The 576,716-nt window shown below is 37.2% G+C and overlaps 6 protein-coding genes, 2 long non-coding RNA genes and 2 pseudogenes across 44 annotated transcripts; 5 read left to right on the forward strand and 5 right to left on the reverse strand.

Annotated features, from left to right (window-relative positions):
* Nucleotides 1-36,751: 36,751 nt before the first annotated feature.
* On the forward strand, nucleotides 36,752-252,115 carry UNC80 (unc-80 homolog, NALCN channel complex subunit). 14 transcript variants are annotated; one of them, XM_038585614.1, is made up of 65 exons: nucleotides 36,752-36,979; nucleotides 37,977-38,025; nucleotides 40,846-41,002; nucleotides 41,853-42,154; nucleotides 51,301-51,424; nucleotides 54,388-54,461; nucleotides 58,082-58,221; nucleotides 79,096-79,357; nucleotides 81,326-81,460; nucleotides 83,589-83,805; nucleotides 84,458-84,634; nucleotides 86,061-86,329; nucleotides 87,659-88,027; nucleotides 93,200-93,346; nucleotides 97,345-97,492; nucleotides 98,477-98,625; nucleotides 100,807-100,973; nucleotides 101,722-101,820; nucleotides 105,268-105,482; nucleotides 106,651-106,757; nucleotides 108,529-108,625; nucleotides 115,014-115,186; nucleotides 132,753-132,965; nucleotides 136,206-136,377; nucleotides 139,010-139,143; nucleotides 144,992-145,157; nucleotides 150,435-150,638; nucleotides 152,573-152,673; nucleotides 157,928-158,125; nucleotides 165,465-165,572; nucleotides 167,364-167,502; nucleotides 177,469-177,650; nucleotides 178,154-178,285; nucleotides 180,361-180,547; nucleotides 181,164-181,295; nucleotides 183,035-183,178; nucleotides 186,573-186,673; nucleotides 187,668-187,754; nucleotides 191,928-192,111; nucleotides 193,702-193,796; nucleotides 195,212-195,301; nucleotides 196,018-196,119; nucleotides 198,318-198,498; nucleotides 199,770-200,038; nucleotides 201,858-201,992; nucleotides 203,498-203,636; nucleotides 204,679-204,775; nucleotides 209,758-209,928; nucleotides 212,925-213,017; nucleotides 214,409-214,444; nucleotides 214,757-214,975; nucleotides 219,823-220,023; nucleotides 222,159-222,282; nucleotides 223,238-223,363; nucleotides 224,596-224,719; nucleotides 225,441-225,647; nucleotides 228,603-228,787; nucleotides 229,428-229,593; nucleotides 230,975-231,154; nucleotides 235,291-235,429; nucleotides 237,854-237,910; nucleotides 245,079-245,160; nucleotides 246,492-246,603; nucleotides 247,214-247,410; nucleotides 248,199-252,115. In XM_038585614.1, the coding sequence occupies exons 1-65, from the start codon at nucleotides 36,888-36,890 to the stop codon at nucleotides 248,463-248,465; spliced, it is 10,047 nt and encodes a 3,348-aa protein (XP_038441542.1). In that variant the 5' UTR covers nucleotides 36,752-36,887; the 3' UTR covers nucleotides 248,466-252,115. The 14 variants fall into 14 exon arrangements, with proteins under 14 accessions (XP_038441542.1, XP_038441551.1, XP_038441540.1 ...); XM_038585612.1 differs by having other exon boundaries at nucleotides 36,753-36,979; nucleotides 247,211-247,410; XM_038585613.1 differs by having other exon boundaries at nucleotides 36,753-36,979; nucleotides 181,167-181,295; nucleotides 247,211-247,410.
* On the reverse strand, nucleotides 79,419-80,727 carry LOC102153366 (putative protein PTGES3L). Its single transcript, XM_038585895.1, has 4 exons — nucleotides 80,707-80,727; nucleotides 79,843-80,087; nucleotides 79,516-79,753; nucleotides 79,419-79,445 (listed from the first exon to the last, which is right to left on the reverse strand). The coding sequence occupies exons 1-4, from the start codon at nucleotides 80,725-80,727 to the stop codon at nucleotides 79,419-79,421; spliced, it is 531 nt and encodes a 176-aa protein (XP_038441823.1).
* LOC111094332 lies at nucleotides 119,097-130,529 on the reverse strand. The gene is made up of 2 exons (XR_005385320.1): nucleotides 130,460-130,529; nucleotides 119,097-119,285 (listed from the first exon to the last, which is right to left on the reverse strand). It is a non-coding gene; the product is annotated as an uncharacterized LOC111094332 (long non-coding RNA).
* A 1,703-nt stretch (nucleotides 252,116-253,818) lies between the features above and the next one.
* Nucleotides 253,819-273,028, forward strand: RPE (ribulose-5-phosphate-3-epimerase). Of its 2 annotated transcripts, none has more exons than XM_038585638.1 (6): nucleotides 253,819-254,063; nucleotides 260,885-260,964; nucleotides 266,039-266,178; nucleotides 266,547-266,681; nucleotides 267,234-267,320; nucleotides 268,158-269,371. In XM_038585638.1, the coding sequence occupies exons 1-6, from the start codon at nucleotides 254,017-254,019 to the stop codon at nucleotides 268,275-268,277; spliced, it is 609 nt and encodes a 202-aa protein (XP_038441566.1). In that variant the 5' UTR covers nucleotides 253,819-254,016; the 3' UTR covers nucleotides 268,278-269,371. The 2 variants fall into 2 exon arrangements, with proteins under 2 accessions (XP_038441566.1, XP_038441565.1); XM_038585637.1 differs by lacking the exon at nucleotides 268,158-269,371 and adding an exon at nucleotides 269,380-273,028 and having other exon boundaries at nucleotides 253,942-254,063.
* On the reverse strand, nucleotides 271,182-402,022 carry KANSL1L (KAT8 regulatory NSL complex subunit 1 like). Of its 11 annotated transcripts, XM_038585630.1 has the most exons (16): nucleotides 401,264-401,407; nucleotides 400,143-400,228; nucleotides 382,501-383,617; nucleotides 360,598-360,739; nucleotides 351,907-352,104; nucleotides 347,794-347,915; nucleotides 329,773-329,977; nucleotides 293,631-293,796; nucleotides 290,632-290,739; nucleotides 281,618-281,746; nucleotides 279,167-279,285; nucleotides 278,269-278,393; nucleotides 276,776-276,830; nucleotides 275,487-275,599; nucleotides 273,795-273,963; nucleotides 271,182-272,898 (listed from the first exon to the last, which is right to left on the reverse strand). In XM_038585630.1, exons 3-16 carry the CDS (start codon nucleotides 383,586-383,588, stop codon nucleotides 272,668-272,670), a joined length of 2,970 nt encoding a protein of 989 aa, XP_038441558.1. In that variant the 5' UTR covers nucleotides 383,589-383,617; nucleotides 400,143-400,228; nucleotides 401,264-401,407; the 3' UTR covers nucleotides 271,182-272,667. The 11 variants fall into 11 exon arrangements, 10 of the variants coding, with proteins under 10 accessions (XP_038441558.1, XP_038441563.1, XP_038441562.1 ...); XM_038585635.1 differs by lacking the exons at nucleotides 400,143-400,228; nucleotides 401,264-401,407 and adding an exon at nucleotides 401,870-402,022 and having other exon boundaries at nucleotides 329,773-329,938; XM_038585634.1 differs by lacking the exons at nucleotides 400,143-400,228; nucleotides 401,264-401,407 and adding an exon at nucleotides 401,870-402,022 and having other exon boundaries at nucleotides 329,773-329,941.
* On the forward strand, nucleotides 284,635-371,564 carry LOC102152600. Of its 8 annotated transcripts, XR_005385324.1 has the most exons (8): nucleotides 284,635-286,346; nucleotides 293,790-293,902; nucleotides 302,882-302,977; nucleotides 318,583-318,747; nucleotides 331,620-331,712; nucleotides 332,100-332,194; nucleotides 368,637-368,725; nucleotides 370,571-371,562. It is a non-coding gene; the product is annotated as an uncharacterized LOC102152600 (long non-coding RNA). The 8 variants fall into 8 exon arrangements; XR_005385323.1 differs by lacking the exon at nucleotides 293,790-293,902 and having other exon boundaries at nucleotides 332,100-332,486; nucleotides 370,571-371,564; XR_005385322.1 differs by lacking the exon at nucleotides 293,790-293,902 and having other exon boundaries at nucleotides 370,571-371,559.
* On the forward strand, nucleotides 363,011-363,634 carry LOC100684577 (annotated as a pseudogene).
* LOC100684649 lies at nucleotides 385,486-387,023 on the forward strand (annotated as a pseudogene).
* Nucleotides 402,023-413,910: 11,888 nt separating the features above from the next.
* On the reverse strand, nucleotides 413,911-461,158 carry ACADL (acyl-CoA dehydrogenase long chain). Its single transcript, XM_038585904.1, has 11 exons — nucleotides 461,061-461,158; nucleotides 454,880-455,035; nucleotides 452,081-452,218; nucleotides 450,641-450,805; nucleotides 442,583-442,649; nucleotides 440,149-440,313; nucleotides 438,974-439,075; nucleotides 437,875-437,988; nucleotides 427,499-427,626; nucleotides 425,290-425,376; nucleotides 413,911-419,779 (listed from the first exon to the last, which is right to left on the reverse strand). Exons 1-11 carry the CDS (start codon nucleotides 461,156-461,158, stop codon nucleotides 419,686-419,688), a joined length of 1,314 nt encoding a protein of 437 aa, XP_038441832.1. The 3' UTR covers nucleotides 413,911-419,685.
* A 70,100-nt stretch (nucleotides 461,159-531,258) lies between these two features.
* Nucleotides 531,259-555,832, reverse strand: MYL1 (myosin light chain 1). Of its 6 annotated transcripts, none has more exons than XM_038585641.1 (8): nucleotides 543,098-543,249; nucleotides 542,303-542,327; nucleotides 542,020-542,047; nucleotides 537,911-538,054; nucleotides 535,163-535,336; nucleotides 534,615-534,692; nucleotides 532,159-532,201; nucleotides 531,259-531,579 (listed from the first exon to the last, which is right to left on the reverse strand). In XM_038585641.1, exons 1-7 carry the CDS (start codon nucleotides 543,232-543,234, stop codon nucleotides 532,173-532,175), a joined length of 615 nt encoding a protein of 204 aa, XP_038441569.1. In that variant the 5' UTR covers nucleotides 543,235-543,249; the 3' UTR covers nucleotides 531,259-531,579; nucleotides 532,159-532,172. The 6 variants fall into 6 exon arrangements, with proteins under 6 accessions (XP_038441569.1, XP_038441570.1, XP_038441572.1 ...); XM_038585642.1 differs by having other exon boundaries at nucleotides 531,259-531,591; XM_038585644.1 differs by lacking the exons at nucleotides 542,303-542,327; nucleotides 543,098-543,249 and adding an exon at nucleotides 555,556-555,832 and having other exon boundaries at nucleotides 531,259-531,591.
* Between the last annotated feature and the right edge of the window lie 20,884 nt (nucleotides 555,833-576,716).

The following is a 576,716-nucleotide window of genomic DNA, read 5'->3' on the forward strand; positions in this document are numbered from 1 at the left end:
CTAATTGTGAAGAGGAAGTGTTCCCTTCTAAGTAAGGTCAGGCTTTAGGAATTGTTCTATGCAGGTCATAATGCAGACATCCTGTAGGTCCACGTGCCCTATTTTCTATATTTATTCAGTCCTTTAGCTCCTTGCTACTCAAATTGTGCTCAGGCTTTACCTGGGACCTTGTAATACATGCAAATTCACAAAGCTCCACGCCAGGTCAACTTCCAGCATTCCCCTAGGTGAATCATCTATCTGCTCATGAAAGTCCGAGAAGCATTCAGCTCATCTAGTCCAAGGAGAAAGAGCTCCTCAGCAGCCCACTAACAGGTAAGAATTATTTCTAAGACTGTAAGAAGTCATGTCACCAAGTCTGATGTCACGGAGTCTAGTTACCAAGTGGCAGAAGCTTATGACTGGTGGAAGAAATGCCTTTGTGTTGGGAGGTTTACCAGAGCTGGCATTCCAACTTGGCTGAAACCTACTTCTACCAATGGAGGGATCACCTTGTCTTCAGTTTTCCTTTGCTAATAATGCAGGTTTGGTACAATATAGCCAACATCATGAGGCTTTAATAAGTTGGCTTTTTAAATTAGTTTCCATGTTATACTTCAAGAAAGTCTTGATTTAGACATATATTTGTCTGGTAGTACAAATCACAAAAAAGTCCTGATTTTCTTTTTTATTAATTAACAAGACAAAGAATATTTTACTTGCCTTGAGACCAGTAACTCAGATATAATGTAGGATTGCAAAATAACCCTCTATGTAGCTTATGTATAGAAAAAAATTCTTCTTTTACAATATGGTACTTGTAGAACTTTGACCTACATAATTCAGAGATAGAATGTTGTCCCTGTCAAAAGTACACAGTCTAGCAACCCAAAATTGTTTCAAAACACTGTCCTTTACTAGGTTTCCTTGAATCTGTGGAAGAAGCATCACACACTCCAGAAAGACCTGATTTTTTTTTCTCTTGTGCCTTTTATCACAAATATACCACAGCTGTTCCCATTTCTAATCCTTCAAATTCCATTAAAATCTCCTGCCCGGGGCCTGGTTGAGGTAATAGACCTGTGGCCTCCAGATGTGCTTTGTTTGGCCTGCACAATGTTTTCAAACTCAAGAAAGTTCACACACACACGCTCAAGCTTGGATCATTCAAAAGTTCAAAAGTTTGGCAATACTGGGCCAACATTCATGGCATCAATTGGCTGGAACTGGTCTGTGAATGCTGAGATGGGTTTGTTCCCTGAACTTGGCCACAATGGCCACCCAAGCCAGTTATTACTCTCAGACCACTTACTTGTCACTCATTACTCTAGGTACTAGAGATTTAGTTTGTAACCAAAGGTGTAGATCCACTCATTTTTCCCTCCCAAATTTTTCCTCATTCTGTGAAACAAAAACCCAAAAGAATAAACCCCTAATCCTAAAGCAGGAGAGGGAAGGGTCTGGTTGGATAGGTCAGATCAGAATCCTCTGGGAGCCCGGGGAAGCAATGTTTAATGGACTTCTGCTCTATCTCAAGGAAGAAAAAAAGAAACCTTTAACTAATATATTTATTTGACAGTAACAACCGGTAATTTTCCTGTCCATGATAAACACACTTAAGATTCTTTTCCCACCTATATTTTTCATTAAAGCAAAGGAAAAAGAAAACTATAGCAGAGTTTGCTTGTTTCCCCACTCTATGATTTTAAAAAATCTCATTGAGAAATGACTAAGGCTATCTTAGTAGAACTGCACTTATGAGGTACTTGCCTATAACTTTTGGAAGTAGAAAAAAGACCTAGTTGAAAGATGTTCCAACCCAGTCAAGCAAGTGATGTGGTCTTAAGCCCAGGGCTGATCTTCAGCCAAAACACCCCTTATTCAGTTGAATAAGTTATTAGAATATTGAAAGACTTGCTGCCCAAGTCTTCCCCTTACCAGTGCCCATCTTTGGCCTCCATAGACCTCGCCCAGTTCAAAGTCCTGTAAGGCCAATGCTTTATACAGCAGAGAGCCTCCAAAATCTGTCCCAGTCCCCCCAAAGTCCTGCCTTTTAGGGTATCACCAGTGGCTATGATCCCCTCAGGGGTTCAAGAGGACTGGCCTGTGCATTACCAGCTGTTCTAGGAAGTCCAGTGGTCTATGCTGGCATCTAGCAGTCTGTCAGCCAGCCACAGCTGTCCCTTGCCTACCCCTGTCCCTGCACTGCCTTTCTCCTCCAAGTCTGAAGACGGGAAGCCCACAGAGGAGGCGGTGTCTTTTCTGGCATACTGGTAGGCGAACAGCTGGTGCTCAGTGGCCATACCTTGGCTTCATTCCACCCAGAACTCCCTGGTTCTGGGTAGAACCAGGGTTGCTTATGGGAACTGCAGTAACCATAGGACTTTAACTCTTAAAATCTGTATACTCAAAAGGCACTGAGGAGGTAATGGGGTTCCTGACGACACCAATAGAATAGTATCAATGGACAGGCCCCATGGGGGCAACGTGCCTTTAACGATGCCTAAGGGAAAGCCTTTTTTGTGATCTTTACTGAAATCTGCCTCCACCTAAAACCCACCAGAAGCCCAAATGAAGTGGGCATAAACATTAATTTTATAATTAGTGATTGTCTCTTCCAAGCATCCTTACAAACATACATTAACTCTATGACTACTGTTAATTATCAGCATCCCCATTTTACAGATGAGAAAACTGAGCATGGAAAGGTTGTTTAAAACTTAATGGGCAGAGGAGGGTTGCTCAGGGGCCAATAAACTGCCTTGACTCTTCCCCACCTCTCCCCAAAAATTTAATGGGCAGAGCCTGATTTCGAGCAGGCAGTCCAAGATGTACCATCTGGTCTGATAGATTAGGTTTGATCTCATTAAATATTCCAATAAGCAATTTTCCTGACAGTCAATAATGAAGATAACAAATATATATTATATACAAATTTGAGCACTAAATGGACTAGAAGAATGTTCGTGTATTTGCCATTAATTCAGCAAATCAAAAAAATAAAATAAAATAATTAAAAATTTAAAAAATTCAGCAAATCATGAAAGAGGATTATGTCTCATAGACAATATCATTTATGGAAAGAGCAATCCTCTAAAAACTGAAATACAGTTGGTGTACAATGTTACATTAGTCGAGGTGTATAACATGATTCGACAATTCTATGCGTTGTGCTCTACTCACCACAAGTATAGCTACCGTTTGTCACCATACAACACCACTATACTACCATTGATTATATTCTCTACGCTGCACCTTTCATCCTCATGACCTGTTCCATAACTGGAAGCCTGTGTCTCACTCCCTTTCACCCATTTTGCCCATCCCCCCACACTTTTGGCACATCTTTTCTCTGCACTTGTGGGTCTATTTCTACTTTTTGTTTATTCACTTCTTTTGTTTTATAGATTCCAGATATAAGTGAAATTATATGGGATCTGTCTTTATCTGACTTCTTTCATATGCCATCTAGGTCCATCCATGTTGCTGCAAATGAAAAATCTCATATTTTTTATGGCTGAGTAATATTCCGTGTGTGTGTGTGTGTGTGTGTGTGTGTGTGTGTGTGTGTGTGTATGACATTTTCCTTATCCATTCATCTATCAATGGACACTTGGGTTGCTTCCATATCTTAGCTAGTATAAATAATGCTGCAATAAGCATAGGGGTGCATGTATCTTTTTGAATTACTATTTTTGGGAATGGGGGTAAATACCCAGTAATGGAATTACTGGGTCATATGGTATTTCTATTTTTAATAGAAATATTAAAATCTCCATACTGTTTTTCACAGTGGCTGCACCAAATTACATTCCCACCAACAGTGCTTGTGGGTTCCTTTCTCTCAACATCCTCACCAACACTTGTTAATTCTTGTCTTTTTGATTCTAGTGATTCTTACAGGTAGAAAGCAATATCTCATTGTGGTAATTTTTAAAGATTTTATCTATCTACCTATCTAAGAGAGTGCATGAAAGAAAGAGTGCAAGTGAGCTCAAGCATGAACAGGGGGAGGGAGAGGGAGTAGACTCCCTGCTGAGCAGGAAGCCTGACAAGGGGCACCATTCCAGGACCCTGGGATCATGACCTGACCTAAAGGCAGACACGTAACTGACTGAGCCACCCAGGTGCCCCTCATTGTGCTTTTGATTTGCATTTCCCTGATGATGAGTGGTGAGCATCTTTTCAAGTGTCTGTAGGCCATCTGGAGGTCTTCTTTGGAAAAATGTATATTCAGGTCCTCTGCCCATTTTTAACCAGATTATTTGTTTTTTGACATTGACTTGTATTAGTTCTTTATATATTTTGGATATTAATCCTTTATTGGATATATCATTTGTAAATATCTTCTTCCATTCAGTAGGTTGCCTTTTTGTTTTGTTGATGGTTTCCTTCTCTGTGCAAATGCCTTTTATTTTGGGTGTCACAGTAGGTTACATTTGCTTTTGTTTCCCTTGCCTTAGGAGACATCCAGAAAAATGTTGGGGTGGCCCATGTCAAAGAAATTACTGCCTGTGTTTTGTCCTAGGAATTTTATGATTCATGTCTCACATATAGGTTCTTAATCCATTTTCAGTTTATTTTTGTGTCAGTGTGAGAAAGTGGTTCAGTTTCATTCTTTCGCATGTAGCTGTCCAGTTTTCCCAACACTGTTTGTTAAAGAAACTGTATTTTCCCCATTGTATATTTTTGCCTCTTTGGTCATAGATGGAACATGGAAGCATAGGTTTATTTTTGAGCTCTTTATTCTGTTCCATTGATCTATGTCTCTACTTTTGTACCAGTACCATACTGTTTTGATTACTACAATTCTATGTATATCTTGAAATTTTGGATTGTGATACCTCCAGCTTTTATCTTTTTTCTCAAGATTGCTTTAGCTAGGGGTGACTGGGTGACTCAGCTAGGCATCCAACTCTTGATTTTTGTCTCAGGTCATGATCAAGGGATCATGGTTGTAGGATTGAACCTGCATTGGGCTCTATGCTCAATGTGGAATTTGCTTGAGATTCTCTCTCTCCCTCTCCTCTGCCCCTCCCTGACTCATTAATACTTCTTCAGGTGCATTCTCTCTCAAATAAATGAATAAAATCTTTAAGAAAAAAGATTGCTTTGGTTATTTAGGGTCTTTTGTGATTCCATACTAATTTTAGGATTATTCTAGTTCTGCGAAAAATGTTATTTTATTTTAATAGAAATTGCTTTGAGTCTGTGGATTGCTTCAGATAGTATAGGCATTTTAACAATATTAATTCTTCCTATCCATGAGCCTGGAATATCTTTCCATTTGTTTGTGTCATCTTCAATTTCTTTCATCAGTGTTTTATAGTTTTCAGAGGATAGGTCTTTCACCTTCTTGATTAGGATATTCATAGGTGTTTTATTCTTTCTGGCACAATTATAAATGGAGTTGTTGATTTCTCTTTCTGCTACTTTATTATTGTATAGAAATGCAACTGATTACTGTTTATCAATTTTGCATCCTCCAACTTTACTGAATTTACTTATCGCTCTAATAGCTTTTTAATGGAGTGTTTAAGATTTTCTATGTCTTCAGCAAATAGCCAGAGTTTACCTTCTTTCTTACCAATTTAGATGCCTTCTCTGTCTTCTGAGGTTAGGATTTTCAGTACTAGGTTGAATAAAAGTGGTGAAAGTGAACATCCTTATCTTCTTCCTGACCTTAGAGGGAAAGCTCTGTTTTTCACCATGGAGTATGTTAGCTCTGAGGTCTTTGTATATGGCTTTTATGATTTGAAGCTATAGCTATCTATATTCCCTCTAAAACCACTTTCATGGGAGTTTTTATCTAAAATAGATTTTGAATATTGTTAAATGCTCTTTCTGCATCTATTGAGATGATCATATGATTTTTATTCATTTTGTTGATATGGTGTATCACATTGATTGATTTGCAAATATTGAACCATCCTTGTATCCCTGGAATAAACTCCACTTGATTATGGTGAATGATCCTTTCAGTGTATTGTTGAATGCAGTTTGCTAATATTTTGTAAAGGATTCTTGTATCTATATTTATCAGGGATGTTTGCCTATAGTATTCCTTTTTTGTAGTGTCTTTTGTCTGGTTTTGGTATCAAGGTAATGCTGGCCTCATAGGATTTATTCGAAAGCTTTCATTCCTCTTCTATTTTTGGAATAGTTTGCAGAAAAGGTATTAACTTTTTAAAATTTTGGTAGAATTCCTTTGGTCCTGAATTTTTTTGTTTGCTGGGAGGTTTTGGTTACCAATTCAATTTTGTTACTATTGATTGCTCTGTTCAGATTTTCTATTTCTTCTTGGTTCATTTTTGGAAGATTATGTTTCTAATGTATCCATTTCTTCTAGGATGTCTAATTTGCTGGCATTTTTTTGTGGTGTTCTGTTATAGTCTTTTGTATTTCTGTAGTGTCACTTGTCCCTTTTCCTCTTTCCAATTTTGTCTTTTTTTTTTTTTCTTGATGAGTCTTGCTAAAGGGTTTTCAATTTTAGCTTTTCAAAGAATCCACTTTGAACTTTTCTATTTCTATTCTAAATATCAAATATCTATTTGATATTTCCTTCCTTCTGCTAACTTTGGACTTTGTTCTTGTTCTAGTTTCTTTAGGTACATTGTTAGATTGTTTGAGATTTTTCTTATTTCTTCAGATAAGCTTGTATTGCTATAAATTTCATCTTAGAACTGCTTTTACTGTATCTCAAAACTTTTAGATCCTTATGTTTTCATCTTAATTTGTTTCCATGTATTTATTTCCTCTTTGAATTCTTCATTGACCCACGAGAGTTTGTGTTTTCTCTAGTTTTTGTGATTGATTTCTAATTTCATACAATTGTGGTTGGAACAGATGCATGATATCATTTGCCTTCTTAACTGTATTGAGACTTATTTTGTGGCCTAACATGATCCACTCTGGAGGATGTTCCATGTGCACATAAAAAGAATTTGTAGGGGTAGCCCCGATGGCGCAGCGGTTTGGCGCTGCCTGCAGCCCAGGGTGTGATCCTGGAGACCCTGGATCGAGTCCCAAGTCCGGCTCTCTGCATGGAGCCTGCTTCTCCCTCTGCCTGTGTCTCTGTCTCTCTCTCTCTGTCTCTATGAGTAAATAAATAAAATCTTAAAAAGAAAGAAAAGGAATTTCCTAAAAAAAAAAAATGTATTTTGTTGTTTTTGGATAGAATGTTTCATATACGTGTTAAGTACATCCTGTGTAATGTGTCATTCAAAGAGTTTCCTTATTAATTTCTTACCTGGATGATCTATCCACTGATGTAAGTGGGGTATCAAAGTTCCGTACTATTTTTGTATTATTATAAATTCCTCACTTTCTGTTAATATCTCCATTAAAGTCTTCCAATTTGGGTGCATAGATATTTACAACTGTTACATTCTCTTTTTGAATTGATCCGTAATCATTATGTAATGCCCTTTTTGTCTCTCATTATAGACTTTGTATGTCATATTGCCACCCTGGCCTTTTTCTTTTTCTTTTCCTTTTCTTTTCTTTTCTGTTTTTCTTCCTTTTTTTTTTTGCTTCTATTTGCCTGGTGTATCTTTTTCCATCCTTACGCTTTCAGTCTATATGTGTCTTTAGGTCTAAAGTTAGTCTACTGTAGGCAGCAGAGAGATGGGTCTTGCTTTAATCCATTCTACCACCTTATGTCTTTTGTTTGGAGCATTTAGAACATTTAATTTAAAGTAGTTATTGATAGGTATGTACTTATTGCCATTCTGTTCTTTGTTTTCTGGTTTTTATAGTTCTTCTGTATTCTTTTCTCCTTGTCTTGCTCTCTTTTCCTATTTTGTTTTTTATAAATACAAGTTATCCAATGACAATCAACTAAATGGGAAATCATCAGAATAGTTTCATGTCCTTCTCTATGTCAAGTCATAGCTCCTACAAAGGCATCATTTAGCAAGTGACATCTACATCAAGCAAAGGCCAAACAAGTTTCTAAAAACCAGTAATGTGTTTGGAAATTATTAAGTAAATTGGATGAACTCTTTGTACTACAACACACACCACTTGACAAACCATTTTGTAGTTTATATTTTTAAGAGAATAAAAGCAGTTTTTCTAACATATGTATTAACATTTACCTGATAGTATTTTAACATCACCTTGCTTTCAGCACTGTGCAGCTTTCTTAAAAGCTGTTTTTCTTTCTCTATTATGACACAATTAAGTTCCTTGCTTTTATTACAAGAGTGGCATGTTACTTAAATTTTCCTTATGAAATAAAGATCTAAAATTCATAGCATAAACTATGAGAAATCTGACCAAGTTCTAGAAATACAATGCACACTTCAGATAGTCTTACTTGATTTTCAGTATTAGTAAACAAAAACCTGATGCTTTCCATTAGCATCAGAAAAGTAAGACCCAAATATATACCAAGAGGACTTCTCAGCCATTTTTCTTTTTCAACTGTAGAAAAATCAGAAAGCACTCATTATATGGGCACCAAAGTACCAATATTTTGTCTTTTCCTGTATAACCATTGTGTTGAACAAGCATGACTCATATGAATTGTGATCAAAACATGAATTTATTTTTGTCTCTCACAGTTTCTTTGAACATTATGCAGTGGAAGAAATCTTTCTTGCCTCAAGCTGAAGACTTGGGCAGACTCGTGACTTGTTAGTTACTTGCAGATAATAAACTTCTTCTGGCTATAAATAGAATTTCAATGATAAAAAAGAGTCTCAATTCAGAAATTAAAATGTCCAGCTCATAGAATAGTCAAAACTCTAAAGTTGATGGTATAAGATCTATACTCTTTCCCAGTAAGGATTTACCTCAGGCTACAAGCCTGCATTGAGAGTAGGGCATAGCACTTCTACACAGATGCTGTTTCTTCTCCTTCTTGATATAAAACAGAGTAGGACAAGAAAGAGAAGGTGGTTTAAGCAGTTCTTCTGTCTTTCAGTGGGGACCCTGTGGTAAACTTCCAACTTCTTTCTGCTGAGGTTGGTCTCCCATACAGGCAACCTTAAGATGATTTTTTTCCAGCTTCCTCCCTTTCATGGCCCTCATCTAGCCCTTCTATATACATCCTTTGCTGACTCTGGAAGTAGAGGCAGTTTCCAATTTATCAGCCCTGCTTGGGCCACACAACCAAAGCCATCAGCTCTCCTCTAGCCACTGGATTTCTCCTGCCTATAGAAATCTAGTGTCTCCCAAAATCAGAGAACAAACTTGAATCTCTCCAAGTATTTGAACACTCTTTTTATTAAAGCCTCAGTTTAGAAGACCTCACCTCCCCATAGCTCCCCCAGAAGGAAAGTGTGGCTCACAGACAGCATGGCATCTCTATCCAAAGATATGCCCTCATCAATCTTCTCTCACCAAATCCCTCCCTGTGTCTCCCTTTTGTGTTCTTAATCTGACAGGAGCAGAATACTAGAGATAATTTCCTTTATAAATCTATGCATGGAAAGGGGAAATTTTTCATTCACTTTTGAATCCTGATGTCAATCAGGCTACCCCTTCAGTAGATTCTCAGCCCAAAAGAATCTAGCTTGAATATTCCTTTTTTTTCTTTCCTATACTCTTTCTGAGTAATCTCATAATGTCTGTACATTTAAAATAGAAAATAAGTGGCACAATTACTTAGTGTGAATCCTCATTTGGTCCAGTGCCCTTGAGATATCAGTCAAGTGAGGGGGACAGATCACAAACAATAAACCACAGCCCAGGATAAACAGTGATAAGTGGTGGAAACTCGGGTTCTCACAAAATATATGGGGGTAAAGAGTCCAGGAAGGAAGAGAATGGAAGTAGATTTCTAAAGCATACATATGAGGGCATGAATGAAGGATACATTCTGAGACTATGAAATTACTTGGTATATCTGGAGCATAGGTGGGTCAGAGGTAAAAAAAAATAGAAATATATTTGGAATCTTCTATTCAGAAGTTTGGATTATATTGCATAAGTGAAAGAAATATTACAGACTTTGAAAATAATGAGAAGTGAAATGTTCAGATCTGAACTTCAGAAGAGTAATTTTGATGCCAATGTGGAGATTGGACTGGAGAGAAGAGACTAGAGGTGGGGAAACCAGAGGGAAGTATCAGAGTTTGAGCCAGTAGAGTGGTAATGAAGATCTGGAGGAGGAAGATGCTTAAGGCACTTTTGAAAATAAAAGGCACAGCAGGGAGTCCATGATAGTGGAGGAACAGGAGACCTTCGTGTTCTCTGGTCCCAGCAATTCAGCTAGATGGCTATCAAATCATTCTGGACACCTGTGAACTCAACTGGAGATCTAAGAAAAGAATGGCTGAAATTCTACAAACAGAAAAGTGACCACTTTCTGCAAGAACGACAAGGTGGAAAACTCAAAAAAGAACAAGAGGCAGTACTGACTGCCAAGAACCTACCAGTAGAGATATACATAAGATGTTGGAATTTGAGTTCAGAATAATGATTTAAAGATACTAGCTGGACTTGAAAAAAGCATAGAAGACATTAGAGAATCCCTTTCTGGAGAAATAAAAGAACTAAAATCTAATCAGGTTGAATTAAAAAGGCTATAAATGAGATGTAATAAAAAATGGAGGCTTTAACTCCTAGGACAAATGAGGTAGAAGAGAGAATTAGTGATATAGAAGACAAAATGATGGAGAATAAGAAAAAATGAAATAAACAACTACTGGATCACCAAGGGAGAATTTGAGAGAGAAGTGATACCACAGAGCAAAACAATATTAGAATGATTGGGATCCCAGAAGAGGAATCAGAGAGAGCAGTGGAAGGTATATTGGGGCAAATCATAGCTGACAACTTCCCTAATCTGGGGAAGGAAACAGGCATTCAAGTTTAGGAGACACAGAGAACCCCCTCAAAAATCAATAAACATAGGTCAACACCTCGACATATAATAGTGAAGTTTGTAAATCTCAAAGACAAAGAGATTTACCTGAAAATTCTGAAAGCAGGAGGTCCGCAACCTACAAGGGTAGAAACATTAGACTGGCAGCAGACCTGTCTATGACGACCTGATGGGTTAGCATGGTATATTAAGGTTGATAAGTGAGAAAAATATGCAGCCAAAAATACTTTATCCAACAAGGCTGTCATTCATAATAGGAGAGAGAAAATCTTCCAGGACAAACAGAAACTAAAAGAATTGGTGATCACTAAACCAGCCCTGTAAGAAACATTAAAGAGAATCCTTTAAGTGAAGAGAGATCCCAAAAGTAACATAGACCAAAAAGGAACAGAGACAATATACAGAAACAGTGGCACTACAGGTAATACAATGGCACTAAATTCATATTTTTCAATAGTTACTGTTAATGTAAATTGGCTAAATGACCCAATCATAAGAGATGGGGTATCAGATTGGATTAAAAAAAAAAAAAAAAAAAAGCAAGACTCATCGAAATGCTTTCTGCTAGAGACTCATTGTAGACCCAAAGACACCTCCCGATTGAAAGTGAGGGGGTGGAAAACCATTTATCATGCTAATGAACATCAAAAGAAAGATAGGGTGGCAATCCTTATATCAGATAAATTAGAGTTTAAACTAAAGACGGTAGTAGGAAATGAAGAAGGACACTATATGATAATTAAAGGGTCTATCCAACAAGAGCTAACAATTGTAAATATTTATGACCCTAACATAGGAGCAATTATATAAACCAACTGATAACAAAATTGAAGAAACACATTGATAATAATACAATAATAGTAGGAGACATTAACACCCCACTCACTGCAATGGACAGATCATCTAAGCAGAAGATCACCAAGGAAATAAAGGCTTTGAATGGCACACTGGACCAGATGGACTTTACAGATATATTCAGAACATTCCATTCTAAAGGAATAAAATACAGTCTTCTCAAGTGCACATGGAACGTTCTCCACAAGAGACCACATACTGGGTCTCAAATCTGGTCTCAACCAGCACCAAAAGATTGGGATCATTCACTGCATATCTGCAGACCACAATACTTTGAAACTGGAACTCAATCACAAGAGATTTGTAAAGAACTCAAATACATGGAGGCTAAAGAGCATCCTACTAAAGAATGGATGGGTCAACCAGAAAATTAAAGAAGACTTTTAAATTCATGGAAACAAATGAAAATGAAAACCCAATTGTTCAAAACCTTTGAGATAGAGCAAAGGTGGTCCTAAGAGGGAAGTATATAGCAATACAGGCCTTTCTCAAGAAATGAGACCTAACTGTACACCTAAAGGAGCTGGAGAAATAACAGCACATAAAGCCTACCCCCAGAAGGAGAAGAGAATTAATAAAGATTAGGGCAGAAATCAATGAAATAGAAACCAAAAGAACAGTAAAACAGATCAACCAAACTAGGAGCTGGTTCTTTGAAAGAAGTAATATGATTGATAAATTCCTGGCCAGTCTTACAAAAAAGAAAATAGAAAGGATCCAAGTAAATAAAATCGTGAATGAAAGAGGAGAGATCACAACCAACACTGAAGAAATACAAAAATTAGAACATATTATGAGTAACTATATGCCAACAAATTAGGCAATATGCACAAAATGGATGCATTCCTGGAGATGTATAAACTACCAAAACTGAAATAGGAAGAAATAGAAAACCTGAACAGACCCATAGCCAGCAAGGAAATTGAAGCTAGTCATCAAAAATCTCCCAATAAACAAGAGTCCAGGGTCAAAAAATCTTCCCAGGGAAATTCTACCAAACGTTTAAGGAAGTATATCTATTCTTCTGAAGCTGTTTCAGAGAATAGAAATGGAAGGAAAACTTCCAAACCTCTTCTATGAGGCCAGCATTACCTTGATCCCATAACCAAAGACCCCATTAAAAAAGGAGAATTATAGATCAATATCCCTGATGAACATGGATACAAAAATTCTCACCAAATACTCACCAATAGGATCCAACCATACGTTAAAAGGATGATTCATTGTGACTGAGTGTGATTTACTCCTAAGCTGATGGTTCAACATCTGCAGATCAACTAATGTGCTTTTACACTGCATTCATAAAAGAAAGAAGGAAATTAATAAAAGAACCATATTATTTTCTCAGTAGATGCAGAAAAAGCATTTGACAAAGTACAGCATCCTTTCTTGATTAAAACTCTTCACAGTGTAGGGATAGAGGGAACATATCTCAATATCATAAAAGCCATATATAAAAAGCCCATGGCAAATATCATTGTTAATGGGTGAAAACTTAGGGCTTTCCCCCAAGGTCAGGAATATGATAAGGATGTCCACTATCACCACTGTTGTTCAACATAGCACTAGAAGTCTTAGCCTCAGCAATCAGACAACAAAAATAAATAAAAGGTATTTGAATAGCAGAGAAGATGTCAAACTCTCACTCTTCACAGATGACATGATACTCTGTGGAAAACCCAAAAGACTCAACCTCAAAATGGCTAGAACTCATACAGGGATTCAGCAAAGTGGCAGGATATAAAAATCAATGCACGGAAAATAGTTGCATTTCTATACACTAACAATGAAACAGAAGAAAGAGAAATTAAGTAGTTGATTCCATTTACAATTGCACCAAAAATCATAAGATACCTAGGAATAAACCTAACCAAAGAGGTAAAGAATCTGTACTCAGAAAACTATAGAACACCCATTTAAAAATTGAAGAAAGCACAAAGAAATGGAAAAAATGTTCAATGCTCATGGATTGAAAGAACAAATACTGTTAAAATGTCTGTGCTACCTAGAGCAATCTACACATTCAATGAAAACCATATCAATATACCATCAACTTATTTCACAGAGTAGGAACAAATAATCTAAAATTTGTGCGGAATCAGAAAAGACTCCAAATAGCCAAAAGGACATGGTCAAAACTAAAGCTGGTGGCATCACAATCCCAGATGTCAATCTCCATTACAAAATTGTGATCATCAAGACAATATGGCACGGGCACAAAAACAGACACACAGATCAATGTAACAGAATTGAGAACCCAGAAATGGACCCTCAGCTGTATAATCAACTAATCATTGGCAAAACAGGAAAGAATACCCAATGGGGAAAAAAAAATCTCTTCAACAAATGGTGTTGGGAAAACTGGACAGCCACATCCGGAAGAATGAACTGGGTCATACATCACACACAAAAATAGATGCAAAATGGATAAAAGACCTAAATGTGAGACAGGAATCCATCAAAATCTTAGAGAAAAACACAGGCAGCAACCTCTGTGACCTCAGCCACAGTGACGACTTCTAAACACATATCCAAAGGCAAGGAAAATAAAGGCAAAAAGAAACTATTGGGATCTCTCTCTGTGTCTCTCATAAATAAATAAATAAATAATTTTTAAAAAATCAGAGAAACAATTATGTGACCTCATTCACATGTGGAATTTAAGAAACAAAACAGAAGATCATAGAGGAAGGGAGGGGAAAAATAAAACAAGATGAAATCAAAGAGTGAGACAAATCATAAAAGGCTCTTAATCATAGGAAACAACCTGAGGGTCGCTGGAGAGGGAGGGCTGGGCAATGGGGTAACTGAATGATGGGAATTGAGGAAGGCACATAATGTAATGAGCACTGGGTCTTATATAAGACTGATGCATCACTGACCTCTGACCTCTAGCTCTGAAACTAATAATACACTATATGTTAATTCATTGAATTTAAATTAAAGAGAGAGGCAAGACTCTTAACTGTAGAGAACAAAGAAATGGTTATGGGAGGGGGAGGGAGAGTGAGAGTGGGTGACATAGGTTATGGACCCCCAGGTATTGCATGGAAGTGCTGAATCACTCTATTGTACACTTGAAACAAATATTACATGGCACATTAACTAGCTGGAATTTAAATAAAAACTTTTTTTAAAGGGCACATAATTTGGAGAGCATGGGATATGAGTTAGTTAGCAGAGATAGCGAAGTACATTTGAGGTATATAACTTAGGTAACCGAGTAGATGATAATGCCATTAAAGAAGTGAAGTATGGGGGATCCCTGGGTGGCGCAGCGGTTTAGCGCCTGCCTTTGGCCCAGGGCGCGATCCTGGAGACCCGGGATCGAATCCCACATCGGTTCCCGGTGCATGGAGCCTGCTTCTCCCTCTGCCTGTGTGTCTGCCTCTCTCTCTCTCTATGTGACTATCATAAATAAATTAATTAATTAAAAAAAAGTGAAGTATACAGGAGAAGAAAATATCAGTGGACTGTCCACCAGGCAAGCTCAGAAAGTCGTTAATTCACATCTGGATCTACTTAGAATCATGACCAAAGATGAATATGGGAATCACCTCATACTCTAGATGATCATAGGCCTGGGAGGGCAGCAGGGGGGTAAATAAGAAGAGGAGTGGCTTGCCCCAATCATTTCTAACCCAACCATATAAATCAGTAATGAACAGTGCTCTTTTTTTTTTTTATCATTGTTTTTTTTTTTAATTTATTTTTTATTGGTGTTCAATTTACTAACATACAGAATAACACCCAGTGCCCGTCACCCATTCACTCCCACCCCCCGCCCTCCTCCCCTTCTACCACCCCTAGTTCGTTTGTGAAAGGGAATATAAGGGAGGGGAGAAGAAATGTGTGGGAAATATCAGAAAGGGAGACAGAACGTAAAGACTGCTAACTCTGGGAAACGAATGAACAGTGCTCTTGCTATTCATCCCAGAGCATGGGGCTCTCTGATTTCAGGCATTGCCCCTTAGAGTTGATCTAGTCAGTGATGCATGTCGTGTTAGTGACCATCCCAGGCCCATACTTGCCTATTCCAGATCTCTGCAGATGTTGGGTGTTTTAGGGAAAGTTAGAAGAGCTAAGTGTCAAAACTTCATCTGAGTCTATAGAATGCAGGCCATGGCAGCTATCTTATAATCTACCCTTCCTATCAGTGCTGATTCTTAAATGATTTATTACCCCTATGACTGTTTCATCTTAAGTCAAGAAAGGGTCCTTTTTTCCCCTAATTTTTATGTTTTTGATGTTACCCATTAGACATCTTGGCTTCATTTATTTTGTTTAGAGATAAAACATCAAGTCGTCTAGGAATAACATTTTTTAAAACTTTATTTACTTACTTGACAGATAGGAAGAGGACAAGCAGGGGGAGCTGCAGGCAGAGGCAGAGGGAGAAGCAGGCTACCCACTGAGCAGGTGGCCAAGTGGGGCTCAATCCCAGGACCCCAAGATCATGACCTGAGCTGAAGGCAGACACCTAATTGAGCCACCCAGGCATCCCTAGAATAACATTCTTAAAATCAAGCCGGCAAGGGCGAGGACAATGTTATTAATTTTGCCATGTTATAATAATAATAGACTTATTTTTCCTCTTTTCCTCATTTGCCAAAGTGCATGATCTGAAATACAGCTTTGAAAAATTCCTAACGTGCAGATGAAGACATTAGTCCTAGAGAATGGATGAGCCCACCCAGACTGGGCTCACAAAAGGGAGAAGAGTTTCAAAAGTCCAAAATTACACTTGTGTAATTCCTATATTTCAGGGGCAAGCAGAGAAAACAAGTGATCCCAAAAACTGCAGATGAGCCATTTGAGGGATGGTAGGTACTGAGACAAAATGTCACAGAAGCCACAGGAGTGGATGTTGCACAGTGTTAAAATTTGCAGAATCTGCCAAGTGTGAGAAATGAGAAGCCGTTGAATTTTAAAATAGATTGTTCGGTGACTTTGCAGAACAATGGTGGATGCTGGAGCTAGAACATACTTCTTAGGCTGTACTTCATTTCACTTCTATATGACCTGGGACAAATTACATAATGGAGCCATTGGCAAAAAAACAAAACAAAACAAAAAGAACAAACAAAAAAGCAAAACAAACCCACCAAAAAACAAAAACAAAAAAACAAAACCTTCTCAAGCTCCAAAAGGGCAACCTGAAATGGATTCCCCCACTCAGAGCTTGCAGAATTTCAAATATAAATGTTTTCCTCTTGAAATGCCTTTCATCCAGGGCATTCAGAGTTTGTCAACATTGTCAGTGGTGAAACGGCATTGCTCTTGCGCTGAATCGATGACTGTGTTTGAAAGCCACTTTCTATTTCCATTATTTCACAAGCACCTGCATTTGCTATTTTGCTGGCACATTAGCTGCTAGATCTGACACTGTCTTCTAACTGAATAGAGGTAGATTTATTTGTAGAATAAAAAGCATGAATTTTTCAAGAGTAAGCAGGCTTTGGTTAAGTGTATGAAGCAACTCAAAGAGTACCAAGGGTTAAAAGAATGATTAATATCTGTTTCCTTCCTGATTCATTTGTTGGTCTTTGCTAAATCTTTTAACCAACCCTTCTAGCCATGAGACTGAAGATAATAGTTGTTAACTGATGTCCTTGTGTTTTAGCCAATTAGATTTGCAGAGTAATTTGTGATTCTTGGATGAAAATTACCGAGTCTTCTCATTTACACATCATGAGAGTAGTGGATGATGACTGATGAGTCTAAAACCCTCTGCCTTCAGGGCCAGTCTGGAAAACCACAGTAGATTTTTTCTGGTTCCCTAATTCATTGTGATTTCTTCCCTAGATAGACCTGAATGCATTATACAGTCATGCAATCACTCGTACATAGTTTGCCTTTGAATTCTATTTTGGTCTGATTCCAGTTTTTATGCACACATGCATGTGAGCACACTTAATATTCTACATTTTATGATGTGCCTCTTCTAAAATTAAGTTAGTTTTCAGTTTTCAATTTCTTGGTAATTGGGAAGTGTTTCTGACGACTCCAGAATGAAAGGGGAACTAAGTTTGCAGGCTAACTTTGGCAGTAGGCTTGTAGTTCTCCCCAGCTCAATTGTCTGCGAGTTCATTCCTGATGCCAGAGGAACAATGGTGCTTGATTAGAGAAGCATATTCGCAGCAACACAACTCATTGCAAAGCAAGAAAAATCCCCATGAGGAAATGGGGGCATTTACCTATGCTTTTTACAAAATCATTTTTTCACCAATAAAAAAAAATGAAATCATGTTAAATATTAAAGCGTAAGTAGATGACTTCATGGCTCCTTTTTAGAACATGTATTAAATATAGGAGGACCAGTAGAATACTTCTTTCTGAACCTCAAATCTGCATCTAATGTCATTCCCTTTATAGAGCAAAATTTCTCACCAATCTTCTCTAAAGACATTAACGTTTCATAGAATCAATTTCATACATTTGAGAGAACGATCTTAGCTGTGATATCCGTGAAAAATATAAACACTGGAAGAAGTCCGTTAGGCTTGTTTCAGGGGAAGAAAACAACAACAACATAGAAAAATGGAGATTAAAATTAGCAAGTGTGGCACAGCACAACTCATGGAAGAAGATGAAATACCTTTGTTGTCTCTAAAGTGTTTCAATCTGTGCAAGACACTTGACCATGTCTGTTTTCTTGCACTTGAACCAATGGCTGGCTCAGCTATTTCTGGTACCCCAGGCATGACACTTACAAGAGGAACCCATAGCAACCAGTCCTCTATTGGTGGATTTTTTTTTTAACTTGCTAGGCTGAAAAAAAAAAAAAAAAAAAAAAAAAAAAAAAAAAAAAAAAAAAAAACTTGCTAGGCTGTAGTGCTAACACTATGGGAGAGGAAATTTCCCGCATCATTCTTTTTTGAAGGATTGAATCTTCTTCTTGCTAACTAACATATGTGCTTCAGACAAATATCATTAGGCAGGCTGGGTCATACCTCCAGATATGAAGGGTGCTTGTTTGTAAATGGAGGGACCATATACATTTTAGAGCAAGGGCTCAGAGCACGGTTGCTATGTGTGTGAGAAGTCCGCCTTTTTCTTTAGGGGTGTTTCCTTGCAAAAGACCAACTAGTGATTCTCTATAAAGAATCAGTAGTTACCAGCTGTTGACAACCAGTCTTAAGAAGCAGAACTAAATTACATAGTCCTTGCTTAGTATTTTCAGCCATCCATAGGCAGAACCACTTCTGGTTCTCATTTCTTATTATGTATTTAAGAAAATCAAAGTTGATTGCTTTTCCAGTATGTCTCATGTGCTTTGATACATTGCTTCTTTTAATCTTCATAATAACTCTTAGATAAATATCATTATGTCTATTTTAAGGAAAATAGAGACTCACGGGGCTAAATAACTTGTCTCACACGGTCAGTAAATGATTGAGCAGTGGAGTACATGGATCTCTCTGATTGGAAAACCTAGAGTTTTCCCACTAAACTATGCTGCATCCCAGGATGGGCATCAGTTGTTTGTATTAAAAGAACATACTAAAGCTTACAGTTGGCTTTTTATTAAAATAAAGCCTTCAGCCCAAAGCTGAAAGGAAATTGTGTCATAGAATATAAAAAGCACGGGCTTTCTAATCCGGGCCTTTGTGCTTCCTGGGTATGTAACTTTGGGCACTTAATTTTTCTGTGCTTCAGTTTCCATACTTGTAAAAATAGAGATATTTGTGGGTACATTAAAAAAATATATGATTGAATTAAAAAATCGTGAATAGCTCTACGGTTGTTGGGGAAGTGTAGGGGGAAGCAGGCTCCGAAAGAGAGAGAGAGAGAGAGAGAGAGAGAGCACACAAGCTGGAGGAGTAGTAGAAGGGGAAGCAGGCTCCCTGCTTGATCCCGGGACCCCAAGATTATGACCCAAGCTGAAGGCAGATGCCCAACTGACTGAGACACCCAGGTGCCCCAAGTTGTTGGTAATTTTAAATGAAATAATGTGTAGGGTTGTCTGGTAGAGTACTTGATATGCCATAAATGCTGAATTTTTTGCTCCATTTTTCTTATCTTTAAAATTTATGTTTAATGAACTATCACAGCATAATTTTACCAAAAGAACATACTGTACATGTTTTTGTATGCCGTGCTATTCTCCCTATGTATTATGAATATCTTTCCATTCAATAAATATATGTACACATTACTTTTTTAAAAGATTTTATTCACTTATTTATGAAAGATACAGAAGCATAGAGAGAGGCAGAGACAGGAGAAGCAGACTCCATGCAGGGAGCCCAATATGGGACTCGTTCCGAGGACCCCAGGGCCACACTCTGAGTGGGGACAGACACTCAACCACTGAGCCACCCAGGCATCTCTGTGTACCTTATTTTTTTAAATGACTTATTGCATTCCATTTGGAGGATGTACTATACCTTACTAAAGTAACTGGACACTTGGTCTATTTGCAGATTCTTACTATTATGTATGTTTCTGCATGTGCACATCTTTACACAGATTTCTAATGATTTTCTTCACAAAATTTCTATCAGTGGAATTGAGTCAAAGGGTGTATCTAGCTTCATAGGGGCTTTTTACACATGTAGTCACACTGTCTCCAGAAACTCTGTGCTACTTTTTATTTCCACGGCAGAGGAATATTTTACCACTTCAGTTTTTATTTAATCTTTTCCCAGGAGTTATACATACATTTAGTTTTCAAATTTAAATTCTTTGATAATAAGAAAATAGTATTTGATCAATTAATTTCAAGAAAACACATTAAAAGAAATCAATTTAGATTGGGGGTTTGTAAACTTGTTCCCTAACAATTTCAGATTTAGTGCAACTATTTTAGGTTTCACAAACCATACCTTCCCTGTCTACTGGACTCCACTTAGAATGTGAAAGCAACTCCCAACAAGAAGTAAACAAATGAGTGTGGCTACGTTCCAATAAAACTTTATTTGTGGACACTGAAATTTGAATCTCATATAATTTTCATGTCTCCTTTTTAATTTTTTTTTTACCTTAAAATATAAAAAATATTATTAGCCTACACAAAGTAGCCAGTTTGGCTACTAGGCTGTGGTTTGCCCATCCCAGTTTGGATAGCTATAATGTGTTTTTATGCAGTTCATGCTTCCTAATTTTCACCTCACAAAGGCACGAGAGTCTGAAGTAAAGAGTTGTATCCTTTTCACAATACAAGATGACTTCAAATCCTGCTCTAGAATTTACTACTGATGTGGACTTAACCAATTTATCCTCCCTGAACCTCCACTTTTCCTTACTTATTATAAAGTTGGAATCATCCAGATGATGCCCTTCCTTCATCTGAAAGCAGTTAAGTATTGACCCATACTCTTCAGTTGTTTTGGAAAATTCTCACATGAGATGTCGTGTTAATATATTGGAGATATGAGTTAATGGACAGCCAAGCTAATATTTATTTATAAGCAGTCACCTTGCATTGCCTCCATACAATAACTAACCTGACATTCCAGTTCACTGAAATAAACATTCCTTTGCATTTGGCTGGTGTGTTTAGATTCACTGAGTATTTTCAACCTCTTATTTAATCCTTAAAATAATCCTATGGGGGTATACATCCTTGCTACCTTTTATAGGGAGAAAACTGATATGAAGTGAGTTTCCAATATTATACAGAATACAGCACGTTAATGAAAGAGTTAGAAGTTGAACAGAGGCAAGGCTTCTAACTGCAAGGCCAGGCTTTCCTCCCACCCCCCCTCCTCAACCCCCCCAGATGGATCCTCTTTTATTTGAAAAGACTAGACAAGCTGCCTTTTCCCTTATCCTGGGGCTGTTACTCACTGCCTCACTCTCAGATTCAAAGTGAGTCTGTGCCCCCCCGCCCCCCCCAGGGCAGAGTCCCTGCTGTCATAGTCGTGGTTAGAACATGTCTTTCCTCCTCCTGACTCTTAACTGTTCACTGAACCACTGAGAACACTATGACTCAAAGGCAGCTAAACCCTAAGCCAAGTGATGGAGAGGAATAGACCCACGGAGCGTAGCAGAGACACTAACTCAGGAGCTCTCGCCTGATCGCTGTGGATCTTCTTCACACCCTTGCCCACCCTACTTCCATATCAGTGAGACTTAAACACAACTTGTGTGTCTGTGAGATCTCCTTTTTTCTAATACCCTCTCTTGTTTAAGAATAGGCCTATTTCTTCCAACCAAATAAGCCCAAAATAAGGCATACTGATCCATGCAGCATTTTTTTAAAGATTTATTTATTTATGTATTCATGAGAGACACACAGAGAGAGAGACAGAGACACAGGCAGAGGAAGAAGTAGGCTCCATGCAGGGAGCCTGAGGTGGGACTTGATCCTGGGTCTCCAGGATCAGGCCCTGGGCTGAAGGTGGTGCTAAACTGCTGAGGCACCCAGGCTGCCCCCCTGTATATTTTATTTCTTTCCTATAGTATGTAAAGACCTATGTAGATCTATGGGTTTGGGGGGAGAAATATAAGAAATATCATACACATGATTGTGAAAATAATGAGAACATTAGAAGCTACACATTGATGTAATATTGAGCATATTTTCAAACTATAATTAAAGTAGGCAAACTGTTTTGAATTATTTCTCATGAGAGGTAAAGAGTATTAATTACTACTAACCATGAAATTTATTTTGGATGAGGACTACTCCATGATCAAATGTTGGTCAAAGGCTTGAAGATTGAAAGTAGGAGATTGTATTTCCTTTTATGGCATTTGTTTCTGCTTTTCCTGGCAATAAAAGTGATTAATCCTATTTATATGACAGTTGGAGTTGTTTACTTCTGTTTTTCAATCTTTTGTGAAGTCGTCTTTTCTATACTCTAATAACAAAAGCTAGATTGTTGTCATCTTGAGCCTTTAATGTATTCAACTGTCCCCACTGGACTGAGCTACTTACCTGCTTTTTCGAGTGTACACCTATTTTTACTTTAGTTGAATTAGAGCATGAGAGTACTTAATCTAGTTTATGCACTAGAGTCATCTCCAAAGTTTCACAAAATATTCAGAATCTTTCCCAAAGATTCTGATTTAATTGATCAGAGATGGAAGCTAGATCTTAGTGTTTATTTTTGTTTGTTTGTTTGTTGTTTTGTTTTTTAGGTTTCTCAGGTAAGATTCTAATCAGCAGGATTGAGAACTATCAGTTTCAGGAAACCTATTAACCTCTTCTAGGATCTAGTTAGCACTAAGGTTGATGAATGTGTGATTTATTTATCAGATAAAGGGATATTGAGCCCAGTGCACTACACTCTGGATCAGGAAACAGGAGAAGAGATGATTCTTGATATGTCTTGAAGAATAGAGTAAATGAACTTGGGAAGCCTTGCATGAGTTGGTTCCATTGATAGGAACCTATCCATTGATAGGAAGACTATTCCATCAATCAGTAGTGCTTGCCTTTTAAAAAGAGAAAACTGTGAGCTGTCAGAATTTTCTGTGTGTTTTTTTTTTTTTTTTAAGTTTGCCAGTATTTTAAATCAAGTTGCAAATGTTTCTGTAGATCAAAACCTCCCTGGGCTGGAGAGGAAGTGCAGCCCAAAGTCACACCATTGGGTTCTCTGGAAGCAGACTCGCAGATGCAGTTTGGAGTGCAAGGAATAATTGTTATATTCACTATGGAACAGAGGAAGCTCTGTCTGCTGCAGGCAGGTCAGGGCCTGGGGTTTGTGTTGCTGCCACATGACTAAGTCACACACACAGACGGAACCTGCCACTCTGGGAGAGGGCACACGCACACGCACACACACACATGAAGGAAAGAGGAGTGAGGGGTAAGAGCAGCATAGTAGCAGGGATGAGTGCTGCAGCCAGACTATTTCTCCCCGGCTGTCTCCTAAGGAGCCTGGAGCCCGGCAAGGCAAGCCGTGTCTCTTCTCACACCAGTGCTCATTGCTACCTACTGCAAGGCACGCTAATTAAGGTATTTCTGAAATTTCAGCCAGGTACACACAAACAAACCTTCCATTAGCAAGAAAATGTCAACAGAACACTTAAGTACAGATACTGCATTTCCACGTTTTAAAAAGATATGCTTTCTAAAATAAATTTATTTTTTACAATGCAGCCCCTGTGCAGAAATGGTTTAAACGAATCTCCTCATTCCTTTAGCAGGTGATAACAGTATAAAAGAAGATTTTAAAAAATATATAGATTTTTTTTTTACACATCAGGGAGAAAATGAAATTGCAGGATAGTTTTCTAAGGGGGCTGTTCAGCATTTCCACCTTAATAAAATAAAACTTCCTTCATTATAGCCTAATACAAAGTGGAAATTTACACATCATCATCATCATGACTGTGCATAATAATCAAGTCTGAGAATTAAAACTATTTCAAGTCGTACCAATGTAAAATGAAAATGCATACTCAGTGACTCAGCAAGCATGGCCTCCAGCACCGTGGAGCTTTCATACTCTTTAAACAGAAAACACGATTGTTTATAAAACTGGACACAAACAAAAATAGGCTTTAAGATATTGACATCTACCAGACGATGATGTGCATCTTCTTTTCGTCTTAAATCCGTAGCAGAAAAAGGGTTTTGTACTCCGGAAACATTGCTATCAGACGCTTGACAGGAATGAGAGGGCTGGGCTGGCCTGAAATCCTTTGGTGAAGCCACCGATCCCAAAGCTAAAACAGCGATGTGACCTATTTAGGGAGCGACCCTTCATGCCTTAGGTTTTAAAATAAGTGAACCCTAAAGTGACGTCCAGAGCTAAGGCCCACCCCCCTTGTCCACAGGCAACTGTGGACCACTCCCTGTCACTCTACCCTGTGTTTCAGGGATGTGTTGACAAACAAGCCCTAACAAGATGCCACATGGGAAAGAAAAATGTAAATGCTACAGCCATCCTCTCCACGGAACTGCAAGGTTTATAGAACGTCACCTGAGGATTACCAGGCCTGTTCATCCATCTTTCTCAGTGTTACTCCGTGGAGGTCACCATGGGTTTGCCCCAACAAGACAAGAGGAAAAAGAAGACAAAGCCACACAAGAGTTTGTTTGAAAGGCTGAGAGGCTCTGTTGTCATGGCAAAGGAATAAGACTTGTGGTAGAGTAGAATAGGACTGTGCCAAGAACTTTACCCCTTGTGTGGTTGTCCTAAAATATTTCCACAGGTTCTTTGACACTCCTCCCATTAAGAGTGGGATCTATGTCCCTTCCTTTCAGTGCTCAAGGAAACCGTGTGACTTAAATCAGTGAACCACAGTAGAAGTGTTGCTGCATGAGCCTAGATCAGAAAAGGCTGGGCAGCCTCTACCTGGTCCTGTTGGGATGTTCCCTCTGGGTGCAGGGAGCTGTAGAGTCCAGCTACCCTGGGACCATCACTCTGAGGTCCAGTCATTAGCCTGAGCTGTGCAACCAGATGTCAACCAGGGGAGCGAGTCCTCTTGGGCACACCGACCACTCACATCTCCATGGAACTACGGCCCCAACCCCACAACTAACTCCAGCTGCATGAAAGACTCTAAGTGATAACTGCCCTGCTGAGACCTCCCACGAGCCTGACTCACAAATCGTGCACATGATAAATGGCTATTTGTGCACTAAGATTCGGACTAATCATTTGTTATGTAACCGTTGTAACCAGAAACTCTATTGACTCCTTTAATCTGCACAACCACCTTGCAAAATATCTCCTCTTATTGCTCTCTTTTTTTTTTTTTTCAAATGAAGATACTCTCAGAGATGTGAAGTGGTATTTTCTTTCTTTTTTTAAAAAACGATTTACTTATTTATTTATTAGAATGGTGGGGGGCTGAGGGAGAAGGAGAATCGAAGGCCGACTCCCCACTGAGCATAGAGCCTGAGTTGGGGTCTCCATCTGACGACCCTGAGATCATGACCTGAACCACAATCAAGAGTCTGAGGCTTATTTTTATTTTTTAAGATTTATTTATTTATTTATGAGAGAGAGAATGAGAGAGGCAGGCTTCATGCTGGGAGCCCGATGTGGGACTCGATCCTGGGACTCCAGGATCATGCCCTGGGTCAAAGGCAGGCGCTAAACCACTGAGCCACCCAGGGATCCCCGAGTCTGAGGCTTAACTGACTGAACTACCCAGGCGCCCCTAAGATGTTAAGTGGCATTTTCAATGTTACATGGCTTGTGAGCAGCAATGCTGGTTTTTGAACCCAGGTAGTCGGGTTCCAGAGTCCTTGCTCTTAAGGGTCTTGAAATGGAGGTGTTAGCAGATCTGAACTTCTCATATGACATTTCAAATCCTCTTAGCCTCAGCTGTTTCTGGAACCAGAGGCCACTTGCTCCAGCATCAGTCACTTCTGCAGAGAGACCAGTACAGTGTGGCCTCTTGTCGAGTTCACCTTGCCCAACACTCCTGCTGCACGTGCTACCAGTGTCTCAGGAATCCCTGTTGGTCCTGAGGCACAAGATGCTGTAGGATCCTCTCTGAGCCCATTCATGTATGCCCAGGAAGCATAGCGGGACTAACACTCCACAGAGCAAACCCAACCTCCAGACTAACTCTTCTCCCTCCCTTCTGTAGACACATTTCTGAGAAGCACTTAATTCTGAGAAGCAGGTTCTCAGAGGCCCACTTGCAGATCAAGCAATCTATAGCACTTGATACAAAATAGTAGTCAGCTTGGTAATATTCCATCCTATTAGCTTTGTTTTCTCCACCTTTGCTGTTTTTAGTTCACTTCTTCTACCTCCTTAAGAAGAAGAAATACACAAGCCATGGTTTCAAGCCTTGCTTCCTGGGGAGCTTAGGTCAAGATAATAGCTGAAAATATTTTCACTAAATGATTATGCGTGTGTATGCATAAAATATATAGCACTGTTTTGCATATTTTAAGCTTTTAAAATGTATCATATCATGAGATCATTCTGCAAGTTATTTTGTTCACTCAACACTACATTTTGGAAAATTTCCCATGCTGATACATGAAGCTATAAATCATATATATTAAATGCTATATATTATTTCATTGTATGACTGTGTCTTAGATCATTTATCCATTCTCCTATATATGGACATGCATAAGATGCTTAGAATTCACTACTAAAATGTTAGCGTGATGAGTAATGTTTTTATCTTAGGCACATATGTGATAAATCCTCCAGGGTCTACTTAGGGAATTGTTGGACTGAAGTGTGCACATATTTCAATTTTACTAACTATTGCCAAAGTTATCTTCAAAATCATGGAAGTCCTACATATTCTTGAAAACACGACATTATCAGACTTTTTTTAAACACTATTTTTTTAGAACAATTTTAGGTTTACAGCAATGTTGAGAAGGTATAGAGATTTCTCCTATATCTCCTGCCTCCACACGCGTCCTCACATGCCCCATGATTAACATCTCCATCAGAGTGCTACCTTTGTTACAATTGATAACCCTACATTGACCTATCATAATCTCCTAAAATCTACGGTTTACCTATGGTCCTCTCTTGGTGTTGTACATTCTATAATTTGGACAAATGTATAATAACATACATTCATCATTTATAGTATAATATGGACTATCTTCACTGCCCTCAAAACCCTGTTCTCCCATATTTATCTGTCGCACCCCTCCTCAGTACCAAGCACCCACTGATCTTTTTACTATCTCCATAGTTTTGCTTTTTCCAGAACGTCAATTAGCTGGAATCATACAGTACACAGTCTTTCCAGACTGGCTTCTTTCATTCTGTAATATGCACGTAAGTTTCCTCCATGTCTTCATGGCTTGATAGCTTGTTTCTTTTTAGTACTGAATAATATCCCTTTGGATATAGCACAGCTTAATTATCCATTCAGTTACTGAAAAAGTGTTTTGGTTGCTTCCAGGCTTAGGAAATTATGAGCAAAGCTGCTATTAATATGCACATGCAGACTTTTGTGTGGACATCAATTTGAAAATTTGGGGATTTGTTCATTTGGATATATGTCAAAGTATACAATTCCTGAATCATATACTAAAAGTATGTTAGTTTTGTAAGAAACTGCCAAATTATCTTCCAAAGTAGTTGTACCGGGGGATGCCTGGGTGGCTCAGCAGTTGAGCATCTGCCTTCAGCTCAGGTCATGATCCCAGGTCAGGGGATCGAGTCCCACATCGGGCTCCCTGTGAGGAGCCTGCTTCTCTTTCTATGTCTCTGCCTCTCTCTCTGTCTCTCATGAATGAATGAATGAATGAATGAATGAATGAATGAATATTTAAAACAAACAAACAAAAACAAAGTAGTTGTACCATTTTACCTTCCCACCATCAAAGAATGAGAGTTCTTCTAGCTCCACTCCCTCATCAGCATTTCGTGTTGGCAACGTTTCCAATTTTGACCATTCTAATAGGTGTGTAGCAATATTTCACTATTGTTTCAATTTGCATTTCCATGATGATGTATAAAGTAGAAATCTTAAGTTTTTAAATTTGAATTCCAATATAGTTAACATACATTGTTATATTACTTTCAAATATACAATGTAGTCATCCAGCAATTCTATATATTACTCAGTGCTCATTGTGTTAAGTGTACTCTTTAATCCCCATCACTTTTTTCACCCATCCTCCCTCCCCTGCTCACTTTCCCTCTGGTAGCCATCAGTTCTCTATAGTTAAGAGTCTGTTTCTTGCCCCCCCCCCTTTTCTATTCATTTGTTTTGTTTCTTAAATTCTACAAATGAGTAAAATCATATTGTATATGATAATTGTCTTACTGACTTATTTTCCTGGCATTATACTGTCTAGCTCCATCTACATTTTGGCAAATAGCAAGATTTCATTTTTTTCCTCTGGCTGAGTATATTCCTTTGTATGTATATACACCACATCTTCTTTATCTCTTCATCTATTGATGGACTCTTGGACTGCTTCCATAATTTGGCTGTTGTAAATAATGCTGCAATAAACATAGGGGGGCATGTATACCTTTGAATTAGTATTTTTTTTTATTTGGGGGGTAAATACCTAGTAATGTACTTACTGGATCATAGGATAGTTCTATTTTTAGCTGTTTGAGGAAACTCCGTATTATTTTTAAAGTGGATCATCTTTTAATGTGCTTATTTGCCACCTGCATATCTTCTTTGGTGAGGTGCCCGTCAAGGTCCTTGGTCCATTTTTTTATTAATTGGGTTGTTTGTTTTCTTATTTTTGAGTTTCGAGAGTTCTTTGTATGTTTTGGATAGTCCTCTATCAGATATGTCTTTTGTAAATATATTTTGTGGCTCATCTTCTCATTTTCCTGATACTGTCATTCACAAAGTAGTTTTTAATTTTAATGAGGCCCATCTTATCCATCTTATCCAAAGGATAAGGTGTTGTATCTAAAAAGTTATCACCATACCCAAGGTCATTGAGGTTTTTCCTATTTTCTTCTAGAAGTTTCACACTTTTGCATTTTACATTCAGGTCTATGATCCACTTTGAGTTAATTTTTGTGACAGGTTACTGTCTAGATTTTTTTTGTTGTTGCATGAGCATGTCTAGTTACCCTTGCACCATTTGCTGAAAAGACTATCTTTGCTCCATTTTATTGCCTTTGCTCTTTTGTCAAAGATCAGTGATTGTATTTATGTGGGTCTATTTCTAGGCTCTCTATTCTTTTCCACTAAACTATTTGTCTATTTTTTCACCAATACCACATTGTCCTGGTTACTATAATTTTACAGTAACAGAACTTTATTCTTCTTCAATATTGTATTGGCTATTCTGGGACTTTTGCCTCTCTGTATAAATTTTAGAATCAGTTTGGTAATATCCATAAGATAACTTGCTGAGATTTTGATTGGGATGGCATTGACTCCATAGGTCAAGTTGGGAAGAACAATCGTCTTGATAATATAGAATCTTACTATTCATGAACATGTAGTATCTCCCTACTTATGTAGTTCTTTGATTTAATCCATCAGAGGTCTATAGTTTTCTTCATACAGATGTTGTACATATGTGTTTTTAGATTCATACCTAAATACTTCATTTTAGGGGGCGCTAATATAATTTATGTTGTGTTTTTGATTTCTAGTTCCACTTGTTGATTGCTGGTATATAGGAAAGCAATCGACTTTTGTACATTAACCTTGCATCCTGAAACTTGCTATAATCACTTATCAGGTTCAGGAAGACTTTTTGTTAGTGCTTTTGGATTTCTCCATAGATGATCATGTCATCTGTGAGCCAAGCTTTATTTCTTCTCAATCTGTATGCTTTTTAGTTTCTTTTATTGTCTTATTGCATTAGGCTAAATTTATCAGAATTTAAAGCTTTTTTTAACTTTATGAATTTGGAGAGGAATTAAATTTTTTATTTGCATTTCCCCAGATTATTGGTGAAATTGAGCATATTGATTATTGTGATTATTGATGAGATTTAAGCATATTCTCATTTTTCAAATTTTTGTCTTATTGATTTTTTTTAGTAAACTTAATATATTCTGAATTCTAATCTTTTGTTTATTGAATGCATTGCAAGTATGTTTTCCCATTCTAGGATTTATATTTTCATTTTTATGAGTTTCACTGACTGAAAATATTTAATATAGGGATGCCTGGATGGCTCAGTGGTTTAGCGCCTGCCTTCAGCCCAGGGCATGATCCTGGAGTCCCAGGATCAAGTTCCACGTCAGGATCCCTGCATTGGGCCTGCTTCTCCCTCTGCCTGTGTCTCTGCCTCGATCTCTCTCTCTCTCTCATAAATAAAAAAATCTTTTTTAAAAAATTAAAAAAAATATTTAATATATTTGGATAATCTGTGTATCCTTATATGTCTTTAACGTTCTTTTTTTTGTCTCTAACTTTTTGAATCTTTCTCAAACAAGACTCAAAATGTTTATAAAAAACCAGGAGATCAGAGCTATGTTTCTAAAAAATTTTTAAATTTGGTTTTTACATTTAGGTCTTTAGCTCATCTTGAATAATTTATTTTTTGGTAGGGTTCAGGTAAGAATCTCAGTATACTTTTTTCTGTATAGAAACAACACATTATACTGTATCACATATGATTTCTTTATATTTCATCTTTTGAACTTTTTATTCTATTTTACTTGTTAATTTTTCTATCCCCATGTTGTTATCAACCACATTGTCTTAATTAATATATAATCTTATAATTCCTCTACCATTTCCTTCTTTTTCGAACTCTCTTGGCTATTCTTCATTTTTTTAAAGGATTTAATTTATTTATGAGAGACACAGAGAGACAGAGACATAGGCAGAGGGACAAGCAGGCTCCCTGCAGGGAGCCCGATGTAGGACTCGATCCCAGGATCACTACCTGAGCCAAAGGCAGATGCTCAAACACTGAGCCACCCAGGTGCCCCTGTCTTGCCTATTCTTGACTCGTTGTCCTTCTATATGAATTTTAGGAACAACTCTTTTTAAGATTTTATGAAAAGTCCTGAAAAAAACATTGTATTTTAAAAATAACAATATACCTTTATGAAAATGCATCTTCCTACCTAGGAACATGGTATTTTTGTAAGTCTTTATGCCTTTAAACAATTTATTGTACTTTTCCACAAAAGTATTAAATATTTTTGTTAGATTTATCTCTGGATACCTGACAGATTCTTTTGCTATTCTCTAGGCTGAGCAGACAAACCTTAAAATAAGTAAATATGACACTCAGAAAATGATGGGTTTTATGAAGTCAAAAACAAAGGATTATAGGTAGAACATTTCTGAAACAGTATAGAGAGGATCATTTTGGGCAGGTTAATAAACAGTCTTATAAGAGGAGGTTATATTTGAGCTGAGGCCTGAATAGTGAAAGGTGCCAGCCTTGTACAGGTATGAAAGAAAACCAAAAATTCAAGGTCTTGAAGGGCCAGTGCATCTAGAGCCAAGTGAAGCAGGAAGAACTGTATGAAATGCAGTCAGATGATGAAGACCCTTGCAAACCAGAGTAAGGAACTTAAATGAGCATGGACAGTGGAGCTTTGTTTTACCCACTGAGAGCCTTAGAGAGATCAACTATTTGGGCTAAGGAAGCCCAAGACACACTGGACGTATCCATTCTTGCATGACAGGAGTGGCCTTAAAGTAAATGTGGCCTTTCTTCTAAAACTCCAAAACTACAGTGTCAATGTATCCGTCATACAATTCTTACTGACAGACATAAGATAACAGCAATCATGATTCACATTTAAATTCTAATGGGTTGCCATAGATTAATGGTAGGCTCTTGTCAAAAACTGTTTTTATTACTTACTATGAGTGTTTTTATTAGTACTAGCTCTCATGTTACTTGCATGAGAGCATTCTGGATTCTGCTTACTGAAGCAATCTTTTTTCCAAGACCCAGTCAGAGTTCTCTGTTCATCCTATCTGCCAAGAATGTTTATATATTCATCTGGCAACTCAACATCTGGCCACTATCAAAATTCACTCTTCCATTGAAAAGAGGATAACCTTCAAAGCTGACATATATTTAGCTGCATCTGTCTGGATCTTTTTGCAATTTCCTTTCCCATGCTTTCTAAACCCCAGCAGCCACTTTCTCTCCTGCTCACGGCCACTCCATCACTAGGCACCTTCTTTGGGAAAGCTCCACATCCAATCCAGTCCTGCTCAGTGAGATAATAGCATGCAGTGATTACAACAGAGCTGGTTTATTAACTATGATTGCGTCATTGATCAGCTTAACCCAGTTCTTAGCTTTCCTGCACAGTATTTATCTGAATTGAAAAAGAAATGCATGGCATAAGGCAGTATAGATGAAAGCATTTAAGGAGGGCAGGTTTTTTTCCCCCCAAAGCCAAAACAAATATTTGGAAGCTTTCAAGTGGGTATATGAAAAGTAAAGCATCCTAGTAATCTTGATTCTCCACTAATGTGTGATTCTGAATGCTGATCTTGGCAGTACTTATTACAGATTTCTTCCATCCCTAGATAACTCAATGCCTTAAGGGCATTTGGAATTGGAAAGGACTATTAGCTCTTCTTCATCTTCTATCATCAACAGGGTAATTCTCTCGTGTGTCCTTGAGCGGTTCTCACTTACATGACCCATAGCACCTTTTCCAAACCCTTACAACTACATAACATTCAGTATTATACTAAAAACTTGGGGCAGCACTTTGAAGCTGACTTCATCATTTCCTTCATTACTTACTATGTAACTGCAGGCAAGTTATATAACCTTCATGTGTCTCAGTTTTCTCTTCTTAAAGTGTTGATGGTAGAGGTTTTGGATCAATTGATTGATTTAAAACAGAACTTGACATATAACAAGTATTCAATATGTCATATGCTATTAATATTTTTTTTTGTCAAATGCTCCATTCCTCCCCAAACACTGCTTTTAAAAAATGACCATACTAATTACTTCACAGTTGACATAGGTCATCATGCTGAACCCTCTCATATGCTTATCCTTCGCTTTCTGCTAATTTAGCCTCTAGCCATTCTTCCTTTTTGTCTCCCATCTTAGGAACTATTCTTCTACCCAAAAATGATTAATGCTTCTGTGTGCCAGACATAGTATCCTCCAGAACCTTGTTAATTTATTATCCCCCTCTCTCAAATATCCTCAACATTTTCTTCTTCCATGACTAATTCTGGCCCATAAATATGTTCAAGTCTCTTAATTTAAAAAAATTCTGTAGCACAACAGATAGTTGGAAGATAGTTCGGTAGTTCCTACAAAGCATTAAAATACAATCTAGCAATTGTACCCCTAGGTATTTAACCAAATGAGTTCAAAACTTACATATATACCAAAACCTACACGTGAAATGTTGGTAGCATCTTTATTCACAATTATGAAAAACTGAAAACAACTGACATGTCCTTCATAGATGAATGGATAAACAAACTATGGTACATCTATACATTGAAATATTGATCAGCAATAAAAAGAAATGAGCTATCAAGCCACAGAAAGACACAGGGAAAACTTAAATACATATTACTAAGTGAACAAAGCCAATCTGGAAAGGCTATATACTAGATGATTTCAACTATATGACATTCTGGAAAAGCTAAACTGTAGAGACAGTTAAAAAAATCAGTATTTGCCAGGGATCAGGGAGGGAGAAATAAGTAGAATATGGAGGGCTTTGAGGGCATGAAACCATTCTATATGATGGATAATGATGGATGCATGACATTATTTGGCAAAATCTGTACAACCACAATAGATACAGTGAACTTTAAACTATGGATTTAGTTAATAATAACATATGAATATTGGCTCATCAATAATAACTAATGTACTGCACAAATGCAAGTTGTTAATAATAGAAAACACCAGGGATGCCTGGGCAGCTCAGTTGGTTAAACGTCTAACTCTTGATTTTGGCTCAGGTCACGATCTCAGGGTTGTGGGATCGAGCCCTGCATTGGGCTCCCACTCAGCAGGGAATCTCCTTGAGATTCTCTCTTTCCCTCATAGGCCCCTCCTACCTCTCTTAAATAAATAAATAAATAAATCTTTTTAAAAATAATAATAGAAAAAACTGGACTAGAAGAATATATGAGAACTATCTGTATTTTGGGTTTAATTTTTCTGTAAACCTAAAAGAAATAAATGTTAATTTTTAAAACCTTAAGCTTTAAATATATCCTTTCACAGTAGCATCTAGATTAGTATTTAACTGCTAGAAGGCATACACACACACACACACACACACACACACACCAGGGGGTAGGAATCTTGGAGGCCCACTTAGAACTCTGCCTATCTTACTATTCTATCCTACGCTGTCAACTCCCAACAACATCCTTCGTGGTAATAGACTAAAGTTGATGTCCCCTAGACTTGTAAATTGGGCTCTTCTTCTTTTTTCCCCCTTTCCATATATTTACCTGGATTACTTTAACTACTTCCATGGTTTCAACTACTTTTTACACAGTGTTAACTATAAAAATTGATCTGTCCTACCTAGTCGAATCTTCTGAACCCCCATACCCATATTTCTAGCTGCCTCTTCATGATATCCATTGGAATATCCAGTAGAGACTTAGGGAAAACTCATTAATGCTCCTATGGACCGCACGTAAAATAAGAACATAATTCTCCCTGTCAACTTCTGTTTTCGAATGAGATCATCATTTACTCGGTAGCTCAAAACAGAAAACTTGGGGCTTTGCTTGATATTTATTAAAGGCTTAGTTTAGATTAGGGACTCTCTTAAATTCTTTATAAGTATTAACATTTAATCCTCACATGACATCTCTGTGGGAAAGGTACTATTATTGGAAACCTTGGCCAAGAACCTTTCCCGGGGTATTATATCTAGGACAAGGTAGTACTGGAGACAAAACTGTCTGGCTCAAGATCGAAGCTCTTAACCACTGTGCTATCTATTTTTTCTTTCCCCATACCCACTTGGTTATCGAATCTTACTAATTATATCTCTGCAATATCATCCAAACTTATCTCCTTATTTCTAACTCTGCTGTCATGGCCTTGGTTCAGCATCTCATGAAATATTTCTCTAATCTCCAGACTGGGGTTCCCATCTACAACTCTTGTTTATTTAAAATAACCTCTACATCCCACTCATACCAATTGCACTTAAACGGAATCAAAAGTTTTTACTGCCCTACTTAAAGTCTTATCCAAACTTTGTAGCTTGCCACACAAAACCTTTCTCCATCCAATTCCTGCCCATATTTTCTGCCTTGTCCCTTTGTTTGTAAGTGAATCTGTGTCATGCCTCCCATGGTACCCTTTTTCTGTCCATGTCTATATTCCTTTCAATGCTGTCGAGTTCCCTAAGAATAGGAATCTATATAGCGTAGTACTTGGCGTATAAAAAGGACTCAATAAATATGCATTGAATAAACTGTAATTAGACTCTATCGTTCGTTGTTTCAAAATTCCCATTAAAAGATTACTTCAAGAAATTAAATGGAGAATTTAATTTTGTGACTGAAAATGCCGACATATACCATATAATTCTCTCTATACAGAGTAGATGCACAGTAGTTAATTATACAGGAAATATTTCTATCTATCGAGATCAGGCCCTGGGGTCTCATTCTCTATTTCATGTGTTACATCAATATCTTTGTTCAAGCAGGTGTGTGACTGTATTTGTTTGCAGGTTGTTGGTTTTCTACTCCACAGCAATGGTTTTCTACTCTGGTTATTTCATTTTATCCCCCCCCCCCATTTATTTTGCTGCTAGATAAGAGACCTAACACTAATCCATCTCTAAACTACGTAGAGCCATTTGACTATGACAACTGAAGGGAAATGGCAGATATCATTGGGATGAACCGGGTCACCCAAGTACATTCATGGACTATAATAAACAACATTTCCTCTTTTAAAAATTTTTATTTATTCATTCATGAGAGACGGAGGCAGAGAGAGAAGCAGGCTCCATGCAGGGAGCCCGACGTGGGACTCCATCCCAGGTCTCCAGGATCCCACCCTGGGCCAAAGGCAAGCGCTAAACCACTGAGCCACCCAGGCTGCCCTAAACAACATTTCCTAAAAGCCTGATTGGAACGTTATTTCTCAAGTTATAATTAAGTGATCCCCACCACTGGTTTCTGCTTTAGCAGAATCTGGTTAGTTACCTGTGGTCACCATTTTAAAATAAACTCTCACATTAGCAAACTTTCAAGGCAAGCTTGCTCCCTTCCTTGCTTGTTTACGCTTCTGATCATTTTCATGTGCTCCTTCTGCTAAAACCCAAGGGTGGACTCCTGACCTCCTTGCTAGAGGTGCGAATGAGGCCAGGGTTAGTGACTGCTCTGCGGATTCCCGGAGCTCCTCCTCCCCCAGCCCGTGACAGGTCTTTGGATGCTGAGGTCGGGGAGCAGGACGGGGGACGCTCCCGGGGCGCAGCTCGAAGGCAAGGCCGCCGAATCCCCGCGGGTCGGCGGGCGGACGAGGCGCCAGGGGCTCCGCGTGCAATGCGGGGCGAGGACCCCCCGGGCCAGCCCGCCGCTGCCGGCCGCGCCCCCAGCGCCCCCAGCGCCCCCAGCGCCGCGCTCCCGCGGGCCGGGCCGGCGCGGGCCGCTGTCCACGGTGGGAGGTGCTGAAAGCAGGGCGCGGGCGCGGGCGCGGGGGCGAGGCGGGCTGCTCGAGCGAGCGCCCCCCTCCCCGCTCCGCCCCGCCGGCCCCCCCCTGCTCCCGCAGCCGTGTTCCGCGCGCCGGGAGGGGCGGGGGAGGGGGCGAGGGACGGGGGATCGGGGCGGAGAGAGCCGGCTCTGCCTCGGGGAAGGAGGGGATGAGAGTTGGGCAGAGCGGCGGGAGGCGGCGGCCGGCGAGGAGCCAGCGCTGGGTCCTGCAGGAGGACTCCCGGGAGCCACCATCATGGTGAAGAGGAAGAGCTCCGAGGGCCAGGAGCAGGACGGCGGCCGCGGCATCCCGCTGCCCATCCAGACCTTCCTGTGGCGGCAGACCAGGTGAGGGGCGCGCGGGGCCGGCGGCCGCCTGGGGCTGGGGGCGCTCCCGGGGCCGCCCGGGTCCCCGCCGCTGCCGCCGCCGCCGCCGCCGCCGCCGCCGAGGCCGCGCCACAGCCCGCAGCTCCCTCTCTGGGGCTGGAGAGCGAGCCCTCTGCACCTGCTTAGAAAACGCGCATTTAAAAAATATTTCCGTGAAGTTTGGCCACACGCAGATTGGCAGTCGAATAAATATATACATTATTTAGGGGGTGGGAGGGCAGAAAGCCTAAGAAGAGGGGGCGGGGAACTAGGAAAGATAATTATGACTGGTTGTGCTCTTGCGTCCAATTCCCCCTCCATCTCCTGCTGTAATTCCAGGCCGGTGACCTGTTGTTTTTCCAGCTCCTGTTTGGCGAATATCTGCTATGCCCACTTGTTAACCATTTTTGCTCGGATTTAGCCAGTGTGGTCTTCCTGGTTCAAGACCCCGAGGAGGATGATTTTTGATAAGCATTTGTTTTTTTTTTTGTTGTTGTTGTTTTTCCTGGAAAGACCTGAAACCTATTCCAATTACCAGGAAACAAGGTTTTCATCATCATCATCATCATCATCATCATCATCAATCATCATTATTATTATTATTGAAATTTATCAGATAAAAAATTAGGTCCTGGAAATCACAACCCACAAACTGTGTTCATTTTTAGTTTTTGATATAATTATACACGCGAGCAATACACCACTCCTGACCATTGACAATTTGGAATCTAATTAGGAAAAAAAAGTCGTTGGAATAAAAGTGGATACAGGAAATGTGGAGATCCACATCTCTTTCATATATGTAATTACACATGTGAAAGCAAATGTCGTCAGCTGTTCAACACCTGCTCATTAACAAGCTATAGGGAGGCATGAAATTTGAGTTTTAGAGCACTATGTCTTGTCCGTTGAAAAAATGTCATAAAGATGCTGATAATTTTACTTATATTTATAACAACTATCTCTATTAATTTTTCAGTGCATTTTTGAGGCCTAAACTGGGGAAGCAATATGAAGCCTCGTGTGTGGTATGTGATATTCACCATTTAATGATTATTTCCATATTTGGTGTGGTAATTTCAACCCAAAGAAAGGCATTAAACTGTACTGACTGTATAGATTAATTTACTCAGCAAATATTATTGAGCACTTACTATGTGCTAGGCACAGTTCCAAATGATGGGATAGAGCAATAATCAAAATACAGTTTGCATTCTAGTAGCAGGAAGTCAAGCCTCTCCAAATAAGTAAAATACATAGTAAGCCAGATAGTGATAAGCACTATGGAGAAAAATGGATCAAGAAAAGAGACTGGGGGCACTGGTGGCTGGGGGCAGGGGTGGAGTGGATTCCTTGTTAAGAGCATTGGATAGGTAAGGTGCACTGCTAATGTGACTGGTAGACAAAACTGTGAAAGGGGGCTGGGGGGATAGGTAAGGGAAGAGCAAAGGGGAGGAGAAAGTCTAAAAGAACTTAGCCCAGAGTAGATAGGGGTAGAGGAGTAGAAGAAATAGTAGAGAGATAAGAAGTGCAATCTTTTTTTTTAAAGTTTTTTCTATTATTATTCGTCTGACAGAGCGTGAGAGAGAGCACACAAGTAGGGGGAGTGGAAGGCAGAGGGAGAGGGAAAAGCAGGCTCCTCTCTGAGCAGGGAGCTGATGTGTAGGTGAATCCTAGGGCCCTGGGATCATGACCTGAGCAGAAGGCAGATGTTTAACTGACTGAGCCACCCAGGTGCCCCAAGAAGTCCAATCTTTAATCAACAGTATCACGACTGTTATGGTGGAAGTTAATGAGATGAGTGCCCGTGAACTTCTCAAAGTCATAGCAGTTCTAAACTTCTGTGTCTTGCATGGTTTGTGCAAGCCTGAAAATAAATGATATAAAATAATTATGGAAATAATGCTACTAGTATTTATACTCTATAGAGTGCACTTGTCCTGAGAGGCAAAGGGAATCCCATGTCCCTAAAAATGTCCAAATCACGAATTGAAAACAAAAGACATGAAATCATAAAGCAAAAATGAAATGAACTCTTCTTAGATTTCATTAAAATTTTGAACTCCAATAAAGGTCTTCACATTTCATATATTATAACCTAAAAGTGGAAACCTCCCCATTTGGGCCTTGCCATGAAAATTTGCAAATGATCACATAGATGACCTTCTGGGAAGGAGTTCTGAAATGTGTTAGGGTCATTAAAAATGATGAAAGCCAACTATAGAGTTTTAAACACACAGGGACACACACTCAACTAGGGCTTTGTTTTATTCTAACTCCTGCTCTTCAAAGTTGCTACGGAGATATTTTTAAAATATAATCTTTTGGTAAGGACCTTTTAATGGAATTTGTTGTACTTACTTCAAGTAAGAGTAATTTGACACTTAAAAAAATCACTGAGGCTTCCATAAATCATGCTTGCAATTATACTATCTTAATATCCTGACTTTTCCCTGTTCTTGGCAAAGATCTGGCATTTTTAATGTAGTCATACAATATTAAATAACTAAGTCACATAGATAGAGAAATAAAAATGTAGAAAGCAATTTTCAGGGTTTAAAAATAATGAGTTATATTAGTGATATTTAGGAAGAAAATGATATTAAGTACCCAGAGTGCCCTGATATTATAAAATAATGCAACTCATCTTCTAAACTGTATTCAGCAAGACTGTATAAATTCTTTATAATCCTTTAATGCCCAACATACTCACCCTTTACTTAATGAATCCTTAGATACCTGAGGGCTGAAGAATTTAAAAGCTTTTGGATCTGTCTTTATTTAGTTTAAAAACCAAAACAAAACCTCATCTCTGTTTACACTCCTTACCGAAACCTTAGCATGCCTTTCATTATGAAGGTGAATTTCTTATTTTCCTGTTTTGAACCAAAAGGTAATTAGTTTTCTTTGGAATCTCTGAATGAAGCCATGTCTTTTTCTCTGATATCCTTAATAATACTACAGCTTGAATACTTGGAGTCTGTATTATGATCACCCTAGGGCACACTTCCATGGTTTTCCTGATCACACGGGGCATAAAAGAGAAATCAGGCTCAGTTCACACAAGCCAAATATTTACCAGATTTATTTCAATATTTGGTAGCTATGCTTTATAGCACTTTAGAGTGCTATCCTCCTCCTCATTCAAATAACAACAACTGCCTAGGTCACATTCGTTCTGGGATGCTCCACTCTCTGAAAGTATCCCTGGCCAAGATAGATGATTTAATAAACCAGCAAAGCTTATGACTTATTTCCCTCCAGTCTTCTCTCCCTCCCTTTCATTTTTATTCAACAGATATATTAAGTATTTCTATGATTACAGGCATTAGGTGAGGAATGTCCTGTGCCAGGTTATTGACAAGGACATGAAATAATTCAGCGACCCTCAAATCAGATTTCTTGAAAGAGTTGTATCTTATTTAACATTTGTTGAACATTGACATCCACACTGTCCTCAAGACATTTTCCCAAAAGACATTTCACTTTGTTCCGCAGTTGCGACAGCCCCTTTGGATGCCTTAGCAGCATTTTATAAACTGTTACAGAATTGCCTGAATTAAATGTGGTGCTGTGTTCTTTTTTTAGAGGAAGCTCATTTGGGTGAAAATAAAACTCACTTAATAACTCAAGTCCCGCATTTTAAATCAAAAACCTAAAAATGATTAAAATGATTGAAAAGAAATTATCACGGACCCATGATAACATGAAATGCAATGTGAGTGTCTAAAAAATTTGATCCAGGGATTTGTGTCTTTGTAGTACCTCGATCCCTAGTTTCTTGATAGTCATGATCTTCAATTCCTTATTTTACATGATTTTTTTTTCTTCTTTTTGGGTATCTGCAGTCCTTTGAACGAGTGTTGGTAGAAAACAAGCTGCACGGCCTCTCCCCAGCCCTCTCTGAAGCCATCCAGAGCATTTCCAGATGGGAGCTGGTGCAAGCTGCTTTGCCTCACGTCCTCCACTGCACGGCAACCCTGCTTTCCAACAGAAACAAGTTAGGTTGGTCCCTCCGCATTGCTTCTTCGCGGCACATGGTCGTCAGCACTCGTGGTAACAGCATCTATCAAGTGCTTATGCTTTTCGCAAGCACTGAATGCACATTATCTCATTTAATTCTCATAAAAGCCCCCTCACGTTGCTACCACAATGATATCCATTTTCCCAGTGAAGGCCCCGGCTCTCCCATTTTTAAATTTTGAATTTTATAACTTATATGCGAATATATTTTCCTTTTTAACATTAAAACATTACAGGGGAGTTAAAGACTATCCCCCATCCAAGATGAGTTCCAATCAGATTTCCCTTCTGCTCTCTCAACTCCCAAAGGGGGACCCCTTGTGCCTGGTAGTACTGTGTGTATGTGTATACGTGTGCATAAAGACTCTTCTTTTTTGGATTATCTTGCGGATTCCTCGTTCGCATATGTGCTCTTTTCCATCCAGTTCTTTCCCCTTATTTGAGTCTCTGCTCAAATGTTCCCTTTATAGAGGGGGTTTCTTGGTCACACTGTCTAAAGTAGAGTCGTTGCTATCTTCAGAGCCTGTGCTCTTAACCACCTTGCTGCCTATTTGGAGATATATGTGGGTATCCGACTGAGGAGGTATGACGCATGCCGTTTCTCCTCCTCTGACAGTACATTATGCTGCAGAGATTGTAGCCAGTTAGAAAGCCCCAAAACAAGAATGAGCCCTTCCAGCAGTGGTTGAAAGAAGTGTAGAGAAATGCTAGTGTCTCCCAGGAAATCAAATGCAGAGCAAAACAAAGATGTTCTTCCCATACCCAGGGTGGCTATCCATTGTTCTGGTAGCAGAGTTTGTCTTAATTTGACTCTGTGACTATCCCCATGCAGGCCACCAGGATAAACTGGGTGTTGCTGAGACAAAGCTCCTTCACACCCTGCACTGGATGCTCCTAGAAGCTCCCCAGGACTGCAATAGTGAGCGATTTGGGGGCACAGACCGTGGCTCCAGCTGGGGTGGCAGCAGCAGTGCGTTCATCCACCAAGTAGAAAACCAAGGTTCCCCAGGGCAGCCTTGCCACAGCAGCTCCAATGATGAAGAAGAGAACAACCGCAGGAAGATCTTCCAGAACTCCATGGCCACTGTGGAGCTCTTTGTGTTTCTGTTCGCTCCTCTGGTACACAGGATCAAGGTAAGGAGAGGACTAGTATTACGCTGATGGGGGGATAGAGGTGAGGTGGGCCTCAGATGGTGTTTTCATATTTCCATATTTGGTTGTCCTTGTCTGTATATGATCTCGTAGCAAGCCAAGACATGGACGGCTTCCTTTCTATATCAAACCACTGGACATTATTTCAAAAACACAGTTCGCAGCATGTCATTTACCTACTGAAAATCTTCAATGATTCTCCTTCTGCCCCAAGATAATGTCCAACATATTAAATATAAGGTATAAGGTCAAGGATGACCTTCTTCTTTTAATTTGTCATTTGCCAGTCCCTACTGGCATCTTCATGATCCAGCTCTGGGAGCCATTCCTTGAATATGTCCTTGCTGTTTGCTCTGCCCTCTTTCTTCTGTTCCCCTAATGATTTTCAAGCCTCAACCTCAATGTCATCATTTCCACAGATCTGTTCCTCTGAAACTCTCCAGGTAAACAGAATTGTATCTTTTTTGTATTTGTACAGCACCTTGTAAGCTATCTCTTTTATAATGTGGGTCTAGAGCAGAAATTTTAAACGGCTTATACATACTGTGGACTTTTCGACAGTGTTGTAGAATTGAGAATTGCTTTTCAAAATATTAAAGTGTAAAATACAAAAAGTAGGATTACATGGAGACCAATTGTATTAAAATGTAATTATATACAAGTATCCCTTGGGTCTGAAAGAGATAATATCATTTGAAGTTACTGTGCCACCACTCTCTAGCTGTGTGATCTTGGTGATATTACTTAATCTCTTGGATCTTCCATTAGATACACTTGTGGGTACCACTAACACAAGGTGAATATATGTAAAGAAAGCATAGTCCCAACACATGGAGAGAAATCAAGATCTATTTGTTATTTCTGTGAATGAATAAATTATAGTGTTCCATCTGAGTGCTAAATTAAGGGATAAGAAGAAATTGATATACTCAAGTGTTCCTCAATAGAATATTTGAATCCTAATGTATGGATGGTTCAAGTTATATTTTTGTGTGTGCGTAAGTGTCCGTGTGTACATACATATAGATAGGTGGTTGTGACCATTAATAGTTACTATATGGAGAATAAACTAGTAAGTCTTTTCATTCATTTTAGTTTTATTTAAAATTCACTTTCACTTGGGGCACCTGTGTGGCTCAGTCAGTTGAACGTCTGCCTTCAGCTCAGGTCATGGTCCCATGGTCCTGGGATCCAGCCCTGTGTCGGACTCCCTGCTCAGTGGGGAGTCTGCTTCTCCCTCTCCCTCTGTCCTTCCTGCTGCTCGTGCTTGCTCACTCTCTCAAATAAATAAAATCTTTTAAAAAATTGTTTTAATTCACTGTCGTTTGACACTGTCCCATTGCTGCTAGGAATAGAATTCCTAAAAGTGCTTTGTAAATTCCGAAAGTGCTTTGCATGCACTGGCCACGTTGTCCATGAAACATACTATATGTTGGCAAATTGAATTCAAATAAAATTTCAAAAGTAAAAATCTTAAAAAAATAATTAAAGAAACATACTAAAAATTTTAAATGTCATGAAATCAAATTAAATGGCTACTTTAAAATCTTTGACTTTCCTTTTTTTTTTTTTAATCTTTGACTTTCCATTTTAAAAAGTCTTTTATGATGCTTAGACTTACTAAAAAGCATTGTTCTAATAGAGGCCATTCCCTGGCTTAGGGGGCCAGCAGGTCCAGGCTCCTGCTCACTTTCTCAGCCCCATCTCCCTCCATGTAGATAGTCAATAGGCTTTCTCTCCCTCACTAGCCTCCAAGCTCTGAGGCTCGCCGTCACACTCACTCTTGCTTTCAAGTCCTGTGCTGGTTTTTCCTTCTGTATGAAACATCACCATCTCAGGAAGAATTTTCCTGGCTACTTTAGTGTCACTAGCACATGACCACACATTTTTTTCCCTCTTTGCACTTATCAGTACCCGAAATTATTTTCTGCGGTTGTTTGCATGTTCGTGGCATCACCCCCACTAGAACAGAATTCTTGAGCAAAAGGACATTGCCTATTCGGGTCACACTGTATTGCAATGTCTAGAATACTGTCTGGCCAAAATGAAGTACTCAATAACTATTTAATAAGTGAGTAAAACCAAATTATTATCAGAGGCTGATCCAGGTGCTAAGAGTAGTGATGATATGTAGATATAGTCCTTAAAATAGAGAGGACGGGAAAGAAGGCTTCTTTAAATAGTGAGAGCCCATAGAGATGTCTGTCTGTGGAGAAATATCCTCTGAATTAAAAAAATGTGAAAATACAGTACTGATGGGAATGGCTGTAATTTCATTTGAAGACATGGCTGAGCATCCAAGTCTTGGAAACAGGCCTGCATTTGATCCTACGGTTGCTGTTCCCTACTATGGGACATAGAGCAAGCCTCAGTTTTCCTCAAGTATAAGTTGGACGTGAGAATAGTTTTGTGGGGCACTGTGATGAAACATATGATAGTGCTCAACATTACACGTGAAAGGGTATTAAACGTTAGTTGCTTTTAGCGTTGGCATTTTATCGCTCTTCGTATTTTGCATTATTAGTAGAAGGGGAGCCAGATCCTCTCTTAGGGGAGAGAGTACACAGATAGTTTCTGGCTCAAGACCCTCAAGTGTTACTTATGTCCTGGAGCATTTATAAGGGAGTATTGGAGCATTTTTAAGGGAATAAGACAATGCATATAAAACATGGTACCATGACTAAATCATAATAAACAAAGATTATTAGCTGTTATTACTAACATATTATTATTTCATCATTTTATTATGACTATGAAGGGAATCTTGTTCCAGATGCTATAGGGAATAAAAAATATTAATGAGTCAATAAGTTTCTCCACAAGGCTTTCTTTTTTTTTTTTAATCTTTTTTTTTTTTTTTTTTCTCCACAAGGCTTTCTCCTTCACCTCACCTGTGTGAGCTGTTTGCTTTTTTACATGTAGTCAGGGAATGTATAGTCCTTAGGTCAGGGTTTCTCTGCTTTGGCACTGTTGTCATTTGGGGCCAAATAATTCTTCCTTGTGGGACATTGTCCTGTGCTGTGTAGGCTACCAGACACATTCCTGGCCCCTAGTCACCAGATACTAGTATCACCTCCTCCTTTTGAGTTGTGACAGCCACAAATGACCTCAGACACTGCCAAATGTCCCCCCAAGTGGGTGAGCAGGGGGTGAGAATTGCCCCTGATTGACAATCACTGCCTTAGGTTTCCACCCTCCTGTCCCTACTATACCTGTGTGGACTGCTCCTCACCAGCATCATTTGATGTCCTTTATCTCCCTCTCCTTCCTTTACATTGTCCGTCAATATTCCAACCCCAGGTAATGACCCAATTCCACTTCTACCCCTACCCCCAGATACTTGCACATTCCTGGGGGCAAATCACACAACCATCCAGACTGGTGTTTCTACAGAGTGGTGGTGTGGAAACTCTGTGGTGTCCAAACTCTGTGATGCCCACCTTGTCATTCTTTTTCTTGACTTTACTCCTTCCCATTGCCAAGCAGCACTTCCACAGACAGTGCTGTGTGTTGGGGCTCTTCTATGACATGGTGCTGCAGGAGGTGTGGGAGGCTGAAATCCTGTTGAAACCACTTTCTAACTGGATTCACAGTCTCCTGAATTGTCTCATCAAATTTCAACACTAAATTGAATCAACACTAAAGTGATCTATGTAGATCTGACTGTATCACCAACATGCTTAAAGTAATTTGTTGATTTCTCATCATAACAGCAAGTGAAACTCCAGATCTTTATTCTAGTAACTGGGCCCTCTTCTAACTAATCCTCCTGCCTGCGAGTTCCTTGGAGTCTCCCCAGGAACATAACATGCTTTCTACCAGGCCTATTCTCATGCTAGTCCTAGAATGCTTTCCTGCCCTGCCCTTCTGCCTAGAAAACTCTTCTCCATCCTTCACAACTACATTTAAGATCCATTCCTCTCTTCCTCTAGCTTTATGATAACCCATCTTCCCTCTGGTAGTCATCAGTTCTCTATAGTTAAGAATCTGTTTCTTGGTTTGTCTCTCCTCTCTTTTTTTCTTTGATCATTTGTTTTGTTTATTAAATTCCACAAATGAAAGAGGAATTGGTGGGGGGATAGGGTAACTGGGTGATGGGCACTAAGGAGGGCACATGATGTGTTGAGCACTGGGTGTTATGCTGTATGTTGGCAAATTGAATTTAAATTTTAAAATTCCACACATGAGTGAAATCATATGGGATTTTTCTTTCTCTTATTTATTTCACTTAGTATTATATTCTCTCTCCATCCCTGTCATTATAAATGACAAGATTTCACTCTTTTTCATGGCTGGATAATACTCCATTGTGAATCTATATATCACATCTTCTTTATCCCTTCTTCTATTGATGGACGACACTTCGCCTGCTTCCATAATCTGGATATTATAAATAATACTGTAAAAAGTTAGGGGCACCTGTATCCCTTGGAATTGGTTTTTTAAAACTTATTTATTGGGTAAATACCCAGTAGTGTGATTACTGGATCATAGGGTGGTTCTAGTTTTAACATTTTGAAGAACCTCCATAGTGCTTTCCATAGTGGTTGCACAAATTTGCACTCCCACCAGCAGTGTGAGAGGGTTTTTTTTTTCCTCCACATCCTTACCAATACTTGTTTCTTGTGTTTTTGATTTTAGCCATTCTGACAGGTGTGGGGTGATATCTCATTGTGGTTTTGAATTTGCATTTCCCTGGTGGTGTGTGAGATTGAGCATCTTTTCATGTATTTGTAGGCCATCTGTATGTCTTCTTTGGAGAGATGTCTGTTTGTGTCTTCTGCCCATTTTTTAATTGGATTACTTATTTTGGGGTGTTGAGTTTTAGAAGTTCTTTATATGTTTTAGATACTTGTCTTTTATCAGATATGTCATTTGCAAATATCTTCTCCCATTCGGTAGGTTGCCTTTTAGTTTTGTTGACTTTTTCCTTCACTATACAAAAGCTTTTTATTTTGATAGAGTTTATTTTTGCTTTTATTTTCCCTTGCCTCAGGTGATATATCTAGAAAAATGTTGCTGTGGCTATGCCAGAGACATTACTGCCTGTGTTTTCTTCTAGGATTTTTATGGTTTCAGGTCTTTAATCCATTTTGGTCCTTAACCCATTTTGAGTTTATTTTTATGTATGATGTAATAAAGAGGTCCAGTTTCATTCTTTTGCATGTGGCTGTTCAGTTTTCCCAACACCATTTGTGGAAGAAACTTTTTTCCCACTGCATGTTCTTTCCTCCTTTGTTGAAGATTAATTGACCATATAATTGTAGGTTTAATTCTGGGTTTTCTGTATTGTTCCATTGATCTATGTGTTTATTTTCGTGCTAGTACTGTTTTGATTACTGTAGCTTTGCAATATAACTTGAAATCTGGGAGTGTGATACTTCCAATTTTGTTTTTCTTCTTCACGACTGCTTTGACTCTTTGGGGTCTTCTGTGGTCCATACAAATTTTCGGATTGTTTGTTCCAGTTCTGTGAATAATGCTATTGGTATTTTGATAAGGATTGCATTAAGCTTGTGGATTGCTTTGGATAGTATAGACATTTTGACAACATTTGTTCTTCCAATCCATGAGCAGGGACTGTCTTTCCATTTCTTTGTGTCATCTTCAACTTCTTTCATCAGTGTTTTATAGTTTACAGAGCACTGATTTTTTTCCATACTCTTTGGTTAAGCTTATTCCTAGGTACTTTATTATTTGGGATGCAATTATAAATGGGATTGTTTTCTTAATTTCTCTTTCTGCTGCTTCATTATCTGTGTATAGAAATGCAACCAGAGTTCTGAACATCACTTCTGTGATTTTAATTTATAACTGCCTCAAATATGTCACATGAAGTCAGTCTAAAAATATGTCAAATTCTAAATTTAATTTAGTGAAAAATGATGAGTATTTATTATAACTAAGGAATTTAAGTGTGATATCATTTGATCATATTCACTTATTCTTTCAATAAATATTTATTGAGCGCCTCGTCTATGATAGGCACTACTCAGAGTACTAGAGAAATAGCAAGGAATAAAAATCCAAGTCCTCAAGGAGGTTTTCACAAAATCCAGATGTGTGACATAAACAATTTTAAAATGAAACTGAAAATAATAATAATTTATAAATTCGATTTCTCTAAACTACTAGTAAACATGTTTAGAATTGTTTCATTCTGTAATGGAAACAGCTTTCAGTGAAAGCAAGAAATGCATCTGAAATGTGGAGATACTGATTCTACTGTGTCTGTGTCTTCTGATTTTTCTAAGGACCTTACTAGACCACCCACCCCATAGGTGTTTGAATGATACTGTCTTTTCCAGCTATCAACTTTCTGGCCATATGTGCATACGTAGCATTAGATGACCCACTGGGGGGGATTCCGGAAGAGGAATTAAGGTCCCAGAGTCTATACATTCAGCCAACTTGAAAGGACTTACAAAAGAACATAGCAACATAAGAGGAGGCCACACATGCTGCAGGTGTTCAAGTCTAAAGAATGATTTGATTTAGCCCCATGTAAATGTAATGTAAATGCGAAATGTAACTATGCTCAACTAATCAACAAGTCTGTGTGATGCTCAAAAAGAAATGCATGAAGGAGATCTCAATTTGTCTCCAAAAAATATACAATCCAGTTGGAAATATATCAAATACAATAAAATAAAAACTGTCAGTGAGGGCTAACATCAATAGAACCAATGTTAAAGGCCAGGGTTTCTGTATAAGAGCACCTACCTTCTGATGCAGCATCCACTAGGATTTTATTTGTGCTGAGATTACTTATGAGGAACATGGAAAAGGACTTAGCTCAGAAGCTATGAAATCATCAAAACCAGGTCAACTGAGATTTGGCTTTCTACATTTCTGGAGACAAATCTGATAAAGTTTGCTTGCTTTAATCATCTGCTTGCTGGATCTAACACCACATGTAATGAATGCTATGTTCCTTTAACTTTAGTTCTGCCTGTCAGGCTGTTTACTCTGTATCTCTAGTTGAACATCCAACAGGCATCTCAAACTTAACACGTGTGTGACTAGGCTCCTGATATCCCCATACCTGCCCCTCCTTCATCTTGCCTATCTTTATCAAAGCCTAAAATCTTTGACGCCTCTATAGACTGTTTTCAAAATATATCCACAATCTACCACTTCTCATTCTGCCCTCTAAAAACACCCTCCTGTAATCATCCTCCACCTAGATGATAATAATAACTTCCTAAATGGTCTATCTTTCTACTCTTGCCCTTTCTTGAACTATTCTTAATAGCCTCAGTAATCCTATCAGACATACATCCAGTAATGTCACGCCACTACTCAGAACCCTCTGGTGGCTCCCCGTCTTACTCAGTAATTGCTGAAGCCCTTACAATGACCTATCAGGTCCTACATTTTTGGAACTCAATAACTTCTCTGACCTTATTTTTTTTTTTTCATCTACTCTTCTACCATTTACTTGGCTCCAGGCACATAGTCTCCTGGCTGTTTCTTTATAAACCAGGCATATTTAGGACCTTTGCACTTGCTGATCCCTTCTCATGGAATGCTTTTTCTGAAATATCTACATGGCAGCTCCTTCATTTCATTCAGATCTTTTTACTCAAAAGCTGCTTTCACAACAAGGGCTTCCCTGACCATTCTGTCTAAAAATGTCAACACCTTGCAGACATCCCTTCGCCTGCTTTACTTCTCTTTTGCACTAGAAGAGCAAGGATTTTTGTATGATTTGTTCACTATTCTAGCCCAGAACCTAAAAGAGTACCAGGTATACAGTAGGTGGTCTATACATATTTGAATGTTGACCGAATTTGGTCAAGTGCTTTATGTACTTTCCTAACCCCTCCACAGGGGATCCTAGATACTTTCCCATCATAGGCACTTCTAGAGCACCAGGATCCCAGTCTCTTAGCTTATAAAGAGGCCCCTCTGTATCAATGTGTGGATTTACCAGCCTTTCCAACTGAGATTTCTTTGATGCTGAGCCACAATGATTCACCCTTTGCAGGATCACTTTTCTTTTATTCCAATTTCTTTCTACTTCTTATTCTTCAAGAACATTGGTTTTTAACCATGACTACAGATGAAAGTCAGCAGAGAACTTCAGAGCCATTCTAATTTGATCGGTCTGGGCAGGGGAAGAAGTGAGACCTGGACCTCCTAGATTGTAAAAGCTCCCTAGGTGATTATAATATGCAAGTTAGTGTTGGAAATCACTGCCCTAACTGAATTCCTGGATCTCAGTTGTGTTCATTAATCTGTGATCATGTTGTCTGCTTCCATCTCTGTTTTTTGAGAGGCTGAGTTGTTTCTTTTCTTTTTTTGTGGCTGAGTTGTTCAAAATGTAATTTCAGAATGTCATATATTTATACAATATACTTATACAATATGACATTGCATTTAAACATCTTAGCCTCTCAAAATGATGTAATGATGAAGTGGAGAATGTGCTCCCTGGAAGAGACTTTAAATTATAGATAAACTGAGTGAGTATGGGTTGTAGGGTCAGTGCAATTCAGCAAGTACTTATTGAGCTCCTATTGTGCACCCAATTTCTAATGCTGTGTTGAATATTGTGATGATGCCAGGTGCTTTGGAAGGAGGAGAATGCCTGATAGACCTTCAAGGAATTAGAGATTGCTGAGAAGGCAACATTACTGACAATAAATTAGAATTGTCTAAATATATGTTCCTGATTCCACGAAGGGCAAAAACAAGAGACGGCCTGAAGAATGGAAAGTCAAAATAGCCACTATCTGAGGATATTGATTTAAGAGGGGAAAAAGAAGGACAAATAAGTAAGAGGAATAATAATGATAACCACAAGAGATCTGCCAAGACTCTTGAAAAAAACAGGCCTTGATCACTGCTAACACAAAACAATAACTTGTGTTTCATGCTTTGTCCAAAGCTGCATTTTAATGATTAGTTTTGCCAAAAGCAGACCACCGTGGTTTCTATAGTCATTGTGGTAATAACTTAGGGATACTGGTTTACCTAGGAACATTCATCTGTGTGATGAAAGAAGGTCTAGAAGATCAGCCTACTTTGACAATAACCTTGTGAATGATATTAATCATTGCAATGACTGGATCCCTCCATCAGTTACAAGCCAGTTATTGGACATAGATCTTCTCTTCCTCCAGGAATCTGACCTTACGTTCCGACTGGCCAGTGGGCTTGTTATATGGCAGCCCATGTGGGAGCACAGACAGCCTGAAGTCTCTGGCTTCACAGCCCTGGTAAAGCCTATCAGGAACATCATTACAGGTTTGTAACTTGGACGCCCAGTGCGACAGTCTTAGCAGACTCTCTCATATGCAGAAGTAAAGGAGATGGAATGATTTGCCCTTAAGGAACCAAGAGGTTGAAAATTTCTCCAGGGAGCCTTTTTAGTACCCCAGGCTCAGGGCTCAGTCATGTGATGAGAAACTAAACCAGGGGCACATGCTGTTGAGTCATGTGGCTTTGAATAGGTCATTTCAATCCTGTGCCTCAGTTTCCTCCTAAGTAAAACAGGAGTTAAAATATAATATTGCTAGTAATTATGAGTTGTTAGGAAGAATAAATGAATTAATTACATGTAAAATTACTTAGAAGAATTCCAGGCACATAGTGAATAAGCTGTTATTATAATTATATCATCATAATTATCATCATAGTAGACAATCTTATAGGTCCTTACTAATCTTGTGTTCGTGTTTATTTGCTATCAAACTGTTTCACTATAGGAATTGTCTAATGAAGTAATCTTATTGGTGAATTGTAGAGAGACCAACACTACCTGAAAGGCTCATGCTTCACTCCAGATCTCTTACTACAGATGCACCTAATCTGAGTGTTCTTATTTCTTTAAAAGGGAGAAAATAATACCACCTTATATGGCCTCTTAGTGTGGAGTCAATTAGAATCCACATAAAGTGCCCATTTTATAGCTTAAATAAATTCCATCCTTCTATGCCCAACCAAACTTTTAGCATTGATAATGTTTAGAAAGAGATAAATTATATGGTACATCTATAGATGTATGATATATTTATATTTATATATACATATGTATGTATATATAATTAGCTTCATAAGATTTTTCTGCAGACAGTGGAAGATTATGCATGTAAAAGAGCTTCATAAGGGGAAGGAAACCACAAAGAAGTTCCTATGTATTTTCCCTCATAACATAACTTTGCAAGGTACATAATGTGTTAAAGGATTTTCTAAATAAAAGAGTGCCATATTATTCATGTAAATGATAAGATACTTATCATGACAAATCATGCTTACTATCATAAAAGATGAAATTTTTCATATAGTAAAAGCAGACTAATTCCAGGATTAATGTGTATAATACATTAACCAGTGAAATAAGTTATAAATTCAAGAATAACATTCTGTCATAAGGTTCAAATAGCAAGGAGCTAAATAAGTAACGATGTCATAGCCAGAAGTGATCTATTTCAGATTCCATGGATGGAATGAGGTTAATTTCATTGAATTAAACAATCTGAGCGTGAAGACAGATGTACAAGGTTAAAAAACTCAAAAACAATAGAAATCGGACAGAAGAAAATAAAACGTGCTACAGTAAAACAAAACTATTACTGAAAAAGACATATCTTTATGTTGATTAAGGAATCTTTTTCATGTTTTTAAGTCATCACTTTCCTTTTAAATAAAGAGGTCATTTTACATTTAGGTCTCTCTCTCTTTCTCATTACTATATAAACTATTATTTAACAGATGTATTAAAACTATTAAATCATATCCCTCATGAATCACTGGGGCTGTTCACATCACCATCCTTTTGCTGCTGAGATGATATTCACAGTGAGTTCTTTTCCTCTCTACCTGATGCCTGTGTCGTGAAATGGTACCCAGCATCTGAAGTGAAATTAAACTCAGCTCAGATACATGACCAGAAGAAAAAGCATGGCATGGGCGTAACACCCCTAGATCTCTTGTTTTGTGACCTTGGTAAATCCCTTTCTCAACATCTGTTTACTCAGAATTCTGATATGGCATGGTCATCTTCACTTCCCACTGTTCCCAGTCCTCAGGAAAAGATGTAACTGACTTGAATCTTTCCATAGGGGAAGCTTCATGTGGTCATAAAAGCACAGCCAGAAAGCCTGGGCGTGAACCTTCACGTAAGGGTCAGATGATCTTGGGCAAGTTAAACTTTCTGTGCCTTAGTATCTTTATCTGTAAAATGGGTCTAATAATATACTATATGTCTGATAGGGTTATTGTAAGGGTTAAATGAGTTGAGACAATAGTTCCCCCTGCCCTTATCTGTAGTTTCACTTTCTGCAGTTTCAATTCCCTGTGGTCCAAAAGAAGATTATTTAATCCTCTTCTGACACATTGTCAGAAGGTCAGTAGGAACCTAACACCATGTTGAAATGCCTATATCCTTCCCCTCACTTCATCTCTTCACGTAGGCATTTTATCATCTCACATCATCACAAGAAGAAGGGTGAATACAGTACAATAAAGTATTTTGAAAGAGAAAGAGACCGCATTCACATAACTTCAGTTACTGGATATTGCTATGATCGTTCAATTTTATTATTAGTGATTGTTGTTAATCTTTTACTGTGTATAATTTATAAATTAGACTTTATCATAGGTATGTTATATGTAGGAAAAAACATAGTATATATAGTATCTACAGTTTGAGGCACCCACTTGGAGGAGATCCCCCACAGACAAGAGAGGAATACTGTGTACATAAAAAGCTTTAAAAAGGATATAGCAGAGGGATCCCTGGATGGCTCAGTGGTTTAGTGCCTGTCTTCAGCCCAGGTCATGGTCCTGGAGTCCCAGGATTGAGTCCCACATCAGGCTCCCTGCACGGAGCCTGCCTCTCTCTCTGCCTATGTCTCTGCCTCTCTCCCTCTGTGTCTCTCATGCACAAATAAATAAAATCTTTAAAATATATATATAGCAGATATTCGGTACTACATAGATGTTAACTACTATTATTTTTAGTATTGCCAGATTTTTAGCACCCTCGCCTATTGAGTCAGACTGAAAAGACGAAGAAATCTACATTGTTATGATAACCTAGAAATGTGAAGGCTTTTAAATTGGTTATTTGATTTCTGTTACAACATATGCTATTAAATGACTTCTTTCAAGTGATAATGATATGTTAAATTTTTTAAAGATGTGAGCTGATGAATAAAATGAGCTTATCATAATCTTATAAAATTTGTGATGGCATTTCTTGGCAGCTAAGAGAAGCTCTCCCATCAACAGTCAAAGTCAAACCTGTGAATCACCAAATCAAGACACAAGACATCGAGAGGTGAGTTTATTGTGTTCGTGGGAAGAAAGGAGGTGGTCATTTCCTGGATGTGTGCAGTGAAGTGTGAAGGATAAGACATGAGTTCTAGAATGATACTACTTGGTTTCAAAGCAAGTTTCTACTGCTGAATATAAAACTTTAAGCAGTCTCAGGTTTTCTGTCTGTCAAGTATGGAAAGTAATTTTATGCACTTTGCCAGTGTGGGAGTGCTGAAGTAAGACCATGTATAACTGGTGCTTTATCTTTGTGGCAAGTATAATCAGTAGTGCTTTATCTCCATAGCAAGTGAGTAATCAATAGTGCTTTATCTCAGTGACTAGTGTGTAATCAGTAGTGCACTATCTTGATGGTTAGTGTGTAATAAGAAGTGCTTTATCTCAATGGCTAGTGTGTAACCTTCAATAAGTGTTAGTTATCACTATTTATACCACATTAATTAAGGTGTCATCTTGTTCTCAATTATCAAATCTCCTAATATTCTTTAGGCACGCCTAATAGAGCTAAGATAATGCTGCAGCAGTGGGGAGGAGGGAGTAGAAAGGAGGCATAAGGTATAGCCCTATCCCTCAAGAAATCTAAAGGTTAAGGAAACATCAAGACTAATCCCCATAAGAGAAAATGAGTGGGAAATATCAAGAGAAAATGAGTGGGAGATATCAGAGAGGGAGACAAACCATGAGAGACTACTAACTTTGCGAAATGAACAAGAGGTAGTAGAAGGGGAGGTGGGGGGGGGGTGACTGGGTGATGGGCACTGAGGGGGGCACTTGATGGGATGAGCACTGGGTGAGATGCTATATGTTGGCAAATCGAACTCCAATAAAAAATATAAAAAAAGACTAATCCCTATAAAACAGAATATGCATGATAAAAAGAATATAATTCAGTGAGAATTTTTCATGCAACTCCTTGATTTGGAAAAGAAAATGAAGGCCAGGGTAGTTCAAAGCCACATAACTATGTATACCACCATTAACTTAGTAATGCACTTCCAATTCAACATGTGCAAAATATAGTTTGCTGCTTTCCATCGACACTGGATCCTCTTTCTAACTGATGCATTACTGTCAGCAGTGCCATCATGCTTTTTACCCTTAAAACCACAAGTTTTGGAGTCCTATTATATCTACTATTTACTGAACATTTGCGAAGTACAGACACTGTGATTTATATGCTATATTTTGTCTATTCTGATTGTTTTTCACTTTTCACATATTTGAAATCTGGTGTTTAATGATCTTTGGCCTCTTAAAACCTCCCTGCCTGGTAGCAGTATTGATAAGGTTGTCATTTTCATATGGTTGTGCGGCATTAATTTGTCATTTCCAGCCTCTAAATTTGCAGAATCTGGATCAGTGGCTTAGAAGAATATGTCAGAGGGAATAGTGGAGCTCTCTTTTAAGGAATAACACTCTTAAGAAATAACATTTTTGACACAGAGGAAGTTACTCTACAGAAAAACATAAACACTCCGATTTAAAATTTAGAAATTTCAACCATACCTCTTCCAATTTATTTCACTTACATCTTTTTTTTCCATATACACAGGATGAATATATAATCAAAGGCTATGCCTATATAAATCTAAGATAGTGCTTTTAATAAGTATATTAGAAAAAAGTCCTCACTGGTAAGTGTCCTAGTTGAATTAACAGAGTTTTTTTTTCTTAATTGAACATAAAATAATGGTGTGTCTTCTAACTGATGACATGTTAGATACAACAAAATAGGTCTATTTCATTCTCCTTCCTCCTCTTGTTTGATTTCTTGCTGAGTCATCTTGTTTGATCTTGTTCCGGTGCTCAGACTTGCTCTCTATTCTCCACGCCCACTGCTACCCTCTAAATCCCGGCCCTCATAACTAGATTGCAGCTGGAACCACCTAATTGGATTTTTCTACCTCTAGCTTTTCCTGCTTCACATAAATACCACTTAATAATGCCTGACTAATCTTCCTAATGCATCATTTATTTATTAACTCATCATCCCACAGAGGCTTATTATATGCAAGGGTGCCGTTCTTTCTCTATATCCCTTGCTCCCCGGGAATCTGTAGTGGATTTATTTTGCCATCACCTCCGGACCAAACTCCTCTCTCTGCTTCTCCATGACTCTACTACCTGGAATCATTTTTCTTCAGTGACCTTGTTTACCCTTCACTAGTTAAGCCTGCTTCTAATATACAGAGCATGCTGCTTTAGCCTCTGGGTCTTTGCTCAGACTGTTACCTTTGAGTGGAATGCTACCTTTCCTCCTCCTTGCCTCCTTGTCTAAATTTTATCCTTCTTTTAAGGATCAATTAAGATCTCAATGCCCCCACAAACTCCTGTCTAATTACTCTAAATCTACACTGCCTAATATGGTAGCCGCTAGGGCCATGTGGCTGCTGAACACTTGAAATAAGGCTAGTTTGAATTAGGATGAATAAGTATTTGAATTTGAATACATTTGAATAAGTATCAAATGTACACCAAATTTTGACAACTTAGTATGAAAAAAAAAGAATTTTTATATTGATTATAGGTTGAAATGATATTTGGGGTTAAACAATATAACATTGAAATTAATGTCACCAATTTCTTTTTTACTATTTTTAAAATTAGTTATGTGCTTCATGTTTGTGGCTTGTATTATATTTCTGTTGGGCATGCTACTCTAACCCATATTCATTTGTGATAAAATGTAAGTTCTTGACTTCAAGGTTCAAATTCATCGAATACTTTTTATCCCCTGAAATTACCCAGCATGAGGCTGACAAAGCATGCTCATGCTAAGGGATTCTCTGATCTAGTTCAGAGGACTAAGTTTATTAAATTTCTAGCTGTATTTGTTTCTCTATGCATCACGGTTGGACAATGCACTCTTATTTTACATACAGAAATGGAAATTATGAGGACTAAAATACTGTGATAAATTTTTGAGGGTCCTTATACAAAAGTGAAGAACTTCATCTGTAGTACCTATGGAAAGACAATATCCTGACAATTGAAATGAAAGACAAATTACCTGAGGAGTGTTATATTTATCAGCTAAATGTCATTAAAACAAGCTACTCTGTAAGAGAATGCTGCATTTGTGCTTAACAAATCAGAATAAAAGTCATTGTATCCAATTGGAAAGATGGATCATATCCTTTTTAAACGAGTGACAGAAAAACCTGAACCTTATGCTTTGATTCTCCTGTTCTGGCTTCAGTTTGATCAGCTTTTACTAACCTGGAGCTTGTGTCCAGCCTAGGCCTTGCTCAGCTCACCTCAGTATTGGCATCTCTTTGACGAACTGGTGATATATAACTCTTGTCCTATAGATCCTGATTACGTAGAGGTTAAAAGAAAAAAATCAAGGGCAAAATAAAATAAAATTTATGAAAGAACTTAGCTGAATGTTTCAAATGACATACATTGGTCTCTAGAAGTATGTTTCCATTCCCTTAGATGAAACCAAAACCCTTTGTTCTATGACATTGTTGTTGGCTATGCTACAAAGAAAAATTATCAATTTTATAAAACAGTGTTTGTAATATGATAGCTAATTCTAGAGGATATGATATACCTGAAGAAAAAAAAAAGGAGAAACAAAGAAAAAAAGAAAAACTAATCTGTTATCTCTGCCTCCAAAAGGGACTCCAGGTGGTCTGCGAAACTTTCCCGTCAGATCCCATGTCACCCAAGGCCACCATTTCAGGCTGCCACCGAGGAAATTCCTTTGATGGAAGTCTGTCCTCCCAAACTTCCCAGGAAAGAGGCCCATCACATTCCAGGTACGTGATTGCAGTGTTAGGGACAAAAGTGTTTTTCCCTGATCACCAAAAGTTAAAGATGCATTTTTAGCTACTTGTATAGACTCTGTTCCTTAGAATGTGTCAGTGCATGATATGTGTATATACATATCCTTGGTTGTGGTATAATTAGGTTAATAATTCCAGAAATGTACTATGAGTGGCTCTCATTTAAACAAACTTGGGTGGAAGTGAGAAGACCTGATGATGAGATGTCTGAATTAGATGATATTTTAAATATTTAAATACAGAACTTAAAATTATGCTATTGAATATCATGCTGCAGGGATATGAAAAGATCCATTAATTTATTATAGAAGAATACTTTATGCCAGCAGATCCTTGTTTAAAATGCGTGCTTTTAAAATACCCACCGAGAATCGAAAAGGCTGTTCTTTGTAAACATTACAGCATTGCCCTTGTTAGCTTGTGTACCTGGTAAATTTGCTCACAAATGCCTTTCCTTGGGACAGACATCATTCCACTTTTTCCTGGTCCCCACTGAAGTGATGAAAGCCTGAATTCATGAGGTTTGCTTTTTGAACCCAATTAGAAACTCCACTTAGGGGGCAGAAGTCCTTGAGACCACTTGGGTATCCCTGCTTTCAAATGAGGTTACTATCTAGTGGATAGTATTTTAAAATGAGGCATTTCTTAAAAACAGTTTTATTGAGGTATTATTGACATACCATAAAATTCACCTATTTAAAGTGGACAACTTAATGGTTTTTAGCAAATCTATAGAATCATGGAACTATCACCAGTCTGATTTCAGAACATTTCTGTCATGCAAAAATATCCCTTGTGCCCACTTTCAATCTCTCCCATTCCCACACCCTGGTCCAGAAGATCACTTAATATATTTTCTGTCTATATAGTTGAATTTATAGAATTTTCAAATAAATAGATGCATACCCTATATGGTCTTTTATATCTGGCCTCTCTCACTTAATGCTGTAGAGTTCTGCCCACATTAGAGCATGTGCAAGTAGTTCCTTCCTTTTTATTGCTAAAGAGTGTTCTGTTGTATATCACATTTGAGGTATCCATTTGTCAGTAGATGAATATTTGAGTTGTTTTGACTTTTTGTCTATTATGAATAATGCTGCTGTGAACATTCATGTACAGGTTTTTGGGCAGGCATTTGCTTTCAGTTCTTGTATTCTAAGTAGATATGTAAGAGTAAAATTGCTGGGTTGTATGGTAAATTTATGTTTAATTTTTTTAAGAAACTGCCAAACTATTTTCCAAAATGGCTGGACCATTTTACATTCCCATCAGAAATGCACTAAGGCTCATTGTCTCTATCTCCTTGGCAGCAACTCTTCCTGTCTTTTTTACTAGAGCTATCCTCATGGGTATGAAGTGAGATCTGATTGTGGTTTTAGTTCATATTTTCCCTAATGACTAATGATACTAAGTACACATTTTCAGATGCTTATTAGCTATTTGAATATCTTCTGTGGTGAAATGTCTATTCAAACCTTCTGCTCTAGTGTTAACTGGGTTGTTTGTCTCCTTATGACTGAGTTGTAGAATTTTGTTTTTGTTTTTTTTTATTCTGGATACAAGTCATCTACAGATATTTTTTTCTCAGTATTATCTTGCCTTTTCATTTGGTAATTTTTAAATGATATACCTTCTTCTGGCACCAGAACCAGGCTACGTGGTTATAGCATTTTTTTTTAAAGATTTCTTTGAATTGTTGAAAGCATGAAGTTATATGAATATAATTGCTTTTTAAGCCAAATACTACTATGTTGTTCTTTGAAAAAATAATATGCAAAGAGTTTATCTTTGTGTCTTTATTTTGAACTTTAAAAGTAAGTGGCCCAGTTAAATGATCTTTGGCTGATTGAGACTATGAATGCTGATAGCAATGTTAGTTGTATACGCAGAGATTGTTCATATTTATCCATAGGGCTTACTGTTCTAGGTCATTGGTGATAATGAATACTTAAAATCATGTCATTTTTAATGTGGAGGGAGCCCCTTGAAGATCACCAACTCAATCCGATGCACTACAACATTTTCAACACTTAAACCCTTTCAACAATGAGGAATTTAGTATTCTTGGATGAAATTCATTTCATCTTTAGACAGCTTTATTTAGTGTCATGTCCTTCTTATATTTGACCAAATTTAGCTTTTCTGAATTTTCTGTGATTCTTATATTAGTTTTCTACTGCTATATAACAAATTACAACAATTTACTGACATTTATTATCTCACTTTTTCTATATGTCAAAATTATAAGCACAATTTAGCTGGGTTTTCTGCTTTAGAGTCTGACCAGACTAGATCCAGATGTCAGGATGGGCTGCAATCTCATCATGGGCTTGCCTGGGGAAAGCTCCACATATAAGCACCCTCAAGTTGTTGGCAGAAGACTGAGATTCATGTTTTCCTCTTGACTATTGTCTAGGGGCTGCTCGAAATTTCTAGATCCTTCCCAAAATTCACTGCCACATGGCCCTCTCCATAGTAACCTTACAACAGGGTGGAGAAATTCTAATTCCAGCCTACTACTACAGAGACTTTATAATATAACATGATTGCAAGAGACATAGAATCATCTTTATATTTATTGGTTATAAGAAAGGCACAGGTCCTACCTACACTCAGGAGAAGAGGATTATAGGGGATTTAACTACCATCAGTTGGGAACCAGGAGTGGCTCCTCTGTTTACCATCCTTTTGAAGATGTGCAGGCTTTTCCCATATTAACTTGCCACTTAATCAAAAGTAGCTGTTATGAAGGACGCCCTACCCCCTACATACCAAGGCTTCCATTTTATTGGATGACAACTGTAACTCTTTAACAAAGTTATCAAGGGCATAATTAAATCAGATTTGGGGAAAAAGTAATTACTTTAGATACAGACTAAATGGTAGGAACTACCTTTCATTGAATATCTTTTATAAGCTGAAAACAAAACTAATGTCCTTATATTTATTATGTTATCTAAATATTTATGCATTTATTTTTGTCTTTAAATTTTTTTATTGAAGTATAATCAACATAGTGTTGTATTAGTTTTAGATGTAAGATGATTCAAGAATTCTGTACATTTCTCAGTGCTCAAAATAGATGTATTCTTCTTTTTTTTTTCTAAGATAGATGTACTCTTAATCTCCTTCACCTATTTCATCCATCCCTTCCACCTACCTTCCTTTCCTCTGGCAACTACCACTTATCTCTGTTTAAGAGTCTGTTTTTTTGTCTTTTTGTCTTTGTTCATTTGTTTTTTTTTTTTTTTTTAATTCCAAATATGAGTGGAATCCTATATAGTATTTGTCTTTCTCTGACTGACTTATTTCACCTAGCATTATACCCTCTGGGTCCACACCTGTTGTTGCAAATGGCAAGATTTCATTATTATTTATGGCTAAGTAATATTCTATTATATATAAATACCACATATTCTTTATCCATTTATCCTTCTATGGATGGATGCTTGGGTCACTTTCATGCCTTGGCTATTGCAAATAATGCTGCAATAAACATAGGGGTGCATATATCTTTTTGAATTAGTATTTTAATTTTCTTTGGGTGAATACCCAATATGGAACTACTAGATCGTGGTAATTATATTTTTATTTTTTTAAGATTTTATTTATTCATAAGAGACACAGAGAGGCAGAGACATAGAGGGAGAAACAGGCTTTTTTCAGGGAGCCTGATGTGGGACTTGAACCCTGCACCTGGGATCACACCCTGTGCCGAAGACAGATGCTCAACTGCTGAGCCACCCAGGTATCCCCTATTTTTAGTTTTTGAGGAGCCTTCTTACTGTCTTCCACCATGGTGTACCAGTCAGCATTCCCACCAGCATTCCCAGGTTCTTTTCTCCCCCACATCCTTGCCAACACTTGTTATTTCTTATCTTTTTTTATTTTAGCCATTCAGACAACTATAAAGTAATATCTCATTATCTCATTATGGTTTTAATTTGCATTTCCCTGATGGTGAGTGATATTGAATATCTTTTCAAGTGTTTGTTAGCCATCTGTATGTCCAAATTTTCTATATAGATCCTTCACTCATTTTTAGTTGGATTAGGGCTTCTTTGGTCTTGAGTGCTATAAGTTCTTTATATGTTTTAGATGTTGACCCCTTATTGAATATAACATTTGCAAACACCTTCTCCCATTCAGTAGGTTGGCTTTTTGTTGTTGATGGTTTTCTCTGTACAAAAGCCTTTTATTTTGGCACAGTCCTATTTTGCTTTTGTTTTTCTTGCCTTGGGAGACATATCCAGAAAAGTGTTGCCAATGTCAAAGAAATTACTGCCTGTGTTTTATTCTAGGAATTTTATGGTTTCAAGTCTCACATTTAGGTTCTTAAGCTATTTTGAGGTTATTTTTGTGTATGGCATAAGAAAGTGGTCCAGTTTCATTCTTTTGCATGTAGCTGGCCAGTTTTCCCAGCACTGTTTGTTAAAGAGACTGTCTTTTTTCCATTGTATATTTTTGCCTCTTTTATCATAGTCTAACTGACCATGTAAGCATAGGTTTATTTCTGAGCTATTTTGTTCCATTGATCTGTCTATTTTTGTGCAAGTACCATACTGTTTTGCTTACCGTAGCTTTGAAAAATATCTTGAAATCTGGGAATTGTGATACCTCCAGGTTTGTTCTTTTTCATGATTGCTTTGGCTATTTAGGGTCTTTTGTGATTCCATACAAATTTTAGGACTATTTGTTTGAGTTCTGTGAAAAATGGTGGCTTTATTTGGATAGAGACTGCATTAAATTTGTAAATTGGTTTGGGTAGTATGGATATTTTAATAATATTGGTTCTTCTGATCCATATTTTTAAGTGTATGTTGGGTTATAGCCTAAGTGTATGTTAGGGTTGTAGCCATGTCAGTTTTTGTCCTTAAAGAGCTCATTTTCTAAATAGTCAGATAAGAGAGTGATTAAGTAAAATTATTTGTAGACTATTTAAAACTATGAAACAAAAGCAAAGTTAAAGGATGGGAGGGAGTTCTTTCTCCTTGCTACGTGAATGGTAAGAAGGAGACAGCTTTGGAAGATCTGGGAAGAACCATGTGGGCAGAGGGAGCAAGTCTAAAGGCTCTGAAATGGGAATAAACCCAGCATGTTGGAGGAACAGCAAGAAGGTCAGTGTGACCAGGGAGTGGTGCTCGGCAAGGGTTTGTGATATTGGGAAACAGGTCAGAGAGGTTGTGAGGGGTCTAATCACACAGGAGCCAGAAGAACATGTTAAGAAGTTTGGATTCTCTTCAGGTGTGATGAAAAACAACTGGAGTTGTTGGAACAATGGAGTGACATTAACCAAATTGCACGTTTTAAAGGTCATTCAAGGTGGTTTATGGAAAATAGACTTGGAGGCAAAAGTAGACAGAGACTAGTTAGGAGACTGTTGCAATGGCCCAGGTGAGAGAGCATATGGCTTGGTCAGAGTGGTGGTAGTACAGGTAGAAAGGCTAAAATGAGGCTGGGATTGAGATTCATTTATAGAATAGAACTGACATGACCGGATTTGCAGAGTGAGAAAAAGAAAGGAATCAAGTATAACGCTGAGATTTTTGGCTTGAGCAACTGCATGAATGGTGATTAAATTTATAAGATAAGGAAGGCTGAGAAAAAGCATATATAAAAATACTCGACTCTACTTACGTCCATGTATCCTTTTGCCATCATTCAAGCCACTCTTCTTCCTGTGCTTGGAATACTGCAATAGCCTATTAATCTCGTCTCATTCAATCTTGCCACCATCCAACACGGAATATACAGAGTAAAAATAAAGGACAAATCACAACACTCTTGCTCTTGAACTCTTTTAATGCTATCCAATGCTATCAAGATAAAATTCAAAATCCTTAATGTACCCCTCAAGGCTCCACATCATTTGGCTGCTGTCCAGTTCTCTAGTCTAACATTATACTGCTACCCACACCTCGGTGACTAAACTTCAACCCTTTTTTAGACTTTCAAACTTCCCCTTAGTTCTGAGATTTGGAGTATGCTATTCCATCTGTCTGCATCGTTCTTCTATCTATCTTCATTTAACCAATTCCTGTTCCTTATGACTCAACGTAAGTATCATTTCTTTACTCCCTGGAGAGGCTCTGGCAGATGTTTAACACTTCCACAGATCTCCACGTTTTCTCTTATAGCATGAGTAGCAAACATGATATAAATAGTGTGTGACTGTTTGTCTAATAGTTATATCCTCCACTAGACTGTAAAATCCACACACGAGAGAAGAGACCAAGTTTCTACTATTCCCTGCTCTCTCTAGTGCGTGGCCCATGACCTTCACTGAAGGGTACTGAATAAATGAATGAGTTTAATTTTTATAACAGCCATGCAAAGACCTTATTCCTCTTTTAAGGATGAGGAACTGAAGCAAATGGAGATTAAATTGTTCCCCCAGGGACACATACGGGAAGTGGAAGAGCTAGATTTGAGCCCTGTCTAGGTGACCACATGGTCCACAGTCTTTTCTACTCCCTTAGGAAGAGGTCAGTCTAAACCTTTCCTGATGTTTCCTTTGGCTTCCCCTCCCTGGCCCTCCTCTGATTTGTTTTTGTCCTTAAAGAGCTCGTTTTCTAAATAGATAAGAGAGTAATTAAGTAAAATTATTTGTAGACTATTTAAATCTATGAAACAAAAGCAAAGTTAAAGGATGGGAGGAAGTTCTTTCTCTTTTTTCTACTAAGTGAGGAATTTTTCAATATAAGATCAGAGATGTGATTTTTTTTTCAGAGATGTGATTTTTATATGCTTATGCATCTTTAATAGACTTACCAAGAAATCAAGTTGGAGTCATACTGGTGTATCAGTTATCCATTGCTGTGTAACAAATTACTCTGAAATTGAGTGACTGAATACAACAAATCTGTTATCTCAGAGTTTCTGAGGGTTATATATCCAGAACCAGCTCAATTGCAGTCTTTCTTGGCTTAGGGTCTCTTATGAGGTTATAGTTAAGATGTTGGCTGGGACTACAGTCATCAGAAGGCATGACTAAACTGGAGGATCTTCTTCCAAGATTACTTGTGCAGCTTGTGACTAGATGCCTCAGATTCTGAGGCCTCTCTATAGGGCTACTCACTATATAGCAGATGACTTGACACAAAATAAATGGTGTGTGTGTGTGTGTGTGTGAGAGAGAGAGACAGAGACAGAGAGGGGTCTTTTATAATAATTTCAGATGTAACATACCACTATTTCTGCCATATTCTAGAATACGTTTTAGAAAGAAACTATACAAAGACATGAGTACAACAAGGTGAGGATCATTGGAGAGATCTTAGAATCTGGCTACAATTGTTTGCCCACTGACTCCCAATGATTCCCATTTCTTTCACATGCAAAATACACTTACCCTCACCAAGGTTGCCCAGAATCTCATCCAATTACAGGATCAAATCAAAGTCCAGATCTCATCATCAAAGTCAGATTTAGGTACAAATGAGGTACCTCATGTGTGCAATTTAAGTACAATTCCATAATTATAGTTCCTCTCAATCTGTGCCCCTGTGAACTAAAGAGAACAGTTATCTGCACCCAAAGCACCCACATACAATGGTGAGATAGGCACACAATAACTGTTGTGGGCATGCCTATTCAAAGGGAGAACATAGGAGGCACTGGTCCATAGCAGTTTAGAAATCAAGCTGAACAAAGGTTAGAAGCTTCCTGATTAGGTCTCAGTCCTATTTCTGCTTATGGCTCTTAATTCCACCCTCTAGGCTATTGATCCTATGCTCTAAATCAACTTTCCTTTTTTTAAGAAAGGTAGATGTGTTTGTACCTGAATAGTTTTCTTAGCTTGCTTATTACCAGTAAAATTTGAAAAGTATGACAGCCTCTTTTAATTTTATACTGCTTTGGCAGTATTTTTGTTACATTTCTTTTAAAACTTTGGGAGTTTACTGTGAATCTTATTGGGGTCCACTAGAAGAGACAAGTCTCTTTGAGATAATCCTTTCTGCAACTTATAGAAAGATTGAAGAACAACACCCTTAAGTTTCTTAAAAGTCTCCACCTGCCCCCTTTTCTATGTGAATCACACTTTCAAAACTTTTAGAGGGCCTTTTTGTCTGGTGGAATAATATTCTAAGGCAAGACCTTAGATCTTCTGACATTCTAAAAAGATTTTATAGTTTCACCCTTGACTTTATCTTTAGACCATGTTTTTCCAGAAATACCCTAGATTGATGTTTGCTCAGGAAGCCATTTCTTAATTTTAACATTATTTTCTATCTGGAGAGGCGGATAGTTTTTAAAATCATCAAGTTGCAGCTCATTAGCCTTTAGCAGTTCTTCAATTAGGTTATATATCTTACCTTTCAATCTCTTGTAAGCACCAGGAAGATAACAGAAGATACGTTCAACACTTACCAGTAGCCTCCTTAAAGTTTAGGATTTCTATTCGTAATTTGTGCAAGGGCACAGAGTCTGTTGTGGGGCTTGATCTCAGAACCCTGAGATCATGACCTGAGCTGAAACCAAGAGTTGGACACTTTACTGGCTACACTACCCAGGCGCCCCTATGCTTTCATTTTTTAGCACACTCTTCAAAGTCTTTACAGCCTCTACCTACTACCTGATTCCAAAACCATTCTCCAAATTTAGGACGTTATCTTGGTGTGAAAATCTGTATTAGGTATCAATTGCTATAAAACAAGTTACCCAAATTTCTTAACAGCTTAAAACAGAAGACATTTATTATCTGACATAGTTTCTGCAGTTCATGAATCCAGAAACAGCTCACCTAAGTGGTTGTGCCTCAGGGTTTGTCAAGATGTTGGCCAGGGCTGCAGTCATCCGGAGATTTGACTGGGTGTGAGACTCTGCTTTCAAGATCACTCAGGTGACTGTTGACTAGAAGCTTCAGTTCTTCACCACCTGAGTCTCTCCATAGGGCTGCTCATGACCTGACAGCTGGCTTCCCCAAAGGAAAGTATCCCATAAAGAGAGGGGGCACCCAAGGTCAATGCTTCGGTGTCTTTAAATCTATCTCTAAAGTTGACAAGCCATCACTTCTGCTATATGCTATGGGTCATACTAATGCTGGTATAGAAAGGGACCACATGAGGGTGTGCATACCAAGAAACAGGGATAATTGGAGCCTATTTTTGAGGCTGGCCACAACAAACAGTAATGATGATGCTGTCACCATCATTTGGTATATAATTATTATGACTATATCTGTACATTTTTCTTCAATCAATTATTAAATATTCTCGTATTCCTCCTTAACTAATTCTGTTCTACACTAAATCCAAAAAGTTTAAGTGTAGTAAATTCTACCTCAACTACTATATTTTGGCCTGACTTTGAGTTATTAAAAACAATATCAGGGTGAAATCTTGAGGTCATAAAATATCCTGAAGCTTATATTTCTTACATAATTTTTCTTAGAGTATGCACTGGAAATTTGCAAATATAAATGGCATGTAATATTTCTTTGACAAACTGCAAGGTTCAGGGTTTCTTGTTTGTGGATGGATATTGTTTTTTCCATTCTCTTGAGATTACCACACTCAAACATCTATATACATATGCATTTCTTGACACATACATACACACAGTCACCCACGGCACACCCACATATGTGAATTAGACATGAATCAGTGGCACTTTAGAAGAATGAATTAGATCTTCTCTCTGCCTAGCTGCAGTGGCTGGTTACCATGGGAATGATGCACAAGGTAGACCTTTCGGAAAATGCTAATGTTAATGTGTCTTTGTTGGAAGAGTTCATGTATTAATCAGAAATGAAGAGAACTTTAATAACAAAGCTATGCAGATATCTTAGAAACAAAAGCTGTCTGCTGATATCAAACAAATACAATTTATCATCTCTTTTGCCCTGACCTTGACTGAACAGAACATCTCTGTTCCCTGAACTCTGCAATCAGTGAGCAGGTAGCTAGGTTTTAAAATTAATGTGAGATTTCATCTTCAATTACCATATGCACAGACTTAATTTCTGCTTTGTTAAATACTGTGTAGGGTCAAAACTGATTTCCACAGTTCTCTTCCTCCACAGATTATTATTTCCAGAGTGTTTTTCTGCCTTGGATGCTCTCTACCAGCATCCCCCAACCCTAATTAATAATAATTTGGTTTCCTGAAGCCATAGCTGGATGGAAAATATATATATTAAAGAAATTCTTAGCTTTTTTGACAGTCAAAAAATTTGTCGTAATGCATTATTTATTTTATGCATATAAAATAAGTATATGCTAATTATAGAAAAATGTTAAAGGTATAAAATATTTTTTAAAGTAAAAATAAAAAAAATAATAAAAAAATAAAGTAAAAATCATCAATTAGCTCATCAGGAAGATTAAACATCATTAATTTTTTGTATGTATACTTCTTTTAATTTTTTTACATATGTCATTTAGAATATGAGTTGTATTCATACTTTCATAAAATTTTCATTTTTTCTACAAAATGACTTACAGAGTAGTAGAATATTAGTTAATAAGAGCATTTCTATCACATCACACAAAAGTAACCCCCACACCATCTTTTTCCAGTTATGTAAATTTTTCTCCCACATGTTAATTAGATTGTTAATTAAAATGACTTTTACTGGTTTAGTGACAAGTTGATTCTCTGATAATGCTGTCCTAAATGAAATTAAACATTTATTGATGATTTTTATTGACTACTCACTCCAGGATAGCTCACACTTTAAGAAAAATAAACTCATCCTTGAATAACACCTAAAATGAAGGTAATTTGGGTTATAAATATTTGCTACAGAGTGCTCCTCAACTTGTTGTTGTTTCAAATGGAGTCTCTTTCAATAGCAAGCACTTTAAATGTGAATTTACTTAACACATTTTTATTAACTTCAAAACTCATTTTTAGTCTCTGATCAGAGCCTTAAGTTGGTGGAGTCTTGCTTTGTGCAGTCCATTTTTGGAGTAGAGAGTAGTCAGAGAGTAGTTAATGACCAGGGGACACAACTGTGCAGTTAGTAATTACTTCCATCAAACACATTTTGTATGTAGAGAATGACATAAATTTAGTCCTTTGATAGCCTTAGGGACAAAACCATCAATATATCCTTCAGTTAGTGTTTCCGTATAGGAATTGTTTTGGATGTTGGCCTAAAAGTACAAAAGTCATGCATTACATGTTTCTCTAGGGCAATTGCCTTCCAATCTTATTAAGAGTGTTTAAGAATTACCTGGAGATACTGTCTAAGATAAAGATTCCTGGGCTCTATCCCCAGCAATTCTGGTTTAGTGAATCTGGTGTAGGACCTGGGGATGTGCATTTTTAACAAACTCTTTTCTCCCTCTCCACTTGGGATTCTCAAAGAAGTTGTCTACTGGCATCTCATTATGTGGAACGCTGCTCTCGGGACTTGAAATAATTTATGGAACTCCCTAATCTAATTTACAAACTGGAAACATCTGGGGACACTGAGGTATGGGGCAGGAAGTAAAGGGTAAAGATAGCTAGTCCAATGGGAGAAAAATAATTCTGTTGAACTACTAATAACTCCCTTAATCACAGTAGCCCAGCCAAGAAAACAATAGTTTTCACAGGCTCTTATAGTAAGTCCAAGGATTGTCACAAATACTTGGAGGACCTAAAATTACCCAGCTGGTTGCCAGCCAACCTCATACTTTGTCCTTGTTTTTTTTTTTTTTTTTTTTTTTAATAAATCCAAGACTATAGCATTAGGGAGAAGATCCTGTTATTCTAGGTATAACAACAGGCTGAAAGAAGTGGGTTAGCCCATGCTTTTTTAAGAAAGAGAAATGGAGGTGAGAGGGGGCAGGAAGAGTAGTGAAAGCCTCTTCAGAAAATGGTAGAAATGAGAATCAAGATTATTTCTTTCCCTCAAACTGAGCTTAAGGATGTACTCAGACAATTTCCTCCTGTCATCTCAGGAAGAGACAACTGGCACACTGGTCAATCTGAGACGGGATGAAAACAGTAGTTATTAGCAAAGGTTTGGGCAGGGTATAGGGAAGCCTTAAGTCAGTGTCGGTACCCCAGTGGCTCTACTCCAGGATGAGGACCAGCTCTGGGCCCGGAAGGGGCAACGGGAGGGAGCAGTTGTGGAGGAGTCTATGGAGCAAGTAACTAACAAGACCTGTGACCACTGATGGCCTAGGTCAGCGTAAGGTCACAGTGCCAGCCCTAGGCAACCTCTGGAAGGAAGGAGTCTAGGGGAAGAAGACACAGTATCCTGCCACCAGACTCCTGGGAGAGCTTCTGTTTGCCACATTCAGTCAGGGACCAGAGGCAGGGGAGCTGTTGGTAGAGTCTCTGCAGATCAAACTTCCAGGGCAGGGAGGTAAATAAGGATAGAGGGGTTATGGGTCTGGAAGTGGGGGCTGAAGCCAAATGAGAGTAAAAGATTTCCTGCCTGGGATGGGCACTGAATCTTCAATCTAGCCCATATGCTTCTTGTGAAAACTTGGCAACTAATAAAATTCTTGAGACTCAGCCTTTTTATTAAAATGATTACATAATGAAAGTTCGACAATAGAATACTTTGAAAAGACCAGCAGAGCACATCATCTTGGGGGTAATGAGACTAATTTGTGCAAAAAACGTAGATATCTAATCATACATATATACATATTTAACATATAAGTATTACAATTATACATCATATATTTATGTCATATATAAATGTATGATGTTATATACATGTATATATGATATATAATATAGAATGTTATATATAGTTCATATAGAGATGTACTTTATATAGATCTATTTTATGTATATATGAATAGAAGATTTTTAGTCCATACTGATAAAACCCAAGATCTTAGCTAATGACCTCTACAGAAATACAGAAAAGTATACAACACCTAAGTGTTCAGTTTTATGTCTTTTCACAAGTGAGTACAATAATCATGCTGATAACATAGAACACAATAAGCACCCTAGCCTGTTGCATCATATAACACATAAGTAATATTTCCCAATTACATGCCAACATTTATTTATTTGCTCCTTCTCCTTTCACCTTTTTTTTTTTAATTTTTATTTGTTTATGATAGTCACAGAGAGAGAGAGAGAGAGGCAGAGACACAGGCAGAGGGAGAAGCAGGCTCCATGCACCGGGAGCCCGACGTGGGATTCGATCCCGGGACTCCAAGATCGCGCCCTGGGCCAAAGGCAGGCGCCAAACCGCTGCGCCACCCAGGGATCCCTCCTTTCACCTTTTTTTTTTAAAGGATTTTATTTATTTATTCATGAGAGACACACACATAGAGAAAGAGAGGCAGAAACACAGGCAGAGGGAGAAGCAGGCTCCATGCAGGGAGCCGGACGTGGGACTCGATCCCGGGTCTCCAGGATCAGGCCTTGGGCTGAAGTCAGCGCTAAACTGCTGAGCCACCTGGGTTGCCCCTGACTGACTTTTTAATAAAAAATTGTTTTCTAGTTTTTTTATTAAAACAAAATTGATGCTATAAACACCCTTGTAAACGTCCCCTTGTGTACATGGGCAAGAGTTTCTCTAAGATAGAGTTTCCCTCAGGAATGGAATTTCTGGATCATAAGATAAGGACAATTTAAAGTCTACTAGATAACACCTACTTGTACTCTGTGTTTACGAGCAGTGATGAGTATTCCTGGGTAGTCACACCCTCAGCAATATTTCCCATCTTTAGGCTTCTATATTCTCACAAATCTGATGGATTGTGATTGTGGCTTAAGTCCACATTTCCCTGACAATTAATGGAGTGGAGTACCTCTCTCTTTCGTCTGTCTTTAGGTTTTCCTTAGGTGAAATTTCCTTCCATACCTTAATACATTTGAGCTGTTTGTTTTTTCCTTCCTGATTTATCAGCATTCTTTATTAGCGAGAATAGTAATTCTTGGTAGGCTAAATACATAGCAGTTATCTTTTATACTTTGTAAATTTTCACTTTATTTTTTAAAAGATTTTATTTATTCTTTTGAGAAAGAAAGAGAACACAGCAGGAGGAGGGGAGGGAGAAGCAGACTCCTCACTGAGCAGGGAGCTGGATGCGGATACTGATGTAGGGCTCCTTCCCAGGACCCTGGGGTCATGATCTGAGCTGAAGGCAGATGCTCAGCTGAGTGAGTCAGGCAGGTGCCCCTCACTTCATTTTTTAATAGAAATTTTAAATGTGAATAGAGTCAAATTTACCAATACTTATTGAAAGTAGTTTGGATTATTATCTTCTTTAGAAATCCTTTTGTACCCTAGGTCATAAATATTTTTTTTGTTTCTTCTGTTTTGCTTTCCAGTGTCTTCTGTCAATCTCAGGTGGGCTTTTTAAAAATATGACAGTATGAAATAGAAGTGTTTTTTTCCCACATAAATCACTAATTTTTCCCTCACCATTTCTTAAATATTTATTTTCCTGCAGATTTGTAACTTAATTTCTATTGACTGTCAGATTTGCACGTATGTGAGGGTTTATTTTGGGCTCTTCAGTGGCACATCACTCTGCCTGATTCTGTACCAAAATCTTATTATTACAGCTCTTTTTTTTAGCACTTTTCTAATTTTTATTACTGACTTTAATAAACTAATGATAAATTTTATAAAAGACATCTATTAAGAAAATCATGTGGGTATGTTCTCTTATAATCTTTTTAGGTCGTGAATTACTATACTAGATTTTCTAATAATAAATCATGCTTAAATTCCTAGGAAAAAGCTCAATTTGTACATTGCTGAATATAGTTTAATATTTTATATATTTTTTACATCAATATTCATAAATGAGAATAGCTTTTGATTTTCCTTTCCTCTGCTGTACTTGTCTTGTTTCAGTAGTGGAGTTATCCTGGCCTCATGAAAAGAATGTTTTCTTCTTTTTTCTGTCTTTGGAAAAATTTGTATGAAACTGGAGATCCCAGTTTCCCTGATGATTAATGGAATTTGGCTGTAAACCTTCTGGGCTTGATGAATTTTTTAAATTTTATTTCCCACAATTCAGTTTTGAAAGATTGTGGGTCTAAAGTTTGGTTGGAGAAATGTGTTTATCTAGGTATTTACATTTTTGATCACAATGTTCATAATGTCTCCCCTTTTTCTAAATTCATCACTGTATCTGGACATGTCTGCATTCTCAGTGATAGTATTGTGATCCCACCTTTACTGTATTTCTTGATGAATTTTTATTAGTTTTATTAAAGAAACAACATTTGGTTTTGTTAATCCTGTCTACCTTTGTTTTATATTTTGCCGAACATGCTCCTATCTTATATTCCTTTTTTTTTCTGCTATTCATGGTTTTACTTACTCTTTTTAACCTGTTTAAACTTTTTCTCAACTTTTTTTAATGTAGATGCTTCTCTCATTATTTTTATGTCCTTTATCTCGTTAGAAGCATTTTTTTAAGCTAATTAAAATTCCAGATGAGCTAATTCCAGATGAGCTGTATCTCACAAGTTTTTATATATGGGATCATTATCATCCTGTGTAATATATTAAAAATTCTCATTATAATTTTTTATTAAATCATGAGTTATGAAGTATGTTTCTAAATTACTAACCCATTAGAGTTTCCTTCCTTCCTCCCTCCTCTCTTCCCTCCTCTCTTCCCTCCCTTTCCTTTCCTTTCCTTTCCTTTCCTTTCCTTTCCTTTCCTTTCTTTCTTTCTTTCTTTCTTTCTTTCTTTCTTTCTTTCTTTCTTTCTTTCTTTCTTTCTCCTTTTCTTTTCTTTTCTTTTCTTTTTCCTTCCTTCCTTCCTTATCTTTCTTTCTTTCTTTCTTTTCTTTCTTTCTTTCTTTCTTTTTCTCTTTTGCTATTGATTTCTATTGGGATTCCACTGTGGTTAGAGGATGAGGCTTACATGAAATGTCGAATCTTCAGTTTCTTTTGAAACTTGACTTGGTTCCAAGTGCAGGAAAAAATATTAAATGTATATTCAAATGTCTTATATTCTTACTAATCGTAATATGCTTGATCTATTATTTGTTGGAAAATGTGTGTTAAAAATAACAAATACTGTTATTATTTGTCTGTTTTCCCCTTACAAGTCTCTTGAAGCATTTGGAAATTTTGTTATCAGGTATATACTTGTTAAGTTAGCACAGCTTCCTGGCTAATTTTTTTTTTTTACTTAACTTTGTAGTGACCATCTTTATATCTAATAATATTTTAACATCAAAGTCTACTTTCATCATTGCTGCACCAACTTTGTTTTAGTTAGATCTGCATTCTGTACCATTCTCTCCCTTCCCAATTTTATCATTTTCTTTTGTAATTAACATGTGGCTAAGCTTTGTTTTTTAAATCTAATGTCACAATTTTTGTCTTTTATTTGTGAGCATATTCAATATTTATTTTGATAACTGCTATTTTGGGTTTGTATTATCCATCTTATTTTGTGCTTTTTATTTACTTTGCTCTTTATGTGTTTCTTTTCTCTCTTATTCATTGAGTTTTCTCTAAATCCCATTTTCCTTCTCTTGGAAGGATATGGTTATCATTGAAAGTTTAACACAGATATTTGATTAATGAAAGTCATAATTCAATAAGCTCTCAACCGTCCTTTTGAACAGCACAAGAACTTTTGACTGCAACTCTTTTATTAGATATTGTTATCCCAACAATGGGTGATGAACATATCCACTACCCTGTAGAAGTTTTCTTGTGATGCCTGAGGATGGACGAAGAATGGGATGAGGAGGCGAAAAATTACTAAGGATTACAATAATATTTGGCCAAGTAGTGCTGATCTGCTTTCTGTCACTAGAGATGGTTTGCAATCTAGAATTTCATATGAATGAAAATGGTCTTTTTTTATCTGACTTCTTTTATTCTGCATAATTACTGAGTGTACCAATAGCTCTGACCTTGGTCCATTACATGCACATACACAGTTTATTTATACATTTACCTGTTGGTGGAATGGGCATTTGTGTTATTTTAAATTTGGGTCTATTACATTCTTACTAAGTTCTTCTCTACTCCATGATTATAAAAAAATAGCCAAAATATTTTCCTAGTACTCATGTTTTTATATTTTTACATTTAAATCATAATCTGTCTTGATTTTTTAAAAAATGCCAATTTAAGATAGGCTAAATTATGTTTTTCTGAATAAGTCCATTATGACAATATTATTTATTTGTTTATCCTTTGCATTAATTTAATGCAAGACCTTTTTGACATATTGGATTCTTATAAATATTTGAATCTTTTGTAGCTCCATGTTGTATACCACTGAACTCTTATCTATTCCTAAATTAACACTACTTGGCCAAATATTGTTGTAAAACACACGTTAGTATCTGACAACTTACATTCTTTATACTTCCTTTTAAATATTTCCTGATTACACTCAAAGTTTTATTCTTTCATCCAGTTAAACTTCAGAATAGTCTCATTGATTTATAAAAGATAAATCCATTTGGAATTTTGTTCAGAATTTGTGACGCTATGATTTATAATAAGAAATATATGCTTGGCTTTAGTCCCTGTTTCTGTCACTGAGCTCCTAAAACCCTTAGAATTTCCTGAATGATGAAAGCAACAAAGGTGTCTTTTGTTGTTATTGAGGTGACATTTGGACTACACTTATGACTAGGGGAAGGCTGCTAGGAGAACCAACCATGTGATTGAAACTTTTAGTCAGGCCCCCTGATCTCCAGGAAGGGCTGGAATTTGAATCAATTGCCAGTGGCTAATGATTTAGTCAAATATGTCTGTGTAATGAAGCTTCCAAAAAATGCCAAAGAGGGCGGGGTTCAGAGAGCTTCTGGGCTGGTGAACATGAGGAGGTGCTAGGAGAGTAGTGCCCCCAGAGAAGGCATGGAAGTCCATGCCCCTTCCCCATACCTTGCCCTAAGTGTCTCCTCTGCCTGGCTGTTCCTGAGTTGTATTTTTTTTTTTATAATACATCAGTAATCTAGTGAGTAAACCGGTTTGCTGAGTTCTGTGAGCCACTCTAGAAAATTAATTGAATCCAAGGAGGGGATCATGGGAACTTCTGACTTAAAACCTGACAGTAAGAAGTACAGGTAACAACCTGGACTTGCAATTGGAATCTGAATTTCAGGGGTAGGGGGAAGGGTAGGTCATGGGAATCTCCATCTGTGGCCAGTTGATTGGAAGCATAGGTGAGAACCTGGGCTTATGACTGGTGTCTGAAGTAGGAGAGAGAGCAGGCTTGCAGGACTGAACCCTTAACCTGTGGAATCTGATGCTGTCTCTGGGTAGACAGGTGTCAGAATTTAGTTGACAGAATGGACCCAGTTGGTATCCAGAAAATTGGTTGTGGTGTGGAACACCCCTCCCCCGCCAACAAATATACATGTTGACATTGGGTTCAGAACACAAAAGAAAATTACATTAAGCTTATAGATTACTGAGGGAAGGATGAAAATCTTTAAAATATTGAGAATGTATCCTAATAACAGTTTGGGGCACCTAGGTGGCTCAGTCGGTTACACATCCAACTCCTGATTTTGGCTCAGATAATGATGTCAGGGTTGTGAGATCAAGCCCAGTGCAGAACCTCCTTAAGATTCTCTCCTGTGGGGCAACTGGGTGGCTCAGCTGTTTGACTGCACCTCAGGTCATGATCTCAGGGTCCTGGGATCAACCCTGGGATCTAAGCAGAGAAGTCTGCTTCTCCCACTCCCTCTACCTATCGCCACCCAACTCTATCCTCTCCTAAATAAATAAATAAATAAATAAATAAATAAATAAATAAAGGTTGTTTATTAAGATTTTCTTAAAAAGTGTTTTACCATATTGTTTGTGGTGGTCCCCAAGTACCCCCAACTTCCTGTATTATTCTGTTTTAGTAGGAGGGTGATGTTTAAGGCTAACCTGTTTAGTGCCTATACAGTCTTTCCTAGTTTACCCTGATAGTAGTCATTTTTTAAAGTCATATAGAACAATGGTCAAATCTACATTGAAAGTTAGATATTTCCTACATATTGCTGATACCAGTTGTGTTAAATTAACATTTCTTTCCCCTACATTTTGGAATAGATGTTTATCTTCAGCTTATTGGGCCAAATGTTATTTACATTTGAACATAGTAAGTTGTCAATTTTGTTCCTCATCATCTTGCCATGAACCCATGGCATTTACCTATTGTTACTTCTATTGAGCTCTTTTTTTCTTCTGTTGTCAAAATGAACATATTGCTTATATGTAAAAAAAAAAAGCCTTTGATTTCTCCATTTTTGTCTTGAGTTCTGAAATTTATTAATTCATTCAAATAAATGAAGATAGGCACTAATCAAGTAAACAGTATAATAAGTTATGCTACATGCTATGAAGAAAATTGGAACAGGGTGAAGAGATGGGGGTAGTGGCAGACAGAGGCCACTCTACACAGTGGTTGAGGAAGATCTCTCTTGAGGGGATGACATTGGAACAGAGCCTAGATAAAACCAAGGCATCCAGGGTAGAAATTTCCATGTAGAAGAAGAGCTCTGAAGCCAGCGTAAGTTTGATGTAATCAAGAGTAGTAAGAAAGCCAATGTGGCTGAAACACAGCTTCTAGATGTATCAGGATTGGTTCAATCAGGAGAGAGAAACTAAACAGTACTTGAACAGGGAAAGTTTAATATAGAGAATTATTAAGTATGACAGGACTAGAGTATTAGAGTAGAGAGGGAGTGGCTCATAAGAAGTTAAGAGAATTCTAAAGGATATAGGAATCGCAAATATAATGGAGCAATCACCAACTTTCAGAGTCATACGAAACACCCAGGAGAGATCCCGTTCTTCCCAGGATTGAGATTATGACCCTGTTGGAGAGGGCAAAGTTAGGACTCTATGGAGATTGCAGAGAAGTCACTGTGGTGCTGCACAGGGGAACCTCCTGGGAATTTCCTCCTGGAAATCTACTCTTTGGAACTTGTCAGAAATCCAACCCTCTAGGTTGTTAGAGAATGCTATTCATGGGGAGATGTCTTAGTAGGGGTGCTCTGCTAAAAAGCCTCCAAAAGAAAGTGCCAGGGAAACTGCTGGCCGCTGGGTGCTGCTGGCTACTGGACATTATGGAAGCTGAGCAGAGAAAGCTGTGTGTGGTGCTAGAAAAAAATATCCATGCTGCAGAAGTTAAGCTTATGTATCTTCACATCCCCTGGGACATCTACAATTATGTATTATACTGTGTAATTGTATAAACTTATTTTGTAGTGAAATTAAGTTGAACACCAAATGACTGTTACCATGTATTTAAATTGAATAATAGAATTTCAGAACCTTGAGATTTTTTAAATTAGCTTTGCTATTTTATATGAATATACAGCTATAGAATTTTCAAAATGATTTCAAAATTTTGAAAATTTTCTTCATAACCTTTACTCATTTAGTACTTTGCAATTTCCCTTGATTCTTTTACATACTATTATCACCAATAATAGATTAAAATAGCCAATAAAGTACACAAATACTTCCATTTCTATCAAGGTAAAAAAAAAAGCCTGATTATATAAAAGGAACATCGTAATCTGAACCTCATCTATTTCCCTAGACACTCCTCATCATTCCCACCCAAGTTACTCACCAACTAATACCAACTAATTGCTTACTCTCCCCCACCTACCCAAAACTCATGATTTTTTACTCCACTTTAGTGTAGGCATGGTTTCTCTTCTGACTGAAATGCTGATGTATCCTCCTGCCCCATCCTCAGCTTTGCCTAGCTAATTCCTACCTATCCTTCAAAATTCTTTTTAACCTTTCTGCTTCCAGGAAGCATCTAGCAAAAGTGAAATGAGTGAGACCAGTTGGGAGGGTAGAAGAGTAAACTAGACAAAAAATAAGTGGAGGAATAAGTAAACAAATGAGAAAAGCAGAGCTATAAGCCATGTTATGTCACCCCTTGGAATGTTTGATTGCCAATATAATCATCTTCTTTCTGTCATTGGAAACAGAGCCTCTCTTGTGATACCTCCATGCCAAAGGTCCCGCTATGCCACCTACTTTGATGTTGCTGTTCTTCGCTGCCTACTGCAGCCCCATTGGTCTGAGGAAGGCACTCAGTGGTCTCTGATGTACTATCTGCAAAGACTGCGGCACATGTTGGAAGAGAAGCCTGAAAAGCCCCCAGAGCCAGATATTCCTCTCCTGCCCAGACCCAGGAGCAGCTCAATGGTGGCAGCAGCTCCCTCACTAGTGAACACCCACAAAACCCAAGTAAGAGAAACTCCGTCCATTGTCTTTTTTTTTTTAATAGTTCCTACAGATTTATTATAATCTATCTGCTGCATCTTTGGCTTTTGCTCTACCACATATATACACACAGCTCGAACACTCAAGAGAGCCCTGATGAGTGGCCCAAACTCAAAGATTACAGCCAATCGGTAGAAAGTCAGGAGCCCCACCAGTCTGCTCCTCTCCTGTTCTGCTGTCTGATGCAGCCATACCCACGTGTCAGAATCATCATCTAGGTCCTCCATGCCAGGGGGAGGTCTCTTGGTGTTGACCTTCCTCAGAAGCTCTGCGTAACATTCCACCTGAGCCAGCTCCACCTCATCCTCCTCTTCCCAGTCCCTCCAGTTATCGAAGTCCATAGACAACCACACTGGCTTGATATCCTCTTTGGTGAGTCCACCTTCTCCTTTCAGTTCCTCACAAAGCAAGTAGTGGAGTAACAAGAGTGCTTATCCTGGGAGTCCTTGGAGTTCACCTTAGCATAGAATTCAGTCTCATTGTACAACTCCACTCCACTGGCATTCTTGCAGCTGAATACAATATGGAGGTCTTTGATGAGCAGGTGTACCTCGGTGCTGTCCTCAACACAAAACTCCATGAACACATACTTGGGCCTGTTGTACCACAACATCCAGGCATGCTGCCTTGCCGTGGTGGCTCCCGCTACCCAGTGGTGTTTGGAGGCCAAGGCAAGGACTGCTATCTTTAGATCCTGGGGACACCCACAGAAGCTGCCTCATGGCCCTACAGCCAAGGAATCTGTACTCTGGAGAAAGTCGAATGACTTGTCCCAAGCTTTGTTCATCTCTTTCTCCAATGCTTAGTGCATTCAGTGTCTGATTCACAATAGGCACTCTAGTCCATCGTCTTTTGAATCCACAACTTTGGCCATAGAAGGTTCTCTTGTTCTCCTATGCATCCATTTCTTTATTCCAGTGCTATTTTGTTGGTGGTTTACTCTGATGCTATTATCCTTTCCCTTCTTTCTTATATTGCTAGACCCTTTTGCTTCTTTTTAACATCTAATTTGCCATTTAAAGAAGGGTATCGAAATGCCTCTTGCTCACACTAGAGTTAAGACCTGTTGATCCAGAATAATGGAGAATTGGTCCTTCCAGCTAACTGAAGTACTAGTTAATAGAGAGCTCTCACATACAACTGTTAATTACTGACATCATGAAATGTGTGACATTAGCATTTTACTGAACATGGTTTAACATCTTTTGCTTGACTCAAAATTTTTTAGCACCTCAATATCATAATTAGAGATATGTCTTGCTATTGCTAATAGTCTTGCTATTTATTATAGATGTTTGGAAAAATAAACTGACTGTATGCTGATTTGATGACATCCCCCTGAAAACCACTTGTTAATACAGATGTGCTAATATCAGCTTGGACCCTTTCTCTTTCCCTCTTTCTCATCAATACTATGTGTTGGATATGTAGAGAAAAAGTGTGATTTGCAATGTATTCCAGTTGTTTGGTTTACTTAAGCATGAATTGGCTATGTCTGAAAAAGTCTACATATTCTGAAAATAAACATGAGCAATATTAGAGTGAAAGGGAGAGAGACTTTCTTTTAATAGTAGATGATTCTGCCCAAAGTAAAAATCTCCTTGGGTGAATCATTAAACAGAAAAAAAAAATTTTTTAGTGAAGAGAGAAAATGAGATACCTGCCTCCTCCCTATTTTCTTAGCTTTACCAAATATGGAGCTTTAAGTTCCCACTGTTGGAAACTCCAAATGGGAGTTACACTTGATATATAATGTATCTCTTCAGTAGCAGAATATGGATTCTAAGAGTCTGGACACACAGGTGAAATACTTCATAAATATCAAAACAGTAGGCACATCCCTATTAAAAATATGACATCTCAATAAGAAAAGTCTTTGGATATAAAGCCCTAAGTCCTTGATTGTAAAGTCTACCTTTATTGTCTATTAAGGATCTCACCATGAAGTGTAATGAGGAGGAAAAATCTCTTAGCCCTGAGGCCTTTTCCAAGGTTTCGTTGACCAATTTGCGTAGGTCTGCAGTCCCAGATCTTTCTTCAGACCTTGGCATGAACATCTTTAAGAAGGTTAGTAGAACCACTTATGCTCTTTGATACTTTGGTAATCAGTAGGACATGAGGTAATGCTGCAGAATGGGACGGTTTGGGAAAGGAAACTTGAGGAGAGAAGTCAGCCCCCAGTTCTGACACTGGCTTGCAGCATGACCTTATGCAAATCCCTCTATGTGCATGACTGTTTCCCATTCTCAGTGTTGCCAAGCTCAATCCTGATGATGTGTATAGGGTACTTTCAGTCGTGTGATGGTGGAAGTAGTTGTGGTGGACTTGATGGCTACCTATATTTGTATGGTTCATCTTATTTTATCAAGCATTTTAGATAAATGCTTCTCACTTAACCCAATGAGATCCTAATTTTCCATATTTTGTACCTAAGAAACTGAGTCTTACCGAAGTTCTCAGAGTGATGGGATCATCATGGAACATTTATTCTGCAAGTCATCTCCAGCTTAAAGACAACAAAATAAACCAAAAAAATATATAAAGTAGAAAATCCTTACAGCAGATCACTAGATTTCCTACCCACACAACTTGTTATATGTCAAAGCATAGGTTTCCATTCAATAAACATTAATTAAGCATTCATTAAAGCTCTAAAGAAATTAAAGATGGAGTTGAGTGTACACTTGGGAATCACCTAATCAGGGTTCAAATTCTTGCTCTGCCACTTTTCAACCTTTCATGATCCTGGCCAAATGATTCTTTTATTTGTAAGTTTGGTACATTATACAGTTACCTCAAAAGGTTATGAGGTAGTAGTGAGATAATGAATGTAAAATCCTTATTTTGCCTGGCACTTAGTAAGTACTCAATAAATGTTAATTATTATCAAAAAAGAAAGGAGCTGAGCCTTAGAAATTTTGGTAGTTTGTGAAAGGTTGAATCCAAACTCAAAACCAGGGTCTTCAAGCTAAATAGTTCATGCTCTTATGAACCCACCATTCCACCTCTTTTTCTAAGTATGTGAAGCTAATTAACTAGGAAATGTATGTGTAGTAGCTTCATTTCCTATTTTTTTTTAAATAATTAGTCAAGTGTGTTCATGAAGGACATAGAACATATTATTAACTTACCTATGAGCTTAGTGTTGCTAAGCAAGCAGTCATATCTACCTTCATTGACAGTGCAATGATAGGCAATAGCTGTAGTTTTTCTAAAAATGTTGCTCATCATGGGGGAATAAGTTTTCAGTACTGAAGGCACATGAGGATCTCTGGGGAGCCATAAAATTTCACGTGCCCAGTCCCGAACCCAGACCAATTAGGTCAGAATTAATACAAGGCCAGACATTGGTATATTTTAAAAGCTTCCCAAGAAATTCTGAACTCTTATTTATACTGGATTTTGAACTTGTTTGGTAGGAGTAATAGGAGTAATGAGTTTGTACCAATTCATGCCTGTGTCTTTTTTGACTCTCCTTATGGACACTGGCAAACACTTGAAGTTGTCCAACTGGAAAAATTGATCTCAATCCTGGAAAAATGGAACAGAAAATACTGGCTGGTCCAAGTGGTGACTCAGGGATCCTATACTCTAATCCAGTGGTTCTTAAATTGTAGCGTGTATTGGAATCACCTACCGGGCTTATTAAAATATACCTTGCTAGGCCTTACCTTCTGTGATTCTGATCTAGTATGTGTGGGGTTGAACCTGTGAATTTGTACTTCTAATAGTTTCCCAGTTGATACTGGTGCCACTGGTCCAGGGACAACCTAGCCCAGCAGAGAGACCCAGGGAATAGGTTACCTTTTGCTTTGTTTCTTTCAGTTTTTAAACACATTATGGAAATTTCACCCACCTTTATTGGATGATACTCTGTGACTTTCAGGGTTTCTTCTTCCTGGAACATTCCTGTATTATTTTTTAAAGATTTTGTTTGTTTATTCATGAGAGACACACAGAGAGAGGCAGAGATATTGGCAGAGACAGAAGCAGGCTCCTCACAGGGAGCCTGATGCAGGAATCGATCCAAGGACCCAGGGTCATGCCCTGAGCCGAAGGCAGATGCTCAACCACTGAGCCACCCAGGCATCCCAGAACATTCCTGTATTTTGTTGCAAATTACAGAGCCCTTTGGGAGGCAAGATGCCACTTCTTCTTTGCCCTGTGCCTAATCCTTTACCTCTCATCCTCACAGTTCAAGAGCCGCAAAGAAGACCGAGAGAGGAAAGGCTCCATCCCATTCCATCACACAGGGAAGAGGAGACCTCGAAGAATGGGAGTGCCATTCTTGCTTCACGAGGACCATCTGGATGTGTCCCCCACGCGAAGCACATTCTCCTTCGGAAGTTTCTCTGGGCTTGGAGAAGACAGACGAGGCATTGAGAAAGGAGGCTGGCAAACCACCATTTTAGGTGACCACAAGGACTTTTCAAAGTAGGGCAGAGCTTGAGTGACCTGTTTAGAAATCTGGATCTAGGGCTCCAGGGCAAATCTGCATCTTTCTTGAACAGTGTAGTCAAGAAATGTGGGCCCAGATGCTACATCTAGTACCAAAGGAATGCAGATAATTTAATTAAATACAGAAGAACCCTGTATAATTAGACAGGTTAATGGCCCTATTTCTTTGGTACTCTAGATGTGGAAATATGGCCTGGAAGAGTCCTATGCATTAGCTTTCGTTGTGAATCCAAAGGCAGACTTTTACTTTGGATATTGGAAAAGGAAGATGTAAAAAAAAAAAAGAAAAAGAGGCTTTTTTTTTTTTTTTCTTTCTTTCTGGATGGCATCTTAAGAAAGCCAGCTTAAAGCCAGAAACTGACAGCTAGCTGGGACTCTACTTCTGGTTTCTGGCATTTGGCTTAGATTGGGGCCGCTCTTATGGCAGGCAGCTTCCTCAGTCGTCTTGACCTTGACCATTCCCAGAACCAGCCCAATTGCTGCTGCTTGGCTGTGTCTCATGCACCTAATGTCCCTTTACTCCACCTGCTGTCCTTTGGAAAGACGAACTCTCAGGGGAGAATCTTTCGTGTTCAGACCCTCTTGTGGTGTTCTTGTCCATCTCAGGGAAATTCACCCGGCGGGGCAGCTCGGATGCAGCCACGGAGATGGAGAGCCTGAGTGCCAGGCACTCCCACTCCCATCACACGCTGGTGAGCGACCTCCCAGATCATTCCAACAGCCACGGAGAAAACACTGTCAAGGAAGGTGGGTCGGAGGCAGCACCTGCCGGCGGGAGTTCAGGTGCCTTTTCCTCTTTCCTGTTTTTACTCCATGTCTCATTTTCATTGTCAGCTGGCTCCTTGTACGTTTTGAAAGCTTGCATTTCATGTATTATATCGCTTGGTAAATTCACTTGTGAGCCATTCTTAGGATTTCTTTAGGAGCAGAAGCTATTTGATTGCATGCTGCAACCACCAGACCTCTCAGAGGCAAGGCAAGCCACTCATACTTGTTTTCCAAAGGTCATAGACCCACAGGGCTAGAAGAGGCTTGGAAGACAGCTATAGTCAGTACTTTGGTCCCCAGAAGGATGTCCCTCTAAAGGGCCTGCCCACCTTCAGTGGGAGGAAAGTTACTGCCTTCCAAGCCTACCCCTTCTTTTCTCAGCTGCTATTTCAAAGAGGTGCCTTCCATGCTTTATGTGGAGAAAACTGTGTATCTGAGTAGAATCCCGAATTGGTTCTTATTCTGTACTTTTTACCAATGAGTGGAAATGTAACTCCTCTTCTCCCCAGAGTGTGTTTCAAGTATTTGATGATATCTTTTTTTTTTTAAGATTTTATTTATTTGTTCATGAGAGACACAGAGAGGAGAGAGAGAGAGAGAGAGAGAGAGAGAGAGAGAGAGAGAGAGAGAGAAAGAGACAGAGGGAGAAGCAGGCTCCATGCTCCATGCAGGGAGCCTGACGTGGGACTCGATCTCGGGTCTCCAAGATCATGCCCTGGGCTGAAGGCAGTGCTAAACTGCTGAGCCACCCAGCCTGCCCCAACCACCACAAATTTATGTTCCATTACTCTTGAACAAAGGAGAAAAAAAATCCTCATTTGCTGTTGCTTAAATACCCTAGATAAAACCAAATATTTTACTCCGCCACAAACTTGTGGGGGAAATACTTCAACTAAACTAGATGCTAAAAACATTAGCAAATCCTGAACATGCATGGATCCTACCGGATAGTATGATCCGCCACTTAACACTGGGTAAAATCCACCTGTTAAACAAGAGTTACAAACTAGCCTGGGTCTTAAGGAAACCAGTTGGAATCCACATTTTCTATAACCTTCATTATTTTTTTTAAAGATTTATTTATTTATGATGGACACAGAGAGAGAGAGAGGCAGAGACACAGGCAGAGGGAGAAGCAGGCTCCATGCCGGGAGCCCGATGCAGGACTTGATCCTGGGGCTCCAGGATCACGCCCTGGGCCAAAGGCAGGTGCCAGACCACTGAGCCACCCAGGGATCCCCTATAACCTTCATTATTTACCAGATATTACATGGCTTTTGACACTCTGAGGCAATTCCATGGAAATTGAGAATAGCTTTGAGACTACAAGTCAAACATCTATGACGCTTCAGCTGTGATTGTGCTCATGAGAGTGTAACTGTCTGGCACGATGTTGCAAGCTGACATGGGGAGAACTAATACATGGCTTTCTTTTTATTAGTGAGATCTCAGATCTCCACTATCACAGTGGCAACCTTCAACACCACCTTGGCATCGTTCAATGTAGGCTACGCAGACTTTTTCAGTGAGCATATGAGGAAGCTCTGCAACCAGGTGCCTATCCCGGAGATGACACATGAACCCCTGGCTTGTGCAAACCTGCCCCGAAGCCTCACAGACTCCTGCATAAACTACAGCTACTTAGAGGACACAGAACATATCGATGGGACCAATAACTTTGTCCACAAGAATGGCATGCTTGATCTTTCGGTAAGAAGCTTATCAAAGCTCGGAAGATACAGACTCTTTGATCTAGTTTTTAGGATGTTGGGAAAAACAGGCATATAGGTTCTTAGCAATGTTGAACCTCAAAATTAAAGGGCTACCTGTATAAAAAATTCCGTGGATGTGTCAACCATTACAGAGGCACCTTTCCCTTTTTTTCCCCAAGCATTATACTACATGACATGTGATCTCAGAATATGTTTATAATCCAAAAACATTATCAAATCCTGAATATGCATATATAAAATGTACATAAATGTGTGTGTACTAAGTCCCCTTTTTTGTAAAATAAGAGAAAAAGTTCTCAGTTTATTTTCTTTCATTATATAAGCAACATGACTCCAAACCTCCCGTGTAGAAAGGGAAAATGAATAGAAGCCCATTAAAAGATTTAAACTTGCATTCTCAAGAATGCCTGTCTTGATTATAGTTATTAGCAAATGAAAGGGTTGTTATAATTTACAATTATATTTCACAAAATTTTTTATTTCACATCAGAGAACTGGCTCAGTAAATAATGTAAAATATTAAAATCAATGAAAGGACATAATTTAAACATGCAAATATTTTGCATTTAAAATTGAAGTGTAAATAATGATACAATTGTGAACGCCTCAATGTTCCTCTATCTTGAAGATATGGAAATCATTGTTTATCCATTATTGACAGAAAGTGCAAAGCAGAGGATTAAAGCACTCTGATTTAAAAAAATCAGCTGACTATGAGAATATAAGAAATAGTGAAAGGGACCATAAGGGAAGGGGGGCAACTGAGTGGGGAAAAATTAGAGAGGAAGATCATGAGAGACTCCTAACTCTGGGAAACAAACAAAGGGTTGCAGAAGGGGATGTGGGTAGGGGGATGGAGTGACTGGGTGACGTGCATTAAGGAGGGCACTTGATGGGATGAGCACTGGGTGTTATACTATATCCTGGCTAATTGAATTTAAATTAAAATCAGTTGAACAGGTTTCCATTTGGACAAAAAATTACTGTCCCATTAATTCACTGTTCTTCAGGATCCCTATTAATTGTCTCTATTATGGCAATTTTGGGATACTTAAGTGAGATGATACATAGAATCATCTTTTTAACACATACATTTTAATTCTTTGGGTGACTTATACTCTATAGTAAGCATATACACAAGGTTCCAGTGCAGTTTAGATAGGAACATCTAAAGATTACCTGAATTATTCTGAAATGCAAAAAAACAGCCCAAAGAAAATGGACTAAACAGAATAACCAAATCTTTGTAGGAAGAGGTAGTTCAGGCAAATTAATCAGCTTCTGTTTATCTTTGTCTTCTCCTCAGGTGGTTCTGAAGGCTGTTTATCTTGTCCTTAATCATGACATCAGTTCTCGTATCTGTGATGTGGCGCTGAACATTGTTGAATGCTTGCTTCAACTTGGTGTGGTGCCTTGTGTAGAAAAGAACAGAAAGAAGAGTGAAAATAAGGAAAATGAGACTATGGAGAAAAGAGCAAGTGAGGGAACCTTCCAGTTCAAAGGAGTATCTGGAAGTTCACCCTGTGGATTTGGGGGCCCTTCAGTTAGTGGAGCTGGAGATGGTGGAGGAGAAGAAGGAGGAGGTGGAGACGGAGGAGGTGGAGGAGGTGATGGAGGAGGAGGTGGAGGAGGTGGTGGTGGACCTTATGAGAAGAATGATAAGAACCAAGAGAAGGTATGACTGAACCACCTTCTGTGTTCTCGTGAAATGTTGCCCCTAATTTCTTTCCAGTGCCTGCTTGCCAGCAGTTGGTAGACTCAGAATCACAGCTAGTAACTAAAGCAAGGAGATGGTGAGCCTAGAAATCTCTTTACCGGATTCTCACCAGGCATTAGCAGAAGTGGTTAGATGAAACTGTATCTCAATTCAGAAACCACTGCTGTTCAAGCAGTGTTAGAGCTAATTTCCTGGTCACGTATGTCTTCAGGGTTGTTATCTCAGTTACACTATATTACCATAATTCTCCATCTGCCAAGAATAGCCTCTTTCTCAAGATTTTCAGGCTCTGACCAAATTGAGCAGTGTTTTCTTCTCAGATTGCCATAACAAAATGCCATAGATTGGGTGGGTTAAACAACAGAAATTTATTTCTGACACTTCTGGAGGCTGGAAAGTCCAAGGTGAAGGTTCCACAAGGCTTCTTAAGCTTCTTATGGGTTGTAGGTGACTGCCATCTGACTCTGTGCTCACCTGGCCTCTTTTTCTGTATACACACACATACACACACACACACACACACACACACACACACACACACAGTTCTCTGGTGTCTTTTCCTTTTTTTTTTTTTTTTAAGGATTTATTTATTTATTCATGAGAGACACAGCCAGAGAGAGGCAGAGACACAGGCTGAGGGAGAAGCAGGTTCCCTGCAAGAAGCCTGATATGGGACTCGATCCTGGATCCTGGGATCACTCCCTGGGCCAAAGGCAGACACTCAACCGCTGAGCCGCCCAGGCGTCCCTCTCTGGTGTCTTTATAAAGGTACTGATCTTATCAGACCAGGACCATTCTCATGACCTTACCTAATCCTAATTACCTCCCAAAGGCCACATCTTCAAACACCATCATATTGGAGCATAGGGCTTCAACATATTATGAATTTGAGGGGAACACATTCCTACCATAACAAGCAGTATAATTTTTCCTCAAAATAATGTTTTTTTCTCTTGATCTAAGGGACACATTTTTGGGCAGCCAATTTCAATCACTATGGAGAAAAGGGAAGAATTTTATTCAGCTAATTGATTGGTTTATTGGTGTTGGTTTGAAAGACTAGCCTTGGCACTCTCATGTCTCAGTGTTTCACATCTCATGATTTTAGCTTTCTTATTATTGGTTTTTCCTAAATTTAATTCCCTTTGCCTTGGTACCACCTTGTTTATGATCTCTGAACTTAATGCCAAAAATTAATCTTCTCCTTTAATTTGGGTTTTAGATAAGAATTATCATAGCTTGGGACTCTTGGATGGCTCAGTAGGTTAAGCGTTGGACTCTTGATATCATCAGGTCTTGATCTCAGGGTTGTGAGTTCAAGTCCCTGCATTGGGCTCCACGCTGGGTTTGGGGTCTGCTTAGAAAAAAAAAAAAGAATTACCATAACTTAAATTCACATAACATACACTGATTTCAGTTCAGAGCTTTTGTTGGAAAATGTTCAAATGCTAACAAGTTGAAATTAACAAAATATTTGAATCTCTAACATGTTATGATGTGTACACATCAGGTCAGGTGTTTACACATGTAATATGACACTGTGCAGAGTTGTACCATCTACATATTTAAACTATGAATTGGCCATCATTTCTTATAGGCTGTCAGGTTTTTATATCTGTAAAAGTGTGCAGTGTTCCTTCCTCTTTTGTAATTTCTTCTCCATCTCTTTCTAGTCCCAATTGAATTGACCTATTTTTAAGGTGCATTTATCATCTCTGTTTCTTCATCTTATTATCTACTCCTATCTTCCTAATATTCTGAGTCTCTGATCCAAATATCCTTTCCCCATATTCTTGGGTTTACAGAATCTTTCCTTTAGGATTTTCTTCCTCTGCCTTCACCAGAAATGTGTATTTTCTAATTCTATCATTCAGTACTCCATGTTCCTATCTTTGTACCAATTCGTATGTCACTGAGGACAATCCCCAAATCCTCAGATCTCACTCTTAACTAAATTTCCATGTTGTACCGATTCATCTAAGCCGGCTACTCAAAGAGCTAATAGATGGTATTGTATCCATTATAATATTCAACAGAAAATAGAAAGAAAAAATAGAGCTGTGAAATTTTAATAGGCTTTTAAAAAATATATTATTTACCTATTTGAGAGAGAGAGAGCATAAGCAGGTGGAGGAGCAGAGAGAGGGAGGGAGAAGCACAATCCCCACTGAGCAGGGAGCCTGATATGGGACTTGATCCCAGGACCCTGAGATCATGACCTGAGCAGAAGGCAGACCCTTAACCGACTGAGCCACCCAGGTGCCCCTTGATAGGCTTTTATTAGTAAAGCTTAGATATTCCAACTAATTAAAGAGGGCTTTGTTATGTATCCTAAGAATGTCTGAGGTCCATTGTTAGTATTATATTTTTCTTTAATGTTCTGAAATGTTATCCAATTGGTATCTGCATCTGATTTCTTATTGTAGACCTGCAAGTCTCTTGCCTATTTATAATCTAGTTATTATACTAAGTACTAGATAATATAAACATCATTTTAACTGAAGTTATCACTCTTGATTAGATGGGATTTTTTGATATCAGATTATAAGACAGCTACCAAGATACCAGTGTTTTGTAGTTAGTTCTGGAAAATACTATTCTTTGTAAAACAAAGAATCTATAAAATAAAACCTAACCATAGATCAAGTCATGTTTTGTGATTCTCACGGTTCTGTTCTGCCCTAAATCCCTGTTACCTTCAGTGAAATCAGAGAGTTTATCTAATTTTGCAACCTAGTAATACCAGAAGCATGGGGAATTTATTAATTCAGAAAGGAAGATCTAATTTCTATTTCTATATTTGCTACTGACTAACACTGAGAGCTTGAAATGTTATTTAGTATCTGTCCTGATTTCTGGCTGTAGCTTGGTACATCTTTCTGATTGTCTCCTCTAAGTGGAACCTAAATCCTAAGGACATCTGAAGGTGTAAAGAAAAATCTAAATCTGAATAGATACTTACAAAGAGCTTTTGGAGCTAGAGATTTTTTTAAAGGAACATATAGTAATCTAAAAATGAACATAAACCAACCTTCCAAATCAGGCTCTAGGTGAACTTTTCCGAGACACTGCTTACTGCCTGTGGCTGTGCAGCTTGTGCACTACACAAGGCCTCGTGGCTAATGGGGCAAGGAGGAACTGAAATCCAGTCCATGCTCTGCTCACTGAGATATTCATCCCAGGAATAGCTGCATCTATAGCCCTAGCACCCCAGGGCTGCATCTACCTACAAGGGCTCAGCTTTTTCTGACTCATCCGCCCACAGGAATGCCTTTTCTAATTTGCACGAAGTTGCCTCAAAGGAGAGCAGTGTCCCATACCTGGAAGTAATAATTAACATTTGTTTTGCTATTATTATGTGTCTTACATGTTAGCCTCATGGCTGTATGACATAGGTATTATTACGATTCCCATAATCATAGGGTGGTTAAGTGGCTGGCCTAAGGTTACAGAGCTAGTATTTGAATCCAAACTAAAACACTACTGAATTGGTGTATATATAATAAATAAATAAATGTTTATTGATAAGTCTGAGTCTTCCATTTGCAACCATCTGATCTATAGAGTTCCCAGGAAACAGACTCAGATGTGCAGATGTGTGCAGGAAGTTTCCTGGAGTGTCCTCTCAGGAGCAACATCTATGAGGTATAAAAGAAGCAGGCTGGGGGAGAGGGTGAAGTTGCACTTCAATATAGTTGTAAGAGAGCTCAGCCCATCACACAAGGAGCTCTAAAGCAAGGATGACTCTTGAAAGTGATCTCCAAGTGGGGGAAGGGAGCCCCCTTTTAGAGCCCCCACCCTCATTCTGCCTTTGACCAGCCATTGGGGGCAGACACCAGAAGAGTATAACCTTAGATGAGGCGAGTCTCCTTTATTTTTTTTTTAAGATTTTATTTATTTATTCATGAGAAACACACAGAGAGAGACAGAGAGAAAGGCAGAGGGAGAAGCAGGCTCCATGCAGGGAGCCTGATATGGGACTCAATCCCGGGTCTCCAGAAATCAGGCCCTGAGCTGAAGGCGGCGCTAAACCACCGAGCCACCCGGGGTGGCCTGAAGCAGGTCTCCTTTAGCTAAGAGCAGTGGCTAGTTAGGATCCCAGTAGAGAGCTGTCAGCCAGCAAAACTAACAGGCTCAGAGAATGGCCAGTTCTGCAGGGGACATCTCAGCACTACATCCACTACATGAGCCTGTAGACTAGAAAAGGAGGACCAACTGTATATAACTTTAATCCAAATTATGGATTATGTCTAGATAACTCCGTCTCTTTCATTTCCTACCCACATTCAAGTACTTTCTATGTGTGACTTCATTGTTTCCATAGCCCTCTGATCCACAGGACAATGGAAAAGCCCTTTATCATTTACAGAACAATGCTTATCCATTATTTTCTTTGTTCTGCACAGTATGCCAACATAGGGAAATTGTTAGGATCCTTCTGCCTCTTTGGAAATAATTCACAGAAGTTCATTTTTCTAGAAGCTGTGTCCTCCACTACTAACAAGGATTAAATGGAGCAAAAGAGAAGATGAAAACCGTTTTCATTATTCATCTCAGGAGGGCTTCCTATTTACCCTCAAAGGAAGAAGCAAGCTGAACATTGACAAATCTCTCACTTTGCTGGTGCATATTACAACACAGTGAAAATACAGAATTAGAAAATCCCTTAAAAATGTAAGAAGTTGCCATGTGATTTCAAAGTTCCAGACTGTGATCACTTCCAGAAATTTAGCAATGATCCTTGCCTTGTGACCCTATGAGAAACCTGATGGATGACGGTAGCTTCTGGAAAAATCTATTTGCCTTCATCACTGATGGTGCCCCTTGTCTCTCTAGGTGGTTCTCATAGTCTGCCAAGGATACAGAAAGCATGTTTTCTAATCAAGAGGTCTACATTCATATCTTTTAGCACTAGAGGGTGATCAAAATGCACATTTTTCTTTCTTTTAAATCACATACTGGATTTTAGAAAGGTTAACTTGCTTGTTGAGCCCTTGACAATTCTGTTTTTGAAGTTGCACGTGCTCACCGTAAACATATAAAACTTGGTTTAATCACAAAATGGAATCTCAGCACCAAAAGGGTTTTGTGACTAAGTTGAACAGACCTCTTTCTTGTTCATGGCACTAGGATGAAAGTACACCTGTAAGCAACCATAGGCTTGCTCTCACCATGCTCATCAAAATAGTGAAGTCCTTGGGATGTGCCTATGGTTGCGGAGAAGGACACCGAGGGCTCTCTGGAGATCGTCTGAGACACCAGGTATTCCGAGAGAATGTAAGAGAATTAAAGTAGATTCCATTTCCTCTCCCTCTTCCCTGTCTCCAATTTGGGAATGAGTCCTTTGACAATGAGGGTCAGTGTTCCCTGAAAAATACTGTATTTCATTAGGGATGATTAATGCTGATTCGGAGTGGGAGGATTCCCACAACATATCTCAAGACCTCTAAAACCCAGGCTTAGGAAAGTTTAATTGGGAAAACACTTCTGCCTTGTGCCTAGGGGCAGACCAACTCCCAGTTGGTGAAAGGGTATATAATTGGAATGTGGAAATTAAGAGTTTGAAAGACCTTTGCAAAAATGAATACATTTAACAAGCCTCTGATGGTCTGTGACAAATGACTTTTTAATCATATGCCTGGGTACTATAGAAACATACTTTATAGTAAAGAAAGGGGTCAAAGTTTAGGACTATTTGTCATTCTTATGTGGATATGGAAAATGGCCCTTATTGGGACAAAACAGGACTGGAAAAGTAGCCAGTCATGTTCTGGCTGCTTTGTTTGAGAATGAACCTTGAACTCCTCCGTGTTGGAGATCATGTCCCCCTGAACTGTGTGAAACTTGGAACTCTGCGCTTGGGTTTGCAAAGCATAATTCTGTCATGGAACATGGTCATATTCCAGCTCCTTTTCATTTGCCTCCACCGATTGCTACTTTTCTTTTCACTCTTGAGCAACAACTCACCTCCATAGCAAGTCCCCACTGGGACGGTTGCCTCATGCATACATTTGAACTGAAATCATAAGAAAATATCCTCCTGAAAATAAGGGTTTTAGGCAAAATTGTGTCCAGGAAACCCTTTGACATAAGATGGCAGAGTTTTAGGATCATGTCAAAATCTGATGCCAGCTCATTTTTTTCTTGGTATTAGTTTTTGTCATGAAATGTTCACACAGTCCTAGCATGCTCAGTTTCTTTCTGTCATCTACCCATCTACCCATCTATCCATCTATCCATTTATCCATCCTTGTCTCTTTCTTTTATATTCTTTATGTTGAGTTATATTAGTTTGTTGCTTGTATATGGGGGGTTATATTCACAGTAATTAACTTCTAAATTCTGAAGCATGACAACTTTGACCAAGATCTAGATTTTGAGGCTCCAAATTTAAAAATCGAAATAACAATAAGGCAATAGAGACTTGACGTTGCCCCCATTTGGGGGCATGTGTATGTGATTTTTAATGTGTGATTTTTAATTCTATCACAGTATGAATAAATGTCTTCAAGGCTAAGACATTACCACTCCTCATACAGAAGACCAATTTCCTGAAATGAAACACTAAAATATAATAAGTGTCCTACTTTAGTTTGCAGTATACACTGGTTATGACACCAAAACTTGTCTTTCTAGACTTGGAGAAAGTAAGACTAGTTGTGTCACAAGCCATTGGAGAGACCATTTAATGCTTAGGAGTCCACCATGCTTTCCTCACTGAGACTACTGAACATTTCCTATCAGTATGTCCAGACAGTTTTTGTTTTGTTTTTTTTTTTTGTTTTTTGTTTTTTTTTCCCAGTTTTTGACCTGCCTTCTCAGCTTTCCTGACTCACATCGTGACTCTTCTATTACCTTGTAGCCCAGTTTAATTTAATACTCATTATAGGGATTTTATTGGTCTATCCTTGTTCAGCAAATACATCATCCAAGAGATACAAATTCGAGAAATTATCTCTGGGAAAGTCTAATTCAAGAAGCTGGGTATTTGCAAATTTCTAAAACATTGAATTTTCAGAAGTTACTTAAGATGTTAAGAATATTTCTTACTTCTACTGGATCAGAGCCTTTATATTTAAAAAAAAAAAAGGAAGAAAGAGAGAAAGAGATTACTTTAATGATATTCATCAAAATGCCTGATAATTCCAGCATGTGTTTTTTAGGTTAATCATTTGCTGGTAGTCCCAAACTATCGAAAGGGAATTCACTCTGACAGTTTTATATCTCTTGGAGAAGTTTAGAACATTCATTCAGAATCAGAATACTTAAGGTTCAATATTCTGATTCTTGCTTATTAAACTTCCCATGGAACTCATTCAGATGTGCTAATAGCCTCCAAAGAGTAGATTTGAAACGATGCTGTCTTTGGTGTGTTTTGTAGAGAAGATAGGACAATTTGTGCTTCAGGGCATTCCAACCCAGAATTTTAAAGTGCTTCGTAAGTATAGCAATGAAGATCTTCGCAAATTCTTTATGGGATAATAATTAAATACTTCTTCATGTAGGAAATATGTAAATGCCTTGAAAACATAATTTTGTAGCAAACAGCATTTATTTTGTAAGGAAAAAAAATGAGCTTGCCTGAGATCTAGCAACCAATAACCTCTCTGAAATAAAAACACCTAATTTCACAATATTCTAGGACCTAGTAAAGGGAGAATGAAAACAATTATCAGTTCACCTGACTTTGTGGTATAGATGGAGAGATTACAGCAAGGTCATACCAAGAAGTTTATTGCTAATTCCAAGACTGAACCTTTGAAAATCTTTCCTTTTTCCTCTCAAATTTTCCCAGAATCCTTCCCTGGGCCTTGATTTGTCAAAGTAGTGATGTAACTTAAGTTTTCTTCTGGGAAACCATTAAGGGCCTACCTTGTAAGTTTGAATTCTTTGGGATTGCTGCCTCCATTCTTTCTTCCATGATTATGCCTGGTGGCCCAAGGTTCTCTATCCTCAATTAAGGTGGTCCTCACCCAGCCACCTCTCTTTCCTTGATCCTTAGCCTTTTCCCTCAACCTAGAGTCTTCTCCTGTTATTTCCCCCATTTCATTCCTTTGTCATGGACTTCCTTATATCTCTTACACAGAATGTGTCTTCAAGATATCAACTAATCTCTATTAATCCATCATGGTCAGTTCTTTTTGAAAGTGGGTGGTATCTGAATATGTTTTCCCCAGTCATTATCTGGATCCTTCATAGGACCTCTAGGATTAATATTAAAGAGAAATAACCACAATAAAGGGCAAGACTCTGACTCCTAATTTTGGTTCTGCTGTGAACCATGTCAACTTGGACAAAGTCCTTGACTTCCGTGACCTTCAGCTTTCTCCACTGCAGTATGGGGATACTCATCAAATCACAGAGGTATGAAAGTCAAGTGTTGTTATGCACTTACAAGCAAGAAACACATTTTAAACAGCAAAGCACTACATAAATGTGATTTTTCTCTTCATTGTAGGACAGGGCTGGGAAGCTTCTAATGACACCAGATAATATCTATACATTCTGTCTGTGGCCTTCTGTAGCCAGTGACTGTTACTTTATTTGTTCTGGTGGTGAGATAATTCCCTTTCCCTTTGCCAGACGGCAGAAATATTTGCTAGATCGTATAAAATATAATTGTGAATGGCAGGGTCTAGCCAATTAATGGGCACTTGATTTTTATATCTATAAGGCCAATTTTTGTTTAAATATCAAACTTTCACATTCAAATGCAGACACATAAATAAGCCAACTAGACTTGCTTTTATCTTATGCCTCCTTCATGCTTCAAGGATCTTCCTCTCGTGGCCAGATAAGAGGACACTGGATACCCACTTCCTATATCCCTCTCGCCTCCTCCATTAAATCTACCTAAGTTCAAAGTAGCTGAAAATGGGAGTGGTACACCTCTTCCCATTGCACAACGTCTTTGAGCTAAACCTGGATTACCAATTCTATAACCTGCCTAATTTTTTTTTTAACACTTTGGGCTTTTTTCACTGAGATCCTAAAATCTAGATCTTGGTGAAAAGATTGAATTCCCCTGGCCCCAGCATTAGACATTAGCCTTGGGTTTTACTTGGAGCAACCCTTCTCAAAGTAAAGTCTCTCCTACTACTCAGCTTGTCTCTGCCTTTTTCTTGCTCAGACAAGAGGGACTAGCAGGAGTGGCCAGCACCTGCCAGAAGGGAGGGATGGAAGCCTTTGCCTTTTGCAGGCTTCTATCTCAGACTAATGGATCCCTATCTTAAGCTGGTACCTGTGACTTTTTCACTTTTCTTCCTTCATTGCAGGCCCAGAACTGCCTCACTAAGCTATACAAGCTAGATAAGATGCAATTCCGACAAACCATGAGGGACTATGTGAACAAGGACTCTCTCAATAATGTAGTGGACTTCTTGCATGCTTTGCTAGGATTTTGTATGGAGCCAGTCACTGACAGTAAGTAAAGCTGTGCCAAGTTCCAGGAGAGATCACTATAAGGTGAAGCAGGTAGAGTTTCAGAGGTACCCTGAATATGTGGAGATAGAATTTAGAGGACAGTGTGTGTGTGTGTGTGTGTGTGTGTGTGTGTGTGTGTGTTTGTAATAGGGTCTAAATAAAAGCTTGAGCATCATCTATGATGACACATTTTGGTGGCTTTCTGATGACAACTTAACCTTAGCAAAGGGGATTTGGTAAAGCTGTGGCATCCTCACTGTTGTTAGCCCCTCAGTCCACTTACCATCACTCATGGCACTCCTCTCTGTTTCATACAACTTTCTGTTGTATGACAACACAGAAATCAAGGAACAAGGGAGAAGAAAAAAAAAAAAAGGAACAAGGGAGTATATTCATGAGTTCAACAAATATGAAATGAGTACCTATTGTGTGCCAGGCTCAGTGCATGGAGATTTTTTTCACAAAACAGGAAAGAAAAGATATATATATATATATATATATATATATACACACACACACACACACACACACACACACACACACACACACACTAGTAGTAATGCAATTTTGATATATATACACACACACCATATGTATATATACTGAATTTTTTAAAAACAGGCAAATGGAAATATAGGTAGCCCATCAACCATTTCATAGCTTCATTGCTTTATGAAAACCCCATCATAGAGACCTGTGGTGTGGGTGGAGGCGGTGAACACTAAATTCATGATAAATCAAACACCGTCAATACCACTCAAATGCAATACAGTAATGAAATGAAAATGATGTATGAACCCTGAGTTGAGTAACATACACATTTTAATTAGAACCCAAGAAGAAATAACTTAATATAGCCTTTTATGGTTTATATGACACATGTATGATAGTTGACTAACTTTTAATGAAGATCTATTTGATTACTTCTTTAACTTGTGTAGCTTAATGGAAACATTGTCTTGAATTGGTGCCTTTGCATTCCAGACAAGGCTGGGTTTGGAAATAACTTCACCACGGTGGACAACAAATCCACAGCCCAAAATGTGGAAGGCATCGTTGTCAGCGCCATGTTTAAATCCCTTATCACACGCTGCGCTTCAACCACGCATGAATTGCACAGCCCTGAGAATCTGGTGAGAAGTTCATCTCTTCTTCCCACAGGAGTTCTTGGTCTCTGTTCTAGGAAAAGTTCTCAGTCGTGGCCTTGAGAAATACCAGTTTGGAGTCTAAAAGTGTGCACTTTAAACTCTATTTTCCCAAAGTTAACAGTAGCTCATGGTAGAGCGTCATAATGCATTTCTCCTCGTTACTCATTAAACTACTTCAGAATTGACTTATCTTCCTCTCCCACCTCATAGAGTCTGTGGTGGTTGCTGAGATACTTACAAAGTACTTTGAGGCCTTGAAAAGAAAGAGGTGCTAGAGCACAGACCATTAGCTCATGAAATATTAAAGAATATTATACCAAGCATTTTTGAAACCACGTTTACTTTAAAAATTAATGTAACTATCCTGCTGAAATTAGTTTTGTTTTCTTTTATCGAACACCACAATTTTTTAGCTGCTCCTCATAAATGACTCTGTTAATTAAACCATTAAAGCCACCAGTGTGCGGGAGAAGAACCATGCCTCTAACAAGTTAGTGCTTAATAGCTGCCAAGGAAATTGTGGTTTGGGATACAAAAAGTAGATTAAGGCTGATGAATCTACATGAACAGATGAATTCAGTTCTCTCTGGGGAGTAAAGAAATGTTTCACTATTTTACCAATTTGTTACATATTGTGACTTCTATGTAGAAATCAGCCTACTTATACATATTGACACTATCCGCTAATCTACCTAAATCCAGGAAATCATTTTAAGCTATTCTAAACCATTGAAACTATTCTCATAACTTGAGGTAAACTAAAACTCTAAACCAAATGGAATTTAATTTTGCTGACTGTCAAAGCCACCTCAGCAAAGTTCTTGGAGCTTGAGAAAAGCATGGGCATCATCCATGCATTTAATTTGGTCATGGCAAGAAGTACTTTGACAGGTTAATTATAATACGTGTGAGCACTTTTTATCCATTTTAGAATGCAAAATTAGGTATAGAAGAAATAACTATTTCTTCATTTTCTTTAAATCATCTTAGTTTTTGACTTGGAACCCCCATCCCACCAGAATGGCTGAAAGTTGTACCCCAACATTCTTGGGTTTCTCTACTTCATGCAGAGATCTCAAGTCTTTGGTAGGACTTAGGACCTGAGAAGCTCCATGGGTCTCAGTCATCCGTACAATACTTATTATTTCACATACTACTTTCTGCTGTGTGCATGGGGCTGGGCGCTCTGGTGAATTTGGAACCCTCATTTTTTGGGGTCTTGTCCCTTCTGCCGGGCAAGCTGCTAAAGAGTACAATGAGGGCACGAGATTTTTCTGCCCAGAGGACCGAAAAACACTTTCTGTGTTTTCCTCTGTTACTGTTCCTTCTGATTTTTTTAAGGGTCATGGACATGATTGTCCCAGTGATCTTAGATTTTGAAAATCAAAGCTATCAAGGTAAGTGTTTCTGAGGCTTCTGTCTCTTGCTTTGCCATGAACCTTCCCTAAGGCAAAAAATACAGTAACTACCGGCTTGAAGAGAGAGGGGGAATGCTGAATGAAAAGGTTAATATCTCAAAAAAAAAAAAAAAAGGTTAATACCTCAAGAAAAAAGGTCATATATATTTTTAAATGTGGATTCATCGATAGATTGGTTTTCATAACCCTGCATCATCTTTAGTTCATAGTCAAGTTCATGTTCAGATGGCCTTCAACATACACATTTGTTAAATATGTCCAACAAAATGCACTGTCCTTGAATATTATGCTCTGCTAGAAGTGTCTAGAGGTCTGAGCATATTTGACCATAGTGATACAGAGAATTTGGAGAAGCTGAAGAGGAACTGAAATTTCTAGTCCAAACAAATTTCTGATCACCATTTTTTTTGCAGGCATCTCTTCAGAAGTCGTAATTAAGAGAGAAAATTAAAGCTTGGGAGTCCAGCAGTTTAAAGTGTAAATTGATGTCTTTCTAATGATACAGCCAACTTTCTGAATATGAAGCATGGTAACCATCTTTTTTCATACTAAGGATGACAGGCAAGGTTCTTGGTAATGTTGCCAGAGGAACAATGGAAAGGCCGTGTACCATATACCATCTGTTTCCTTGTAGTAAATGTCTTCCTTTTACGATGCTAATGCTAATCCAAGCCTAAGGAATTAACTTCTCCCTCTCTTCCTGTGAAAACCATTTAACCACACAACTTTCCCTCTTGCATCCAAACAGGGGCTGTATTGCGACATCCGTCAGCTGGTCCAATTTATCAAAGAGGCTCACGGGAATGTCTTCAGGAGAGTGGCCCTTAGCGCTTTGCTTGACAGTGCTGAGAAGTTGGCACCAGGGAAAAAGGTGGAGGAGAATGAATCAGAATCTAAGACTGCAGGCAGTAAAAGGTTGGAAGCTTGCGCTATAAATATTAGTGTTTGCCTGATGTCAGTAGAATGTAATTTGTTGTCCTGTCCCATGTGGTTCCCCATATGATGTGTAACTCTAGGGCAGGGATGGTGGAGCTATCTTAGATAAGTGGGAATTACTGGTGATGGTCCAGCTGAAGTTTAGAAAAAGAATGTGTTTACTATCAAATAAATCCTTTCTCTCTCTCTAAATGAAAACTCAGTTGATCTCAGGCTTACATACACTTGACCTTTACTTCATAGCTCCCAACAGTATGGTGAAATGCTATCTGTGTTAGTCTTTTCCATAGATAATTTACATTTTTTTCCGAAGAGGAAAAGCAATTATCGATACCATATCCCGTTCAGTAAGTAATATTTTAAACATGGCAAAATACAAATTGCTGAGCAGTGCCCTGTTGCGTTTCCTTTTAGTAAATATAAATTTATTGTATGCCTATTCTATAAAATATGCCCACTTACTGAGATTAAAAGAAATTCCTAAATTCAAAATTCTGCTTGTAGTTAATGACTCTGCATTGTGGTGGTATTCTTAGGCAATAAGGCAAGTAGGACATGAATCAAATGGTAGGATATAAATTTCATAGGATATAGACTCATGATGACATAGAGTCTGCAAGCAGTGTATGTTTTCTATAGGGGGTGTTTTGCTTTATGAAGTATAGGAAGTGTTGAGAAGTGGTGTGTCCTGCTTTGTTGTGATTGGTGGACTGCACTGTTTGCATAGGTCAGAGGCGGGAAGCATTGTGGATAAAGGCCAGGTGTCCTCTGCACCTGAGGAATGTCGCAGCTTCATGTCTGGTCGCCCCTCACAGACCCCAGAGCAGTAAGTAGCATTGATTTTTATCTCCAATGCAGTGAGCTGAGTGCCTCCCACTATAAGAAATTCAATTTTCCAAACTGCTGTTTGTTTGCTTGTCATCATCTTTGAACTTTGCCTTGCTCCTGCCCTTTACTTTTCATTCCCAATGCCACGAATCTCTATAGATCCAAGTCACAAATAACTAACCTTATGTGTTCAGGAAACTTCCTTACCTGCATTTCCCATTTCCAGTATCTATCCTACTCTGCTTTTCATGCATACTTCTGTGGATAAATCATGAAAAACAGCGTATGTATCAGGTGGGGAGGAGGTGTCATCTACTTTCTTGCTTAGATTTGTTTATAACTTTTTAAAATTTCAATGTATTGATGGCTGTCAATGTGCTTGTTGAAGCTTTTCCAAAAAATAAATAAGATAAACTTCTCTTGTGCTCAGATTTAGCTAAAACATAGACTGTACTCCATTTCACCTTGGTCTTCTTCTGAGATCCATTCCAGTGTTCTCTGAAATCAATCAGTTTATCTCTACTTTTTATAATGGCAAAATCAAAAGCATATTAAAATTAGTGCCTCCAGAAAATAAGAGAATTACTCTAGACACTAAGCATACAACCCAGTTCTATGCAAGGCTCATTTGTCTTCATTCTTCTTTTGAGAATTATTTACTCATAAGGTGTGTGATCAGTATTTAAACTATGGACATCATTTAAGATAGACCATTTTACTTCCTCAAACTTTGGATTACTATGAAACAATTACTCTTCCAGAAATTCTGCAGGGTATTCTAGGTTTTATGGACCTAAATGTTCTCTCTAGTCAAGGAAATCAGCATCAAATAGGACCTTGGTAATTCACAAGCAGGGAGAGCCTTCAAAGAACAAAAGCCTGCATAGTTCTTCTAACCCTTCAAAACCTTTGAGACTGCTTCTAAGTGCCTGGAGAAAAGTTAAAAGAAGGTAAATCAACTCTGTGAGTCTAGGGACCATGTCAGTTTTTGCTTACCATTATAGCCCAATGCTTAGGACTTGGTCCCCATAGTAAACACTTAATACCTATTACACAATGAATGAATGAGTGATAGGCAATCAATGAAAAGATAGAATTGTGAAATTACCATTAAGTTTTTGTTTCCTTTAACTTCCTTTCTTAAACGTGAGGTTTAAGGAAGTCTTTAAGGACATAATAAAAAGTCAAACATAAGCTCTAAGGGAAAAAAAATAACATAAAAGGCCAAGTTATGTAGCCAAATAGCCACAAGAGTAGTTCTAAGTCTTTATATACAGAGCATGAGCAGAAAAAGAAGGCATTCCCCTTCCCCCAAAGTAGCACTAGCAACTATTAATCTAATACGATTAATGAGATGGTCTAATAGGTAAACTGGATTTTAGAAATAAAACCATCTATCTTCATAGGTGATTTCATTTTCTAGATTGCAAAATATTCTCTTTCTTCAGTGTTCTGTAAACACTACCTGATATCTTGCATTTAGCATGGGTCTGTTCTTTCCCCTTGAATGAAGATACATGTTTTAATGTGCTTCTACATAAAAATTTCCATTTGGAGAGATGTCATGGAATGTTAAATATAGAGCTTTTCCCTGATCCCAGTGGCCCCAGGAGATGATCATGCCAAATATCCTCTGTTTAGCACTGAAGAAAGGTAGGTGGATGATCCTGGCTCCTCTTTTATCCTCTCTTTCTCCTGCCCTTCCCTCCCCTTCTGACCTTTCTCTTCTCCTTCCTCCTAAAATAAGTCACACTAGCTGAATAATATTAAAAGCAGTTTTACATGGTCTTTTCTCTGAAAAAAGAGATACCCATTGGATAAAGCTGATGTAGCATTTTCTTGAGGTGTTTTCCCACCCAGACCATATAGTCATATGCTTCATCATTGTGTCCCACATTTCCCAAAGGCAAGGAATGTTTCATATACTATGATCATTTGATAAAACAAAACAAACTGAGAAGTCAAATTCTGAAACACTGATTTCAACTCACAAATTCATGCCAAAAATGATAAACAGAATATCCTGGTTTGAAATAAGAATAAAATGTATTTAGTACTGTAAGGATTTTGAGAGATAAAATCTGAACCTTCATATAAATATCTCCAGAAAATAATTGCTTTACATATTATTATTGAATTTTGGGTAGATTCTGGATTCAATCTCAAAGCTTGTAGGCAAATTGTTACCTAAAATTTCATAAACAAATTTCATCATGTATAACTAAGTATTTTCTGTGACCTTTCTTTCCAAATTCCCAAATACGTCGCTCAAGTTGACAAATGTGGCAAAGCAGAAAAAGCAAAAGCAAAATCACTTTAAAATTGAAATACCATCAAATAGAGATAACCACTGTAAATATTTAGTGTGCTGAGTACATTTTTGAGCATGTGTATACACAAGCTCACAGACACATCCTCGCATGTGTACCTTGTTTAACATGATCTTATCCTATTTCACCCATTGATTAACTGTCTTCTAACTTTGCAATATATTTTAACATTCCCTATATCAGTAATCTTCTTAAATGAGACTTTAATGGCTATAGAATATTCCATCACACAGAAGTTCTATAATTTAACTGTTTCTCTATAGAGTTTAAAATTAGATTGCTTCCAGTTTTTCAGTGTTGACCCATAGTTTCTCATGAGCATTTGATCATTTTGTGTCTAGACGTTAGTATGTTGTCCCGTATTTCCTCGGGATAGCTTCCTGGACATTGGATTTCTCTGTCATGGCTGTAGATATTGGTTTTGGATAACATATTACTAAGTTACCTTCCAGAAAGGTCGAATCTCTCTATCTCATCCCTGGCAGTATGATAGTAACCAATTGCTTTCTATTTTCCCCCTTTTGATCTTTACCAATTTAGTGAGTAAAAATAGGGATCTTGTTTCAAATGACCTTCCCCCAACCAACCAGTGCCTAATGAGATGAACCTCTGCACAATTAGTAAACAATTGTAGGATGATAAACCCCCTGAGTGTGGTTGTATTTCACTTATGCATTTATTGAAATATCACTTGTGAGTTTATTTAGTGCTGAGAATTATATTATACTGGGGTGGAGGTGGAGAGTGAGATACGGTACTGCACAAGCCTCTGGGAACTTCAAAAAAAAAAGTAAAATATTTAGACATAAGTGCTTCTGATATTGTGACTCACACCTGCAGATGAATATGTGATAATATTTGGTCTTTTTATTAAGGCTGGGGAAAAATGATTACCATTATTTGACAGCTAAGACATGACTGTTTTCGGGAAGACCTGAGTCAACCTTGGTCTCACTCCTTCCACTCCCCCTCTGACTCATCCTAAACCCCAGTCCATCAAAGATCGTACTGCATGATTTGCCTAAATGTCATTGGGAGGAAGTTGAAAGAAATTTAAGAGAACTTCACATGCATTGTCAGACGTTTAACTCTACCCTCTGCTTGCTTTCATTCAGTGATGAACAAATGCAAGGGGGAAACCTGGGGCGTAAAGATTTCTGGCGCAAGATGTTCAAATCCCAGAGTGCAGCAAGTGACACCAGCAGCCAGTCTGAGCAGGATACTTCAGAATGCACTACTGCCCATTCAGGGACCACTTCTGACCGCCGCACCCGCTCACGGTCCCGCAGAATTTCCCTCCGGAAGAAACTTAAACTCCCCATAGGTAAAAGTATGTCTGTATTTATTTATGGATTCTCTTATTCCTTGCCATGTCCTCAGATCAACTCATAATCAAAACAAAGCAATGCATAGTAGGGCAGAGAAAAGGGAAAGCCTTCAAGTCACAAGGCTTAAGTTGGCTCATTCATTCCTTCATTCATTCATCTTTTTTCAGCAGATATTTATCAAACTCCTATGTGCATTATGGTGTGCAAACACTCTGATTCTAGGCATCAGGAATTCAATGATGAGCAAAATTGCATAGTTGCCCAATTTTGCTGAACTTAAAAATCTACTAGGGGTGACAATCACTAAAGCAGATAATCCTACAACTAAGTGTAGTTGCAAACTATGAATTTTATGAAGGAAGTATATGTTGTGCTATGAAAGCATGCAATGAGATTGAACCTAAATGGGGAGGAGGAGACCAAGATCAGAGAAGGCTTCCTGGAGGAAATGAAATTAAGATCTTCAGTGTACTTAGGGGAAGGAAGAAGGAGAGCACTCTAAGTGGTAGCAATAAGATTTGTAAAAGTATTAGGAGGAAGGGAAGCAGAAGAATTGAGATGAGGAGAAGAGTGCCTGCATGACTATGATAGAGCAATAGAGAGTAGATAGAGCATGTGAACCTTGCAGGTAAGGTTGGCTCTTTGTCCTACTGCCCTATATAGCCCAGGTGGATGTTGAGCAAGGGAATAATGCAAGCAGGTTAACTTTTTCTAGAAGATCACTGCATGGACAACATACTGGAGGGAGCACAAGTGGTTAAGAGAGACCAGATAGAAAGCTGTCTAGTAGTCCAGGCATAAGTAATGGAAGCTTAGACTGGCTGGTGACTATGTACAGAGAAGTGGGCAGATTTGAGAAATACCTTGGAGCTAAAACCAACAGGACTTAACTGGAACATGTGAAAAGTGTCAAGGAGAACCGGATGGATTGTGGTTTTATTCACCAAAGAAGCCAAAATTCATTTTGTCCTGGTTTTACTCAGTCTTGTTATTTTATAATCCCATACTGAATATTCAAAGCATGTACATTTTGAAAATCATTTGTTTTCACTTCAATTTACATCAAGCCATGTAACTTTCATTACTTTTTTAGCACATGCTGACATTTGTGTTTAATTCATTTGGGAGAAAATGCTATACTGGCCTAACTTTTCAAAAATTATTAAATAGGGAACTGGCTGAAGCGGTCTTCCCTCTCAGGCCTAGCAGATGGCGTGGAGGACCTTCTGGACATCAGCTCTGTGGACCGCCTGTCTTTCATCAGGCAAAGCTCCAAGGTAAACAGGACATTGCTTATGTAAGAGAATGTTGGAGTCGCTGATAGAAAAATGTCAGGACCAAGAAATGCTAAACACCTGGAGGGGCCAAACAAGAAAGAATTGCAGAAACTGTCTTCAAATTGAATGAAGTTTGGAAACTTAAATGAGCAATGAAAACTAAGATATCTAAGTAGTAGGCTATTACGGAAAAGAAGAAAAGAGTAACAAAAAATTTACATAAGATTATAATGCAGATCTATAGATATACATAGGTATTATTTCCCAGCTATTATAATGTTTTAACTTTATATTTTATTTATTTTTAGTCATTATTTTTTAATTCCAGTATAATTAATGGACAGTGTTATATTGTTTTCAGGTGTACAATATAGTCATTCAGTAATTCTATGCATTTACCCAGTGCTCATCACCATAAGTGTACTTTAATCCCCATCACTTATTCCTACCACTGGTTGCCCCTCTGGCAACCACCAATTTGTTCTCTACAGTTAAGAGTCTGTTATTTTGTTAAGTCTCTTTTTTTGTTGTTTTGGTTTTTAGATTCTACTTGAGTGAACTCCTTTATCTTTCTCTGACTGGCTTATTTCATGTAGATTATACCCTCTCTATCCATCCATGTTGTTGCAAATGTCCACTCTCACCACTTTTATTTGACATAGTACTGGAAATCCTAGCCACAGCAATTGGACAAGAAAAAGAAATGAAAGGCTTCCAAATTGGTATTTCCCACCTATTTTTAACTTTTAATGTGTATGTGAAATTCTTGTCATAGGAATGCAATAGGATGCAATAATTTTCTAATGATTCTCTTTATGTATTCACACACACACACACACACACACACATATACACATACACATACACACACTTCATCCTCTTTCTACTGCTTTTGTAACTAGCTTAACCATTCTCCCTATTGAAAAGGATAAAGAAATTCAGGATGATTTTTTTCATTAAGTGCTTCTTCATAATACTTAAGCATTGTAGCAGCATACTATTCGGAAAAGGTAATGATGAAATCCATTTACTACAAGAGCCTTCCCTGTGCATGATCCATGGCCTGGTCACTATAATTTCCAGTGTATGGTAAGAGTTATATTTCTTTACATTCAGATCATTTGCTTCTATTCTTTCTGCTTTGAATCACACTAAAAACAAGTTTTCTTATGTCTTAATAGTAATATTTTGAAATTATAAAAAATACATCAACCTTATAAGACATTTAGAAAATACAACTCCTCTTTCACATCCTTTTTGCTAAAAAATTGGCCTAATATTGAGGTCTGTAGCCTCCTTGCTTGCTGAAAAGTTTAAGTACTTTTGGCCTAAAGGCAAGATCTAGAGCACATTTTAATTCTTAGGAAAAAAAAACCCAGATATGTTATTTTACTTTAATTATAGAGTATTTTATGAATTAATTTATACTTGTTTTTTCATAAAGAAACAACTGTGGTGTTGTTTGTAAAGGATTAAAATGGTTTGCTGTTCAGGAATTTGAGTTTGGATTTTATCAGAATTAAACTCTAAGAATATCTCATATATTCACTGAATTATTTTCATGGTGCCTGATTATTTACTTTCAATCTATGACTAGATCCTCCTTCAAATTACTCATAAGTGATATCTTTTCTCGTACACTGGAATAAACCATACTGACTGACTAACCAGATGGGGAAGTCAGAAAACTAAAGTAATCTTCATATTACAAACAACTTATTTTTCAAGGCAAGGGTTAGTATAAACACAAAGAGTTGCCTTTTTTTCTCAGGTCAAATTTACCAGTGCAGTGAAGCTTTCCGAAGGTGGACCAGGGAGTGGAATGGAAAACGGAAGAGATGAAGAGGAGAATTTCTTCAAGCGTCTTGGTAAATGTTGTGCAGCCTAAGAATTACATCTGATTTTCAACACACAGAACAAAAATTTGATTGGATAGAGTGGTCCGTTTTCTATTTCCATCTATTTCATATTCATTTCTCGTGTGTGTGTTGTACTGCTATATATAGCTTCTCAATATCTTATCAATTTTGTTCAACACACATTTATGGAAGCCCTACTGTGTTCCTCGTTCCATGGTAGATACTAGATTTACAAAGAAGAGTGAGAGACAGTCTCTTCTTCAGTGTCTATCCTTTATTAAAATCTAAGAGCTTTAAAGAACCTTCAGATTTCCATCTACCTATCTACTTAGGAATTCTGTACATTATATCCCTGAGAGGTGGCCAGCCACCCTCTGAACACTTCCACCGAAGGGGAGTCTATTACTTCACAAAGCAGCCTATTCCAGAACTAAACAGTATTAATTGTTAGAAATTGTTAGACAATCTTTCCTAATATCCCAAAAGTATACTCATCCATAAATTTGATTTCACTGGTCCCAGTTAAACAACCTTGGCCACACACACACACACACACACACACACACACACTGCTAGTTTTGCCTTTTATCTATTTCACATTCTCTCTTTTGATCTCACTGCCGCTGGTTGAACATTGTTGATTCCTTTTTTTCCCCTTACGTGGAAGAGTCTCTAGACCCATCACCATCCTGATTCCATTTTATTTAGTGTTCCAATTAGATGATATACTTTACAAAATGTGGAGCTTCAGATGGAATGCAATACATCATATCTGACTTCAATCTGTGTAATAAATAGTGTAACTATTAAGCTCTAGGGATACAGCAAGTGTATGAGCACAATTTAAGGTTGCATTATAAAGTTTTATATCTCATAGTTGGCTTGTACTGAATTTGGATTAACTTTTACTAGCTCACCTCCACATGAGTGAATACCATGCTATATTTTGGTATAGCCATTATTAATTCTTCATCTCAAAAAAGATAAAATGTATTATTTCATTAACTTGGGAGGTGGTTAAGTCACATGCCCAGGAAAGGTCTCTTGAGAACCCAAACCAAGTTGAATTTAGAATTTTTTTCTTTTTTACAATTGTGCTATAAGGATTCATCTGCAGAGACACACATTTCCCTGTTTTCATCCAAACTGTTAATATTATTACTGACAGGTCAAATACAAATATATAACTCCTGTGATACTTCTAGTTGACTTTTATTAATTAACAATTTGTGGGTATAATTTTCAGACAACCATATACTTAGTTTACTAGCAATTAGCAAACACTCTCCCATTTCATTATAAAAACATCAGATTTTACCAGGAAATATCTCACATCTTTATAACTCTGTCTAAAGGAAATATGCAGCTTAGTTCAATATAGTGTATTCTTCATGAAACCACAGTGATTCCTTTGATTACTTTTTTTTTTATCTCATTATCTCTTACAGAATTTGGCTAGGACATACATCAAACTTCTTAGTCTGTGGTTTCAAGAAACTTCCTAACAAAGCAAGACCTTTGTCATTTTCAGTCTTTAGGGACTCTTTTCACTCCTCATGATATTTCAGAGAAGATACACCTAGCATTCAGAGACATCAGAATTATAAATAGATTTTTATGAGGCTTTTTTTGAACACTAAAGAGTGTTCTTCGCCTGGAAAATGTGTTAGCTGAATGGCATTTGACTAGTACTGTGATTACATCTGTAAATTCTTTCTGTGCCCCGCCATGTAATTTCATGGAACTAAGAATTAACTCAGAGGAGGGTCTCTCACATTTGGTGTCTCCTTAATGAAAGCTTTTCTGCACTTAGGTATTTGCGAATTTTTCTCGTTGGTGAAAAGGATGAAAGCATAATTGAGTTGTTTACCTTCCTTTTGATTCCCTTACATCCCTTTCTTCAAGAAATAGGCCAATATTTTTAGTCTTATTCTTAACATGTTATCATGAGAATTTCTTGTAAATCTTTTTTATTCTAGATTTTTACCCTATTCCTGCAGATTTCAGCCAATGTTTTATATATTCCCTATATTTCATTCACAAAAGGAAAGACTTGGTATGGAATATTCATAGAGTCTGACTCTGAGATCAGTTTGTGTCAGCTATACCTGAAGTAAAATAGTCTCTGTGTAACTAGAAGACAAAACCATAAAATCTAAGACTGATATCTGGAATTTTATGTGCTTTTAGACTGGCAAGAGAAGATAGCTTGCATGCCAACATCATTCTTTGTCCATGTTCTCTGGCTCCTTAAAAATTATAAAAGGTATTCTGTGAGATAATTCCTTTGGAATCTTTTGCAGAAGCCAGGTATCCTCAGCTATTCTAAAAAACAAAAAACAAAAACAAAAACCTTTAAAAACCCCATTATCTGCTAATCTTAGTACATTGTAATTTGCAACAACTCCTGCCCTTGGCCATGTAAGCATTTATCTTTGAGCCTCCTTTAGCCTTTTTTCCCATCTATCTTATTTATTTCCTTCCTTCCTTCCTTCCTTCCTTCCTTCCTTCCTTCTTTCCTTCCTTCCTTCCTTCCTTCCTTCCTTCCTTCCTTCCTTCCTTCCTTCCTTCCTTCTTCTCTTCCTTGCTGCCCTTCCCCTTCCCTTCCTTGCTTTCTTTCCCTTCCCTTCCTTCTTTGCAATTTGTATGTATAAATGATTCCTATGCATCCATTATAAATGTATTGGTTTTTTCTTTCTCAATTATTTTAATTATATACTGTTTCTGCTTCTTTAAAGTTGCTATAAAGAAAGCAAACATCAAGCATTCTTACTTTCAAATATATACTCAAACTTCACTGAGTTAAGATCAAATGCAAAGCCAATAGAATTTCTTTAATCTAAAAAATATTAAACAAATGAAAAATACATCTCCTGAACATTTAACAGAACTGAAACTGCATTCATAACCAGCTGTCTTTCTTCTTTGTTTTCATATTCACTAAGAATATTTCATTTTAGAGATCATGTGGTCTTTATTTGAGGGAAGATGTTTTATTAAAGCAATGTTGTTTTCAATCGATCAATAAAATTTACTGAGTATCATCTATGTGCTCAGCTCTGCCATAAATTCCATGGGAAATGCTGCTTAAAGAAATACTGTATTTTGAAATATCCCTTCTTAAACTTAACAGATCATAAAAACTGTATTCTATGTAAATTTATAAGTGATACCTCAGTAAATTTAATGTAAAAAAATAGTAAATAAATGCAACGAGAATGTACTGAGACTAAAAAATTAGGCCTTATGTCCAAGGAAGCCAAGAAGCATCCTTATATACTAGTAAGTTTATATAAAAGACGAATAGAAGGTGCGTTTTACAACCAAAGTACTTTTTAGCATTTCTTTTACTAGTACAATATGGAATGCCAACTGGGAATAATTTTACAATCAGTTTATAACATGTACAATGTTGATTTATTTCTTACCATAAATTACTCTGACATAATCTCTACCTTCAGCAGTATACAAAATTCTGGCCTCCTTCAACATAAACAGTTGGGTATTCTGGGGATGCAATGTGACATAGCGGTAAGAGGGTAGGCTGATGGTCATCAGGTCTGGATTTGAATTCTGACTTCATAACTTTCTATTGCATGAACTTCGTCTAAGCTATTAACCTGTACCCTCTTTCTGTATATATTTATGTTCTTACTGCCCTGTTCTCTCCCCTTCTCTTTTTTTGATTATCTTTAAGGCTTTATCTTATAAGGCTGTTACAAAAAATAAATTATAAAATATTTCATACAATACTGAACACATATACTAAGTACTCAAAAATTGAAGCAGATGCATGGCTACCCATTAATGCCACTATAATGCAGTGGAGATTTTCCATTATAATTAGCTTTTACTTATAAGCATTATTCTTATGCCTGAGATCATAGGATTCTACTGTAATGAATATCCATCATTCTGTGAAGCAAAGAAGATAAAGTCTTCCTGACAAAGATTGTTTTGATCACTTTTCTTTTCATTATTTTATTTAGGCTACTTAACCATATTGTTTCTGAAGTTCTTTTTATCAGAATGGCACTTCTGGTAATATTAAATAACCTTCTTTTAGAATTCATTATCTTGTCAAATGAGTATTAAGAAAAATGACGAAAAGCTTATTCTTAATGTCTCCTTCAATAAGATGATGGCAACTGTTCTTAATAAATTGGTTAATAAATTTATTTGGGCTACGTGGGTGACTCAGTTAAGCCTCTGCCTTTGGCTCAGATCACAATCTCAGGGTCCTGGGATGGAGCCACACGTTAGGCTCCCTGCTCAGCGAGTGGTCTGTTTCTCCGTCTCCCTCTGCCCTCCCTCCACTCATGCTCTCTCTCTAATAAATAAAATCTTTTTTAAAAAGAATAAGATTGTTGATCATACATCCTGTCTTATATATTCTATCACAACTTTGAGGCAATTATTACCTAGTATATTGTAAATCTTAATTATAGTAACAAATAATAAAACAACTGTATTCATTAAAAAGAAAGACATTTGAGGTCTGTCTTAAATTCAAAGTTTAAGGGACTGCTAAGGTTATAATTTCTTTTGACAGATGGGATTTCCTCTGTGTAACTTAAAGGACTATATATGTATGATTGATAAAGTTACATAGAGGTAGGATAAATCACAGGAAGTTACTGGTTCTAGGAGTTTTGATAATGTTCAGTGAATAAATAGCTACCTTTGCAAGGCAACTGTCTAGAAACAAGGCCACGTAGGAAGTATTGTTTCTATACTGCAGCTTTTCACTATACGCCCTTCGTCATTTAAGATTCTGTCTTCCAAATTTTTTCCACCATCAGATTCTTTGTGTGCTACTTCCTTTTTGCAAATGATACAGATATGCCACACTAATTGGAAAAAAAATACTGGAGGTGTTGAACATGGAATTTTGAAAAAGGAACATTTGCATCTGAAAAGGAAATATGCCCATAAGGAATGAAAAATGGGAAATTTCAACAATTATTTTATTTTATTTTTTTAAAGATTTTATTTATTTATTCATAGAGACACAGAGAGAATGAGAGGCAGAGACACAGGCAGAGGGCGGAGCAGGCTCCATGCAGAGAGCCTGACGTGGGACTCGATTCACGGTCTCCAGGATCACGCCCCGGGCTGCAGGCGGTGCCAAACCGCGCTGCCCTCAATAATATTTTAATTATGAGGCATTATTTGTACTTATTAAAATTTTCAAACATATAGAAAAAGTAAAAAGAATGGTTTAATGGATCTCAGATATCCATCGCCCATTTGTAATAATGACAAAAATGTCTATATTTGTTTCATCTATCCTTTATGGTTTTTAAAAAATATTTTATTTATTTAAAAGAGAGAGGCACTCAAGCAAGAAGAGCACAAGGCAGGGGGCAGAAGGAGAGGGAGAAGCAGACTCCCCGCTGAGGAGGGAGCCTGATGTGGGACTTGATCCCAGGACACAGAGACCATGACCTGAGCCAAAGGCAGATGCTGAACCAACTGAACTACCCAGGCACCCTGATATTTAGGTTTTCAAAAATGTACCTAGGGATAAAAATGATGAAAAATGATACTTTATATCATTGTTTAAAATATGTGATCCTTAGACTTTCTGCATCAATAACTCACAAGGAGTGTTTGTTAAAAAAGCATGAATAGCCCCCAGGCATGGAATCAAAATTTCTAGTGATGAGACCTGATATTCTGTATTTAATAAGCTTCAGACTGATTCTTATTCATAGGCGCTTTAACTATGGAAAAATAAGGGTGGGAAGGAATCAGTGGTTCCCAAATCTCTGACCACAGTGCTGGGTCAGCCTGATTACATCATTATCTTCTGGGCGGCTTACAAAGCGCAAATTTCGATACTCTATTTCTAAGAATTCTGATTCTGAAAGTCTGGATGAAATTCAGGAACTTCGTAGGTAATTCTGACATATAGTTAGGTTTGGAAATCCTGGAATTAAATGACCAAACTCTAAGATTCTTTACGTCTCTAATAGTCAGTGATTCTTTGTGTTGTAACTGAGATATCAATTTATGGAACATATATGCAATTGTGCAGTGATTCCATCTTTGATAAAAATAGAAGTTAGCTGTTGATTACAGGAAGATCATTTTAAATATACTAAGAGCTCCTGCCAGTTTTAAAGAGGAGACCTGGTAGCAAAATGATCAGATCCCATATTTAAATATTTATGTAAAATTCTACATTTGCATATACCATGTGTCACCAGATTCCCAAAAGTTTATGGTGTGTCTAAATCAGGCATTGAGCTGGAAATGAATGAGATGGAGTCAGGGGAAAAGCTTTCAGGCTGACACTACAGAAAACATGTTGTTATAACTTTGAAGTTCTTTTCAATCTGTGATCCATTGTATTTTCTTTCTTTCATTCCTCCACCATGGGAAAAACCTATAGGTTGCCACAGTTTTGATGACCATCTGTCTTCCAACCAAGATGGTGGAAAAAGCAAAAATGTTGTGAATCTTGGAGCAATCCGACAAGGCATGAAGCGCTTTCAATTTCTGTTAAACTGCTGTGAGCCAGGGACAATTCCAGATGCATCCATCCTGGCAGCTGCATTAGATCTTGTAAGTTTCTGGAAGACTTTGCCCACTCTGTCTCCTATTACAATTAATACTGCTAATGGAGGAAAGCATGAATTTCTAATCCTAACCCTCTCTATGGAGTTTTTTTTTTTTTTAACTGTTCATGCTTTATAGTTTTCAGAGTACAGGTCTTTCACCTCCTTGGTTAAGTTTATTCTTAGGTACTTTTTTGGTGCAATTATAAATGGGATTGTTTTCTTAGTTTCTCTTTCTGCTACTTCATTATTAGTGCATTTTCAATCTGCAGTGCTACAGATTCCTGTATATTAATTTTGGATCCTGTGACTCTACTGAATTCATTTACCAGTGCTAGTAGATTTTTGGTGGTCTTCAGGGTTTTCTATATATAGTATCATGTCATCTACAAATAGTTAAAGTTTTACTTGTTTCTTACCAATTTGGATGCTTTCTATTTCTTTTTCTTGTCTGATTGGGAAGAAATGGCTGGGACTTCCAATACTATGTTGAATAAAAATGATGACAATGGACATCATTGTTTTTTCCTAATCTTAGAGGAAAAGCTCTCAGTTTTTTACCACTGACTATGATGTTAGATGTGAGTTTTTCATATGTGGCCTTTATTATGCTGAGGAATGTTCTCTTTAAATCAACTTTGTTGAGAGTTTTTTTTTTATCATGAATGGATGTTGTACTTTGTCAAATGCCTTTTCTACATTTATTGAGATGATTATAGGTTTTTGTGGGGTTATGTTTTTTTGATTTTCTCAGCATTAATTTTAAAAGGAGGAAGAAAGGTGATGAGGTGAAAGAAAAGGGAAAAATTTAATAATAAATATGCACCGGGAAGTAGACTGTAGAGCATCATGATTAAAAGGATGTGAGGGCTCTGACATTTACTAGCTAAAACTGTAAAATAAAAGTAGGGCTAATAATAATCCTCTGGCTAAGTGTGAGGATTAAATGACACATTAAATGGAAAGACCTTATGGGAGTGCTTGAAATACAGTAACTGCTCAATAAAGTATGCCATTATTATTTTTTTATTATTATTAGTTTTATGTCTGTCATGTATTAGTACTTAAACATCTTTGAGTCTTGGTCTAGTTGTCAACTGAAGGAAAGATATAAAAGGAAGGATAAATTGAATTGTGCAAAAGGGCTTTGAGCATCATATGGTATTATATACACATGTAAGGGATTAAAGAATATAAAATGGATCTAGTTTAGAAAGGGTTTCTTGGGCAGCCCAGGTGGCTCAGCGACTTGGCGCTGCCTTCAGCCTGGGGCCTGATCCTGGAGACCTGGGATCGAGTCCCACGTCGGGCTCCCTGCATGGAACCTGCTTCTCCCTCTGCTGCGTTCTCTCTCTCTCTCTCTCTCTCTCTCTTCCCCACCGCCCATTAATAAATAAATAAAATATTTTTCTTTAAAAAAAGAAAGGGTTTCTTTTGGGAATGCCTGGGTGGCTCAGTGGTTGAGCATCTGGCTTTGGCTCAGGGTGTGATCCCGGGGTCCTGGGATCAAGTCCCACGTTGCCCTCCCCACAGGAGCCTGCTTCTCCCTCTGTCTGTGTCTCTGCCTCTCTCTCTGTATCTCTCATGAATAAATAAATAAATAAATTTTAAAAAAGAAAAGAGAAAAGGTTTCTGTCAAGTAAACTAGGCCCAGATATAATTTTTCAACTCAGTGCCTCAGTTTCCTTTATTTACCTCAGATTTAATAAACTCTTCCTACATTATATAAATACTGGGTACAGGGATCCCTGGGTGGCTCAGTGGTTTAGCACCTGCCTTTGGCCCAGGGCCTGATCCTGGGGTCCGGGGATCGAGTCCCTTGTCGGGGCCCCTGCGTGGAGCCTGCTTCTCCCTCTGCCATCTCTGCCTCTCTCTGTGTCTCTGTCTATCATGAATAAATAAAATCTTAAAAAAAAAATAATTGGTACAATATACCAGGTAAACATCAAGAATAAAGTCTTTTAGTTTCTCTTTTAAAAAATAAAAACTAAATAGACTTTTTTTTTTTTTTTTACAACAAAGAGCTTAAAGCCTGCCTATAAATGATGACTTTTCCAGATTTTACAGCATATGGACAAGTGACCATTGACCACTCATATTTTACCTTGGAAAATCAACCAAATCTGATAATAACATTATACCATTTTTGTGTGACATTTGCACGCTTTGCTATCAAGCTAGTTACCATCAAGTTAACGTGACTTCACTTAAGCCTGAAATAAAAATACCACTGTAATCACCCAAAATGATGACTTGTTATATAAGATTTTTCAGTCAGTCTCCCATTCCTGGATGTTGTCCTTTGTGAATGTTCATAAATTCCAAAATATTCAGTGTGCATTGATGCATGCTATGGTGACTATAAAATGTAGGGAATCATGAGCCTCCAGGAGAGCTGAGGCTGATGGTAATTTATCAAAGAGCAAGATGCCTGTCTAAAGCAAAAGAGTTTAACAAGGCAAGGAGCCAATCCCTTGTTTTCTAAGCGGGAGAATGGTAACTAGCCTGTCATTCCTTTGAGTTATGCAATGATTCTTTTTAATCACTATTGACCTATTCCAAAAGGAGCAAATTTAAATAAATGTAAAAATCCATAAGAAAAGGCCAACAATTGAACATTTAAATAATGGGTAGTAAGTACATGAACAGCCATTTCATTAAAAATAATAATACCCAACAAAGTATGCCCCATCTTATTCGCACATAAGAAATACACATTAATATGTCCATAAATTCCTTTAACTATCAAATTTGTAACTATTAGAAAGTGTTGACAATGTATAAAATATCAGATACTACTATATGGTGTTAGTTAGTGGTGGAAGCAGCAGGATTTGATTAGGGAATAGGAGAAGTCAGAATAATAGGGTAATAGTGGGAGGGCAGTAATGGTGAGTGGAGTGTTTCGTGACCCCTCCCTGCATAGAAATAATTTTAAACTGGATATAGTCACAGAGCAGGAGCAGTTCTCTACATATTAATTATACCAAATGGCTGGATGGTGGAATTTTAAAAACCCGGACTCAGTGTAGCTTAAAAGAAACTCATCATATAGTAATTAATTAATTAACTCAACCAGTATCTGTTGAGAGTTTCTCATATGCCATGCAAGGTACCAGCTATTAATAGATACAAAAAACTCAACCTGTTTGAAAGTTTCCTTATGAAGATTATTTTTGCATAGTGATCTATTTTATAGAATTCTTAGTGTACATTTTAAGGCTGATAAACTAATGATTAACATTTATTGTGTACCTACTGTTTTGAAAGGAAAAACAACTAAATTTGAGAAGGACCAACTAACAGTCCAGGGCTACACAGACAGCAAAAGAGAGACCCAGGTTAGATGTACCTCTGTATTCAAAGACTCTATATTTTATACTCTATCAAATTGACTGTCTCATTAAAAAATTGTGTGAAATCACTAAAACATGCAAAAATAATAAAGCATGTATTTTATACATGATAATCTAAATGTAAGTGAGAAAGTGAAAATGACCGACGTTAGTTGAAAAATTATTAAATTCACAGTAAAATTGTGCATTAGCACTTTATAGGTATTTTAATCTGTAATGTTCCAAAGGTACCATCATGTCTATCTTTGTCTCAATCCTAGTGTCAGAGCTACATTGGAAGATTTTTAGTAAAAAAAAAAAAAAAAAAAAAAAAGATTTTTAGGCAAAGTAGAGAATCAAATTTCCTAAGCAAGCCTAATAAGATTAAGTAAAATGATATTATTTCAACTTGTTGAAAAATTGATAGAAAGATACAGGCACAGCTTGCCATACAAATTGGAGAATAATGGCTTGATAGTATTGGGACAACTATTAGTCAAATAAGCACCTGATGACAGAAATAACAGGTTGTCCTTTACAAGCCCCACTCTTTCAGATACTGAACTGAAATCTACACATGAATGTATATTATACAGTGAACTTTATTGAGCAGCTCTTTTCATTTAAACATTTCCATATGAGACAACAAAAGCCCCAAGAGCCAAGGTGATTTTGCTCAAGGTCACATATGCCAGTCAGTGCTAAAACTGGGTTCAAAACAAAATCTTCTGATTCCATTTAGGATTTTTATAGCAATAGCATATACTTTCTCTGTAAAAAAAAAAAAAAATATATATATATATATACACACATATATACACATTATATAAAATATATACTTATATTTTATATTATTTATTTGAAAATGAGTATCTCTTGTACATTGAAAATACACTTAGGTGAATATGGTCTCTAGAATAAAGAAGATTATAAATGATTTTTAAGGGTCCCAAAGCATTTGGATCTATTAAAAAGGTTCTTTAACACATGAATACATGATGAATTCATAACCAGAAAATATAGGAGATCTTCAACTTTAAAGATTCACACCACATATTCACTCTCTACACCAGTGATTCTTAACATTTTGGGGACATAGACTCTTTTAGAATTGGATGAAAGCTCTGGAAATTTTTCCAAGAGAAGTATACTTATAGAGAAAATTTAACATATATTATCAGGAGGTTCACGGACTACCCCCACCCCCAGGACCATCCATGAAACCAAAAATGTTAAGAACTCAATCTCAGTTAATGGCAAAATGATTATCTGGCAAAATGAGACTCCTTATTCAAGTAGTTGGAATGATTACTTTTATTAACTTTTATTGATGATACAAAAACAGTAATGTAGGAGGCACTACATGGAACCCTTAGGATTTATGTAAGATATGTGGGCATGGGAGATATATGAGGCATGTCACAAAGAAAGCATATGAGGATTTGAAAAATAATCCCAATAGAACAAATTAATACTAGTTTCTGAATGAAGGTTATTTTAAGAGGAATATTAATGAATTCTTTGATAATCAAGTCTCTTGGGTATTGAGATTTCATTCCCTCTTACAAAAGGGTTTTATGCCTATCTGACTTCTAGCAGCTGTAATGCTTTTAGTTTTCAAGGAGATGAGATTACAGAAGTTTCCAGGTATAAGTACACTCTGTTCCTGACTAGAGTTTGACTCCAACCACTAAATTGGACTGAATCCCATTGAAAATTTAAAATATTTAAAAAAAAAAGAAAATTTAAAATATATTTTACTTCCCCAAAGTAAGGCTATGCCCTGATAGTTACCAAATCACTAGATCCTTCTTTCTTCCTTTCCTTTGGAACCTACTCTGGCCCTGCTTGACCTTCTCAATCTTATAAATATCATGGTAAGAAATAAAATAAGGAGATTTGATGCTAACAAGCAGTATCTTTTGAATCTCAAAGTAAAGAAGCATTTTCTGATCATTGTAGATGTCCAGTGATAAGGTAGCTCTATTGAGAAGTAATGAGCTCTTTGCCGCTAGCCTGCATTCAGTGGAGGCCATTGTACAGGGACCTCAAAAAAGTGGGTGGTTTGTAGGATTTCCTTTCATATCTGAATCTTTGATTCTAGCTCAAGGCCAAGGAGTGTGCAGAGGTCACAGGTCAGAATTAGTAAAGGTTTAAAGGAGTTCAGTAGGGGCGTCTGGGTGGCTCAATAGTTAAGCTTCTGACTCTTGGTTTCAGCTCAGGTCATGATCTCATGGGTTGGAGGATTGAGCCCCACATTGGGCTCCATGCTCAGAAAGGATCTGCTCGAAGATTCTCTCTACCTCTACTCCCATCCCCCCCCCAAATGAATAAATAGTTTTTTAAAAAAAGTAAAGGAATGCAGTATTCTCCATCATCAGACAAAGAATCCAGGTAGAACTAGTTGGGTTGAGTGAAAGGGATAGGTAGACAGTGGTAGTTGTGGTGGTGCCAGCATTGGTGGTAGAAAATGACAATAGTAATATTTTCATTATACTAGGTAGTTTATAAAGCATCTTCACATTTATTGCTTGTTTATAAGTGGAAAGGAACCAGCCTAAGGAATAGCCTCCCAAATAAGGGCACACTTAAATCCATTTTCTCAAGTATGGAAAAGTGAAGAAACTGAAGTCACCAATGAATTCTAACAAGCATACTGTCCTATGTGCTTGAATCAAAGTAGCATTCTGTGTTTCCTGTCATTTGCACAGGGATGACAACCGTGGTTCTTATTTGCTCATCTGGGTTAAGAGTTTCTCGGGTTTACTCTAACTTTCACAAATGTCTTCTATTACATGTATTTTTGCCTTTTGTTTCCTCTGCATTTGACTTCACTTAATATCTGATTTCATCTGCTTCCTGTCTTTGAGAAAGGTCCTGCTGTTAAAAATGTGTTTTGTATGTTTTACAATGTATTTGTGGTTTTTGTCATGTATGTATATGTGTATAAATATAGGTAGAAGTGTCTATATTTCTATCAAAAATATGAGTTTAGAAATATATGGAGAGGTAGGTATAAATATAAATGACAAAGATAGATGCACAGATGCAGATATGGATAACAGATACAGGCATGCTTATAGATTCTGCCATTTTGTCAGATAGGACTGGGGAAAAGAGGGAAAAACAAATGTGTTCCGTTTCTCCTCACATTCCATTACACCACTTTCTCCCATCTCTCCTTTAGTGTTTTCTTTTGTTGGGTGTTGCATTTCTTTTTAAGTGCAGCTTAAATGCAATTTTTGCAGTATGACATGATTTTTCTTTCAGAACAGTTTTATTGTTTTAGTGCCTTAATTAGGAATGTTAATGTGACTTTTTCAAGTTTGCAGTTTTCTTCAGAATTGAAAATACTGTTAAATGAAAGAAATATTAGAAATGTCCATGTTCGAAGTCTTGCCTATCTGCAAGTTTTATTTTAAACAATTCTCTTGTCACTGTTGCCGTGACTACTAAACTTAGGGGTAATTGGTTTAATTTAGAGTCCAGCACAGCTCTTCCTCACACTCTTTCTCTTTAGTACAAATTTAATAGAAACAACTGTAAGGCATTTTAGAAAAAGCATGTTTTAGAAAACATTTTGTCTCTAGGTTTATGTAATCTATAAGCACAAAAAAATAGTAAAAAACAGTTCAAACAAAAGGGATTTGTTTTCTATATATTTCAGGTGAAATATTCTAGCCCTTTTTATTCAATTAAATATGACATGTACAGACACAGTGTTTTCTAATTTATTAGCATGATTAGCACTGATAATAGTGTCGGTTTGCATTAGGAACAATTCCATGAAAACAAGAAAGTCCATGATATTGTAGAATTCTCTCTATTCTGTGGGCAGTGAAAACCTAATTCATGGTAAATTATATAGCCTTGTAAATAGCTTTAGGGATGATTATATAATTTTTCTCCAAATTGGGGCACTTTGGAGAGTGAAAGGGGATGCTATCAATAATTATACCAGTTAAACAGACATAAACTGAAAACCTCCTGGTGAAAATAGGTAGAGTCATACCTTTCAGTTTCACTGCATCAAATTTTATCCACTAGGGGCTTACCATCGCAAGACCACTTGGTAATCAGTGCAAATTAACTCTTTCAAGAAGATAGGAATATATGCTTACTAGGAGCAATCAGAGTACAATCATATTGTGTTCCCTTTTGAATCATGAGAAGATTGAAACAATTCAGTAATAAAACTAAATCATCAAATTATTCACTCGATTCTAGTGGTATTCCTATATTATTGAGTTTTTTTAAAAGATCCTAACTATGAAATGTAGCATAAAGGTAATATATTTCATAAATATATACAGTTTCAGAGAAAAAAATTGATGTCACATATCCACCACGACCTTAAAGAATAGGACAGTTCCACTTTCTTTAAAGTCCCCTGGATTCCTTTCCTTAATTACACATCCCCTACCTCCATGTGACACTGTTCTCTTAAAGTCTGTTTTAATCTTTCCTGTGCTTTGTTTATTTTACCACATGAGCTTTTATCCCTTGGAAATATATATTTAAAAAAAAATAGTCGTGAAATTTATTTAACTTAAATCATGCTATACTCTTTTTGTTCGACCTTAAGTCTGAGTTCATCTTTGTTGATGCTTTTTTTATTAATACATTCATTCTCACTAGTGAATGATATTTGTTTGAATATGCCATACATAGTTTATATGTCCATTCTGTTAGATGGACATTTTTATTTTTTCAAAATTTTTGCCTATTTTGAACAATGTCTTCATGAGTATTACTGCATATGGGTCTTGATTCACGGTTTTCTAAATACACCTCGGGGTGGAATTAGTGAGTCATAATTTTACTACATGATGCCAAAGTGTATTTCAAAGTAGTTGCAACAATTACTGGCACCAACACTGTAATAAAAGCTCCTGTTGCTCTGTGTTCTTGTCAACGCTTGTATTATCCAACATTTTTATTTTTAATCATTGAATTAAAGGAACAACACTTTATATTTTCAACCTGAAGTCTGAAATCTTTTCTTTTCATAGGTCTGTTTACCATTTATGTTTCACTTTGGTGAAAGATCCCATATTATGTTTACCTTTTTATTGGAGGATTATTTAACTTTTTATTGATAATTTTAAAAGAGTATAGATTTTTGTCAATAAGAATCCATTTTCTGTTTTCTATGTTGCATCATTTCCTATTTCGTGGCTTATTTTATTTTATTCATTATACTAAATTTTAATGAAGAGAAAATTTTAGTTTGATTCATTAGAACTCTCTTATGGCTAGCATTTTTTTTTACAACTTTTTAAAGAAAATCCCTAGGTCATATATATATTCTTGTATTTTCTTCTAAAAGCTTTAAAGTTTACATTTCATTACTGAAGTCTTTAACTAGATTACTGTGTGATTGCTTTAAGATAGGAAATTGTTTTCTTCCCTTTTTTCCACATAGAACATAATTATCTTAGGATAATATATTACTAGTTTATACTTTATTCTCTGATGTGCAGAGATTTCATTTCATTCATTGTATTATCTTAAGGATGTGTCAGGTTTCCATAGATTCATGAGTGTAATTCTGAGGGTTTGTTTTTTTCTGCTCCATTTTCCTTTTACCCAGAGTAAAACTACTCTGTTTTAATAGCTAGAACTTTTAAAATCACCTAAGCTACTTTATGGCTCTTTGCTCTTCTGTGTGAATTTTATAATTAGGTTGTCAGGTTTCATGAAAATCCTTTGATTTATTCTTGGAATTATATTGAGTCCACTGATAAATTCAGAGATATTGAATTTCAGTTCTGAATTGATTAGCCAATCACCTCAACTATACTTCTGAGTCAGATCAAGTAATTTTAGTTTTTTTAATTGTCAGCTGCACCTACATTTTCATATTTGGTGGCATAAAATTTGTCCTAACATTTTCTTATCAGTTCTTAATTTTGGCAGCATTTGTAGTAGATTATGAGAGTTTTTTCTTGATTAGTCTTGCCAAATACTTGTCAATTTTATTGCTTTTTTAATGACCTTGTTGAGTCTATTTTATCTTTTTCTCAAATTCATTTACTCCTGTTCTTTTATTTTCTTCTCTTGCTTTGCATTCATTGTATTATTCTTTAGCTTATTGGTCAATTGTTTAGCTAATAATTTTATTTTTTCTTTCCAAATTGAGCACTTAGCTATTAATTTCCCACTAAATACTGCTTTAACTACATCCCATAAATTCCAATAAGCTGTATTTTTATTTATTTAGTTAATTTATTTTTAAGTAATTTTTAATTTCTTTAATGATTTCCTTTTTGACCCATGAGTTATTTAGATGTATATGTGGATGTTTCAGTTTATAAATTCCAAGTTTTTGTTAGGCATCCATTTGTTATTGACTTGTAACTTTATTTTTACTGATTATTTGGAATTAATTTATACATTTTATGAACTAAACTATCAATTTTCATAAGTGTCCCATTTGTGGTTGAAAAGAATATGTAGTCTCCATCCAGTTGTTGGGTTCAGCATTTTGTATTCAAATCTCCATTCTTGGGCAGCCCAGGTGGCTCAGCAGTTTAGCGCCGCCTTCAGCCCAGGGCATGATCCTGGAGACCCAGGATTGAGTCCCATGTTAGGCTCCTTGCATGGAGCCTGCTTCTCCCTCTGCCTGTGTCTCTGCCTCTCTCTCTCTGTATCTCTCATGAATAAATAAATAAAATCTTAAAAAAAAGAACTCCATTCTTCTTTACTTCTTGATCTGTTGATTACTAAGTTATGTTTAAGTCTTCACTTGATGACAAATTTGATGACATTTATACTTGTAGTTCTGACCAAACAGCAGTTTGAAGTGTGACAGATAAAAGGTATGAACCTTTTATCACTATCTAGTGACCCAGTTTATTTTCAGTAATGCTTTTTACCTTAGATAGATTTTTCTCTAACACTAATACAGCTGAAACCATTTTATTATGTGAGCATTGGCTCGGTATGTCTTTTTTTGCCAATCCTTTACTTTCAATTTTTCCACATCTTTGTGTTTTAGGGGTGACTTTCATAAAAAATAGATATTCTTTTTATACCACTTTAACAACTTCTTCCCCTGGAAAATTTAGTCCATTTGCACAAATTATGATTGCTGATATAGATTCACTTCCCTTTTTCTGCCTATTTATCACATTTTCATTATTTCATTGAGTATATGTTCTTGTTTCTATTTCATATCCTCTTTTAGATTGTGTTAGGTTTAGTTTTTTTTCTATTGATTTGGTTTGGTTTAGCATTGTCTTATTTTGCTTCAATAGCTTGGAAATCATTATATTCTCTATTTTTTTAAATTACAGGTTTAAATGAAATCTAAAATTAATATCTTTACTCTTCTCTCAAACTAAAATACTGTAGAAGGTTTTAACCCTAGCTATTGTTTGAGATTTAATTCTATCTTGTTTTTTGTTTAAACATTGACAAAGTAGACATTATTTTTATTGATTTTCAGGAAAATTATTTTAAAATTTACCCAAAAGCATATTCTCTGCTCACCATTTCTCTGTGCATCTCATACATCCCTCCTAAGTTCCGTCCTTCTGAAGGAGACCTTTCAGAAATTTCTTTAGTGATGATCAGTTGGCAGTAGCTCTCTCGCTAACAGTTCACTTGAAAATGTCTATTTTGGTCTTATTCTGAAAAGATAACTTTTGCTAGAATTATAAGTATAGACTAAGATTTTCCTTCTGTACATCAAAGGTATTATCCCATTGTCTTCTGGCTTGTCATTGTATTATGTATGGGAATATATATAATATAATCTGCCCATCCTCCCCAATTGCTTTTAATGTCTTCTCTTTACTTTTAATATTTTTCAGTTTCACTGAGATGTTTCTAACATATTTTTCTTAGTTGAGATTCATTAAGTGCCTGAATTATGTAATTAGTATATTACATCTCTTCTGGAAATTTTTCAGCTATTATCTCTTTCAAGATTATGGTTTTCACATTTTATCTAATCTTTACTTCTATAAATTGAAAAGGTATGTGATAGGTCTTAACACTTTATCCTCTATTTTTTATAACTTCTCTTTCATATTTCTTATTTCTTTCAATCTATATCTTGAGTGGGTTTCTGAGATATCTCTTCCATTTCACTTTGTCTCTTTTCACTTTGTTTAATCCCAGGGTTCTTGACCATGAGTAATTTTGCCCACTGAGGGACATTTGGCAATGTCTGGAGGAATTTTTCATTGTCACAACCTGATGATGACTAATAGAATCTCCTGGGTAGATACCAAAAATGCTAATAAACATCTCATAATACATAGAACACTCTTCATAGAAAAAGAATTATCTGGCCCAAATGGTCAATAGTGCTGAAGTTGGAAAAAAACATGATCTAATCTGTGTTTTAATCCATATATTGAGGGATCCCTGGGTGGCGCAGTGGTTTGGCGCCTGCCTTTGGCCCAGGGCGCGATCCTGGAGACCCGGGTTCGAATCCCACGTCGGGCTCCCGGTGAATGGAGCCTGCTTCTCCCTCTGCCTATGTCTCTGCCTCTCTCTCTCTCTGTGACTATCATAAATAAATAAAAATTTAAAAAAATCCATATATTGAGTTTTAAATTTCAAGTGCTACTTTTTATCTGTAGAAGTTTTACTTGATTCTTGTTTTAAAAGTGCTTGGTCAACCTTGATAACTTAATTTTTCATCATACTTTCAATACCCACATTAATCTTTAAATGTATTTGATTCACAACAGTGCCAATAATTGCTGTCTTTGTGGGTTTCATTCTATACTTTTTTGTTTCTTCTCTTACTCATGGTGGATTTTTTTAAATGTATTTTTTATGTGAACTTAAATTCTTGGAATATTGTCTGTGGGAATTCTTTAAGACCTATGCTAAAAGCAGTGTTAATTAGTGTACCAGTAATATCATCATCATCTGTGAGCATGTTTGAAATGCAAATTTTCAGACCGTCAACAGATACACTGAATCAGAATCTCTGGAGTGGGATCATAAAAACACTATTTTTTTATTCTGTATTGCCAAGTGACTTTAATGCACACTCAAGTTTGAAGATTTGAGAAGTACTGATTCAAAGTATTCCTCCAGAGAGGATTTCCATTTCTTTTCTCAGGCATCTGGAAACATCACCAACCTAAAACCATTTTTAAACTCTTTTGGGGGAGGAGGTAAAGGAACATGGAAGTAGTACCATTCTAAACTTATAGAGGAATGTGGTATTTTGACTAGGAGTTCTCATAAAAGAATTTTTTTTCCTGTTTTAAACAGCCAAGCCTAGTCAGGCAAGCCTATTTCGGTGAGGTAGATCTTTTTCTTACTCACCCACTAAAGGTGACTCTCACCTGGCATTTTGGCGTATGAATTAACCTCCCACTGTACTTGGGCCCAGACATTTAACTCACTGCCCATTGAAAACCCAGGGTCTAGCCTCTTCATAATCGGTAGAAACACTCAGGGTAATTATTCCTATGCTAGCTGGCACCTGTCTCTCTTCCCCACCCAGAATTACAAGTGCTTGTCATTTCTACTCTTCAATGGTCTCTTATCTTGTGTTAGAAACAAAAGCAAAAGCAAAGTGAAGAAATTGAGGGAATATTTTATCCAATATTTTAGATGTCTAAACCATAGGAAGTTCATCTTTAAACCTAATCCATCATATTGTCAGAAACAGAAGACTTTGTTTTTTATAATACTTACCCAAAATATTAGTGTGATCTGAGTAACTATTAAAATGGCGAGCCATCTAGACCATGTACTAAAAAATAATGCCTGCCTCTAGTCTGACAACTGAATGATTTCAGTTATCCACAGCTACTGTGGAAATGAGCAGGGGCAGAGGCAGCCTGTCAGTTACTTAATGATCTCAGTCAGGCAGAGAATTCAATACAAACTAAGTAATAAATACTCACAAACACATACCCTCCAGCAAACGAGCTTCCAATGCACACTAGGACCCACAATAACTGCCTATTCCCATTGGTCTTAAATAAGTAGGTATCCTGCACCAGCAAGAGCTTTAAATTTTTTTCTAAGGCAATAAAAATATTATGTAATTCCCCAGGGACCAACATAAAATATTCAGTCTTTTAAAACAGTTCCTGTCCAGTGTTTTATGTGAGTTTTCAGAATCAGGGCTTCTTCTCACATAATAAGTTTAGATATAGTCCTTCAGGGAAAGGAATGTATTGCAATTATAACCTTCAATTAACCATCGTATCTTGGTAACAATATTTTCTAAGTCCCCAGGCAAAATAAAGCACGGCTGTTTGAATTAGTGTTCCAATTCTCTCCTTCACTTTCATAAAGGAAACATTCAATATACATAATGATCTTATAAAATTCAGGAAAAAGTGACAAAGGAAGTCAAGGAAAAGTAGGCAACACTTGAAGTTTTCTCGTTGAAGAATGTTAGAGAAATCTGTGCTGTGTAATGACATTCTTATGACATGTAACTTTAACTGAACAGCTCTGTAGTCATTGCAGAGAACACCTTATGTAAGAGTAAACCATGTGAAATTGTTAGTATTCAACTATTTTTGACCTTCAAATCTACAAATTCCATAGGATTTAACCTAATATTTTAGGCCAATCTAGTCTTCCCAGTTAAAATTGTTTCTGGATTGTCTGAAACTATGAAGTTATGCCATAATTGAATTGAAGCCACTCCATGGTATTATGGAACATAAAAAGGTGATCTAGCAGACATGCAAATAAGAACTTTAAATATGTCTACTTATCTTTCAGGACTACCAGTAAAAATTCTCTGTGGTATACCAGTGGTATCAAGTTTTGTTTAGATGTTCGCCTTTGACTATGTCCTGATACTCTGTGGTTCTTTTCATCCATGCAGCGTTCTTCTGATTCATTTTTCTCCATTTGTGCTGTTTTTCTCTGTGATGTGAATCCATCCTTATCCATTCTGTCATGTCTCCATTTTTTGCTGTTTCTTCAGATTGCGCTGAGCTATAAGAGGTAAGCTCCATCAAAAGAGGAAAAATGGACTCTTCTTTGTGTCCAGGAAGAATCTGTTTTCCAAGGTATTCTATAACCCTGCCCCTAAAAATCAATACTTTATAAACTACACTTTGAAAGGAATTTATAAGGGAAATAATTCCCCTTAGCCACATCCACACTAGAATGCTTCGAATGTTCTTTCATACACAGTGTGAAGTCAGTACTTCTTGCTAGGTATCTTCTATCAGGATCATAGTAGAGTCCGTAGCTTTGTAGAGTCCTCAACAACTCCCTCATTGTCTGTACAGTAAAATAGACACTACAATACCCCCAGAAAGTGCTATGATTCAGTGCCATCTTGATGATGGGTTTCAAGCCTGTTTTCATCTACCAGATTCATAAAGATTATAAGGGCAATATTTGAGTTATTCTATGTCTCATTCCTCAATGTAGAGAGTGACCTTTCCAAAAGTTACCTGGTTTTAGAATTTACATGGATCAAATTCATCAGATAATAACCAATCTTCCCTTTAAGATTGTGCTGCCTAGTTAATGGGAATTATTTTCATATTGATCTCAATTGCATTTCTAAACTTTAGGATTTCCTAGGGCTGATAACTACTAATATCTGAGTTTTATTATAACTTGTGTTTGAAAGAAAATCAAAATTTCTTCTCATTCAAAATCCCCTGAGCTTCCTAAGCAAATAAAACTTTTTTTTCCCCTGAAAAAGGCAAGCCAGTCTACATAGAAAAACTCACAAAGCACGATTTAGATTTTTCACTCCTCTATCATTAATCTTCTCAGTGTCATCTAAAGTTAAAGGCAATAAAAAGATCCTCTGTCCCATACATTTGAGTAGGTTGAGTTTCACCCTTGGTAATCCTGTAGGAGCCAGGGTCTGTGACATAATGCTGCCTCGGCAGTAATTCTGTCTCCCTGCCATTAAGCAATGAATCCCATTGCCTTATATTGAGAATGTGTCAAAATCTGATGGGCTAAGAATACGCATCACTCACCTTGCCTCCAGACTGCCACACATTTTTAGAGACAGATGTTCAAGCCTTTTCCAGACACAGATTAGCATACCTGAGATGGTTAATAAAATAAATATTTAATACAAGAAAAGAGTGTAGATATTTAATCTATTTGTTATGTACTGCAATATTGATAGGTTTGATGCAGAAAGTCATTTGACCCTGTGCGATCTCAAGTCTTTCTGTTCCTTTGACTCGCTACCAAATCTTAGCACCAATGCAGTGGATGATAGATTCTCATCATTAGTGTCCATTTTTTATTAATGACAGGTTCTCACCATTAGTGCTCATCTTGTATTCTGTATTTTCACATAGATTAACTTAGTATGTAGTAGCAATACATCATGTGCTTTGTGAAATCAAGTTCCTACATAAATATATTTCTTATTGGAATTCTTGATGGCTTCCTTTAAGCTGTGGACAATGAGAATGCCTAAAGGGCTTACTTGAATCATTCCGTGTGCTTGAGATGCTGTGGTACTCAAAGTATGAATTCACCAACTCTCTCTAAGGGGAAACAGATTAAGGAGAGCTTCTGAGAGGAGGTAACTAAGCTTATTCTTTAAAATAGGGATTTTAAACAGCTCCACAAGTCATGGAAAAGGGGTTTAACAGCTCCACAAGTCATGGAAACAACATATGAAAAGGAATGAGGTGTTATATTTGGGGGACTGTAACCAGTTTGATGTAGTTAGATCATGAAGTATTACTAGAGGAATAGAAAGACAGATGAACCAGATAACAAAGATTGGGTGTCTTTATTCATGTTATTGTTGAGGTGGATGGAACCTATAATAAATTTTAAATAGGAAATGATGTGATCATATATTTGTGTTTTAGAGAATAACATCACATGACATCAATGCCCCATTTTTAAACTTTCTACATGCCTTCTAGAAATCATCTTTAACCAAGATTTATATGTGTATAAATTAAGACTATGCAGGTACAGAAGAAGAACTAGCATAGATTTGGGCATTCGAAAGATCTGGTATTGAATCCTATGGTCACCTCTTTCCAGCTGTATGGTGGTAGAAAAGTTATACTGCATTTTTAAAAACATTGAAATAAGGATGTCATTTCTAGACTAGAGGTTTGTTATTATAATTAAGAATTATGACTCATAAAAACTAATTTGCCATGTAATTGATACTCTTTATATATTATCCGCTTTTCTAACATTGTGGATGAAAGCATTGTTAAGAATATTATTGTTTGAAATGACAGAAAGTATTTCAATTTGAAAACTTTGTGGTTATTAGGTTATTAATCAACTTATGATTCTTAGGTAACTCTGAGGTGATGGCTAATATTGTGAAACATTCTTTTAAAATTGGCACAAGTTAAATAACACATTAATTATTGATCTGTGTGATTTTTGTGACCTGTTGACCTTCTAGGGAAACTTCATGCTCCTCCCTCCATTTGTTTGTTTGTTTGTTTGTTTATTTATTTAGCTTGTAAAGATTTCAGTCAGTAGCTGATACCAGTTTCTGGGTAGCAACTAAAAGTTGTTTTTTCTTTTCTTTTTTTTTTTTTCCAAACACATCTTGACATGACAAGATGGAACCATATTTTTATTTTCTGAAGAAATGCTCTGTTTTTCATTTATCAATTAAATAATTTCCTTTTTGTCAGACATCTTCAATTGAAACCATGCCTATTTAAGCAGAATTTGATCTGTTATTCATCACAAAGTCAGGAGAAAAAAGACCAACTCAACAAAATCTAATAAACACTTCCTTTTCTTATTAGCCAAAATGTATAGAAACGACAGAAACAGTACTTCTTTGGAGCATGTGGATGGTCATAGATAACAGATTATTGTTGGAACAAAATCACTATTGCCTCCCTTGATTAACATAAGACTGTTCTAGAAATTGAATATTGGTTTGCTACAGGTTAAAATTTTAGGTTTAACAAAAGCTTCATATTGAAAAATTCCTTTGAAAATTATCTCGCTCTCCCATTCAAATCCCAGCTGCCTCTTAACTATGCAAAGATAGAGTCATGAAATTACTTGAGATTCTTCAAAAGGGGAAAACTAAACACAGAAATCACTTAAAATGTCTCATTCTTCAATATCCAAATTTGCCTTCAAGGATCCATTTACCAGAATCCCCACCACCATTAACCATGATAATACAACCCTGGGAAATATGGCTAACCTAAATCAAGATATGGAGACTAAAATAAAAGTATGTAGTAATTCCCTTTAAGGTGAGTCTATTGCTCATTAATCCCACATCATTCTTTCCTTAACAACCACTCTCAGGAAGCTCCTGTGGTAGCCAGAGCAGCTCTATTCCTGGAATGTGCCCGGTTTGTTCACCGCTGTAACCGTGGCAACTGGCCAGAGTGGATGAAAGGGCATCACGTGAATATCACCAAGAAAGGTCTTTCCAGGGGCCGCTCTCCCATCGTGGGCAACAAACGGAACCAGAAACTGCAGTGGAACGCTGCCAAGCTCTTCTACCAATGGGGAGACGTGAGCTTTTGATTTTCTTATATAAAAATTGGGGAGCTGGAATGAAGGGAAGAAGTTCTGTGTTTATGTTTTGTTTGTTTGTTTGTTTGAGAGACAATTAAGTATCTGTTACGTACCAGGCAATGAACAAAACATGTTAGGGGAAAGTAAACTTTAATTCATTTAATCATTCTAGTAAGTCTATAAAGTTAGACATTATCTCCTCTGTCTGTTTCCTTGGTCCTCTGCCTTCTTCACCCCCCCCATAAATGTAGACATTCCCAGAATTTATTATCATTTTTTTCCTGCATAACCTCCTGCAGGGATACATTTATCCCTGTGTTTTCAACTGTAACCTGTATGCCAGTGGCACAGACATCTCTATTTGTAGCACTCCGTTCAGATCCCAGGCCAGCATTGCCAACTACTCCGGAGGCATTTGCTTAATACCCTGAAACACAATCTAACCAAAATAAAACTTTTCTTCCCATATAAATATACCCTCATGTGCAAACCTTCCCGAACTTTCTATTCTTGTAAATGGTACCACCATTATCTAAGATGACAGCCTTTGAACATGTTCCAACCTTCCTTCCCTTATTGATTCCACCTCTTCCACGTACCAAGGTCCTGTTAGGTCACATCTTCATTCCTTCTCATCTCGATGACTAAGATATTTTCCTATTTGGTCTTCTTCCCACAGTTTCTCCTCATCTGACCCATCCTACACACTGTCAATAAAATGATCTCCATATGGCAGGGCCCATCTAAAAGCAGAACATTCATACTTATCTCCGGGCTTCCAGATTTGCCCCCTCTAATTCATTCTCCAAGCTGCTCTCACAATGATTAGGCTAAAATGCAAATCAGATGGTGTTTCTTACCCACTTATAATGCTTCAGTGGCTCTCTTTTTCCCTTGGGATAAAACCCAAATTGCTTAATCTGGCATCACTGCTCTCTCTTGGTGTTCAAACCATACCAGGATTATGGATGATGAAATCAAATGGATTAATATATCTAAAAGAACATTGATCTCAATCCTTTGCATCTAAGAAGTGTTCAATAATAATAAAAAATTATTACATTAATTTTTGGAAGCAGGATACATGGTTTGTGCATTTCTATGTTGTTAGCACAAAGTCTGTCAAATGAGTAAGGGTTCTCCCTCACTCACACATTACTTCTCATCGTGCTTCCTTAGAAAACAAAAGGAGTTTGGCTTTACGGGATGTAGAGTCTAGTCCCAGTCTACCTTCCCAGCCTTCCTGCACATGATTTCCTCTCACAAAATTGTACTTCAGCCAACTGGCTTACTTGTTAGTCTCTGAACACATCAGTGCACCTCCTTGATAGATCTTTTGGAACTTTCCATCTCCTCCTCTTCCCTATTAGCCAAAACACTAATTCTTCAAAATCGACGGCAAAGAGACATTATATGATTCTCTGAACTGAATTTAATCTGTCCATCTTCCAAATTATTTAAAGTCTCTTTCAGCATTTAATGTGTTATTTTGGTGTGTTGTTGCCTCCCCAGGAGACTGTAAGCTCCTTGAGGGGAAGAGCAAAAAACAGATACCCTGTGTTTGAATCCCTGACCACAGCTTGCTGAACCACCTTGAACTAGTTTTTCAACCTCTGTAGGCTTCCCAGTTGACAAACAATGATCCTTCTAGATGAAGGTTTATAATCTACTAGGACACATGAAGCAAAGATACTGACATACTGTAACCATTTATTCAACTCTATATTTTATTTAATACCTAACAGATGACCTCATTTAATAAATATTTAATGAATGAAAAAAGGAACAAACCTATCCCCAAGGCATTTTTCTAGCCATGGAAGAGACATGGAGTTCTAAATAATTGTGTAGACATTTAGTATTGCCTCAGAGAAGTCCCATTTTCTGAGCAACCCTTTAAGTTTATGAACTGTGGATTTAACTTAAATTGCTTAGTGTCAGCATCCTGGAATGATTGATGCAGATTTTTTTCTCCTCACTATTAAGTTTGTTGGCTCCATTCCAGACTCATAATTGCATGTCTCCTTCTTTAGAGAAGATCTCCAGAACAGTAGCATCAGGACAATGCTTTGGGTTGAGGTGGTTGTCTTTGTTTTTAGTTTTTGTTTCATTTGCTTGACACTTCTCAAGCTAATGACTAAGCTTTTAGGAAGTTGTGATACCTTTTTTATACTGCTTTCTTTCTCATTGACAGAATTTTTGTTATTTGTCACATAATTCCAGAGTTTAAAGAGACCTTTTTGCTTCCAGATAGCCAAGACATTCAAACAACTTGTGTTTTTATCTGAAGATATATCCTTGTCAGTTTCCAGTAGAGAGTCTAATTGCTTGCATGCCCAGAATCCAGCAACTTCTCCAAATATTTGAAAAAAAAATACTAATTCTATAGTAACCAAGCTGCCAAACTCCAAGTTCAGTACTAATTTTAGCTTTTGACTCTCCTTCCTAAGCACGTATCTCTTCTTGTATCGAACACAGTATGTAATCGGAATGTAAAAAGGATTAGATAGAGGTGGTGTATTTTTTCTCTTTGTGGAAAATTCCTTTTGGCAAATCAGACAGTAGTGCATGATGAATCAGAAGAACAGATAACAAGTATTGATTCTATGTTGGTGTTCAGTATTCTACCAAAATTTTATTCAGTATTTCTTACTAGTTCATGGATTATCATATAGTGAGGGAACAAAGTCTATTAAAAAAGCCATTAACTGTGTACATAATGGCAGATATAAATAAAATCGCTATACAAAAATCCATGCCAGCCTCCAAACTCATTAGCATGGCAGTGACATTCTCATAAAATAGCATAATCAGAAGCATTTTGAAGAACCATGGATTCTTATTTTTTTTTAACTACAACAGATTCCTCCTGCACATTCCTTTATAAGAGACCTATAAAATAAATGACTTTCAATTAAGTGGAAGTATTTTCAGAAAAAAAATTTTGTATGAGAACACAAAGGTATTGTTCCAGTTTCTACAAGTCTTTAAATGACCTTAGAGATAGCGTCTATGGCATCCACCTCTGGGTTTCCACATACGGAAATGTGGTAACAACACCATGGCATATAGAGAAGGCTTATGCTATATGTTTCAGTATCAGTCTCTTGGTTTAATGTGCCTAGTTGATTATACATCCCTTCCCATTAATGGTTGCTTATGACCTCTGTAATGTGAGAGCCTATTTTGGAGTCTGACATACCTTGTGCTATTTCACTCTTTTTCTCCCCCTGGTAGGCGATTGGCGTCCGGTTGAATGAGCTGTGCCATGGGGAAAGTGAGAGCCCCGCCAACCTGCTGGGTCTCATTTATGATGAGGAGACCAAGAGGAGACTGAGAAAGGAGGATGAGGAGGAAGACTTTTTAGATGACAGTAAGGAGACTCCCTTTACTACAAGAACCCCTGCTTGTAAGAATCTCTGCTTTAGGAGCACTTAATATTTCTCTTTCCTCTTTCATATTCTTACCACCTTCCCATGTCTCCCCACTGCGCCTTTTCCCCCCTTCCCTATGCATGGATGTAACGCATGTGCATAAAGCCACACACAGAGAGAGGACAAGAATCAGAAAGAGAAGACTATAGACAGAGACAAGGAGTGGCAGGCAATATGGAACATCCATTGGTTTGTAGTCTGTCTCTTACTATTATACAAAGATTAGTATTAGGCCTCTCTGAGAAAATATAGTTGTGGAAAGTTACTGACACAGAAGAAGTTTAATCAGGTTTTACATTTTGTTATTTCTCTTGGAGATTAAAAAAAAATTAGACCAAATAGAATTGAACATGAAATGCTTCCCAGATCATTAAAGAAGTAGATTACTTAATTACTGTATTTAACATGAATTTGAAATATTAAATAATTTAGATGATTAGACTGTGAATGTCTGCTGTATACTGTACTTGTTAAAATCAAAGTGAGTCCTACCATAGAAGAGTAGAGACAAAGAGATTCCTGTGCATTCCTCTTCAATACCATTTTGTGCATATGTGTGTTCTATACCATATAAGCTTGTTGTGTATGTCTACCACTGCCTTTTATGTACTGCAAAATTCCTAAATGGTTATGGAATTAATAACATTACCTCAGAGACTCAGTGAGGCATCTTCCTCTTGACTTTCCCTAGTGGTTTGAGATTGAAACTCCCTACTTATGTTATAGACTGTCCTTAGTTAAGTCAGACCAAGCCTATTTCATCTTTCCAGTCATGAAATGTAAAAGGATGGCTAGGGTATAACATTGTGTGTAATTAAATAATAATTTAAAAAAACATATTGCCTTCTTTTCCACTTTTATGCTCAGGAAATTTTTTTTTTTGGCAATTTTTTTCATCTTTTTGCCCTTCACAGCCTTTATCACATCAGAGCCAATTTTTTTGACTTAGCTGTTGACAAAACACCAAATTCTGACACGGGTCTTTCAGCCCACCAGTGAACCAACAATCTTGGTCCCTAAAGATTCCCTCAAGTTCATAGTCTAAACTATCCTCTGAAAAGTAGCATGGAGACTGGAATTGGGTCTGATCCTTAGGACCACTTGAGGACTACCACAGAACCTAGTGAATGCCTATAGAAGCTATACCCAAACTGCCCTGGGTCATTTTAACAGGATATTTCAGATGATAGTTATGAGAGAGCCTGAACTAAGACCAAGTACATTGTTTACAGGATTGACAAGAAGAATCTGGAGGGTAACCTCAACATATCCAGAAGTTTATACTGAATATTTAGTGTTTGATTGTTTTTTAAAAACTATTGCACATCCACACAATTTCTAGAGTTACGCAGTCTATCCATTAAGACTGGATTGTCTGGTTTAGTTCCACTTTCTTGTCAGTACATAGCTCATTTTGCATTTCAAAGGTAATTATGGCTCAAGTACCAGTCTAGAAATTTTTAGAGGAGTTTGTCTCTTCAGTTCTTAATAAGAGGCAGTGTCCCCACCCACATATTATCTCTGGGGAAAAAAAGCAATGGTTTTCATGAGGGAGTGATAATCAGATATCCTCAGAAAGAACATAATTTCTACCCACTCTCAGTATAAGCCATGATCTAGATAGATAGATATAGATATAGATATAGATAGTTATGTAGATCTCCTATTCAATTAAGGAAGCCTAACATACAGGAAATATTTTTAGGAATGTTGATATGTAATGATATTTGTGATTGCTTGATGCCTTGATTCAAAATAGATAACTATTTTCTTTCTCTTATGAGAGGCGGAACTCGACATTGCTTTGGTCTTCTTTTCTGAACGCTGATAGGTAATCAGTATATTTCTGCAAGATTAGTGCTGACATGTAACTGAGAACTAATCCCAAGAATTTTAAAAGTCTCTATGGTATCACCTTAACATTAGCTGCCTTTAGAGCAAAAGCCATTACTGGGTCTAAGATAGAGGCAACGTTTTACTCATCCAAGACTGCTGTACTTCTGAGCAAAAAAGAATATTTGCATAATTCTAGTGTAACTGTGCTTTAATATGATAGTGTATGATATGTGCCTTGTCTATGTTGCAGAAACACATCTGGGCTAGACTGGAAGCAAAATCATTGCCCTCAAGATAGTTCATTTTATGAGAGGTATCTGGGAAGACTTTTATAGTGCCAAAACTAGTTCACCACCCTGTACATAGTCGAAATCTGATTAAATTAGCAATGTGAAAATCTTGCAAGACTGCTTTCCATTTGTTTTTGTTAAAAGGCTTCCTAGCTTAGTAGGCTGTGTTTTGTTACTCTATGAGCCGTAAGGAAAGTTATCTAGTTCTTACTGATAGATATTTTAATACTAAGGAACTCACTGTAGAATTACAAAGTGGAGGACAAGAGAGGTATATGGTTATGCACAGATTATGCTAAAGGGAATACAAATTGAACATGAATAGGCAACATTCTCATATATAATTTCATTTTGGACATGTTCAGGTAACATTCTCATATGCAATTTGATTTTACACATGTGTGGCTTTGTCCATCAAACCGTGCCTCTCTGTATTTTTTATTGGTTTGTTTATTTATGAAGGAACTCTTTCACTCCATAGGTACTGTGAACCCCTCTAAATGTGGCTGCCCCTTTGCCTTGAAGATGGCCGCATGCCAGCTTCTTCTAGAGATTACCACCTTCCTGCGAGAAACCTTTTCTTGCCTGCCCAGACCACGCACTGAGCCTCTGGTGGTAAGTAAGGCCTGGGTGTTAATAATCAGGCTACTCAGAGAAGTCAGACATGTGGCTAGGTTTTGGGTTTCTGCAATTTCCTCAAATGCCCAATGGCCAAATGTATCATGTAATTTAAAAAACTCAACCAGGGGATTTTTATATTATAAAATCTCCTTTTTTTCTATTACAAAAAGTAATAACTCTGAAGTTGACCTTGAAATCACTGAAGATAGCACCACTGGGTAAAACACTGGATTGATCATTGTCAGTTATGTTAGGAAAGTCTCCGAACCTTTGGGCCAAGAAGAGGCCACAAAACAACTGAAGCATTTGTTTGAGGTCTTAGGGATTGCAATCTGGGAGACACAGAGTCCGTGGAAATGGAAAGTGTGCTCCAAACTGGAATTGTGAGCAGGCGTATAAAGGTGAAAACCACAAGGTCATATAACTTATTTTAAAAGAATTATGATTGGTGCTTGCAGAGTTTAAACTACTACAGGATTGGATATTTAGCTAACAGGTGTTACATTATCTCTATTTTGATCCAGTAGAAGGAGGTGTTCTAGGAAGCAGTGGAGATGCAGTCGACAAGTGGCAATTGACAAAAGTAAAAGCTCCATGGTGTCTAGAACTGAAACGGGAGACTTACATAGGTCCTAATTCCTTAATATTCTTTGGTCTCTATTTTGAGTGACTCTCTTAGCAATGCTTACTTCGTTTCGAATCTTCTTTCACAAGCCTTTGGTTCCTTTACTGTGCTATGAGGAGTTTTATGGGCAGCATTTTTTAGAAATTACTGACAGAATTTTTTGTCATAAAAATTTAACAGCTCATAAATCCATATAGAAATGTGTTTCCAATGAGTTTTCTCATTTAAGTTATGGGCAGAAAGACTTGCTTACGTATTTAGCATATAAACATCTCTAACTATGTATTGTTATTCCTGCAGTACTTCTTATAGATAGGCAGAAGAAGACCACACATGGGCGCGCACACACATGTGCACACACATGTATACTCCTGCACCATCTAGGTCTGATTTGTTTAGCAGAGTATACCAGCATTCTGCAAGGGCCAGGCGTCTTCACAAAATGTGTGGGATGGGCACCCCTTGGTGCCGATTTTCCTACACTTGATCTTAGCCAAAAGGCTGAGAAGTGATGGAGCTGATTTTCCTTGGCCCATAGTCCTCTATTAGGCACCAAGTTTCCAATGGTTCTTTCATTACAGGCACCATCCTGCCAGAGCTGAGAAACCAGACATTTTTTTTTCTTTACACAAGACTTATACTACTCTACCAGAAAAATTGTTACACAATTTATGCGCTTCTATTTTAGCCAGTTTTCCAGTCCACCAGCTCTCCTACTTTTTTAACCAGACTCAAAATGAACAAGCCCATACTGGGGTAGGGGTGGGGGGTGAGCATACAAAAGAATTGGTGCTGTTATCCTTGAACACTGCCTCTACCTCTGGTTTTCCAACATCTGGAAGACCTATTCCCTCACACTCTAAAATGTAAGATGGACATTTTCAAGTTGGAAACATTTGCAGGTAAAATGCATGTTTTCAAGAGAAACATACCAGTGTTTGGGCTACATTATTTGCTGTCGGACAGGCAAGTTCCTCCTGCTGCCCTTACTATATTTCCTATTAACTTGGGCCTTTAATTTTCTGAGTGTCAGCTTTACTATTATATTGAGGTTACTCTATAAAACAAATCCAGGCCAACACATGTGTTTAAAGTCAAGTGGGATGACATCTCTGATCTGTAAGGCCTCTTCTAGTGCTATTTTGTCAGCATTCTAATTATCCTGAAGCCTTCATAAAACCATGGTGGTACATCTACTTTTCATTTTTCAGATTTTTACTGGTTACCCTTTTGATCCACTGTGATTTAAAAAAAAAAAGCCTTAAAGTTTGACTAATTTATTTTTGTTTTCCTTTTCAATTCCATAAAGCTATAGGTTAATATCCATTATTATGGAAAATTTTATTTTTTAAAAAAATCAGTCAAAACTTCAAAAAATTACTGTAGAACCAACTGGCAGACTAGTGGAAAATGGCAAGAAGTTAAGCTAAAACAGAGCCTTCAGTCATTCAGTCAAGGAGAGGAAAGAGTTCACAGCTACATCACCTTAAATAGGGCCTCAGAGAGCCTTCATTCACTACACTGGAATTTTCATTGTCCAGTGTAGATATGCATTATGTTGTGATGTGACCTTTATAAAATAAATGGTAAGAAGCTTTTTCTCATGTTTAATCTAACTTTGGTTGATGGGGAAAAAAACAAACACACGCACACCTCAAGTCACTTTTCAATGCACTATAAACGATGAGTATAAGAACAACACTGAAGCTGTAAATGCTGCAATTGTTCTTAAGAAATTGTACTAAATAGTGAGTCTAACAGCTTAAGCATAAATACCATCAAAATGAAAGATAATGTTTTAACAAAACACTTCCTGCAAGGGTCTACAGATCTTCAAAACAAACTTTTTAGTTCAGTAACATTTTTAATAACAGTAAAAATAATAACTACCTAATGTACAAAATAATAAAGTTTTAAGTAGTAAAATAATCACCTTTTGAAGCAATAGATATTCTAGAATCTGAAGCTTGGGGGTGAAAGACAATCAGGGACACAGTTTCTATCAAGAGAAAAAAGTCCTTTGGACAGAAATTTCCATAAGGCTCTTCCTAAAATGGATGAGATTTCAGAAGAAATTTCTGTTTGAAAACGTCCTAGTTATTTCCAAAACGTGGAAGAGAAAGCAAAGGAACTGAAAATACAATAATTTAAAGGTTAATTTAAAATTTAATTAGTTTAACCACAGTTGTTTCTTGGTTAGGGTCAGGAAATCCCAGGAAGCCACTCACTGGATTGGTTGAGTGATGGAGGTAAAAGAAAAGGCAAAATGATACCAAAAGATTTTAAAAGTTGATAAAAAACATTTTACCAACTTAACAATTTTTCTCAGATCCCTAGTTGAAACAAATAATTTGTATGTGTGTGTGTATATGTGTGCTTAAGAGCTTCTGGTAACATCTTTAGTCAATGTTTTTGTAAACCATACTAATAAATAATGTCTTTTTAAAAGAAAAAGCACTTTTATAAGATTTATAATCTAAAATAGCATAATAATCAGATTTTTCTCTAAATATTAACTTCTAAACTTGAGAACAATAAAGAAATAGTTTTTAAATAGAGAATTTTGTTTATAAAACTGCTATTCAAATGTTTACCAACTAAATTAATGAAACCAATAACCAATGGCCAAATAACACGAATTAAAACAAGTAATTCCCATCCAATGGATAGATGAGTCCACAATAAAAACAAACAAACAAACAAAAAACAGTAAGGAAGTCTATTGCCTACATTCATTCATTAGATAAAACAACATATTAGATGCTTTTGTGCAACATTGTGCTAGGGGCTATGCCAAATATGCTGATGTAATTTAATAAATCAGGTTATAACAAATATACTGCTGGATTCCAAATTTCCTAAAGTTAAAAAATGGGAAGCAAAACACAATTTACATATACCAAGACTGATGAATATTTGTTGGGTGTAAGACCATGAACAAAAGATGGTGTGATAGTTATAGGAGTAGGGGTGATACCGAGGTAAATATATTGAAACAGGAGATCCAACACATAAAAAATTACTTCCTGATGCAAAATATAAGAGTGGCCCTGACAAGGAGGCAGAAGGGCTATGGTTGGCCAAAGAAGGGGCTGGAAAAACTTGAAGAACCTTCCTGTAAGAACTCACATTTGAATATAGCTTTGAAAGAAAGATGGGATTTTGATAAGTGGATAAAAGAAGAGATAATGACTTTTGAAAATCAGAGTTGTTATACTACATTTTATCCTAAGTAAGAAATTCATATAATTAAGTTTGGCTAACAAAATACAAAGTATATTAGTTTTCCTAAAAGGGATTAATTTCGGGAAAGCAATTGTATTCCTAGAATATCTTTTGACAATGCTAAATACATTCCATGTAGTTCCTTTATTTTTCGAGATGCGTTCTAATTTTCTTGGTACCAAAGTCAAACTTTTGTTCTTAATTAAAAGGAAAAGAAGAAACAACACGTAGAGTCTAAAGTTTCATTTATTAGGAGCGCCTGGGTGGCACAGTATGTTAAGCATCAGATTCCTGGTTTGAGCATAGGTCCTGATTTTAGGATTTATTATAAGATCGAGCACTGTATCAGGCTCTGCACTTAGGGCAGAGTCTGCTTGGGATTCTCTCTCCCTCCCCCTCTGGCCCTCCTGCTCATGTCTTCTCTCTCTCTCAAATAAATCTTTTTTTTTAAGTTTCATTTATTAATAACAAATGCATAAAATTTCAATCTTGGAGCAAACTAGGTTTTTTAAAAATGTTTTTGTTTTCCATATCTTGATGAATCTGAGGACTTATATTTAGAGAAAAATGCGCTATAGAAACAAAAGTAACATTTGATATATTTTTCCTTCAACAGGTCCTCCAAAAGTGTTTTACAGATTAACAATTAAATATGATCTTCTAATTGAACAAGTCTCTATTCACAGAACAGGTCAAATTTTCAATTGGGGGCCTCATCGACCAAACTCTTACCAAATACTTCCCCTCCCCACGGCTTTTGTTAGGGTACGGGCTCACGCTGTTCATAAGCAGTTCGTCATGGACCCTCCTCTTATACTGAGGTCCTTCTGGAAGAGAGTAAGAAATTCCTCCAATGTCTGATCGTATTTTGAGCCTCTGGACCTCACATAGGAAACTTCTTAAGGCTGAGCTGCCTTTCTTCACTTGTTTGCTGAGCTACCTTTAAATCAATCCTCGTGATGAAACTCCAACATCACCTCTTTAATCATTTTCCATTTCTGCAGAAATGTAGCCGTTTAAAACAGCACAAACATAGTATCTTACAGTTCTAGGAATCAGAAGTCTGCAAGAGTTTTACTGGGCTAGAGTCAAGGTGTCAAGGAAGCTGTACTCCTTTCTGAGACTCTAGAGAAGGCTCTGTGTCCTTGCCTTTTTTCCAATATCTTGGGCAACTCACATTCCTGGCCTCATAGTCCCTTTTTCCATTTTCAAAGCCAACAATTTGGCATCTCTCTCACTCTTCTTCCACAGTTACATCTTCCTTTGACCACAGCCTGGAAAAGCTTTCTGCTTTTAAGATTTGTATGATTAGGCCGGGCCCATTTGGCTAGTCCAGGATAATTTCCCATCTCAAGGTCTTGAAGCTAAATCCACATGCACAAAGTCCCTATTGCAATGTAAGGGCATGGACATCTTGGGCAGGGGGTGAGGGTGGGGAATTATTCTGCCTCCAAGTCTGACTTTTAAGTTCCTATTCTGTTTCTCAGTTTGGAAATTTATCCTGTATTTGCCTTCTCAGTCTCTCTGTCAAGATTTTGAGTTCCTATAGGGCAAGAACCATGTCTTATTTATCCCTCAGTACCTAATACATTCATACTCAGTGCATGATCATTTAATAAACAGATAAATGCCAAAGATGCAGTTTAAACTTTGGACAAAGGGTTAGAAGGTGAGGAAGCAAATTCTAGATTTGAAACAAGGTCTGTGCTTTTCAAAGATAAAACTTGAGGAAAAGGGAAAAACTATGAATTGGGGAAGGTTTTGTGTGTGTGTGTGTGTGTGTGTGTGTGTGTGTGTGTGTGTGTGTGTGTGTTTTAGTGCAAGAAGCTTCTTTAATGGCCACAATATGAAATTGGCATTAGAGAAAGAGGAATTTGGCTCTGTGCAAATTGAGCTGGGTGCAATTCAAAATGGAGGGAGGTTTGCCACAAGACCAATGCAGTGCCAAGGAGATGCCAGCGTTCATGTACTCCTTCCTCACTGAAATTGCAGGACTTGGAGAGCTGCAGACTTCGTTTGGATCCTGAGTTGGACAGACACAGATATGAAAGGAAGATCAGCTTTGCTGGGGTCCTGGATGAAAATGAAGACTCAAAAGATTCCCTCCACAGTAGTAGCCACACGCTCAAATCAGATGCAGGTGCCGAGGAGAAGAAAGGTATGGAAAAGCAAGAATTCTTTTCGTGTTTCAGTGTTTCTCATAGGATATTTGGCCTGGGGTCTACACTACAGAATTGTACACCCGAAGAAGTCCAAAACTGTTGGCTACATACAGTGCTGTGTCCACTTGTTGAGGTAGGAAACCATGCTAGTTAGGAGCTGGACATGACAGTCTGAGAGGTTGTGGAATCTAATTCCAGCTCAGCAACTCTCCATATCCCGTTGGTGCCATGGGTTACTTGTTAGGTGAACCATTATTTCATGGACCAGTAAGAAAGAAAAAATACTTCGAATTCAGCCCTTGTGCAATACTTTTTAATCCTTTAGTCTATGTTTCATTCTTACTGAAAGAGGACTTTCAGACTTAATTTGATACAGATTTTTATTATTGATACCTATCATTCTTGTGCAGCCAAAAAAAGGGAAGGTATAAATAGAATAATCAGGTTAAAGTTTTTCTAAATGCTCTTCAATTCCAGGTCAAATTTCTTAATCACTTTTCAACTCAGGATTGCCAGTATCCATGTTTTTCTATAGGATAATGTCCTCTGTGTCATCAGAATGTTAGTGCTACATCATTCCTTAAATGATCTGTAAAAGAAGTAAAGCTGTTAGTGCAAGTTACTTAAGCCAGCATTCACTTGTCTGAAGCTAGCCTACCCTTATACTCAGTGTGTGCTTCAAGAACGTTGCCAAACACATCTGAGTTACCACCTCACTCACTCCTTCACCAACCTACCATTTGTCTCCTTGGAGCTACAAGAACTGGCACCCATTATATGCATTCCATTGCTGGTGCTTTAGATGCTCACACGGACATAAACAATAACAAATGTGTCACAACTGCTACCTGGCACTAGTGATCCTGGGGTGGCATCAAGTGTAAGATAAATCTCAATTTCAGATGTGTTAAAATGTGAGAAAACTACATCTTAAAATCGTAAAATATAACAACCAGTCATCTGACCTTGTCTAGTTATTTACTTCCTAAGCCACAGTTTTCTCCTCTGTAAAATTAAGTTAATGACACCTACCATGTTGTGATGTTGAAAGCTTTAAATGAGACAATATAAGCAGAGTATAAGCACAGTACCTGGTACATAATTGGTATAGAATAAATAATTGCTGTAGTTTTTGTTATTTGTTTATATCATGAAAATATAGATTAGAACCCATGTGGAAAGTTCTAAATATAAGCTAAAGATTACCAAGTTTTAAGTTTTCAAAGGCTCCCTAAATTGTTAACTTCTTATCTGATTTTGCTATTTCCTAAATTCCACTGCCCTTCAATGGTTTTCCAATGAATTTGGATTCAAAGAACATCAGTACATTTGTTAAAAGAGTCGAAGATGATTTTATGCATTTATGTATTTTCTGATATCCTATAGAAAATGACTCAATAAATGTTAGATAGCTGACGGAATGAATGATTTCGGGAAGGAATAGCCCTATATAGAGAAAACATAAGATCTTTAAGGGTGGATGTACATTGGAAAAAAATTATAGTATTTTAAGGCCGGAATGTTGTCATGATATTTTTAAAATGCAAATAATCATTACATTATATTGAATTTACGGCAAAACAAGAATTCATGAGCCAAGTTTTAGCAATTTCTGAGCATGAAGTGTGTCAGGTCAATATTTTTACAACTATTACTTTTTTGGATAATGCTAACTGCATATGATGAAAAACTTACATTTTTAGACTTTTCCCAAGGGTTTTTTTTTTTTTTACCTATTCAAAGTTATTATGCTAATTATTGCTTAATAGCTGAAATAAAAATTCCTAATATGGATATGGTTAAACTTGAGCAGAGTAAATTGACACCATTTTAAAATATAAATCATCAGATCAATTTTTAAGAACACTTTTATTGCATGATTATCATTTATGTAAATTTCCTTCGATGTTCAAAAACACAAAACCTTAGTATTGTTTCTCCTCATGGAATGACTATGTTAATATATGAAAGTTGGTTAATAAATGAGCAGAAAACTGAAAGTATAAATAAAATGAAAACATAGTCATAAAATGTCCTTTACTGGTTGGCTAAAATCTTGAAGATCCCTCAATATTCTTTAATCCTTTGACAAATTAATACCAGATGCTAAAACCAGGGGGACCCTGCTAAATTATATTATTAAAATTTTATTTAAAATTTTATACCATCTGTTTTTATAAAAGCTAAAAATGTTGTTCTTGAAATAAACAGCCTGAGGACAATTCAGTTTCTACCAGGGAAAACAAATGTGAAATAATTCTTAAACTAAAAATGTCTACCTAATATCCCCAAGCAAGGTCTGTCACAGCATTTTACCCACATTCCAAAAACAAACTAAGACTGCTATTCCAAAATCCAGACACCAAGATGTGTCTGATTATTCAGCAATCATCTATTGAGCACCTGCTATATGCCAGACACTATTTCGGGTTCCCAGAATACAGCAATGAACGGGAAAAAAAATTTTTCACATACATTTTAGTTTTTATTAGCTAATACTTCATGATTAAATAACATCAAATATAGACAAATGATGTCTTTCAAATAAAGACAAATGATATGAAGAAAAATAAACAAAGGTCAGAGAACTGGTAGTGACCCGGGTGGGATGAATGTAGTCAGAGAAAGACCCCATAAGTATCATTGAACAGAGACCTCTATGATGTGATTTGCAGAGTGCTGAAGGAGGAGTCTTCCAAGCAGATACCACAGTGAGAACTAGTCTCTGATGCAGGAATGAACGTGGAACATTTTGAAGAAAGTCAAAAAGACCAACATGGCTGCAACATAATGACTTGGTGGAAGACTGGCAGGAAATTGGGTCAGTTAGGGAGGCAAAAGGCAAATAAGTAGGCTCTGTAGATCTGGTTGGAAATTTAATTCTGCATAAATGTGGCAGGTTTTGGCCAGAAAGGTGATCTAATATGTGTATTTACGATTTATGTATTTAAAAGATGAGTCAAGAGGGAAACTTGAGTGGGGAAAAATTAGAGATGATGACAAACCATGAAAGACTCCTAACTCTGGGAAACAAAGGGCTGCAGAAGAGGAGGTGGGTAGGGGTTGGGGTGACTGGGTGACGAACACTGAGTGGGGTACATGATGGGATGAGCCCTGGGTGTTATATTAAATGTTGGCAAATTGAGTTTAAGTTTTTAAAAAAGGAAAAATGAACAAAAAGACAAGTCAAGCTGTGGGAGTGGTGGTAAGTGAGAGCAATGAGGCAGTTACATTAGTCCAGGGAATAGGTAATGGGGCTTTTAAAACCCTAGGAAATTTTGAAGCACAGAGCTAGCAGGACTTGCTAATGGATACAATGTGAGATGAGTGAAAAGGGGAAAAGAGGTTTTATTCAATTTAGATGTATTTGTTTCACTTTTGTACTAGTTCACGTTGTCTTAGAGGTAAAGCTAACAAACACTCAGTGCTGTATGAGCTCCACTGATAGTTTTCAGGTAAAAAATCAAATGTGAATTCCAACTGTGGTGTCCTTTGTAAATAATCAATGCCGTAATTCTGAACACTAATTTTTAGTCCTGTAGGATATCCAGTTGTCTTTGCTAATCGAATAGATTCTTAAATTGAATTTCTTTCAGATCACATTAATTTGGGTTACTTTCCCAAATTTGTATGGTAAAAGGTATCATTAAACCAGGCAAAGAATGTGAGAGAGTATCTCTGTAAAAAAAGAAAAAAGAAAAAGAAAAAACCTCTCTAAACTTTTTTTCTACTTCCCAATCTAGCTTGACATGAAATTGTATTAGTAGTCATTCAAAATGAGAATATTCTACTTCAGATGTATTTCATGTAGGGCATTAAAGTCTCAATTAAGCCTAAAAATAATATTGAAAAATGCAGTGGATGAAGTTTGTGCTATAATTAAAATGGAGCATCATAGTCCATGGTCGTTGTGGAATTTATCCAGGCGTGCTGCAAGAATTTCTATCCAGATGTAAAAGTCTGCCCAGATGTGTTCAGGGAGCTCCACGAGGCCTTAGCCAGCTCAGTGGTGATGATTTTAATCTTTCTCAATCACAAGTGTAAATCAGAGAATTAAACCCTGCACATTATTCAGCAGGAATTCTTCTGGGCTCCTCATATGACATTGAGAGTGTACACTTCATTACCATCTTGTAGAGCCGTACAAGTTCTCTCATGGTCACACACTAACTCTCCTGTGAGTGAGCAACCCAAGACTACAATGCAATCTTCCTGAATGGAACTTTTAAAAATATTAATATCCATGCCTTAAATAATTCACAAGAAATCTAGTTCATGTAAAAAAGAAAATCATGCAAAAATAATGGCCCTTTCTCAATAACGAGAAAGCTCTGAGAACTTTCTTTATCCTGCCCTTATAAAATCCATGTGGGACAACACCAAATCTCCAAACGAAGAAGATGTAGGAGTGTAAATGACTATGGGAAATCAGGATGCTCTCAGTCAAAAAAAAAAAAAAAAAAAAGTAGGTTTCAAGTTTAAACGTGTTTCTTTTACCCTTTTATCTTCCTCACTGATGACTGTTTTTTCCAGAACACTAAAGATGAATAATTCATGCTCTTCTTGGTACATGTAGACTGTAAGGTTGGCTCAGGGTGTTGCAACATTTGGACGCACATCCCACCCAGCCTTTTGACTGAAGGAAGGATGCTATGCCATCACTAGGTGCATTGAAAATGGAACTATTTCACATTCATGTTCACCCAAAGCACACCAGTGAAAACAGATCCTTTAGTGCCATTGCTGAGGAGCTGAGCGGAACCCACTGCTGACTGTTGGAGAGAGAAGCGCCTCTTGTTTTTATTTCTTAATGAGGTATTCCAAAATGAAGGGGTTTACATCCAGGGGTTTGTGTAACTCCCAGAACTCTGCGAGTCCCATTTCAAAAGAAAAACAAACACAAATGGTGTGTGGCATTGAATCAAGCAATGATGTTATTATGTGAATGTGCTGTTAACAGCCCGAGATGCTGCTGCTGCAAGGGCACACTCATGCTTGTGAACCCTGGGCCAGAGAGGGAGCAGGTTGTTCCTAGCACTGATGAGCTGTGTGTAAGAAAGAAGCTGCACCAGCCCTTCCTGGTGGACCCAGCCTCCTGCCTGCCTGACAAAGCTGCCCGACTGGGGGGCTCGGAAGCTCCTTGTCCAGACATGCTGCTCATCCCAGGCCAACAGAGAGGAGGCTGTTCAGGGACAGGTTGGGGAGAGCTTGGATCTAACACTGGCTGGGGAACACTAAGGGGGAAAAAGCCCTATTTTATTCTTTTAATACAGTTCCCAGCAGGAAGATCAGGATAGGAGGTTCCCGCCTGCTCCAGATTAAAGGAACCCGCAGTTTCCAGGTGAAGAAGGGGGGTTCCTTGTCCAGCATCCGCCGGGTCGGCAGCTTAAAGAGCAGCAAGTTACCACGGCAGGACTCAGAGTCCGAGGCTGAGGAGCTGCAGCTGTCCCAGAGCAGGGACACTGTCACTGACCTAGGTAACATAGAGGAGCGGGGTGCGCAGGGACGTGGGGGGTAGGAAGACAGGGCCCAAACCCTGAAACAACTGAAGCCCGTTCTTACCCATCAGGAGACACAGAGCAGAGCCACAGGCTAGACCACACTGTCAGTCGCCCTTTAGACCAGGGCTGCTCAAACCTTAATCTGCACACAGGTCATCTGCAAGTGTGGTCAAAGGCAGGTTCTGATTCAGCAGGTCTGGGGTGGGAGCCTCTGGTGAAGTTTTCTGGTGAAGCTAACGCTGCTGGCTCAAGCTCAAGGGCCACAGTTTGAGCAGCTAGGATAGAGTATATTAGGGGAAGCAAATGCTTTAATGGCAGGATAGTTTTTTGAAATCCAGATGTTTGTGCTACCATTCTTCTCATCAGGACCTTGAAAGCAAAAATGTAGAAATTCCCGGGGGGGTTGGCGGGCAGTGAGCTCAAGGCCTTCCGTGTTTTAAAGTCTCTGTCTTGCAGTAAAACAAGACCAAACAAAAACCCAAACAAACCAAAAATCTCAGACAGGAAAGATTGCAAGACCTGACGGTGACCTTCAGCGAGTCAGCTAATGTCTCAGGGGTTTGTTTTCTCCAACTATTCAGTGGGAAGAATTCTATTTCCTCCTCGCCTACTCTGAAGGGATGATTATAAAGTATGTTAAGTACCTGAGCCTGAGCTCTGTATACAGTCAAAGCCTTAGAGGTGAAGGTTGTCCCCATAGGATCCAAAGAAACTCTTGAATCCCAAAATGTGTCAGTCCAGTGAGCCTGATGGTCATCCTACTAGCAAGTCAGAGAGTATGTGGACTCCCCAGCCGCCTAGGTAAACGTTAAAGTACATCTTCTTTGCCATTCAGTGCCTGTCTGAGGAGCAAGATAGAAAGTTCTCCTTTCTAGGCGAGTGGTGTCAGAAGTCAATCAGTAAGTGTGGATACGTTATCGATCAAGTCTACTGAAATAGAAGCTGAGTATATCTAATCAAAAGAGCCTAAAATAGGAAGTACTTCTACACCGACCCACCCTCACCTTTGAAAATAACTAACTTATGCATTAGTTAAGATTCAGCTTATTTTTTAAGGAGACAGTAGGAAAAAAAACCCTGTGACTTCTTTCATTACAAGTCTGAAGTTGTAAGGATGTCATCAAGTTGTTTGGGGCGGGGGAAATATTTTGGTTAATTATTTGAATTGATTGATTTAGCCTGACCAGTTGAATCAAAATAGGCAGCCCAGAGGCATGGTTTTGTCATAGACATGAGCCAGGAAAGCTTTTAGATTTGAGGGCGAAGCTTTTTTGTGTGGTATATAATGTACTGAATTCCTGAAAGATGTCTCCAGACTTTTCCACAGAGAAGAGTTTGGACAAAAGGATGGTCCAGGATTGATCACAATTGCTTATAAATTCCCTTAGGATTTTTTTATTTTATTTTGAGGGGTGAGAGGGTTTGAGGCACCATCCATTTTTGAAAAAGCTCTGATAGCAAAGCCAGGGAGTGTTGAGAGCAGTGGCACTAGTGTCACAGCAGCGGAGGGGGCAGCAGCACACTTATGGCCACTGCAGGTTGCTCGGTGTCCCTACTTAACTACACCTGCAAGGTCTGGGCAGTCTGAGTGGATTTGGGCCCACTCAATCAATAACTTGCTCATCTCAGCGATTCAAGGACTTGACTCTGTTTCTTCTCTGCTCCCATGTCTCAAAATGGAAGCCACCATGACAGAGATCATCAATGTCTTTGCAATTGCCTGTTCAGCTGGTGGTGAAGGGAACAGCTCCTAGGAACAGTCCTCCACTGAAGTCAGTGCTATGCCCTGTTAACCCACTGGGCCACGGTAGTCTGCCCTAGGATTCAAAAGCATGGACAACTCTACCATTCCAACATGCTCTCCGGGGAGATTGAACAATATAACCTTTCTTGGCATTTTTCTTTTAAAGAAGGGAGTCCTTGGAGTGCAAGTGAGCCCAGCATCGAGCCAGAGGGAATGAGTACTGCTGGCACGGAGGAAAATTATCACAGGAGCATGTCATGGCTTCATGTAAGTAGGAGTCTCAGAAAGAGACCTGAGATCAATTTCTTTTGGCATTGAGAAAGGTCTGTGGAGTGAAGACAAAAGATTATACGAAAACCATCCATCCAATTTAGCCTCTAAGGAAAACCCTAGGCCTCTATTTCAGCTGAAGCTCTGAATTCTCACCAGAATTAGTATTCTGTTGGTTTGTATCCATTTTAAGCTTAAGTAAGACCACAGTTTCTTTGTTATGGCTGGCTCATGGGTCAACATAAGTCAGGGAAAACCCTGAGGGACCAAGACAGCCAGGGTACCACAGATGAGGCAACGCAGTCAGTTTTCTGCAGGATCCCACACTGCCAAGAGCAAGGGCATGGTGTCATTCTTGTGTCTGTATAGAGCTCATTGTAAACCAGAACATGGAGACCCTAAGATGGCAAAGATTATACCCCCAAGGGCTCTTCAGAGGCCATGAGTGAGAGGGGATTTCAAGGAAACTCTGGGCATGGATTAGGGTTCAAGGTTTGGCCTGGGCATGAAGAAAGAATGAGAGAGTTAAGGAAACATAAGATCAGATCCACAACTGGATACTGTCTGTGCTCTTAGGCATGTTCCAGACCATCTTCTTGATTTTCATCTGACTTCCTGGTGGGGTCAGATGAGGGCTGGCTGATACAGAATGCTCCTCAGGGTTTACAGTGCTGTGTCTTCACAACTGGCTGATCCCCAGAACTGGCTGGAAGTGATCCCCAGAACCTAATTTTGAGATTCTCTGAGGCAGCTGGTTTTAAAGGAAACTCTTTAGTGAAGTCCAACCTATTCCTTGAAAAACACAGAAAACCTATGTGTACAGCTCAGTCAGTTTTCACAAAGTGACAATCTGCATAACCACCAGTAGGTCAAGAAAATTTTCGCGCCCTAGAAGCCCTTCACACACTCTCTCCAGTCACTACCCTCCCCTAACAGTAACCACCATCCTAACTTCTAATACCATAGATTAGTTTTGTCTATTTTTGAAATACGTATCATTGATATCATATATTATGTACCGTGTTGTGTTATGGCTTGTTTGGTTCATACAAGGGTAAATCCTCCAACTTTGTTCTCTTCAAGGTGGCTTGGTCTATTTATAGCTATATTCATTTCCATTTGAAATCACCTATTAATTTTTTTTAGAGAGACAGAGAGAGCATGAGGGGAGAGGCAGAAGGAGAGAGAGAATCTAAAGTATGCTCCACATTCAGCATGGAGCCTAATGCAGGGTTTGATCTCAGGACCCTGAGATCATGACCTGAGCCAAAATCCAGAGTAGTACACTTCACTGACTGAGCCACCCAGGTGCCCCTCACCTATTGATTTCTATAAAAAAAAAAAGCTTTCAAAACAGTCTTATATTGAATATAAACATCATTTAATATTGAGAAATTGAAATCCTTATTATATTGAGTATTCTAATGTATGAAGCAGTCTATCCCTCTATTAATTTATGTCCCACCTCTTAAATTTCCTTCAGTAGTGCTTTTTAGTTTTCAATGAAGTATTTTTGTAAGACCAGTATTATTTGTTCTGTAAGTAGAAACCTAGATCTAAACATTTCTTTATAGGAAAGTTTTTAATTAAAAATTCAACTCATAAAAAAATAAATAAATAAATAAATAAATAAATAAATAAAAATAAAAATTCAACTCATGTAATATGATTCAGACCATTCAGATTTTCTATTTCTTCTGGGAGCAGTTTGAACACATTTTTTCCCCTAGGAATTTGTTAATTTAATCCAAATATTCATTTTTATTAGTAAAAAGATGTTTATAACGTTCTCTTAAAATCCTTTTAAATTCTGTAGGATCTACAAGGATGTACCTTTATTATTTCTTGATGTTGGTAGGTTATATCTTTTTCTTTCTTTTTTTAATCAGTCTTGCCAGAAGGATGTCAGTTTTATTAACCAGAGAATCAGCTTTTGGTTTTGTCATTCAGGGAATGTTTAATTTTTGTTTCATTAATTTCTCCTGTTACCTTTATTAATTCCTTCTACTTTCTTTGAATTTAAGATGTTTTCTTTCCTTAACTTCTTGATATAAATCCCTAGATAACTTATTTCCAACTACTTTGCTAATATATTCATTTAAAACTGTAGATGTTCCCTAGGAACAGCTTTAGCTATATCATACATTTGATATATCATCATATGTTCATTATCATTCAGTTAAAATACTTTTGAATTTTCATTTTGATCATACACATTTAAAATCCATAACTGATAACTCCAATATATATCCTCTCTTAGTCTGTTCCTTAATATGCCTATGATTTTATTGACTACCAGATATGGTGGCTGAAAAATTATAGAAGCATAGTGATATATACATGCCATTATACATCTGTCAAAACCCATAGAACGTACAACACCAAGAGTGAACCCTAATGTAAACTACGCACTTTGGATGATAGTGATGTGTCAGTGTAGATTGACTAATTATAATAAACATACCACTCTGGCAGGAGATGTTGATAATGAAGGCCACTGTGCATATGTGGAGGCAGGCAGTGTTTGGGAGCGCTCTGCACACTCTGCTTACTTTTGCTGTGAGCCTAAAATGCTGTAAAACAAAGTCTACTAATTAAAAAAATAACTATAGGATTATAGAGTCTCCCAATGATGCTATCTCCCTTCCAAGAAGATTCATCCCATACTTTGGCAGACAGCAAAGATTACTTCAGTGCTACCAAGAACTAAGCTGACTTGACTTGTAGTATTGCTCTCCACCCCCACTCCTCCCTTTCCCAATATACATCTCCTAGTAAGAAGCATTCCAAAGTTCCCAATAAGAGTCTGGGGTGTGTCCTGTAATTCCCCCCAGTCTTAATGGGTCAGAAACTCCACTTTTGCTTCCTCATCATAGTAAAATTGCCAAAATCTCCATTCTACTTGTCAGCTGGTTTCTACTTGGCTTCTTAGCTACTCAATCAACAAATGCCTAGAAGGCAAGTGCCAAGTCTCACTTCTCCGAATATCCCTTCACTACAGGATCTTATCCACTCAATTCTTCTTCCCCTAGCAATTCTGAACTCCAGTTTTTATCTTCCAGTTCTCATGAGAGTGCCTAAAGCTTTGCCTGGCTCCTTGGCCACTTATGCCTCAAGGAGAAATGTGGCATATGCTCACCTCAGCGAATGTCCTTTCTCCCCACATCTTGCCTTTCCGATCCTGACTTCCTCACTGTGTTGAATGCAATCTTATGCATTCAAATATATATATTAATATGTGTGTGTGTGTGTGTGTGTGTGTGTGTTAAACACACACACTTAATTAGCTACAGTTTCAGGAATCCTGGCACAGTTTAGCTAGGTCCTCTGCTTCTGGCTCTCTCAACAAGATGGCAACAGCAATCAAAGTATTGGCCAAGACTGGGGTCTTATCTGAAGGCTTGAATGGGAAAGAATTTGCTTCCAAGCTTGTGTTATTATCGAGAGAATTTCAGTTACTCAAGAACTGTTAGACTGAGGGCCTCAATTCCTAGCTGGCTGTTGGCCAGAGGCCACCCTCATTTCCTTGCTATGTGAACCTTTCCAATGTGGCAACTTACTTTCTTAAAGCCCGTAAAGGAGAGTCTGGTAATAAGAGAGGAGTTACTGGCTTATGCAATCTAATCACAGAAGTGACCTCTCCTTACCTTTGCTGCATTCTGTTGGTTAGAAGCAAGTCACTAGGCCAGGCCATACTCAACAGGGGATGGTTTTCAAAGTGCATTAATTCCAGAAGTTGAGATCATTGAGGAACATCTTGGAAATATATAAAATGTATGTCAAAAAGCCCTGACCATAATTTTAAAATCAAAGATTTCTAGGTCACCTCCACCCCAGATATTATACTAAATCAGAATATTCTAAACTAAAGCCAGTAATATGGTCATTTGTGCGTTTATTTGGTTTTGGTTGTTGTTGCTAAGCTTTTTCAGTATTTCTTTTTAACAGTCAGATTTAAGAATAACAAGGGAAACCTTACAGTTCTTATATGTGCCCTGCCTCATAACAGTCCATACAGGAATATCAGGGATATTCAGTGAATCTCAAGAGAGATCTGGATGTTCTACTCAGACAGCTATTTTTTTTTTTAACTTTAATGAGAGTGAGATCTTGTTATCTGAGTCCGACAGAGGTATGGAGTTGATTGTTATTGTTGTTTTTCTTTGCCTTGGTGTAAGCAGGGCCTCTTATTCCTGAGGAAATGTGTGGCAGCCCTACCTAGTAGGTTTGATTGGCTCTGTCCACATTGACTGACTTTATGTTCTTCATTCAATATGGCACATGGTCTCTACAGGTTAGGTGTTGGGGTGGGAACTGGTTTCATGAAGGATGGAAGCGTTCAGAAGATTACTCTATTCATGACTAGCCTTGTGGATGTTGGAATGCTATTGCCTTTTTAGGAAGACATTTTAAGAAGCTACAAACTCAAAATCTTTCATTCCTTATCCCAAAATAACCATATCCTTAAAACAATTGGGTTCTTGGGATGCCCAGGTGGCTTAGTGGTTGAATGTCTGCCTTCGGCTCAGGACATGACCCCAGGTCCAGGGATCGAGTCTCGCAACGGGCTCCCAGCAAGGAGCCTGCTTCAGTCTCTGCCTATGTCTCTACCTCTCTCTGTGTGTCTCTCATGAATAAATAAATAAAATCTTTAAAAAAAAAAAAAACAAACAACAACTGGTTTCATGAATCCTACTTGGGAAGTCTAGGTGATGTGAGGATTTGAGCCAGATCAAACCCCAAGAGCTAGAATGGCACAAAAGCTGGAGAAAATGAACTCGTAGAGAGAAGAAATGAAACTCTATAGTCAGGTTCAGGCTCAATAGAAGGTTTTAGGCCAAGGTGGAAGATGCAAAAGTGTTTTCAATTCCACATAGGTAGGCCAGAGTTAAAGACATCCCACAGCTGTCAAAGGCCAGCCAAATCCTTTGGCACAGATTCTCACAAGTCTATGCTCTTCTACCTGGCTCCTTCTACAACATAACAGCTGCAAAAATAATATGGTTTAAATTTAGAATCTTCATTTGAAAATATTTGGAAATCACACATTCCACAATAATTGGTTAAAGTTTTTCGAAGGTTACTTAACCTTCTATTGTTTCAGAAAGATCTTTCTATCAAGTGTGAATAGAGAGGACAAGCCAAGTTCATAAAGACTTGTAACTCTGCTTTCTTGTGGGACTTTCTTAGTGAGTGACTGTGGTTTCAACCCCGATTGCCTGGTTGAGTTGCAGTGATGTCTGTGTTCCAGGTCATGATCTTGCTGTGCAATCAGCAAAGCTTCATCTGTACCCACGTTGACTACTGCCACCCTCACTGCTACCTGCACCACAGCCGCTCCTGTGCCCGGCTGGTCAGAGCCATCAAGCTGCTCTATGGAGACACCGTGGACTCCCTCCGGGAGAGTAACAGCAGCCATGTGGCTCTCCGGGGCAAGAAACAGAAAGAGGTGAGTGAATGGTCACCTGCTAATATGCCTACGATGGGGAAAATGATGCCCAAGCAATCTTTTCTTTGGAAATACAAATTTCAGGCCACTGCAGTTGTATAAACCAGGTTACAGATCTGTGTGATTTTGAACAGATACAGAAGATGAGCAAAGAAAGAAGTTTTGTCTTCATGTCCATGAGCAAACATGGAATCTTTATCCAGGTTTTGTTTTATTTCTGTGAATAAATATGAACTCATAGCGGTGGTGGTGATGAGTTGGTTATGGTGATAGACAGAATAATGTATCCCAAAGATGTCTGTATTCTAATTTCTAGAACCTGTGAAGAGTTTTCCTTACGTGCCTAAAAGGGACTTTGCCTGTGTGAATGAGTTAGGAATCTTTTAAAGGGGAAATTATCCTGAATTATCCAGGTGGGTTCATTGTCATCACATGGCTCCTTTAAAGTGAAAAAGAAGGTAAGAGAGTAAGAGAAGGAGATGTCATAACCGAAGCAGAGGTCAGAGTGATGCAGGGCCATGAGCCACAGAGTGGGGCGGCCCCTGGAAGCTAGAAAAGACAAAGAAATGGCTCTTTTCTAGCCTCCAGAAGGAGCACAGCCCTGCCAATCTATTTCAGATCTGCCCTCCAAAACCATAAGATAATGAATTTGTGTTGTTTTGCACCAGGGAGTTTGTGGTAATTTGTTACAACAGTAATAGATAACTGACTTAATTTATCAGTTCCTTATTGAGGAATAAGTAATAAATGGCCCAACTGTTTGTTCACAGATAAATAATAGAGTAATCTAGGTCAGATCAGACCAAAGGAAACTCCTTGAAGAAACTTAACATTTTCTAAGCATTCAGCTGCTCTTTCCTGACAAGTACACTGAACAGCTGAATTGGCAGAAAATGAAGACAGTAACCAGGGCTGCCGTGCTCCTGCCAGGGAAGCCCTGAGTCACCCCACCTGCCCCAGAACAGGCATGGTGGCCAAGACGCCCGACCCAGTGCGGCCAGCCGCCTCTGCAGCTGCTCCTCACAAGTGGTTTGACAAAGAGATTTTGATATAATACCTATTCAGTTCAGTGAGTATTCATTGTGCACCTGCCTTTGGCACACTATGAGACCAAATATTCCAGGAGAAATAAAAAATTAATTAGTAGTATTAGAAGATCCTATTCCTGAGGAGTTTGCAAGCCAGGTTTGGTGGGGTGGGGGGTGGGGGATGGTGATAAAATTCAAATCAAACAACTAGGGAATGTGAGCAGTAACAAAAAATTCACAATTGACTCATGCAGCAATTTGTAACGCTTTAGCACTCACAAAGTAGTATTTTTTAAATTATGATACAGTTCATTGAAGAAATCTGGGGTAATACAAGAGATCCTAAAGAAAAAAAATCTGTATTTTATGCATCTCATAAGTGTGTTGTTTGCCTTCTGGGATATGATCTTTCAGTATTTTTTTTCAAAGCATATATATGAGGCTATAATGCAGGTGTATATCACTGACAAAGTGCTTTTTGATTCTGATAGACCTTGTGTAAGAGATACTGTACTCCCCATTTTATAGATGAAAAAGTTGAGGCTTGGAAGGATAGGAGTGTCATAGTTCACATCCATAACATACTCAGGTGGACTGTAATTTAGAAATATGGAATATCAATCCAGAGCTTTTTAATTAGACTCTGATGTATCTCCTGGTATTCAAACAACACATATTCTGAGGGAAGATCATGGGGGAATAGATCAATGTGAGTAATTTCATGAACTGTTAATGATGTCATAAAAAGAAAAATATATATGTATATATATATATATATATATATTTGTGTGTATGTATATACATATGTCTATGTATTTTTATTTAGGTAAGTTCTCCTTCATATAAAAACTCCCTTAAGAGAAAACCTTGTATTTTAGAAGTTGTAAAAATATACCAATCTAAGTTAATATTCATTGTTCACCATATATACTCTGAGATTTCTTACTGCTCCAACTGTAGCTTCACTTGTAAGCCATATGTGGCCAAACCCAAACATCCTTCAGGATCCAACTCAAATGCCACCTCCTCCTTGAAACCATTTATGATCTTCCTACTGTTAACCACAGAGCATACTATGATGGATGATTAATGTTGTTTTCATTCCCTCCTTCCTTTAAATTACAATGGCCTTTTACTTGTGCTTTTCTCATTCTTCATTCAACTATTCACTCATTAATTCATCCATCCATCCATCCATCCATATATATTCAACAAATCTTTAAAGAACCTATGGGGAAAAAAAATAAAGAACCTATGGACATGCTGGGTCCATACCATGTGCTGAGTATAGTAATGGGCAAAAGAAATAGGACCCCTGTCTTAATATGATATACACAACCTAGTCGAAGAGATAGACATTAATCAAATGCCTCAAATTGCTATAAAATTGCAACACCAATAAGTCCAGGGAAAAAAGAAACACACTGTGCTGAGACAGCTTATGAACAAGACTTTGAGCTTGTCGGGGTAAATCAGACAGCCCCTCCAGTAGAGTGACAAATGACTTTTGACTGAAGGATGCATGTATGTGAATTGAATAAACAATTTTCCAACCTGGGAGAAGAGATGAGTACAAAGAACCGTGGCTGGAGGAGCACAGACTGTCATGCACGCTGCCTGTAGAGCTGCCCAGGCTGTGGGGGGGGATTTTAGTTTTTATCCTATGAGTAGTGGCAAGCACTGAGAGTTTTAAGATCATTCTGCCTGCAAAATGGGGCTCTTTATATCCCTATTTCTCCTCTGCCATTTAATTATAAGCTTCTGGGAAACTGGCGGTCTTGCACAGTTTCCTATGCAATACCTACCAAAGCTCCTCTCTTAAAGCAGAGGGACAATAAATATTGAACAGCTGAGGGGGCCATCTAGTTCATGAGTGCCCTCTACCCCTACCCCTAGCCCAGGACACTGGCCTGAAGCAGAAAAAGAGGCTTGCCAACCTTAGGCATGCTTCTGTTTTGGAAAGACAAAGAGAAGGCAAAGCAAGAGTTAAGTGTCCTCTAATCTTAACATATTTAAATCAGTCATGCAGGTGAAGAGCTTCAAAAAATGTATTGAGTCTGCTGCAATAAACATTTTATTTTCAAAATGCCAGCCTCCTGTGCAAGCTCTTTTTTGTTCTCTCATGATGTTTCCATTTCCTGGGCTGAATCTGTCACCTAAATGAACAATGCCCACATTTCTAGGGCCCAAATGAAAATAGAGTAGGCAATAAATCAAGAATAAAAGCAGTGATTCTGATTAAAATTGAGCCTTGTGAGCAATTGATATCTCATTCCTGTTTCCTTTTGAATTGGCTTTTATGGCAGAATGTATTTGTGGCAGCTAGTACATTCTGTAACCCATGTAACTCTGATCAATCTGCTAATCTACATTTCAATGCTCAGGGACACACTGTACATCCTGTTAGTCTATTTTAATGCACTTCTGAGCTTGAGAGGTTTTTTTTATAAACTATATATATATATATATACACACACACACACACACACACATATATATAATACCTTCACCAAAGAATTCTTTGATTTTTCATTTTTATGTGTATCTTGTCCGGTGCTATGTTCTAAACAGAATAATGTTCAATTAGTGCTTGCTGATGAGAAAAGGAGTAGATGAAACCAATTTTTTTTCCTTTCAGCCAAAACAGATAGGAGGGTAAAAGGTGATACGTGCCTGAAAAAGAGAGGGCATGGTCTCTATAAATTTTGTGAAACCAATGCAAATGGCAAGAGACCAATTGATTTCCTACAGGAGTAATATTTTTCCAAAGCTATGGAAAACGCTGTTGTGAGACCCAAACCAGGCCCTAGGTCTTGATTTCATCTGCTAGAATATCTCCCCATTCATATTCATGTGTCAAAGATGCATGAGGCCCAAAAGTGTAGGTTACCTTTGGGGAAATATTTGGACTTCCCTGGGCATGAAATATGTGTCCTGGAAGATCTCTTTTTCAGAGCTCAGTAGATTGACTCCAGTTTTCATAGATTTTAAATACCAAGTTATTTCCACAGTACATCCTCATTCATGGCATTTGTCTCTTTTTCTACTTACCATGATTTTTCATTTGTTTATCTGTTATCTCTCTCTCCTAGTAAGATATGCTCTCCATGAGGGCAAACACCAAGGGAGTTTTGCTCCACAGCAAATCCCCAAAAGTTAGTCCAGTTCCTGGCATATAGTTAACTCCTAATAAACATCTTGAATTATTAAATGAATAAATTTTTTATTTAAAATAACTGTTATGCCTCTCTGATCAGTAATCTTTTATTACAAGAAACCCACTGAAACTTGTTCAATAACTAGTTTCTTCAAGGGACTTAGCAGAATCTCATGAAACCAGGGACAGACCAGGAAGGAGCCAAGCCCTAAAATGGGAGAATGAAAGCTCTCTCCATATCAGATTGGGCCTAGTTTCTCATCTCTGCTTCTTTCTGCATCTCCATCTGCTCCCTCATCTCAGCCCCCTGATCAGCTCCTCCTGCTTTGTTCATCTTGTATGTGACCTGAAAATCTCCAGGTTGCATCATCATTGCTCAATTCCAGCAACCATCACCACATGAATCAGACTCTGCCCCTTAATTCCATAGGACAGGAGTTTGATGGGCTCTACTCCTCCTTTTTATGATCCAAACATCACAGGATAAGTCCCTAGCCAGTCAAAGGATTGGTTTTTGCATTGCAAATTTCATCAACAGTGGTTAGAATGAGGGGAGAAGTCACAGATCCAGATATGGTGAATATTTGTCCAAGACATCCACAGAGAAGAAAACGCAGTGGTCTCAGATCTACACCAATCCCCCAGCAAGCACACCCAGGATCCCTGATACCTCTTGGGGCTGTGTCACTATCTTCCATTAACAATTGCTCCCTCCGGTAGATTGATTCAACAATGAATGCCAGCATCTACTGGTGATACGTTCTGTCCTTTGGTGTGCATTACTACTTTGGGGTTTCTTCACAGGTCCCAGCTTGATGTGTCATTCCAACCAGCATATGCAACTCACAGTCCAGTGAAATTTCTTACTCTTCCATGAAACACTAATAACAAAAAATTCCTTAAGAACTAGCCTCCTGCAATGAGCTGTCTTCTAGCCAAGTTTTATGTGGAGTTATGAAAGCCGAAAAACAACTCATCATCGCCTTGTCAGTCTGAGTTAGGGACACGCCAGTAGAGGGACTTGAGGACTCTCACATAGGGTGCCCAAGTGCCCATCACCCAAGTACACATCTTGGATACTTACCTTTCAAGCCTCAACAAGTCACTCAGGGCGAGTGACTAGCCTATCACCCTAGAGTAAAAGCCTTTCTAATAATCTTCCCTTTCCTCTATGACAAGCACCCTAACTATGATGAGGCACTAGAACACACCATGCTTCCCAGGGAAGCCTGCAAGAATATTAAATATCTGATATCTGAGAAGCTTGACATATACCTTCTGTCCCTGGGAAACAGGATTAAACAAATCCTACGACTCCCAGAGTGTCAGAGGCAAACATAAATGTTTGCCCTTTTTCTTCTAAGCCAGTACCTGCTAGATGAAAAAAAACCCCTGTAATTTAACCAAGAGATGTGGTTCTGAAAAAGCCAAAATGTCCAACCAGAGGAGAAAGGGTGAAATATTAACAAACTTTAAGAATCATATTTTGAATCCTATTTTGAAAATCATATTTAACGACCTGGGGGAGATACTCATTATAAATTCCTAATAAAATGAGTTGTTTAAAATTGGGTGCCACACACAGGACATCCTCACCATCGTGCTAAGATGCACAGAATGAAAAAACAAAAAGACTGAAAGGAACAAAATAATGGCCATCGCTGGGCTAAGGATTATAGGGATTTTTGTTTTCTTCCTCTAAGTTTTTCTGTGTTTTCCAGACATTCTGCAATTTGCATGTAAGGTTTTATAAATAGAGTAAAAGATGCCACTTTCAAAATAACTTGACTTTTTAAAAAGGAAATCAAATGCACCCCTACATTTATATGGAAAATGCCTGCCATATGATTTTAGAGCAGTTTCCAAATCATAAAACAGGCATGGATATTGCTGTATATTGTTTTTTGCATTCACAGAAATAAAATGCAATGCAGGATTTATCTCCTCAAATGAAATGTGTTCCCAAGTATGTGCCTCCACGTTTTTATCTTTAGAAAACACAGCAAGAGCTCTGATTCATTTGTTTCGAAGTAGATTCATTCTAAAAGTTTATTCCATACCAGTCGCACACCAGATGCATTGTGTTGGGTCTTTTTGTCAGAGTTTTGAAAGACTTTCTTGGAACATTCATGTTCTTTTAGATTTGTCTTTTCTTTCAAATATCTCCATCTATAGCACTGTGAAGCTCTGTTCAAAAATTCTTAAGGAGCTGTTTGTTCCTCAGCATCGAGGGAAAAAGTGTTTCTTTGACATGGAACTGGAAAAACAAATGAGCTTTATTCTGTGTAGAAGGATGGATTCCCTCTGTGCACAGCCCGGAGTGCAAACCTAGGAGCCATCAGGACTCCGGATAAATAAACAAGAGCCTGTCACCGTGAGGACCCATCCTTCTCCCAGTGCTCTGGCCTTTTAGGGAGTTGGAGGAAGAAACCCTGTCTCTTCCATACTTATGCAGAAGTCAGTGTTATTCTGGACTCTGGTTCGAGAGAGAATTTGAAAAAAGAGCTGCTGCCTCCTATAGACAAGTACGGTTTTGTTTTTGTTTTTTGAACGAGTTTGGTTTTTTTAAAGAAACCATTTAACCTTACACCTCAGGCCTAGATAATAAATGCTCTGACCTTGTACTTCCTTGATGAGTCTTTTATCTTTTACTTCCTAACACTCCTTTGTGAACTCTATTCTTTCTCCCATGACCAAATGGCAAACTTGTAACATCCAGCCCTGTAAAGGGGCGATTAGATAGAGCAAGTTTAACTGACTTAATTTTTTTAAAAGATTTGTGCTTTTACCATCTTCGTGGAATATAACTGGCCCTGAAATGGAAGTCAAGAGATGCTTGTCCTGTTTTAATTCTGCTAAGAGCCGGCTTTCTAACTTGGTCACGTTATTCTCCTTTTCTGGACCACAGTTTCCATCACCATGGTAAAAAAAAAAAAAAAAAAAAAAAAAAAATTTGTAGCTATATATCTCTGAGCTCCCTTTCATTCCAAAATTAACTGTTTTTATCACTTTCAGAAACTGTGGGCCTATTAAAAGGGCTACATTGTCACTCATTAAAAGAAGACCGTTGTTGTTTGGAGAATTTGGGGGGAAACAGCACTAGTGGCTTTTGAGAGGGGACAACAGTCTTCGTCACATCTTATGTTGTTTGCAGTGCTCAGAGAAGTCATGCCTGAGGACACCTTCTCTGAAGAAGAGAGTTTCCGAGGCCAACCTGGAAGGGAAAAAGGACTCTGGAATGCTGAAATACATCAGACTGCAGGTATTGACACCTGGTTCAGAAACGTCACTGGAGCAGTGAGAGGAAGGGGTACCCTGCTTCCTTACTAATGCTTGAGGCATCCAGTGCCAGTTAGCACAGTGTTAGCATGAAGAGCCCTTTAATTGGTGGGTAAGAGTGCCACCAAGTGTGCAAGAGAAAAAGTCCCTTCTTGTAAGCCAGGCAGCTTCCACAGAGATACAGCTTGGGAGCTCGCTGGAGCCATGCCTTTTCTCACTCACCCCATGCATGGTGCTAATACCCCACCAGCATGTGGTGACGATCCTCACCCCTCTTAGAATGTGATATTCTGGGTTCGAAGCCTGCATCTGCCACTCTGGCTTTGGGACCTTGGGCAAGCTGCTTAATTTCTCTTGGTTTTACCATGGGGATTATAACACTAGGCCCATCTCAAAGGATTATTGCATAGATTAGAAGAGATAGTATACTTACCTACTTATCTAGTGCTTGACACATTGTTGTATTGTCCTTAAAACCTAAGCTCTAAATCATTACACATATTCCCCCAGGGGAGTTGGAGTGAAAACTTGTTTTTCTGGAAAGTTCTTTTCTTTAAAGATTTATTTATTTATTTTAGAGAGAGAGAGAGCAGGTGCAGGAGAGGCAGAGGGAGAGGTTGAGAATCTCAAGCAGACTCTGCACAGAGCATAGAGCCTGAGGTGGGGCTCGATCTCACTGACTGTGGGGTCATGACCTTGTGAGTATGACCATGACATCATAACCTGAGCTGAAACCAAGAGTTGGCCTCTTAACTGACTGCACCGCCCAGGTCCCCCTTTTGGAAAGTTTTTAAAATGGTTAAAGATCTAGACCATCCACAACCTACATTTATCACCTGAAATAATGGAGGCACCTGGGTGGCTCAATCAGTTGAGCATCTGACTCTCTCAGTTTTTGGCTCAGGTCATGATCTCAGGATCATGGGATTGAGCCCTGCCTCAGTGTCTGTGCCCAGTGAGAAGTCTGTTTGAGATGCTTTCGATCTCTCTCCCTCTGCCCCTCCCTCCCACTCATGCTTGTGTTTTCTCTCTCTTCTCTCTCTCTCTCTCTCTCTTAAATAAATTGAGGCACCTGGGTGGCTCAGTCAGTTAAGTGGCTGCCTTTGACTTAGGTCATGATCCCAGGGTCCTGGGATGGAGGCCCATGGCAGTCACTCTGCTCACCAGGGGGCCTGCATCTCCCTTTGCCCCTCCCTCTGCTCATGCTCTCTCTCTCTCTCTTTTTCTCACTGTCTTTGTGTCTCTCTCAAATAAATAAATAAAAATCTTTTTAAAAATGAAATAAAATCTTTAAAAAATAAACCATCTGAAATAATGGATTAAATAGGACTTTTGTGGCTTGATCTAGTGCAATAACCACAGTGTACAATGTTTCAAAGGGAAAATGTCATCCAAGTTTACTGGATTAGAAAACTAACTTTCTCATGGAATTCCTTTATAACTTAGAGGCTACTCATTGTCTTTAGGACACCAACTCCTAATCGAAAGGAAAATAGGATGCTTTAAAAGTCCACTAAGATTTTTAATACAAAGACTGTAGAATAAGCTCTATGAGAAAAAAACCAAAAGACTCCAGCCAGTATATCTTTGTATGCATCGACTAATAAGGTATAAAATTCATTCTACACCATGCCAATAAATACATTACCATTTTAGAAAGTATTTGAAGGTCATTTAAGGAAAGCGGAGAAGGGAAGTGGCACTTAGGTTTCAAGAGGAGTACAGCAATCAGTGTCTTCAAAGATTTTAAGATGTGATTTCCATCTTTTCCCAGGTGATGAGCCTGTCGCCTGCTCCTTTATCTCTGCTAATCAAGGCAGCACCAATTCTGACAGAAGAAATGTATGGAGACATCCAGCCAGCTGCCTGGGAGCTCCTGCTCAGCATGGATGAGCACATGGCGGGGGCCGCAGGTAAAGACAGTTCACCCATGACCTTGGTTGCTACTCATCCCACCATTTAAACAAGAGAGAAGTGCATCCATTCCCTTTCATTCCTAGGTCAGCTCAGCAGCAATCTCCAGAACCCTAGACACAGCTTTGTACTATAGGGAGGGAGGCTGAAGTGCTAAGTATACCCTTTACTTTTTACCACATAATCTGCACAAGAGAGTATGTCTCTCCAAGGGCATTACCAAATTATAAAATATAATTTTCCCCAGAACCTACATTTTCACTATATTTCACAAAGGAAAAAATTCTTTTAGCATGTCGTGATTTCCCAGATTTACTATGAACCACCATTATTAACCACAAGTAATGTTTTACATCCAAATTATACTATCAAAACAAATGTGTTGAAGATTAGGTCACATATCTAAAGCCATATAGCCAGTAAAAAGTACACACAAAATGTGAGTTCTTCACCTTTTTTCCACTTCTTGTACATATTCTTTTAGTTTATAGATTTCAGGATTCCTTCTAGGGTACACTAGGCACATATATATATATATATATATATATATATATATATATATATATATATATATATATATACCTAAGTACCAATGTATATATTGTTTCCTTTTTCACACAAATAGGACATACTCTAAAGACTTTTGAGCTTTCCATTTTTCTAGAAGATTTTTATCTAGAAGATTTTTAAAAGAATTTATTTGAAGAAAAATCTATTCCAACTAGGCAGCACATACCAGGAGTATTTAGGAGCACTCTACCAACAGGAGCCCAGGGAGAGGCTTTTATAGAAAAAGGACAGAAGCAAAGTAAGGCAATTATTGACCGACTGTAGCTAAAAGCCAAGTTGGTTGTTTGTGATTGGTTGTCCTTAGCATTATGATTTGTAACCTTGAGGCATTTACAGGCTTAGATTTTGAGGATTAGAGCTACATCATTCTAATGGTCTCTTTATTTAATTATTTTAATAGTCCTCCCTTTTGGTCATCTTCTCATACATGAGAAATGGACCCAAAATTTGGTATTAATGCCACTCTCAGATAAGAGTTATGTTGCTCTTGTCTCATTGTGAAACTCAGAGGTTATGATGTCAAATTCATAAAACAGTTATTTTTGCTTTTCATCTCATTGTGCATCTTCTTTCTGCTTCTCCAAGAACAGTGAGACCATGTGATAGATGGTTGATGGTTTTGAACAAGCATTTAAGATCACTGAGAGGACCTAATACAGCAGGAAGACTATAGTGATAACTATTAGGAATGTAATGCCAGGAGACCAACGGATGCTTCTCAGCCAGAGTCCCCATGAACCAAACCAGGTGGTATCAAATAAATTAAAGAAAATACCTGTTTTAGCCCAGTGGCTTATTTGTAAGTATTTTGTATTTGCTATAATGCTAGAGGTTTGGATCTAGGTACACCAAGGAGTATTGTACCCTGACATAGCAGATTCTGTTTTCAGCCAATATGTAAAGCAATTCTATTATCTAAAACCACCTTAGCAAGAAAATATAGAGATTTTGTTGTACAGCTACGGCCTTAGCTGTAAATCCAACCATAGTTGCCAGAGTAAAGGAGCACTGTCTCTCCTGTCTTTGACAGAGAAAAAAAGCAAGTAGCAAAAAAGCAATAGGAATGAATGTTTAATATTGGAGATGATGATCTTGATCTGTGTAACTTGAGAGAGCTGTCCCCAGGATGCCATCTGCATCCGAGGAGGAACCTCCCTAGTCAATTTTAATTTTAGATCTCCAGCTGGTGTGCAGTTCCAAGAGTTTAGAGGATCTCTTTTTAATGAAGGATGTAGACCCTACCATTCAAGTTCCTGAAGTTTGGCTGCCACCTAGGTAGTAAGGAGGAGCTGGTGTGGTCCCTTCCAAGGACGTTCAAGGGCAGTCTTCGTTCTTAGTGATCCTACGTTAGAAAGTGGGAGACACTAGTTTGGGGAGTTGTAGCAAGATATTTGAGGAAACTAGAAGAATTTGAGATCAGTTTGGTGTACAGATAAATAACAAACATCAAAAACCGTGAACAGGACTAGGATCTGATATCCACAAATGTTACAATTTTTTTACTGAACCCTCACGATTAGTAAACCATGATTTCTCTAGAAATCATCCTTATTTCTATCAGAGATAATCACAGTAAGGCTAATTTGTTTGCAAAATAAGTCTAATCTCATTAAACGTGGTCTGATTATTTACATAAGTGCAGTATGAATAGTGATTAATCCTGTAGGCTTTTTAAAAAATCTGCTTTGCTGGAACTTTTTATAAGGAATTTTAGATTGGACTTTTAAAAACCTCTCCCGGCTTAAGAAGCCTAGTGAGGAACTCACCATCAGACTTCACCTGGAAAACTTATAGATTTGGCTGAATTCCTCTCTCCTTGAGGTCTCCAGGATATCTTGAGCTTCCTAAGCCTGCCAGGAAGCGGCAGGCTTCCTTGCTCACATGGTAAGGCTACAGCGAATCCTATAAGCAAGACACCAGGCCAGTTTTTCCAATGAATTTTTATTGGCTCCATCAAGTCAAACCTACTCCGTTAAAACTGTCTGATCATATCTGCTTCTATGCATATTCTCAAATACAACATTCCAGTCAAAGTCTTGGTAATAAAACCAATGCTTCCAGTTGTGGCCTGTTATACAAAAAACAGGTTCTTATGGATTCTGGAGGAATCAGATAAGGAGAAAAAGTTAATGTTTCCATTTTATTTATAGCAATAAGCTTTACCAAATTACTATAAGTCATAGATAGCTTAAGAGAAAAAAGAAAAAAACATATCCTTAAATCTGGAAAAATAAAACATTAAGGAACCAGCAAGATTTCAAAGGAAAAGTGTTTAAAAAAAAATAGTAATCATCCTTATCAGTCTGCTCAATCTCATATCATTAATTCTTATTCAACTTGAATCCTTTTTTCCATTAGTTCTGGAAATTCTTAACCAGAATCTTATGAAGATTCATCTTCTGAAGATGAAGCACTTCTGCAAAAGTATTGAGTAAAGCAGTAACTAAATGACAAAAAGACCTTTAAAAAAGTAGCCATGATTAAAGATCTGATGAGAGTTCATTTGATAGAGAAATATTATATGTCTGTGGCACACAAAATTTAGGATAATAACTGGACAATGAGAGTACTGACAACTTCCTAGAAACTTTGAACAATTTCTGGAATATCTGTATTAGTAACATACATCCATACACCTATAACTTCAGAAGTTTATTGTCAATTCTTACTTGACAGTGCCACCACATAATTTAACATGCCAAATAAACTAGTTTAACATCTCTCTTACAAGGTGAGAGACAAATTCTGTGAGGTTTTCTAGGGACCCTCTGGGAATACTCAAAGTTACTTTGAAATCAAAGAGACTTCATTTAGAATTTGATTTGGGGAAATTGCCAAAATGTCAAAAGGTTTGAGCATTTGAGTAAACAGGATCTCAGATCATTATGAAATAATACTTATCTATTTAACATAAGCCACAATTTAAAACTCTTCCAAAAAGTTTTGAAAGGTAAATACAAGGGCACTTGGGTGGTTCAGTGGGTAAAGGATCTGACTTGATTTCAGATCAGGTCATGATCTCAGGGTCCTGAGATGAAGCTCTATGTTGGGGCCTGCACTGAGCTGGAACCTCTTCAAGATTCCCTCTTCCCCTGCCCTCTACCCCAATTTCTTTCTCTTTTCTTTCTCTTTTCTTTCTTTTCTTTTCTTTTCTTTTCTTTTCTTTTCTTTCTTTTCTTTTTCTTTCTTTTTCTCTTTCTTCCAAGAAAAAGAAAGAAGAGATAGATAGATAGATAGATAGATAGATAGATAGATAGATAGATAGATAGGGTTTTCTTAAGTTATCAAAGTCCTGATAAAGACAACCTGAAGCACACACAGTAAATTATTTTGGTAAAACCACAAAATCTTTGCCTTGCAGGCAGATTATCCAAAAGGTAAAAAAACACTTTTCTCAGTCGTTTATGAAAAGCAGACTGATAGTCCAAGAAAAGTTTGGTTTCTCAGCTGAGACAAAACCAAATTCTTTTTTACCGCTGTATTTTTGATATTACAACTCATTATTTAAAAACTTAAATACATCAATCCTAACTTTAGTTAGTTTAATCACATGTAAAATTTATTTTCCAAGATTCCTTTTCTATAAGCATTCTACAATTTTTTTCATACCCATTCAGATTTTGTTCTGCTTTTTAATCTTCCTCATTCTGGAACTACCGGTCATTCTACTTTACTCACCTATTTTTCAGTCTTATTACTTCTAAGTAGTTTTAATTGTATATATTGATTAGGATTCTTAACCCTTAGGATCCTTTATTCCTAGTGTGATAGCTAAGAAGTAAACAATTGTAGACTATTATAGTAGCATTCTGTGGATTGGCAAATTTATTAATACATTTCATAATTTCTAGAAGTGTGTTCTTCCTCACAGTAAATCTTACATCTATTTAATTCTTAACAATTATGTTTATCCATGAAAATTTCTTAAGACATTGAACATCTAATCATTTCATCTTTCTTGCTGATAAATTCTACATCAGAGATAACTTGAGATTATTGGACTTTTAGTAAGCCTATTAGAATAAGACCATTATATTTAATGCTGATAGATCTAAAGATAGTCTTGTTTTAATTAAATCAACAAACTTAAACTAGTTTTTATTTATCATAGATTATTCTAGGTCACATTATGTAGAAAAGATGTTAACGTTTGAAGCCAACGGACCACGAAAGAATTCTTGACATGCCTTTAGTGCAAAGAGGGGTTTTATTAAAGCACGAGGACAGGACCAGTGAGCAGAAAGAGTTGCACTGGGGTCATGAGTAGTGGTCTATTACATACTTTCAAGTTGGGCGGGGGTTGGGGATAGTGTAGGTCTCTAAGGAATTTTGGAAGCAAGGTTTCCAGGGCCTTGAGAGGGCTAACTATTGTTGGAAATAGCCATTTATTACTGTCGAATACAACCTGAGTCGTCAGATCCTTCAGATTTGTATTGGTGGGTCATATGCTTGGGGCATGATTGCCAACGTGTATCTCAGGGGGAGAGGGGGCAGTGATAGAAATAAAGGAAGCTTCCAAAGGAATTTTTATATGTTACAGTAGACTTACAGGATCCTGGGGGTCAGGCTAACATTGTCTCTTATTTAGCAAAGTTTTAACATGGAGGCAGTTGAGTCCCTAGAGAAATATTACTTTGCCTGTTTCAAGGAGTTGTCAATGGTCTGTAGGTAGTAAGGAAATTTAATAATTTTTCTTCTCCTTTTGTTTCCCACATCAACATGAACTTGAAAAACATTTAGATTTCTCTATTTCTGACGGTATATTTTATTTACATGTGTTTGTTTATCTGTAAGCTAACAAATAGAGCTCTTTACAAACCAATTTCCTACTCCCTATCTGGGGTAGGAAAATATCACGTATCTGCAACATACATACATAGACATACATAAATATATGGACAAACACAGGGATCTCATAGCATTTGTTTTGAAGTTTTAGCCATGAGTCAGATGTGATAATGCAAAACTGACTGATTTATGAAAAAAACATTTGGATCTAAAGTATATTCCTAGCAGAGAGAATAAGTTAATATTACCTGCTCAGATATCTAATTCTAATATTTGTGGAAAAGACTTTGAAAATTTTTGTTCACTTAATTTCCCAAGTAGTTTCCTTTTTTTTTTTTTCTGTTTTCCTGACAAGAATACCTCCCTGAAGTTTGCATTTCAAGAGATGGTTCTGGGTTCCTAGGGAAAACCAGATACAACATTTACATCTCAAAGGCATAGAGAAAGGATGTAAATTTCTTCAAGAAGGACATTTGTTTCCTAATCACAATTTTTACAATATCTGAAAGCCTTTTGAGATGAATAGGGATTTGGAGATCGGTAAAAGGATGGTTGGGCTTTTAATCGTTTCTAGGGCTGCATTTCTGTTTTTGTAAAGACTCGATTTGTTAGATAAGTACAACTGTTAATTCCTCAAAGAATTGGGATGTAACTTAAATGTCAAGATGCTTACCCAGCCATACAACTACATTATCTTCAAATTGCAAATTGCTTTTTCTATATCCGGGAGAAGATCTTCAACTAAGATGGAAATCAAAAGATTCCTAGGTTCTAGATTTACAGCTGTTTCTTTGGAATGTTTTAGTAAATCCTTCCTCAATGGCATCAGAATGTTTTACTTTTCTTCTAGGCACATAGTTTCATTTTGACTTAGAGGAGGTGGCATTAAAAACAAAAGTTCCTATGAGGCTCTGAATATCAGTTCCTAATTTCTGGCCAACTTCTGACTATAGAGCTACTTAAACAACAACAACAACAACAACAACAACAAAACCCTTTTGAATAACTTGTTAGGTTTTATCTGGGACAAATAGTAAATATTTCTGGCAGTATTGAACAATCCCTTGGACACATGGGGGGAGGGATGGACAAAGATGATGCAAAAGATACTCCCTTCCCAAAATCCAGAGCAACCCCCAACAACAAATAGAGTGCCTGGTTGAGATTGCTTTCTCTCTAGGCACTTCATAAATGGGTAAGCTTCTCTAAAATGGTTAAAAGTTGTCCACTGTGGTCACTGTAATTCAAGATTACCTTTGGTAAGGTTAACTTACTTGTTCAGCCTTAAAACAAAATTTTATTCACCTGAGGCCTCATACTGGGCCAGTCTGGTTTAGTTCAGACCCAGTCTGAACCCATACCCCGCCTAATTTCTAAATCAGTCCTCAGAAGCCAGTTTGACCCAGTCTAACTCTGGCCAGCTTTCAGACCCTGTATGGAAAAAGAAATGCTGGGGCACCTGAGTGGCTTAGTCATTGAGCATCTGATTCTTGATTTCAGTTCAGGTCTTGATCTCAGGATCATGAAATCAAGCCCTGCATTGGGTTCCACGTCCACTTAGGATTCTCTCTCCCTCTCCCTCTGTCTCTCCCCAGCTCCGGCTCTCTCTCTCTATCTCTTTCTCTCTCTTTCTCTCTGAAAAAGAAGAAGCTAAAATGGAGTCTGCAAGTTCAGGAGCTCCACAGATACCTGGTTGTTTATTGCTCCTGAGGGCCATTGGGACTCCTTTGATTCCCTCTTCTGGTACCAGAACTGTTAGAACATTAACTGGGATATACTAAAAATTTGAAGAGTTTATTTGAGCAAAAATCAATTCAAAATGGGCAGCCACAAAGGAGAAGTAGTTAGAAGCATTCCCTAGGAGACCATTTTTTAGCATTAGCTAGAAGATTCTCCTCATTCTTTTTGTTTTTTTAAAAATATTTATTTATTTATTTATTCATGAGAAACACAGAGAGGAGAGAGAGAGAAGCAGAGACAGGCAGAGGGAGAAGCAGGCTCCATGCAGGGAACCCGACGTGGGACTCCATCCTGGGTCTCCAGGATCACACCCTGGGCTGAAGGTGGCACTAAACCACTGAGCCACCCAGGCTGCCCCTCCTCATTCTTTTTCATGTCTACTAAATATTTCATTGAATGAGCATAAGTTTCTTTAACCTGGCCTACTAATTGAAGGTTTATTATACTACAGTGCACCAAATGTATTTGTAAAATATTTTTGTTTGCATTAAAACTTGGATTTTTTTTTTCTCTACTACATGTTTCTCAGAGTGCAGGGAGGAGCATGCTCCTTGAGTATGAGACAGACATGGAAACTTCCATGGAAGATATGAACAGGTAGACTGGGCTTTAAGAAAAGCTAGAAGGAAGTGGATGGTGTATGCAAAGCCACATAGAGTATGGAAACACACAGGGCTTATTTGGAAAGCTAGAGAAGGAATTGAAACTTGGGTGGCCTTTGTAGAGGGATCCCCAGTCCATGGTATTAGACAAGTGAGTTGGACTCAGATTGTAACAGCCCTTGAATGACACTCACTGGATGATGGACTTTCCATTGAACTTTGGAAAACCACTCATGGGTTCTGACCCAAAGAGTAGTGTTGTATATAGACTATGTGTATTACCAAGTTGAATATGGTAGCAAGGAGTAAAGCAGTTCGATTTTAGATGGTTAGGAGACGTATAGTTGATGACATGATGTTAAAGCTAATGAGAAAAAGGGCAAAGGTGGAAATAAGCTTGGAGAAATATCTGATCTATATGGCAGCTGAAGCACTGAGAGTAGATGGGGTCTCTGGGGGAAGAATCTGTAGAAGAAAGAGCAGAAGGATGAACACTAAGCCATTGGCCTTTTCTACCTAAAGAGAACAGGAAGGGGAGTGGCCAATAGCAAACCCTGGAAAATGACCAGAAAAGTAGGGGAACTCAACCTCAAACTATGCAAGCAAAGGAGAGTAGCTCTTCAGGAAGATTGTTATGAAAGTGTTAAAAACTGAAAGGAAACAAATGCTATAAAAAGTACCACTGGATCTACTGATTAGTGAGCATTACAAGAAAACTGCTTCGGTGCAGGGATTGAGGTAAAACTCCCACTTGCAATGATGTAAAGAGAGACTGTAGTGTTTAAAAATTGAGACAGAGTAGAGCATGCTTTAAAGAAAAGTAAAAGGAGAAAGAGTGGAAATTTAAGGAACTAGTAGGATAAATAAAAGGTTTATCAAATACTAATGGTCACAAGAGCTAACATTCTTATAGCACTATGGCACATGCATGGTCTTCCTTGATCCTTGTAACAACCATTTTTTTTAAAGATTTGTTTATTTATTTATTCATAAGATACACACACACAGAGGCAGAGACACAGGGAGAGGGAGAAGCAGGCTCCATGCAGGGAGCCCGACATGGGGCTTGATCGTGGGACTCCAGGATCATGCCCTGGACTGAAGGCAGTGCTAAACCGCTGAGCCACCCGGGCTGCCCACAACCATTTTATAGATAAGCAAACTGCAACTCAGATGGTTGAAAGGGCTTATCTAAGTGCACACAGATCAGAAGCGGCAGGGCTAGGAGACCAAACCCAGATCTTCTGACTGCACACATAGATGTCCCTCCCATATGCCACATTGCCTCTCAAAAATAAGACATGCTTTAGAAGCATGTAGTACTTTTCGTGTCACAGAGCACTTTCTCATAGATTATTTTCTCTTATTCTAACAACAAATTTGGAGGCAGGTATCATCATCATCATCGTAATTATCATCATTATCATTGACATTCTGCTCCTAAAGAAACAGAGGCTCGAAGAGGTGGAGAGGCTTTTCCAGGAGCACATAGCAGAGAGATTTCAGAGCTGGCACTCAACCGCAGCTGTCCAACACAATTGTCTAAGTATGTTTTGATGATCCAGGAAAAAGTACAAGAGAGATTTTAAATTATGTTTTTATGATTGTCACTGGCTCATCCATCTATGCTATGGAGTGTATTTTTCTGCCCTGTTATTCATTAACTCTGTAACTCATTGTGGCACTTGACCTTTCTCTTATTGATATTTGACTTTTCCTAAAATTAAAAAAACAGCAATGGTATTATGATTCATGAAATCTCTTTTGGCTTCTCCATCTCTTCTATCTCTCAGAAGGGTGGAAGTTTTTAATACCGTCTACAATGTAGATTTTATTTTTAATATAATGTAACTGGGACAGTTTTTAATGGACATTTTTATGCACTGTCCCCAGATTGCTATGACATGATTCTTGTCATTTCCTCAAAAGGGCATTTCAGTATATAATTTCCTTTCCTCGTTTGCTTCCTCTCACATTCACTTTTCACTGTGAGCCAAAGGAAAATTTGCTCAGAATGAGGTATTCTACTGAAATAGCATGTTACCACTGCCCTCACCAGATATTGGAAGATTGTGGATGGCACAAAGGATAAGGTTTGGGTTTCAGTGGCTGAAGTGAAAATTGCTTTCACCAATTCTGGTGGGCTGGCTCCCCTAGGTCAGGAGTCATTTTCAGGAGACAAGAACAGCTCCCTACTTCCCCCCATCCCATGGAACCAAGCAAAATTAAAAGGTGTGTAGCTGATGAATTGTTGGTTGTCTCTAGCTGCCATGTTCCTGCTGTGTGCGGTGAAAGTCCCCGAGGCTGTGTCTGACATGTTGATGTCAGAGTTCCACCACCCAGAGACCGTGCAGAGGCTGAATGCTGTTCTCAAGTTCCACACACTCTGGAGGTTTCGATACCAGGTCTGGCCCCGGATGGAGGAAGGAGCACAGCAGATTTTTAAGGTAAGGGATAGTTCCTCCATTGGAGAATAGCAAATCCAAACCAAGGCTTGTTTAAATCCTTGAACCTCAAATGGATAGTGTATGGCCCAAGAGATGCTTCTTTTTTTTCTCTGTGATTATATAAGTCAACCTAAGTCATATATGAATGAATTCTTGTTTTAAAAAATATTGAAATATGGAAGAGTGGTAGGATAAGAAAATCAAGTTTCTATAAACCTCAAGATCCCACTACTATCCCCAGTGGTATGCCCATAAAAGGTTGGGATGTAATCTTTCAGATACTTTGCTGTATTTATACATATAGATATTTTTGGAGGATGGGCTAATTAACACAAATAGAGATCATATAGTTGAAACCCTTCTTTTTTAATGAGTAAACTGAGACACAGTGACATTCATCCTGTGCTCTATAACATCATGTACTCTATAAGATGATTTCATAGTTATACTTCAGACTCATTCTAGCTTATTTTCTTACTCACTCTTCTGGTATCAACTAACAGATCCCGCCTCCCAGTATAAACTTCACCCTGCCCTCACCAGTGCTTGGAATGCCATCTGTCCCAATGTTTGACCCCCCGTGGGTCCCTCAGTGCAGTGGGAGTGTCCAGGACCCCATTAACGAAGACCAGTCTGTGAGTAACGGTCATTTTCTCTCTCCTCTCTTCAGGCTCCATGGTGTACATGTAATAAGAGAGAAGAACAATAAGTGCATGAGACAATTTACAATTTGTTCATTCTCATCATAAGAGTGTGACAACAACACTGAAAATCAGCCATGAAAGGTCTTTGTTCTTGTGAATAGAATAGAAGGAACTAATATCCAGTAGTGAGCATTTGCAGACCTCCATGCCAACACAGTTTTGTTTTATGATCACAGTAGTAGCCACCTTTCACAGCTCTGAAAAGCATTAGCCATTGTTTTTTTTTTTTTTTTTGACCAAGGGTAGCATTTTTGTCTCTAGTTATTATAAAACAAACATATTCATCTAATCTGTAATACCTAAGCTACCCAGAAGTTAATGAGATTAAAAAAAAAAAAAAAACAAAAAAAAACAAGAAGTTAATGAGATTGACCCTGGATGAATAAGAAAAAGAACTGAATTGACAGCTCTTATTTCCTTGTTTGAACGTTGGTCTGTTCTCCATTTTGTTAATCATCCCAAATATCACCTCAGGTCTTGTGTACTCTAATATATCATGGCTGGATGTAATATAATTCATAAACAGTTAAGTTTATAACACCGTCCATAGACAAGAACCAAGAATATGTGCCTTTTGAAAAAAATGAGTGCAAAATATGCTTTTTTTACCTATTGAATAGCATTTTTCTGAATTATAAGAGTAATGTAGAAACTACGGAAAAAAAAAACCATACCTTTTTGTACAAATCCATGACTATTTTCTTGCACAAACTCCCATGGAATTAGGCCAATTGGAATTAAAAATTACAGATGTTTGATACATCACCCAAAATAGTCCCAGGAAGATTTTACCCATATACAATAGAACGGGAAAGTGTGTCATCTTTATTCAAATTAGTTAGTATTATATTTTAATGCCACTTTGGCAAAAAAACAAAGTTATTGGGTTTTTTATTCACATTCTTTAAAAAGTCACTTGGATATATAAAGTTAGGCTGAACAGTTTTGCACATCACACATTTGCTAGTCATTGTAGTTTTCTTTAGAGAACTGTTTGAGCTCTTTATTCCTATAAATATTTTAATTCTCCTGCATATAGTATTTTTTATCTAATGGGTTTCATGCCAAAGAGAAAACACACCTGGTTCTTTCTCCGTATATACAGTAAATCCAGCATCTGAATTACTGGCATAAGGATCTTTGCTTTGTCACCTGTATAGACAGTGGATTCATTTGAGCCAAGTATATTCTCTATCCCAAGTTCACAGTGAATTTGAAACCAAGACCCCTGATTCTATATTCAGTTTTCCTTCTCTCATTCCATAATTCTTACCTTACCTTAATATAATGAACCAGCTTAACCCCTGGCCTACAAATAAATTGCCATGTGGCCCATCTAATGCCCTTAATTGTTACTGTGCCATTCAACATAGGAAACTTTTAGTCTTATATAAAAATCCTGCATTCAACCTTTGTAACACTGTCAATTCTCATAATTTCTATTCACTAACTTTGTTTCTACAAATATTGTTAAGTATTTACAGTGTGCCACTCTATTTACCTGCAATAATTAGGTATTTACAATGTGGTAGATACTCAAGATATGAAAATGAAATAAATCATATAACTAATTGTTAAGGGAGAGAGAGAGATCATGTTCCCCCTCCTCTCCATGGTTCTTTCCCTTTTATTAACCTTATTAAATAAATGTCCTCCATTTAAAACTATTTCAAAAAGTTGTGAAAAGGAATGGAGTATTAAAATTTTTTATTTGATTTTCATGTTTAAAGTGGATCCTTACTATCCCCCCAAATTCTAAAGATGAAATCCTAAAACTTAAAGACACCCTTGAAGAAATATTCTCATTGAATGAAAATGATTAGCTTTGTTACACAGAACCTGGAAACCTGGTAGAAAAACGATTGGCCATGAAACTAGATCATAGGTGCCCTACTAGTTTCTGAGGACAAAGTGCAACATTTGTGTAATTCTATGGGAAGATTCTTTATGGTTGTGACCTTGCAGAACAGTTTCTATAAAATAAATTGGTCTCCATGTCTCCATAGAAATCCTTTTCAGCCCGAGCTGTATCCCGCTCCCATCAGAGGGCAGAACACATATTAAAGAATTTGCAACAGGAGGAGGAGAAGAAACGTCTTGGTAGAGAAGCCAGTCTCATCACCGCCATCCCCATCACCCAGGAGGCTTGCTATGAGCCCACCTGCACACCCAACTCAGAGCCAGAAGAAGAAGGTGCCCTCTACACACAGGACTTCCTGGGGGGCTAAGTCACTTGCTTAGAAATAGAAAGGACTTGCTTTGAAATAAACATGAGTGATTCTATGTGACATGAGATGATATGCACGCTCTCTCTCTCACCTCCTGACACTAGTAAAAGAAAGAGGAAAGTTGGTATTTTTTCATTTTTGGAGGTGGCCTGTTTGTAGAGGAGGAAGTTAGCCACATTGAATGAACCAGTATGATAATGGACCATGCAGGATTCGGACAAAAGCTAAATCCTGAGTGTATGTGAAAGTAAATACATCATTAAAAATTTCATTTCCTCCTTTAAAATGGGCTTAGTCCATTAACCATCAACCTTCACAAATGTAGCCGATTTGTTGGTGAGCATCAAAAATAATTTATGAACCATTCTAATTCAGTGATCCTCTGCCTTGCTTTTGTGGAATCTATGGGAGGGATTTTCTGTCTTTCTAAAAGATTTTTTTTTCCCATTCGCAAGTACACTCTAAATTACTGAAGCCTTATGCTCTGAGAGCAGTATATGCTTATGATGTAGGTACAGCTGTAGTTGTGAAGATAACTTTGTCATACAACCAAAGGTCACATTCCCCATTTTCTTTGCCAGTAGAAGAAGTCACCAATCTGGCATCCCGTCGACTGTCTGTGAGTCCATCCTGTACGTCCAGCACTTCCCACAGGAATTACTCCTTCCGCCGAGGGTCTGTTTGGTCCGTGCGTTCCGCTGTTAGTGCTGAAGGTTGGTCCTCTTAGAAATGTGTTCTTGGTTCCTCATGACCTGTGTCCGTTTTGAAATATGTTCCAGCTAGTATTCTTCTTACACTTCACTGTCTTCATTAAATAACTTGTTTCATGACTTGAAGTTCAAAAAAGAGATATTAGATTGAGTGGTACCCTAATTTTTTTTTAACCCAGCAATTGTTCTTTATAAATTGGCTCTGTTTAAATTACATTGCAAATAATCCTAATGCTGCAGGTTTTCAACCTTGGATACACCATACAATCAACTGAGGAGCTTTAAAAATAATACCCAAGCCACACCCAAGACCAAATCAGAAGTCCTAAGAATGGGACCCACACATTAGGATTTTTAAAATCTATTTGGGGTGGAGATTCCAGTGAGTGGCCAGGACTCAGTAGTATGCTTTAGGTTGCTGTTCTGGAATAATTTAACAATCAAAGGAAAAAACAAAACAAAACAATCAAAGGAAGACCAGAGTTCATGCTACTCCTATAATGAAATCTGATTCCAGTGGGAGGGTAGGGGGTGTGGGAAGTGTGATACCCTTCAGTTCCAAGAATTTAAAGAATATATTTTCTCTAATCATGAATAATTGACTAGGACTTATTGCTCCGTGGTTATACACGTTTCATCACTAATTTATAAAGTAATTAAAAAGCTGTACAGAAGCCAGTGGTTCTCATCCGTAGGCTGCATAACCCTTGGGAACTTCAAAAGTGACCAGTGCTAATTAATCACAACTTATAGGGATTGGGCCAAAGGTACATTTATATTTTTTATAACATATAATTTTATTGAGGCATGATTCATGTACCATAATATTCATCCTTTTTTTAATATTCATCCTTTTGAAGTGCACAATGCATTGATTATTGTGCACTATTATGCCACCATTATGCAATGGTTAGCACCTCTAACCGTAAATGTTTGGAAATATTTTCATCAACCTAAAAAGAGACTTTAATTCATTACCAGTCATACTTCATCCACACTTTCTCCAACCTATGGCAAGAAAGAATCTATCTTCTATTTCCACAGATTTGCTTACTCTGTACATTTCAAATGAGTGAAGTCATACAATATGTGGCCTTTTGTGACTGGATGCTTTCACTCAGCATATTTTCAGGGTTCATCCATGTTGCCTCATATATCAGCTCTTCATTACCAGATAATGTTCCATTAAATGGATATACCACATTGTTTATTAATTCACCAGTTGGTGGACATTTGGGTTGTTTCCACTTTTTGGCTATTATAAACTATACTACTATGAAAAGTTACCTACAAGTTTTGTGGGGTAAACTGGCAAGCTATTTTCAAAAGTAAGTGTGTCATTTTACCTTCCTACCAAAAAGTGTGATTGCTCCACCTTTTTGAATAGTCAGAATCATCTTGGAAATGAAGAACAAAGCTGGAAGACTCACATTTCCTAATTTTAAAACTTACTGCAAAGAGGCAGTAATCAATATTGTTTGGTATTGACATAAGGATTGATAGTAAATCAATGGAATAGAAATCACCAACCAGAAGTAAACCATTATATTTATGTTGATTTCATGTTTGAAAAGGGTGCCATGAAAATTCAATAAGGAAAGAACAGTCTTTTCAACAAATGGTGCTGAGACAACTAGATATCTATAACTGAAAGAATTAGATAGGAAAGTTTGAACTGAGAAATGTTGTTGTGTTAGAATGACAATACTGAGAAAGCACCCCGATTATGTCTGTCCCTTCAGATGAAGAACACACCACTGAACACACGCCAAACCACCATGTGCCTCAGCCCCCACAAGCTGTGTTTCCAGCATGCATCTGTGCAGCAGTGCTCCCCATCGTTCATCTAATGGAGGATGGTGAGGTGCGGGAAGATGGAGTAGCAGGTATAGTGTGGACTAGAAAAACCATCAGTAACTCTCATAAAGTACTTAAGCTGTTATCTGATGGAGGATAGTGGGGTGCTTTTGAAGACATTAACTACTGGTCACATGTTGAGTTGTTTTATGTACATATTACAATTACAGTTTTGTAGTACACTATGCTAACATTATCACTGTCTCCATCTCCTTGTCCCACTACCTTTATGACCAAGAAATTGCATTTAAAATAAATACATGGAAAAAATTTAAAAAAAAAATAAATACTTGGGTCCAGAGGCATTGTTGAGAACCAGAGAACCAAATAACACTTATTTGGCCACATGAAAATCAAATAGTAATTCTGTCCATGTTAGAAATCTTAGCCATTAACTTGATAGTACCAATGCCATCTGTTTCACTTGATTACCTTTACAGACGTATGACCTAAAGAGAATAGTTGCAAAATGAAATGATAAATTATGGGTAAAGGTGATTGACATTTGTAACAGACAACAGATTAGTATTTTTAATGTTGTTATTTAAAAAAGGCTTGGAGCCCAATAATGATGTTTTTAAACATCAATAGAAAAATGGGCAAAGGATATAAATACAGAGACCAATGTGTTAAGACAACAATGAAGTTTTACCTTTCATCTAAAAAAGTACTAAAAAAGTACAGAGATTTTTTCATTTTATTATTTTGAGTATAGTTGACATACAATGTTATATTAGTTTTGAGTGTACAGTGTAGTGATTCAACTTCTCTGTCTGTAATGCTATGCTCACTACAAGTACAGCTACTGTGCAAAGATTATTCTAAATGAAGATACCCATAGTTGGTAAAGATTCAAGAGAAAAAAGAATTCTCACACCTTGCTGATGGGAGTATGGAGTTCAGTACAAGCATTCTGGGACAAAGTTTCACAATCTCTGTCAAAAACCTTAAAAGTGTGAAAGCCCTTTGATACAGGTGTTGGACTCCTAGCGATTTCCTAGGGCAATGATCAGGGCTATATAAGGGTCTATATAGGATGCTACACGTTGTATGTTATTAAAAATAACAAATATTAAAGAAGAGTTTAAATGTCCGACAAGCAATTAGCTAATCATGGTACCTCCATATGACAGCATTCTGTGCACATTAGAAATAGCATTCTAGAAGAATATGAACATTAAAAATTTTTAATAAATTGCTAAGTAAAAAACCAAGTACCAAAGAATATTTTCTGCATATTATTTAAAAGTACATTTAAATATAATTTTCACATACATGAAAAGGCATACTACAAAATGTTTATGATTGTTTCTGTGATTGATAGACTTGCCAGTATTATTTTTGTCTTTTTCTGTATCTTTCATGTTTTAAATGTTAAATCGCCCTACTTCAGCAATTAGAATAAAAATAATGTACAGGGATCCCTGGGTGGCGCAGCGGTTTGGCGCCTGCCTTTGGCCCAAGGCGCGATCCTGGAGACCCGGGATCGAATCCCACATCTGGCTCCCGTGCATGGAGCCTGTTTCTCCCTCTGCCTGTGTCTCTGCCTCTCTCTCTCTCTCTCTCTCTCTCTCTCTCTGTGACTATCATAAATAAATTTTAAAAAAATTAAAAAAAATAATGTACAAAGTTAGTTTCACAATCAATTTCAATCTAAGGAAAACCCGCACTTGTTTTAATTATTTATAAAGACACATAAAAGCTAGAGCTTATATTTACATATCTCTTGTTAATATTACTTATTTATATGGCTCACATTTTTAATTGGATGGTTGGTTTCAGAAGCAAAATATTGATATCATTTATTTACAACACAGGCTGAATGACAAATTCATGCTAAATCCTATGTTTCTAGTTTAGAAAATTAAATTAATTAAACCATTTAGACTGAAGATCATCCAGTGCTTATCTACCACTCACTTCTATCCACCTGCTTCCCTAGCTGGGCCACTTTCAGGCAGTCTTGGCCTGATCATTTTCACCAAAGAAGAAGAAGCACTTCACGTTAAGAATAATTATTTATTCCTAAGACATCCTCATTAGATGTGGCAGCCTGGCTCAACTATTTTATCCCCTGAGGGAGATACTATTTAAAGCATTCACATGAACAGTAAAAGGTCAACTCTAATTCATATGCATTCTAAACCAAAACAGATTTTCTAAAAACCAAATAATTACTTTAGAAATTTCTCCATACAACCAACTTTGAAAGATGACTTTAAGTTGGTACTTACCACTCCTAATATTAATTTCCAAAACAAAGATTCAGTAATGTATTCTTTCTTTTTAAATTGAGATATAGGGCAGCCTGGGTTGCTCAGCGGTTTAGCACCACCTTCAGCCCAGGGTATGATCCTGGAGTCCCAGGGTCAAGTCCCACATCAGGCTCCCTGCATGGAGCCTGCTTCTCCCTCTGCCTGTGTCTCTGCCTCCCTCTCTCTCTTTCTGTGTCTCTCATGAATAAATAAATAAAATCTTTAAAATCAATAAATCAATAAATAAAGATATAATTGATACATAGCATTGTATTCGTTTTAGGCATACAATATAATAATTCGATATATGCATATATTATGAAAGTTTAAACACCCATTACCACCTGTAGTAACATTTATTTTTATAATAAGAACTTCTAAAACTTTCTTTCTTAGCAACCTTCAAATATATGATGCAATATTGTTAACGGTCACCAGGCTGTATGTTGCATCCCCAGGATTTATTCATTTGTCTTATAATTGCAAGTTTTTACCTCCAGACCACCTTCATTCATTTACTGCACCCCACCTCTGGCAACCACCAGTCTGCTCTCTGTATCTAGGAGTTTGGTTTATTTTATTTTTTTTAAGATTTTATTTATTTATGAGACACCAAGAGAGAGAGGCAGAGACACAGGCAGAGAGAGAAGCAGGCTCCATACAGGGAGCCCGACGTGGGACTCAATCCCAGGACCCCGGGATCATGCCCTGGGCTGAAGGCAGCGCTAAACCGCTGAACCATCTGGGCTGCTCAAGTTTGGTTAATTTTAGATTCCACATGTGAGATCATATAGTATTTGTCCTTTTCTGTCTTATTTATTGCATTTAACATAATGCCCTCAGAATCCATCTTTATTATCACAAATGTCAGGATTTCCTTCTAAGGCTGAATGATAGACTGTTGTGAATCACAAATGTATTCTTTACAACAGCAATTCTAAAATCTAAAGACTATCTTGTACTCCTTCGTTACCTTTTCTTTATAGGTGAAAATGTTCAGAAGCAAACAACGAGAACAAATATCTACCTTTCAGCAGGAAAAGAGTTCACAGAACCTTGTTAAGGCAAAAAAGAGAGACTAGTTAAAGCTTAGTAAATTGTTTGAATAGTTCATCTAATACTTTGTCTCTATTTAAGACAAATGTTCAATGTCCTCTCTCTTCTGAAGTGAGCGCTGTGGCCCAACAAGTCTTATGGAATTGTCTAATTGAAGATCCATCAACAGTTCTTCGACATTTTCTGGAAAAACTGACCATCAGCAATAGACAAGTAAATTCCTCTTTCTTTAGAGTATAGCCGTGTAGCTATGTGTGTGAACACTGTTGAAAGCAGACAATGGGCTTCATAGCTCTGTGTAGAGAACATCAATGTCTGACACATAGCAAATAAGTGCTTTAGGTAATGATAATGATGAACAGTACTAAAATCTGTTTTCTTTCAAATTGGTCCATTGATTGATGTCCCCATATGTGTTTGGTACAAGAGTGGTGATGACCCTAAGATACTGAAAGATATTCAGTCTTATAGACAAAATATTAAATTCAGCTTAGTGTTCTTAGTGATGGGTACATTTCCTGAATTCTGATTGCTTGGTAGTCTGTGATACAGGTAGGATTATTAGAATATGTTGAAACTGTGCGTTTCTTAAAAAAAAATAATTTAGCAGGCCACCTGTAAGAAGATTATGCCAAATAAAAGTAGTTTTCTGAGCAATGGCAAAATACTCTGATTTTTAAAAAGTATTTGTTCATTTCTGTGTTATGGTCCTGTTGGTGGGAAGGTTAAGTTTAGTTTCTGAAAGGTAAGGTTAATTACAGACATCTCTGTCTATCTTCTCTCGACCTAGCTTTATCTCCTCACCTCAAAACCTAGGAAGCAGACCTGTGAAGTTCATTACACCTCATTTAGGTCTGCCTTACATTTCCATCACACCTGGAAGTCACAACAAATAGAGTTGACTAAATGTACAGCTTTCCTGTGATTTGCCTATGACCTGTAGACACAGTCTAAATTTTTACTAAAAAAAAAACAAAAAAAAACTTGTCTACTGCTCAGTGATTTCATAGTTTAGCTCCTAAGAGAAGGTATTACAGTTGGTTTAAATACTGTTTAATAAGTATCACCTATACTATATGAAAATGCTGGACATAGTGGAAAGCAACATGAGGGAGAAGGAAGAGCTTCCCTCACTTTTTAAGAAGTTAATTTTATTTCCTGCAGCATGGCAGCAGAATGAGATGTGGAAATTCTCTTCTTCTTTCAGGATGAGTTAATGTACATGCTGCGCAAACTTCTCTTAAATATCGGAGACTTTCCTGCCCAGACGTCTCACATCCTCTTCAACTACTTGGTGAGTTTTGCCTCCAATAAGATAAAAATGTTCATTTCCAGTTAGGAAGCAGCAACATGAGAAAAAAAAAAAAGGTCTAGGGAATTTTTTTTTTTCAATAAGATCCCATTAATGATACGGCTGAAGGTAGATCATGATCAGTTAAATTCACCGTTTGTATGGGGAAGCCCCTGCTGACACACTACGTGGCACGTGGTGGGCACTCAAGAAATGTCGTCTTCATCTCTGTCTTCCTTTGGCATCATACAACTTGCTTATGTTGGTTCTTAATTTTGGTTTTCTGTTAAGAAAACTTATATGTCATTTTAGTGACATATTTTTTCCTATCTCACTTTTAAAATACACACACACACACACACACACACACGCATACAGAGAGAGGCAAATGTTGCCCTAGATGGAAAGTATTTGTGAGTGTATCTTTCCATAGCAACTATCTTTGCTTTAAACCATCCCAACAGCTCCTTTCTGAACCCTCCAGAATGTACCAGTTTCTTTAGGATCGCCTCCTTACACCCTAAAAGAATATGCAGTTTGGGGATGATTAGCCTGATGCGTCTTCTTTGAAATTGCACGTTAATCCAGACAAATGGCCAAGTGAATGTCTGTGTGGGGAGAACTTCTTTCTCCCTTACTATTGTTAGTCTTCTAGCAGGTCGGGAAAGAGGACAAGTATCCACATGCATCTGTAGCAGAATGCAAAACTTGACACTACAGCTCTTATGTGCAGAGAAAATTTGTAATCCCTTTCTCTCATCTCTGACTGATTTGGTTTTCCTCCCAAGTGCCCACCAGCTGGTTGACAAGGGAAAGAATATAAATAAGTGTCCAATCCAGTTTGAAGTTCAGACTGATAAAAACATATAAATAGTAACTCTGGATCGTGTTCAGTCTCTCTTGGCTAAAAATATTTAGTCTCTAGAAATTCTCCTCCTTTCCAACTTCTTTCATCTCTAAACACTGTGTGGGGTTGGGGAGAAAAAAAAAAAGATCTTTGTTGTTGGAAGGTGGAGGAGGGACAGTAAAATATCCTCCAGACTGAGAAGGCACTTTGAGATGGAAAAATGAAGCAAGCCACTTTATTCTGTTCATACAGAATTGTGTTCAGAGTAATTTACTGACAGGGAAGATGGGGGCAGACACCGATCCAAGTGCTAGGCAGCTATTTTCTGCCAAATCCAGACCCTTAATCCACAGCTTTTATAGAGCTAGGGCATTGTGGTGAAGTGAAAGGGTAGTTATCTAAAGTGGCGCCACCTGTGTGCTAGAAGGAAGCTCAGAACAAGCCTTCCAGCATTCTGCTCAGGGCATACACTAACCTCCAAGGGGCCCAGGACACATAGTCCCAGGGGAAGTCACGACATGGTCATGAACAAGGTGGTCAAAATCGGAGTCAGTGTTGTCAGCACTCCTACATTTGGTGAACATTCTACTTCTTGTTCAGTATTTGCTCTGGCTTCCTCCTTTGTGAGACAATGTTCTTCATCTGGTTAGTTGCTAGATGCCTGGCTGGTGGAAGCGAAAGCCCATGCCTGCTATGACTTTGGGAATCTATGGGCTGCCAGGGGTACTTGCTGGCAAACAACATCACCTCAGCTCCTGCTGGTGCTAAACAGCCCTCTAGGTTCTGGTTGTGTGTCTCTTATGGCTCCAGCTTAGGAAGACCCCTGACTAAAGCATTATGCTCAGTGACACCAGTCTATGGCAATTCATTCCAGAAAGCTCTGCAGCCAAAATCTCTACTTCTTGGTCCTGTCTACCCCACACAGAACCCAAAGGTAGGTTATCAAAGGCAAATGTCAGGGCCTTCCTCAGTTTAATTATGTGCCCTGCCATGTTTATGTGGCATCCTGGTTGATATTGAAAGGCCCGGAAGTGAACTTCTGTCAGAGACCCTAACGGAGATTGGAGGCAAAAGCCCCTTCAGTGTGTCAGCCCATTCCCTCAGGTCACTAGCGTAGGGGAGATGCTTACCTGGCCCATCACTCTCCATCATCCTGCAGCATCCCTGGGATAAGAAGCTGGACATTTCATTTCCTTTCCTCCATACTCTTCCCTGTTAGCTCTCAAAAGGCCTTAATGGAAGATATAGGTCCTCTCAGCTCAGTGATTGACAAGCTAATAGAAAAAAGAGCTGGCGGGACACCTGGGTGGCTCAGCGGTTGAGCTTCTGCCTTTGGCTCAGAGGGTGATCCCAGGGTCCCGAGATCAAGTCCCACATTGGGCTCCCTGCATGGAGCCTGCTTCTCCCTCTGCCTATATATCTGCCTCTCTCTCTGTGTCTCTCATGGATAAACAAATAAAATCTTAAAAAAAAAAAAAAAAGAAAGAAAAAAGAGCTGGCAACAATTTGGTTTTGCTGTATAACCCTGTTTTACAATATAAATATAAATTCCTATTTTCACATTTCTCTCTAAACCCTAATCTTTCCTCAAATCCCAAGTACATAGATGCTTTGAATGGACTAGAAAAGGAGTCAGAATGGCAAAACAGTGAAGGGCAGAGTCCTTTTTAAACCATTACCCTTATTGTATATTTCTTTTTTCTAATGACTGTTAAGGGTAAGTAAAGAGGGCATGTTGGGACCACTGACCCATCTCTTCTAATCTTGTTTGGGACTGTTGAACTTTGTCCCAGTGATCTTCACCCTGAGGTTTGAGCACATCTAGGGGTATGTGAAAACTTTTAAAAGGGTTGGGTACTCAGATAATTTTAAGGGAATAAATCTCCAAATCCTCAACTTAACAAATATGCCCTAACACTTATGCACTATGCCTGCCATCTCAAACATCATTCCTCTACTGTCCACAAGGAAACCCCACTCTGACCAGCTCAGATATCATCAGATTCAATTGACAGACATGTAAGACAAAGAGTCTGATGTCCTGCATGAGTTTTAAGGATGCCTCATTTCTGATGGATCAAGGCACTTTAAACCCATAGGACTTACCACTTTTTCCTGTCTTTGATAGATTTCTACTAGAGATGAGGGTTGACCCTCAGGAGGGTGGTTAACCTTCAGAACCACCAAAGCAGATTAGGTTAGTGACACCATAGGCTGATTCTTTCAATAGAACTAGAAAGTTTTCTAGGATTAAGAAATTTTTCAAGAACAAATAGATAAAGCCATGGGCAAGGAAAGCTTTTTTTTTTTTTAAAGATTTATTTATTTATGATAGACATAGAGAGAGAGGCAGAGACAGAAGCAGGCTCCATGCCAGGAGCCTGATGTGGGACTCAATCCCGGGACTCCAGGATCCCCTCCTGGGCCAAAGGCAGGCGCTAAACCGCTGAGCCACCCAGAGATTCCCACAAGGAAAGGTTTTACATTACTTCTTTATGATTTTGTTGTGCACACTTGAATAAGTAGTAAAAATTTCTTTAATCAAATTCATTGAAATACACATTCTAATTATAGTCAATCTGCCTTTTACTTCAATGTAGAGAATGTTTAACATATTCTCCTATTAACAACAAAAATTCCCTCAGGATGAGACATTTTATTTTATTTTTTTTAAAGATTTTATTTATTTATTTATTCATAGAGACAGAGACAAGAGAGAGAGAGGCAGAGGCACAGGCAGAGGGAGAAGCAGGCTCCATGCTGGGAACCCGACGTGGGATTCGATTCCGGGTCTCCAGGATCAGGCCCTGGGCTGCAGGCGGCGCTAAAATGCTGCGCCACCGGGGCTGCCCAGGATGAGACATTTTAAATGTCAACTTAAATATGTTCAAAAGGACACTGAGGCTTTCAACATTATAGGGGACACAAACAAAAATCTGTTAAGTTCGCCAGTTTTGCCAAGCAGAGTATTCATTGGTTCAGACTATTATATGTAACCCAATCTGCAATTACTGTTTCAGCAAACATCGTGTTGAGATTAATTCGGGGTGGCCTCAGCTCCTGAGCTACCAAGTCTCTTGAAGCCTGGAAAAACAATCTTCTGCTTTCTTAACAAATCACCATTTCAATGATACACAAAACATAACCTCCTCTGGTTGGTTTTTCAGTTACACCCTCTCTTGCTTACTGCTATTGAAAGTATTAGAGGAACCGTTGAATGGAGAATATGAAGACACAAAAGAATATTTAATTAAGGAAAGAAAAGCCAAGGAAATGAGAATGTTTGCTCAGGATTATTGTGGCTTTGTAACCTCCTCCTGTTCTTTTAGGTGGGATTAATCATGTACTTTGTGCGGACCCCCTGTGAGTGGGGGATGGATGCCATTTCAGCCACTCTGACTTTCCTATGGGAGGTGGTGGGTTATGTAGAGGGCCTCTTCTTCAAGGATCTCAAGCAGACCATGAAGAAGGAGCAGTGTGAGGTGAAGCTCCTGGTGACCGCATCCATGCCAGGTAATCCACTACTGCTTTTGGATGATATAACTTTTCTCTTTGTCTAAGAATGTAAATAAGCCTTTTAAAGACCAACCTGCCTCTTTCATTCATGAGAAAATTTTCAGAGACCTGACCCTGGTGTTGAGGGCTTCAAAGAATTTTTGTTTCATACAATCTGAAGAAATACAATAGATCCTTTAAAAGTCAGTGATTGCCAGATGAAAGGGGAGACATCAGAACTGATCCACGTGAATTAGTCCTTGAAGAACTGCCAAGGTTGAAGATTTATTTAAGTCTATCGCAGAGGGCCAGCTGAACGGGGAGCCTTCTTGAATGAATGTTTGGCACTGCAAGGGGAATAATACTGTTTGCATGGCATGGACCCCAGATCTTTGTAAACTCTATGAGAGATGGCTTTATGAAAAATTGGAAAAGGGACAAGCAGGAAAAATGGAGAGAGAACAACAAAAGAACATGAAGTGTGATGTAAACTCTAGCTGTGGTTCCTTTTCACTTCTGATAGCTTGCTTTCCTTTAAGATGGAAATTCGGCCGAGTCTTTATCCTGGTGCAGTGACTGAGAAAATATGAGATGATCCATGTATTAAAATAAAGAGAAATGCAAAATTATATAAAGATGAAAACACAGGGTATGGCAGTGTAGAGGCCTACATTAAAATCATGTTACTGCCATTTATTATTTGTACAGTTAGTATTAGCTATGAAAAAGTACATCATTTTTTTAAGCTTTCTTTATTCATGGGCAAAACAAGGATGTGATTCACACTGCACAATTATGAGTAGTCAATGCATTTAGGTAGATAAAATACTTGCTGTCCTACCTGACTCATAGCAAGCGTTCTGTAAGTGGAAGTTGTGTATTTATATATTCAATAGGTTATCCAACAAAGTGAGCAGTTTTTATTATAGCAAAGCAATTCTTGTTGTCATTCTTAGACTGAGAAACGGCTCATTAAAAATCAAGGTATATCATAATGTTCACAAGGACTTATAATTAATGAATGAAGTAGAGTAAGTACTAACTCCCTAGCCAAGCAGAATCCTGAAACTATAAATTTAACTTGCGTTCCAGGTCCTTGTCATGATTTTGCTGATATCTGTTTATATTTTCTTAACCATCACTGCATGATTATTTCTTTAAAATACAGGGATAGATTACTTGTTGCAATGCTTAAGGTTTGAATTCTGACTTTTCTGCTAAATAAATGTGTCTCTAAGTTACTTACAAGTTCTTACTTCTAAGAGTCTGTTTTCTTCATTTTCCCATTTGTAGAATGAAAAATAATAATAGCCCTACCATAAGGTTGCTGTGAGATTTAACAATGATTATGCATGTAAAATACATATAAAAGTATTGGGAACTCCATAAATGGTAGCTTTTTGTTATTTAATTGGTAAAAAAATATTTAAAACATGCATTTTAACTATAAAAAAGTGATATTAGTACAATACACAAATCACCTTAAGTACTCACTGAAAGTAACCATCATAATAAGAAAAACATCAGCCTATTGATCATATTTTCGTATTTTGTGCCTTAAATAAAAGTTTCCCTAGAGTAGAGTTATGATTTGTTTGGCTTCTCTAGGTACCAAAACCTTGGTAGTTCATGGACAGAATGAGTGTGATATCCCAACCCAGTTACCAGTCCATGAAGACACTCAGTTCGAAGCCCTGCTAAAGGTAGGAATGGCTTTCAACAGAAATGATTTTTTAATGCACAATGTCTATGGCCATCTCACTGATCATACCATTTAGAATTAAATGGTATTTTCCTATCTTCAAATCAATGTGTGCATTGATTCACCTCTTGTAGAATTTGCTCCACTATTGAATACTTCCCTGTTTTCTTGTATCATCTCCCCCACACCTACCAACATTCTAGCTCTGCATTGAGGTAGGCAAATGCATGCAGATTCTCTCTTAGCTGAAGCAGCAGCCTGATACCATAGTGTGTACTAACTCCTCTTGGAATGCTGTTGATTCCTGCTTATTAGGAACACCCTGGTATGACTTAGGGATAGTTCTGGAGGTGCCCTGGGATTACACACTGAGGGAGCTAGGGCAGGTCTCTGTCAGCTGATGATCCTGCCAGGATTCTTCTGGCACCTAGTTGCTCAGTGTATAGTCTGACTTCCACCAACAGAAATGAGTGGAGAAGCAGAAAATATATACCTTAGAATAAAACAGGTGAGTCAAGAAAGTATCTTTAATGGTTATGGTGGTTGTGCACGTTGGAAGAAAGGCAATCCATAGTTACACGTGCCTATAAGGTTTTTAAGGTAAACTAATAAGTGAAGTACTACAGTGATTCCCCATCTATCTGGATTCCAAACTTTTGGTAATCTGATTTCCTGGAACACAACTCCAGGCCCAGACGTAAGCAGGAAAGGCCTCTGAAAAATTCAGTTTTACCAAACGTGTATATCTTATTTCAGTACCAAGTGTCTCCTTCAACCCTCACCCAGATATCTCCAGAGAATTTCTAAGGCCTAATGAAGCAGATGTCAACAACCATCACTTTTCCCTGCTCACACTGAATGCTAGAGAGGCAGGAAGGCAGAGTAAGTCCAAACCCTGGTTCTACCACAACCAGCGTGACCTAAACGGAACGTATCCTCTCTAGGCTCAGATTCTCTTTTACCAGTACTGGGGTCCTAGTGCAGGTTGTACAAGTTATCTACTTGCAAGGCATTGAACTTCGAATACAGTATGTAATAATTCTTCAGTGTGTTGTAACTTGTGTTATTTTTAATGATATTCCTAACATGCTTTCTTCCCGACATTGAGACCAGTAGATGCCACTGTGCCTCCACAGTTCACTCCTCAGTCCGAATTTATAACTGTACATCTTTTAGCACTTTGAGAGCAGATGGCTTATATTACATTACCAGTCTTTATTATATCATTCTTTGGGCAACTGTGTATCCAAACCCAATGCATAGCTGTTATCTATATAGATACTACAAAAAGTATATGATATATAATCCTTATAAGCCGCTACCGTGTTTTTATGATATTTGTATCTTCCAGCTTACTACCTGGCACATAATATGTTCTCCATAAACATTTATTGACACTTATTGTTATTGTTCTAGGAGTGTCTGGAGTTTTTTAATATCCCAGAATCTCAGTCAACCCATTATTTTCTCATGGATAAAAGATGGAATCTTATCCACTACAATAAGGTGAGACTGGGCAGTGACAAGCTCATGTTGAGTTGTGTTGGAAACTTGTCATGCCTTTCCTGAATGTTGCTGTCACTCAAGGAGGCATTGTTGTTCAGAGGTTAGGAGTGTGGCCACTTAGGTGACACCACCTTACTGTCATGTCAGTGTAGCTTTGGACTCACCACTGTACCTTTGTACCCTTCGTTTCCCTTGTCCGTAAAATGAAGAGGATAATAGTATCTACTATAAGTAGCAACAATTAAAGGAGATAAGGCAAGTAAAGCACTCATTACTATTACATCCTGATGAAAAAGTAAGTTGCCCATATAATAATTATGTGCGTCTATTTGGAATTTTAGTGTCCTTGTTGTTCCTCTTCTTATTGTGTTGAGCATGACCACGGTGACCTGACTTAATGACCAAAGGGCATCTCAAAAAGATCATTGACCTCATTTGACAATGATGACCTTCTTCTATTATTATTATTATTAAATTGCTTTTGGCTCCTTTGCTCCTGATATAGCAGCCTAGTGTTTAGAAAGGATGCTAAGGCTAGGTAGTTTGATGCTTTCTTGAGGAGGCGGCTTACCTTCCCTGGGATTTTATAGAATTGGAGAGCATAAAGTGATAAAACATTTGAAAATATATAAATTTCATTTGACATTTGGGTAAAAAGGAGATGAGAGTAAAAGTTTAATCATCTGAACTCTTTTCTTTGTGTAACCCCACCACAGACCTATGTTCGGGATATTTATCCTTTCCGGAGGTCAGTATCTCCACAGCTGAACCTTGTACACATGCATCCGGAGAAAGGACAGGAGCTCATTCAGAAACAGGTGCCTGACCACTTCTGTTTAATTATATGGTTTTGTCAAATCATTGGGATAGATGATCACGGAGTGTGTTGCCAACCCTGAGATTCTTATTCTGATATGGTCCTTTCTAGAGAGAGTGGTTGGATAGGACCTTGGTCAATAGTTCTCCAAAACAGTGTGTTAATTTTCATAAATTGGATCATAATGCAAAGATATTAAGGAACAGTCACTTGGATTAATGTTATGGCAAATTGGGCATAACCACTAGAAATCTTCAAATTTGTTTACCTACTCGTTTCCAGGTTTTTTCATATTTTTGTAAAACAGGATTGGAAGTACACATAATGTAGCTATTAGAAGGTTGCCACAGAGGTTTACACTGGTTGGGGAGAATAAAATACAAGGGACCAATGTATTATGCCTGGAAAAACACTGAACTAAGGTGCAAAGACTTGGACACAGTCCTAGCTCTGCCAATGACTGGTCACCTGACCTTAAGCATGTTACTAACTTCCCTTAAAACAGGAGGAGATATAATCCAGCAGTTATACTTACATTTAAGATTGAGGAATGGAATAAGGAAATTCATTATTTTGTATACAAAATATAGCTATAATTTATGATTCTAATAATGATACAGTTTTAATATGATCTCTGTGTTACATTCATTTATTTTTTAAGATTGTTTGTTTGTTTGTTTGAAAGAGATAGCACACAAGCATGCAAGCACGGAGAGGGGCAGAGGGGGAGGGAGAGAATCTCAAGAAGACTCCATGTCAAACATAGAGGCCAATGGGGGGCTCAATCCCACCACCCTGAGATCATGGCCTGAGCTCAAACCAAGAATCAGATGCTTAATCAACTCAGCCACCCAGGTGCCCCTATTTTTTTTTTATTTATTTTATTTTATTTTATTTATTCATGAGAGACACAGAGAGAGAGAGGCAGAGACACAGGCAGAGGGAGAAGCAGGCTCCATACAGGAAGCCCGATGTGGGACTTGATCCCAGGACTCCAGGATCATGCCCTGGGCCGAAGGCAGGTGCTAAACTGCTGAGCCACCCAGGGATCCCCAGGTGCCCCTATTTTTAATAAAATATCTGAAAAAGAATTCCAGGATAATTTATCATTTTGGTTTTTCTGCACGTATCAAGAAGGTTAATTTAACATCAAACTATTCAAAAATACCCTTATGAAATGAATGAGAATGGCATAGAATTAGACCACTTAAGTAATTAAAAACATAGTTAGCATTAACTACCTAAATTACGTTTGAAAGAAGGAAAATAATGCAAGTGTTACAATGTGTGAGGTGTCGGGTCTTAAGTATACATAACTATAAGGTCTTAAGTATATATAATTCCTAAAATAATTGCCTCCAAATTATCCCAGCCCCTGATTTTGGCAGCAAAAGACTTAAAACCATAATCAACAATAGCACTTCACTAGTATGTTGTTTTTTTAAGTTTACGAACATATTTTTAAAAATTGCATAAAATGGAGCTCTTGTTCTATGCACACTCCCAAGTTGGAAGCTTAAGATTTCTCAGTTCTGGAGGGAGATAGAAATATGCAAGCGTGTGGTTCTGGCCCTGGAATTTCCTCCACAGCTTCCGACTGCTAATAGACCTCCTCCTCCCACCTCCTGCCCACCAATCGTCAACAGGAAAGGAACAAAGAGAATCCTGTCCATGCCATCCAGGTCCCATCAGCTCTTGTCTCAAGATAGGTTCTTCCTGGATCCCATTTCAGCCTCCTTTTTTTTTTTTTTTTTTTTTTTTTTTTTTTTTTTTTTTAAGAAAAACTCAGAACAGCTTAAGGCATCAGTGGAAATGGGAGAGGTCCTTGGAACCAACTGACTGGCTCCTGTGGGAAAAGGTCTTCCATGTTATGACATCCAAACAAATGGGCTCTATTGAATATGGAACCATTCCTGACAATGCTTGCCTTGTGCTCCTCCAGCCTGCAAGCCCATCAGAAACACTTCCTTCTGTGGAGCAGGAGGACACAGGAAGTGAGAGTCAATCAAGCGTTGTTTGCTCCTTCTGTGTGGCAAAGGAAAAAAGAAAACATTTCTCCCTTAATTCAACACCCTCCCCCCCTTAATTTTGTATCAGTCCAATTTGCCATTAAAGATTTTACTTCAATTTCTTTGCTCCTCTTAATTTCAGAGTTGCTAATTCTACTTTTCCTCTGCTCCTGCTTTTCTTTGCTGCTAGGTGTTCTCTCGGAAGCTGGAGGAAGTCGGGCGGGTTTTGTTTCTCATCTCCCTGACGCAGAAGATCCCCACAGCCCACAAACAGTCCCATGTCTCCATGCTCCAGGAAGACCTCCTCCGACTACCCTCCTTCCCCCGAAGTGCTATTGACGCTGAATTTTCACTCTTCAGTGATCCACAAGGTGTCAAGTAAAAAAAAAAGTCATTTCTTTTCTTGGGCTTCCTATGCCCTCATTTTGTGCCCCGCTGGAGAGCATCTTAACCCGCACACCGTTCTCTAAGCAGGTGCTTCTCAGCCCTGCGTGCATCAGGATCACCTGCAGCACTTGATAAAACACAGGTTGCTGGGCTCCACCCTCCTGAGTTTCTGATTCAGTAGCTCTGGAACGGAGCCCACCGGGAACTGGAATTTGAGCAAGTTCCCAGGTGATGCTGATGCTGCTCTTGCAGGGATCAAACTGAGACCACTGCTCTGAATGAATCAGAAGCAGCTGAAGGAAGTCGTGTGGTATTAGGGGAGTCCTTGACTAGGTGAGGAACAGGTGTTCATATGAAGTTCAGGAGGCAAAACTCATCTACAGGCATCAGGACAGTGGTTGCTTCTGGGTTGTGGGGTGAATTTCCTGTAAAGGAGCTGAGGGACCTTTCTGAGGTGGTGAAAATGGTCTACATGTTGATTGGTGCATTGGTTACTGGACTGTGTATTTTTGTCAAAACTCACCGAACTCTGCATTTGAGATCAGTTCATGGTTTACTCTATCCCAGTCACACCTGAATCAAGAGAGAGACAGCCAGAAAGAGGCTCACTTTGAAACCTTGCCCTGTTGATTAATTATTAATTTGGGATATTTAGTTAGCTTCCAATGTTCAATGTCTTCTTCACCCAGAAGCTCAGGGCAGATAGAAAGAGCTCTAGTCTGTCCAGGAGTTAAAAGATCTAGAACCAGTCCCAGCCCTGCTATTTTCTTTCTGTGTGTGTGTTTTTTTTAATATTATTTATTCATGAGAGACACAGAGAGACATAGGCAGAGGAAGAAGCCGGCTCCCTGAAGGGAGCCCGATGCGGGACTTGATCCCAGAACCCCAGGATCACGCCCTGAGCCAAAGGCAGACGCTCAACCACTGAGCCAGCCAGCACCCCTGCCATTTACTTTCTGAAACAACTTATTTTTTTTCTCAAAGCCACAACTTATTCAGTAGCAACACGCTGCAAATGCCAGCCCTGTCTTGCCTACAGAGTTGAATGAAAAAGGTGATGATGGAAGTCCTTTGAGAACGAGGGAGCGTGATACCAATGCCAGGACTGTGTGCTGGAAGCATTTCAGCAGTACATCTTCAATCCCAGAATTGGAACAAATGGGAAACAGCAGTGCCCTCCGGGTTTGATGGCCCTCCCACGCCGACAGGATTGGTGTGTGGCTAATTCTGTCTCTGCTGTTTCATGTTCTCACAGCTGGCAAGGAGCTGTTTGGCCTCGACACTCTTCAGAAAAGCTTGTGGATCCAGCTCCTGGAGGAGATGTTCCTGGGCATGCCGAGCGAGTTTCCCTGGGGAGATGAGATCATGCTCTTCCTCAACGTTTTTAATGGGGCTCTGATCCTCCACCCAGAAGACAGTGCCCTGCTCAGACAGTATGCGGCCACCGTCATCAACAGCGCCGTGCACTTCAACCACCTTTTCTCTCTCAGTGGCTACCAGTGGATTCTCCCCACCATGCTGCAGGTGCTGTGGCCCTACCCTCCTAACCAGAAGATTAACTGCCCATCAAGCAGGTCAACAAAACCTGCACTAAAACTTTTTGGTGGTGGGATTATCTTCTTTTGTGGCAGCAGAAGGCATCAGATGAAATCTCCCCAGAAATTTCCAAAAGGTCTCAGTATCCCATTCTATTCTGAGACCTCCCAGACCCAGAATATGCTTCCCCATTTCTTCTCGCCCTTCTTTGAGTGGTTCTCAAAGCGTGGCTGTTGGACCAGCAACATCCGCACCACCTGGGAGTTTGTTAGAAATACACATTCTTGGGCCCCACCCCAGACCTACTTAATCGGAAACTGTGGGGTCAGAGCCCATTCTGGATTCTTACAAGAACACCAGGTGGTTCTGATGCCCTAGAAGTTTGGGGATCACTGTTCTACTCTCTATTGAAATGTATGGCAAGTGTTCTGCTGATGTTTCTTCTGAAAGGTTTTCTGATCTCTGAACAGAGATTCCCATTGGCATTAAATTTGCTATGCTGAGATTGGAGGAGGTGACTTCAGCAGGAACAGTTTCCCTGTACTCATGTCTAATGTATACCTGGCTACACTTAGGAGTAGTTCTGTCTGAGCCTAGGGGCTCATCCTGTCCTCTCCTTTATGGAGGTTTTAATAAAAATGATAAAAGTAACATATGCTTGTGCAAAGTGCAGTTCAGTCTACAGGGGCAAGAAATGTTCTTTAATATCAGGTTTCTCCTATTTTTAAATAGTTTGGATCTTCTCTATTTTTATAACTTTTTTTTACTGATTACCAAAAATGAATGCTCGTTATAAAATTCAGAAGCTAAAATTTCAAGAAGAGAACAAAGATCACTTATAATCCTCTTTCCTAGATAACCATTTATTTATACTTCTTGAAAATCCTGGCACTCTATCGTACCTTTTCTTTTTTAAACCAAAGTTGGATCATACCGCATATTCAAGTTTGTTACCTACTTTTCTCACATCGCACTAAGAATATCATGGGCATTTTCTCATGTAGCTACATTTTGTGCTAGAGCATCTTTCTAATAACTGCATAATATTCTGTTGTATATACCATGCAACCTGCCCCAATTTATGAATAATTACAGTTGTTCAAAATTTTCACTTTTATAAACCAAATTGCAGTCAGAGTTCTTGTATATCCATCTTTGTACATTTGTCCAATTCTTTTTTTTAAAGATTTTATTTATTTATTCATGATAGAGAGAGAGAGAGAGAGAGAGAGAGAGGCAGAGACACAGGCAGAGGGAGAAGCAGGCTCCATGCAGGGAGCCCGACGTGGGATTCGATCCTGGGTCTCCAGGATCGCGCCCTGGGCCAAAGGCAGGCGCCAAACCACTGTGCCACCCAGGGATCCCCATTTGTCCAATTCTTGAGATAAATTCCTAGTGACAAAGTCCCTGGGGAAAAAAAGTATATTTGTGTATATTACCAAATTTCTCACAAGAGAGATTATACTGTTTTTATACTCCCATCTACTAGTTTATTAAATTAACCATTTCCCTACATGCATCCCATGGCCTATGAGGTGTTTTGTTTTGTTTTTAAAGAGAGAGGTTGAGACTGTGAGGATCAGGGTGGGGTGGGTTGTGGGCAGAGGAAGAGGGAGAGAATCTTAAGCAGGCTCTACGCTCAGCATAGAGCGCAACTGGGGGCCCATCTCAGACCTTGAGATCATGACCTGAGCCAAAATCAAGAGTCAGACGCTTAACCGACTAAACCACCCAGGTGTCCCTCCATAGCTGAGTTTTAAAAGCAAACGCAACTTTGATATGCTGACTGTGTGGTGTCTTTCCACAGGTATACTCCGATTACGAAAGCAATCCCCAGTTGCGTCAAGCCATCGAATTTGCGTGCCATCAGTTCTACATTCTACACCGGAAGCCATTTGTGCTTCAACTGTTTGCTAGCGTGGCCCCTCTCCTGGAGTTTCCTGTAAGTACACTCGGTGGAAACAAATGTAGACCAACCCAATGACAAAAAGCAAAGGCTCCCTAGTGAGAGTCTGCTATGGCAAGGCAGTTAGCCGCCATCACTTGTGTCTTGGCAAAGACTCACAGGCAGACAGAGGATGAAGAACATTTTACGGTGGAGAAAAGGGAAGACTTCAATCAGCTATGCCCTGATTGGAGGCCGTTGGTGCGGGGGAGCTGTGAGCAGGCTCACTAGAAGTGGGGCACCCTATGTAATTGGTTAGGGGTACATATTTGCTTTACTCTGATTGGTCGTCTTGGAAGCAGGGACAAGGATTAGGGACGCTGTCTGTTTTAATCAAGTCCTGGCCATCTGGGGGCCAATGGTTAAAGGGGTTATTATTTGGTTTTCACTCTAGAGCTAGTAGTCTGACTTCCTACTAACCTGACTGCATGGCAGACTGGCTTCCTGGGCTAGTTACCATGGACAAGGGGTTGGTTTCCTGGGCAGGTTATTACAGGTTCTGGATCAGCCTTCTATTTTTATATATCACCTGCTCATTTGTATTGTCCATTTGTATAATCAGTGCCTCAGCTCTCTTTCTTCAGCCAGTGGGATACGAATATCATGAATTATTTCTCTTCATTTTTCTTCAACCTTCATCTCTGCCTGTAGGATATAAATAGAACAACTCCCCAGCTTTTTATACTCAATTAATAAAAAGGAAGAGTGATTCTCATTCCTTTGTATCACTGTCTAGAGCTTACCCTACTTTATTTTTATTTCTCTTCAGAGTGTTTATATCATATCACATTCCATAAGTGGATTTGTTCCACTAATATGTATCTCTACTATACCCCAAAAAAGAATTTCAAGCTCCATTAAAGCAAGACCTTTGTCTGTTTTTCTGTTTGCTTTTGGTTTGTTTTTAGTTGTTTTATTTGTATGTCTTTTTTGGGTTTGTTTGGTTATAGCCTCAGTGTACAGAGCTGTGTTTGGCACATAGTAGGAATTGAAGAGGGATTTGTTGTTTTAACAAATCAGAGCCATTTTAAATAGATTTGAGAGGCAGGCAACTCCATTTTGGAGTTACATTATCAAACAAGACCTGAAAATGCCCAGAGTTGTTAAAATAAGCATCTGTTTCTCCAGATGTATTTGAAGTATTCAACTCATACATTATGGAAAGTTCTTTTGGGAATGCTGAGTCCTTCCATCTCAGACCAAGAGAAACATTTATGTGAATTGTTCTGGCAGTCTACCTATTGCTATATTTTTAGGTATTTTCACAAATGTCTCTTTGTCTCTTTTTCACAAATGTCTAACATTTAATAGATCCCTTGAAAGTCAGGTGTTCCATTCCAAAATCAGAGGGCAGCGTTGCCGGATGTGTGATTGCGTGAGCTGAATTTCAGATCAATATAATAGTTACCAGTGGTGATGTTTATGAAATTTGAACTCCTGATCAAACCACATTATTGCTGAGGTGGGAATCAATAAAACTAAAATAGCCTTTCTTTATGCAGGATGCTGCCAATAATGGGCCCAGCAAAGGTGTGTCAGCTCAGTGTCTGTTTGACCTGCTACAGTCCCTGGAGGGAGAGACCACTGACATATTAGACATCCTAGAGCTGGTCAAAGCTGAGAAGCCTCTTAAGTCATTAGGTAAAAACAAAATTTGCCATGTCCTTCTTTTTCCCTTTTTGTTTTTGTTTTTAATAATTCTAAATTAAATATTTTTACCTAAATCAAAACAAAAACATGGAAAAGTGCTTTAAATTGAATGAGTACATTTCCTATGTCCTGTTTTTCCTAAATTTCTTGAAAATCCTGGGGATGCCTGGATGGTTAAGTGTCCAACTCTTGGTTTCAGCTCAGGTCATGGACCTCAGAGTCTTGGGATCAAGCCCCATAGTGGGCTCTGTGCTTAGCACAGTCTGCTTGTCACTCTCCCTCTGCTCCTCCCCCCATTCCCACACACACTCTCTCTTTTTTTTCTCTCTCTCAAATAAATAAATAAAATCTTTTTTAAAAATTTAAGAATTCTTGAAAATCTTAAAGCATAAGGAATTCTCTACTATGAAAACTGTATTGGGATCCCTGGGTGACGCAGTGGTTTAGCGCCTGCCTGCCTTTGGCCCAGGGCGCGATCCTGGAGACCCGGGATCGAGTCCCACGTCTGGCTCCCGGTGCATGGAGCCTGTGTCTCTGCCCCTCTCTCTCTCTGTGTGACTATCATAAATAAATTAAAAAAAAAAAGAAAAAAAACTGTATTAAACTGGTGCTTCATTCTGCACTGCTCTAGTACCACAGTGTTCAGAAAATTAAGTTTTCCTGGACAATTCTAGGTGAATAACTCTCTAAAATGGTCTTTTATTATCATGGAATGTGTAGAACTAGAGGTAATTCAAAGATAAAGTCTCATGTCGTAGACATCTACATGCCCTTTGATATCCACTAGGAGGTCAGACTTTTTTTCCTAAACTACCTCCCAGAAAGCACTTTTATTTTTTTATCTGATTACTCAAAAGTAGGAAACAGAATTTCAGTCCCTTTAGATGAATAAATTATTAATGCTCACAGTTTAGGAGTAAAGCCTGATGAAGAATGGCAATAAAATATAACTAGAATTTTAAGAGTGCTAATTTCTTCTTTATTTCTGGAGGAATCCACTCTGACTTTGTACCTTGACCTTCTGTCCCTTCAGATTTCTGCTATGGAAACGAAGACCTGACATTCTCTATAAGTGAGGCCATTAAGCTCTGTGTTACTGTGGTGGCATATGCTCCTGAGTCGTTCAGAAGGTAATGCAGCCCTTTATTCTGGGCCTTGTGATTTGTAAATACGGCAAAGGAATAAAAAATGAATATAAACATTATGTTTGCTGATATAATCCTGTAATATTCTGGCAAATGTGTTTTCAATAACTACACTTAGGAAACTTGTCATAGCATAGGTTCTGGAAAATGTAGTACATCTTCATTCATTTAAACTTCCCTAAAATTTGGAATTTATTTGTGCAGCAGCTAAGACGTTTAGTCTTGTTTAGAAAATATCGTCATGACATGTAATACAAATTAATAGAAAACAAAATTCCAGAGAAGACATTTAAACTATTGAAGAAAATGCTTTTCAAGGAGCAATAAGAACTCCTTTCACACAAAGAGCAAGATATGAATCTTGCCTGTCATTTTGCCAAGTGTAAGGAATCCAAAGGATTCACATGGAAAGTGTCATCCCAACTCCAGGACATTGGCTCTGGTCTGATTTTTGTAGTGATATGCAAAATGAAAATCAGTCTCATCTTGCTGTTAAAATAGATCTTTTTAAAGACAGAGACAATGATTCAAATGAATCATGGATGTTATGTAGTTATCCTTAAAAATAATAGAGTTATATTCCTTTAAGTGTTTCCCAATGCTGCCTTAATCAGCCCAATGGCCCTCCTCCCCAGTTATATCAATATTAGGGAATCTCTCCCTCTCAACTTCTCAATCTACTTTGACCTTTTCTTGTAATATCTAACTCATAAACAAAATCTCATGTTATATGCTATCATATTTTTGGTATAAAGCTCAAGTTTGAAACAGGACCATTCTGAAAATTCAATGTGGAGGAAAGAAGTCCTACTCTGTTGGCAAGCTCTGGGAAGAAGGGAAGAACTGGGTTGATTTTGCCAGTGTATCTTTATCAGTTTGCTTCTCAGATTAGTCTTTCCTTCTTCCCTAGAACAGAATGTATAAAGGGGCAAAGGGGGACGAGGATTCATATTAATTGAACTCTTTGTACACGAAGAATGAGTAGGAAATAGCCATTCCCCTATGAGTCCCAGCTTTTTTCGTGTTAACCCTGGGGATTAAACATTATGATAGTGGTCAACCAGAAGGTGGCTATGACCCTCAAGAGAGCAAATCTGCAGTCTATAATGGTGGTCCTGCTCCCACTTTCCTTGGGTCCTTCTATAGTACCACAGCTCCATAAAAGGCTTGAGAATAGAATGAAAACCTGTGCTAAATTAATTCCAAGCCCACTCTATTCCTGGGTGTAAAAATACTCCCTATTTTATTTTCCATTCCAAGTGTGTACATTGTTAATAGGTGTATCAGAGGATCTGCAGTGAGATGAAGTGAATGAGACACTGCAATAATAAAAGGTATAAGGATTCTAACATAGAAAACCCCCAGATTTAACTAAAAATTATTTCCCATTATCAAATTTCTGGAAAGACATGAAATCCTCTCTCAAGTAAAATTCAAAAACTCTGAAATCAAAAGAAATTAGAGTTCACAATCAAATTCTCTTGTCACTGTAAGTAACAGGCCAAAGTCCAATATTGCTATGTTAATTGAAAATTAAAGAATTATCCTCCCTAGTCCCCTATTCTGTTCTTTAGGGATTCTTAAATTTCTGAGTAGAATCAGGATCTCTTAAACAGTTGTTCCCTGGGATATCTCTCAAGGAATAAGTATAATTCTTACAACACTTCAACATTGGTAACACCAAGTCCCTATTGTACTTAAATTTTTTAAGTAAATGTATTTTATTTAAATATAACTTTTATACATAAAAGTTTTTAAAAGTCATAATGTTATAGTTTTACCTCTATACCTGGTGCTTCATTATATATTATATATATTATATATTATAGTTTCACCAACATTCCATAAAGTTAACCCATCTGTACAACTACCACTCATATAGAAAAATCAGAGGAGCCACTATCTTACATCACAAATCATCTTTGCCTATTTCTAAACTCTATTCAAGTGAAATAATATAGTATGTTTCAATGTTCAACTTTTTTTTTTAATTTTTTATTTATTTTTTTTATTTATGATAGTCACAGAGAGAGAGAGGGGCAGAGACACAGGCAGAGGGAGAAGCAGGCTCTATGCACTGGGAGCCCGTTGTGGGATTCGATCCCGGGTCTCCAGGATCGTGCCCTGGGCCAAAGGCAGGCGCCAAACCGCTGCGCCACCCAGGGATCCCTCAATGTTCAACTTTTGTTATTCAATATTATTTCGTTAGCTTCATCCATATAATTGTATGTGACCACAGTTTGCTCTTCATTCATCTGGAATATTTCATGTAATGTCTGTGCCACAATTGATTTCTCATTGACAGACATTTGTATTATATCACATTTGAAGCTATTAAATAATCCTGCAGTGAAAATTTTTGTATACATCTTTGTGAGCACATATGTCTATATTTCTGTAGGTGGCAATGCTATGGTAGGTCATGGAATATGTGTATATTTTGTGTTAGTAGATCCTACTGGTTTTCCAAAATGGCTGTGTCAATTTCCATTCCCACCAGCAGTGTATGATCATTCCAGTACACCACTGACTCATCAGCACTTGATATACTCAGTCTTTATTTTAGCTATTTCGTTGGGTTCTAGTGATATTTTGTGGTGGTTTTAGTCTTCATTTCCCTCTTACCAACTGAAAGGTTTGGAAGTTTTCCAGATGTTTAATGAAACTCAGATATCCACTTTTGCAAAGTGTCTATTGAAGTCTTCCACCCATTTTTTTTTCAAAGATTCCATTTATTTATTCATGAGAGTCACAGAGAGAGAGAAAGAGAGCAGAGAGAGACACAGGCAGAAGGAGAAGCAGGCTTCATGCAGGGAGCCTGACGCGGGATTCCAGGATCACGCCCTGGGCTGAAGGCAGGCGCTAAACCACTGAGCCACCTAGGGATTCCCCTTACACCCATTTTTAAATGAGATTATCAGTATTTTTTTATTTGATATATAGAATTTGTCTAAGGAGTCTGACATAAGTACTTTTAGCTTATATGTACTGGGGTGCTGGTAAACATTTAATAGCCAGTTCTCTGGGGGAAGAGTCCCTCATGTAGCATTGCTAATTGGTCAAACATGTAGCAATGGCTAAGTATGAGATAACAGGATGACATCATTGAACATGGGGTTGGAAACAGATGCATACCTAGACTATCTTGTTTGCCCTGTTAAATGTCCACGCCAGCATACCACTGGTTATATGCATTTCAAATAACATCTCTTACTCTGTGACTTATAATTTTACTTGCTTAACATTATCTTTTAATGAACAGAATTCTTCATTTTAATGTAGTCAAACGTATTACAATTTACCTCACTGTTTAGTGCTTTCTGTGTCCTCTTAAGAAATCTTGGCTTAGCCCAAGGTTGTGAATATATCCCCTTATATTATCTGCCAGATGCTTTATTGTATTTACTCTCATACTCAGATAATCCATCTGAAATTAATTTTTAGTATGATGTAAAGTAAGGTCAAAATTTCTTTTTCCCATACAGATATAATAGACAATAGACTGAGCACCATTTATGGAAAAGACTAGCATTTCCCATTGCATCGCAATGTCATCACTGTTATAAATCAAGTGTGGATTTGTTTCAGACTCTTTATTTTGTCCCACATGTCTGTTTGTCTCTCCTTGTGTTGTGGGGTCATGGAGTGCAGCAGCCAGGAAAGAATTCCCTTTTTTTTCCCCCAAGAAAGAACTCTTAAGATGTTATATGATGCAGCTTAGTAAGTTTATTTAAATAGCATGGGGACAGGATCCGTAGTCAGAAAGAGCTATACTTTTTGCTGTACAAAGCTGGTGATTATATGTTTTGTGGTCAAGGGGGAGGCAACATGCAGGGAGTATTAGATCACAAATATTTTCTTCAAACTTCTCATAAAATTACTTTTACAAGATTTCTCTTGTGCTTTTCATTTAGTTTAGTATTAACTATTGGTGAGATACATAGGCAGTCGTGAGACCTTTTAAGAATGTAGCAACCAGCGTGTATTTGATCCCTATCAGACCTCAGCAGGCTATAGATCAGCCTTCTGGCCTAAAGGTGAACGTCTTTCTGCTTCTGTCCCTCACCACTTGCAGCAATATTCTGTCTTACTTATTATAGCTTTATGATAAGTCTGATTGGTGTTCTTACTTTTACCTTCAACATTCCTATGTACTTGTATTTAACATGTGTCTCTTATTAAAATGTAGTTGAGATTTATTTTTTAATTATTCACTCCAGTAAGCAGCCATTTTCATTTTCAGTTCTGCATCACAAAGGCTGTTTCCACAAACTAGGGGTGATAGAAAGGGAGGTGGGGGGGGGGCGGCGGTGACTGGGTGACGGGCACTGAGGGGGGCACTTGATGGGATGAGCACTGGGTGTTATTCTATATGTTGGCAAATTGAACACCAATAAAAAATAAATTTATAAATAAAATAAAATAAAATAAAACTAAGAAAAAAAGAAAAAAGAAAAAAAAAACAAAAAAGAAAAACAAAGGCTGTTTCCACAGGCTCTTTCTCAAAAATTGCTTAACCTTTAAGAGGCCAGCCTCCCAGGGAAGGGTTTTAGCTCTTCTAAAATTTGTTTCAGCTGACGAATCACCTAGGAAATCCCCGAGTGGAAGCTTTATTGACCATTGTGATGCTCATTTCTCTAGCTGGAGTACATAGCCCCACCTATCATTATTCTGTTCTTTCCACCAGCTGTATATATGCTACTTTCCCCTCCCAACTAGATCATATAATCAAGCAGAATTTCCTCACTTTTTACTGGGTACTCAAGTAATCAATTAATTAGTTAATTAATTGGTGTCGGTCAACATTTCCAGCAGCTCTACTTACTCTTGACTTGGTTGAGGTGGGAAGGGGGTTCAGAATCAGTCATCACTCTGGAGGTTTTTCATTCTTTTGAACTCCCAAATAAAACACAGCCAACCAAAGTAGAATGTAAAATGTGACTTGGTTTCCTTTCTGTTGATTAAAGTCTTCAGATGCTGATGGTCTTGGAAGCTCTAGTTCCCTGCTATCTCCAAAAGCTAAAGAGGCAGACATCACAAGTGGAGACAGTACCTGCTGCCCGAGAGGAGATCGCTGCCACAGCTGCTCTCGCGACCTCCCTACAGGCCCTTCTGTACAGTGTAGAGGTCCTCACCAGGTAATCCACACACAAATAGTCAATAGCCTGACATGGTATGTGACTGCCAAAAAGAGGAAGAAAAAAACGTGGCCACTAAGAATGTCTAAAACCCTATCGTTATTGACACACACCTGCTGAACTCAGCCTTTTGTGGCTGAAAATTTAAGCCCTTAAGTTGTTTGGATAAATAATGCTAAGTATTCTGAATAATTAATAATAATAATAGTAATAACAATACCATGAACACATCTGCATATAGCTTGCTGAGCTTCTGTGGTAGTTTTAACCCAATAGTGAGTGAATCTTTTATAAAAGGGCCGATGTAGTGAATATGAAAACATGACCTATATTTTTATTAGATTTTATATTATTTTTTGAGATGTGAAATGTCTGTAATTCCAACTAAGCCACCTTTTATTATTATTATTGTTTGTGAAGAGTTGTGTTTTTTTTACTACAATTTCAGAAAATATAACAAACATAAACGACAGAATTTTATTCTAATGCTAGAATTCAGATTCTCTGTGGGGCAAGGCTCAGTGGTGCTGGGTGGAATAGCAGGCTGGGGGATTTGGGAATGGAAAGGTACATTGACACCAGAGTTCAGCCCTAAATAAAGTGCCAAGAAGTTAGTCCTGTCACAGAGGTCTCAGGTGCAGAAGCAGAAGGCATTGAGAGGCCGGATGGGGATGGAGGAGACGGGGCAGACAGAGTGAGAGGAATGGTGAGTGGAGGTAGGAAGCTATGCAGATGGTTGGCTTTCTTTCTCTGTTCCCATCTAAAATGAGCTAGAAGGAGATATTGTTCCGTGGAGTAGAGATAGGGAAGTCTTCTTCTTGGGTTGGTGTCTCTGCCCCTCCATCCCATTTGGTCACATCCTTGGCCTAGCTCCTGTCTGGTATTTACTCCCACCAAAAGACACCAACTTCCTCAGATCCATCTTGCCCTGTTGATGAGCCCAGGCTGAAATCCCTCAGTCCAGGAAGGACTTACCTAGCGTGCACTAGCAAGTGAAGGAGGAAGTAAGATTGTGACTCATTAAGTCAATATATGTTTAGTTTCTAATCATGAGCAACATTGCCAACCTAGGAAGCAGACTGTAGTCCAGAAGCCTTTGGTAGACTGCCAGTGTTGAAGGGTTTGTGGGACACCTGGCTGAGGAGATGGGAAGTAGTGGAACAGGGTACTATGGCCAGTCGCCTCTTCCAATGGGACCCAGTCCCGATGCTTTGATGTCAGTTTCATGAGAGTCCTAGGAGGAAGAACATCCTAAGGAGAAATGTCACTTATACTCTTTCCTCTACACCTCTCTGGTTATGTCAGTTTTTCCTAAGTGCCACTTTTGTTATTTCTCTTCATATTATGCAATCTCAGTGCTTTCCTCCTTTCCATTCTATCAGGATAAGTCAATTAACTAATCCAAAATTGACTTACCCAAAATTCCACCAAGAGTTATGGATAATATTACTGACATTTAAAATTCTGTGGCTCTAGATATTCCAGAGTATTGAATAGTCTCTTGGCAGAGGGGAGAACTAGCCTCATGGCTCAGCTGGTGATTATTCACAATAAAGTTGGACTTTGCTGTTTTTACAAGAAGATAAGAAGAACCCCATTTCACCTCTACATTCTAATTTCTTTACTCATGAACAAACTAACAGCTAAAAAGGTAGTAACATACAAATAAGTATATTACAACTGTATTAAGGTTAGTTTTCTATTGTTATGTGACACTGTGACACAGTACCACACATTTAGGGGCCTAAACAAAACATGTATTATCTTATATTTCTGGGCAGGCTCAGCTGGTTTCTCTGCTCAGGGTCTCACAAAGCCAAAATGAAGATGGCAATCAAACTGGACTCTTATCTGAAGGTTCCGGGGAAAAATCCACTTCCAATGTCATTTAGGTATTTGGCAGAATCCAGCACCATGCAGCTTTAGGTCTGAGGTCCCCTTTCCTTTCTGCCAGCCAGGGGCCGCTCTCTACCTTAGGAGGGTACTGTCTTACTTCTCATATAGCCCCTTCTTTCTTCCAGCCAACGATGGTGCCCTGGGTCCTTCTCATGCTTCAAATATCTCTGTTCCTAGTGAGGAAAAACTTTGCTTTCTTAAGGGCTGGTGCAATTAGATTTAGCCTATCCAAATGATTTCCCTTTGGCGGTATAACAGCTTGTGATCACTGGGGTGATACTGGGGGGAGTGCAGGGTCCTGGGACCATCTTTAAATTCTCCGTCCATAACAATGGCACAGGAAGAGAAGGTCTAGTGTGATTGTTTAAAGCCTATTTTCCAGCACACCCAGGGTACAGAAAATGAGCATCCTAGAGGCAAGCCTCAAAGAGTTCCTACAAGCAATTGTTTTGAAAAGGTACATCATCCCTTCCATCTCTCAGATACTAATAGAGAGGCAAAGATTATCTAATACTTAAAGTAAACCCTGCAAATATAAAATGGGATGATTCAAATCTATTTCTGGACATCTAAATTACTGACTTATAATAGACACTAATTTACTCACTTCTCTGGGTAGTCTTAGGTATAATTTTGACTAGAGGGAGTTCCTCATTCTTTGATAGTTTTTCAGAAAAATAAGGTCATTGATTACAACATATGTGGTCAAAATGGCAGATACGTCTTTATCTTTTATGTATTATTTAGAACAGTTAACTTCCTGGTACCTGTCAAATTGAAAAATGAGCTCTTACCTCTAAGTAAATCATACAGACTTAGAAGTCTGAGTTCATAAATGTCTGTTTTGAAGTGTCATAGTTTATTACTCAGAACCAAGAAGTAGAAGGGCTTAAATCATGGTATGCTAATAGACCCCTGCGAATCAGTGTTCCCTTTAAAGTGCCTCTCAGAACAGAGACAGCCAGTGTGTGACAGAAACGCCCAACTAGACTCTGTGAGTAATATAAAACTTATGTGAGTTTCCATAACTTGAGGACCTTGTAAATGTTTCCACTTCTGTTGCTGTTGTTTTGTTGTGGTGGTTCCTGTCCCTGTTGCAGGCCCATGACAGCCCCACAGATGAGCAGGTGTGACCAAGGTCATAAGGGAACCACTACAGCCAATCACACCATGTCGTCTGGGGTGAACACCAGGTAATTCACTGGCCTTATTCTTTTGTGGTCTTTCAATTTCATACAACCTGAATCTCAGCTGTTGGGAATGAAAGGAATCTTGAAAATAGTCAATATTGAGTGTGAAACTCTCCACGGAAAAGAACAGAAGGTGAGCATGTAGAGTTATAAGGCTTCTCTTGACATTGTCAGAGAGAAATCCAAGCCACCTTCAGAAATTGGCATTTGTGTCGGTTTGTTTTCATGAACATGCAAGATGTTCTCTGCTGTCTGGGTGGTCTTTGAACTATGCTAGTGTTGTTTCATTTGCCTCCAAGAAAAAGGCAAATGAAACAATAATAATCAGGGGGTGGTTTCTCATTCCTGGGGGCAGTTATACAGGGTCAACTTTCTTTCATCTGGACAGATTTTCCACAGGCGTTCCATCCAAATTTTGACTTAGGGCCTTAAATTATGCTCTCATGGTCATTGACTTAATCTCCCTCCCTAAATATTTTAGTGTAACTCAGACACTGGTTATACTAGTTAATACTCAACACTGCTTCATTCTGTCTGCATTAACATCTAAATATTTTAACATACACACACACACACACACACACACACACATTTAATTAGCTTCTTCCTTCAAGGAAGATTTAAGTAGGGCAAACCGCAGATCAGAGAAATAGTTCTCTTTTCCCAGTATGGAGTAGTTAGTTAGTAGGGAGATCTTAAGGAGAAACTTCATAATGTTCTATTCTCTCTGAAGCACAGTTTTAAGAATGTATCATCCTTTATATAAAGTTAATTCCGTGCTCATCGTTTATATTAGGAATAAAACAAATACCAAAGCCAACTGTAAATTAGCTGATGTGATGGTTAACCCATGCCTCAGTTTCTTATATTAAGAAAAATATATATATTTTGAGTGGTATTCAGTGGCTAAATTCAACCACCAGAGAAAGATACACAGAAAAAGAGAGTTTCTAAAGTCCTATTATCAATTAGTCGTAAAGAAGTAAGTCTCCAGAACTGAAAGGAAGTCTTCCCCTGATAGTTCTTCCCCTGATCGCCTGAAACAGAGCACATGGTATTAAAACTGTAACTAGATTCACTTTACTTTCAAAGTTTTTCAAAAGTCCCCTCATTTGGCTACATTCCATGACCACTTTGTATGTATTTCCATAACATGTATTTCTACGAATTATATGCCAGTGGGACAGCTTTCATAGCACCTATGATTGCAGTGTGTACGGTAGCCACATGAAAGAGAAAGATTTTGTATTTTAGGTTTAGTGTATGTGCATTTGTGAGCTTATCAAAATGTGTCGATTCAAGGGCTTTTCGTAAGAAACAGTCCTTAAGAAGCCCTGCCATAGAGCCCCTGTTCTTGCTCTCATCGTTATACAGACTGTTCTTCTGATTTCCAGGTACCAGGAGCAAGGCGCCAAACTGCACTTTATCAGGTACAGAGAAGCAAGCCCTGATTTCATACTAATTCTGACATCTTGTAATGATTGCCTTTTGAGCTGGGTTATAGTTCCCATTAGATTTCATTTAATTAATGCATGACATACTCTTTCTGGGTACATCCTCAGGAAGTGGCTTGTGTAAAGCCACTGCAATTTGGGATGGCAGGAAAGAAAGTTTACCCTGCAGACCAGGTTCTCCTCATTAATGTATATGATACATAATAGAAGGAATCGTACAAAACTCTCTTCTCACAGTTTCCACCCCCACCTTTTCAGACCCCCAGTTAACCTTTTATAATTCCCCAGGGAGAATCTTCACTTACTGGAGGAAGGGCAAGGCCTTCCCAGAGAGGAACTGGATGAACGAATTGCTCGGGAGGAGTTCAGAAGACCTCGGGAGTCCCTGCTGAATATTTGTACCGAATTTTATAAGCACTGTGGGCCAAGGCTGAAGATCTTGCAAAACCTGGCTGGGGAACCTCGGGTTACTGCCCTGGAGCTGCTGGATGTGAAGTCACACATGAGGTATCATCCTTGCTTTCCCTGCTTCTGAGTGTAGCTGCAGCTTGGGATGTGGTTTTGGGGGTGTGGGGGTGTGGGGAGGCGATATCTCAGGATAAGAGCTTGGATACTCAGAATGATTTGTTTCTTGTGGCTTGGATGCATATCATATAGGGCCATCTAGGAAAATGTATATTAAGTCTATCAAAAAGGATCTCAAGGTTGGCAGGGGGGAAAACTCTTAAAGACAGAGAAGCATAGTCCAGATATTTGCTCCTCAATAAAAGAGAGGAAAAGGGAAATTTCATCATCTAAATTTGTATAAAAGTAGCCTTCATCCAGGTACTATTTATTGCCCAGATTCTGACTTTTTACAAGAATCCATTTCCTATCATCTTACATGGAAAAAAAACTCAATACTGCTTACTGCCCAAAGACTTGCTCTGTTCCTACACGACCTGTGGACTCAGTAATGAGCCCTGCAGGGAAGTGAGCAGTTTTAACTCTGAGCCATTTTGCTTGGAACCCTTTTATACAAATTGTGCATGATAGCCTTCCAATGTTTCGAAAAGAAAAAAAAGTGTCCGGTGGAAATTCTGATCTGGATGAGGCCAGTCATCGTTTAAAAATTTTTACTGTTGGTAGGCCGGGGAGAGGCCCTAGAAATGCGTCTCTGTGCACTCATATTTCCTTCTTCCTGTGGTGATGTCACATCTCACTTGTTGCGTAAACCACGAAGCCCAAAGCCCATGTCTGTATTCTCAGATTCTTAAACATGATTCCAGATCTTCCATTTAGATTTGTAACAATGTGTAAAAAGTCATAAAAATCCCTTGAAAGAAAAATTCCATGGGTAACAAAATATTCACTTGAAAAGTTTAGTATCCTCATAAAGCTAAAGGTAGAGTCAGGTTCTAGCCATTCAGGAATAACACTGCTATTTGGCAATACATCCCGCTTCCCTGATTGTTATCAACTTTTTTCTTAAAATTATCCCTTGAAAAATTTAGAAAGTACGAAGTGAGCGAAAATGAGAGTCTATAAATGTAGAGAGAAGACAGACTCTTTCTCCTCCAGGCTAATTTCACATTCTCTGAGAGGCTGGCCCACACCCAGGACTCCAGAGTTTCAAATGTGTTCATGTTCCCACCGTACAGTAATGGGGAAGAGCTTATTTCACACTGAGAATCTCAGCACCTACACTGGGGAGGGGGAGGAAAGTTTGGAGTATTATGAGCCTGTTGCCATAGCAACCAAGTGCTCCATTCAGTCTCTCTCTCCTCCTTTCCCACTGATGATGGCTAGCTGAACCAAGTAATCCTGTGAACAAAGCAACATCACATTCCCTAGAATCAGACTATCACTTCTACCAACCGCCATTTTGTGGGCAGAAAGGGATGAGATTCCTAAAAGATGGATGAGAGAGAAAGAGGAAGATCAGGATCATGGGTTAGTAACCGTCCTTTAATTCAATCATTTGTAACTACTTAAAGCCTTTGGAAGAAGAGGAGAGTGTTAGTTAGATCTGGAGCTCTCTCCAGAGGCCAAACCCTGTTAAAAGATTAAGTGGGCTATAGTTCAAATGACTTACATCAGTGTCCTGGCACTGAATTGATGGAGTTCAACAGATACTAATGCTAATGAGCATGATCCAAATACTATGCTAGACGCTGGGAATGTAAAATAAAGTCCTGGTCCTCACCATGACCACGGTCTAATAGAAGAAGCACGCATAAGAAAAGAACCACAGTGCATTGTTGCGAGTACTATATACACCATGTTTGTCTATCTATGTATTTATTAATTTACAAAATACTTAAGGCAACTTAGAAAATTAAACAGAGGGGGGGGTGCCTGGGTGGCTCAGTCGTTAAGTGTCTGACGCCTGATTTCAGCTCAGGTCATGATCTCAGGGTTGTGAGATGGAGCCTACATCAGGCTTTGTGTTCAGCAGGGAGTCTGCTTCTCTCCCTCTCCTACTGTGCCTCCGCACACTCTTTCTCTCCCTCTCTCAAATAAATAAATAAAATCTTTTTAAAAAAGAAAATTAAGCAAAGGGATAGAATATACAAGTTAGAGAGTCAAAACAAAGTAGAAAATTAGCAAGGAAATAATTATGTTTACAATAACATCAATACAGGAAATCTATATGATTTGATCAGATTAGCTGCTATTCATGACCATAAATTTGATTTTGAGCTTCCAAGTTGTCAAAGCAATGAGGAGGAAATGACCAATTATAAAATCATAGTGTTGGTAAGATAAAAACAACTAGTTGTTTGATAAAAAATTACTTTTTTTAAAATACAAAGAATAAGAAATGTCTCCTGGTTGGTGTTTGCTAAAAGGAAAGAGTGGTGTGATGAACAACACCCGCGTGGTAAATAAAGTGTTAGTTTCACATGGCTGGATGCCTGTCAGTACTGAAAGTTGGCGTAACATCATAATACAATTCATCAAGAGCAACCTATCTGAAGCCAAGATAATGTGATTTAAAAGCACAATTATTTCATTGCCTATTGCAGGATAGGCAGATTTTTTACTGCCAGGAAACAGACTCAATGACCACTATTAATGCAATTTCTCACAAGTTTTTGATTAAAAAAGGACCTGCCATGATCTCTGGCCAGAGATATTCTGTGTTGCTAAGTAGGGATAGACCCATATGCTCTGCCTTGCACCAATCAAGAGGGATAATTTAGGCTTTCTCTTATGAGTTAAATATACATTTGGATACATGTAACCGTCAGAACTATGGACACATAGGTGGTGTTTAAAATCATAAGAATGGGTAGTACCACTCAAAGAGAGAAGATTGATAAAAACAGGAATGGCTTGATATAAGAGGAGAAATTTACCTGAAGTATTTGTTTTTTTTTTTTAACTTTTTTATTTATTTATGATAGTCATACAGAGAGAGAGAGGCAGAGACACAGGCAGAGGGAGAAGCAGGCTCCATGCACCGGGAGCCCGATGTGGGATTCGATCCCGGGTCTCCAGGATCGCGCCCTGGGCCAAAGGCAGGCGCTAAACCGCTGTGCCACCCAGGGATCCCTACCTGAGGTATTTGATTCAAGCCAAAGCACCAAGAGGCAATCTGTAATCCTGTGTTAGCAAAATATATGGCTGACTGTAAGGATCTCTGATTAGATAGAGTCTCTGCCCTAAGGGAATTTAATGTTTCATATGCCTAAACCAGAGCTGCCAAAGCAGCAGTATATATAGCAGGATAATAAGGTCCGCAAAGTCTCTCTCACCCTCTCTCTCTCCTCTCCTTGCCTCCTTCTCTTCAACTCTCCCTCTCCATTAGAAAATCTCTTGTGTTCTCACCGGGAAATGACATAGGATTTTTTTTTTTTTTTTTTTTTACCAAAAGATTATCTATGTGCTAGTACAGCAAAGATTATATTAAAGGAAATGTTTGTGTTATGCTCAATGCAAATTCATTTTTTAACACCAGCAGGGATTAGAGAAATTCAGGTAGTAATGCATAAAATGACTAAAATTCAGTTCTAAATACTGTTCTTGTGCTTAAAATAGACAGATTGATGCTTTCTCAAGCATTTCTCAATGTTATCTATAAAATAATAAGGGAAAAGAAATATGTGCATATAGACATGCTCTTATCCATCATACGAACTAAAAAGTAAACAATTTTCTGCATGGCACATTTGTGAGAAAGAGATAAACAGAAGAACATACAGGCTGTTTAAAATTATTTAAGACATGCACATTCAGGGATGCCTAAGTGGCTCAGTGGTTGAGCATCTACCTTTGGCTCAGGGTGTGATTCTGGGTCCTGGGATCAAGTCTCACATTGGGCTCCCCACAGGGAGCCTGCTTCTCCCTCTGCCTGTGTTTCTGCCTCTCTCTCTCACTCTCTCTCTCTCTCTCTCATGAATAAATAAATAGAATCTTTAAAAAAAATAAAAAGTAAGACGGATATGATTTATAGAAAGTAAAGCAAAGTAAGAGTGAGTTAGGATGGTTGAACTTCATGTTTTATAGTTAATTAGAAAATGGTTTCTTTGTAAGGAGACAGTTGAGAAAACATGATACATGCATGAGGGAGGAAACCTTAAATACCCAAGAGAACAGCAAATTCTTGGACTTTGGAACATGTGGTGAATCTGAAGTTTGGCACAAAGAAACCAGTGTGGATACAGTGTAGACAAATAAGAACTCCTGCTAGCCAGGGATCAGATCTGATCAGTGTTCCTTGGGAATATTGAGACACTTTGCCTTTATATCCATTGAGATGGGAATTTAACAGATAATCTTGATCAGAGAGTTGACTTGTTCTTAGTGTCATGCAATGAGATCATAGACAGTATGTATGCCACACAACGCTCAAGTGAAGTGGGCAGTTTGGTATGGGAAGATGGATTATCTTCCTTTGTGATATGGAAAAAAGGGATAATTTACAGATACAGATGAATTGAATTGATGGGATCATGTGGAAAGTTTCTGAATGGTCCCCTTTTCTCAGGAAAATAGAAAATGGTATTAGCAGAGTGTGAGGTTCTATCTGAAACTGTGTTGTAGGACTGAGGGAAAAAGAAAGTATAATTCTCAAGAGGAATAAGTAAGCAGACGAGAGGCCTACAGTAGACCTGCTTTGCAACACTAAGGGTGAGCTTGTGATTGGAAATCATGAATGTTAAATGGTGCTGGTTAGCATGTTTGTGAATTTCTCCCCAGCAAACTTCAGCTCTGTCTCTGTAGGGAAAGATGTAAATTTAACCAGAGGGATTGTTTTCTTAGATAAGATAAATGATAGGGGAAAGGTACAAGGAGTTTGAACTTATGTAAAAATTACTGATTTTAATAATAAACCATGTTTTTTAAAAATAATCTCTGAAAAAATTTAGGTTGGCAGAAATTGCACACTCTCTTCTGAAGCTGGCACCATATGACACCCAGACGATGGAGAGCCGTGGGCTTCGGCGCTACATCATGGAGATGCTACCCATTACCGACTGGACAGCCGAGGCAGTGAGGCCAGCCCTTATCCTCATTTTAAAGAGATTGGATAGAATGTTCAACAAAATTCATAAGATGCCTACTTTGAGGTGAGCTGTTGGTATTACAAGCTTCAAAGTTAGGGTTTGTCATCTTTTAAGATGGTGGTGCAATCCGGAGTTGAACGAATGACTTGAAAGTTTTCTGTTGGTATTTGTGCATAGCTAACCAGGTATATGAATGCATAAGTAACAGGGTCTACGTTTTGAAGAAATAATATATTCTTTAAAATTATATGTGTTCATCTTGAAAAATCTGTTCATATCTTAGCTATCATGTTCTTCATCTGACACACATAAGAAATTCAGTGAGTATCCTTCAATTTCTTTTGAAATAAGGCAAGGTGTGCCTTATGAATAAAACAACTGAGGAGAAAAGAAAAATTAATTCAATGTTCAAAGAATACTGGCTTTAACAGAGTATTTTAGGTATCAGTTTGAGAAGTGACAAATCTTAACAATAAGCAGCCACATAGCCTCTGAGAAAAATCCCAGGACTAGTAACAAATACTAAGTTTCACCATTTCATCTAATTCACAGTGGTATTAAATTAACATTATTACCCTTAATCTCTGTTCAGTAACCTGAAGTATCCACTCTCTATGCAGGGATGCCTCTGAACCAGACTGCCTGGAGATCTGAGTCCAGTTTGGAGACCAATGAGCAGACAGTTCAATTGGTTAAATGCCAATAAACCTACTAACTCAGAAATGTCAAATTTGAGTTAATGAGAACATTTTCTGTCCCTTTAAACTTAACTCCAATTCAGTGCAGCTCTTGCCTAAGAATTTGTGGCACTTAGCATTCAATTTGTTGGAACTTATCCAGGTTTTAGCCTGTGTTCTTGTTCATTTATGCAGCCATCAGGAGTTGTTGGATTTATAAAAAAGAAATTGAAAGATTTCATTCCAGTAATTGATACTTTGTTCCTCTGTTCCTTTTTAGCATGATGAATGCCTACACGTTATTTCAAGATTATTTATTTCAGTGGCATGGAAATGTCTGTCCTTACCACACACCTACTTTTTTTAGTGGCCCCAATGGAACATTTGTGCCTATTGGCAAATGGCATGTCTTCTCATTCTTAAAAGGGTGTGCCAAAATAAATTCTTTTTCTTAAATAACTTTGTATATAAAGATGTCAGACATCTCCATAGGCTGACTCATTTGTCATATAATCAAGCCCAGTTGTAAAGAGCATCATGCTTCCTAAAAGTAGATGGGTCAATTGTAGGTAATTTCTTTGGGGTACATCCTAAGAATTTGAGGTTGCCTTGGATTTAATTTCTTCAGGTGATCTCTGCTCAACAAGGGAAATGTTGACCAAAATTGACCTTGTGTTACTTGAGAATCAGGATGTCAACATGTCCTCATTTACGAACATTTCCATTTTGTCATTGTAGATGATCCATTTTTATAGGAAATATAAGCTTAGAAACTGTTTCCAGGATAATATTAGAAATAGCATTGATATCAGTAAAACCCAACCTGTTTATTTGGGGGGCCACGGAGATGTCTGTTTTGGGTACTGAGACAATTACAGACTGCATTGACTTTTATTACAGAAAATCCCATGTTCATCTAATTGGGTTTAGACTTATACCATTTATATGACCATAGAAAGTAGCCAAAAAAATCTCATTTCTTAGGAGGCCAAGAAAGAACACTTTTTAAATGAACGGTTTTCTTCTAATGTCATGTTTTTGGCAGGAGGTAAACCATATAAACCTAATCAGTTGTGTCCTGGTATAACAGCTGACAAGATCAATTGCAGTCTAATAAATAGGTTACAGAAACGCAGCCTTGTGGTCAGGTTAGTTCTGTTGGGAGTAATGGCCCCTGTGACGGGTTTCCTAAAATTGTAGTCTTATACCCTCTGTCAAAGCTGAAACCAGGGAACTTAAAATGCAACCCATTCATCATCTCTGTTTTTTCTTCAATAGATTTTGTCTCATTAGTCGAGTGGGGCAGGAGTGCCTCTGCCACGTTTTCAGTATCTTCTTCCCTTCCCAGTGTGCTCTGTGCTTTTGGAACAACATGGGTAAACTTCATCCCGTGTGAAGCACTTTGTTGTCTCAGACACCTGTCCTGTCTTAGATGGTGTCAGAATCACTGTCCCATTCACTTGTTTCAGACTGACTCCAGAAGGGAGCCACGCTGCTAATGGCTCCTATATTGTATTCCAGGCGACAGGTTGAGTGGGAGCCTGCCAGCAATTTGATTGAAGGGGTTTGTTTGACACTTCAGAGGCAGCCAATCATATCCTTCCTGCCTCACCTTAGGTCACTGATCAATGTCTGTGTCAATCTGGTGAGTAGCCAAGTGGCAACCTTATGAAACTTTGCAAAATTTAACTCTGCTATTGATTTCTCTGAATTGAAGATTTACAGGTCAACCACTTTGTGCCCCTACCTACCCATGAAAACAGACGGCTCAGGTGACACTGAAAATAGTGAGGTACATTTCAAGGTGGTGCGTGGGGAGATGAGGGGGCCCATCCCTACGCAAGTGGGATTTTGGTGTGCTGCTTCCCACGCACTACTTTGACAATTTGCCTCTTTAAGTTGCGCTGAGAGTTGAGGGCTGCCAGTTGGAGAGTGGGGTGGTGGAGACCGCACAATTGGCTAGAAGTTGAGGTAGTCTGGGGTGGGGGAGCTTAAAATGCAAAGAGAATTTTTTCCGCTTTTTTAGTGCAAAATGATGATATGAGTTGGCCAGTCTAGGATCTAGGGGAAGAAAAAAAAACTTTTTTATCGTTGATGTAATATCTAGAGTCTGGTCCTCACAAGGTTTTGTACGATGTAGAAATCATGTTAGAGCATTTCATTGAGTAGGATCTGCTGCTTAACTAGTTGAGCAATAACTCTATAGCTGGAATGCCTAGTGCAAATAGAGCTATGCCATCATCATTGTCAGTACCAGCTCCATCAAAAAATGTGGACTGCCTTCCTTTGAATCCACCAGTAAGTATGTCCAATCTCCTGATTAGAATAGTTTTTGGTTCATCTCTCATTATAAGCTATAAGCAACATTCTACAAAACCTTGGCTGAATCCAGTGTCACGTGTGATCAGACTCCAGACATTACATGCCTTCCAAAGGAGGCGACAAGAACAGATTGAAAGTAACATGTCCAACCTTCAAATTTCTATTATGATCATTATTATCTTATTATCATCATTATGATTATTGAATGAGACTCCCTTACTCCGGTCGCATGAAATTGCAATAGTCAAGGCTGGTCATGTGCTCTGTTTGTATTTCAGGTGATGGGAGTGGTAGGACCTTCCAGTGTTGCTGATGGATTACCCCTTCTTCATCTCAGCCCTTATCTCTCACCACCTCTGCCCTTCAGCACAGCTGTTGTCCGGCTTGTAGCATTGCAGATACAGGTGTGACTGCCTTACCTGTTTGTCACGCTCATTAAGTTGCTCGTGGAGGCACCTGATCATGGTGTTCTCTTCTTTTTCTGCAAAGGCTGGGCAAAATCTGTGAAACAAAAGTGTAAACATCTCCCAAACTTTTACGGGTTTGGAGCGTCAGTCCTGAGCTTGGCCCTAAGTTGTGCTTCTGTAATTCTTCTCGAGATCTCAAAAATAGCAGAGTCATGTGGTCCTGCCACAACCCCAGGAACCACTTGCGTCATTTCAAATTGCATGTGAGACCTCAGGAAAATAATGATTCACAGATAATCAGCTCACAATTGTTAATTAAAAGACACAGTAGTATTCAAAGTCTGGTTTTAAATTCTTCATGGAAAGAATTGCAATAGAACATTCTTTCACGTGTTACTGCTAGACTTTGAATATCTAATTTAATGATTGTGGGTTGAATATTGTGGTTGTTTTCCTTTTTTTTTTTCTTGTTCTTTTTTTTTTTTTACTCTCCCAGTTATTTTATTTCTTGAAATTAAAATAATTATTCCCAAGGCAATAAGTGCAGAATGCCAACTCCCCTGCCTCTTGCTGTGTGTCACCTAATTTTAGAGAGTGGTAGATCATCAGAAAGCTCTGTGACTGGTGGGAAATATGCAATTGATGTAAATGGGCAACAATGCAACCATTATCTGACAACTTAGCTCAACGGTCCATCATCCAGAGAATGGGTGATGGTAGAAAAGAAACTAAGCAAACAATGATCCCTAAAGTGATTCATGTTAATAACCCGCGTACAGAGATCATTTCTTTCTCTCTATATTACCTATTCCTTTCTGGTTTGGGGAAGCCCTATACAGAGGTCAGAGGACTTTTAAATAACTACCAAATGGGACAGGTGGCAAGTTCGCATTTTATTCTTTCTCTTTTATCTCTAAAATATTTATTGGTGGACACATGGAGCAAATGAATGGGGATATGTGGTGGTTTTTGTACCAGACCAAAAGTACTACAACAACTTTGCATTTGATATTCAAGATGTTGCTGTTTTTTAGGTACATAACTCTCAGTTATGTCAAGCAAATGGTAAAGTATCAGTTTTGAGTGAATCTTGTACGCAGCGCAATTGAATTCGTAGTTTCCAGGAGCAGCCAACAGGGAGTCACCGTCTCCAGCGTGCTGTGTAGAAACAAACATACCGAATGGGTGTGAGGATCAATTAATCTTTGTTTTCTATTATTGCTGCACAGGCTTTAAAAGAAGATTTTCCTTTAAGCCATGTGATCTCTCCATTCACCAATCAAGAGCGAAGGGAGGGGATGCTTTTAAATCTACTCATCCCATTTGTGCTCACAGTAGGATCTGGAAGCAAAGGTCTGATTAATTTAACTAAAGGAAATTTATCATTGTTGTTTTCCTAAGTGTCAGGCTGTTATTTCTTATTCTTTTTCCCATGAAGGCCATCACTGAATTTGATGTGAATGATTTAAACAGGGTTATCCTAGGAAATAGAGTTTTTCTTTCGTTGCAGTTTAGCGACCCTGGGTCGAGTTTCTCTGCTCCACTTCTTAGAAGATATGTCCTTCAGTACAGCAAAAATTGGGAGAACATTATTTCTGTTAAGAAAATGGTATTACCTGAAATACAGCATGGTACGAATTGACAATGAGTGGACTTTATAATCTACTGCCATCAGGGTTAGCATAATAAACCCTGCTGCTGCCATTACATTCCAATATATTTTCATTACTCTTCCTTCTTGGGGGATTTTTCTTTTAGGAAGAGCTTATCTCAAATATAAAGACAAAACGTTATGAGTATTTGAGCAGAGAAAAGAAAGGAGATTGAAATGGTAAGCAGAGATTTGGCTAAGAACACAAGCTCTCGGGTGTTGACTATGGAGAAAACTACCCAGTATCAGGAATGTGGTTTCTGCCCAGAGGAGAAGCTATACTGGGTGGGCAAACACCCGAATGTCTAGGGTGCTCTAGTTTGCAATTGGAAAGAGAGCTGAATTTTTCTGGGTCTAATGTGGGAAGTCGGCCTTGTGACGGGCTTTCCTTTCCACTTGCCTCTCGCGAACTCTGCTCTGTAGATAGCCCATGGCTGGAACAGCCTGAGGTGCAGCTGCTCTTGCAGACGGTCATCAATGTGCTCCTGCCGCCGCGCATCATCAGCACATCGAGGAGCAAGAACTTCATGCTGGAGAGCTCCCCCGCCCACTGCTCCACCCCAGGGGACGCAGGCAAAGACCTGCGTCGGGAAGGCCTAGCAGAGTCCACCAGCCAAGCAGCCTACTTGGGTGGGTGCTCTCCCCTCTCCCCTCACCCCTACCACTTGTGTGTGTGTGTGTGTGTGTGTGTGTGTGTGTTAGATGTGTAATGTAAGTACTTATTGAGTTACATTACATCTTGACTTGAAAACTCTTTTGAAAGACCTCAGTCCAGAAAGTATTTAAAGAAGCCACTTGAGCAAGTAAGAGACATCACCCTTGCAAAAGAGTCTATAAACATATGCCAAAAAAACCCCAAAGTTTTTTCCTATCTGTGGTGCCTTTATTACTTGGTTGTTTTTCTAACAGCATCTGGACATGTAAGGAAGGCATTTGCAGTAAGAATTCCTCCTTGCTGGTTAAGTATGAGATCACTAATGAGGTTATCCTTGGCAGCTGTTATCAGATGTAGACTGAGACTAGTATATGGGGACACAACTCATGGGACTCATTGGTCTGTCCCCTATATGGAGCCCCTCGAGGGGGGCAGTGAGACTTGGTGGCCCAGCAGTACAGCCCACTACTAGCTATTTTTCTTCCCTTACGATATCATCTCTAAATCTCCATCTTGATTTTCACTCTGGTGGGGCCAGTCGACTTGTTTTCCCCCCAGAGGCTTGCCAGTTTCCTTCCCTGCTTCCACTCCTACTTTTCCATCACCCCACGCCTGCCTCTAACTTGGTCCTGACTCACACAACACTGGAGATCCAGCCCTTGGCCCTGAATGAACTGAGCCTAGGGGATGGGAGGGGGGTGTGGGGAAACACTCCTGCCATATCTCTGAGAATAAGGAGTACTGGCAGCAGGAAATCTCAAAAGCAACAAGTTAAGAAGATCGTGCCTGACATTTTTCAATTTATCGAAGTAGATTGTGGTGTGAGGAGTAGAAGATGAACCATACATACTGGTCAACACAGGTCCTAGGACTTTGGAGTGTGTGAGGTGTTTGGACCATATCATAAGGGGAAATATTTGGGGCACGTGCTGGCTCAGTCAGCATAGCATATGACTCTTGATCTCGGGGTTGTGAGTTTGAGCACTACATTGGGCATAGCGATTACATACATACATACATAAATGTAAGCATTTGAAAATTATGTGATTGACAGTGAAAATGAAAAGGGAAAAAAGGAAATAAGAATGTGTTTGCACAGGACCTACCCACATGGGGCTTAATTGCCAAAGCCATGAAAATATGGAGTTCAAAGAAAATCTAGATTCTGGGACAGTTCTCTGCATAAGGTTTGGCATTGCAAAGAGGATGCTGGAGACAGAGGGCTTACCACTTAAGGCAAGGAGAGGAGAAAACGCTTGGCGAGTTCACCCTGCTTTCTGCTTTTTTAATGAAGGTGGATCCTTTGGTTACTTGGCCAGGCTACTGGATCTCTGTTTCAAATTGATTTTTAGATTTATTTTGAACACTTACTGTGCACTAAGCAGTGTTTTCTATACTTTGAAACCTCACAACAATTCTAAGAAGTAAACATTCTTCTCATTTTAGGAATGAAAAGGCAAAGGCCTAAAAAGGTTGAATAACTTACCTAAAGCCACACAGTTCATAAACAGCAGAGCCAAATTTCAAATCCAAGCCATCTGGCAACAGAGTCCCCGCTCTTGAGCCCTTTGTTATCCTGTTTATGTGCTGGGCTGACGGAGGTGAAGGTGGAAAGCAGAATGGCAAAAACCCAAAGAAGACTAACAGGCACACGGCAGTAGAAATGTCACTAAGCTCAGAGAAGGGAAAGAGGAGTGTTGGGTTTTGTCTGTTTGTTTAATTTAGTCGAGGGAAAGGAATTGGGATGAATGATTGCTGTGAAAAATGAGATTTTGAGGAAGGGGAGGAGGCGGAGGGGTAAAGAAGACCTTATAACATCTCTCTTTGTGTTATATGGCATGGTTTTCCCCCCTAGAAATGTCCTAAATAAGTGATAAAGGCGTGTGTGACTTTGAAGGCTGAAGGGAGTTGGGATTCTGTGTGTCTAATTGCTGAGATGGGCCTTAAGACACGATCAAGAAAGCCCAGTTTCCCTTGACTGCCCCATAGCAGACACCATGCGGTGAGCTGAGGTGCCAGAGGATGCTCCCACGATAACGTTTGACATCCTTATGATATTCTGGTTTGTCCCGAGACGCTGTTTGGGAAATCTTCTTCCTAAAAGAACAATAAATAAATGCAGATGGTGACAGGGCTTCCAGAATCTAGGGAGAAAGAGATATTGTAAAAGAACCCCAACAAGGTTTAGTAATAAACATGACTTCCACCATGAGAGGAGAGAAAGGAAGGAGGGAGGATGGAGTTTTTTCATCTGGAAGGATATACTCAAACACGTTTTCCTGGTTTCCTCTGAGGAGCAGATGAGGATGGGGCCAGAAAGGGAGCTGGGAAGGGGAAGGCCTTGTTCTGTTTTAACTTTGTGCGTTTCTGCATAGTCTGATTTTACTTTAAATAACAAAAATATAGTATTGCTACACTTAAAAGAAAAAATCTTTTAAAACACCCATGTTTTAGCTTAGGGGTGAGTATATTTCTAGTTTTATATATATTTATATACTTATTATATATATTATATATATTTATATATATTATTTATATATTATATACTAGTATATTACTAGTATATTGCTAGTATTACTGTGAAGCCACTATGACAGAACTTCCAGAAAGCAAAATATTAGCCACGCGTTATGTTTATAACACATGCCCTTTCAGTGCTATGAACACTTTGCCCGGGTGTTCCAAAATAGTAAAGGTACTTAAGAAAGGTGGCTGTGTTCTCCTAATCAAGATCAGAACAGATCAAAACATCCAAATGTTTGTCGTGATGTCAGAACACTCGCTCAGGAGTACACGTAAGTTCTTGGGAACATGGAGCCAATTTAGAAATTCAGAAAAATCCTCTCTGACGCATAAAGGGCTGTGGATGTGAGCAGGTTCTTCTGAAGCCCAAGTATGCAGGCTTACTATTCTCTCTTCCTGGTGTGAAGCGCTGAAGGTGATTCTCGTCTGCTTTGAGAGGCAGCTGGGAAGCCAGTGGTACTGGCTGAGCCTCCAGGTGAAGGAGATGGCTCTGCGCAAGGTGGGAGGCCTGGCCCTGTGGGACTTCCTCGACTTCATCGTGCGGACCCGAATCCCCATCTTCGTGCTCTTGCGCCCATTCATCCAGTGCAAGGTGTGGTGTGTGCTTCTCTCAGAAGTGACAACCCCCCACCCCGGGATGTGCTCTTCTCCAGGTTAAGGCAGGGTTGTGGCAGCAGTGCTCGAGGGATGTAGGATGGCCAGTTAGTAGGACCTGTTGGGACCATGCTTGTGAGAAAACAGCTCAAAAACAGATCCCAGAGGGTAACATTTCATGTCAGAAGTCCCTTCACAGTGAGAGACTTTATTTTAGTCCCTAAAACTCTGCTCTCTCTCTACTCAGCCCTGCCTCCTAGGGAAAAAGAAAAAAAAAAAAAAAAAAAAGATCGGCCCAATGGATGATCTGAAGAACGTTCTCCTTTCTTCAGTGACTTGGCACAGATCTGATTATAAATAAACATGAAAGAGACAGAACACTTAAAGCATGTTTCCTCCCCTGAAATCCTCATGATTCAGCTACTGTGTTGTTATTTTCATGCCCCAATTTCCTGGGGGCAGCGACTCAAAATAATGTATTGATTCAGAGCTTCCTGTATAAAGCCCCATTCTAAAAACTTCATTTGCATTACCTTATTTAATCCTCACAACCAATTATTGGACAGATAGGTACAATAATTAGCCCATTTTACAGCTGGGAAATATTGAGGATCTGAGAATCCATGCCTTCCTTTCAGCTTCTGGCCCAGCCAGCAGAGAATCACGAAGAGCTTTCTGCACGGCAGCACATTGCTGACCAGCTAGAGCGACGCTTCATCCCACGCCCTCTGTGTAAGAGCTCCCTCATTGCTGAGTTCAACAGTGAACTAAAAATTCTAAAAGAGGCAGTTCATAGTGGCTCAGGTGAGTAACCATGGGGTGTTTTGAATCCATTTGGCACGTGAAACCTACACCCTACAAAGAATGCCTTTGTCCAGGTCACCATTCTCTTTGGAACCATGTATGAGTTAACCAGTAGACTTGACCATGGGATCATTGTCAGCAACAAAGCAAGGGGTATCATAAGACTTGAATTTTACTCTCTTCTAAACATATTTTTCAATCTCCATTTCAGAAGTTAAGCTCTTTCTTGGCTATTTAACTAGAAAAAAAAATCTTGAAATGCTTGCCCTTTATGGAAAGGAGAGGGGGGATTCACATTCTTTGAGCATCTATCATACGGGAGATGGTTTCATAGGTGTTATGTCACTTAATCCACACAAATGCCTATAAGGTGCATAACTGAGAGTCCCTTACAGAATGAGGAAACTGAGACTCAGTAGAGAATAAAGAATCTACTCACCTGACAGTGACCACAGGGAGGGGACTTCGAACTAATATGATTGCTTACAAAGCCTTTAACTTTTACAAATCAGGGAAGGAAGGGTTGAATTAGAGTTGGCAGGCTAGGAGGTCCTTTCTGTATATTACTTAAAAGGTTTTCTTGTGGGGGTTCTTTGTTTACTTTTTATAATTATTGACAGTAAATTACTAGCAGGGAAAACAAATCATTATCTGCCATTAGAGGGCAGTCATTACCCATAAATAGACTATCATACATGTGGCCTTTTTTTTTTTTTTTCTTTTCTAAAATATATTATTCCTGGCAATGTCTTAAAGACCAAGATTTTGACAAGTATAATCTTACTGAAAGCTGCAGAGTGCCATTCAAATATTCTGCTTTATAATAAAATAACCTGACACATTCAAGGGGATATTTTAGAAGTCATAATTTCCAGAAAAGGAGAACATGAAAGCAGTTTTGATTACGTATTCTGATTTTGATTGAGAAGTTCCTATCAGACAATGCATTTATTACTCCTAAATGCTTGTGTCAGGAAAGGTATATTTCTCAGGAAAATCTGCCAAGTTGGAAGCTTCAATTCATGTCAAAATTATTTTGCATTCTTCCAGCCTTAACATTTGAAAGCAAAGCCATGAGAAAGGAAGAAATGTCAAAGCATTTTATGTTATTAAAGATGCTACATTCCCACAAGGAAGCTATTCAATTACAAATAAATCAATAGCTAATTCTTCTTCTCCTTTTCCTCCTCCTTCTCCTCCTTCTTCTATCTCACTTCCACTTGATACTTTATCCTAAAGACCATTTATCTGGGACAAGCTATTTAACTGATCTTTCCTAAAAAGTACAAGTAGCCTTGACATGAGGGAGGAATTTGAAGCCAGCATTTGTTTTCTTTCAAGACCCTCACCATGGATTTTCTTTGGTCTTTCCATCCCCCAGCCTACCAAGGGAAGACATCCATCAGTACTGTGGGCACCTCCACGTCCGCTTACCGCCTGAGCCTGGCCACCATGTCCCGCTCCAACACGGGCACTGGCACTGTCTGGGAGCAGGACAGTGAGCCCTCCCAGCAGGCTTCGCAGGACACCCTGAGTAGGACCGATGAGGAAGATGAGGAAAGTAGGTCACCCCGCAGAATGGGGTAGATGTGGGGGTGGCATGTGTGACACAGCATGGCCATGCAAATGAGGGCTTGGGAAGGATTTAAGCCATTCTGACCCTTTGCAGTTCTGATCCCCTGGTCATTTTTTACAAAAAGGTTTTGAAATGGAATTGTGGGGCACTTGAGTGGTATAGTCGATTAAGTGTCTGACTCTTGGTTTCTGCTCAGGTCAGGATCTCCGGGTCATGGCATCGAGCCCCACATCAGGCTCCGTGCTCAGCATGGAGTCTGCTCGAGACTCTCTCTTCCTGTCTCCCTGCCCTTCCCATTTGTGCTCTCTCTCTAAAAGAAATAAATCATAAAATAAAATAATAAAATAAAATAAAATAAAATAAAATAAAATGGAATTGTGACTGATTCCATGATTCCTACTGCTTACTCTTCTATAAATTCCTCAATAGCTCTGGTCATTTGAAAGGAATTCAGAAAAAAGAATAAATCTTTAGTGACCCCTACATTTTTTTGAACTTATATATTCAACCATTTCCACTTACTCTCATTTAAATCGTACTTAAGTAACAAAGGGAAATGTTTATTCCTTTTTCTCCTGGCCATCCGGCTTAGAGGGTTGACCAGCATTTACGTGACCCCATTGGACAAGGAAAACCAAGCCACGCATATACTCAGGACTCAGAAAGTTGGCTATACTATTTAGAATGCAAACCAATAGGGGCTCCTGAGGGACTATAACCCAAAAGAAATACAACCCAAATTTGAGTTAAGAGTGTCCCTAATGACTGAGGTGGTCCAGGAGCTTCCAACACACATGCATAAGATTTGGTGTCATGAAATGAGGGAAAATCCAGTTGAGAACATGCTTCATATGTATGCCTAATAGGAGTGGGTTTTAAAAGTAAAAAGTAAACTGTTCAGTTAAATACTGCAGTCATTTTATTATTTTTATTGCCTTGATTATTTTCCAGTTGTGTTTTAAAGACATTCTGATATAGCATTTATATAGCAAAGTGTGCTGTCAGTGCCTTAAGAATGAAGAGGACAAAATCTAGATCTTCACTCCGAGCCTCTCCATATCAAACTACAACACAAAGCCCCCTCTCTAAACTAAATTAGAAGAAATAGGAGTGGAGGTTAGAATTTTAATTAACTGAGATGAATGAAAGTATTTTAATACCCTATTACAGTTGGATGTGGAGGAGAGGGAAAGAAATAAATGCAGTAACATTTCCAGATTTCATTTCAGGGTTTATCAGATAATGAAGTGATGATCATATTGTCCTTCACCTGAGCTACAGATGTATATTTGTTTCTAAATCACTCCGGTCATTGCGCATGGAAAAAAATCTTCAAATTGTAATGGGAAATCTTGAAAAATCATGACCAAGAAAACAAAATGAGAGAGATAAGGATCAGTTTTTATATTCATTTAGTCCTAGTAATAGCTCAGAACTTTAGTAATATCTGTTTTTCCTTAATGCTTAAACTAGTGTCTCCAGGCAATTTTTTTTAATTATGAGAAATGTTACCACCTATCTTTAGTAGAGCTAAATATCTTTAGTAGGTAACCTTATGAATAAGTAGATGACTTAGCCAGCAGGAAGGAGATAGGGAAGAAAAATAGGACATAAAGAGAGATATCACTGACTGGGAGCCAGCACTTACACACTGATGAACACAAAAATTTTTTTTAAAGATTTTATTTATTTATTCATGAGAGATACAGAGAGAGAGAGAGAGAGAGAGAGAGAGAGAGAGAGGCAGAAACACAGGCAGAGGGAGAAGCAGGCTCCATGCAGGGAGCCTGACGTGGGACTCGATCCCAGGTCTCCAGGATCATGCCCTGGGCTGCAGGTGGCGCTAAACCGCTGAGCCACCCGGGCTGCCCTGATGAACACAAAATTTTTGCTAATATCTCTGCTCTTAGACATCACAGCCATCCCAGTGAAAACAGAGTCACTAACAAATGTGTGATTGTGATGTGCATGTCTATTAATTTATATTAATTGTGCCTATGTCTCTGCCTATGTCTCTGCCTCTCTCTCTGTGTGTCTCTCATGAGTAAGTAAAATCTTATGGGTGGGTCTAAAAGCCAGATGGTTAAACTATTTTCCCATTCTATCATCAGACCTAACAGGTACAAAATGAGCAACAAGAAAGTATGAGAGAAAACACATTCTCTGAGATTTTATTTTTATTCTTTTAAAAAATTCTATCTATTTATTTGAAAGAGAGAGAGAAAGAGCACAAGCAGGGGACAGGGGTAGGGGGAGAAGCAGACTCCCTGCCAAGCAGGGAGCCCGATGTGAGGCTTGGTCACAGGATGCCAAGATCGTGACCTGAGCTGAAGGCAGACACTTAACTGACTGAGCCACCCAGGCTGGGCTCTGAGATCTTAGATCTAGTCCTGTAGTGGAGAGGATAGATATTTTCAATAAAGAACATTTAACAAAAGGGTGAATGGAAGGCAGCAGCACATAATTAATCATCAAACAAATATTGAGAGACTGTTAAGAGACATATGAGTTTAAATGGGAAAAATCAGTGAGAAATTGGAAAGGACTTTGTGGAAATAGCCTTATTTACCTTACCATGTTTTTCATGTTTTCAAGGCACATTTGCTTATTCCCTTCTCTGTGAACACACCTAAAAAAGAAATACCATTCTGTAACATGAATTAATCTCAAGTCAGTCATTTTATAACAAATTAAAATTTCTGGCACTTTTCATATACACCTTTTTTTAAGATTTTACTTATTCATGAGAGACAGAGAGAGAGAGAGATAGGCAGAGGGAGAAGCAGGCTCCACACAGGGACCCCGATGTGGGGCTCGATCTGGGACTTTGGGATCATGCCCTGAGCTGAAGGCAGATGCTCAACCGCTGAGCCACCCAGGCATCCCACCTTTTTGGTTCGAAAGTTTCATTAGAAATATGACCACTGGGGATCCCTGGGTGGCTCAGTGGTTTGGTGCCGGCCTTTGGCCCAGGGCGCGATCCTGGAGACCCGGGATCAAGTCCCACGTCGGGCTCCCTGCGTGGAGCCTGCTTCTCCCTCTGCCTCTCTCTCTATATATATATATCTATCATGAATAAATAAATAAAATCTTTAAAAAAAAAAAAGAAATATGACCACTTGGGGTATTTTAAATAAAGGATGTCAGATGACCTTACATGGTAGCATCAGTTCACCACAACGCTACTTTAATCAGAATATGTTTAATGTTCCGGAGCGCTTTGGTGGCTCACTTGGCTAAGTGTCTGATGCTTGGTTTCGGCTCAGGTCATGATCTCGGGATCCTGAGATAGAGCCCCATGTACCTGCAGAGCAGGGAGCCTGCTTCTCCTTCTCCCTCTGCCTGCCACTCCCCCTGCTTGTGCTGTTTCTCATTCTGTCAAATAAATAAAATCTTTAAAAATAAATAAATATATACACACACACACACACACACACACACACACACATATATATATGTTTGCTGTTCAGCAACAAGCAACATTATTCACTTAAAATGAGGCTACTTTGTCACAAATACTGTGGTAAAGCTAACTTTCATATAGATTTGAACACATCAATTTCTGCTTTCACCAAGAAAGTAAGACTACATGCATAAAATTTAAAGCTTTATGCATTTCTTTTTTAAATTTTATAGGTTTTCAAATATTTTCCCTAAAACTGAAGTGGTCTCGCCCTCAGCAGTCTACAAATCATTAGATGTACTGAATGTAGTCTTTGAAGGTCAAAGAAATACACTTGACTCATTCAATAACCATATTCTTTTTTTCACTATTCTCAGAATGTTTACAAATTTTCAGTCCAGCTTTTCTGAAATCATTAATTTCCAGATGCCTCTTGACTTTCACAAATAATTTACTTGTAAAAATGGACAAGAAATTTGTATTTATTTCAGGAAGGCTATTTGAGGGTGGGAGATGTGTGGATGTGAAGAGTTGTTTGTCCCTTTGTACAGATTAAAAGCTGAGACCTCTGGGAGTCTTACATTATAGTCTGTAAAAAGGGACAAATGATAACTTAGCTTTAGAGATTGCCCTAAGTTGGAACCCAGGTACAACTTGGTTTGGGTCTTCTGATTGACCTGGTAGTTTTATAACACTCTATCCCTTTGTGCCCTATCAGATGACTCTGTAAGCATGCCCAGTGTGGTAAGTGAACAAGAAGCTTACCTCCTGAGTGCTATTGGAAGGAGGCGGTTCTCCAGCCACGTCTCTAGCATGTCTGCACCTCAGGCCGAGGTGGGCATGTTACCCAGCCAAAGGTAAAGAGCCACAGATATCTTATACTCTGCATTTTGGGGGCAAAGGTAGAAATTCTGAAAATTCACTTTTATTATTCTAAAATGGACAAAAGAGAAGCAGATGATCATGTTTTTATGTAAACCAGTCAACAAAGGACTTTTCAACCAAAGTCATGCAGGCAGCAGTTTGCAGAGAGTTTTGTAAGCCAAACCAGTAGAAGGGGTCCCAGATTCTGATCCAAGCATTGTTTCAACTTATAAATTCCCTGGAAGTAGATACATGGTCTTTTTTCTGGTTGTCAAATGACATTCTCATATTTCACATATATCATGTGTATAGGACTAGCTTGATATATGTGACAAAGTTGAGACTTTCAGTATGTCATTAGTATTTAGTTGGAGGTAGTGATACTTAACCAAGCAGAAAAGGACCTATGCCACTATGTGTGACCTTGGGCAGGCATTTAACAAGAGCCAACAGCGTTCTTTTTTGTGAAATAAGGAGGTTAGCTAAAGTGATCTTTATGGTACCTTCTCTATAGTTCTATGATTCCATGACTAAACATTTTAAGACATTTTCTTTATACGTTCTCTGCCCTCTAAGAATACACATTAAAAAGTTCATATATATACATATGTATACATATATATAAATATATACAGAAAATGATCCAACGTAAGAGTCAAAACATTGTCTATTTCAGAGCCAATGATATTTTCACTTCAGGAACTAAATTCTTTCAGAGTTGGCCTTATGTGTTTCTGGCTAATTTCTTGTGTATTTTTAATACCTACAGATTCAATGTGGTATACTTCATATGTGGAAAATAATAAAAATCAGAGCACATTCTAATGTTCAGATAAAATCGGTTTTATACAGAAATAATTACCTTGTGCCTAAGACCTTTAGCAAATAGTTCATGAACTTTACAGATGAAATAAAATTTGTGAATAAAGCCTAACTTTGGAGAATATTAAAAAAACAGGGGGAAATGACAAAAAAATGATTAATAAGTAAATTGCATACTTGCAAAGAAAGCAGTATCTTATATACTATTTGGTTATTACAAAAATTAATGATATATAATGGTTACTATCATTGCAAGAGATTGTTTCACCTACCTTTTGCTAATTTACCTTTAAAAAGGAGGTCTTTTAAATAAAATGCACGAACAAAACTAGAACTAAACTATAAAATGTCCCAAAAAAATATAAAAGCATTTGATATTAGTGTCTACCAATTCATGTGAAAGTTTTATTTAAATTAGAGAATTGTAGGAATTTAACATAGAGGGTTTTTTTTGTGATTTACCTAAACTAACCAGACCATTCCCTTTGTACATATTCATTAAGAAATTAACTTGTTTCAAGGGAGAAAATTTGGTCTCTTATGGATATGTGGGAAATCCAGAAAAATCATATAGTTCAGCCCTTTGGGTTGACTCATATTTTGGAAGGCTAATGAAGGCAGTAATGTCTATGTTAGGGAAAAGGAGCCTCTCTCTGGAGTCAGAGACTATTTCTACAGTGTACAATTAGGTAAACAATTTAGGAGGGCAGGTGCTCCAGCTTTCTAAATAGTTTAATTCCATTCAATTTAATAAGTGTTTATTGAGTACCTTGTGGGTGCTTGCTTAGTTCAATGCTGTCTAGTAAAGGAGAGAAAGAGAAAGTATGACACAGTTTCTGTTTACAAATCCCCAAATTAGCTGCATCCAAATAAATCAATAAACCATTTAATTATTCTCTCACCAACCTGACAGGTTTCTTCTTTTGGCATTTACAATTGAGTCACTAGAGGATGGAGGAAGGAGGTAAATGAGAGTGCCACGTGAATATTCCAGGGTTATCTTCCTCCCATTTGTTGACTTGCATTTTCATTGCAAAATTAGCAAGGGAAGTTGAGTTCTTTCTTTGCTTTTCTTAATGGCCTCAGTTCCAAGAATTTGGTTGTGGCAATTCATGGTAAGTGGTTTTTGTGTAATAATGTCACAACACACAAGAGAGAAGTAGGTAGGGTCCTGGTCAATGAAGAATCATGTACATAATAAGACAAGTGAAAAGTCATAATCACTTAGCCAAATGGTCACCAAAGGAATGATAGTCTCATCTTCTACAGATTCATTTTGCAATGCATTTCAGAGCTCATGTGTCCATTTGGAGCTCATTTTAAGTCCCAATTCTTGACCAATAAATAGATCACTCCTCTGAGAGTCATACCCACCCAAAGTCCCTCCCCTTCCCCCATTGCCTTGAGTCCTATGTCTTGACAAACCCAGCACAAGGTGAAATGGTTACCTGTCTCCTTCTCCTTCTTGTTCTGTTAAATTTATTTATTTATTTTTTGGCTCTTGGAAGCAGAAAATTGCATGCCTTTTTTTCTTTTTCTTTTATTTGTTTGCATTTTCTTTCCCTAAATGCTTCATCTCCCTACCCCTCCTGCAGTGAACCTAATGTCCTCGATGACTCCCAGGGCCTGGCCGCCGAGGGCAGCCTCTCTAGGTACAGTGTCAACGCTACCTGTCTATTGGTGTCTGTGCTGGGAAACTAGCTGTTCCCTGTCTCTCTGTCTCTCTGTCTCTCTGTCTCCTCTCGCCCCCCCGTCTTGATATCTATTTCCATTTCTTGCCCTTTGTTGCTCATGAACACACGAGCCTGGAAGTCAAAGGTGTAGCCTCCTTCATTTTCAGCTTCAGAGCTCAATCACAAATAAGCTAAAAAGCTTACTTAAGAAAAAAAAAAATCTGTGGAGGTTTTTTAAGGGCTTGTCCCACGGACATCTAAAAAGTTTGATATGCTAAATGTTAACTTTCTCCCAACAAATCATTCCCTCCCACACCTATATCCCCTAAGAATTGTTTTTCAGAAGCCTTTTAATACGACTCCCCATCATCAAGAAGCCCCTTATTAAATCCAGACAGGTCTTTTAGCTCATGGCATGAATGGTAAGAAAACAAACAATGCTGCTATAATAAGAGTAGCAATGTCAATACAATTTATATAATTCCCTCTCTTTGATGCATGCTATGTGGCAGGCTATTATAGTAGCTTGTTCAAAGGACACTGATAAAAAGAATGTCTGTCCCAGCACAAAGATGACTCCAAACCTTGCCATGAAATATCAGACACAAACATTTCCTGGTAAGTAAGAGACGTCTCATGATGCAGACAATACAATGTCTTGGCTATTGGTTTAAAGCATCAGAAAGGGGGACTGCACCTTTAACACTCAGATAAACCCTGTCAAACATTCCTACTCTTGTGCCGTTGATCCACACCTCTCAACTAATCCTCATTAGGGGTAATGCTTCTTGTTCATTCTAACAGTACCTTAGTTCCATCTCAAGAGAAAAACATTCCCTTCCAGGTTCGCATTATGTAGTGAGTACAATACAACGTGTTTATTGCTTTATCACAAAGATGAGGAAATGTTGAGAGGCTGTTCCTGTGCCAGGATATTCTTTTCTGTTTTTCTCTTTGTTTTCTTTGCATCTTGTTCAGATTTCACATTTTCTTTGGCAACTGAAAATGGGAAATTTAGTCCATTATCAGGTGTATCATTTTTTTTACTAGACCCATAATTCATGACATTCATTTGTGTTTGCGAGCCCTTGCCTTGACAGATCAGGCTATTGGTGGTAAATGTGGAAGTGCTGCAGAGTGCAGGCCTAACTCCATTATCTAGAGCTGCAGGGACGAGGAGGAACAAGATGGTCCTCAAGTCGGTTTCCCCTCATTGTTCACGGTGTTTGAAGAGATCTGAACCAAGTCTAGCACCATAACCACTACTTTCAAAGAACAATCTGTTTTGCTTAAAGTTGCATGTGAGATAGGTGAACCTTGCTTAGAAGAGAATTTCAGTGGCCCTCTGAGAGTGGAAAGGATGAAATCGGCCTTCTAATCAGCCAACTTAGGCCCACGGCTTTTCTAATTAGGCCAGATTTTCCTCTTGCTGAGTAAGTACTAGGTCAGGTTTGGTGACAGAAAGCAAGAATTCGAGTTGATTTTAATAAATGTTCTAAAGGATTTGGCCATCTCTAGTAGGTTCAGGGTTCAAATTGCTGAGCTGGGATTTATCAGAACCAATCTGCCCTGGGTCCAGCACTAGTGAGAATAAACCCAAAGTTCTTGCTACGTGAGACTATTTCAGAGCCAAAGCTATATAGTTTTTATCTACAACTGAATTAGTCAGTCATGTCAGGACTTTGGAGACTGTTTTAGACCAACTGTGTGGATCTGTTGTTCCTATAACTGGCGTGTTTTTGTTCTGGGTGTTAGCCACCCAGACTCCATGGTGGTCATTAAGAAAACAGAAGATGAGGCATTAATGCTGGATTCTAAGTAATTCTGTTGATGCAGGGATATTTCACCAGGCAGTAGCACATCCACCTTTGCCACACACTGCAAGATGTATTTCTTGAACTCCATCATGTCACCAAGTTCTCTTTGGAGGAGAGGAACTTTTGGTATTTACTGAGGTCAGTTCATAAAATAGGATATGCACTTATATTTGGTTTCCAAGTAATCTTATTTTGGGCATGAAACATATGTTTATGTTGCTGACTCTTAAGACCCTAAGGAAGCAGTAGGCTCTAACCATGGCAATTATATTTAGCACATACCCGAGCACTCAGGAGCTAAAATACATCCAAAGTAGTCCTAAGGAGAATCTGGCTCCGAACCTTCAAGAATACCAGGAAGCAGGGCACCTGGGTGGCATAGTAGGTTAAGCATCTGACTCTTGATCTCAGCTCAGGTCTTCATCTCAGGGTCGTGGGTTCAAGCCCCATGTTGGGCTCCATGCTGGGCACTGAGCCTACTTACAAAAATAATAATAATAATAATACCAGGAAGCATGCCCAAGGGAAAGTAATAAACCCCATTTCTCCCCTAACCCCCATATTTTGGTAAACTTTCTGGAGATTTGCTTTTGAAAGAGCATTTATTTTAGGTCAGTGGGACAAGTTGGCCTGAGGGATAAATGAGGAAGAAACCAGAATAACTAGGGTGACCCAATGAATTGGTAACAGCCAATAAAAATTACACAGACCTTTTGAAAACTTCTTCCAGGATTTTTTTTTAACCTGTGTTATCTGATTTCTTTTAAATATTCATCACAAGAAGTATCAGCCTGTTAGAAGCACTATGCTATGGAGCAAAGATTCTTTTAGAAATTAATAAAATAGTATCCCATTCTCTTCCATTGAGAGTATTACTCGTAGAGGCCTAGAAATCCCCAAATACACACACTGTCCATCATGTTTTCTCACCAGAAGAATTAGACATACAGAAGTTATTCAAGCACTTAAGCCTGGATGTTTATCCTTGAAAATTAGATTTTGTTTGGACACGTTAGAATACTCTGAAAGGCATGAATTGATAATCAGTTCTGATTTTTAAGAAAGAGATTAGAATGCTATTTGATTCTGTAAGGGTAATTTTAATCCCAGTGAAAAATAAGAATGTGGCTCAAGTTTAAACAAGACTATGTAGCCTGGATGAGACAAAATTAAAATAACCTATTTAGTAGAACCCATATCATGATCATCCACATTTTCAAAGTATGAAAACTTGGCAAGTACTCTCCAAGTACTTAGAAAAATGTTTTAATCCTTTGAGTGAACAGCTAAGAAAATGTGTTGTGATACACAGATATGTCCTGTACCAATGCTGCTTCAGTTCTTACTGGCTATCTGAGATCCAGATGATTCCCTTTTTACTCGGAGTCCAGCCACTAATCTCTAAATCCTGTGGCATTTAGCATACATTTTCTGGATAATGTTGAAGGAGGTCAGGACAGACTCCCCTAGAATGTGCCATTTTAGCATGTGGATTATTTTGAGCTGAAGGCACTAGAGACCCTGTGGTGTTGAGAGAAATTTTGTCCTTCTCTTAACCACGCAGCCAGCTCTTAATTGGAGGTCTTTCCCAGAATAAGGGTTTATTAACAGAGACAAATTTTATCTGAGTGACCCATCTGTATAGTAAGGCAAACATCTAATTACCAAACATCTGCTCTTCTTATCACCCTGTGAAGTGCATTCCTTTCCTCTGAAATCCCTACCCCAAACCCGTTCTCCTTAGTTTAGAATGACATATACACTTCATTTTGCCCATCTTTGGAATTTCCGTGTCTGTGTGGATTCTCCATACTTAAACTTATTAAATTTGATTTTCTGCTGTTAATCTGACTCATGTTAATTGATTCTTAATCCAGCCAGGACTTCTAAGGGAACAGGACTTGTTGCTCCTCGACATTGTGGAGGCTAACCAGATTTTAAACAATGATCTTTTATTGGGAAAGGGAAAAGTAGAATTTTGTCTTCTTTTTCCCTACTATCTACAAATGTTTTATGGCTCCTTTAGTGCTGGCTTTCTTCATTCCAATCACAAGACAATCACTCAGGGTAAATGGCTTTGCTTTGCGTCTTGGATTCCACCTCTAGATTTCTCTAATAACCATGTTAAAATTGAGAACGAAAAGCACAGGTGAAGACAAGGAAAATACTAATTCACTTTCCATGTGTTAGTCTTACCTAGTATTTCCACTTAAATTTTTTATTTATGAAATATATCAATGTCCCAATCTATGCATTTTTGTAATTTTAGATGAATAATATGAATTATTATATTTTTACGTATTATATTTTATTACATGACTGAATGTCCCCTTTATTCACCTATAATGTGTTTTATGAAGTACCATTAGGTATACATCCCATGTAGGAGAGGCATACATATTTCTACACTACAATACAGGCCCTCAGGCCAAAAGAAGGAAAGAGAGGTAATTTGTGCCAGAATTGTTCTCCTAACATCGTCTGAACTTCACTAGATTATAATTTACTTCCTTGCATTTCGAGTGAGGAGGTTTTGTTTTTCATGGACATTTGAGTCAAAATTCTGCTAAGCCCCAAGTGCATGTACTTCCCTAAAATGTAGATCATGATATGGTTTGCCATAGTGATGTTTTTCAGTGACTCAAAAATACGAAGGACAATTTTAGCTTCAATTTAGAATATTTTAGTTCCTTTTATCTGTATTGTTTGAAACTATCATTTTGTGAAACTTTGGAAAATCAACCATTTCTCACTCTCAAGATTGACATTTTCAAGAAACCAATCTTCTTTAGAGAGGTGCTTGGGGGAAACACCTTGGTCTTCTCCTGGTTGGTTTTAGTATTATACATTCCTATGGTCATAAATCGTAAATCCTACAGATGACTAAAATAGTACATGACTTGGAGAGAAATTGAAACTAAATTGAAACTACTTTTTATATGCAATTTGATATAGACCTGAGAGAAAGTAATATGTTCTGCATAAATTACTTCCATTATGAACTTCTCTGGCTGTTTATAATGTGTCCCAACTGCACACAGTTAAGCCAGACTCTGATGTCCCCAGTACAACCATGACAGCATCACATTTTTTAGGAAGAATATAATGTATTAGCTGGGATATACTATTTCCAGGGACATGTTCTATAATTTCATCTTTGATGTGTGCATTCCACTGATGAAATGCTGTATCATTTACATAAAACAGCTAATTACTAAAGCTATAAACTTGATTCATTTCTTAGATCTAAGCCTCTCTATCCATAGAGAAAATTTTGATGCTTATGATCCTCTCTTGGAATAATCATCATGAAATTACCATTATGCTTTGACATTTAACACTCCCTGAGTAACGTGTATTTCTTTTCTTGCACCATTTTTTTCTCACGATCTCGGGTTACTGAATAAAAATGAGACAAGTGGACTGCCTCAATTTCATTTTCTCTGCCCAATTATTTTCAAAATATTTTATAACCTACTTCCTTTTAGCATTCTAGAAGCAATAAACTCATTACAAATATCAAATGTAAAACAAAGAAGCATGCAAGATACATCCCTTTTCATGTTCAAACCATTTTACATCAACTAACTTCTTTTCTCTACCTTAATGGGAGGTAGGTGGTAAGTATTAACCTCCCTTTACGGCCAAGGGAACTGAGGTAACATTTAGATGTCAATGAAGAAACCATTCCAAAGAAAGCTTTGCTTGGTATCTGGGAGAAACTTGTTTCTACTTCTGTGCATATGGTGATTGAATACTCATTCCAATTTAAGGCACATGCTAAAATGTATAATTAATAAGGAGATGTCACTTCAAACATGCCAGCGACATAGTCTGGATTGCTTATCAGAATTTATTGCGTTGTTACTTCAAATAATTTTCCATCTTCATAGAAAGGTCACATATATATAAAAATAATGCATATTGATCTTTTGAACTTGACATTAAAGAGAACAAGAACATTTAAAAAGCATCTGTTTGGGGACTCTTTATGGAATTTTGTACTGTGTATCCCAAGTGGTGTAATTATGATATAATTACATCCTTATTTCATAAAACCTTTGATAAACTCCATTTGGGAATCATTGATTTTTCTTCCAGTGGAAATATGAGTAAGATTTTTTAAAAATGACAGATACGGCCATCAACCACATGATGGTTAACTAGTCATTAACATAACAGGGGAAACATCTGATTGTCCTATCTTACCACCAGTTTCTCTCCCTATAACTGCAGCTAGATTTTTTAGCTAGCTCATTAAAAAAAAAAAAAATGGAGATGAATGAATATAGTCTTTCTTTTTCCTGGACAGTTGCTGACTCTGGATTCCTCTGTGGAATATTTTACTCCAAAAACTATTTGTAGATGACTCTCCTTTTGCAAAGGCAAAGCAGAAATTACCTGTTAACCAAATAAGCACATTGGCATCATCCATAGGATTACAATGTTCTCTGGGGCACGATACATTTCCTTTTTTTTTCACCCCCATTCCCATTATAAATACCTATTATACATGCATGCAGAATGAAAATGGATCATGGGCCCATGACACTATTTTCAGCCTCACCCAACACTGAAGTAGCAACCACTGTCAGGAATCATTTTTGCGTATAAAAGACACACATACACAGTAATTTGGGGGGAGCAGGTGGTGGTTTTTATCAGTCGTGCAATATGAGTGCAGCTATTCAATTAAGTTTCTGAATTCTGCTGATAGCCTAATTATGTTGCTGGTCTTTTAAATCTAAAATCTTTTCTTAAAGAATATTTAATTGTCTACCTGTGTGACTATTCATTTACTCAGTAGTCACAGAGACTTCAGGCTGCAAACATGTGTTGAATGTGCCCCTTCACCCAAATGGATTCTGTGTCTGATGTGTTTGGTATCTGTCCATCTTATTTTCATTTAAATCGAAATTTTAACAAAGGTGTTCCCATCCATGTGATAGAGTTGTTTGTGTTTGTTTGTCACCACCTTTTCCCTTCCCCTTGGAAAAAAAAAAAAAATTGAGATTAGAATACGACACCTTTAACCTTTTGGTGGCTTCCAAACCAGGGGTGTGATCGAACCAATGTTTTGCTGAATAATAGATACGGCATCAGTGACTAAAAACAAAATCTCAATTTTGGCAGCTTGGGGCTACACAGCCTCATCCTCCCTCCCAAACCCTTGAAATCTCCCATCCCAGAGATCCTTTTCCCATACTTCCTTCAAAGATAATGGTATCTTTGAAGTGACTGTTTCATAGAAGTGATTTTGGCTAACACCCACCAGAGGACAGTCACCTGTACTCTCTCTGGGGCGCACTAACACTATTGATGCTTGACAGGGTGGCAAGTGTACAGAGTGAACCTGGCCAACAGAATCTCCTCATTCAGCAACCACTGGGGAGGAAGAGGGGCCTGAGGCAGGTAAGCAGACCTAGAAAGGGTGGGAGAGTCATCTTATGAAACAGAAGCTCTATCTAACTTGTAATTCCTATGTATATGAAAATCATATTTTTGCCTTCTCCCCACCTGAAATAATCAGTACAGATCAACTTTATAAACGCAAGTACTTGGGAAAGCAGGGAATTTTTAGCTTCTAGTTTAGCTTCTTAGTAAAGCTGATTACTTAATAACATAAGCAGGCTATACTTCCATTTGTTCCCTATCTAGAAACCTTCTTTCCCAACCAAAGTTACTGAGCCAGAAAGATTTGTTATAAAGTTGATGTAAGACCTGTTTCTGTACAGAGGCATAGACACAGTTGTCCTTTCTTCATTGCAAGATCAATGATTCAAGTTAAACTTGAAATCAAAGTAAAGATCATCTTTACACATTTCCTCAGGTGGGGTCCCTTTACTCTCTACATACAAATTTAAATGAGGCTTTGTACAGTTGCTTTGATTGGAGTTTCCCAATATTGATTTGGATTGCAGATGCTTTCTCAGGATCTGAAATTTTTTCATCAACCTCCCCTTAAGAGTTAGCGTGTGTTTAACTACAAGTTTTATTTTATTTTATTTTTAAAGATTTTATTTATTTACTCATGAGACACACGGGGGGTGGGGTGCAGAGGGAGAAGCAGGCTCCATGCAGGGAGCCCGAGGTGGGACTTGATTCCGGGTCCCCAGGATCACACCCTGGGCCAAAGGTGGCTCTAAACCACTGGGCCACCAGGGCTGCCCCTTAACTACAACTTTTATTTTTTTTTTATTTTATTTTATTTTTTTTTATTTTTTTAAATTTTTTTTATTTATTTATGACAGTCACAGAGAGAGAGAGGCAGAGACACAGGCAGAGGGAGAAGCAGGCTCCATGCACCGGGAGCCCGATGTGGGATTCGATCCCGGGTCTCCAGGATCGCGCCCCGGGCCAAAGGCAGGCGCCAAACCGCTGCGCCACCCAGGGATCCCACAACTTTTAGATGAGCTAAGGCTGATTGATAAGCAATACTTACTTGTTTTGAATCTTGAAATTGTCACATTGACTATTTTAAATTATGTCAATTAATGTCCTTGGACTACATAAAGAACTAATGATCGGGAGGTGGAAATGGTTAAAGGGGGGGGATGCCAGGTTCAAATACTCAATCATTCCATATGCCAAAAGCCACCATTTATTTTACCAGCTACAAATACAAGCATCCACAGAAACCCATACAGGAAAGAATACACCATAGTCAGAATCCTCTGAGCGCAGAGTTTCCTCCCAGGCAGTTAGAGCCCTCTTGCTAGCTTTATTTTGCCTATTCTCTTTAGCTAAGACGTCCTCTACTGTCACGTCAGAAGACGCAGACTGAACCCAAAAACCGCCATGGGGCCCGGCTGTCAACCACGCGCAGGAGTATTCAACCTAAGACGAAGCCGGCTGGTGAGGCCTCCCATGTCCCTTCTGACTATCCCATTGACATGATGCCAGGCGACGCAGTTGGGAGGGTCTGCAGCCCCTGAGCTCATGCTCAGGATAAGGGAAGAATTTCCCAGAATGTTTGAGTGCCTTTTCTTCTTTTCACCTTTCCAACCTATCCCTATCTCATGTGCCTAGGGAAATGGAACAATCCAAGGTAAACCACAAATGCTAGGAGATTTGATTCTAGAAGGTTGTGTTTTCTTTACCCAACCCAGGAACTGAGTTTTTTATGTGTCTTACTGAAGACAAAGAAATGATGAATGATAGGGACTTCTCAGTCTTGTTGGTAGCTGTTATGAGTGATGACTACGTTCACCTAATGCTCCATGGAGGTCTGGTTTTAAGCCATTTATGTAATAATGATTTCTTTTCTGCCCAAGGCCTACTCTTTATAAGAAAGGAGGTGAAATCAAACAAAACATGTACATAATAGTCAAATATACTCTTATTTATTTAATAAGCCAGCAGTGTCTTTACGAAGAAAAGCCAGGAAACCATGGTTAAAGCAAATGAGTAAGCACTGTCGATATATTTTTTCCCTATTTACTGCTTTACTTCTGACCTACAGCAGATCAGAAACGTTCTGTGACCTTCATTGAGGCTCAGCCGGAACCAGCAGCCGCCCCACCAGAAGCACTTCTGGCCACAGGCCAGTTACAAGGCTGCAGCCCAGCCCCATCTAAGAAGCCAGAAGGAATGGGCAAACCAGTCCTCACGTCTTCCCCTGCCATTGTAGTTGCTGATCTTCACAGCCTGTCTCCCAGGCAGGTGAGGGCTCTAAAGAAACAGGCAAGGCTTGCCCCCTGCATCCTTACCTATAGGACAACATGGATACCATATTGTTAAGTCTGAATCTGTAACATTTTGTTACCCAGACAGGCAATGGTCCTGCTGTCATGAACAAGAATGTCCATATAACGTATGTGGTCAGGAATACATCTACTTAAGAAGGAATAAGAGAAACCTTGGTATTCTTTGTTATGAAAAACCTAAGAGAAAAATATTTCACAACGGAAATAACCATTGAAAACCACTATATGACACCTGGTTGAAAGATAGTTCAATTTAAGAGGAAAATAAAGTGTCTAATTTAGAAGCCTTTGAATAGTCACCTGTATCGCATCAGATGAGAGGAACTCTCTATTCCAATCTTTTTCCTCATTATTTTGATTTTTTTTTCTTCCTTCAGTATTTATAAATGGATTCCCATAGGTCCCGAGTCCTTCCCAGTGGTATTTAAAGAATTTTAAGGGGCAATGTTATTGCATATGTTTGTATAGTGTTTAATGGTTAACAAGCATGGTAACACCATCATCTCCTCTTATCCTCACAGTCTTACCTTGTAGTGTAGGGCATAGAGCGCACTCCTGCTGCAGGTTAGCAAACAGGCTTACAAGGGTGGAAAGGTCCCTGTGAGAGCTCCCACGTAGCAAAAGAGAGAGCTGGGACTGGCCATGAGATTCCTTGTTCAGCTTCAGGTAGACAACAACACTTTTAATCCTCTTCCCTCACACCTGTCCTGCCTCTCCATGATGTTATGGTCCTTTTGATGACAGAGGGAGCCTCTCCCCACTGAAGAAGGAGAAAAGAAAGAGGACACGGAAGTCCAAGGTGCTCCAGCACACAGCCCCCTCTCTACGCAGCTCTCAGCCCCTGATGAATTCACAGGCCTTGAGACATCCATCCTCCTACAGCATGGAGACACCGTCCTTCACATCAGTGAGGAGCATGGCATGGAGAACCCCCTGCTGTCCAGCCAGTTCGCCCTTACACCCACCGAGCTGGGGGAGACTGACGGAGACCTAGACGAGTCTCATGTTTAATCCTGTGTCTTGTAAGAGTGGCAGGTGTAGACAAGATGTGGGAGGGATCGCTTCAATAAAGGTGAATACTTTTGCTTGGGAAAGATGAAAACACAGCACTTTACATCCAACGGGTGACACAAATCTCAGTAGATTTTGCTGCTAATGCGCACGTTGTTTCATAAACATCTTTAAAAAGTTGATGGCTAAGATAATTTGGTTGTGTGAAGACCATAAAAACCAGGGAAGAAATAAGAGGAAAGAGCCATTTCACTGCACATTGTTTATGATTCAAGAAGCCTTGAGCAGTTAAAAATATATACTATTATGGAGCTGCTTACCTAGGAATATTAACAAATATGTTCTAAAAAGAGAATGCAATTTTTGAGATTACTCACATTATACATCTCATGCAAATGTTTATTTTTATAGTTTCAAAAATATTAAATCAGGTGGCTGTATGAGTAGCAATTTACATAAAAAATCAATAAGGAAAATAATAGTTTGAGGAGACTAATAAATAAGCCTGCAGCCATTTTTGCTTTGATCGACAATACAGCCATTTGCAAGAAGAAAAAAAAAATACTATTTTTAAAGCTGTGGATTTTTCAATATTTATTTTTCAACCGTCATTTATCTTGCATGTTGTAAATCAAAATGCTAATGCCCTAAGATCATTCAATTTCACAACCACGTTAGAGAGAAAATATTCTAAACCTACTCAGACGTAATTTTGAATTAAGAACCTAAACAGCCTATACTATGATAAAAACTCAATGTAAATAGAATAGCTAGAAAGAGATGGTATTCCTACTTCTAGCCATGACCACATCAATGCCAAGATTAGGAGATATTGGAAGATGTGATTACAGTATCCTGTGCCTGCCCTTGAGGGCCTATTTTCAGATATTAAGGTTATTATTAGAATTGGTTCAATAAAATAACTTTATCTCAATGTTAACAATTTTCTTAGGATCCTTTAGACATCTCCGTTGATAAGGAAAAATTATAAAGTGAGCAATCTCTTTATAGACACAGCTTGTGTATTTTTACTTTAACTTGAAGTTTAATTACTTCAAGAGAAGCATAAAACTTAGGAGGCTTGTGAGGCCATATCTAGTGTGTTACTGATCCTGTAGTAGGGCTTGGCATCATATAGTTCAGAACTGAATTTCAAAATTTTAACAGTTTGCATTAGGAAACTGTTGCATAACTACTAAGCATATAAAAATTCATATGTACCTACATTGGTGTGGGGTGTGTGTGTGTGTGCGTGTGTGCATTTTTCTAGTCCTCCAATTAAAGTTACAGATTTTGATTATATTGCAATGAATTGAAAACACGTTCTGTATGCTTCAACTTCAAATATGTTGGCTATGAAAAGTATGTTTATAGAGAGGAGATCTGCTGAACTCACCCAAATCACAAAGAAAAATTATTTTTTTGGTTAGAATTGCTTATTAAATAGGGATTGCTTCTGTTATGATTTATACTTTCAAACAGAATTTGGGGTTTTGATCCCATTTACTAAGAGAATGAAAGATATCTGTGAGTTACAGATAATGAACAAAATGAAAAATTTCAAATCTCACAATTGAGAAAATAGAGGGGGTATATGGCCTCTTTTAATGTTTTCCAAAATTTTCCGAACATTTACTTAATGCTGAATTAATTCTCAAGTGCAGAAATATACATATAAAGTGGTTTTATGATTCTTTCTAAGCTGATGTATTTTGCCTGTTAAAAATTATGCTGCTCAATTAGTGTTAGAGGCCTTATGTTTGGTAATGACAAGTGTCTGGGCTACATGAGTCTCTATATATGCGTGCACTTTGTTCCAGTTTTTTGATTCTTGATCCAAATCCTCTACGTATAATTGTATCAAGTATTCAAAAAGTAAAGGGGTCAAAGAAGATTGTTGAATATCCGAGAATTCTAAATACCTTTACGTGTATTTAAAAAGTACTAGGCTGTTTTGAACATGATTACGCTGGCGTTGTCTGCCTTTCAGCCTGACTCCTTCACTCTAGTGTCATGGAAGTCTGTCGGAAACTTTTTTAATAAGCCAAGTATTGTTGTACCTTGCAAAAAAGCCTCCACTCTGAGAAACAGGGCCTTAGAGAGTGGGGATGTTTTCATACTGGGACTCCTGAGGTTTTGCAGATGTGTGCAGCTGTTCCATTTAAGGTGCCCTTAAATGTGTAGAATGTAATGTGTTGAATGTTTATGTGTATTGATAAAGTATTTATATGTATGTGCATAAAATTGTCACAAGATGTATTCTCAGGAGTACTGTTACCTGGAGTTTGAAAGAATAACTATTTAAAAAACACATTTGGGGAAGATCAGGAAAAAAGTTCAATATAATTAACAATTTTTTTATAATCAAAATATTATTGAGTAGATGACTAAAAATTACTATATATGATAAATACCGATTAGATTATTTCTTAAGCTATGATGCTTAATGATATTTATCTTGTTTAAAGGAAAAGCAAAACAGGCACCTACTTCCCGTGTATAAAAAATTGGACACAACCAAGAGGGTTGCTTCTTCTGAAATTAACTTTTGAGAGACCTTGGAATAAACATGTATCATCCATGATAGTGGGTATAGATTTATACCACTTGGATTCAATTAAAGCAGTTCAAATCCTGGATACAGCATTTTCTATAGCAAAAATTTTACTTTCATTTTTCAGTATTTGCTGCTTTCTATCAGTCTATTAGATATTTGATTTTTCCTAAAAAGGAAACTGAGCTATTGAGGGCACTGGGACAAGTCACTAAGAACCACAGTGTCAAAAGGCATAATTGGGCATGACAGTGGTGAAAAAAAAGAAATATTTGGTGCTTGGGTGTTAGTTAGGGCCTGTTGCACAGGCTGGGAATAACTGGCTTGCTATTTCATGCCTGCAAGAGAACATAAGGCAGGGTGACATCTCCTCCCTTCTTTGATATCTGTCCCTTTAGTCCATAAAGAACATTCTTCACTCTGCTGCCTAGCTCTAAGACTATCTAAGATGAGACTAAGGTGTTTATAGGGACCAACCGGGAAGAAAAGGTCGTAAGTGGAATTACAGTCCAAAATGCAAACTAAATACCCTTCCTCAAGTTATACGGGATACGTTATTAAGTCTCTGGAATTTGCTGCTATCACACCGAGTCATGCTGTTGCCCTGTGACCTCACACTTCCAATTCCATGGCCTTGTCTTGGCAGTGAGTAGAAAGTCCCACTTCCTCATTTACTTTAGTGGGTCTTAACTGCAGCATTTCAGAAACACAGTTTGGTTTGACACTCAGGACAATAAAAACCAAGGGCAGAATGTATTTGGAAAAGCTTAAGACAAATTTACTTATATTATTTCAGGATCATTTAGCATTACAGATCAATGTACCTCCATAATATTTTTCAATAGTCACTGTGACTGCAGGATGAAAATCCTTTATTAGCCATTTTATAGGTAAAAACAAAAGATTGATTACACAGCCAACTTCCCTCAGATGACTTTGAAGTCTGTTATGAATACTGAATGACCAAAGAGCATGGGAAAAAATGCATATGAATAAATACTGAAACGTTTATGAAAGATATTTATGAAAGATATTAAGACCTCTGTGTTTGAATATGCACATATAATAAAATAAAGCTAAAAACATTTAAGATGCCTGATTCAGTTTCATTTCTCATTTCTCAACATAGGGAATAGGTCAACTCATTGGAGGAAAGTGTTCCTTTTGCATCCCTGGGGTGTGCCCGGGCATCTCTTCTCAAGCCCCGTGGTCTGGCTGGAGGTCACCCTTCAGTTAGACACCTCCAGGTCTTCTCTCCAACCCATCTGAGCTCCATTTTACTCAAGCTTTCCACCCATATATTTCAAAGTAAAGCAGAATGGGCTTCTGGGTATCCCAGTTTGATTTCTCTGCCTGGATCTGTGACCTGCTGGAATAACTGGCAGATTTCCCAGGAGGAATGGGAAGGAACTGGTTGCCCTCTGAATGCGGCCAGAACCACATGGCGTCCACGTCCCCACCAGCTGTCTTGTAATAGTACAAATGTGTACAAATAGTACAAAGTGCCCATTCTCTGCCATCTAAGCTATGCTCTTGCTAAATCCCCTTTTTTCCCTCACACGGTTTTATTTCAGCTCGTCCTGACTCAATGACCCTAGACACACTTAGCAGAGGCACAGATCCTCTCTCTTCCAGATTGTGTTTGGACAGCAAATGTATTAGTTTGTCAGCGAACATGACAGAGAGAAAAGCAGACGGTTAGAAGCTTGAGGGCCGGAAGTCAAGAAGGAAAATAGTAATAACCACCCCGATTTGTTTTTTTTTTGTTGTTGTTAATATTTTTTATTTCAACTCAAATATATTTCCTATTTCCCTTTTTGAAAATTTTTTTATTGGAGTTCAATTTGCCAACATATAGCCTAACACCCAGTGCTCATCCATCCCATCAAGTGCCCCCCTCAGTGCCAGTCACCCAGTCATCCCCACCCCCTGCCCACCTCCCCTTTCCACCACCCCTTGTTCATTTCCCAGAGTTAGGAGTCTCTCATGTTCTGTCTCCCTCACTGATATTTCCCACTCATCCTCTCTCCTTTCCCTTTATTCCCTTTCACTAATTTTTATATTCCCCAAATGAATGAGACCATAGAATGTCCTTCTCCGATGGACTTACTTCACTCAGCATCATACCCTCCAGTTCCATCCACCTCGAAGCAAGTGGTGGGTATTTGTCGTTTCTAATGGCTGAGGAATGTTCCATTGAATACCTAGACCACAGCTTCTCTATCCATCATCTGTCGATGGACACCGAGGCTCCTTCCAGTTAGACTATTGTGGACCGTGGAAGCAGCTCAGAGTCCGTGGACAGATGCATGGATGGATAATTTGCAAGCAGCACCAGGCCGCACGTGCCTGGATTCACCTGCCAAATCCTTACATCCCCCAAAGGCTGGGAGGACCCTAAGAGGTGAGAAAACAGAAGCAGGGAGAACTGTTAGTTCCGAAGCGCGAGGCCTCTGCCCTGAGCCTGACTCCTCCACCTCTTGGCAGGAGTTCAAGGAGGGAGGCGCGAGCGGGGAGGACTGCTGTTTTGTTCCTTGACGACGAGCGCAGGAGCTGGAGCGGAGAGCGAGGCCCATGCAAGCAACGGGGAAGCACAAAGCGAGCGAGGGCGTGAGGGCAAGGCAGGGGAGCTGCAGGGGTGCAAAGCTGCCCGAGTTCCGCGAGGACCGCGCACTCCGAGGGGCGGGCTTCCCGGAGGGCAAGCGCAAGGAGGATGGGCCTGCAGGCAAGGCCCCGCCCCCAGGCCCCTGGGCGGGCGGCCCCGCCCCCTGGGGAGGCGGGACTTCCGGCGCGCGGGCAGCTGCTTCCGGCGGAGTCCGGAAGACTGTACCGGGAAGGGGCTAGAACTGCGCAGCCAATCGGGGCGACACTCTGGTCCTGCCGGGGGACTCGTGGGTGACTTGCTCTCGGGGACCAGCACCATGGCGTCCTGGCTGCAGGATTGGCCCGTCCATCCTTAACAGCGATTTGGCCAACTTAGGGGCCGAGTGCCTCCGGATGCTGGACTCTGGGGCCGATTATTTGCACCTGGATGTAATGGACGGGTAACTCCGCGGCGCTGGGCGCTGGGCGCTGGGTCTGGGCGCTGGGGTCGGGTGGCCGCGCGGGCCGCTCGGCGCAGCTTGGTGGGCGCCTGTTGGGTGGGTGCACGGCGGCCCGGGCCGCGGAGCGCCTCGCTCCGAACGCGCTCCTGAGAAGGGGCCCGGCGGGGAGGGCCCCGGGGCGACCCCGAGGGAATCCGGCCCCCCGCCCCCCCCCCCCCCCCAACGTGTGGTCTCCAGCCCTCGGGACCCGCACGCAGTCGGGGACCTCCAGGACACGGCGCTCATTTTCAGTGAGGGAAACTGAGGCCCAGGGGGATAGGCATGACTTGCCCAAGCTCATATGGCTAGTTAGAGGCTAACGCTGGGGAGGCTCATCCGTGTGACGACGGCGAGCCCGGCACCTTGGAGAGCCTGCCCGCGTTCTGCCCATTAGGTGGGACAAGCCGCTTCACCTCGCTGAGCTTCGGCTTCATTCTGTGAAAAATGGGAATAATGAGGGAACCTGCCCCGCGCAGGCCCCTCCGGAAGGCGGACGGGCCGAGCGCCCAGCATGCAGGGCCTGCCCTACAGCAGATTCCCTGTGATCCGCAGTTGTCGGGGTCGTTGTTGGAATTTTGATTCACCTGTTTATTTTCTCTTCAGGCACCCTGCTCTCCAGGGAGGTCAGTGTTTTGTTTTGTTTCTGTTTTTTTTTTTTTTTTTTTTTTGTAAGTAATTTGTAAGCACCGTAGTTGTAGCACACAGTCCAGATCGTTCAGAATCAGGACGATGCTGGTTTCTGGAAGGTGACTCCACAAGGTGGGAACGAACCTGGCGACCAAGGTGGGACTCTCAGGGGCACACAGCATCGTGCCCCAGTTGCAGATTGTACTTTGTTAGATTCGCCAAGTAGTTTCTTTTCTTTCCTTTTTTTTTTTTTTTAACTTTAAGATTATTTATTTATTTATTAGAGAGAGAGAGGGAGAAGCAGGCTCCATGTAGGGAGCCCAACGTGGGACTCGATCCGGGGTCTCCAGGGTCACGCCCTGGGCTGAAGGCGGCGCTAAACCGCTGAGCCACCCGGGCTGCCCTCCTTTCTTTTTCTTTTTCTTTTCCTTTTTCAAACATTTTTACTTATTCATGAGAATACACAGAGAGGGAGAGAGACACAGGCAGAGGGAGAAGCAGGCTCCATGCAGGGAGCCCGACGTGGGACTCGATCCCAGGTCTCCAGGGTCACGCCCTGAAGGCGGCGCTAAACCGCTGGGCTGCCCGCCAAGTAGTTTAAGTCGCCCGACAACTGGCCTTAAAGTAATAACAGCCATTACCTTGGGTCCGGGTAGAAAAATAATTGATTTTAAATAGGTGGAATGCCTGTGTGCCCTCGCGCAAATTTGTGTCATTTACGAAAAGAATCAGTCACTGCCTTTTGGTTTTGATGTCACTCCCGTTCAGAACAAGAGTTCTGTCTGTCTTCCTTTGTTCGGTCTGGTTAGATCTTGTTTCCCGTTTGCACCTCATTCATTTATCAGTATCCCGACCGATAATGGCAAATTCTTGACCCGAGAGTATTGAGAATTCTAGGGTAAGTGCATCAGATTAGTAAATACTGCCTCTTCACAAAAGCGCGATTTTATTGTGCTGTCATGGGAGGTAATTCTGCTTTTCTGGAAAGTTCTGAACTTTCACACATAAGTGAATGGAGTGTGTACTTCAGAGATGGGCCCGTTTTCAAGTGTGGGACATGAAATTTGGCGTCTGAGACCCCTACGTCAGGATGGAGCAGGCCGCACATATATGTGTGTAGTCTCTTTAACAGGCACAGCAATTTGATTTTTTTTTTTTTTTTTTAAATAAGTCTCCGACCATGTTTGAGTAAGGGAATGGAAAAGATAACTTGTTTCTCTTCACAAGTCAGGACTATGAGCCGTAACAGTAGCAGCTAATATTTTTGAACATTTCACTAATTCTGATGTTTTTTTGGGAATTAACTCACACAACCTCATGAGGTTGGTGCTGTTATTGGCACCAGCACTTGACAGTGAGGAATTGGACACAAAGAGGTCAAGTCACCTGTCCGAGATCTCCTAGTTGGGAAGTGGAGGAACCAGGATCAGAAGCATGCAGCGGCTTGTGTTGTCTCAGAAACGAATGGCTTCTGTGGCTCCTGGGCTAATAAAAAATGATTAAGACATTCTTTTTCCTCAAAGAGGAACTAAAAGTTTATACTTAACGTTTGTGTATTTCGTATCTCTCCTGCTAACGCTGCAGACTCTGAAAGCAGGGTCTCTTTGTGGCTCACCTCAATCCTCTTCAGGTGAAGCACCATGGCAGGTTTAGTTATGATTGGTTGAATGAATGATTGGATCCATCGTAAGAGGGATTTCTAATGAATCACATTTGTTCCTTCCCAGCCCCTGTGGCAGACCCGGAGCTTATTAAGATAAAAGTATTTGTCTTTATTGACTCCTTTACCCCTTTGCCAAGTAACATCTTGGTTTGACAAAATTAAATTCTCCAAACACCGTTTTAAAATCCTTTCCCTTTTAACCTTCACAACTTTTTGAGCTAAGAGGTATTTTTATTTCCCTTTTGCAAAGGAGGAAACTAGTTTAGGGAGGTTCAACCTCTTGTGATCTGCAGCCAGAAGAGGCAAGGCTGGCTCAGGTGCATTGTTTCCTAGGCCAGGTGTGTGAAAGTGGGGGCCTGGACTCCCTTTTCCTTTTTTTTTTTTTTTTAAAGATTTTATTTATTCATGAGAGACTCAGAGAGAGAGGGGGCAGAGACACAGGCAGCGGGAGAAGCAGGCTCTCTGCAGGGAGCTCGATGTGGGGCTTGATCCTGGGACTCCAGGATCACGCCCTGGGCTGAAGGCAGGCGCTAAACCGCTGAGCCACCCAGGGATCCCTGGACTCCCTTTTCCAAGGTGGCCAGCCACAGCTTAGCTTCCCTCCAGGTCCTGCCTTCATGCTTTTTTTTTTTTTTTTTTTCCCTGATCCGTTTAAACGGACTCCACTATTACAGTTTTAGTGCACCTATTATTTCCCCTCCCCCCAATTTCTCTCCTGATTAAAACTGAATGTCTTCATCTTGAAAGTCAGGAACGAGTTTTGGGAATACTGTGGGGCATGGTGCATGGTGTATGGTTGGATACTTGGGAAAAAAAAAAAAAAAAAAGAACAAGTGAGTTCTCTAGAAAAGAAAATTGGAAAGCATATAAACCTATCATGACACGACAGTGACCAGAAATGCGTTGGTCCTCAGTGTAGGAGAAGAGCAATTATGCAATTTCAAATTGCTTACCAGGATTTAGGGTTGGGGGATTTCACATTAGTACTAAATTGCTGACTTTTGAAAAACATCCAAAGGTTCGCCGGTGGTGGGTCGACAGCCTCCTGAGGCCACAGCGGGCTGGAGCTGAACGGAGCCGCCGTAGCAGCTCGGCTGGTGGATGTTCTTCATCGGTCTCCTGTCCCCACCTGCCCTGTTGTGCTCCTCCGTGTTTCCTGCCAGCCCCTGTAGACATACGAAAGGTGTTTCCGGATTCACTGGAGATGTTTTCTGGTTACTGCCTAGCTCCATTTTAGATCAGCCTTCGCCAAGTCTTCTAGCCATCTTAGCCTTGATGGGAGAGCCGGTAAAGGTTTTATTTGTCTGAAGCTGATTGTATGACAATTGTAAACAAAGCTTAGGGTTGATGATGGGAAGTGATGAGAGAGAAAATAATTCTGTGCCTGTGTTGGAGAGGATTATAGCCAAATCTCAGGAAGTCTCTGGGGGGAAAAGAGACCTTTTTTTTATTGTGTGTTCTTTTTTGCAGACTTCACAAAGTACCTTTAAGGGGGGGAAAAGAATAAAATAAGGATGAAGCAGACTTCCTTGATGAGATTTCACTTCATTGGAGTGAAATAATTTGGTATTTTCCAAGCTGGTCTGATAAGAACTCGCAGGGCATTTATTAGAAATTCAGATTCTCAGGTCCTCCTTGGTGTCAGGGTTGGAGGAGGGCCTGTAAATCCTTTGTGGCAAGGGCTCCCAGGGTTAATGTTGTCGGGCAAATTTAGGACCCCTTGACTTCATGCTTGGGTTTGTTGCCCTTTTTTGCCTTGGCTTACCCATAAGCCTTCAGTTTCCTCTGAGGGCATCGGTAGGTTTCTGTTCTCCTGGTGGACGAGGCGAACCCAGTGCACTGCATTGATCATCAGTGCAATTAGTCCTACAACTTGGGGACCAGTCCTTTCAGGTGATATCTTATTCTTGTTTCCCATAAAGTAAATTTGTTTTATTCTCATATATTCTCAAGGTGTGTGTGTTTAGATGGCGTGTGAAGACAGACAATTTATTTTCACTATAAAGGTAACCTGAGGTTGAGGCTGCTGAAGTCCTCCCAGGGCCATGCAGCAGATTACAGAAGCAGTGAACAGAAGCCGAATCTCTCGTTCTGGAGTTGTATGCTATCCAGTAGGCCTCCCTGTCTGCTTCTCTGATCCCCACCTCTGTTCCAAGTAAACATAATCATTTTCTCCGTAACACAGGTAGTCACTGCTCTTAGGTGAACGGTAGAATGATGTTCTAAGTACTAGGAACACAACCTCCAGGGACCGAAGTGTTTGCAGGTGCAAGTGTCCGGACCCATTCACCTCACCCGGTCCGTCTCAGAGGTGTCCTGAGTCCTGACCTCTCTCTCCTCCTCCCCTGGACTTTCTTTTTTTGTTGTTAGTTATCAGTGGACAGCAGGTGAGCATAATAGTTGAAAGGCTGGACTTTGGAGCCAGATGGCCCGCGTTCAATGCCCGCCTCCGGCACTTCCTGGCTGTGTGACCTTGAGCCTCTTTTCCTCATCTGTAACATGCAGATGATAGGAGTGCCTACCCCACAGAGTTGGTTGCATACTGAATGTTGAGAATTTATGATGGTGGCTGGCCCATGGAAGTTTCAGATTTTAAAGATTTTATTTATTTATTCACGAGATACAGATAGAGGCAGAGACGCAGGCAGAGGGAGAAGCAGGCTCTATGCTGGGAACCTGATGTGGGACCTGATCCCGGGACTCCAGGCTCACGCCCTGGGCTGAAGGGAGGTGCTAAACTGCTGAGCCACCCGGGCTGCCCTAAGCTTAAGATCCTAATCACGTTTATCTTCTCTTCTCTGTCCCCCACATGTAATCAGTGAACAAGTCCCGTCACTGTACCTGTCTTCATTTCCATTCTTACTGCTCCTTGCCATTTGCCAACACCTACCTCCTTGCTTCTGATGTACTGCCCAGGCCATCTTCCTATTTTATTATTTGCAGTTTATTTTTTATTTGCTTCTTGCTTTATTATTATTATTATTTATTTGTTTTTTTAAATAATCTCTACACCCACTGTGGGGCTCAAACTCACAAATCCAAGAAGATCGAGAGTCACGTGCTCTACCGACAGAGCCAGCCTGTTTCTGCCTTTAGAACTCCACATTTTCCACAGGATGGATTCCAGAGTCCACGCCTGCCGTTCCCTACCCTCCATGTGACGCAGTCTACCTCCTATTCTTTTCACGTTTGCCAAGCCGACCACCACCACTTCTCCCCTTCTTTGACTATAACTTGCTTATTTCTGCCATTGCTTCGTTTCCTTTCCCATGTTTACAAATTCTATTTGTTCCGTAAATCTTATGATCCTCCCCTCTCTTAAAGAGCCATGCTACTCACCTCACGTTGCCACGTTGCTACTGTTAGCTTTTCTTGCAGTCCTCATCTAGGGTAATGTCTATGGCTTTTAACTAATAAAGCCCAGAGTTCAGTGGGTCAACATTATAAAGTTCACTCATGGAACAGTTCGTTCATGTGACAGTTGAGTGTGAATGTTCTTCGATGAAGAAATTGAGGGACATCGTCTCCTTCCATCCTGTGACAGTCCTTTGGTGAGAACTAGTTGCACAGGCCACCTGGATGTGAAGGGAATTGGCTCTCACCAATTGGAGAGCCACCACAGTCAGGTCATGGCTCCTGTGGAGTCCCTAGCCATTTCTTGCCAAGGAGATGGTAAATTTTTCTGGGTAAGCAGGAACTCCCCAACTTCTGTATAAAACCAAGGCAGGTACTTGTACAGAGGGGGTTTTGTTAAATATCGAAAAGAGCTAGTGAGAGGAGGGCTGCCTGGAGCGGGTTGGTGGTGTGAAGTACCTTGGGTCAGATGCCAAGAGGAGTTCATTTGAATCCTGCCTCCACAGATTATTATTGGGTTACTCATAACCCAATAGGAAGTTACTCATCCCGTGCTCTTCAGGCAGGGATATAACAGCATCTCCTTCATGAGGCTGCTGTGAAGATGTAATGAAAGAAGGTACAACCCCTGGCATGTTGTAAATCCTCTGGAAATGGTAGTTATTAATACACACATCAAGCTGCTTTGCTGATGATTTTTACAAAATTTTAAACTGTCGTCTAGTGCCCTGTGATAGAGGTAGATTAGAAGTAGCCACAGGCAGCCTGTGGCAGATGAGAGTTGGAGAGACCCGTGTCAGAGTCCAGAACTTCCTAACTAGTGTGTGACTTGGGCAAGTCATAGAACTTTCGGGGTTTTGATTTTGTCTTCTTTCCACTTTTACCTCTTGGATGATGAATCATAGAATCAAGTCTTGTGACGTTGTTACAATTTGTTGAAATGTCAAGGAAATACTGCTTTATATAACTGAAATTCTCGGATATTGTTGGTATTGTTTAACACTGTTGATGTTAAATGTTGCACTGAAAAATGCTGCTATCACAGACGATCCCCTCTACCCTCATGAGAATACATTTGAGAAAAATACAGAAACTGAATTGAAAACATTTTCAGAGTAAGATTTTGTTTGTCTTATAGGCATTTTGTTCCCAACATCACCTTTGGGCACCCTGTGGTAGAAAGCCTCCGAAAGCAGCTAGGCCAGGACCCTTTCTTTGGTAAGTGGGTGTGTTAACGCTGTCAGAAGCTGGATATGTTGCTCAAGTAAAGGAAAAGTAGAGGGTCCATTTCCCACCTTCCAGTCTCCTCTTGAACCCTTCCTTTCTCCCTGTTTCTGGTGCCGAAGCTTTGTTGGCTGCTTGTAATAAGCCAAACTCTTTTCTTGCTTCAGGGCCTTGCCACTTCGGCTGATCTCTTTACCTGGCTAGCTCTGACTTATGTGTTGGCCCTGAATTATTGGCATTTCTTCAGAGAGGCCTTTCTCCAAGCACCCCATTCTAAATTAACCTTTGTCCAGTTAGCCTATCACCTTCTGAATTTCCTTTTTAGAACTTCAATCAGATCACTTTTATCAGACTGTAAATTCCTTTAGAGATTTTATTTATGAGAAAACAAGTGGTGGGGAGGGGCAGAGAGAGATAGAGAGAGAGAGAAGCTGACTCCCTGCTGAGCAGGAAGCTCAACATGGGGCTCCATCCCAGGACCCTGGGGTCATGACCTGAGCAGAAGGCAGATGCTCAACCACCTGAGCCACCCAGGCATTCCCTGTAAATTCCTTTAGGGCAGGGATTTAATCCACTTTATTTACTGTGGTTTCCTTAGACGTGAACATAGACACAAGATTGGAGCTCAGTATAGTTGTTAAATGAATTTATAAATCAGTTGATATATGGTCTAGAAGGAAAACCAATTATTTAATGCAAATTGGAGTTTCTGGAAGTGGGGCCTATATATGTGCCACTCTGGCATTGTAGATAGGATAAGGTGACTTAAGATTTTTAAGAAGTCACAGTGACCTAGAAGTCATTTCTCAAGAGCATGGATTCAGTCCACGTGTTGTTATTGCTCTTAAACTTAGGAATGGCTTAACCTGACAAATCTCTTGTGCATAAGAAATTTATAAGAAATTTAACAAATTTTTATAAGTACGTTCTTATGTCATTTTTGGAATTGTGAAACTTAGTTCATATTAAATAAAATGAAAGATTAAGCTTCTCAGTGGCAGTAGCCATATCGAAAGCTCTCTATAACCACGTGAGTCTAGTGCCTACTGTGTTGTACAATGCCACTCTGGAGCATTGCCATCATTGTGGAAATTTCTTTCAGTCAGGGCCTCTATAGGACCCATCTACTTTTCCCAAAAGAAAATGTCTCATCACTTAATTTCTGTAGCATGAGGGAGATCACGTTCCACTAGAATGTTCACCATTTTGAAATTTTCAAATAATGGAATGTACTCCTGATTAGCTAAGCTTTTTATAACAATTTTTTTTAAAGATTTTATTTATTTATTCATGAGAGAGAAAGAGAGAGAGGCAGAGACACAGGCAGAGGGAGAAGCAGGCTCCATGCAGGGATCCCGACGTAGGACTTGATCCCAGGTCTTTAGGATCGGGTTCTGGGCTGAAGGCGGCGCTGAACCACTGAGCCACCCGGGGCTGCCCTTTTTATAACATTTTAGAAAATGAATTTTCCAAGATAAGTTTGTTCTTCTGATCATCAGAGGTGAATGAAATAAGTAGCCTTGTTTTATCCTGCTGTGCTTTGGCCACAGAGTCCTTTGCATCTGGCTTTATATGGATTTAAAAGAATTTTTTTTTCTTTTCCTCTTTTATTTGGACTCCTAGCACCCCTTCTCACTGCTATTTGTGTCTCCTATGTTTGTGCCTCTCTTACCAACCCCGTTGACACAACCACACACAATCTGCTTTTTCTTTCTGTTTTTCATTTATTTGCCAATAAACTCGCTAATCAGTCTGGCAGTGGGTCTACAATAAAGATGAATGGACTCCGAATGCTGTAATGTTTGGGTTTTGTGACCTTTGTTTTTATATTAGGAAGTGTGTTTTTTTGTTTAATTCTTGGGTCTTAGTTGCTGTTGGATAACTGATTCACGTGTATATTTTAAGAAGTAATTCACAAGTTGCACGTGTAACTGCTTAAGTTCTGAACTGTTCAATCTCCATATTGAGTAGAAATAACCATTAAGCAATCAAGTGATAGGGGTAATCTGTTGTTTCTGTGTTTTGTTTTATTTTTGTTTTGCTGTTATTGAAATCAGCGGTCTTCAGCTATGATCTGACGACCCACAGGAATCCCTTGCAGGTGGGACATGAGGTGAACCCTATTTTCATAAGACAGTGTTATTTGCCATTATTTGTATAGTACAGAAGCAGTGGTGAGTTTGTTAGTGCCGTGGCCCGAATCAAAGCAATGGTGTGGAACCATCCAAGTAGTTATCATAATATTCTTCACCACCATGTGTTCATAGAAATATCCTTGATGAATCACTACAAATTATTAATTACAGTAAATCTTGATCCTTGGGTATATTTCATTTAATACTTAGTGTGACAGAGTGGGCGGTACATGTAAAGCTGCACGCAGGAATGACATTTTCTTTAAAAGTAACTAAGTTAGCTTGTCACTTCAAGGAAGATAACCTCTTTTTATATTTCCACTGTTAGAGCTTGGAAGTGACCATTTGAATTGTGAAAAACTTGTATCTGCCTCTGTGAGGTCGTTAGCTTTCTACTGTTTACAGCTTTCCTGTTAAACTCCATAGTGACATTAGCAAGTGTCATTTTCTGATAGGATATAATGAAATGTGTCGTTGTTTGGAAGATCTGTGCCATTCAGTGAACTGGCACTTAAGAGATCCATTCAGATTGTATTAGTTTAGGCCAGTGACTTGTAGTGTAACCAAGTGCAGAAAAGTTCACTGGTAGGGTTTACAGATTCCACACTGCAGTGGAAAGGAGTATTTGTCGAGTGCTGGGTTAGGACGAGGAGACTGTCCACACCGGTCCAAACAGGCGATTAACAGACCCCTGCCATTTCCTCCATGTACTTGTCCCCTTGTCTCCATAGAAAACAACATCTGTCAACAGGCTAAATGCAGAGCACACGTGAGAATACAGAGGTCTTCTGCGAAGCCATACACTAGTAACTTGCAACATGAGTAAAATAATGTCCCTCTGACATTAACATGTGGTAGACTTATTGTTGCTTATTATTGTTCAATGAAGAAGTAGACCTTTACAAATTTCTTAGCTTGAATTTCTAATATATTTTAGATACCGATAAACACAGCTCACACCAACAGCACTTTGGGGGGTCCTCAGTAATTTTTCAGAGTGTAAAGGGAGGCTGATGATAGAACTGCTTTGAGAACTGCTTATCCCCATCTGTGAACTACAAGCAGATTCACGGAACCGGTGACTGACCATGAGATTCTCCAGTGGGAGTTGCCAGTTGTCACTGCCTGCTGGAGATGGAATGACGTAGCAGTCTGGTAACTTAAGGAATGAGTAAACTAGGTATTTTAAAGCAGATTGAGTTGCCTTTGTTTATATCACAAAGAAATAAACCCCAAATACAGTCTGTCTTTTAAAAACAATGTTTTAGGGATCCCTGAGTGGCGCAGCGGTTTGGTGCCTGCCTTTGGCCCAGGGCGCGATCCTGGAGACCCGGGATCGAATCCCACGTCGGGCTCCCGGTGCATGGAGCCTGCTTCTCCCTCTGCCTGTGTCTCTGCCTCTCTCTCTTCTCTCTCTGTGACTATCATAAATAAATAAATAAAATTAAAAAAAAAAACAAACAATGTTTTACCTCTAAAATGTTTTGTTTTTGTTACTTTTGTTAGTTTAGAAATATAAACTTTAATGTTGGCTTCATTTGTCAAGCGGTATTCTCTTTTTCCTGATATTTTTCAAAGCCTTATTGCATTTTATGATCTCAGTTGAATTCTAGAATAGTAGAAATTTTTTCCTTTAGTATAGGTCAGAAGGGCTGTGAGTTTGTTTGCTTGTCTGATCACATCCATCCTGCACAGGCGTATTTGCTGTTTTCTTCTTGACAGTGTCATTTCTTGAGTCAGCCTCCCTTCAGCCACCCTCTTCTGGTTAACTGCTCTTACATTTTAAGTCAAGATCCCAAAGAAGGCCACCTCCCTCTCCCCTAACGATGTCTCTCTGTGATTTGAGCTTCACAGTTGGGATGTGGGTCAGACTTGCAGTTTCCTCCTGCAGCCTGCTGGCTCCTCGGCCCCCTCTGTGCCAGAGGCCTGCCGCTTCTCGCCCTCTTCGGTCGCTGCTGTCGTTCTTGCTGCCCTTACTGCCATGGCCTCCTCGGTTAGATCTTGTCCCTTCGCAGCTCAGAATCCCACTGTGTGCCCCTGTCCCCTGCAGAATAAAACCCAGTGGCCTAGGGAGCTCTGTCCTGTGTCTCCTCACCCTGTGCCCCTCTGACCTTATCTGTTCTGCCCATGAGCCCCACATCCAGCCACACCTCTGTATTAACTACCAACCCAGTGCGTATTGAATACAGTACTTCTTTTCTTTATGGTTTGTCCTCCTCACTAAGAATGTAATCCCGGTGACAGCAGAGGTGTTTGTCTGTTTTTTGCTCTGTCCCTGGGCCCTGGGGTAATTAGTGGTATAGTAAGTGTTCCATAAGGTGCTGATAGAATCACTTATTTTAGCTTTCCTGTTTTATTTTTTTATTTTTTAAATTTTTTATTTATTATTTTTTTTTTAAATTTTTATTTATTTATGATAGTCACAGAGAGAGAAATAGAGAGAGGCAGAGACATAGGCAGAGGGAGAAGCAGGCTCCATGCACAGGGAGCCCGATGTGGGATTCGATCCCAGGTCTCCAGGATCGCGCCCTGGGCCAAAGGCAGGCGCCAAACCGCTGCGCCACCCAGGGATCCCGCTTTCCTGTTTTATAAATGAGGAACTAAGTCCACATAGATAATAACTTTTTAAAGTTTTTTAGAGTGGCATGTCCTGGACCTAGGTTTCCTAAATTCTAGTCCTTACTTGTCATATACAGCATCATATGCTTTGTGTGGAAAAATGTGGTTTTTTGGTAAGTGAGTTTAACCAGAACCCTGTCTTCAAGATCAAAGGAGGCTAACTATAGCTATACAGAAGGGTAATTACTTAAGAATTATTTTAATGCCAAATAGTTTACTGTCCCAAACAACAAAAACAGTAGGTTAGCTTCAGTAACCTGAGCCAGATACTTTTCTCTTCAGTAATATTTAGGAGATGTGTCTTTTCTTTTTAGATATGCACATGATGGTGTCCAGGCCGGAACAGTGGGTAAAACCAATGGCTGTAGCAGGAGCCAATCAATACACCTTTCATCTTGAGGCAACCGAAAACCCAGGGGCTTTGATTAAAGACATTCGGGAGAATGGGATGAAGGTGAGAGGTCAGCAGTGACAGTAATTCACTGTCAGAGTGGAAGTTTGGGTGGAAGACAGGAAGTGATAGGCAAGGCCGGACGGAGGCACCTGTTCTTCAGCCGAGAAGCCAGAGTTAAAGTATAACTGGTTTGTTAGACAGGATTTATATATTCCACTAATGTTTCCTGAAAATTACTGCCTTTTAGAAACATTTACGTTTGGGTAGCCTTGTTGACTTTCTTAAAAAAGTAACTACAGTCTGAATATGCATTCCATTTCTGTGCCTGTCCTACTCTTTAAGAATATTTCTACTGGGTGTGATATGCCACAATAATATAATACGGAAATAATTGCTAATGTGATGTAGCAAATTTGTCTCTGTTATAGGTTGGTCTTGCCATCAAACCAGGAACTACAGTTGAGTATTTGGCACCATGGGCTAATCAGATAGATATGGCCTTGGTTATGACAGTGGAACCTGGGTTTGGAGGGCAGAAATTCATGGAAGATATGATGCCGAAGGTAAAGAAATACTTCATTTGGGGGTGAGGATTTATTGTTTGTGTTCATTCAGTAAGCACAAGTAAGAAAACATTCAAAGTTTTTATCTGTATAGCCGTTAGATCTTTTGGGAGATTTCTTTTCATAGAATATTGAGGGTTTTATCTTTGTCTTGTTTGCATGAGGTATATTCTCTGCAAAGCTATGACAAATTGAATGCCATTTCCCAAACAGAACAAGCCTTGCTTTTATGAAACTGAATTTGTCTCAGTATATTAAAAAGGAAGGTATCGCCAATATAATTTGTATTAATAAAAAGCATGTGTTGAGGCGCCTGGCTGGCTCAGTCACAAGAGCATGTGACTATTGATCTCTGGGTCCTGAGTTCAAGCCCCACATTGGGCGTAGAGATTACTTTAAATAAGCTTAAGTAAACAAACAAATAAATGTGTGAGATATTTGGAGTCCTGTTGTAGTGGCTGATACTGGCTATTTGATTTTTTTTTCCTTTGGTTGTTCCCCCCCACACACATATCCACCATAGGAGTCACTGATTTCTTTGTGTATATCTAGGTGCATTGGTTGAGAACGCAGTTTCCATCTTTGGACATAGAAGTTGATGGTGGAGTAGGTCCTGACACCATCCATAAGTGTGCAGAGGTGAGACTGCTACTCAGCTATGACCCTGACCAATTTCCTTTCACATGTATTGTCTAGGACATTGTCTTGTGGGCAGAAGAGGTTTCCCCTCCTTTTCCTAAATTGCCTTTCTTTCTGAGAAGAGTATTTTTTTTCTTATCCAAATGTAGAGCTACGAAAATGAAGAGCAATAAGAGAATGTTCTCAAATCACATTAAAACGTTAAGTCCCAGTTCTTTGAGTGATGCTGAAGGAAGTTACTTTTTTAAAAAACAATATGCTGAATGCCAGCCTTTTGGAGATCATTAAGTTCTAGGCCTTGGAGTAGGACATTTTTTTCAAAATAGGGCAAGAAAACATATGTGCTTATAAAGTGGAAAGATTCTTATTTTGTGTAACTGAGGTGTATTAATTACTAGTGTGTCCCTTGCAAGAATTGACCAGAGCCATTTCTGATGGCTCCATCTCCATCTGATTGCTAGGTACCTGTGATCCTCTGTGCAGAGGTGGGGTGGGTTTTCCCAAGTAACTAGCCGAGCTCAGTAGTTAGGCCCTAAGCTTCATAAGAGGGTGGCAGCCCATCATCTCAGGGTCCTGAGATCCAGCCCCATGTTGGGCTCTGCGCTCAGTATGGAATCCTCTTGAGATTCTCTCTCCCTCTCCCTCTGCCCCTCCTGCTCATGCTTGCTCTCTTTCTCTCTCTCAAAAATTAGAGAGAGAGAGTGCCAGCCCTTCCTGTAACACTGCAGGTCATTAAAAGTTTATGTGGCCCATTTTTGTTAAGCAAAATGGTCTAATCTGCACTTTTTTTTTTTTTTGTATAAATGCCATACTTTTCTGCTGGATACTTCTCAAAAGCTTGGCTGTGAGGTATTTATGGAAGAGGAGCTAACCAAACAGCCTGTATCCTTTGACCACTTGTGGAATTCTTTTTTACTTAATTGTGCTTTGCCATTGGGCTTTCTCTGCTTACATTAGAACACATGTCAAGCTGTAACCATACAGTTTTTTTTTTTTTTTTTTTTCATTTTAACGAGGAGTGTTGTTAGTGATGTAGTATGCTGTATCACAGTGACAGTGTCTACTGGGAGAAATTTCCTTCCCCTTTGGGGCCTCTCCCTTTAGCCTCTTACCACTTTGTTCTGGCAGCAGATCACATAACAGATTGGGTTTCCCTCCTTAAGTCAAATCCTGGGAGCTCAGAGCTAAATTTGGACTTACCTTACTTGCTTTTCTCTATGATTTCTTTGGTTCCACATTTAAGAGTATCTTGAAAATTTTTTTAAGCCCCTCAGAGCCTTTCTGGAATGCAGTGAGGCATTGCATGAAAGAGTGTTTCATTCTTCCTGACATCAAAATGAGAAATTATGTAACGTTGCTATATTTTATAGATAGTTTCACATTTTAGCAGTAATTGTCTTCCAAATCATACACTTTTGACCCTTGAATAACATGGTTCTAAACTCCGCGATCTTTTACAGTATTCTACTTGTATTTTCCTTATGATTTTCTTAAGATTTTCTTCTTTCTAGTTTACTTTCAGAATACAATATGTAATACATATAATATACAAAATAGGTATGAGTCAACTGTTAATGTTACTGGAAGGCTTCCAGTCAATAGGAGACTATTAGATTTTGGAGGGAGTCAAAAGTTACAGATTTCTAACTACACAGGGGTTTGGTGCCCCTGACCCCTGCATTGTTCAAGGGTCAACTACACAGTTTAAAGATTAAAATAGAATTTATATTTTTAGTAGCCTTGTGAGCATTAGCATATTTTTCAAAAACCTTAATAGAGTTGAGGATTAAAAGTTCTTACAGCTTTTTCTAAGTATTAGCAAAGATGCAACAATGTAGCTTATTTTAAGGTGGTTACAAAAGTCATTGATTTCTAAAACACATTTAAAATAATTTGATGTCTTCATTGGTTAAGCATTTTAACTTATGTCTTCTTTGAACTAGATTGTGTAAGTCTGTTCACCTCCAGGTACCTTTTGCATAGCTAAAGTGCTGATAAATGCAAGGGTAGAAACTCCAGTCCAGAAATTCTGTTTAACCTAAATGTTTACTTCTTCCAGGCAGGAGCTAACATGATTGTGTCTGGCAGTGCCATTATGAGGAGCGATGACCCCAGATCTGTGATCAACCTGTTAAGAAATGTTTGCTCAGAAGCTGCTCAGAAACGTTCTCTTGATCGATGAAACCACAAGGAGTCCAGTGTTTATGCTTATGAAATCTTTTTACTGGAAGACAAGAATATAGACTACCAAACCTATCACGGTTGAAGCAGTGCTATTTTCCTGAGCAGCTGTTCATTCCAGTGACTAAAATCTATTCTGCTGAATGTTCCAAGAGGTTCGAAATTGGTGTGTATAACTACATTTTTAGTGATGGAATTTAAAGAGGAGTGTGGTAAAATACCATTTTTACTGGGAGACTTGATTTTTTATAAAGTACAAATACGTCTGTATTAAGGTTATAAACAGAAATGTGTCTTAATGCCTAATGAAGGCATACTAGCTACTACGAAAAAATGTTTTCTTCTGCATTTTACATCTTCTCGCTTCTTGATTGTTTTCCAAAGCAAAGGAAGTCCCTATTCCTGTTTCGTGTCCTTTTTGATTTGTGTGTGTATGCATGACAATATGAATAGAATGGAACTTGTGAAAAATCTAAGAATCTGGCTAGGGGGACATACCGTATTCTTTTTAAACATGTTTTTTCCCTTGCACCTTACTTTTGATACATAAAAACTGTAAAAACCGTAATATGAAGCCCAGGGATTTCAGGTGGTCTGTTCTAAAGTACAAGTATAGATTTTATCAAGGTATTTTCTTTGTTAGCTCTGTGGGAGGGGCAGGTTATACAGTGATCCCCACCTATCCCTTTTTTTTTTTTTTTACCATTCTTAAGGACATGAGGATGATGTGCTAGCTCTGAGCAGAAAGGGAAGGAAAGCCTCTATTTGGAAGTAATACTGAGTTGAATCTGGACTCTTTCCTTTCCAACTATTTGACTTTAGCAAATCAAATCATCCAGCCTCTTCAAGTATCTGTTAACTGATTTATACAATGAATATAATTACAATAATTATATTGTGTTATAGCAGGGTTGTGTTGAGCATTAAAAGAGATCATATGCTAGATGTAAGGCTTCCACTACTATTCCCAAAATTGTAGGATAGTTGAATTGAGGATGCTCAATACAAGGTAGCTGTCATTATATAAGTTTATATTTTGTAGCCTATAAAGTACTTAGATGTAATCTCATTAAATCCACAAATCTCCCTTGTGAGTAGTAGGACAGGTACTTTTGTTCCCATTTTAAAAATGAAGATACTAGAGCCCAGCCACAGGCTGGTACCATGGAAAGAATCCAGTAGGGCAGAGGATTTCTGGTTTGTACTCTTTCTACAAATGGAAGCTCTTGGGGGGGGGTAGGGTTAGGCAGAGGAAGCCTCTTTTATGTAACACTGTCTTATTTCCAGTCTAATTTTACCCTGTGGCAGAACCAGATGGCTGAGGATGTTCTGGATACTATGGATTTTGACCCCAAGGATATATATTTTATTAATCCAACAAAGACCAGGTAGGCCAAAAGAGGACAAGGTACAGAGTTAATCCGTAAACTAAAATTGTGTCCCAAATTACACTTTGACAATAAATATGTATCCAGTATTTGCTACATAGGGCAAGAAAGAAACAGGAGACCAGTGTCATTAACTTCTTTAGGCTACTATGAGTTTTGAGAAATAAGGTTTGAAAAATAACATTAACATTTTCGCATAGAGCTTGGTTTTTTTCAATACTTCAATGTAAAAATTTGTTGGTTTTTATTTTGAATTAGGAAAGGTTGGTGTCATGAATAGGTGGCACTTAAATCAGATAACACGAGGCATATAGAAATAACTTTAATTAAAAAACTTACATAGAAGATTATGTCAGACATGACAGAAAGATTTGAGCTTATTTGCTTAGACAACTTGGGTTTGTCTGGCTTTTGTTTTCTTTTTTAAAAATAAATGTACAGTAAAACTACAAGCAAAAAATTTGTCAGTATTGAAACTGCATTTTTTTTCCTTCTTTACAGGGACTCCTATAATTTCTAGTCCCTAACAAAAACTTAGTGTCAAATCCCCCCAGACTAGGCCAGATGGCCAGGATTGTCAGTTAATATGGGTATTATAACTTGAAAACCTTTTTTTACATGAGAGAAATTGTCCTCAACTTTTACATAGAAAAAGTTATATGATAACTTCAAAAGGAATTTCCTTTCTTTAATGTACACTCCTGTATTCAGTATTGAAGCATTATCCTTTAAAAAACTTTAAAATTCTCACTCTAGGATACAAGTAAGAATAGATGCTTATTTGACTAGAGTGAGCTATGGTAAGGAATGACCATTTTAAGTAGAAATACAACATTTTTTATACTGATACAACTTTCCTGTTTGTTGCTCATTTTAAGTTGATGTCTTCTTTTATGAGATACATAAAATAGATAAAACTCAAGTTTTATTTATTTTATTTTATTTTTTTTTTTTTAAACTCAAGTTTTAAAATAGACCAATAGTTAATCTGCTTTGCTTGTCTGAATCTGTTAGCAAATAGAAAGTAACCTGTGTTTAGTCTAACAGATAACAGTGATTTCAGAGAAAGGCGTATTGTGTTATCTGGTATAGAAATTTCCATAAATAACTTCTATTGGCTAGACATGTTTTTTAAAAAAATTCCCTCCCTCTATAGTCAAGACTTTAGATATCCATTATCCCTGGAACCTGTGCTTTATTTATAGTGCAGCTTACATTTCCTGGGGTAGCTCATACATGCATTTTCAAATGGAGTGGTCACTGCCAGTGTTTTTTAAAACTATGTGTGTGTATGTGTTTGTATACTGTATACACACATATTTGTATATTCTAATATATTTCTGGGGCAATTTTAATGAATTACCCTGGAAATTACATAGAAATGTATAGAAAAAAGAGCTGTCATTTGATGCACAGGTATATTTGTGTGTGTGTGTGTGTATATATATATATGTATGGGTATAAAGTCTTTCAAAAGTTATTTACCCAGTAATGTGATATACCATCAGATTGCAGCAGTTAATTTTTTGGTGCTTGTGATTTGCATCATAAACACAAAAGACTAGCACTTGTCTGTAGGTGAAAAGCTAGTTATTTCTGTGGTTGAAGAATGAAAAAGAGACCTACCTTGCCTGTTTTAGAACAGCATAAAAGATTAATACATGCAGTACATGCTCTTACTCTGGAATTGTGACCGAAGGGGTTGGGGGATGGAGAACAGGGCTTTTTTTTCCTCCTGTTTTCCACTCACGTACATACTTTTTTTAACCTGTTGCCTGTCACCTATTTTTTTTAACATGAGTAAGTCCTAGACCAAAAGGTCTATACTCTTCCATTTCATCTGCCTGCCTTTTTGGATGGTGACTGTTCTCTGGTACACTGGTACAGAAGATTTCACCATGGGAAGCTGGGCTTGAACTTCCACTGTTATCCTTTTTTCCATCTTGGCATAGTAAGGCTTCTGTGTCTTCATCCTTCAGCGGAAAAGCCCGTCGTTCCCACCACAAAGACTGAAAGAACATTTTCAGTTAAGTTTCAACTAATTTGTTTAAATTCATGTATCAAATAGTCCTTAAATGTCAATTTTATGATTACTATTTTGTTAACACATAAATGAACAAACTTTCATTTGGACCTGAACATCTAGCAACTCAAATGGGACATACTGGGAATTGTTTAGAGACCTCTGGGAGTTAGGTTGTTTTTTGCTGTGCCCTTCCACAAAGAGGAGATGCTGCTGTTTGGCATCGGTCTTCATTTCCAGCATCAGAACATGTTGGGGAAAGGCCCTTTCAAAGTGTTTTGATCCCCTTCTACTTCAGTGTCTTCATTTTTCAGCCCATAATTATTATAGATACTTAACTGACTTTTCCTTCCCCAAGTTTTCTACAACTTGCCAATTAATTTCTACAGTTTTGCTCTCCATTCTAGATAATGTTCTTTTCTGACACCTACTTATGAAGAACCGTGCAAAAATTTATAGATGCTGTGTTAGAAAACACTCTCCTTGAGCTTGAGGTAAGAACTGGATCCATGCGGAGACATAAAAATCTCTTTAAAAAAAAGAAGAGAAATAGCTAACATTTACTCTGTGCCAGGTGCTATTCTCTCTAATCAAATCTGTTTTGTAATGAAACTTGTATAGAATCCCCATTTCCTAACAGAGAAGTGAGTATATGAAATTAGACACTGACATGAAAAGATAAAGCGTTAATCAGCAATAGACCTAGAATGCTGGAAGACATACCCTCTGATTTGAACCCAGCATTTTATATGGGATTGTTGTATTGAATTTGTTAAGTAGTAAAGATCCTTAATTTGCAACAAGTACTTTCTACACACAGGTTTTAAAAAGGTTAAAAGGCATTTAAAAGGAGGTGTAACTAGTCCTGGGTATGACACTTACCTTGATTTCCGGACTCTCATTTAGTGAAGGTGAGCCCTGCACACTCAGATCCTGGCTCTCTGAAGGAAGCTCAGCAGTATTTTCAGCAGCACCGTGCTGACCACCACTAAAGTCATTAGGGTATTCTTTCAAAAGCAAGTCCTGTCCTTCAACATTTTTACTGTAGGCTCTAGCAAGAAAATCAAGAAAATACTTAGTTATTACATTACTTCTTGATGTGTTAACATTTTATGAACCCCAAGGTATCACTAAGTCAGTTTAACTTGGTACCTTTCTTTAAACAGTTCTGCCCACAAGATTTTTAAAAGTTCATCTGCTGATCTTCCTGATGCTATCTCAAAGACTTATTTAGTAGTATTTTCTCAGTACTATTTTATGAATTTGCCAAATTATAATAGTGGGTTTGAATTTTTGAGGTTTTGGGGTTTTTTTTGTAATTTTTGTTTTTAAATGAGAAAGGACAGCTACTTGACCTTCACAGTCTTTCTGAGTTCCAGAGTATTCTATATTATAATGTCATCCGTGTAGGACTCGATTCACATTTTCTTCTACTTCTGGAAAGTTATATCTCTGGAATGTGGAGAAAGATGAGAATTGAGTCTCCTATATGTTAAGTCAGCTCTTGGAATAAGGATCTACAACAAATCTGGATATTCTGAGACCTAAATAGAGAAATGGGACTTGTCAGCACAGCCTGCGACTCTTGGTCTCTGGGTTGTGAGTTCAAGCCCCACATTGGGTGTGGGGAGATTACTTAAACATAAAATCTTAAAAAAAACAAAAAGTAACAGCTGACCCTTGAATAACACAGGGGTTAGCACCAACCTCCTTATGTGGTCAAAAATTCACATATAACTTGACTCCCCTGAAACTTAACTACTAATAGCCTACTGTTCACCAGAAGCCTTACTGATAACATAAACAATCTATTCACACCTTTTGTATGCTATATGTAGTATATACTGTATTCTTACAATAAAGTAAGCCAGATAAAGTAAGCTAGATAAAAGAAAATACATTTAGAGGACTGTACTATAAAAAGTCTGTGTATAGGTGGACCCATATAGTTCAAACCTGTGTTTAAGGGTCAGCTGTACTAAGTAAATGAGACATGCCCCCACACTAAATTTAGTGACTATCAGACTTCAACATGATTTTGCTTTGTGAGTTTTGTCTATATTAAAACATAGGTGTAAATATAAAATACCATGGACTTTCTCAAATATATAATTACTGATTATGTTTTTAGGATTTCATTTCCATTCCCCTAAAGTCATATTCAAAGTATTTTAGACCATCTGCCTTTTAGACTGGACAGGTTTCTTGAGAAAAATTTTAAGAACAACATATTTTTTAAGTGGTTATGTTAAAATAGATCACCCAGATTCTAATCCCTAGTGTTTAAGAGTGCATTGAAATGACCTACTTTATGTAGGGAACATTTTCACATTGTTTGCTGAGTTAAATCTATTCTTCAGGCTGACAATAAGCATGAGAAACAGAGCGGAGGAAAATACAGAAACACATTTCATCACTAACCAAAATATATTTATATACTCAGGGAAATGACGTGTTTCACTTCTAGTGCAAAATAACTGATCTTAAACAATATATTTTCTTCCTTTTTAGTGGTCTCTCATTACCATTCAGCATGGATTTCATGGGTCTGGTTTTTAAATTGATAACACCTGCCTGCTGTTTCTTCTATGCCACTTGCTTTGCTCCCATAGTGACCATCTGGCTTGCTCTCTTTCTTCATATTTTTTGTGTCTTAGGGAGAAGACTTCATCAGAAAGATCTTCTACCTGGAATTAGAAATAAAGTTTTCCTTTTATCAGAAACATTTTGAAATATGAGAACAGGTCAAACAATTCCTCATCAAGAGAATATAGGAAGAAAACTCTAAAATAAATCTAAATTGAGAGAACAAAGGTTATGAGATGAGCTTCAGATTCCATAATAAAGGAGTTAACTTTTTTTTTTAAACACAACTTTTTCTCTCTTGGGTCACGTTTGAAGATGTACCTAGATTACAAATAGGTTTACAGTATTGATTGCCCTTTATGGAATACACTGTTCTAGGAATATTATATCAAAGAAAAGTAAAACTGAGAAAAATGAACATCAATTTATCTGGAATTCTAAGACTGGTGATAGTGGTTTAAGAATTTGAGTTTCCTGCCTAGGATCATTCTGAATTAGGGAAGAGCATATTAAAAGAGGAAATGGCATTAAAAAGTTAATTTTGGTAGCTGAAAAACAGAGTCAGGGCATAGATTATGGCAGAAAATGTCTTATATAACGCTGCTTCTACAGAACATCACTTTCAAATTAGTTTGATTATATAGTGTTTTTCTCTGAAATTGTTCCTTTCTTCATATGTAAGTTTTACCTATACAGGCTCACAGTCCCTTTCCCTGCAATTCTAAAACTCTGAAATAAGTGGTTCATAATTCATTGAGTTATATAGCCTGATCTGGCTAAATTCTAGAAATATTTCTCTATAGAAACATTAATATGTGATTATGAGAACTATCCTAGACTTCCTTCTATGTCTTACATGATGTATCCATTACATTCACATTACTTTCTTAGGTCCAAAGTTTTCCAAATTCAAAAGCAGTTTGTTCCCAGTGTTTTGAATATGGCACTGTAGGCTTGAATATTAGGAGTAAATCTCATGCAAAAAAACATGACTCATACTGGGAATGAATGTAGATATTAATGTAAATTCAGCATTACAACAATTCATGTATGCAAATGATATATTTGTGTTTTTCTTTATATATTATTCTTTGTAAACTTGCACAAAAACATTTTTCTAATGAAATTCATATCCTAAATGAAGAACTTTGTTTTCATAAGTGAAAAAAAAATCTGCATGTTAAAGAGCTTATAGTTCCCTTTAGTCTTCAAAAACCAAATTAAGCAGGCTTCATAATATATAATGTGCAATTATCCATAAGTGAAAGGCAACTTACCTCTTCTTCACCTACAGTATATTCATCCAAAGGTTGAAGAACAGCCATCCTCCAGCTGTTGAAGATACAAACCGATTTCAGCTTTTGTTAAATAAGTGTAAGCAACTGCATTCACTAAGCACAGCTAATGCAGTAGTGTTTTCTTTCCTTAGGGCTTCCATAATTCATATGGTTGTATTTTCATACTTTTTTTTTCTTTTTTTAAAGAGTGATTTATCTTGAGAGAAAAAGAGACTTTACTTTTGGTCTTAAAGTAAACAGTCTCTTCTGCATAGCTCTGTTTTATACCTACAAATGTACTAATTTTGAATTAAGTCAGTAGATGCTGAGACAGTGGCTTGGCAGGAAGAGGAGGGGAGAAGAGCTCTGATTTGAGCATTGGCCAATTTCTTTGTGTGAAGACACCCATCATGGCCTCTCAAGTTTAAGCACTGGATCACAGAATTCCTCTGTATTTAAGCAACCAACACAACCGGGTAGCGCCAGCCTTCCAAAATAAATTGAAAAACATTGCTGCAGAACATCAGAACCACAAATGTTACTCCTTACATATTTGGAGAGCTCAACAGATTCATTCATAATACCTCAAAGTAATTAGGAATAAGAACATTTGAAATCAGCTAGAATAGAGATGGGTAGGAATTAACTGTAGTTGTCATGAGCTTATATCTCTGTTTCCAACCTCTTCTATCTACTTTCTCATGCCAGACTGACATTCTTAAGAAACTGCTTTCATCATTGCTAAAAAAAACAAAACAAAACAAAACAAAAAAAACTTGACTAACTTCACCGCCAGTAAGCAGCAGATCTGTGTGTGGCATTCTGGGACGTCTATAACTTCTTTTCTAACCATAACTTTATCACCCTACACAAAAATCTCTGTCTCTGGCTTAGCCTTGCACACGTCCATGTGCCTTTGTTGTGGTTTCCCTGTGTAAATTATGTAAATTTTGTTCTTTCTCCCTCCTTCATAATGTCTTCCTAAATCTTCCCACTTATGCATTTAATGTGTGTACTGCTGATTTGACAATAATACATCAAAATCTTATTTTTGTTGTTACAAGTGTTACTGTCCTACAATGTGAATTCCCCTTGCCAAGGTAGTTGCTTTCTTCGAACTCATTGCAATCTTGTGCAAAACTCCATTTTGAAGAGCAAGGATTATTTGTTACTATACTTACATCCCTAAAGTGCCTTTTTGGGCCATGTATATACACATAACATCACTGAATAAAAGACTAAGTACAGAGTAAATCAGTCTTAGGAATTTCCAATTCTTAATAAAAACTGACAAAGTGATAATATATGGCACTTTTAGCATGAGTCATATAAAGGGTTCTTTCACCTATTTCCCTCCATGGTTTTACAAGTAAAGGAAGGGAGAGAGGAGTATCTTCCTTTCATTAATTAAAATTTTAACTTCACCCTAAAAACGTAAATTTATTCAAGAAAAAGAAGAAAGAGAGGAGATAAAAAGATGTAAGTATACATACCTTGGAGTAAGTATTTCCTTATACTGGAGTTTCTCTAACTTCGCTGGCGCAACTAACGACATGGGAATCACGATGTTATCTATGTCATAAGAGCTCTCACTTCTCAGTCTCCGTCGTGCAGTGTTCTGCAGAGTAGGATCACAGTAGTTTTACAACAGTATCTAGTTAGCTGTGCTGATGCCCTCTTCTCGTGAGTTATCCAGTAGGTATACTGCTATACTGTACACGTTCTAAATATATTATGATAGACCTGACCACAAAATGTTAAGAAAAATAAGAAAGACCCTTATCTTCCGTAAAATAGCACAGTCCCTTTTGGCAGGTATACAGTGAAGATTTACATACATATAAGCTTGTTTTTAAGATCATAGAAAATAAGAATGCCTAAAATGTAAAAGACTTATCAAAGAAGTTACCATAAAGCACCCTGAACATCATGGAAATGATCGTTTAACCAACACACTTCCTTATTCAGAAAGACTATGAAATATCTGGTGTACCACTTCGTAAACCTCATTTTTACAACCTTCTTTTATGTGTTCCCGGCCCCTGGGCTTTACAGTTTTTTCTAAACCCTTTTACCTTTTAACCTCTATTCTATGACCAGATGACAAATCAATAAGACCACCACAAATGCTGGATTCCTATTAAACCTCATGGTAAGGAGGAGAGATGGTTATGATAGTTTTTCACACAGGAGGAAAAAAAAAGCCATAATAAAGGATTACTGAGTAATTAGCTCACTAGTTTAAAAAAAATTAAATCATCTATTGCTACCTAATGTCATGTGCTAGTAAAGTAAGACTTTATAGATTAACAATATTCTAAAGTTTTTATCAGCAAGTTTTAAGTCTATAAAGCAATTTTAGAGTTCAGAATACAAAAAAAAAAAACCTACTTGTGATGATGAATTCTGGGTTCTTGATATAACATTGACATTAGTAACAGCAGTAAAATTGCTATGGGATTCTGGTTCTGTGCGTTGAAAAGCAAATTCTTCAAATCTGGTTCTTTCTCCTGCCATGGAAAGAACCATAGAGAATGTCATACGTTACACAGACAGGTGTTAAAATTACTTTCCTGCTTAGGTAACATAGGATTCCTTTTTTTTTTTAATTTATGTATCAAAAAATTAAGGAAATGAAAAAATCTTACCCACAGTTCTGTCACAATTATTTCCATTTTCAGGGGATCCTGATAAGTTTTTATCCAGTACATCTCATTTTTTAAATCTCATCTTTGCCCTTCACTCTGTTCATGTGTTTTCCAATGTCTTATTTGGATGTTAGCCTCCAAAGACATATCTCCTTAATTTTCTCTATTCTTTCATTTTCTTATATCTGACTTTTGTTCTAATTTCTGGGAGATTTCCTTAACTAGATCTTCTGAGCATTCTACTGAGACTTCTAAATTTTTCTAAAAGTTCTTGGCCTGTTATTCATTTATACTGTCCTGTTCTTGTATTTCATCGATGGGTTTTCTCTTTTCTCTGAAGATGTTGATCACAACTTTGCTACTCTTGGTGTTTTCTGTGTTTGTTCCATATTTCCTTTTTCCGTTTGTTTTGATTCCCTAATTTGTGAGTATACATTTATTTGTTCCCTTATTTGCTACCCTTACTTTACTTCTGATCTTAAAAAGTGTTTTCCTTTGTAGTGTAAAATCTAATACCCCATCCATATTTATATTTGTCTAGTTGTTAAAAAAATGTCCTCAGGATCCACATATTGAACTTGGTTTTTGTCTTTTAGGTTTCTTAAATTTGTAAGAGTTTTTCATGTCCTGCACTTGAGGGAGTTATCTAGTTACTTCTTTGTAATGTATAGCATCTTACTTTTCTTCCTGTATTTCCACCAAACTTGAAATTAGATAAATTCAAGTGAAATATTTCAAATCTTAGGTAATGTGATTTTTTTCATAATGAATCTTACTAAGAGACAGAAGTTTTCCTATGTATTAGACATAATCAGTCCTCAACGTAAAATAGTTCAACCTAGGATTTTTCAACTTTATGATGGCCTGAAACTGACAGGAATTCAGTAGCAATCTCATACCTTGAATTTTCACCTTTTTCTGGGCTAGCAGTATGCAGTAGGATACTCATGCCAAGCAGCAACAAGCCATAGCTCCTAGTCGGCCGTGTGATTGCGAAGATAAACAATCAATACACTTAAAACCATTCTCTACCCATAGAACCATGCTGTACTGTTTCAGCAGTCAATAGATTACATGAGATATCCAACACTTTATTATAAAATAGACTTTGTGTTAGGTGATTTTGCCCAACTGTAGGCTAATGTGTTTTTAGCACATTTGAGGCTAACCTGTGGTACTTACTAGGTTAGTGTATTAAATAGTTTTTTGACTCAGGATATTTTCAATTTAACATGGGTTTATTGGGATGTCACCCTGTCATAAGGCAAGAGGAAGATCTGTACATGTAAGTTCTTCAAAAGCTAAGGAGACTCAGCTGTCTTAAGGTTGAGGCACTAGAAAAAACACAGTGAAACCTCTGGTTGTGGCTAGGAGTTTAATTTTGTGCCACACTAGCTCATCAAGTAGTGATTATCAGATAGTGATGGTGGGATTTCTTGAGACAGTGATGAATGTGTTCAGTCCATTAAGTATAGAGTCCAGTACATCTTGAATGCAGTTTCTAAATTACTGGATATATTGACATATTACATCTGGGGAATGAATACCTGACTATATAGTGTTCTGTCCACTGGAACAATGAACAAGAAACAAATAATTTGCCATTTAAAATATGTTTTTGGTAAGTCTCATTTTTTAATCATTGCTTGTAATAATTCTGGAAACTATTTGATAGCCCTAAATCCCCATAACAAACCCCACTCTGTAGTTTCAACAATACCTATTGATCATCTTGGAACTCTTAAGTCTCTAAGGGAAATTGAACTAGTTGGTTGAGTTACATTAGGTGATTCTCATCCAATTTTTCAGAATTCTGAGGAAGCTTCAGTGAACTGTGACCACAGTAACTATCAGAAATGGTAATTTCTAGAAGGTAACTTTGTACTGATGTATTTTGAATCCAGAACACAATGTTGGAGGCTTAAGTTCTGTCCAGAATAGTCAGTAGAAGATAACTGTAATTAGGGAATATAAGATGGAAATCCTTAATTGCCATAAAGTAGATGAATGCCCAGTCCAGAGAAAATTCTGGACTGACTACATGAATATGCTGTTTAACTTTCATAGAACCATAGATATTTTGTGTAATAGGGACTATTCTGGATTATAAACTTCCATGAAGCAGAGGTTCTATGCAGATCAGAATTTATTTTCAATTTTTAGTTCTAGTGCTCATATCTTCATTTTAACCTACCTAATGCTGTTTCACTCAAGTGTCTTTTCTTTCTTCCCTGGAACAGCTGTGCAGAAGATTCTGACCTTATCTGAGGCTTGCATGTAGGAGAATATCCATTTCTCCACTGATTCAGAGAAGTATTATGTACTAAAACAAATAGAAAGGAAATGTGAAGTTTTCTATAACACATAATGAACATGTTAATTTGTTTTTACTTCCAACATTGCAGAACATTAATTCACCAATTCAGAATTACATGAGAGAAATACTTCTATACCAATATGGAATGCTCCTAAACTGAAAATCCCCATAATAAGATTCCTTAAAAACATCTTCAAGAAGTGCTCAATTTCCTATAGTTGCTCCATTACTTGATGGAGATGAAAAGGAAGGGTAACCTGTTATCAGTCTTCTAAATTACAAAGTTTTATGGGGGAGTTTGGTTCAGGCCTATAAATTTTGGCTGGATATGATCTGAATCCCTTAAATCTGAATCTGTTCACCCTTAAATTTGAGGATAATTCAGGACTGGGGCGCCTGGGTGGCTCAGTAGTTGAGCATCTGCCTTCGGCTCAGAGTGTGATCCCAGGGTCCTAGGATTGAGTTCTGCATCGGGTTCTCTGCATGGAGCCTGCTTCTCCCTCTATGTCTCTTTCTTTGTGTCTCTCATGAATAAAATCTTTAAAAAATAAAAATTCAAGATCAAGAATTCTACAAACTTATAAAAGACAGGGACCTCTTGAGAGCAAGAACCAGGTTCCATCAAACTGACAGTACAGCACCATTCTTCCACTTTTTAAAAGCACTATATTTTCTAAAACCTCTAGGTCACTTAATATCTCTGTGCCTCAGTTGCCTTATCTATAAAAATAGAGGTAAGAGCAGCTATCATGGGCCTATGAGGATTAAATGAATTAATCCCTGTAATAATCATTAGAAGGATATGACATGATAAATATTCAATAAATGTTAGTTTCATCACCATTGTTCTTGCCTATCTGAACCCCATATTTCCAGTATTGGATTAAAAACCAAATCGGCTTCTTTTTTGAAGGGTTTGGAGATGAAAAAAATGTAGGCCAAAGTGCCAAATTCTCACCAATGCTGAAAAAAAAGATGGTCTACCAACAGTAACTGGGACTCTGATTTCAAGATGGCAAAGCACCCTAAAAATAATCGACAAAAGTTTTAGACATACGCACAGATCTGCGCATAGACATCCACATTAGCAAGCAGTAAAAGAGAACTTGTACATAAAGCAGAATTTGGGAGGAATCCCTGTAAGAAAGACTGATACATGGAACTGGAAGAACAAATGGTGCAAAAGCAGGGAAAGTGCTGCCATAAAAATATGATCACATGCTGTTACCTGGAGGAAAGGGAAATGGAGCTGGACAATTACCTGGACGGATATTCTCTGATAGGCTGACTACACATGCCAACTCCTCAGCCACACTCCTGGAGATTATCTGCCTTAATAGGTAACAAAATCTGAGAGTCTTGAGCAGAAAAAGGAATGGGTGGAGAGAAAGCAATGTCCAAGTGCCTCACTTTGAAATACGTCCTGCCTGTCCCTAACTGCTTCTGAAAATAGTATTGAGTGCAAATGTCTACCCCACCTACGAAAAGGATCCCGTAAATAACAGTGGCAGAATTCTTAACAGTGAATGTCAACGTTAAAGCTGAGAACACGGCTCCAAAAACCTGAATACGAACACCATAAAAAACAAGAGGTACAAACAAATGAACCCTCTCAAGAAAGAGTGGGTGGATTCACAGAATACAAATAGCAAGTCTTTAAAACAACTAACATTGCCAAAAGAAACAGGCAAAAGAGGTTCCTTTAGGAAAACTTAAGAAATGGGAAATATAATTGTTCAAGTGTTAAGAACCGTCACCGACCGCTGAATAATAGAATGGACGTGGCTGGACATGACCATCGGTGGGTCAGGCAGGAACGGTGCAACGCCAAGCAATAGAGTGGTGGAAATATGGGGGAGGAAGGACAACCCAAAACGGGGCAACACAGAAGGAGAGGCAATGGTAGACAAAAAAATTTCTGAAAGATTTCAAGAGCTCATGAGTGTCAGATGGGGAAAAAAAATCTTAATCATACATTACTTTATAATAAAGATACCCTAAAAGTTACGAGAAAAGGGATAAAGATTACTGCAAAGAAAGAAATGACAGAGCAAAGCTAGACGCTGGAAAACGGAACATGGACTTTAGAGAGCTCAGGGAGGCGCACCGGGTGGCTCTGTCTCTGTGGTTTGAGCGCCCGCTCAGTTCTGCTCCGGTTGTGCGATCAAGCCCTTGTCAGACTGCACTGAGCTTGGAGTCCGCTTGGGACTCTCCCTCTCCGTCTGCCTCTCTCAGAGAAATCTTTTCAAAAATAAAGAGCTCAGGGAAAATGGCAGAATTCCAAGATGGCCCCCACGATTTCTTACCAACAGGACACAGAGAAAGCAAAATAAATTGGCAGGCCTAACTCATTTCTAGAAAGGGGTGACTAGGATTGTGAGAGGTTTTTAAATGTAGAACACGCCTGGAACGGGCAGGTGATCCAACAATGCCCTCTCTCGTTTTAATGGAAACATTTCTGGAGTGTTTTTAAAGCAAACTGGAAGCCCATTCACCTCTTCTAAAAGCAATTCACCACCTTCCTTGTTTTCTAAAAGCAAATCAATCTTTTTGAAGAAACTTCAATCTTCCCTAAGGTGGTACTTTTTACTGAATTTTACTTACGTTTTCTTTACACTTATTTACCCTTAGTATCTTGTAAGGTTGCGATGGACTCTTGAAGCAATAGGAAATACGACAATTCAGAATCAAACTACACCTGCTTATAGCCTTTCGTTCTTGGTCTCCAAAATCCTCTCCTGAATTCTATCCGAAAACACACCTTGACCCAGTAGTATCTTTCCTATCTCCTGCCTTCCCTTTCATAGAGGGCTAATTCTATGCCAGGCACTGTGTTATACACCTTGGGGACACCGGTGAGCAAAACCAGTCATGATCTTTGTGGCTAATGGAGATTAGACAACAAACTGTTGTCTCAAGAACTACAATGTGTAACAGAAAAGTACTAATTAGAGAAGTTAATGGGAGTATATAACAGTAAAAGAGCTCTAGGAAAAGAACCCCAGGTAAAGTGACAGTTTTCAAATATGAACAGAACTACCTGATGGCAAGGGGAAGGAAGAGAGAATGGTATGTACAAAGGCCCAAAGCAATGGGGAGCCAGACGAATTTGGTAGTTGGAAGAGCAGTTAGTGTAGAGCAGGGAATATGGTGAAAAAGAACCATGAGCAAGGAGTCCTCCTCCTGGGTGGGTAGTGCTACAGGGGTCCCCCAGGATATTCCCTCTGTCAGATATTTTAAGGAATGGGGGCGGGGAGCAGATGTGACATATTTTGAAGAGATCAACTAGCTACAGGGATTGGAAAAATAACTGGGCTATTTCAAGGAGCGCAGATAAAGGCTCATTAGGCTGGACTGTGAACATGATAGAGTGTAGACAGGAGCATGTTTGAAACAAATGAGTAAGATTGCACTGACGGTGGATTTAGATATGAGCATGTGCAGGGGAAGAGGCCTGAGACCTAGGTCTTGGCTTCCTGGGGTGGGTTGTGGTGCCACTGTTCCACTCAAAACACACTTCATTTTGACATAGTGTCAGACTAACAGAAGACTTGGAATAGTAAAAGAAGTCCCTTATACCCTTTATTTAGATTCCACAAATGTTAAGTTTATCGTATTTATTTTTCTGAACTCCGATGAAACTACGTTGCTGACACAATGTCCCTCTCAATATGTCAACATGTATTTTTCAAAAACCAGGGCATTCTCACATCACACACAACTGACAAATCAATACTATTAACTATGGAATCATTCAAATTTCACTAGTTATTCCTATAATGTTCTTTGTAGAAGATTCTATTCACTGCATTTAGTTATCACGTGTCTGGAGTTTTCTTATATCTGAAACAGTTTCACTGTCCTATGTCTTTCATGACTGCATATTTTGATGAGTACAGCCCTTAAGTGGCTTTGCTCCTATTTTCTCAGAATGGGCAACCAATCATTCACTCTTCAACCCACTACAATTTGTCTTTTCCCTACTTGTTACCTGAGTCAGCTGTGCTTTCTTAAAATTCTTCTGGATACATAAAAGCGCCACGGCAAAGCAGACAAACATCCATCTACTTACCTTCACACACTTCACATTTACCCTAAAATACCAGACATTTTGTATATACTTGAACACATCACACTGTTTTATGTCTCCATGACAAATCACGTTTGTTTCCATTTTAAAACCAATAGGGCCCCCCAGTATTTGAATCACCTAGGACTTGTTAGAAATGCAGAATCAGACCCCATTCCAGACCTACTGAGTCAGAAACTGCATTCTAACACTCCTCAAGTAATTTGTACATAGAAGTTTGAGGAACAATGATTTGGAACACTTGACTCTTCTAAATTCCAACTAAGTATGTAAAGCTACGTTTGGCATCACCATCTTTCTCGAGTCTTCTTGCCCATTCCCCCATCATCCTTATCCCTCCCTTCCTCTAGGTAGAGAGTTACACACTGCCTTTTTTAGACTTTTTATCCTATCTGTGGCCACATCATTTTAATAGTTATTTGTATGTCTGCTTCCTCCTATTACACCTTATAATTTCTTTGATTCCCTATGATTCACCTTTGATTCTTCAGCACTGAACAGTCTGCCTGGCACAGAGTAAGTGGTCAATAAATACTGAACTCTAGTTTTGCTTAATTCTACAGAAATCGCTAACAACAAATAATAATGACCAGCTTTTTCAGACTTGCATATGTAGAATGAAATCTAATTAATGCATAATTATTTGGGTTGGGAGAGAAGGGAAAGAAAACAAGGGAGGTGAAGTTGGGATACAATAGAATATACTTCACTGATTTGCCTAATAATTGTAGCATTCATCTGTCTTCCATTCCTAGCTCTTAATTCCCCATTACTAGCATGTCATTACATTATTGATATGTTACTATTAATACTGTGCCTAACACATTTATGCTGCCCTATCTTTTTAAGTCAGATAAATAACAACATTAGAAATAATATAATCACCTAATCTCTTATCTAATAGCATATAATTTCATTTTTGTATATTCCTTCCAGTCATACACATGCATATATTTCATATTTACATTTAAAATGTAATTCCATTTAAATCCACGTACAACTGTAGTTTTCGAATTTGAGAATTCACTCCTCATTGTTATTTTTTCAGATGGAAGCCCAACATTCTTCTTGTTACCGATAATATGATTTAACTATGCTAGCTGTTAGAGCTAGTTGTTATCATGATATTTCAATTATGGTCATTCTTAAAATAAGCACCTTCATGTATACATTTTTTCTTTAAAAATTAGTCTCAGTATAGATTCAAAGTAGTAGAATTATATCATGAAAAAGTACCTGAACATAACCTATATTTTTCTGTATTTCTTTAGTCTTTTTTCCCTAAGCATAGACAACTGCTCCTTGTTCTTAGTGCTTTCAACTTTTAAAAAACTTTTTTTCTGTGAAAAAATTTCAACAAACACAAAGAAGAGAAGAATGAACTCTGTTGTACCTACCATTCATCATCAACAATTAAACTGGTGACTAATCTCGTTTCATCTCTCTCCCCACTGTTTCTTTGCTAGCCTATTTTAAAACAAATCCTAGACATCCTATCTTGTATCTTGTCATCTACAGATATGTGAGCCTGAATTTCTAACAAACAGATTGTGTATGTCTATGTAACCACATGCATTATCATCTAACAAAGTTCATTAATATTCAGCAGCCATGCGTGTTCAAATTTCACTGATTATCTCAAAAACTGCATGTTTATACAGCTGAGTTGTTCAAATCAGGATCCCCAAAAGACTCACACATTGCATTTGATTGGTAGAAGAATGAACATTTTTACATGGTTATTAATCATAACATACAGAGAATTAACACATTTTTGTCCTTTCTACTACTTGGCGTTCTTTGATGTTTCCATCCCCACATGAACTTTTAAGATATTTTTAAAAGCTGCATGTTCCATTGTGTTAGTGAACCATATCTCAATATGCTCTTTAAGTTGTTTCCAGTTTTTCATTAACACAAATAATGGTGAAACGAATAGACTTGTAAATAGAGGTGGTTTTTATATTTAGTATTAGACTAGGTTATTAGAAATGGTTTTATGGGTCAGAATACAGAGTTAACAGTTTAATAACATATGCACAACTAAACAGTTGTTTTTCCTTAATGAACTTAATAAAAAAAAGGCATAGTTTAAAAGCACTATAATTTCATAGTACTTCACAAAAGGTTTGTATTCTTAATGCTACCTAAAATATTTGAGGGTCCTGGTCTTATTACACGCAGTCTTGCCAGAATTGATGATTATAATGTTTAAATGTCCTAATGTATCAGAAAAAAATAGTAAATAGCAGAGTGTCTACACATAAGCACTCAATAAATTTTACTTATGATTATCATTTTCACGATCATAATCATTAAATACATCTGGTTTTCTTCTAATTCTTTTAAGACAGCACTTTTAACATTTAACTCTTTAATCCATCTAGAATGTATTTAATGTTCATTCACCTTAAATTTATTTTAACGTGCTGTATGAGGTAGAGATACCTTTTTTCCCAAAAAATTCATTGATTAATATTATAATCCACTGATTTTAGAAGAAACTTAGTTGTTTAAAACATGGACTCTGAGCCAGACTGCTTGGACTTGAATCCTGGCCCTAACACTACTCAAACGTGACTCTGGGAAATTAGTCAAGGAGTAAAATAACAATACTTTATACAAGGTTGTATAGATTAATGAAATCAACAAACATAAAGCCCTTCAGCCAATAGTGGTGCATAAGGAGTACTTTGTAAGAATTACTGTTATTTATTGATGAGGCCATCCTTCCTATACTGATAGGAAAAACTATCTTTTTATCAAATAATGGACAGTTGGGTCTGTCTCTAGGTTACTTAGTTCCATTGATCTGGCTTTCATCAATACCACAATATTTTAATGATTATAGCTGTATAATTTTGATATCTGACACCTCTTTCTTACTGATCTTTTAAAAAGTTTATTAACTATTCAACATTTTCTCTCTCACATAAACTTCAGAATAACTTTGTTCTAAAACAAAAGAAGATTACCTCTATGATTCTTAGTTACATTATAAATTAATCTGGGAAAAAATAGCATCTTAAATTCCAATACTGCCCTTTTTTTTTTTTTAAAGTGGGCTCCATGCTAGATGTGGAGCCCAATGTGGGGCTTGAAATTTGGACCCTGAGATCAAGACCTAAGCTGAGATCAAGAGCTGGACACTTGGGGATCCCTGGGTGGCTCAGCGGTTTAGTGTCTGCCTTTGGCCCAGGGCGTGGTCCTGGAGTCCCAGGATCAAGTCCCTACATCTGGCTCCCTGCATGGAGCCTGCTTCTCCCCCTGCCTGTGTCTCTGCCTCTATGTCTCTCATCAATAAATAAATAAAATCTTAAAAAAAAAAAAAAGAGCTGGACACTTAACTGACTGAGCCACCCAAGTGCTCCAGACAATACTGTCTTCTGATAGAAACAGGGTATTTTTCTCTATAGGCACATATTCTTGGGTTCCTTAGTATACTTTTTAAGTTTTCTTCATGTAGGTCCTTACTAAGTTTAATTAATCCTAGATATTTTGTATTTTCATTGTCAATGTGTCTAGTATAATTCCTTACGTATTCTAACTGGTTATCACTGGTATTTATAAAAGCTGCTGATTTTTATAAATTATTTTAAAATTGGGGGATCTCTGGGTGGCTCAGTGGTTTAGCACCTGCCTTTAGCCCAGGGTGTGATGCTGGGGCCCCGGGATCGAGTCCCACATCGGGGTCCCTGCGTGGAGCCTGCTTCTCCCTCTGCCTGTGTCTCTGCCTCTCTCTCTCTCTCTGTGTCTCTCATGAATAAATACAGAAAATCTTAAAAAAAAAAAAAACCTAAAAAAATTATTTTAAAATCTGCTACTTTTCAGAACTTCAATTCTACAGGCATTGAGTTGATTCATGAGTCTTTGAGGTAGATGATTATTTCATCTAGGAATAATTTTTCTTAGTTTGTATGACTTTTTTAATATTAAGAAGAGTTTAGCTTTGTATATGGTCAAAACATGTTGATATTTTTCTTCTTCTGATGGATTCCAAACACAGACGATGTCCCCACCCCCATCCATAGTACTCATAACTATTTCATTATAATGCAAGTTTTATTTTGTAATTTTAGTGTTTTAATTCTTCAAATTCTTGGAACCAACTAGAAATTTATTCTGATACATGGTATGAAACAAGTATGTAAACAAAATTTCCCCCAAAAGATTAACAATGCTCTTCAATGAATAGTTCTCCATGTTCTCATTCATTTCTAATTCTTCTTTTATATAATAAAGTATAAGCTATAGAATTTGCTTCACCAATTTACTTTACTAAATGTACATGAAATCTGTGATAATAACTATTACAGATTTTTGTCATGTTTCCGTATGTGGTTAGGATAGATTCTCTTAATACTTTTTTCTAGCAGTTACTTTTGTATTTTCCCATTTATTTTTCCCAATGGGCTTTACAATTATTTTGTTAAGTTAACCAAATTAGAACTATTAGAACTTTGAGTAACATTTCCTTAAATATATAAACCAAGAGGAAGAACTGATATCCTTCCTATCATCCAGGAATGCTGTTTCTCCAAGTGCATTTAGATTTCCTTTTATATTTATCAGTATTTCATAATTTTCATTCAATGAGTATCACATTTTTGTGATAAGTATCACAGATTACTCCTGTGTATTTTCTATTTGTGTGTGTATATGTGTGATTTGTAAAAAGTGAATATTAAAAATTAAGGATTTACATTTTGTTCCTTTGTTAAATTTTATTTCCTTAGAAAGCAAAAACAGTATCTGAAAGATATAAAAGGCATATAAAGTACAAGATTTGTAAATGACATACCAGGTGATGGAGATATGACACAGTCTCCTACAAATTTATTTTCAGCAAGATCTCCTTTTATTTCAGTCTTTTTAAACAATGTTTCAAAGTGAAAATGAAGAGGCACATCTGGAAAAATAGAGTAATAAAAAAGTACTTTTAGTGAATAACACTCTTTATAGATTCTAATATTAAGATTGCTTTCTCTAACTAGCATATAAGCTTAGAAAAATAAGCAAAAACTTAAAATGTCACAACTATCAAAAATGGCAAAATACTCTCTCCAAGCATATAGATAACTATGTTTTGGAAATAATGGATTATATGCACTAAGTAAACAAAAACTCTAATGATGAATAATTGGTCATAAACCAAAATAATAGATAATATGATCAAAATTGAAAGTATTAAGTATGATTCCCAGAATGGGATAAATGCATCCAAAGGTCTTGAATAAAACATACAGCCAAGCCTGGCTAACTCTAAGTCATTTCCACCCTACCCCCACAAACTTTACATTTGAAATAATGAGGTTTCTAAAAGTTCAAATGCTACCTTTTATGTAGACACCATGTTTCGTATATTCTTAGTTTACTAGTATTATGAATCACAAAATATACTTTTACTAAGATTAAAACACATTTACAGACTAGGTCTCTTCCTTTAGAGACTTAGATGTTCAATTCACTGTATTTATATTCTATATTCTCACAACCAAAAGAGAAGCTATATAATAAAGTAGATGTACTTCACATTAATTGAAATTTTTTTTTTTCAATCAAGAGTGAAAAAACAGGGGGATCCCTGGGTGGCTCAGTGGTTTGGCACCTGTCTTTGGCCAAGGGAGTGATCCTGGAGTCCTGGATCAAGTCCCCCATCAGGCTCCCTGCATGAAGCCTGCTTCTCCCTCTGCCTGTGTGTCTCTGCCTCTCTCTCTGTGTGTGTCTCTCATGAATAAATAAATAAAATCTTAAAAAAAAAAAGAATGCAAAAACAAAACCATCTCCAAAAGCATTTAATACAGACACCTAAACTTCTTCCTAAGAAACAAATATTTTATAAAGTAGTTGATGAATTCAAAGTTTTGCTACTGAAAAAAATAATTACAAACATAAATCATAACCCATCCAGAATGGGTCTGGATTTTAAACAAAGAAGTATCTCTCCCTCAAATGACTTATTTTATTTTATGTTATTTTATTTTTCAAATGATATATTTTAATAATAGGTCCATACTCAAGTGTGGAAAAATATACAAAACAAAACAAAACAAAAAAATTCATGAGTTTCAACATGGAATCTGTCCCAAAGGGACGGAACAGAGGTAGGAAAGCTTTCAATCCAAACACTATATACTATGATCATGCAAAAAGTACATAACAAAGTGAAACTAAAATTACAAATTAAACATGTTATTTAAACATTTCAGGAACCCAATATTTTCCAATTACTAAAACATAAGTTTATTTCTCCAAAGAAATATCATTTACTTTTATAAAGAAAATATCTATTCCACCACTGTTCTTCATGGGTTGTGAGAAAAGATGATATAACTAGAGAAGGCCCTTTTTTCTACCCATATACCTTGAGCTTTTATAAGAATATTTTATAACTCTTCAGTACACTTACTAGTTTACATTTCAGTTGTTTTAAACTAGAAATCAAGAAGAAATGAATAACCTAATTAGTAGGTGGGGAAGTTAATCTTAACTTATTGGAAGGGACATAAGAGGATTAAGTGAAGGATGATTATTACACCAGCTCTCAGGGTTTTATCATCAGAGAAACAAATGTACTGTGAGAAAACAGAAAGCCAGTGAAGAGTAAAGGTTAGGAGTGTGGCTCTGGAGTATTACTACCTCACATTAAATCCTGCCTCCAACATTTATTAGCTGTATAATCTTGGAGTAGTAATTTAACATCGCTAAGCTTCAATCTTCTTGTATGGAAGATAGAGAGGACAACAGTATATATTCTCATAGGACTGTTGGAAGAATTAAACAAGAAAATGTAATATGCTTATAGGTATGCCAAGCTCAAATGTTAGCTGCATTACCATTGTTATATTTATATTGTTTCTTTCTGCTATTAAATTTTCCTCAAAGATGGAATAACATAGTTCCTGCCAAGAACTTAATTCTAAGTATAGAGTAGCTAAGAAACCACTCAAATATTGGTTAAAAAAAAAAAAATCAAACAAAGATTCTCAGGACTCAGGGCAGGAATAGGTACAGAGTATAGTGCTTTACAAAGAGAAGCAGTCCCTGAGGATTAAAACCAAAAGCAAAAAAGGAAACAAATCCATTTGAGATGTCTTCCCTTAAAGAGAAGAACCCGAGATAACTAGTGTGAAGAGTGTTTCCTTTTTTACCCAGTATTTACTTCAGTTCAATACAGAAACAACTAGAGGGACGCATGGCTGGCTCAGAAAAGCATGCAACTCTTGATCTTGGGGTTGTGAGTTTGAGCCCCACGATGGATGTAGAGATTACTAAAAAAATAAACTTTAAAAAAAAAAGGAAACAACTGGAATGGTTCCAACATAAATCAAGAACTAAAAACTTAAAGGGATGTGGGGCTGTACGTGCCTTATTTGCTCAGTTATAGATTATAGATTTTCTTGTGGTTCAAAAGCTAATGATGGGCAATATCATATAGCAGAGAAAAGTCTGTGCAAAACAACGTATTAGGGAAAAAAATACTGACAATGTGAAAACGTTTCAACAGCATAGTCACTTTATCAATAAAATTCTAAGAATTTAACACTGAAAAGATCAAAAGCCAGTTATTTCCTATTGTAACTCAAAATGGTTTCCAAGGAATTTAAGAACCAACTTGCAAAGATCGAACATTAACTCACAGGATTAATTCCTCATTGAAAACCGTTCAGTTCTAATATCCATAATATCCAGTGGCAAAATAATTGTTAAAATTTTATTAGATTTCTTGTATCTACAGGATTAGACTCACCACAGAAAACATTCAGAGTTGCTTAGAAATTTTTTTAGAAGTAGGCTTACCTGATGGCAATGATAGGACAGAATGGAAAGAAGAGTCCAATTCTGATACATGTTCTCTTAATATCTGAGATTTTGAATTGTGTTCACAGCTACTCCAAGTTGAAGCTGATTGCAAGCAGGGCATTTGTGTAGTATTTAAAAACGTGGTTTCTTTTGAAGGCAAAGTCTACAAGGAAAAACAAAAGACTTCATTTTTGCTTAAAAACTGAATCAGAGAAGATATAACGGTTATAAAGCACAGTATCTGAAAGACACCAGAGAGTCCTGGTTCGGTAAGTCACCTTAGAGAAAACACTTGAAAATGGCAAACGGTATATGAGAGAAGTTATTAAAGGTCATAAATGGGATGAGATTTCACTAATCCCTTTTCAGTTTTTCAAAAGGAAGAGCAACGTCTGTGAAAATAGGTCTCTCCCTCACCTTACAAAATCACAATAAAGAGAAATGAGATTGAGAAATGCTGGGTTAAAAGAGAATAGCTACATCCCACATTAGTGAGAACTCTAAGTGATGGTGAGCAGGTGCTATGTTAACATTAAGAACTGTGCATACTGTTTTCCTCCTTGCAATATTACAATCGATGAATGAAACTGGAATCTGTTCCTTAAATTCCAATGCCAGACAATATCTACATTGGAATAACTGTGAAGTACTATGAGCACTGTACATGTTTACACTAAGTAAAAATTTAATACATTAAAAAAGATATGTATAAAACACACACTATGTTAACATGAGTTTGTGTTTCTGAAAATAAAGATTTGAGTGCAAGAATCTTAAGAAAACCATGTTGCTAAATAAAAAAAAAAGTATGTGCTACATTAAGAAATACATGTTCTGTTTAAAAACTGGATTTTAAATTATTTTTTTCTAGTTATAAAATTAGTATACAAAGAAAAGATCTATACAATAGATAAAACATTTTAAAAAATTAATTGAGCTCACTTGTATTCCTTCCCTCCCTCTTAACTTCTATCTTCTATAATAACATTTGGACTCATTTTGTTTTTTAATGTAACTGATACTTAAAATACAACAACAGAGATCTTTAGACGCTATTTTTAAATGCTTTTATTTTATAAACTTACATTAGGTCTGTTATCTTTCTTGAGTTTGAGTTTCCTAGATAACCTCAGCATTTTCTCTGCTGCCATAGCACCTCAGGCATATCTGTCTCTACCACAGCATTCAACTAGACTTCCCCTGGACTACTACTACTAACCCCTTGAAGGTTGAGGCTAGAATTTGTTCGATCCTATGTTCCCAGAACCTGACACAGTCCCTGACATATGGTTGAAACTTGAATGTGAACTGAATTTTATCTTCTTGCTTTAATAAAAATTTAAGTGAATACAAATTCTCAAATGCATGTATGCCCGAGACTATTTCATTGGGGAAAAAAATAATGCCTGTTAACATATGCTAAGATTTATCATGTAGTAACGTCTGTTTACATTCCATTAGCCAAGCTCTAGGTCAGATAATCATACCTAGCTGCAAGGAGGATTAAGAAATGCAGTCATTCTTGGAGCTCAAGTAAACTGCTGAGTTTTTATAAAAAGATATCACATGTTTATACATGATTATAATAACGTGAGTCAATTCCAAGACTTATTCCACTGATGTCGTATGTATATACTTAGGTGAAAAGTTGCTGTTTCTTACCTTTTACAAGATACACTTGTACTTTGGACTCATGCTAGAATTATTTGCCCTTTTACAGAAAGATGTAAAAAAATATTTAAAGTTACAAAGAAAAAATGTGCTAACCTCCCTTTTCCATATATGGATAGAGCATTATAAATAAAAGGTGATAAAATCTGAATATTTACCATATAATTAGTTTTCTCTTGCAATTTTTCCAAATCCAGGAAACCCATTAGCCAATTTGAAACTATCCTAAATAATTATGAAGACAAGTGAGGGGCATCTAGGAAAAGGCCTTTTTGTTCCCTGCAGAGAAAGTGAAGCCCAGGAGGCTGAAAAGGAATGGATGGAAAAATAAGAGAAAGACCAGGAGATTCTTGCCAATAAAAATTCAAATGTCTAGAAAGTGTGATCAACAGTTACCATATGCTGCATAAGATTCAAATGAAATACAGCTGAAAAGTATCCACTAAACTTTCTAGCTTTAATAACGAAACACTTCATATATACAAAAGTATATAATTTATAGGGAAGGCATAAAATAAAATGTTAAAAAGACAACTATACTCACCATCCTATTTCAAGAAACAGAACAATTCCAATACCTTTATGTTTTCTCCTCCTACCCTAGTCCCATGAACCTGTGGCAGAAATTGCTATGTTCCTCCCAATACCTGTACTCTCTTTCTCTCTGTTCTAGAACTCCTGATTTTCAGGTGGGCATAGTTCTCAAGCCTCCTTGGATCTAAAAATTACTATACAATAGATTTGGTCTAGCCAGAAGACCATGAAGAGAAGGCATACGTGCAACCTCCTTTGTAAGGTCACTTACTCCTCCACTCTGCCACATCACACTTGCAACATGGCTGTGGTGGTGAGCCACCGTCACTGTGCGGATGAGGGGGATACTTAGAAAGATCAAACAGAAAAGGGGAGTCTGGCTCCTGGATAACCGTGTGGAACATAACTGCCGTGCCCAGGCTACTTTCAACCTGTTATAAGACAAGTAAACCTGTATCTTATGTCACTTATGTGGGGTTTCTGTCAAATGCAGCTAAACCTATATCTTAACTAATACAATGTACCTCCTTAATCACATATTTTCTCATACTTTCTGGAGTAACTGGTATCCTGAATTTTATCATTTCTTGATGTCCTTTATAGTTTTTCCACATAAATATATGTAATTCTATGTAACTTTTTAAATCTGTATGCTTTAAAACGTATATAGACAGGGCGTCTGGGTGGCTCAGTAGGTTAAGCCTTGAGCTCAGGTCACAAGCCCAGAGTTTCGGGATGGAGTTCTCCATCTGGCTGCGCCGCAAGGAGTCTGCTTCTCCCTCTGCCCTTTTCTCCACTCGTGTTCTCTCTCTCTCTCTCTCTCTGTGTTAAATGTATTCTCCTGCTGTATTACCCAACATTATGTACATGCAATTAATTCATCATTCTCCTATTTATAAATATCTAGAATGTTCCTCGCTTTTTATTATTATAAACAATGCTAGTATGAATACCTTATTCATCTCCTGGTACACGGGTGTAAGAATTTCTCTGGAGTATACTGCTAGAAAGGGAATTGCTGGGTTAAAGAAATGCATGAATGCACATGTTCAATTTCACTAGATGATATGTTGCATTACAAAGTAGTTGTAACTAAATTTTTACTCCAACAAAGCAGACCTTGGTTCTCCCTGCTTTAGATTCATGCCAACACGCATATTGTCATGAGATTTATTTTTGCAAATCACAGAGCATGCAAATATGATCTCATGGATGAAACTTGCATTGTTCTGCTTACTATTTATGTTGGCCACCTTTTCATACCAAAATTAGCCATTCACTTTTCCTTCTTTTGGGAAATAACATGTTTTGATGATTTTTCGCTTTGAATGTCTTTTTCTTTATGATTTTTAAAGTTTTCTTTACAGGCTCTGGAAAGTTACAAATCCTCTGTAGGTTCTATACATTGCTCCCTGCCTGAGCTTCTTTTCACTTTCTTTGCAGTGTCTTTTGGTCAACAGATGTTAGTTTAAATGTTTCCGCTTATATATGGTTTGCACTTTGTATCTTTATGAGGAAGTCTTTCCCCACCCTGAAGTCATAAAGATATGCTTTCACTTTTCCCTAAAGCTCTAAGGTTTTGCCTTTTGTATTCATGTCTTTATCTGAAATTGATTTTTTTTCACTGCATGATGTGAATCCAATTTCAATTTAATTTTTCTTTCCTATATGGATCATAAACTCACCAAACATCTTTTATTGAACATCCTCTCCAAATGATCTACAACGCTACCTGTTATTTATACCACATTCCAGACATGTGTGGGACTATTTCAGGGATCTCTCATGTTGTACTATTTGTGTCTATGCTAATAACCAATGTCTTAATTATTATATGTTTACATCTTGACATGATAGTGCAAGTTTCTCTACCTTGTTCCTCAGGAGTGTGTTGGCTATTACTGGCTGGCTTTCATCAAATTTATAAATTTTAGAAATAGTTTAATTTCTACCAAAAACCTGTAGAGCTTTTCTATACTGTATTTGTAAATCAAATGGGAGATTTTTGATTTTCAATATCATAACTAAAGGTCATCCAATCCATGAATATACCGTCTCTCTTCATTTATTTAGGTCCTCTTTCTTTCACTAAAACTATGATTTTCTTCTCTAAATGTCTTCACATATTTTGTTAGTTGTATTTTTCTAGGTATTTTTATATTTAGTTTTTCAATTGTAAGAGGAATTTAAAAGTAAAATAGACTTTCATATTTTGAACATACTCCACAACTTGGCTGAACTTTTTCATTCTAAATATATTTGTAGTTTTTTTTTTCTTTTTAGTTTTCTATTATCCAAACATATTATCTACAAATAGTGACAGTTTAGTTTCTTTCACTCAGTCCTAAAATTTTATTTTATTATTATTTAGGGGGTTCCAACCATGCCACATGGGTTCCCCACTTCAGTAATGATTAGAAATGAAAAAGAAAATACTGTTTTGTTCTATATTATAAAGGAAATGCTCTTAATTTCTTAGAATTAAGAATGATACGGATTAAGAATAATTGTAGATTTTTTTAGGGGGGTTATATTCTATCAGAATATGTTCATAGGCTGCAAAAAGTATTTTTTAATATATTAGTGTTGAATTTAATCATATACCTTTTGTGAACCCATTGAAATGATTACCCAAGGTTTTCCTTGACCACACTCCAACTTCATTGGGGGGGGGGGGGGTGTTCTGTTTTTGGTTTTGTTTTTTTATTTTTAAAATTCTTTCTTATCCTTGTGGTTCCACTTGGTGTTTTATATTAATAAATATTTTAGTTTATTATTCCTGAATTCTACTCTAATTTGTAATCTAATTTGTAGTTAAATTCATCTGGTGAGGTATTAATTTCACATGTATTTTTCAGTTCGAAATGTTCAGAGGAGTCTCTTTTCAAAAAGTAGACTTCAATTATCTAGTGAAATAGTCTGCTTATTTTTTCTACTTGTTTTCTACTTTTTTTTCTTAACATATTAATCACAGCCATTTTAAAGTTCTTATTAGCTAAATCCAGTATCAGAATCACTTGATAGTCTGAGGCTAGTCTGTTTTTCCTCTTGAAGACTAGTTATGGGCTCCCATCTTTTGCAATGCCTAATAGTTTTTTAAAGATTTATTTATTTATTTTAGAAGGAAAGAGAGAAACAGTGGAATGGGCAGAGGGAAGGAGACTTTCAAACAGACTCCATGTGAGGTGCAGAGACCAATGCTGGGCTCAATCTCATGACCCTGAGATCAAAATCCAATGGAAACCAAGAGCTGAATGTCCAACAAACTATGCCACCCAGATGCTCCACAATCCCTAGTAATCTTTAGCTGAAGGCCAAATGGTATTTTTTTTTAATCAAAAGTCTCCATATGATGTAATCTTTCTTTAGAAAGAGTTCTCTCTCTCTACTGCTAAGTAGATACAGTGTGGATTTCTCCCTTTTAATCTAATGTGAGTGCTCCTCAGTTAAGTCTGGGTTGGAGCCCTAGTATGGTTATTATATCTGATCTGCTCTTGGCCCTTCAAGGTTTTCAATTAAGTGTGTGATGTATTTTATAAAATTTCTCCTGATTATACAGACCTTAAGATAAAGTCTTTAGGGTATACTGAACATCACTCTGCTTTTAAGGGGCTTTTATCATTTATGTTTTGAGCCTCCTGCTCTGTGCAGCCCCAGTATTCAGCAAATGTTGAGAAAAACAATAGTCAAAATATTCTGAAGTGAAAATAACCATATGATTCAGGTCTCCCAAAATGGCACCAAAAGCATCCCCCACAGCTTTCATCTACTAGCATGTGCACCAAAATTGAAAATTCTTGCCAAAGCGCTAGGGTAAAAGTAGTTGCAGAAGCCAGCTCTCCTGAGTTGTTTCTTCTCTGAAGACATATATATATGTTAGATCTCCTCTATTTTTATTAGTTTCTTTTCACATATTTCTCTAATTTCTCTACATATTTCATTCTGTATTATTTCATTCCTATCAGTTCCCCGACACACAATTCTCTCTTCATGTACCTATCCACTTACTCCTATTACTAACTTCTAATTACGTTTTTTAATATTTTCTTTTCCTTTTTTTAAAAAAGTAATCTCTACACCCAATGTGAGGCTTAAACTCATGATTATGAAATCAAAAGTCACATGCTCTTGTGACTGAGCCAGTCAGGTACCCCTCTAATTTATTTTTCTTAAACATATTTAACTTACTTGATTTTAATTCTGTATATGATAATTGCAACATTTGAATTTTGCCAACCTGGAACATGAGTTTACCTATTTTAAAACCCAATTTTTGTCTTTTTAAATGAGTTACATCTGAAGCATGACTTTAAAGATCTAAAAGGCTTAACCTATCATATAAATTCTATGCAGAAATCCTTTTTTCCATTTTTAGTCAAGCAAAGGCAAGCTCTTTGCATCTTTGTGTACCAGGTTTGAGTTCTAGTTCACCCATTAATAAAGTGAGTAACATCTGAAGGCCCTTGGTTTTATGCGGGATCTCTAATATGCCTCTTTATATATCCCAGGTTCTAGGCTTCAGCTCCAGTCTATTTCAAGACTATTAAACATTTCTCTCTCTCTCTCTCTCTCGTCCTTTCTTCATTTTCAATTCTGACGATTTCCATTCTCCTAGTCAGATTAACCATGCATTGTATAAAATATTCTCTACATTTTACATTCTAATATTTTGTATCTAGATGTTTTCCTAAGAACTATTTTACCACATTGCTGGAATCAGAAGTTCTGCATTAGACCTGGTAACTAAAAGGTGACTATGACCTTTAAAAAAATATTTCAATGAGATGCTTTTGTTGGTCACCATACCATAGTAGGAGGAAGAATGAAATAAGAAACCAGAATTGTTGCAGTGCTTCTTAAGGAACCCAACATTTGAATGAGATAAATGCAAACACTTTCAAACTTGTAGAGGAAAAAGACTAAACAATAGCTAAGTGAGCTACTGTTTTGAAAATCAGTTTTGAAAGGAAAAAAGGCATCTCCATTTCTGTCCATGAAGAAGTACAGCTATATGACTTATCTAGCAACTGTTTTCAGAATTTGGACAACAGCAGCATAGACTGTTATCCCTGAGAGAAGAAAACAAATGAAGTGATCCTATAAATCTAACACCTTTTTGCATGGAGGTATGTTCCTAAAATTTTGGCACAAGCAGGGGGGTCCAAGTAGAATATGACAGTCTACCTGATATGAAGAGACAGATACTAAGGTCTGGGGAGAGATTTGTAGAAGAGAGTGCCCTAAGAGAGGAAGCTATAAAGAGAAAGGGTTCCAGAAGTTCACATGGGGTGTGTTTTAATAATTGTCAAATAATAATCTACACACGCATGGAATGAAGCAACAAAGGCCAGTCTAAGAGCAATTAATTTGGAGGAGGGGAGGAAGAAGCAGGAAAAAAACAACACATGTGAGAAATAAACCAAAAAATGGAAGATTTAAACCTAACTATATTATAATTACATTAAATGTAAATGGCCTAAATATGCTGATTAAAAGGCAGAAACTTTCAGATTGGATAAAAAAAGACCTAAACATATACTGTCTACAAGAAAACCACTTTAAATATAAGGTCATATAGGGGCGCCTGGGTGGCTCAATGGTTTAGCACCCGCCTTCGGCTCAGGGCGTGATTCTGGGGTCCTGGGATTCGAGTCGAGTCCCACATCGGGCTCCCTATATGGAGCCTGCTTCTTCCTCTGCCTATGTCTCTGCCTCTCTCTGTCTCTCATGAATAAATAAAATCTTTTTAAAAAAATAAAGTCATATATAAGTTACAAGTAAAAGTATGAAAGCAGATATACCACCCAAACATTAATCCTTATATTAGTATCAGTGAAAGTAGATTTCAGGAATATAGACAAACATATAAGAATAAAAGGGTCAGGGATCCCTGGGTGGCGCAGCGGTTTGGCACCTGCCTTTGGCCCAGGGTGCGATCCTAGAGACCCGGGATCGAATCCCACATCGGGCTCCCGGTGCATGGAGCCTGCTGCCTCTGCCTATGTCTCTGCCTCTCTCTTTCTCTCTCTGTGACTATCATAAATAAATAAAAATTAAAAAAAAAAAAGAATAAAAGGGTCAAATCATAAAGACATAAAAATAAAACTAAGTTCTAACCAAACTTCAAAATATATGAAGCAAAAATGGAAATAACTAAAAAGAGAAATAGACAAATCCACACTTATAATTGGATATTTGAACTAAGGAGCAAGAAAATCAGTAAGGATATAAAAGACTTGACTGGTATTATCAACTAAATAACCCTAACAAACATTTATAGAAAACTCCATAAATAAAACAGAATATACACTTTTTTAAAGTATCCATGTAATATTCAACAAGATAGACTATATGATGAGCCATAAAACAAATCTCAAATTTAAAAGGACTGAAATCATACATAGTATGTTTTGTGATCACAATGGAATTAAACAAGAAATCAGTAAGAAAAAGATATTTGGAAAAATCCCCAAATATTTGAAAATGAAACACAATTCTAAATAATCCAGGGTAAAAGAGGAAATCATATAAGAAATTAGAAAATATTTTGAATTAAGATATATCAAAAATTATAAGATGTTAAAGCAGTGCTCAAAAGGAAAATTATAGCTTTCTGTGGTTTTCTTAGAAAATACTGAAAATCAATGTTTTTAAAAGCTCCCATCTTAAAAGAAGTTAGAAAAAGAGAGAGAGAGAGAGAGGCAAATTAAGCCAAAAGTAAGCATCATTTACTTACAATACCAATACACACCCAGCTAGCTATTGATAGCATTACAAGGACTGGCAATGTTGTGTTGGATATGCAAGAATTTGAACTCTCATACCTTGCTGGTGGTAATGTGAAATGATATCAAAAACAGTGGCACAAAAAGTTCTATATTTATAGCAGCTTTACTCATAATAGCCAAAACTCAGAGACAACGCAAATGTCCAAGAGTTGATGAATATATAAAAAATGGTGATATGGTCACTAGTGTGATACCATACAATTTAAACCATTGTTTTATATTCTTTTTTTTTCTTTTTCTTTTTTTTTTTAATAGCCTCCACATCGAGCACGGAGCCTGGTGTGAAGCTTGAACTCACAATCTTGAGATTAAGATCTGAGCCGAGATCAGGCACTTAGCTGAGCCACCCAGGTGCCCTTAAATCCTCTTCTATCCTCATTCTCCACTACTATTTCCTTTCACCCCTATTCTAATGTATTTGGACCTTTTTGTGTGTGTGTATTATGGGACACATTTAAATTTAAATGTAAGCTTACATAAATGATATTGTCCTAGAGACCTTATTCGGAATCCATTTGTCTGCACTTGTGTCAACCCATATAATGCAGGATTTTAAGTCAGTATCTGGTAGTCCTACCACCTATTCACCCTCTTCTTCTTTTTTTTTTTTTTTTAATGTAACTTAACTAATTATGGATATATATATTTTTTGGATATATATTTTTAAATAAGTTAATATGTTTCAAAATATCCAGCAAAAATTCTGACCGCAATTACCTTTAGTTCAGGAAGCTTGCATGTCTCCCACTTATTAAGATATTACCTTTTATCCTATATAAGAACTTTATACTTATTTCTATAGCAATTTTATGTATTCTTTGTAAATAGGTATTTAACAGTCTGGGGATATATGTCGTTTTTATTATATTTTTAATTAGTTATTAATTATATGTGGAGAAAGTATATTTGTTTTAATAATCTGTCGATTCTGTTGGATTTCCTATATAATTATTTCATCTGAAAATAATGACAATTTTATCTCATCCAAAAACAATCTTTCTTCAGAACTTTGAAGATACTGTTCCATTGTCTTCTGGCATCTAGAGAGTCACCAGTGAGAATTTCAACAGCAGTTCCATTCTTATCCATTACAGATCATGTGTTGTTTTTGTGGTTAGTTTTGTTTTCCTTTCAAAAGCTTTAAGATCTTACAACCAAGATACTAAAAAAATTTCATGAAAATGCGTTTAGGTGTAGGCTACTTAATTCCTAATGCTCAACAGTATCTCAAACTGAAAGCACCATGTTTTTTTTTAACTGTGGGAACGCTTCATGTATAATTTTTCTGTGTTCTGGTAGATTTCTATGACTTTATAATCTAATTTTTATACTGAAACTTTAATTTCAGTAACTTTATTTTTAATTTCTAAAGGAATTTTTTTGGTTCTATTATTGCTCCTTTTTTATAACAGGCTATTCTGGGTGTTATTTTCCGTTCTTTGAATTATCTATTTCCACCAAGGTTAGCTACTTTTTTGGCCTTTTTTTCTTGCTGCTGATTTAAGCACTTGGATATACTACAATGCTGCATCTTAAAATCCTCCTCACATCAATCACATCTCTATTCAAATGCCAATTATTTTCAAAAGACTTGTGCAGCTATCTTATGTAAAAGAGACTACCCTCTTCCCCACAACTGTATCTCCTTAGCTCAGTCTACTGTTTTTTAAAAAGCACATCATCAGTTAAAATTTATATATTATCTCTCCCCAAATTGAATACAAGCTCCATAAAGGCAGGAACCCTTTCTACTGTGTTCACCATGGTATTTCCAATGCCTATACACTGTGTGGCACATGATAGATAGTATTTCTAAAATAAAAGAGGACAAAGAAAGAAAAATAGGGAAAACATCCTAAGATTATTCTAAATAGCTGTATATGCCTCTGCTATTGCACATGAATATCTATTTCCCCAATAAGACTCCCTCCTGAATGCAAAGATTAGAAGTTCTGCATACACTTGGCAAGTGCAGGCTTACTCTAAAGGAATTCTGCATCTCCCAAATCTCAATCATGTTTAACTACTTCTAACCTTGTACTAAGCTAGTATGAAATGGAAGCATGGGAGCATTCTAAGAACTATAGCCATTTAAATTCAATAAGTATGGTGCTTTTATTAGGTAATTTGAGTATACTTAAAAGTCTGATGGAGAGATAATTGTTAAATTATTTTAAGGAGTGAAATATCATTTTGATTACAGGCTGTATTAAAGAACCCCTAGTAGAAATAAATAACAAAATAAGAAAATATAGAATGATTTTACGACTCAGAATGCGGCAAAACTTTGGAACTCGGACTCAAAAACCAGAAGCTATAATAAAAAGCTTGATAAATTTATCAATAAAAATTAAAACCTTCTCCATGGGGGGAAAAATCGAAAGAGTAAGGAAAAACAGGGGGAAAAAAATACCAGCAAGTCGTAACAAAGGGCAGATTTCTCTAACATATATATTAAGTATATGTGAGAAAATATGTAATAAAATATTTTCCCAACATATAGGAAACACTTAAAAATCAATAAAAAGGTAACAAATACTCAACAGAAAAGTGGGCAACAGATATAGGAAGCCAGTTCACAAATAAAAATGTCTCTTAAACATATGCAAAAATGATCAGTCACATATTAAAATAATGTAAATGGAAACTACACCATGAAAACCATGTTTTCTATCTACAAAATTGGTTTAAAATAATGGCCAAAAGTTTAAAATTTTACTGTGGATAAAGAAATTGGCACTCATACATTGCTGGTGGGAATGTAAACTGGTTCATCTCCATATGGAGGGCAACTTGTCAATCAAAAAAAAAAAAGAATTTCTTTTTAAAGATTTTTTTAGAGAGAGCCAGAAAAGCGAGCATGCATGTATGAGTGGGAGAGGGTGAGAGAATCTCAAGCAGACTGCCTGCACAGTCCAATGCAGGCTTGGTCTCATGACCACAAGATCAGAACCAAGAGTTGGATGCTTAACTGACTGTGCTACCTAGGTGCCCCAAAAAACTAAATTTATAAACCTATATACTTTTTGACCTAGCAATTCAATTTCTGGGATTCTTTCCAACAGACATACTTAAAAGCATATGAGTTGAACTATACCTAGTAATAATGTATGAAAAATCCACCACTAACATCATAGTCAATGATAAAAGGCTAAAAATTTTCCACTTAAAGATGAAAAACAAGACCAGGGTGTCCTTATCTTCACCTTCACTACTGATGTTCAATATTATACTGAAAGTTTAGCCAGAGTAATTATGCAAGGAAAAGAAACAGATAAAAATTTAAAAGAAATAAAATTGTCTATTTGCAGATGAAAAAAATAAAATACCTTGAAATAAGTTGAACCGAGGGGGTGAAAGACTTACAACCTGAAAACTATACAATACTGCTGAAAGGAATTAAAGAGAACATAAATAAGTGGAAAGATATCTTATGTGCATGGATTAGAAGACATTATATTAGTGTTAAGATAATACTACTGATGTGATTTACAGATTCAACAAATCCCTACCAAAATACCAATAGCCAAATAGATCCCAATCAAGCTGGAGAAGGAGGATCCTAAGATCATTTAACAAAGACACACCAATGCTGAAATTATATATACAGCAACTATTTCTGAGAACAATCTGAAGAGAGGCAGAACAGTTATTCCACAGCTAATGATATAAAGGAAAAGCAACATCAAATAGGGTGGGAGGGGTAAAGACTTTGTTTGATCACCACCCTCACCCTAGCTTGGCACCCACAAACAGGAGGGATATCACAGGCATAAAAGTACTCCCTAAAAAGGAAGAAGTTCAAGCCCCACAACAGGTACCCCATGTCCTGTGAACTTGCATCAAGAAGACAAGCCTTCATAATGTCTTGCTCTGAAAATCAGCAGGCCTTAATTCCGGAAGCTTTGAAAATCAATGGGGCTTATTTTGGGAGAGCCAAAGGGCTATAAGGAAGCCAGGACTCTGATTCTAAAGAACATACAAACTCACTTTCTCCAAGAAGCACTACAGAGGCAGCCATTTGAAAAGCTTCTGGGCCATATATAAAAGAGATCTATTGACTAAGTTTAGGGTGTGTAATATAGGCACTGGAATCTGTAGGAACTTTCTCCAGGACAGAAGTGCTGCTGGCAGGCACCATTTTTCTTGCCTTCTTCCTGGCTAGTTGGCCCAAAGCTGACTTGTGCCATTTCAGACACTCTCCATTTACCTTGCTAGTAGTACTGCTCCCTCTGCCCCGGCATTCCCCTGCAGACCTGCCCATCCCAATCCACCTACCCCAGCAGGTAACCATACAAAGCAGCTCCTACCCTGCCAGACTCAGCTGACACTAACATCTCAAAAAAGTGGCACCTGTCCCAGCATGCAGCCTCGGCTAAGACAAGCACCCTTCCAAGTGGCTCCTGTTTGAGGGAGCCAGCCCTACCCACCAATGCACCCAGAGCACTTATAGTCTAGCCATAACAGGAGGGCACATACACCCCACAGTCAGAACAACACTGGAGCAAGTGGTTCTGTTGACCATTAGAGAATAGACTTCTGGACCAAAAAGGATTTCCTCTATATAAGACCATTCCTTCAAGATCAATAGTCACAGTTGATCATTCTAATACATATAAACAGAAAGATTGAGGCGAAATGAGAAGACAAAAAAATGTTTAAAATGAAAGAAAAAGACAAAACCTCAAAAAAATAACTAAACAAAATGGAGATAAGCAATTATACCTGATAAAATTTTCAAAGTAGCGGTCATAAAGATGCTCACCAAACTCAGAATGGATGAACACAGCAAGAATTTCCAGAAAGAGACAGAAGTTAAAAAAAGAACCAATGAGAGCTAAAGAGCATTATAACTAAAATGAAAACCACTCTAGAGGGAATCAACAACAGATCAGACTTGCAGAAGAACAGATCAGCAATCTGGAAGAAAGGATAATGGAAATCATCTAAGCTGAATAGCAAAAAGAAAAAAGAATTAAAAATGAAGATAATTTCAGGGTCCTCTAGAAGAACATCAAACCATATTAACATTCAAATTATAGGAAGTCCATAAGGAGGAGAGAGAGAGAAGGGGCAGAAAACTCATCCGAAGAAATTATAGCTGATTACTTCCTTAACCAGGGGAAGGAAAGAAATATCCAGGAAGGAAAGAGAGCCCCAAATAAGATGAACTCAAAGAGTTCCACACCAAGACACATAATAATTAAAAAAATAAAAACTGAAGAGCAACAACAAAAAAGCAAGAGAATATTCATCAGACTGTCAGCTGATTTTTTAGCAGAAATTTTACTGCAGACCAGAAGGTGTGATATACTTAACAGTGCTGAAAGAAAAAAAAAAAAAAACCCAAAATACAAAAACATACAACCAAGAATACTTTACCTGGCAAAACTATCATTCAGAAGTAAAGAAGAAATAAAGAGAACAATAAAGGAAAAAAGAAGGACTACAAAAACAACCTGAAAACAACAAAATAACAGTAAGTGCATAGATATCAATAAATACTTTAAATTGAAATGGATTAACTCTTCCAAAGACAAAGGATAGGGGGTGTCTGGACAGCTCAGTCAGTTAAATGTCTGCCTTCAGCTCAGGTCACGATCCCGGAATCCTGGGATCAAGCCCCCATCGGGCTCCCTGTTCAATAGAGGAGCCTGCTTCTCTCTCTCCTCTTTGCCCCCCTCACACTCATGCTCTCTCTCTTGCATGTTCCTTCTATTTCAAATAAATAAATAAAATCTTTAAAAAAAAAAAAAGACACAGGGTAACTGGATGGATCAACAATAAAAAAAAAGACCCATCTATTACTGCCTATAAAAGATACATTTTAGACTTAAAGACACATACAGACTGAAAGTAAGGGGATGGAAAAAATATTCCACCCAAATTAAAATGAAAAGAAAGCTGGGGTAGCAATACTTCTATTACATCAACTAGATTTTAAAACAAAGATTATAAAAAGAGACAAAGAAGGGCATTACATAATGACAAAGGGATCAATCCAAAAATAGGAGATGAGAATTATAAATATGTATGCACCCAACACAGGAGCACCTAAATATATAGGGAGAATACAAACATAAATTAGGGGAGAAACTGACAGTAATACAATAATAGTAGGAGACTTTAACACCATCCTTACATAGATGGAATGGATAGATCATCAAGACAGAAAATCACTATGGAAACTGATCCAAATGGTGTATTAGAGCAGATGGACTCAATACACAAACACATATACACACACAGAACACTGTATCCAAAAACAGCAGAACGTACATTCTTGGGGCATCTGGGTGGCTCAGTCAGTTATGTGTCTGTCTACCTTCAGCTCAGGTCATGATCCCAGACTTCTGGGATCAAGCACCACATCAGGCTCCCTGCTTGGTGGAGACTCTGCTTCTCCCTCTCCCTCTCTCTCTGTGCCCACTAACTCTCTCAAATAAACACATTAAATCTCAAAAGAAAATAAAACCATATATTCAATTACATATGGAACATTCTCCCGGAGAGATCACATGTTATACCACAAAACAGATCTCAATACACTTAAGAATAAAATCATATCAAGCATCTTTTCCATAACAATGGTATGAAAACAGAAATCAATTACACACAAAAAAAAAAACCTAGGAAAAAAAACACAAACACATTGGGGCTAAACAACATTCTAATAAACAACCAATAGGTCAACAAAGAAATAAAAAATAAAGTGAAAAAATATCTTGAGACAAGTGAAAACAGAAACACAGTGCTCCAAACTCTAGGATATCTATAAATTTCCCTTTTGGAAATTTATAGATTTTGGAAATTTATAGAGATAGAGGGCTACCTCAAGAGAAAAGAAAAATCTCAAAGAAATAATCTAACCTGATACCCAAAGGGATCAGAAAAAGAAAACCAAAGACCAAAGTTCATAGAAAGAAATAAAGATTGGGAGCAGCAATAAATGAAATAAAGACTAAAAACAAACAAAAAAACCCACACAATACAAAAGATCTGTGAAATCAGGATATGTTTCTTTGAAAAGATAAAATTGATAAACTTTAGCTAGACTCATCAAGAAGAGAGAGGACTCATAATCAGAAATGAGAGAGAAGTTACAACTAACAGTAGACAAAAGATTGTAAGAGACTATTATAAACAATTATGCCAACAAATTGTGCCAACAAACTGGACAGCGTAGAAGGAATGGAAAAACCCCTAGAAACATACAATCTTCCCAGACTAATCAGAAAGAAATAGAAAATCTGAACATATCAATTATTACTAATGAAATTGAATCAGTAATCAAGAAACTTCCAACAAACAAAATCTCTGGACCAGAAAGCTTCATAGATGAATTGTACCAAACAGTATCTATCCTTCTCAAAGTACTCCAAAAAACTGAAGAGGAAAGAATGCTTCCAAATTCATTCTGTGAGGCCAGCATTACCCTGATACCAAAACCAGACAAAAACACTACCAAAAAATTGCAGGACAATATCCCTGATAAACACAGTTACAAAAAGTCTCAACAAAAATATTAGCAAACCAAATTCAACAATACATTAAAAGGATTATAAATCATGTCCAAGTGGGATTAATTCCAGGGATGAAAGGGTGGTTCAATATCCACAAATCAATGTGATTTGCCACAATCACAATATTAAAGATCATATGACCACCTAAATAGATGAAGAAAAACCCCTGACAAAATTCAACATCCATTTAGGATAAAAATACTCAACAAAGTAGGTATAGAAGCAATATACCTCAACATAATAAAGACCAAATATGACAAACCCACAGCTAAAATCATATTCAACCACGAAAAGCTGAAAGCGTTTCCTCGAAGATCAGGAAAAGACAGGGATGCCCACTCTTGCTATTTTTATCCAACACAGTTTTGGAAGTCCTAGCCACAGCAGTCACACAAAAACAAGAAATAAAAGACATTCAAACTGGCAATAAAGAAGTAAAACTACTATTATTCTGCCATCATGCTGATTACATTAACACTTTATATATAAAACTCTAAAGAGTCCATCAAGAACTATTAGAATAAATGAATTCTCAGAAAAGTTGCAGGATACAAAATTAGTTACAGATTTCTCTGTACTGTTGTGTTTCTAAACTATGAGAACTATCAGAAAGAGAAATTAAGAATATAATCCCATTTACAATTCCATCAAGAAGAATAAACTACCTAAGAATAAATTTAACTAAAGAGGTGAAAGACCTGTATTCTGAAAACTATAAAACAACAATGAAAGAAAGTGAAGATGATAGAAATAAATCTAAAGATACACCAGATTCATAGGAAAAAATTACTATTTTAAAGTGTACATATTATTAACAGTAATCTAAAAATTCAGTGCAATCCCTGTCAAAATACCAATAGAACTGGAACAAATAATCCTAAAATTTGTGCAGAAAGACAAAACCCCCAAAAGCCAAAGCAATCATGAGAAAGAACAAAGCTTGGCGGTATCATGCATGCAGATATTAAATGATACTAAAAATCTGTAGAATCAAAACAGTATAGTACTGGCACAAAAAACAGACATATAGATCAATGGAATAGAATAGAGGGCTCAAACCACAATTGTATGATCAATTAATCTATGACAAAGCAACAACATACAATATAGAAAAAAGTCTCTTCAGTAAGTGGTATTGGAAACAACTGAATGGGTACATGAATAAGAATGAAAACTTTCTTACACCACATACAAAAGTAGCTCAAGATAGGTTAAAGACTTACATGTAAAGTCTGAAACCATAAGACACTTATAAGAAAACACAGACAATAAATAATAAGACATTGGTATTAGCAATGTTATTTTTAGATCTGTCTCTTCAGGCAAGGGCAACGAAAACACAAATAAACAAGTGGGCGTACGTCACACTAAAAAGCTTTGGCACAGCAAAGAAAAAATGATCAACAAAATGAAAAGGCAGTCTACCAAATGGGAGAAAATATCTGCAAATGATATATCTGATAAGGTGTTAATATCCAAAATATATAAAGAACTCAAACAACTCAACTCCCAAAAAAAAAAAAAAATTCCCAAATAATCTGTTTAAAAAATGGGCAGAGGACCCAAATAGACATTTTTCCAAAGAAGACATATCATCAGAGAAATGCATAATCCTAATAATCAGAGAAATGCAAATCAAAATCAAAATGAGATATATCACTTCACACCAATTAGAATGGCTACTATAAAAAGGCCAATATGTAACAAGTGTTGGCCAGGATGTGGAGAAAAGGGAACCCGCATGCACTGATGGTGGGAATGTAAATTGGTACAGAAACTATGAAAGATAGTACACAGGTTCCTAAAATATTAAAAAATAGAAATACTATACAATCCAGCAATTCCACTTCTGGGTATTTACCCAAAGAAAATACTAATTTGGGAAGATAAGCACCCACTAGGTTCATTATATCATTATTTACAATAGCCAAGATATGGAAGTAACCGAAGCATACATCAATAGATAAGTGGATAAAGATGTTGTATACACACACACACATGAATATTACTCAGTCATAAAAAAAGAACAAAATCTTGCCATTTGCAATAACATGGGCAGACCTAAAGGGTATTATGCTAAATGAAATTAGGTCAGACAGAGGAAAACAAATACCATATGATTTCACTTACATGTGGAATCTAAAAAAACAAATGAATGTTAAACAGAAACAGACTCATAAATACAGAGAACAAACTGGTAGTTGCCAGAGGGGAGAGAGACTAGAGAATGAATAAAATAATTGAAGAGTATTTAGAGGTAGAAACTTTTAGTCAAAAAATAAATAAGTCATGAGGACATGAAGTACAGTATGTAGTCAATAATACTGTAATGTCTTTGTATGGTGACAGTAACTGATCATTTTGTAATGTATATAAATGTCAAAGCACTATGTTGTACACCTGAAACTAATTAATACTGTATTCCAACTATACCACAGTAAAAATTAATTAATTAGTTAACAGGAAAAAATTCCAATTGTCTTTTGGTAGAACTGAAAAGCCAATCTTCAAATTCATATGGAAATGCAAGGGGTCCTGAATAGCCAAAGCATTCTTGAAAAAAACAAGAAGAATGAAGTTGCAGGAATCACATTTCTTAATTACAAAACTTAGTATAATTTTACATTAATCAAAACGTTATGGTACTGTTATACAGATAGACATATTGACCAACAGAACAGAACTGAGAGTCTATAACTAAATCTATACTCTGACGACAAATTGACTTCAACAGAGATGTTAGGACCATCCAATGCAGAAAAAACAGTCTCATTAACGATGCTGAGGCACCTGAGTGGCTCAGTTGGTTAAGCGTCTGCCTTTTGGTCGGGTCAAGATACCAGGGTCCTGGAATGGAGCCCAGAGTCCAACTTCATGTTCAGCAGGAAATCTGTTTCTCCCTCTCCCTCAGCCCTTCTCCCCACTCTCATGTGCATGCACCCTCTCTCTCAAATAAATAAAATCTTTAAAAACAAACAAGCAAACCAAAAACTCCTACAATGCTGGAACAATTGGAGATCCACAATTGGGAAGCAAAAAAATTAAGCTGGACTCTTATCTAACACCATATACAAAATTTAATTCAAAATGGGTCAATGACCTAAATATCAGAACTTAAATCATTAAATATCTTAGAAGAACACACAGGGGTAAATCTTCATTACTTTGGGTTAGGCAATGGAGTCTTAGATATAAAAAAAGAAAAGCATGAAAAACAAAATAAATAATAGATAAATTGGACTTAAAATTAAAAAGTGTGGATCAAAGACAATATCAAGAAAATAAAAAGAGAACCTACAAATGGGAGAAAATAAAGGAGAATATAACAAATCATATTTCTGATAAGGGTCTAGTATCCAGATTAGATAAAGGACTCTTAAACCTCAACAACAAAAAAACAACACAATTAAAACATGGGTGAAGAACAGAGTTTTCACCAAAGAAGATATATAATTGGCCAACAAGCACATGAAAATATGCTCAGCATCATTAATCATTAGGGAAATGCAAATTTGCAAATTGAAACCATGATGAGGTACTACATCACACTCACTAGGACCTGAAGAATGAAAAGGAAGGAAAAGAAAAGAAAAAAGAAAAGAAAAGAACAAGTATTGTTGAGAAATAACAAGTATAGAAGATTTAGGAACCTCATACACTGTTGGTGGGAATGTTCAGCTGTTGCAGAAAACAGGTTGGTGGTGGTTCCTTCAAAAAGTTAAACACAGTTACCATACATCCCTGCAATTCCAGTATTAGGTGTATCTCTCCAAAACTGAAAACACATATTCAAACAAAAGTGCATGTTCAGACATGTTCATAACAGCTCTATCCACAACAGCCAAAACATGAAACAACCCAATGTCCATCAATAGATGAAATAATTAACAAACTGTGGTATATACATACAATGAAGTTTTATCAGCCATAAAAGAATGAAGTACCAATTCTGCAATCTGGATGAGACTCATAAACATTATATTATAAGAAGAAAGATACAAAAGATCATGTGTTGTATGATTACATTTATAGGAAATATTCAGAATAGATAAATCCATAAAGAGAGATTGGTGGTTGCCAGGGACTAAGGATATAGGGTAATAGGGAGAAATTGGTTAATGAATACGAGATTTCAGCCTGGAGTAATGAAAATTTTTTGGTAATAGGGAGAAATTGGTTAATGAATACGAGATTTCAGCCTGGAGTAATGAAAATTTTTTGGAACTAGATAGAGGTGGTGATAGTACATTGTATTTGTACTAAATGCCACTGAATTATTCACTTCAAAATCGTAGGTAATAGGGAGAAATTGGTTAATGAATACGAGATTTCAGCCTGGAGTAATGAAAATTTTTTGGTAATAGGGAGAAATTGGTTAATGAATACGAGATTTCAGCCTGGAGTAATGAAAATTTTTTGGAACTAGATAGAGGTGGTGATAGTACATTGTATTTGTACTAAATGCCACTGAATTATTCACTTCAAAATCGTTACTTGAATGCAATGTAGATTTCACCTCATAAATTATTTTTAATGCAAACTGATAGGTATGAAATAATGAAATTGAAAATAATGAATTGCATCATTGTTTGCAAAAGCAAACACGGTAAGTAACCCAAATGTTTGTCAACAGCAGACTGGCTAAATATATTACAGTATACCCATACACTGGAATACCATAAAAAAAGAGTAAGGAAATTCCAAACAAACTTATGTGTAAAGGTCTCTAAGATGTCCTGTTTACTAAGGGAAAAAAGAAAGGTATAGAACAGTTAATATAATATAGTCCTACCTCTGTTAAAATGTGGGGGCAAATTATACACATAGATATATTCACCCACATGTGTATACAAATAGATGGAAAGATACAGTAGAAGCTAGTAACACTGGTTAACCTTGTTGAGAGGTAGGTAGGTATAAGCAGAATAGGGAGGGAGAGAGATTTAATCTTTACCTTTTCAAACTTTTTATCTTGAATCATATGTATTAATTATTTAAACAGTTACTTTTTTGGAAGTCTCTAGCAAGTGTTAAGCTTTTAAAATGATTACATATAATACAAAAAGAAAGTTATTTAAAACTTAAGTGTAAATGAAATAATTATAAAATAATCATAAATAATTCTTAAATAGATCGAGCAATAGAACACTGCCTACACTCTAAAGGTAGCTCTTAATTGTAAACTTTTTTTCCATCAGCGGTAGCCACTATCTTAATTTATAATCCACTCACTTCTTTTTCTTTATACTTTTACTTTTTTGCAACCAAAAACAGTACTGATTTAATTTTTACCTGTTTTTAACTTAATATAAATGGAGTTCATCCATGTTGTTGCATTTTTCATTATATGAATATATCAAAATTATTCATCAAGTCTACTATTGATGGACCACTGGATTGTTTACAGTTTGTACCTATTACAAATAATGCTACCCCGAACCCTACCATATGTGTTCTGCTGATGCACAAAATCATACACTGTTCTAGAATATCTTTCTAGAAGTGTAATCTTAAATTATATGTTTATCTTCAACATAATTAGAAAAAAACAAATTCTTTTTTATCAAGTGCTTGTACCAATTATTTTAATTTAAAAACGTTCCCAATCTAGTCGGTATAAAGTAGTATCTCACTGTGTTAATCTTCATTTTTTTCAAATTATCAGCAAAGTGGCTGCTTTTTTTATATTTCTTAAGTTTCTTTTATGAAGTGGCATGTTCAACTCTTTTGCACATTTTTAACTGGTTGACAATTCTTTTAGTAATTCTTCATATTGTTTTACCTAAGTCTACTTTTACCTAAGCAATAAACTAATTTATTTCCTAATGTTAAACCAAACATGCATTCCTGGCATAAAGCCAACTTTGTCAAGATGTCATTAATATATTGCTGAATTGTTAGGATTTTATTTGGAATCTCTGCATCTCTGTTCAGAACAGAGATCAGCCTAAAATTTTCCTTTTCTTACTGTCATTGTATATAAAGAGTATACTAGACTCAATTTCTTTTCTGAGTTTGCATAAGTTTGGAACTATATTTTCCTGATTATTCAGTAGCATCTGATGTTTAGTAAACTCATCTTAATCTCAAATTTTCTTGTGAGAAGAATTTTAATTTTATGGATTCAACTTCTTTAATGATTAGAAATTATTCAGGCTTTCTGTTTCTTTATTCACCTTTGATATGCTACATATTTTTAAGAACTTTTATCAATTTTATATTATTGTTCAAATTTAAGGACATAAGGTTACCCTGTTTTTCTCTATGGTTATTTTTATAAAGATGTGTATTTTAAGCAGGACATGCTGACACTCTGTGTATAATTTATTAGAATTCTATTTTTAAGGAAGAAAGGTAAACTTGACATTGCATAAGCAAGAAGCTAGAAGATATATACAGAACTCAGAAAGAACCATCTTGGCTTAAAAAGCTGAAAAATGACTAAAGTATATCAGCAGCAGTATTGATATAACTGGTAGAGCACAGTAGCATTAGCAGTAGAATCATAGCAGAATGCCTAAAAGTCAAATTAAAATAGTCTTTCTTAAAACCAGGAGAAAACTTTAGAAGACTTGTGTATCTTTTTCTTCTGAAGATATTCAGAGTTCTAACTTACATTATTGAAACTCTAGGTATCTGTTATTTATTAGATAATTTAAATATTTTAACCTTTTAAGGACTCAGTTGTGGTCATGAAAAGGACTGTGGTGCTCACTTCGGCAGCACATATACTAAAACATGAAAAGGACAGTGTATTTTTAATTTCAAAGAGATCTGCAGGAGGACTGGTTACACCTCCATATTATTCATTTATATAGTCCTTCTAGAGGAAAGGCAAGAAGAGAGTAATAATGCAGCCTAGGAATAATAACAATGTGTATTGCGGGCCAAAAAAATCCACACCTTTAATGAAATAATCAACAAAATGTTGCATTCTTTAGAAATGTTTTAAGTGGTTAAAAAAATTGTGCAAATTAAGTTTTGGATTCTTTTGCCAAAAATTTTATGAAAGTGAACAAAGCTACTATAAGATTTAACATTTAAACAGATGTTTCTAGATAAATTTTATTAAGCAGTGTGCAAACTAGCACTGGCTCAGTTTCCTTAATATTATTAAGACACATTATTCCCATTTGCTAAGCAATTCCTGAATTCTATATGCAAAGTTATCTATAAACAAAAAAACAATGCATTAATTTATATATTACCTTCTTTTAAAATATATATTACTTTCTAAGTGATATAGAAAGTCTGTCAGTCATTGGAACATGTTAATGTTGATATAATAACAACTTAGTACAGAAATGGCAAATACTATAGCATGTCTGCTACTATTCTTTCTCTCATTTGTGGCAAACATTAAAAATTAGTATAGCATTCCCTTCCCCAAGCCCAGGCATCAAACTCTTAAATGGCACTTTAGATAGCCAATAGTCACTACCAATCAATTGCAGTAGGCAGGAGAGAAATGAGGAGTATTTGCTTTTCTTTGGTGGCTTAAAAGAATACATACACCACATAAAGAAGAAGGAGCAATAAAGAAAAAAGATAATCAAGGACCACACAAGTTTAAAGCAAATGATTTCAGGTTAGCTTATTTGTGTTCTGAAAGATAGGTTTCATTCATCCACTTCACAATGGAGTTTATGGAATTATGAATCAGATGACACTAAGTTGAAAGACAGATTTGACTCATGTTCTACTGCTACTTAAGCCCTGATATAAGTGTTATTATGTGATTTGCCATTTTACAGGTGTTATTACATAACTTGGCATTTTACAAAAAGGACTCAGCAATACCATAATTCGTTGTGCCTCTTCTTCCACTCCTCTTTGAAATTTTTCTTTATCATATCAAGTCAGTTAAGAACAGCCATTTCTCCTCTGAAATGTTTTTTTTTTATATGTTACATTCCACTTTTATAACCTTAAATCTGGACTTCGGTAACAGCCTCTTAATCTGTTTCTCCAAACCTTTCCCAGAGTAGATTGTCTTGTCTAAAGGCACCAAGTCAATCTTTCAAAAATAACACCTTACTCATTTTACTTCCCCACACCACAATCATCACTGATTCCCCAATGTTGTCATGATCATTGAATATCATCATCCACATGTGATGAGGAGTTACATGGCAGGCATTGAGCTAAGTACCTTTCAAATGTGTTATCTTATGTAATATCAACACAAATATAAAAGGTAACCCTAATTTTTTTCCCCTTCCTTCACTGCTTGATTCAGTTGATGTCTTAATTTGAGGTTACTCACTGCCCAAAGGTAGACCTCAAGTGGAAGATTGCTTAATGGTCACAAATTCCCCCTATTTCCTATATGTATATATGCCCCTTTGCTGCAATTCTGTCTTCAAAGTGAAGTCTATTTCTCCATCTCCTTGAATCTGGGCTAGCCATGTGTCTTTCTTTGCTTCACCACAGAATGCAGTGATGATGATGTTACTGAGACCTAGGACCTAGGCCTCAAGAGACTTCTGGCTTCCTCTTTGTCATCTTGGAACACTGTCCTGAAGTGCCACATAAGGAAGCCATCTAGCTAGTGCAGAGGACTGAATCTCCTCAGGCAAAGCCAGCACTACCTGCCAGGTGAGTAGGTGAGGCTAGCTTCTTCCAGCTCAACTGATCCCCCAGCTGAATATAGCCACATGAAAGTAGCCCTATGTTTATGGGTAAAGAAGACAAGGCAGTGACTGATTTAGGCAATACTACGTACTATTATTACGAAGTTGAACTAAGATTTCAATCCAAACAATATGTCTTCCAGAACCCATACCTAGGTATGGTTCTACTACTAAAACGTGTTACTTCCACACAGGAAATAATTTTTAAACTTTTTAGAATTTGATAAGTTCCAGATGTATCTACAATTACATAAAGCATAATTTCTCAAAGAAATAATGTCATATATTCTATATATCTCTGAGTCAACCCATAAAAGTCCCTGGAGTACAGAACTGTTACAGCAGGGTGAGATAATCCTCAACCAAAATGCTTCCACTGTCTAGAGCAGATGCTCCAAGAAGTGGAGCTCAAGTCAGTGTGGCACAGAAAAGGAAGAGTTGGCCTTCCAGCAGAATAAGAATACATTCAAGCCCTTGAGACATCTCCTCTTAATTTAATCAGACACCTTCTGTACCATGAAATTAACTTATTTTCTGTTTCAAAGTCATTATTTGTTACCTGAATTCAGATTTTTCTTCTTCCTGCCCTTAATATAGAAGAGAATATTATATCTCAATTTGCCTAAATTTGTCTCGTGTTGCAATTTAATTTAGGCATATGTGTCTTATTGCTCCAACGGGAATTTAAATTCCTAGAATACCTTGTCCTTATTTTCCTTTAAAGTTCTTAAATTTGCTCACAAAAATAGCCTGCATACACATAAAATTTACAAACCTAATCATTCCACATTTTAAAAAGTAAAAGAAAACTTGAAAATTGAATTTTTATTATATATACCTTAACCTATATAACATAATTATTTTTAGCATAATTATTTTATTAAGCCATCCACCTTATGATTTAATAATATATAAAAATAACAAAGATGAGAATCTACTATCAAATACCAAGAAACACTACTGCATAAATTTGCCTTGAGAGATATGTAAAAGAACACAGAAGAACAGAGTTCATAATAGGATTAGTTCTAAGGGGTTAATATCCAAAATACATTAAAAACCCATACAACATATATATATATATATATATATATATATATACACACACACACACACACATATATAAATGTATATATGTATATATATATATATATGTATGTATAAAAATGAACTCAGTAACAACAAAGATGGATCTAGAGAATAAATGCTAAGCAAACCAAGCCAGAGAAAGAGAAATACCATATGATTTTGCTCATGTGGAATTTAAGAAACAAAACAAAAGAAAAAAGAAAAGAGACAGACCATAAAACAGACTCTTAACTATAGAGAACAAACAGATGGTTACCAGAGGCGAGGTGGGTGGGGGGTGGGTGAAATAGGTAAAGGGGTTAAGAATACACTTACGATGAGCACTGAGTAATATATGGGGCTGCTGAATCACTGTATGGTACACCTGAAACTAATAGAACACTGTATGTTTACTACACTGAAATTAAAAACTTTTTAAAAATGAATATAGGGACCTGAATAGGCATTTTTCCAAAGAAGACACTCAGATGGCCAACAGACACATGAAAAGATATTCACCATCAATAATCATTAGGGAAATGCAAATCAAAACCCAAATGAGTTATTACCTCGTATCAATTAGAATGGCTAGTATAAAAAAGATAATATGTAACAAGTGTTACAGGATGTGGAGAAAAGGGAACCCTTATGCACTGTTGGCGAGAATGTAAATTGCTACAGCTACTATGAAAAACAGTATGGAGGTTTCTCAAAAAAATTAAAAATAGAAATACCATACAACCCAGTAATTCTACTTTCCTAGTATTTACCTGAAGAAAACAAAAATACTAACTCAAAAATATATACGCACCCCTATATTTATTGCAGCATTATTTATAATACCCAAAGCGTGGAAACTACCTAAGTGTCTATTGATAGGGTGAATGGATAAAGATAAAGGTATGTATATGCATATTGAACATCACTCAGTCAGAAAAATATAATGAAATCTTGCCATCTGCAACAACATGGATGGACGTAGAGAGTATCATGCTAAGTGAAATAAGTCAGTGAGAGACACATACCATATGATTTCACTTGTATGGAGAATTTAAAAAACAAATGAAAAGCAAAAAACAAAAATGACTCATAAACTGATGATGGGAGTGGATGAGAGTGGGGAGAATGAGCAAAATATGTTAAGGGATAGAGATAGATACACAGACAAAATATAGGAATAGTTCTTCCTTATTCATAAGGGTTATATTTATTCTTAATTATAAATCCTACCTCAATTTGTAAACATGTTAGGCCTAATACAGCTATTATAAGTATATATGAAATGGCTCTTATTTTACATGCTAAAATTTATGAAAAATGAAAAAATTCTCCTGCTCATAATAATTTCCCAACCAGCATATCATAGTCCATATGTGACTATTTTATATTCAATTCACTACTTCTGTAGGACTTCTCAAAATGCAAATAGCATTCTTTAGAGTGACAGTAACATTGATAGTTTACCAGAGATTATCAGGGTCACCTAGAGACAACACAGGTTAGTTATATTTGCAAAGAGGGAAAGAGGGAAAAAAAAGTTAGGAAACCCTAAAGAACACTATGGGTAAGCACCAAACATCAAGGGAATGGGAGACACTATGAGCAGAGGAAGAGGGATGATAAAAGACAAGTAGGGGCCCTAAAATAAAATTTCTTGTATTTGAAAATTTTGTCCATATAATATATTGGTATTAATAGTACAGTGATTTATAATTTGTACCCAGGAACTACAAGTGTTAATGGGGAAGAAATAATCACCACCACTACCAGCCTCCAATATGGAGAAGGGTGGTTGGGAGCTTAACCAAATAAAACTTTGGGCTTTTCAACCACCTCCTTTCCCTATTCCCAGGTAAACCATCTCCACTTTTATCAGTTTCATATAAAGCAACCTTTAATCTAACCAACTGAATAAATTTCTCAGTATATTCTTGTTCACTTATTTTTATTAGCTAAAATCTAACAATATAAAAAAATCACTACATTAACTTAGAATTATTGGGACGCCTGGGTGGTTCAGTTGGTTAAGCATCTGACTCTTGATTCTGGCCCAGGTCATGATCGCATGGTCATGAGATCAAGCCTCTGCACTCAGCGGGCAGTCTGCTTGGGATTCTCTCTCTCAGCGCCTCCCCTACTCGCAGACTCTCTCTCTTTTTCAAATAAAGAAATCTTTAAAAAAAATAAAATAGAATTATTGTTATTAGCTTTCTATATACTATCTGTGCCCAATTTCCTACAAGCTGTTTCTATAAAAAACTGAATCCAGAAATCTAACCTTGGATGCCAGAGCCTCTGTCCTTTTGTCCCAGTGAGATAAAGAACTCCCCTGCTGGGAGTTTATCAGCTTCTCCTGTTCACCTAAGGATAGACACTAATAGGGTAGGGCTGAGGTTGCAGGGTGATTGATACTCTTATCAAGAAGGAACTTAAAGCTTGTGGTCACATTTACATTTTAAGACTTATACTAGAATATTATTCTAGGAAACATTTATATCTTATCAATGCCTGCCAATGCATTTTCCTGAATCTGAAGATATTTCTATACTTTGGGTAGATCAAGCAACTTATATCAAGCATGAAAAGGAGCAGATTCTCCAAGGATAAACTAGAGTCTTGTAGTAAGGAGTAAGATTAGACAGGAAAATATGTGATTCAGCTAGAAGAGAAAGAAAACCAAAAAAATTTAAAAAGCTTTAGAAACTACATGGATTTTAACAATTGTTGCTATGGGCTGAGATTTCACAGGAAGGAGGAACTTCGCTGAAGGTCATGGAAGAAGCAGTGTTAAGACCCAGCATGAACATTTAAAATAAGATTACAAAGTTATACTTCCATTTATTTAAATAATGCTAAATATGTGTATCTTTTCATTCCATGTGGCACTTCAGTTTCCCCATATAAGATGGGATATATTAAATAAGAAATAAATATAAAGCATTTATAAGTTAAAACAATGCCTTGCACATGATAATCAATAAATATTAGCTGTAATTATTTGACATTCTTATTAGAGACAGGTATTGTGAAAAGGGCAAAATAAAGAAAAATGCAAACTAATTTATGCTTTTTATTAATTTTGTCCAGCAAAGGGATCATAACCTCTGGCAAACAAGAATTCTAAATAACCATTGCAATACTTACACCTTTATTTCTTTCATGCTTATTGCTTTGGTAGAACAAGTAGTGTAACAGTTGCCTGCAGAAATGTGGAGGATAAAAGGGGTACATAGTGAACTCACAGGAACTGGCTAAGGAAGTTCTTAGGCAGAGCATTCTTAAAGTACCAACTGGTTTCATTTAATTGCTTATGATAAATTATGGATGGAATAGGATGAGCTCAAAATGGAGCTGTTAGGTTTTTCAGACAGAATTTAGAAGAAATACAGAGCCAAGACTTGCTGGCTTAAAAAATAAGATTGTTTCCCATTTTTGGCCACTTCAGAGAGCAAAAAGCGTTGTTTGTGCCCTGTTTAAGAATGACTATACCAGGACACATGGGCGGCTCAGTCGGTTAAGTAACCAGCTCTTGATTTTGACTTCGGTTATGATCTCAAAGTCATGGCATTGAGCCCTGCATCCTGCATCGGGCTCCGAGCTCACAGGCCTATCCTAAATCCAAAATCATCTTATCTCAAGATCTTTAACTTAATTACATCTACCAAATAAATGCCACCATATTAGTTTGCTGGGTCTGCCATAACAAAGTGCTACAACCAAGTGGTTTAAACAACAGACTTACTGTTTCATATTCCTAAAGGCCAGAAGTCAGATCAAGGTGTCAGTAAAATTGGTTTCTTTTGGGGACTAAAAGGAATAATCTGTTCCACGCCCCTACCCTAGCTGGTTTTTTTTTTTTTTTTTTTCCTGCCAATCTTTGGCATTCCCTGGTTAATTCAAAAAGAACTCTGATCCCAGTCTTCACCTTTACATGATGCTCACCCTATGTACAATGCATCTATTTCTGAATTTTCCTTTTTATAAGGACATCAGTCACATTGAATTAGGGCTCATTCTAATTACCTCATCTTAACTAATTACATCTGCAACACCCTATTTCCAAATAAGCTCACATTCTGAAATTCTAGGAATTAGCACTTGAATATATGAATTCAGATGGACACGATTCAATCCAGAACAGTCAGATTCATAGGTACCAGGAGTTAGGGCATGAACATATCATTTGTGGGAGGTACATGATTATGCCCACTACAGTTTTCTTCTTCCAACACTTTGAATATTTCATTCTATTCTCTTTGTGTTTACATGGTTTCTGATGAGAAGTCAGCTGTGATTCCTACACTTGTTCTTTGATAGGCCAGATATTTTTTTTCTGCCTTTCTTTAAAATTTTCTATCCTTGGTTTTTTGCAGTTTGAATACATTATGCCCAGGCATTTCACTTTTTTGTTTGTTTTGGGGTGGGGAATTCTTACTGCTTAAGTTTTCTAGATACATGGTTTAGTGCCTGTTATTAAAACTTTAGAAAATTCTCATGTATTATTACTTCAAATATTCTTTCTGCTCTGTTCTTCTTCTTCCTGGTATTCTAATTATACATCTGATAGACCTTCTGAAATTACACTCAAATTCTTGGATGTATTACTCTGTTTTTTATTCATTTTTCTCTTTGCATTTCAGTTTGTGAAGTTTTGATTTGACTTACCCAAGTTTGCTGAATATTTCCTCAGCCATGTCTAGTCTACCGATGAGGCTATGAAAGGCATGCTTCATTTAGGATACGGTGTTTCTGATTTCAGCATCTACTTTAGATTCTTAAAAGTTTACAACTCTTTGCTTACATTACCCATTTATTCTTCATGTTTTCTATTTAATCTATTAAAGACTTTAACATATTAAGTATAGTTATTTAAGAGAATTTCAACATCTTTGTCATATTTGAACCTGGTTCTGATGGTTTCCTGGTCTCTTCAGAGTTTGACATAAACTTGTAATCTTTTATTAAAAGCTATATATGATGTATCAGGTAACAGGATATGAGGTAAACTTTTTTTTTTTTTTTTTAAGTAATCTCTACACCCAACCAGAGATCAAGAGTCACATGCTCCTCTGACTGAGCTAGACAGGCATCCTGAGGTAAAGAGAATTTTATTGTGAGGTATTAGGTAATCTGGCTAAGAGTGGGCTGTGTATGTCTGCTATAATTGTAGGTGCCAGAGGCCTCAAAATTCCTCTAGTGCCTTTGTTTTCAGCTCCCCTGTTGACTTTTAATTTCTTTAAGCACTATTCCTCAGGGACAGCCTATGCTGTGCAGCTGCAACCTACTGTCATAGTACCAGAATTTTGGTGTGGTGGTAAAGCAGGGGGAAAGGAGGCACCTGGTTGGTTCAGTCAGTAGAGACTGCAACTCTTGATCTCAGGATCATGAGTTCATGCCCCACAGTGGGCACGGAGCCTACTTAAGAAAAGAAAATGAAATGAAATGAAATGAAATGAAAGGAAAGGAAAGGAAAGGAAAGGAAAGGAAAGGAAAGGAAAGGAAAGGAAAGGAAAGGAAGCATGCTTACTACAGTAGCATAATCTACTATAATCTTAGGACTAAATCTTAGTCATAGACTTGAACAAATGTTTCTTATTTTCCACCCTCATTGCCCATTAGATGAGACAGAAAGGCTATAGGAGGTGGCAGTGAGAAAAATGCTTTTCTCCCAGGTAAACTAAGACTTTACTAAATTATTTTTCCTGAAAGAAAAAGTTGTGTTACAATTTCTTGGCTCATCTCATAAAAGCTATCCCCTCCCCTTCCATGCCACAGGCACTGAGGATCTTCACTGTAAGAACCTGGAAGTGGGGTGTGTAGAAATAAAGTCCATGAAAGTGTGGAAGAACTTTTAGGACTATGGTCCCCAGGAGTTTTTCACTCTCAAGCTAGTCCATACTTTGTCTCAAGTAATTCATCAAAATAACCAGTTAACTGTTTCTAACAATTAGTTTATGGTGGCTGTGGCTTCTGCTCCAGGTAAGCACATCTTGGCTGTGGCTCTTGGAAACTGCTTTACTCTCCATATTTCAGGGTGGCAGTTTGTCCTGTAACCTCAATTCTTTGAAGGGTCCATGAAAACGCACTGATTTTCAGTTTGTTCACCTTTTTCTTATTGTAAGAGTAGAAGGGATGACTTCCAGTTTCTTTGTGTGTTGGAACTGAAACCAGAAGTCTTGCTAATGTCTTTACTTGTATGATGATTTTTTTTTTCCTGGCAATTTATACATGTACTTGTTGCAATGAGTATGATGATCAACCATTTACTATATGCTACATTGTAGCAAGAACTTCCATCTCTCCATTCCCTTTATATATATAAGCTTTTCTCAGCCAGTACTCTGCTAGAGAGTTAAGTTATAGAAAATAATTTAAATCATTATTTTCTCAATTCTACCAAGGATGCTACTTAACTAGTACCATTCTACATGCATAGGAGTTAATTTATTACATAAAATGGATGTGTTAGGGGCACCTAAGTGGCACAGTAGGTTAAGTATCTGACTCTTGGTTTCAGCTCAGGTGTGATCTCAGGGTTGTGAGATCAAGCCCTGTGTTAGGCTCTGCAGTCAGTCCAGAGTCTGCTTAAAACTTTCTCCTTCCCCCTACTCTGCCCCTCCCTAACCCTGCACTCTCTCTCTATGTCTAAGATAATAAATCTTTAAAAAGAAATAAGTAAATAAAATGATGCCTTAGCCACTTTACTCGTAATGTTTCAATGTGTACTTCCTAAAATAAGGATATTTTCTTACATAATGGCAAAACAGTTATCACATTTAGGATTTAATATTGATACAATACTTTTATATAATCTACCACCAATAGTACAGTTTTCTCAATTGTCCTAAGTATTTCCCCTCCCCCCTAAAAGAATTCTGGTCTGGTTCAAATATTCATTTAATTGTCATGTATCTTTTTAAAGTCTCTTTCAATCTTCCTCAGTCTTTTTTGATCTTCATGACACTGACCTTTTTTTTTTTTTAAGATTATAGGCCACTGTTTCTTAATAATGTGTTGCTGATTTTGGCTATGTCTGCTATTTCCTTACAATTAAATTCAGGCCATGCATCCCTGGCCAAAATACTGCACAGTGAAACTCTATCTTTCTCATAGGCCATGTTAGTTTTGATCACCCATTGATGTTTCTTTCTCAGTCTTTACCATGAATCACTGCAGTAATTCTATAGTGCTCACTCCATATTTATGAATCAGCATTCTACTATATGGAAAAGTTCTCCCTTTCTCCTTATCTATCAATCAATTTAACTATTAGCAGCATGAACTCATGGTTTCCTATTTTTTTCAATGGTTCATTACTGTCCTTAGTTATTTGTTTCTCAAACTTCTAGGTGCTTTTGACATGCCCCTGCCCCATCTCTCTCTTTTTTTTTTTTTTTTTTTTTTGTATTTTTTGTAACACTTCCTTGCTTTCTGGTAACATGAGATGTTCCAAGCTCATCTTATACTCTCTCTTCCCCACATCTGGAGATCAGCCATTTCTCCAAAGATCTCTATTTCCTTTCAGCAGAGAATGGTATTAGAAAACAAGAATGAGTGCCATATGTAATCACTGCTGTCAGGGTAAGTACGAGTCATATCCAATTTGTAACTATTATCCATAGGTGGCTATTTAAATCAAAATTAACAAAATAGAAAGTTCAGTCCTCTAGTTGCATTAGCCACATGTCATGTGCTGAATAGCTACATGTATTTTGTTACTATCATATTGGATAGCACAAGTATCTATGGAACATTTCCATCATTACAAGAAAATTCTATTAGGCATTACTTAGTGTTATAGACCCTTTCACAAAGCAAATTGAGGACACACGCACACACTTATAAGTTCTTACTCTCCATTACCTTTTAAATATCTTCCCATATTTACTACATTAATTCTTTCATACATTAAACAATTACTTATTAAGCATATACTATTGGGACACAGTTACTGTTCAAAGCTCTGTATGTTCAAATATAAATAGTCCCTGTTCCTAAAAACTTACAATGTAAGTTGACAGAAGACAGAAAAATAAATGATTATGACAAAGTAATGGGTTATTTTTATAATAAGGTTTATATTAATATCCCATAGTGGAGATGTTAAGGAAGGCTTCCTGAAAGAAAGGATATTTAGGTTTAGAAAGGTAACTGGGTACTAAATATCCTGGCAATTTGGGGGAGAAGTTGGGGGGTAGGTGCATCTGTTATTTTCCATCATTTCTTTCCATCTCTATTCCTATTTACCTAAAATTCTTTCTCCAACTCTCCCATAACCTTTCAAAATTCTGTTCATTCCCTCAAAGCCCTTAATTTATGATGCATTTCTTCATACCTCTAACCAGATAAGCCCTTCCCCAATCCCCAAATATACTGTCTTAATTGAATTCAAAAACAAAAATTATTTGGTTTATTTTTGTCATTATCAATACAATGGGTAAAAACATGGGGTTTGGAATCAGACTTATTGCTTACTAGCTAGCTGTGTGACCTTGGGCAAGTTACTTAATCTCTCTGCACCTCAATTTCTGATTCTAAAGGGGAGATTAATAACATCTCACAGTCATATTTTAAAATAACAATAAATAATAAAATAATGTACTGAAAATGCTTAGCATAATGACTGGAATATGATAAACTATATGGTCTACTACTAACAATGATCTCACGTTTGTTTCTTCCTTTGTTTGTTGAACAAAGGCTGATCTTTACAATCTCAGGATGTGTAAAAGTATTCTAGCAATACCTAACAAATCCCCTAAATTACTGAAGCAAATTCCAATATTTTAGATAAACAGTTCTATATATAATTATGAAATTACAAAATTAATTTCAAAAATATTAACCTATTGCTTGTAGCATCTTTAAATAAAAATCATTAAACAAAATATGATTCTGCATATAAAAACTAAATAAAAATATTTTCCTATTAGGTTGGTTATGTAAAATTTCTTAAGATTCTGAAACAAACTTAAATTTTAAAAAAATGTTTTCAAGTTGGAAAACATAGTAATAATCTGAACTGCTTAAGTGGTAAAAATCAACCTATTAATGAAAACTAATTTGTCAGAATCCACATTTCTATTTAAAATTGAAGCCAATAAAATCAAATTTAAAATTGATTTCTAATGGAACAAAGCACCCTGACTTTTATACTAATATATTTTAAATAGTTTATATAGTAATAGTCAGAAACAATATTAAATGGTAGCATAAAGAAGAATTTCTTTCCTTCGCCATTTTATTTAAAAATATAATAGGAAAAAAGCATGTCATATAACAAAAACTGGAGGTAACTTATCTTGCCCTTTATCATAGTTTGTTGAGATATTCATTGAAAGATGTACATTTAACATTCTGCTAACAGAATGAAAAATACACTTTTCAAAATGCATGGTTTTAATGAAGTACATTTTAACTGTAAAAAGTGTAAGCATGGATATATAAAATTGCATTGTTTATATTACAGAAAAGGGAAAAGGAAAAGTCATGCTGCTCACCAGGATTAATACCAAACCTAAAAAAGACAGCAATGCTATTTCTTACAAAATAAGTGGCAGCTATGCAGATTATCTTTACTTTTTTCTTTACTAACCAAAAGACAAATATGTAGTACACTTTTTTCCCTTATTATCCCTACCAGTAAAATCTTAAAATCACCATATGTAATTTTCCTTCAAGTTAGTTTAAGCATACAATGCATTTTAAAAAATAGAGATGTGAGAAGGTTAATACACTGCAATGTTAACAAAATTATTAAATTCCATTTATATATTATCAATATCTATATCATGTATAAACTATATATTTAAGCTTTCTAGACGTAATTACTCTAAATAATCATGTACAATCCATATCCTCTTGTATGTGAAATACATTGATGACAAAATCTTTGTTCATGTTTTCCCATAGGCAGCCTTACCTGTGGAGTCCAATAAAAAGTAGGGCTCAATCGGTAGAGTTTTCGTTTGTGGAAACTCTGAAGTGGCCTTGTTCGAGCTGCTGTACTCATGATAGTCAAGGATGGAGATTTCAATCTTGTCCTGTCTTTTCTCCTTTTCTTATTGTGCTTCTGGTTAAGTAACCAGCTACTGGAGGAAGAGAGCTCATCTAAATTCTCTGAAGCACTGAAATGCCATGAAATAATTGGGGAGTGGAGGGAATAAAACAAAACAAACAAACAAACAAAAAAAGACAAAGAAAACTAAATGTAAATTGTCTTGATCTACTATGACAGAAGAGTAATAATTTTAGCCAATTTTGTGGTAACAATTGGCAAAAGAATTGGTATTAACAGGGAATTAGATATTCAAATTGTAAAAATAATTTCTACTTCTATTTTCTCCTGTAAAACAAATATCCCATAGGTTATAAATGCTCACATGAGTTCGCTGGTACAATGTACATGTTCATTGTATATCAATAATTCATGCATGTTGTACAGTGTTATAACTATTTATATTCTTTTTTTGCATATGGGTGAGATTATATAAAATTATAGGTTTACAAAAGGCTAAAATCCCATACTATATCATTAGCTGCTCTGAAATAAACATGACATACCATCTCAGTGAATTCTGAAACAAAGACATAATCCTACTATGTTTTAGGAATATTTTTAAACTTCTGATGATATAGAAGCCACAACTATAAAATAATGAAATAGACCACACAAAGTACACATAAAAATAAGTACATTAATGTCAACATTATATTAATTTTTAAACATTATTTTTAAATATTTTTTAAAAATCAGAATATCAGGAGAAAGTTAATGCCCAGTGCCACATAAATTTCATTTATACCAGTATATTATATGTAAAATAATTAAGTTTTTCAGGTACTACACTGTATCGATTTCAACCTTACTTATATTAACAAAAGCTAGTCACTTTAGTATTCTAATATCAATACGTGAATCTGCCATACTTTGTACTGCTAATCAACAAGGAAGTTCTAAATATGTTATTTGGCTTAAGTAGAATTGGTGTTTAACAGTAATTATAAGACATTGTTTTTCCATAGCAGTATCTTCAGTTTTGAATCATATTTATGGCTGCTATAAAATATTCTGCTAGCTTGTAGAGAAAACAAATAATTTAAGAGAATAAATATGGAATTTGGTGACTATCATACATTCAACAAATACTTGAGTATGACTGGCTAGACCAGTACAGGGAAAATGAGGTGATGATAATTATTTCACTTTAGTCTTCAGAGAGCCCTAGTCAACAACATCATAAGTACCAGTTAGTAAGCGTTCTAAAGATCTGACAAAGGTTTAAGAGATAACACTACTCACAAATTAACAGGTCCAATCTCATATCCTGATGTTATTTTCTGTAACAAGTATATCAGCGGTAAGTAACATTCTGCTCTTGAGAAACAGCCATGGAGTTGGGCTATCATGCCAAGGGCGAGCAGAAGGCACAGGTGATAGGCAACAAATTAGGCACTAGGTAAGGCAGGTGACTGGCAGAGAAGTAAGCCAGGTGGTTGATATAAAAAATTAAGTCAGGATGCTAGGATTCAGGAAGGTAAGAGTAGATCCAGTACAAAAAGAGGTTCTTCTGGCAAGTCAGAAATACCTTTAGGCAGATATATTGGTTCCTTAAAAGGGACATTGCTTCCATAGTGTCTAGAGAAAATGAAAAGCTTTTTTTTTTTTTTTTTTTTTTTTTTTAATTCCAGGAGCCTGAAGCGCAGTTAACTCAGCCCTCTATTTACAATTCTTTAGTTGTTAATGAGCCCTTATCCCCATCCCCACAGGAGAGTTAGCCCTAAAGAAGGCAAGCCACCATCTCTACTGATGGACAGCATACAGCTTTTACACTGGCTAGAGGTTTACAGGTTGGGTTAAAGGTAAGTAGAAAACATGTCACTTTGTTCAGGGAACACTATATTTTCAAGTTTCTAAGGTGATGGACACATTATCATTGAGAAAAAAAAATTTTAAAAAAACTTGAATATGTTCGCAGCTGCAATTCTTTTTTAATGACTTCTGACAGACACACTCTAGCTATTAAGGATCCTTGTAAAGTGTTATCAAAATTTATCATTCTCGAATAAATGGGGAAATGTACTGAAATTCAAAGATGTGAACTCTGTTTATTTCATACCTAATCAATGTATAAAGCACATTATTCTCACCAAAGCTCATTTGGTAGATAAACCACTTTTAAAAATAACTGATGAGGTTATTATAAAGAATTATTACAAATCACTGACAAATTCACTTATTTTCCCCAGTGTTCTACACTAAAGAGACAATAAATCAATCAACTTCAATGAAAAGCAGAAAAAGAGAAAAATGAGGGAGCTTGGAAGACAACAACTCTGTTCACGTAACTATAACTTACAGCTTTTTCCTCAGGAGATATGATATAATCTAGTAATTAAGCATTAAGGAAAACAAGAACTTAAATAAAACACCATCAGCACATGATATTCTTTTAAAAAAAAAAGCTATAATAATAATAATAGGAAGAGGAGGAGAAAACCCAAGAGGAAAAATAATATTTCAATAAGAGAAGATTTAGTGTTCACATCAAGTTGTAGGTACACCCCGGCAATCCCAGAAACTGAGGATGCAATAGATCACTACCAAGTACTGTCCTGTTATAAAGGCAACAATCAGTAAGTACCAATATATAATTATCACTGAACTTCTGAAATTGCAATCTTACAAGTGGGATAGTACCAGAAGAGGTGATGAATTATACTTTTGCACATTTCCAATTGGAAACTTTTGCTCAAAGAAAAAAAAAAAAAACCTGAAAGGATACATCTTTTGTGAGGTATAGGCACAAAGCATAATTTGGCTTTAAAATGAATTAAATAATTGAAGAGAAGGGGGAACTGAGGGTGGATTTACATCTTTCTCCATTTCCACTGTCACTGCCCTAATCCAAGCTTTTTTTTATTCAGGAATAAATACTCGAATAGCCTCTAACTAGTCTTCTTCATCTAAACTTTTCCCCCTTTCAGTCCCTTCTATACCAGTCTATTGGGTAAACAAATCTTATCCTTTCATGCCCCTTCCTCCCATTCCTACACTGCTTAACATCTCTCAAAGTCTTCCCATTGCTCTGGAGAAAAAGACTTCAAGTTTAAAAGGCATGGACTAGCCTGGCACCTGCCATCGCACTCCTCCCTGTTACTTGAATTCTAGCCACACCACCTCCTTTCATTTCAAATAAATCATACTCTCTACTGTATAAGACCTATCATATGTTATCTCTGCTTTACAGAACTTTCTCACATTCTCCTTCAACTACATAATCTCTAATAATCATTTGGCTCTCAGTTCAAAAGTCAGCTTCTCAGGGAAGTCTTTCAGTCCTTGGTTCATCTCTCCAATGACTAGGTCACATCCCCTTTTGAGCTTTGATAAGCACTGTTCATGTGTCCTTTGTAGCATTTTTCATAGTGATAATTTTACATTTGAGTGATTATCTGATTAACTGATGTCTTACTTTCTAGACTATAAGTAGTGCAGGTACTGTGTCTGTTTTGTTTAACCCTGTATCAAGAAGTTCCTGATATTGTACCTTGCATACAGCAGATATTCAATAAATACTTGATGAGTAGAGGAATATATACGTATACATTGTCAGGTTTATCATTCCACCTCTGTGCTTTGTATAATGCTTGTATAACACACACTACCCCTACATAATTAATTTAGTGAATGAGTAAACATTGAACGTTTTAACCTAGAGCCAAAAGAGGATCTAAACAGAAGGCTATAAAAGATATAGGCTAAGAAAGATAAGATATATACTGACATGGCCTTGCATTTCATTCTGAATCTCTAACTGATTTACAAAAGGTAGTTTTTGGTAGTAAGATATGATATATTTTATTTTATTGTATAGTCAAGTATGTCCATCATAAATTTAGAAGAATAAGCAGATAAGAACTATAAGATGTTGATTTGTAAAAAGGGTATCAATCAAGTCTAAACACTTCTAATGTGCAGAGTGCAAAACAACTGAGAGCTTTATCTAATAATCAAAGTTCTGAGCTTACATTTTGTTAACATTATCTACTTTCTCTAATAGTTATTTAATGACTTTCTGAAATCACTGTTTTTCTATTACAATCCTAGAAAATTCTGGCAGTTAAGATTATTTATAGATATCAGAAAGCATTCATTTTGCTTGTACAGAGTATGAGTGGAAAACTTCAAGTGAATTTTTTTACAGTATATGCCTATACTTTGATTACTATAGGAACCAAAAGCCCAAAAGTGAGTCAATCATTTTTTACCAGATATTCTAATGTAAATCACTACCAAAATCCATTCCTGCAAACATTATGTACTTATAATAAATAAAACAATTTAAAAATATGGGCATATGAGGGCATTGATTAGCTAGCTTTCTGATATTATCTTGGTGGCAGTATTGATGACAGAGGATGTACAGTAACAGTCTAATTTTTATCTTTCTTTTCATTTTTTTCCTACAAACCCACTGAAAGACACTGTAGAATTTTCATAGTAAATTTCTCAAGTATTTAATAACCTTTGCCTAAGCCAAATTATGTTCATAGAAGGCCTGGAATAATTGGAATATTATAATAAACTCATAATGCTCTACTCAAATATTTTTAGTAAATAAGAAACTTCTGAGCCTGGTTATAAATTCAGAATGCCAGAACCATAAAAGCATAGAAAAGACTTCATGGGGTGACTTTTATCTTTTATTCTCAAGAAAGAGCAGAGAATATTTAACAGAGAATTTTAAAATACTGTTTAAGGACAGTAGTTGTCAGTATTCTTCCCATATTCACCCATTCTCATATTGAATACACTTTTAAAAAAGTAGAGGGGTGCCTGGTCACTCAGTTGGTTAAGTGTCAGACTTGATATCAGCTCGAGTTCAAGCCCCATGTTGGGATCCACGCTGGGCATAGAGCCTACTTTAAAAAATAAATAAAATAAAAAATACAAAAAGTACAAATCAATAATGAAGAGAATTAGAATGTGCATTCTCAAAAAGATTATTATAGCCCCACCTCCCGGCCCCCAGTTCCCCATACACTCAAGTACAAAATACCCACACCCACTGTCCTGAGTTCAATAGTGTCCTCATAAAATCTTCATCCACCAAGAACCTCACAATGTGACCTTATTTGGAAATACAGTCTGCAGATGTAATTAGGTAAAATGAGGTCATTCAGGATTAAAATGGATTCTAAATCCAATCACTGATGTTCTCATAAAAAGAGACAAAGAGACAAAGAGGAGACCCACCCAGGGAATAATGCCATGTGGATAAAGAGGTAGAGATTAGAGAGCTGGGCTACAAGCCAAAGAATGCCAAGGACTGCCAGCAAACACTAGAAGCTAGGAAAAGGCAAGAAAGGATTTTTCCCTAGAACCTTCATAGACAGCAGGGCCCTAACACATCGATTTTTAAAGTCTAGCCTATATAACTGTCAAAGAGTAAATATCTGTTATCATAAGCCACACAGTTAGTAGTGGTTTGTTACAACAAACCTAGGCAACTAATATATCCATAAAACTGCACACCTAAAAATCACTGTTTTTGCATGATTGGTAATCTCTATTTCAAGTCTCTGCTTTTTATCAGTTGGAATTTTTTGATGAATTCAACCTTCTCCAAACTTTCCCTGATGTCAAGCATCTTGCTAATAGTTGAATTTACTATCTTGTTTTCCCTTGATAGTGTTTGGAGAAATGAATGCATCACATGCTCATCTTTCTTCTTTTTTATTTTTTTTTTAAGTAAACTCTACCCCAGTGCGGGGCTGGACCTCACATCCCCAGATCAAGAGTCAGTTGCTCTACTGACTGAACCTGCCAGATCCCCCCAAAATCTTGGGAATTCTTAAAGCTGTGAATATGTGAATTCACTTGACTATCCTTTCTATATGTCAAAGTTTTCTATAATAAAAGATAGAGAGGAAAAGAGACAGACTATTATTGTAATGAGTGCTGTTATTTTTCCTCTGGCTCTTAACTTCATGTGGTACTTTTTTTTTTTTTTTTTTTTTTAACATAATCTCTACACCCAACATGGGGCTCAAACTCACAGCCCTGAGATCAAGAGTTGCATGCCCTACCGACTGAGCCAACCAGGTGCTCTTCAGGTGGTACTTTTTAAAGCATTAAGGCAAAGAGACTAGGAAGCCAATTAATGGGAGTTCTATTTTTCCCACATGTAATTTGTTTGAAATGAAGACTTTTTATTTTACTAATTATTATTTTTCATTGTATTTTATTTTGCTATTTTTCATTTTAAAAGAAAATTTGGAAATAGAAAAAAATGAAAATTATTTTTCAAAATCCCATCATCTAATCACAAACACAGCTTTCATTAAAATTTTGATTTATATCCTTCAAGTCTTTTTTTTTGAAATGATACTTACTATACAATGATTTTGGTATCCTAATTTTTCCACTTAACATTCCAAAATAAACATGTCACCATATTATTTTTTAATACTTATAGAATATTCCATTCAGTGGTTGTATCAAAATTTATTTAAACATTCCCTCTAACATTAGATTTTGGACTTACAGGTAAAAAGGCGGGAAAAAAAGTTTTTACAAAAGAAAATAATTCCTACTGACATTACTTTCAAAAAATAGCTGGGAAACTTTATTTCCTTATTGATGTCACACATCTAGCTAATATAATAATACATATCATTCAAATGTCATTCAAATAATTAATGTCATTCAAATGAACCCAAAATTATGTTGAAAATTTCAGCCTAGAATACTCAGCTAACTTCTGAGAAGTGACTATTAAAGATATTACAAGGAAGAAAGAATTACTTTCTATGTAATTAGTTTGCCAGTTTAAGTGCAGTTTTTCAATTATGATACCCAATTAGAAAGAACGGTTGCATTTCAAGAGATAATTACCATTAGTGGAAATAAATAGCATGGCAATGATTCATTGGAATTTAATTTCATATCATGTTCTGGGTCTCATTAAGGCAAAAGAAACAACAACAATAAAAATCTAGATATTACTTCAAATAGAAATTCACTTTCTCAGAGATAATACCCCATGGGGTAAGCAAGGATCCATTTACAACATTTTATCTTCATTTTAGAGTACAAGATCTAAAAACAAATATCTCCAGGATAATAAAATGTAATGCTTCATTTGTTTGAAGACTAATCTTTTCAGTTGCTCAGTTCCTGGTGACTCATCTTAAACCCTGCTGCCAAGATTAATAAAGCTAAAAAAACAATTCTAACTTCTGGGAGATACTGCCATTAAATAAGAGGTGGGGGTTGGGAATCAATGAATAACAAGTGGGCAAACAGGTAGTATGGAAAATAATTAACGAGGTGAATTTACTTTAGACATTGTGAGAGAATAGTTCATTAGGATATTATAAAAATGACCTTAATATTTTTTTAAATTATATCAAACAGTAAGCTCTACGTGATCCACTAAAAATTAATATACAGAATAGGTGGCCAACTTTTAAAAATTCTAAACTTAAATTTCTTCTAAGTTAATTATACACTAAAATTATGATATAATGTGATATAAAGCAAGAGTAAGTATGCTTTATTAGAAGAAGTGTAACACTTTACTTATGAGATTACTTATCTGGCAACCCCAAGTACACAGAATATGGGTGAATTCCATAAAGCCTTTCAAATAACTAAAAAACCTCACTACTCATACACAAAAGTTCACTCCTGTTACTGTTAGGAGAGGCCTTCTTTCTTACTAGAAAATGTCTCTTATTATAGTACAAATATTTCTACCACTTTGGTTATCTGATTTTCTAGTCACCCTTAAATTAGATAAGATAAAGAAGAACTGCTTGCGATAGCCATGAAATCAATTCCTAAATATCAATCTGACCATGGGGGAGAAAAGACAAATGAGTAAAAAATATTTTTTATGGAATGCTGATTACTTGCAAGAAATCTTAAAAGACATTTCATTCATTCAACAAATATCTGTTCATGCCCATGATGTGACTCTCCGTAATCTTAGGAATTAGGAAAAGAGCAGGACGCTAGGAAAAGAGCAGTTAATAGGTCAGATTTTAAAAGTTCCTGCTTTCATGGAGCTTATATTCTCATCCAGGAAGACAGCTAACCAGCAAGTAAAAAAACAAAACAAAGCAAAATGTCACACTTATTATTTCATTTGATCCTCACAACAATCCAGGAAGCAGACTGTTCTCATTTGAACTGTGATTTAGAAAGTTGCCCAAGAATACAATGCTACCAAATGGCAGAGTTGGGATTGTCCTCAGATTTGTCTGATTCCAAAGAGATATTTTTAATTTTTTAATATTTATTTATTTATTTATTTATTTATTTATTTATTTATTTATTTATTTAGAGGGAAAGAGAATACCATGCACAGGGCTGGGGTAGGAAGAGGAGAGGGATAAAGAATCTTAGGCAGGCTCCACATCCAGTGCAGAGCCTGACATGGCACTTGATTTCATGACCCTGAAGATCATGACTTGAGCCTAAATCAAGAGTCAGACTGAGCCACCCAGGCGCCCTCTAAAGGGACTTTTTTTTTTTTTTTTAAGATTTATTTTATTTATTTGAGTTAGAGAGAGAGAGAGCACATGCAAGAACTTGTGCATGAACAGGGGGAGGGGCAGAGGGAAAGAATCTCAAGCAGACTCCATGCTGAGCATTGAACCCTACATGGGGCTCCATTCCACAACCCTGAGACCATGACTTGACTCAAAGTCAGTGGTTCAACTGGATGAGCCACCCAGGCACCCTCTTATTTTATTTTATTTTTTTAATATTTGAGAGAGAGAAAGTGGGAAGGGAGGGGCAGATGAAGAAGGAAAGAGTCTCAAGCCAACTCTGCACTGAACTGCAGAGCCCAATGGGAGCAGGAGGGGGCAGTGCTTGATCTTATGACCCTGAGATTGGGACCTGGAGATCACAACTTGGACCAAAACCAAGAGTTGGACAATTAACTGACTGTACCACCCAGGTGCCCCCCAAAGGGGTATTCTTAAAAATCAGTTTTCTCATAGCACTTGATCAGCATTTAAATTTATGTATTTAACTCTGTGATTATTCAGTTGATCTCTTTTTTTCCCCACCCAGACTCTATACCTTGAGTAAAGATACCACATATGTTTTTGTTCAACATGTATCCCCACTGCCCAATCCAATGCCTGGCACACTAAAGTTACTCAGTAGGTATTTGTTCACTATTAAGTAAATTCTTTTATAGGTACACAACTATTAATCTCCACAGTCTCTGAGGATGTGGCCATAGTCATGAGCCTGAGTTACCAAAAAACAAACAAACAAAAAAACAAAAACAAAAACAAACAAACAAACAAAAAAACTGAATTAACTCCAGTATCATCCATGAAAGGCAATATGTAATAAATTTTATTTAATAATTCTTGGCTTATATGAAAGTTTCTAGCATATAAGTAGAATCTTCATTCCTCTTACTGTCTTAAGTACTTCTTTCATAATAATATCTAGATTATGCTTTAAAGTTACTAAAACATGTTGAGTAATTTTTCTCTATTCACGAAATCTCTTGATTTAAGCTAACATAAAATGATTACATCCAAAGCAAAGCACAAAAGTCATGTGACAAAAAGGTACATTTTAGGCTATTTTGAAATCTTTATTTTTATTATTCATTTGTTTAAAAAAATGGCATTCCCAAATATAAACATTTAGTTAAAGAATATTAGTACTAGAAACTATAAATATTTGTGTCCCAGTAAATTTAAAGATAAAGAAATAGCATGTAAAGATTTTAAGCTTACTTGCCCAAGGTCATAAAATGTCAAAAACAAAAAGAATAGATAAAAATGTATACTTTATATTCATAACCACAAATTAACCTGAAACCACTAAATTTCAAAAAACACTCTAATTGATTAAAAATGAATACAAGTTACAACTTTTGGGGGGAGGGGAAGGGAGAGATTAAATGTCCCAAGATGGCCTTTTAAGGAGGTGTTTTATGTAATAAAACTTTGTTTTTATTATAGGGTCCCTAACCAACCAGGCAGATCAAAGGCAGGACAACTTTATAACTCCCCAAGAGTTATGATGGAGAAACAGGTGGTACCTCTGATTCCCAGTAACTAGAGGACTTTCAGTAACAGTTAGACTTACATAGGCCCTAAAATCCATATTGTAACTCAGGCCACTGGAAGCATTTTTTTTTTTAAAGTAAGAATAGTTCTGAATCAATGACTAGGATAATGCCATGATATGAAAGAAATAAAACTACCTACAATTTTAATATACATACATAAAATATATAGTTTTAACATACATAATATGTCCTGACATAAAAATATCAACGGTTAACATTATTAGGCTGTTTCTATGTGCCAGGCATTGTTTTAAGAGTTGTGTATATACTGCCTTATTTACTTTTCATACAATCATATACTATCTCTCAATATCTCCTACATTTACTTTAAGATATATATTTAACAGTCAATGATCTGTTTTGTGGCATACTGCATCCTCATAGACTAACATGTACTTTTTAAGATAGTGTGATTGTAAACGTTGGAAAAGAGTAGAAACTGAATAACTGCCAAATGTTAGTAAAGACTTGATAAAATTTTTGGAGGAGAGAGAATATAAATACTTAGACACCATAAAGACATTTAAGAACTGTAAGGTAAATATTATTTATCATAGTAAATTACCAAATTTCCTATCACTTTTAAATGTTCCTTTTGTCTGTATCTACATTCTGTAACTTCCTATTATTATACTGCTATTATCAGGTCTGACATTTGTATTAATTTACACATTTCAGCTGAGTATGCACCTCAAAATATACAAATATATATGAATACTTTTCAGATCAGAGAGGACAATTAAAGAAAACTATAGTTATATGTCCTTTCCTTTAGCCATTCTTCATTTGCTTCCCACAAGTATGTTTGAAGGCTTTCACTGAAAAAGACAGAACAGACATCCTAGATTAAGACAGTATTGACAGATAAAGAAAAGGGCAAGGGTTATAAAATCAGTAACTGGATCATTCTTTATCGCCAAAATTGAAGGTAACATGTTGAAATAAGATTTAATTCTGTTTCCTTTTCAACAAATATTATATTCCTTCTCCTATCTTAAAACTTTGATATTCTATGATTATAATTTAAATAATGTAGAACTAGTCAAGCTTTGCTCACAGGCTTAGGATAATAATGCCATTTTTTGTTGTTGTTGTTGTTTTCAAACCTATAGCGGCTGCTGTGTTTTCTATTTGCCCTTTCTGTTTTTTTTTTTTTAATTAAGATCATTTATTTATTTATTCATGAGAGACAGGCAGAAACATAGGCAGAGAGAGAAGCAGGGGAGCTCCCCAGGGGGAGCCCGATGCAGGGCTTGATCCCAGGACCCCAGGATCACACACTGAACCAAAGGCAGATAGATGTTCAACCACTGAGGTACCAGGCACCCTCTATTTACCCTTTTTGAAGTATATAATTTGTATCCTATTTTTCTCAACTTTCTGATTGTGAAATGTAAGATATCTACAAGTAAGTACATAAAATGTTTGACTTATAAATATGAAGCAATGCTTCACCTACTCGTCCCCTGTAACATAAACACCACTTAGGCCAAGAAATGGATTATCAGTACCTAAGAAGCCTCCCCACAACCTTGGGGAGGGCCTCCTCTTCATATTTAGCACAGAACTACAGAAAGGTAAATCAATATCAGGACTTTTCCAGTGTCCTGAATAACTCAAGGACTTGAGAACAATTTAAAACCACTCACCTGCCTCCTGACCTATTGTTCCCATGGACTTTTTTTTTCTGTTTTTAGCCCACTAGACATGTTTTACTACGGTTTGGTTAAATATGCCCATATACTTATTTACTATTTCATTTGTCCTTAGTTCCCTCTTACATCTTGAAATACTCATCTAGGACCATCACTTTCCATTGCTTGAGGCACACCCTTATGGTTATCATTATAATTAGAGTCTACTAGTGACCCACTCTTTAGTTCTGATTTATCTGAAGGCATTTGTGTTTCACACTCAGACTTCAAAGATGTCTTCTCTGGATATAGAATTTCTAGGCAGACAGTTATTTTCTCTCAACACACTGAAGATACCATTCTACTGTGCTGTGGCTCTTGTTACTACTCTTGAGAAGTCAGCTGTTAGGTGAACTATGGAGTTTCAGTTCAGGTGATGTCTTCCTCTTTCGCCACCTCTGCTATTGTTTTTAGATGTTTCATTTGTCTTTGTTTTATTTCCCCCATTTCCTCTGGTTCTAGAGGTGGATTTCTTTTTATTTGTCCTGCTTAAGAATCTGTGTCTGGCTTCCTGAATTTGGTGTCTTTCATCAGATCGGTTAATTTTTCAGCCAATCTCTCTTCAAATATCACTTCTGCTCCATTCTCTAGTTCATCTTCAGGTCTCCAATGAAGTCTTCTATTAGACCTGCTCAATATGTTCTCACATTTTTAAATGTTTTTTAAATGACTATTTTCCATAGTTTTGTCTCTTTTCCTATAATCTGGAACTTTTCTTTCTCTCTATCTTCTACATTACATATTCTCTATTCAGTTGTGTCAATGTTGCCAAATTCACTTATACTTAGTTTTTATTTTAATGAAGGTATTTTTCAGGAGTTTTATTTGGATCTTTTTCATATGTACCATGTAACTTTTATAGCTTCCTCCCTGCAGATATTTTAAGCCTATCTTTTACTTCTCAAATCAAAATGAGTACTATTTTTAAAAATATAATCAGATTGTGTTTGATAATTCTAATATCTGAAAACTTTGCAATCTGTTTTTCCTATTATTTTCTCTTTATTCTTACTCTTATCGCTCTCCTCACACATCTGATTATATTTACATGTGGGCTGATCACTGCCTTGAAAAATTATTCCTGAGGGTTTCCTGCAGGCTAAGAAAGCAGATCTCTTCCTCCAAAGAGAATCTACAGCTGTCTCTGCCATCTACCTTGTAGTATTCCTACAACTCTCCCCCTGATGCCCAACGTGGGGAAAAGTAAACAGTTTTCCTTCTGATTTACACTTACTCTGAGGCTGTAGCCCATGGAATAGGATTTCATTTCATCTCCCTGCCATAGGCAAGGCTTTGATTTGTTTTAGCTTTGATTTATCTTCCTCTCACCCCGCAAGCTATTAAAACTTCACTTGATTTTTGATTTGGCTTTGATTTCTCTTTCTTTCCCCACAAAGCTATCAAAACTCAATTTTGTCAGAAATTGGCCTCAGACAAAAGTAGATGCTGTGCTTTACTTACTTTTTTGGTTTCTTGCTTTTTCTTAGCTTTTGGCTTAGAAATACCATTAACATTCACTAATTTCTCATTTTCAAAATAAACAATAAAATATTCTTATTCAACCCAGCAATTCCACCTCTGGGTGTATGTCTAAAAAATTAAAAGCAAGAACTCAAACAAATTTTTTTAAAAAAGCAGATTCAGTTTATCTGTATACTCATTTTTTTTTTTTTTTTTTTTTTTGGTATACTCATGTTTAAAGCAGCATTATTCACAATAGCCAAAAGGTGGCTATTCATAAGTTCACCCAGGGATCAATGAATAAACAAAATGTGGTCTTTACACAGAATGCAATATTATTCAATCTTAAAAATGTGGTCTTTACACAGAATGCAATATTATTCAATCTTAAAAATGACACATGCTATATAATATGGATGAACCTTGATGGCATTATGCTAAGTGAAGTAACCTAGTCATAAGAGGACAAATACTGTATAATTTTGCTTATATGAGATACCAAGAGTGGTCAAATTCATAGAGACACATAGTAGAATGGTGGTTGCCAAGGAATGGGAAAAAAAGGAAGAATAGGTCCTTATTGTTTAATGGAGTTTCAGTTTAGGAAGATGAAAATAGTTCTGAAGATGACGGTGATTACTGCACAACAATGTGAACATACTTCATGCACTAAACATAAAAACGGTTAAAATGGTAAATTCTGTTTATGTACATTGTATCAGGATTTTAAAAGTTTTCATTCAAATGAATACTTTTCTTACCTTCACATTTACTTAAATATATAAAATGAACAGTATTTGTATGCTTAATAGGGACATCTTAAGAAAATGCTTTCTGACTATCAAGTTTGCAAAACATTAAATTAACTAAGCCCTTACTCTTAAAATTCATTGATTCTTAAACATGTTTTCTTCATATATAATTACATGTGAAGAAAAAATAACAAGATTGGAAAAACACAAAGATATAAGAAATAAAACTAGGCTTCACTTGACATTTTACTCCCAGAAGCAAAAGGCAAATAGATAAATTTCACCTTCCTTCAATACAGATATCTAAAAACCTAAGCTTCTTCTTTATTACTATAATACAAAATTGTGTCTCCAATTAATTTCCAAATCTCAAATGTGATGAGTACAATAATCTTTTAAATATACAGAATTTTACTATTACGTATTTGTTTATTTTACAAGAAGTTCAGTTAGAGAATACTTTTAAATTCTTAACTAGGTTTACAAATATCAATTAAGTATTTCTTGGAATATAGTTAAGGCATTAAAAAGACAACGACAACAACTACTCAGAAACCACAAAACATCATTTTCCAGGGATGGGCTGCTCATGCTACAAAAAGAGGAAGAAGGCAGGGAAGGGAATTAAACAGGGAAGAGACAATGTCTGACTGGCCAGTGTATGTGCAAACCTTTACCTAACTCCTACAGCTTCTTTTCTCACTTCTAACTTGGCTATAGTCACTTTATAAACAACTATAGTCACTTAATAAACAACTTGGCTATAAACACTTTAAAAACATCTGCAGCCCCCTTAATCTCTACCACACCACTTGCAAGGAACAAGTGTATTTCTACCTTATATAAAATCCCTCCATAACTTTATGATATATATTTCTACATTTACCATCTCTAGCTCTTTCCCTTCATTTTAATAAAGATACTTACATTACTTCCATCTTAAAAACAAAAAATACCTTTCTTGATCTTATACATCCGTCCTACTATAGCCTTTACAGTCAACAACCTTGAAAGTGCACTCCTCCTCTCTACTATTTCTCCAGTTCTCTGTCAGCCCACTCTCATCTCTTCTCTCGTCATGCCACTACACTGCTGGTGCTGAGGTCTCAATGGCAGAACCAAGAGACATTTTTCAGTACCTCCCTTCACATCTGACAGACACATCCACCATAAATCCTCAAAATTGTCTTTTCCTTCAAAGTTATTACTCTATCTGCAATATATTCCAGTTTCTATGTTCTTGGTTAAATAGAATTATTATGGTATATATTCTCATAAACAGAATTTTTACAAAAAATTTAATGAAACCAGAAGTCTGTGGTAGCAAAAGATTTAAAAACAGTTATTAAACTTAAAGATAAATTACACATTTTAAACAAAAACTCTAATATTCTAAATTTGCTCAATTTTTTGGTAGGGGGAGGGGTGGTGGAGAGGGAGAGAGAGAATCTTAAGCAGGTTCTATGCCCGCAGCAATGAGCCCGATGTGGCGCTTGATCTCATTACCTCACAACCCGGAGGTAACTCAAGCAGAAATCAAGATGCCCAATGGACTGAGCCCCCTCGGCACCCCACTCACCTTCGTTTGATGAAAGGTAGCTGTATTACATTTTCTGCAAATGCTAGGAAACCAAACCTTTTCTTCAAGAAAAGTATATTTTGACAACAAATGTGAAAATGCTTTTTGAAAGGAACTCATGTTATATAGAAAGCATACTGAAAAACTGTCCATTACTACCCGAAGTAAATAAATTAGTAATTAATAAAATTAATTAAAGCACTTGCATATCAGAATACTTCAAAAAGTTGGAGAATAAATTTTTATCTTAAATCTAAAAAGAATTTAAGTAGTTTTTGAGCCTTTTATAAACTTTTTTTTTCATTTCCCCCCTAGTCCCTATTATAAACTTTTTAAAATAAGCCTTCCAATTAACCTGTAAGAACAAATACCTGACATCAGGAAAGAGGGCAATTACTAGCAGATTTCAACAAGAACCTCTGAACTATTAGTAAACAGAATTGAAAAGAAAAAAAAAAAAAAAGAATTGAAAAGTATCATGATTTAAGTAAATAAAACCAATGTTAACACTACTTTCATTTGGAACCATGTATCTTTATAAGGTATCTTTTCACCTATGAAAGCTAATAAAATCTAGTATTCAAATAACTGCACACAATTCCTTTATTATTACATATTTTGAATAATTATACTTCACCTATGAGACTGCTAGTTAAAAGTAGAGACTTGTTTCATCTTTGTAACCTAGCACTTTGACTACATGACATATAACAAATAGTTATGTAATAAATACTGTGTGACTAACCAAAAATATAGGCAAGTACATTAAAATGAAAATATGTACACACATACATATATATATGTAATAGTATAATGTCTGGTTAGGTAAAAATGTTACCAAAATGGGCTTGACCCAAATCATGATGTTTGCACATCAATTTAATGGTATTTAATGGCTCAACTTATAATTATAACTTCCTCTTTAAAAAACAAATTATGACTTTCTTAATTAGCATATGTTCTCATAAATGAAGATATCAGAGTTGCCTTATACAACATGTGAGAATCTTTGCTTTCAAAGTAAATCATCAGTGATATAAGGAATGAATATTAAAATCAACAAACCGTAAAGCAAAACTAATAGAAGAACTTTTTTCTGTGACAGGACAATGAATAAATTATCCAGCACAAATGAAACAGTGAAAGTATTAAAAATTAGATTTTCAAAATAGCAAATCAGAAATAAAGCCCAAATAACAATATATTTAAGAGAATTTATATCCTCTAATCGCATGAAAAATGTGATGGTTACTTCACATAATTTTTACCAGAGAATAAATTTTCTTTTCATGTTATAATAAACAAAATTTAGCAATAAATCATATAATTATTAATATAAATATTTCCCAATACTAAATTACACTCAGTCCTCCATGGCAGCTAAAGAAGCCACATTAGAATTTTATTTGAAAAAAAATTAGAAAAATAATATTCTATTAGCATCTTTAATTCTACTTGAATCTTTAAAATAGAAAAATAAGCAAAATAAAAGGGACATAAAAGCTGTCTATGGGGATCTCTGAGTGGCTCAGTGGTTTAGCACCTGCCTTCAGCCCAGGGCATGATCCTGGAGTCTGGGGATGGAGTCCCACTTCGGGCTCCCTGCACGTAACCTGCTTCTCCCTCTGCCTGTGTCTCTGCCTCTCTCCCTTTCTCTCTCTCTCTCTCTCTCTCTCTCGCACTCTCTCGGTGTCTCTCGTGAATAAATAAATAAAGTCTTAAAAAAAGAAAAAAAAGCTGTTCACAAAAGAATTAAGATCTTGTGTGTGTGTGTGTGTGTGTGTGTGTAATTGCTGATATAATAAATTGCTAAAGATTATAGTAATTACTATATTAATTGCATTCAGAAAAAATGTTTACCTTATAAAAGCTGAGATCTAAATGATCAAATGAAACTTTACCTGAACTTTATGGATGGTATCTACCAATCTCCTGTGCCCAAACTATATATAGGGTCTTTTTTTCTTAAAATGTTTTGGAATGAATGAATGAATGAATGAATAAATAAATAAATATTGAAAGGGCAGTATGGAACGAAAGAATATAAAATGTACAAAATGGAAGGTATGTTAAAAAAAATGCAGTACTTCTGTAGCAAAGGTATCACCATTTTTCTTTTTCAGAAACATTTTACATCCTGGAAAATTTGCTCCCGCAGTCTCTGGTTTATGTTTACATTAATCATATAAGTTTGATGACATCTAAAAATTTATCCATGTTCTATTGATTGTATTCTAATAGTGCTTAAGAAGAAAAAAGCAACTATACTACTTAAAAGATCAAAAAATAAATAAAATAAACAAAGCCAAATTTAGAAGCCAAACGATCCCACTTGATACCTACCTCCTGGAAATGCCATTAGTCAGACATTTATGGCTACAGGATTTGGAGGACAGGGGTGATGAAGTTGGGGATAAGTTGAGGGGGGCAATCAAACTGTTGATGATCTCTGTCAACTGTGCACTCTGCAAGAAAACAATGAAACTTTACTACTGCTAAGCAAGAAATGTGAGTTAAGTCTCATACTTTTAGTAAATGCTTATATTTTAATAAACATTTTAATCTACCAAGATGATTTATACCACTACAAATTTTTCTACTTTTATATGTAAATCTACATTTTAAAGTATCCTATCTTTTCTATATCCATTTTTGTTACAGTTCCTTTATCTATACATCCTATCCTCCCAAAATATTTGAATTTAGCTTATAGCATCTACAGAGTATTTTAAGGCAGACAAGTTAATAATAACAAAATTATAATTGTAATTTATTAAGTGCCTACTATGTGCCAGCCACCACACAAAGCACTAAATTAGATTATTTCTAATCTTTATTAGATTAACCTGCAAAGAGACTAATAGTTAATATTAGAACTACTAATATTACTAGTATTAAGATCAATTACATTGATTTTAGAAAACTGAAGCAAAAAAAAAGATTAAGCAGCTTGAATAAGGAATATAAAGTTGGTAAGAAATGAAGCTAGGATTCAAATTCAGACTCGAAACCAATGCCACAGTTTCTTAATGTTTTTCCTAACTTAAAAAATATCAGGTTTTTTCCAGTACTCAAAATTTTCATTGATCCTTATTCCCAACTTATATATACATAATATATTTGTAATATATAATAAATATCAAAAATTTTAAATTATTCTCAAAACAACAACCTGTAACAGTCATAACAAACTCAGCCCACAACAGTGGAAACAGTATGTTTCTACAAAATGACAACTATTTTCATTACACACCTAATCTCTCTAGACTGTTTTTTGAGTATATGTGAGCATGAGAGTATATACAACATGCATATACACACATAGAAACATAGTTTTAGTTAAATCATGTCAGATCAATTTTCTAAAACCTGATTTTCTCACTTAATATATGATTTTTAAAAAAATATATAAACCTATTTCACCAATTTTATTAATTGAAAGATATTCCATTATCAGAGGGGTACATGAAATAATTATTTTTAAATTTTTCATTTGTATGAAACTAATAACATGCTGTTAGAAAAAATGAGACTAAAGAATGATAGAAGTAAATCTAATATTTGAATTCCTCAAAAAGTCTTTGAAAAAGACCCTAAAATATTTTCACAATTTATTTTCTTGAAAAATACATACCTCATGACTTCATTTTAAAAATTATTACTCATTTTTAGATTAAAGCCCTTTTTCAAAATCAATACAGATTCTTTATACACTTAACCATTCATTAGCTCAGTCATACAAAGAAATTCATAAAGTATCTCATATATTTCAGTCTGAAATACTGATACACTCTTCTCATTGTTCCATTGCCAAGAATATCATTAAAAATCATCTAAACCCTGGGAGGTAACTGGATAGGTATGTGTGACTAATTGGCCAAGAACAATATAATCACTAACCAATCTAGCCCCTCCCAAACCTCAAATATCTGAGTCCATGTTTGGGACAAGAAATTCATAATAAAAATGAGAAAAAAAGTAAAATCAAGGGAGGTGCAATTTGAACTCTAAACACAAAAACTAATCAACTTGAAAGTTAAAACATTTAATAGCTATTGGATAACAAGGTTTTTAATGCAAACACACCAATGTGAAATCTATCTTAAATTACTTAAAGTTCTATCATAAAGTCACCTTTTAACTTATGAATCAAATACATTATCTAACAATGCAGGCACACATTAATACTATAAACCAGTAAGTTATTTTTTAAAAGTGAAATCAGGGAAGGGGAGGAGGCCGGGGGGTGGGGGTGACTGGGTGGCGGGCACTGAGAGGGACACTTGACGGGATGAGGACTGGGTGTTATTCTGTATGTTGGCAAATTGAACACCAATAAAAAATAAATTTATTATCAAAAATAAATAAATAAAATAAAATAAAACTGAAATCAGTAATCAACTCAATAGTACCCTTGTATTTTAACTGCTAACTTTTTTTTTTAAAGATTTTACTTATTTATTCATGAGAGACAGAGAGAGAGGCAGAGACATAGGCAGAGGGAGAAGCAGATGACCTGCAGGGAGCCAGATTCAGAACTAGATTCCAGGACTGTGGGATCAACCTGAGCCAAAGGCAGACACTCAAACTCTGAGCCACTGAGGTGCCCCAACTGCCAACTCTTTAATTGCTTTTGAGATACATAAATAAATTTTATTTGTTAAACCAAACATTCCTCTAACAAAATTAATTTATTAAAATCATCCAATACTTGATCTATATTTAAGGTCCACTATGGTCAATAAACAGTTATACATCAACAGATTATCTTAAGAACAATATGCATAGTATCAGGCTTGCAATCCCTGCCACTTAATTCACAATCCTCTTCAGCAAGTATTTGAAAACAATTTTAATTGGCTTATAAAAACATTACTAGCATATGTTTCAAGAGCAAATGACCTGTTCATAGGCAGTTTGCCAAAGACCTCTACAAGAGATCACTGCTGTCCCTTTCTTATCCTTTTGCTCTACTCTCCCTGTATGTAGAGGCATTGTCATTGATCTCGTTAACTCCTGGTTCCCTTCTCTTTCAAAGCATCTGGCACTCCTGTCAGCAACGGGACCAAAAATAAACATAACGCCCAGGGCCAACTTCATGGGTAAGCAGTCGCATAGCGCTGCCCTCAGAAGGATCCTATGCTTGGTTAATGCCCTCCATTAAGTCATGGACTTAAATCTCTTCAAAATTGTTTCTAACAAAAAGCTATGAAATATTATTTTGCACTGGACCCTGTAAATTAGCCAGTTCTAATATTAACTCCTGTCTAATAAAACAAATTGGTGCTACCAAGGAGAAAGAAAAAATATAAAAAAATCTCTTTCCAAAGGATAAGTAGTGACCTACAGGTAGAGAAAACAGAAGACCTGACTGACCAAGCAAATACATTATGCTGGAGTGTGAAACAATTAGGGCTAAACTGAAAGGGAAGTGATGATATGGGATGAAGAGAGAGAAAAGAGAGGGAAGTGGGAACATAACCAACACTATTTAAAATACACTTATATGGTAAAATGTATTCCAATTTAATATTAGATAATTAAAAAATAACTTTCTGAATTACAAAATATTCATAAAAGTATTTTGATTATGCATTGGAACAATTATGCAATTAAGGAAAATGCTAGGCAAATGTAGTTTAACAAATACGCGGTGAGAGGCATTGCACCATACTCTGACTTACCAAGAATAAAATAGTAGTAACCTAATACTAAGTTATTTCACAATATATGTTAGGAAAAACCCTGAAAAATTAGATGTGGACAGGCATGAAGCCACCTTACTGGAACAAGGGAATCCTGCTGTTGTGATTCCAACTGGGTATATTCCAACAGATTCAGACTGGTTGCAAGTTAACAAACTCCTAGAAAGCCAGGTTTGTTCAAGAGCCACTAAAGTCTGAATAAAAATAAATGGTGTGATTTCCAAGGATAGATAGAGTAATAAAACTTCTGGAGTCATCCATAATAGAATTTAAATATCAGGAAAAGCTTTAGAATCAAAATAATTTGTTAGGGGTTTATTTGCCATTTATTTACATAACTGCTTTTTTAATGAAATAATTCATATTCTAGTATCTTTCACTAAAAATCTCTATCAATAAATTGATTAGACAACTGTTCAGATCTGTTAAGTGGTTTGGTATCACTGTTCTTTCCTCATGAAAAAAATTCCAGTGAAGAGCAATTTTGTTAGAAAAAAGATTTTCCAATTCTAGTATAAATGAGTTATCATCCTATGGCTGTGTACCAATATTTTATATGTTTACATAATCTTAATTATATCAATGTTGTAAGAGAGACTCATCATATACCACATTTTAATTGTATTTAATGTCAAATGGCAAATCTTAATAGCCAATATCCTGAGCAGACATACAAGTTTATTTGAATGGTTTATAAAATTGATTAAAAGTTATTTCATGCCATTCACATATTACTCTTATTTCACGTTACCTGTTTTTCTATGTTGCGAAGAAGCAGTGTAGGGCTACTTGGTGACATTTCAAAATCTTGTTCTGGTAAAGGATCTTGACTTTCTTGGGGAACCTGGAGATTCCCTGTAGTATTTAATGAAGCTTCTTGGTCAGCAAATTGTATTTGTTTTTTCAAAATGTCTTTTGGAAGTTGACAGTCTTCTAGGATCACTATCTCCTAGGCAAACAGCAATTAAAGAGTTGAAATGAAAACAAATTGACTGCTAAATCAACTTCAACATTACAATGCACTTGAAACTATGCTTCTTCTTATCACCTGGAAATCAGAAAGTACACTTGAAAGTAGAGTCTAACTGTAAAAAATTGGCTGATTTAAAATGTGTAGCTAAAACAACATGTATTTCTGATGGGTTAGGCTTGTAAATATTGTCATAAATTATATATATGCAGTTATTTTTCTTCTTATTGGCTTAGTTATTAGTAGTAAAAGCATGACACATTTAAAATAAAGGCTTATATGCAGAATATGAACATTTCACATGGAAATTGGGAACACTTCCTCATGTAATCTTCAGGTATTTTGGTCACTAGCATTTCCATTTGAGTACTCCCAGTTTCATAAATTAAAATACCAAACTTACAAACATCCAAACAACATTCTGACTTCAAACTATCTTTTCAGAGCACTCTAAGGAGTTCCAACTCTGTTGCTGCCAGCCAGCAACCATGGGCAGGACTGTACTATTGAGAAAAAGTATTCTCTAGGCCAAACTGTTGCTTACAAGGTAGATGAGTTATGGGGGATTTTCTCAAATATAAGTAACTAGAGGAAACAGTAGAGATCTAGTTGCTTTGTCCTCCCAGTGTACCATTCATTCACACACACTTATAACTAGCTTGCTAAATATGCTTCCATATTCCTAGATTCTTCACTCCAACTGTTCTCACTCTTAGGCCCCTCAATGACAATGAAGACAGAAGAGAAAGGAGGAAAAAGAATGCACAGATACAATCTTAACAGTTTCTAATCACTTCTTACAGTAAAACTTTTTCCCTCCCTGTTCCTTCTACCACTTCCCCCCTGCAAAGAATAATATGTATGATCACATAATGTATAATGTATGTACGTGTGTGTGCAGATATGGTTATTTTGCAAAATGCCAATAAGGTCCTAATAGGCTAATTGGAAAGGTATTAAATGCCTATGTGGCTAAAATAGTATAATTCTTGTAATGAAAAACAGATTAAAACATTAATATGTGTATAGTATTTCAAAATAGAACAAATTAAAAAACTGGTATGGACCAGCTTATATTATATATAAGTGCTATTAGGATGGAAACTGCCTTTAAATTATAAAATTATAGACGAACAGTTTTAACTTACACTAAAATTTGGAGAATATATCACTTTAGCATGAACATATTAGGTATTGTATCAAACATATTTTATTATTTTACAATAATATATTATCACTGCTGTGTGGTAAAAGTAACAAATAATTTATTATTGTTGTTATTATTTTTAACTTATAATTCTAACAATGCTAATAACTTTTACAAAAAAGAGATCTAATTGTTGATCCCATCTCAATGACTATTTTCCTAGAATGCACAAATATGGCTGTCAAGAAATCTGAAGAAATATATATTTTTTTAAAATTTTTGTTTCACTTGATATTTTAAAAGTTAAAGTAGACTTGGGGCGCCTGGGTATTGCAGTTGGTTAGGCATCCGGCTCTTGGTTTCAGGTCAGCTCATGATCTAGTCAGGTCAGGTAGGGTCATAGGATCTAGTCCCATGTCAGGCTCTCTGCTCAGCGTGGAATCTGCTTGAGATTCTTTCTTCCTCTTCCCCTCCTGTGCTCTCTCTCAAATAAATAAATATATTTTTAAGAAGTATATTTGAAAAAAAAAAAGAAGTATATTTGATATAGTATCATTAATCTCAAAAGCTCTTGAAAGTATCTGAAATATCCATTCAAAATTTGTACAAGTGTCTCACTAGATTTTTCACAAGTATCTGCTTGTAAAATAAGTACAAGTTCATCATATCAATTTAGCTGTAATTCCCTTTGGTTTGATTACAGTTTATTTTATGGGCCAGGCTGTGAATTAGCCTGGTTTTATAACCTTATTAATAATGTTGTATATATGGAAGAACTGATTCTGAATTTCTAAAGGTCAATTTTCAAACCTTTAAAATACTATCTTTTTAGAAGTAGAGAGCCTGCTACAGTTAGTTCAATGAAAAGTAATATTTTAAAAATTCGACCAGGAAGACATTCATAATCAAGTCCATAATCTATTTCTCCTTAAATTGTTACCCTAGACAAAGCTCTCACAAATGGCCAAGAATAGAGTAAAAAGGAGAAAAGATTAAATACTTTAAAGACATTACAGAGATAGTTTCAGTTCTTAAAAATCAGGAAAAGTATATATGTATGTTGGGTCACCATGATGTACACTTAAACATCTTAAAATTTTGTCAGTCATAGCTGAATAAAGCTGAATTAAAAAAAAAAAAAAACCTCAGGAAAAGAACAGTCTAATCATAGATAAAACAAGGTAAACAACAAAGACATAAACATTTTTTTAGTAAGATGAACTGCAATAACTGAGAAAAATGAAAACACTACCATAAGATGAAAGCAAGTCAACTGCTCCAGAGAAGACAACTATTCCTGATAATAGCACTATAGAGCTCCTTACCCCACTCCCAGGGTCCTCATAGAGAAGATACAGCATAAAAAAATAAACAATTGCCTCAGCAACATCTTCAGTATTTATATAAAGTCACCAAAGCTAATTTTTTAAATTAATTGAAAAATTTTAAAGGCACAAAATTACAATTTAAAATGTAGAAGATTTTATCACCAGATAACAAAAGAAACCTAAAAGAGAAACCATTTAATATAAGATAGCCAGCTTCTCAACTAAAAACACCCCTATTTTAGTACTTTTCTGAAAGTGATAAGAGGTTATTGTTTTAGTAAAAGCTTAAGCAAACAAAAGGAGAAACATGGAAGTTGTAATGTGTTGACAAACTGTTGGAAGAACAAGGAAGGAATGCCGCTAATATTGAATTTCTTTTCTGTAAAAATTTTAACGTAAGTTAGACCACCCCAATATGTCAAAGAAGGGGGAAATGACAGCTTAATGACCCAAAACATGTAGATCTACTAGTAAATCCACTCAGTGTTTCTTTTTTTTTTTTAAGGATGTTATTTATTCATTCATGAGAGACACAGAGAGAGAGGCAGAGACACAGGCAGAGGAAGAAGCAGGCTTGAGCCTGATGCAGCACTCCATCCATGACCCTGGGATCCCTCTCTGAGCTGAGGGCAGAGGCTCTGAGCCATCCAGGCATCTCTCTGCTTAGTGTTTCCTGACCAGCGTTACCAAGTAGCACTTACTTAAACACGATATTAATAAAAAAACACCACTCAACCTCTTTCTCTTACCTGTATCTCTTATTTACCTGAAAAGGATTTTTTTAAACTTTCAAAATAAATTAAATAGAAAATTCATTCAAGATAACATATGGTAACATATGGTTACATATGTCTCAGTTTAATTACAGTAACTCAAGAAACTAGAAGAGCAAAGAAAGTGCTATTTTCTCTATTTAGTATAATAGTTCAACTAAACTGCACATAAATAAGCAATTAAACATCTTGATTAATTCCCAAGAAATGTAAGGAGAAACTACTAAAATAAGTTATTAAAATGACTTAATGACATTTTCCATAGAGTAAATATAATGTGATTCTTAAGAAAACAGAGGGCCAGATACATATCTATCCTGAACCAATAAAAATGTAAAGTCATATAAATTATTACTGGGAAGTTAGATTTCTTTCCTAAAAATAATTTAGCCCCCTAGATGTTACATGAACTTTTAAAAATGCTTAAACAAGTATACAGCACTGTTTATAACACGCAAGTCATAAAATATGAACTTTCTCAAGTCATAAAATATGAAACAGACTGTGCAGATTCAAGTATAAAACTTAATCATCAATTTAGCTAGGAATCCACTTCTTTAGAAATTTCCAAATTATTTAAACTTGACTTGTTCTGAGACTTCTGTTTACTACAAAAATGCTTGTGATATATCCTTTAAAGTAAATAATCAGAGAGGAGAAATTATCTGATGATTCTGAAAGAATTGGGAAATCACTACAACTGAAGGCTTCAGTGAAGACAGAGTTAAAATGAGAAACACTACTTTCATTAGGAAATTATTCTTGAACATAGTTTCCTCAAATCCAACAGATAGAACAGGTAATAAGCCTCAGGTTTTATGTCTATCCTTCTATTCACCTTCCTATAGACATCATCAACCAACTTCTACAATTCATTCCTTCCTATTTCCTCTCCCATCCTTACACAACTCATACTTTCTACTCCTTTGAATATCGCTCTATTTTGTCATTCCAAAAACATATTATGTTGTTTCATGTTTTCAAACCGTCAAGGAATGCCCTCTTCCAGTTCTACTGGTTCATCAAGCAAACTATTATTTATCTTCCAAAATCATACTAAGGTATCACCTCTTTACTGTTTTCTCTGACCAGTTAATCCCTAAAAAAAGAGTTAATGTATTCCCTCTATGCCACTCCTATATCTTATTAAAAACATGTATCATTGTACCTATTACCTTAAATCACAATTATCCATATGATCTATCTCCCCTATCAGAATATAAACTTATGATTGTACCTAAAACTTACTTATCTTTACTTATGTGCAGTCCCTAGGTAATGTTGGGCTAACCACATGGATGACTGTATGGTTAAAAACTCTGATTCGTTTCCTTCTCAGCTTTTTCTTTTCAGACCAATCACCATCAACCTTAGAATATTATCTCCATTATGTCCATAGATTCATGATGTAGAATACAGTTTTCCATAAAAACGTTACAAAAACATATTTAGTAATATTTAAATTAAATAGTATTTCATGGGATTGTTATGAGAACTCTTTATATTATTGCTTCAATGGGAAAATATACTTTGAGTTCCAAGCAAACAGCTCATAATTTGGGGGAAACAGTGTGTCTTTAAGCTGGGAAAATCCCATGTTACATTTCTCCTGGTTGACATTAAAACAACATCTACTTGTGTAATCATTTGCTTATACATTTCTAAAAATGTAAGAACTCTGTGAGTTTAAGCACATATTTCTCCAACAACTATGGGAAAGGAAAAATGGGTGAAGGAAAGGAGGAGGGAAGGCAGAAAATAAGACAGGAAGAAGAAGTAAATGAATTTTATTTAAAAATTGCTAAATATAATAACTTTAACTCCCATTTCTACTGAAATAACTCCAAATCTCTATCCTCTTATAAACCTACCTTCTCCAATAAAACCTACCTTCTCCAATAACTCTTATTTTCAACTCTTTAGAGAACACCTCAATATGAGCATCTGACAGATAGAATTTTTTTTTTTGACAGAATTTTTAAGTCAATGTATGAGAAAGTTTATTTCTATCATCTGTCTTATGAAACAAGCACTTTTTTTCCCTTCTATAGAAACAGGTCAATAACTAGGAGGGGAGATAATAGTGATGATTACACAACTATATATTTGTCAAAATTCAGTGAATTACAAAAAATGTGTCTTCTGAGAACAAGATAAACAAAATAAAGATAAACCCATAACTAAATATCTATTAGCAAAAAAACTGTACAACATCAAATAAACAAAAAAAATTTGTTTTTAAGTTATCAGATAGAAAAGACAAAGTACCTACAAAGGAAAAAGAATTCCACTGACAGACTGCTCAGCAGTATCAAAGAAAACAGTGAAATAGGATCTTTAAAAGGCAAAATAACCATCAAATTAGATTTAATATTGACCTAAAGTATCACTGACGAGTGAGAGTTAAATAAAGGTATTTGAGACATAAATTACTAAAAAATATATTTCAGCAAAATGTAAACCAAGAAAGAAAAAGTAGTGTAGAAGAGACAACAAACTTCCCAGTATCCACTTTCCTCTTTTTTTTTTTTTTTTAACTCAGAACTCCACTCCTACTGGAGTTTTATCTATAAATACAACTTCTTATCTTAAAACTGTATTATTCACCTTCCCTCCTATATATCTAGCTGCAGACATGTGCCTAAATTTGGGCCGATGAATGTGACACAAAGTAGTACAACTTCCAAGTCGTCTCTCACTTAAGACAAACTATGCTGCACTTCTAACTTCCCAAGGTCCAGAATAACAGATGACTACAACACTGTTTAACAGTGCAGTCAACCCTAGTCATTACCCTAGAGTATAAGAGAGCAGCAAAAGAGGAAAAAAAAAAACAAGTTGCTCCACCAGCCAGTATTCACTTCCTCACTTTTGAAGTGTTATATACCTTTATAAAGCTGCAATATTTGGCAGTTTCCTTGTTATAGCAGCTTACCCTGTAAACTAACTTTATAGATAGAGCACAAAAGAATCGAAAGCATATTTTTAATAAAATTAGTTAGAAATATAATTACTGACTGCAAAAAAAAGCAACTAGACTGTAGTTGATATATTCAATGAGTATTTAGAAAGTATTAAAATTCATGTTGTAAGTAAAAAGAATATAAAAATACTGAGTACTTTTTATTGTTAGGATTACTTTTAGTTAAGAAATATATAAAAAATTAAATAAATAAATAAATAAATAAATAAATAAATAAATAAATAAAAGAAATATATTAAAAATTAGGAGTAATGACAAAGAATAATGAATAGCTTCTAGGGATCCCTGGGTGGCGCAGCGGTTTAGCGCCTGCCTTTGGCCCAGGGCGCAATCCTGGAGACCCAGGATCGAATCCCACGTCGGGCTCCCGGTGCATGGAGCCTGCTTCTCCCTCTGCCTATGTCTCTGCCTCTCTCTCTCTGTGACTATCATAAATAAATAAAAATTAAAAAAAAAAAATGAATAGCTTCTAAACCAGCAGAGGAAACAGAAAAGAACAAAGCAAATTCTACCAATTCAATGAGAGGTAAAAAAAACAAGACATAAATACAAAGAGAGGAGAATAAGGGCAAATAAAGAATAAAAACTGATCAGAGTTGATTTTTGAATCTAGCAATTCAGTTTATAAAAAGAAATACCTAAAATAATAAAAAATTTGTATCTATGAAACAGCATTACTTCAAAAAGAAAGAAGCAAAAACTAACAGAATTACCATAAGAAACTGAAAAATTCATAATGATAGGGGAAATTTTAACAAATCTATACCATAAATGGAATGATCAAGAAGTATAAATAAAAATATATACCATAAATGGAATGATCAAGAAGTATAAACAAAAATATAGCAGATATATACAATGAAGTCAGTAAGTTTAATAAAGAATTCTATATTGAACACATAAAGAATATGCATTTTTTCTGTTATATATACTAAAATAATGAAAAGATAAGCTACAAAATGAGAGATCTGTAATATTTATAACTGATCAAGAACAGTCTCCAAAATTTAAAGGGAATTCACAAACATCTCCACCAACCATTGCCCTCTTCCCCACATTCCACCAAAAAGAGTGAATACAAAAGGTAAATTAATTCTTAGACAAAAAACACCTGATGGTCAATTACACTGAGGCCCAATTCTCAATACTAAGGAACAATTAAATTAAAACAGAAATAAGATTTCATACTCATTACACTGGAAAAATGAAAAGGTCAAAAATTACAAAACATTGGCAAGGATGTGGAGAAACAGGAGCTCTCATGCACTGCCAATGGCAATATTAATTATCCAATCACATCAGTAAGTATGGGACAGCGGAAGATAGTTGGGCCTAAGATCCAGCACTTCCATTTTTCAGCATATACCAAGAACTCTCCATAGTTCACAAAAAAACAAAAAAGACAGTCATTACAGTATTGTGTTTACTAGATAAAAATAAATAATACATATGTCTATCCATAGAAAATAGGAAAAAAGATAAACATTCCATCGTATTACAATTCCATCTCATTCATATAATTAAGTAACATATAGGACCTATAAATTTATTCTGAACAAAAAGAAGGAAGTCACAGAAGAGTTTGTAGCATATATGTCATCAACGTAGACTGTAAAAATCATGGAAAAATAAATACCAGTTGTAGACACATATATCTATGTGCCAATAGTATAAAAACATACATAAAAAATAAATATCAAAACATGCTGGAATCAAAGTAGTGACTACAGCAACAAGGGGAAAGAAAATGAGATCAGGAAGGACTATATAAGTACCTCAACGGTACAGGTAATGCTTTATGACACTAAAAACTAAACCCAAGTAGTAAAAATTTAACATTTAATGAATTTGGAGGTCCATTATATTGCTTTCTAGAGATTTTTTTGTGTTTATAATTTTCTTAAAACAAAACAAAACCTCTAAGGAGATTCAATAAAATATATTCAGAATTTTCCACACATGTGAAAATAAATGCCAAAAAAGTAGCAGTTTATAAAAGTGTATCTAATTTCTATTAATTGGAATCCAATGAAGAAGCTGTGAACTGCTCAAATATGATAAAATTATCATGATAAATACAAAGACATTACAATGATAGCTTCAACTAATAGCAACTGATATATCAAAAATGTTAATATTTTAACTACATTGTTATAAAGCCTTGTAACAATTACTTTGTGTGGAGAGATGAGAAACTAAAACAGTAATAATTATTTTTAAACATAAGAATATAGACAATACCTTGGATGCACGAATCTGCCTGTGAACATCCGTGAGTTGTTGGATTTTGTATTCTAGCTCTGAAATTTGGGCTTGAAGCCATGTCCATCGGCTGCCAACTCTCGCTCTGTCTACAAGCCACTTCCATTCAGTACTACAGTTACTGTGAATAAGACAAACACTGTTAGTCAAAGAACAAAAGTAATCAAGTTTTCACAGACTACTTAATAAATTCCTTGAATCCTGCCATATAATCCCGAATTCCTTTATAAAACATCTAATTACATGAAAGAAGAATCAGAAATCAACTTCTTATCAAAGAAAAAGACTTAACTTCCTTATCTTTCTATCCCATAAACAGGTGTTTTTATTATTATATATCTAGTAATAAGATAACTTCTTCTGCTACTTAACATTTTATTAGTAGGAACAAGGGCTGAAATAGGAATGGGCCAAGAAAAGAAAGGAAACAGGAATGATAATACTAACACCACGTATAAACTGTTACATGAAGCTCTTATATGTAAGCAGAAGTACCGGATAGGTCATTTGAGAACTATGCTAGATCTAAATCTATGTAACAAACCAGAATACTCAATTTCATTATATGCAATTTTCATTTGTTAAAACAGTAGTCACTGTTACCTAATTACCTGAAATCAGTTTAAATATACTGTCACAAAGTGTCAGCTTGTTAAAACCTGATTCCCAGGATTCATAGCCCAAAGATAACAAAATATTTAAAGACTTTCCGTCATATTTGAAAATAACGGTTGAACCCTAGCTCCTCTATCTTTTGGCAGTGGCACTGCTCTAATCCATACTTTGTGAGATTATAAATTAATTACTTTGTGAAAATATTCTAACCACTCCAACTAGAAAACAATTATTTGGAATTAATTAAGACCTTCAGATTGCAAAGGAAAATGTGACAGAAATTGAAGGTATAAATTAAAACAAATAAATACTTAATGGTAGAACACAAACTTTATGAAAAACTCGTCTAGGGGTGCCAGTTGGTTAAGCATCTGCCTTTGGCTCAGATCATGATCCCGGGGTCCTGGGACTGAGCCCTGCATCAGGCTCCCTGCTCAGAGGGGAGTCTGCTTCTCCCTCTGTCCCTTACCCTGCTCATACACATGCCCTCTCTCTCTCTCTATCTCTCTCAAATAAATAAAATCTGTAAAAAAAAAAAAAAAAAAGAAAGAAAGAAAGAAAAGAAACTTGTCTAAAAATTACATTTACTGCCAAAACCATAAGAGTGAATCCTAATGTAAAGTATGGACTTTAAGTGATAATGATTTGTCAGTGTAGGTTCACAGACTGTTACAAATGCACTACTCTGGCATGCAGTATATTGATAGTGGGGAGGGGGGTCTATCAGTCTATGGACAGGAGTTACATGGGAACTCTGCATTTTCTGCTGAATTTTGCTATGAACCTAAAACTGTTCTAAAAAAAAAAGTTTAGGGATCCCTGGGTGGCGCAGCGGTTTGGCGCCTGCCTTTGGCCCAGGGCGCGATCCTGGAGACCCGGGATCGAATCCCACATCGGGCCCCCGGTGCATGGAGCCTGCTTCTCCCTCGGCCTGTGTCTCTGCCTCTCTCTCTCTCTCTCTCTGTGACTATCATAAATAAATAAAAATTGAAAAAAAAAATAAAAAATAAAATAAATAAAATAAATAAATAAATAAAAAAGTTTATTAATTTTACACATTTAACCATAATTGAAAGTCTCCTATACAAATTTTAGCCAGAGAAAACATTTATTCTAAAAGATCATTTGCTGGGTTGCCTGGCTGGTTTGGTTGGTAAAGCATGTGACTCTTGATCTTGGGGTTGTGAGTTTAAGCCCCATGATGGACATGGAGATTACTTAAAAATAAAATCTTTAAAAATATTAAATAAATAAAAATAAAATAAATAAAAGATCATTTGTTGTGATGAGCACTGGGTATTGTGTTGAATCACTAAACTACACACCTGAAACGAATAATACACTGTATGTTAACTAACTGGAATTTAAATAAAACCTTACAAAAATAAAAGATCAGTTGTTGTCAGAGAAACAGAATACAATTATAACTTTACTGTATAGACTTTATTCATTTAACAGGATTTTACATTAAATCAATATCCCTCAGGGCTACTTTTGTTAAGATTTTAATTGTACATAATATGATTGAGGAGACCTTCATATAAGTTAGGAATTCTCTTGTTATTATTTATTCAGTTTGTAGTCATTACCATGCTTCTGTAAATTTGACACACTTTTTTGACACACATAATTGTGAAAATAATAAAAGAGAATGCCTATTCAAAATCATATTTAAGTGGAGGAGCACCTGGCTGGCTCAGTCAGAAAAGCATGCAACTCTTGATCTCGGGCTGTGAGTTCAAGCTCCATGCTACATGTTGAGGATTACTTAAATAAATAAATAAACTTAAAAAAAATTAGTTCTTCCTTTTTGTGGCCATTGTTGAAGAGCCAGTAGTCAAAATGAAGTTCAATTCCTTTGTGACCTCTGACCAGAACAAGAACTATAAAAAGTGTTTCAATGCACCCTCCCACATTTGCAGGAAAATTACCTCTTTCCCTCTTTCCAAACAGCTGAGACAGAAGTACAATATTTGATCCATGCCCATCTGAAGGGATGAAGTACAGGTTGTATAAGGACACTACAAAGGTCAGCATATTGGCAAAGTAGTCCAGGTTTACAGGAAGAAATATATCATTTACACTGAATGAGTACAGCAAGAAAAGGCAAACAGCACAACTGTCCATGTAGGCATTCACCCTAGCAAGGTGGTTATCACTAGGCTAAAACTGGACAAAGACTGCAAAAAGATCCTTGAACGTAAAGCCAAATTTCATGAAGCAGGAAAGGAAAAGGGCAAATCAAAGAACCATCGAGAAGATGCAAGAATAAAGTAATCTTATAGATAACTTTAAATCAAAACTGTTAAGGGGCACCTGGGTGATTCTGTTGGCTAAGTCTGCCTTCTGCTCAGGTCATGATCTTGGGGTCCTAGGATCAAAAACCACACTGGCTTTTATGTAAGCCACAGTAAACCGTTTGCTGTGTTAAACCACTGAGATTAGAAGGTTAATTTTTTACTCTAGAGTCTAATCTGACTAAAACACTGAATAAAAAATGAAAATGGCATGAACTAAGAAGGGAGTGTAAGATAAAGAAGAGATGAAGAAAAAAATAAAAATAAAAATAAAAAAAGAAGAGATGTGAAGATAAGAGGGTGGATTCAAGAATCACTTTAAAGCTGAAATGTGATCTCTTGTAGAAGTATGGTATGGGAATACACATGGGGAAATCAAAGATGATCCTAAACATTCTTCCATTAAATTTTATTCCAGTTGAAAAATTTCCCTATAACATGCAATTTTGCTTGATTGCCAAACTCATGATTACCTAAAGAAGAAAAAAATTACGGAGCTCATCTTATTGTACTTCTGGTAAAAACATTCTGATAGTGAAACTAGTTATAAAAATTATTTTCAGGGCAGCCCTGGTGGCTCAGTGGTTTGGCACCGCCTTCAGCCCAGGGTGCGATTCTGGGGACCGGGGATCGAGTCCCATGTCAGGCTCCCTGCGTGGAGCCTACTTCTCCCTCTGCCTGTGTCTCTGCCTCTCCCTCTCTGTGTGTCTCTCATGAGTAAATAAATAAAATCTTTAAAAAAAATTATTTTCATGTCCATACAGTACATTTAATTATACTACCACAGGAAAAAATAGTAACATCAGATTAAATTTAAAGTAAACAATTCTAGGGCTTTGTAATATGTGAAATGAATTCTCTGTACCTTATCCTGTATTTTAACAGACTGAATAAAATCTGTTTGCTATGCTTAAAAATGGCAAACAAGCTTTACCACCAAAAATGCTCTCTTGTTTGAAAACGTTTTTCTAAAAAATAATTAGGGTTTTAAACATGTTACAGATACACAGATGGCTATATCACTCAAAGGAGATTAACACTTGTATCTCAAAATCAAAACATGTCTCACATAATCAACTTATATAACCAATGATTTAATGGCTTATAAAACTTAGAAGGTAACTGGTGAGAACATAGCTAATGCGTACTGAGCGTGTCTAGTCTTCCAATTAGCATGTAAGCCTGGCCTGCCAGACCACTGAGAATATTGACTTCCTGCATCTCCCTGGATTGTGCTGAACAAATCACAGACCACCACAAGCTGATCATAAGATGGGGCTTCTGATTTCAGTGAAAATAAAGGTTCTGTGAGTGGAGACCACCTAACCAGTGAGACTAGTCAGTCCTCAGAAAGGCAGCAGATTCCATCAGTCCCCATCCTTGCCCATTTGCAGTCATCACCTAACTTGTTGAATAAAATAAGTACAAGCTATTTAGACCAAGTAGTTTTAAGTACAACTTCTCTTGATATTAACCTCTGGTCGACACCATAACCTACATCCCTGCTTTGATCCTGAAGTGTAGTTCCCAGAATAAGATAGAGCTTGCTTGCTTTTTTTTTTTTTTTTTTTAAGATTTTATTTATTTATTCATGAGATACAGAGAGAAAGAGGCAGAGACACAGGCAGAGGAAGAAGCAGGCTCCATGCAGGGAGCCCGATGTGGGACTTGATTCAAGGACTCCAGGATCACGCCCTGAGCCAAAGGCAGGCGCTAAACCACTGAGACATCCAGGGATCCCCAAGATAGAGTTTCCTAATATTACATCCTAAAATACCAAGATTAAAGAGAAACATATTGATTTTGCCTTTAACATTAAAATTAGCTTACCAGTAATAATGAGTTAACTACTATAGAAAAATCAAAAAAGAAGATCCAATTGTGAAAAATAACAATCCCAAGAAAAATAAGGATTGTCCTGGGAAAAATATGCTGAATTAGACCAAACTTCTCTACTGTTGATTGCTCACCTAGAAAGAGTTTATCTTTCCCTGGAATTTTATTCCTTTGGATCAGGGTTTGGCAAATATTTTAGGTAAAGAGGCAGATAGTAACTATTTTAGGCTTTCTGGGCCACCTGATCTCTTTAATAACTACTCTGCCATTATAGTATGAAAGCAGCCATACATGAATGAGTGTGGTGGTATTCCAATAAAACTTTGTTTACAAAAACCATGCAATGGGTAACCTTGAGAACCTTGAGAACAAAGAACAAAGATGGAGGATCATAATCCCAGATTTCAAGCTATAAAGGTAAAGAAATCAAAAAAGAATGTTTCTGGCACAAAAACGGACACATAGATCACTAGAACAGAGTCCAGAAATAAACCCATGCTTATATGATCAATTAATGTATGAACAACAGAAGCAAGAATATACAATGGGGAAAAGATAGTCTCTTCAATGAATGGTATTGGGGAAACTATACCGCTACAGGCAATATAATGAAAGTAGACCATTTTCTTACACCATACACAAAAATAAACTCAAAATGGATTAAAAACTTAATCCACAAAACTCCTAAAAGAAAACACAGGCTGTAATCTCCTGGCCATTGCACTTAACATTTTTCTGGATAGGCCTCCTCAGGCAAGGGTGACAAAAGCAAATACAAAGTATTGGGACTACATCAAACTATAAACTTTTGCATAACAAAGGAAACATCAACAAAACAAAAAAAAAAAGGCAACCTACCAAATGGGAGACAATATTTGCAAATGATATATCTAAAAAGGGGCTAATGTTCAAAATATATAAAGAACCCATACAACTCAACACCAAAGAAACTAATAATCAGATTTAAAAAAATAAAGAAACTAATAATCAGATTTAAAAATGGGCAAAGGACCTGAATAGACATTTTTTCAAAGAAGCCACACAAATAGCTAACATATATATGAAAAGATGTTCAACATCACTAATTATAAAGGAAATGCAAATCAAAACCACAATGAGGTATCACCTCACACCAGTCAGAATGGCTAGTATCAAAAAACAAAACAAAACAAGAATAAGTGTTGGTGAGAATATGGAGAAAAGGAAACTCTCATGCACTGCTGGTAGGAATGTAAATTGGTGTGGCCACAATGGAAAATAGTATGGAAGTTCTTCAAAAAATTAAAAATAGAAAGATCCAGTAATTCCACTGCCATGTATTTACCAAAGAAAATAAAAACACTAATTCAAGAAGATATATGCACCCTTATATTAACTGTGGCATTACTTACAATAGCCAAGATATATAAGCAACCTATTGATGTGTCCATTGATAGGTAAATGGATAAATATGTCACACACACAAATTAGAATATCACTCAGCCAAAAAAAGAACAAAATATGACCATATTATGTGAAAACACAGATAGACCTAGAGGGTATTATACTAAGTGAAATAAGTCAGATAGAAGAAGACAGATACCATATGATTTCACCTATATGTGAAATCTAAAAATGAATTAACAAAAAACAGAAACAGATATTTAATAAATATTAAGAACAAACCGGTGGTTGCCAGAGGGGAGGAGGTTGGGGGGATGGAGAGAATAGGTGAAGGGGATTAAAAGGACAAATTTCCAGTTCTAATATATATGAGTTGCGATAAAAATGGGTATAGCTTAGTTATATGTAACTATATATAGTCAATAATACTGTAGTAAGTTTGTATGGTAACAGATGGTAACTATACTTACCAATGGTGAACATTGCATAATGCATAAAATTGTGGAACCACTATGCTGTACACCCAAAACTAATATAACATTCTATGTCAACTATACTGCAATTGAAAAAAACACATAAAAATAATTTTTTAAAAAAGAAAGTAACAGACAATGGACCAGCCTTGGTACATGGACCTCAGTTTTCCAATTACTGACGTAGAGGGTATTTTTACATGCTTCCTATGCTTCCCAAGGGATTACAACTTCCTTTAAGTATCTGTTCAAATCTCTGGCTCATATTTTTTTTTTAAAGATTTTATTTATTTATTCATGAGAGACAGAGAGAGAGAGGCAGAGACATAGGCAGAGGGAGAAGCAGGCTCCATGCAGGAAGCCCGATGCAGGACTTGATCCTGGGACCTGGGGATCACGTCCTGAGCCAAAGGCAGCCGCTCAACCGCTGAGCCACCTCAGGCGTCACACTCTGGCTCATATTTAATTGGGTCTTCTTTTTATTGATATAAGACCTGTGTCAGACTATGTATATTTGAAATACTTATAGTTCCCAGTCTATAGTTTGCATTTCATTTTCCTAATGGTATCTTTTGAGCAAAAAAAGATTTTAATCTCCATGAAGCTCAATTTATCAAACTTTCCTTTTATGGAGAATTTTATGTCCTAAGAGATCTTTGTCTAACACAAAGTTATAGGTTTATTCATGTTTCTAAAAGTTCAAGGAGTTTTGGCTTTCAGATCCATAACTCAATTCAAGTTAATTTCTATGTATATGTGAGATAAGAATCTAGATTCTTGGGGGCAGGGGAGAGGGAGGGGATGGTATTTAGTTCCTGAACCATTTGTTGAAAGATTCTATTATACTTCAATAGAAAAACAAAAACAAAAACAAACACAAAATCTTATCCTTGAAGAGGTAAAAGACTATACAAATACTACATTTAACTATGTTTTTAAAACCCTTGCATAACAGGGGTGCCTGGGTGGCTCAGTTTGGTAAGTGTGGGACTCTTGACAATGTCTCAGGTCATGATCTCAGGATTGTGGGACTGAGCCCCGTGACAGGCTCTGCGCTTAGTGCAGAGTCTGCTTCTCTTCCTCTGCCCCCTCCCCACTTGCACCCTTTTTCTCCTTCCCTAAAATAAATAAATACATAAATAAATATTAAAAAAAAATAAATTAAAAACCCCTGTATAATATCAAACATTGACAACTAGGGACATATAGTAAAGGAAATAAATGACATTTTAACTAATCTATAATATAGGGCCTTAAAGGAATGCAAAAGCCAACTAACTGCTTCTCCACTAACAATACAAAAAAAAAAAAAAATGTATTCTAAGAACCTTTCTTTAGAGTTCTAAGTCACACAACTGAGAATGAACCTAGGAGCAAAAATTAGACTAATTCTTACCCAAATGTGCTGTTTCAGATGGTAGCTGTTATTGAATTGTGGGAGAGTTAGACGGTCTGAGGAAAATAGTATATCAACTAGTTTGTAGACTCAACAACTATGAACAGGTAAGATCTTTGGCCATGATATACTCACAGGTAACTGACTAGAGCCAAACAGAATGAAAATCCACATTTTGAGGGAAATCTAGTAGCAAAAAACACCACAAACCTAACATCCTCTACCTGGGAAGCCCACTCTGCACCAACAGGAAGCAAGGGGAGAATGTAGTACAACCTCCACTTAAGGCTACGCTCTCCAACATTCATTGCAGATATAGACACAAAGGATAAGAGCTAAGGGAATGATTCCCAAAGAGCAAAGTCAAGAGAGTATGGACGGCAAAGGACAAAAAAAAAAAAAAAAAAGTTGAATTAGGATTCTCCCAAGACCTTTTTGTACGTCCAGAGCAAGATTTATCAATTATTGTAAGGACCTATCATATGTATCTCATTTTCCTTTCCCAATGGGAGTTTTTACTGTAGCTTTCCTATCTCTACTCCTACATTCATCAAGAAACAAAAGGGTATGATGATTGGAAAACTTGTCTATTCATTTATAGGGCATTACATCATAAAAAAACAAATCTGGACCTGAGAGTACATTACTCCGCTTATTGCAACTGACTTTGAATTGCCATCCTTGAGGAGTGGATGTGTTTTCTATATGAGAAGAGAGTGTATGGATATTTGAATGGCCAAAGGCAAACAGAACAGACCATTTATTTTCCCTCATTATCTATTCTCCTCTTTTTTGATAATAGAACTCTTTCAGTTTTAGCTGAGCTCATGGTAGCTCATATTTCCTAGTCTCACCAGCAGCTAGGTGTGAGTATGTCACTAGGACCTTAACAATCAGATGTGAGCCAAATTAACGCATGCAACCTCTGGTCTTGATATTAAAAAATGTTTGTGTGTTAAAATCGGAAGAACAACTGGTGAACAACCAGTGCAGACAAGGGCAGCATCATAGGGGATAGCAAAGCCAACAGGTCCCTGCAAAACCCTGTGAAATATACCTAATTCTTTTTTTTTTTTTTTTTGTAGTAATATACCTAATTCTTGACTATGAAATGAAAGAAAAATAAAATCTATCCTATCATGTTGAGGTCTTCTTGCTCTGACATGTCAGCATATAATGAATGCACCCCTCTCTCAAAACTATTTTATGCTATAAGATTCATTTAGGTTAACAAATCCTCATTTAAAATGTTCATTGTCTTTAGGAAGATTATGCCTCATTGACCTACAAGTAAACAACATTAACATTCTACCACCTAGTTGTATACATACATGGAGAAAATAAACAAGCAAACAAAATATAAAGAGAAAAAACAGTCGTGAACTTCATAAATTTTGGCATGGTGATAAACTAAGTTAAGGGGTGGGGCTTAGAATATCCAAGGACCATCTGAGACTGGAACTTAAAAAGACATTAGAAATGAAAGGGAACAAGAATAATTATAATATTTTGTGCAATTTTGCCTAAAACTCTGGCAGTATCCTGTGAATTAATTGCCTAAACTGAAAATTTCAGTATTAGTTTAAAAGAATTCACACGTCAAATTGGCAAATTTAGGCTTGTCTACCTACCTACATCCCTTTCCTCAACTGAAGAAAGGAAGAAAGAGTTTAGGGAATATTTATGCACACTATCAAAACAATATCCTTTTTCTTATATGGAAAGAATTTTGAAAGTTAATGGTCTGCTAAATAGTCTTAACTGTCTTTTTAAAATCCTTGCATAACATCAAACATTGACAACTAGGAACATGAAGAAAATTAATGAATTTTTTTAACTAATCAAAACATATATGCTAAAGGAATAATCTGAAGTCACACATGTTAGCAGTTCAATAAGCACTGTGTGTGCATGTGTGTGTGTATGTAAATGTGTATGTCTCTTTTATTCAGGAAGTCAAGCCACCATGCAGTGTTTCCAAACCATACAGTACACAAAGGCCCAGCTGAAAGTACAGCAGTGCTAAAATCCAGCAAGAATTCTACATTTCAAGCCTGCAACTACAAATCTAAATCTGCTCAGAGGAAGAAGCACCTTTTTCTTTTGTACAAAAATAAGCTAGCGATGGCCCTGTAAGACACTATGATAGGCAGAAAAGAAATGAGATAAAAAATAATCAGACTACCCTTGTTACTCAAAAAGGTGACTACAAAAAATCTGTAATTGAGTACAGGCATTTCTGCTATTGCTGAATAACTCCATGTTCTTTAAAATAAAAACAGCTGAACTTAAGGAGAAAACAGAATTAGAGCCAGTCAACTCAAAATCAACGGAATTTCAAAATCTGAGTTCTAATAAAACAATAACAATCGTTATAAAAATATTAGTGCAGTTGTTTCCACTGGCATTTGTATCAAGAATAAGCCAGTCCACCCTTTAAAGCTTCATATCCTGGAGCTCATACTTCTTTTGATGTGGGTCCTTGAAGACATTCACTTCTAATAGAAACTAGTTTAATAAAAATTAAAAATATCATCTAGAGATAGCCTTTTTCATCAATAATTTCTTTTTACCACAAGGGACTATCTTCACAACTACTACAAAGTAATTTGCAACTTCCTCAGATCTTTTAACATAGTGGGATATGTAGCATTTTTAAGCCAATAAACTAGCAACTTACTGCATTACATAGGAAGGTACTTTTACAGAACTTTCAGCATTTTTCTTACACCCCTAAGGATTTCTCTTTAACTGTGAAGAGGCTTGCCACGATCATTTCAAAACACTGTGTTTGAAGTGGTTTGAAGAAAACCCACGCCATATTCGTCATTATGTTGACATCATTTGCCTAACATGCCAAATGTTAAAAGAAGTTTTTCAGAGAGAAAGAAAATTACATAGGTCAGAAACAGATCTACATAAAGAGAGAAAAAACACTGGAGAATAAGTGAAGTTAAAATAGTAACTTTATTTTTCTTAATGGATTTAACAGGTAACAAATCTGTTCAAAATAGAATAACAACAATTTTCAATTGATTATGAATGTGCTCAAGCATGTGTGTATTTTTATATATGCCTATATATGCTATGCATAAGGGAAACAAGAGACAGAAGTGATACAAAAAATGAGAGGAAAGAATTAGGATTATTTATCATTATAAGGTATCTACAGGGTGGTTTGAAAGCCAGTTTGGGTTAACTGTAAAGGTAACCACTAAAAAGAGGAGGTTTTAAAAAAAAATATTTATTTGACAGAGAGTGAGTACACACGTGCATGTAAGCAGGCAGAGGGGCAGAGAGAGATGGGGAAAACCTTAAGCAGACTCCCCACTGAGGGTGACGCAGGGCTTCTGGGAGAAATCAAGAGTTAGATGCTTAACCAACTGGGCCACTCAGGTGCCTTACCACTATAAACAGTTTTGTTATTTTTTTAAGTGTAATTGATATTCTGAGAAAGGAAAAAAGTGGAATCATATAAAATGTTCAGTTAAAACCATGAAAGGCAGAAAAAGTGTGGAAGACAAAAAACAAGAGCAAAGAATAAGGGCAGCAAATAGAAAACTGTGACAAATACAGTAGATGTTAATCATACATCAGTAATCACTTTAAACATCAATGGTACTATACTAATTAAAAGACAGTGATTGCCAGATGGATCAAAAAACAAGACTTAACTATATGTCATCTGTAAGAAACCAACTTTAAATATAAAAACACATACAGATTAAAAGTAAAGAGGTGGAGAAACTTATGGTATGCTAACATTAACACATGCTAATCAGAAAAAACCCAGAGTAGCTATACTAATTTCAGACAGAGCAGACTTCAGAGCAAGGAAAGTTATCATGAATAAAGAGGGGGATTACAGTATAAAAAAAGGTCTACCTTCAAGAAGATAATCTTCAATGCACATGTTCCTACCAAAAAAGCATCAAATTATATAAGGCAAAAACTGATAGAACTGCAATGAGAAACAAATGAATCCACTATTTTAGCTGAAGATTGTAACACTCTATCAGAAATGCACAGATCCAACAAGCAGAAAATCAGTAAGGATATAGGTGAATCATTCATCAAGTTGATGTAACTGACATCAACAGTTCATCCAAGAACAGATTACACATTCTTCTCAAGTTAACAAGGAACAAAGAAGAGACTACATTCTGGGCCATGAAACAAACTTTAATTAAAAAAAAAAAAATCATATAATGTCTGCTCTCGTGCCACAGTGGAATTAAGTTAGAAATCAAAACCAAACAGGCATGCCTGGCTGGCTCAGTTGGAAAAACATGCAACTTTTGATCTTCAGGTCATGAGTTCGAACCCTATATTAGGTGTAGAGATAACTAAAAAAAATAAACTTAAGAAAAAAAGCACTAATTGAAAAATCCCCAAATACTTGGAGATTAAACTACACACTTTCAAGGCATGTATGGAACAAGGAAGAAATCTGAGGACAAATTTTAAAATACTATGAACGAAATGAAAATGCAAATGTAAGCCACCAAAACTTGTAGGATGCAGTGAAAACAGTCCTTATGGGGAGCAGTAAGAGAAAGTTACACAATTTATAGCATTAAATACATTATTAAAAATTAAAAAAAATTTTTTTAATCTAAAACCAATGGAATGCCTGGGTGGCTCAGCGGTTGAGTGGCTGCCTTTGGCTCAGGTCGTGATCCCGGGATCCAGGATCAAGTCCCACATCCGGCTCCTGCAAAGAGCCTGCTTCTCCCTCTGCCTATGTCTCGGTTTCTCGGTCTCTCATGAATAAATAAATATTTTTAAAAAAATTTAAAGCCAATCACCCAAGCTTCTACTTCAGAAAACTAGAAAAAGAAGAGTATACTAAGCTAAAGTAACTAAAAGGAAATAATAAAAACTAGAGAAATCAATAAAACTGAAAAAAGAAAATCAAGAAAATCAACAAAACCAAAAAATGGTTCTTAGAAAAGATCAATAAAAACAATAAGCCTCTAGTCAGACTAACTATGACACAAATTACTAACATTAGAAAGAGGAGATCACCACAGATCCTATGGACAGTAAAAGGAACATAAAGGAATGTTATGAACAATTTGATAACTTACATGAAATGGGCCAATTCCTTGAGATGCACAGCCTGCCAAAACTCATACAAGAAGAAATAGATAGGGAAGTGGGTGGCGGGATGAATTAAATAAGTGATGAGGATTAAGAACTGCACTTGTAATGAGTATTGGATATTGTATGGAAGTGCTGGATCACATATTGTAAACCTAAAACTAATATACACTCTATGTTATCTGGAATTAAAAAACTTAAAAAAATACTCTTGGGTTTGATAGAAGTAGAATATGTAAATTTTTAAAAACAAGAAACAGACAATCTAAATAGTCATATATCTATTAAGGAAACTGGATAATTAATAACCTTCCAAAAGAGAAAGCACCAGGCCTAAATGCGTTCACTGGTAAATTCTTTTTTTTTTTTTTTAAGATTTATTTTTTTATTTATTCAGAGAGAGTGAAAGAGAGGCAGAGACACAGGCAGAGAGAGAAGCAGGCTCCATGCAGGGAGCCGGACTGTGGGACTCGATCCCAGGTCTCCAGGATCACACCCCAGGCTGCAGGCGGCGCTAAACCACTGCGCCACCGGGGCTGCCCCACTGGTAAATTCTACCAAAAATTTCAGTTAGAAATTTTACCAATCTTCTAGAATGTCTTTCAGAATATAGAAGCAAAGGGACTATTTCCTAACTCATTCTTTTTTAGGCCATCATTACTCTAATACCAAAACTGAAAACATTACAAGAAAACTACAGATCATTCTCTCTCAGCGAGATAGCTGTAAAAAAACTCAACAAAACATTAGTAAATTAATTTCAACAATGGTATAAAAAGACTTATATACTATGATCAAGTGGGATTTATCCCAGGTATGCAAGACTAGCTCAATATTCAAAAATCAATTAATATAATCTCATCTTATCAATTGATACACAAAAAGCATTTCACAAAATTCAACCCCTATTCAGGGCAAAAACACTCAGTTATACTAAAAAAACAAAAACAAACTCTCAATTAACTAGGATTACACAGAATTTCCCCAACCTGATAATCTACCAAAAACCTACAGCTACAACATACTTTAAATGGTGAGAAACCAGAAATTTTCCCCACTAAGATTAAGAACAAGGCAATATATCCTCTCACTTCTCATTTTCAACATCACAGTAGAAATCCTACCTAATGCGATAAGAAAAGGAAATAGAAGATACACAAGGTGTGAAAGGGAGAAATAAAACTTTTGGCTCACAGATGAAATGATTATATATAGGAAAAATTCAAGAGAATTACACACAAAACCCCTTGCAACCAATAAATGATTATAGCAAGGCTGTAGGATACAGTTAACATACAAAAGTCAACCACTTTCCTATATACCAGCAATGTTAAGTGGAATTTGAATTAAAAACATAGTATCATTTACATTAGCACACCCGTAAATTAAAAACTTAAGCATGAGTCTTACAAAACATGTGCAAGATCTGTATGAGAAAAACTTTAAACCTCTGATGAAAGATATAAAAGAACTAAATATTCCATTTTCAAAGACTCAATATTGTTTATGTCAGCTTTTTCTAACTTGATCTACAGATTCAATGAAATCCTAATCAATTCTTTTTATATTTTATTTCTCAACAATAATAAAACAAATAATCCAATTAAAAAACAGGCAAGACCTGAACAGACATCGTACCACAGAACATACTGATACGGCAAGTAAGTACATAAAAAGAATGTTCAACATTGTATGTCATTAGGGAATTGCAAATTAAAACATCACTAAGATGCCACGGCACATCCAGTGGAATAACCAAAATCCAGAACACTAACATCAAACGCTGACAAAGATGCGGAGCAACAGCAATCTTTCTTACTCGGTCAGAATGCAAAATATAGAGCCAACGTTGGAAGAAAGTTTGGCAACTTCTTACAAAACTAAACATACTTTTACCACACAATCCAACAATTGTATTCGTGTTATTTACTCAAATAAACTGAAGATTTATGTCTACACAAAAACTTGCACATAATATTTATACAGCAGTTTTGTTCATAATTTCCAAAACCTGGAAGTAGTAACCCAGACATCTTTCAACAGGTGAATAGATAAGTTACACTGCGGTACATCCAGACAACAGTATTACTCAGGGCTAGAAACAGGCTCTCAAGTCAGGAAAAGAAATCAAGAAAACTTAAATGCATATTACTAAGTGAAAGGCGGCAATGCGAAAAGGCTACACCCTGTATTGTTCCAACTATGAGACTCTAGAAAAGGCAAAACTATGGAGATAGTAAAAAGGTCAAATAAGCAGAACACAGAAGATCTGTGGGGCAGTGGAAACTACTCTGTATGATACGACAACAGCAGATGTAGGTCGTATACATTTGTCCAACCCAAAGAATGTCTAACACCCAAAGTGAACCCTACTGTAAGCTGTGGACTCTGGGTGATAATGATGTGTCTACATGGTACTACAGTGGTAGGGGATGTCAAAAATGGGGGAGTTTATGCATGTAGGGGGCAGGGGATATATAAGAACTCTCTATACTTTCTACTCAGTTTTGCTGTGAACCTAAAACTGGTCTAAAATAAAATTAGTTAAAAAATATATAAAATAATGACCTTATTTTAATTGAAGTACTACTTTCCTCACTGATGTCTATATACCACAATACAAAGTATTTCTTTATCATTTTATAGCTATTACTCCATTTGGCAAGCACACTTGAACTTCTCTTCTGTCACAGTCTTTCAACCTTCATTGCAATTTTTCTAGGACTGTTTTTCATTCAACTTTTTCTGTTTCCCATTCAAGTAAAATTAAACAAAACCAGACTTTTCTCATCTATTTCTGAAGTGTAGAGAATTTAAAGGGTAATAAATACAAAAATAATTTGTCAACTTCACATTATACAAATATAAAGGTATTCTTACTTCCAATCAATGAAACGTTACTAGTCTTTTTATTCTCTAAATGTCACACTGAGTTCATACTCTTATTTATCTAATTCCTCAAAGGGAAATTCATCATCTGATTTTTTTTTTTTTTTACTTCTTCTCCTTTCCACTGTCAAAACAGGAAAGCATAAGGAAAACTATGAGTATTCATTTATGTAGGTCTGCAAGAAATTGCTTATTTTCTTCCAATCTAGAAAGGTTTACCTGAGACCTTTCCAACTAAATTATCAACAGTTCTCTCCTTTCTTAGTGAATGTCTAATTTTGCTTTAAAAGAATTTCCTTATCAAGACTGCCAATTAGGGGCACCTGAATGGCTCTGTCAGTTAAGTGCCTGCCTTCAGCTCAGGTAATGATCCCAGGATCCTGGGATTGAGCACACAGCAGGGAGTCTGCTTGGAGGCTACCTCTGCCTCTCCATCTTGCTCATGCTCTCTCGTGCGCTCTCTCAAATAAATAAGATCTTTAAAAAAAAAAAAAGATGACCAATTAATACCAAAAACTCAAAGAAATTTGAATACATGGAGACTAATTTGGGGAAACGAGATCTTTCTCTACAAACCCAAGACACCCAGGTGATATTGTAAGGTTTCCTGAACTAAACTAAGATTTAACCATGTTTCTTTCTTTTTTACAACCTTGGAAGATCAGAATATGCCTGTGTCAAAATCTGTGAGTTTTCCCATATGCACTCTGGATGAAAGTACTGATCATAGTTTCCCAGATGAAAAGAAATGTTAGCACTCTAACATTTTACCGCCAGATGAGAGGGAACATAATTGTAGCTGAGTTTGTCAGTGACCAACCCATATTCCCTAGCACTTACCAGTTCAGCACACAAAGACCTGACTTCATCTAGGGCTTTTTTGTTGTTGCTTGAACCTGCTTTGTCACCCAAGTTGCAGAACAAAAGGGCAAGGGAATTGACACAACCAGGAACAACCTTCACCTACTAACTAGTGGCCTGATGTACAAATACACCAGTTTCCTCACCTCTCAAATGGGTTAGCTCAAGCATGTATTTTACACTGGCTCCCCAAGTTTCTCATGGAGTAAGTAAGCTCCAGTTTCTCACAATAGTGAGACACTTGATAAGACACTCTTCATTAGCTTTCAGATCAGTGCCTTATTATGTATAGACACTATATTTAATATTTCATATAATTATCTCCAGAACTTTTTAAGAGTGATCAAAAAAGAATCTGATTCAAAGTGTTAAGAATAACATTAACTTCAGGTTGCTTGGCTTGTTCAATCAGAAGACCATGTGACTCTTCTGATCTGAGAGTAGTGAGTTCAAGCCCCAGATTGGGTACAGAGATTACTTTTAAAAAAATTAAAATCTTTAAAAAATAATAACATTAATCTCTGCTCAGAGTCACAGAGCAAGTCATATGTAACACAAGGAGGTCCAAAACCTGTGCTACTTCACCAAAGCAACAGAACACTGGGAGTGGTTCTATCCTTAATTATTGTATAAGGATCACATCTCAAACCTACAAAACCCTAAAATCCTATTTTCCTTTCCAAAGGAAAATGGCTTTAAAAATATTTTTCTAATGCACTAGTTTCTCAGCCAAAAGGTTAAGATAATTAGTAATGGTATTATGAATTAATCTATTGTCTACATTTTTGGAGGGAAAAGAAAAGGGGCAAGTCAAATATATATTTAACAATGGTAATGGCTAATGTGAGTGTTTTGCAGTTTCCTAAAACAATTATACTTCTTCACAGCTAATTTCCTAACCAGAATGAAGGAATTTGTTTTTCTTATCAGGGTTAAAATAAAAGCAATTGAAAGCATTTATAATAATATAACCAAAGATTTTTAAGATAAATATATTGTACTTATCAATTTTTAAGTTACAAATGTTAAATATTATAATAAAATAGTTACTTTTAAATGTCTATATTTGTCATGTTGTATTTCATTCATTCATTCATGCTGGCTCTACTGTAAGACACATCTTGTAGCCAGTTTCGTATTAAAGACAAAGGAAGAAAGTGGGGGAAATAAAAATAAACTACAGAATGGAAGAAGAAAAGATAAACATATATGGAAAGAAATTTCGTATTGCCAATCCCAATTTTTTTATCTTCAAAACTACATACTCAAATATAGAAAAATTCATTTAGTCACCAAATAAAGAAAAAAAAAACACCAATAAAAGTAGACAATGCTAGGCAGTAGGTACACAATGACAGAAAAAGTAGTTTGCCTTAAGTTACTTAAAATTAAGTTGAAGTCAACTGTGGTATTTGTCACTGTAGACCTTATAATTAAGAAGTCTATTCATATTCAGTAGAGATAATAAAAATTGTGTTAGCACTCCCTTAAAAATGTAGGTCCACAAAACGCATATTTTTACCTATTTAATGTTTAAAGTTTATTTCTGAACTTCATTCATTAAAAATACTCATCTACAACTGAAAAAATCAATTTCCAGAAATGTAAAGAACAAAAATAAACCTAAAAATATTAAAAAGAACTTAAAAAAAAACCCTTATTACCAGAATAAATGTATTAAGTTATTGAATGAACTTAACCTAAAACAGAACTAATTCCAGTTTAAAAAAACAGAAACCGGGATCCCTGGGTGGCGCAGCGGTTTGGCGCCTGCCTTTGGCCCAGGGCGCGATCCTGGAGACCCGGGATCAAATCCCATGTCGGGCTCCCGGTGCATGGAGCCTGCTTCTCCCTCTGCCTGTGTCTCTGCCTCTCACTCTCTCTCTCTGTGTGACTATCATAAATAAATTAATTAATTTAAAAATAAATAAATAAAAAAATAAAAAAAAAGAAACCATTTTTATACTTGTATCAAAAGATACAAATACTTAAAAGTTGTGTTATTCTCAAAATTCATGAAGTATAAAAATTAATAAAAAGTTGAAAAATAATCTTTCCCACAAGAAATCTTTTTTTTTAATTTTTTTTAATTTTTATTTATTTATGATAGTCACAGAGAGAGAGAGAGAGAGAGAGGCAGAGACATAGGCAGAGGGAGAAGCAGGCTCCACGCACCGGGAGCCCTACGTGGGATTCGATCCCAGGTCTCCAGGATCGCGCCCTGGGCCAAAGGCAGGCGCTAAACCGCTGCGCCACCCAGGGATCCCCCCACAAGAAATCTATTAGCATTAGTAAAAATATTCAAAACAAAGTTAATATCCAATTTTGCAAGAGGTACATAAAATCGAGAAATGCAAATTGAGTTCAAATAGCAAAAACGAACACAAAAATCTAAACAATTATCAAATAATTCAGTGAACTAAAAAATTCAAAGAGCTACAAAATTCAAAGAGCTACTATATGAATTTTGTTTTACTTATTTGAATCAATCAGGTGATTGTAACCTGAGAATGAAGCGTATCTGAAATATAGATATGAGCTTTAATAACTGAGGCATCCCAATGTTAAATGGTCAATAATGCAACAGGCTAGAAGTATATTTTATATCTTCATATTAAACTTCTTAGATTCATTATTTTCCTAAAAATGCACTTCTGGTGTCCTGAGACTTCCAACTGATTACAGGAAAAGGAAAGAATGAGAAATAAACTTTCTAAGCCTGAATCCATTTTTTCCAAACTACATTCTTCAATTTTCATCAATAAACTGGTGAAGCTGACAAGAAATGAGACGTATATTGCTTGACACTTTGTATAAAAAAATTTTTAATAGTATGAATCTTCCTTTTTGTGTATGTTTTACATATAAAATCAGTGTTCTCTGACTAAATTCAAGGAGTAAATGCAAATCTTAAAATATCTTGACCAATCAATAATTAAATGCTTGATATAGGAAGTTTTTTTTTTTTTTTAAGGTTTAAAATGCGGTTTCCACCCTTACCAGGTGTTGGGCTACTAAGACAGATATTAGCAAATCATACAGGACAAAATATGATTTAATGATAAATTACACAGATTAAGTACTATAGGAAATAAATGAAAGAAAATCCTAATGAAGGTCAATAGTCTAGAAGACATGATTTTCTGATTTTTGTTTCTAGCTTAAAAGAGACAAACCTGCCCATTAGCTATCCTCAACATCAACAAAAAGTAAATAATTTACTAAATTTACCTACTAAATTTTATTGAATTGAATTTCTTCAAAAGCATTATAAATATGAAAATTGATAAATTTCTGGACTTCTTTCAGAACACATATGCTTAATAATTATTTTTTATGCTTAATAATTCTTGTGGCTGTAAGCATCAATGAATGATACACTGATAAAGCTGCATAGCCCAATAGTAAGAATATTGGTCTTAAGTCTTCTATACATAGACAAGAATCCATGATCCATCAATTATTTGGTTTTTTGACCATGTGGCAAGCTACTTAACCATGCTAAGACTATTTTCTCTTAAATGAAATAAGAATAACAACAATCATCTCCCATAGTTGTTGAAAGCATTAAATATAACATATGTAAATATCACAATGCCAGTCAGAAAAAAATATGTACTCAATACTAGCTCCCACATTCAAACACATTTCAAATATAGTAATAACAGAACACCAAAGACTAGAATACCCACTTTGTTTTACATTTTAATTTTTACCTTAGAAATTGATATACTGACCTCGTATTTATTAGTAAAACTTAATGTGTTTAGCCTCTAATTCTATAATTCTCACTCATCTTTGACAATTTTATAAAAATGATGGATTTCTTCCTCCCAATACACAGTATTTTGCATCAAGTTAGGGATATTAACAGATTCCCTGAAAGCTAGATTAAGAATTATGTTCTATTTGGCTACTTAAAAAAAAAAACTCAATTCAAATTAAATAAAATTTAAAAATTCAGTTCCTCAGTTACACTGGCCACATCTCAAGTGCTCAATAGCCACAGGAGACTATTTGATGACACAGATATAGAACATTTCTATCATCTCAGAAAAATTCTACCAGATAGGGTTATTCTGGAGTATTAACACAGTGTGATACATAAAACCTCTGTTTTTTTTTTTTTTTTTTTCGTTTTGTTTTTTTGGAAGTAGATTCTAAAGAGAGTAGAGACTGCGAATATTTTGCCCACAACTGAATCACCAAGGTCCAGCACATAATAAGCATTCAATAGTTATCTAATAGCTGACATTATAATTTTGTTTTGGTTATAATAATCCAGCAAAAATTGGGGCACCTGGGTGGCTCAGTGGGTTAAGCATCTTCAGCTCAGGTCATAATCTCAGGGTCCTGGGATGGAGCCCTGCATCAGGCTCCCTGCTCAGCAGGGACTGTGCTTCTCCCTCTCCTTTCTCTCCCTCTACCTCTCCCGCTCCACTGCTTCTGCTCTCATTCATTCCCATGGTCTCTCTCTCTCTCATATAAATACATAAAGTCTTTTAAAAAATCCAGCAAAAATTGATTAAGTTGGTAAAGACCAGAACTGAAAGATATGAACTCAATTAGTATATACCTACTACAGTTTAAAAAAAAAAAAAAAAAAAAGATCAACTTATATATACTCTCAACTGATAAACTCCTAAAGCCAAGGTGGGCTCTCCATGTGAAGACTAAATTTTTTGTATCTTGGCTATACATATTGGCTAAAACACTTAAGCAAAATGTTTAGCCTTATCTATAGCCTATTCTATTCAAGAATGGGAGAAATGCTTACTTCTGGCTAAATAACTTTCAATATCCCTATATGGATTTTTCCCAGACAGAGCAGTTGAATAACTTATTTTTAAATAGTATGTATATATTCACATACAGTAGTTTAACAAAATATTTTTTAAATTCACCAAAGTTTTATACCTTAAAGATTATGACATTAAAATTTTAGAAAATTTCCTTTTATCATGAAATCAAGACAAAATTGCTGCTATACACAGAACAGTAAAAGGTCTAATAATAATTTTGCACTTACACTGCCACATTTTTTCTAATGGCATATTCATCCAAATCGTCATCAGAGCTGCTATCAGTTGCATCAGAATCCAGACCTTCTTCAACATGAGACAACAGCCCTGTAGCAGACAGTGCAAATCTTTGGATTTCTGCAGCTGTACACCGTGAAAAGCCATTTTTTGTATCACTCCACAATTTATTCTCTGCAGTCAACATGTTGACTTCTGGCTTAATTTCAGTGCATTTAGGTAAACTGCTATCCAAAACTGTGGTAGGTTCATGAAAGGTCTTCATTTGGGGGAGTTGATGTTTCAGAGAAAATTTCATTTGTTGACCATAGTGCTTAATGACATGCTTTGCCAGAAGCATCTGCAAATGTTTCTGAGTTCTTCTAGCCTGGCTAAGTAAAATTTTCTGTTTGCTTACACAATGAAGTAAACGAGCATTCACTTCCTCCTCTTTTTCAGCAGCTGAGAAACTAATAGGCACATTTGAGTGGCCAGGCCCAATTTTCTTTTGAGCACAGTGCAATAAACCCTTTTTAATTTCAACATCAGTAACTTTATCCAAAAGTGCATTCTTTTGGTACCATTTGCAGTTTTGCAGTTGTACCTTATCTACATTAGTGTCTTTGGTTATATTTGAATCCAAAATAATTTGTACATCTGTCATGCACTGGCTTGTGGTATCTGACAGAAGTTCCTTTTTGATGAACTCTTCAGAATGAGAATGACAGATTTTACTAAGCTGAATGTTGCTGCCATTACACAGTATGTTTTTCAGCTTATTGCAGTTGGGTTCCCCTAATTTCTTTTGTTTGTAATTCTCATTGTATTTATTTAATGTAGAATTAGAACTCATTAAAAGAACTGTCTGATAATGTTTTGAAGACTGAGAGGAGCCAAAATGTTTTAAATTCACAAAGTTAGTGTTAAGAGTAGGTTCAGGAGTTGGAAATCCCAGCATCTGAGATAAAGTGTCTCCCTTAAGCTTTTCATCTACAGTTCTTGGACTTTCCATACATAGGATCTTGTCAGACTCCATGGTACTTGGTAAAGATGAAAAGCAGATACCCTTTGTTGCTGCCTCCCTCAGAGCTGGGGTCATGGCGAATCCTGCAGATAATTACTGGAAACCTAAAATAATGTAAAAATAAATGATCAAATATCTAGAAAACAGGTTTATGCATACACTTTTACCAAGGGCAACATTTTCAATGCTTCTGATTAAAATGTGAATGGAACTAAATTCCTTTATTTCCCAACTCTTAACAATATCTCTGTTCTTTCCTAATTTATAAGGAATTCAACAAAGACTAAACTACTCTTCATGCTCTATGGGCCCAATACCAAAAACTCCAGTTAAGGTAGCACAATAAGTGTTAGACAAATGCTTGTGGATGTACCTCAAAAAAATTTTTTTAAGATAATGTTTGTGAAAAGCAAAAGAAAAAAATTCCAATCTAGAATCTGGGAATTATATTTGAAAATGTGACTCAATCCCGTACTTTCAGCCAAAGTAAGAAGTAATTATTTTTATAAAATATAAGCTGCTCAAAACCTCCATTTCTCAACTTAAATTCCACAATCAGAACAGTATAAATATTAACTTATAAAAATAAGCCAAATAATGTCAGAAGACATAAATAACTGAACTACAAGCAAAAAAAGTATAATTTCACAACTGTTAAAAATGATAAAAACTTGCTTCATCTGCAATGCACAATAATTTTTTTCCCTTTTCACAAATAGATAATCCTAAATTATCATTATAAAAGCTGTTACTCCCACCTGGAAAATAGTAGGGACCATAGCAGATGATTGCTAAAAATTAATCCCACAATTAAACAAATTTCACTGTATTTTATCAAAAAGTGTAAAACCATACAGTCTGATTCACTGAAAAAGTTAATCCTACACCACTGAAAATTATGAGGACAAAACACAAAAAATTTTATACCATTAAAAATTATGAGTTTTGTAAGATACTCTGGAACAATACTCTATGATTTGTTTCAACACAAGTCAGTTAAGTCATTTAAATGTCCATACTCCCATACTGTAGATCCCCAGGTGCTAACTGTAACTCTACACCATTCATTTCTATGTGAAAACACAAAACCAAAAGGGAATTCCTTACAAAGACTAGCAAGAATGATCAAAGGAAAAAAAAAAAAGGTTTGTTTCAATGCAGTTAAAAAAAAATGCACAGGGTTAAAAGCAAGTTACAGACTAGGAGAAGATACTGGCAATATATAATAGGAAACAATTTGTACCCAGAATACATAAAGAACAAATTAGCAAACTGGTGAGTCACATCATAGATGACATCCAAATGACCACTAAACATATACTCAATCTCACTAGTAATGAAGGAATTCTGGATTAGTAAAGCAAAAGACCAGTTTTCCAATCACTAAATTGAAAATAATGTTTTAAAAGTCCCTGTGTAGCTCAGCTGGTTGCCTGCCTTTGGCTCAGGTTGTGATCTCAGGATCCTGGGATCAAGCCCCATATTGGGCTCCCGGCTCACTGGGGAGTCTGCTTCTCCCTCTCCCTCTGCCCCTCCATCCTACTCGTGCTCTTTCTCTCAAATAAATTTTTTTTATTAAAAAGTTGAAAAAAAATGTTCTAAGTTGAAATATCACTTATCATAATTCAGAAAAATAAGATTTCTCCCATCTATTTGAACTGTAAGTTGATTCAGGAATTTGACAATAAATGTAGAAAATGTATTTGTTATAGGTGCATAACAGAGCAGTGTCTTAACAGCAAAAATATTCTTTCAAAGCAACCTAGATATCTAACAATAAGAGAATGGATAACGTGATGGAATACTATAGAGCAGTTAAAAAGAATGACCTAAATCTATATATACAAATATGGACAGACCTCAAAAAGAATATACAGTTTTCTTTAAAAAAAAAAAAAAAAAAAGGTATACAGTATGCTACCAAATCAATAAAATACAAACACAAGCTCTCTTTGCTCCATCTACTGTGAGAATGAAGATCATTCTCAGCAATCGGACTGTCAGTCAACATTCCAGAAAACATCAACATCACTCTGAAGGGATGCACTGTTATTGTGAAGGGTCCCAGAGCATCAATGTAGAACTCAGTCTCCTTGGAAAGAAAAAGAGGTTCTAAGATACAAATGGTGGGGAAACAGAAAAGAACTGGCAGCTGTTCACACTACCCATAGTCATGTACATAACATGATCAAGGGCATTACATTGAGGCTTTATCACAAGATGAGGTCTGTGTATGCTCACTTCCCCATCCATGTTGTTATACAGAATGGTTGTCCGGTTGAAACTGAAAATTTCTTGGGTGAAAAATACATCTTCAGGGTTTGGATGAGGCCAGGTGTTGCTTGTTCAATAACTCAACCCCAGAAAGATGAGTTAATTCTTGAAGAAAGTGACTCTGAACTTGTATCAAACTTCTCTGCTTTGGTTCAGCAAGCCACAACGGTTAAAAACAAAGATATCAGAAACTTTTTAAATGGTTTCTATGTTTCTGAAAAAAGAACAGTTCAGAAGGCTGATGAATAAGATCTAACTCGTCCACCTACAGAAACAGCAAGATGCCAGATGATTTTTCAAACTTATTTGTAATATTCTAAAGATACAATAAAAGCTCTATTGATTTGGAAAAAATATATACAAACACAAGATTGAACTACATATATGTACCTGTGTTTGTGTTTATGTGTTTACAAGAATTAAAAATGAACCAGAAAAATACCCACCAAATCTGTAATAGTAGTTGCACATCAGGTAAGTTCCATGAAAAAGAACTAAGAGTGGTGGTTTAACAGGAGTTAGGTTTCAACCACAAACTTTATTACCCGGGGGAAAAAGACTTGAATGCAAAATGAACAAATGTTAGTGGTTGTCAATTCCATGTGGTAAAAATATAGATGTTTGGGGGTGCCTGGCTGGCTTAGTCAATAAATCATGCAACCCTTGATCTCAAGGTCATGAGTTCAAGTCCCACAATGGGCATAGAACTTACTTGATATATAGAGAGAAGTTTGCCTTTTTTATACTTTACTGTATCTCAAAAAAAAAAAAAAAATTGTAGAGATTTCTATATAATTCTCTCCCCAAAGTCTGTAAAACTCAAAGTTTTCTAATTTTATGAGAAATATTCTATTATCTCCTACTCAAACACCTAGAATAGTATGTAGATATCTACACTGCTCTCGAAGGAAAACTGTGTTAATCACAGATGAGGTAGCCATATTCAGAAAATACTATTTTCCCCCCCCCTCCTCATCTTCTCTCTCAAAAATTTGAACAAGGTGCTAGGGACATATTCAAAGTGGCTAGCAGCAGGGGCAGAAGGTAAAATATGAGGCAGCAGAGTTCATCTTAGGCCTGGATAAACTAAATATAAGGCAAAACTATAAATAAGAGGCAAACATAAAAAAATAAAGATTAATAGTTAAGAACTACAGTTGCTATAAAGAAAAAAGAATATAGATTTAGTCTGGCTTAGGGGCATTTATGGTAGATAACTAGAATAAAACACACACAAACTGGTGCGGGACGCCTGAGTGGCTCAGCAGTTAAGTGTTTGCCTTTGGCTCAGGACATGATCCCGGGGTCCAGGGATTGAGTCCCACATCAGGCTACCTGCAATGAGCCTGCTTCTCCCTTGGCCTATGTCTCTGCCTCGATCTCTGTGTTGCTCATGTATAAATAAATAAAATCTTAAAAAAAAAAAAAAAAACTGGTACAATCTCTGGAGTTTATTTGGCATGATACGGAGCTTCTAAAATTATCTTAATAATCCCCATCTCCTGGTATTCCTGCCCTTATGTAATCCTTTCCTCTTGAGGATGGACTGGATGTGCTGACTTGCTTCTAGCAAACAGAACACAGAAGAGGTGATGGAGTATCTCTTCTAAGATTAGGTTACAAAGAGACTGTGGCTTCCATCTTGTCACCTTCTCTCTCTCTCGGATGCTAGCTGCCATGCTATGAGCTGGAAAGACCCACATGGCAAAGAAATAACATCTCTAACCAACAAACAGCAACTACCAAAAAAACAAACAAACAGCAACTACCTAAGCCTGCCAAAAGTTATGTGAGTAATCTGAGAAGCAGATCCTTCCCCAGTCTAGCCTTCAGATGCTTCAGATGATGGAAGCCTCAGCTAACACACTGATTGCAGCCTTATGGGAAATCTTGAGCCAGAAGCACACAGCTAAGCCATGCTTAGATTCCTCATCCATAGAAGCTGTGAAATAAAGACATGAAATTGGGGTCTAACTTGTTATATAGCAATAGACAACTAATACACTTGGATATGAAGATTTTTGGGTTCTAGCTTCTGGAAAGCCCATCCTTATCATTGTTTCAATTCTAGGATTTCCATGAAGTTCCCCTATATTATATTCACTAGTGTATCCTTATAAAAATCCCAGCCTCAAAGTCTTTCTACATTGCAACCAAAAGAAACTCATGAAAATATGTCTCCTATAATTAAGAGATTATGTTCATATAGACTTTATTTTATGCAATGTATCATGTTGATTGATTTGCAAATATTGAACCACCTTGTATCCCTGGAATAAATCCCACTTAATGTTTACTTTTATCATTAAACATGACACATTTGTCCCCATGTTTAAAATTAAATATGTGATCTTAACTTATAATGTATCCTGATTATTCTAAACTCAACTATTTCTGAGTTCCTCCATATTACATACACCAGACTTACACTAACATTTTTAAGGATCTATGAAGGCTTGGATTTTGTTATTTTGCTATTTTGTTAACTACTACTGGCATCCCTCATTTTATTGCACTTCACTTTATCACTTTTTGCTTATAGTGAATTTTTTACCAGTTGAATGTTTGTGGCAACCCCGCACAAGCAAGCCTATCAATGCCATATTTCCAACAGGATATGCTCACTTCATGTCTGTGTCGCATTTTCATAATTCTCACAATATTTCAAACTTCATTATTGTTGTATTTGTAATGGTGATCTTGACTAGTGATAATGACTCACTGAATGCTCAGATGACAGTTTTTAGCAACAAACTAGTTTTTAATTAAAGTATGTACAGTTGACCTTTCAGCAATGCAGGGATTAGGGGTGCCAACCACCAATATAGTTGGAAATCATGTATAACTTTGACTACTCCAAAACTTAACTATTAGAAGGCTTACCAACAATATAAACAGTCAAGTAACATATTTTATGTGTTATATGTATTTTATCGTGTATATTTACAATAAAGCTAGAGAAAAGAAAATGTTAAGAAGTCCTAAAAGAAATACATTCACAACACTATATTTACTGAAAAAAAATCAGTTTCAGTGGACCCACCTGATTAAAACCCATGTTGTTCAAAAATCATGTATATATTGTTTTTTCAGACATAATGCTATCGCATACTTAATAGACCACATTATAGTGTAAACAAAACTTTTATATGCACTGGGCAGCAAAAAATTCACTTGACTTGCTTTACTGCAATATTTACTTTGGTTTGGTGATCTAGAACTGAAAACACACTATCTTCAAGGTATGTTTGTTTCCTATCAACATGAAAAAGTATCTGACATACAGCAGATGGTCAGTAAATATCTGGTAAATAAATAAGTGGTTACCATTATATTTAGAATAAAATCCAAAGTTGCCCTTTCCATGGCCTACAAAGTTCTACATTATCAAGTCCCTGATTACTTCACATTCTACATCTTTTTTCATGGATTACTACACTCCACCAACACTGGCCTCTGTGCTATTCTTGAAACACACAGGAAGTCCTTGCTTCAGGGATTTTGTACTTGCAATTCTCTCAGCCTGGAACAATTTTCCACAGATAAGATGGCTGACTCCTTCAATTCATTCATATTTCTGCTCTACAATTCCCTCATTAGAGTCTTGGCTTGACTAATATGTGTAAAATAGCTTCAGCCAATCAACACTCCATTTTTTTTTTTTTTTTTTTTTTTTAATGATAGTCACACAGAGAGAGAGAGAGAGGCAGAGACACAGGGAGAGGGAGAAGCAGGCTCCATGCACTGGGAGCCTGACGTGGGATTCAATCCCAGGTCTCCAGGATCACGCCCTGGGCCAAAGGCAGGCGCCAAACCGCTGCGCCACCCAGGGATCCCAACACTCCATTTCTTATACTGCTTATTGTTCCTGACACATCTGATATTTTTTACATTCTAGTGAGGAATTTATTTTAAGAGTAGAACTATATTTTGGTCAAGGTTCTAATTGCCAGTACTTAAAACAATGCCTAGTACACAATAATTGTCAGATATTCATTGACTGAATTAATAAACAAGCGAGTCATGATTTTGAAATGTGTTCCAAGACTTACGTTGTAATAAATAGTAACATCTATTCCAATTATTATTTTTAAAATAAATGTTAGAAACACAGCAAATATAAAAATAATGTGTCACAACCAAATATGGTTTTCCAATAGTACATACTGGTTCAATATCTTTTTAAGATTTATTTATTTTAGAGAGAGTGAGTAAATGAGTAGGGGGAGGGGCAGAAGGAAAGAGAATCCTGAAGCAGACTCCCCACTGGGTGAGAGCCCAAAACAAGGCCTGATCTCAGGTCCTCAAGATCATGACCTGAGCCAAACTCAAGACTCAGCTGCTCAACCACAACTGTGGCTCAATATTTAAAAAATAAAATCATTGAGTGCCTGGGTGGCTCAGTTGCTTAGGTGACTGAGTACTGATTTCAGTTCAGGTCTTTATCTAAAGGTCCTGAGATTGAGCCCACACTGAGATCTGCACTAAGATTCTCTCTCTTTCCCTCTCCCTTCCCTCCTATCCCTCGCTCACACTTGCTCACTTGCTCTCTCTTAAATAAATATTCAATCAATCAATCATTATGGTGATATTCACCATATTAAAAGATTAAAAAAGAAAATATATGATCTTAATAGATGAAAAAAAAAACATTTGACAGAATCTAATATCCTCATGACTAGGAAAAAACCCTTAGATTAGGAAAAGAAAGAAAACTGCTTAACGTGAGAACATCTACACAAAATCCTAAAGATCATTTTAGAATTAATGATGAAAGATTGAATGTCTTTGCGCTATGATTGGTAATGAGACAAGCTATCTCTGTTCTCACCACTCCTATTCATCATCATACTGAGGTCCTAGCCAGTGGAACAGATGAGAAAAAGAAATAAAAGGCATGCAGATTGGAAAGGAAAAAGTAAAACTGTCTATTCACAGATGACATTATTTTCCTATATAGAAAATCCCAAGGAATTTAAAAAAAAAAAAAAAGCTTCTAGATCTAATGAGTTTACTAAGGTAGCAGACAGAAGGTCAAGTTACAAACATGATTTGTATTTTAAAATGAAAAACTGGATGAAAAAAAATCAAGGAAGACCCAAATAAATGGAGTGATATTCTGTGTTCATGGGTTACTGAATATCAGTGTAATGTTAATTCTTCTTTAAAATCTGATCTATAGATTCAACATAATCCCAAACAAAATCTTGGCAGAATTTTTTGCTGATATCAACAAGCTGATTCAAAAATTTATACAGAAAAAGGAACTAGAAACCAAAACAAGAAAAAGAACACAGGAGGACTCAAACTACCTATCAAAGCAAAAGGACTCAAACTACTTAGTGAAAAATAAATGTGGCATTGGCAAAAGAATGAACACAAAATCAACAGAAAAAAAGAGAGCTCCAAAACAAACCAACACCCTAACAGTCGAGTGATTTTTGACAAAGATGTAATGACAATTCAATGTAAAAAGACTAATTTTAAACAAATGGTTCTGGAACAAAAAGACATCTATATGCAAAAAACTGAAACTTAATCTATATTCATATGCTATACCTTATATAAAAATGGTCACATCCATCAGAATACATCACAGACCTAAAAGGTAAACTTAACACCATAAAACTTCTAGAAAAATACACAGGAGACAATGTTTATGATACAAGGTTAGACAAAGATTTTCTTAGACAGGACACGAAAAACATTATTCATAAAAGAAAACTGATAAACTGGACTTCCTCAAAATTAAATAATAAGATAAACATAAGAAACTATTTAAAAACAACAATTTAGTAGGAGTCTTTGACATATAAATACAGAAGATATATATTCAAGTAAATAGAAATCAAACGTGCATACTCCTGAAAGACAATGAATTAACCATCAGGTTAACTCTAAATAATAGTTTCAACCATTACAGTTTTAAACTGTAATTATTTTCAATCACTATTTATTTTTATGCACAATGAACAACTGACTAGAGGTAGAATGCATAAGGAAGTACTGATTTAGAGCATAAAATAATGATTTCTGCAAATTCACCTCAATAGTGAGCTAAACAAGTTTTGGTGACTAATGTTGATTTGCCTCAAAAGTCCACGCTCTTGAATTTTCAGACTATAGGTGGCAGTCAATTGTTCAGCATACTGTAGTTTTTTTTTTCCCCCCTTGGGAGTACATATCATAGGATGTGTTGATGTGGACTGTAAAATTGCAATTTCCTTGCAACTATTTTGGAATCATATCTATTTCTAAAGTTTGTTATACTTGTACAGAGTTGATGGGTTTCTTTTCCCCCTAAGGAAAAAAAAATGGCCTAAAAAATTATAAAGACTTACAAATACTAAATATAAAAAATTTTTCTCAAATTAGAAAAATTAGTTCCATTAGTTCTTTAAGCTGTATGCCACATGATCACAATTATTTTATAGCACTTAAAGGTGTCTCCAGTATTTCAGAAGCCAATTCTAAAAACAAGACAGTAAGAATATCTAGCTACAAGTAAAGTCATCTGGTTTTCATTTCAGTATAAAGACTAACCATACCACAATATGTTATTTATAGAGAAGTGCTTGTGAATGGCAGCTGAAAACCTATTTCATCTTTTAAAAACAAAACAAAATGAAAACTTTCCAAAAATTACAGAAATAAACAAGTTTAAAAAAAGAAATAGACGAATTGACTTTTCAAAAACAGAAAATGAAGAAATGGCCAAACCGGAGTCCAAATTGTTTTGTCTATTATTGGTAGGAGCTAGATTTTTAACCGCCACTTAATATATATTTGATATAAAACCAAACATTCAACAATTCAGTAAATATATATTTATTGAGCAAATGTGACAAATACTATCCTAGTTACTAGAAAGAGGACAGTGAACATGAAAAATAAGGTTTCTATTCTCACAGAGCTTATGTTCTAATAAATGGTAGATACAGAATAAGAAGACACATAAAAAAATACCAAGTAAATAAGGGTTCCATGTTTTCATAAAAAATTAAACAGTGATACAGCATGCCAACATTGGGACAGAAATTAATGTAGATTTGTAGATGAATGAAGACCTTGGTGTTGATGAAACTGCTCTCAGATCTGAAATGACAATAGCAAAGCAACCAAATTTGGGGGGTAAGAGCCATCCAAGGAAAAAAGACAACTAATAAAATGCTTTAAAGCAGGAATAATTTTGATGTGTTTGTGGAACAAAAATAACAAATATATTTAGAACATAATGAGCCAAAGAGACATTAAGTAAAAAGAAATAAGGTCAGAGAGGCAAATGGTTTGCAGAGCCATTTTATGTAAGTCAAAGGAAAACCACTGAAGATATTTGGATAAGGTAGTAACGTGATCTAATTTACATTTTTATTTTTGAAAAATTACTCTAGCTGTTCTATAAAGAAAAGGTTTACATGGAAGAAAGAATGGAAATAGCTTCCAAGTACAAAAGCAGAGAGACCAATTAAAAAGCTACTTGAAGTTATCTAAACAAGAGATGGTACCAGCGACCTAGAACTAGTAAGGTAGTAGTAGAAATGAAAATGGGTGAATCTAAGATACATTTCAAGGCAGAACTGACGAAACTTCTGACAGCCAGGATTTTATGGGGCCTAAGGTAAGGAAAGCAATTAACTATGACTCTTAGATTTTTTGGGTTGAGGATTGGTCAGTGATGCTATTTTCTGAAATGCAGCAGACTTGAAGAGACAGAAGGTAGAGGGAGAAAAATTAAAAGTTCTGTTTAGGATATACTGAGTTACCTATTAGCCATCAAATGGAAGCAATCCGGTAAGTCTAGAGTTTAAGCAAGAATTCAGTCAGAGATACCATTTTTGGGAGTCACTGGTCAAAAATAGTATTTAAAGCCAAAGGACTAGAAAGAATTTACCTAGGGAAAGATTATAGGCAAAGAAGAGAAGGGGCCCAGGATCAAGCTCTGGGGTTCCTTCACATTTGGGGGGAGGTAAAGAAGGAAGAAAAGCACTAAAAGTCTAGTCAGTGAGGAGAAGGGAATTCCAGAGTGTATGGTATTGAGATCTCTAAGTATTTAAAAGTACATGAAGAAAACAGGGGCATCTCTATCAAATGCTACAATGAAGCCAAACAAAACAAGGATAACAAAGTAACACAGGATATATTACTTTCTAAACAAACTGTTAAAAAGCCTTGTTTTTTCTTAGTTAAAAATGAATTAAATACCCAACCCTCCCTGCCTCCAGATACTCTGTCCTCCCTAAGAGGGGGAAAAAAACTAAGAAGCATTTGTGCAGTTTACAGGCCAGCGGCACAGGCTTCCTAAAAGACCTAACCATCAGACTACAGAATGCTTCCCCAAAAGGGAACCTGGGTGGCTCAGTCAGTTAAGCATCACGATCTCATGATCTCAGGGCTGTGAATTAAGCCTCACATAAGGCTCCACAATTAGCCAGGAATCTGCTTGGGATATCTCCCTCTTCCTTTCCCCTGGCTCATACTCTCTCTAAAATAAATAAGTAAATAAATAGATACACACATACATAAACATACACATACATACATACAATTAAATTAAAATAAATCAAATCAAATTAAATTAAATTAAAAAGGCAAGCAAGCAAGCTTCCCCAACATCTTACTAAAGGCCTATTTACTGGAGTTCCTTTTACCCAGTACAGCATGTCCCATTTTTTAACGAGAAATTACAAGGCATACTAAAAGGTATAAACATAGTTTGAAGAGACAAAGCAAGCATCAAAACCTGTTTCAGATATGGCAGGAATGCTGGAATCATGAAACTGTAATTTATAAGAACAAGTATAATTAATTTGCTGAGGCAAATTTCCCGAATAGAAAAAGTATACAACACGTTAAGAAGATACATAACATAAGCAAAGAGATGGAAGTTCTAATAAAGAATCAAAAAAGAATTAGCTAAAAATCAATAACAGGACAAGAAAAATGAGAATGCCTTTGATGGACTCATTAGCAGACTGAACGTGGCTAAGAAAAGAACCTCTGAGCTTGAAGATATGTGAACAGAAAGTTCCACAAGTGAAAAGCAAAAAGGAGAAAGCAAAAACAAACAACAAAGCCAGAATAGAGTATCTGAGAACTATGGAACAACTACAAAATATGTTTATGCGTAATGGGAATACCAGAAGCTGACCACAAAAAAGAAGAAATATTTGAAGCAGTGACAACTGAGAATTTCTCCAAATTAATGTCAGATATCAAACCACAGATCCAGAAAGTTTAGAGAACACAAAATGACAAAAGTAAATTAAATTGCATACATCACTAGATAAATGAAGCACTGTATTAAAAATGTATTACATAAGTTATATACAATAATAGCATACTTACAACAAATAGTTCATCTAAAAATTTTTACTAAAAATCATTTATCACAGATTTTTCAAATTAAAATAAAAGCCATATGAAGGCACTGTTTTCACTCAGTGCTATAACTTAGAATATTGTTTGGTAATATCAAGCAGGCCCTTAACAAATATTTCTTCAATAAATAGCATCAAAAATAATAAAATTACAGTTGACCCTTAAAGAACAGGAGTTTGAACTATGTAGGTCCACTCATATGTGGATTTTTTTTTTTAATAAGTACAGTACTATAAATGCATTTTCTCTTACGACTTACTTAATATAAACATTCTTTCCTCTAGCCTATTTTAAGAATAGAGTATATAATATACATATTAAATATGTGTTAATCAGCTGTTTATGTTACAGATAAGGCTACCAGCGAACAGTTGATTATCAGTAGCTAAGTTTTGGGGGAGTCAAATATTATACAGAGACTTTCAACAGCATGGGGGGGGTCAGCACAGCTAACACCCACATTGTTCAAGGGTCAACTATACTTTAGTTGACCTCAAGGTCATTAACCTCAAGGAAGGAGGTTCATGAGATATTTTGTTACGAAAGGAGTCTTATGGTTAGGAAATATTGGTATAGAACATTGCTGTCCAATAGAAATTTATTATTATTTCAATCTGTAATCAAAATAAAAATATTTTAATGAGTTTACATTTTGTATATGTGGTAAGTCACAAAATCCAGTGTGTTCTTACATTTAGCATAAACTTAATTTGAACTAACCACATATTAAGAGCTCCAAAGTCACATATGTTAAGGACTACTGTGCTGGACAGTACAAAGTATAAAGTATATAGCCCCCTAAGTAAACAGGAATCAACCATTAACTAAAATATTTCAGTCCCCAAAGTTCTTAGCCAAATACATTGTTTAGTATTTTTAGGCACCTATAATATTTCAGAGGATTCAAAAATATGGAAAAGATAAATCCTCAAAGAGCTTTCAAAAAAACATCTTGATCTTCTCATGAATATTCAGTTTCTAATTATTCTGGTTTCCAATTATTCAGTTTCTAATCATGCACATAATTGAGTGGTGATAAAAAGTATTTGAATCTTAGCTAAATCTAAGAAATTTCATTCTAGTCGCTAAAATACTATATTTATTCCAGGCACCATTTATTTCACATATACCTAAGATACTCCGGCAAACAGGTCCCTCTTCTAAGAGTTTAATATATAGGACTTTGAAAAACTTATAATGGATAAAACTGAGAAAAACTAAACTCCTTTTGATCACAAATACAAAAAATATTAAGCTAACAAGACCTGCAAGCCAAGAAACCAACCATATCAGTGTCCTTTCAAAGAAAGAAACTAGTCCGATTATCCTGATTATCTGTTAAGAAGTAAATGTTCTTTTTTTTTTTTTTAAGAAGTAAATGTTCTTGATAATCCAAAATCAACTGTATTTCCTGAGCATGAATTTCACTTGTTTTTACAACAAAGTTTTCAACTTACTTTCCAGTTTAAATAAATAAATAAATAAATTCCTTAGCACATCCACAGCCCAGAAATTTTGAAGGTGGCAAAAAACAAAACCAAAAACTAATCCATTATGAATCTTTTACAGATAATCCACCAAATAAATAACCCTACAGTGAATAGTCAAAATCTCACTACATATCCTTTTTTCTTAGAAGAATCACAAAAAAATACCATCCAGAGAGAAAACTGCAGCCAGGCAAGCCAAAGTTAATGCCTTTAAATAATAAACATTTACAAACTACAAAGAATCAAAACTTTTTGCCTTATCTTTTTGGCCATATTAAATTTCATTATTATACATAAAATCATATTAGTTCAGTAAAAAGTCTACATCATAAATTCTAATTTGGTCTATAATCTAATAACACGTTCATTGTAAATAAGGAAAAAATTTGTTATATTACCGTAGGTAAAAAGTTTTGCCCTGATTTCTACAAAATATTTCCATTATTAATGATTTAGATAAGAACCACCCTTCCTTCTGAAAATGAACATTAAAAATTAAAGCCCAAATCTGTTTTTCCACAGCCTAAAATAGTGCTCCAGATTTTAACTATGATTTATATTCTAGCATGTGTACATATATTCCATATAGTCCATGGAAAATATCCTAGTCAAATCCTCCCTGAACATTAATTTTTCAACAGAAATCTGGATAATCCCAATTCTCTTAAATGTAATAATATGAACTAGGAATTACAGCATCACCAATAAGGCAGATTCATCCTTTAAGTTTAAATACAGTAAAAACTACCAACAGCATTTTGAGAGAGGGGAGAAGCCTTGAGTGGGAACAAATATTAAGTTATTCCCACAGATACAACTTAAATGTGTTCCAGACAGCTGATCCATTAGAATACCAGAGGAAAAATAGGAAAAAAAAAAAAAAAAAAAAGACAAATTCTCTTAGCAAAGTGTGAGGTTTTTCAAACATTACTATAAGACTCAGAATTTTTAATTTGCAACTCACAAAGGAAAAGTCCAAGAAAAACAATAGAAGTAATGAGAGTTTACACTGCTATAATTTTACTCTTCAAAGATATAAGAATTAATGGAAGGCATAAGTGCAAAATACACTTACGTTTTCAAGATTTCACTATGGTAAATATGGGCATTCTCAATTTACAGCAGAAAACACTGTAGTAATTGGCATGACCCGGGTACAGTTGGCTCAGTACTTTGTACTCAGTAATGTTTATAGCAAGAACTTCTTCCACTTTGAAAACTATCCCTAAAAAGGAATTCTCTTTGAAGACTAAAGGAATTTAATTAAAGATAAAGTCACTTGGGTGGCCAAATAATACATCAAACAGATCATACTTCAAGCAGAATTATTACTATTCAGTTGTGAGTCCATGACTCATAGGAATATAAATGAAGAGTTGTTTGTGCATCTCTTGGATCCAGAAATTTACATTTGCTCCAATTTAATTTCATGTCGTTAAACACCAATTAATGACCTACTACCACATAAAAAATTTTTTTAATTACTTTGAAAAAAACATGCTTGAAAATTCTTGGGTCTTATAGGACTGAAAATAGACAATACAAAGTTCATTACAAAAATCAACAAAACCTCAATATTATAAATGAATGCATATTCTCCCAATTCTGCAATACTTAGAACTGTCACATCGATATAGAAATAAAACGCGCTTCTAAAAACCTAAACATATTATCAAGTATTAAAGACTTTCATTATTAATAGTCTTCAGATTTTCATTATTCACTGTCCACAGGCAAATACAATATTACTATTTTTATTAACATTTGCTGGTTGTTTATTTATCCTACATGCAATAAGGAGCCCAGTTCACAGAAATCTCTCTTAAGACATCATTTAAAAGGAAATACAAATAGAAATCTTGTGGAAATGATATACTTTCCTTGCCTTTTGAAATTGAACATACAGAAAGTAATGTAAGACTGTACCGATGATGCAGGGTCATCCTTATGTACAGTATTCTATTATAGTCCCGTAATGCAGTCAGGACTTTTAGGATAGAGGTATAAGATAATATGCTTTAAATTCAGTAAACTGGTTGCTAATTCCCTACGGCCTGTCACTTCTGTTGCAAGCAGCCTCACTTTGCAGTTTATAACTTGAGAAGCCTAACTGGTAAACAATCCTAAACACAATCCTAAACCTGAAGGAGACAGCTTTCTGCCTCCTTTACAATCTAATACTGTATAGACTAATGCAAAAGGATATGCGAGGAAAATAACTGAATAGATGAAAATAAGAATTACAGATGACATACGGTTTTGTGGTAGGTTAAAGGCAGTAAAAGATGTTACAGGCAGTAATAGGTGGACTATCAAGAACAATGTGAATAATCAAACAAAGGAACTTTAGACAGTAGGCTTAAAAAAAAAAAACACAGAAAAGGCTACACATGAAACACAATGATGGAAGTGAAATCTGTAAATGAATTCCATACAAGATAGAAAAGTGAATAAACGAAATGAAATAGTTTATCATAGCAAATGGCATAAAAACTGGACGGAGCTCTTGGGATAATGCAGTAGTTGAACAATGAGAAGTCACTGGACCTCTTAGTAGACAACTGTGAGATCAATGAAGCCCCTACCTGAAGAGAGAAGTACTCAAAGTAATGAATCAAACAATAAAGGTAGAAACGTAGGGGGTAAACTGAGTAAGACAAAAAGCAAGACATCATTTCCTGATCTTCCAGAGGTCAAAAAGGTAAATATTAACAAGCCAAATGGCAAGTATTCATTGCCACTTTGTGATTTGCAGCATATCAACTACAAAATATATTCTCCTCCTTCAAGCACCTTACGATAAAAAAAAAAAAAAATAGATATACAACAGACATAGTGGGGAAAACATTAATGCAAATTAAAGCAAGGGGTTTTTTGTGTCAATACTAACACCAGATGATGAACAATGATGTAACGTGAGGCTGGCTCATACACTAGAGGAGTATAAATTGACACAACATTCTGGAAGGTAGTTTGGTGATGGTCAAGAGCCTTAAACACACACACGACCCCAGATTCTGACCTAGTAATTTCTTTTACAAATCTAAGGGGCGGGGGAGATTTCAATGGCCATTCTCTGAAGTTTACAGGTCGGCAAAACATCAGAAACATCCCAAACATCTGCCAATAAGAAAAGTTTTAGATATGATGGTTACAGGATATAGTTGTTAACAGCCAAAAATTATTTTTCAAGGACCGATGACTCGAGAACGTTTAGGAGGTAGAGTTAAATGAAAATATTACCGCATGAACTCACTTGGAGGAAAAATCCACAAACACGCATAAGAAAATATTTAGGAATACAAACTATTTTTCTTGTTAACGCTCTTTATTTTCCAAATGATTTTTTTTTTTTTTAAAGATCATTTAACAAAACAAGCAATTGTTATTCGGAAAGGCACATGTGATAGACACGCAAAAGACAAATGCAAAAAATAAATGGGCTAGGCGGCCTCTGGAGTAAGAAGGATCTCGTCTAAGAACTTACTCTAGAAGGACTGGGTGAGAGAAGCAATGACCATCTCTCTGGATTAAAACTCTGAAGACCTACATGATGGCAACCCTGGCACTGACCTGAGTAAGTAAGTAGGTGGGAAAATCGAAGGTAACAGTTACTAGAACAGATTTTTTAAGATATTCAAATACAAAAAAAAAAAAAAAAGATATTCAAATACATCCTAGTTCATGATTCATTCAGTTTATACTCTTCCAGGAGGCTGGGTTTAAAAACAAAACAAAACAAAACAAAAAAAAGCAAAAACCTGACTTTTGCTATAAAACCGTTTCACTTCTCAATTTCGGTAGTTCCGCAGTATCGGGAGAGATCGTAAACCGCTTTTCCCGACGCGAGGTTATCTTAATCCTCCCTAACAATCCCAAAGCGGGGACCCTATTGTGAAACTATTTTACAAGACGAAACAAACATTGAGAAAAGAGGGGTTGGGACTTGCCCAAAGGAAGCGGCCGGTCGAGAACCGCGGGCGGCAGGCACCGCTCAAGGCTAGAAAACCTCCTTCCCAAGCGACCCACGTTCCAGAACACCGCGTTTCTCCCCAACACCGCATCATTTTGAGAGCCGCTTCCACCTCGTCGGAGACCCTGCCAGTCCCGGCTGCGGGGCTGGCAAACAGCTCCCTGGCTCGGCTGCTCACAAAACTGACCCCATCCTGTACTTTCTTAAGACACATTCCCAGCAGAACCCGCCTCGGCACCAAGTCAAAGCCAACTGGGTAGGGCGAAAGAAGTCACCGTCTGAAATCTCAGCAGCTGACTATAAAAACTTTGGGGAAATCAAAAAAAAAAAAAAAAAGGAATGTGCTTCCCTCAGTCAAAAAAAAAAAAAAAAAAAAAAAAAAACAACCTTCTCCACCCCCCCGCCCCCACCCCTGCGCCGAGCCTCCCAGCTGATCCGCGGTAAAGGGTGGAGTGGATCCGCGGGGCCGGGCGGGCAGGGAACCCGCCCCACACCCGGGACTTCCCTCTCGGTGCACAGTCAGCCCCCTCCTTTCTCCGAGGACCAGACACGAGAGCCCCCCCCGCCGCCGTTTCCCGCGACCTCAAAATTTTCCAGCAACGTCCGTCCCCCCTTCCGAACACCCACGGACGCACCACGCCTCTCTACCCCCATCTAGTCCTAAAATCCAAATCAACGTCGCCCGAAAATAAAGGATAAGATAAAAGAAAACAAGGGCCCAGAGCGGCACCGACGGCTCCGCGGCAGGGCGCCCCCCAAGCCGGCCCGGCGAGACCGCACCCCGCAGAGGCGCGGCCGCCGGGGCCGGGGCCCGGGCCGGGGGCGGGGGCGGGGGCGGGCCCGGCGGACCACGTGTGCGGCCGTCTGCGCACGCGCCCGCCAAAACAAAAGGGAGGCCCGCCAAGCCCCGCCCCGCCCCACGTGACCGCGCCGGGGCCGCCCCCACCCCTCCCTCCACCGCCGCGCTCCCTCCCCTCCGCGCCTGTGCCAAGGCTGTTAGGTTCAGCCGTTTAAATTTGGCTGCGCTCCGACCCCTGCCCTAGAGCGCGGTCCTGCGCCGGGAGCCGGAGTCCGACAGCCCGCGGGATTCGGGGGCCCGAGGGGCTGCCGTTCGGCCGCCCGGCCCGCCAGTCCTCCCGGCGCCGGAGGACTCCGCTCCGCTCCCCCCGCCCGCGCCGCCGCCGGCCGCGGCACAGGAGACCCACCCCCCTCAGCCCGCCGCTGAGACGCCGGCCACTCGCCTGCTGGGGCGCCCTGGCTCCCCTCCGCCGCCGCACCTTCGGTCCGGCCGTGGTGGGGGCTGCCGAGCTGATCTCTAGCTGCCCGCCCGCCTCCCCCCCCCGCCCGGGGCGCCGCGGCCTCGTCTGCAGAGCGCGCCCCGCTCCCGCCCCGGCCGCCGCCGCCGCCGCGGTTTAACAGTCCGCCCGCTGCCCGCAGCTCCGGGCGGCTCGGGGACGGAACCCTGCCGCGGCGGAGGGGCGGTGGGCGGGGCCAGCGCCAGCCAATGGCAGCGGGGGAGGGGAAGCGCTATGCAAATGAGCGCGGGTGGCGGGGAAACCCCGGCCGGGGGCGGGGCCTGCGGCCGCGGCTCGGAGCGTTCTGGAAGCGGCTGGAGCGCGGCGGTGCGGGGGCGGCGGCGGCGGCGGCGGCGGCGGCGGCCCCCCGGGGGCGGGTTCCGGGTCCTTCTCGCTTCCTCCTCGCCTCTTCCCTCGCCAGCGGGAAGCACGCGCGCGGGCGCGCACACACACGCACACGCACACGCACACACACTCCACAAAAATCCGGGCGGGCGGGTGACTTCCCGCCCTTGCTCTATTTCTGCACGACCGTGCTAGGGAGCGCGGAGCGCGGGGCAAGTCAGGCTGCAAGGCGCCCGCGCTCGGGCTGCGCCGGCTCCTGCCTCCAGACCCTCCCGCCTGGCGGCTCGAGGGGCAAGTTTTAACAAAGCTCGGTCACAGCTGCCAAATCTGTACTCCTCCGTGCCTCTGGAGGAGGAGAAATTGCAGACGTGCTCTGCGCTCCAGGCCAGAGTCATAATCCCGTACGACCCCCGAGAGGCCCTGAAACAGGGTGACAAATCAGCCTGGGATCCAGCTGGGTCGTTTCACGGTGAGAATCCGGAGCCGTCCGCTCCAGCTTTCTTAAATCTGTCCAAAGCTGGTCGGGAGTTAGCTCCGTTCTGCAGGAGCGCAAATAAACGGGGTTTTGTGTGCAGAGAGTCGGCCAGGGACCCATGAGAACATTTCTGAGGGTCTTGCACCTGGCTCCGCTCACCCCCAAACTACACCCGGGCATTTCCCCGGCCATGCACTTTTTTTTTTTTTTTTTAATAAACTGAGCACTGGATATAGCTCCTTAGATGATGTGCTCTACAGGCTTTCTTAAGCACCTAATTTACACATAAAATGATTTAGGGAATAAAGCGCTCTAGAATTTTAGATCCAAAAAGACAAATGCCTTTATTTCAACCTTCTTAATTGAATAAGATTGGAGGGGAGAGGCGGGCGGGGGAATCCAAGGAATCGGGAGTTACAACAAAGCATGAGGCATGACACAGATTACTAGAATTAGAAAATAACCGCCTTGTTCCTGGTTTTTCTAGTGGATTGGGACATTACTGCAATAACTTTATGACAAGCTGCATTTATAGCAGAGAATACTTTCTAAAATTGTTCAGGACAATAATTGCGCCTTCATTTCATATGGGGTAAGGGAAGAGCTTCAGGAAATTGATTTACCTTCATTGGACTAAAAATTGTAAGCGAATGATGTGAAAATACTTAAATCAACAAATATATACTCGATATTCACTGTATTCAAAAGATTGTCCTTGTTCCTGGGGACAGAAATGCAAAAAAAGTGAGTACGTTAAAATAGTGTTTCTTTTAACAGTCTAAGAAGTCAAATCAGTATTGAGATAGTTCAAAGGAAGATTTTCTTTTTTTAATTTAAGCTGGGTATTTCTAAAGGCATCAATCAAATGATAGTATCTTTGAATAGAGGCCATGTTCATGGTATTATTGGGCTCAAAAATTACATGTCAACTAGATTGTGTATATCTTGAGTAACAGGAATTCAGATTTTAGCCTGAAGGAATTGTGGTGCCGTGAAATTATTTGAGGATACGTTTTCTTCTCTGACGTAATTATCACTTAATAAAACAAAGTATTCATATAGTTACCAAATATTTATTGCACACGTGGTGATGGTTATGGGAGATACAGCCATAAACAAAGTTCCTGCCCTGGTGGAATTTGTAGAGGATGGTACAGGCATTGAGCTTTATAATTATGCAAGTCATAACTCAGAGGCATTTTTACATATATTATTGTTCATCAAACAATCCTAGGAGATAGATTGTTTCCAATTCTCCAGGTTGATTCTTTTTTTCTCATAGTCCTGCAGTCCACCAAATTTGTAGACCTTAAATAAACATTTTGGTCCATCAAGTCATCATAGAAACATAATCTTCTCATTTCTTTTATATTCAGTTTTTGATACTTTAAAAATAGCAGAAACCTGGGGGATAGGAAATTATTAATAACATACGTTTGGTTTCAAAAATGTAGAAAAGCCCAAAGAAGAAAAGCACAGTCTTTTATATGTATGAGATGACCCTGCACACTTCTTTACCCCATTTAACCAAATATTGAGCACATTGTTTGTTTATACTGAACATTACCCTAAATATTTTAATATTTATAGCATATGCATGCTGGTTTTCCAGAAACTGTAGAATATCAAAGCTCCTTAATATGAAATTGATATACTGAATCATTTGTCAAATCATTTTCCGTATTACTTATTCATCAAAAGTCTGAAGAAATGCTCATAATCTTTTTGATCAAGGATATATTATTATTAAGAGGGTACATTAAAGGCATTTGGATTTCTAAGAAAAAATTTAATAATGGCCAAGAGACTTACAGAACCAGCAAGAACAAGGAGAAGGGAAGGGCACTGTTCTTGCTGACATAATTATTACCTGTCTAGAAGCACATAAATGTGTCCAGGTAAGCAGTATTACAGTGATTTCATGAGATAAACTTGTCTCCATAACACCAGTTTTTATTCAGTCGCTCTCTTCATTCAAGAAACATGTGTGCAGCACTTAATATACAGCTGACATTATGATAAATGCTAGCGATACAGGAAAAAGATCACATTCTACTCTTAAGCAAGCAGCTCAGCCAAGGAGTAGTTACAAGGACATCCTTTTCTATCTCTCTTCCCTGTTCTGTTTTTCTCCGTGGTGCTTTCCCCATCTAACAACACGTATTTTGATTCTTTTGGTTTTTGTTGTCTTATCTCCCTTGGTAGAATGCAAACTGCACGAGGTCAGGAACTTTTGCTGTTTCATTCACCGCTGTGTCCCCAGAAATGATGACATGGCCTGGCACATGTAGGTTTCCACCACATACTTGTTTGAGTGCATACATTTAATTCTCACATTTTGCATAGTGGGTTTTATATTCATTTTCCAGGGTAGGTAAAAAACCTCAACTCAGTGAGGTTAAATAATATATCCAAATTCTCATACTAATAAAGTGTGGCCAATATGGGAAGACAGACCTGCCCAGCTCCAAAGGCAGGGTTCTTTCCCCACTACCTCTCATAGAATAGAGAACTAGTTTAGAAGCTTGTACCATTTACTTCTCAAATTTACATGCTGAGGGCAACTGTCCTCCACAAAGAGCAGGGGGAGGTAGCAAGAACTAAAGATTCTTAGAACCAGGGCAGGATACAAGAGTGGTCAGAACTGGTCCATGCCTGTAGGGGAATAAAAAAAATGACTCCTAATGTATACAAATATCCATAGTACCTTTTTTCACAATAGCTCCAAACTACAGACAACCATAAGATCCATCACCTGGTAAAAAGATAAACAAATGGTGGTACAACCACGTAATGAAATACTGCTTAGCAATAAAAAATAAAAACAGAACAAAACAGATAAGTCTCCGACGTTATGCTGAAAGAAGCCTGACTCAAAAGACTAATCATTTAATGATTTCATTTATATAAAGCTCTAAAAAGTTCAAATTTAGCATATCATGACAGAAAGCAGTGGCTTAAGCCTGGGGTGGGGGGAATTTACCAGGATAAGTATAAGGGGTGTTGGAAATCCACTATATCTTGACCATTGTGGAAGTTAAACAAGGGTATCCATTTGTCAAAACTTACCAAAACATATACTTAAAACAGGTATGTGTCAATATATGAGAATTATACCTCAATAAAGTTGATTTTTAAAACAAGGACTCTGGGACACCTGAGGATACGTTTGTCTGGGACACCTGGGTGGCTCAGCGGTTGAGTGTCTGCCTTTGGTTCAAGGGTCCCAGGATCGAGTCCCACATTGGGCTTCCTGCATGGAGCCTGCTTCTCCCTCTGTCGGTGTCTCTGCCTCTCTCTCTCTCTCTCATGAATAAATAAAATCTCAAAAAATAAAATAAAACAAAGACTCTGACGAAAGTTGACTCAGAAAGGAGCATTGAGTCCAAAATGTAGACAGAAAAATTAAAAATCAATCTGTCTTAGTGAGGGTGCAGATAATCCATATGATATGTATCCAAAAGCCCAAAATAATGATAGCTTAAAAACAAAAGGGTTAATTATCTTTCTTATAACATATTTTGTTGATTCTGAAACACATTTTATTTTTTTACAATTTAACATTTCTGAAATCAAAATGACTTCAGTACTGATGCAGTAAGAAATCATTGCATCAGTTTGATTGACAATGGGCTTTAAATAATACAAAGAATAATAATACACCTTAAGAGTTAATGGAATATGGTTAAAAAAATTAAAGTTAGATTGCACCAAACAGATATAACAGCTCCACAAGATCATGAAGGACCCAGACTGCTTTCTATTATTCTCTTCTGCCATTCTCAGCCCCATGTCCATTCTCAGAGTAACCTTATAGTCCCAGATGGCTGCTGGAACTCCAGCCACTGTATCCACATCCCCAGCGGCAGATAGGAAAAGGACACAAGGCCTTTAAGTCTCTCTTCCTTTCCTGAAGTCCCTGTCTACAATTCTACAACTTGTTCCTATGAATATACCTAGTTGCAAGAGAGACTAGCAAATACAACTGAAGTTGATCACGTTGTCACCTCCAATAATACAGGGATATTTAGGAATAATATCAGATCACTTAGAAAGGGAGAATAGATGTCCATTAGGCAATGGTTTCCACCAGTTCCCAAAGCAAAATGTCTACAATCAGAGCTGCTAAATGTAGCACGCTGGTGGTGATGGGGCGGGGGTGGGGGGTGGGGGAGAGAGGACAGGGTGTCAAAAATCAGCTAAAAGAGATTTTTTTTAACTACATTTCCTTCTCAACCTTTGGGACTGTATCTAGGGGTGTTGAAAATGATGAACACATTGATGCAAATGTAAGAATTAAGTGAAATGGATAAAAGAGTTGTTTTCAGAACACTAAAGCTCATAAGTCTTTACTAAAGAAGTGTATCCAGAAATATTGGTCAGAAATTACAACACTTGATAAACTATCCCAACATTCTGATACATTTCATATGAAATGTGAATATCATTGCACTTCTTGGGATCACTGGTGTTACATTTCTATTGTAATGTCAGTTCTATTTCTTCAGTTAAGCATCATGTGTAAGAACATATGAAATTTATATTAGTCATGATGAGGTTAGGTTAGGAAGCAGTAACAACCCCCAAATCAATGATTTAAGATTAAAAAAAAAAATGTTTATTTCTATCTCACACAGTCTGTTGCAAGTACAGGTAACTTTCCAGAGCACTTATCTTCCATATGTTGTATCTATGTTCCATGCTTTGATCTTATGTCACTTTGACAACACTTCTACAATTGCTGCCACAGGGTAATACACATACATCTCTTCCATCCATAATCCATTGTCAAGGATGAATCACACAGCTCTGCCCGACAGCAAGAGAATCAGGAAATATAAATTCTCATGTGCTCAGAGAGGAGATTTGTGCATGGATGAATGTTAAAGCTCTCTACTACCAAAGTCATATCAAAAATTTTTAAATGGCACCAGTAAATAAGACTATGTCTCATTTGAGATGTGACACCCTTCAGGCACTGATCCTAACAACCAGGGTCTAGTTTCTAGTTGCTATAATCGGTATTTGTTAGTTCCCTATTTGGTTTCTATCCCACAATTTTGTTTTCTTAACATTTTCCTAATTTTCATGCTGGTATCTATCTAGCCCTTCACCCACTTATCTGCTCTGAGTGAATCCACTGCTTCCTCCATGCCCCACGGTAGGTCCAAATTGGCTTAGGCCAATTAATGTATTTAATTTACCCTGGCATTGTCATTTGTTCAAAGGTGGCCATGTGACTAAAACTAGCTCCATGAGAGTGAATTTCATCTCTTAATACCAAAATGCTGGGCAAAAGTGCATTCTTCCACTCTAGACATGAATAAGAAAACCCCTTCCATGACCATTAGAGGTGCCAGTTTTAAAACTAGGCCTACACTATACATGACAGAACACAGAGATTGGAAAGAAACTATTAAAGTGGGTCCTTAGTGACAAAATTAAGCTGTTTGGTCATCCAGTTTTGAGTCCGTGCTATCTCTGAGCTTTCCAGTTTAATGAGCCCTCCCTTCATTTTTTTAAAGTCAATTTGATTTGGGTTTTCTGTTTCTTGTAGCAGTGAACATTCTACCAACATTCTACCAATATAATTTTCAATGTAAAATGGAGCATAACCTCTCTTGGGATACTTTAAGATAAACTTCTGCTGAGTTTAGATTTAAGGAAAAGATTGAAGAAAATGTACAATTTTTACTAATAAAAATATATTAAGGATGGATTTTGTTAAACAGAAGGTAAAATTAGAAAAAAAAAACAAATAAATTTGGTAGTACTCTGAAACTAGAAAAATCTCACTAAAATAAACTAGAGATATTTGCAAAAATGGCTGAATTCAGCTCTAAGGCAGAATTTGTACATGACAGATATGGGAAATTTTGTGGTTCCAGAGAGCAAGGCCACTATCAGAAATAACAGGTCATATCAAAATATTTCAGCATTACATGATGTTTGGTATTTGTTTTAAAATAATCCATGATGATCCTCAACTCTATGGTCAACTAAACTCTGACAAAGCAGGAAAGAATATCCAGTGGAAAAAGACAGTGTCTTCAACAAATGGTGTCGGGAAAATTGGACAGCCACATGTAGAAGAATGAAAATGGACCACTTTCTTAAACATATACAAAGATAAACTCAAAATGGATGAAAGACCTAAATGTGAGACAGGAATACATCAGAATTCAAGAAGAGAATACAGGCAGCAACTTCTTTGACCTTGGCCACAGCAACTCCTGGCAAGACATGTCTTTAACAGCAAGGGAAACAAAGGCAAAAAATGAGCTATTGGGATTTCATCAAGATAAAAAACTTTTGCACAGCGAAGGAAACAGTTTACAAAACCCAAAGGCAAACTACAGAATGGGAGAAAATATTTGCAAATGTTTTATCAGATAAAGGGTTAATGTCCAAAATCTGTAAAGAAGCTTTCAAACTCAATAGCCAAAGAACAAATAATCCAATCAAGAAATAGGCAGAAGACATGAACAGACATTTCTCCAAAGAAGACACACAAATGGCAACAGACACATGAAAAAACGCTCAACGTCACTCGGCATCAGGGAAATACAAATAAAAACCACAATGAGATAATATGTCACACCAGTCAGAATGGCTAAAATTAATAAGTCAGGAAAGGACAAATGTTGGCAAGGATGCAGAGAAAGGGGAGCCCTCTTACATTGCTGGTGGGGATGCAAGCTGGTGCAGCCACTCTGTAAAACAATGTAGAGGTTTCTCAAAAAGTTAAAAATAGAGCTACCCTATGACCCAGCAATTGCCCTACTGGGTATTTACCCCAAAGATAAAAATGTAGTGGTCTGAAGGAGCATCTGCACCCCAATGTTTATAGCAACAATGTCTACAATAGCCAAACTATGGAAAGAGCCCAGATGTCTATCAACAGATGAATAAAGAATATAAAAAAAATTTGCAATTTGCAAAGACATGGATGGAACTAGAGGGTATTATGCTAAGTGAAGTAAGTCAATCAGAGAAAGACAATTATCATAGGATTTCATTCATTTGTGGAACTTAAGAAACAAAACAAAGGAGCATAGAGAAGGGGAGGGAAAAATAAAACAAGATGAAATCAGATGGAAACAAATCATAAGAGATTCTTAACCATAGGAAACAAACTGAGAAATGCTTGGAGGGGAGGGTGTTGGGTGTTGGGGGATGGGGTAACTGGGTGATAGGCATTAAGGGGGACACATGTTGTAATGAGCACTAGGTGTTATATATAACTGATGAATCACTGAACTTTACCTCTGAAACTAATAATATACTATATGTTAATTAAATTTAAATAAAATAACATTTAAAAAATAAAACAAAATAATCCATGACATGGGATGCCTGGGTAGCTCAGTTCGTTGGATGGCCAACTCTTGATTTTGGCTCAGGTTATGATCTTAGGGTCCTGGGATAGAAACCTGTGTTGGGTGCTGTGCTCAGTGGGGAGTCTGCTCATATATTCTTTCTCTCTCCCCACCCCTGTCTGTCCCTGCAGCACTCATGCACAGTCTCTCTATATAAAATAATAAATATTTAAAAAATAATTTTAAATATAATCCATGACAGGGGAAGGCATATAGTGCTACAGATGACTAAAGATTAGTCGTGAGTTGATAATTGTCAAAGCTGAGTGATAATATACATGGTGGTTCATTATACTATTTTCTGTAGTTTTGTTTATGTTTGACATTTTTTATTTAAAAAAAGAAAAAAATTGGAACAAACTTGTAGGAAATCTTGCTGGCCTAACATGAAACAATTCACACATCAAAAAGAATAATGACTATAATTAACTAAAATACATCAATATTTCCCAAATCCATGAGTTCTTATCAATCAGACGTTCTTAGGATACCCACTCATTACTCTAAAAACTGGTAAATGGAAAACAAAAATCAACAATTTACTTTGCATTTATTTGCAAATTCTATTTCAGGATGTGGCAGCCATGGAGGTGCAACTCATCTCCTTTCAAGAAAGAACTTCCCACTTTGCTGTAGGGAACACAGTTAACTTAGCCTCTAGCTATTAGCCCCTATAGGATCCACATTAGCTTTTGAGCTAAGGCCACCCTAATCCCAGGCAGTCCTTAGACAATGACTGATCAGGGCAGAAGAACCAGGAGCTGACCATTTAAGACAAATGTGGGACTCTTCTAGTGGGAAGTCTTTACTCCAGAGTTCCTCACTGGACTCTGCAAGACTTTGTCAGATTTGCTTCATGGTCTAAGGCCTTGCCCAATGACATCCATTTGTCCAATGACTTCCTTCCATTTTCATCTATCACAGATGTTATTTCTCAAAACTTCAACTTCTATGTCTCTACTTCTGATTCCTAGAGGACACAAAGTACACACAAACTGACCAAAAAGTTGATGAAAGTTCTTTATGAAAGTTAATCCATGCAAAAGGAGTTAAAAATTACAAAATCATCCTTTACAACTCCAAATGAAATCATGAATTTTATAAATAATTATCAGTAGACAATTATTAGGTAAAATGTTGACAGGGAATTTTATGGAAGTATCAGACTAATAATATCTGAATCTATTGATCAATCTCAGTATTTCTAAGACAATTACATATTTTATGTTCCTAGCACAATGCATTGAAATATTCAAAGCACCCTTTACATTTTCTGGGCCAAAGTATTGGGCCTGAATCTAATCAAATCTTTTGCTCTATCAGTTTACAGGAAAATGATAAATAAAATAAAATAATAAATTAAAATCACCATGGAAGATCAATCAGGCGTATCAATAATGGTGGATATTCCACAAAACAAATGACTAAGTTTTTTTCTAACAAATCAATAGCATGGAGGAAAAAGAAATAATTCCCAAATCATTTTTCAAGATTAGCATTACTTTAACAATAAAGCAGGAAAAGACAGTTCAAGAAGAAAAAATACATTTAAATGTTCCTTATGTAGATGCAAAAATCCCAGTAAATTATATTAAGAGAATCAATATTTAAATATCATAACACAGAATGACCATATGGGGTTTATTGCAGAAATGCAAGGTTGGTTCAATATTCAAAATACAATCAATGTAATCCACAATATTAACACTCTAAAGAAGAAAAACCATATGATTATATCCATTGACACTGAAAAGCATTTAACAGAATTCAACATCCATTAATGGTTAAAAACTCTAATCAAATTAGGAACACAGTAGAACCACTTAAACCTGGTCAATGGCATCTACTAAAAATCTACTTAAAACCTGTATTTAATGTGAAAGTTATAATGCTTTCCCCCTAAGATCAGAAATAAACAAGAAGGTCCATTTTCACAATTCCTATGCTAATATTGTAGTGGAAGTCCTATAATAAGAAAAAAAGAAAGGAAGGAATGAAATGGAGGGAGAGAAAGAAAAGAAGGCAGAGAAAAATAGAAGAAAGAAAAAATAATAAAAGACATACAGGTTAAAAAGAAATAAACTATCCCTATTCATGGATGACATTATTGTCTATCTAGAAAAACCCAGGGAATCTAAAGGAAAAAAAAAAAAAAAAAAAAACAAACAACAAAAAATCCCCAGAAAAGCCCCTAGAATTTATAGATAGGATGCAAGGTCAACAAACAAGAATCAATTATATTGGCAACAGAAACCTGTAAGCCAGAGTGCCTGGGTAGCTCAGTCATTTATGCTACCAACTCTTGGTTTCAGCTCAGGTCATGATCTCAGGGTTGTAAGATTGAGCCCTGAGTCAGGCTCCATGCCTAGCTGAAGATCCTCCCTCTCCTTCTGCCATTGTGCTCCCTCTCTCCTTAAAACAAAACAAACCTTTAAGTCATAACTAAACATCAATACAATTTACAGTAGCTGTTCCCCTAAAAAAAAAAAAAAAAGGAAAAAAGAAATTGTATGCATAATGAACACATATAGAATCTCTATGCTGCTCTATGCTGAAAACTACAAAATGCTGAAGAAATAAAGAAGATCTAAATAAATTGAGTCATTCCCATTCACGAATTGGAAGATTAAACATAGTAAAAATGGCAAATTCCTTCAGAATGATTAACAGACTTACTGTAATTCCAATCAAAACCCTAGCAGGATATTTTGTAAACATAAAGTTGAATCAAAAATTAGTATGGAGGGAACCCTGGGTGGCGCAGCGGCTTAGCGCCTGCCTTTGGCCCAGGGCGCGATCCTGGAGACCTGGGATCGAATCCCACGTGGGGCTCCCGGTGCATGGAGCCTGCTTCTCTCTCTGCCTCTCTCTCTCTGTGAAGTGACTATCATAAATAAATAAAAATTAAAAAAAATTAGTATGGAAAGGGAAAAGGATTAGAACAGCCAAAACAATTTTGAAAAAGAAGAATAAAATTAGAGGAATGGCATTATCTTATTCTAAGATCTTCCATAAAACCCCTCCAAGACAAAGAAGGAGATGTATAGATCAATGAAACAGAACATAGTCCAGAAATAAACCCACACGAATATGGTCAATTGACTTTTCACAAAAGTTTAAAAGAAAGTCGATGAAAACAAGCATGCTCTTTTCAACAAGTGGCGCTAGCAGAATTATACATCAGTAAAAAAAAATGCACCTTGACATAAATCTTTTAATAAATTAATTTTTTATTGGTGTTCAATTTACCAACATACAGTTGCTATGCTCATCCCGTCAAGTGTCCCCCTCAGTGCCCGTCACCCATTCACCCCCACCCCCCGCCCTCCTCCCCTTCCTCCACCCCTAGTTCGTTTCCCAGAGTTAGGAGTCTTTATGTTCTGTCTCCCTTTCTGATATTTCCCACACATTTCTTCTCCCTTCCCTTATATTCCCTTTCACTATTGTTTATATTCCCCAAATGAATGAGAACATATAATGTTTGTCCTTCTCCGATTGACTTACTTCACTCAGCATAATACCCTCCAGTTCCATCCACGTTGAAGCAAATGGTGGGTATTTGTCATTTCTAATGGCTAATATTCCATTATATACATAAACCTTATGTGCTATAAAAACTACTAAATGGAATATAGATCTAAATGGTTTTTTGTTTGTTTATGTAGAGCCCAATGCAGGCTAGAATTCACAATCCTGAGTTCAAGACCTGAGCTGAGATCAAGAGTTGGACCCTTAACTGAGTGAGCCATCTTGGAACCCCTAAATGAAAAATGTAAAATACAAAATACTTGGAAGAAAACATATGAGAAAAATTTAATGACTTGAGTTTGAGCAAAAGGTTCTTAGATATGATACAAATTCACAAGAAAAAAATTTATAAATCTGAATTCATCAAAGTTAAAATTTTTGTTCTATGAAACCCATCTCAGAACTAGCTACAGATAGGGAGAAAATATTTACAAGTCACATATATGACAAAAGACTTGTATCTATTGAGGAAGAGCCAGAGCCTGATGACTTCACATGTTGCCACATGGGCCACCTGGGCAAGGCTTGAATAGCAGCTGAATCTTGACAGAATGCCTTGTGGTCCCCCTGGAACATGAGAGCATGGGAGATCTGAGAGGTGCTGCTATAAGGCTACTTCTCTCTGGCTTCCCTATCAACCCTGGAGAGTCCTGAGATAGCACTCATAATTTCAGGGTTCTTATCGGTTATGTGGCTTTTCTGCTTTGCTAGCATTAAGGCACATGTATAGCTATAAAAGTGATGAGCAGCACCATGGAATGGAATCCTCAGCAATAGAGCATCCTATCATTCCTACTATACTCATCGGGACTCTTATGGCTTCTTTTGTTTCAGTGTCATCCCACACAAAGGCCACAGAGAGCTGATTCTTTTAAGCTACTTGTCTTTTCACTCAATGTAAAGAGTAAACTGAGTCAAAAAAGGGCTCATTGTTTCTTTACTAGCTGAATCTGGAAGACTGGCTTTGCCTTGTGCTTCACAGTATCAGAATATATAAAGAACTCTTAAAGCCTGATATTTAGAACAAGCAACCCAACTAAAAAATGGGCAAAATATCTGGATAGAAAATCCACCAAAGGGCAGCCCGGGTGGCTCAGTGGTTTAGCTTCTGCCTTCAGCCCAGGGCGTGATCCTGGAGTCCCAGGATCGGGTCCCGCATCAGGTTCCCTGAGTGGAGCCTGCTTCTCCTTCTGCCTATATCTCTGCCTCTCTCTCTCTCTCTCTCTGTGTGTCTCTCATGAATAAATAAAATCTTAAAAAAAAAAAAAAAAGAAAAAGAAAGAAAATCCACCAAAGAAGATATGTGGAAGGTAAAATAAGCACATGAAAAGCTGTTCAATATCATTAGGCATTAGGGAAATGCAAATTAAAGCCACAATGCAATACCACTACATACATATTAGAAAGACTAAAATTTAAAAAATACAGTACTAGAAAAGATGCAGAGCAATTGGAATGCTTGCATGGCTGGTGGAAAGCCAAATGATTCGAGGATTCTGGAAAAACCGTTTGGCATTTCTTAGAATGTTCAACATGCATTTATCTTTATGACCTAACAATTCATTTCCTGGGTATTTAATCTCAGCAACCAAAATGTCCCTACACAGGTGAATGAATGAACAAATTGCAGTATATCCATACCGTGACATACTATCTAGCACTAAAACAAGAAACACCCTATTCACACAACATGAATAAATCTTAAATGCACTTTGCTAAGAGAATGAAGCCATTCTCAAGGAGTTACATACTCTATAATGCCATAGGACAGTCTTGAAATGACAAATCTGTAATAACAGAGAACAGATCGTTGGTATTGGGGGTAGAGGTGCAGAGAGGGTGTGACTACAAAGGGAACAAGGTATTTTTGGTGGGTAATGGAACTGTTCTGTATCTTGATTGTGGTAGGGATTGCATGAATCTATTTACATGCTAAATTTAGAGAACCAAAAAAGGCAGTTTCACTATATATATATATATATATATATATATATATATATATATATCAAAAACAGGCAAGTTTGCTGTATGTTAATTTAAAAATAAAATTTAAAAAGAAAAAAGAAGGGAGAACAATGATAAAATAAGAGACAACTAAAAAAATTGCAATTTTTGGACTTTGTTTGGATTCTGATTTGAACAAACCAACTACAAGAGGCATTCTTGATAGAACCAAGAAAACTTTAAGGTTTATTTGGAAGTATAAGTTAAATTTAAGCTTTTTAATTATGATGATGGCCTTGTAGTAATGTAGAAAAAATCTTCATCAGTTAGGTATGTATTCTGAAACACACATGTATGAGTGAAATAGGATTAAGTCTGGGATTTAGCTTTAAAATAAGTTAGGAAAAAGGTGAGAGAGATACATCGGCAAATGTTGAAGCTAGCGGTTCATTATACGATCTTTACTATTTTTGAGTATGTTTGAAGTTTTCTGTAATTTTTCTTAAAAATGGAAAACAGGTTTCAAAAACTGAGAACTTCCTTTCCACATTTATTATAAGGCAGTAGACACTATAGGCCTACAGTTGGTTTCCATCTCAATGTCAAATCTTTCCAATGATTTCAAATAAATAAATGCTGTGTATGCCAAAAATAATACTGACACATGGAAAAAAAAAAAACTAGTCTCCTAGAAATCTTACACCTTGAGCAAAAAACTCCTAAAATTACTAGATTAGTAATGATTTGCAGTTAGATTTTAAAATAGCATATCAAAACAGCTTCTTTTATATATTACCATTTTCAATGACACTATCAAAGAAATAAAGGGTGAAAAATTTACAGCAATAATTGTGATTCTAAAAACCTCAGCTAAAAAACAAAATTACTCAGGCTTTTTGATTCTCATTAATTATTTACACAGTGTGGCTCTCTTGCTGTGTTGGTCCAGTCTGTTCTTTTGAGTATTATTATTATTTATTGTTTTCTTGAGCACTTAGCACAGCATGATATACATGATGACAAATTCCCTCCCCAGGGGCAACAATCAAAGCCACACAAGCAAAACACAAAGATTAGCTATTTAAGAAATAAAATCCAAATTAAAGGTTAAGAAACACATTCTGAATTCTCTGTTTTCTTTTGCTTTCAGCTTTAAGCCCACGATACAACATATGCTTCTTTTAGGAGCCCAAAAGAAGAGTGACGTTGGCAAGACAAACCAAAAACAAAACCAACGGGTGTAGGAGATAGAAAACATCCTAGATATTATTCTAAGAAGACATCCTGTCTTAGAAACCCTTTCATTCTCTGAGATATCTAAATTACTAAAACCTACTCCTAGCTCCAGTGGACTGTAATAGCTTTGGTGTGTATGATTTGGGTTTTCCCAACAGACTTCTCTGTTCCTTTTTTTTTTTTTTTTTTCTATAATACCACTCTTGCTTCAGGAACTGCCTCCCCCAGTCTGTGTATTCCTAATGAGACTGTCAATCACAATGCACCTTTCCCCTACCTAATAATGACATTGTGCTGAAGGCTATAGGCCTGGAAAAGCCCAAGGTCATTTTTACAGACTGTGCAATGAAATTTCTCTGCAGGGTCCATTAGGTCCATTTGCAAGAAAAAAAAAAAAAAAAAGAAATAGTTATAGTTTAAGTGCTGGCAGTTCCAAGCCCCAAATCGAGCCTCTGAGACCCTAGTTCCTATAGTCCTTTAGGTCATTTGAGCTACTCCACAATCCTTTTATCTTTATTTATTTACTTTTGGGAAGGAGAGGTAGAAAGAGAATCTTAAGCAGGTTCCATGCTCAAAGCAGACATAGGGCTCCGTCTCATGACCTTGAGATTATGACCTGAGACAAAATCAAGAGTCAGGCACTTAACTGACTGAGCCACCCAGCTGCCCCTTCACAATTCTTTTAAGCTAGCACACCCAAGTTTGGGGTTACAGTAGTATGAATTAGGTTTCTTTTGTCATTTGCACCCAAAAGAATCCTGAGAAGTTAAAAGAAGTTGCCCAAGATCCAAAGGCTCTTAAAAGATAGAGTCATTATTCAAACCCAGGTCTCTCCACCTCCACATAGTAGACTTTTCCTACTATGCCCACTTACTTTTTATGTTACAGATGTTCCTAAAATCTAGTTTCCTTAAGATTGAGAAAGGAATGAAAAGGGGCTGAAAGGGAGTGGGTCAGTTTATCTAATCCTATATTGGTGTCTTGGTAATAGGTGGAAGATAAAAACTACAAATACCATAATCTAATAAAATTCTATCTTAATCCATTTTGCACAGTATTTAATGCATATGAACAAGAACTCCAGGTAGCAATCATACAAACTTCTACCTACGAGCAAATCAAAGGTGTAGAATTCTAGGAAAGAATGGTATTGAAGTATTTTCTCTTCCCTCTACTCTACCCAGTTGTAATGGTTGCATTAAAAAATAATGTTTAATACCAACTGCACCAAATAAAAGCTTTAAGTTTTTGAAGTTTATAGAGAATACCTCTATTTGTTTCAAGTGTCTTTTTTTCACTCTCTCACCAATCTATGCAAGGAAAAAAAAGTACTGAAATGATTCTAGCAGATTACAAATTAAATTAATGGCTTGTTCTTTGATAGCAATTACTTTTAAACATCAAATCAAATGTTTCCTCACTTTCTTATCCTATTTATTCACCTCTGAAAGATTTTATTTTTAAGTAATCTCCACACCCAACGTGGGCTTAAACTCACAACCTCAAAATCAAAAGTTGCATGTTCTACCAACTGAGCCAGCCAGGTGTCCCCTCACTTTTCTATTTTAAATGATTACTTTGTTAATTTTTTAAAAATTTATTCATGAGAGACACAGAGAGAGGCAGAGACATAGGCAGAGGGAGAAGCAGGTTCCTTGCAGGAAACCCAATGTGACACTCGATCCCAGGATCACAGAATCATAACCTTATCCAGAGGCAGCCGCTAAACTGCTGAGCCACCCAGACGTCCCACTTTTGTTAACTTTTAAAAGTACTCTGTTCCAAACTAAAAGTCACTGTTTTTTTTATTTTTATTTATTTGAGAGAGACAGAGCATAGGCAGGGGGAGTGGCAGAGGGAGAGGATGAAGCAGACTCCCAAGAGCAGGGAGCCTGACACAGGGCTGGATCCCAGAACTCTGATCCTGGGACTCTGATTCCAGGACTCTGGGATCATGACCTGAGCCAAGGGCAGATGCTTAACCAACTGAGCTGCCCAAGTGCTCCTAAAAGTCACTGTTTGAAACCTATGAAATATCCCATTATATTGAACTATAGGATGATAAATTATTTCATATTCTCCTATGAATGAAAGTGGCATGAAATCTGTTGCAAGCCCAGGTGTCAGTAGATGAGAGAAGCTACCACATTCTTTGGACAGATACTCAACTTGAGTCCTGGTGGTTCCAAGGCAGTAAGGCAGAAAGGCTTCCTGCTTCTACTAAGGCAGCTCTTCATTCATCAGTATTTCACAAAGACTGTGCAGAAGCTTTTGTTTGAAGAAATAATTCCACTGCCTAAAAATAGAGGCTTAGGATAGGGTGGTAGAAATCATTTGCATTGTATATTATATTTGTTTTTCCCTTTCAAAATCAATGTGCTTTTAATTCTTATTAATGTTTTTATAGTATACCATTGATATAGGTATCAAAACAGTGACTTTTTTTTGGAACAGTGTACTTTTAAAAATTAACAAATACTTTGTGTCTTCTATAAGCCGAACTTAAAATATGAGGGCAAATGAAACAAAACTATTGCTGCCTCAATTTGAAAGCAATTATGCTTTTTTTTTTAGAGTTTTAGGGAAAACCAAATGGCAAGGTTTCTAGAATCAGAACATTTTTGCCTTTTAGCTATGTAAAAACTTAAAAGTTAAACCTTGCACTGGAAAAATTTAGAATCTTTGAGTTCAAAGTTTCTCCTACCACTGTATTAATCTAGTCTTTGATTTCTCTTTCTATAGAGAGAGCATATAAAAACATGTTTAGCATTTCCTCCTATTCCAGGTTGCATTTTATCTTGAGTAGATTTAAAACCAGATTAGTTGTAATAGGATTCCAGGATGTGGGCAGATGTCTACTTGTCATAGACGATCTTTCTTGCAATCAGCTCCTTCATTATTTCGTTGGTACCACCATAGATTGGCTGAGCTCGGGCATCCACATAAGCTCTAAATAAATCAGAAGATGATTGAATGAGTAAATAAAAGATATTGGAAATTACAAATTTTGTCTTACCGGGTAACTATCAGTTACTTTTAAGTATTTTTTTAATGAAATCTGAATATTTAAAGCTCTTTATAAATTACTTTTTTTCACTATGGTGTTCATTTTAGATTTATATAATTATAAAATTCTATCAAGATACTGATCATCTGTATAGCTTTGCTTTAGTTTGCTTAATGAGATTACATTTTTTAAAAGATTTTATTTATTTATTTGACAGAGAGAAAGAAAAAGCAGGTGCACAGAACACAAGCAGGGGGAGTGGCAGGCAGAGGGAGAAGTAGAAGCTGGCTCCCCAGGAGCCTGACGAAGGACCCTGGGATCATGACCTGAGCCAAAGGCAGATACCCAACAGACTGAGCCATCCAGGTGCCCCAAAATCACAATTTCAAAATAACATTTATTAGTATGTTTCATTTGATTTAATTTTGTTAAATTCAGCTCACATAATAGCATTCTTAAAAAGGCTATTTCAGGCTTAGAATGGACAGAATGTCTTAATTTGTTATTTTTAATGTATCCTTAAGAAAGTTGAAATCCACTGGTTTTATAGGAAACAAAAGAGAAAACAAAGTATCTATTTTCTAACATCCCTTTAGATTGCCACCACCATTGCTGTCCTCAGGAGTATAAATTGATGCTTTAAAAAATATTACTTCCCACAAAGTTAACAAGTAACTTATTTTTTGGAAATCGTTAATAGTCATTCCAGTAATGTATGACATTAAAATACTGAGTGCCTGAGTCTACTGCCACAAAAAAAAAAAAAAAAAAAAAAAAAAAATTTGTTACCAGGAATTCTCATTTGGTAGCAATGATAGCAACCATGAAACTTTATAGTTGTTTTTACCTCTTCTCATCTCATTTTATCCTCTCAGCTCTGGCATCAGGAAGGATAAATATTATTATTGTTTTGTAGGTAAAGGAACTCAGGTGCAGAGCAGTTGCCACATGTACTAATTAATGGTTGCTATTTAATGGTCACATAACAGATAATTAATTGGCAGGCTGGAATGAGAAAGTAGGTATCTCACCACTTCAGCAAGTATCTTTTTTATTATAGCACAATATTTTAATTGGTCTAGGCATGCAAGACTAGTTATTAAGCTTTGGACTTTACTAGTAGACAAATGTAAAGGCATTTTTTTCAAGCAGTTTTTTTTTCTTTTTTTAAATTTCACATTTGAGAAAAATTAAATATGCCAGCTCTCTAGGAACATGATCAATTCTGGACTCTCCATATTTATCATGGGACTTTGCAAAAAGTAAGCACTCAGTAAATATTTATTGATTTAGGGTATTATAAAGGAATTTTTGAGTCTCAATATGACTTTTTGATGGAACTTGAAATATGAAGACATTTGCATTTTCAAATATATTTTTTTCTTTTGAACAGAATCCATTGTTACCCACAAAATCTAACACTTGCATATAGAGAATCTACCTGGCATTTCAGCCTACTTCAGCAATTTCAACACTTCTTTAGAAATTTTTGGACTGGGCTGGGTTTTTTTTTTTTTTTTTTTTTCCCTTCACATTAAAGAAGTTCCAATGGAGTAGGTAATGACAGAGATCAGTAGGCCTTTTATAAGTTACTAATTAAATTCAGTCACCAACTAAAATTAACAGAGAAAGGCAGCAGAAGGAATGTTTAACCACATAGTTATGAAGCTCTGTATCTCAGGCTGTTCTTCCTAACATGGCAGAGAAGTCTTGAAATGGCAAAGCTTAATAAACCTCACTTCTCACAGGCAGCAAGCCTAATGAGTAAGACTGAACCAAATTCACATGCATAAGACCAATTATTTAAAAACAAATAAAAAATAAAATGCAACTAAACAAAAAAGCAAACACAAAACAAACAAAAAAACAAATCCCAAAAACATACACAAATAATACAGCTTGATCTGAAGATATAAGAAACACAATTAGAATGATTTTCTTCCATAGAAAGTCTGCACTGCAACCACACACTGTCTAATGTGTCTAATCAGCCTTTTGATATTATCTACTATTCTCTCTCTTGCTAACCTATGAAAAGTTCTTTCCTCATGTCTTTGGAGAAGAGAAATAGCAGTCTAGTTTAAAAGTTCATACAATCTTTGAACTAACAAAGCAGCCAAGCAGGGGATTATTATTCCTAAAAGGAAATATAAGTCTCTCAAATTGAAACCAGGCATTTCAATAAGCCATCAAACTGCAATATTTGCTTGCTACTGACCTGAAGGAATGGCCTCTAAGAAAACAGAGGGCAAGACTCACTCTGCACTCTGATCTTGAGCCATGTGGATGGGTGATGCCACTTCACTTCACAGGCCTTTCTTGGAACCTGAACTAGACCTACACAGACACTGAGCCACTGCATGTCTACATTTCGAGCAGCGGTTGTAATGGCACAGTCAAGCAGAAGAATATAGATATTCATTATGAGTTTACTTTCTTAGCATTGTGAATATTGTGAATAAGGTGGATTAATATTGTAAATAAAACATGAAAATGCACAGAAAAAATTCCAGTGATGATTTACTTTGTGCTAGTATAACTCAATGTTTATGTCTGATTTCATGACTATACAAAGATAAAAAAATAAATCTGCTTTTGATTAAAGTTAATTTGAAGTAGATCTGAAAGGATATACCAAAATCCAAATCCAAAGATTATCTCCCCCACAAAAAAAATATATATATTTATCATTTAGTTACTTTATGTCTACATTCCCAAACAAGGGAAAAGCCCTAGTTGCTGCTGAGTTTTTATAAAAGGTTATAAATTACACACACTCTGTGATTAAAGCTTTCTGAACTGCCCCAATGGCTACAGAAAATTAGTAGATTATATCTATGCTGGAGCTTCTGTTCTTAATGTAACTTAACTAAAATGTTTAATTTTCCTCATTAGAGACCATAAGTAGTATATCAAATGTTTTCAATTATGTCTGCCAAAATGATAAATTTGAAAGTCAGTCTGAATACTAGTTTGATATTTTTTCCCTTCAGATAGTCTGTGTTTAGATTAAAATTAGAATAGAAAAAGTTTTTAGAAGCCCACAGCATTCACATTCTCAAATGCAGAACTCAACTGGACTTCTCTCCATCTAGTAAAACTTCCTTGAGTAGGTTTTATAAACTGAAAATATTGCTAAATCAGAGGAAAAGTGTATTTTCTAGAGTAATGAGGAGAAATGCCGTCAAGAGATGACTAAGGCAAAAGACTATGGGAAGAGAGAAAGAAGAAATGGATGAAGAAATATGGAAGAGGACGCTGCCTACTGACAAACTAGTACTGCTCCAGATAACAAGAATATTCTTAAGTAAGAGGTGCGTGGGTGGCGCAGTGGGTTGAGCAGCTGACTCTTGGTTTCAGCTTGGGTTGTGATCTCGGGGTCATGGGATCAGGCCCCACATCAGGCTCTGTGCTGGGCCCAGTCTGTTTGGGTTTCCTTCTCCCTCTCTCTCTTCCCCTTCCCCCCTACAAGCTCTCTCTCTAAAATAAAAAATAAATCTTCAGAAAAATACTTACCTGTAAGAGTAAAAAAAAAAAAAAAGGTCTGTTTTATCCCTTTCGAAGGAAATAAAAATTCTCTTTAAAAAAATTAATACTTTTGACTGTTTTCTAGAGCAAAATGAATTATTAAATAGTTAAGATATGACAACCTTGATCCTTTTCATATTTAAATTTTTTTCTGAAATGCCAATTTTTTAAAATGTTTACTTTTAAACAGTGATATTTTAGGGGTGCCTGGGTGGCTCAGTCAGTTGTGACTCACTCTTGGTTTCAGCTCAGGTCATGATTTCAGGTCCTGGAATTAAGCCCTGCATTGGGCTCCCTGCTCAGCGAGGAAACCTGCTTCTTCCTCTGCCTCTTCTGCATCCCCCCCCCCCACCCCTCTACCCCCCACTGCTCCTGTTCTCTCTCAAATAAATATATAAAATCCTTTTTAAAAAATAAAAATAAAAAGTGATATTTTATTTTATTTTTTTAATTTTTATTTATTTATGATAGTCACACAGAGAGAGAGAGAGAGGCAGAGACATAGGCAGAGGGAGAAGCAGGCTCCATGCACTGGGAGCCCGACGTGGGATTTGATCCCAGGTCTCCAGGATCGCACCCTGGGCCAAAGGCAGGTGCTAAACTGCTGCACCACCCAGGGATCCCCTGATATTTTAAAAGAAGACATAGAAATGATGAACAGATATATGAAAAAATGCTCATTGTCATTCAGAAGAATGTGGAGAAACTGAAACTTCTCAACGCTATTGGGGGAAACATAAAATGGGGCAGCTACTATGGAAAACAGTATGGAGGTTCCTCAAAAAATTAGAAAGAACTACTCTATGATCTTAAAATCCCACTTCCAGGTATTTATTGCAAAGAATTGAAACCAGGATTTCCAAGCAATATTAGCACAGATGATGTCCATGCACAGATGAATGGATTAAGAAAATGGAATGGGATACTGTTCAACATTAAAACAGAAGGAAATTCTGTAATGTGTGACAACTTGGATGGATTTGACCATTCTGCTAAATGAAATAAGCCAGTCACAGAAAGACAACTACTATATGATTCCACCTATGTGAGGTATCTAAAATAGCCAAACTCATAGAACCAAAGAGAAATGGGAGTTGCCAGGAACAAAGGAAAGGGATAATGGGGAGTTATTACTTAATGGGCATAAAGTTTCAGTTAAGCAAGACGAACAGGCTTTAGAGGTCTGCCGTACAATATTGTACCTATAGTTAACAATAGAGTATGGAACACTTAAAAATGTTTGAAGAGGGTAGATCTCATGTTAAATGTTCTTACTACAGGAAAATAAAATACTTAATAGTCAATGCAAACTAAAGGGAGAATAATAATCTATCTTCTACCCATTATATTCATACAAGGTTCAAAAAGCAAGACCATTCATTATTTAGGAGGATAAACTATCCTCAAATGTTTTTTCATTTGAGTATGCGTTGCTATTAACTAGAGAAAATAATCCGGCAAAGTATTAAAATGTAAAATATGCATACTTTTGAACCAGCAATACTACTTTTGGAACTCTGTCCTGTAGTAATAGAAAACACATGTATCTAAGACAAACATTTAAAGGTGTTTTGTTGCAGTATTTATTATCACAATAAAAGAGTCGAAATAACCTGTGTAATTATGGTTAACCAATAAAATACAATATCATTCAACTATAAAAAATGTGATATTAATCTTCCTATAGAGTCATTCTTATAAAGGCAAACTTTATTATATTGGTCTCTTCATTTTCTTTAAAAATGATAAAATCCTAGTTACAAGCTGATAACATGAAGCTGTTTCATCTGCTTGAACACTCTGTAGAGAGATGATAAATACAAAAATTTTGCATCTTTTTCCTCTACACTCAATGTACAGAGTAAAGAAATTTTCCTTTTTCTCCACATCATCTGGAAGAATGTAACACAACAACCATACTCACTTTGCAACTGGGTAGTCCCACATGTACCCCCAACCTCCATGGAGCTGGACACAGTCATAAGCAATGCGGTTTTGTAACTCAGATGTCCTAGATGACCAAAATAAAAAGCAAAAAGGAACATTTCAAATGGATTTTTATGAGGTGCTTCACGATCAGAAAACAGATTATTTCTATTTAAATACATAAATTTATCAAATAATTACAATTAGACATTAGCCAACCAAAGATTATAAATTACATATGAAATTAATCTCTGGACCATTTTCACATAATGAATACTTTCTTCATCATTTAGTTCTGGCTGGGTTTTGTTAAGGCTAGAAATAAAATGTAGAAAACATAGACTATTTATTAGGTTTTGGCTACTTCAGGCCTGAAAAGGACAAAGTAAAAATCTGAATTTGGTCTATTTATTTAGATTCTTTGCATGATCTAAATTAACTATATAGTTAAACAGCCATCTATTTCCTTCTGTCATATAATATCTCTTTTCCTCCAAAGATGTCACTTCTACCTGAAGCAATTTGGAATTTCAGTAACTGTGAAAAAAAAGCTTTTTTAAGGATTTTCAGAAATAAACTGAAAGTAAAAGTAAAAGCCTAAAAGGGTAGATAGACTACTATTAAGGTACATACCATTATATAGGAAACTTGTTAAATGATTTGGTTTTTATTATTCCCAAAGTATATGAAATACTTGAGAAATATTCTTGATTGATCTTATCACAGTAATTTTAACTATCATTAAAATTCATAAGATAACTGGTAGAGATTTTATTCATCTTAATATAGAAACGTAAGTTCAAAATGCTTTTCAACTTTACCCCTCCTTTTGTAAAGTAACCTCTGCCCACAATGTAGGTCTTGAACTCATGATCCTGAGATCAAGAGTCACATGCTTTACCGACTGATCCAGGTACCCCTGGATCTATTTTTCAATAGTGCTTTCAACAAAGCAAAAGTAAGCATATCCACATTTTCCTATTTTAAATAATTTTTAACTCAAGCCATAGGATAGGTGAAGATATTCCTAATAATCACAGTAACAATATAATGATTAACAGATAAGACTCAGGGCGGCAACAATATTTGGAATTCTATACATTTTTGCATTTGGCAAATATTTTAGTGAAATATTTACTGGGCTACAACTAGTTGCTTCCTCTGCCTCAATGTGAAGTAACAATATGTCTATAAACAGTGTTTTCAAAGAACAATAAGGTCAATAGCTATCTGAATATCTCTTTTTCTAAAAATATCTTACCTAAAAAATTTTTACGCCTTTTCCAACTAAAGAACTTGCTATAAAATAAACGTAAAATATCTCCCCCAAAGTAGACGTTTCTAGCAATTCCACATCAATTTCAGCCTGCCAGTTTTATTATTTTGGAATCATTACATAAAGAACTATTCTGTATATTTCCCCATTCTATTTCTGATTGAACCAAACACAAGTTAATGAATAATGACAGGAATTTTTTCTAGGTTATTTTTGGGCTAATGAGATGTGAGAATGTTTGTTTTTAAAGCAAAGGAAACCAAACCCATTTCCAGAATCTGATTTAAACTGTGTTCTTACATCTTAAAATACACAAAAGCCTTATAGGAGTCTCTTTTCAATTAGCTCATCTTTAATACGAATGAAAAGTCTTTCAAGCTTAATAGGACATTTTCCCTTTCATTTAGTAGAACATGTGCAACTTTTGATTGGACAATTTTTCAAAAAAATTTTTTAGATTTGGATAACATTTTAGATAGAAAAATACAGTCCAATCTACTCACTTCACAGATATCAAAATGCTGGCCCAGAGAGAATTAAATTTAATTACAGTTATTAATGAAAGAATTGGGATTCCATCTCAGGACTCCAAGTCTTACTGTTCTGTTTTGTCTTATTATAGCACCACTCATCAGATAATTTGAAATTAAACTACTGCTTGAATGAACTCATCAGTCACCCTACTTCAGTATCTTAATATCTTATTTTCAATTGCAAGCTAAAAGTTAAATCAACTTGACTAATTTTTGGCAGATTATAAATAGGCTTAATGGGACCTTTCAGCATTTTTTTTTTAAAAAGTTGGTTCTTACTGTTAGTTTTCATTTTTACAGCCTTCTTCCTTTAAGACCCTCAAGGCGGAGTTTAAAGTTGGAAGAATTCCGTAATAGTCTGTGCAAACACCACATTTTAATTACTGAAGCACGCATACCAATATTTCGCCATGGAGGCAGTGGTGGAGTCCAGACGTTTCTTTTCATGCAGCTGGAGACAGCTGTCTACAAAAGCTCTGGTCACACAAATCTGTGTTTTTAATTCAGCTAGCTTATGCTGCACCGTCTTGAGTTTAAAGGACATGAAAGGAAAAAGAGAGCACATTTTTAGTCACCTAGCATATCAGAAATTCTATAACAGAAGATCTTTATAGCAATACAAAAGTGGAATTACCAGATTTTTTTTCTTCCTCTTAAAGAGGTATATATTAACTAAATAGCTTCAACTTAAAGCCCACTCTATTAATTGCTACAGAAATTTGTACTAAAAGATGAAAAAAGAGATAAATACATAAATAACATCTCATGTTTTAGATTAAAACATTTAGACCACGTAAGGAAACTGCTTGAGAAACAGCACAGCTGGGGCACCTGGGTGGCTCAGCCAGTTTAGTGTCTCCTTCAGCTCAGATTATGATCTTGGGGTCCTGAGATCAAGTCCTGATCAAGTTCCCTGCTCAGCGAGGAGTCAGCTTCCCCTTTACACTCTCTCTCTCTCTCTCTCTCTCAAATAAATACATAAAATCTTTGAGGAAAAAAAGAAAGAAAAACAGCATGGCTTTAATAGGTGAGCACCATCTGGTGGTACAGTCCTTTAAGTACAGCTGTTGAAAACACCTATTTATCTCCAGAATCTAAATCCACGAATAAGTCTCCTTCCCCCCCACCTTTTTTTTTTTTAATAATTTGTCTCTATTAATGAAATTAAATATACACATTTCTCTATTCTGTTTCTTTGTCTTGGAGTAAAATAACAAGCTGGAGACAGCATTAAAATATTTATTAGACATTATGTTATAAAGTATTTTTAAAGATTTATTTATTTTTAAATTTTTTATTTCATTTATTCATGAAAGACACACAGAGAGACGCAAAGACATAGGCAGAGGGAGAAGCAGGCTCCCCATGGGGAGCCCGATGGGGGACCTGATCCCAGTACCCCAGGGTCACGACCTGAGCCAAAGGCAGTTGCTCGTTCAACCCCTGAGCCATGAAATCCCTATATTACAAAGTATTTAATCTAGATCTATAGAATGTAGTAGAATAACAGCATCAGAGCACTCAAGAGATCAAAGTCCAGTAACCTCCAACCTCTTTCATCTCTCTTTGCCCTCCCTCTTATTCCTCTCAATAGCTAGCCTCTACCTTGAACTGAATAATCTGGAATGGCCAATGTTAATATTTTATACTTTTTCCTGCTGGCCGTAGACAACCTATTACTAGCCTTCAAGATCAATCTCTATTCTTAAATGTTTTTGACTGTTTTCATTTTAATCGAAGTTCTTACATTCCAGATTTTTGGCTCTTAACCTGGAATTCCGAGTTTTTATCTGGTCTCTTTGGTACCAACTCTTAAACCTCCTTCAGGAAACTGGCTTGGATTTGATATACTAGTCTTCCAACTTTGGGTAGCCCCCTGAAATACACCCCATTCTAGTTGGCCTCTTAGGTTCAAGGCCCAGTTATGGTCAACTGGCTGTCTTCCTTGTGGAAATCCAGATAAAGGCATGGAAGTTAGTGACAAAGATGGCACTGTTTAATTCAAACTAGAAATTAATGTGTCCTGCCTATGCACTGGCGAGTTCAAAGCCATGAGTGAGTCCCAAGAGGAAGGCTCTAGGGACCAGATTCTCAAGAGGATGCTGGCCCTGCCATTCCTACTGGTATAGCTCAAATAACAAAATTTAACCTTTTAGCATCACTGTGGTGGGAACAGTTTGGGTGCTTTCCATTTCTAGAAAAGAGAAGAAAAGGAATATAATAAGACCCAGGACCAGGCAAGACCTGAGTGCCAGGAGGAGTAGGAGCTCTGAACGGAGAGATTCCTCAGAGATGTATCAATATAACTACTATGCCAATGAAAAACCCAACTTCTGGAGGGTATTATGCTGAGTGAAATAAGTCAATCGGAGAAGGACAAACATTATATGTTCTCATTCATTTGGGGAATATAAATAATAGTGAAAGGGAATATAAGGGAAGGGAGAAGTAATGTGTGGGAAATATAAAGGGAGACAGAACGTAAAGACTGCTAACTCTGGGAAACGAACTAGGGGTGGTAGAAGGGGAGGAGGGCGGGGGGTGGGAGTGAATGGGTGACGGGCACTGGGGGTTATTCTGTATGTTGGTAAATTGAACACCAATAAAAAATAAATAAAAAAAAAACCCAACTTACTGCCTTTCCCTTGGCTTTATTCCATCCTGTTCTAGAAACAAACAATATGACTGGTACCTGATGGTTCCCAAACCAAGCAGTAGGAAGGTTAGCACCACACTTTTTCCACCTCTGTATCCTGGCCTCTAATCCAGAACATGCTGGGTCACATCAAAACCTTCTTCCCCTCTCACTCTTTCCCTTATGTGATCTATCTCCCTTTCTAGTCATTTGTATTTAATTAAGCTAAATCTCTACCATCTAATCAGCACCAAGTTTCCCACTGCCACCCTACATAACCAAGATTACTCACAGAAAATCAAAAGATGGAAGAAGAAATGAAAGAAAATGGGGAAATACTGTTTTATACACTGAAAACAGATGATTATATATTCATATTCCTCTAAGCTTACTCCTGGTTTAGTTCAATGACACTATAACACTTCATTTGGAAAATAAGGGAGAATCTGACAACTCTTTTTTAAAAAAATTATTTATTTTCATTTGAGATAGAGAGAGAGACAGAAAGAGAGAGAGCATGCAGTGGGGAGGGGCAGAGGGAGAGGGAGAGAATCTCAAGCAGACTCCTCACTGGGAGCAAAGTCCAATGCAGGGCTTGATCCCAAGACCCTGAGATCATGACCCAAGCTGAAATCAAGTGTCAGATACCCAACCAACTGGGCCACCCAGGCACCACGAGAATCTGACAATTCTTAAGATAATTTTGCCTTCTCTCCACTGTGATGGCACACTTGAGACCTTATACACTATTTACATTGTGAGAGAATCAAGATCTCTAAGCCCAATTCTCTCACATGACAGCTATTTCTCTAGGAATGCTGGGAAGTTCCAGAAGCTGAAGTTAAATTTTAGACCAGGATGGGCTCATTTAGAATTCTTGCTTAAATACATTTAGTGAGGTCTACAGGTTTAAAGAAATTAATGCCTCCAAGAATACATAATTTACTCTCTAGGGATAAAGAGATTAAATATTTACATATTCTTGGCATCACATTGGGTGCTACTATACAGATTATGTCTTGGCTCTTCACTGCAGATATTGCCTCATGCTTTCAGAAATTATTCTGTAATGGATGGTGGCGAATAATTGTACCACACATTATTAACAAAGTGCTTTTTGTGAATGATCAACACACTTATAGTATTTTTAAATATTCATTAATAATCATTAATAGACAATACTGCAGATAGCATTTTTTTTAAAAAGATTTTATTTATTTATTAATGAAAGAGAGAGAGAGAGAGAGCAGCAGAGACACAGGCAGAGGGAGAAGCAGGCTCCATGCAGGGAACCGAAGTGGGACTCGATCCCGGGTCCCCAAGATCAGGCCCTGGGCTGAAGGCAGCACTAAACCGCTGAGCCACCCGGGCTGCCCTGCAGATAGCATTTTAAAAATATCCTCGAAACTTACTGAGTGAATCAGAGTATTTTTCAGAGTTCTGAATGACATAACTCTTCGAATCACAGAATTATGGAATTGGAATATACTTTGGAGAGGTCATCTGGCCCATATTCCATTTAAACAACACCACTAATTATACTCTAATACTTTATGACTCAAATATGAAATATAATATCTTAGGTTTGCCATTTATTTTATAGATAATTAACCCCACATTCAAGGTCTTAAGAACTGGGTAATTACTTTTTGTAGGGATGTAAAGAAGAAGTGCTATTTTTTCCCTCTCCTATTCCTTTTTGTAATATTCTGTGCTCTTAGAATCAAGAGTGTACCCATAGGAAATAACTAAAAGCTTGTCTTAGAAAAGAACATTGAATTTTTACTTCATTGCCCATGGGTGAAGGAAGTGAGGAAAGAAAAAAATCTATTGACTTTAAATTTCTGGGTAGTAAAACGAGTGTTATGAGTTAAGAGTATAGGTTCTGGAGTTACAATATCTGTGTTATCTTGGAAAATTGCTTAACCTCCTCATGCCTCAATCCCCTTATCTGTAAAATGAGGGTAAATATGATTCTTGTTATATAGAGAGTTGTGAAGAAAAAAATAAGATGATTCATTTAGCACAGTGTCTGGCACAAGGAAACAATGCAATAAATGAGTCATTATCATTATTTAATATCTGAATTTTACCATTTTACTAACCTTTGGAAAAATCATAAGATTTTATATCAAATATAGAGAGTATGAATGAAAAGAGATGAAAACACTATAATAATTACTACTTAAGTATGATTGGTCTCCCTCCTAAAAAGAGTATGATTTTTTTTTTTTTTTTTTTGTGAAATGCATCCAAGTGGTCAGAAAGGCCCCAAATATTCAAAATTCAAGGATGACAAAAAGGAAGCAAACTGAATAGTTAAATGATCAGAAAATGGCATCTGGCTAAGTATGATATGGCATTTAAAGGTCCTCTATTTCATTTTAATAACTGGAACGATAGTATACCCGGCTCTAGAATAGGAGGTGTAAGCAGTGTATTGGTTGTTAATCTTCCTTGAATACATTCCTAGATTGAATATGAAAATATTATTCAAAGATACTTATTTCAATAAAACAGAAAGATTAGAAGAGATATCTCAGAAATCTGAGAATATACATATTTACTCGGAAAATCATAGTAGACAGGTATCAGGAATATACTAGTGGAAGCAATGCTACTGCCACCTAGTGAGATTTTGGTAAACTATCTTTGAAAGAAGGCCATACTTTCTTTGAAAAGGATTAAAACTGTCTCCTCTCTTTTTGCTATCAAAATATATGTATTTATTTAGTATACATATTAGTAAAAGAAAATATATAGGTTTACAAGGATATAGAAAATATGCTTGACTCACTTTTTATTTTGTAATTAAAAAAATATTTATTTATTTATTTATTTATTTGAGAGAGAGAAAGAGCATATGCACCTCTTTGGGGTGGGGAGGGCCGGAGAGAGTCTTAAGGAGACTCTGTGTTGAACATACAGCCTGACGTGGGGCTTGATCTAATGACCCTGAAATCATGACCTGAGCCAAATCCAAGAGTCAGACACTTAACCAACTGTGCCACCCATGTGCCCCAATGTTCACTTTTTTCATAATAGGGCTAAAGGCACGAAACTTGTGGTGGTTAGATTTCAGAAGCAAAAGCTATCACAGGAATACCTTGTTTTCTTGCTCTTTGCCTTATTGCGCTTTGCAGATGTTGCATTTTTTTTTTTTACATCTTGAAGGTTTATGGTGACGCTGTATTGACCAAGTCTAGAGGTGCCATCTTTCCAACAGCATTTGCTCACTTTGTGTCTCTGTGTCATATTTTGGTAATTCTCTATTTCAAAATTTTTCAATATTATTATATTTGTTATGGTTATCAGCGATCTTTGATGTTGTTATTCTTCTTGTTCTGAACTACCACAAACCACGCCCATGTAAGATGGTCAACTTAATCATTAAATGTGTCACTCCATTGACCAGTCATTCCCCCATATCTCTCCCTCTCCTTGAGCCTCCTTATTCCCTAAGATGCAAAAATACTGTAATAAGACCAACTAATAACCCTACAATGGTCTCTAAATGTCCAAGTGAAAGGAGTCACATGCCTCTCATTTTAAATCAAAAGCTAGAAATGATTAAGCTTATGAGGAAGGTATGTCAAAAGCCAAGATAGGCTGAAAGTTACGGTTCTTATGCCAGTTAGCCAAGCTGAGAATGCAAAAGTAAAGTTCTTGAAGGAAATTAAAAGTGCTCCTCCAGAGAACATGTGAGTGATAAAAAAGTGAAACAGCCTTATTGCTGATATAGAAAAGTTTCAGTGGTTTGGATAAAAGATCAAACCAGCCACAACATTTCCTTATGACAAAACCAAATCCAGGGGAAGGCCCTAACTCTCCTCAATTCTATGAAAACTGAGAGCAGTGAGAAATTTAAAGAAGTATGAAGTTGGCAGAGGTTGCATCATGTGTGAAGCAGCAAGTGCTGATGCAGAAGCTGCAGTAGGTTATCCAGAAATTCCAGCTAAGATAATGAACAAAGACTAACCACACTAACCAACAGATCTTCAGAGTAGATGAACCAGCCTTACATTACAAGAAGATGCCTCTATGACCCTCACAGCTAGAAAGGAGAAGTCAATGCCTGGCTTCAAAGCTTTGAAGGATAGGTTGACTTACTTGCTGGGGGTTTATGCAGCTGGTAATTTTAAGTTGGAGCCAATGCTCATTGGACATTCTGAAAATCCTAGGGTCCTTGAATTGTGCTAAATCTACTCTGCCTATGTTCTAGAACTGGAACAACTAAGCCTGGATAACAGCACATCTGTTTACATCATCAATGATTTATCAAATATGTTAAGGCCACTGCTGAAATCTAGCGCTCAGGAAAAAAAAAATCCCTTTCAAATATTACTGCTCGTTGACAATGTACCTGATCACCTCAGTTCTCACTGAGATGGACAATGAGAATAATGCTGTTTTCATGCCTGCTAACACATCTATTCTGCAGCCTGTGGATTAAGGAGTAATTTTGACTTTCAAGTTGTAGTATTTAAGAAACACATATCGTAAGGCTTTAGCTGCCATAGATAGTGGAACATTCATGATTCATAGAAAGAGGTTTAAATATCAACATTAATGGGAGTTTTAGAAGAAGCTGATTCTAGCTCTCACAGATAACTTTGAGGGAGTCAAGACTTCAGTGGAGAAAGTAACTGAGGATGTGGTAGGAATAGAGAACTAGAATCAGAAGTAGAGCCTGAAGATGGGATTAAATTGCTGCAATTTTATAATGAACTTTAACAGAGGAGGAGTTGCTTCTTACAGATGAACAAAAAAGTGGTTTTCTAGAGATGGAATCTACTGGTAAAGACTGTGGAAATGACAACAAAAGATTCAGAATATTACATAAACTTAGTTGACAAAGCAGCAGCAGGATTTGAGAGGATTGATTCTAATTTTGAAAGAAGTTCTACAGTGGATAAAATTCTATCAAACAGCATTGCATGCTATAGAGAAATTGTTTGTTGAAGGAAGAGTCAATGGATGTGGCAAAGTTCATTGTTGTCTTAAAAAAAAAAATGGCACAGCCACCCAACCTTTAGCAACCACCACCCTGATCAGTTAGCAGCCATCAACACTGAGGCAAGACCATTCATCATCAAAAAGAATACCACTCCCTTAAGGCTAGATGATGGCTAGCATTTTTAGCAATACAGTATTTTTTAACAAAAGTATGCACACCTTTTAGTTTTTTTTTTAATTTTTTTTTTACGTTTTTATTTATTTATGATAGTCACACAGAGAGAGAGAGAGAGAGAGAGAGAGAGAGGCAGAGACACAGGCAGAGGGAGAAGCAGGCTCCATGTACCGGGAGCCCGACGTGGGACTCGATCCGGGATCTCCAGGATCGCGCCCTGGGCCAAAGGCAGGCGCCAAACCGCTGCGCCACCCAGGGATCCCCTTGTAGTTTTTTTTTTAAGATTTATTTATTTGAGAGAGAGAGAGTGTGTGCATGCCCAGGCAAGGGGTAGAGGGAGAAGGAGAAAGAGTCTTAGGTAGACCCCACACTGAGTGCAGAGCCCCAGCAGGGCTCGATCTCATGACCCTGAGATCAGACCTGAGCAGAAACCAAGAGTCAGATGCTTAACTAACTGCACCACCCAGGTGTCCCTTATGTATGTATAATTTTTAGACATAATGCTGTTGCACACTTAATAGACTACAGTATAGTGAAAACCTAACTTTTATATGCACTGGGAAAGCAAAAAATTCATTAGACTTGCTTTATTGAAATATTCTGGAACAGAATCAGCAATATCTTCTAAGTATGCCTATAATGCACTTTGGGTAAAGTTCAGAAAGTCACAGAGTAATACCACTTCATATTGCTAGGAGCCTACAGTGTGTATTTTCAGAATCACACCTATGAAATGACATTTCAGCATACAACCTTTAGAAGGCAATCAATACATATTTGCTCAGTGAGACCAAAAGGAATAAATTATGTATATCACTATTTCTCAAAGGGAGAATATCAGCATTTTGAGTGAGACAATTGGTTGCTACACAAAACTATCTGTGAAGTATTGCACATTTAACAAACCTGGCTTCCAGAGCACTAAATACCAACTATACCCCCCTATTGGTATGTACCCCACTTCCTGACAATTCTAAATGCCTGGGGGGAAGAGGGCATTCACTGAGAATCACTGTGATGTATAAATTAATGATATGCAAATGAAAAGGAATATAAAATATAAAGCCCTTACTCTAAAGGAAATCACAATTTAGGCAAGTCAAATCATGCCATTTTCAAAAATATTTTCTAAAGTGTATGCCTCATTTTAGATTGAGATTCAGAACAACTACTTTTAGATCTGTATGCCAATAAGAAAGTTAGGATATAAAGAAGTTTTTTTCAGAATGGAAAAAGTTAACACTTTTTAACATACAGGTAGCACATAATTCTCAAAACGGCCTGGGATAGGTCCAGACCAGAAGCAAGAAGTGGATAAAAAGGTTCCCTTCACTGGAACAAAATGCAGGAAGACATTATGTAAAGGAAAAAATAGCAAACTTCAGGGAATGGTTACTTTGTCAGGCAATATTCTGAGCACTCTGAATGTATCATCTAATCCTCACAGCACTTCTATAAGGTAGCTACAGATATTATTCACACCTTGCAAATGAGAAAGAGATGGAGATACAAGTAGCTGAGCTAGGGCTTAGCCATGCCTGAAGTTAATTTATGTAATGCTGGTCCTAAAAAGCTACCAAAGTGTGTCATCTCTGCCATGTCCTTTATAAAGGCCATCATCTAATAGGTCATTCCACTTCAGACTGTTCAAGAAGATTTCCAACTCCAGGTTTTTTGCTGGTAAAATGTTTAACCAATTTTATGACTGCTTTGTTTATAAACCATTTAAGAAGAAACTAGATTCTAATATTTGATTGGCATGGTTAGTGATTATGGCCACTATGTGCTGAATTCTTTGGCAAATACCTTAAAGTTCCTTGCAAAACACAACCTTAAATGTGTTTAATCATCCACCTTCTATGTGCTTGATCCTGGATAGCTAAACTCTTCTAGTAAATCTAATATACAAAAAAGCAGAAGGTACTACTATAAACCCATGATCATAACCTCAGCTGAGTCCTCAATACTGCTAGCAGCCTTACTGTATTTTCCAAAATGGTTCGGTCTCAGTTTGCAGGGGTATTTCAAATCTTCCTCTCCTTGGGCACCTCCGTGACCCTTTGACTCACCTGTTTTTCAAGCACTGAGTCTCCCTATATTATGTAAGGGAAATGGAAGCCTTCATAAAAGAGCTTTTGCAACTTTCTACCAACAGAGCTAAGTATCTGACTGAACCCATACCCATCCTTTCCTCTTTTCTTCCTGTTACAATAGAGGAAACACATCTCTGCTGTAAGGGTGGGAAGGCCTGTCTTACCTGGGCTTTGGCACCCACATCCTAACACTTTCTCAAATATCATATGCAGTTGATTACCTTCTTCATATCTACAATCCTTCCCTCTTAACTAAATCCTTTCTCTGGGTATTAAAATATGCTTCCAGCATTCTCATCCTAATAATAATAACAAAAACTTAGTAATCTCCAAATATGCCATTTGACCCCAAATTCTGCCCCTGCCCTGTATCCTCTTTCTACCCGCTAGTAATCATCTTTCTCTTAACTATCATTCACAGCCAAACTCGGGGAAGAGTTGCCTGCTATTAGTATCTTTCCTTCCCCCCATTTCCATTTACTCCTCTCCCCACTCTCGTCTGGCACCACTCAACTATAATCCATTAATGGCTCCCAAGAAAGAATCTATCACTATGCCCAGTGGGCTCTCTTGACCTTCATTTTGGTTTCCCTCTAAGCGTCTCTGGCCCCACTCCTGCCTACTTGAAACCATCTTTCCTCTTGGCTTCTGTGACACTACTTGCTTGATTTGTTTTTTTCTTTCTAGCCATTCATTCTCTGTTATCTTTGTAGGTTCTTCCCCTCCTACTCCACTTTTAAATCCTGCATTTTTCTCAGGACTCTGTCCTAGGATCTCTTCTTGTCTTACTCTCTACCTTTTCTCTTCAACAGTGTCACCCACTTTCATGGATCCTAATACTATCTCTATGACAATTACTCCATATTAATATTTAGATTGATGCCACTTAATACTAAACTATGACAACAAGCTTACCTGAATATGTGCAACTTTTTTCCCAAAAACATTTCTCTCTTTAACGTAATTCCTGGTTTCTTCAAACATGAATTCACTGCCTGAAATTCCCAACTCAGCAATCAGTAGCCTCTCCTATAACCCAGAATTAGGTGTTAAGCATCATTCTAATTCCACAAGTGATTTTCACATGACTTCAATGATAACAAATCTCATAAATAATCTTTATGAAACTCCTAAAAATTAATTTATTTCTTAATTCTATAAGAAAATGCTCCTATAGAGATTTCTAAGAATATTTTGACATATCCATAACAATTCTCTAAAACGCATCATTTATTTTTATAAATGATTGTCTTTACTACATATAGACATATACATAATTTATTTAATCCTTTCTTCTCATCATTCATCTATGAGAAAAGAAATACGAAATTGTTGATTTCTATTTACTGATTTCTGCACAATACATATCCTAATAGGCCTGTGGAAATCAACACTTGAAAAGGTAAATTCTATTAGTGCAAAAGAACCCACAGTCAGTTTAAATTCATCTTGCTGGTGATTTCTGTATTCTATTTCTGTGGCAGTGTTCCCAGCCTTGTCCCCAATTTCATGTTTAACCCAGGCTGTGGCAGTCACTGGGCAAATGCACCTATCCTCATATTCTGGCATGTGAGGCTCAATGATTGTTCAGCTAGCACACTCCAAAAACAGAGATGTGAAGGCTGACCTCATGGTCTATGAACTCAACAACTTTCCCCTTCGATTCTCAGGTATAAAAAAGTCCTGCCAAATGTTTTGGCTGACAGTTCCTTATAAGGAGCTAAGAATTCTTGACTTGTAGTTAAGAAGCTAAAATCATCCTAAAAAGGTATTACAACCCTCACTCCCTAATTTCCCTACTCACTTATAAGCTTTGATTGGATATCCCTGAGTTTAGTTATTTACTTATCTAGCCTACAAACTCAGGTTTTGTTTTGTTTTGTTTTACAACTTTAAGTTATACTCAAATGATTGGCTATATCAGCAGTTTTATATACATGAATTTATATAGTTCTATGTTATTTTATTCTAATTCATTTGCTAATTAAAAGATGGAATCTTTAATAATTCTGACCTGTGGAAGCTCTTGCATGAGGTAATAGAAACCTCTATTCTCTTCTCCAAGTAGGGCACTAGCTGGCAACCGTACATCTTCAAAGAATAATTCTGAAGTATCCTAAGGGATCATACAATTAAATATAGAATTATTTCATTAAATCTCCAAAAAAACCAACAAGGCAATTATTATTTCCACTTAAGAAAACAAAAACAAGGGATCCCTGGGTGGCACAGCGGTTTAGCGCCTGCCTTTGGCCCAGGGCGCGATACTGGAGACCCGGGATCGAATCCCACGTCAGGCTCCCGGTGTATGGAGCCTGCTTCTCCCTCTGCCTATGTCTCTGCCTCTCTCTCTCTCTCTGTGTGTGTGACTATCATAAATAAATGAAAAAATAAAAAAATAAAACAAAAAAGAAAACAAAAACAAGAACAAAACAAACTGGAAGCCAAGTTGGAGTGGTTAATGACTACAATGAGTAGGTGGTAAACCAGGGATTCAAACCCAGATTCATCTGGTTCCAAAAACTTGTGGCTTTCTTACTGCAATACACTGTCATTCTTTTCTTTTTTAAATATTTTTTATTTATTAGAGACACATGCACACAGAAAGAGAGAGAGAAAGAGGCAGAGGGAGAAGCAGGCTCCATGCTGGGACTTGATCCCGGGTCTCCAGGATCACACCCTGGGCTGAAGGTGGCGCTAAACCGCTGAGCCACCAGGGCTGCCCATACACTGTCATTCTAACTCCAATCTTGTTCAATCTTGTCCAGTACTGTATATACCTAGAGTTAGGGGTTTCTAATGCATATGAAGTAAAACATGTTTTTCTTTTTGGTAATGAAAAAACTACCAGATAATTATCAAGTAATAGAAAAATATTTTCTGCTCTTATTTCATAATTTTCTGCAACCAATTTCATAGAAAGTCTATTAGCATACAATTAATTGTCATTTCTGAAGCAGAAATTCAAAATACCCTAAAATACCTACTTCTGTTACTGAATGGAAAGAGATAAAGCTAGATAAATGGAACAAATATATCTTACCATTTCTGAAAAGCATATTTTAGGAATCTGATATAAGAATGTATGACTTGATATACACATATCAAACCTATAGAACTGCATAATTCTATAAGGCATAATTTAGTAAACTCAATTATTTATAATTAATAATTTATATTGTAACTTACCTGGGCTTTTAGTCCCATTTTCTGTAGCTTTTTTCCCTTGATAAATCCTTTCATTCCATTTTCCACCAGAAAAAGGCTAATGCCATGGGCAAGAGAGTGAGCTTCACGATTTGTGACTGCCACTACTATCACAACGTCACATAGCCACCCATTGCTTATGAATACCTGTAAACCCCAAATATACTGTGATACTCCACAATAAATCAGGTCTATGCATAAGTCATGATTGGAGGAAAGTATACTCAAGAAGACTAAACCAGACAAGACATGCTTTATGCCTCTCTTTGTATTCTACTCAAGTCTCTGCAGTGTTAATAGCCTACATGAAGTTGTTAAAGAGTACAGGAAAAACAACACAATGCTTCAAAGAATGAACCCAGTACATTTTCATTCCACAATTAATACTATAAATAATAATGAACAAAGCTTATTATGTCCTTTCCAAATTAAAACAAAATTATCTACAAAAACGATAAACTGTATTTTAGAAAGAAGTTGCAGATAAGAAAAAGGAATCTGTTCTAAATGGCACTATACTATTAAAAAATAATGTTCTAAAATCCACATGCTGTACATACAAATAATGGGAATAAACCAATTATACTAGTGTTGTCTACATGACAGCATGTGAAGGGGGACATGGTTTTAAGTGAGACAACCAAAGACCTTCAATATCTCTCTGTACAAGGAGCTGCTGCTCCTATTCATATACCTACCGTCAGTGCCTAGAATAGGGTTTGGCATATAGAAGGCCTTCAAGGATGTTTGTTGAATAAATGAGAAAAATGTATTCCTGAAAGAAAAATTCTATACATCATGGCAAACATCATTTTTCTGTAATGTTGCTCCATTACACCACTTGCTCAAAAACCTTCCAGGTCTCCCAGTTTTATACTTTTCTAAGATAATAATGACCATCTGTGTAGGTGCCACAGCTGAATTGCCAAAATAGTGCTGTTTTGTTTGTTTTGAATCATGTGTCCAGGGATTAGTGCCTATATGCTCTAAATCCTTGGCCTCAGACATGTGTAAACATATGTCTTTTATTATTACAGATAAAAGACAAGGGAAGGAGGGAACTGTTTAGAGAGCAAAAACTGTTCACTTTAACACTGACTTCAATTTGGTTAAATCGAATGGAGTTCTCCAATGGCTTTTCTTGGACATAATTACAGGAAAAGGTTAAAAGAATCTGAACTATTTCTGCAATAGTCTGACAGAAGGTGAGTATTTGCAGCATGACCAATCTCATTTTTTTAAAAATAAAATTATAACATAATTTCCTTTGTAAGGGCTTTATCAATTTCTTTTCTAATCAACAGTCAAAAATTTTAATAGGGTTGGGATTATCCCAACTGAGGGCCATCATTTTTTATTTTTTGGTATTGAATGCTCTTAACATAAGCTCATTGTACATGTTACATAGATGGTATATTGTGATAAAGAAAAAGGAAAAAAATCCTCCATGGGTCATCCATATAGAGAGCATTACGAATTTCCTTTCTGGTCTTTTTTCTCTTAACACAGTTGAAATCTATATGCATTTTCATTTAAATGTTAATATGATTCCTTCAGTTAAAATAATTATTTTCTATACCACTAAAAACTTTATATTGATGCCTTGAGGGGTGCACATTAGGTCTTCTTATTGAGGTCCAATATTTACTTACTTATTTCTTTACTCTTGCTTCCTTTCAATTTTTTGTTATGTCTAATAGAGATTTGGAAGCAGTCAGTGGTACTTTCCTGGGTGTTTCACACAGAAGACCTGCTTAGGAAGCTGGAGTCATAGGAGAATGGGTTCTCATTTCACTTTTGACCAAATGGCCTAGTCTATGGCCCTCTGTGGGCAGAGGTAGAGAAAGTGATTATATACTGGAATCAGTACATATTTATTATCATCCTTAGGATGAATAATTTAGACTAAAATTTCTTAAAGTATGTTTGGAAAAACACCAGTGACTCAAGAAAATCTATGAAGAGAACTTCCTAGAGCATAAGACATACTGTATCTAACTTTTAGAACTTCACAATGTATATTGGCATATCAAAGAGTGAGAAGTTGCACACATTTTCCAAATTTATTTGACACCACAGATACTGTTTTTCTGTATAACAACTAAGAAACTAGATTGTGAAATGGTCTTTAGAATTGGGCTGCACAAAATGCGTTCTTCAGATCAGTGTCAGCCCACAAAATGCTAAAACATTTGCCCTATAGGTGAGGGGAACATGCAAAATGCAACATAGTAGAGACACAGAACTCATGCAATACAAATGTTGCAAAATTCTTACAAAACAAAACAAGTAAGTAAACTCGATTCTTCCCATGAGTCTATAGATCTGAGGGAATCAATAATAAATAGGCTCTGAGACACTGTTACTCATGGCATGACTCAGGAGACAAGGGCTGTGGAAGCCCCTCTTTACACACCTTGCTTCCATTGAGAATCCAGTCACTTCCATCCTTTTTGGCATTTGTTTTTATTCCTTGCAAATCACTATAATTGAAGAAAGGTAAAGAATAATGAAAAGAAATTCATCAGTTGGTTAAAAACTGAATTATCAAAAAGTTCTTACATAAGTATGTCCGTAATGTGATAATCCAAACTATTTATACCATGATAAATAGTTTCAGTACTAGAAATGTTTACACAAATGCACTGAAAAATCATGTCTGATGTATCACATTCTATAAACCACTTATACAAATGTGTATGATTAAAATTACATAAACTAGCCAGCTTTTATAGAGCATAAAAATTCCAAGTAGCATCCAAGACCTCCAAATTAGGCTCAGATGACCTCTCAAAGTCCACTATATTTGAGATTATTTGTCACCTTGTATATGACTGCCTCCATTCACTTTGGTTCCCTCCTCTATCTCTATTGATCAAAACTTAGCCATTTAAAATCTCACTCCAAGATCAAGTCACAAGCTCTTCTGACTAAGCCAGACAGGCACCCCATGCTAGAAAAATAGTCAAATCTGTTAGCCAAATGGCCAGATTGGAAAGTATTACCCATACTCAGCTTCAAAGGCTATTTGTTTATTTATTTGCATTTTTATGTATTATCATTATTATTACTATTATTCTTAAGATTTTATTTTTTTTTAAAGTAATCTCTATACTCAATCAAAGGCTCGAACCCACCACCCCAGGATCAAGAATGGTGCATTCCACGGACATAGGCAGCCAGATGTCCCATGGGATGCTGTGCTTTATCCTGAGAACTTACTCATCTTCTAGCTACAAGTTTATACCCTTGTTCAACATCTCTGAAATTGTCAGTTAATCTATAATGGTGAGATAAAAGTTATTACATTTATTTATTTTTTTTTTATTTTAATAATTTTTGTTTAATTTATTTATGATAGTCACAGAGAGAGAGAGAGAGAGAGAGAGGCAGAGACACAGGCAGAGGGAGAAGCAGGCTCCATGCACTGGGAGCCCGATGTGGGATTCGATCCCGGGTCTCCAGGATCGCGCCCTGGGCCAAGACAGGCACCAAACCGCTGCGCCACCCAGGGATCCCAAAAGTTATTACATTTAGATTATAATTACATGTTTTAATATTTGTTAGTCAGAGGAAGGGAACTATGAGCGATGACCAAATATCATTAATAAACAATCTTCTTAATGCCCCCCCCCAAAAAAAGGCTACATCTCAAATGCTTCCTCTAACCCTGCTGTAAAAGTCGAATAGCTTATTTTTCTAAATATAAAATAAACAAATATTCACAATTGAAATAGGAAAAATATAGACAATATTCCACACAAAGAAAAAAATATTGAAAACAATTTTACCTCCTGGAATAAACATGTCTAAAATACATCTTTCTAGCATTTTTCAATGGAAACAGATACACACATATATGTATTTTTATAAAACTGAAACCATACATATGATTTTGACCTCTAAACAATATCTAATGCTTTCCTATAAGGTTGCTTTTATCATCAGCATAGATTTATTATGATTTTTTAAAACCATATTTTTAAAAAAATTTTTATTTATTTATTCATGAGAGACACAGAGGGAGAGAGAGAGAGAGGGGCAGAGACACAGGCAGAGGGAGAAGCAGGCTCCATGCGGGGAGCCCAATACAGGACTGGATCCCGGGTCTCCAGGATCAGGCCCTGGGCTGAAGGCGGCACTAAACCACTGAGCCACCCCCGCTGCCCTTAAAACCATCTCTTGTTAAACACTTAGGCAGTTTCCTATTTTTGTAAATATCCTACCACAAGTACCATCATGTATAAAGAGTCTGTGTCATTTATTGTTGAGAAATTTTTCTGATTCTCCTTCTTTCATATGGTCTTTATATTCTATATCCCATGGCATTTTGTTTACTGCTCTTTGTATCATGCTGATTAATGACCCCTGAAGATAATAGATCCTAATCCTTAGAACTTGTTAAGTGTTACTTTATGCAGGAAAAAAAGGGTCTTGCAGATGCGATTAATTTAAAGATTTTGAGATTGGGAGACTATTTTGGATTAGCTGATGGGTGGACCTTAAATGCAAATGTCCTTGTGAAAGACAGGCAGACGGAGGGAGATTACCCAGACAAGAGTAGGGGCAATGTGACCACAGAGGCAGGTTGGAATGGTAAGACCACAAGGCAAGGAATGGTGTCAGCCACCAGGAAATGGAAGACACAAGGAATGGGTTCTGCCTTAGAATGTCTGGAAAGGGAGTGCAGCCCTGCTGATAAGTTGATTTGGGCTGATTAATACTGATTTTGGACTTCTGGCCTTCAGAACTATGAGAGACTAAATTTCTGTCTTTTTTAAGCCAGCAAGTTTGTGGTAATTTGTTACAGAAACCATAGGAAAATAACATACTCTCTTAGAGAATTTACCTTGAATCTCAGTTTTCTTAAGTACGTACAACTAACCACAGATGAGGGCAGAAAATTTAAATAAACAAAAATCAAACAAGCCTTTGTTTGCATGTGTAAATTGGAGATAAATTAGGATCTCTGATTTACTGTTTCCTCTATGTGAGAACTAACATGCCGTGGCCTGGGACAGAAACACACTATCACGTAGCTAACACAATGCAATCAGAATATTGGTCAGTCACCCAGTTGCCTTAGAAAAATGAACTTAAAACCAAAGGAAGATTAGATTTGTATTTCTTTTCGACCACGTTTTTAGGTGAAAGAAGTAAACAAAACCCTTTTATCTTTGGCAAAACTAAGTATCATTATTGGCCTGTAATTATAGATTTATATTCAGTAAGCATAAATACAATTTAAGCATATTGCCAAGTGACACCATGGAATCTGAACATTGAAAAATAAACAGCACCGTCAATAAAGAAAATTTAAAACATTAGGGCCTGATCTTTGCAGAAACAAGCCTTGGGTTTCCAATGACTGCCTCTGGCACATCATCAGGTTGCTCCTCTGCACTGCCTGTTTCCTGTTGTTGGTCTCCCTTCTGAAGTAACTTCTACCCCTACCCTCTACTTAGAAATGACAAAAGATCATCAGTGACCTGCCTCAACCCTTTCCTCAGTCCTCAACATCTTTGTCACCTTGACATTACTAACTTCTCAGGCCAGTCCTGTCACCTTTTCAAACTCGCTTTCCCTGGTGCTTATGACAGAGCACTTGTCTAGACTTCCTTCAAACTGTATCCTGCCCTCTCTGTCGCTCTGTCTTTGGTATAGTTCCAACGGAAGCATAATGCCCAAGGTTTCCTCCTTGCTCTCCTTTTCATCCTTGAAGGTCAGGTACCACCATGTGGAAGCCCCTCTGTTTTTGCATAATTGTTCTGTCTCTATTTATTACATGCCAGCTTATTATTTTTTAAATGTAGTAATATGTTTCTTTTATTTTTTTAATTTTCTAATTTAAATTCCAATATAGTTAAACATACAGTGTTATATTTGTTTTAGGTGTACAATGTAAACATCGAACAATTCTACACATTACTCAGTGCTCATCATAAATGCACTCCTTAATCCCCATCACTTATTTCACCCACCTCCCCTCTGGTAACCATCGCCTTGTTCTCTGTAGTTAAGAGTATGTTTCTTGGTTTGTCTTTTTTTCCTTCATTCTTTTGTTTTGTTTCTTAAATGCCACATATGAGTGAAATTATATAGTATTTGCCTTTAACTGACTTATTTTACTTAGCATTATACTCTCCAGCTCTATCCAGGTTGTCACAAATGGCAAGATTTCATTTTTATGGTTGAATAATATTCCATTATATGTGTACTTCTTTACCCATTCATCTATTGATGGACACTTGGGCTGCTTTCATAATTTGGCTATTGTAATTAATGCTGCACTAAACAGAGGTATATGAATTTCTTTGAATTAGTCTGTTTGTATTTTTCAGGTAATTACCCAGTAGTGCAATTATTGGATTGTACTATTTAAAAAATTTTAAGGAATCTCTATTCTGTTTTCCACAGTGGCTGCACCAGTTTGCATTCTCACCAACAGGGCATGAGGGATCTTCTTTCTCCACATCCTTCAACACTTGTTTCTTGTGTTTTGATTTTAGCCATTCTGACAAGTGTGAGGTGTTATCTCAGTGTGGTTTTGATGTATATTTGATGATGACTGATGTTGAGCATCTTGTCCTATGTCTGTTGGCCATCTGTATGCCTTCTTTAAAAAAAATGTCTGTTCATGTCTTCTTTTGCTCATCTTTTAACTGGATTATTTGGTTTTTGGATGTTGAATTATGTAAGTTCTTTATATATTTTGGATACTAACTTTTTATTGGATATGTCATTTGCAAATATCTTCTCCCATTTAGTAGGTTGTCTTTTAGTTTTGTTGATTGTTCCCTTTGCTGTTCAGAAGCTTTTAATTTTGATGTAGTCCAAATAGTTTATTTTTGCATTTATTTCCCATGCCTCAGGAGACATCTAGAAAAATGATGCTATGGCTGCCTGTGCTCTCTCCTAGGATTTTTACAGTGTCAGGTCTCACATTTAGGTCTTTAATACATTTTGAGTTTATTTTTATATATAGGGTAAAATGGTCCAGTTTTATTCTTTTGCATGTAGCTCCCCAGCTTTCCAACACCATTTGTTGAAGAGACTTTTCTTATTGCATATTCTTTCCTCCTTTGCCAAAGGTTAATTGACCATATAATTGTGGGTTTATTTCTGGGATTTTTATTCTGTTCCATTGATCTATGTGTCTATTTTTATGCCAGTACCATACTGTTTGATTATTACAGCTTTGTAATATGACTTGCAATATAACTGAAACATTCTCCAGAATAGATCGCATATTAGGCCATAAAACAAGTGTCAACAAATTCAAAAAGATCAAAGTCAGACCACATCTTCACATTTATAGTGAAGTTTGACCACATCACTATAAAACTGGAAATCAACCACAAGAAAAAAATCTAAAAAGAGGCAAATATATGGAGGTTAAATAACATGCTACTAACAAGAATGGATCAATCAAGAAATCAAGGAAGAATCCAAAAAATACATGGAAACAAATGAAAATGAATACCCAACACTCCAAAATTTTTGGAATGCAGCGAAAGTGTTTCTAAGAGGGAAGTTTATAGCAGTACATATGATCTACCTCAAGAAGCAAGAAAAATCTCAAATAAACAACCTTACACCTAAAGGAGGTAGAAAAAGAACAAAGCCCCAAATGCACAAAAGGAAGGAAATAATAGAGCAGAAATAAATGATACAGAAACTAAAAAAACAAAACAATACAACAGGTAAATAAAACCAGGAGCTGATTCTTAGAAAAGATAAAAAAAAAACTAATAAACCTCTAGTCAGACTCATCCAAAAAAAAAAAAAAAAAAGAGAGAGAGACAAACCAAATAAACAAAATCACAAATGAAAAGTAACCCGACAGAAATACCATTATAAGAGAATATTATGAAAAATTATATACCAATAAATTAGATAATCTAGAAAAAATGGATAAATTCCTAGAAACACATAACCTACCAAAACTGAAGCAGGAAAATATAGAAAATTGAACAGACCAGTTACCAGTAATGAAATTGAATCAATAATAATTAAAAAAAAAAAACTCCCAAGAAAAAACTTTAAGACCAGTCAGCTTCACAGACAAATTCTAACAAACATTTAAAAAAGAGTTAAAAACTATTCTACTTAAAGTATTCCAAAAAATGAAAGAGGAAGGAACACTTCCAAATTCATTCTATGAAGCCAGTATTACCTCAATACCAAAACTAGATATATTCCCCACAAAAAATAGAGAAAGACCTACAGGCCAGTATCTCTGATGGACATAGATGTAAAAATACTAGCAAAACAAATTCAACAGGGGCACCTGGGTGGCTCAGGTGGTTAAGTGTCTGCCTTTGGCTCAGGTCATGATCTCCAGGTCCTGAGATCTGGCTCCCTGTTCAGTGGGGGGGGGGGGTGGGGGGGGTGGTGGTGTCTGTTTCTCCTTCCCCCTCTCCCCCCTGTTCGTGTTCTCCCTCTCTCTCTCAAATGAATAAATAAAATCTTAAAAAAAAAATCCAACAATACATTAAAACAATCATTCACCCTATGATCAAGTGGGATTTATTCTCAGGATGCAAGGGTGGTTCAATATTCACAAATTAAGCAATGTGATATGTCACATCAGTAAGAGAAAGGATAAAAACCATATGATTATTTCAATAGATGCAGAAAAACCATTTGGAAAATTGCATACATTCATGATAAAAATTGTCAACAAAATAGGTCTAGAGGGATTACACCTCCACATAATAAAGGCCTTATATGAAAAACCTACAGTGAACCTTAAACTCAATGGGGGAAAACAGAGCTTTTCAAACCCTAGGTCAGGAAAAACACATGTCCACTATCACCACTTTTATTCAACACAGTACTCCAAGTCCTAGCCACAGCCATTAGACAACAAAAAGAAATAAAAGGCATCCACATTGGCAAAGAAGTAAAACTTCTACTCTTTGCAGATGACAGGACACTATGTATCTTTCAGAAAACCTGAAAGACTCCACCAAAAATCTATTCAAACTGATAAATGAATTTAGTAAAGTTCCAAGATACAAAATCAATGTACAGAAATCTGCTGCATTCCTATACACTAATAATGAAGCAGCAAAAAGTGAAATTAAGAAAATCCCATTTACAACTGCAGCAAGAATAATAAAGTATCTAGGAATAAACTTAACCAAAGAAGTGAAAGACCTCTCTGAAGAAAGAAATTCAAGACAACACAAAGGAAATGGAAAGATATTCCATGCTCATGGGCTGAAAGAACAAACACTGTAAAAATGTCTATACCCAAAGCAATCTACAGATTTAATGCAATCCCTATCAAAACACCAATAGCAGAGCACCTGTGTGACTCAGTTGGTTAAGTGTCTGCCTTCAGCTGGGATCCTGGGATCCAGCCTGCTTCTCCTTCTCCCTCTGCCACCCACCAGCTTTTGTGCCTCTCTTTCTCTCTCTCAAATAAACAAAATCTTAAAAAAAAAAAAATACCAAAAGCATTTTTCACAGAACTAGAACAAAATCCTAAAATTTGTACAGAATCACAAAAGACCCTGAATAGCCAAAGCAATCTTGAAAAAGAAAACCAAATAAATAAATCACAATTCCAGACATCAAGTTACATTACAAAGTTATCACATCTCAGTTTACATGTAACCATTTTTATAAGCCTTCCCTAGTACTCATACCTAAATTCATTCCCTTTCCCACCAAACACACATGCACCATTAGTCTCTAGCATAGCACCATGTATTTCTTCATAGTACTTATCATAATTTATAATTAAGGATACATTTATTTACGTGCTTTTTGTCATTCTCCTCAATAAGCACAAAGAACACTGTCTTTTGTTCAGCACGTGTAACTGGCACATTAAGGGCAGTTGGTAAGTAACCTTCACATGACTGAATAAATAATCTTCTTCATTCCCCTTGCTCCAATTCTTGCCACCCAAGCCTTCAGAGTTCCAAATCCCTATTTCTAATAGCCTGCTGGACATTTCCCTGTGCATGTCTCATCACATCCAACATACATTATGCTCCAAATTCAAGTCATATCCCACCATTTTACTTGTGTTATCCCATGCTAATAACTCAAAATGGCATATATTATGTTTTATTGTTATTTATATGTGATAAGGACTTATTTTCCTACTGGAGTTAGAAGTTACTCAAGATTGTAAATTATGCTTGTGTTCATCTTTTTTTTTTTTTAAGATTTTATTTATTTATTCATGAGAGACACAGAGAGGGAAGCAGAGACATAGGCAGAGGGAGAAGCAGGCTCCCTGCGCGGAGCCCCATGTGGGACTCGATCCCGAGACTCCAGGATCATGTCCTGGGCCGAAGGCAGGCACTAAACGGCTGAGCCACCCAGGCGTCCCCCTGTGTTCATCTTTGTACCCCTCCTTGCATAATGTTCAAAGGTCTATGAAGTGAGTACTAAGAAAATAAATGCTGTTGGTTACTGCTTCCAAAAATTCAAAACCAAATGAATGTTGATTTACCTTCCAGCTCCAGGCTCTGTCATTGCTATGGCACCAATACATTTCCCACTGACCATCTGGGGGATGAAGTGTTTAATTTGTTCTTCTGAGCCATACTTTGTAATATAGGGCATGACAATATCTGAATGAAGACTAAATCCTGGGCCTGAACAATTTGAATATGCTCTTAAAAAGAAAAAAAGAAGATAATTTAAAGCACAACATATTTTGTTCTATTTTTTATTTCTTTGATTTTTCAGTTAAACAACAACAATCCATTATTAAGTCTTAGCACATTGTGTGGTAATAGCCTGTCTCCCCACAAATGTAGGAAGTTCTTGAAGATTTTCTCTCTTAATTTTTATTAATCTTTTAATTCCTGTCACTAGCGCAATTAATGGCACTCTAACAGAGCTCCATGAATACTTACCTAATAAATTAAAAGATAAAGTATTTTAAAGTATTAATCACCTACAATTGTCTTATTATAACATAGCAACTATTTTCATTTTGGCAAAGTACTTTTGCCATAAGGATATATTCTAATATAGTGGAATTTATACCTATTTTTTTTAATTATGTGACATGAAAAAGTCCTTTTTTTATATATAGCTGTCACAACAAATATCTGAAATAGCTGTAAAATATTCCAAATGGTTTATGAATACAATTTACTCATTCATCCTCACTACCAGTCATTTAGATTGCTTCCATATTTGGAGGATTATGATCTAACACAATGATTTTTGTACATAGATCCTCTTTTTTCTATCAAATTATTATCTCATAATAAATTCCCCAAAGTGGCATCCTAGATCAAAAAGCAGAAATATTTTCATCTTTTATATATGTCATTTTTAATCCCCAAAGTATTTATTGTCCCAATATATAATGCCATTAATAGTATGAGTATCTAATTTTCACTGCAACTGCGTCAGCAATGGGTATTATGATTTTTTCACTGATTTTTTCCAAATACTCAAAATGATACCTCCAGGCTAATTTAATTTGCATTTGATCAATAGTAAGGATGAACTTTTTTCATCTAAAAGAACCTATTTGAATTTTGTTTTGATGAACTATTGGTTCAAATCTTTTGTCAGTTCACAAACTGAAATCTTTATTTCTTCTTATACATTAAGCTTTAAGTATATTTGATAGAAATATTTTTCCAATGGTTTTTTCAATAGCTTTTTTTAAAAGAAAAATAAACATGAAGCAACTAAAAATGACGAGATCTCTTTAATTTTCAACAGCACCTATTTTAATAATTTAAAAGGACATTTTCCTATCTTTCCACATTAAAAAAAATGTACAAGAGTTATAAGGGGTTTACTCATTCACATTTTACACTGAGTTTTCAATATTATTAAGATTAAAAAGCATAATTCATTGTCTTCTCAGAAAAGTGAGCAGCATGCTTAACAACCAAGATTCCACTTCAAATGTCTGCATACTTACTGTTCTTCCCAAATAATAGCTGTCGAATACAAGTCCCCACCAATACCACCATGATGTTCTGCAATATTGACACCAAGCAGTCCTACTTTTCCAGCTTTTTCCCAAAGCTCCCTACTCACTTCACCAGCTTTCTCCCATCTGCAAACAGTAAACATTTTAAAATCAGAAAAACTTTTTTCATATTATTTAAATGGTCATAATTTGAATTTATGAAAGATACTAAGGAATGTTCCCTTAATTTAAGGTAATTATTGCTGACATGGGCCATAACTTAAAAAAAATTTTTTTTAAAGATTCTATTTATGTATTTGAGAGAGAGAGAAAGAGAGTATGTGCGAGGGAGAAGGAGATGCTTCTGGGACTTGGGGCTTCATCCTGGGGCTCTGGGATCATGGCCTGACCCAAACAAAGAAAGACGCTTAACCAAGCACCCCTTTCTATTTACATCTAACTCTTTTATCATTTGTCCTCCTTCTTCTTCTCTTCTTTATTTCTTCAACTTGCCACTTTTCTCCTCCCTTGACTATTTATTGGACCCGCAAATTACATCCACTAATATTCATGGGTACAGTTTCTCAGCTGGTACTCTTAGGATACAACTTTATTTTTTTTATTTTTATTTATTTATGATAGTCACAGAGAGACAGAGAGAGAGAGAGAGAGAGGGCAGAGACACAGGCAGATGGAGAAGCAGGCTCCATGCACCGGGAGCCCGACGTGGGATTCGATCCCGGGTCTCCAGGATTGTGCCCTGGGCCAAAGACAGGCGCCAAACTGCTGCGCCACCCAGGGATCCCAGGATACAACTTTAAATGTGCCATATAGTCATGGGAATTTCTCCAAACCTATCCTCTACAGATAACTGCCACTGTATATTTCCTTAAAGTGCTAAACTTATAGGGATGAGCATACATAAAAGGTGAGAAGAGCAGGCAATCTGAAGATTAAGTAGGAAAGAAGAACAGAAGCATCTTGCAGCTGAGCTGTCAAAGGAACTTCTGAAAAGATTAGATATTTGCATAAGATTGTGCAACCTCTGCTTTTCTTCTTTAAAAATGAGAGTAGCATAAAATAAATAAATAAAAATAAAAATGAGAGCAGCATAATGAGGAAAGAGATCAAGAATCTGAGAACTTTTGTTTTATTTTTTAAAGTGGTAGTTAGATATAGTTAGTAAATAAGTATATTATTGAAGATACGGATTAAAAGTAAACACAGATACCTCAAGAAATTTTAAAAGAAAGAGTTTGATTATCATGTATATTTTGATGTAATTATTGCCTAAAGTAGCTTTGGAAGTATTTTTATCATTAACCTAAAATTTGTCAACTTCTGTTATTTTTACTTCTAATCTTCACCAACAATTTTTCTGGAGCAAAGTTTCAAATAAATAAAGCAATAAACAAAAAAAGATCCTCCTAGAGTGAACCTTTCTCTCTCTCCCTTTCTTTCTTAAGATTTTTATTCATTCAGGGAAAGAGAGAGAGCATGCACACGTGAGGCAGGGAGGGGCAAAGGAAGAGGGAGAGAGAATCTTAAGCAGGCTTCATCCTCAGCATGCAGCCTGACATGGGGCTTGATCCAATGACTCTGAGATCATGACCTGAGCAGAAATCAGGAGTCTGAGGCTTAACTGACTGAGCTACCCAGGCACCCTCCTTTGGTTTTTTAAGAAATAGTTGCTTTTCACTAAAAACTAGTCATGGCATTAGTTTAGCTAATTTTGGTCATTTTTACTGAAAAAGCATTAATAAAATCTTAATAAAAGGTGTTTTTTTAAGATTTTATTTATTTACTCATGAGAGACAGAGACAGAGAGAGAGGCAGAGACACAGGTAGAGGGAGAAGCAGGCTCCACGCAGGAAGCCTGATGTGGGACTCGATCCCAAGACTCCAGGATCACGCCCTAAGTCAGAGGCAGGAGCTTAACCGCTGAGCCACCCAAGCATCCCAATGAGAGGTATTTAAAAAAATTCTTAAAGGAGGGAGAGCAAACAAGCTGGAGGGGAGTGGGTATAAGAGAGAGGGAGAGAGAATCTTAAGCATGTTCCAAGCTCAGTGCAGAGCTCAATGGGGGCAGGGGGAGGGGCATGTGTGAGAGGGGCTTGATCCTGAGATCAAGACATGAGCAGTTATCAAGAGTGGGATGCTCAACCAAATGAGACACCTAGATGCCCCCAAAACATTTTTAAAATACTTTAATTGTAGTAAAGTATTAGCAATGAGTAAATTTTGGAAATACAGTAAAATCTTATTTTCATAGAAATGACAGTTTTTCGGGCAACAAAATAGGTAATCAGTAATTAATCAGTTAATCAATAAATATCTCATCCAGTAGTAAAAATACTTTAAGGGGGGAATCCCTGGGTGGCTCAGCGGTTTGGCACCTGCCTTGGGCCCAGGGTGTGATCCTGGCGTCCCAGGATTGAGTCCCACCCACATCAGTCTCCCTACATGGAGCCTGCTCTGCCTGTGTCTCTGCCTCTCTTTCTCAATCTGTCTATCATGAATAAATAAATAAAATCTTAAAAAAAAATACTTTAAGGTGGCCAATTGCCAACCAAGATTTGCATTATGCTGTCCTGTTGAGCCTTTATGTATTTTAATTCATTCATGAAGTAGAAAAAAAATGTGTAATTAATTACTTAACTATTTAATTGTCACTTGACCAGAATATTCAAATTACTACTCGAGTTGCAAATCTTCAAATTTTCTTATTTTTCATTGTATATTTTAAAATTTATTTAAATAGCATTGTTTCCCTATGTGTATTACTTTAAAGGAAAATGTCCTACTTACTCTGCGTGGTAAGGAACCACTTCTTCTTGAAAAAACTTCCTTACACTTTCCCGGAAAATGTCATGTTCTGACGAAAAGATTCTTCTAATTCCTATATCTGTTAATTTGTTAGCAGATGGAGTCTCTAGACGTTCCTTCCCTCTGGAATGAGAACATCTGAAAAATATGCATATACATTAAGAAAATTAAGTGAGTTGTTACTCTTCATAATCCAAGTCAATGCCACTGAACAGGATGGAAGGTTAATTATATTGAACAACATGGGAAAAACAGATTTTTCCCCCCACAGACACACTACAGAGGTAGGTAGAGGGTCCGAAACCTGACAGACCTGTTCAGATTTGAGCATTACCACTTTTGACAGGATCTGCCTCACCTGGATGAGATCAAGTCCTTTTATCCTTTTATCCAACTCACTCTTCACTTCCAAACCCATAAAGAGGACATCATGCTTATGACTAACCACATGTCTGAGCTTAGGTAAAACAGTGCTGTCACATGATGTAAATTATATTATGTAAAATTCAAATACCACCATAGAATAATATTGATAAGTTTTCATGTCACGATGATGTTTAAGATAATACTAACAATTTTTCCATAATCCAAATTAATATTTAATTTAGAATCATACAATTTGAAATGGCAGGTGTGTAAGAGAGAAACAAACAATGAGGATGCTATTGCCATATTAGAGGCAATCTGGGTGTAACTAAAAAAACTATGGATGAATCTCTATAAAGATTAGCACAGAATTAATTGTTCAAGATCTTCAGAAACTGACCCTTCTGACCCTTCCTTCTCCTTGTCCCCCCATATTAACCTAAGATTGCTGTGTAGTTCCTTTAGTTCAGTGATTTTCAGGTTTATTTCCCTCTAGGGGCACTGCTAAAAAGATTTTGAAAATCTGTGTACCACTTTGTATATTTTCAACCTCATATCTTTTTTTTTTTAAGTTTTTTTTAAATTTTTTATTTATTTATGATAGTCACACACAGAGAGAGGCAGAGGCAGAGGGAGAGGGAGAGGGAGATGCAGGCTCCATGCACCGGGAGCCCGACGTGGGATTCAATCCCGGGTCTCCAGAATCACGCCCTGGGCCAAAGGCAGGCGCTAAACCGCTGCGCCACCCAGGGATCCCTTCAACCTCATATCTAAAAAACTTTATCATATATCCGAATATTGGCAAAGGTTTTTCTGTTTTGCATGAAACTCCATTTGGGGTTTCTCTCTTCCTTAGATGAACTCTTTTTTTTTTTTCTTCTCTCTTTCCTCTCCCCTTCCTCTTCTTCTTAGTGTTTTTGTTTAAAATATGGTTTTGTTTATTGGCAATGGGGTTGTGTCAACTTTTCTATCCCCCCCCATGAAATGAATTATTGTGTTTTAGTTTATGTATTTTTATTTGATGCTATGAACTGAATTATGTAACTCCCAAATTCATGTTGAAGCTCTCTCTACCTCCCATTGTGATTGTATTTGGAGATAGGGCCTGGAGGATGAAATTAGTTAAATGAGGTCTTAGGGTGGGGTCCTAATGTAAAAAGATTTGTGGCCTTACAAAAGGAAGAGAGAGTTATCAATACTTTGATCTTGGATTATCCAGCCTTTAGAATTAGGAGAAATAAATTTCTGTTATTCAAGTCATCCAGTCTATGCTATTTTGTAATGACAGCATGGACTAAGAAATGCACTTAATGTGCATTTTTTGTCATTTTGTTTTTTAGGTTTATCTTTTATACACAACTTTTAGTGGAGTTCATTAATATAATTTGAGATGCCTTTTAAATGTAATCTTTGGCTATGAACATGTAATACTACAGTTTTTATACTTCTATCTGCCTTGCCTTCAAAATTAATACTCAGTCATTCAAATCATTGTTTTTAATATCTTATTCATTCATTTGGTCAACATATACTTTCTGAGTGCCCATTATGTACCAGGCACTGTTCAGGTATCTTGAGCTATAGGAGTTCAAAAGTAAGATCCCTATCTTCAAGTTCACATTTCTAGAAGGGGATACTGAATAATGATAAATAATACAGTAAAGAAGCAAATTATAGAATAAAGGAGAAAGTGATAAATTCTATGGAAAAGAAAAGTGGAGCAAAGATCAGAATGTGTGTCTGGGACAAGGCAGGGGCAATGGCTGCAGTACAGAGTAGTGCAATCAGGGTAGGTTAAGTTAGAAAAATGAGATTTGGGAAAATACCTCAAAGTGACAGCCAAGCAGATTTTTGAAGTAGAAGAATTGTAGGACAAGAAAACAATTAGAGCAAAAAGTGGCAGGCAGGATGATATCTGACGTGTTCTAGAAAGAGCAAGGAGGCCAAATGTGGATTGAGTAAAAACAGGAGAAGATGAAGTCAGAGGTAACAGGACCAGGATGTGCAGGGGTCTTGCATACCACTATAATTTTATATCAAATAGACCAAAATTTACTTTATCGCTGAATTGAAATTGATGAAGTATAGGTGGAAGAAAGGCAAGCAAGGACAAGGAGGCCACACCCTAAGAGGAAACCATAGAGGACTTTATACCACCCTGGAAAGAGCTATCCACCCTTTCCCAAATGACAAAAACTTGTTCGGATGACAAGTGTATGGAAGGTTAATCAGACTAAAACAGCCTACCAAGAAGCTCATACAACCCCCTAGACTTATGAACTCCCATGGCAACCCTCTAGGATCCCCTCCCTCTTTGGGAGCTTTGCACAATCACTCAATAAACTTTACTATTGCTCAATAAACTTTGCTGCCCACCACTCTCTGGCCTGGTCTACCTCTTCATTCTTTGAAGTGGGGTGACCAAGAACAGTGAACACTAAAGGAAAAGAAATCCTGTAACAATATGATTGGTTCCAATTTCCTGCTAGTAGAAATACAACTATAATGCACACATTTGTCCATTTAGGTTTTTCACACTTAGAATTTTTCCTTAGGAAAAAAAATGTGCTGAGACTAGGAAGCTGATGCTCTGAAACACTGAATCACTTGTCAACATAATTAGCAAATAAGAGTGGGATTTATAGTCCAGTCTTCCTGTATCTTAACATTTTATAGTCCATATTACCTTAAGGAAACCTTTGGAATATTTCTAAGTAAAATACACCAAGACACTCGAAAGTGAAAGAGGTGACAGAAAGAATAAAGTTTTTTTTTTTCAGAATAAAGATTTTTCAAAAGTGTTCAAGAGAGACTATGCAGAAAAAAATCAAAACACTTGGCGCCAAGTATGTTGGAGCATTCATTTCTTGAAAACCAAGAAATTTTTAATAAATAAATTGGCCATTTTTCTCCCTATAAAAACCAGGAAATCTAAACTGAACAAAAATCAACTTCTATTAATTTAATAGGCTAGGCTCTATTATTTAAAATATATCCACCAGCATCTTCAACAATGCTAGGGAATTGGTTACAAATACACAATCTCATGCCTCACCCCAGATCTACTGAATCAGAATCTGTATTTTAACAAATACCCTGAATGATTCATATGCACATTAAGAAGCCTGCTATAATAAGACTTTAGACCCTGACCTATTCAGAGGGTCCCTCAGTTCCTCCTTTTTCCAAAATTCTCTTAGATTTTTTTCTATACTTCCAGCCAAAATAACTTATCCCAATAGATGTAATGCAGAAACAGATATGAAAATTGAGATGTATTCTGCTAAGCCAGACATTAAAGGATCTGTAAAAATGTAAAGGATGTCTCTTTTTTGAAAAATCTACTTTTCATAGAAATGTTATTTATGTTAACACGGTAATGGGTTTGCTACTGTTACTTTTACTTATTATTCAGCTATAATTGCCATATAACATTTGTTTCAGATGTACATGGTTCAATATTTGTATATATTATGAAATAATCAACACGAGTCTAGTTAACATCCATCATCACATAATTTTTTTGTTTTGACAATCCTTAAAGTCTGCTCTTTTAGCAAATTTGAAATATACATACAGTATCAACTAAAGTCACCATGCTGGGGGAGCCCTGGTGGCTCAGCGGCTTAGCGCCTGACATTGGCTAAGGGCGTGATCCTGGAGACCCAGGATCCAATGAATCCCATGTCGGGCTCCCTGCATGGAGCCTGCTTCTCCCTCTGCCTGTGTCTCTGCCTCTCTCTCTCTCTCTCTCTCTCTCTCTCTCTCCCCACCCCTCTGTGTTTCTCATGAATAAATAAATATTTTTTTAAAAAAAGTCACCATGCTGTATATTACACTCCCATGACTTACTTTATAGCTGGAAGTTTGTACCTTTTGACTTCCTCCACCCATTCCTACACCCACACCCCTCAACCAGAAATCTGTTCTCTGTATCTATGCGTTTGTTTTTAAGGTTCCATCTATAAATGAGATCATACATGTCTTGCTTCTCTTACCATAACCTCTATTGCTACTTTTAATGAACTAAATATTCGTAAAATTTGTTTTGTGGTTATCTCTTGATATCCATATGCATACAACCCTCATTAATCAATCAATCAAAAAAATTTTTTAAAAATTTTCTGGGGGGGGGGGGGAGGCCCTCTAACTTAAAGGGGATAAAAGAGCCCTGATAAAAATTTGAGGATCACCGTACTAGGAAGTTCTGGGGGAAGAGCTCAGAAAAGTATGTGCACCCACCCTAAAGTCAAGGTGCACCCACTCCTCAGTCAAGTCTTCCCCACTGTCCTCAGGAGCAACAGATCTTTGTCCGCTCCCATAGCATCTCAGAATTCCACCAACGTTGTCAGGAGCTAAATGGTCATCCGTCATTCTCCTTATACATAGTGGATAATCCTGGATGCTTCCAGCTTATCCGATTTTAAGTGCCAGTTCTCTAAAAGCTTTTGATCTTACCGGCACTACCTTCATAGTCACGGAGCCACTTAGAAACTATTATCTCTTCCGAGTTTAATTAATTAAGGATTTGTTAAATAAATCTCGAGGCCCTTGTGTGATGGGGCGGGCTGCTTTCTGGGGGGCCCCCTTGGGGGACGCTGTGAGGCGGAGGCCGCCCTCGCTCCGGATCCCGAGGCTGCGCCCCAGGAGGCCGCGTCCCAGCGCCCAGGAGAGCGCGCCCGGGAGCGCCCAGGACGTGACCCCGCCTCCCCGGGGCCCGCTGCGGCCCGACCCCGAGCCTTTGCCGAACCCCGCTTCGGGCTTTCCCGCGCCTGCGGGGGACCCCGCGAGGCCCCCATCCCCCCCCCCCCCCGCCCAGCGAGTCGGGTCCAGGCTCCGGGAGGCGCAGGGCCAGGCCCAGCCCGAGGCCCGGGACTCCGCGCTCACCGCTCGGCCCGGCTCCGCCCCAGGAGGCCGCCCCCGCGCTGCTGAGCTCCGGGCGCCAAGGGGCAGTGTCTCCGCGCCCCGCCCCGGGGAGCAGGGTGGGGGGTCATCGCCCCCCGCAGCCCCCCAGCAGGGTCGGGGTGTCACCCCCCGCGGCCCCGCAGCCCCCCAGCAGGGTCGGGGTGTCACCCCCGCGGCCCCGCAGCCCCCCAGCAGGGTCGGGGTGTCACCCCCCCGCAGCCCCCCAGCAGGGTCGGGGTGTCACCCCCCGCGGCCCCGCAGCCCCCCAGCAGGGTCGGGGTGTCACCCCCCGCGGCCCCGCAGCCCCCCAGCAGGGTCGGGGTGTCACCCCCCGCGGCCCCGCAGCCCCCAGCAGGTCGGGGTGTCACCCCCCCGCAGCCCCCCAGCAGGGTCGGTGTCACCCCCCGCCCCGCGGCCCCCCAGCAGGGTCGGGGTGTCACCCCCCCCCCGCCCCGCAGCCCCCCAGCAGGGTCGGGGTGTCACCCCCCCCGGCCCCGCAGCCCCCCAGCATCGTGTCACCCCCGCGGCCCCCAGCCCCCAGCATCGGGTGTCACCCCCCGCGGCCCCGCAGCCCCCCAGCAGGGTCGGGGTGTCACCCCCACGCGCCCCCCAGCAGGGGTTCTCGGTGTCACCCCCCGGCCCCGCAGCCCCCCAGCTGGTCGGGTTGGCACCCACCGCAGCCCACCAGCAGGGTCGAGGTGTCACACCCCACGGCCCCAGCGGCCCCCAGCAGGGTCTGGGTGTCACCCGAGGCCCGCAGCCCCCAGCGGGTAGGGGTGTCACCCCCGAGCCCGCAGCCCCCCAGCAGGGTCGGGGTGTTCACCACCGCGGCCACCGCAAGACCCCCCCGCAGGGTCAGGCGTTCCAGGGAACCCGAGGTGGCAGCTAACAACTCGCGGCGGGCGGCGAAGGCGGGGCGCAGGGGCCGAGCCCCGGGCGGACCCACGGGCCGAGGGCCGGGCGCAGGCGGCGGAAGGCCGCGCGAGCCATGGCGGGCGGGCTCCGGGCTCAGGCTCGGGCTCGGGCTCGGGGCGGGCTCGGCGCCGAGGGCCTACGGGGCGGGCGGGCGGGAGCGCTGGGGCCTCGGCCGCGTCCCGGGCTTGGGGTTTCGCGCCGCGGCGGGCGCTCAGGGGCGGCCTCTGCGCGGCGGGGACGGGCGGGGGGGGGGGGGGCGGGGGAGGGGGCGGGAAGCCGGAGGAGGCGGGAGCAGCCCCGGGCCCGAAGCTTCTTGGAAGGGGATCCCGGTAGCCCCGTGGAGAGTCCTCAGCGGGGCGGGCGCGCAGGGATCCAGGCCGACCTGCCCGAAGTGTGGCCTCGCTGCTTGGGGTCTCGGGGCCGCCCGGGGTATTTATTAGCTTCGCAGGAACAGACGCTTGGTTTTCTCAAGATGGTAATTGGCCGGCCGGGTTACCTCCCAGTGTGGGGCAATAAGAGACCATCTGCACAATCTTGCTGAGCCTCTGCAAAATGGTGACTAGATATTACTTCAGGGTGGACTGAGAACACCTGCAGCAGCAGTAACATTTGATGGTGAGGCCCAGTTAACACATCTCACAGGTGATTCCTTTTTTTTTTTTTTTTTACAGGCTTCATTAATTCAGTTTAATCTCCTTGTATAAAAACACTGTTGGCAACAGCTGGAGCCCGGATCCTCTTCATGGAGACTCTGCTGTGGGTCTTTACTAGGTCAATGAACTGCTGATAGGGAAATGCAGCGAACAGGGTTTCTTTCTGGAGGCGTCTTGGTGAGAGAGCTGTAGATCTCAGAGCCGGAATGACAGGTGGCCTTGGCCAAGTTGCCTGGGGTGGCAGTGCAGCCTTGGTGGAGACGTAGCAGTTGTCTGCATCAGTTATCCTCAGAAGCATCTTGGGCCCAGATAATGCTCTTGCTTCCGGGGGCAGGGATGGGGCATACCAGCGTTGACACAGTGGCCTGTTATCTTCCAGGGAGTGTGGAACGTGCTGGTCTTGATCTCTTGGTAAGCTCACTGCCCTTTGTCTATAGAGAGGTGAGCCAGGACCATGGCCCTGCGTGTGGCAGAGGCTGCCTCCTGGGAGCACATTCAGAACCAACTTGGCTATTCTGGTTCTGGATGGTGACAGATGCCTTGGATTCAATCCACTGGCCAGTGCAGGTCCCCTTTTGGATGGGACTAATCTTTAAAGAGAGATATCCAGAAAAAAAAAAAAAAAAAAAAGTTGATGATCTCAGACTCCGTAATAGGCAGGGAGAAGAGATATAATTTCTCCAAGAACTTTATTCTTTTTTTTTTTTTTTTTTAAGATTTTATTTATTTATTTGTGACAGAGAGAGAGAACCTGAGCAGAGGGAGAGGAAGAATGAGAAGCTGACTCCTCGCTAAGCAGGGAGCCCTATGAAAGGCTCTATCCCAGGACCCTGGGATCATGACCAGAGCTGAAGGCAGATGCTTCACCGTCTCAGCCATCCAGACACCCCAAGAACTTTATCTTCATATCCTTGACCAGGAAGCCCAGTTAGTGATGAGGAGCCACACCTTGTCCTCAGCCTTGCCTTGGCAAGTTCTGCAGCCTCCAGCCCACCTGGACTACATCTGAGGGTAGACGAAGACGGCGTTGCTGAAGCCTGTGCAAGTGACTCTCTGTAAGTGTTAGCTGTTTTTATTCTCCTCTACTTACATACTCACGTTTTCAGGTGATGGTGACTTTTAATAATGGCCTTTGATAATCAGTTTCACGAAAATTAGATTTTTTTTTCTAATTCAAATAATTGGCTCTAATAGTGAAATTTCAGATCAAGAAGATTTGAAAAAGACAAAAATTCATTTACCTACCAAGAGGACATGGCAGTGCCAGGGCAGAACCAGGAGGGAGCTATCTGAAGCAAGCAGGCCGTTGTGACACTCCTCAAAGAGTGTGCCTGCCTATGTTTCTAGTCTCTGAGCAGGGCCAGAAGTGCCCCTGTAGATGACAAAGGTAGTATTTCCCAACTTTTAGAATTATTGCCAAAATCCCTCGGAAATACAATAATGTAAGAAACCCCAAGACTCTTAAGTTTATAGGGAGTGATTAGGGATGTATGTAGAGACGGGTTTCATTATAAATATCCATTTTGCAGAAAGACATTAGGAAAACATGTATTTCATGAAATACAACACTTTAATGATACATAAGCCATTTTCAGATGTGAAGATACTAAACAATTGTTTTGGATACTTGCCATACCTCCTTGACTTGTAAGCTTTGATTGCCCCTTTGACATGTAATTCTGTTATTTTACACAGTTAGCTCTTTTCCTCAGTGAATTTGTTTTCTTTCTTTGTTTTATTTTTTCAGAATTAAGTTTCTTTGAGCACTTTGGGTCATCTAATTTTTCATCAAAATGGTTTTAGTTTTTTATTCAGAAAAAATGTAAAACTACAGAAAAGTCACAAATATAGTACAGTTAACTCCCGTGTAGCTTTTACTTAGATTCTCCCGTTGGGGACATTTTGCCCCATTTGCCACATATGTGTATTTTTTGGAGGGTCATTTGAGGATAAATTAGATACATTATGCCCCTGCACTCCTAGTGTGTATTTCCTAAGAGCAAAGGGAGTTCTTTTTTATCTTTTTTTTTTAATTTTTATTTATTTATGGTAGTCACACAGAGAGAGAGAGAGAGAGAGAGAGGCAGAGACATAGGCAGAGGGAGAAGTAGGCTCCATGCACCGGGAGCCCGACGTGGGATTCGATCCCGGGTCTCCAGGATCGCGCCCTGGGCCAAAGGCAGGCACTAAACCGCTGCACCACCCAGGGATCCCAGGGAGTTCTCATAATAACTATAGCACAGCTATCCAATGTAGAAATTTAATCCTGATACAATATTCTGTTTATTTATCTTCTTCTTCTTATTATTATTATTTTGCTGAGAATTGGGAGAGCATTCTAATTATTATTTTTTTTTTTAAAGTAAGCTCTACTCCCAATGTGAGACTTGAACTCACGATCCCAAGATCAAGTTACATGCTCTATCAAGTGAACCAGCCAGGTACCTCAAATCCTGATATAATATTCTTAAATAATCTACAATCCATATTCTAATTTCAACAAATGTCCTAATAATATCCTTTCATTACAATTAAATCTGGTAAAAAATGGAGATCTGCCCTACAAACTGCCTGAGCAGACAAAACCAATTCCATCACAAAGCTGAATGGGAAATAAAAGCAAAGGAAAAAAATTACAACCCTTTGACGAGTGTTTAAAACAGGTAGAGTGACCTTCCTCTGGGAGTTCAGCTGCTCTGATGTTAATACTTTGTTAAGGGTGTATTCACTTCTGCAGCCCATGTTTTGTTAAAGTTGGAATGATACAGAGATTAGTGTGGCCTCTATGCAAGGATGACACACAAGTTTTTGAAGTGTTTCATTAAAAACAAAAACAAAAAAACAAATTTGCCAAGGACAAAAGGCAGTCTTAGCTTTACATTATTCCAACCCCCCTGGATCCTGTAAGTTTTCTTTTAGCATATTAAAAATTTCTTTGGAAACTTCCTTTACCTCTAGCACCCAAGATGCATATTAGCAATCATCCTTGAAGCATATGGCCCACTGATAGAGGTCTGAAGGGTCTCATGACTGAGAGTTTACTAAACAATGATAAATGACCTTTCCCTAACAATTACTGGCCTCCCAGAAATCTTGCTCCCTAAATTCCTTAGGGACTTACACTATCCCTAATTCCCTCTCAACTTGAAAGTGTATGATCAGTCACCTCTCATAACTCCAGTACAGCTCGTTCGTTTTTTCTTTCTTTCTTTCTTTCTTTCTTTCTTTCTTTCTTTCTTTCTTTCTTTCTTTCTTTCTTTCTTTCTTTTCTTTCTTAGTGCAGCTTTTTCTGCCCACAGGTTCTGTTCCCATGCTTTAATAAAACTACCTTTTTACACCAAAGACAAGAATTCTTTCTTAATCATCTGCTCTGAACCCTAACATTATGCATCACAATTTAGTTTATTTTGCAATACTAACTTGACCTGGGTCATTTTTAACTTATGCCTCTGGGAAATCATTGTCAAAACTTGAACTATTTCCCCAACATTGATATGAAGACCAATTCCCTCTCATTTAAGGAAATTCTAATATTATAACTAACAAGTAATTACTGTGGAGGATAGTCACTGTCTTTGTCACCACACGGTAGTCTCTTAATAACCTCCTTATCTGCTGGGGATATGTTCCAAGACCTGACTCCCCCCTACCCTCTCCACCCAATGGATGCCTGAAACCATGGAAGCACCAAACCCTGTATGATGAAGTTTTGGAATTATAGGTGAGGTCCGGAACCCACAACCAAGAAAGAATTCTTGAGATGTCTTTGGTGCAAAATCATGTTTTTTTTTTTTTAAGATTTTATTTATTTATTCATGAGAGACAGAGAGAGAGAGAGAGAGAGAGAGAGGCAGAGACACAGGCAGAGGGAGAAGAAGCAGGCTCCATGCAAGGAGCCTGATGTGGGACTCTATCCCGGGAATTGGGATCTGAGCCAAAGGCAGACATTGTCAACTGCTGAGCCACCCAGGCGTCCCAAAATCATGGTTTTATTAAAGCACAGGGACAGGACCCATGGGCAGGAAGAGTGGCTGTCCCGGGCCTGTCAGGGGTGGCTGATTATATACCTGGGTGTTGGGAGGGGTTTGAGGATAGTGTACTCTCTAAGGAATTTTGGAGGCAAGGTTTCCAGGACCTTGAGGGGGCTAGCTATTGTTGGGAAAAGGTCACTTATTACCGTCTAATAAAATCTTAATCATGAGACCCCTCAGATGTATATCCGTGGGCCTTCTGCTTGGGGGATGATTGCCAACACTTATCTTGGGGGTTTAGAGATAAAGGAAATTTCTGAAGGAATTTTTATGTTATGTCAGGTTTAGTCAAAAGTACCCCCAGGGGGCCATTGAGCCTGGTGGTGAGAAGAGAGAAGCTCCCCACCAGCGTGGGGCCTTGATCTCCTGGGTTTCGGCACCAAATGTCAAGTTTAATCCCATCGGTAGTGAAATGGAATAGAGACAAGCAAAAGTTGGTTGAAACAGGCTTTCAATTGGACAGGCTCTCTGGTGAGATTCAGGGCCTGCAGGGGAGGGAGAGAGCAGGGAAATAGAGGGTGGGGGAAGTCATGTGCTGGGGAGGGCAAGCAGGCTTTTTAAGGGGGGAGGAGTAAGGGGTTGTGTCTCTGCAAGGGGTGATAGGTTTTAGGCTTGTTCCTGGTGAAATCAGCCTGGGGCAATAACTGCCCATGGCCTTATATGCGGTCTGGGTAAGCACTGGGTAAGCACGGTTCAGGTTTCCTGCATAGGTCCAGGCTCCCCCTGATGACACGTCCTCAGGGTCTGCAGGTGATGGGAAAGTTCTGAGGTGGAGGCCACAGGTCTCCACAGGTCTGTTGCTATTTTGTTGGTGCCTCCGGATCTCCCTTGATCCCACTGGCCCAACAAGTAAGATCCTGGGGGTTGGGCTAAGATTGCCTTTTGCCCTTAGCAAAGTATTAACATTGAGGCAGTTGAGTCCAAAGGGGAAGGTCCCTTTGCCTGTTTCTAGGACTTGCCAGTGTGTTGCCCCAGGCTCGTGCTTCGTCCTCAGCTAGCCCTGTGTTCCCTCATCACTGTAAACACTATGTTTTTGTTTGCTTTGTTTTTTGCCAGAAATACTGTTGTACCAAGAGTGCATGGATGTAAGGGGTGTAAGAGTGCATGGGTGTAAGGGGGTGTAACCCTTCAGGGGCCCAAACAGACCAGGTTCAGCCACTTACTGCTGGCAAACTTCAAAGGCAGAGAAACCAGTGTTGGTGGAACAAAAAAGTAATTTATTTCAGTAAGGCCAATTCCAGGAACACCACAGACTAACGTCTTAAAAATTGTCTCCAAAGTGCTGAAAATACTTTCCGAGTTTATACTAGGAATGTATGGGGCAAATGTGGGTGGGTACTTGCAGGTAACCAGTGTAAGTTAGAAAGTCAAAACAGAGGCAGTTGAAGTCCTCTTTCGCTACGATAAAGCTTAATTTATAAATTAGGCATAGGTACAGATTACAAACAATACCAGAGTAATTATAACAATATACTATAAAAAAGTTATGAGGATGTGATCTCTCAGAATGTTTTATTGTACTATACTCACCTAGCTTGTGATAATGTGGGATGATAAATTCCTATGTAATGAGATGAGGTGAAGTCAATGACAGGAGGTGCTGTGCTGTAGTTAGGCTGCTACTGACCCTCTGACATATGGTCAGTATGTCAGAGGATCATCTGCTTCTAGACCTCAGGGATGACCACAGGGAGCTGAAACTGTGGAAAGAGGAACTGGATGGTGTGTGTGGGGGGTGGTGGGGCAGGGGCGGGGTGGCCTACTGTTCTAGTGATATACCCCTGAGGCTCGTTCCATGTTGTGGTTTGAGTGCTTTCCATTTGTGAATTGTCTTTTTCCTGTGTGCAGAAGAAACTTTTACTAACTACTTCTTCAGTGATTCACTGGTTTTGCTTTGGCTCTTTCTGAACTTTTGACAAGTCCAATGCAGAATATTTCATTATCTTGTCTCTCTAATACCCTTTCACCTGGCACAGCTCCTTTTTCCAATAATTCATGACATTGGTGTTTTTTGAAGAGTAAAAACCAGGTATTTTTAGAAATAACTTAGATTCTTTCGAGGTTTCCTCATGGCAGAGTGGGATGTCCTTCTTAGTATATTGCATCAGAACATCCCTAATCCTAGTTTGTCCCGTTCTTGGTGAGGTTAACCTGAACCACCTTAATTTTAATACCTTAACTTGGTTAAGATGGTGTCCACCAGGTTTCTCAATTGTAAAGTTAAGATGTTTCGTAAAGTAAATACGTTTAATTTTGTGAAATAATAATGCAGAGATAATTTAGTCAAACTGCCCAATGTTTCATGAACGCTTTGAGTCATTTATATCTCCCTGGCAGGAATAAGACACATTTTTACTTTAGAGCTCAGCTTGGCATGCTTTCATTAATTGAAATGTAAATTAGGGCCTGAGTAATCAGGGAATGTTCCAGTTAGTGGAGATGCCTTGAATTGAGAAGTCTGGGAGTGAAAAGAAGGGAAAGAAAGATCAGGGCACTAGAGGAGCTGGGAACAAAATTGGGAAGACTTCTAAAAAGGAAGGACAGTAATGAAACTAGGCTTAAGTGGAGGATATATGTTGAGAAGAAGTAGGAATTCCGGTTCAGCAGATAGGTAGTAGCTGGGAGGCATCCTGGGATAGATTTAGGCATGAGACTACCTGGGTTTAATCCTAAATCTCTGTTCTTTGCCAGTTGTCTGTTGTCATTGTGGACACAAAATGTTCTGGTGTAATGTAAAGTTCAGTTCCTGTTGGCCAATATTTTTATTGTCACTAAGTATCACACCAAGGAATTTAGATTTAATGTGGCAGGAGATAGATATAAGGCCTGGGAGAGCAAAGTTTATTCATTCATTCTTTCTTTTATTCACTAAATACTTGTTGAATTCTTCCTAATGTTGAGGGTACAACATTGTACAAGATAAAATATCTGCTTTCAGAGATCTTCGATATAGTTATGACACTGGTATAAGATGATTTAAAATACAAGAGGAGTATGAGGAATATAGGAGTAAGGTGATAGTCCAGAGTAGGGAGCTGACACTGTGGGTGGCCTACTTGTTTGCTTCTTTTTCCCACTCTATTTTTATGGAATAGTGGAAAAATTGTGGGCATATAGCATTCCACAGATCAAGACCGAAGTTGGAAATCTCTCTCTGAGTTAATCTCTTCATGTCTCTGTTTCCTTATTTGTAAAGTGGAGATATTAATAGTGTCTACCTCACAGGGTTGTTGTGAGGCTAAGGCAAGGCAAAATATGGGAAGCATCCAATTGGCAGCAATAGAAACACAGTTCATAGCAACATCATTGTTTTTACTTACCTTAACACTTAGGAGAGGCCACGTTCTTCCCAAGTTGCTAGGAAAACAAAACCCACAGAAAGTCACCCTTCCTACTAATTTGGTTAGCTGTCATTCATTTGGAAATTTGGAAATTCCCCCATTACTAATAACATTTGACAAAAATCCTTTATGCTGTCTTATCCTTTATCCCAGAGTTTGTAATCAGCACTAGGAGTTTTAGAGCTAAGACAAATATAAGCTAAGGTGCAAGAGTTTCATTTGTCCAGATTCTAAAACTGAGCAATAATTCTGGCTCTATGTTCCAGTCTGGTATATACAACCACTCAGAATGTTAGGCTTTAAACTTTCTTCACCTTTATTTATTTTTTTTAATTTTTATTTATTTATGATAGTAAAGAGAGAGAGAGAGAGAGTGAGAGAGGCAGAGACACAGGCAGAAGGAGAAGCAGGCTCCATGCACCGGGAGCCCGACGTGGGATTCGATCCCGGGTCTCCAGGATCGTGCTCTGGGCCAAAGGCGGGCGCCAAACCGCTGCGCCACCCAGGGGTCCCCTTTCTTCACCTTTAGAAGAATAGAGTCTTCATATTTTAAAGGAGAACACAAGATTCCAGACCATGAAAGGATAGATGGATTGTCTAACACTCTGGAAGCTTTCAAATTCATTTAACTATTGCAATGAATACAGCAATGTCACAGGATCACATGTCAGATAGCAGTAAGTCCAGGAAGTGGAACAAAGAATAGGCCAAAGTTAAGAGATTATTTTATGATTAAGGCAGAAGTGAGGGGAAATGTGGTAAGGACAGAGCTCAGCTGGAATCTGACAGATGTTGGGAATCCTCTCTGGCTTGAATATTCTGAAGGCTCCTTTGTCCATGGGCTGATTGATACAGGTCGCCTCCTTGGTGGCATGGACTTAGTAGGTATAGCGTAAATTCTCTGAACCTCCATTTACTCACATGTAAATGAAGAATAACAGTACCTATATCATCGAGCTGCTGGGTGACTTTTCAGAAAACAAGGATGAAGTGGTTCGAAAAATGACGATAAAAAAGAAAAAGAACAATGACAGGATTATGAAAAGCACTCAATAATTGGCAACTGTTGTCATCCTTAAGAAATCCATATTGTATAGTGCAAAAAAAGCAGAAACTCCTAAAAACATTAAAAAAAACAATAACACAAAACTACATTTAAAAAAGAAGAAAAATTACCCCTAGTTGTCCAGTTGAAATATAAAAATCTTTAACCCTTTAGAGTACATGAAGGAAAAAAAGAGCTCCTGTCTTTAGCTCTCCCTCTCTTTTAGTGTTTATTTGATATTATGCAAAGATACACTATCTTGTATGTTTAAAAACTGGGTATGCAGTGTCTCTTAATTAGGAGGTAAGTGTTTGAGGAATAGGGACTACTTATGTTTCTGTCCTGATACCTATTAGTATATATCAGGTCCACATGTTCCTCTTCTGGACTGATGGAAATGTCAGCTTCTCTAACTTCAATCACTAGTGGTCTGTTTATAAATGTATACAAATGGAGTGATTAAGAGCATTTTATTATTTTATATTTGATCTGAAGAATATCTTGATGACACTTTAAGAAAACTGAATCTACCACACAGAACACTTGTATATTGTTTGCCTGAGGTTCATGCTGCAGTAACAGAAGGTATTTAATTGCATATACAGGTGTTTGCTGGATATATTCACTGTAAATTTTATTTAATCTGATTTTTTTTTGCTTGGGTTTTTTGGGGGGCTTTGATTTTATTTTTAAATATAAAATCTGGCTAACTGAATTTAAATAAAAATAAATAAATGGATAATCTAAAACAAAACTGATTCTGGAATTTTAAAAAAAGATGTATTTATTTGAGAAACAGCACACTTGCCTGAGTGGGGGGAAGGGCAGAGAGAGAGAATCTCAAGCAGACTCCCTGAGACGCCCCATATGGGGCTCCATCCCCAAACCCATGATACCGTGACCTGAGCCAAAACCCAGAGCCAGGAGGTTAACTGACTGAGCCACCCAGGTGCCCTGGAATTTGTTTTCTAAATTTGTCTGAAATATATGTATTTTTTTCTTGTACGGAGGGAAAAACTAGTTGGCTGTTTTATATTTTGGAACATTTTCTTCTAAAAAAAAAGTGATTTAAATATCTTTAGCCAATACAATTTTTACAGAAAATGTAATTGTCAGGATTAAGAATGGATTTGTTTAAACTTCAAGCTTGGGGGATCCCTGGGTGGTGCAGTGGTTTGGCGCCTGCCTTTGGCCCAGGGCGCAATCCTGGAGACCCGGGATCAAATCCCATGTCGGGCTCCCGGTGCATGGAGTCTGCTTCTCCCTCTGCCTGTATCTCTGCCTCTCTCTCTCTCTCTCTCTCTCTCTCTCTGTGTGACTATCATAAATAAAAATAAAAATTAAAAAAAAAACAAAAACAAAAACAAAAACTTCAAGCTTGGAAATCTAAATTTTCCCCCTCTGGGCCACATCTATAATAGCCATATTAGTAGTACACATTGTAAACACTAAATCATTGCTCAATGTGAAAAAGATTATACAATTTATATTCTAGAGCTGCTCTGTTCTTTATTTTATAGAGAGCTCATTAGAAGAGATGAGTATGTCCTCTGATTAAAAGAAAAACTGATCTAATCATATAAAGAAGGTTTATACATCTTTTAATGCATTACAGTCTTAGACTAAAGAAATCTAATGTGTAATGCCATTATATGAATCCTGGACAGTATCAGAAGGATGACTGTTAAACCACTTTGCTTGTGTAATATGGAGTTATTCTCTAGCATAGATAATTTTTATTCAGAGTAAGATAAGCCTTTATGGTACGATTTCTCTAAGAATATACATCTTTTTTTTTTTTTTTTAAAGAATATATATCCTTTGTGAAAAACAGGAGTGGAGAAGGGTTAAGATGGCAGAGTGGGAGGGAAACCTGAGCTTACCTCATCCCTTGAATGCAGCTAGATCAACATCAAATCCGAATGCAGCTAGTTCAAACAACTAGGAAATTGACCTAAGGGTTAGGAAAACAGTCTGCACAATTGGAAGGAGATAACTTGGCAGATGTGAAGGTTCAGAGCTGTGAATTGGAGAAGAGGAAAGCCACAGTGCTATGAAAGGGAGAAGCCCTTTTTGCAGAGTCAAGTCTGCGAGCAAGAGCATGCAGGAGAGAGAACAGTATGTAGGGTTTGAACAATAAGCTGTGGTGAGGGGATCCACTGGTTTGCACTGGGAGAGAGCACTCCCTTTCCTGGAGTTCACCTGGAAAAGTTTATTTTGCCTCTCCAAGGACGAAAGGGCTTTTGGGAGCCATTGAGTGGCCTTTCAACAGCAGGGGACAGAGACATGGACAGAGGGCAGGTAACCTGGTCAGAGCTTTCCATGTGTGTCACAGTGGAATTCAGCCACCTTATGCACACCACATGACTGCGTTTCTGGGACAGAATGGTGCTGTAAGGCTCTCCTCTGGGAAGAGAAGTGGGTCTGCACCTTGCCAGGCCCTCAAATTGTGGAGTTTTGAATCCCATCCTCTGGCCAGAGATAAAAACACAGGAGAACTGTGGTGCTGGGTATGCCACCAGCCAGGCACAGACAAGTTGAGGGCAGGGATCTGGTAAGAGCTTGGGACAGGAGAGGAGATTGTTTGCTTTTCTGTGAGAGCCTCCTGAACAGCAGCAGCTGTGAGTTCCTCTCCCTGGGGACGAGAGGGTGAGGTGACAGTATCTTCCACCTGCTGCCCACCAGCATGGTTGGACTTCAGAGAGAAACACAGCACTTAGAGTAGAGGCTGGAGTAGTCATCTTCTTCTTCTTAAAGATTTTATTTATTAGACAGAGCATAAAAGCAGGGGAAGGGGCAGAAGGAGAGGGAGAAGCAGACTTCCTGCTGAGTAGTGAGCCCTATGTGGTGCTCCATCCTAGAATCCCAGGATCATGAGCTGAGGTGAAGGCAGATGCCCAACCGACTGAGCCACCCAGGTGCCCTAAGGCTGGAATTTTTTTTTTTTTTTTTTTTTTTTTTAAGGCTGGAATTTTTTACAGCAAACTCAACCCCCCTGTGCTCAGCAGGGACATCTTTATGAGGGCAGATCTGACTGAGAAAGTGCAGCAGGCCTTTCCCTCAGAAGACCAACACAGGACCCCCACATGTACCAGTTCTATAGATCATAGAGTGCTCTAAAGTGTAAGGGTTCTATTGGAAATAAGCTTTATTTGTTTAAAATTTTTAATTTTTATATTTTTATTTTATCTTCTTTTTTTTTTCCTTTATCAGGCTTATAATTTGTTGGTTTGTTTCCTTTTATCATTTTTTTTGGATCAATATTTTTTTTTCTTTTTTTCTTATTCTTTGGAATCAGGCTTATAGGTCTTTGTTTGCTTTTTTTGTTCCTTTTCCTTGGATCAAGCCTTCTGCCTCCACCTTCCAGGCTTATCTTAACAAGCAAAGCACACCTACTTAAAAGTCCAAACAATCCCCACTGCAAGCAAGGAGGAACTCTGTAGAGGACTGAAGGAATGACCTATGGGAAAGAGGAGCCAAAAGACAAAGCAAAGTGCACACAACATACACCAGAAACACTTCCTAAAATGCCAGGGCCTGGACAGTATATGACTCCTTCTTAATATATTATTACTCTCGGGAACAGAAAATATATTAAGCTTTCATAATACTCAAAGGACAGAAACCTAAACATAATGACAAGATGGAGGAATTTTTTTTCCAAAAGAAGATCAAGAAGAAATCACAGCCAGGGATTTGCTCAAAACAGATATAAGCAATATATCTGAATAAAAAATTTAGAACAACAGTCATAAGAATACTGGCTAGTCTTGAAAGAAGCATAGAAGACACCAGAGAAACCCTGCTACAGAGATAAAAACTAGAAATAAAAAAATGATATAACTGAGAAGCAAAACTGATGGGATGTAGTAATCACAACCAAGGATAGAAGAAGCAGAGGATCAAATAGGTGATACACAAGATAAAAATTATGGAAAATAATGAAGCTGAAAAGAAGAGGGAAAGAAAACTATTGGATCATGAATAGACTTAGGGAACTCAGTGATTCTATAAAGCCCAATAATGTCCTTATCATAGGAGTCCCAGAAGAAGACCAAGAAAAAGGGGCAGAAGGTTTATTTCAGTAAATTATAGCTGAGAACTTCCCTAATCTGGAGGAGGAAACAGGCATTAAACTCTAAGAGGCACAGAGAACTCCACTCAAAATCAACAAAAATAGGTAAACACCAAGACATATCACAGTAAAACAAAGATAAAAGAGAGAATTCTGAAAACAGCCAAGGACAAAAGGTCATTACCTTGTAAGGGTAGACACATAAGATCAGCAGCAGATCTGTCACAGAAACTTGGCCAGAGAGAAGTGGCATGATATATTTAACATCTTTATTGGAAAAAATCTGCAGCCAAGATTACTTTATCCAGCAAGGCTGTCATTCAAAATAGAAGAAGAGGGATCCCTGGGTGGCGTAGCGGTTTAGCGCCTGCCTTTGGCCCAGGGCACGATCCTGGAGACCCGGGATCAAATCCCACGTCGGGCTCCCGGTGCATGGAGCCTGCTTCTCCCTCTGCCTATGTCTCTGCCTCTCTCTCTCTGTGTGACTATCATAAATAAATAAAAATTAAAAAAAAAAACACACAAAATAGAAGAAGAGATAAAGAGTTTCCAAGACAAGCAAAAACTAAAGGAGCTTGTGAACACTAAGCCAGCTCTGTAAGAAATACTAAAGCAGGAAAGACAGACCAAAAGCAACAAAGACTAGAAGGGAATAGATACAAAATCTACAGGAACAGAGACTTTATAGGCTAAATTCATTGCTATGAATGTAAATGGACCGAATGCTCCAATCAAAAGACATAGGATATTAGAATGAATAATAATAAAAAAAAAAGGACTCACTAATTTGCTGTTATATGATACTCATTTTAGACCAATGATACATCCAGATTGAAAGTGAAGGGATGAGGGGCACCCTAATGGCTCAGGTGGCTAAGTGTCCAACACTTGATTTCAGTCCAGGGCTTGAGATAGAGCCCTGTGGTGGGCTCCTCACCGAGTGTAGAGCCTGCTTCAGATTCTTTCTACTTCTTTCTACTTCTTCCCACTCCCTGCAGGCTCTCTCTCTCTCTCTAAAAAAAAAAAAAAAAAAAAAAAAAATCCTACTAACAAATGAATGGGTTAATCAGGAAATTAAATAAGAAATAAAAAATACATGGAAGCAAATGAAAATGAAAACATGACAGTCTAAATAAAACCTGTGAGATGCAGCAAAGACGGTCCTAAGAGGGAAGTATATAGCAATATAGATCTTCCTCAAGAAGCAAGAAAAGTCTTAAATATACAACCTAACCTTACACCTAAAGAAGCTAGAAAAAGAGCAGCAAATAAAGCCTAACGCCAGCAGAAGAAAGTAAATAATAAAGATTAGAGAGTCAGCAGAAGGGAATTAACAAGTATTAGAGCAGAAATAAAAGATATCGAAATTTTTAAAAAAAGGTAGAACGGATTAACAAAACTAGTCATTTGAAGGCATTAATAAAGTTGATAAATCCCTAGCCAGACCTATCAAGAGGAAAAGAGAAAGGACCCAAATAAATAAAATCATGAATGAAAGAGGAAAGATCACAACCAACCTTGCAGAAATACAAACAATTATAAGAGAATATTATGAGCAATTATATGCCAAGAAATTGGGCAACCTGGAAAAAAAAAACAGATAAAATCCTAGAAACAGTAATGCCTGGGTGGCTCAGCAGTTGAGTGTCTGCCTTTGGCTCAGGTTGTGATCCCTGGGGCCTGGGATCGACTCCTGCATTGGGCTCCCTGCAGGGAGCCTGCTTCTCCCGCTGCCTGTGTCTCTGCCTCTCTCTCTCTCTGTGTCTCTCGTGAATAAATAAATAAATCTTAAAAAAAATTCTAGATACATATAAACTAACAAAACTGAAACAGGAAGAAATAGAAAACCTAACAGACCCATAACCAGCAAAGAAATTGAAGAAGTAATCAAAAATCTCCCAATGAGAGCCCAGGACCAGAACCCTTCTCAGGGGAATTCTACCAAACATTTAAAGAAGAATTAATACCTTTTATTCTGAAGCTGTTCCAAAAAATAGAAATGGAAAGAAAACTTCCAAACTCATTCTATGAGGCCAGCATTATCTTGATCCCAAAATCAGATCAGTATGCCCCCCTAAAAAGGAGAATTACAGACCAATATCTCTGGCGAACATGGATGCAAAAATTCTCAACAAGATTCTAGCTAATTGAATTCAACAATACATTAAAAGGATTATTCACCATGATCAGGTGGGACTTATTCATGGGCTGCAGGGGTGGTTCAATCTTTGCAAATCAATCAATGTGACATACAACCTATTAAAGAAAGGATAAGAACCATATGATCTTACCAGTAGATACAGAAAAATCATTTAACAAAATACAGCATCTTTTCTTGATAAAAACTTTCAAGAAAGTTGGGATAGAAGGAACATACCTCAACATCATAAACGCCACATTATGAAAAACCCACAGCTAATATCATCCTCAATGGGGAAAAACTGAGAGCTTTTCTCCTAAAGTCAGGAACATGACAGGATGTCAACTTTCATCACTGTTGTTCAACATGGTACTGGAAGTCCTAGCCTCAGCAATTAGACATCAAGAAGAAATAAAAAACATCCAAATTGGCAAGGAAGAAGTTAAAAATTCACTATTTGCAGATGACCTGATACTTTATATAGAAAACCTGCAAGAATCCACCAAAAAAATTGCTAGAACTGGGATCCCTGGGTGGCGCAGCGGTTTGGCGCCTGCCTTTGGCCCAGGGCGTGATCCTGGAGACCCAGGATCGAATCCCACATCGGGCTCCCGGTGCATGGAGCCTGCTTCTCCCTCTGCCTGTGTCTCTGCCTCTCTCTCTCTCTCTGTGACTATCATAAATTAAAAAAAAAAAAATTGCTAGAACTGATACATGAACCCAGCAGAGTCACAGGATATAAAATCAATGTACAGAAATCTGTTGCATTTCTATACATCAATAATGAAGCAGCAGAAAGAGAAATCAAGTAATTAATCCCGTTTACAATTGCATCAAAAACCATAAGATACCTAGGAATAAACCTAACCAAAGAGGTAAAAAATCTGTACTCTGAAAACTACAGAACACTTCTGAAAAACTGAAAAAGACACAAAGAAATGGAAAAACATTCCACGCTCATGGATTGGAAGAACAAATGTTTTTAAAATACCTATACTACCAAAACAATCTACATATTCAATGCAGTCCTGATCAAAACAACACCAGCATTTCTCAGAGCTGGAACAAACAATTCTAAAATTTGAATGGAACCAGAAAAGACCTGAATAGCCAAAGGGTTGTTGAGAAAGGAAAGCAAAGCTGGTGGCATCACAATTCCGCACTTCAAGCTCTATTACAAAGTTGTAATCAACAAGACAGCATGGTACTGGCACAAAAACAGACACATAGACCAATGAAACAGAACAGAGAACCCAGAAAATGGACACACAGCTGTATGGCCAACTAATCTTTGATAAAGCAGGAGAGAATATCCAATGGGAAAAAGACAGTCTCTTCAACAAATGGTGTTGGGAAAGCCAGATAGTGATATGCAGAAGAAACAAACTGGACCACTTTCTTATACGATACACAAAATAAATTCAAAATGGTTCAAAGACCTAGATATTAGACAAGAAGCCATAAAAATCCTAGAGGAGTAATCTGGTAGCAACCTCTTTGACCTTGGCAGGAACTTCTTACTAGACAGGGCTCTGGAGGCAAGGGAAACAAAAGCATAATGAACTATTGGGGATCTCATCAAGATAAAAATTTTCTGCATAGTGAAGGAAACAATGAGCAAAACTAAAAGTCATCCAATGGAATGGGAGAAGATATTTGCAAATGATTATCTGATAAAGGGCTAGTATCAATAATCTATAAAGAACTTATGAAACTTGGAGCTCCTGGGTGGCTCAATCAGTTAAGCGTTCAGCTCTTGATTTCAGCTTGGGTCATGATTTCAGGATCTTTGGATTGAGCCCTGCCTCAGTCTCAATGAGAAGTCTGCTTGAGGATTCTTTCCCTCCCTCTGCCCTTCCCCTGCTTGAGCTCTCTTTCTCTCTAAAATAAATAAATCAATCTTTAAAAAGACGTATCAAGCTCAACATCCCAAAAAAACAAATGATGTAGTTAAGAAATAGGCAGAAGACATGAATGGACATTTTTCCAAAGAAGACATTCATATGAAAAGATGCCCAAGTTCACTCATCATCAGGGAAATACACATCAAAACCACAGTGAGAGGGGCATCTGGGTGGCTCAGTTGGTTGAGGATCCAACTCTTGATTTTGGCCCATTATGATCTCAGGGTCCTAGTACCAAGCCCTGAGTTAGGCACTATGCTCAGTGGAGAGTCTGCTTGAAGATTCTCTTCCTCTCCCTTTTCCTCTGTCCTTCCTGCTACTCTTTCTCTCCCGCTTTTTAATAAATAAATAGATATAAAAAAAACCCACCATGAGATACCAACTCAGACCTATCAGAAGGGCTAAAATTAACAACTTAGGAAACAACAGATGTTGGCAAGGATGCAGAGAAAGGAGAAGCCTTTTGATAATTGATGGGAATGCGAAATGGGGGCAGCCACTCTGGAAAATGGTATGGAGGTTCCTCAAAAAGTTAAAAATAGAACTACCCTACAACCCAGAAATTGCACTACTAGATATTTATCCAAAGGATAAAAAAAAAATGTTGATTCAAAGGAGCACATGCACCCCAATGTTTATAGCGGCACTATCAACAATTGCCAAATTATGAAAAGAGCCAAAATGTCCATTGATGGATAAATTTATAAAGAAGATGTGTGTGTGTATATGTGTATATATATATAATGGAATAGTATATATATATAATGGAATATTGTATATATAATGGAATACTACTCAGCAATCAAAAGGAATGAAATCTTGCCATTTGCAACAATGTGGATAGAATTAGTGATTTATGCTAAGTGAATAAATCGTTAGAGAAAGACAAATATATGGTGTCACTCATGTGGAATTTGAGAAAACAGATGAACATAGGGGAAGAAAAGGAAAAATAAAGTAAGGGGGGAGGCAAACCATAGGGCCTCTTAAATATAGAGAAAAAATTGAGGGTTGAGGGAGGGAGGGCGGGTGGTGGATGGGCTAAATGGGTAATGGACATTAAGGAGGGCTTTTGTTGGGATGAGCGCTGGGTGTTACATGTTAGTGATGAATTACTAAATTCTACTCCTAAAACCAATACTACACTACATAATATAACCAATAACCAATACTACACTACATAATACTACATATGTTAACTAACTTTGTTTTGTTTTGTTTTTTTATAAATTTATTTTTTATTGGTGTTCAATTTGCCAACATATAGAATAACACCCAGTGCTCATCTCATCAAGTGCCCCCCTCAGTGCCCATCACCCAGTCACCCCCACCCCCCGCCCACCTCCCCTTCCACCACCCCTAGTTCATTTCCCAGAGTTAGGAGTCTCTCATGTTCTGTCTCCCATTCTGATATTTCCCACTCATTTTTTCTCCTTTCCCCTTTATTCCCTTTCACTATTTTATATTCCCCAAATGACTAACTTTGAATTTAAAAAACAAAAGAATATATGTCCTTTGACATAGTAACTGGACCTAGTCTCAATTTGACAATTTTTTTAAAGCTTTACTGCAGTAGATAAGTCTGACAAAATTCCCATAGCAATATCAAGACTAAGAATATCTCTGCTAAAGCCTCATCTTAAACTGGGAAGATTGATTTTGTAGCATACACTTCTTAGGTGATAGGAATCTTAATATAAAATATTAAGTCAAATTAATCTGTCATTATAAACTAATATTATTGAGTGTCAGCTTATGGGCTGAAACCATATGGAACATGAATTATATTTTTAATTCAAGAGCTTTATTTATTTATTTAAAGATTTTATTTGAGAGAGTGACTGAGCACAAGCAGGGGGAGGGGTAAAGGGCGAGGGACAGGCTGGCTCCCTGCTCAGTCGGCTCCCCGCTGAGCAGGGAGCCCTACATGGGGCTAGATCCCAGGACCCTGGGATCATGACCTGAGCCAAAGGCAGACGCTTAACTGACTGAGCCACCCAGGCATCCCTTAGGTGCATATATTTTAATCAAATTGGCAGCCCTGCACTTAACCTCTATCTTCAGGGACTCCTTCAACTTCCCACGTCCCTTCTTAAATTTATTGTGATGCCCATTCATTTTTCCCTTCTACCTAAGAGAGGCATCTGTTCTTCTGTTCAAGAAATTATCACCCCTTTCTCAAGTTTTTACTTATCTGCTGACCCCCACTCCCTTTACTCTAGGTACATATACACGTAAACATATACACATTTCCAACAGCAGAGTATAATGCCATTTTATTACCTGGCAAAGAACTGCAATGTCTTAAAGGAATAGAAAAGAGTTTCTCAATCTGTAACCACAGAAAATTTCTTCCATAGTTTTCATTAGAGTTTTTATAGATTCATTTTCTTCATATATATGAATCTTTGATCTCTCTGAAATGTATTTTGGCATAATGATGCATTTTTTTCTCAGATGACTAAACATTTTCATAGTACCATTATTCCAATAAACATGTTTTCTACCGATGCCACCTCTATCATTTGCATTTCCTTATATATTTGGCTATATTTCTAGACTTTCTGTTCCATTCATCTGCTTGTCCATTCATTTATTCATTCAATAGTACTTATTGGGATTCTTATGTGTACCAGGATTCTTAAGAGTACCAGGTACTCTTCCAGGTGCTCTAGACAAAAATGAATAAAACATGTGTCTTAACCCCGTGGAGCTTGTCTGCGGAAGTAAGTAATAAACCAGGTGCTGATAAGTACAATGGAGATAAGTCCTGTGTCTGTTCATGAGGTAATTTCCTACTGTTTTAATTATTTTGAACTTTGATTTTGAAAAGAACATTGGGGACCTTAAGGGGAAGACAGAGGAGAGAGAGATGGAGAATATGTTAAAGTAAAATAAAGAGAAACCATAGAAGAGTTCATGGGCTCTTCTACTCTAGAAAATACTATCTGTAGAACCCTGGGCATGTTGCTTATCCCAAATCTCAGCTTTCTCAACTGTGAAATAGGAAGGCTGCAGAGGTTTGCTGGAGAAGCTAAATGAAATGTTTGTAAATCACCTGGGTCATAGTAACCACTATTATCCTTAAAACATTTTCTTCTTCACCCTCTCATTTTGGCCAAAGCCTCCTAACATTCAACTGTCTTTCAAAATGGAATTTTTAGAACCTGTGGCCTGGGTTGAGGCTGGGGCTTAGACTGTTGAGTGGATGAAGAAGACTTCATTACTGTGGGGAAACTGTGAAAAAAAAGTTCACCCCTGACCAAAAATCCAAGCCCAGGCCTTCCTTGTTCCAGGGATGCTAGAGTTCCTACTGTTGAAATAAGGAAAGAAGATGTGAAGGACTTTGATACCAGCCAGTGGCACAGAGAAAGAAACATGGATAAAGAACATCTTCTAGGAGCTTGCTGCTGTGATTCAAGTGGTAAATCCTGGCATCCGAGGAGAAATCATTAGCGGTGCTCATGGAGGAAAACCAGCCCCAAAGCTTGCATAAGCCACAGAAGATACCCTCTGCGTGCCAGCTAATGCAAGGTTTTGCCAGCTTCCTGAACTCTGACTAGTTGTTTGAGGTCTGTAGTTTGCGTTGACTCAGTACAATCTGCAGATCAATGGTAAAATATTGTGTTGGCTGCTAGGCCTAGCTGAAAGGGAGAAAACAGCAGGAAGAAATCCCAGGGATTTTTCTTTGATTATCTAGTGGGTAAACGTGGTTTGTTTTTATTATCCAGAAAGAAAGAGACACTAAATAACATTTGCATTGTGAATTTTTACCCAGCTACTTCTGGTGAAATAGAAGTCATCTATGCTACAATATGTTGTGTTTGCAGATAATGAAAATTCTAGCACATTACCTGACAGTCGGTCAAAAAAAAATGATAAATATTGTTCCAGTTTCTCAATTTAAAAGTATTTACCTTTGGGGATATTTAGCAAAGTATCTTTGTGATCTATAGAGCAAACCATAAATAGGAAGGTAATTACATTTGAAGGTTCACTCAAATAAGATCTATCTGTGTATCTCAGCATCTATGTAAAGTACATAAGATATACATACCTTCATCCAAAGCTGTATAAAATTGGTTTAGAGGTCCCCTTTCTCCTAGTGTACAATTGCAAAATTAGAGCTGTGCTAAAAAAAAATCTCTAGAGCTTCGTTTTTAAAAGATGTAGTTTATTAACTTATTTATTTGAGAGAGAGAAGGAGAGAGAAAGAGAGAGAGAGCAGCAGCAGCAGGAGAGGGAGAAGCAGGATCAATCCCAGGACCCTGGAAATCATGGCCTGAGCCAAAGGCAGACCTTTAACCAACTGAGCCACCCAGACACCCCTAGTTCTTTTTTCTTTAATACCTTTGAGCTTTCTTCCTATTATGGAGGGCAATTTTCCTGGTCCCTGGGAGTTTTATAAGAACTCATTATTCCATTAAAGTCATACTCCATTCTTACGATCCTAGATTTTAGAATTTAAACAAGATTGCAGTCAAGGGATGAATTTATTTGTATATATTTTTTTACTTGGTTCTTAAAAGCTAAAATAATTTGTACTACTGGTTGTACTAAACTTTGATCACAAATAATATATTTAAATTGCTGGCAAGTAAAGTCCCTTTTAAAATTACAATAGCAGCAAATATTGGCTCACCATCTAAAATTAATATTATTGAGGGGTACTAAACATGGTTTCACGACTTTTAAACTAGAAACTAATTGCTTATACTTTATTTCAAAAGATATTTACTCAGAGCTATTGTTGCATAATAGACTTTAATCTGTTTGGCCACATACAACCCTTTTTGTCAGATTACAGTAACCATGTGTAAGTTTGAGGCTTGTAAACGTTGTCCGTTTCCTCACACTTTGGTGACAGGTTATAATAAAAGCAAGTCTTAGACAAAATTTTAGCACTTATACAGACATTTATTAAACATGTATTTGCAAGCAAGCACAAAACAGTTCATACTACGAAATAAAAAACCTAGCTCTTTGCTAAGTGTGGGAAGCATTTCTGATATATTTCAGCCAATAAGGATCTTGAACACCACTAATTTTCCCAGTGATACCCAATTAATGATTATGATGATGATTATGATAATCATTAATTTTACCAATGAAAATATTTTTCTTATATTGACTTTGCTGATTAGTAATGGCAACTCAGTTTGATATCCCTTTGGTGAGACATGAAAGGCAGAAGTACTTTGATGCAATTGGGGCACAGAAAGATTAAGTGATTCCTCTAAAGTCATGTAGGTAGCAAGTGGCCCAGCTTATCTGATTCTGCATCCCACAATGATGGGCCCATGTTCCTCCTCTTAATCTCTCTGAACTACCTGTATTGGTGAATTCTTTAGAAGCAAGTTGATCTGCTTTGAGTGTAGAACTAAAAAGAATAGGCTGAATTGTACCTGCAGAAGAGATAAAAGAAAATCTGGCACAAGAAACTGCTCAGGGTCTTAAGTATGGAATGTAGAAAGCTATCCTAACTCAGGACATCTGTTTTTAAAAAGGATATCAGATCACTGCTTATCTTGATAGGCATAGGGTAGAGATGTTCTGGTTAAAAAAAAAAATCCTGAATAATAGGGATATTTATTATTATATCTCATTTAAAGGGAATCAGAGGCTAACAAAATAAACATGACATGAACAGTGAATTGAATTGACTATTTTCTTTCTTTTTTTTAAATTTATTTTTTATTGGTGTTCAATTTACCAACATACAGAATAACCCCCAGTGCCCGTCACCCATTCACTCCCACCCCCGCCCTCCTCCCCTTCTACCACCCCTAGTTCGTTTCCCAGAGTTAGCAGTCTTTACGTTCTGTCTCCCTTTCTGATATTTCCCACACATTTCTTCTCCCTTCCCTTATATTCCCTTTCACTGTTATTTATATTCCCCAAATGAATGAGAACATATAATGTTTGTCCTTCTCGATTGACTGACTTCACTCAGCATAATACCCTCCAGTTCCATCCACGTTGAAGCAAATGGTAGGTATTTGTCATTTCTAATAGCTGAGGAATATTCCATTGTATACATAAACCACATGTTTTTTATCCACTCATCTTTCGATGGACACCGAGGATCCTTCCACAGTTTGGCTATTGTGGCCATTGCTGCTATAAACATCGGGGTGCAGGTGTCCCTGCGTTTCATTGCATCTGTATCTTTGGGGTAAATCCCCAACAGTGCAATTGTTGGGTCGTAGGGCAGGTCTATTTTTAACTCTTTGAGGAACCTCCACACAGTTTTCCAGAGTGGCTGCACCAGTTCACATTCCCACCAACAGTGTAAGAGGGTTCCCTTTTCTCCGCATCCTCTCCAACATTTGTGGTTTCCTGTCTTGTTAATTTGCCCCATTCTCACTGGTGTGAGGTGGGATCTCATTGTGGTTTTGATTTGTATTTCCCTGATGGCAAGTGATGCAGAGCATTTTCTCATGTGCGTGTTGGCCATGTCTATGTCTTCCTCTGTGAGATTTCTCTTCATGTCTTTTGCCCATTTCATGATTGGATTGTTTGTTTCTTTGGTGTTGAGTTTAATAAGTTCTATTATAGATCTTGGAAACTAGCCCTTTATCTGATACGTCATTTGCAAATATCTTCTCCCATTCTGTAGGTTGTCTTTTAGTTTTGTTGACTGTATCCTTTGCTGTGCAAAAGCTTCTTATCTTGATGAAGTCCTAATAGTTCATTTTTGCTTTTGTTTCTTTTGCCTTCGTGGATGTATCTTGCAAGAAATTACTGTGGCTGAGTTCAAAAAGGGTGTTGCCTGTATTCTTCTCTAGGATTTTGATGGAATCTTGTCTCACATTTAGATCTTTCATCCATTTTGAGTTTATCTTTGTGTATGGTGAAAGAGAGTGGTCTAGTTTCATTCTTCTGCATGTGGATGTCCAATTTTCCCAGCACCATTTATTGAAGAGATTGTCTTTCTTCCAATGGATAGTCTTTCCTCCTTGATCAAATATTAGTTGACCATAAAGTTGAGGGTCCACTTCTGGGTTCTCTATTCTGTTCCACTGATCTATGTATCTGTTTTTGTGCCAGTACCATGCTGTCTTGATGACCACAGCTTTGTAGTACAACCTGAAATCTGGCATTGTGATGCCCCAGATATGGTTTTCTTTTTTAAAATTCCCCTGGCTATTTGGGGTCTTTTCTGATCCACACAAATCTTAAAATAATTTGTTCTAACTCTCTGAAGAAAGTCCATGGTATTTTAATAGGGATTGCATTAAACGTGTATATTGCCCTGGGTAACATTGACATTTTCACAATATTAATTCTGCCAATCCATGAGCATGGAATATTTTTCCATCTCTTTGTGTCTTCCTCAATTTCTTTCAGAAGTGTTCTATAGTTTTTAGGGTATAGATCCTTTACCTCTTTGGTGAGGTTTATTCCTAGGTATCTTATGCTTTTGGGTGCAATTGTAAATGGGATTGACTCCTTAATTTCTCTTTCTTCAGTCTCATTGTTAGTGTATAGAAATGCCACTGGTTGCTGGGCATTGATTTTGTATCCTGCCACGCTACCGAATTGCTGTATGAGTTCTAGCAATCTTGGGGTGGAATCTTTTGGGTTTTCTTTTTTTCTTTTCTTTTTTTATTTATTTATAATAGTCACGGAGAGAGAGAGAGAGGCAGAGACACAGGCAGAGGGAGAAGCAGGCTCCATGCACCGGGAGCCTGACGTGGGATTCGATCCCGGGTCTCCAGGATCACGCCCTGGGCCAAAGGCAGGCGCCAAACTGCTGCGCCACCCAGGGATCCCCTCTTTTGGGTTTTCTATTTAGAGTATCATGTCATCGGCGAAGAGGGAGAGTTTGACTTCTTCTTTGCCAATTTGAATGCCTTTAATGTCTTTTTGTTGTCTGATTGCTGAGGCTAGGACTTCCAGTACTATGTTGAACAGCAGTGGTGAGAGTGGACATCCCTGTCTTGTTCCTGATCTTAGGGGAAAGGCTCCCAGTGCTTCCCCATTGAGAATGATATTTGCTGTGGGCTTTTCGTAGATGGCTTTTAAGATGTTGAGGAAAGTTCCCTCTATCCCTACACTCTGAAGAGTTTTGATCAGGAATGGATGCTGTATTTTGTCAAATGCTTTCTCTGCATCTAATGAGAGGATCATATGGTTCTTGGTTTTTCTCTTGTTGATATGATGAATCACATTGATTGTTTTACGGGTGTTGAACCAGCCTTGTGTCCCAGGGATAAATCCTACTTGGTCATAGTGAATAATTTTCTTAATGTACTGTTGGATCCTATTGGCCAGTATCTTGTTGAAAATTTTTGCATCCATGTTCATCAGGGATATTGGTCTGTAATTCTCCTTTTTGGTTGGGTCTTTGTCTGGTTTTGGAATTAAGGTGATGCTGGCCTCATAGAACGAATTTGGAAGTACTCCATCTCTTTCTCTCTTTCCAAACAGCTTTAGGAGAATAGGTATGGTTTCTTCTTTAAATGTTTGATAGAATTCCCCTGGGAAGCCATCTGGCCCTGGGCTCTTGTGTCTTGGGAGGTTTTTGATGACTGCTTCAATTTCCTCCCTGGTTATTGGCCTGTTCAGGTTTTCTATTTCTTCCTGTTCCAGTTTTGGTAGTTTGTGGCTTTCCAGGAATGCGTCCATTTCTTCTAGATTGCCTAATTTATTGGCGTATAGCTGTTCATAATATGTTTTTAAAATCGTTTGTATTTCCTTGGTGTTGGTAGTGATCTCTCCTTTCTCATTCATGATTTTATTAATTTGAGTCTTCTCTCTCTTCTTTTTAATAAGGCTGGCTAATGGTTTATCTATTCTTTCAAAGAACCAACTCCTGGTTCTGTTGATCTGTTCCACAGTTCTTCTGGTCTCGATTTCGTTGAGTTCTGCTCGAATTTTAATTAACTCTCTTCTTCTGCTGGGCATGGGGTCAATCTGCTGTTTATTCTCTAGCTCCTTTATGTGTAAGGTTAGCTTTTGTATTTGAGTTCTTTCCAGTTTTTGAATGGATGCTTGTATTGCGATGTATTTCCCCCTTAGGACTGCTTTTGCTGCATCCCAAAGATTTTGAACGGTTGTATCTTCATTCTCATTAGTTTCCATGAATCTTTTTAATTCTTCCTTAATTTCCTGGTTGACCCTTTCATCTTTTAGTAGGATGGTCCTTAACCTCCACGTGTTTGAGGTCCTTCCAAACTTCTTGTTGTGATTTAGTTCTAATTTCAAGGCATTATGGTCTGAGAATATGCAGGGGACGATCCCAATCTTTTGGTATCGGTTCAGACCCGATTTGTGACCCAGTATGTGGTCTATTTTGGAGAAAGTTCCATGTGCACTTGAGAAGAATGTGTATTCAGTTGAGTTTGGATGTAAAGTTCTGTAGATATCTGTGAAATCCATCTGGTCCAGTGTATCATTTAAAGCTCTCGTTTCTTTGGAGATGTTGTGCTTAGAAGACCTATCGAGTATAGAAAGCACTAGATTGAAGTCACCAAGTATAAGCGTATTATTATCTAAGTATTTCTTCACTTTGGTTATTAATTGATTGATATATTTGGCAGCTCCCACATTTGGGGCATATATATTGAGGAATGTTAAGTCCTCTTGTTGGATAGATCCTTTAAGTATGATATAGTGTCCCTCTTCATCTCTCACTACAGTCTTCGGGGTAAATTTTAGTTTATCTGATATAGGGATGGCTACCCCTGCTTTCTTTTGAGGACCATTCAAATGGTAAATGGTTCTCCAACCTTTTATTTTCAGGCTGTAGGTGTCCTTCTGTCTAAAATGAGTCTCTTGTAGACAGCAAATAGATGGGTCCTGCTTTTTTATCCAGTCTGAAACCCTGCGCCTTTTGATGGGGTCATTAAGCCCGTTCACGTTCAGAGTTACTATCGAAAGATATGAGTTTAGGGTCACCATGATATCTATTCAGTCCTTGTTTTTGTGGATTGTTCCACTGTATTTCTTCTTAAAGGGGAATTTTAAGAGTCCCCCTTAAAATTTCTTGCAGAGCTGGTTTGGAGGTCACATATTCTTTCAGTTCCTGCCTGTCTTGGAAGCTCTTTACCTCTCCTTCCATTTTGAATGAGAGCCTTGCTGGATAAAGTATTCTTGGTTGCATGTTCTTCTCATTTAGGACCCTGAATATATCCTGCCAGCCCTTTCTGGCCTGCCAGGTCTCTGGAGAGGTCTGCTGTTACCCTAATACTCCTCCCCATAAAAGTCAGGGATTTCTGGTCTCTTGCTGCTTTCAGGATCTTCTCTTTATCTTTGGAATTCGCAAGCTTCACTATTAGATGTCGAGGTGTTGAACGGTTTTTACTGATTTTAGGGGGGGATCTCTCTATTTCCTGGATCTGAATGCCTGTTTCCCTTCCCAGATTAGGAAAGTTTTCAGCTAGGATTTGTTCAAATACATATTCTGGCCCTCTGTCCCTTTCGGCGCCCTCGGGAACCCCAATTAAACGTAGGTTTTTCTTCCTCAGGCTGTCATTTATTTCCCTTAATCTAACCTCATGGTCTTTTAATTGTCTGTCTCTTTTTTCCTCAGTTTCCCTCTTTGCCATCAACTTGTCTTCTATGTCACTCACTCGTTCTTCCACCTCGTTAACCCTCGTCGTTAGGACTTCTAGTTTGGATTGCATCTCATTCAATTGATTTTTAATTTCTGCCTGATTGGATCTAAATTCTGCAGTCATGAAGTCTCTTGAGTCCTTTATACTTTTTTCTAGAGCCACCAGTAGCTGTATAATAGTGCTTCTGAATTGGCTTTCTGACATTGAATTGTAATCCAGATTTTGTAACTCTGTGGGAGAGAGGACTGTTTCCGATTCTTTCTTTTGAGGTGAGGTTTTCCTTCTAGTCATTTTGCTCAGTGCAGGTGGCCAAAAACAAGTTGTATTGGGAAAAGAAGAAAAAGAGAGAGAGAGAAGGAAAGAAAAGAAAAAAAAAAGGAAGAAAAAAAGGAAAAAAGAAAGGGGACAAAAAGGGTGGGGTAAGCAATCAGAAATCAAAAAGAAAAAAAAAAAAACACGGGGGAGTGTCTTCTGATTCTGTGTACTTTAAGTCCCTTGACTTCCCCTGGAACTTGTCCGTCCAGCTGGTCTTCTGGGGGAGGGGCCTGTTGTGTGATTTTCAGGTGTGAGCACTTGGGGGAGCTGCTGTGCCCCTGCCTGGTGCAGGGCTCAGTGGGGGTTGTTCACCCCGTGAGGCCGCAGGAGGAACAACCGCAGTGGCGGGGCCAGCTCTGGAGCCCTGGAGTCAGCCCCCGCAGTAGCTCCAGAGCTCTCCGTCTGCAGGGCCTGGAGGCTCCGGGGCGGGGCCGCTGATGTGCTCAGCTGGGGCAGGAGCGTCCTCGCTGTCCTGGGCCCTCCTGGCCTCTGCCTGTCCCGGGGGGAGGCCGGGTCCTGGGCTGTGTCCCGGCGCCCTGTGCTCCGGGGCCTGCGCTGTTGGATTCGCGCTCCCGCCCTGCAGTCCCCTCCGTGGAGCAGCCCCCGAGCCCCCCCAGCTGCTCCCGCCCCGCAGCCCCCTCTGCGGAGCCGCCCCCGAGCCCCCCCGAGCTGCTCCGGGTCCCGCGTGCGCGCTGCAGCCCTTAGGGAGCTCGGCGCACTCTCCCGGGGCGCAGGTGTCTGTTACCGTCCCGGGGAGCCCGAGGGCATCCCCGCCCTCCTGGGTCCTGCTCCACCTCCCTGGAGCCCCTTTCCACCCGGGAAGGTCGGTGCAGCTCCTGCTCCTCCGGGACGGGGCTCTCCTGTCCTGGGGACACTCGCCCCGGCCTCAGCCCGGCTCCTCGGGGCCCCTCCCCCTTGGAGGCCTTTTGTTTCTTTATTTCTTTTTCCCCCGTCTTCCTACCTGGATAGAAGCGCAAACGCTTCTCACTCTAGCATTCCAGCTGGTCTCTCTTTAAATCTCAGGCCGAATTCATAGATTTCAAGGGTAATTTGAAGGTTTTCTAGGTAGTTTGGTTGGGACAGGTGATTTGGAGACCCTACTCTTCCGCAGTCTTGCCCCTACTCCTGAATTGACTATTATTGATATCCTGAAAACATCACACGATGTTAGGCTCTTCAAGATATAATACTGGTGGAACACAATTGTTCTTGTTAATAGAAACAAAATAATAATTATTTTTCTAGAAACTCACCTTCTAAGATACCAGAATATATCTTTGGAATCAAAGTGATGAGTATGATGAAGAGTTGGCTATACAGATGTGAGATGAAATTTAGAGTACAACTTCTGAAAATTCTGGACTCAAAGAAAAATTTTTATACTTCAGACTCAGCTAGATGAACATCTGCATTTATCCCCCTTCCACTTTAATTTTCTTTTTCTTTGCCAATCTATACACTATGTTTAAAACCAAATTTACCATTTCCTTCAGTCCCTTTGCCCTGCAACATTCCCAAGTCTGATGTGCCATGTTCTCTGGCCTACTTATGCTTGAATCCATGGGCCAATTTCTCTCACTTCTAAATATAGTCATCAAATACTAATAATTCTACTTCTAACATTTTTCAGACATTAATTTCTTTACATTCCTATTATCAAAAACTCTGTATTAGTTTGTATTTTATCTCTACTGGAACCTTTATAATATCTGTAGTGGGTTGAATTGTAGTTTCCAAAAAGATATGTTCAAATTCTAACCCTTGGTACCTCTGAATGTGACCTTATTTGGAAAAAGAGTCTTGGCAGATAAGATTAAGGATTCTCAGATGACATCATTCTGGATTAAGTATATGGGCCCTGAATCTGATGAAAAGTGCCTAAATTAAAAACATTGAGATACCACTACATATGTATTAGAATGACTAAAATAGAAAACACTCATGTCATTAAATGATGAATGGGCTATGGAACAACAGGAACTTTCATTTATTGCTGGTGGGAATACAAAATGGTACAGCTACTTTGGAAGACAGTTTTGACAGTTTCTTACAAAATTTAACATATTCTAACCATGTGATCTAACAATCATGCTTCTTGATATTTATCCTCAAAGGAGCTGAAAGTTTATGACCACAAAAAAAAAAACCTGCAAATGAACGTCCTCAGTTTTACTTATAGTTTCTGAAGCTTGAGAACAACCAAGATGTCCTTCAGTAGGTGAACAGATAAATAAACCAGAGTACATGCAGACAATAGGATAGTATTTAGTGCTAAAAAGAAATGAGCTATAAAGCATGAAAAAAACATGGAGGATCCTTAAATGCATATTACTAAGTTAAATAAGCCAATATGCAAAGGCCATATACTGTACAATTCCAACTATATGACATTCTGGAAATAGAAATACTATGGAGGAAATAAAAGATCAGTGGTTGTCCAGGAGGGGGGCAGGGAAATAAGGGGTAAGTAGATGGAGTGCAGAAGATCCCTAGAGTACTGCAAATACTTGTATGATACTATGATGCTGGATATATGGCATTATACATGCAAACCCATAGAATATATAACATCACGAATGAACCCTAATGTAAACCAATTTGGTTAATTATACCACATTAGTGTAGGTTTGTTAAATGTACCCACTTTGGTGTGGAATGTTGATACTAAGGTAGGCTAGGCATGTGGGGGGGGGCAGGGTATATATGGGAAGTCTCTGTACCTTCCTCTCAATTTTGGTGTGAAACTACTCTAAAAAGACAAAGTTTTTAGTGTGTCTACATAACTCAGTTGGTTAAGCATCTGCCTTCAGCTCAGGTCATGATCCCAGAGTCCTCATATCAAGCCCCGTGTGAGTCTCCTTGCTCAGTGGGGAGTCTGCTTCTCCTTTTCCCTCTGCCACTCACCCTTACTCACTCTCTCTTTCTCATAAATAAATAAATAAGTAAATAAATAAATAAATAAAATCTTTAAAAAAAATACATAACCTACAAAAGTAGAAACATTAGTTTCTGGCAGAAGACCTATCCACAGACACCTGGCAGGCCAGAAAGGACTGGCATGATATGCTCAGGGTGCTAAATGAGAAAAACATGCAGCCAAGAATACTTTTCCAGCTAGGATGTCAATCAAAATAGAAGGAGAGATAAAAAGCTTCCGGAACAAACAGAAACAAAGAATTTGTGATCATTAAATCAGCCCTACAATAAATATTAAAAGGGATCCTTTAAGTGAAGAGAGAGCCCAAACGTAACATAGACCAGAAAGGAACAGAGACAATATACAGAAACAGTATATCGTATACCTTTACAGGTAATACACTGGCACTAAATTCATATCCTTCAATAGTTACTCTGAATGTAAATGGGCTAAATGTCCCAATCAAAGGACACAAGGCATTAGATTGGATAAAAAAGCAAGACCCATTGATATGCTGTCTGCTAGAGACTCATCTTGGCCCCACAGACACCTCCAGACTGAAAGTGAGGGGGGTAGAAAACCATTTATCATGCTTATGGAAAGCTGTGGCAATCCTTCTATCAGACAACTTAGGTTTTAAACCAAAGGTTGTAATAAGAGATGAGGAAAGACGCAAATTCATAATTAAAGAGTCTATCCAACAAGAAGATCTAATGATTGTAAATATTTATGCCCCTAACATGGGAGTAGCCAATTATATAAACCAATTAATAACAAAATTAAAGAAACACATCAATAATAATAAAATAACAGTAGGGGACATTAGCACCTCTCTCACTGCAATGGGCAGATCAACAAGGAAACAAGGGCTTTGAATGACACACTAGCCCAGATGGACTTCACAGATATATCCAGAGCATTCCATTCTAAAACAATAGAATACACATTCTTCTCTAATGCACAATGAACATTCTCCAGAAGAGACCACATCCACACTGGATCACAAATCAGGTCTCAATCAGAACCAAAAGACTGGGATCATTCTCTGCATATTTTTAGACCACAATGCTTTGAAACTGGAATTCAATCAGAGGAAATTTAGAAAGAACTCAAATACATGGAGGCTAAAGAGCATCGTACTGGAAAATGAATGGGTCAAGCAGGAAATTAAAGAAGAATTTTTAAAAATTCATAGAAACAAATGAAAATGAAAACACAACTTTTCAAAACCCTTGGGATGCAGCAAAGTTAGTCCAAAGAGGGAAATATATAGCAACAAGCCTTTCTCAAGAAACGAGAAAGGTCTCAAATACACAACCTAACCTTACACCTAGAAGATCTGGAGAAAGAACAGCAAATAAAGCCTAGCAGAAGAAGGGAAAGAATTAATTAAGATTAGAACAGAAATCAGTGATAAAGAGATTTAAAAAAATTGTAGACCATCAACCAGATGAGGAGCTGGTTCTTTGAAAGAATTAATAAGATTGATAAGCCCCTGGCCAGACTCCTCAAAAAGAGAAGAAGGACCCAAGTGAATAAAATCATGAATGAAATAGGAAATATCACAACCAACATTGCAGAAATACAAACAATTGTAAGAATATATTGTAAGCAACTATATGCCAACAAATTAGGCAATCTGGACAAAATGGATGCATTCCTAGAGACATATAAACTGCCAAATCTGAAACAAGAAATTAAAAAACTAAAAATCTGAATAGACATATAACCAGCAAGGAAATTGAAGAAGTAATCAAAAATCTCCCAACAAACAAGAGTCCGGGGCCAGATGGCTTCCCAGAGGAATTATACCAAACATTTAAAGAAGAATTAATACCTATTCTTCTGAAGCTGTTTCAAAAAATAGAAATGGAAGGAAAACTTCCAAATGCTTTCTATAAGGCCATCATTATCTTGATCTCAAAACAAGACAAAAACGCGCTAAAAAGGAGAATTACAGACCAATATCCCTGATGAACAGGGATGCAAAAATTCTCACCAAATACTAGCCAATAGGATCCAATAGTACATTAAAAGGATTATTCACCATGACCAAGTCGATTTCTTCCTGGGCAGCAAGGTGGTTCAATCTCTGCAAGTCAATCAATGTGATATACTATCTAAGGAAAAGAAAGGAAAAGAACCATATGATCCTTTTAATAGATGCAGAAAAAACATTTGACAAAGTACAGCATCCTTTCTTGATTAAAACTCTTCACAGTGTAGGGATAGAGGGAACATACCTCAAAGTCATAAAAGCCATGTACAAAAAGCCCACAGCGAATATCATTCTCAATGGGGAATAACTGAAGTCAGGACCCTGGCAGGGATGACCACCTTCACCACCATTGTTCAACATAATATTTGAAGTCTTAGCCTTAGCAATCAGACAACAAAAAGAAAGAAAAGGCACCTGAATGGGCAAAGAAGAAGTCAAACTCTCAGTCTTCTTAGATGATATGATTCTCTATGTGGAAAACCCCAAAGATTTGACCTCAAAATGACTAGAACTCATACAGGAATTCAGCAAAATGGCAGGATGTAAAAATCAATGCACAAAAATTAGTTGCATTTCTGTACACTAAACATAAGACAGAAGAAAGAGGAATTAAGGAGTTGATCCCATTTAAAATTGTACCAACACGCATAAGATACGTAGGAATAAACCTAATCAAAGAGACAAAGTCTCTGTACTCAGAAAACTGTAGAACACTTATGAAAGAAACTGAGGAATACACAAAGAAATGGAAAACAAACATTCCATGCTCATGGATTGGAAGAACAAATATTGTTAAAATGTTTATGCTACCTAGAGCAATCTATACATTCAATGCAATCCCTATCAAAATACCATCAACTTTTTTTCACAGAGCTTTAACAAATCCCAAAGTTTGAATGGAACCAGAAAAGACTCCTAATAGCCAAGGAATGTTGAAAAAGGAAACCAAAGCTGGTGGCATCACAATGCCAGACTTCAAGATCTATTACAAAGCTATCATCATCAAGACAGTATGGTACTGGCACAAAAACAGACACATAGACTAATGGAACAGAATAGAGAGCCCAGAAAACGGATCACAACTGTATGGCCAATTAATCTTTGACAAAGCAGAAGAGAATATTCAATGGAAAAAGTCTCTTCAACAAATGGTGCTGGGAAAACTGGACATCCACATGTAGAAGAATGAATCTGGACCATTTTCTTACAGGATACACAAAAATAAATCCAAAGTGGATGAAAGACCTATCTGTGAGACAGGAATCCATCAAAATCCTTGAGAAGACACAGGCAGCAATCTCTGTGGCCACAGCAAATTCTGGCTAGACACATCTCCAAAGGCAAGGGAAACAAAGGCAAAAATAAACTATTGGAATTTCATCAAGATAAAAAGCTTTTGCACAACAAAGAAAACAACAAAACCAAAAGACAACCAATAGAATGGGAAAAGATATTTGCAAATGTATTATCAGATAAAGGACTACTATCCAAAATCTACAAAAAACTTCTCAAACTCAACAACCAAAGAACAAATAATCCAATCAAGAAATAGGCAGAAGACTTGGACAGTTTTTCCAAAGAAGACATACAAATGGCAACAGGCACGTGAAAAAATGTTCAACATCACTCAGCATCAGGGAAATACAAATCAAAACCAAAATGAAATACCACTTCACACCAGTCAGAATGGCTAAAATGAACAAGTCAGACTTGACAGATGTTGCTGAGGATGCAGAGGAAGGGGAACCCTCTTACACTGCTGTGGGAATGCAAGCTGGTGTAGCCACTCTGGAAAATATGGAGGTTCCTCAAAAAGTTGAAAATAGAGTTACCCTATGACTCAGCAATTGCTCTACTGGGTATTTACTGCAAAAATACAAATGTAGTGATCCAAAAGAGTGCCTGCACCCCAGTGTTTATAGCAGCAATGTCCACAATAGCCAAGCAGCAATGTCCGCAATAGCCAAACTATCGAAAGAGCCCAGATATCCGTCGAAAGATGAATGGATAAAGAAGATGTGGCATATGTATACAATGGAATACTATTTACCCATCAAAAAGAATGAAATCTTGTCATTTGCAATGATGTGGTTGGAACTACAGGGTATTATGCTAAGTGAAATAAATCAATCAGAGAAAGATAATTATCATATGATATCACTTATATGTCCAATTTAAGAAACAAAACAGAGGATCATAGGGGAAGAGAGGAAAAAATAAAATAAGATGAAATCAGAGAGGAGACAAACCATAAGAGAGTCTTAATCACAGGAAAGAAACTGAGGATTGTTGGAGGGAAGGGGAGTTGGGGGGTGGGATAACTGGGTGATGGACATTAAGGAGGGCATGTGATGTGATGAGCACTAGGTGTTATATAAGACTGATGAATCACTGACCTCTACCTCTGAAACTAATAATACATTATATATTATTTAAAATTTTTAAAGTTTTTTTTAGTTAATTTAATTTAAATAAAAAAGTTTTTAAAAAATTTGTTTCATTTTATTATTTAATTTTAGGTAAGCTACGTGCCCAACATGGGGCTTGAACTCATGGGACTAAACCAACGAGGTGTCCCCCACCCTTTTATATAAAGTTATTTTTTAAGTGTCTCTATAAGAAAAAAAAAAGACATACAGAGCAAAAGGTCCTGTGAAGACAGAAGCAGGCATTGGAGTTTTGTAGCTCCATGCCAAGGAATGCCACAAGCCACCAGAAATTGGAAGAGGCAAATATTGGGTTATTTCCAGAGCCTGTGGAGGAAACATTGCCCTGCTGAGACCTTGATTTTAGACTGCTGGCCTTCAGAACTATAAGAGAAGAAATTTCTGTTGTTTTAAGTCACCCAATTTGTAGCAGTTTGTTATAGCAGCCTTAGGAACCTAATACCATATCTATTTTCATACACTCTGCTTTCTACCATAATATGTCAGCCAGAAGTAGCCATCTGTTAACTTTGCTAACCAGAATAAATCCACTGGTAATTGCATTCACGTTTTCCTTGCAATACCATCTCTCTACCCCTCTGCCCATGGGCTATTCATGAGTGTGGTAGATTGTTTGCATCAGTGGTCCAGTCCTTCATACTTCTTTGTATTACAACGTTTAGTATGTAACTTTGGGGTTTCTCCTATAAAGTTGAAATTTATTTCCCCAACCTATGTGATTTTCTTTTGCCAATAGCATTATGTGAAAGTGAATCAAAGCTTCAAGAAGTCTTGCATGTTGCATGTTTCTGATTCCTCTTTTGCACTACTGCTGTGCCATGGAAGCCCTTGAAAGGGACCAGAACCTTCCTACAGCCAACCCTTGTCAGACCCCAGGCATGTGAGCAATAATGCTTATCACGGTAGCGTTTGAAGCTCTGTAGTTGTTTGTTACACAGCATTAATGCTGCAATAAGTAATGGATATAATAGGGTTGTGGTGGGGTTCAGGGCAGGCTGCCCCAAAATATGCTTTGGCATATTGATTATTTTGAGTTAAAGTTACTTAAATGGCTGATACCAGAAGGACACCTTGACTGTCCTTTGTACCCCTGAAAGCAGAAAATAACTTTCTCAGGTGAAAGCTACCCTCCCTGCACCCGGAAGGTACTTTCTTTCCAGAAAGCATCCTTAATGTCAGAAATAGGAAATTCAGGTCTGAGAAGGTTGTATAAACAAGTCTTGTCACTGGTTCATTCATGTGCTACCCAAGCCCCAATGTCTTTATCTTGTTGATTCTTCACAAGTTTATTGTTTCTTTGTCTAAAAGGTATAAAAGCTGCCTGCTTTGGCTACTTATTTGAGTCTCATTTTTATGAGCTTTCATATGTATAAAATTAAATTTGTTTTTCTCCTGTTGGTCTGTCTTATTTCAGTTTAATTATTAGATCAGCCAAAGAACATAGAAAGGAAAAAAAGAACTTTTTCTCCTCAAGAGTTTCTATTTTCTTGCAGCCAAGAGCATGTAATCTGGACCCTGAGCACGAGGATTGTTTTGAGCTGCACATGTTAATCATGCTCTCTAAAAATAAACTTCTGAGTTGGGAAAAAGAATCTTGTTCTGTTGGACTTGGTGTCAATAGAAAGTAAGATTGCAGTTGCTGGGAAACATCATGTCTTGCAAATAAAACTATTATGGGGAAAGCTGACTGATTCATAGACAGACAGAGTCAGAGTCCTGTTGAGCCCCTCAATCCAACTATGTCTAACTTTTTAACTATGAGAATCAGTACATTTTCTTTTCTGATAATCTAACTTGAGTTGTGATTTTATCCCATCAAAAGAACTTAGAGTTTTCTCCAGATTGCACTGCAGTCCAGCTAACTTCCTAAAATAGTATTTTGATTGTGTCACTTTTAGAAAATTATTGCTCTTCATTTTCTTTCAGATTAGTTCATCAATCAAAGCCCTCCTGGCATCGGACTCTAACTTTTCCATTAGGTTGATTTCTTCTGACTCTTTTCTTTTTTATACTATGCAACCACTTGATGTCTTTTCCTATCATTCTGCTTTTGTTTCTATGGCTCCCTTTGCCTTGAAAGCCATCCTCTTATGTGTTAGCCAAAGCCTAAACTACTGTAATAAACAATCCCAACATTTCAAAGAGCTCAATACAATAAACATTTAATGTTTACTTATAGCACAATTCTTAGTGAAAACAGTAGGGAAGGAGGCAGTTGACTACATGTAGACATGTAGGTACCCAAATCTCTCCATTTTATAAAACCAGTGTCTTTGATTTGTGACTTCTAGGGTTGTTGAGAAAGAAGAGAAGAAAAGGGGAACAGAAAATCTAAGTGGAGACTGACTTTAGGGGCTGAGCCTGAGAGTAGCCTATACTCCTTTGTCTCATGTCCCATCGGCCATAACTAATCACATGATCCCACATGGCCTCATTTGGACCCATCAACATTGAGAAGGCTGGAAAATTCTGTTTTTTTCTTTGTGTTCAGATGGGGGGAAAAAAAAACAGTTAGTGACCTTATAGCTCTGCTCTGCCATATCTGCCATCTCCATCTGGTAAAATCCTCCCAATAGAATATGATTTTCCATATTCTTTTTGATTTGTAGAGTGGATTTTTTGTGTTTACCTTAGTCTCCTTTTAGTTTCATTCCATCAATCAGGAACATATATAAGCATACATTTATTGAATTCCATAGATATAAAGATGAATATGACCTGCTCCCTGCCCACAAGAGCTGTCTTGGGAGAGACACAGACATAAACAATTGTAATCTCATGTAAAAGGTGCAGCTATAACCGTATTTACAGATTGTTGATGAATAATACAGGAAGTAGGTTTCTTGATGGCAAGGACTAGATATTATTTGTCTGTTTATTTCCACAAGTACAAAGAATGTGTAGAGGGGAGTCTTGCACGTGCTAAACACTCAATGATTTCATTGAGTCCAAGTAAGGAAGTGAGCTTATAAAGGAAAAATGAATGGATTCATAAGAACTGAGATACACGGAGGTGGAGTATAGAGGGACATATACAGATAAAGAGATATTTTTTGGTATTTAATTTTCATGATTAAACATCAACAATATTTATAAAAAGATTAAATGAGAGTTTTAGACATGTGCAAAAGATAAAATGCAGTAAAGTCTTAAAGAAAACAGGTTTCCCCTACTATTCCAAAATAGCATATTCCTATGAATAGAAGCAGTAACTATTCATTTATATGCAAAATACTTCCCTAGCCCCCAAATAACCTCTCTTAAGGCTTTTCTGATACCTTAGGACACATCTTGCTAAAGGATGCACAAAATAGATTGTGATAAAGCACAGATGCTCACGGACACAGTTCAAATCTACAGCGGCTTGATGGTGAGCTGCTGTGTGGTTCCTGCGGAAGGAGCTTGGGGGGCTCTCTAACTGCGTGGGGTGTGTGCCTGCTAAATCACAGCTTGCTGCAAAACAAACAATGTTATTTTCACTTTTCATCATTAAAGTGAAAACCCTTTTCAGATTTCTTTCAGTTAGTAAAAACAAGTACTAATGTAGGTCTTTTATAAAAGCCAAGGGGCCTAATGCAAACCCAAAAAGTGGGGGAAACCTGTATTGACAAAGTGCCTCCCTCTTATCTGTGAAGAGGTAAATCTTCAAGGAGGTAAAAACCTCTTCATAAAATTGTACTTTTTATGATTTTGACTACCTTCAATATACTCAGTTAGAATGTTTAATATCAGTTGGTAGGGGGTATAACAACTTAGGAGAGTCACAAATAATCACCAGGACAGAGGAGGGATGTGGTTTTTGCCTGGAAGTTCTATGTCCTTCATGACATTTTAAGAGAGAGTGCTGAGCTCTCATTTACCTACCAAAAGCTTTTATTCGAGTGTGAGTGAATATTGGAGGTACTTGAGGAATATTTTAAAAATAACCTGCTCCCATATAAGATTTCATGAATCAATCACTGGAAGGTAGAGCCCTGATTGAGAACCAGCGATTTACTGCACTCACCTCCCCAAATTTCTGTCTTCCTATATTAGTTTTCTTTTGCTGGTATAACAAATTATCACAAATTTATTGGCTTAAAACAAATGTATTACCTTATCCTTCTGGATCTCCGACAGATAAGTTTCACTGGACTAAGATCAAGGGTATTGGCAGGCATATGTTTCCCGTGGGGCCTCTAGGGAGGGATGTCTTTCCTTGCCTTTTTCATCCTCTAAAGTTTGCCTTCATTTCTTGGTTCCTGGACTCTTCAACCACTCCACTCTGCTTCTGTCTTCACATCTACTAATAGTTGGGTCTTGCTCCCTCCTTGTAAGGAAGGACCTTTGTGATCACATTGGGTTCACCTGGAATCCAGAATCCACTATTCTTTTTTTTAAAAGGTTTTATTTATTTATTCATGAGACACACACACACACACACACACACACACACACACACACACAGGCAGAGACAGGCAGAGGAGCAGGCTCCCTGCAGGGATCCTCCAGGATCTGGCCTTGGGCTGAAGGCAGCACTAAACCGCTGAGCCACCCAGGCTGCCCAGAATCCACTATTCTTAATCATTTCTACAAGGTCTCATTTCACCACATAAATTACCATATGCACAGGTTCTGTGGATTAGGACAGAGACATCTTTGGGAAGCCATTATTCAGCCTACTGCATTTCCTTCATATGTAATCTTTAAAATATGAGGATTAATTTACATTTGTAAAGAGTAAATGAGAAATGCATGTGAATAAAACATTTATCATAGGAGCTGATGCGTAATCAGTAGCAAAGAAATGTTAGCTATTATACTTTTAAAATATCTTTTTTAATAGAATTCTGATGAGAGCAGCACTGTCTTATTCACTGCCACATTTGTCTTGTATATGGTAAGTATTCAATGAATACTTACTACATGAATGAATAAATGCTGAATATCTGCAGTGGGTATATATCAACTTTTCCTTATATTCAATTGTTTCCTTCTATCCCATAATCACACGAGATATGGATTATATATACAAGTGTTTCTGTTTCTCTGGAGAACCTGCTTAATATATACTGAAAATGTAAAATTCTGTTAGAATCCGGTGGTCCTTGCCTCATTTATTTTCAGTGGGAATTCAATGCGCTGGCCAGACTTGAAGTGTGCCCTCTTATCTCATACTCCTCCCCTGTATTATCTTTCTTTTGACTTGAATCAAGAGTAATACAACAATTACAGTTGTAGAAAGTAAATAATGCAGATTTTGTTTCTCAATATGAAGCTAGAGAATTCTTGTTTTGAAAGCTGTCAGACGTGGATAGAGCTGGAGGGTATTATGCTGAGTGAAATAAGTCAATCGGAGAAGAACAAACATTTTATGGTCTCATTCATTTGGGGAATATAAAAAAATAGTGAAAGGGAATAAAGGGGAAAGGAGAAAAAATGAGTGGGAAATATCAGAAAGGGAGACAGAACATGAGAGATTCCTAACTCTGGGAAACGAACTAGTGGGGGTAGAAGGGGAGGTGGGCGGGAGGTGGGGGTGACTGGGTGATGGGCACTGAGGGGGGCACTTGATGGGATGAGCACTGGGTGTTATTCTATATGTTGGCAAATTGAACACCAATAAAAAATAAATAAATAAAAAGAAAGCTGTCAGAATTATAAAGACCCAATAATTAGGGTTAAGTAATGCATTTCCCTGAAACATAGTTTTAGGTGGGTGGATGCTTATGAATAAACCTGTTCATGCTTAATTCAGCTTCCTGCTTCATCTAGAATTGTGGTTATACCTATCAGTGGTCTAATTTTTTTTCTTTACCAATGGTCTAATTATTGAGGTTCTTTTTTTTTTTAAGATTTATTTATTTATTCATGAGAGACACAGACTGAGAGAGGCATAGACATAGGCAGAGGGCAAAGTAGTCTCCTCACAGGGAGCCTGATGTGGGACTCGAACCCAGATCCCGGGATCACAACCTGAGCCAAAGACAGGTGCCCAACCACTGAGCACCCAGGAGTCCCTAATTCTTGAGTTTAGCAGGAAAATGACATTAATTATGATAGCTTTAAAATGTGTAAATTTATAAATGAGGGAGCACAGTCATGGATTGGCTAGCACATTAGCCTGAAGAGAAATTCTGTGTTGTTCATGGCTTTTAAGTCTCTCTCAAATGCAGAAAATCAAGAGGCTGGGGGGTAGGGGCTTATTTTCTTACTCCTTGCAGATCGATGCTAAATAAATACATGCTCATTAGCATGCTGTGATACAGTAATGTCTCCATTACTCCTGTCCTGCCTCCCATTTTTCCTTCTTACCTATCCCATTAGTTTTGAAGTGTGGATTCTCAATATATACACTATTTCTTGGTTAAAGTAAAAAAATATATATGAAGTCACAAAATAGAATAGCAGATGTTTTTTCATTGTGGGTCATCTCTGTCTTGCAGGTAGAGAGAAGAACAGGTCAAATTCCAGAGGGAGAACAGCTTGAAGATTTGGCATGTGTGGAGTGTAGTGTAATGAATGAGTGGGAGGGTGGTGTGAGATATGGGGAGGAATCTGTGGCCAAGTCATGAAGAACATTGGAATCCAGGATTAGGATTTTGAGATTTTATTTTAGCATCAAAAAGAGGCCAGGGAGGGATTTTAAGGAGGGGAGTGGAATGATTATTTACATTTGTGAAGGGATTGGTGAGTGGTTCTATGGATCCCAGTTACTAAGTTACTGTGTTCTTTTAGGTGAGAGATGATGGTCAACTGGAAACAGATGTAGTGGAGATGGAAGGAAATGAATGGATTCTCAATATGTATTTTTTTGGATATAGAATTGACAGGGTTTGCCAACTGTCTTAGTCTGTTCAGGCTGCCATAACAAAATACCATGGGCTAGGTAGTAATAAACAACAGAAATTTATTTCCTCACGGTTCTGGAGATTGGAAGGCCAAGATGGGAGTGCCAGTACAGTCAGGTGAGGTTTCTCTTCCAGGTTACAGACTTCTCATTGTATCCTTACATGGTGTAAGGGACAAGAGATCCTCTGGAGCCTCCTTAATAAAGGCCCAAGTCTCATTTATGAGAGTTCCACCCTTATGACCTAAAGGCCCCATCTCTTAATACTGTCACGTTGGGTTGAGATTTCAACATATGAATTCTATGGAGCTAGGAGGCCACAAACATTCAGACCACAGCATCAACAGATTAAATGTGGAGGGCAGCCCTGGTGGCGCAGCGGTTTGGCGCCGCCTGCAGCCCAGGGTGTGATCCTGGAGACCTGGGATCGAGTCCCACATCAGGCTCCTTGCATGGAGCCTGCTTCACCCTCTGCCTGTGTCTCTGCTCCTCTCTCTCTCTGTCTCTCATGAATAAATAAATAAAAATCTTTAAAAAAAAAATAAATAAATGTGGAAGTAACATTTCACTTGAATACTGATAGGCGATATGGCTCATTAAGTGGATGGAAGTATGGTCACTTTACAATTATGAAATAGCCATGAAATAGTTTATAGAAAAATCTGGCATTTCTTGTCACTTCTGCCTTGAACCAGTAAGATTTTCTCTGGTGTGGATTTTAAGTCTGTAAGACTGGTTCAATTAATCATTCTACTCTTAAATAACTTGTGACATTATTTAAACATAGTCACTGGGATTAGTAACTTCTCTTCACACAGGAAGAAAATCATTCTTTTGTGTTGTAAACTCCCCACTGATTTAATGTAGGGCTGGAAGCCATAAAGGGTGAAGTAAGGAGGGAGAAAAGGTAAAGAAAGAGTAGATGAGCTGGAGGCTGATGAGTCAGGCCTACTTAAGTACCTCTTTTTCATTAAGTATTAGAGTCTAACTAAAGAGTGAGCCACTTCTGTGGGCCCAAAGGATTTGGTAGGATTTGTGATTCAGTTTCTTGTTTTTTTAAAGATTTATCCATTTATATGAGAGAGAGAGAGAGAGAGAGAGTGTGAGAGAGTGCAAGGGGGAGGGGCAGAGGGAGATGATCTTTCAAACCCTTCCACTAACCGCAGAACCTGACACAGGGCTCATTTCCACAACCCATGAAACCATGACCTGAGCAAAAACCAAGAGTGCAATACTCAACCAGCTGAGCTACTCAGGCTCCCTGGGATTCAGTATTATTTTTTGAATTTTTAAAAAAGATTTTTATTTATTTGAGAAAGAGAGAAAGCATGAGCAGGTAGGAGGGGCAGAGGGCGAAGCAGGCTCCCTATTGAGCAGGGAGCCCAACATAGGGCTCAATCCCAGAACCCTGGGATCATGACCTGAGCTGAAGGAAGACACTTAACCCACTGAGCCACCAAGGCACCCTAAGGGATTCAGTATTTTTGAGTGCATCACACCAAAGTTCTTATCTCATGCTTCAGGGTCTCAGGCCTTTCTAATCAGGGAATCATTAGATTTACCAGGATTGAGGATGTAATCTCCTCTGTAGCTTTGACACCCTTATAATTAAGTCCTGAGCCTCATCCTTGTCTTGACTCACTCTGGTGTAAGAATGCTTAATGTTTTTCAAAATTTTTCTTTTTATTTTCTCTATGTTTACAAAAAGTCTTTTACAAAATGAACAAACACTGGTGAATAAAAAAATTCTCAATAAAGTAAGGATTGATGGATATTCCCTCAAATTATAAACTGTTCTATCACAGTCCCCAAACCAGCATCATGATTACTGGGAAGCACTAGACATATTTCATTTCATTTCAAAAAGAAGACAAGAAAGGAGCCTGGGTGGCTTAGTCAGTCAGGTGCCTGTCTCTTGATTTCTGCTCAGGTCATGATCTCAGGGTCATGGGATTGAGCTCCACTTGGAACCTTGCAGTGCTGGGTCTGCTTGAAATTCTCTTGCTCATCCACTGCTCCTCCACCCCCCACTCAAGCACACAATCTCTCCAATAAATACATAAAATCTTAAAAAAAAAAGAAGAAGAAAGAAGAAGAAGACAATAAGAAAGTCTTCAAATAAGGTATGTGAGGGCAAGATCCTTGTTTCATGTCTAATGAGGAAACCTGGATAAACAAGCAAAAAACAATCTAATTTGTATTTGAAGAAGCTTGGACATAAAGAAGACTGAGTAAACTGAACTTGAGAAAATGGTGAGCCACAGAGGAGCTGGAGGATACATCAGAGACACTTGGCAGCTGTTTCCCGTCCCAGGGACAGTTGCCTTGGAAGACAGGTGAGCAGAGAAGTCTCCTAAGACAAGGAGAAGTCAACTGGACTTTTAGTGGCTGTACACAAGCTGGTATAGAGTATCAGCATCTGTAGGAGCCCAAACTCAGAGCTAATTGTTCCTGTCCAGTTTTCCACCAGGGACTTGTGCTAAGTAAGCAACAGTACCACCAAGAGGATTGTGCATTGTTGGTGGGAAATGCAAACTATTACAATTTGTAAGGAAGACAGTTTAGTAGTAACTGTCAAAATTGCAAATGCCTATCTATACCTTTTGACCCTGTAATGCAATTTTGGGGAATTTATCCTCGAGCTATACGTGGTAAATGATCTATATATAAATTATTCTTTGCAACATAGTTTATAATATGGGGAAATGTAAATATTACAAATGTAGGAAACTAATCAGCTGAATTATGTTCTGTCATGCGACATGACATGTCTGTATAAAAATGAGGAAGCATTATATGTATAAATGTGAAAAGATCTCTCAAGATATGTTGTTAAGTGAGAAAAAAAAACAAGGACATTGTGTATGGTATGGTACCTTCATTTGATTGCACAAGTACAAAGGACATCTCAAAAGATATATAAGAAGCAGTGGTGGTTATTTGTGGGGTTATTTGTGGGGAAGGGTAGTGGTGGGAACTGGGTGGATGATGGACTGCGGTAAGAGAGTTTTCATGGCTTATTTAACATTTGTTATGCTATATCAATATATTACATTTCAAAAATTTAAATTAAAATTCATAGTTAAACTACAAGAAAGTCAAGGAAAGCCTAGTCATCAACTATGCCCATGGCATAGTTAAGTGGGAGTTGAAAATGTAGTTGCCTTTGGAGGCCGGAAGAGAGTTTCCCTAACCTTGATAATTAAAGGCTTGAATTCAAGTATCTATCTAAAAGGTGGGAAGTAGAAACTTAGATCCTGCATTTAAGTGGAATCCTCAAAGTGCTACATGCTAAGTGAAAAGGCAAAGAAAATACCTGTCATTGCTAAAAGAGTAGATCTTAAAAGTTTCATCACAAGAAAGAAAAAAAAAATTTGTGAATAGGTGAATTGTTCTATAAACTGTGGTGGGACATTCCTTATCCATATGGAAAGATAAAATAAGTTCGTAGCTTATACCATATCCCAAAGTCAGTTTTAGATGTAAGGAAAAGCTATAAAACATTTAGAAGAGAAAATAGGAGATTATCTTTGTGGTCTCAAAGTAGATTCTCTTAAAACACTTATGAAAATTTTAAAGGAAGAGATTAATACATTTGTTAAAATTGAAATATTCTGTGGATTACAGACATACTTGATTAATATCCAAAATATAAAAAATACTTCTACAAATCGATAAGAAAATGGTCAAAAATCCTCCCCAAAATAAACAATGGGTATGAATAGGCAAGAGAGAGAAAAACCAAATGACCAGTAAATATGTGAAAAGATGATCAAGCAGATCAGTAATCAGAAAACTAATTAAATCTATAATGGGATACCATTTTAAATCTGGCAAATTGACAAATATAAATATGACAATACAAAATGTTGAACAGAGAACTTATTAAAACTGATAGTGAGATAATCAGTTCTTAGAGTGGGATTATCAATTCTTTTACTGTTTTTGGAAGTGCAATGTGGTAATACTTGATCAAGTTCAAGATGCATTTATCTTGAATGTGAGCCAGTGTTTCCACTCCTCAGTGTACATCCTAATGGGGTGGTTCTCAAGGTGTGTCCCTAAGCCAGCAGCAGCAGTGTCATGTGGGAACTTGTTAGAATTGCTAATTTTATTTCATTTCATTTACATATTACTTTTTGTATGTAGGCTCCATGCCCAACTAGGGGCTTAAACTCACTATCTTAGGATTGAGAGTTGCATCTTCAACCGACCAAGCCAGCAAGGTGCCCCAGAATTGCTAATTTTATATTCCTACCACTGACCTTCTGAAATGGAAAAAATGCTGGGGCCAGGGCCTACCAACAGTGTTTTAACCAGCTCTCTCTGTGATTCTGTTAAATACTAAAATTTAAGATCCACTCCCCTAGAAAAAAAATCACATGTGCCCAAAACGTGACATCTACAAGAATGTTTATTGCAGAATTCTTTATAATAGTGGAAAAATTGGGAGTATCCAAATATTCATTAGTGTAGGATCATCTATAGATAATGTAAAAAAATAATGTAAGAATATATAAACTCATAGTATTACAATCTAATACTATACTAGAGTTAAAATGGATACAGTTGAATTATATATATCATGTGTATTTGTATATTTTAATATATTAAACAGAGAATAATTTTGTATGTAAAATGGATCATATGGGAAGATGTGTTCAGGATTAAGGCAAACTAGAAATCATGCCCCAGCCAAAGAGATCACCTCCACTCTGGGCTAGCCCATTGTGACCATGCAAGAATGCTCATGCAATTGCAGATCTTCCAGTTTTTTAGAGCACAGTTAAAAATTAGAATTTTATATAAAATACACAGATATTTAAATACTTGTAAGTAATTAAAAAGAAATCCACTATGCAGAGCTAGGAGTGGGACTGTAGATAGTTTCCATTAGCAAGTTATTAATTTGTTTCTTCTTTTATAGTATAGGTAATATCAACTCTAAGATATTAAAAAGTTTGGGATAATTCCATTTGATTTCAGATTTGTCTTGTCCTATAGATACATTTGAGTTTATTGGGTCACATTATAGCTATAGTGTTTTAAGTGTGCTAATGGATAACATTCTCCAGCTTGTGTGCAGTTGACTACAATGTGTCTGGGCATTGGGTTTAAAGGGCAGAATGGTGGGGCGAAGAGTAGAAGGGTGTAGACAAGGGTTAGATACTATTTTCTTGTATTGCTTTATATGTCTATTCAAATGGTGCTAAGTAACTGCTTTATAAACATTAAATAATACATGTAACTGGATGATGATAAATTCTGGCTGCCATTTATTTATGAATCTTGGGTGGCTTAGAATAAGGCTTTGACTTTTCTTAAAGGTCTAGTTTTTCATGATGGAATGACTTTGGCTATTCTATCACAAGCACTCAGCTCCATTCCAGATTCATTAAATTTTGTTTAATTAATAAATGTGTTAACACATAAGTAAACTCATATATAAGGTGGAGAGTGTAGTTTAAAGCCGTACTGTGTTGCAACCTCCGGAATTTACATTCTGTAATATATAATTCTTGTCTATCTGCACTAGATTAACATTTATGAAATGCATTTTAGAATAAAACCAGAAGATGGCAATAGAGTCACATAAATCTAAACAGTAGAGACATTTTATGTAGTTTTATATAGCCTTTGTCTTTCAATATGCTTGTATTGACTACTTCTCCAAACTTTGTCTCAAAATTCCTGCAAATAGCTTGTTATGCAAGTGGACTGAAATGCATTCTTTTTTAAAATAAGATTTTATTTATTTATTCGTGAGAGAGAGAGAGAGAGCAGAGCTGGGAGCCTGATGTGGAACTTGAACCCAGGACCCCGGGATCATGACCTGAACTGAAGGCAGACCTTAACTGACTGAGCCACCCAGGTGCCCTGAAATGCATTCTTTAAAAAAAAAATCTAAAAAGAAGAAAGAAAAAAGAAAGTCAATGATAACAAAACCTTATGTAGTATCAGCATTCTCTTTTTATATGCAAAAGAGTATCCAAGACCCTTTCTTAGGGAGGCAAGTTTTAATTTCAAAAAGTTTGTAAGAACACAAGAATAGTGAAGACTATCTGGAGAAAGCACATTGGAAAGCACATTGGAAAGCAAATCAAGAGATTTGCATGTGATTGCTTTCACTTTATTTCCTGATGTGTAATATAACAATCATGATGTATTTGGGCTCGCCAAAAGATTTGAGTTCCATCCTGATTTTACCATCTATGGGCTCTGTGATTATGGGCAAGTTTTTCTTTCTGAAACTTAATTTTCTCTTCTGTAAAATAGAAGTAATAATAGCTATTATCTTGTGTGATGATATTTTAAGGATTAGATGAAATAACATTTAGCTCAGTGTCTGGCATGTGATAGGAAGCTAAAAAAATGTTAGCTATTATTCTTCCCACCTAATTTGGGTGGAAGAAACTCGCTTTATGCAGTTGACCCTTGATCAACATAGGTTGGAACTACACAGGTCCACTTTATGTGGATTTTTTTCCAATAAATACGGGACAGTATTGTAAGTGTATTTTCCTCATGATTTTCTTTTCTCTAGCTTACTTTATTATTTCTCTAGCTTACAGTCGATAATACACATAGCATTTTATATTATTATTATTTTATATAAATATGTGTTAGTTAACTGTTTATGTTATTGGTAAGGTTTCCAGTCAATAGAAAGCTATTAGTAAGTAAGTTTTGGGGGAGTCAAAAGTTATATGCAGATTTTTGCCAGCATGGGGGGGGGGGGTCAGTGCCTCTAACCCTCACACTGTTCAAGGGTCAACTGCAGTTTTGAAAAAAATACTAGCCATTAGACTGTGCCAGACATTCTTTGTTGCTTATTAAGTATATAATTGAAAAAAGAAAGAAATAACAATTTCTAGGAACAGGTTGCGTGTTTCTATTTATGGTGGACATTAACTACTCCCATTATGTCAGAACTAGGTAAAGTCTGGTGTTTTACTTAGAGTGTTTTCCTTTCTTTGCCAGATATAATATCCTTAACCCGGTGCATTCAATCTCCTCTAATCAGTTTGTCAAGTAAATGCAGGCTCATTTCCACTCATTGATGATGTGATTATAGCTTTATAGAGCAGGACAGTGTGAAGAGATCTTATTTGTGTTAGTGACGGTAGTAAAAATATCAATAAACTGTGATCTTCCCGTTGCTGGACCTGAGCTATCTGGTAGTCTATAGGAATATGTTAAGTTTTGTATTTTAATATGCATGAAATAACAAACTGCATTCAGACCAGCAGAGGGGCTCTAACCTCTGAAAGAGAGAGAGACAGAGAGAGAGACATACAGAGACAAATACCATTAAGGATGACTTGCCTTCACAACTGTCTGTGAGTCTGTAGAGAGAAATCACCATTATTGATCATTTTTTTCATAACAGAGAGTCTGAACTGTAGAATGTCGAATTATCCCATTCACTGTCTTTTTTTTTAATTTTTATTTATTTATGATAGTCACAGAGAGAGAGAGAGAGGCGCAGAGACACAGGCAGAGGGAGAAGCAGGCTCCATGCACCGGGAGCCCGACGTGGGACTCGATCCCGGGTCTCCAGGATCGCGCCCTGGGCCAAAGGCAGGCGCCAAACCGCTGCGCCACCCAGGGATCCCCAACCATTCACTGTCTTTATAGACATGTTACCTGTATTATGTAATTTTTTTCTCTTTTTAAAATCCAGACAATACCAATAATTGATGCTCAGTGCTTTCCATTTAAATACCAAAGTTCTACCAAGCCTTTGGTTTTCATCTTCAGCTGCACATTAGTGATACTTAAGAGTTTTAAAAATGCCAGTCTTATATCCAGATTTCTTAAATTAGAATTTCTGCAGGCAGGATAATAAATTATTTTTTAAAAAGTGTTTCTAGGTGGGGGATCCCTGGGTGGCTCAGCGGTTTAGCGCCCGCCTTCGGCCCAGGCCTGATCCTGGAGTCCCGGGATCGAATCCCACGTCGGGCTCCCTGCATGGAGCCTGCTTCTCCCTCTGCCTGTGTCTCTGCCTCTCTCTCTCTCTCTCTCTCTCTCTCTGTGTGTCTCTCATGAATAAATAAATAAAAATCTTTAAAGGAAAAAGTGTTTCTATGTGATTCTGATATGTATTCAGGATTGAGAACGACTGAGCTAAGTGTTATGAGTATTAGTGTGACCAGCACTTCTAGCTTGGTCCTATATTAACTCTCCTCCCATTTTCTCTAGCATTTGTGCAAATGGGTTCCATTCTCCACTTTCTCCCTTATACTTTGAGGCAGACCATCCTACTTAACCAGATCATGTTCATCTGTTGAGATTTCCTCAGTTTCCCTCCTGTATTCTCCATTGTACCTTTACTTCACAGATCCAGTTCTCTCCCCTTGTCTCAAAGGCAGACGTGTCCTTTTTTCCTCTCCTGAGACTTTCTCCTCCATTTCAAACTCTCCTACTTCCTTCAGAACTATGTTCCTTCAATGATCCTCTTGTATCTTGAATTTTCAGTTCAAGCCCTACAAACTTGAGTGTCCCCTAGGTGCCAGGAGCTAGAGCTACAAAGGAAAATGAGATAATCGAGGAGTGGTCAAGAAGGAAAGACAAAAATACAGAATTATACTGTGGTGTGATTTGGACAACAAAGGAAATATGCAAAGAGCACAAATAGCTAAAAGGAAGGTGACTGCCACTTTTTCTGTATGTAATTCCTTCTATGCTGGAAAAAGTCAGTTTTGCCTGATTCTAAATGGCAATTACTTTTCCTTGATTTTTAAATTAATTGTCCTTTTCTTCCATGTCTTTTCCCATTGCCAAGTTTCTTAAAAGGGTAACCTACATTCTGTGCTTTAGTTTCTTTTTTTTTTTTTTTTTTGTGCTTTAGTTTCTTAACCTTCTTCTTCTAGCATCCATTTTTATTGCTAATGTGTTCTGGCTCACCAATAACCTGCTTTTCAATAAGCTGCGTTCTCAATAGTATCACACACGTTGAAACTTTCACTTTTGCTGACTTCTGTGACATTATGTTCCCTTCATTCTCCTCCTAACTTCTCTGAAAAGTCTTTGTCTATTTCTTAACCTTTTACCCATTAAATAGGTGCTCTTAAATCTTCTGATCTAAAAAAAAAAAAAAAAAAAAAAAAAATTCTTCTGATCTAAAACTTCTGTCTTGGGTGTCTGGATGCCTCAGTCAGTAGAACATACAACTTTTGATGTTGGAGTCATGAGTTTGAGCCCCAAGTTGGGTGTAGAGCTTATAAAAGAAAATCTTTTATTTTTTTTACGATTTTATTTATTTATTCATGAGACACAGAGAGAGACAGAGACACAGGCAGAGGGAGAAGCAGGCTCCATGCAGGGAGCCTGATGTGGGACTCGATCCCAGGACCCCGGGATCATGACCTGAGCTGAAGGCAGATGCTCAACCACTGAGCCACCCAGGCATCCCACAAAAAAGAAGAAATCTTCAAAAAAATAAATAAAAAATAAAACTTCATTCTTTTTTCTGTGCATTCCTTTCCTTTCTGTTCATTCTAATCATCAAATGATCACTCTTATCTAGAAATACAATCTAAAATTTGGCTTTCTAGTCCAATAAAATGTTAACACATTGGAGGTGGGAACAGTGTCTTATTTTTTTCAATCTCTAGAACAAAGTATATTTAAAAACATCTAATAGTTTTAGATCAATTCAGCTTGACAAACTCCCAAGATTCAGTTCTAATTATTTGGTTGTTATTTCTACCTGCTCTCAAAAATTTGTTTTGACCTACTTGGATCTTTTAATTTATTCTCCTAAATTAATCTGTTTACCTTTTAAACATATAGAGACTGAATGATCACTAGGAACTGTATATACTAGCCACAAGGACTACATACGTTGCTGAACAAAGATGATGTGCTCTCCTCTCTCATTAGGAGTTCCATCTAAGGGGGTTCCTGATTTATCATAATACTGTTAATCAATTTTTAGATATCTAGGCCTAAGAGGTTAAAATAATGACTGATTTCTTCTCATTAATTTGATCCAGTCTTTAATTCTTTGCCTTCCCAAACAGGAGGATCATTGTGATACTCTCTGAACTGCCTTTCAATGTCTTCTTGTTCTAAAAATATTCCTAGAACCCCACTCTGAGCACTTCATGTTTCTGTTTAAACACATTCAGTGGTTTTCATTTCACTTCTCTGCTCAAATACTTTCAATGGGTTCAGAACCCATGGACCAAAGGCAGAGTGTTCTTCAGTTAGGCCCTGTCTCCCTCACCAGGTATTTCTTGTGCTGTTCCCTTTCAGTACCCAGTACACACTTGTTCCAGTCAGAAGTGGTTTCTTTGCTTCTCCCTGAGCATGTGTTTCACATTTTTCTTTGTTTGTTTGTTTGCTTGTTTTTTGTTTTGTTTTTACCTCTGGGCCCTTGCTCTTGCCATGTGTTCTTGAGATGTGGCCTCCTCTCCTTGTTTATTGGAACCCAAGCCACTCAGTTCAGCTCAAATACTTCCTTCTTTCTGATCCCCTTTGCCTCTGTACAACATAATCTCGTCCACTTGGAAATTGCTATAACGGTTGCTGTTATCATGGTTTTTTTCTTTTCCTGGAACTTTGTGGTCACCCCCTATTGCATCCAAAATATAATATCTATTTTTCTGGTAGCAGTGAGAATATATAAGATCAACAACTCCAATTCAAGTTATTTTCTACAGGACATGTCCTTTTATTGCTCAAGCTCACTAAATTATTTCATATTATTAGGTATTTCTATACTTTTTAATAAGAGGAATAAAGTGAAGAACATATATTACTTGTGAATAAACTGATCACAATAACTCAATATATATGTTATTTTAATAACATGAATTTATAAAGTTAGAAAGAACTTTGAGCTTATAGTGTTCCATGTTAGTAAATTATTCATATTTTAGTTCACTTATTATTTCCATTAGAAATTAGTAGGAAAAAAAAAGAAATTAGTAGGTATTAAGAAGCCAGTATGTACATTAAAGTGTTTAGGAATAAAGGAGTATGATATCTGCAACTTAGTCCCTTGCATGAGAGAGAATCATAAAGTAAATGTGGAAAAATGTTAATGTTTACAAATACAGTGAAATATACATGAGAACTCATTGTACTATTTTTGCAACTTTCCTGTAAGCTTGAAATTGTGTCATAATTAATTTTAAAATTAATCTGGGATATAAATATCTTTCTTCTGTAGTTCTTTGTGTTGAGGATAATGCCCAAATAAATTACCTTGATGTCAATAAATACAATTTTAAAATCTTATGACTTTTTTTTTTCTAAAAGATTTTATTTATTTGAGAGAGAAAGAGCATGTGTAAGGACTCAGATGGGAGCGGCAGAGGGAGAGGGAGAAGCAAACTCCTCGCTGAGCAGGGAGGCCCATGCAGGACTGATCACAGGACCATGGGATCATGATCTGAGCCAAAGGCAGATGCTTAACTAACTGAGCTACCCAAGCACTCCAAAAATCCTATAACTTTTAACCCTTAAAATTTCTTTAAAAATTTTTTAAAACTCAAATTCTAATTCAAAAGAGCAATAAAACACATTTCTTTTATATTTAAAGATAACTTGAATAGTTATTCTATGTTTTATATCATAAATAAAGATTTTTCAGTAAATAGTGACCATCTACTTAGTGCTGGGCACTGTTCAAGGTGCTGAACACAATCTCTGCCTTTATGAAACTTAAATTCTACTGAGGGAGAAAAGTGCTGAGACAATAAATAAACACATGATGGTATATCTAAAGATGATAATATCTAAAGGGATAAATGAACCAAAACAGGAAGGATAGATGGTCAAGGTCAGTGATAGGGTTCATCTGAGCAGAGATACAGAGGAAGTAAGGTAGTGAGCCAAGAGAATAGCCAGTGAAGAGCTGTCCAGGTAGGGAAATATCAGATGTAAAGACCCTATGTGCTTACCACATTCAGGAACAGCATGGGGACTGGAATAGCAAGAAGAGAATGTGAAAAAAGGAAAATGATTAGGGATGAAGTGAGAGATGTAGTTAGACACAGATAATGTAAGGCTTTATGAGATATTGTAAGCTCATTGGCTGTTATTCCAAGTTAGCTGGAAATGGATTGGACAGTTTTAAGCAGGGGATGAGATAATTTCACATATTTTTTAAAAGGATAATTGTGGTTGTATTGTGTAGAATAGATTGTAAGTTGGGTAAGAATGGAAGTCGGTAGATGAATTCAGAGGCTATTGCTATAATCCAGTTGAGTTATGGTAGCTTGGAAACCAGGGTGCTAGCACTAGAGGTAGCATGAGGAGAAGTCAGAATTTGAGTCTATTCTGAAGGTAGAGTTGACACGATTTGTTAATGATTGGATGCAGCATGTGAGAGGAAAAGACCAATCAAGGATGATTCCAAGGTTTTTTTTTTTTTTTTTTTTTTTTTTTTACTGAAATGGGGAAAACTGTGCAAGGAAGAGGCTTTGGAGCAGGAAATCAGAATTTTATTTTTGGATATGTCATGCTTGAGGTAACTGAAATAGCCACATGGAGAAGTTGACCAGAACTTAGATATATGAGTGTAAAGTTTAGGGAAAAGAACTGGCTTAGAGAATCAGTTTGGGAGTAATTAGCATATAGATGGTAGATAAAGTTATGGGACTGGATGTAATCCCCTAAGAAGTGAGTGAAGAAAAACCAACGACTGAGGTTATGAAAACATGTGAACATCCAGGAGATACTTTCAGAGAAGTTTTGGTGGGGTGGTGGAGTAAGAGCCTAGTGGGTTCAAAAGGGAGAGTTAAAGGTGAAAAATTAAAGACAGTGAGTGGAGACAATGCTTTATGAGTTTCTCTGCATAGGGCAGCAGAGAATGGAGGAAGACCTGTAGGGAAGAGTGGGATCATGAGGGTTTTTTAAAACAATGGAGATATTACAAATATGTATATTGATAGAATGATCAAGTAGAGAGTGAATATTAATGCTGGTTGTGGAGGGATTGTAGAAGCTATATTCTTGAGCCAAGAGGGAATGGAATCCACACACAAGTGAATAAGGGGGCCACAGCCATTTTTCCATGGTAACTGGAGAGAAGGCTGAGTGTATGGGCACAGAGGCATGTAGGCTGGTAGAAAGGTGGGGAGACCTTATGGAAGCTCTCTTCTGGTTTGGTCTGTCCCATCAGTGAACAGGCAGGAAGGGCATCCTCTGAGAGTGAGATGACTTAGGAAGTATTCCAGATTTGAGAGGAAAGGAAAAACCATGAAATAATCATCCAGAAGAGTGAGAAAGTAAATGTCTGAGGGAAATGTAATAGTTTTACTAAACCAAGGGCATGTGAGGTATGAATTTAATTGTCACCAGCACTGTTTTTTCCAGCCACTCTCAATTGTGTAAGGTGTCACAAAGTAGTAGGCTGAGTGATGTATGCTCTGTAAGTACTACAGACAACAAGAAGAATCAGGAAATTGAAGAGGTGCTCAGGGGTGTAATTATAATCATAAATCAGAGAGGGGCACCTGGGTGGCTCAGTTGGTTAAGTGTCTGACTCTTGATTTGGGCTTGGGTCATGATCTCAGGGTTCTGAGATTGAGCCCTATGTTGAGCTCTGTGCTCAGTTCAGACTTGAGGATTCTCTCTGGCCCTTTCCCTCATCCCCACCCACCAATGCTCTTGCTTGTGCATGTGCTCTCTCTGTCTAAAATAAGTAAATAAATCTTTTAAAAAAATTGTAGATCATGGAAGCTAAACTAGATAAAGTGTGAAGTGAGGAATGAAAGGGTGACAGACAATGGAAAAATCACATGGAGATATGATTTGTGGATTGTGGGTGGAGTTGTTGGTGCCAAGCTACCAAAGAGGGTAAGATAGAAAGTTAGGGAGTGCTAGGAAGTTGGACTTTGAGATTTTGAAGGTTGTGCAGTGATTGGTAATACTGATGCCTGAGGGCGTGATCACATGAGTAGGTGACTGAGACAGGGTGAGAAGACAAGATCATTCACATGGAAAGGACCATGGTACTGTGAGGTCAAAATGTTAGAAGGATCATTTGAATGGATATTTGAATCCTCAGTACTTGTGAGAGAGAGTAACCTAGGTATCTGTAGATGACTACAGCAAGGAGGGACAGCAATGACATGGCTTGAAGCAAGAACTTAAAAGCTGGAGTGTTCTAGGATGGAGGGAGAATGTACTGGAGTGGCTCACTTCATCTCTAGACTGGTATGTGTGATTCAGCGTGGAAAGAAAATAGGTACTACTTGCCAGGAAATAGAGTTCTCAGGGAAAGTCAAATTTTGGTTAGAGTAAGAAGATGAAGGGAACTTAAAGAGATTAAGGATATGCTTTCCTACTCCCTCTCTAAACTGTTCAGTGTATTTTCTTTTAAGAGATTAACAGTTGCTCATTCTACCACAGACTTTTTAAAGAATGTTGCATCCATCATTGCTGCATTAACCTCAGATGAAATGTTTATGAAGTAACCTATAGTTTCCTTATGAAGCACAGATTCTTGGCAATAGAAAGTTTAGTTGACTACTCTAATGAACCGTAATGTATGACATTGAATCAATCTAGAAGGCTTATGAAAGAATAATATTTTTTTGCAGATCATCAGATGTTCTGAGCATAATTATATGGATAGATAAAGAACAATATTACTTAAAATAAGACAGGAATAATAGGGTCATGTCTGATAAATAGTTTCCTCATCTAAAAGGAAACTTTTTTTCTACCAAATGAGGATAAATATTTATAATTATGTGGACTGACTTTCAGAGGAGACATCTGAAAAACGATGACTTCATTTGGATTTTAAACTCAATTTCATATACATAACAACTGGATGGACCTCAAGGAAATTATTTTGAGTGAAAAGAGCCGATCTTGTATGATTCCATTTTTAAGACATTCTTGAAATAACGCAATTATAGAGATTGAGGGTTGGAGATTTGGGGGGAAGAGTGAGTGGTTAAAAAGGAATAATAAGAGGAAGTTTTATGGTTATGAAATAGTTTTATATTTTGATTATGGTGGTAGTTATATACAGCTACACATGTGATAAAATTGCATAAAACCACACACATACTGGGACGCCTGAGTAGCTCAGCATTTGAGCGTCTGCCTTTGGCCCAGGGTGTGATCCTGGTCCTGGGATCGAGTCCTACATGGGGCTCCCTGCGAGGAGCCTGCTTCTCCCTCTGCCTGTGTCTCTGCTTCTCTCTCTCTGTGCTCTCATGAATAAATAAATCTTTAAAAAAAACCACACACACACACATACATGCACATACACAAATGAGTGCAATGTAACTGGTGACATCTGAATAAGTTCTGTGAAACGTGCTAATGTCAATTTCCTGATTTTGTTATTGTATAGTAGGTATGCAAGATGTCAATATTGGAGGAGGAAGAATGAAGGGTTTATGGCATTTCCCTGTATATTTGTTTGTAACTTCAGCTGAATCTACAAAAATAAAAAGTTTACAAAAGTCCTGCTAAGTCTCTGAAGAAACACACAAACAAATAAAAATATCATAGGAATCAATGGATACATAACATAGAAATGAATAGAGAGCTATGGGAGAATAGTATTCAGTTGAAAAGTAACACATCATGATCTCAGGGTCGTGAGGTAGAGCCCCAAGTCCAGCTCTGTGTGAGGCTTTATCCTCAGCACCAATTCTGCTGGAGATTCTCTCCCTCTTCCTCTCTCTACCCCTCTGCTCCTCCCCTGCTCACGCGCTCTCTCTCTAAAAAATAAGTAAATAAAATCTTAAAAAATAGATTTATCTTATTTATTCACTTTTGCTCTTGTATGTAAATCTTTTTGTATTTCTTATGTCTTAACTCTGAATTTCCATAAGAGACAAGGCAAAATGAAAACAGTGGGCTACATCACTATCATCGCCTACTAAAAGGAAGCATTAACAATTCTTCTTATAGACACAGTACAGTTTATGAAACCCATTTCCAAGGAAAGTTTTGTCAAGAATGTAGAAAAAAAGCCACATAATGATAAGCTAATAGGACAAACCTGTGCGAAGTGTTAAAAATAATTTCCTAGTCTGTTAAATGTTGGGAAGTCAATTGGAGTATCAGTTAATTGTTCATGTTAAACAAGGCATGAAAATAGAAAAGAGGATATCCTTAATCTCTTTAAGTTCCCTTCATCTTCTTACTCTAACCAAAATTTGACTTTCCCTGAGAACTCTATTTCCTGGCAAGTAGTACCTATTTTCTTTCCACGCTGAATCACATATACCAGTCTAGAGATGAGGTGAGCCACTCCAGTACATTCTCCCTCCGTCCTAGAACACTCCAGCTTTTAAGTTCTTGCTTCAAGCCATGTCATTGCTGTCCCTCCTTGCTGTAGGTTACTCCCTCTCACAAGTACTGAGGATTCAAATATCCATTCAAATGATCCTTCTAACATTTTGACCTCACAGTACCATGGTCCTTTCCATGTGAATGATCTTGTCCTCTCACCCTGTCTCAGTCACCTACTCACGTATCAGAGGACTGATACATATTATGGGCAGGACAACACAAACCCAAGATGAATGTGGGCCCTGGAAGTGTAGTTTATTATATCTGCAATATTTATTATTTATTCTTACTTTTTAAAAATAATTTTTATGTTTATTATTTTCTTTTTTTAAGATTTTTTATTTATTTATTCATGAGAGACACAGAGAGAGAGACAGAGACACAGGCAAAGGGAGGAGCAGATTCCATGCAGGGAGCCCGATATGGGACTTGATCCCAGGATTCTGGGATCATGCTCTGAGCCAAAGACAGAAGCTCAACTGCTGAACCACCCAGGCATCCCTATTTATTCTCACTTCAATTTATCAATCAAGGTATTATTCAAACTATGAAATATTTCATAAATGATTTCATGAAAAAATCCATCAAGCATTAAGACTATAAATAGGACTATTAAATGACAGTAGGATTGTGGCTTCTATCTAAGGAATACTAACCTATGTCTGATATCTGGTAAATTAGATGAAAGGACTTTCCAGAAGCTCCTTTGCACAAAGACCCAAGAGCCTTTCTTGGATCAGTCATGGAAGAAAAGTGGGAGTCATGCACAATGCATTTGATTAAGCAGGAAGGCCATGATTCTTGGTTCTGAGAAGGTGGAGGGAAGAGTGATTCTGAAATTGCCTGGTGTCTGTCATTTGGCTTGGTTCCTTGCCCCATCTCCACTATAAATAGATGCATGTGCCCTAAGCTGCGGCTAGCCCTTGTAGCACTGTTATAAAAACTTGGAAAAGGAACCTCCTTTGGTCAGATGTAGCCCCAGGGGTACGAGACTCAGTGGCTCAGCAAGATAATGTAGCCTTTGTGGGAAGAAAAAGGCTCCTCATCCTCCAAGGAGATGCAGCCCCTCACCAATAGCTTGGTCAGAAGTGTCTGCATTAATGTTCCCTACTGACGCTTTGATTTGGGCACGAAATGTATACTCTTATACAGTTCCCCATACAGGCCCTATTTGGGGAGGTAAAAAAATCATACCTTAATAAGAACTAATTTCATTTACTATAAAATATTGACCATATCAGCAGCAATGTACAGGGACCCTTAAATAGAACTTAACATAAGGGGAGAGTGGCATTGTCTCCTACTTTAAAAACTTTAAAAAGAAAACTTCATTGCTTTGACAATTTAAGAGACTTCAGTGACTCAGTGGAGGCAAGGGATAGTGGTGCCCAGCAGACATGGCCAAATGCAGCAGAGGCACAGTGGCAAATTGTAGCTGTCCAACAGACATGCTGGTGCCTGATCGGTACCTGTGGAAAATAGCAAGTTACACAACAGATTTGGTAGTATTTAGCAGGTGCCACCAAGCTAAGGCGCCTGGTGGTTTGTGCTACGTGCTCAGTAAGGCAGTGGTGAAGCTCAGCAGGAGGGACTTGCATGCATATCTGTGAAAAAGACCTGGGAACTTCCAGAAGCACTTGCTGGGGGCAGAGTGAGGCAGTACCATGTGTAGGAGCTTAGAGGTATTGCCTTAACAAGGTAGGGAGTTGAGGAAGGAATATTAGTGAAATCTGGGTTTTTGCTACCTCTGTATGCCCGTCTGTTCCCACAGTCTGGTGGGAAGCCTGGAGTAACTCAGGTTACACAAATAAAACATTAGAGATACATGCCTTAATGCAGCTCATCCTTAATATTTTGCTTGAGATCAGACATTAGAGGATTTTTAGAAAAAAATATGTGGCCCAGTTTCATTCCTACAGGAATATTATATTTTTCTTTTCTGGGAAAGAAATTTTGATAGGCTTGGTACTTTTGTACAAGCCACATCCAAATAATCCTATAATTAATTCTTAATATAAGAAGGAATGATCCTCCACACCCCATAAATAACTTTAATAAAAGCAAGCTAGCTGAACAGGTGCAAAATGACAAGGAGTTGATGGTGGGGGTAGGGGGAGATCATTGCATAAGTGATGCACGAATAATAGGCTTTAGAATTTAACTGACTGGTCAAATTCATCGAAGAGGAAAATGACTTTTTGGGAGGTGAGAAAATCACTTAGAAAAGTTATTTTGGTATTTGGTTTAGTAATTAAGTTTGCAGAGAGATGGCATGATGCAGTACAAAGGTGGTGACAGAGCTACACAGCCATCATCGTCTTTTTCTGTAAAAGAGGTAGGATAACAAGGAATTAGAGGCCAAAAATAACCATGCTTTTGAGTGGGCTGGCGTTGATGCAGTGCAGGCGGGAGACAGCTTCATTCAGCCTCACTATTCTTGAATTTCTGTTGAATAGCTTCCCTCCTAGATCAAAGCCTCCGTTTGTGATAGATTTTCCAGTCACCCTTATGCAATGAAAACACTTTCAGTCCGTATATTAAAGCATTTCATAAAAGCATATATAATACTCTTCCCGAGAAAAATCCTACTAAATATAGTTTTTCTTTTCCATCTCATTATATAAAACAGGAGTGGTATAGTTAAATGAACAAGGAAATTGAAAGTTGTGAAAAATGATCCTCTCAATTGTTGACTTTGTCCCCTGTCTGACGGAATGTGCATTGGATGAGAGGAGTCTTCCTAACAGAGAGTGTCTCCAGTTATAAATTATTTAATGGTAGCCCTGTTCCGAAATAGCACTATTAAAAGAGAACCACCAATGCATTTGCTTTACATAATTAAAGCTTGCAAGGTGAGATAATAAGTGTCAGTAATTAAGTAAATTCGGGACTTTTTCCTTGGAGGAGGAGAGCTTTTATCCTACTTTTTGAAACATGCTAATCCCACTTCCACTCTCCTCCACTTCAAAGGCTTGGGTCACTGCAATGACATTATCAGAGAGTTGCCTGCTGCTCTTTCTGCAAGCTCAGCTGGCTCTGTTGCTATATACCGCGTGGAGTCACTACATACCAACTTGAATTCTTCCTGTTTTCAGACAGGCCATTGTGATGCCTTTATAGGTATTTGTTAAGAGGCCAATTCTTAGATTTTCCTTTCCAAAATCATTTTATCCTTGTCAGTAGAGTAACATGTGTCTTCAGGGTGACAGACAACCAGGTGACTCCCTAAATATGGGTAATTAAGGTAAAAGTCACAAGAGTTCATGCCCTAAAATATTTTATATTCATTTCCAAAGAGAGCTTTTGGAGAGAATTCATCACAAATATTTAAAGAAAAGTTCACCAGAGAAATTAGAGATGGTTGCAGTGATATATGTTGGTCTCTATTATGTTTATATGATATGATATTATGTATATATATAATATATATGTATTACCTGAAGCAAAACTTACAACATAGAGCCATAAGCTGCACATAGTCATCAGAATAACAGCTTACACTTACAGAGTAATCACTGTATATGCCAAATGTAGGCAAGATCATGGAATCCTCACCATTCCTGGGAAGGTAGTTTTATCCCTGTTTTTATAGAAAAGGAAACAGAAATTCGGCAAGATTAAATGGCTTGCCTAAAGTTTCATATCTAATTTTTTCTGACTTTTTAACCCATAGCCTTCTAACACAACAGCCTACCCAGAGAGCAAAACAAATGCAAATAACTTGCTTAGTGCTTTATAAAATGGTAAGCAAGCCATCATTTATTCAATAAATATTCAGTTTATAATTGTATATTCTTTTTCACTCCAGAAAGGATGAGGAAGCTTATTAAAGCAAATATAGCAAACCGAACAGGCTATCGAAGAAAAAAAAAACACACTAGGTACAGAGAAAATAAAACCAAAACAGGTGAATCAAAAGAGATAAAGTTACTATAAAGTGTGTACAAAAGCTGTATTTCAAGTGTGGACCCAAAAAATCACATAGTAAAAGGAATGTTCCTTGCCTTTTGGTCACAGTATTTGCAGTGTACTAGTTTGCAGCATTTCAACATGTTCTTTTACTTTAGAGTCAAATATCTAGTCAACCAACACATGAGTATGGAACTGGGGCTGATTTGCTACTTTGGTGAGCTACTCATTTTCATCTTTGTTGATTTGTCTTAAATTTATGGAGCCTATGCTTTTTATCAATATCATAAACACATTCAGTTTTCAGTTTTGAACTCATTTCTATAGAATGTGTACAAAATACAATAAATATTGTAATATTTTCAGATAATTCCAGAAAGACAGAGGTGTAGGCAGCCCACTGCTGGTGCTGCTGGCCAAGGGTAAACTGTTAGTTGGTAGGACATGACACAGAAAAACAGTTGGAAATAGACATTTGACTAGTGGCCCAAAACCAAACCAAACAAAACCCTCCTGTTAATTTAGCATATGAGAAGGGGTTAAAGAATATCCCTAAAATAGTGTTGAAAGCAATAAGTTGTACAAAAGCCCAACCTCAAAGACTCATACACAGAAAGTCTCTTCATAGAGTCCTTCTGGCACAGTTGCTGAAAGTGGGTTACAAATGTGTCCTATAGATTGTAGAAGAGAGAAAAAAAAATCAGTTATAGGTTTTACCAGTGTCATGAAATTAGAAAAAAAAATCCACTGTCCAGGAATATATGGATCCTTAATCTCTCTCCCTTTAGAGAGTCAAGAGGATGCCATTTTGGAAAGACATCTTCAATGGGTGTAATTGTTTCTTGCTTTCTACAACCTCTCTAATAAAGTACAGAAATTCATCAAATGACAAGATTGACTTCTAAGCCTACCTTAGAGTCTGGGAACAAGTGTGTATTTGTAAGGTGTATTGAACACCTGTGTATCAGGTACAGATTTTTTATTTGTATTCAAGCTTAGCATAGTTCAATAGAGAAATAACGCACATGAGGAGGTGATGGTGCCACAATCAAGGAAAGATGGCATGGGGTTTTAATTTCAATCCTGATTACATATAGGTTATTATGAAGGGACTTCCAAGTGCCAGTTTGGTTTCTGAAGTAAGGGCCCCACAGTAAGAGAGTCCATTTTATTGTCATTATTGCTCTCTTGGGGGTCTTCAGATTTTCCATTACATTATTGTGACACTTGTCAATTTTAATTTTTTTTTTCAGTTGAAACAAGAAAAAATTAGAATTTTGGTAGTTTAGAGAACTTTAGCTAATACTCTTTTTACCTGGGTTTAGCAAACTCAGCAAATAATATGTGTTAAACTCATAGCCTACAGCCATGTGAATTTCAAGGGAAATTAAATCTGTTTCTGATTTAGTTATACATTACTCATTGAAATATTATTTGGTGGAAAATGCTTGATGTCCAGAAACCTTATGAGCCATTTTATCATCTTTTTATTTGATCCAGGAAGTTGATTTTCATGGATAGTAAATAAAGTTTATATCTGGAAAGATGAAACGATGAAGTCTATCAATATGGTTATTATAGTTTATGCCACCAATCTTTCCAAACAGATTGATATGGCTTAAAATAAAAGCACTTTCAAAAGGGCAGTCAAAAATAAAGGTAAAAGTTGAGATAAAAAGGTGTAAAGAAGAGAAAAATATAGTTTATATGGGGAGAATTATAAAATATATTGAGTTTTTTTCTGAGCTTCCTGACCACCAAGGCAAAAGGCAAATCAAATTGATTTGCATAAAAACAGTCTGACAAAAAAAAAAAAAAGCAGTCTGACACTTTACTTTCATCTTGTAAAGTACACACATGATGTTATGAGAGCAAAAAATAAGCAAAGAAACCAGCAAACTTTGATTAGCAATAGTTCTCAAAATAAGTGAAAAACTTCAGTCTTCTTGCAAAGTATTTCTTAACAGAAATACCTCCCTCCCTGTCTTTTGAAATCATGGGATAAAATTGCTGCTGTTGTTTTTTTTTTTTTTTTTAAATCATAAACAACTAAAAAATGAAAACTGCATAATTTAATAGTTACTTGGAAATTTTCATTAAATATTTAATTTTTATATAGATACCCATTCCTTTTAAACTTCCTTGCAATCTTTTTTGCCTTTTAAAAATGTTTTTGTTACTTGTCTTCCTTTTGACATTAGTTCTACTACCATTATGTGATTTCAAAATTAAAAGAAACATTTATTTTGTTTTTAATTACTAATCACAAAAGCAATACATCCCTGCTATGAAAAGACAGGAATGCCTATGTAGAATGAAGATAACATGCAAACAAAGATCTCATTATTATACCTGTTTACATAACCATTAATAGCACCTTGATATCTTTTTTTTTTAATTTTTATTTATTTATGATAGTCACACAGAGAGAGAGAGAGAGAGGCAGAGACATAGGCAGAGGGAGAAGCAGGCTCCATGCACGGGGAGCCCAACGTGGGATTCGATCCCGGGTCTCCAGGATCACGCCCTGGGCCAAAGGCAGGCGCCAAACCGCTGCGCCACCCAGGGTTCCCCCTTGATATCTTTCTTAACCTTTGAGTGTGCCTGTATATTTTGTAGTATAAAGTGTTACTGTGTTTTACTTGGTAAAACTTACAGAACTTGAATTTGAAATATTGAGACAAAAAACTGCAGAGATGCACTAATTTCACTGGATTAAATACTGGTAGATTTTATTTGGCATGTGATGTTCAGGAGCTACAGCACAAGGAATTTGATAAATTCTGAACTCATATTGGCAAGGAAAAATGCAGAAGTAATTTGGATAACTTGTCAATGGAGAAGAAACCCTTTTTGAAATGAAAAACATGAAATCATTGGGTTAACCTACTCTGAGTTTTTCCTCAGCTCTCTCTGGTCTTCCCTGATCTTTGCGTCTCTAGCCCTCCCCTTTTCTTTGTGTTCCCTTCCCTCTTCCCTACTTTAGATTTTTCTGTATCATTATAGCCTTCTAACTTCCTATATTGTTTATTTATATATTTGATTATCTGTTTTTTCCACCAACAGAATGTAAATCCATGAGGACTGCTGTATTTTTATGTTTTGTTCATGGATGTGCCTACATAGAACAAGGCCCAAATGAATAATTTTAAAATATGATCATTTCAGTATTGACCTTCTTATATTTGACATAATTGAAACGGACTGACTTGTTGAAGAAAACTCCCTACTCTCAGGAGCAGCAAATTCATGGCATTCATGCCGCTACTTACCCATCCTATCTTACAGCAGATTTCACAACAATTCTTTTGATGCTGATCAATCACAGCATTCTTTCCTATTGAACTTGGGCACAGCTACATAATCCTGGTTAAAAAAGTATCCCAGGCAAACATCACCAGTTGAAAAGAGTTTGAACCCATTTGCTATTTGGTTCTAGGAGGTGGTTATCGTAGCTATAATTGTAGGGATTTTTAATTACTATTACATTCTTGTGTTCGTCAATTTGTTAATACATTCACTGAACTTTTAGTGAATTGAGTACCTATTTACTTTTATTACTTACCTAAACATTCAGGATACAAATGTCAATAGGACATGATTTTTACCTTCAAGATTAAGGGAATGGAAGACATTAGAGATAGTTTCATTCATCTATTTATTCATACCTTAAAAATACTTTTTTAGTGCCAACCATGTGTCAGGCATTGTTCTACACTCTGGGGAGAGAGATACGTTGTGATGCAAACAAATAATTATGCTATATTATATATATGATAATAGATATGAGGTGCTATAGGCTATATATTGGTGGGTGTTTGTGGGTGGGCAAAGTGAGAAAAGATTAATGGAAGAGGTGATAACTGATCAAAGTCTTAGATAATATAAAATAATTTTTCTAAATAGGAACTTTTGTAACAGTTTCAAGAGGTGATGATTATAATAACTACAATTTCATTTATTTAGTTTTTACAATAAATGGTTGTTAATGTCGGCACTCCATATTGCCTCATTTAATTCATACAGCAGGGCTTCCTATATATTCTATTTTATGTATGATATAGTCAAAATCACCCATCTAGGATGTGACAGAAAAGATTGAAACCTATGTCTGAACTCTTATGCACTATACCATTCTATATGATTGGGAGGAAGAGTAATTAAGAAGAAATACCAGGAGACAAAACTGGAAAAGTTCTTAAAAGTTCTTGTGTGTCGGGCAGCCTGGGTGGCTCAGCAGGTTTAGTGCCTGCCTTCAGCCCAGGGCGTGATCCTGGAGACCCGGGATCAAGTCCCATGTCGGGCTCCCTGCATGGAGCCTGCTTCTCCCTCTGCCTGTGTCTCTGCCTCTCTCTCTCTTTCTCTCTCTCTCTCTGTGGGTCTCTCATGAGTAAATAAATAAAATCTTAAAAAAAAAAGTTCTTGTGTGTCTTGATAATCTTGGAATTTTATCCTGTAGGCAATGGGGAGTTATTAAACATTTAACCCAATACTTCATATAAACCCAAGGGACAGTCTAAGGAAACCAAGAAGAAAAATATTCAAGTGCTTGCCACATGCCAAATAATTCACATTCTTAACTTATTTTAATTCACAAAACAATCCTCTTAAAAGATATTTTGTGGAAGATAAACTTGAGACTTGCAAAGGTTAAGTAAATTGTCCCATGGTCACATAGCTACTTCTGCTATAGAAGTAGTAGCCATAGGATTCAGACCAGAGCCTTGATTCTAAAGCATCTGCCCTTTAAGGCATGCTTGAATTCTTCCTAAGAACATCCAACTGTTATAGGTGGAAAAGTAAGCAAGAGTAGGTAAATGTTTGCTCTTTGGACATTTCTGCTGAATTATAGTTCAAATGAACCTCATCAATCGTCATCAAATGACTACCATTAAGTACACTTATACAAGTTATGGGTTAAGTCTTTAATTTGTATTTTTTAACTATAAAAATATTTTCCCCCAATATATTTTACTTATCACTTTTAAATTCACTTTTTTGTTGTTGTACCACCAGGCATTATTGATTAACTATTACTACTGTTGTAACAGTGTTTGCCTACACAATGAGTGTTATGAGATGAGTTGATGTTTTCTTTCACAGGTTGGAGGAAGACAATAGGAAAGAATAATCTATGTCTTTTTGAAGATAGAAAGAAAAGCCCAATTTATTTGTTGCTGGAATCTCTCTTTGCCACCTATGTGATTACTGACAAAGGAATTTAACTGTTGTTTTTTAAAAAGTTCAAAAAGGAGTATTTCCAGTATTTTTGGGGGGTAGTTCTGAGCAATTTCAAGGTCTGTCCCTGAAAAGTCTAAGCTTTGTCCCTTTTCAGCAAGTCCACCTCTATGTGCCCAGGGCTCACTCATCAAATGGTAAAATTGAGATCATTGCCTGAATTACTCCATCGTTTTCTTCTTCCTTAGTTTCAGTTACCTTGTTAATTTAAGGCGGCATAACTCTAGTCTGGGCTCCAGATACTTGCTGTTTAATCTCCTTTTTTCGTTTTAGGATATAGATGTGGTCTGCTAAGTAAATCTATAGATTAATGGTTTTCACTAGATTTAGAATTTATTTATTTATTTTTTTTTTAAGATTTTATTTATTTATTCATGATAGTCACAGAGAGAGAGAGAGAGAGAGAGAGGCAGAGGGAGAAGCAGGCTCCATGCACCGGGAGCCCGACGTGGGACTCGATCCCGGGTCTCCAGGATCGCGCCCTGGGCCAAAGGCAGGCGCCAAACCGCTGCGCCACCCAGGGATCCCTAGATTTAGAATTTAAAGGAAGATACTCTTTCCTCATTCTATTAAGTTCCAGGTTATATTTACAAGTAGAGAAAAAGGATATGTAAATATAGTTAGAAAAAGATATATTAAGAGTTCTTTTTGATATAATGTTTCTTGAGAAGTATTACCATGAAGTCCAAAAAAAATCTAAAAACAGTAAATTTTTATTTCCCCTGATTAATAATCATTGTTTATTCTATTCATAGAGGAGAATAAATTAAGTCTTTGTGTGTTAAGTTTCAAATATACTTTGAAGACCAAAATGATTAATATTACATTTTTTCAGTAAGGTAACTTGAAGGTAGTTAAAAAAAGCCAACTTGAAAATATTTGCTTATGCAGCTAGGCTTTTGAAAGTTATTTTTAAAGACTGAGGAATTAAGCACCTGTCATTTTTGCCAGCTGGTGTAGATGTTGAAAATTACTGTCACTCTTCCGCCCGCTACTCTATTTTGCACCTGCTACTACTTGAGTTATGGACATTTCACACGTGGTAATTTAATAAGGTTAAGTCCCAGGATAGTGTACAAGATGTTATTCCACTAGGAGTTAAAGCAGTTTTATAAGGTCTTGAGGGAAAAGCATTAAAGCTGAAGCTTGAGACTAAAAAGTTAGTACCTTGTAGATATCACATTTTTCTAATTGAAAAATGTTAAAGAAATGTAGATGATGGAAAATTTAGTTACACAATCTAAAACAAAAATGAGCCTTCTATGATTGGACTATTTATACCTGTCAACTTCTCTACATGGTGATATTTGTCATTTTTAAAAAAACATTTTTTATTGCCTGATGTGACAACCAAATATAAATATATATTGAAACCTAATGCTGTTCAATACAGTATTCATGAGCCATGTACAGCTACTGAAATCGTGTAAAAATTTAATTTCACAGTCACACTAGCCACATTTCAAGTGCTCAGTGGTTACCAAATAGGACAATGTACATAAACATTTCTGTTTTTGCTGGAAGTTCTGTTGGACAGTGCCATGCGAAATTTTCAAATCCTGACCTTAGGCAAACATGGCCTTACGGATCTTGAGGCCATGGTGAGTTTTCCTTAAAAGTGGGATTGTAATGTCTCATCATCTTGGTTACAAAGGCATAGGTCAAATTTGAAGCTGTTGGCTACTGGAATCTGAGCGATCTTCACTAAAGATGGAAGAAGCATGTTGGCCTGAAGCACCCAACATCAGGAAAAAGTTCCAGCTTCCAAAAATATATAGGCAAGCAGGTCCTTTTCAGAGACTTTATATCCCTATTTATTACAGATACCTTTTCGGAGAGCGGGAGAACTATTTGTCACTTTATCTCTTCTGCATAGTTGACTATGCAAATTCTGCCTCTTTACACCGAACTTTCCTATCCATTGGTCTTACCATTTAGGACTTGTATTAAGAGATTGAACTAAGATCCGGGAACATGCACATGCAAAGTAGAGAGGATTGTCACAGGAGGGGAGAATATTAATACACTGGATCTTGAGTTCCTGAGTAATAATCTTGTCTAGAGAAGTTTTTTAAAGTAACTGCTGAAAGGTCACATTCAATTTTATCCTTAAGGACATTTTATCCTTAAGGACATTGTGAGAAGAGACAATAGCTTAGTAGGCCTTTTTCTTATGAATAGGCCAGACTGTCACTAGAAGCGATAGGTGAAGCCATTACACGATGATTGACACAAAACTGAGAAAACCCACTTTAATCTTAAATTACCTGGATAGTTTATATTAAGACACCTCTGATCCTATCTGAATTTTCTTAGTTGTCTATTTCACTTTTCAGTAACATGATGATGATGATTCAGTTTGTTATTGCTATGTTCTGCAGTGATTTTTTTCTTTAAAAGTTTACAATTCATCCATATTCTGTACAGTAACAAGATAATTGAAAATGTAAAAATTACTTTCTCTAAGCAAGAAGATAAAAACACAATGCAACTTGGACTTTCCAGACTGACCAAAATTATTTATTGATTTAGTATTTTAAGGATGTCCATTGACTCCTGGTGGAAAATTAAAAGTGGTGCTTGAATTTGAGGTTGTCAGTATTTTATCCTTTTTGTCTAGAGCAGGAGACACTTGATTTGTGTGGTATGAATACAATTCAGAGAGGAACATGAAGTATATAAAAATTCAGGGAGTCCTTCAGTCTAGAACGGTCCATGTTGTTTTGCTGTCTGAATGATGGTAAGCAGGTCTGGACGGTGAGTCATGGGTGTTACTGCAATAACTTTCCAGCCAGTCTTCGTAAATAATGCTTGATCTATAAGGGAAACTGAGTTAAATGTTCATTGCATTTTTTCAGAAAGAAAGATGGGGAGGAAATAACGTGAAGTGCAAAAGAAGAAAAAAGCACAGAATAAACCAGTGCTTCAAAGGTAAGTCATTTATTTGTGATAACCTAGTTGCAAGCGCTTAAGTTTGAACTGTGATAACCGGGTTTTCTAGAGCAGTAGTTTTAAACAACTACATTAATTATTCAAAGAACTTAGGCTCACACTTTTATTAGTATGATGTTCCAGCCAAATTAATTAACTAGTCTTGGGCTTGTTGAATCTCCAATGCATAATTACAGTAAAATCAAAGGTAGGGTTTTTAGCTGGAATCAAAGATCTCAGAAATTTTTGCTTCTACACTTATACAAAAACAGTCTATTTCCAAATAACCCATTTCAGGAGTTGAAATGGGTTGAAAGGAGTTGATGTTTTCTGGTTTATATAAATAAATCTTAATTAAGAAATAATACTAATTATATGTACAGCGCACAAAATGAAGTTGTTGAATTTTTTAAAGACACAATATCAAGAAACCCTTATATAATAAAGAGCAAATGGGTATTTACCTTGAGAGCTCCACTTAGTTAGACATGATATGCTTAACAAAAGCTGTGGACAGAATACAGACAGTTTAGAGTTAGAAGACTGTCAAGTGTAAGGAAAGAGACGTTTAGCAAGTTAGTTCAATATTATTATTATTTTTTAACAATAACAGTAGCATTTATTTTTTTTAAGCTTGGTGCAGTCCATTATTCTTCATCCTGGATTCATGGCCTTTCCCCTGACTTTGTAAATTTAATTTTTGAAATAAGTAGTATATTCACATGGTTAAAAGTTTTCCTTAGAATATGAAAGAGCTTGTAAAAAATTGAAATGTTCTTCACCACTGTCTCCCACCTATCTAGTTTGTCTTTACCACAAAGTTGGGGGAACTATTATGCATGTATAATAAAATACAAATATCTGTTTCTAAAAGATTTTTACCCTAATGGTGGCATACTCTACAAACTCCTTTGCATTTGCTTTTTTCCACTGTAGAGAAGAAAATCCTTTTAATTTGGGGGGCACTGTAGGGAAATTCATTGTGTAGATATACCAGAATCTCTTTGATATATCCTACATTGTTGGACATTAAGTTGTTCAAATATTTACCAACAGTACAGCAATGAATAACCACATATCACTCATTTCACTTGAGTGCAAGTATATCTAAAAACTACATCCCATGATGTAGATTTGCTAGAATTATTAGTACTATATCACCATATCAGGGTTTTAATGATTGGACATTCCTAACAGGAATGTATTGACATTGGCTGTTTGTACACACTCTCTCAACCCAAAGTGTTGTCAAACTTTCAATCTTTGACAATTATCTTATTGAAAAATAGTATCTTGGGACACCTGGGTGGTTTAGTAATATTAGCCTTCAGCTCAGGTCATCATCCCAGGTTCCAGGATCTAGTCCTGTATCAGGGTCCCTGTATGGAGCCTGCTTCTCCTTCCGCCTATGTCTCTGCCTCTCTTTCTGTATCTCTTATGAATAAATAAATCTTAAAAAAAAAAAAAGAAAAATGGTATCTCCATGTAGTGTTAATCTGCATTTCTTTTATTATTAGTGAACATATTATATTATAGATATTATATTATAGATATTATATTATATTATAGATATTATATTATAGATATTTTTATTTCTTTTTCTGTGAATTGTTTATGTACTTGTTAATTTTTCTATCAGGATGTAGTCTCTTTATTAATTTGAAATAGTGTTTTTTTTAATTAGGAAGATGAGCTTTTGCTGATACTGATTACTTTTTTTATGGTTTTTGCTATTTGTCTTTTGACTTTGCTTCTGGTGAATTTTGCCATATGGAGTTAAAAAAATTATGTGGTTGAATTTATCAAGACTTGTAATGCCTTCTGGGTTTTTATCAATGTTAGAAATACCTTCTCACTCCAAAAGTTATACAATAATTTATCCACAGTTTTTATGCTTTCAGCTTTTACATTTAAATTTTTGAACCATTTGAAATTTATCCTGGTATGACATCCAGATCTGACTTTATTTTCTAGATGACTATTCACTCCTCCAAACAATATTTATTGAATGATTCTTCTTTTATGTAATCTTTTTATGGCAATAACCAAATGTAAAACTTTGTTTATAGGGGGGAAAAAGTGTAGTTTAATCAAGATTATCAGTGAAAATGTGTTTGGCTGACTTCTTTTCTTTTGTCCTCTCCTCTCCACTTCTTTCCTCTCCCTCCTTTCCTTCCTTCTTCTCTCTGCTTTTCTTACTTTTTCACAAATCATTAGACCTCATAAGTCTACATTTACGTCAAAGCTATAAGCATAGCTTTATAGAAGAGTAGCCAGTTAGTCTTTTAGGGGGGATAGATAAGTTTCTCATTTTATTGGAAAATCTTAAATTTACAAATTATATCATGTAGTTTTATTTTGCACCTTTATTTTGTGGGATGTGCTGTTTTTCAGACCCTCTAGGTGAAGCTGCTGTAAATTGGTAGCAGGACATAGATAGTCGCTATGAGATGACTTTGATTTAAGCAAGAACACTAGACCAGGAGAAGAACTAAATTTTAGCACCAGCCCTTCCATTAATGATGTGACCCTCACTCAGTAACTAGACCTCTTTAGCCCTCAGCTTCCTCATTTTCATAATTGCTTGTTGTAAAGGATTTTGAGATCTCTCCAACTTTAATATCCTATTAAGCTTATTCTGATATAAACCCTGTCTATCTTACAGATATTTTATAAAGATCTAGCAAGAAAAAAATACATGTGAAAACAGATTTTAATCTGTATAACAATACATAGGAATGTCAAAACCCACTGGAATAAAAATCTTATGTGTATAGTCAGATTCTTCTTAGAGTTACTGTGTAATCGATTGTAATAAAAAAACATGTAATTTCAATAAGAGAGGCAGAGACAAAGAGGTTATTTTAACCAACCCAATCAGTTGAGAGTTGCTATAACCACCGAGCACAAGAGATTGTACCTTCATAGTTGATGCAGCCATTGGAGTCTTCCTGACCTGCCATCAGGGCTTCCACTTCCTCCTCTTTCATTTTTTCACCTGATGAAACAAAACACTTCGCTCAGAAAGAAAGCCAGAAGATATTTTCTAAATTCCATCATAAGTGATCAGTTTTGGGCTCCTGGAGACTGTGATTAAGCTCTTGGAGGAAAAAAAAAAAAAAAAAAGCTCTTGGAGGACAAGAATCAAGCCCATCCTGTTCCTCTGGCACTTAGTACATTGTTAATGAATTGTTTTTAAGTGAATGAATTAAATACATATTATCGTGATCATCCATACTCTATCCTATAAAAACTACAATGCTTTATTTATTCATTACCAACTTACCTTTTCCACAAAACAAACCCCACTGACACCAAAGCCAATGGAAATAGTCATTAATTTTTTACTATTCTTTTTCACCTTGTAGCTTTTCCCTTTAACTAATTTATTATGACTTGATTCCCCCAAGTCACGCTCTTTCCTATATATTCTGTGCTATTAAGTCCGCTGAAATAAATTTTCCTTACCCAATGTGGCTAAAACATGACGGAGTTCAGCACCCATGACTGTGCCGTTGCCTTCCTTGTCAAAGACACGCAGACCCTCAACAAAGTCTTCATAAGTGCCCTGGTCCTTGTTGTTGGAAATAGCTTGCATCATGGGCAGAAATTGTTCAAACTCAATTTTCTTGGCATTCATCTCTGGAAGAAATTGCAATTTGGAAAGTTATTAGCTACCATAAAATGTCATTCTGAATCACAAATTAAAGTTGAAAGTTCATTTCAGATGATCTAAAATATCTTCATATAGCTAAAATTTCTGTTGGTGAATTGCTGATGACAAAGAAATTGGTAATAGATAATAGCATGAGCTCTGGAGTCCTAGTGCTTAAGCTGTTATCCCCGATCCTTCATTTATAGCTATGTAATCACAGGCAACTTTCTTAACCCTTTTGTACCTCAACTTTTTCATCTGTAAAGTAGAGATTCCTCATAGTGTGTGAGTACTAAATGAGACAATACATGCAAAATTTATTGCAATAACCTGAAACAAATGGAGTGCCGAGTAAGTGTTAGCTACTTTTTATTAGTATTATCAATTTAATATTCTCTATAAATACCAGAGAAGCAATGTAAAAATAAACTGATACAACACATCTATTAGCATATAAATACAGTAAAACTTAGCTCAACTGTAATATCTAAATGCTTCCTTTGTCTTGAGCTTTTGTAGAATGTCAATGTCTTTAAATTTTAAGTGAATTTAAAAAGAAGACTATGGGGCACCTGGGTGGCTCAGTCAGTTAAGCGAGTGCCTTTGGCTTAGGTCATGATTCTGGGGCCCTTGGATCAAGCCCCACATTGGGCTCCCTGCTCAGTAGGAAGTCTGCTTCTCCCTTTGCTCCCCCCCACTTTTGCTCATCTACTCTCACTTGAATTCTCTCTCTCTCTAGAATGAATAAATATAAATAAATAAATAAATAAATAAATAAATAAATAAATAAATAAATAACTGACTATGAGGAGAGTGTGTATGTCAAATACCTTGTAATCTCCTGACTTTTTGCAGTTTAGAGGTCTGGGGATGGTAAGATTTTCTTCAGTATCTCCTAACAAGGTAAATTGTGCTCGCAATAAAAGTATCTAACAGACTATCCAGTTGGATGTGAATGGATTAAGTTATGTAACACTAAAATCAAAATTCCCTTTTACTAGATTTTCCTCATAGAATAAAAATGAAATAGTATTAAAAAGATCAAGTTTGAATGCTGAATAAAATGAACTTTTACTGAAAATTCTTAAAAAGATGGGTGTTTAGTAAGTTAGAAAGTGGCATCAACAAAGTAAGATCTAGCTTATTGTTCTCTTACTTTTACCCATGTTCTCAGCTACCTTTTGTGTGATTTACCTGGACATATTTCTCTAAAGAAAATGATGTTTAAGAAAAATTCCAACAGACTGATTTAGAGGTAGGTTTGCTTGAAATCAAATCCCCTCCCACTCTGGTAACAAAGGGAGATAGTCTTTTCAGTTATCAAGTGTAAAATGAGAGGAGTTGCTTTTTGCTAGATTACTTGCTTTTTGCTTTCCCCTGTTTTTTTTTTTTTTTTTTTTTTTCCCTCATGGCAAAACTAAATAGGCCAAATATTTATTTGAAAAAATTTCAGAGGGATCCCTGGGTGGCTCAGCGGTTTTGCGCCTCCCTTTGGCCCAGGGCGTGATTCTGGAGTCCCAGGACGGAGTCCCGCATCAGGCGCCCTGCATGGAACCTGCTTCTCCCTCTGCGTCTCTCTCTCTCTCTCTCTCTCTCTCTGTGTCTCTCATGAATAAATACATAAAATATTAAGAAAAAGAAATAAAAAGCTTTGCATATACATTAGAAAATTTAAATTTTTTTTTTTCAGTTTTGTCTCATCTTTTTTGTTCAGGGTGGTATTATCCAAGAGACTATTATACTTTGCCATGAACCATTGGGATCAAAAGGTTTTTTTCTTGTTCCAGACTAACTGGATTAGTTTATTGAGCAAACTTCTACAATGTTGCCACTTACATATCTCGCTGTCTTTTGTCCCAGGATTTACTTTGGGGGACTGAGTGTAGATTTTGACTTAGATTTTTAAGTCTTCTTATAAGCCTTTGGAAATAGGAAATACTCTTATTATGATGCCATTCTGTCGATTCTTAATTAGGATAGCTGAGTTGCTTTTAAGATGGTCACAGAAGCAGGGTGTCAAAGGACAGAGCACTGAGCAAAGTCAGCAGGTATTTTCAACCTCCTGAAAGCACTGAGATTTTAATTCCGCAGCTTCTGTCCTTGTGCCATTGTAATTTACTGAGTCGTTTACAAAGCGTATTGTATTTTAGTCATATTTAACGTTCTTGCAAAATGTGTTTTTGCCTTTCAAGGTTTGAAGAAAGTGTACAAATTTGGATATTATTTCATTCATTAACCTTTAAATTCTGAGCATTAGGTAGGATGATGATGATAATGATGTTAGCTTTAGATCTTATTTCATTAGCATGCAATTTTATCATGCTTGCAAATTCTCGAAGGAAGGTTAACTTATTTTATGAGGAAACAACTGGTTCTAGACAGCTAAGAAGCACACTTACCATCAAGAGCAAATTAAATTCTATTCTATGGATCTTATTTCTTAATAACTTCTCTTTTTCTTACATTCTCTCTCTCTCTCTCTCTCTCTCTCTCTCTCTCTCTTCTTTCCTTCATGTGTGTGTGAGAGCTGGCTTCCCAGCTTCTTGGAAAAACTTGGTTACCTTCATTGCTGGGGTTTCCCAGCACCTTCTTGACCTCCGCATTGGTGGGATTTGTGCCCAGAGCCCGAAGGACATCGCCAACCTGACTTAAGGTGATCTTACTGTCACCTGTTCTGTCAAACAGGAGAAATGCCTCCTTGAATTCTGCAAGAAACAAGAAATATTAGAGTGCTTTTTTACTTCTTCAGATCTATAAATTACTCCTAACTTCATCAAGGATCCAGTTCACACTCTCCTCTGTTTTTCAACTTTTGTAACCACTAAGTTATCTTTGGACTCTCCTTTTTCCTAGCTCAAACAGCCATTGACAACCCTTTGCGACATATCTTTTTGGATCTACTCCAAGACAGCATTTTCAACTTCAAATCATATATTATTATTAATCAGGTATGGAAATTGAAGCTTCTTGTCATATTTATTCATATTTCCTTCGTCTGCCTGGCAAGCAGACTAGGTTAAAAAATTCTGAGGTCTTGAGAAAGCTTAAGAACTCCTCATAATTAAGAAAGTTAATAAAATTTCAAGAAAATAATTTTTCAATCAGGATTGTGTTATATAAGGTTGACCCAGATTTCTCAAATTATTTAGAGAAACCTCCTCTTGGAGTACAAATTTCCTAGACTCTCCCTTGACTGGTTATTTTCAGGAGCAAGTTAATTTTTCAGGAAAAAAAAATTAGAAAAGTGAAACAAATCTCTAAATTCTATGGTGTCATTTAACCACTTCAGTATATGACTTTAATAAGCTCTTACTATAATCAGTCTGGAAGGAGAATATTTGTTTGCCTCTATCATTATGATAATCTCCTTAAACCTTACTCTTTCTCAGTTAATACATTTGACAACATGTTGCTATATTAGCTTTAGAATTTAAGTATACATTTTTATATATATACTTAAATTCATTTTTTAGTGTATACATTAGTTCATTACATTTTACATTACATGTAATTCAATACATTTTTTAGTGTATACTTAAATTCACATGCAATTTTAAGGAAAAATACAGAGAGATCTCTTAATTAAATTAGTTTCCCCCAGTAGTAACATTTTGCAAAGTTATAGTATACTATCACAACCAGAATGTTCATATTGATAGACACCAATTTTATTCAGATTTTTCTAGCTTTATTTGTACTTACATGTCTTTACATATAAGTACATATTTTTCAAGTGTTGTCTCTTTTTATCACAATCACTCTATTGCTAACTTTCCCTAAACTTTGTCATTCTCTGTTGATGGGACTATTTTGGCCTTTCAGAAATTATGTTAACAAAGAATTAAGAAGTATATACCAAAAAGACAGAAAAGGGTACTGCTATGGATTAAGGGACAGGAAACAACAATTTAATTGAAACTTCTAAACTTAACTAAAATAAATTTTCTGGTGAACCCAAAAGTACTGACGGCAACTTGTTGGAATTAATCCCAGCAACACTCAAAAAACCATTTGTGAATGAACTGGTGAGCTGAAAGCAGTGTATTTAGGCCATTAGTAGCCTCAGATCAAAAGATGCCACCTAGATAGATTACTCAGCAAAATACCCTGTTTTATCATCCCTCCATCCCTTGATCTAAGGTTGCACCAGACATTATGTTTACAATCAACTTAGATCATGTCACCATTGTTTGCTAAAATTTCCCCTTTAGATTCTATGCAATTTAACTATAACAAATCATTCCCCTAAACTAAAAAGTATGCTGTAGGCACAGTGGGGTCATTGGTCAAATATTATTTTTCATCTTTCTAAGGGACATGTGAAACTGAACTATTCTTGTTACTGGCTCCAGGCTTTCATGCAGATTGCTCAGAGGGCTCACTATTACTCTGGTCAGATGCTGATATAGAAATAGGATTTTATGGGCTGTAATAGAATCTCTCTGACATTAACCCTTTGTTGATTTAAACAAGAAAGATATTGCTCTTCCTACCTCAGATTTTTAAGATTTATTCTCTTGAAGAAGTCTAGAATAATGAAATATTATTATTATAAACTACTACCTAGAGACTGGCCACCTGTTTTGTAAATAAAGTTTGATTGGAATACAACCCATTCATTTATGTATTGTTTATGGCTATTTTTAAACCTCAGTGATGGAAGTGAGTTGTTTTCACAAAGACTCCCAATAAAGCCTAACATATTGACAGTTTGGCCCTTTAAGAAAAAAAAAATTGACAGCCCCTGGGCTAGACCAATACTGTTCTAGACCTTTTTTTGACAATCAAAATGTTCTATATCTGGGCTTCCCCCAAAAAAACCTGTGGCTCTTGAGCACTAAAATGTGACTAGTGCAACTGAGAAAATAGATTCTTAAATGTATTTATTTTTAATTAATTGAAATTTTAGTTTAAATAACCACATGTGGCCAAGTGACAACTCTACTGGACAGCACAGGACTTTTGAATGTGATAATTTTCCTTTTAAAAAATTTCCTTGCAACCTGTGATACATTCAAATAGAGCTGCCATGACCAAACTCTTTAATCATTGAACAAGGAAGGAAACAAAGTTTTCATTCATTCCTGAAAGCATTGTGTTTCCATTTAAATTTTAAATGCTTACATTTGTTTTCCTGGCATAACAGAAAACCAGTCCACCACACCAATGTTTCCTGAACCCTCTATATCTAAGACCTATTTCATTTATGTAGTTATAGGTTAATGGTCAACAGTAAATCCTTCAGTCCCTGCAAGGGTTTTTTTAAGTCTTCTGTTGCTCTGTCCCACCATAGTTTGGCAGTCAAAATGACACTGTAAATTAGATATTTGAGAGGACTAGTTTGCAGTAGCTGATAATATGGCAGTATCAGTAGTTAAAGATTCATTAAAAATCAAATAATTTCTAGTAGAATTACCACTGTTTTCAATTTAAAGAAAAAAATGGTCCTTTGTAGTATAATTTCAAATGCTCTTGAGTTCTGAGCCATCAAATCTTCTAATCTCTCAACATGAGGCCATCAGCCATGCTGTAGATACATGTGACTTTTTACTAAAGCAAATATCCTTTTTTTCTTAATTGATGTCCTAAATATGACATCAATAGACTGAAAATGTGGAATTTTTTAGGTAGAAAAGCAAATATTTGCATAAGTTCTTATTAAACACCTATAATTATAATCACTTATATATTACATATCATAACATATATACATGCTAATTTTTGACCATATCCTAATTTATATGTTATCATTTAACTAAATTTTTTCTTCCCCTCCCTTCTATTGATGTATTTCTGTTTCAGTTTCTTTGAACTTGGGACACTTTCACTCCATAAAACATTCTCCCCTACACTTTGAGAGAAGTAACACATCCTGTAGAGTATGGGATCTCTTGGATCCAAAGGCCCAGAGGAGAAAAAAGTGGAAGTGTTAGGAAACTTACTCAAATTTTCTTGAATCTTAAGAGTTTAAAGTCTTCTAGTTAGTAACTGCTTTTATGAAAATTTCTCATTAGTTTAAGCTAACGCCAGATTTTGATCCTGTTACTAATACTTTGGGTCCTTGAGCAAGTCCTATAACCAATTTGAGAGCCTGTCTTCTACCTCTAAAGATGAACCAGGAGATGTTTAATGCTCCTTGCAGTTTTATGATAGACTACTCCTCTTTCTTTGTTTCTGAATTCACTTGTATTCTATATCCACTTCACCTACTTCTCTCAAGTCACTCTGATGCCCATTGAAATTATGTAGGTTTGGTAACTGGGCAGTTTCACAATCAATACCATTTTCCTAAATTGAGCAATTCAGACCTGCCAAGTCTTTCTTTAGGGATTTGATGAACAGATTAGCCATTCAAAATCTACAACTTTTCTTGGGGTAATATATATGGTATTGGCTACTGTATCAAAATGGTATTACTTAGAAATCAGTGAATACAAGGACCTATTTTATGGTATGTCTTTTGTTTGCTTAAACCTTTGACAACTGATTATAGGCAAGGGGTTCAAGTTGAGAAAACTTATATTTAGAGTGATTGAGAGCATTTATATTTAGAGTGGAAACACCAGTGAGGATAATTAGGAAGAGCTAATCTCATCCCAAAGGAGTCAATTTTCTCACATGCCATCTTTATGAGTGTGCACATATTAACAACTGTATCTTTCGAACTTACCATCCTGCTGTTCCTTAGAGAACTCGATCTGTTAGAAAGAAATTAACCACAAAGAATATTTTAAGCAAACAAAGATGCCCTGATTTTTTAAGTGTATCCAAGCTCATTCCCTGAATCATCATCAAAGTAAAGCTCCAAGAGTAAGCCGACTTTTCAGAGTTCAGGCATAGCTTGGACACTAACAGTTTGAGCCACGCAGTAACATGCCTTAGAGGTAAGAGATATTTCAGAAACTAGGCAGTACTCTGCCTCCATGTGGAGTAGAGAAGCTCACTTCACTTACCAGCAATCTGCTCAGCGCTGAAGGACTGCAGTGGCAAGAGAGAGGGAGAAAGAAAGAAACAACTAGTACTCTTTCAAATGCATTGACAGAAGGATGAGTGCTCTCTGTTCTGAGATTTTTAGGAGGACATGTAGGTGTCATAGAGTAAGAAGGTTGCCTTAGGATACTTTCGAATCTAGGAAAAATAAGCTATTGCAAAAGATAGTTAGGGAACATCTCTCTGTTTCTCAGTCAATGAACCAATGATTTAACAAATGCTAAGTTAAATGACTTCCTGGAATTATATAGTAGTCTGTGATATATTTAAGATATGTCTAATACAGATACACTGCATTCAGAAATACAGATACACTGAATTAAAAAGATCTCCTTAAGTCTTTTTTCTACTTAACCAGTAGGTTTTTGCTCGATGTGTCATGTCAGAAGTAGTTTATTTAATTTTAGCCATCTTCATCAGACTGTTTTTAAAGGTATAATATTTTGCTATACTAGTAGTTTCCACCCCCACCCCACAGTTAGATATAATAAATCTTATGTGATATAGCAAAAGTTAGTGAAGCATATAAAGTACTGCTTTGGGGAAAAAGATGTATTTTTTTTCAATTAGCATAATAGCTCAAATTAATCTCTTCTATCCTCACCCCACCTCAACAAAAAGCAAAGGTAGATTCTGTAGACTTCTACTGAATATGTTCTCCCCTCAATTCTGTTCCTTGTCTGCCTTTCTACTCAATAAGGTCATATGCACGATTATATCCTCCTATAAAGGACAAACCGTTTTCTCCTAGGACCCACCATGGCAGAGGCTCTGGGCTGCGGAACAGTGGCAAAGCTGAAGAGTGAGTTGAGGGCCGCTCCAGTCCCTGAGTGGGGCCTCCTTTGCTGAGGCTGCCTTTTATTGTGGGGGGAAGCTGTGACCTCACAGCTAGCATCAGGTTTCAGAGAGAAGTGGCCACTCCCCTTAGAGAGTTCTTTAGCTTTCTTAGGGCAAAGGGAAGGAGGGCTCTGTACCCTGAGGGCTATTTTTAGGAAGCCAGAACCTATGAGTAGACAGCCATAATGAGACGAAGCCTGTCAGTACTTTTATGGTCTTTATCCCTGAGGTGTTCTCTTGGAGTCTCTTCCTTTAAGAAGCTTCTTACTTGCTCAGTGGCAGAGGAGCTTAGAATTTCTCTAACATTCAGGCTGACCCCTTCTCTTGATGAATTATGGACTTTGCAAACTTCGAGTCAGCAAGTTTTGGTATTTAATGGAAGTTTTTGGATGGACTGGTTTGAGGTTTCAAATGGCACTTGCTATAGAAGGAACATCCTCTAGAGCTCTGTCCCTTGTGGTCAGGTTCAGAAGACTTGAAAAGGCCATGAGTATTCTCCATGTTTCTTAGGGTTCACCCAAGTGACAATGCTGTCAGTTCTTGAAATCTCTAACTAAAGACCACTCTTCTGCAAATTGTATTCTGAGACATACAGAGTTTATCTAAGCCAGGGATGATTTTGAGCTCATTAGTTTTCTTACATCAGGGGTGGATATTTTCTTCCAACCTCAGTCTCCAGAAAGACCCAAAGCAGGGACTATAGAATGCTAATTTACACTTTAGGATTTTAAAGATGTCTAAGGGATTGACTGGTAATGGATTTTCATGGGAGCTTACCTGAAAATAGGAGGTAACTCCCTTCCTAGAATGGTACTGTGAAAAGTGGTACTAGGAAAGAGTAGTCCTAGAATGCCCATAAATGTTCAGACAACATGTTTTTTTTTTTTTAAAGATTTTATTTATTTATTTATAAGAGACACACACAGAGAGAGAGAGAGACACAGACATAAGCAGAGAGAGAAGCAGGCTCCATGCAGGGAGCCTCACGTGGGACTCGATCTCGGGTCTCCAGGATCACACCCTGGACTGAAGGCGGCACTAAACCTCTGAGCCACTCAGGCTGCCCTTGACAATATGTTTATCAGTTTTCTACATACTTAAAGCAGTTTATAGGTATAAAGGATGTTGGAGATCAATTTTGATTTAAGTACTGTGTCAGCAATTGTTTTTAAAGGAATGATCACCAAAAGCATGAAGTCTCCCCCTGCTAGACAGATGAATACTTCGCAGCTTTCCCTCAAGCCATTTAGGAAAAAATCAATATTTAAATGCACGTCACTTTCTTTTTTCCATATCACTTTTTGTCCAAAGTTTGCAAGTAATGAAAAAAATCTCATAGGGCCAAAGTGATGATTAAAAACATAATTTAAAAAATATTACTACCCGGGAAAATGTATTTTCATAAATAGATATTTTGAGAGTTTATGAGAAATGGAAGTTAGTAGAAAAATTTAAGTGCTTTAAATTATTAGGAGGAATGGAAGGGAAGGACAAAAGTGGAAATTTGTAACCTTTGATAACTGTGTAATTTAGAGTCTCATGATTTTTATTTAAATGCAAGTTAGTTAACATGTATGCTAAAATTGGTTTCAGGTATAGAATCTAGTGATTCATCACTTACATATAATACTCATCATGAGAGCCCTCCTTAATGCCCTTCACCCATTAGCCCATCCCCTGCCCACCTCCCTCCATCAACCATGGAGTCTCATGATTTTTGATGCCCAAATTAAAGCCATGAGAGCAGAACATGTTTCTGTATGTTCTTTTAGTCTTGAATTATATTTATATATCATGTCATTAAATTTGAATTGCTCTATGAGTAATATTGAGAGCTAGTATGTATCTTTAGTAGAATTAATAACTACAAATAATACAAAATAAATCCATCAAAATTGCCCTACATTATGCCCTATGTAATGCTCATTTTCTTTTCTTTCTTTTTTTTGAATATAAAAATGTGTCCTTGAATTTATATAAAATATGGTCAATTTGTGTAAAATCTGTGGAGTAAACTGGAAAGTCATTTTAAAAATTGTATTTATGCTATAGATAAGCTCTTGGATATGATGTAAAGGTTTTCTATTATTAAAATAGAAGTGGCAGGCAGTTGTCAAACTATTTCACTCTACTTCCTCTGTGTATCTTTAGCCCATAGAAGATCAGAATTTAGATTTTTTTGTACCTATTAAAAATCAAAGTAAACATGTAAGCGAGTTATTGACCACAATAAAAAAGGCTACAGTGTAGTCCAGTCTAGAGAATAAACTATAGTTTAAAAGTGAAAAGACCTGAATGCTGTGCTCATAGAATAAATGGGAAATGTTACTTTATCTCTGGTACACTAACAAATGATGAAAAGTTTCTCTTCCATCTCTTCCTTGGTGTTGTAATGATGAAGTAATCAGCTCTTTAAACAAAGGCATGATATAAATACAAAATGTCAGCTGATTTAGGACTCAGTTTGCTATATCATCATTTGGTTTGTTTTAAAAATTAGACTTAAGTCTCTTCTATCTCTGTTTCTTAGAAATTAACTATTCAAAGTCCTGATAAAATCTCCCCCTCTTGAAAGAAACTTTTCTCTCTACTTAGCTCCTTTCTTCCAACTGAAAGATGTTTAGGCTTCCTGGTAGCAAGCTTCTGGAAGGCCCAGACCATTACTGAAAGCCATTTATTTTTGTCCTTGATGCACACTGAGCATAGGCCCACCCCAATTTCTTCCTGCTATATAGAGTGCTGCCCCTGCCTTATTCTTTTTTTTTTTTAAAGATTTTATTTATTTATTCATAGAGACACACAGAGAGAGAGGCAGAGACACAGGCAGAAGGAGAAGCAGGTTCCACGCAGAGAGCCTGACGCGGGACTCGATCCACGGTCTCCAGGATCATGCCCTGGACTGCAGGCGGCGCTAAACCGCTGTGCCACCGGGGCTGCCCCCATGCCTTATTCTTATATTTTATTCCTCATAGCTCTAGAAAATATCTTGCCTATATTAGTTCAACAGATTTGCAAAAACTAACATCATTAGAACACATGTAGAGTAAATTTCTCCTTCAAATATGAGCTTCTCCTCTAGAATATTTTATTGCCCGAGGGAAGAGACTTCATCATCTCCTTTAAAGAGCTTACATTCTACAGAAGGTGCATATGTTCTCCCTCAGTGCTACACATCCAGCACCTGGAACTGCAAAGCATATACTAGGCATGCTCATTGCTCATTTTGAATTATTGATATATGTGCCTTTATATTTCCAGAGCCTTTCCTTAGATTTTATATAAATGTTTATTTTTAAAAATGATTTTATTTATTTATTCATGAGAGATGCAGAGAGAGTGGTGGAGACATAGGTAGAGGGAGAAGCAGGCTCCCTGTGGGGAGCATGATGTGGGACAATGTGGGACTCAGTCCTAGGGCCCTGGGGTCATGACCTGAGCCAAAGGCGGACACTCAACCACTGAGCCACCTGGGCATCCCTATATAAATGTTTATGATCAGGAATTCTAATTTTCCAATGCTTGATTTTTAAAAAGATTTTATTTATTTATATGACACACAGAGAGAAAGGGTACACATAAGCAGAGGGAGTAACAGAGGTAGAGGGAGAAGCAGGCTTTCCTGTAAGTAAGGAGCCTGACATGGGGCTTGATCCCAGGACCCTGAGATCATGACCTGAGCTGAAAGCAGACACTTAACCAACTAAGCCACCCAGGGCCTTGATTTGCTTTTTTACAGGGCTTTTCCATCTTAGCCTAATACCTCTGTTAGACTGTTAGTATAATAACTACATTCTACATTTTTGTGACTCATGTGCTCTCTGGTATTGGATTTAGTAAGTTGCAGTTTACAAGTTACTTGTACTGAAAAAGGTTTTTTATTGCAATGTTTACAGATCTTTTCTCACTTTGAGGAGCATTTTTCTATTAGTAATCATGATGGTTAACTGATTAAAGACAAGATAAAGCTTCTGGTATATAGAAGGAATTAATTTATAGGGAAAATATGAGAACGAATTTAATCAAACAGGTCTTGAAATTGCTGTATGTTAAGCTTTAGTATAACAAGAAGAGCTATAATTAAGGACTATCTGGGAGATCCATGACATTGAATACTGAGTGAAAATGCCTCAGGAAGGGACACAGACTATAGTCTTTAAACAATTTCATCTTCCCTGCAAGACGTAATGAGGCTAATTCCTGGTAAGGCTCAGTTAAAGAAGTTAATCTCACCAGGGCTGGGATTCAAGCAAGAAAACATTGCTGCATGTTCTCTAATTTAATGCCGGGCAGAGAGGCCTCTAAAGACTTAGGATGTATGCAAACCCTAAGGAAAACTTAGATGATTAATTTTCACTCTAATCACACAGAGTGACCAGGACTCACCATAAAAGGCCTGCAGAAATACTGTTTTGAAAATAAAGAATTTTGTGCCTCAGAATAATTTGCTTCATTTAAAGGATATACCTATTTTTCATAGCATTTTTTTTACCTCAACAAAGATATACTTAGGCTGGTGACTATAATATGATATAAAGAGGAGACATTAAGAACAACGAGAATACAATACCAACCCAGGCTGTCTAATATAAGAGAGATGGCTGTATTGGATGCATTGATCTGAGCAGAAGGGGAAATGAGTAATTCTGTGCTCAGAAAGTGTGGACTAGCCAAATAAAGCAAAGGCTGAATTATTAACATAACACAATTCACACTATAAGAATTAATGAGAAGCCTAAGTGAATTTTAACAAAAACTTTAAAATGTGACCTTAGTTTATACTTTAGACTTTTTATTAGCTTTCCTTTGGTTAATAATTGATAGATTTGAGAGTTGTACCTTCTCTGTTTTATACATTTATTTGCATGTAGTTTATTAAAAAAACAAGTTGTGTTTTGTTTCTTCTTTCCTCTTTTTATTTTCATAATAGGGGCATTAGAACATTTCTTGGTGTGTGTGTTTTAAAAAATTAAAAGTGTCTGCTTTTTTCCTACTTATTTGGAATGAAATTTCCTCTTGTGACCACAGTGATATGTGAATATTGGCATTACCATTTTAGAGATTTCAGGTCTTTTCATATGCTGGAAAGAAAACTAGACAGGGATTGAAGTACATGGAATTTGTTCTGTTATAATAAAGTGTGTGTGTTTTGATGAAATAACTTCTCTTATCTGGGTCAAGGCTTCCTCAGATATGGAATATTATACTGTGTGATTTCTAGGGTTGCTGTGGTTCTGCAATGTTGTGAGTTTTCCATGCTTTTGTTAATAGAATCTACCTCAACTCACTTTTTTTAAAGACTTTTTTTATAAGATTTTATTTATTTATTTGACAGAGAGAGAGAGAGAGAGAGAGAGAGCACAGCACAAGCAGGGGGAGTAGAAGGAGGAGAGAGAAAGATAGAAGCTGACTCCCCGTGAAGCAGGGAACCCAATGTGGGGCTCCTTCCCAGGACCCTGGGATCATGAGCTGAGCTGAAAGCAGACACTTAACCAACTGAGCCACCCAGGTGCCCCTCAAGTCACTTTTTTAATGGAAAAGGACATGGTACTTAAATACTCAATAAGTAACATTATTTTGAAGTAATTTAGATAAAGAGGAGTCAAAATATAATTTCATAACACTGTATTCAAGTGAATCAGGTGTTTTATGAACAAGAGACATTGTACCATTGGGCACTTACTAGGTACAAAGACTTTACTTGTCACAGTGGTAGGAAGAATATAAAGTTGAACAAGATATGGTCTTATCTTTAGGATATATCTTTTTTCTCTGGCTTCAGTTCACTACCATTAATTTTTGACCAGAATGGCAAGGATTTATCATCCATATGGTTTACATTTTTAACTAGTATAATTAAAGCCGTTGCTACTTGTATATTGCAATTTTTTTGCCCTCCAAATTCTGATTTGGAGTGAGAAACAAACTGTAGAAGTTGATGTAGAAACAAACTGTAGAAGATCTTATTTTCATACAAAAAGTATTTCAGTATGAGGAGAAGCAGAAGAAAGTGTAAGATCAGCAGACTAAATATAATCCCTTCCATAATTTCCATGAGTCAGATGGTGCTTAATGCTGGGTAATTATGGAAGGACTGCTAAAGACAACTTGCCAGGGGGTTCATTCGCAGCATTAAAATGTCAAGAGTCTAAATTTGGCACTGTCACTTTGTGGTCTCCTTGTCTTGCAAAGATTTCATTATCTTTAAAATCAAAAGGGCTATTCACTATTAACTGGTGAACATATCTATTCCTTTCCCAACTGCATTTTACTTTGCAAAGACATTATCCAGTTACATATAATTCAAAATATAATTTTAGAGACTTACAGAATGCCCTTTAGTATTTTCCCACTCCATTCCACCTGTTCTCTTCTTGTACAGCATAGATGTTTGAGAGTGGAAACTTGATATCGATATCTAGTGGTAGTCTCAAATAATTTTTTATTTGCTCCTAAGGTTATATTCCCACTGCAAACAGACTGATATTGCCATTTGTTATATTATAGTTACATTAAAAATTAATTCATATTATTGAAAGGCCAGGGTAAAAAAACAAAAAAAAAAACACTTTTTTTTAAGTAGGCTACACACCCAGCATAGAGTCCAGTGCAGGGCTTGAGCTCAAGACCTTGAGATCAAGCCCTGAACTGAGATCAAGAGTTGGACGCTTAACTGACTGAGTCACCCAGGTGCCTCAAAAAAAGACACTCTTAAAATTACATAAAGAAAACTTAGAGACAACTTATAAATGTTTTCACCCATTCCATTTATTTATTTATTTATTTATTTATTTATTTATTTATTTATTTATTTATTTTCACCCATTCCTTTTAATCAGAAATTGGACTTTTTCTAGCTAGTTAAGGTTAAGATTTAATCATGATATATGTAGTATTATATTTCTACACATCACTTTAAAGAATATATGGTTGATATTTCTTTCCAGTTTCAAACATGCTATCTATTTGTTAACAAAATGAGATCTCATACCTTTGTTAGAATATTATTAGCCTAATGCCAAAATTTGGAGGTCAGTTTTGGTATATATGTATATTTCATTTAAAAAACCAAAATTATTTTATTTTATTTTTAAGATTTTATTTATTTTTTTGAGAGAGAGAGCATGAAAGAGAGAGAGAGAGAGAGAAGGAAAGAGAGAGAGAGCAGGAGCAAAAGGAGAGTAGCAGACTCCCTGCTGAACAGGAGCCTGATGCAGGGCTCAATCCCAGGAACCTGAGATCATGACCTGAGCCGAAGGCAGGCGCCCAACCAACTGAGCCACCCAGATGACCCACCAAAATTATTTTAAAAATTCAATCCATTTCATTACATTGAAGAGCATTTCAAAAATACTTTGGTATAGTTTATTTTCTTCAGCTGTTTGAGATATAATTGACGTAGTGTAAATTTAGAGTGTACGATGTGATTTGATATGTGATAATTTTGATATTATGAGGCTGTGATCGTATAGTGGTTGGTACTCTGTGATGTGATATTGTGAGATGATTACCACAATAAAGATATTTGATATATCCATCACATCACATCGTTTTTTAAAATTAAAAAAAGCGTGTGTGTGTGTGTGGTGAGGACTTTTAAGATCTACACTCTTAGCAACTTTAAAGTATATAATATGGTATCATTAACTATAGTCGCTATGCTGTACATTAGATTCCAGAACCTATTCATCTTATAACTGGAAGTTTGTACCCTCTGACCGTGTTCACTCATTTACCCCACCCCCAGCTCCATCATTGGCAACTACTAATTTATTCTCATAACAACTTTAAAAAAAAAATCCATGTTCCATTTATAACTCTTTGTAAGAGTTGTAACTCTCATATAAGTGACTAGGAGTCTTTCTAGGTTCCTAATCTTCCCATCTTCCAACTGTAAAAGAGAGCACTCAACCTATCAGCAACAGGTGCTAAGATAGAGGAAAGCTGTGGAGAACAGAAGAGTAGTGTACTGCCAAGGTCGAAAGTCTAGGTGAGTTTGCTCTAATGTGGGCCTGTCACTCCCTCCTCTGGCTACACAGGATTGTGCAGGGCAATATGAGATCCACTATCTCACACTGTTAAGAATTTAAAAAGTCTTTATGCACTTTTTTTTTTTTTGAGAAGGAGAGAGAGAGAATCGCAAGCAGGCTTCATGCCTAGTGTGGAGCCTGACATGGGGCTTAATCTCACAACCCTGAAATCATAACCTGAGTCGAAATCAAGAGTCAACCACTCAACCAACTGAGCCACCCAAGTATCTCTTCTTCACACATTCTTAACAGCAACTTACTCTTTATAAACAGGAGGCAGTCTAGGATATGATTACCACAGTTGGCTCTGGATTTGGCCTGGGAGGTTAAATCCTAGCTCCATCACCTACCAGTTATTTGATCATGGACATAGCACTGAATCTCATTAGGCTCAGTTTCTTTTCTTGCAAAATCAGGCTAAAAACAACCTCCATATAACGTTTTGAGGATTAAATAAAATAATAGGGCACAAAATTAATTCTCAATGAATATTTATTATTATATTACAAAGAACTTTATAATTTTCAAAGCCTTTCATGGGCCCTGACCTCATTTGATTTTCCCAAGAATTCTTCAAAGGGAGACTAGGTTTGTATTAGCCTTGTTAGAGCTGTGAAAAAAAGAATTTGTTGATTAACACAGACAATCCTATATCTGGACCAGATCAAGTCAGGTGTTGCAATTTATGTATAAATGTATACATAATATTTGCCACCACTGAATACCCATCAGTAAATAGATGAATTTATTGGGAATGCTGTATTTCCAAATTACTCATTAAATTGGCATTTTAAATCTCCCCAAGTGTATGGTAAATTGTTGAGATTTGTTATTGGATGAATTCTGTCAATGCATTCTATACCTTTACCACTTTTTGTAATATCGCTTGTAGTATCTAGTCAGAGGTGACCTGATTGAATTACAGTGAATACGGTGAGAATCCAAACTTCAGCAGCACAAGGAAAGACATGATTCAAAGTCTCACTGCCACATAGCAATCCTGACATATCAGCTAAGGCATGCATCATGCAAAAAAATTTACTTACACATTGAAGATCTTTTAAAATCTAGGCACATAGTCATCTCATTACTTATTTTCTTTCATTATTTCAACCCTTGGCTGAAGTGTTGGGCAGCAGGTGTTAATTCTTGTGTTTGCACCTGCAGCTATACTCATGGTGGGTTTTAATTCCTACACTTGAGATTCTTTCAGGCGGTGTTTTTAGTCTGGACATTGTTGTTGGAAGTGTCAGCTCTCTGAAAGCAAACAGTGCTTAGGACCACCCAGGACAGTAACTTTAATGTTCAAATGTCAGCAGTCTTTGGGTTTTTGAAAAGGATACTCACAGAAAATCCGTTAGCATAGGATGTCAGGTAAGCATTCCCTTGATGAACATCAAAGGTTTAATGCAGAACAACTGAACAAATGTTCTAAATAATCAACAAACTAGGAAATCAGGTTGGAAAGCACACTATCATAAATTGATAAAGATTGAATAATCTTTAACAATATTAAAGATTGTTCAGAGTTTATGGGGAATTAAATATATGGCTATTAAACATGGTATATTATAAAGTGGAACATAGATACTAGCTGGGAATAGTAGTGAGGAATTAAATATTACTATTGCTATGCCTGTAGTCCTACACAGAGACAGTTACACTTACACTTTAACATTACTCAAAGTTTAAAGGACAGCCAAATTTCTAATCTTATATGATTTATGAAAGAAAGTTTAAAATCCAATTAAGTTTTGTTCTTTATCGAGTTTTCAGAAAGTTAATGAACACATAGAACAGCTCTATTAATTTCCTTAGAGTTCATTTTCTCTGCTTGAAAAAAGTTTATAACTTATATGAGGTAATATATCTAGAAACATCATTAAGTGATTAAAAGCATCATAATATGAAATGTTTTAATGTACATTTTTAATTAGCCTTGTTACCTACTGGGATGAAATTAAATTTTATATAGTTCTCAAGTTGTACCACATTCCCTGGCTATACTACCTATAAATGTGCACTGATTTCATATTGATGAAGGCAAATCATTGAAGGCATTTAAAATTCCTTTAAAAAATATGTTAGTTTTGATTTGGTTCCTTTCATTTTCTCCTTATTAGGAGTAGGCTCTCTGAATGAAAAATAAAGGTTAAATTCCTCCTACTTCTAGAGTCTTTTGATGGCTCCTTTTTGGTTTGCATACCTTATCAGGTTCCAACCCATCCCTTGTTCTGTAATGAACTGGTGAAGACATAGCATACCTCACCACTAGAGATGCTCTAAGAGTATTTTCTTCTTTTGTGTAGTTGTGCTAGCTACATTAGCCGTGCTAGCATTAATTCAACATAAAGACAAAAGGATAAACTAATTTTTCAAGATTTAAAAGAGTATGACTTTTCTGCTGACTGTGAGCAACTAATCAGTTTAATCTCTGGGTTTAAAAAAGTGATATTTTGCCTTTTCCCAGAGACTTCTTACTGTAAAAACTGAATATTTATTTATATATTTAGTTCATATTTCTTCAGGGGAGAAAAATTAATGCCTATATTCTTTAGTGGGGTATTTTCTTTTTCTTCTTAAGAAGGCATATTTCCCCCCCTCCCAGATGCTTGTAATCCTAGATGCAAAGAGGTAATATTGTCTTATAAGTCACAATAAATATAGAGAAATAGCTTTGACACTGATTCATATCTCTAATAGGACACAGTGGAAAGTCAAATGATACAGATGATTGGAATTATTGTCATGACCGTAATCATGTTCATTGTATAATGTGGTCAGTGTGCATCTATAAAGATACATTGACTAGAATTGCTGGAGATGAAAAATTTGGCTTCCTCTTAATGAATTATATGCAGTCCTTTAGGTAGAAAACCATTTATTAGAAGATCTGACATGCATTTCTCCTCCTAAGTAGATATTCATTAAGAATAGTTCCTAAAAAAAAAAAAAAAAAAAAAAAAAAAAGAATAGTTCCTAACCAATATTAGATTCTCTGACCAACTTTTCAAATATGACTTTAGGTACCTACAAATTCAATATAAAATATTTGATAATCCACTACTTCTTTGGAACATAAATTTTATATTTAACCAGAATGTTATAAAATTATGAATATATTTAATGTCATCACGTATATCTAAAGGTGATCCGATTCAATATTTATGTCAGGAGTATTTTTTTAAAAATCCATGATTATACTAAAATACTCAATGAAATGTTTGTTTATAGGTCAGTTTTATCATTGCAAGTAAGCAGTATTAATTTAGCAAAATTTACATTTATTATGTACAGAACTTTTGGCTTAAGAGACATGATCACCTAACAGGCCCTTTTGCTCATTAGTTTTCCATATAAAGCAGAGTTCATTAGATAAAGATTTTCAAGCTGTCATTCAGAGCAAGTCCCAGTTAAGGAGGAGAAGGTGCATGTTTGATGGATTACATCACTGAGAGGGGAACAGGCACATCCGCTGTGCCATTTTCCCAAAAGCAGATCATCTTTTGGCAGTTGAGAACTTTGATCACAGCAAAATGTTGACACAAAAATCAATCACATTCTCTTTAGTTAAAGATCAGTATACAAGAGCTCAAAGACATAAGCTAAAAGCCATATAACCAAGTTTTATAGTATTTGGAGTGTTAGTTTCATTTACAAGCAGTTCACAATTCTGAGTTAAATACTGTATATAAATAAACAAGATGACAGTTATAGTCACTGAAACACTTGAGTGCATAATTGTCTGTACTGAGATCTAATCTAGTGTTGTATCAAATTTTATTAAGCAAAGCTGAAGGAATTAACTAGAATTGCAAAAATCTTCTCTTTTTCAGATGAAATAAGGCAGCTGTCAAATAAATACAGCCAGGACAACTGGGTCATCAGCTGTTTTTAAACTTTTGGGAAAAAGTAGGGGCAAAAAAATTCTTCTCGGTGTAGCATCAAGGTAAGGGATCCAGTTTCTGCAGAGATTTTATTTAAAACAAAACGAAATGAAGCAAAACCAAAACAAAATAAGACATTGGCTTAAGTATTGGCAAAACACCTTCACACTTATATACTTTGCCCCCAAATTGCACTCTGACCCATTAGGGAAAAAAGAAAACCAGAGATCAAAAAATGGAACAAATGGAGGTTCTGCAATAATATCATATTCCTAGTAATTTTACTGAAACCATACATTAGAGTTTATTTATTTTCTGATCAAGATTCTTTTCTCCCCCAAATCTACCAGTCCATGCAGGAACACTCTCTCTCTCAGTGAAAAAAAGATACCACTTTGCAAGTTCCTAGAGTTTCCTACTGTTGAAAGATGTTTCAGTGACCAAACAGTTCACCCCCTTAGTTACCTTAATGGCAGAGAGGTCAATTTTTTCTTCTTTGGGTTTGGCTGGGGCAGGGGCAGGTGCAGGTGCTGGGGCAGGGGCTGGGGCAGCGGCAGCGGCAGCAGCAGGTTTCTTCACATCCTTCTTTGGTGCCATTTTGCTTAAAACGATGGGTTAAAAAAAAAAGTAAAGGAGCACCTCCAAAAGAACCTGTCAAAATGATTCTTGGAAGAGGAGTGGTGCTTCAGTTGACCCACAGCCCAGTGTTTTGAGGGTGGACCCAGAGTGTTACATGGTATAAGGGCATGCATATATATTTCACTTAGTGCCTAATAGAATCTTGACACATGCAGCTGGATTGGACAGTTCGCTAGTCAAGGGGGATGGCATTCAGGCTCAGACTATAAATGGAATCTAAAGGGTCAGGGCTTCATCAATTTTTTTTAAAACACCTCTTGCCTTTTTTTTTTTCCCCACCTCCATACATAAAGGAGAAAGAAGTATGACAAAGCCAGCTTCAGATCCTTTGGTGACAGTAAAGTAGATTGACTGATACTTTTTCTTGATAGAATTACAGTTCTGCTGAAGTTGTAAATCTTTTTTTTTTTTTTTTCATGCCTAAGAAACTTTACTGAAGGATTTGATTTCAACTTGGAATTTTGGCAGGGAGTGTCACCAACTTTCACTCATCTCCTTTGGTCATGCTCCTCCCTCCCTTGCCATAATTTGCAAGAAGTTGTTGGTCAGCAAAGAGGTCATGGTGTTTAAAAATAAAAAGCAGACGTATAAGGAAAGCTCATCTAATATTAAAGTGCTTTCCCTTCTAGGGAACACAAACTCTGCCACTCTCCTCTTTCACTTTTTAATTATAATGAACTATTATGCTAAAGAAAAATAATTCAAAACTACTTCCTATAACTTAATTTTCTTTCTATAATGAAAAATATTAAATGGGATGGAATGAACAGCAAGATTTACCTTCTTGCAAAACAGCTTTCCTAACAGTAAAATAACTGTCAATCAAAGTAGATACTTATCCATTTTACTTCCTAAATGGCATAAAGCCTAATTACCTATCTCTCGAATGCTTTTTTTTCCCATACCAGGGAGGGAAGATATATTTTTTATCTAAGTGGCCAGAGAAATAAAGAGAGAAAAGGACTTTAATTATCAATATGATGTGAATTTTAGTGGGTAACTTGAAAAATTTTCCTTTTCTGTCTTTGGGTTTCTCAGTTTGCAGAGCTAGATTCTCATATTAAGAAGCAGATTAACCAATGTACCATCTTCACTTCTGTTCTTTTAACTTGTGAGGTATTTAATTAATGAGTACTTATTAATTTAAAAAAAGCCCAAATACAAAATAAACCAAAACAAAACTTCCCTGAAAATTCAGTAGCTAGCTTGGGTTTTTAAAAAGCACATTTATACATTAGATAATTAGATATATGAGTGTGTGTATATGTATATGAATATATATGTATTTATATATGTAAGTATATATGGATAAATGCACACATTTATATTCTAAGTGTTAAATATTGTTGTGTTTAAAGATATAGATTTATTATCCATTTTTTTGGTCTGATATAGAAGCATTCCCCAATTTGGGAAAGGTCGCTATTCCTGTCCATATATTACAACTAAGAGACATTTTGACTCTCATATTAGCAATAATTCCCACTTAAGTCACATCTGGCCCGTGGTATCCAGTCTCCTTATCACTTGGGGTGGGCTGCTCTACTGAATTATATTATCTACATAGGTTCAGAAGAAGCGTTTTTATTAGCTCTTTCTTTTGCTGCCCCACACCAAGGACTCAATCATTACCTACATTAGCTGTTGGTACTCATTTCTTACATAAAGGATGGTCAGGAGAGTCTGAACACATTTTACTTCGGTATATTGTGTGTCTTAAATATAAATACTTAGAATTTTTAAAAGAATGTTATGTATTATAATAGAAACACTATTTTTTTTTAATAGCAGAAATGTATCCACCAATTTGTTTTCCTTTAGGCTATCAAAGGATAACTTGGGTTTTTCTGCAATTGCTGAGTGATGGATAAACTCTTACTTTAATTCACTGCCTATCTTAATACTTTGCTCCATGTGTAGAAATCCTTTAAAATCTATGACAGGCTTACATGTGAAAGGGTTTTTTGTCCTCTGAGAAAAAAAATTTGAAATAAGGACACTTTATTTCACGTTAAGGAGGGAAATAGCTTGCTCTCACTATATATCTAAATTCCTTTGTGTTACCAGTTACATATCTTCGATTTCTGAATTCATAGAAGTAAATATGTTGGCATAGAACTTTGTACTTGAAGAGTAGAGCTCACAAGTGTACAGATGCCATTTATATCATTCCAAGGGTATACGATATGGACATGATATTACTATTAATATTAACCTCGATCATGTTGTTGAGGCAGTGTTTGTCAGGTTCCTCCTCAAAACCTAATACCTAATCTAATCATGAGAAGAATATCAATAAAGCCCAAACTGAGGAACATTCTACAAAATTTCTGACAAGTATTTTTAATAATTGTCAAGATTATGGAAACCAAGGAAAAACTGAGAAACGGTGACAGACTAGAGGGGCCTAAGGGACATGATGGGTGAATGTAATGCAGTGTCCTAGATGGAAGCCTGGAATAAGAAAAGAACATTAGGTAGAAACTAAGGAAATATGAATAAAGCATTGACTTTTCTTTTTGCTACTAATTGTGTATCAATATTGGTTTATTGTGACAAATGTACCATACTTCAGTGAGATGTTAATATTAAAAAAATTGGGCGTGGAGCGCATGGGAACTTTCCTCAATTTTTCTGTAAGTCTAGAACTATTCTAAAATAAAAAAAAATAATGAAAAAAAAGTCTAAAAAATGTAAAAGCAAGTCACCCTGAAACAAATAAAAGAGACGTAAAGTCTCCTTCCCATTTAGTCAATATTCCTTGTGGTTTAGTCAGGTATAATATAGAAGGAAAATCTAAATGTATTCACAGTTTACAACACTGAGGACTTTTAAAAAAACATTAGTCCTACTCGACATAATGCATATGTTGCTTGGCTAGGTGTTATTTCTTATGTAGTAATTATATATGGAAAAGAAGAATCTAGAGGCTTTCTGCAACTATGATCCTGAGCAATTTAATATGGTAGTCAGAATCAAAGGGAAATTACTGTCTTGACCCCTCCTTTATATAGGACTTACTTATAGGGAGAAAGAAAGGGAACAGCTGAGGAATCATGCTCTCAATGACAGCTGATGACCTCTGCCCCCACATCTTCCAAGTGTTCCTCATGCTTAACTGTACCATTTGCTGTATAAGATTTTTTAGGTGTTTACCAAAATGCAGGGGAATAGCAGAGAAGGGACAAGTTTATTACCAAAGGTGGCTTATCATATTCTACCTTCTAATTTCTTTGTGTTTTTTTCTTTCAAGATTTGTCACACGTTAATCTGTTTCTTGTTTGATAGTGTAGGTTTGTAGGTTCTTTTGGCTAAGGTAAAATACTTGTTTTATGTTAACTATACTGTAATTAAAGTTAACTTAAATAATAAATAAATAAACAAACAAACAAACAAACAAATAAATAAATATATAAAACTTGTATTTTATTTGGAGAGGCTAGATCTGGTGAATGAGAACAACCAGTATTTCTCCTTCGTTTTACTGGTCCTTTCACAGTCTAACATGGTTAACCACTGCCCAGATAACCACAGGGCCTGATTTATTCCACACATATTGACAATCTATTATATTCTAGGTCCTGTTATGATAGGCTTTAGGATTAGCACATAAACAAAACAGATTGGGTTCCTGTTCTCTTGGAGATCAGGGGCTGTAAAAGACAACAATCAACTACATGAAATGATTGCGAATTGTCACAAGGACAGACATACTCATTTTATTGCACACTTCGCTTTACTGTGCTTCATAGATATTGTGTGTGTGTTTTCTTTATACAAATTGAAGGTTTATGGTAATCCTGTGTCGAGCAAGTCTACTGGTGCCATGTTTTCCAACAGAATTTACTCACTGAATGTCTCTGTGTCATGTTTTCATGATTCTCACAATATTTTTAACGTTTTCATCATTATTATTTTATTTATTATGGTGATCTGTGTTCAGTGATTTTTTAGCAATACAGTATTTTCCAATTACTTTCCAACAAAGTATTTCTCATTTTTTAAAAAACTTAATAGACCGCAGTGGAGCATAAAGATAACTGTCATATGCACCAGGAGACAAAAAAAAATCCATTTGACTCACTTTGTAGTGATGTTTGCTTTATTTTGGTGGTCTGGAACCAAACCAGCAACATCTCTGAGCTATGCCTTTAATACAAAGAAAAGAAACACAGTGCTGTGAAAGTAATAACTTGAGGTAGAGTTTACTCACTTTATATAGGCATTTCAGAGGAGGTCCCATTCAGCTTAGAAAGAGACTCTTTCCTGGTATTTGGCTTATCCTTTCAGATTTCCTGAGAACTTTACTTAGAGAGGAAATAATGATAGTACATAATTTGCAATTGTATGTAATTTAAATGTTAACAAAATGCGTTCAAAATGTATAATGAAAGAAAAGTAAAATGTATATACCCTTCAAGTCAGCAATTCCAATTCTTCATAATTAGTAATATTTCTTCACCTTGGTTGCATATTAAAATTACTTGGGGAGATTTTATTAAATACTCATGCCTGGGCTCTACTCCCAGATTCTGGTATAACTAGTCTAGTGGAGGGAGGGGCTAGAGAGCATAGGTAGCAGTATTTTTGAAAGCTCTTCAGATGATTTTAATGTAAAGCCAGATTTGAGAAACACTAACCATAAATACTCACACCTATGAACAGGAGTCTGAACAAGAATGGTACTACAGTATTATTTTTCATAGGAAGATCACAACATGAATGCTTGTCAGTAAAAGTTGGTTAAATTGGACATGGTATGCATGTTTTTTTTCTATACATATACATATACATATATATACATATACATATAATTCTATGGAATAATGAAGTAGCCCAATATATCCCAGTATGGAAAGATCTGTAAGACATGAAAATAGCAAGTTGCAAAATATTATGTATAGTTTGATCCACATGTATAAATATACTCACAAAAATCCATGTAATTCTATACGCATATATGATGCATGTCTGTGTTGGCTACTCCTCAGATACTTGAGAAAGGAGTTATGGGAACTTCAGAAAGACCCAAGCAGAGTGTAGATTTAGGGTCAGTAGGGAAAGACTAGGAAGACTAACTCCTATTATTCCTTGGAACCATGAAGCATGATGTCAAGATTTAGGTTATGAATTGAAAATGATGTCACTATGTTTCCGAAAATGTCCATGGCTAAGTGTGTTGCAGTGGAAAGGTGATATCTGAAAATGGCTTGGGATCTGGAAGGAGAAGGTACAGGGACTCGCTTTCACAATCTTGCTCATTGTTATGCTCTTCCTTTAATAGTACTGTCCCTTCCTTTCCACTTTTTCTCAGTTATGCCCAATTTGTGGATTTCCGGGATACATACTTGACACACACACACACACCCTACAAGGACTCACAAGCTCACTGACACACACACACCTTGCAGAGAAACACAGACTCAATGACACACATACACACACACACCCGACAAAGACTCGCAGGCTCACTGACGCACATGCAAGACTCACAGACTGGTTGGCATGTACATGCATAGCGCACACACACACACATCTACATCTTTCTTTGACAGCCAAATATAGCACTGGAGAATTAGATTGTGATAACAGCTTCTTATTTATCAAAGGAGATGAGTTTTGAATATGATTGTGATGTGAAAAATAGTAATCTATGTAGATTCACAGCATCTTTCCACAGCATTTGTCAATTTGATGAAAGAGAAAATTTTCTGTGCAGCTTCTGTGAGGAATGCAGTTAAACAACCATGCTGCTCAGGGATTAGTAGGAAGGAAAGTGAGAGCTTTGGGGAGATCACTGTGGGGGACAGAGGTGCTGATGGAGAACCAAGATCGTAGGACAGAGTTAGAAGCTTCCAGGAGTAAATAGAGACATTGAGGACTTGGGCATTTTGAATTACTATAGAGTAAGAGATGGCAGGAAATTGTGATAAAAGTCGTAGTGGACTAAATTCTTGGGGACTTCCTAAATGTTTTAGAGAGAGAGAGAGAGAGAGAGAGAGAGAGAGAGGTGAATAAAATGTAATCTTCTCTTTGTGCTGGATTTCTTTAATTGTGATAACACACAGGGTTGTGGCTGACACATATTCGATGCTCACAGTTTATGATAAATAGATAATTTTGGAGAATAACATGTAATTGTTTAAATGAGTTTTATCTGAAACCACAAGGAAAAGCAAAATGATTTAAATAAAAAATAAGTGTATCAATTAGCAAGTGAATAACTGGCAACAACTTTTAATAGAAGTTGTGGATTTTTATCTTAACATCAGGGCCATGAGCTGACTTGGAAATACTATTTCTCAGGTATAGGGGGTATCATTGCTGGACTTAGAGTCAGATCTTTCCATAAGCCATGGACAGAGTGTATGGACTGACTCTATGTTCCTATTTTGGTGATAATGCAGTATACAGAGCCTATTGTAATGTATCGCTATGTTTAGAGCAAGATGTTTTTGTTAAAGATGGATTACGTACTTTAGATATGGGATGGGTGAAAAAATATATAGGAATATATATGATTCTTGAAACAAATATATTAATGCAAATGTGTAGTAAAATTCCCAAGTGACTACTCATCAAATGCCAAGCATTTAGCATATACTAACACCTACCTTGGGTAGAGCCCTGCATACAGATCAGGAATATAACTAAATTAGGTTAAAAAATATTTTTTTTAAAGAGATGAAAAGGGGTGCCTGGGTGACTCAGTGGGTTAAGCATCTAACCCTTGATTTCGGCTCAGGTCATGATCTCAGGGTTGTGAGATTGAGCCCCGCATCAGGCTCACCCTGGGCATGAAAACTGCTTAAGATTCTCTCTCTCCCTCTCCCTCTGCTGTTCTCCCTTATACACTCTTGTGCACACTTGTACGCATTCTCTCTTTAAAAAAAGAGAGAGCGAGAGATGAAATAGCATCCCTGGCCTTAGTGAATTTTAATCAACAAGCAATTATTATCTAGCATGTTCTACACACTCTGCTGAGCATTGCAGATACAGTTGTGAGCAAAAACTTGAGCTTATTGTCTGGTAAGGAAAAAACACTGCTAAATCATTGTCCAAATAAATACCAAATTATAGCTGAGATGAGTGTTTGAGAGAGTATATAAATATGTCTATGAAAACACAGAGTTGGAAAAAACTTGTAGGCATCAGCAAAGTCTTCCCTAAGGAAAGGGTATTTGGTTGTGAACAGGAAGAGAGAGGTTAATAGTTGAGGGGGGAGGGGAGAAACGCAAAGGGAACAGCAGTGCACAAGCCATCCTGATAGGGGTTACCATATACAATAAAAACAAATATTTATGTAAAAATATTAAATTAGAAGATACTTCAATGAGAATACAATTTAAAAGTAGATTGGAAGTGGCTGCATCAATTGTCTTTCCTAGCAAATCAAAAGGACATTTAAAGTTTAAAAACTTGACTTCTTGGCTGAGTCTGTGTCTGCAAAATAACTTAGAAATCCCATCTGTCCAGCAGAGTTTAAGCAAACTCAAAAAAATCTTGAGAATACAAAGTGCATTAATAGACTTTGCCTGCCTGTCTTCTCATGAGGAAAGGGGAACACAGGTAATATTTCATTTCACAGGGAAGACTTTGAAAAAGAAGAGTATTGGGGGATCCCTGGGTGGCTCAGCGGTTTGGCGCCTGACTTTGGCCCAGGGCGCGATCCTGGGGTCCCCGGATCGAGTCCCACGTCGGGCTCCCTGCATGGAGCTTGCATCTCCCTCTGCCTGTGTCTCTGCCTCTCTCTCTCTATATATATGTCTATCATGAAAAAATAAATAAATAAATCTTAAAAAATAAAAAAAGAAGAGTATTGACCTCGTGAGAGCCAGAAAATCAGTGAGTGTTCCTCACCACCTACCAACCATTTTGCCCAAGTAACTGAATTTGTTGTGTGTGTTCCTTGTAGATATCATTTCTCAAAAGCATAGACACTTGTTTTGTGTTTCCTCAAATATTAGACTTTGACAGGTGTTTAGTAAAATTTTGTTAATGAGAATAGAATTTGTTGTCATAAATCCCTTATACAGTCCTAAGGAAAAGGGATTGTTGGTTACTTAAGTGGGTTACTACTGGTAAACAATGATTGAAAAATTTGAAGTTCTTCGTATGAAATGTTTTTTTCTTTTGTGATAATCACTTTTCAGTATAATAATCAGCTTAAAAGTTTGTGTCAAATTCCTTTGATATATGTCTCTAGATAAAATAAGAATTAACTTGGATATGTGAAGAATTTGTGTGTGTGTGTGTTTATAGATGGCAAGGTGTTAATAATAGTTATTTTTGAGTGGTAAAATTATAAATGAATTTCTTTTTGCTTATTTATATTTCCTATTTTTCTTCTGTGATTGCAGTTTACTTACCTAATAAAGCAAATAATAAAATAATTTAAAAAGAATAATTTAAAAATACAGTATGCAGAGTTCATGTAAAAGCCTACTTGTTAAGCTTACACTTCAGGTTTAGTTTTTTTTACCCTCATCACACTCACACAGCTCAGTTCATGTCTGTGTGATAACTATGTGAAAACTTGCCAAAGACAAGTACTTGAAATAAGTGGGTTTTGTATAATTCTGTGCCAGAACAGCTACTTCTCTAGATTTTGGCCCTGAGTTGACATATCCACTATGCTCAATAATTTGCTTACCAAAGCTCTTCTATAACCTGCAATTTATTTTCTTGTCAGAGCTCTATGAATTACAATCCACATTTGGTGGATGTGCTCTATATAAAAAGTATATCTTCTTATTGACTTTTTCCATTTAACAAATTGAATAAAAAGTAGAATTCATGGTTCTGAATCTTTCAAGTCCTAAAAAAATAGCATTTAATAAACCACACACTATTCCAATCACAATTCGCCCCGTCAGGTATCAGAATGTCTTTGTGATTTATTCAAGTAATGATTACATTGTTCATAAAGCCTAATCTCAGAGCTAAAGCAAGTGGTGAATAGTTGAATTATTCTTCCTTTAGACTATTGACTAGGGAGATTTGGTGAACTTTTGACTAACTATGTGACCATTGACAATTAATTTAGCTTCAGAGAGGCTTAAACACAAAATGAGAGCAGTAAATGGAGTAATATTTAACTTCTCTTTTTACTACAAAGTTCTATGGTTTTCGCTTTTTGAATAATATTAGTATTATTAATGACCATCTCTTGAGGGTTAACATGTATTCTCTCTAACTCTCAGGTAGGTATATAATTTCCATTTTACAGATTAAAAAAAAAACCTCAGGAAGGTAAAGTAATATGCTAGTTAAACGCAGTAAAAGTGTCAAAAAAACAGAAATAGGACCTGGTTTTGATGCATCTAGAGCCTAAACTCTTAACTATGGCTTTCTATTGCCCAAGCATAGGAAAATTACATATGAAAAACTAAATGTATTATATCTCAGCTCTTCATGTGTGATTTAATTAAATCTTAGCTTGTGAAAAATGATACAGTTGAAGGTTATGTTTCAGAAAAAGAGAGGCTTTAAGATAGAAAAGGTGGCTAGCAGTGCCGATGGCAGAGACACCTTGGGAATCCAGGGAACCACAAAGTGAAGAAGCACATACAATAGTGACAGGATCATACTCTTGGATTTATTATTCCAGAGAACAACTTACACATATGATCAGTCACCAATGGAATCAGGACCTGTGGAACTCGCAAGATGAACTCCTAATGACAGCTAACAAGTCTGGATTTGGTCTGATTCCCACCTGCATCCCCAGCCTCCCTACACTCCTCCTTTCCCTTTGCAGATCATGCTGGAGTCTCAGTGACTTTCCCTACAAAGGGCCTATCATTGCTGTATCCTCTGCACAGAAACCTTTTTCATACACTGTTCCATGGCATCTCCTAAGATCATTTAGATTTCCATCCAAATGTAACCTCTTCAGAAAGACCTTTTTCAATCATGCAATTTCAAGTAGCCCCTATCCTGGTCATTCTTTAGGCCAGCGTTTGGCTTTAGTGTCCTCATAGCCTTTATAAGTTGTGTGTTTTTACTTTGTTTTTCAATACATTTAGGAAGTGAGCTCCATGAGATGAGGGACTCATCTGTCTGGTGCTATAATGAATCTCAAGCTTATTAATAGTAAGCTTAAAACAATTATCTAGTTATTGAATGGCTGAATGAACAAATGAAAGAATGTTATGGCTTTTGATGTTGGCCAATTATAATTAAATGACCCAAGACACTTTGGAACTTCAAAATTTGATTTTGGAGTATGGCAATGAGTAGGGAATTGACTATTAGAACCCATTCTGAAAAGATGAATGCTTTGGTGTAATTTAGTCAGAGGAAGGAAAAGCGCTGGCTTAAAAGCAATCTTAATTATGTGAAGTATCATAGTAAGAGAATAGTCATCAGCTATTCTTAATATGAGACTAATAGGGATGAGTGAAAGGATTTCTAGTTACAAGTATATAACTTACCAACTGGAGATTATGAGCTACTCGAAAAGTAGTTTGAAATGTTGGAAACTATTTCATCTTTAGAATAGATAGGTGTTTAAGTGCAAGCTTGCTAAAGGACTAGAAGTGGATAATAAAGATAATTTTTAAAATATTTATACTCCTTTCATCACTAAGTTTTTAACCAGCGTTATTTCTTTAACACTTAATAAATCCCATCCTTGTGTAAGTAGGAGACGGGTATTATTTTTCTCCTTCTGCTCTTAGAGTTACCTTGTTAGAGGTCACTCCACTTGCAGGGCGAGCCAGGGCCAGTGCTTAGGAATCCTGTCTTCTGAGAGAGAAGGTGAACCATTTGGAAGTGGAGTGAGCGTGACTCTTTACATGGTTAGTTAGCATGCTGCTTCCCTTGTAGGGGCGGGGGTGTAGGGTTTCTCAAGGAAAGACATTTATAGTGATTAAAATTGCTCAGAGCTTACTTCATTGTGTAATTTTGATACTGTAGTATGTGATTCTGGCAAGAGAGGGGTATGAAAGGGACAGAAAATCCCAGAGGGTGGCACGGCAGGGCATACGGTATTGGTGTTACCTCAAGAAAAGGGGCTGTGGCAGGAAGAGAATGCTCTCGGATTGGTCAGACTTGTTCAGGTCACTTCCTGAGAAGGAGGGCTGCGCGCACAGATGCCCAAGGGCAATGACTGTCCGTCCGGTAGCCCACTATCATTCCATGATATAGAGCAGAGCTCCAAGAACAAAGTGGCAGAAGAGGCTCTGAGAGTTGATATTTTCCTGGGAAAGAAAGTGCAAAGGATCTTCTAGGATAAAAGCATTGAGAACAATTTCTAAATGTGTACATACTTTAAAAGATAGTAATTCCACTCCTAGGTGTACGCCCTACAAAAAGATCTGTATATGCATAAGGATAAACCTCCTTAGTAATGTTATTCATAATAGCACAAAAGTGGAAACGACTCAACTGTCCATCAGCAGTAGAGAGGATAACTGAAGGATGATATATTCAGGAGACAATATATCACACAGCAATAAGAATGGGCAAGATACAGGTACATGCAACAAGATGGATCAATCGCATGTGGTATTGAGTTATAGATCTCAGTTCAAAAGACCGGATATATATGATTCCATTCACATGAAGCTCAAAATTAAGTGAGACTAACTGATGGCATCACCCCTGAGAGGAGGGTGGGCTGGAGATGGAGAGTGAAGGGCCCAGTATTTACGTGAAGGTGTTCACTTTGTGATATTCCAGCAAGCTGTACACTTAAGTTTTTTGCACCCTTCCAATACAAAATTCAGTAAGATGTAATACTGCCCTCCAAAGTAGAATGAATGACATTAAATGGAATCAAAGGGTCAGAGGGGACGCAGTTTTAAGCTTGTTTGAGGCACCCCGGATAGCACGAGTGTAGCTGTCTCCAACTTTGAGGATGGGCAGCAACTGGAGGGACAAGAATAGCCCGGGGCTGACGCTGCATTTGCTTCTTCTAGTCCTGGTCAAGGTTTTCTAATTCAGGCGCAGGAGAGGATCTGTGTCTCCAGGAAGCCACACTGTGGCACGCTAGGCATTCTCTGGGGACCAGCAGTCTTGGTCAGTGCGTTTGGAGGAGTCCTAGGGGCAGGGACAGAACAGAGGGCATGTCTGTCCTGCTATAAATCAGCACCGGGACTTAGAAAATGCGAGACACCTGTTCCCCTGTAATTATATATCTCAACGTGAGATTTCTAGCTTTTGAATTGCCCTGTACATTCTTTTATATCAAATAATTGTGGGCTTTTCTGACATGGAGAGAGTTGGGACCATTACAGCTGGGAAGAAAGCACATGGAGTGGCAGCGGCCCTTTGCTCAGCTTGTAATGAACTATTTGTAGTCAAGACCAACTACACGTATCGATTCTCATCAAGTGGGATTCTTTACAGAGTGAAAACATTGTCTGCCCGGGAGGTGGGCCCCATGGGACTGTTGCTGCCATTCTCTTTCAAATGCACAGATTAAACCTCTCATAAAATGCATCCTCTGACACATCCACACTGTATATATTGAAATCCCCTTGGTGCCTTTTTGACAGTTAGGAGTCTCGTAGCTTGGGCGGACCACAGCCTGTGTGCTGGCTGGCAAGGTGATTTTTTTTTCCTTCCCTGGAATCTGTAAAGGAAGAAGTCGATTGCTGTTTGTTGAAATAGGCTGTATATTTCACAAGTTCCATCTCAATAATCTTCTGGAGGCAAGAATGAATTTGGGATTGGAAAGGGCATTACAACATGACTAAATAAATAGCATAAGGTCCCTCAACACCTGGCCAACCAGCAATGTTACAGTGTGATTTTGAGACTTTACATTCCAGTTTCTTTCCTTCGCAAACAGAGTCTGAAAGGTCTTACACAGAGACAGAATTTTAAGTCTGAACACCGAGGGAAACTTGGTCTTAAATCTCGAGAGCAGTCACACAAGCCCTCTGAGAAGTGCCAGAAACTGGCACTAAACTTCCAGCTAAACTTTATTGTCTCGAATAATTGTTAAATCCAATATGCTTTAGGTGTTCCCTACGATTTAGCTTTTCGAGATGTATTCATATTCCTGTATGTTTACCCAGATATAAGACTAGACTCTGCCACTGTGGGTCTATAAAGAAAACCTATAGCGCTGTGCATCGATATTAGAAGTCTAGAAATCCGAGAGATCTTGGGAAAAAGAGAAAGACATTTGGTTGGAGCTTCAAGGAGTGAGGAACCAGCAGGTTCTGAGTGCTCGAGTTTGATGTTTGGTTTGAACTCATTTCCTCTATCAAATTGTAAAGTTTCTTTCAGTGTGAAGAAGAACTATCTGAAGCAGGCCTTGTATGTGAGTCAAATTATTTTTATAGTCTCCTCACAATGATGTGTTTTTCCTAGAATTTTGAAAACACATGGATGACCTCCTACCTCAACTCATGGTATTCTCTTCCTCACACATTGGATTCTTGTCAGTCTGGCCTTCCTCAGTCCATTCATTGTATGGAAGTATCTTTGCACCTCAAGGCCTCTGGATGCACTATTTTCTCTCCCTGGATTGCCCTTTCCACCTTTCTTTCCATGATGGTTTTCTTTCTGTCCTTCAAAGCTTAGCTTAGATGTCGTCTCCATGAAGAGGCCTTACGTCTCATACTATCCAAAGTAGATTCTACTTCCCCTATAACATATTGCAATAATTTATTTACTGGACTCATGGCATTTATAAGAATTTGAAGTATTCATTTACTTGACTTGTACCTCTTGCTTATTACAATGTAAATTCCATGAGGCAGCATTCATGGCTCTCTTGCTTACTGTTGTAGTTATCTAACTTAACACAGCATCTGACATACAGTAGGCTCAATAAGTATTTGTTGAATAAGTGAATTAATAAACTCTTTTATGGTGACATATTTTTCTTTTTACCATACTAGATTTTTCTTGAAGGTGGTATTTTAGAAGTCTCCCACCCCTATGGGGTCTTTATTTTTATTTTATTTTATTTTTAATTTAATTTATTTTTTTTTTAAGATTTTATTTATTTATTCATGAGAGACACACAGAGGCAGAGACATAGGCAGAGGGAGAAGCAGGCTCCCTGCAGGGAACCCAAGGCAGGACTCAATTCCAGGACCCTGGGATCATGACCTGAGCTGAAGGCAGATGCTCAACCACTGAGCCACCCGGGTAACTACCCCCCCACCCCCCCACCCCCCCCACCCCCCCACCCCCGGCCCCTGCACCAGGTCTTTAAATAAATGATACAACAGAAGTATTCATTACAGTTTTGGAGAAAGGAAGAAAGAGAGTTGCTCTTATTTCCTGTTTCTAACCCTGTATTTGTTATCTATTGCTGCATAACAAATCACCTGAAAACTTAACAGCCTAAAACAACAATAAGCATTTATTATTTCACACAGTTTCTAGGAGTCAGGAACTCAGGACCAGCTTAAATGTATGATTCTTGCTCAGGGACTGTCATCGGGTTGTAAAGATGTCAGTGAGAGTTGCAGTCACCTGTAGACTTGGCTGGAGCTGGAGGATCCATTTCCAATGTGCTCCACTCACCTAGCTGGCTTGTAGAGGCTAGTTTTTGACAGGATGGCTCAATTTCTTGCCAAATGTGAAATACTGACATAATTAATCCTCAATTTATTGACAGGAGGGCTCATAATTCATAATTTTTTCTGTATGACCACTTGAAGGTCTTCACAAAATGGCAGCTGTCTTTCTTTAGAGCAAGTGATCCAAGAGAACAAACTCAAGCCGCAACATTTTATAAGATCTACCTTTGAGAGTCATGAATTTTCATTCTCCATGTATATTTGTTATTCATGTCAACCCATTCAGTGTGGGAGGGGACTTCATAAAGGTGTGAGTACCAGGAGGCAAGAATCATTGGGGGCCATTTGGAAGCTGGCTTTTACAAGCCTCTTCACAGTTGTGTCCTTTGGTTTCTGGGGTTTTTCATCTTGTTTCTTTTCCTTGGTCAGCCAATAGCCACATCAACCCTCTAATAAAGAGATAGCTCAGGATACAGAGACATTGTAATAGATATCTGCATGCAAGAAAACAATATTGTTTGTGCTTATCAATACCAATTTCTATATGCACAGAGATCTCCTTAGGCCCATCACTGTGCCTGCATAAGTAACAATATATAGAAGGCTCTTCACAAATACAATTTTTTTGTTTTGAATAGAATGAAAAAGCAAACAAAAGGATTGATTCTTTTCCCCTCATGAACCTGAGGGCTGTTTTGAGCTGTGACTTAGGTATACAATTGCCAGTCTTCAGAATACACTCAATTTTAATCAAAAAGAATTAAACATGCTATTAACTTTTAACTTTCATTGTCTGAGTAGATGCCTATCAGACTCGAAACCCACTCAACACAAACCAGGCAATTTTTTCACTTTTACTCATGGGTAGTTTTATCCCTTTTTTTTCCCTGAGTTAAAAAAAAAAAAAAAAAAAAGTATTTGCATTTGGTGGAGTTTATTCCAATTATTAAATTTAATGCTGAATACACAGAATGGGTATTTCTAATCCTGTATCTACTTGCCTTAGTCATAATTCATCACCAAAAACTATTCTATAAATGTCATCCCTATGGACACAGCTACTTTAAATTTATATCCTACTTATTTGTAAAATGCTTTGGGGTTTTTAAAAATATCCACACTTGAACCTTTCCTTAAAGGTTCAGAGACTGTAGGATCCAAATTTAGCAGTGGAGCATCAAGTGATATTTTATATCATGAAAATAGCATTCAGGGGATCCCTGGGTGGCTCAGCGGTTTGGCACCTGCCCTTGGCCCAGGGTGCGATCCTGGAGTCCCGGGATTGAGTCCCGCGTTGGGCTCCCGGCATGGAGCCTGCTTCTCCCTCTGCCTGTGTCTCTGCCTCTCTCTCTCTTTCTCTATCATAAATAAATAAATAAAATCTTTTTTAAAAATAGCATTCATTGTGATTTTCATTTAAGTGATTTGGTAGTTAGGCTTTGCTGAAGAGAATTTCCCATTTAATATCCCATTTATGGGATAACTACTTTGTAGATTAATTTACCAATATCTAGTGGAGTTGAAGTTGTATATATCCTGTGGCCCAGTAATTCCAGTCCTGGATACATATATTAGGTATATTCAACTACATAGCACAAAAGTGTGCACGGAGCATTGGTATAGTGAAAAATTTGGAAAGTCGAAAAGGTAAAAATACAAATGGATGACAACACAAACCATTAAAAATGTGAAATACTGACATAGTTAATCCAATAGAATACTCCCGAGAAACAAAAATGAATAAAATAGTACATATATCGACATAGATGAATCTCACAAACACTACAGTGAAAGCTAAAAAGCAAATTGTAGAAGCTATACATAACATATTCCATTTGTATAGCTTAAAATGTGCAAAACAGAATTACATATTGTTTATGGCTTGAACAGAATAAAAGTATAATAGTAATGAAAGTGACAAACCCCAGATTTAAGATAGAAATTTTCTTTGTAAGAGGAGAGAGGATGAATTGAATCTGGAGTAGGTAAAGGGATGTAATTATAGTTGTAATGTGTTATTTCTTGTGCTAGATGATGAATGTGTGAGTTTTATTATTTATACTTTGTAGAATATCTTATAATTAGAAATCCAAATGAAGTGCTGAAATCCCCTGAGAACTATAAGCTTGGTTACTTGATGGTAAAAATCAAGATAGAGTTCTAACAACACTCAACTTGTGTGGAAACAACATTTTATGTGATATTTTTTACTGGAGTTTCTCTATCTTCTTATATAGACCTTTGCTGCTTGCAACATTGACTTCACGTTTTATCCAGGTGATTATTTTGTATAAAATCAAATGTACTCCTCCTTCACTTTCATATCTAAAAGCAAGTTGGTTACATTAGGTCGTTTTTGGCCTGATGTATTTAGCTGTAATGTTTGATTTAGGTATAAACATTTAGCTTTCAAAAATAAAGACCCTAAGAAATAAATATAGGTTCATTAAAGGAAGAATTAGTCTTTTAAGGATTTCTAAACTGCTCCCCTCACATTTTCTAAATAATCTTTAAAATACGGCATTCGACAATTATTTGCTCTTCCGCTCTTTCAGTTTGCCTTTTCGGTGTTGCAAGAGAGTTCAGGAAAAGGAAGAGAGGAAGAGATGAAGGAAGGATGACATGGGTGGCTAACTTCTTTCTGTACGTGATGTGGTTGCTATACTTTTATTCCTAGATAAGTGCTTAGGAGGTTTGCAGGTTAAATTTCTATAAATGCTTTGGAATTTCTCTCACACAGTCTTGGAGCATCAGTCTTCTCCCTTAGTTGGAGAAATACAGGTCTTGAAGCTTGGCACTTGCTAGCGTGGAGTGGCTGTGTAAGTTCCAATAATTATATCTAAATATCTGTGAAATTTAGAAAATGACACCTCAATATTCAGAGTGAAATTTCCAGCAGCCTACCCTTCAGAAATAAGCAAGCAAACAAACAAACAAAAACCTAGGAAATAAGAAAAAACAAATCCCAGATGCAAAGACAGAGTTGTCCCAAGTTTTATTAAAGCATTGGTTCTCAACCTGCGTATTGGAATCACCTGGGAAGTTGTAAACAAACAAACAAAAAACAAAACAAAACGCTGATGCCTGGTCTCCTTCCCAGAGATTCTGACTTATGTGACGTGGATGCAGCCGGAATGTCAAGATTTTAAAGAAACTTCCAGGTGATTCTCGTGTACAGTGAAGTTGATGAACCACTGCATTAAATTATTTGATGTTCTTTTCTGTATCAGGGAAACTGGAAGTGATTCAAAATTTACTGAGTCTTGATTCACATATAGTCCTCACCGCTATTGAATCAGTTTATGCAGATTAAAGGTAACTGGTTAAAGTCTGATTTTATTCAAAGCCAGGCTGGATGCAGACAGTAATGAGAGCTGGCAGCCAGAGTGCAAAGGAGGAGTAATGTCCATTCTTTCCTCTTGTGTGAGTAGAAGCAGAAGCCTGTTAACCGTGTTCCTGGATTAAGCATCTGAGAAATGGTGTCATGGGTACTGAGCAGTGCTTTGGACATAGTGAGCATTTAATACATATTCATGGGGGGAAAAAAGGATGATTAAATGAATAAAAGAAGGAAATGTTGATGGAACACTCAGGAAAGATGTATGCGTGGGAGAATGAAAACCACCCAGTAATCCTACGACACTTCTGAAAGAAAGGGGGTGAAAGTTTCATCTCTCTCTCCTGTTTATTCCCTGGGGCATTTTCTGCAGAAAGGAACTATAGCTCTGGAATGTTGACTCCCCCCTAATCCTAAACAGGAATGGAGCTTGCTGCTCATCCCCGTCCTGGTTTGAGTTCACTCATCATTAGTTCCCTCCCAGGGAGCTAGAAAAGGAAAGCTCTTTCTTCACAGCTGTCCTAAGATCAAGAGGTTCCCAAAATAAAATTAAACGTGAACATTCAAGGACATTTCAAGATGAGCTATGCTCCCTTTTTTTTTTTTTTTTTTTTTTACTTTCTCAGCAGTACCTTAAGTATCGAAAAGAACATTTGATGCATGTTAGTTCTGGGGCAATTTTAAATTTCCTAACCAGCTGGGGAGGCATGTTCCAGCTCCCACTCCCTGGGGCTTGCTGGGCCTCTGCCCTCTGCCCCGAACCACTGTGAACACACAAGATGTGCCTTCGCTTTGAGACAGTCGTTGGCGCCCTTACATCAATTCTGTTAACGGGGCTTCATCTCAGGATATTTACACCACTTCAGGTTGAATTAAGTTCTCCTTAACCTTCCCAGGGGAGCCAGGGAAATATTGAAGTGCAGGCCTCCTTTATCCCTTTGCTAAATCAATACTGCACTCGACCTGCCTTCCACCTGACTCCTTATGTGCAGTATTGAAGAATTTTTTTCCCAACTAACATTGAAGAGGATAGAACCAAAAAATGAAGCACCCAAGTATGTCAGACTAACGAGGACAGGAAAATAAAAAGCGGGAAACAATTTTGTCTATTTTTGCCTTGTATGAGTCTTGGTGTCACGATACAAGGTTGCTGTTTCCTTTGGGTCTGATACAGAAGGAAAAAAGAAAGGCATCGGATGTGCTTGGTTTTTCGCTTTAAAAATAGAAGTACTGCCACTCATTTATTTTAGGAAAAGTCTTTTTTTTATTCTAAACAAAAGTAAAATTTTTAGCATGAAAACAAATCTGAGCAAAAGATTCAATGATGTAACTTCTTGGCTTAATTTATTTAAAAATATTTTTTTTCTGCTTAATAAGCTGACTGCTCATTGTAGAAACATTTAAATACTGCAGAATTCCATAATTTAGGAAAGGTAAATTTTCCATAATTCTAATCCCAGCAATAATAGTTTGGCTTTTTCTTAGAGGTTTTTTTTTCTATCTATAACCTAACAGATATAATAATTTGGCACTTTTAAAATAAAAACAAAATTGTATTTAACATATTGCTCTGAAACTTTATTTTTGTTCAGCATGCATACTCTTTATCTTTTCATCTACTCTAGAGTGTGTCGCATTGCTCGTTCTGGATCACTTAATACAAAGAAATGTGTGTCAAAAAAAAAAAAAAAAAAAGAAATGTGTGTCAAATTTTCATGTCTCAGTTGGATTCAAAAACTTACCCTCAGGCAATTGCCTGAGAAAGGATTTCGTTATGTGATTGTTTATTTGCATTCATAGAAATAGTAGCCTAGCTCCATTTGGAAAGGTAACACGAGCATTTATTGATCACATACTATACACTATGTGTAGGGGTGACATAAAAATGAATGGATTGTGTTTCAGCCCATGATCTAGTGTAGGTGGCAGATGGGGGAGTAAGAACAGTCTAAAGCCATTAAGTTTAATTTCCACAGTAGTGATCTAAGTTTGAACTAGCTTGGTAGAACAGAGGAGGGAGAGACTGAGTCTGACCCAGGAGAATGAGTGACACATTGAAAAGGAAGTGCATTTTGCGTTAGACCTCAAAGGTAGGGTTGGATTTTGACAGGTAGATAAAGAGAAATAGTGTGCACACAGCTCAGTTACAGAACATAATATGTGTTGTGATTGTTTGCTTATGTGGTTTGTAAATGTCCCCCCCACCCCAACACACACAAACAAAACAAAAAACCTGAGCTCTTTTGGAACAAGAGATCATTTCTTATTCATCTTTACAGTAAGCATTGAAGAACTGTTCGGTTGGTTTCTACAAGTTATTGAGTAACTACTGTGAGCCAGGTAGGTTCTCACACATGCTATTTCAGTTACTCTTGCAAGATGAACTTTATTATCCTCCTTTAAGAAATGAGGAGATGGAGCTGCCAGCAGTTATGCAGTTGGCTTGGAGTCGCATAGCTAGAGGGCTACAGTTCAAATTCAGGTCTGTTAGAAGGCCAAGTCCTGTTTTTTGCTCTGTTTTTTTCTCTGCTCTTATTTCCTAATAGAACTTGTCATGCTTAGAGTGAATCTCTGAGTTAGCAGAGTACCTTTCTGTTAGGATACCTTTATAGTAGAAAATTGCTTATCTGAAATTCCACCTTACTTAAGAGTCCTATATTTTTATTGGCTGAATCTTGCAGCCTTACTTATGTACAGTTGGCCTTCTCCAGTTGGTCCAGCTGATTATCTTCTTTTCCTTCCCTCTTGCTTTTTCTTTCACACCTGCAGATGCAGCCTCTTACAGATCAGTTGTACCAACAAGTGCCATGACTCAATGCGCAGGGTTATTTAGATTTAAAGGAAGGTGATAGAGACCCTCTCATGATGTGTATGCTTTTCATGCTATCAGACCTCAATGTCTTTGGGAAAAGAGATGGCGACTCTGTTTTGCATTGTTTTTAAAAACTTAAGCACATGTAACGTGAATGCCTTCTCAGGAAATTGTGGTTAACGGAAGACCCATCCTGAACTTTGAGTTACCTTGTGCTTAAAATAGCTACTGTGAGGCATGCCTAAAAGGGAAACCATTTGCTTGCTTCCTATACTCATAGTGAACGTTTTTAGTCTTCTTTTTTGGTCCATAAAATTATAAAGTATTTTGTGCATCTAAAAATATAGGG

Source organism: Canis lupus, chromosome 37 (assembly GCF_011100685.1).
Source record: "Canis lupus familiaris isolate Mischka breed German Shepherd chromosome 37, alternate assembly UU_Cfam_GSD_1.0, whole genome shotgun sequence".
Taxonomy (NCBI): Eukaryota; Metazoa; Chordata; class Mammalia; order Carnivora; family Canidae; genus Canis; species Canis lupus.

Excerpts from the sequence above, each read along its gene's own strand:
- RPE (XM_038585637.1), top strand. The coding sequence starts at position 254,017 with ATGCTGGACTCTGGGGCCGATTATTTGCACCTGGATGTAATGGACGG. Across the intron at positions 260,965-266,038 it reads AGGCCAGGACCCTTTCTTTG|ATATGCACATGATGGTGTCC; the intron begins GTAAGTGGGTGT and ends TTTTCTTTTTAG. Across the intron at positions 266,682-267,233 it reads TGGAAGATATGATGCCGAAG|GTGCATTGGTTGAGAACGCA; the intron begins GTAAAGAAATAC and ends GTGTATATCTAG.
- ACADL (XM_038585904.1), bottom strand. The coding sequence starts at position 461,158 with ATGGCTCGCGCGGCCTTCCGCCGCCTGCGCCCGGCCCTCGGCCCGTGG. Across the intron at positions 439,076-440,148 it reads AAATGGGACTAAAAGCCCAG|GATACTTCAGAATTATTCTT; the intron begins GTAAGTTACAAT and ends ATGATCCCTTAG. Across the intron at positions 427,627-437,874 it reads AAAAAGTTGCACATATTCAG|ACGGTGCAGCATAAGCTAGC; the intron begins GTAAGCTTGTTG and ends TTTAAACTCAAG.
- UNC80 (XM_038585612.1), top strand. The coding sequence starts at position 36,888 with ATGGTGAAGAGGAAGAGCTCCGAGGGCCAGGAGCAGGACGGCGGCCGC. Across the intron at positions 106,758-108,528 it reads TCATCAGGCAAAGCTCCAAG|GTCAAATTTACCAGTGCAGT; the intron begins GTAAACAGGACA and ends TTTTTTTCTCAG. Across the intron at positions 229,594-230,974 it reads GGCAGTTCATAGTGGCTCAG|CCTACCAAGGGAAGACATCC; the intron begins GTGAGTAACCAT and ends TCCATCCCCCAG.
- MYL1 (XM_038585641.1), bottom strand. The coding sequence starts at position 543,234 with ATGCTAGCTGTGAGGTCACAGCTTCCCCCCACAATAAAAGGCAGCCTC. Across the intron at positions 538,055-542,019 it reads CTCTAAGGAACAGCAGGATG|AATTCAAGGAGGCATTTCTC; the intron begins GTAAGTTCGAAA and ends TGTTTCTTGCAG. Across the intron at positions 532,202-534,614 it reads TGGCTGCATCAACTATGAAG|CTTTTGTTAAGCATATCATG; the intron begins GTACAATCTCTT and ends TTCTGTCCACAG.
- LOC102153366 (XM_038585895.1), bottom strand. The coding sequence starts at position 80,727 with ATGTCATCAAATCAGCATACA. Across the intron at positions 79,754-79,842 it reads TTCTATGCTAAGGTGAACTC|CAAGCCAGTGTGGTTGTCTA; the intron begins CAAGGACTCCCA and ends CAAAGAGGATAT. Across the intron at positions 79,446-79,515 it reads TGACTTTCTACCGATTGGCT|AGCAAAAGCCAAAGATGCAG; the intron begins GTAATCTTTGAG and ends TATATGTGGTAG.
- KANSL1L (XM_038585627.1), bottom strand. The coding sequence starts at position 383,588 with ATGACCCCAGCTCTGAGGGAGGCAGCAACAAAGGGTATCTGCTTTTCA. Across the intron at positions 290,740-293,630 it reads TGTCCTATCATTGCCATCAG|ATGTGCCTCTTCATTTTCAC; the intron begins GTAAGCCTACTT and ends CTATTTTTCCAG. Across the intron at positions 279,286-281,617 it reads CTTGAGTGAAACAGCATTAG|GAGAAAGAACCAGATTTGAA; the intron begins GTAGGTTAAAAT and ends TTTCCATGGCAG.